This window comes from Melanerpes formicivorus, unplaced genomic scaffold (assembly GCF_026170545.1).
Source record: "Melanerpes formicivorus ecotype bairdi unplaced genomic scaffold, bMelFor1.0.p_v2 SCAF_29, whole genome shotgun sequence".
NCBI classification, from domain to species: Eukaryota; Metazoa; Chordata; class Aves; order Piciformes; family Picidae; genus Melanerpes; species Melanerpes formicivorus.
This window is the reverse complement of record NW_027142381.1, coordinates 413,422-988,337: the sequence shown is the minus strand read 5'-3', so window position 1 is coordinate 988,337 and position 574,916 is coordinate 413,422. Positions and strand designations below refer to the sequence as shown.

The 574,916-nt window shown below is 46.8% G+C and overlaps 2 protein-coding genes across 7 annotated transcripts in view; both read left to right on the top strand.

Moving 5' to 3' along the window:
* The window catches only part of AUTS2 (activator of transcription and developmental regulator AUTS2), an 829,433-nt gene extending 675,931 nt beyond the window's left edge, over nucleotides 1-153,502 (top strand). For 2 of the 6 annotated variants that reach the window (XM_068154431.1, XM_068154436.1), the window contains 14 exons: nucleotides 74,537-74,585; nucleotides 122,896-123,373; nucleotides 125,021-125,274; nucleotides 126,163-126,404; nucleotides 126,836-126,880; nucleotides 131,302-131,397; nucleotides 133,519-133,590; nucleotides 135,303-135,332; nucleotides 136,868-136,939; nucleotides 141,968-142,109; nucleotides 142,630-142,707; nucleotides 144,057-144,140; nucleotides 145,056-145,278; nucleotides 149,939-153,502. In XM_068154431.1, coding sequence (XP_068010532.1) covers nucleotides 74,537-74,585; nucleotides 122,896-123,373; nucleotides 125,021-125,274; nucleotides 126,163-126,404; nucleotides 126,836-126,880; nucleotides 131,302-131,397; nucleotides 133,519-133,590; nucleotides 135,303-135,332; nucleotides 136,868-136,939; nucleotides 141,968-142,109; nucleotides 142,630-142,707; nucleotides 144,057-144,140; nucleotides 145,056-145,278; nucleotides 149,939-151,178 — 3,105 coding nt within the window. In that variant the 3' untranslated portion in view covers nucleotides 151,179-153,502. The remainder of the gene's footprint in view (nucleotides 1-74,536; nucleotides 74,586-122,895; nucleotides 123,374-125,020; nucleotides 125,275-126,162; nucleotides 126,405-126,835; nucleotides 126,881-131,301; nucleotides 131,398-133,518; nucleotides 133,591-135,302; nucleotides 135,333-136,867; nucleotides 136,940-141,967; nucleotides 142,110-142,629; nucleotides 142,708-144,056; nucleotides 144,141-145,055; nucleotides 145,279-149,938) is intronic. The other 4 variants (XM_068154432.1, XM_068154433.1, XM_068154435.1 and 1 more) reach the window with 4 other exon arrangements.
* A 95,132-nt stretch (nucleotides 153,503-248,634) lies between these two features.
* GALNT17 (polypeptide N-acetylgalactosaminyltransferase 17) lies at nucleotides 248,635-546,852 on the top strand. The gene is made up of 11 exons (XM_068154430.1): nucleotides 248,635-249,088; nucleotides 321,517-321,700; nucleotides 351,307-351,473; nucleotides 362,423-362,597; nucleotides 365,221-365,418; nucleotides 438,993-439,110; nucleotides 522,097-522,282; nucleotides 527,909-528,046; nucleotides 531,219-531,314; nucleotides 543,638-543,805; nucleotides 544,709-546,852. Exons 1-11 carry the CDS (start codon nucleotides 248,851-248,853, stop codon nucleotides 544,835-544,837), a joined length of 1,797 nt encoding a protein of 598 aa, XP_068010531.1. The 5' UTR covers nucleotides 248,635-248,850; the 3' UTR covers nucleotides 544,838-546,852.
* Nucleotides 546,853-574,916: the final 28,064 nt, after the last annotated feature.

Sequence of the window (574,916 nt, the reverse complement as noted above, 5' to 3'; positions counted from 1 at the left end):
TCATCCCATTCCTCCTTGCAGACACAGGGCCAGGGAAGCGTTGGTCTTCCCTCCGCTGTACAAAGCGTTAGTGCTTCTGGACACTTAGGGGTGTGAGCTGTAGCTCTCCTGTATTGTCATTTTCCTGGGCAATGTCTGGTGTGGGTTTCAATTTAGGAAGTGATTGTGCTTATTCAGAGTTACTGAAGAGCACAAATGTATTTTTCACCTTGGAGCATGGGAACACTGTCCTGCTAGGAAAAAAGAGACAACAAAAATCAGTTAAACAACTCCAGCATCAGCCCAATTCTCTGCACCATTCACAGTTGTTAATTTAACAGTGGACTGATTCTGTCTTCCTGAATAAAGTGTCATGTGGGCAGCTGCTTCATGATCCCAGCCTACACTGCACACTCCAGTACATCTCCCTGGCTGCAGTGGGGCTCCAAGCAAACCAGGTCTGTGGATAATATGAAAGAGGAAAGCCTGCTTTGAACAGAACTTTTCCATAGGGCTCCCTCTCACTGTGCTGGGTATCTTCAGCTTCTGCAGCTCAACAGGTTCTAGCTGGTCCTTAGGACCCAGTGGTGATAGGAAGGGAGGCAGTGTCTTCAAGCTAGAGAAGAGTAGGTTTAGATTAGATATTAGGAGCAATTTCTGCACCATGCGGGCGGTGGAACACTGGAACAGGTTGCCCAGGGAGGTGGTTGAGGCCCCATCCCTGGAGATATTCAAAGTGAGGCTTGACAGGGCTCTGAGCAACCTGATCAGATTGAGGAGGCCCCTGCTTACTGCAAAGGGGTTTGGACTAGATGACCTTTGGAGGTCCTTTCCAACCCAGACCATTCTATGATTCTTCACAGAAATGGTAGTTGAAGATGCTTGTGAGAGAGCAGGTGCTCTGCAGCACCTAATGTTCTGCTAATGCCAGTGGTGAAGACTGAAGGTCTTTTTCAGTAAGTGGCATATGTTGCAGCAAAGGCTTACGTGGGCATGTCCTAGCAAGATGTTGGCTTTGTCGATGCAGGTGCTCACGAGGAACCAACCTGCACAACAGAACAGAGGAATAAGCATCTCAGGTTGCACGAGGTGGCAGGATTATTTCTCTGTCTTGTTGTCTGTCTATCCCCCATCACTGCACCATCCAAGTGCCTGTCAGGGGCTTGGCTTTCACATTCTTCATATAATTTCACAGCTTTTTCAACACGACTGCCCAAATGTCAGTTGTGCAATACAACGTGGAATTACTGAGCAATGAAAAGTGTAGGTGCTGAACAGCATCTGTATTGCTTGACCTCCACTGTGCTTTCCCTTAATGAAAACAATAGCTGAGAATTTGATGTAGCTGAGCTGAACTTTCTATGTAATGTAAAGTGCTGTGTTGCTGTGAAGGTAAAGGTGCACCAGCAGCTGCATTCCTGTGCTGTTAGGACTGGGTTCTCATTGCGTGCAAGAGGAATTTAACAAGGAGCTGGAATCCTGCTCTACTGTGTTACAGGACGGCATTTGTAGATAGGAAATTATATGTAATTACAGTGGGTGAGATCATCAGTTTATATAAATCAGCATGACTTTGCTGATGTTAGTGGAATTACGCCAGTTTACACCAGCAGAATGAGACAAACACATGCACAGATGTCCTGAGTCTCCCCAGTTTACAGCTGTGGGTGGTGGGATGGGTCCTCTGCCATAAACCACCTTCAACTGAGCAGTTGATTGTGGCTGAAGATGGGGGGAAGTAGATTTATAGCGCTCCTAAATGTACCTTAGCGTGCAGCTTCCCTTTGTTGGTGAAGTGCACAGCAGAAATCTGTGCAGCAAAGGTGTCCTCAGCCTGGACCTTCCCTATCACAGTATCACAGTATCACTTAGGTTGGAAAGGACCTCGAGGATCATCAAGTCCAACCTATCAACACAGACCCCATGACTAGACCATGGCACCAAGTGCCACATCCAATCTCCCCTTGAACGCCTCCAGGGTCGATGACTCAACCACCTCCCTGGGCAACCCGTTCCAATGACGAATTACTTGCTCGGTGAAGAACTTCCTCCTCACCTCGAGTCTAATTCCCTGATGAATGAGAGCCCAATGTGTTAAGCCAGTCGGGAAAGACCAGGATGAAAATCAGACTCTTGTCTGCACTGGAAATCCCTGCCTCGAATCGGTACATCTCTTGTTAAATCAAGTATGCTGCATGTAGAGCTGTTCCAGTTGAATTTCTATCACCATTTCAAGTTGAGGGAAAGGAATTGTGAGTGGGATTGTTTCTTGGGCCTTGTGTTTTCAGCAGCGTGGAGGCAGCAGGGGAGCTGCTGAACGGGGACAAGCTGGTGCAAGTCATTAGAACAATGGTGGCCAGCAGCAGGGCTGTGGTATTGAATAAACCATGGAGCCATTGTTGTCTTTCAGAAAGACTTCTCTAATTTTATTTCATTAATTTATTATTTCTTTTTTTTTTTTCTTTCCATGGAACTTGTAGCCATTTTTAAGCTTTCATTTTTCATAATGTCACAGATAATCTTTTTATCTATTATCCAGTAGTGCTATTCTGACAGGCATTTGCATCAAATGGGAACGTGCAGGCTGGAACTCTCTCTGGTGGGGAAAGCAGCTTGATCTGAAAGGTTATTCACTCGCGCTGCGTCTCGGGGCTTTGTTCTTGATTTGCACACGTTTCCCCCCATCTAAATGCAGGCATTTCTAGAGCTTTTTCTTTACAAAAGACCTTCAATTCTGAGATCTGAGCTTATTCAAGCTTCTTCCTTCGTATCAGTCAAAAAAAAAACCAAAAACTTGTGTTCACTGCAAATTATGAATCTGCTTTGAAAGGTTTGCTGAAGACTCTGTGTGCCTCCAGAATCCTTTCAGAGCCTTTCCTACAGAGATACCAGCAGCTTTCTTTTTTCTTGTTTTTAAGGAAGTGTGATGAAGGAACTTAAGTGGCCCTGAGCCTTTTTTGCAGTTGCATCTCTATCCACCAACCTCCCCCCAAAATCCTACCCAAAACCCCATTGGGAGCAATGACCTTTAAAGATGTGGGCAGAATATGAGGTCAGTGTCTAAAAGTTAGCAAAGCAGAAAAAATATGTGACTGGAAAGACGAAAATGTGGTCCAATATTACCTTGGTTTCATCATTCTTCATTTATGAGGTTATTAAATGGCACTCTAAAAAGGTGAATAAACCTCCATTTCACTTGGAGAATTTCACTGATTGTAGAAGTATCCTTATTCTCCACCTAATGTGCCCAAATAGATCTCCTTTGCAGTGTCTTTTTCTGGTCTTGGGTTATTTGAAAGTCCTTCTCACAAGCCTGACTAAGCAGGTGGATTCAGTGCTCATCACATGCTTTCTGTTCCCCCTTCCAGCTAATCAGCACTTTCAACAGTGCATTGCTCCCAAAAATACCACACTTGCAGAGTCAGCACTGAGTGTGAGCCTGGAATCGCTGGTGACACGAGACCTGGAAGGTGTGCTGGTAGTTAGGGCTTTGCTGGTAGCTGTTGATCCTTTAGGGTTTGACCAAGCTCCTGCTGCAGTGGATTAGTGGTTGTGCCCTTTGGCTGCAAAGGGATGTAGCATGGCACCCACACGTGTTCCCAGCAAAAATGATCCCAGCCCGTGTTTGATGGTTGTGCAGCATTTGCTGCTCTCAGGCAAGCCCACAGGGGCTGTGACTGCTCAGTGCTTGCCAGGACAAGGCTTGGAGGTGTACATGAAGTGCTGGCTTTGGAGGAGCTGGCCATGATGGGAATTTTCTTCATTTGATGTTAAAATGAAGGAGCATCTATCCATTCCTGCTATTACTACTGAAGCATCACAATTTCACTGCATAAATATGCATCCCTGATCAGTGCAGAGATTTTTATTACAGAGACACCTTGTTAATGCACTTGTTGTCATTTTAAAGCCCTGGATTAATAGGAATGAGCAACATTTCCTCTAGTAGAGGCTGGGAAGACTATAAAGATTCTTGAAGACCAAATCAATAATGTTGAGCTTATTGTGAACCTTTTTTAAGAAGGAAGAAAATAGAGGAAGGGGCAAGGAATAATTCTTTTCCCTTCTGCCATCCCCAAGCTTTTCCATCTTTCTAAATGTCTTCTGCAAGGAGAAAATGTTTAGTTCATCATTGAAATTGTGTAGGAATCCCTGTTACTAACCCTGCAGCCATGGCATGCACAAGAGGAAAATATCAGTGCTCCAATTTATGATCCAGGGGCTCAGGAATGTGCTTCCAAGTGTTTCTAGGTGCTATATTGATAAGGAGAATAAAAATTAGCTGCTTCAGCTGTGGAAAACTCCAGAAAAAGCCTGATCTGGCCCCAGATGAATCAGACTTTGGTTACTAGAGATTTATGCGGGTAATACACATGTCATTTGGTGAGTGATCATTAAAGGAAGGCTTTACATTAGGGTTTGGGTATTCAGAGATGAGCTGTGAGTAATTATAAGGAATCTAGAGTCCCATCTGCTCTTGCTGTGGTTTAGATCTGAATTAACTCTGCACAGCAGTAAAGTTTCCAGCACTACCACAGTCCCTCTCAAAGAAAAGTCAGCGGCCAACCACCCTGGGTCTTCCACTGCCAGGCCTGGTCACAGCTACCCCCTCCTGCTTTCATCTACTGCATATTGAGCTTCTCACATTTATAACTGTAAGAGGCAATTTTTTAATAGGATTTTTCCTTCTTTTAGGGAAAACCAAGTGTCTCACATAGTCATGTTAGTGCAGGGGCTGAGACCTTGAGGAAAATGCTCACTCCATGGAGACTTATGGTGGGTTTATTGTATGTATGTGCATCCCACCCCACTGCCGAGACCTCCTGGGAGTGGTGGGTTTGGGGTGCTTGAGCAGAGACAGCTCTTTGTGGTACTGGGGGAGCAGCAACCTGGGACACCTTCCTGTCAGTAGGATCATGCCCTGCTCTTGGAGTCCAGCAGCTCTGAGAGAAGATGATTTCCAGCACCTGCTTGTGCTTTGTGCTGGCAGTCAGGTTTGCTGCTGAGGCAAGGGCTGGATCTGGCCCATGACAGACCTAGGCTGGTGCCCTTCCAGTACAAGGGAGTGAGCAGCTCCCCAGCCACTGCTGCCTTATCATGCTTCAAACTTGGTAAGTACAGAGGCATAACTCCATGGCAATATTTGTATTTTAAACATATTTTCTAATAGCATTTTAGTAATTATTAACTAGGAAAGTGATTAGCAATTAGGAGCTCAGTAATACATGGAAGTCTGTCATCCTTCTTGAATGGCATTACTGCTGGTAATGGAAACAGAGGTGGGTTAAATTCTTCAGTTTAATTAAGAGCTGGTGTAATTATAGTGCACTTTTGCTGTGCTTTATCTGGAAAAGACAAGAGAACTGGAGCAAGGTCCAGCACACTGAGCAAGTGGATGTTTTTGTCAAGTTATTCCAAGTGAGGTAGAGTCACAGCTGAAAGGGTGGATTTGGTGAGGGTTTGAATGAGCAGCCTGCACACAGGAACTTGGAGACTTTAAAAAGTGAGACTCAGAGGGGTTTGGTTTCTGAAGGCATGATCTGAAAAGGAGTGGTTAAAAAAGCCTCCTGTCTAGAGAGACCTGCCTTCCTTTCTTTTTCTGTAACCCATAGCTAATATAACTTTTAAACTATGTCAACTTTACACATGTACCTGAGGTGCACAGGTGGCCAAGAAAGCCAATGGCATCCTGGCTTGTATTAGAAATGCTGTGTCCAGCAGGAGCAGGGGTGTGATTGTCCCCTTGTACTCAGCTCTAGTAATGCCACACCTCAAGTTGTGTTCAGTTTTGGGCATCTCAGTACAAGAGAGACATTGAGGTGCTGGAGCCAGTGCAGAGGGCAAGGCAGCTGTGAAGGGCCTGCAGAATAAATATGATGAAGAGGAGCTGAAGGAGTTAGGGATGGTTAGTTTGAAAAAGAGGAGGCTGAGGGGAGAGTTCATTGCTCTCTACAACTACCTGAAAGGAGGTTGTGGAGAGGCTGGTGCTGGTCTCTTCTCACAGGTAATTAGTAATAGAACAAGAGGGAATGGCCTCAAGCTGCAGCAGGGTAGGTTTAGACTGCACATTAGGAAAAAACTTTTCCCAGCAAGAGGGGTCAGGCATTGGAATGTGCTGCCCAGGGAGGTGGTTGAGTCGCCAGCCCTGGGTGAGTTTAAAGGTGTTTTGGATGTGGTGCTTGGGGATATGGTTTAGGGGTGAACCTTGTAGAGTAGGGCTCTGGGTTGGACATGGGGATCCCAAGGGTCTTTTCCAAACGGAATGTTTCTGTGATTCTGTCTTCTCTTTCACTTGCTCATGAGCACACACATTTGCACAGGGTGACAAGTGTTTTATTCCTGCAGTGCTAGGGACTAATCTTCCCTGCAGCAGTGAAACTGCCTGCTGAGACAGGTGAGCTTCAGGGAGAGTAGTTTGTGTCTGTCAGGGTGTGGGTCACAAACCAGAAACCAGTTGAAAGATTTGTTTTCTTTGCCTGTTATGTCCTGGAGAACAAGTTGGAGCTGTGGGTGCTTGGGAACAGTCTGAACTCCTTCATCACAAACTGGTTCTCTTACAAAACTCATCTGTGTGTGCTTAATTCTGTCTGTGGTGTGGTCAGGCTGCTATATGTTTTAGCTAACAGCATCAGGAATACTAGCCAAGGGTAACTGCAACATTAGTAACCTCAAATTATAATGACTGACCTTTATACCTCTCATTAATAGCATTTTACCATTCAGACCGAAAGTTTTGCAGTTCATCCCATTCTACTGAGAAATGCTTCATAAGCTCCTGTGGTTCTCTGCTGCTGTTGTACTTCATGCCGTAGATGCCTTCGTTTCCATACGTGTACACTCCATAAGATAAAGAGAACATGGGAACCTTATGAGAGAGAGATGCTTTCTGAAATATAAATCATTATAGTTAATGATGATGCAAAAGTGTGTACCTAACAACGTTGTTGTGGAGCCTGTTCAGTCCTATTAAGTGGAAAGTCTTGGCCTCTTGGGTCCAGCATCTTGGAACAAAGTTTTAAATAGCCAGCTGATGACGCAGTGTCTCAGAATTAAATCTGTGCTTGTAGCTTGTGCTCTACTCTGATGAGCCAAATCTTTCAGAACTGGAACAGTGGCATTTAGTAAAGCATCTGGCACCTGCATAATGAACAAGTGGACTGAGAGACATGAGATTAACCTGATTTTAATAAGACATAGCAACAACAGAGCCCAGGACACCACAGGCAAAGAGAACAAAGTGAAAGGGCTTTCCAATCTTGAATACATGGGGTGGAAAAGTGATAGAGAAAGAACCATGTTCAGCACCTAAAAACCCTGGTAGTGCTGGATTTAAGGATTTGTTATCCTTGAGTGTAGAAATGGTAGTGCAGAAACTGCTGACTGATAGTGTTATCACTCTTTCTTGAAGGAAGTGTGTGTTTTAAACCCCTGTTTTGACTAACAGGTGGTATCAGAGCTGAAATGGATATAGGATGTTCTCAGAATTAAACTGACTCTTTTATATCCTATCTACACTTTGGAAATGTACTCACTTCCATTGTACTGTTGACACCTGAAAGCCATAACTGAATGACAAGTGTATGGTGTCAGGGTTTAGAAGCTCCTCTTCTGGCCACAAGGAAGTATAATCCAGATAAATACCAAGATGACAATTTTCATGGTAGAAAATGTGGGGATCTTAATGCTCTTGGGTATTGTTGCTTTGAATTCATCACTGGATAGATGTTGTACACTTGTGGGCCTGGAGATGATGTTATTTAGTATTTTTAATGTTTTATTGAAGATCTCTTTATTATGGAAGAACCATGTGTGCCTTGAGTGTATAAGGGAGCCCAGAGGATCAATTGCAAAGCACAAGAAGCATGGAAAATTCATAGGGCAGCAGGGTTGGAAACAAAGCTTGAGGAGGAGGGGAGGAAGCAGGTGCATTTGTAATAGGTTCCTTCAGCTGTCTCTTCAGAATAGGTGTTGATGTTTTGTGCTGTGCCAGGGATTATCATGGAAGGTTTGGCTCTCAGTCTGAAGTTGCCCTTGCCTCCCGTGTGACTCAGTGTCTCAGGACACAGGTGTTTTTCTCAGCCACAGGGGTTTGCTGGATGAATTCTGTTCCACTGATGTCATCTGCTCCTGTCCACCTGAATTCACCATCAGGTGATATGTTGGGTGATATTTCACTGCATTGGTTACATATTTAATGATGATTTGCTACCTGGTGGTGGCCACTTCAAGGCAGGCACTGCAAAGAGGGCTTCACTGGAGCAGGTGAATGCCCAGTAAGCATAAAGCTGAAGGAAAGGGCTAGGGTGGTGAAACTCTGAATGGATTGCATGGATTTCATATATTAGCACTGCTTTGCAGCCTCTGCAATATAGCTAGTGTGGGTACGTATCTTTGTTGATTCATCCTTTAATTAAATGCAACAAAGGCCCGTCTAAACCACCAGAAATTTGAAAATGTTTTCTTGTTTAGAATACACAAACCTGATACAAATTACTGCTAGCCTCTTCTCCACCAACTGTTTTAAAACCTACTCTCTGTGTTTGACAGCAGGAGCTGAAATACCGGAGTAAGCCTAGTTATCATAACCAGTCATCTGAACCCCCTTTTTCCAGGATGAAAAGTGGGTCTTGCAGGCATCATAGAACTGTTAGGGTTGGAAGGGACATCAAGGATCATCTAGTTCCAACCCCCCTGCCATGGGCAAGGACCCCTCAAACTAGGAAGTCCACAAGATCTAACAAAGCCAGGGAATTGAAGAGCTAAGGGTGCCCCTGGTAAAGCCCAGTGCCACCTGAGCTGCACTTCTCATTATGATGTGTCCTCTAAAGAGTTAACCAAAGCAACCTTCCCTCCAGTTGCAGCCACAGTTCAGATTTGCTTTGTAACCATTATTGCACTGGGATCTTCCTGCTTTACTCCCTCTTTGTTCCGGGACAATGCTTCTTGGGTAACAGAAGCTTAGGGCACTTCATTAATCCCTTCTCAGCTAGTGGTGGCAGCACTTGTTTGTCCTTCTGGGGAATCTGTGTGATGGCATTAAGCAACTCTCAGCACAGACGTTCCAGTTGCCAGTGCTCACACGGTGGATCTGTCACATTAGCCTGAGCGTTAGCAGCACACAGGGTTTAACTTATGTCCCTTGATGAGAGAATTAAAGAGCATGTCTGGGCACTGAGCTAAGGGCTCCTGTGTGTTGATAGGACTTGAGTTATTTAAGTTAACTTTGCAGTGAAGACAACCCCCAAGGGACTGTCAGCTCAAGAACACCCACTAACCACAACTTGTCATGTTACTACACAGAGAGAGAAATGAGCTTTTAAGTAATTAAGTGCCCAAAGCATTCACTGCTTTGTAGGTCAAAACCGAAACCTTAAGTCTACCAGAAAACTAATCAGAAGCCAACACAGATTTCAGGGCATGGCTGTAATAAGCTTTCCTTGTGACACATTACTTAATAAGTAGGTAACAGTCTTTTTCCTCTAGCTCAGGTTTCCAACTGACCCACTGACAGCATGTCATTGTAGCCTTGGTTGCAAGGTGATGAAGGTAAGGACAGCCATAATGGGTCCAGGATGCAGAATGAAAGATTTCCATTCCATGAGAAAGGCACAATGGCAAAACTCTTTCTGGCCTCTAAGTGAAGAGTGTGTTCTGGGCCTCTGTGAATCAGCTGTAAAGTCAGTGGTAGGTAAAAAGAACATATTGCTCATGCAGAGAAAAGCTTGTCTGAATGTCTCTTCTTCCATGGATATGTGCCTGGATGGTCTCTTGGGGAAGGTGTTCAAGCACAAAACACATGCAGGGTCTGCAGTGGCCTTTGGCTCATGGCAGGTGTGTTCAGACAGGCAGGAATCCACATCTTATGATCTTGAGAGCAGGTGCAAAGTTAGTAGTGGGGTTTTCTTCTTCAGGCACTGCTGAGGATCCAGAGTATCCCTTTTGGAGCCGGCTGTATGCATTTGTACACAAGTTGAACATTCACCATCACTTCAAAGTTAAAGAATTAATTAAGTTAAAGAATTAAGTAAGCTCTTTTAACTGTGCACTCTCACCTATGGTTAAAACATAAGGGCAGTAGAAGGAAGGAGGGACTAGTGTATTCACTCAGCCTGTTTCAACCTACCCTATGCTGCTGCAAGGACAAGGAGAACGCTAAACACAACATTAAAATAACAATGCTCACTATAATACAAGTTGTCAGATGCTTCTGCCAGTCTTGGTCAAACAAAGAAAGAAACTTCTGCAACCCTTTAATGTAGATTTTAAACTTTTTTATTCATAATGCAAAAGGAAACACATTGCTGGGATTGCATTGCTCTTATTTTACCAGAATTTCTTGGGGTCTGAAACTTCCACTTCACATGTTGGGGCTGATTCCTGAATTTCTGGGGGGCAGTGAGAGGATGCAGAAAAATGAAATGATACAGAAGTATTTCTAAGGTAGTATTTGTCAGCTGAGCTGAGGAGAGAACATCTTAAAGGAAAGCAAGTGCAGGGTCCTGCATCTGGGTTGAGGCAATCCCAGGCACAAATCCAGGCTGGGCAGTGACTGGCTGGAAAGTAGCCCTGAGGAGAGAGACTTGGGGGTGCTGGTGGACAAAAAGCTCACCAGGAGCTCTCAGTGTGCACTTGCAGCCCGCAAAGCCAATCAGATCCTGGGCTGCATCAGGAGAAGTGTGGCCAGCAGGTCGAGGGAGGTGATCCTCCCCCTCTACTCAGCCCTGGTGAGACCCCACCTGGAGTACTGCCTCCAGTTCTGGAGCCCCTATTACAAGAGGGATGTGGAGGTGCTGGAAGGTGTCCAGAGAAGGGCCACAAGGATGATCAGAGGGCTGGAGCACCTCTCCTATGAGGACAGACTGAAGGAGTTGGGGCTGTTCAGTCTGCAGAAGAGAAGGCTCCGAGGTGACCTAATTGTGGCCTTCCAGTATCTGAAGGAAGGCTGGGGAGGGACTTCTCAGGATCTCAGGTAGTGATAGGACTAGGGGGAATGGAATGAAGCTGGAGGTGGGGAGATTCAGGCTGGAGGTGAGGAGGAAGTTCTTCACCATGAGAGTGGTGAAACCCTGGAATGGGTTGTCCAGGAGGTGGTCGAGGCCCCATCCCTGAAGGTGTTTAAGCCCAGGCTGGATGAGGCCCTGGGCAGGCTGATCTAGTGTGGGGTGTCCCTGCCCATGGCAGGGGGGTTGGAACTAGCTGATCCTTGTGGTCCCTTCCAACCCTGACTGATACTATGATACCATGAAAGGTGGTGACAAGAGGGATGGCCGAGACTGAATCTTCCAATGTAATGTGTTCTGCAGTACCTGCTTACTGTGGGATCTGGAGGTGAGAGGAGCTTTTAGGTATGTGTGAATAAACTACATTTTTAATGCTGTTTCTGGCATACCAGGCAAACACACCTAACTGCCAACTCAGTTAGCAAGTACAGCACATACACTTGTAGCTATATAATCCAAACTACTTTTCACCTTTACCCTAAGATCTCCAAACACTTTTGAGCCCTTCTATTGTGTTAGATCAGGAAGCCAATTCCAGTCATTTTGGAGAGGAGTGGTCTGAAGCACCCACCGTGAGATAAAGATGGAATAAGCAGCTGATGCAGAGACCTCTCAGCATTTTATTGCTGCTCTCTCCACATCAAGATATCCTTCACTTGCTGCAGGATGAGTTCAGCATTGATTCTTGAGTAAAAGACTATCCCTTTCCTCACTTTATTTTTTGTCTTTAGACCATTTAGCTTTATAAATAAAGCCCAGGAACAGGACTTGGCAACTCGGTCGATTCTGATCTTGGTCTGCTGGTGGCAAATGAGCTTCTGCCTCTGTCTCTCCAGCTGTTGTCTGGGAAAACCCATGATGATATTGTCCTTTCTAGAATAATTTCAGCTATAGACATGATAAACAGAAGCAAAACTTCCTACTGACTTCTTCTGTGCTTGTGTGTGTAAAATAACTATTCATAAGTGTCTGTGTTTGCAGCATCTTCATTCTGAAACCATCCTTTGTGTATAATTAAGGGTGTTGGAAGAGAAACCTCTCATATCTGCAAATGAGACAGAACCTTCAACTTATAATTGGCTTATCCTGTTATAAATCAAGCAGAAATATTGAAAGTGGACTTGCAGCTCATGTTCTGTAGGTTGTGTTTATAGAGTGAGTGTCCTGGCATTCATTACAGGAATCTCTTCCTCCTGCTCTCTTCCCACTTTTCCCTCCCCCAGTCCCTTGTGCTGACCTCTAATCCCAGCAAAATGAAGATCTGGTTGTCATATGGATTGCAAAGCTTTCCTCTTGCATCACAAACAGTATAGATCAAAACCACCTCATTTAAAAACAGATGTTTTCTGGTAGTGATTAATATGGTTTCCCCCCCACTCTTCCTCTTTTTTGTTTTTTTTTAGAAGAACCTTTTCTTTCATAATCATCTGCTTTAGCATTCGCTTAACGGGCTGAGTTTAGGCACTAAGACGACTGGATGAACTGGTTTGTTTGAAACATGAAGCTGATCTGAATTTTCAAGCCAAGCTTAAAATGAAACCATTTCCATGCATGTCCTCACCAGTTTTGGCTTAAAGGAAAAATCCTGTGTGGATAAGCATGTTCTCAGATACCTTTCTCAAGCAAGCACTCCAGTGGAAGCCATGGGGCGCTGAGCAGTTGTGGCCTCTCCTGTCACCACTGCCTTCTGCATTTCAGAGCCTCTCCCTGGGTACTCTTTTTGAAAGTCTCAGTGCCAGGCCTTTCATTTGACAATTCTTTCAGAGTGATTTTTTTTGTTGTCTCTTCCCCATTTATTTGGCCAAAATGCTCCCCCTTTTTCCACTCTTCCACTCTTCAGCTGTGCACAGTTCGGCTTTCTCCTCCTGTGTTGGAATTGGCCGCATTTTACTGAGGCTTCAAATCAAGAGGATTTGAGCCTATAAATCCTTAACTCTGTGTGAGTCCTTATTTTCACTAATAGCCCCGCTGAAGTCATCAAGACTGTTTACATGAATAGGATCAGGAGTAATTCTAGCTGGGTCTAATTAGTTACACCAATTTAAGCGAAAGCAGAATCAATCCATTGTTTTGCAGAGTATGCTGGGATGAAATATGCTAACACAGAATGCAGAACCACATTATTGTGTGTAGCTGCATGGTTAAAGGACATTGTTGTCTGGCATTTTTCACAAAGCACAATCATTAGTACAAGTTGGAAAAATAGAGGGTTTGGGGCTGCATTTTCCCCGCAATTTAATATTACTTGGTATTGGTTAGAAATAAATTGTTACAGACTCCCTTTGAATTCCTTCAGGGTAAATATTTATCACATGGAACGTTTCCTCAATATTCTGCATTTTCAATACAATTAGCGTCACTGTAGGTTATTTACTCCAAGTTAAAATTCAAGGAAAAGCCTCCAAGTGTATTTTGAGCTGAGCTATTCATCAGAAGTCCAACACTGTTTTGTTCAAAGCGAAGCAAGAGCGGTGGGAGGCTTTCTGACTCGGGAACTGCGCTTGCGAGATGCATAAAGCGAGCGGTGTACACACAGTCTCTTGTTTCTCTCCCTTTCTGTGGGGGGTGTTTCAAATACTCATTACTCTGCCCAAAATGGGATCTTGGCGGTGAGATGATAACAGGAGGAAAGCACAGCTCTACGAATGCTTGACAGAAGTCTCACTGAAGTATGGAGCCATTTCAAGCCTGTGGACCTAAAAGGCTATGCTGGCAGCTATTTCATCAGAGAATGCTGCATGGGTGTGAGTGGGCATGGCCAGGAGGTAGTGGGGAGCACCCACAGGTGGTGGGAGACGAGTGGGGGTGAGCCGTGCTGGGGTCAGGTCTGTCTGCCACTATGGTGCTGAGGCTGTTAGACTCATTTCACTTGTGAAATAACCACAGGTCATAGATTCATGGCTCACTTGGAGATACACAGCTCCCTTTGCACTAGTTGGGTGTTTCAGAAGTTTGCTGCAAGCGTATGTCGATTAGAATTCAGCTGCCTTAACGTGCCCTTGGGCTTTTCTCTAGGGCTGGGGGTTTTTAACTTCTTAGTGAAGCTGCTTTATTCTACAGACCAAATCCTGTTTGGTAAATCCTATTTAATCACGAGCTTTACATGTTTCCCAATCAGAAGAATTACAGTCAGTGAAGTTCCTTGAAATTGGGGTCAGGTTGTCTCCTCCAGAGGTGGTGCAGGGTGTATTAGTCTGGACGCAGTTCGTGTTACAATCTAGTGATGGTAAAGCTAGTGTAAGAGCCTCTTGCCTTTCCCATGTGTAGTTTAGTGACCTGTCTGTGTGCTATACTGTGCACAGGCTCAGTAAAATGAGCCAGGATAAGCTGGAGGATGAAGAAAACAGAAGGATAATTCAACTGAACTGATGAAGTCCACGAGGGAAGAGGTAAGATCCTTGGGTAACTGCAGGAGACCTTGTGACAAGGATGGCACTTCTCAGTGACATTTTCAAAGGCCATGCGCTAATCACTGAGATTTATAACTAAATTTAGCCTGTTCTCAGAGTTAAGTTGAAGATAATTCATATACTTCAGACTCCAATCACACCTTTGAATCACACTAGTTTCAGCTGGGTTGTTTTTCATTTTGCTTGCATAAACATTAAAGCCACCCCAGCCGCATCTGCTGATAAGGTTCAGGATCCACCCCAAGTTCATTTCGGTTGAGCACTGCAGCCAAAAAAAGAGATTAATTTCCACTTCATCTGTAACGTGCCATCCACAAGGATGAAATCTCCCATTACTTACTTGAAGAAAGGACAGGCCAAAACATTAAATGATCCAACGACTGCTTTTCCTTTTTCTTCTTTTAAAGGATGTTTCATTATCGTAAACTTCAAAGAGTACATTTGATCTGCTGGCATGCTTCTGACGTCTCCACCAGGAGTTCACTTAAACCAAGCAGTGAAACAATAATGTGTGTTGTACAGCTGAAATGAAAATTAACCTAATGTGAGGTATTTGCTACGTTGCACAGCTGAAATGAACTCCTGGTGGACAGCGAAAAACATGCTGGCAGATCAAATACACCTTTTGAAGTTTATTAGAATAAAATGAAATAAAGCCGCCAAGGGAAGCATTCACCAAGAAAAAGAAAGGCTTAGGAGAGCTACAGCTGTTGCATACCCTCTCCTCTTTTTTCTTCTTTATTTATTTATTTATCATTATTATTTGCATTTACTGAGGCCTGGATCCGCAGCCACTGTGCATCTTCACATTAGCTTTGAACACCTTCTGCTGAGGGCCATGTGCTTCATCATGAGTCCGACTGAGTTTATTAGGGCATTTTCTCACATGTGGCCTGCATGATCCCCTAGATCCTGGTGGCTAAAGAGGCAATTTTCTTGGAGGAATTCTTCATATAGAGAATTGTGGTATTGTGATTTTCTGTCATTCTGCATTTCACTCCTGCTAAACAAATCCTTCTCCTCCATCCTTTATTCCTGATCAATACAATCATAGTAGTCCTGGTTTTAATCAGGAGATTAAAAATGTCCAGTGACTTTGTCTGGCATTGTAAGCCCTCTTTGCTGTGGAAGATTAAGCCCTGCAGAGGTTAGCCTGTTTCCATAAGTACAAGGAATTTTTTGACAGCAGAAGATTAAATAAAATTGCCTATTTGGAGACCTTCTCCCTCTTTTTCCCTGAGAGGTGATTATCCTGTCCTGAGAATCACTGAGTGCTTTGGGTTGGAAGGGATCTTAAAGATTATCTAGTTCCAGTATCACAGTATAACTTAGGTTGGAAAGGACCTCGAGGATCATTGAGTCCAACCTATCAACACAGACCCCACGACTAGACCATGGCACCAAGTGCCCCACTGCCATGGGCAGGGACATCTTCCACTAGATCAGTTTGCTCAAAACACCATCTAGACTTGCCTTGAACACTTCCAAGGATGGAGTATCCACAACTTCTCTGGGCAGCCTGTTACAGTGTCTCATGACCTTGATAGTGAAGAACTTCTTCCTTACATCTCATCTAAAGCTACCTGCTTTTAGTTTAAAGCCATTGCCCCTTGTCCTCTCGTTACATGCCCTTAAAGATACCCTTCATCTTTCTTGTAGACCCCCTCTAGATACTGGAAAGCTGCTATAACATCTTCCTGTAGCCTACTCTTCTCCAGGTTGAACAACCCCAACTCTCTCATCCTGACTTCACAGATGAGTTACAGCCTTCAGATAATATTTGTGGCACTCCTGGAACTGCTCCAACAGTCCTATGCCTTTCTCATGTTGGGGAGCCCCAGAGGTGCAGGCTGGGTCTCAGGAGAGCAGAGCAGAGCAGAGGGTCAGAACCACCTCCTTTGACCTGCTGGTCACGCTTGATGCTGGATGTGGTTGATTTCTGGGCTGTGAGTGTGCATTGCAAGGTCACGTTGAGCAACCATGAAAGCTGGTCTCGGCAGCAGATCCTGCCAGTCCCCATGCACAGTCTGCAGGTATCCTGTGGGTCACACAAGTCAGCCAATGTTCTGAAGCTGAGAACATTACGCTGGGATCTTCAAAGGAGTCCACGATATCAGACACTCAGTTCAGGCTGCATTTCAACTAAGGTCTCCTTTGTGGGTCTTGTTGCATAAGCTTCTGGAAATCTCACCCTTCACAATGCACCAAGTGTTGCTGCTGGGTCTCTTAGGACCTCAGTCTTGTTTGCTCTGGTGCTCACCCGACAGCTGCAATCAGAGTCAGGATACTGAATATATGCATCGTATAGAGACTCTAGGATGTATGTACACACACAGTTCTCATGTCTAGTGCAACTGAAGTTCTTCATACACTCAGAGCTGGAGCTTGGGAAGATGAGGAATTTCTGTAGATGTGTTTGCAGAGAGCTGGTTCAGGCACCACGGGACCTCAGCCTGTCGCTGGGTCAGAAATTGAACCCAGATCTTTTGTCTCGGTCTGGTGCCTAATCAGGGCAGTGTCTTGTGTGGGATCAGGCCTTTTGTTTTAGCATTACAGAACTGTGGCTTGAGCCTCTAAACCCTTCCATGGAGGGGGTAATCTGTACTTAGGGGATTAGTCTCTTTGAAAGCACTCCTGTGTAAATAAAGTGTACTCACAAGAGTACAGCTTTAGCAGCATTTCAGTTTGGTATATAGAAGAGGTGCAGTGCTGTAGCAGGCAGGACCCTCTGGATTTTGCCCAATATTTTTTCTCTGTCAGCTCCTGATGTTAATGGGCGGCAAACTAGGAATTATGTGGATCCTAAATTGTATTTGTTTGACAGATCAGGCATTGTCTGTGTATTCCCCTCCCCTTCTCCTGGAGCAGTGGGCATTCCCTGCAGAAAGTGAAAACTGAATGAACTGATTGCTTAACCTCTCCTGACTCTACCCTGGTGGTAGATCATTAATGGTGTAGAAAACGAGGGCCAGCGCTGGCAGCACAGGGTGGGGTGTGTGTGCATCTTTAAGAGATTTATGTGGAGGTCTGAGATGAGGAGACAGCACTGTGGTACATCATCATGCAGGAGACATCAGAGACGTTCTTCTTCGCTTGGATGCATTATCATAAAAAGTGATTTAGACTAGAGCTGATTGATGCAAATGGTCCTCTGTTCTTTCCTATCATTAGCGGCCTCTTTCAGTGGCCAGAGGCAGTGATTAAAGCTGTCATTTGGAGCTGCTCATTAAAGACAAGCACCCGAGTAGCAGGAAGAAAAAAGGTTGAAGAAGCATGATTTAATTTTCCCCCCTTTTTCCTTAAAAAAAAAAAAAAAAAAGGGGGGGGGGGGGAGGAAGATATGCTTTTTTTCTAGTTCTGGCTTTACAGAAAAGGTCTGTTTGATGCTAGTGAGAATGCAGGTGGGTTAAAAATAAAATCAGACCGACATTATTGTTAATATTGTAAGGAGAGCAGAGCACAAGGTGGAGATGATCATTATGAAGGTATCACTGGGTGTATTTGTTATGAAAGAACTCAATGAACCAGCCTTACTCAGGCAAGCCAGGGATTGCCACATGGAAATGGAAGGGGACTGTAAGGACTGTTCTTTTGGGGCTGGCTGAGCAGGATGGGAAGAGGCAGATGCAGAGATGCTGGATGGTGATTGGATTTGACATGCTTTATCATAACAGATTTGCCTCTTCAGACTCTAAATTCTTCAGGGCAAGGACTTTGTTTCACTCTAGATATGTACAGAGTGTCACATGACAGAGCCATGATCTTGAGCAGGGCTTCTGGACATCGTCATACCACAAATGAGAAGCGAGGGCAAATTGTTGTTAAGAGCACATCTTGCAGTCGTGTTTTTGTATAACTCTGCAAGTCATCCATAAAACTGTCCACGGAGTCATCATAAACCTGAGGATCCAGAGATTGTTAGAGGACACCTTAGGGTCTTTGGTTGATGCCTCCAAGCTGTAGGATCCATAGGCTTGTTGCCATTCCTCGAGGGTGGTTCCTCTGGTTCATGGTGAGAAGAGAGGCTGATGCGAGTGCTCCATCCTTCCACCCTTGCTGGGGATTTAATAATGTGCCTTGGTGAGGTGTCTGGGTGGAGAGGTGGAGGAGTGCACGAGAAGGGGACAAAAGGACACAGATTAGAAATGGCAAAGCCTTGTTAGACGCCAAGTAGCCTCTTGCTCTTCGGGAGAGGCAGTGGCAGCCCGCGGGCAGGTTAATTGCGTGCTGTACACGTCCCCTGCCCCGCGCGCCGGCTGCTGCCAGAATTAACACGTTTTTAAAGAGGTCACAGCCGGAGAAGCTCGATAAGTGCTTTTAGGCCAGCCTAATAGGAGATGCTGAGGAATGACTGAGGGGAAGTTATGATGATAGTGAAGGAGTAATTTAGCATATTAGGGGAAATATGTCAAACCAAACTGATTGCTATAAATACAGTCTTCTTATTTCAGAATCTGGCTGTGCCCCAAGGATTTTCCCATGAAACTATGGAAGCGCAGCTTGCTTATTACTGGCTGACTTTCACATCACCGTGCCTTCTCTTTCGGTCACGTGCTTAACGCCATCTAATTGGTACCTTTCTGAACATGCTCATTTTTCTTTTAGTGATCCCATGTGAGACAGGAGAGACAACGTTGTGACTCCAGTGTGGGGGGTTGGCTTCCTTAGAGCTGATGTTATTCTTCCGGAGAACCATTCCGCTTAAGAGATTTTCTGGCTGGAGCAGATTGCAGGATGTTGGCCTGGGAGTTGCAAAGAGACTAAGGGCTTCAATGCTCAACCCTAAGTGCCTGGGAAGAAGAAGGGGGCACTTGCTGGGCTGAGCATTGTGGGCAGCTTTGGACAGAGCTGGCAGTAGAGGCAAGAGGCAGAGCTTGCTGAAGGTAGCTGGTAATGACCAGTTTGGGATTTGCCTGTGATTTTAACAGCTAGCTTTTCCAAACCGGGCCAAATTGCTTCCAACAGAGCTTACTTCTGCTTGTCTACTCGAGTGTGATCCAACTCTCATAGCAGTCATTACATTTTATACATTAGATTCATTATATTTTAATGTATATCCTCCTAATACTCAAATAATCCTTAGTGTACTGGCAATGGTAATAAATTCCTTGATATTAAAATGCCAGAATAAGTGAGCACTTGTGTGTTGTGTCATTCAGGTTTTGACTGTAATTGATCTGAACAAGTCAAGGCTTAGAGACAAGTGTTTTGAGTTTAGAAAATGCTCTTCTGTTTATCTTCTAGGATTCACTTTGGGCAGCAAAAGCATTTAGTATGAGGGAGGAGAAAAGTAATGGTGTCAACAGAATTAAGCATTACTTTAGTTTTAGATGATTTTCTCCTCCATATATATCAAACCAAAGTTGCCAACAATTAGAAAACAGAAACATTTCCAGCAGAATCTCCTCTCTTTGTTTCAGTTTTCCTTTATGCCAATTTACAGATTCTCTGACTTCCTCTTCTTCTTTCCCTTTTCTGTTGCTGTCAATCATCTCAGTGCAGACACAGCTCTGCTCTGGAGGTGGGACACAGCCTTTCTTCTCAAGGAAGGCCACAAATGTGATTTGTAGCATAACCAATGCTTGCCACAAACGGGAAGCTCGCAGTGTGGTACAAATGTGACATAAAAGCAGAGCAGACAATGTCATGTGTGAACAGAGGGGCTTCATGTGGGACTACCCAGCGGTACTTCTGCCCCTCCATGGGCTGGGGTGTCTCACTAGCAGTCTCCTATCACTTTTGAAATAAGCTTAAACTAAATGCCTTTCCCAGTATAACTAAGGAGTGATCCTAATGAGAACAAGATAGGGTGATCATTTTCATTATCCTCTCTTGTGTATGTTTCAGAAGGATACAGGTTGCATAATCTCTTCCCTTTTGACTTTGGATGGTATTTTTGACTCTTGCATTCAGAGTGGGCTGCACAGCAGAGCTTGCAGCAAAACTGCTTCTGCAATGGTGAAGGTGTTGATTGTTTTAGATTCTGTGTAATGCCGTGTGTACATGACACCACAACACTGCTGGTCTCCACCTTGCAAAGCTTACAATGTAGTGCTGTTGTCACTACTACCGTGAGCCCCACCACCACCGCTCGCTGCCGGCAGCCAGAGGACTGGAGCTGTGCAAAAGCTTATTGACTTTGAAGTTAGTCCCAAAGAAAACAGCGGTTTGGCCCCATGCTGGCCTGGATTTAGCTCTGGAGCTTGGAAGACACCAGTTCAGGCACAAAGGGCAGAGAGCATGGTCAGACAAGCGTGAAGATAATTTAAAATTTCATTTTGTTGCATGTGTTTGCTTGGTGGTTTTTTTTTTACCAGAGAGCAACTTAACATGTCTCAGGTCAAGAGAGCATTTTGAAACTATTGATTAATATTGTTAATAAAACAGTTAGAGTTGCTAAATGAGGCTTAGGTTAGGAGAACAACATACTCATAGATCATAAAATGTAGGGATATTACTATAGCTTGTGTATGTGCAGCCCATGGATTCTGTTTTCCTGTCTCAAGATAGCTGTGTACAGAAACACCTGAACAATGCCTTCAAAGAAACACTGATGTAACAACTTCTGGATCCTAAACCATAAACTTGAGCTTTATTGCTGTCAAAGATTTAAATATACAATTCACATTTTCTTCCTGATGGAGAAGTTGCAATAATTTGGGGGTAAATTAAAAATACAATCCAATCATTCCCTTGTAAAACCTGGAGCTGACATTAGCCTTTAGTTATGACATTGCAATTATCTCCATAGCAACCTGGTGTGATGTGACAGCCATGATGACTGGAGGTTCACGTGCTCTTGAGCTGGAGCTGAGGGAGCTGGTTTCTTGCCTGAGACATTCCTGATTTTCTCCTTTCTTACCGTAGTTTTGTAGTGGTGTAATGTGGCTGCTCTCAACTTAGGTCCATAGACCTATTCAAAGAGGAGAGAGCAAGATTCTGCTCATTTATGGGAGTCTTTCAAGCATATTAAGGAGCAATATCTTATATGATCTCTTCCATTAATAAATAATTTTGAGGAAGCTCACACATGAATGTAGTACTTTCAGGCCATTACGCACAGGAATACATTATCAGTGCAGATTGCACCTCTGTTAACTATAAAGCCTCTTCTTTAGTCAAACACATTTTGTGTCTCCCTGAAGCCTAGCAGGATAGCAGACTGAGCAAAGCTAAGAGGAAAAGAGGCTTATTGCAGATAGGAATGGCTGAAAGGCTACAAGCCAAAATAGACTTTTAGATTGGACTGTGGTTTCTGTGTCTTCATTCCTTGTTCAATGATAGTCTCTCAGTCTTCCCTAGAAGTACCTGTCTCCTGTGTTTTCATTTTTAGTCATCTGTTGAGGTTATGATATATAACTGCCCCTTCAAATCGAGGTTGTATTGCAAGGTTTCTCCTTCAGAGACCATGGCAGTGTGACTGAGCTGAACCCATCATCTATTCTAACATCTCCACCTTCAGGGAAGTGGGGAGGCCAGCTCGCACATCAAGGCTGAGCAAATTCACTTTCAGCAGTGCATTTCCAGCTCTTTTTGTCACCAACAAGGGCAGGAGTCAAACCTGTAGCACGCTCAGCGCCGAAATGACTTCTCAATACTAGCTCAAGGTATTTTGTCATAGAAATGCATTGCCAAGCATGCCTATAATTTGTTAGGTAAACTCTTAAATTATTCTTATTCCCCTGGTGCAATCATGGATTGAATGGTAATGGAGCTATCCACCACCAGCTTTAATGCTTTTGTGCCTAGCTGTGGACACTGCTTTATGTAGTCGTTAGGCCACCAGGTTGGAAAGGCTATTATTGCCCAAGCCTGTAAAAGTGATGGGTGTGGATATATATATCTCCAATATGTCACTGCTACTGCCTTTTAAGAGAAGAACTTGTTTTCTGCAGGCATCAAGACTAAGATGTATTTCACCACCCTGATGTGCAGCGAGTTGGGTGATTAAATTTCTGTGTGGTGAGATAAGACAGCCTCCTGAAGGATTTATGTCCTGTCGCTCTCTAGGCTATGTGTTTGCTTTTTTGTTATCTGGGTGAACTGTGCCAGAGGTGTTTGAGGGCTTGGGGGGGGGGGGCTTTTCTTTTTGTGGTTTTCTGGCTTTTGCACCTAGCATCCCCAAAATCAGGCATTTTTTGAGTTGTCAGGGCCGCAAGGGTAAGCTGAAAGCAGACATTACCATATTATGCTTGGTGATGGGAAGGAGAGAGCAGGCAGGAGTGTGCAGGCAGTGATGCCTCGGGGGTACTAGAAGGAAGGAGAGGAGACTGCAGAGAAATGGGTTCTTGTGAGCTTCGTCAGGGTAGTAACCTGGTCCTATTTGCCTACTTGCCTTTCCTCCTGCCTTTATTCTGCCTCTTTCTCATGCCTGTGGTGTTCTTGAACTTCCCCATCACATGGGCACCCCACAGCTCTGATCTCCCCCCAGGAGAGGGGCATGGGGCAGTAGGCAGAGCTTGGGTGAAGGGAGCTGGTACAGATGAGCCTTTGAGCAGTGCTGTGTCTTTCCTTGGCTCTTTCGAAGCAGGAAGAGTTGACTTGGGTTCTCCTAGTGCATGACAAAGATGCCTTTGATGTGAAAGAGCAGATATCTCCAGCCCCAGTTGTGTAAATCTGCTGAGACGTCAGGCGATCAGCTCCTGATGTGCAGGGTATGGGAAAATGCAGAGCAGTCAGACCGTAGCCAAATGGCAGAGAGAGATCCAGAGGAACCATGAAGATTTTGGAAGATAATGGCTCAGCACATTCAGCAGAGCTAGAATTCAGCTGTTGTGGCATTCTGTGGGGTTCAGTCCACCAGACACTCAAAGCTGGACTTCATCATTGTGCTTTAAAATAGTCCAATTTTATTCAATTTCTCTGAGCAGCTGTTTTGGTGCTACTTTTTTTCTAGGCTCTGTTATCCAATCTTTATGCATTAATTCTTCCCTTTTTTCAGAGAATGAAAAAGTGACACCTCACCCTCTGCAAAGCAAAATTGATCTTTCTCAGTACTGACAGTTGGTGTTTGCAAAATATCTCCATTTAAAAGGTTTGACTTTCCACCTGAGACCTCCAGTAAATCTATGTGCTGCAACAACTGGAGCTTAGAAAACTCAAAAGGAATTAGAATTCCCATGTAAACATGATTGAAGCATCCCTTCAGTAGCATCTTTAGCACTTTTTTTTTCTAAGGATGATTCTAGTTAAGGGACGTTTCTGGTTAAGGGATGGGAGTTTGGTTTTGCTTCCTCCCACTCCAGCTTATTTGGAGTTATCTTTGGCTTTTAAGATGCTGTCAGTGAAAGGACTCATCCAACTCAACATTGCTGGTTTGGCCTTCAGTGGGACTATTTAAAGTCCTGCTGTGTGCAGTTATGTAGGCTTGACTCAAAATCTGCTGAGGTGTCTCTGGAAATCCTCCTGTGCTTTCCATGGGGCCTTAAATTTGCCTTAAATTTCTGCAGATCAGCATTTCCAGCGTCTGCCATGCCGCTGAACAGCTACTCAACCGTAGGCTTCTCCAGCAGCGTCTCCTGTGCTCTTTGTGCACTCTAACTGGATAGAGAGCTATTTAGGTTGGCTTAAGGTTTTAGTTCCTATATTAATTCTCTCCTGACCCTCGTTAGCTGAAAGGGAAAAACAATTCTGAAAGGGTTTGGTTTCCTAATATTGTGTCTTCTGTATCTGCAATGCCTGTTGTGGCCTATTAAGAATTAAACCGAGATCACTAAACTCATTCCGTTTATGCCTTGGGCCTCATTCAAGCCCTGGTTTCCCAGCAAAGTAAGGCCAATGGATTAACGTTTCACCTAGCTCAATGGAGTGGTTTTCATCTCTTTTAATGCCTTTGGCATTAAGGGAAAAAAAAAGAAGAGAAAGAAAGAGGAAGGGGGGAGTTAAAAAGAGGATGATGCTTTGACTACACCAGAGCATTTTGGTAGTGCCTGGCACTGCCTTTACTGGGATTATTTTGTAGCGTGCTGGACTTTGTCCTGCTTCCAACGGGAGGGCAGGAGTGGCAGAAATGCTTATTGCATCTTTATTTTGTTAAGCAGTTTGTCTCACCACATTTATTTATTTATTTATTTATTTATTTAAGGGATTTGGGTCTTTCACTTTAAAAGGCAGCCTGGTCTTCCCTGGCCACGACCAGCAGCATTAGCTGCTGTCAGACAAATTACAGTATGGGTGAAGCTGTGATATCGACATGTGCGACTTGATCTTTTTTAATGGGGGCACCACAGGGGTTTCTGACTGCCCCACTGAGCTTAATGTTCTGTAAGGAAAAACAGACACAGAACTGAAGGACATTTGTAATGGGCTGCCTGCTTAACCCTTTGGTAGCTGGTTCCATAGGATCTTTCTTCTTCTTTTGGGCAAGTGTTTAAGGAAGCCCATGGCAGCTGACTTTCCCTTACCTTCAACACACTCCATAGCAATACCTGGGAAAGCACTTGCTGTAGGGACGTGGCTGTCCTTCCTCCCCCTCCTCTTCTCCTTAGTTCATAATTAAACCAAATGGTTGCAAGCTCTCTGGTGAAAGGAGCTCTGTAATTATAACAAGAAAATAGCTTGTAAATTGGACTTGTCTACTTCTTTATATTAACACCAGCTTTATGTACACACACAGCTATTTATTTTGACCTTTCATAATAATTAGCTTCCTAGGGATAAAGAATTGGACATCTATGAATTCAGCAACACAGCAAAGGTGAAGACCCTACTGGGAGGTGGGGAATTGTGTAGATTTATTTGGGTTTTTTTTCCTTTTGTGCATGTGATTCTGTCCTTTTCAAGCTTTTTTAACAACCTCCAAAATTTAAGCATGCAACTGCAGGACTCAAGGGTTTCTACAGACATAGGTTCTCCCTGTGTACCTTCTTTCCATCTCAGAATGCTGCTCAGGAAGGCTCTAGAGACAGGACACCAACTACCACTTAGTAGAGAAAAAAGCAAACCTTCCAGTATCTGAAGGGGGCCTACAGGAAGGCTGGGGAAGGACTTCTCAGGATCTCAGGTAGTGATAGGACTAGGGGGAATGGAATGAAGCTGGAGGTGGGGAGATTCAGGCTGGATGTGAGGAGGAGGTTCTTCACCATGAGAGTGGTGAAACCCTGGAATGGGTTGTCCAGGGAGGTGGTCGAGGCCCTGTCCCTGGGGGTGTTTAAGAGCAGGCTGGATGAGGCTCTGGGCAGCCTGATCCAATGTGGGGTGTCCCTGCCCATGGCAGGGGGGTTGGAACTAGATGATCCTTGTGGTCCCTTCCAACCCTGAATGAAACTATGAAACTAAGAGTCCTCAATTGAAAGGTTTGCTTATTTGACTCGAAACCTCAGCCCTAAGTGTCAGGTGTACTTGGGCCCCTTTCTTACCCAGTTGAGTTTTTCTCTCCCAGTCATTGTTATTTCACTCCCTTAAGTTCTACCATGCCTCAGCTTTCACTAAGTCAATGGCCCATAAGCATGGAGCGCAGGAAGTGTGCTGTGTGCCTGTGAAGCCTTCACTGGATAGATTATTGCAGCATCCATCCATTATTAATTGTCATTAGCACTAAAAAGCCATGAAAGCTCATAGCATCTTGCTTTCTTCATGCAGCTCATAAAGAGGACTCCTTTCTAGCTCTTGAGATAGTGGAGTTGTTGTAAATAGAACTTAAAAAGTAATAAAGCCTGTATTCACTGCTGCGTGACAACTGCTTATCTCCTGTGCTGTGTCGCTGGCAAGGATGGGGCTGGAAGGAGCAATGGGGTTTCTTTCATGAAATGCCTGATTTCTAGTTCTACTGCTTAGACCCTGTACCAAAACCCCACACCAGCAGACCCTCATGAGGGCCAGGTAAGGGCCGGGAAATTCCATGTCCTTTTCTCCTGTAGTTATCACCCCACATTATTATTCATCCTTCATCAAAGGTCTCTTAACTATTTCACCAGCAAAACACAGAGGAGTTTTGGCTTCCTGCTGCTTGCCTTGGCTGAAGGAGCACAGATGTACCTGCATGGCCTGTGGTCTGGCTTTGAACAATTCTGAACTGGTAGAGTCAGTTTGTACCTTGGAAGGGACAGTGCCACCCAAGGTACTGCCACACTTGCCTCACAAGGTCTTTTTTTCTCACCATGAGTTAGAGTTTCTGGTATGGAGTGGCAGTTATGTGAGCCCCCTGCGTGAGTGGTGTTTATGTGCATGCAATGGATTAAACTTGTAAGGGGCCTGCTCAAGAGGTGCTTGAGATAGGATCATTGCTTGGGTGATGTAAGTGATGGAAATAGATTTGCACTGGGTGGTTTGGAAAGTCCAGTGTAGATCTAGGCAGCATGTTGGGCAAGTAAATTGAGGAAAAGGAATGAATTCAGCATTAGTTTTTGCAAACTGGATTCTTTGAGGCTTAACACCTAAGTGGTGCATTCCTGGAATACTCCAACAGTGTTAATTTGATCTGAGTCAGGTGTACTGATGTGGTTAAGTTTCTGTCCATTTAGCCAAAGCATGTGATAGAAGATTGTGTTGGCTTTTGTGCTCTCTGCTGGCTCTATATTAGCTGTGAGATGACAGGTGATGCCTCCCCCAGGGTAAAGTCTCTGCCGGGACAAACTCACCCAACAACTTCTAATAAAATTTGCATTGGCAGTGTGAGCTGATACACGAGCAGGCCTTTGAGTAAAGAAGGCTGCAGGGATTTTCATCAGGTAAGTACCACCCTAAAACTGGCACTCAAACCAAAAATTGTGCAATCAAGCCACCATCTTAGTGCCTGGCAGTGCAGAAAGCTGTTGTACTCTACCTTCTTGCACCCATGCAAACACCATGTATCTGCCTGTGCTGGAGCAAAGCCGCCCTATGCATGCTAACCCATGTTTTGCAAGGACTAGAAGTGGTCAATGCTGCCAACTGACTACTAACAGGAACAGGGCATAGATTGGTATTTAAAGTCTATAAACACAATAGCAGGGAGGGTTGGCTGCAGCTGGAATATTGTGTCCAGTTCTGGGCCACTCAATTCAAGAAGGACCTCAGGGAACTGCACAGAGCCACAAGGATGATGAAGGGAGTGGAACATCTCTCTTATGAGGAAAGGCTGTGGGAGCTGGGTCTCTTTAGTTTGGAAAAGAGGAGCCTGAGGGGTGACCTCATTCATGTTTAAAAATATGTGAAGGGCAGAGTTGGGAGGATGGAGCCAGGCTCTGCTCAGTGATGTCCAATGATAGGACAAAGGGTAATGGGTGCAAGATGGAGCATAGGAGGTTCCACATGAACATAAGGAAAGATTTTGTCACTGTGAGGGTGACAGAGCACTGGAACAGGCTGCCCAGAGGCTCTGTGGAGTCTCCTTCACTGGAGACATTCAAAGTCTGACTAGATGTGTTCCTGTGTGGCCTGCCCTTGGGGGCTTGGACTTGATAATCTTTTGAGGTCACTTTCAACCCCTAACACTCTATGATTCTGTGATTCTGTGTGACAGTGCTGCAAGGACAACTAAGGTAACATTCTTTTAATGGAAAGTAGCATCTAAATACAGATCAACTGAAGGAAAATGTCATCATGATAGTGTCTGATGAAGCTATGACAGGTTGCCCCAAGGCAGGTTCAGTTAGAAAGCGGAGTGGGGCAGTGTCACCAAACTGGGACTTTTTCTAGTTCTGTGCAAAGTAATTCTTACAGCCACCTCAGAACTGTGATTTCAACCACAGGTACCAGAGAAAACAATATATATCACACACAGAATCACAGAGTGGTGGAGGTTGGAAGGGACCTCTTGAGATCATCTAGTCCAACCCCTCTGCTAGAGCAGATTCACCTGGACCTGCTTTGATTGCACAGAAACACAATGTCCAGGCAGGTTTTGAAAGTCTCCAGGGTAGGAGACTCCACAATAGATGTGTGAGTACTCATTTAGTTGCCCAGGACAGGGAGAGGTGCACAGGCTCTCTGTGGTCAGGGGGATAAAGCCCGTTTTGTTGTGCTTGCGCTTGCCTCTGCCGCTGCAGTTGGCCTTTGTGCTATAGCCAGGAGCAGTGGTTTTGGGGGTTAATGTCTGTTGCTTTGAGATCCTGAAATGTTAGCCCCTGGCAGTTAATATAATTACGTCATTAATGACACACCCCTGATGTTACTGTGTGTCACAGGCAGACAATTGCAGTGTTGTGATTTCTTAGTTATGTAAAAGGCGATTAAGGCAATTAAGTGGGTGATTAAAGCTGCTCAGTCAGAGGTGCTGACTGATGCTATTACCAAGAAGCAGCCGCGGTGTATAGTGACAGCGATGTAAAGTGCCCCCATCAGCAGGGATTGCTGGCAGCCCAGTGTCCTCCGAGGTGTTTCTCCAGTTAGCTGGGCTCCACCTATCCCCCTACCTCTCCTGGCCGTGGTGATTTACTGACAGGTGTTAATGAGAAATGAACGCATACAGCATCAACTACATGGTTAAATAAAAAGCTTCAATGTTCCCTTTGAAATGAGCATTATTGGCTTTATTTAATTAAATATGGATTTACACTATAAATATTGGAGCTCGTGGAGCCCATATTTCAATTAATGGATCATTTATATGTCATGCTCGCTTTGTAATTACCGGAATGTGAAAATACAATGGATTGAAGTGATTTCCCCTCCTCTTCAGATAAATCTGAGACAGAATCAGATAGAAACTCTTTTCCTACCCAGGAGTGTGTGGGCAGGTGCCTGCACCCAGGATAACCACACACTTACCAGACAGAAGTGGGGATTTTTGGCAGGTCGTCACAGCAAGAGCATGTGGGGATTGGGAGGCATCTGTCTTAATACCGTTGGTGGTTCTGTAGGACTGAAATCTGTGCAGATGAAGTGTTTTAATCCCCGGGTGAGGCTGGCTGTTAAGTTGACAAATACAATGTACCATTTGGTACAAATGATGTAGATCTGTTGGTTTGTTTCTGGTTAGGAGACCAAACGAGCCTGCTTGAAAGCTGTGTTCTGCAGTGCCGTCACAAACCGTTTGATGGTGAGTTGCTGGGGTAGGGACTGGGTTTGGTTTTTAGTGCTCAGAAAGCAGAAATCATGGAAATGTCATTGTCTCTTGTCTTCTGAATGCTGCCCACACACATTTTTATAGTCCCCTCCTTCCATTTGCGAGGATGTGGTATCCGTTTTCCAGGGTATTTTATGTTAAAAAGAAATATAAATAAATATGTCAGGCTTTGCATCAAACAAACCCAGTGGTAATTCAGACTGGCAAGAATCTGATGTCAGGAAATGGGGCTTTATTATTTTCTGCTCAGCAGATGAACCAGCCCTGGCCTCGACCATCTCCTCCTCCTCCTCCTCCCTGGCCCCCAGCCACGTGTCCCTGTCTCGCCATGGCCGGTGGCAGCGCGGGTGCTGGGTTCTGCCTGGCCACCATTTCCCGACCAGCCAAAGGTGGCTGGAAGGGCCCAGCAGCACGCTGCCATGGCATACGTAATTCCATCTGAAAATATCCAAGGGTGGAAATCATTGTTCTCCGAACTAGCTGAGCTGGAGCCAGAGCAGAAATACTAAAGTCAGTTGTGCCTTTGAGCTGCCTATAACAGCGCCCTTTGGAGACCCATTTCATACAAAATTTGAAGCCTGTGTTTATTGCCCATTAAAGCAACCTTTATTTTATGGCAAATGTTGCAGTAATTGCCTTTTACGAAGAGCACTTTGTAACACACATGCACTGTTGAAAGAAAACCACTCTGGTATTGTCTATCGGGACTTAATGGCGCAATTAATTTTACTCCATCTGTTCCTGAGACTTTAAAGGAAAATGGATTTTTTTTTTTGAGCGCACTTTAATGAAGAAGATAAAGCGGCCCGGCTGGTGTCCCACAGGCTCAGCGCAGTAAGTTCAGATTATTGCTCAGTCTGTCAGAATGGGCTGCTTCCCTCGGCAGCCGCCGCAGCGCGCAGCCCGCGCTGGCCCCTCGCCGCGCCATTCCTGATGACAAACTGCCAGCCGGCTCCCACAAAAGCGCGATTAAAATGTCAGCACAGGATGACGAAGGGGCCAAGAGGGTCCTCGGAGACAAACTGTGTTCGGTATGAGTTAATACTTCACTGCGGTGTGGGGCTGGGGCTGCTGCTGTTCCAGGGAAGCGCCAGGCAGAGCCTTACAATGGGCTGCTGTGGAAGCACGGATACACCTCACACCGGAGCCGCAGCTGGAGCGCGCTGGCACCGCACCGCTGGCGGCCGCTTGTTTAGACCGGCTGACGCTCTTCCAGCCGAGCCAAGCTGCTCCTTTTTTTTGTTGTTTTGGGTTTTTTTTTAATGTTCGCCACCCCGCATTGCACTGAAAAATAGAGATGCAGGGTTTGTTTCCTTTCCCAGGGCCTGTGCTGCGTGGGGTGATGGCACTGGAGAAGGGTGGAGGATGCTGTCGGGGCAGCGGCAAGAGCCAGCTGTGCTGCTGCAGGCGCTGGGTGAGGGGGTTTTACAGACAGACACTGCAAAGGGGCTAAGGATGGAGAATTTTGAAGCAGGAACTGTGGAGCAGAGGCCCTAAAGCTCTTTATCATGTATGGGTCTGGGGCTGCCATGAGGGCAGAAAATCCTTTTCAGGCAGCTGTAGGGCTGCCAAGGTAAGGCCAGTACCCCAAAGAGTTTACGTTCTGGTGCCTTTTGAAAGAGCTGTAGTTGACTGAAGCTCATCTTGCTGCCAGCCCTGAGCCTGCCAGTACTTCCCCCAAGCCATCCCAGCAGTGCAGCTTGGCATGGCTCTGTGAGCACCAGTGGCTGCATCAGGGTTGTGCAGGTGGGGCTGGGAGCCTGAGGACCTGCTTAGGGCAGCCCTGGGAGAACCAGCTGACTTGTGCCCAAGTTGTGTGAGCATGCTAAACCTGTGCCAGTCAGGGTGAGAACCTCCATCTGTTCCCCTTGCCATGTTTCTCACACATCCTTTTGTGGGGAAGAAGCGGTTGGGCTGCCTGTTAATTGGTGCAGGGGCGTGCTGGCATGGCCCCAGCCCTCACCCTTGTTTGCTAACTTGTGAGGGGGTAGGACCCACTTTGTCACTGCAGTTTAATTCCCTGAGAGCCCTCCTGAGTAGTTTCTGGGGGTGTGAGAGTGACAAAAGCCTGTAATGAAAAGGAGAGGAGATTTTCAGCGCTGGCATCCTGCTGGGAGCGATCTGCACTCCTCCTGGGCAGCAGGTGGGAGATTCGCCATTGTCCCTAATGGTTATTAGCCAGCGATGAGCAGGACAAATGTGGGGTCACCTCTCCTGCTGGCAGGGCGGCAGTTGCAGGATTTAAAGCCCCTAGGAGAGGAAGAAATGACATGGTTAGTACCTAGAGCTCAGGATGTGACCTGCTTGATTTTAAATGATCTGTTACACTTTGGGGGAGGGAGAGCTGGGGACTGCTAGAGCAAGTTGAATTCAAAATATATTGCATACTTGAATTAAATGCAATCAGAGACATTCACTGATATCATAATGGCTCTTGAATAATCAGCACAAGACATAGCACTGGGCTATTGAGTATTTAAAGCAAGATCCAGCAAGACAGAGATTGCAGTGGGCTGCAATTGGTAAGGGGTGGGTTTTGTTTGTGATGCCATATGCTGATTCTCAATGAAGATTTAAAGCAAAGGATGTAAAACAGGAAGCCTTTACGTTTCCAGTTAAATTTGCTTGCTTCTTACTGCTCATGTTCAATTAAAAAAGAGACACATCTTCCTGGGTTTCTGTGCTACTTACGGGTTTGCCTCATCCCACCTCTGAAGTGCTGTCTGCTGCATCTCGCCCCTCCCTGCTCCGCTTGGCCTCCTTGTGCTGGCTCCTCTTGGAGCACTCCACAGCTGGGGGTTGATCTTTCTCTTGTGCCCATTTAACTGGAACAGCTCTCCCTTCTCTCCCCTGAGCCACTTCCTCACCTCAGGTCGCCCCTTAAAAACTACTGATTTGCTTTTCTCTGCTGCCAATGCTAAATGCTGCATTATTACACCTTCCCCTGCTCCGTGAAATTCCCTTTTTTTTTTGGCCTTATTACCAACCTGCATGAATTTGTACCTTATTGCTATTAAATTTCAGAGCTTTTTCAGGCTTACCTTTGTCTCCCTGAGTAGTTTGCCCTGTCTGGGAGTTAGTGACCCAGACGTGTGCAGTAGAGTGTGCTGGCTGTGTTAATAGCTGCAGAGCCTCGCTCGCCCAGGGATCTCCAAGCACTTTGCAAACAGCAGTTGAGGCTCAGGGTCTCCCACAAGGGTAAGTGCGTTGGGTTCCAGCTGGATGAGCTGGAGCATTGGCTGTGCAAATGTCCTGGTCGAATGGGGTCGGCAGCAGGAGCTGAGACGCGCAGGGTTCACAGCTGCCTGATGGCACAGCCAGCGAGCAGGCCTCCTCTTGCTGCTGTGCAAAGCGTGTTGTGGCTCTTCCTTCCAAGGATTTGTGTGAAACTAAATTGTGTTGTATCGGATTAGGGCTCCATAAGTTTACTATTTGCAGTGTAGCGTACATCTGCTCCCATAGTCATCTCCCCTTGGATGGGATGCACACTTATTCTGTGAGCTGCTTCAACAGGAAAATAAATGTGCCCATATCAGTGTGTTATTGAGGGAGTAAAGGGATGCAGCTGGTCCCAAGCTCATTCAGCAAACCTGCGCTGTGACTTACAACTCTGTTCTGCACACACTGTGCCATTGGCTCTTTGCAGCACTGCCTATTAATGTAAGGGTTTATAAGTAGGTTCAGTCAGGGCAAGATTCCTGTCTAACACTTGGTGCTTTCCAAACCCTGCGGTAAATCCCCTTCTGAATGGAGCACTGTGCTGGCTTTTCAAGGCTGGGGAGAGGGGAGGATTGAAAGGTTTGCCTTTGCATTCTGCACGGCTCGCCTGACGCAGACATATAAACCACAGGAGGTTTGCGCTTGTGTTTTCCCAGCTCATTTCCCATAGCCTGAGAAGTGATCCCTGAGTGTCAGGTGGCATGAAGGCCACTTTCCATGTAGAGCAAAGCAAAAGAAACCGGTCTGCTCCTCTGTGTGGCTAGCTCTAATTTATCCTTTTAAGTGTTGCTTACACAGAAATGGAAATGGCTGTCCCCAGTTACAAATTTGGACTCGGACAGCAGCTCTCTGACGCCAAGCGTCGTTTCAGGAACTTTCCATGTTAGGGCTGAGGAACCTTTCAGAGCTGCTCGGATGGCAGGATCATTATTTCCCTCAATAGAGTTTTGATCTGCTTCCAAAGTGTGTTTTTCCTCATTCACTGGGGAAAATTAAATGCCAAGACAGTTCTTCTTGGCAGCCCTTGGCTTCAGAGAGACTTCTTCTGCTTGGTAGATGTGCCTGGCCTGGTAGATCTGGCCAAGAGGCAGTAAGAGGCTGTAAGGTGGCTTGCAGTGAGTGGAAAACCCAGTGTTGACAGCCCCAAGTGGGTGGGAAGGCTTGCTTAAAATAATGTGTTTTGCAGTACTAAAAGTTGGGCTCTTCATTTTGCCTGAGGAGGTGGAGCCACAGGGCACGGTCAAGCTTTTCCTTGGAATCACAAGACACAGAATTTCCTTTTTCTGCATTTAAATGAAAACTTAGAGTCCAGCCTGGCCTCAGAGCACAGAGGGCTTAGAGGCTTTAAGAAAAAGTGCCAATATCACACCATTTGTCAAGACAGCTGCACACCAAATTACATTTACCCGAGGCATACTCGTACCAGAAATGGAGATTCAGATGCACTCGTTTTGCAAAGGTGGTTTGGCTACCTGGAAGACAAAAAGCCTGAGAACTCAGGACTAGGACAGCTTGTCTGTTGTTTTCCAGACGTGATCTGTGGTGCACAGGACACTGTGACCAGGCTTGTTTCTCCTCTCCTGTATGCAGTAGTGTCAATCACAATTAAATTCGTTAAAGACAGTGGCAACACGCTGTGGGAGACGGGACATGAGCAGGAATGAACCTGAACCATGGCGACTTGATGAAGGAGTTCAGGGAGATTTGGGTTGAGGTTTCAAATGTTGGTTCTAAAATATATATCTATATATATATTTAAAAAAATCAAACTCCCTGACCATGAAGTGCTCAGGTGGCTGCAACACCTATATGCTCCTGAGGAATCCCTGTAGCCACAGCATCAGAACCGTGGTGAAAAGCAGGCTGTGAAGTCAACATCCAGCACTTGGAATCATACAATCATCCAGAACTGCAAGAGGTCTATGAAAAAGGAGACCCAATAGGCTAAAGAAAATACAGAAAATACCAGGAGACATCTTCTTTTCATGGCAATATACTTAAAATACCACCCTGACCCAAGGGAAATGTATAATAGCATTTTAAGACAGTTCTTTGAGAGCAAACATTGAATTTGCCCTTGTGTATTAGATCAGCAAGGAAACAAATGCTGTTTCTGTGAAACGGGGGTGGCAGAGGATGGTGTGGAGCTGTCAGAAGCCCTGTGGGGTGTGTGAAGGGGATATGAATTCTCCCCAGCTCCTTCCAGCAACCAGATGGTGCCCCAAAGCCTAAAATTTGTTTGCCCTTCCTTTGATTTCCTAAACTCCTTCACTGGTGTTAGTGATCCTAAAATTACCGCTACTGTTTTACTGCTTGGTTTACAGGGGAGCCAACCCCCACACCCCAGCACCCATCTGCTTTCTCCAGAACACAAACCCTCATCTAAATTCACATTTTTCCTACCAGCCCAATTGTTACACTGGTTCCAGCAGGATCTCCCTGCTTTAAATGCAATTAAAAGTTTGCAGGACTCTGAATCCAGGGCCAGATTTTCCAGCACCATCTCCTAAGGGTGCTGTTGCAGGAGGTTGGAGCTGCAGGCACACCCTGTCCTGGCTGGTCCCTCTGCAGCCCTGGTCCCTCCCTGGCTGCTCTGACAATGGCAGCTGCAGGCACGGGCTGGGCCCCCTAGCCCCTACAAAGTGGTGGAAAGCATCAGGAGTGGTCTCTGCTGGCTGGCTTGGCTATGCTTGATGCAAAGTGCTGTTGAACACTCATGCACACACCCTTTGTGCCTTCCTCTGCATTATTTCTCCTGTCTACAGTAGAGTGCAGCTTAAGAGTAATGCTCAGCATTTACCCAGTGATTTTTCATCCGTGAATGTCTGGGCCTTGCAGACTGAGCCCCGTTGCCCTTTGAGGACAGCATTGACACCTACTGCCGCCTGGACAGTCAGTGAGAGGCCAACATGAAAACACTAGATCCTCAGGCCTGAGCCTTGTCACAGGCTGAGCATCACTGTGACTTGTGATGCTCTCAGCTGCCTCTTCCCTGCTCCCTTGTTCCCTTCTTGTCACTGCACTGTGCTGTATAAATAACCCAGTGGGGAGCAGGCAGACCACCTGCAAGCTGTGGCGTGCTGAGCCCTTCTGCTGAGGGGGTAATAAGGCAGGGCAGACATAGGAACTTTAAAAAGGCTTCCTGGCAGAAAAAGCCAATGGAAGAAAGGCCAAAAACTCTCTCCAATAAATTCCACAATTCATACTGCCTTAAAAACTTCTAGTGATTTGGGCTTTTGTTAAAAATTCTACCTCTCGCTCTACTAAACTCTAGCTAATGGTGAAAAAGCCCAAAGCCACAGCCTTCTACAGAGTTTTATGTATTTTACAATAAAATAACTTCCCCACGACTTCCATCATAATAATGTTGGGGTTTTTTTAAACCACTAAGTCCGCCTTTTGTTGCTGGAGTGGAGTTTTCTGGTTTATGGGGCTACAGGTGGAGCAAGTTCAAAAGGCCAGGGGCAGAAGGAGTTAACTCCCTCACACCCCCACGGAGTGCCTGGACCAGCAACAACTTTGGCTTGTCAAGCTGGGAGAATTTCTGCAAATGAACTTTGCAAAGAATTATGCAGGGCTTGGCATTACAGTATTACACACTCGCCTGTTCTCAATCACTCACTGGAACTTATTTTGTAGTTAACCTCCATAAAGGACTGTACAACTGAGCAAAGGCCTGTCACACACACATTATTTAGAAGCCCTTATTATTATTTTATTGCCAGTCCTTGACAGCTGAGGAAAAGCCAAGCGCTTTAATCTTTCTTTCCCTTTAGTTTACAGTGTAAGAGCTGCATGTAAGATGGATTTGATTAATATGTAACAGAGATGCAATTCTCTGTAAAATGTGCTGTACTTTAGAACCCTGGAAAACAAACTGCATCACAATGGCTTAAATCTCAGTCCATTGTATTATATAGACATCATAAATAATAGAGAGCAGGCAGATATTGCTGCAGGCTTCATCTACATAACACATCTGAGCTCTCTATAATGTGTTCAACTTGTCACTTTTAGTACAGAAGAGAGGCAATAAAGCTAACAGCTGACTAAACCACATCAGCCTTGCTTCCACTTCCAGGGTGGTGAATGCTCATTAAGCAATCTTAGCTGTGACTTTTAAAATCCATAACTCTTGCAAATGTAAAAAAGTTGCCACAAAAGATTAAGCGCAAAATCCACGTCAAAGCATTAATTTTCTGCCCGTGGATTCCAGCCGCCACCAACCTCAAATATTTCTCTCTCTTTTTGTTTTATATGTGCTTTTGGTTAAAGCAGATCTTCATAAACAATATTTGTTTCCATCTGGGGCAGAAAATACCTTGGTGATTGCAGTAAGGGAAGGAAAACTGTATTTCATGCAGCTAGAACAGGCTGTGCTGCTGAGACCCGGCAGAATTTTCCCTTGGCATCAATGTTGGCGTGTCAGCTGAGATGCCCTGGATTAAATTAATCCCTGGGCAGAGTTCAAGTGCAGCATGACCAAGACTGAGGTGGTCCTTCCCAGGGGTTAGGGTGGGGGGAGACATAGGGCCAGGAGGAAGCTGAGAAACCAGAGAACTATTGCGTTGGTATGAGCTAAAGGTTGGGCACAAAGCAAAAAGACCAGGCTGGGATCTAGGGAGCTCACAGCTTTATCCGAGGAGATGGTCTGTGACCCAGGGCAGGATCAGGAACATGAGGTATGAAGGATAAATGAACAGCCAGCTGCCTGCAGAGCTGCAGTAACTGGCTGATGGGATTTTGTGGGGCACCCATGGGACAAGCTCCAGCACAGTACTCAAGGGGCAGGTCTTGCCCCCAGTGACTCATTTGGTGCCACAGTGACTTGGTGCCTCTGCCTACCCCTCTGATACCAGCTGCCAGATTGGTCCTTGTGGTTCCTATGGATGCACACATTTCCTTTAAATACTCAGGAGGCTCTGCTGGGTGGCTGAGACACTGGTGGCAGTGTCCCAGCACTCCTGTTCTGAGATCAGCCAAGCTCCTGAAGGCAAACTGCCTCCAGCCACCTTCAAATCAGCCTGACCTCCAGCCAGATGAAAGGGAGAAGCAAGTGGAAGTAGGTATTTGCAACAAGCAGGAGAGGAATGTTTAGGAAAGTCATGGGTGAAGAAAGAAAGAAAACAATTCATGTAGGTTATTGTCAGAAGAGTATAGACTAGAGGGTGTCTAGTGGCCAAGAGGTGTTCTCCCAAAATCCAGCACAGGATAAAGATTTCTTAGACAAGCTGGAGGCTCCCAAGGGTTTTGTCTGAATTCAACTGTGAGAAAGCCCCAGCTCAGGCTCAGCCCTGCCCTTAACCCTGGCTCAGCAAGGGTTTATCAGGCATTTAATCTCCGGGGAAGCAAAGGCTCAAAGTGAGACATAAGCAATATATGGGCTCTGCACAAGGGAATTTCATCTTGTGACCAAAAAACAAAATAATTTGCTTCTAATTAGGAGGGAAAACTTTTCAAAGACAAAAATTGCAACTTGGAAAGCCCCTTGCACTAGGGTGGGTGCCAAGCTGTCCTCTTCAAAGTCTTTACTCTTGTAGTGCTGAGACAAAGGCCAGATTTAGAATGGGAGAGACCTGAAAGGAGAGTCCCCTTTCCCCCCTGTTTCCCATTAGATAGGAAAAAATAGATTTTCCAATAAAATTAATGGTGTCACATGCCATCTGGGACAGAGGCCTCTGTGGGACTAAACTGAAGGGGCTGTGAGGGGGCTGTTGAAAGGTTGTTAGGTGGCAATAACACAGGGAGTTGCTGAGAAGACAATCTAGCCTTTTGACAGCCACCTTCCCGTCACATCGCTGGGGCCTGCTGTTAATCAGGATACTGTGGGACTGCACAGACACCAGCAGCCTTTCACAAAGGAGGCAGAGAACTGAACAAGCAGCTTTGTGTCTTATTAACACCCCCTTTTCTGGAGATCATGGAATTTCAATATCTTATCTTTTACATCTTAAAGCAAAACATTAATACCTGAGGCTGATTATTCTTCAATTCTTCATCTGTGCTGTAGTCCCCTCCTCCCCCCTAATGGCACCTGGGACTCTCAGAGGGTGTGATGCTGTCACACAAAAAGTCTTTAAGAATCTTTCACTCCAGGCTGACATCCCCACAGGATGCATTTTAGCAGTTTCAGAAGCTTTGCTTTCTCGTGGGGGTTATTAAATGTCTGTCTTGCGCATGGACCTGTATTTGCAGCATTCATTTCAGATTTAAATCGGTTTTAAGGCTCTTGTTAGGTGGCAAAGAAAATGCAATATTATTTAAAGGCTGTGGTCATGGCAGTGATGTGACAGCTGGGAGCCCTTGAAGAAACAGAGGTGAGGAAAGGGAAAGAACTGTCCCAGCAGTGTCACTCTGCTGCTGAGGAAGATGATAAAAATGTCATCCTGTAGAGCATTTCTATTTGGGCAGAGTGCTGGAGAAGACTGTGGTTTGTGTTGGTCCTATAGCCGGGGAAGGAATAATCTACACAGTCTGGTAGGTCAAGTCTGTCTCATACCTAAGATAAGAAAATTCCTTTTCTTTTTCTTTTTTCTTGCCCAGATAAAAGCACTGTGTCCAGTTCTGGGCCCCTCAGTTTAGGAAGGAGGTTGACTTGCTGGAACGAGTCCAGAGAAGGGCAACGAAGTTAGTGAGGGGCTTGGAACACAAGCCCTATGAGGAGAGACTGAGGGAGCTGGGGCTGCTTAGCCGGGAGAGGAGGAGACTCAGGGGTGACCTTATTGCTCTCTACACCTACCTGAAGGGGGGTTGTAAACAGGCAGAGGTTGGTCTCTTCTCCCAGGCAGCCAGCACCAGAACAAGAGGACACAGTCTCAGGCTGCACCAGGGGAAGTTCAGGCTGGAGGTCAGGAGGAAGTTTTACACAGAGAGAGTGATTGCCCATTGGAATGGACTGCCCGGGGAGGTGGTGGAGTCACCATCACTGGAGGTGTTCAGGAGGAGACTTGACAGGGTGCTTGGTTACATGGGTTAGTTGATTAGGCGGTGTTGGGTGATAGGTTGGACGCGATGATCTTGAAGGTCTCTTCCAACCTGGTCTGGTCTATTCTATTCTATTCTATTCTATTCTATTCTATTCTATTCTATTCTATTCTATTCTATTCTATTCTATTCTATTCTATTTTTCTATTCTAAATTCTTGTATTGGAACATAACTATAACCTTATTTTTCTTCTTTCTTCCCACTCTGCACATACATCTCATACTGCTGAGGGTGTTGAAAGGCGGGGGGCGTGTGTTTAATAGCTTGAAAGACACCAGAGTAGGAAAAAAAAATGGAGGAGGTGGACAAAAAAGCTAGAAGATACAAACCCAACGTGCTCTTCAGCAAAAGAAGGTATTCATTCAAATTCTCCAGTTTCTCCAGGATATGTCTGCATTTCAGTGTCTTGCCATATGTTGGAATGACAGCGAAGTTTACCCTTAATATTTTTCAAGGCCCCTCAATGTTAAAATGACAGATAGACTTCACACATGCTCTCAACACGCCACGCTGGTGTGAACGCGGAGGATAGAGAGGCTGGGCCAGTCTGTTAGTCCTTTATTTTCCTTGTTGCTCTGCGCTTGTGTGCTTCTCTTTGCTATCCCTTGTGTCCCAGTGTGCATTAGAGAAGGCTGATGCTCGGAAATGAAGATGTTCAGGTGCTTTGTGTGTTTGTTTTCTGGGTTTCCCCCCCCCCCCCCCCACTGTTTGCCACGGGGATTAGATTTGAACTTGTCCCACGGTGGTATGGAGAGCAGTGCCTTCAAAATCACAGACCACTTTGCTTAACTCTCCTTTGGAGGCCATCCAGAAAGAGCACGTTACAGTGGTGGCACCAAGGGAAGGACAAAGCCTGTTAGCTTTCCCATCCACAGGGTAATTGATGTGTTAGAGTTGGTACAAGATTAGCCTGACTGTAACATTTAAATAGCCTGTCTACAGATCAGTTGCATTTGAAAGAACTTCGAAGGGGAAGCATGCCAAGAGATTTTTGTTGCTGTTGTTGTTGAGGCTGACTAGCAGCTCTGCAGGAAGATCAGAATCAACCTTCCACGGTGCACGCCTGATACCTGGCTTACCCTCCTCTTTATTACTATTGATCTGAAGGAGAAAATGTTTTAGCAGTTCTGGACAGCTAATCAGTATTGTGTGATTCCCATCTGCGTGCGCCAGCAAAGGACATTGCATGGGAGCGTGCCTGTGCCCTGCTTGCGGGGGGGGGGGGGATAAAGAGAAGCCTTCAGTCTCCCAGGCTGTCAATCTAGGCTTTTGCTAAGTGCTACCTTCCAGCCTAACACACAGCACCGCTTTTCAGGGGCAGCGCGAAACAAGCTTCTGAGCATCCGCTGTACGAGGGTGCTGTCTCTCGGCTTCCCGGAGCCTCCTGGCAGAGCCATTTTTTCCACTGGGCAGTGCAACAAACTGCCTGCAAATAAATAAAGTGACTTGCAAACAGCAGTGATGAGGAGGGGGGGAGGAGGGGGAAATGGTGCGATAACATTTGCGAGTGAATAATGTCGCTGGGGCGAATGGGATCCGACAGGAATCTTAGCTCAGCAGCAGCGACTGAACTCTTTACAGCACAGCCAGATGGCCTGGTGCAACAACAGCCTTTCAGAATTAATAACTGCTTCTCTGGAGGGAGAGCTTCGTTCAGGAGCCGTTTCACGTTTCGGCAGGAGTGTTTTATTTTTTTTCTCCCAGCGCTTTCTGTGCTCTCTGCTGTGGGTGAGATGTCAGCGCTGCTCTGAGGGGGGTGAAGGGAAAAAAATTCTTTGTCTCCCTCTCCACTTTCTTCTCTTCCCCCACTCTCCCTCTGTGCTGCCTTCCCCCTGCCTTTGGCTTCGAACATTGCAGCTTTTAATCTAGAAATTATGGTAACTTGTATGTGCATTTTGAGAGTATATCATTGCTGCAGTTAATTAACAGTTATTAGCGTTAGCGTACTGTGCTGTATTATATGTCACAAATCATCGAGTCTCCCTGTGCAGTTACAGCAATTAAGAACTCCATCACACCTTCTGTATAGTCATTTGGTTCTCTTCCAGGTCTTTTCAAAACTGGAAATTGCTAATCAAATCATTTCTGCTCTGTGCCTCGGTATCGTTTATTCCATTCCTAATGATGTGCGACTTTTTTTTCTTTGGCCGTTAACAGAGGCATCCGTGCGTCTAACCCATTTCACACCACCGTCATGCTTTGGAGAGGTGATAATGAACTTGCAGGAGGAAGTGGAGGCTTTAGGCTTTGCTGGTTCTCCTCCCCACCCCCCCTACCCCCTACTCCTGCTTCTTCTTCTTCTCCTGTTTTTTTTTTTCTCTTCCCCCAAACCAATGTCTTTCCTGCTGTTGGGTGATTGAATTTTGAAACTGTAAAATGCATTGATAGACTTACAAACCCAACTCGCCAGAGCTGGAGCTATCACAGTTTAGCTTCAATTCAGAGCTCAGTGAGATTCCTGCCTGATCAATTTGTCATCCCTCTAAATGGAAACTAATTACTTCCCAGGGAAAGATTGCAGGCAGCTATCACCCTTTGCATCAGCAGCCTTCTGCAGTGAGGTGGAAGCAAAGTCCAAAGGGTTTTAACTAACAGAGGACAGCATAAACCACTTCCTTTCTTGCCCCTTTCCTTAGTCCTGTCAGGGAGAGTTTATTTCATTCATGCTTTTAGTAAAATTGCCTTCACATTTGCTTGGGTCCTATATCAAGGGCATATTTTGTTTTTCAGGTCAGCTGCATGAGAACATCATCATCCTGACAAGGATGTTTGATGTCATCCCTGTACTGTGTCCTTTTTCCAGAGATTGATGATTCTGCACATTCCAAAGTCCAAGGCATCCTCCTGTGTGTTTCTGTGGCTGTTACAGCCTTGCTGGAGTGTTCCAGTAGGGTCCATGTCACAACTGAGTGCACTGCACTGCACCACAGCATCAGTTGGGCTTGAGAAAACTTTGTCATAGAGTCAGAGATCTGGACATAAACAGTTCTGGGTGTTGTATATAGGAGAGGAACCATCTTGACAGCTGTTAGGAGAACTAAATGAAGGAGGTCATTACCTTGCCTGTGACAGGCAGCTTGGGGATCAGCAGTCCCACCTTTGCCCACCAACTAACCATAACCAAGGATTGCAGATGTTTTCTTCTTAAGGCAGCTTATCCATTGACTTCTCTTTCCCTTGACACATTCTTCTGTGTAACTTGACCCTTATCACAAGGTTTTCTGAGGATTATAGGCTGTTAAAATACATCAGGAAGGTGTGAGTGCAAAGTAATAGCTGCTACCTGCTGCAGGCAGGAAGAGCTCAGTTCAGAAAGCAAAAGCATCTCCCATAGCTAGTGACTGGCCTCAGGATGTAGGTTCCTCTCCACTCATCCCTTCTTGCCTGGGCCACCTCCATTAGCAGCATTGGCCTCAGCCTTTTTGGTCTTCTGCTTTTGGCTCTCCCAGTATTTTCATAACTTTATCAGACAGCACAGCTGAGTTTTAGACTGAACTTCCTAATTTAATTATCTCTGTTTTACTTCAGTTGTAGTTACAGAACCATAAATGTTGTACAAATAGAGTTTTGCAGGAGAGGCTCATTATAGAATAAAATGGAACTGAGTGTGGTGAGCATTCCTGATGGTGGGGGGCAATTATTTGGAAGAAAAATGTACAGAAAGCTTTAAATACAAAGTTGGCATTGTTGGCTTAAGAAATCATAGAGCTATCAGAGGCAGAAAGCAGACACCATGTTCAGAGGAGCATCCCAGCATGCTTGTTCTTATACCCTTCTCTAGAAACTCAACCGTGGCTTTTCTCAGAGACCTTTGGTCAGTTGCAGTAGGCCTGCTCTTGCACTGTGAGGAACACACCCAAATCTCCTTATGGTCAAAAGTCCCAGGACACACCACATACCTGAGGAGGCCCAGGAGCGGTTCACCAATAGGAGAAAGAAGTGAGGAGCCTTCACACAGCCCAAGGAGGTCCATGTTGTGAGACAGTGGGGCAATGAGTGGGCGGTTGAGGCTTAGGGAGCAGTGGGATGGAGAGTCCCTGCTAAGCGACTTCTTCCCATGTCTTATTTACCCATGCAAGCTCTGATGCCTGTGTGTGGCAGCCCTGGGAGCTGCTTGCAACCTAAACATGGCTCAGCTAGTGGCCCTGCATCACTCTCAGGGCTGGTCCTCTTGTTGTTGTGCTTTTTTAGACATGCAGATACAACAGAGCCGTGGTCCGTGGCAAAGGTCTGAGATGTAAATTGCTACAGATCATTCCAGTCATAAGACATTAATTTGCCACCCTGCAGAAAGGTGTTAGCTCATTCTGTGTGTTGCTGAAATGAGGGTGGAATTTGAGTCAGGCTTGTCTGACAGATTCCTCCTCAGGTTAATTCTTCGGTACGTGAGATGTGAGAGGTCTGGGACTTGCATCCAGAAAGTGTTTTGTGTCATATAAACAGCTGGAAGTGTGGGGAAGAAAAAGAGGCTTTGCTAAATGACAAACTTCAAATGGATGGAGGTTAGCAGTGGCAGGGCCCCTCTGCTGCTTGGGGAACTGGTTAGCTGACAATGAGCACAATCATTTGGTGTCGTTTTCCTTTCAGAAATGGAATGTTGTGAAGGGCCAGAGGCTTGTCTGCTCTTCACTTCTTTTTCTAATGAACCATCACAGCTGGGAAGGAAACTTGGTAGGGGGAAGTGTTGGACTTTTCTAGTTATTTTTTTTCCCCTGGAAAACTCACATATATCTCTAGTGTAAAACTTGGGGTCTGTGCTGATCAGTCAGTTGCCCCAGAAAAGAATGCCAAGCTGATTTGCAGTAGTTTGATTTTGCTGCAACATGCTCTGACTAACAGAAGTAGCTGGTTCCACTGGTTTCAGTAAAAAAGGTGAATGTTTGAATTGTTTATGGGCTTCTGAAAATTTTATGCTCAATCCTGAGTTACTGGTAGCTCTTTGCTTGTCTGCTTCACCTGCTTCTTGCTGCTCTTCAGGAGAGTTATAATTTGAAAAGTGGAGGGTGGTCACATCAGCCAAAAGCCCAGGGTGGGCAGAAGGTACTGTCTCTGAAAGACCCTGTCCCACCTGCTTGAATATGCCTTAAGCTGGCAACTCTTCCCTGAAGTTATGCATTTTCGTGGTATCTCTCTTGACATCTTGCCTTGAGGGAAAGTGTCAGTTCAAAGTTTTCACCTCTCCCTCTGTGTGTGCCATACCTGGTGCCTGCTCCAGACAAGAGACACTAGGTGTTATGTTCCAAAAATCTTCTCCAGGTTGGTCAAACCACTTTCAGAAATGTATGTCTCCTTCCCAGAAGGACATTGCTAGCCTGGCACCACCCATCCTGAGACAATTTTATGAGGGCCAAACTTGTAATGAATCCTCAGAAGCATTAGGGGTAGCATCTGCTTTTCCTTGAGGCATCTGCATGCAGGAGCTAGGTAGGTACCTCCTCAAGCAGATGGACAGTCCCTTGCAAATCTGTGATTTAAGAATTATCTGTGAAGGTATTGAGAAAAATCAACAACAGAAACTTCTTAAGGTTTAATTTTGGACTCACATAAGGTGTAAACTGAAAACAAGTTGTTAAGACAGTGCCACCTTTATGGAGCCTTGTGTGTCAGTTTGAGTGACTTTGGTCTAGCCCAGGTCAAGGGGGAGCAGACTTCTGCTGAATCCAAATCAGCTGCTGCTCAGAAAAATAAATGTGTCCTCACAGCTTCTGACACTTCAAAAGCAGCAGTTGAACAGCAAGTTAAGCAATGCCATACAATCAGGCTTGCTAAACAGGCTTAAATGGCAATAAGATTCCCTTTGCTGTCTCCTGAGCTGGACACTCATTAAAGGTCTGGCTTTGCTTTCTGTTTACAAGCCTAAGCCACCTATAGCATTTCAGTTGCTAAAATTGGATGTAGCTTCAAAGAGGATAGTGTTAATGAGCTGAGCAGCTGTATGGTGCATTTCTTATAGCTCAGATATTTCTGCAGGTATTTGGAACGCTTGCTGTGACCTGACTTACTCTGAAATCCCAGATGTAGCACAGCTGGATTGCTGGTGCTGTACCTTTGACTTTGGAGATGTGAGCAGAAAGCTTTATTGCAGCTACACATAGGGTTGAGGGCTTCTCCCCCTATTTCATGCAACCTTTTATGAAAATCAAGTATTGTATCTTTATTCCTAAAGCTACATGGATTGGGCTCTGTCACCTACGCCTTAACTTCCCCAAAGACTGGAGAGATTTCTGGTTTAGGTTTTCTACACAGCTGAATGCAGAAGGTAATTGCAGAAAGGGGAGATATGACCAAGGTTTGGTGGCCCTTTGAGAAGGAACACTGCCATTATTGGGCACTTGTAAGTTTCAGTTGGACAGGGTGGTAGGGCCGTCTTGTCCAAACTCTGCTCTTGCGAGGAGAGGTTGGACCAGATGACTCTGAAGGTCCCTCCCAACCTGATGCTCTATGATTCCATGGTTATTGGTCATCTATGTGCAGTGTGGTTGTGCGGATGGTCTTCAGATGTCATTATTAAACACCAAAAAATGGATTGATTCATGGATTCGTTCATGGATTGATTCATGTCCAAAATGCTTGCAAAGTTAACCAAGAAGGATTAACTGCTTCCTCCATTTACACATAAGGGGATTGCATTTTAGGTGTATTTAGTAACACAGCAGAAATCCTTAGGAGATTATTCTGTTGCTGTGTACTGGTGTTTTAACCTCAAAAGATCATTCTTCTTCTCTGAGTGCCATGCAGTGAAGTAATGTCCAGAGTGGATATTGCTCATAGCTCATGGGAGCATCTGCTCAGATGAAGGAGAGGGAGTCTGCATCCTGTAGATGGCCACTGCAGTGTTCCACTTCAGAGCTGCTTTCCTACCACAGTGCTGATCTGTAGGCTGAGGTTTGTAATTCAGAAGCCTTCCTTTTTTTTCTTTTCCACAAGATGAAGCAAACATCTGGTAATTTGAGAATTGGTCTTTGTGGAAGAGAGAGAGGAGCAGCTCCCCTGCTCGCTGTGGTATCACTGTTAGCTGTTTAGATACCGTTAACTTGTCCTTTGAAGGTAGTAGATGAGGTTGCCAACAACAATTAAAAAAACCCAATTTTTTGGGGAAAGTGTTGGGTTTCCTGGGCCCTTCTCAGATCAGGAAATGAGATTGAATTCAGTTGCTGAAAAGCTGCAGTGTTTATTTGAATACAGCAGAGCATGGCAGCTTGGGCCACCTCATTAAAGGCAGGTATTATAAGCAGCCTGGTATTGTGTTTCCAGCTTGATAAAACACATTGTCTGACAGCAAGCTCAGTGCAGCTCCAACTATATATGCTGGCACATATTTTCTGCCTCAGTGGTTCCTCTCAGTAGGATAGCCAGCCTCTGCCTTTCTGTTTGACGTTTTTGCTAATAATTACTTGAAAAATCATCCACTTCTATTTAAAAATTGCTACATGAAGTACTAGTCTGTCTTTGCATCATGACAGCGAGAGGCCAATGAAGTAACGGGTGTTCAACCACATGAAGCTAACTTCATAAAGCATTGCCCAGGGTGCACTGCAGGATGACTTGAAATAATTAGCCTCTGGAGGTTGGAAACCTATGCTGTAAATCCCAGAGCTCAGAGTGAGGATAGTTTTTTATCACTGTCCTTGACAGAAAAATTGTACCATCACGGCTCACTCTGCCTTTGACATAATAAACTTATAGTGGTGCTTTTCAGAATCCTGTACTTACACCTCCATTTGCCTTTCCCCTCGCACAACCTTTTCTCCTGGGTTAGTCACTGTGCTGCAGGAAGTTTCTTTGGGGCCTTAAACCATCACATAGACATGCAGGCATCTAGCTTCCAGTGAGGATCAGGCTCTCTCTAACTTAGACAGATCTCCACTGATGCAATCGCTGCGACCCTGTGGAGAGGCAAGATCCATATGTAACTGAAGGGCACAGAGAAGCTCACCCACACTGGCACCCTTTGTGGGTGAAGGAAGCCTGCACTTCTGTATGTACACAGTGGGTTTTGGCCTCTCAGATGTTGTTAGCACCTTGGTGTTTAATGCTGAGATCCAGAGTGGAACGTGTCTGCACAGATACTTGGGTAAATTGTTGTCTGTATCAGGAGTGTCTTGTAAATGATAATGAACAGATGCCTTGTACGTTCTACACAATAAGCCACTTGAAGTTGTCACCAGTTGTTTATAGATGTTATTAATATTAATAATTTACCACTCATTTCCATATGAAACCACATCAGGCTTGTCTACACTGCATCCAGTTACCTGCAGAAGCTGGGTGGCAGCGTGCCCGAGCTAACACATCCTGCTGAGAAAATGCTGCCTTTGTTCCCGTCTCAGCGGCAAGGAGCGGAGCTGGACGGACTGAGCAGGGCCTTTGCTGCTCACTTGTGTAGCCACACATAGCACAAGGAGCTGCAGTGATTAGTCAAGTTCCTGCTCCAGGGACTATCTTGAATGTTATGTAGCACTGAACGTCTGCTCAACAAGGAGCGGTTGTACTGTAGTGAAGGTGCTCTTCAGATACAGTAGAGGAGGTTCAAAGCCCTGGGGAATCTTTGCTGAAGACTTTTAGTGGCACCAGGTCCATCTTGGAGGAACAATTAATCATAACAATTTGCCTGGCATTTGGAAATTTGGAGTTTAATTTCCTCTAATTTAGGCAAAGTTGAAATCTTGGTGTTCTGCATAGGTGGAAAGAAGGAATTTAAGTCCAAAATTCAGATTTGCTGAAGCTTTTAGCATGACCTGTATCCTCTCCCAAGGAATTTAATGGCAATATGCCTGCTAATGTTTGTAGAAGATACAGCCAATGCCAAACATCTTCTAAAAGCTATGTGAAATGTTCCTCCCACTCCTCTGCTTGCAGTGAGGAGGGATCTCCAGTGAAGAGGTGACCCTGCAGATCCAGGAAGCACAGTGCAGAGCTCTGCTTCCACAAATCTTGCCAAGGCATCTGTGTGGCACAGAAAGATCTGGTGTAACCTCAAGCCTGAAATGGAGGCCCCCAGACCTGTTTCTTTGGGGCTGGGATGTGCTGAAGTCACATCCTCAAGCATTGCTGTGTTTTGAGTCCATTTTTGTGTGGTTTCACATACAACAGCCTTTGCTGAGGCTGGGCACAATTATCAGTATTTATTCCCAGAAGCCTGGGGAGCTTTTTGTCAGAAGACAAAGCCACAAAAGTTCCCCAGTATGCAAAATACAGACCTTTGTATTGCAAGTGAAATATTTAGATAGGAATCATTACTGAGTCCTTTTACAGCAACCTTGCCAGAGAAAGAGAGAGAGAGAGGGTTGGGAAGGAAAACACAAAGGAGGTAATAATATCTGATTAGCCAAGCAGCTGGAGAACTGATGGGGAATTGTGAAGCCTATCAAGGCATCGTGACTTTCTGTGTGAGTGACATTCTGCAGCAGGAAGCGGCTACCAACTGAGGAGCTGCTCTTGAATATTACCCCCAGGACTTGTCTTTTATTGGTAACCTTGCAGTATCCTCTGCTGGAGTTGTGTGTCTCTGAGAATTTGGTGACTTGTCTACAAGGCTTAATTGACAACTCTGGTCACAGTACCAGCTGGGTCAGCTTCATCCCGAGCGCAGTGCCCGGGCGGTCGGGGGCTGTGTGTGCTGGATGGATATTTTGCAGCTGTCTTCTGTCATTCTGTGTCTTTTCAAGGCTGAGACTGTTGCAATGACCTTAATAATGTCTGCCTCATATGCACTCTGTGAATTAATACAGTAGTATTTTTTTGCAAGCAGTGCTGAGATTAGCATTACGCCTGTGCTATCTTGCTGTCTTCTCGTTTACATCACTGCAATGCCATCATTTGGGAGGAATCACTTATCATTTAAAGCACAATAGCAGAGAGAAGACTCAATTATCCCATTTTTTTATAGGATTTTTTTTTTTGAGCTATAGTCAAAAGTGATAAGAAGCTTTAGGCACTTTGATTTTGTCATTGGAGGAAGCTAGAAGGAGATTTGAGCATTCCTTATTGACTGTAGCTGTTCCTCTGTATTTCTCCTGTTTCATTATCTTCTTTCAGGATTCTGATGTTTGCAGGTACCTTGTTTTCTCCCCTCCATAAGGTTTCATTTGGATGTGAGGGTTTGTTTTGCCTTCCTTAGACTATTGCCATACTGACAGCCAGGATACGGAGCAGTGATTTGTTCCTTGCTCTAATTGATGGTGATACTTCCTTTAACTGGAACAGGGACAAGACAGCACTGCTTTGTCAAGACTGGAGGCCACCAAAGATGTTATCCACGTGGATTTGCACATTAACTTTCAGTGCTGTGCTCCTTCTTCAAAAGCAGTCCATCATTTAACTAATAACTCCATATTTTTCTCAGATTTGAGCATAGAGGAATCCAGCTGAATTCTGTAATCAAAGAGCTCTTTCAAGAGATTAGGGAATTCTTCCTGCTGTGTCCCGTAGGACCTGGAAATGTGAATGTGAACTTGATGTACCAACAGTGAGATTACATTCTAGCTTTTCTTAACTTATTTTCATTTCTGAAATGTATGGAACATCCTAGATCTGTAGTCAAGAATTTTACACTTGCAGGTCGGATCCAGCTCAAGTTGCAGTCTCAAGCTGTGCCAGGGGAAGTTTAGACTCAAGGTGAGGAGAAAGTTCTTCACAAAGAGAGTTGTTAGCTGTTGGAATGTGCTGCCCAGGGAGGTGGTGGAGTCACCATCCTTGGAGGTGTTCCAGAGGGGATTGAACGTGGCACTTGGTGCCATGGTTTAGTAGTCATGAGGGTTTGGGTGACAGGTTGGACTTGATGATCTTTGAGGTCTTTTCCAACCTTATTGATTCTATGATTCTAGTTGAGAGCACAATATACAATACGTGAGCTGTGAGAACTAGGACCAGAGCTTCCAGAGCTGGAGGAATTGGCTGTACCGACTTAATCTGAATCTGCCTCCAACAGAGAGGATGTAGGAAAGAAATGAAAAGTATATGTAAAGTTTTGTCTATTTATTACTTTTTAAAAATACTTTTCATGGGTAAAATCTCTCTTTAATGATGCATTCAAACTGTGGTGCTGAGAAGCACTGCATGGCTAATGCATTGTTTTGTTTTTGTTTATTCTGCAGAAATGATGGAATTCCATTTTTTAGCAGAATTACCAGTGCTCCTTTATTATTCACAGGCCTTAAAATGCATGACAAGCTGAACTGCTAAGTCCTCGAGCACTTTAATACCAGCTTCCTTGCGAATCTAAACTGGTTTTCCAGCCCACTACTTGGTGGGCCACAGGGGTTTTTACTGCAGTGTAATACACATTTAAAGCTTCTTATGAATGGCTACGTCTGCAAATAAGCTCAGAAAGCAGAAGAGGAAATGCATTGTGTTATCTGGAGTTGAGCAGGGAGGAGATTATCGTAGGAGAAACCTGAACAAGAGGTGTGACAGTTTAACAGGCTGAGGTGCTGACTCTCGGTATCTAATAGACACAGGCAATTTCTAAAGGATCACGCAGTTAAGAATCCAGCCTTCACTCATCATTACGAGTAAAGAAAGTCCTGGCTCTCTTTGCTTGTTTTTTATGAATAGCGAAGGTGGAAAAGACCAGGTAGTAAAGGGCGGTGTAGATTTAATTCACCTGTAACATGAGGGTTTATTTTGTTTGCTCTTTCACTTCTCTTGAGAATGCTTTTAGGAAATAAAAGTAGTGCATTAGCCTGGTTTCAGCTGGGCAATGAATGTTCTTAGTATATGTAATGTGCAGCTCTGAGACAGGGACTGTCTTTTTATTTTAGACAACCGGGATCCAAGTTCATAACTAAGGCTCTTAGGCAAGGCAATAACATAAAAAAGCAATATGGGAATTTCTCAATTATAATCTTTTTTAAAGGAAATTTATAGACTTACAGTCTGTATGCTTGGCTGGCATAAGGGGAACTTGGTTTTCCATCAGGTTCTCTAACTGATTTCCTTGCCATTCCGTTTGGATGCATTTTTGTGTGACCTGCCCTAAGTGGTCCTGCTTTCTCAGGGGAGGTCGGACTCGATGATCTGCAGAGGTCCCTTCCAACCCCTACCATCCTATAATAGCACCATGTAGCTCTCCTGCACTCTTAGAATCATAGAATTGTTTCAGTTGGAAAAGACCTCTGAGGTCATCAAGTCCAACCATCAACCTAGGACCATAACGGCCATTAAACCATGTCCCCAAGTGCCATGTCCACACATCTCTTGAACATCTCCAGGGACAGTCATTCCACCACCTCCTTGGGCAACCTATTCCAATGCCTGACTGCTCTTTGATTTGCTTGAAAAACAAAGGAGATCAAAATCTGTCATTATATGATTTAAGTTCCCCTACTATGCTCACCAAACCAAGTTGACAGATGAGAAGCGACTCGGAGCCTGTGTTACAGGCACACAGACCTGCGTGGCTTTGCCTGCCGTACGCGCCCTTGGAGCGCTGGCCCTGTTTCTTACACACAATATTTGTGCTTCATTCAAAACTAGGGCAGCAAAAAAATGATTCAGTGAAATTCACAGCTTTTGAAAGATATTACCATGCTGGAGTATGTGCTTGAAACTTTCTAAAAATATTTCTGTGTGCATATATTTAAACAAGGATGGGTTTGCAGCACGGCGCACCTGCGCTGGTGCGTGTCGTTACAGAGCAGGCCTCCCAGCTCTCCGCTGTGCTCTCCATAGCTCCTTGAGTGCTGCACTGGGAAGCGAATGACACAGAGGTGGAACAGGATGTGAAATGATAGATTCACAGATTGCATTGGGTTGGAAGGGACCCTCAAAGGTTGTCTTGTTCAACCCCCCAGCAGTCAGCAGGGACACCTCCACCTAGATCAGGCGACCCAGGGTCACATCAAATCTGAGCATGAATGTCTCCAGAGACAGGGCCTCAACCACATCCCTGGGCAACCTGTTCCAGTATTTCACCACTCTCATTGTGAAGAACTTCCTCCTTATGTCTGACCTAAATCTCCCCTGCTCCAGTTTCAAACCATTGTCCTTTGTCCTGTCACCACAAGCCCTTCTGAACAGTCCCTTCCCAGCCTTCCTGTAGGTCCTCTTCAGAAGATTAAATGCAGCTATAAGGACTCCCTGGAGCCTTCTCTTCTCCAGGTTGAACAGTCCCAATTCTTTCATTTTTGTTGCCCCTCTCTGGACCTGCTCCAGCAGGTCTGTGTTTCTCTCTAGCCAGTTTGTCTGGGAGTCTGAACATAAACTGGCATGTGAAGTGCCAGGCACTCCCACTGGTGCCCTCTCTGCTGGGTTACAGACCCAAGGCTGGTGAGCCAAACTGTTCACCTGGATGCCCCTCTCAGCAGGTGAAAATCAGTCAAATGAGTGGATATTTTCCTCCGTGTCTGTGCCATGAGAATGGATGTGACACTGAAAAGATCTGGTATGACAGCAGTCATGCTCTCCAGTGTTAAAACCTGCCCAAGACCAAATTACCTTCGTTACTGTTTAGTGTGGCCAGTTCAACCTTAGGCAGCATGGCACAAATACTTTATATGCCTTTCAATCCATACACTTTTTTTCTTTCTCTGTAAGGCTCACCATTGTCTAGTGCTCTGTAGAGAAATTTAAACTCAGAGACTGGGATGTTCAAGGTAGTTAGATGTGAGGAGAGCTGGGCTTGCCAGCCACCTAATATGTTGGGGCAATATGATAGGGACATTGTATTCTCTGTGATCTGGCTTGGGGATGGAATCTGGCCTCATGGACAAATCCCACAGTGGGAACATTTCTTTTAACTCCAGAGCAGACTTTGGCAGGCATGAGTTTGTGGCAAGCTGCAAGGCCTCATTAACACTGCTGACAAGCTCAGGAACAGGCAGCATTGGGCTGCTATAACCTTGCCACAAAAGCAGGGTTGACCTCATGGTGTCCTGGACATCTGGGATGGGGATCCTGACACCACCAAAGCATTTGTAACTGTCTGACACCAGCAGTGTGGAAGACATAGGGTGAATTATTACTAATTAGTAAGGTTTAATTTCATTTGGTCTTCAGTAGGACATCAGAAGGGGTTCAACTCTGTCTTCATTTAAGACACATTTTAAGAGGCTGATGGTGCATTGCCTTATCTGTTTGATACCTGAATTGCTGTTGTTCTTTGAGTGACTTTGACCTCTCAGATCCTGAGAGGTGCTGAGCTTTCTCCATTTCCCATGAATTCAAGAGCACAGTGTGGTGCTCAGATGCTGCCACGAGCCAGGTTGCTCATGCTCTCCAGGGAGGCTCAGGCAGCAATTTAGAGCTGCTGTATCTGCAGCCTGGTCAAAAGCAAGACGTATTTGAAAGCCCAGGAGTAAAGCCTATGCTGCGGTACTTTTGCCCTAGGCAGGTGCACAAAGAATCAGAAGTTTCTTGCTGAGTGTTTATTCCTCCAAGCTCAATTTTGCAGGTGTGGGTAAACTGAAGCCCTTCTTTCATCTGCTTGTCCAAACAGGACCCATTAAAGAGCTGTCTGGTGTTCTGCACAATTCCAGGTTAACCCCAAATCTACTGCAGACATGCTGCATCCTCTCAGGAGAGTTTAATCTGCTATTTTGATGTTGCTTTGCACCCAAGTGTGACATATTTGACATGTATAAATGACATATAAAAGCTGATAATTCTATACACCCAGATGCATGCAGACACAGACCTGAAGGCACAGACCAAAACCAACTGCATCTCCTCTGTAGCCTGCTGGAAGTTGTTGAACTTTTATAGAAAATCAGTCACAGCTTTGCAATTTCATGCTTTATCTTCTTTGTTACATGTATGAGGGAAATTATAAACCTTGTAATTTCTCTCTTACTATATAAAAAGCTTTAGATAACATCAAGATATGGGAGTAATACAAAATGAGATGCCTCGATACATTAATGAACAAGATTTAATACAGAGGCTGTGCACCTCAGTGGCATGAGAAAGAAAAGAAAACAATTCAGCCTTGAATGGTAAGATTAAAAAACCTGTGTGGGGGTGACAGAAAGGGAAAAAAAAGCAAACTTATGAGGAAGAAGGCTTGGAAAGGTAAGACAGAGCAAAGCATGCGGTAAATGCATCAAACGTCACTTCAGTCTTACTTTACAACATACAAAAAGTGGTAGGGGGGTTGTGGCAGTGGGATTTCTGCATTCAGGCCCCTGCAGAACTGTGTGCCAGGGCTGAGATATGTCCCTATGCCCACTGTCACTATCACTGAGCTCTGGAGTTTGGCAGGGTTCGGTAAAGGTGAGGTGAAGGCATTGGGAAGCTCGGCTGACACAGTGCTGAGCATCTCATAGAATCATAGAATCAATAAGGTTGGAAAAGACCTCAAAGATCATCAAGTCCAACCTGTCACCCAAACCCTCATGACTACTAAACCATGGCACCAAGTGCCACGTTCAATCCCCTCTGGAACACCTCCAAGGATGGGGACTCCACCACCTCCCTGGGCAGCACATCCCAATGGCTAACAACTTTCTCTGTGAAGAACTTTCTCCTCACCTTGAGTCTAAGCTTTCCCTGGCACAGCTTGAGACTGTGTCCTCTTGTTCTGGTGCTGGTTGCCTGGGAGAAGAGACCAACCCCCACCTGGCTCCAACCTCCCTTCAGGGAGTTGGAGAGAGCAAGAAGGTCTCCCCTGAGCCTCCTCTTCTCCAGGCTAAGCAACCCCAGCTCGCTCAGCCTCTCCTCGCAGGGCTTGTGCTCGAGGCCTCTCACCAGCCTCTTTGCCTCGCTCATCTCAGCTCACCCTTGGTCTGGGTTAATTTGATTTTCCATTCCACAAGCAGCTGTCCCTCTGCTTCATGCAGAATACATTGTGGAGTTTCTGTGGCAAGGCTTCTTCTGTGCTGACAGTCAACACAGGTGCTCCTAGCACGAGGCCCAGGCACTCATTTCTGATGCAGGGCTTTTTTAAAAGAGCAATGTTTAAAAGTTATATCTCTGCCTGTGGCCATTGGAGTTGTCAGCTCAGGCTCCACCTTCACAGCCACGTTTTTAAAAGCTGTATTTAATTCAAAAGCCACATACCCTGTTTGCCTTGCTGGCTCTCTCTGAGCGCCGTTCCCTGCGCCTGGCTGATGGCCGACAAGCAAACAGCAGCTTCCTCCCGTAAAACCACCTCACTGGAGTGCCCAGTGCAAACTGCACGCTAGCACACGTGGGCTGCCAGAACGAGGAGGCAGGAAAAATGCTTTCAAATACCTGGAATAGCTCCTAAAATTCTTAGAGATGGTGGAGGTGTGGGGGAAGAGAGAAAGGAAAGAGATTTTAATTGATTGGCTTTTGCCTCTGGGTCTAAGCTGGGAGTGAGGCTGAGGAGACATTATCTGGATGTACAAAAATCCTCAGGTTCCCAGCTTCAGAATTGTATTGGTGTGCTGAAGACCGTACAGGCAGCAAGGCTTATTCTGTGAAGGTTTGACTGCCAAAAATAAACCTCATTGGGATTCCTGAGATGGCTGCTGTCAAGGAAAGTCAAATTTGGAGCTTTAAGCATGTGAACAGTGTCATTTTAAAAAGTCTGTTCACCAAGGAGATAAATAGGGATTAGCCTCCCAGGCTGCCTTAGCTCCCCTACATCCTTGCACGTGGCAGGGAGGGAAGGTAAGAGGCACCTGTGGCAGGAGATTGTATCAGGGTTTGCCCAGTTGGCCAAATCCCGGCCAGTGCTGCTACAGGAGCAAGCAGGGGCACTGTCCCCTGGCAAAGAAACCCAGACAGTGTGCAGGGCTGGTTGTGCTTGTCTTGTTCACTATGGAGCTGTATCTTCTCCAGTGTGGCCTCCTGAGCCATTTTTCTGAGTTTGTGCCCAGGTTCACTGAAAGGCAGACTAGGAAAGAACAGCGGTGTTGGGCTGGGTTAAAGCATGCTTACCCCAGGGGGTTTGTGCCATGGTCATGTTGCTAACTGCAGCAGGCTAAGAGCTGGGAACTACCTCATTCCCATTATCATACACCAGCTGAAAAGGCAAAATCAAACCAACCAACCAAGAAAATGATGATTTCTCTTTTCCAGAACAGCATTATTCATTGTGTTTCTTCAAAGTACTGTCAGTTGAAAAGCTCTAGCTCTTCGTAGCATACTGAACATGCAGATAGCTCTTTATGGTACCTCCTTTCACTTGTATTTTGCTCAGTTTCGTTTATGGGTGGGAGCCATGAGTTTTTGGACAGTTGGAGCCTGGAAGAGCTCTCTCTGAAAATGCTTCAGCAGAGATACTAAATCAACAGCAGCCTTTTGCCGCTGCTAACAATTGCCAGGTACATCCTGAAAGCAGTTCCTTCCTCTTGTATGGTTCCAACAACATCATTAAAAAAAAATCCTTGTCCTTTGTACTTCCTCCTCCCTCCATACATGCACATATCTTGTAGTAAATTCATTTTTCAGTCCTGACTTTGTGCAAACACAATGTTGTGCTGCAAGCATTAAAAGGCAATTTAGTACTCAAAGGATTAAAAGCTCATGTTAAATTGAAGACTACACTTGGCATAAACATTAAAAATTGACAGAACACCCTACACATTAACTGCACCAGGGCTCCATAATTAGCATTTAAAAGTAAAACATCATTTCCTTACTGTTTCCTACTTACTCATTTATAATGCATTTATTATAATATGGATGTGAATATGAGGCTTTCCACTATTGTGAGTTAGTAAATAAAAAACCCTACTCCTGTTAGATATATGGGCCTATATACAAGGAACTGGGGATGAATAGTTTGTTAATCCAAATCTCAAATGCATGATGAATCAGCAGTGACTAACTAACCTCATTCTAGGCCTAATTCTCTTCCATGGAGAGAGCTCGGGGCTCAGCGGCGCGGGGTTTCATTGTTTAGCTTGAGCAAAGGGAGCATGGGATAAACTCTGCTTGTCCGGATTCTGGTACATTGTGTCGGGTCTAGCGTTGTGCAATGTGGGAAAATAGATATATGGTGCATCCTGTAATGTGGAAAATTTGTTGCAGATTGAAATTTGAATGTAAAAGAAAAGGAATGAGAAAGCCAATCTCATTAGGGAAGCGGAAAGGAGAAACTATCAAATGTATAAAGGGGTAGTTCTTTATTGACTTGTTTTAGACTTGGATGAGATAGTGTTTTGTTCATGCATACTAATGCAGACCTTTTTTGTCATTAAAAATGGAAGGTGAGATGGCCAAGTGCTGACTCTGCTGGGTTCCAGTGTGCTTCTGTGCTTGATTTAAATCATGTCCCATGTCTGCACTGGCACAGCATTGCTAAATTACAGCTGGATTGAGACTCTCTTCCTATTCCTCATCCCCTAAATCCACTTTCCTGTACTTCTAACACATCTACCAGGCTTCCACCAAACTTATTCTTTCATAGCTCTTAGAGGCACTGGGAGAATTTTAATTAAGCTGCTTAGGTCATCTTGGGTGTCATTTGATCAAGATAACAATTCAACAAAACAAGTCTTGATGTCCAGACCTGGGTCAGTGAGCAAAGGTTCTTCTTCTCCAGCACCAAAGGAGATATTCACTCCACTGCTCAGGGCAACCACCTTCCATTGTGTCTGGCTTTCCAGTGGTACCATACATCAGATCAAACCCTGGCCTGTTTGCATGTGGCAGGTTTGAAGATGTCCTGTGTTCAGGGTGATGAGGAGGGAGATGCCCACATCACTTCCATGAAAACCTGCCACTGTTTATTCCTGTCTAGAAATGTGCCAATGTGCACATAATCTCCAGCGAGCTTCTCTGTTACCTCTGCACAGCTTGCTGGCATGATAAACTTCTTTTTGTTCCTGCTCTGAAGCCTCACATCATATCCTGCATCCTCCAGGGTCACTGCTGTGTGGAAGACAAGACCACATTTTGTTCAGCCCCTGTGAAATGCAATTAGAAGCCCCTCCACAGCTCGCAGGAGCTTAAGTTAAAAGGAGAGAGGGGGAAAAAAGGGACCTCCCTGCTATCCAGCAGTGTATTGACTTTGAAGTCCTGGGCCATCTTTTGTCCCCCCTGAGAGGGCCTTTAATCAGGACCTTTGCCTTGTCACTCGGGAGGGGGAAAAGCCTGACACAGTTGGTGGGGTTGTCCCTGTGTGTGCCAGGAAGAAAAGTCTTTGTCAGAAATTTCCACTGACCCAAGCACTTTGTTTCTTTGTCTCTGCCAGACGACTGTTTGAACTAAAAAGAAGACAAAACCTCTCGTATGTGCTAACAGTATTTTAATAGGGAGCCTGGGTGACTTCTGGAGAGCTTTCCTGCCAGGTCCAAGGCAGAGATGAGGCTTTTGGTCTGGAGGCCTCTGAAAATAAACCCAGCTCAGGCAGCTTTTTATAGCCTTTTCCTCTGCATACGTCCTGAGTGATACAAAGAGGCTCATGCTGTAACATTGCAACACACTGCTAAGTAGAAAGGCTTAATTATCATATTGTGTGTAGTATTCTGTAGACCGAGAAGCTCAGCTTGGTGGTGATTAACATCTTACTTTTTGTTGTTTGCACAGCAGCAATTTATAAATCAGCTAAAACTCCTTAAATAAATAGCCCTAACCCCCAGCATCATCCATGCTATATAAATGTTCCAAGATGTGGAAGCAGCAACACCGAGACACCAGAATCTGGCCTTAGCAGGGGGAAGGGTATCACAGCCCCAGCCCTGCCAGTGTTGCACTGCAGAGCCCCAGAGCAGCCACTCGCCTCCTGGTTGCTGGAATGGCGATTGCACTGGGCTAAGCAGGAATGATTTATGCTCTGTTTTCTGTAGCATTTTACAGATGAACAAAATGTTCCCCTGAAATGCTGAGAATTATATTGCCATTCAGGTGGTTGGTATTTTCACTCATGAAAAACCTGCTCGAGCTACTTTTTAAAGAAATTTGTTATGTTATCTGCTACAATCTCACTTTGCTATTGAAATATGTTCAGCTGGACTCGTAACTATGACTTTTATTCCTCAGGTAGAGGCATAAAATAGTGCTCAGTGCTTTTTTAAACGACGTAAAATATTTCTAAAGTAACTCTTCCGTCCCAGTTAAACAAACATTATCTCCTCACCCATTTTTCCATTCACATTTTGATGTGCTGCAGCTTTTTGCCTACATTAAATCAGTTCCTCTTTAGAAAAAGGAAATTACTAGAAAAGAGAGGGGGGGAAAAAAAGAGGGGATGGGGGGAAATAGGACAAACAGATTAATAACAAACTGTGATAAGATCTGGCAGCCTTTCTTAGAGGTGTGTGTGGTGTAGAACATGCAGCTGTATTATCACACAGGTTAAAGTTTTATCATGACTCTGATGTATAATATTAGATTTTCAAAGCACACTTCCTCCAGTAATACCTGGAATAATCCAGACTGGATATAGATCAACTGATTAACTGAATCTCAGGAACAATGGCTCAGCTTTGGTATCAATTTCACTCTTTCAGCTTCCTCTCTGTGACCTTCCTGTCGTGAATTTTTATTTGTGTTGGTTTGTATTTGTCCCTTTTTTCTTGTAAATGTGAACACTTGTTTTGAAGCAAACAACAAGCCTTCTCCTTCACCTGTTCCATCCCATTTCTGAAACATTACAGCAGAAAATAAACCTCCTGCTCCTGCCAACAGTCACAATACACACAGCATGACACACAACGTGAGTGACACAATTAATGATAGAGGGACTTGGCGGAATGCATCTGGAAACCCCTCAGTCCTGGCTCTCATGAGGTTAGCTGTGTATCTCTAGCTCTTTTTTTCCCACTCTCTCAGTAACTGTGGTTCAACCTGTCAAGGTCTCTGTCCCTAATCCAGTGAAATTTATAAAATGGTGCTTAAGTCTGAATGCCAGAACAGCCCATTAGTGTCAGAAGAAGTTCTTTGTGCCTAAAGTTAAGCAGATATTTAAGTGCTTTGGTAGCTTAGGGTCAGAGTGTTCAGTACCTTGTTGGACTATGTCTTATCTACCTTCTCATTAAAGAAACATCAGAACATTTGGCATGTCTTTATCAAGCAGCAAGGTGCAGCCAATTGACTTTATGTGACAGCTAAAAGTAAAGGAGATCAAGGGAGCTTGAGAGACAAAGAAGTTAGGTTTTGTTAGAATCTTAAATGAAAGAAAAGTGGTGTTTCAAAAGCTAGTAAGAACTGTTTCTTGTGTTACAAGGATTTTATTTTCAGAGGACTTCAGATCAGGACTTGTTGGGAGATTTGGATATGTGGATGAAGGCTGGACTAGAGCAGAATCCTTCTGCATAGTTAGTGGTTGACCTTTGTCGTGACTATCCTGACCTTCCACAGTGATTTGAGCATAGAGTTGTTCAATCCCTGGTGAAGATACACAGGAAAATTGGGAGCCTTGAAGAAAGTATTAGTGAGGCTCTCATATCATTTTGACAAGTGGGTTAGAATCAGCAAGACACCTGGTAGGCTTAATACTGAGTGAAGCTAGACAGCAAATTTACAACAAGAGGGCAGCTATATGACAGGAATCGATCTCCAGTGTTTCCAGAATGATGACCAGGGAGAAATTTTATCTTTTGACTGCAAAATTAGCTTTATTAGTTCTCGTGATATAAATTACAAGGCCATTTGATTTTATAGTCCTGTTAATGATCATGTGAAAACTGTTTGTTTAAGCACAACATCGGGTCCATGCTTTCTCTTGTGCTCAAGGTCACCTAGTGTGCAAGCATGTGAAGGCTCTGAATGAGTAAGCTTGTGAGGTTCTGGATGAGGTTCTAGGCTCACTGCAGGACCATATATTAGATGAAACTAAGCAGTGTTCAGTTTTTGGCACTATCTGCATTTGTCTTGTTTGAATTTTCTCCTTTGAGGAGTGGGAAATAACCATGGTCTTTGTCTCTTGTTCATTGTCCTCTCTGTTTCATGGCAAGGAGTCTCTGCTCCCACGTAGTTGTGCTGTAGCTCTTAGAATAGAATAGAATAGAATAGAATAGAATAGAATAGAATAGAATAGACCAGGTTGGAAGAGACCTTTGAGATCATCGCATCCAACCTATCATCCAACCCATCATCCAACCCACTTGCCATGAGACCTCTATCAAAGTTTTTTCTGGAGCTCAAATGTTTGAGTGAGTCAGTGCCGTTGAGATGTTCCAACACTGGTCGCCCAAGGCTCACCACAATGATGGCCAAGCTGCATTTTTGGAGATCCAAGAGGTGGGAAAGAGCTAAATGTTGTCCCTTGGGTGATGGTGGCTCCTGCTGCAGGGACAGAGCTGGAGTCTCCTAAGGACGGCTGTGCTTTGAGCTGGTTTTAGGTGGTTTTGTCTTATTTGATACCTGTATCAGTGACGTGTTGAGAGGTGAGAAGTGCCTCCTTCCTCAAGCCAGAGGTCTTCACAGTGAACTGCCCAGTTTCCCCCCACTGTTTTCGTCCACAGGAGGAGACTTTTGCTGTCTGTGCCACCTTTTCTACATCTTAAAGCTTAGAAGCAAGTAGAAAAATCCTTCTTTAATAAAAAAGCAGGCAGAAATGTAAACCATGCAAGTGTCAGGTTTACATTTCTCCTTATAAGGCTCATCAGCAATAGATGTGCATCTCTGGTAGGCTTTCTTATTAAAGTGTTCTGCACTGCAAAGGGAATATCTCCAGTGTTATTTTCAGGCTCAATGAACTCCAGAATGTATCTGTGAGGTTTCCAGTTATGATGACCTCAGCGTGGAAACGTGAAGAAGGGGTCTGGGCGACAGCAGGCAGCTTTCCTGCCACTGCTAATTTACTGTCTTTCTGAGAAGCAGATCCTAAACACTTGAAGTATTAAGATCATTTCAGCTCTTAAGTAAAGCTAAAGAAGTCTTTTCATCTTTCCATTGAGTGGCGGGCTCCTTAAGTAGATCACAAGCTTTACGCTGCGTTGTCTGAGCGAGGAGGCAAACTTTAATTGTTCGCATCTTCTGGTGCAGGTATTGATTAATAAAATGTATTAGCAAAGATCTTGGCCTACTTTTTGCGCCATCAAACAAGTACTTAATGACTGTATTACTATCAAAATGGCATTGCTTTAAAGCATTGCATTTGAGCCCCTTTGTACTTCTCTTTCATTTGATTTGATTTCTTTTTTTTTTTTCCCCCCTCATCCCATTATGAACAATAAAGTTTCTTTTTCACTTTGATATTATACAGTGGAAGGGAGAGGAGGGCTGAGTAGCTCTTAGCTGAGGGTACCAAACCCAGCCAAGCTGGGAGCTGTGGTGCTTGGGATGTCCCCAGGCAGAGGGATGTGCTGCCAGCTGGGGAGGCTCTCTGCAAGTGCAAACCGGTCAGTGAGCAGATGTTAGGTGGTAAATCTGTATAATTTACTCTAATTTAGCATTTGGTGGGTAGGAATATTAATATGACTCACATGCTAAGAGGGAGAAGGCGTGTTTATGAGGAACATAACTAATAGGTCTGTGTAAAGATAAAGAATGCTGCCTCCCACCTCATTTAATCGTCTTGCCTCCTTTGGGTCCCATTTGCAGAATCTCACTTAGTTTACACCCCTTTGCAGCTTTGTAGCTACCTACCAGCCTACCTCCTGCTACCCCACATCCTTGTACTCACCAGTGCATATCACACATCATGCATAAAGTGCCCATGTTTTGCACACTCAGTGACTGACAAATCTGGCATTGGAACAGGCTGCCTAGGGAGGTGGTGAAGTCATCATCCCTGGTGCTGTGTGGCCATGGCACTTTAGGACAGGGTTTAATGGCCATGGTGGTGTTAGGTCAATGGTTGGACCCAATGGTCTTAGAGGTCTTTTCCAACACAAACAATTCCGTGATTCTATGATTTACCACTTGCTGTCAGGGCCCACAGCATCCTCAGTTTTTAAATACATCATCTCATATTATAGCTGGGAGTTCTTGGAAATCCTCCCTTGTTGTGGCCTCAAAATACAACTTGATTTAGTCTTCTTAAGCCTCTCCAGTTTGTGCCTTGCCAGGCCACGATGTCATACTAAACACATTCGTTTTACAGCACTTTGAGTGTTAGCACAAAATGGTTAAAACCTGTCAACAATTTGATGCTTTCAATCTTGATGCTTTTATCAAACCTGTCTTTGCCTGTACCTGCTAACACGTTCCAGCCAGGCTGTGTACCAAAGCCAAGTGGAGCTTATGGTGACTGGAACAGCAAAGCATTTCTTGACACTAAAGAAAGTGTTATTGCAGAACAATTCATAATCTGTGAATTTGGAATCAGGGCGCAACATTTCATAGTACTAGTACTGGGAAGTCCCTTGTCTGCAACTAAAATGTGCACCATGGTGGCAATAACACTTGGATTTTATGCAATGCTTTTATATCCCATGCTGAAAATGGAGGCGTAGAGAAGTGAAATGAGAGTCCAAATGCCTTCCACACCAGGGGAAACTGCAAAATATACCCACAGCTGACTGGTAGTCGATGGCTGCTGGGCCACACTCCTACCTTAAATGAATGTTAGTCCGCCTCTACAGACCGTTAGTCCACCTTCACAGACCCGTAGGTCTGCAGATCTGCTGCACAGAGTGGCTTGGGTGCCACACTGGGGTGGGAGGAGTGAAGAAACACAGTTGCGTTGCTTAAAATAGCCAGAAAAGGACCCTTAGTCCTTTCTTGCCTTGTTCCCTTCACGTTCACAAATGTTCATCTCTGTCTCTCCTTTTTTTGCCATCCTTCCTAGGGGCGATGACTGACAGATTAATATATGTCTAGCTACGTGTCTTAGGAATCAAAAGGAAGGTGCTGTCAGAATCGCTTGTCAGAAAATGAGATTAGGCACACTTGTCATTTGCTGAGGATTGCAGTCTTTCAGAGATAAGGTTGCATTTAATGAGTGTAAAAAGCCTCCTTGTGAAAAAGGGGGTGGTGCAGGAGAGAGAGAATGATTATTTTTCTGGTGTCAGCTGAGTGCTTTATCATATAACTTGATACCGTGGCACCCTGGCAGGCACTGATAATGGCTGCTGGGGCTATTGCACCTCTTCAGTTGCTCTGCAGCTTCAAAAGTGATGACTTGTTACCTGCTTTTAAACTCTTCTTGGATGTCGAAACCCACTATCCTAAGGGAAAGAAGCAAAAGCATGGAGTGTGTTTTAAAGAAAGACCTGTGGAAACACACAGCATAAAGGGAATGTGCTAAATGTATAGCCACTTTCTCCAGCAAACTATAAAGAATACTCAGCGGGTTTCAGTGAAATATGGAACTTGTCTGACAAGTGAAGGATAACTAATGAGAAACAGAGCTGTATCCCACTGAAACCAATTGTGTTTTGTTATGGAAAATATTTATCAAGCCTTTTTTTTTTTCCTTTTCTTTTTAATTTCATTTGTTGGTTCTCCTAACAGCGCCATAATAACTCTTCTTATGTGTGTGATTTGGTTTCCTCTCACACACATCTCGGTTATTTAAATATCTGCAGCAGGGTGGGTGGTTTTGGTGTGTTTGGGGGTTTTTGGGGGGGGGTGGTGGTAGTTATCAATTGGGTATTATCATACTGCACATGAATATTTTAAGTGAATGCTTCATTCGTCAAAGTAATGGTCATTCTTTTGCCAAGTTAATATCTCTGCATGGTTTAGAAGCTGGCTAAATGTAGAGATTTATTGTTCATAATGGACTATCTAAATATGAGCTGACAGTCAAAACTGGAATCTATCTGTTCAGCAGAAGAGAACCCTGCATTAGCTCCATGGCTTTGCAGGAGAGTTGCTTTACTTCGGCATACCTCTCTTAAAATTATCCTTGGGAGCAGAGATTCCTGTCGTATATTCTCCCCCATCAAATGAGATGTGATTTTCATTATTTTGTTTGAATGTTAGAAAATGAAAGAAATTACTTGATTGGTTTATGGAGCTGATTCAGCATTTTCAGGGCTAAAAATGACCTGCGAGACAGAATGAGATTACAGCATGCAATAATGGATGCTTTATTCAGTGATAAGAAAGTCTCTTCTGTGACTGAGAAGAGGAGAATGAAAAATATTTCTCTCTTATTAGTTGATTCAGTACCCAGATATTGACAGACAAATTAATTTGAAATACTTCTTCAGTTGCAGAACTTGCTGGCAGGCAGAAATTAGGGGGAGATAATGGCCACGGCTTAAAAGTGGTGCATTTATGAAGTGTACTCACAGGAGTGCTGGTGGATGGGGGAGAATTTATATTCCATCTTCTTACTCAGGGATAAGATACTACAAATGTTCCAGGTTAGGTTGTAATGTAGGTAGCATCTCAGCAGCCCAGCAAGGTGTCTAGGAGCTAAATCCGGGCAGCCCATGTTCCATCGCATATTTAGTAACTCACAATTACAATCACAGGAAGGTAATGCAGAAGAGGAGATAAAATTCCTGTATTTTCTCATTGAAACATAGCCAGGAGTTACTCTGGGGATTCTTGCTCTTCATGGTTGTCAGAGGGAAGGAAAGATGATGGTAGTGTTCACCTCAAAGATCTCACACTGTGTGGAGAACCTTGAGGCAGAAATGGCTTCACAGTTGTAGAACAGTGAAGATTTCTCTTCAGAAAATTATCAAACCTCCTCCAGGTTGTGTAAAACCAGGTGAAATTCTGTCCTCAGAAACAGCGGAGACCACTTTGTGTTTTATAGGATCTAGACCATAAGGACAGGGAAAAGAGAGCAGCCCTATTGTTCCCTCAGCCCCACTTTTTATCTTTGTTTCCATTTGAAACCAAAATCATAAAACTGCCTGCAGAGCAGTTGCCTTGCTGTTCCTCTAAATGAGAATTCCAGCTTTTATGCTAATTCAGTTTCAGGTTTCTTTGAACCTGCAGTTTATGGGCCTCTGCTTAAAACTGCAATCTGTTCTGCATAAAAGAAGGGATTACAAAGTGGTTTAGTTTTGCAAGTGCTGCAGAAAAATAAAAATAATAAAAAAGTTGCACTGTCATTAATAGGCACTCGCAAAAGTTTTCTGCTTTGCCAAAGGAAAAGCTTTCCTTACATGGAGAGCTCGTTGGTGATGTTATACGGTCCCATCGTTCTGCTGCCTTCCAAAAGGTGCATTCGCTTTTTTTTTGTACCACCTTTTCCCTTGCCTTAGCTCAGCAGAATGCACATGGGTGCCCTGGCTCTGCTAGAAGGGCCATGGAGAAAGCATCACTTTCATCTGCTGCCAGGAGCCCCCAGGGCTGATGCCTCGCTGCACAGCAGCACGGAGTCCAGCCTCCTGGCAAAACCCACCACAATTTATTTTGCCTGACATCTGTTGCTACCTTTTTACGGCATAAACCAGCAGTGGTTTTGTTGTCGTTAGGTGACTCTCGAGAACAGGTCCTTTCCTTGAGCCTCTTTAAGGAATTAAAGTACTTTCTGGTTGGGACATTGTGCCGTGGCTTGCTGTTCAAAGTCATAAAACTCCGCTGATAGCTCCATAAATTCTTTTCCTGGGGAAAAGAACCTGCATCTCCTATCCAGTAATGGATAAAATTATGAATGTTCTCAAAGCATTATGGAGGACTTTATAAGGCGTCGTAATCACACTCCGACCTCAGACACCAGCGTGTCTTCTGGAAAGGTTAGCAACTTCAGAGGAACGTAAATGTTTCCAGTCTTTCACAGAATACCAAAGAACTGGAATACCCCATTTTCATGTTGCCAGGAAAAAGCTGCAGAACCTTCCAGGTGAGGTGAGGCTTGCCCTAAATAATTTAATCCAATATAATCTGCCATAATTTCAATATTCATTTGCTCCTCGTGCCAGAGATGGGTAATTCTTCTTTGGAATTGCTCTACGACTTGGAAGCAAATGTCTGTTCCTTTGCCTGCTGTCTAGGCAGCTTTAGGTCATTTTTATAACATAGTTGGATCTGCAAACCTCTTTTGGAGACTGAAAGATCTTGAAACCACTTCTGATCCAAGTTCAGTGCACTTCATTTGGCTGTTGTTGTGGCAGAAACAAATGTCGGCGCTGACAGAGACCACAGACAGATGAAAAAAAAATATCTGGCAAGGTCCCACATAGATAAGAGACAGAAGGTTTCAAAAACCTATCCAGGCATAGCCTAAAACACGGGGAGTATTGCTGTCAAGAGAGGGAGAGGCTTGATCCAAAGGCCATTGAAATCATTAGGAGGTGGTGGAGGTTGTTTTGTCTTTGATTTAATTTGGCTTTGGGTGAATTTCTAAACTCCGAACTTCTCATTCAGAATTGTGAAACGCGTGTAGCACATGCATAATGTTCTAGCAGGAAAACAGAGGTCCTCTACTTATCTCTAAGGCACAAATAATGAACATAATGAGGCCCACAGCCCTGCCAATAAACCTTAACAGCCCTAGGCAGATGAGTAGGTAAACGCGTTTCTGATTTTGTGTATGCTGAGATTTCAGGTGGGGCATGTGGTTAATGTTTGAAAAATCCAGTGCAGACAAGCCTGTCATTTAATCCCAGCTAAATTTATCAAATTAGAGTCTTGTGAGGAGTCTAGGCTTTAATTAGACCGATTCTTACCATGTCAAGATGTGGAAACTCTTGACCAAAGCGCTCATAGAATATATGAGCTGCCACACCTTAGTATTGTGCACCTAATTCCTCATCCAGGTGCAGTCTCCCCATCCTTGCTGTCCTCAGACTCCTCCAGTCATTGTGCAGAGAACACTCTGTTGGTTTAATGCCTTTATTAATTTATTTTTGGTGGAGACTGAAAACTGCACTCAAGCCATCCATTTCCTCTGCTGAGATCCTGAAACAGACGATTGACTGCTATGGCTTTTGGCCTCTGTCCACTGCTCACTCTAGAAACCAGATGTGAAACCCATCTCTGTTAGGTCTCTAGAGGAGGAGATGGAAACCACCTCTCTGATGGCAGAAGGTTATCTTTGTCATAGAGATGCATTAGGAGATGCAAAAACCTGTGAAATTTTAACAGCCAAAGCCCATGCTCAGATACATTGTAGGAATCTAGGGCTCACCCTGCTAAGGTGGACAGCTTTGAAGAGCTCTTATTTCCATTGCTATAGCCAGGATCTGGCCACCATTTTTTAATCTTCTGATGAAGGTAGTTTGTCACAGTTTGAGTAGAGTTCCAACTCCATATCAGACACTCAGTGAAAGCCCTGAGGCATTTGCAGCCACCATCTGAGTTTGGAGCCATTGTGGGTGCGTTTGTCTCCTGCTTATCGTTGTCATTTCTGTTGTGCATCTTCCCACGTAGTTGTCCCAGTGGAAACCATGGCAGCCGTTGCAAGTGTACCTCAGATAAGAGTTTTGGAAAAGCCACAATGTAATGCTGAGGAGGACTGTTCTTAAAAGGATCATGCACTGATGGAATGAGGAATGAATGATAAATACTTGCATAAAATCCTGTAGTTCTACATTGGTAATTGGTAGGAAGGACTTCTTAAGGCACTTCTGCCTGTGTGAACTCTCATACTGTAATGTTTGCTATGGGTAGGGCTTTTGGAGCCACTGCAGTAGCTGGTGCCTGGCTGTGCCCAGGTCACTGCGCTGCTGCTGCTTGTGGACATCTGAGAGCCACGTGTCCACCTTGGTGCCCAGCAGCTGGAACAAGGGCAGTCCTTCATCTCACATCACCCACGCCCTGTCTCCAAGGTGAGCTCAGAGCTGGGCTGGGATGTGAGCATGTTTTTCCAAGCTCACCTTGGATTTTGGATGTATAACCCTTCTCCTGGCTTAGGCAAGGCCAACCACACACCCACAGCCATCGCTCTGCTTTTGATTTCTGGCTGGGGTAGGTAGTTACCATCTTTCCCTTAGGAGAGTTACCTCCTCCACTCTGAGCTCTGCTGCAGGTGTTGAGGTGAGTAGGGTTTCCCAATCCTTTTTCTGAGAATTTAGTTCAAATCCAAGTGGAGCTCACTGGTACTTAATTCCCTTAGCCCTCTTAGCCCAATATTGGGTTGAAATCTTGAAAACACCCCCTGGCCGAGGCCTCATGAGCCCATATAAGACCTATCTTAGCAGCTATCCATTTCCCAGGAAACATCTCATGGTATGGGGATACTGTGCCAAGGAGCATAACCGCCTCATCTTTACAGCAGCTTGGTTTATAGGAGACCTCACTTGGCTCTGTCTGCCATGCCTCAGTGAATAATCATTTCTATAATGAGGTACCTTCTGCGGTGGCTATTGCTAATGGTGTGAGGCGCTGGAGACAGCCCTACAGTGACTAAGGGATCCAATGCCCACTTGGTGCTGGAAGCAGTGGAGCTTTGCAGGTTGAGCAGCCCTGGCCCCCACCTGCATATCCTCAGAGTGTCCCCGGGCGGTGACAGCAACTTTCTGAACAGATGGAGGTCCTCGTGCAGGCCACCCCCGCTGGAGTTAGGGACATATTTTTTTACAATAAAAAAATTAAATTCCCATTAAAAAACAAAAATATCACTAAATGGAATAGGATCTTTTTGATCGTGTTTCCTCCCGCGGAGCTTTAGCGACTGATGAGCCTGTGCCGCCATCTCCGGGGCAGGGGTGACTGTCCGGGTCCGCGACTGCGAATGAGTCCCCCCCACCGCCCACACCCCAGGAGCGGTGGCTGCGGCATCCCTCTGAGAGGGGCACCAGCAGCTTGGCCGAGCCACGGTGCGGAGAACGCGCCTGCCGAGGGCATTACTCCCTCCCTCCGCGGGCCGGGCCGCCCCCGCTGCGGGGACACCGGCGGAGCGGAGCGGGGCGGGGCGGGCGGGGAGAGGGAGGAGCTGGCGGCGGGCGGGTGGGAAGCGGCTCTCGGAGCGTCGCGCAGTGCGGAGCGGAGCGCCCGGGCGGCGGCGAGGGGTCCGGCCGGCAGCCCGCAGCCGGGCCGGGCAGAGCAGCGTGGAGCGGTGCGGAGCGGAGCCGCCCCCCCGGGGATTACAGGCTTGTTTGGAGCGGGACCGGAGGAACTGGGGCCGGGCCGCTGCCCTCTCCCTGATGGAATTCACCTGAGCGCGTCCGCGGCGAGCCCCTGGACGGCGGGAGAGACAGTGCCCCGACGGGAGCCCGCTTTGTCTCGGGAGAGGACGGGCATGACTTTTTAAAACAAACAAAACAATCATCCCCTTAGAAAAAAAAAAAATATCCTAGAAAGCAGAAGAAAAACAGAATAATAATCCAAAGCCGCCCAAAGGAAGGGACGCGCTGCCGGCTGCAGCTGGACCCTGTGGAGGGAGGTGCGTGGCAGGAGGGGCTGCACCGCCCCGGGACCCGGAGTTGCCGCCGCGGAGCCACTGCTCTCGGCTCGCCGCTGCCGCCGCACATGGTTTTCTTTGTCCTGCTGCTGCTTTATTAGCTTTCCGCGGCCGCCGCTCTCCCCACGCCCGCCCGCACACACACACACACGCACACCCCTCTCTCTTTCTCTCTTCTCTGAGGGAACCATCTTGCGGGGAGAGGGGAGGGGGAGGTTCGGCCGCCCAGGAAGGATGTCTGCCGGGCGGGCTGCGCGCCCGGCCCTCGGAGTTGTCCCCCGAAGGATTAGTTGGGGTTTGGCTGCGGGACTTTGAGAGCTGCGCTGGATCGGAGTTTCCTGTCGCTGCCGCACACGCACGCACCTCCCGCACCGTCATGAGCCCCGCGCTGGCAGCCGCGCTTAGCCCCCTACGAGCAGGTAACGCCACTTCGCTTCGCCCCGCGGGGCTGGACTTGGGGGGTAGGGGGGGCAGAGATGCGGGGGGCGGCTAGGCTCAGCTTGACTCGGGGGAACACGGAGGGCAGCGGCCGCCTCAGTCCGGGCACCCCGGGACGGGATCGGGTGGGGAGGAGGAAGCTGGGCGGCGGTGGCGGCTCCCGGGGGTCTCGCGGCCGCTCCGCGGGGCGCGGGCAGGTGCGCGGCGGCCGGGGCCGGTGCAAGTGCTGCGGCGGGGGGCTGTGCCAGGAATGAGTCAAGCCGCGCTGTCTGGACAGGAAATATTTTGCTCATACATCCACTGGAGTGACAGTGCGTGCCTTGATGAGAGGAAAATGCTCTCTAGGTCGTTTCTTTTTCTTTTCCCCTCTCTTTTTTCCCTCTCTTAGCCGGGGGTTGCTGACTTGTCTCATTTCGTGTTGAAAAGGATTAAGCTGTGCTTCGTAACAAGGATATTTGTAAGCAGACAAAGTGCAAGAAAGGGAGAGAACTGTTCAGAATCGTCTCCAGCTCTGTTTTTCGCGCTGCCTGTGCAGGAGCTGGTTGAGGAAGACTTTAGACAAGGGCTGTGCGGGCATAAAGCACCCCGGATAGTCACTGCGCTCTGGGTCTATGAGGTTTCCCAGAATGTAACATTGGCAACGGATAGTGCCTTTCTGTCAGCTGCTCAAGGGAGACCTGGAAATGGTCAGGATAGAGGGAGTTTTGCTTGTCTGGTATAGAAGAGATAGCCAAGCTTCTCTCCCTTGCTTAAACAAGACGGTTCGACCACGCTGCCTTAAAGCACCCATGGTGGGAATGAAGGCACTTTGTTGTCTGCACGAATTCCTGTCAGCGTAGAGGAGATTTTAGGTCAGCTCACCAAAGGCATAGTATTTTATTCTGCTGCCTTAGTGCTGAGTGGTGGTGGTTGATGTTTTTTTTTTTTCAAATTAATTTGGCCTTTTGTTCCTTTATTGTTGTTGCCGAACTGCGGGAAAGAATAGTTCCGTGGCAGCTGGTACAGTGCCTTATCTGCTGGCAGTGATTGTGTTCGCCACTGTGTCACTTGTACGTTACCCTTATTGCTCTTCTATATTTAAACCCAAATTTTCAAGTAATGAGCAGAGCTCCCATCTCGCTGTTCGAGCCGGGAAGATGGGTTTGGGTTGGTTGGTTGTGGTTTTTTTTTTCTAGTAACCCAAGCAATGGGGGTTTTCAAGTTGCTCTTCCATTCAGTAGTGTGTGGTCGGTAATGCGAAATGAGATTCACTTTCAGACAAGCTTTGTCTTTGTAAAATTGCTCCTTTTTTTGGGTGCACGTTGTGCTGATAATCATCTCCCAGTTTGCTCAAGAGTGACTCTCAGGCAGAGTGTATTGTGCACCATAGGGTTGTCCGAGAAGTGGCACTTCCAGATTTGGCAACAGCGTTTCTGACTGGTTTATGCGACAGCACTCAACAAGATTTCACCTGAAAAACCTCAGCTTAAAGAGAGTCACACTTGGCATTAGAGCAAACTTCCTAAAAAACCCCAAACGTTTTCCTTATTCTGCTGTGTGGAAAAATGAAGCAAATAGGAAGGTTCTTTAGGCTGAAACAGTAAAATAAAGTAGTAGCTGAAAGTGTAACAAGTTTGGTGTTTAGTACTGGCTTTTCTTTGTAAAGAGAAAGAACGGTTGGGAGAGGTTTGACTTCTGAGAGAAGGTGCATTTTAAAAGACATCAAGAGATGATATTAACTGGAAAAGGTTATTAGTTTTAATCAGAGAGCAGGCTGATGGGCAAGGTTAGGAAAGCACTGAGCATCTCTTAATTTATTGGACTAATATTAGGCTGCTCTTTAAAGTTCATGGCCTTCTTGATCTCTTCAATTTGTGCATTATTCACATATTTTCGTGAATTTAGAGAAAGTCGTCACTGCATAGTAAATCCATCAGTGGGTAATAAATCCAGTGTTTACAAGGTATTTAATCGAGAAGAAATACACCAGTTCAGCTTTTAAATAAGCCAACACTAAGCTAGTAAAATCTGTCGAGAAGTCTGAGAAAGAATGAAGCTACTTTTAATAATTAATCATAGAAATCCTGGATGTTGTTAACTTGAGGGCAAACAAATTATTTCAGTGTATCACTCGACTGTGATATACAGCCTGAACAGTATCTACTTATTTGTTGGTGATTTTGCACACGAGTTCTTAGTCCAGTCAAATATCTCAATAGATTTTGCTTCTCTGATGGTTTTTGTCTGGTTTTGAATAGAGAGGTTATTACCTTTATACAGAGGGGGAAGGAAAAACAGGGGGAAGGAAAAGAAAATGCACCCTCCTTTCCAAACAGCATTTTTAATTATCTCTCCTGAATCCAATAAGAGTTTCTAGGAGAAGACTAAAACCTTCTCTCCCTGTTTGCAGTGTGTGGTGACTGAGCGCATTCGTTGCGATGTATTCTCAAACAGAATAGTCACTCTCAGCAGGGCTGGGTCCAAGATCCAGTTGAGAATTGAACAGCTCTCTGATTTGGGGAATGTGTAGCTCAAACTTCCACTCGAGCTTTTAGATGGTTGTGTGTGTGTTATGTCTGTGCTTGTGCACAGTATACAGCTGCATAAACTTAATGCTTTCTGCTTTGGGGCTCAAGATGTGTAAAATGAACATTGCAGTCCTTTTCTTCTCTCTGGTTTCTTACCATTAGAGTTTCTGAAAGGGAGAGCTCAACATTTTTGTGTGAAACTTCAAGAAAGCTTTATAGTAATAGGTAGAAAGGGAGAACTGTCATACTTGTGTACAAACAACAGTGGTAGGTGAGGTACTAACACAATATTAGGAGGAAAATCCTCCCTTGGATAAATATGGCTTGTTGAAAAATAAAATGGGGTTTTAGTCTATGCACCATGTGGTGTCGAGAGTCAATTGTTCTGATGAAGGTAGATCTTGGATGAAATACATACTGATGCTAAATGCCAGCATGCTCTTTATTTTTGGGAAAGAGCAATTTATAAAGTTACTGACCCAGGTTCTCAGCACTCCTTTGGAGATGGTAAAAATCCAATGGCTGCCACAGGAAGGGTCTCCAGAAATACTTTAACATTGAATGAGAAAATCCGCAGTTCTGCAAATTCCTGGTGCTTGACTGCTTCAAAGCCATGACAAGTCGATGTCAGAATGTAGTGGATAATTACAGTACAAAAATACAGTTTCTTTGCAGCTAATAGGTAGAAGAAGAAACCCCCAAATATTTCTTTCTTTATTAAACAGAAGCTTTCCGAATAAATATCTGCACTGCAGGGCGGTGAAGCACAGCCAAACAGCACCACCTCATGGACATCTTCTGGGGAGGCTGCAGCTTCCAGCAGCCCTCCTGGTTTTGTCACCTGATTTGTTTGTCTAAAATATCCATCCATGTGTGTATGAATACCCTGCCATGCCCTTTTGAAACCTGTCACTTAGCAAAAATGTAACTTTTCGTTTTTCTCCCCTTTTTATTGTTCTTTCAGGCATCTGATGCCAGCTCTGAAAAGCTGTTCAACGCTGTTACAAATAAAGGTAAGGCTGCAAATTCACGTCACAAACGTGTTTGTTGGGGTTTGGTTTTGTTTGGCTTTGTTTTCCCCCACACACATTTCTCTTTCATGGCAATTTCAATGGGAGATGAAGTGTAAGTCGTCTTGCAGAAATGTTGCAATCAGCTTGTTAGTGCTTTTTATGTTTCTCTTGGTTTCAGGCATGTTCTGTATGCTTGGTAGTTGCTTTGCTTAATACAAAATATAGGCTTTAAATAATGCATTGCCTGCCAGGTCAGAATTAATTTAAATAACAATATTAGGGAATAGTTTATTTTACAAATGGCTTTAATTTGAGCTCATTTAAATAACTGTAAGAGTTTTCAAAATGTTTTAACTTGATTGTTACTCATCAGCTCCATGATAGACGTGGAATTATGAATAGCCAATTTGCACTGCTGACAGTAATAACCAGCCAACGTTTAGTATTCACAGGATAATAGTCATAAACCATGGCTTACTGTGCTGTGTGCTTTCTGTAGAGTTAATAAATGATACAGAGGGCCACATTTAAATATTCAGTATCCCATTAATTTCTTCCAAACAGCAATCCAAAGAGAGAGAGGCTAATGATATAACAGTACATTAAGGGGAAACTTACCCTAAATCATTGCCAGGGAGCTTCTGTGCAGAGCTTGTCCTGAAGCAGCATTGTTAGAAAGACTGCAGGCCTTGGGGATTGTTTTATTTTTAATTCTTCTTTTTTGTTTTGTTTTGTGGGTTTGTGTTTTTTTTTTGCAAGGAGGGTGGAGGGAGCAGCTACAGGCATGAGTTGTGCCAATTCAAAGCCTTGAAAATGTGTTTTGTTTTTACCTCACTGTCCTGCTTCTTAATGTCAGCACGATACCTGCTTAGTGAAAGGGTGTTCTGGTAGCTGCAAACCCACAGTGTTTCAACTTGCTGCTTTTTGGAACGCTTGAGTCAGTTTGCATTAGAAGAGGCAGGTTCGATTTGTTTGAACTTTAGGTCTTTTTCGAGGACCAGGTGTGGATCTGCTGAGTGTTTGCCCTGTGTTTCTTTCCCCTTTGGTTTGTGTTTGTTATTCCATTGGGTCATTCTGGTGGTGTTGTGTGTTTTAATTCCACAAAGCTGTAGTGGTTTAGCTGGGGACAGTGCGTGACCCCGTGACGTTTGGGATTCCCATGCTGATACACCATTGCTTCTGAAGTATTTTGCTGCGTATTGAATGACACCTGCATTTAATTGCCTCGTGGATCCATATTCCTGATTTCATGTATTAGCATCCTTTGGAAGTGCAATCTGGATTATTTCGCTGGCCTAACTGTGTTATCTTGCTTAGCAACCTTATCTGTCCTGCCCGGATGCATTTGCAGGCTCCCTCTCGGCCCTTCCATCAGCAGAGAGCGGCACAGAGAAGTAGAAGGGGATGGTTGTGTGTTTGGAGTGGTCCAAGGCCCCTCAGCTGCATGTGGCTGCATGTTCATTTCACTAATTCACTGTAAAAACCCTTGGGTTTGGGCAGCCCTTTCGTGGGGCTGGGCCATGCCGAGGAGGAGCCTGGGGTGAATCCACATTCCTGGCAAAGGCCTGTAACCAGGGTGAGAGGCTCTCCTCCCCCTGATTGATGGACGAAGAGTAGGCCCCTTTTCCTCTTCCTTTTTTTTTGGGGGGGGGAGAATCAAGCACATTTCCCACATTCTTATTTTTGTTTACTTACCCAGTTTGCTTCATGGCATCTTTCTGGTTGTGAATACCCATGCTTGACAGGGAGCCTTTTCTTCCGAGGTACTTTTTCTTTGGTGATTTAGTTCCCTTGGAAGGATTAGGCTTTCTTTGTGTAGCCTAAAATCAACATGGGCTTTTGGAAGCTTTGCTTGGGAAACCGTACACAAATAAGCTTTTTAGTTGATGGTAGATTATTCCTTTGCCCCTTATTTCCATCAAAATGGCATCTTTCTTTTCTCCTCCTGAGTTTCCCCTTAAAGCCATATGCTAATTCCTGTTGGTAACATGAATGACAAGGGAAGAATCAATGCAAATCCAGGTGCAGCCAAACTAGGCTGACTGGTATTTTCTTTTTCTTGTTTTTTGTCTTCTTCTTCTTTTTTTTTTCCACAGGGAGAAAGAGATTAAGGGGAAAGAGGGCAAAAAAAAAAGCATAGGGGACAGTTTTGTTAAAGGGATTAGCATTCAGACTGCTAAATATCAGGAAAAAAGCCTCAAAAAAAAAAGATGCCCTGTTTGGAGATAATGTCAATAATTGCTTGGAGGCAGGTGCAGGGGCTCTGGCTGCGGCCATCAGTGGTTGGGAGGCTGTTGCCTTCTCTAAGTGTCTGCCCTGGGGACAACTGATGACTGCCCAGGCGCTGTCAGTTTGATATATTCCAAGTTCAAGTTCTCTCTCTGCAATTCAGTCTGTTTGCTTCCAAGCCAGTTCTTCCCCCACTGTGTTGTCCACGGCTGCTTTTGCCAAAAGCAATAAAAGTCGCTCATAAGAAAGGTCAGATTTGCATTGGGTAAATCATGATGAAACCTTCAAAGCTCCTGGCTGACGGACCAGGCTGGGAGGGCTCAGCAGACTGACAAGTGTACATCCCTCTGTGTCCACAGCCATTCCTCTCAGATGTCCTGCAGCTGCCTGTGGCTCACATATACTTGTTTGTTAGGGTTTTTTTTGCCTTGCCACTTTTGTTTTGCACAGCTATTTATAGCAGAAATAACATATTTACATTAGGATGTATTTACAAAACAGGTGGATAGCCTGAAACGTTTTGGGTCTTGTATGTGTATTTTGTCCCCTTTCTGTCCTTGGGCTGTGGACTTCAAGGCTGGCAATGAGGTCAAAATTAAGGTGTGATGGCTTAGTATGGATGTGTAATGTGGAACTGTCCCTTCCTCAGAAACAGTAATAATCACAAAAATCTAGAGCAAAGTTAATTCTTCCCTGCCAACATCCCTTGAAGAGGTGGTAAAATTCCTTGAGGAGAAGTCTCTTAGCTTCCATTTAGGAGTTAGCTGCCCTTGGAGCTGATTGGGAAGGTGCATCCCTAAATCTCAAAGAGCCCTGTGAGTTTTAGGGGGTGGCCTGTGGATGTTGGATCCTCTGAGGGCTGGGATACCTGTCATACCTGAGTGATGCTGCTTTGGAGAGGGCAGTAGGGTAGCCATGTCTGCTGTGTTTTACCACAGCTCCTGGAGGTCCCAACCCTTCGTTGTGTCTGCAGCCAGGCTGGGAATTTGGGAGGGATGTGGCTTGGCCCCCAGGGCAGGAATCACTGTAGCTGCCACTGTAATGAGTTGTCCGGGGTCATGAATCAGAGCCCTTACAATTATCTAGGGAAATGATTCCTATGGAAATCCAGATGGCTGTGCTGGGAGGCAAGCACCTAAAAACTCTCCAGGGTGTGTGCCCTTGGGTAATGCTTGAAAAAGGAGCTGTTGCCATGAGGTGGAGAAGGAGTGGAAGAGGAGTGCAGCCCAGACTGTCCCCTCCCTCGCTGCAGGCTGGGCATTCTAGTTTGGGATTGCTGCTTGTCGTCTTTGAAAGAACAGAACTCTTCCTTGCTCTCTGAGAGCGCCAACCTTAGCACCATTAATCCTGGCCAGGGTACAGGTTTTGTTCATGAATTTTCCTAACATGACTTTCCAGCATAATTAAATTCCATTATATCTTAATAATTTAACTAGACACATCTGAAGCTGCAGAGCAGGCAGCTCCTACTACTGCTGTGTATTTCATTTATGCTAACTCCCTCCTACATACCCTTGGAAAACAGCTTTTCCTGGAGGGAGAAAACAGTCCCAAAGTGATGAAGTTTTTGTTTGTGCTGTATATTGAAGTTTGCCTTTGATCAGAAACACAATTGGGCTGTTACAGCTTTTTATGTTCAAATTGTTTACAGGATGTTCATGTAAACTTTATGAATCCTTCTGCTTCCTGGCACCACCAGCTGTCAGGGAAATATTTATACTCTCAGCTGGAGGTAGATCAAGGCGTCTGTGTTAGTCCTCCTCACTGGTGGCTGAAATACCGGTCAGATCAAGCCCTGACTTCTTAGGTGGCTCCACGGCAATATCCTCCCCTAGAAAAACAGGCGTATTGTTGTTTCTCCTTCCTCTGCCCATGGTGAATCATTTCTTGAGGATCCTCTACAACATCTGTTTCTGTAAACAAGTAGGGAGCTTAAGTTGGCAAATACTTCTCCGCTGATCCCATTCACAGGAGATCCTTGGCTGTAGAGGAGCGTTGTCGCTCTCTCCATGTAAACCATCTGCACAGCGTCTCGTGTTGAATATAAGTGGATCCGCTACTGTGGATGGCACATGTGTAGCACATGGTCAGTGTGCCAGGGCACTGACTGCTGCTGCCTACCTCCCTTCCAATGGTCTGTAGGAATCTTCCCAACATCCTCACTCACTGGGTGTATGTTCTCAGTGTTACTTTCCATTGTTGGGGGGACAGCTGTCTGCATATGTTGGTCCTTCACGCTACCTACCTGTTTTCTCCTTACTGAAATTCTTCTTCACAGCTTGCTGGGAGCAATCCCAGCACTGCAGGAAACCCACCTGTTGGCCAGCAAACCTCAGGGACTGCTGAATCATCTGAGTAGTTCTGCAGCTTTCTTTCCTTGTGGTTGTTCTGATGGCTTACTCTCCCAGACTGCTACCCTGGCAATGTTGTCTCCTTTTCTTTCTGATGGAGACTTCTCTGGTGGCTTTGGATCACTTGGCCTGTGTTTTCTTGGTTTAAATGGCTTGTCAGTATTGTCCATGTGACAGCTCAGTGCCTCATTAGTGAGGGCTCAGAGTGGAAGAAGCCTCTTGGTTTGAGGACCTTGGGTTTCTTGTACTCACAGGTTAGATTAGAAGAACAGTGCTGTCACTGCACTCTAACTTCCAAGTCAGGCAGACAAAAAAGTCGATGTGCGTCTTGAGATGCCCTCTTTGTTCTGGTACACAAAAGAGGAAGGCAGGTTTTTTTCCTGTGCCAAGAAGGCTTTATCTGAGCAAGGAATGTGTTCCATAACTTCCCCTTTGGCTGCATCTCCTGAGCACAAACCACTCCTCTCCATCTGTATGCTTTCCGTACCCACTTCTTTATGTGCTGGAGGTTTGCTGACTGGGACGTAGCAGTCTGCTGGGTTTGCCTGTGCTGGGCATAGCTGCTCTGTAGCTGCAGGTGTAGGTCCCTGGATAATGTGATGTATCCAGTGTAAAAGTGAAAAGTAGCCGCTTTCAAATCCTCTCAGGTTCTTCAGTCCTAACACTTACGATCTTATAAAGCAGGAGCCTTCCAAGGCTTCACTGATAAATTTTAAGGTAGTAATTCAAGACAGAGCTGCAAACCAGCCAGCATGGTACAAGTTCCTGTGGCACTGACTTTTGTTGACCAAACTAGCAGAGTGAGGCAGTTTAAAGTGTTGTTCTGGACATCCTTGCCCATTTGGACTGATTTCATATACCCTTCAGTGTCAGCTGGTGATCCTGTTTCCCTGAGAGGTCATTTGAGGCTGTCGATTTTAGCGAAGTCCAACTAGTCAAAGTCTTGGTGAGCAAGCCAGCAGCATTCACTAATAGGAAACTGTATCAGTGCTGCAGAGAGAGATTGTTTTATGGATTATACTGCATTTGATATTCCCAAAAAAAGACTTAATAGCATTGAGCTGCAAAACAGTAAATAACTGATAACTGATGCAAAACAAGGGTGAAAAATTCCTGGGCTAGGAGTGTTTGGATGAGAAAGATCCTGACTTGACATATCTGCAGTTGGGGGAGTCCACGCCGCAGTCAGGCTTGAGTTTTCTTAACTGGAGCGTCCTGCAGACCTCCCATATCTGGCCTGCTGTTAGGCTCTCCCTTGTAATAAAATGCTGTTTTCACTGAAAATGTATGTTTATTTAACTAGGTCTCTTTTTGCTTCACAATCTGGATTCCATTCAGTCAGTTACCACTCCAATTAACTAACAATTATTTAACATTAACAGTAATTACAGACGCCAGTTAAGCGCCTACAGATGTCAACTGTTAGCTTTGTACCTAATCACTCAATGAAATGGAGAAAGTTCAACAAACATCAATTAGCCAAGCAATTAGTATGAGGTAGGAAAGAGCATGTTATCATGTGTGAGCTGATTCAATTTATTTTATTTTGTCAGTAAAACACACACACACAGACAAGCTGCAATAAGTTGCTGAGATTAGATAAAGCTGTATTGTTTTGCTGTTTAGACAAGGCTCTCCTCCCCCCCCTCCTCTTCTATCCCTTGCATAACTCCAATGTGCTTTGCCAGGCATTTGTTATCTTATCAAATACGTTTTGTTTCAATTGGAAAAGCACAGCAATGTCATTTTCAGCAGAGGGGCAAAGACCACTTATCCCAGCAGAAGTGAGCTTTACCCCAGCAGAGCTGTCACCTTAGCAGAGCTACTCCTGCAAGGAGGTTTAACCCAGGAGTTAAACCAATGGCCACGCAAACCCCAGTGTGCTTACGCAGTGGATGCATGGCTTTAGATAACACCTAACAGTGTGAATTGGTTCCTTCATCTGATTCATCCATGGAGCTAATATTGAGGCTGGGTTGTCTTGGGCTTCACAACACTTAGATTACAGATTCACAGATTGCATTGGGTTGGAAGTGACTCTCAATGACTATCTTTGTCCAATCCCTCTGCAGTCAGCAAGGACACCTCCAACTAGATCAGGCTGCCCAGGGCCACGTCAAGTCTGATCTTGAATGTCTCCAGGAGCAGGTCCTCTACCACATCCCTGGGCAACCTCTTCCAGTATTTTACCACCCTCATTGCAAAGAACTTCCTCATATGTCTCACCTAAATCTGCCTTGCTCCAGTTTCAAGCTATTGCCCCTAGTCTTATCAGTACCAGCCCTTTTAAACAGTCCTTCCCCAGCCTTCCTGTAGGTCCCCTTCCGATGCTGAAATGGAGTTATGATGTCTCCCCAGAGACCTTCAGGCTGAGCAGCCCCAGTTCTTTAGGTTGCAAGAGGACAAAAGATCCCTCAAAGGGTGAGTCAGCACAGCCTGAGCTGCCACAGCCCAAGGGTGGGAATAACCTGCACAGGGTGTTTCCATTTGATGCTGCTGATTGAAGAGAACTGTGTATCTGCAGCCACCGTAGGGAGAAACCATGCCTCGAGCAGCACCATCTACCTGTGTGCCATGAGCTTGTGTGGCTCGAAAAATAAAAGAGAGGAGTAGGAGCAGGCCATAAATTAACTTCACCTTCAGAAAGAAATGGTTGATTTGTAGCCACCATCCAAGGTATATTGCAAGTCTCTCTTTTAAGATCTTTTGAAGGCTGCAGACCTGTGCAGAAAGTGCTCGGCATGCAGCGTATGGCGTACGCAGGGTGCCCGGGCTTCCCAAGTACCCAGCTGTGCCACTAACCCACTACTTCACCTCCACAGTCTCTTTTTCTATAGGATCTAATGTCCTGGCACAATCTAACACCCCTTGCTCAGGCTGTATTACTTCCAGCTACTGTTAATTCACTAAAGAAAAGCACTCCAAAGTATCTCACATTCTACAGTGATCAGTCTTCACACTCTGGATGTCAGCAGGAGTTTCACAGGGACCTTTCTATGAATGGAGCTTTTTTCCTGGTTATGTAAAGTCTTTCTAGCTGCTTAAAAACCAAAGCAAAGAGGCTTTTTTTTTCCCTTCCAGTTCTCAGCTGTCCCCCCCCTCCAAACAAGAATGCCTTTTGCCTTCATCACCACACCAACATATTTTAAATGTTCCTCCGTGTAAAATGATCCCACAGAGTAAGATACTATTTTATCATGCAGACTGCCCACAACTCCATGAAGCCATTTGAATTAGTCATTGTTTTCCAAAATGCAGGAATTGGAGCAGAGAACCACAGACTGATCTCATTGTTGCTTTCCAAAGTCTCAACTTTCTTGTTTTATTCCTGGAGAAACACAGGCTGAACACATGAAGAAACCCTTCAGTGTGTGACTTGAGTGCAATAATATTTGTCTGAGTGGGCAGAAAAACTGAAACTGAGCTTCCAACTAAGAGCTGCCCCATTCATTCTGGTGGCAAAGAAGACCTTGTGATGCTTTAAATGGGGGAATTTTGAACTTTCTGATGGCTCAGCACAGATTAGCCAAAAGAAAAGGCAGGGCCTTATCACAATGTGACTCCACTGTTTCTCAGGATAGGAGAGAGTTGTAAAATCTCACAGAACAGAATAAACAGACCCTAATTTGTCCTCATTTAGGCTTCAGTTCAGTAATATGCTTCTGTTGCTTGACTGACTTTAAACACTTGTTAACACTGAGCATTTACTTCAGTGCTTTGCTGGATGAGGGCCACAGGAGTAAATCTTGTGATACCCCTGAGACTTTCAGCCACCCAGGCATCACTTACATTTCTTTTTCCTCGCCATGGTGCACCTCTGTGAGTGAGGAGGGCTTGAGCTCCTTTCACCAGTCTCTGTCCCCAGCAGCTTCTGCTCTGTTCCCCCACCTTGCTGCTGCCCTGGCTTTGGCTGGACTCTGTCAGCGGAATCATTTCTCACCAGAAATCCAAACACAACAAGAAAAGTAGGGGCATGGGGGATGATTTTGCAGCTGAACTGCTTGAGTGAAAGGTCCAGTTCAAGTCTGGGGCCAGGTGCAGAGCATGGATGAAGACAGAGGGCCTGTCTCCACTGTGGCACTGGCAGGATGAGTCTGGCCACAGCACGGCTTCACCCTGTGATCACAACTTGCCTTGGTACCGTTCAATCTGTGCACAATTATTTAGTGCAGTGTGAACTGTTTTCAGGCTGGCTGTGACTTAGGGCAGCTGCTGAGAAATGCCTCACGTGAATGTGTGTCAGAAAGGGGAGTGGGAAGCCTTCAGGAAGCTGTTTGAAAAAGGCAGCATAAGTGTATTCTTTGAAAGTGGCAAACAGAAGAGCAGATAAAGTGATTTAAGTGCCTTTTAGAGCAGTTAATGGCCTTGAGTTACATATTCTAGGAGAGTAAGGCAGGAGCTGGGGTTCCTTCTCTACTTACCAAAAAGAAATACCATTCTAAAAGTTTTTCTGTCTGAGCTGAAGACTTAGATTTACCAAAGGATGTTGACAGGTGGGCCAGGGAAGAGCACAAGATCCAAACCTGATCTGACTGCTTGAGCCTGTGTCTACTGCAGCAGGATTTCCCCCAGCACTTGAAGTCCTGGCCTAAGGCATGCTCACAGCTTGCCCTGACCTCACCAGGGCTGCCTGGTTTATTCCTATGTCCTGTTTACAGCTAGAGGAGCTCCTCAAACCCCTGTGTTTATCCCCTTGCCTACAGCATCCAAAAGCCATGCACAGTCTTTGGAGCATGGGCTGGGCCAAGTCACCTTCTTCCTCAGCCCTCTGTGGGAACCTGCTTGCTGGATTCACATCCTGCTCTGTTTCCTTCATGGGTTTTCACAAAAGGTTGTGGGTTCAAGAAGCAAGGTGCATCTGGAGAGCTTGGCTCATGGTAAGGGAGAGGAAGAGGACCTTGCAGCTTTGCTGCTGCCTGTGCTTTCTGGGATGTTAGGGCGAGTGGGGAAAGGGACAAAGTGTAGTGCTGCTGAGCTCACACAGCAGTTTGGTATCATTTCCAAATATTTCAAGTTAGTGGGCACTTTGGACAATTGAAGGCAAAGGAATTTGAGTGGCTTGTAATAGAAAACAGCTGCTGCAGAGCAGGCTGTGTCCTAAGAAAAAAAGAGCTTCATGAAAACAGGTCTGCTGAGTAATAAAGCCACAAATTAATACTTAGTTCATTTGCTAGGTTGTTAGTCCCATAAGCACTTAAGCTTCATTTGTTAAAAAAACCAGCATTACAAAAATCAAAAGCAGATGAGCAGAAGCCCTGGGTTTACTTTTGGTTGCTGGTTTTTATTGTTGGCTTGGTTGTACATTTGTAGCCTCTGCAGCTCGCAGCGGATGGGATTGCTGCCTGGGTACAGCAGACCCTGCTGCCACAACCACACTATTTTGTTCTGTCCTGTGATAGTTAACTGGTGGAGCTTTTTCTTCTCCTCTTGCTTGTGTGGCTGAGATGAATACTAAAATCTGACTGTGTCAGTTTTTCAGTGCTGGGCAGGACCTGTTGTCTCTGAGGAGGAGTGAGAAACTGTGCCAGGAGTATGTACAGTGCCTGCTCTAAATCTCAACCTCAGGTGTAGGTCTGCTTTGAAACATTAAACAACAGCTCTCCTTGACACCTTGGTGTAGTGCAAAGAGAGCATTGCCATCAAAAGAATTGCACTCCTGAAATGGCTGACAGGTTTTTTGGTTATGGGGAGCAATGAGACACTTCAAGCTTTGGTGGTTAGAAAGATGCTGAGTTTCTAATACTGCTGAGAGAGAACTTCTTGCATTTTCCTTCTTGCACCTGACTGCATCTAGATGTGGTACCTAAACTGTTCTTTAGATACTCCTGACACTCTTCCTGAAGTCCAAACAGGCCTTAGTTAGTTGACTAGGAGAAATGGGATGAACTCATAGGCTGTTGCCTCACCACTTTATGAAGAAATTCAGAGGAAAGATGTTGGTCTTTGTTTTGTTCTTAAATCATTGCCTGAAGTTCACTCTCATGTTTCTAACTCCCAATCAAGTGGATGTTGATTTGAAGATGATACTGTTGCTGTATGAATAAACAGCCTCCAGTGGCTTTAGAGTTTGGGTAAGAGTTACCATATGGATTGAAAAATGGAAAGCTGTCAGGGCTGTGGAAAGAGCAGTGTGGGTGGGTAGTGCTGACCAGGTTCTCTGCGTGCATGCATCCAGCAGGGATGATGCTATGCTCTGAACAAGACTAGCAGTCACAGAACACCATGCCAAAAGAAATCCCTTGGGCCCCTCAGATATGTTTAAAGCAGACCACTCTAGGCAGAGTTATTTTGAAGACTGTGGTTCTTGAGTCACCATCTCCTTATAATCCAGTTCATATTTGAACAGTCACAGCTGATAGCAGGTGAGGTGAACAACCCTTGGAGTGCACAAACAATTGCCTGTAAGCAGCTAGACCAAATGACTCATGCTGGTACCCTGTGCCTGAGGTGCTGCTTCTGGTGGTGCCCTCCACAGATCAAGAGAGATGTTGTGAATCATCTGAGACCAGGCCCACTGCCATTGCCATCAGCAGACAGGTCCCCATTAACTGTGTTTTGTTCAGGCTCCAAGAGAAATCATTATCTTTGCTACAGAAGCCTGGACATGAGCATGTGTAAGGTTAAAATGAAGTCACACGGCTCTGTGGGTTGAATTAGAAAACTCTCATTTGTTTCTGTGTTGCAAAGGTCACTTTTCTTGTCTGACAACTTTTCTCTGCACTGTGGTCAGTCTTGCTTCCTTAAAAACTGGCTGCTGTAGCTGCTCTTGTGTTTTCCCCTTGGTTTCTCTAGGTACATTCTGCCCAAATAAGCAGCCTATGCATTTGCACTTGAAGGGTAAAGAGATAAGAGTGCTCATCTCTGCTGCAGGTGGTGGAGTTGCTAGTGCTTATCACAGTATCACTAAGGTTGGAAGAGACCTCGAGGATCATCTGGTGTGTTTCACTATGCATGCAGCTGCAGAAATATTTTGCAGAAATAAGTGTCTTCTTCTGGTGACCCTCTTGAAAAGCTGATGGCCCAATGCTGGCAGGTCATTAGGTGATATATGCATTTCTGGGGCTGTAGAGAGGACATGATATAAAATGCATGTAGACAAGCCACAGTTTGGTCAGACAAGTCTCAACCATCTCAATGATTTCCAGTGTCTGCTTCTGTAGAGCCCAATCCTGGGAGATGCTGGGCGTGTTTGTGGGCATTGTGGGTGTGAGTCCAACTTGCTTAAACAGTCTTGTGTGACAGCAGGTGAAATCCAGAGAGCAGGAAAGAGGACTTGTGCTCCACTCCTCTTCAGGTTGTTTCAATACCTTAGGCATCTTTTAAGCCTTCATGTTACGGTGGTGGGTCTTGAGACCTTGAGTAACCTGATCTAGTGGAAGGTGTCCCTGCCCATGGCAGGGGGGTAAGAAAGTAGATGATCTCCAAGGTCTCTTCCAACCTAAACCATTATATGAATCTATAAATCTATGGCTGAGGTATTTTTCCATTTGCTTCTCTGCTCACTGTATCTGTATGCTGGCTCTTAGTTTAGAGGTCTTTGCACCTTTTTGGGTCCTGTTTCCAAAACCCTTTGACACTGTGCAAACCAGGCATGTGGCTGGGGCTTGTGGGAATCACTGTAATACAATTAAATGTTGATAATGATCATCTGGCAAGCTGTTACACTTATCTGGAAAGGGCTGGGTAATATCTGCATGTGGGACAAGTCTGAACATCTTTTGAATTAACCAAAAATTAAGTTTGTTGGCAGTCCAGCCTGTAGTAAATTAACACCTTGCTTAAAGAGTTAGCTGACAGCTTGAAGTGGGGGTGGTATGGCATTTTAATAGTTAAGCTGGTTTTTCTCTGTCTTCACATGCCCTGTCCAGTATCTCATCTGACTCAAATAACCTAATTGCTCTCCAGCCTTTCAACAGCACATCATCTTAGCACCTTGCTGCCAAGACAGTTATTCACCTAAAGGCCTCGTTATGTTTTGCCAGTATTCCAGGGGCTGAAAATAACTTGACAAATACCTGCTCGATACCCAGGTCTCTAAATGACAAACAAATAATTGGGTGAAGCAAATGCAATGCACAGCGTGGCTGATGCAGGCCACTGCCTGCAGAGCCCTTCATGGTAACAGCCACTGCTCTGCCTGCTCCATGTCACAGAATCACCAAGGTTGGAAGAGACCAAAGAGATCATCAAGTCCTACCTGTCACCACAGACCTCATGACTGAACCATGGCACCAAGTGCCACATCCAGTCCCCTCTTGAACACCTCCAGGGATGGGGACTCCACCACCTTCCTGGGCAGCACATTCCAATGGGCAACAACTCTCTCGGTGAAGAACTTTCTCCTCAACTCGAGCCTAAACTTCCCCTGGTGCAGCTTGAGACTGTGTCCTCTTGTTCTGGTGCTGGTTGCCTGGGAGAAGAGACCACCACCTTCCTGGCTACAACCATCCTTCAGGTAGTCACAGCACATCTTGCAGCAGCAGACACAAGGCTGACAGCTTGAGAAATAGGCTGCTGGTTACTGCAGCCAGTCAGGAGGATCTCTTCAGCAGCCTGGGGCTAGGCACTGTCAGTTTCCTGCAGGTAGATGGCTGACATCTTAGAACAAAAGCTTAACAATGCCATTAAAACACAAAACAAAACAAAAACTATTTAAAAAAAGAATCACACACCCACTGTCATCTGAGAGGGCTTGGGGGTGGGCCAGGGAGTGATCCAACTTTGCCTCAATCCGATAGTGTAATTAATTTAAAGTTGATTGCTGTGAGTGGCTGTGCATACTTAAAAATTCCATTAGTCAGTAAATTGTTGCTAATGATGGTTTGTATTGCTCGGGTCGTTTGCACAGAAGCAATGAACACACCATGCTTTGGTGCTGGAATGCATCCTGAGAAAGGAGGAGCAGGCTGCATCAAGGCTCCCCAAAAGGAAGGTTGGATTACAAAGCTCTCATTTGTTTCTGCATTGCAAAGGTCACTTTTCTTGCTTTACACTTCTCTGCGCTGTGGTCAGTTTTCCTCCCTGCTCTTGGGTTGTCCCAGTGATTTCTCTAGATAGGTTCTGCCCAAATAAGCGACCTATGAGTTTTGCACTTGAAGGGAGAAGAAACAAGAGTGCTCATCCCTGCTGCTGGTGGTGGAGTTACTAGTGCTTCTCTTCTAGAGTGCTTCTGCTAGAGTCTTCTCCAGAAGCTGATTGCCCAATGCTGTCAGGTCACCAGGTGATGTATGCATTTCTGGTGCTGTAGAGAGGACATGATGTACATGATGTAAAGTGTGTGCAGACAAACCCCAATCTGATCAGTCAGACAAGTCTGAGCCTCTTTCTACACTGTGGTGTTTCCCAAGTGAGACAGCCTCATAGTCTTTTAGCCTGAGGGATCTCTTGCTGTGGCAGCAGGCAGCTGACACATGAAGGCAAGGAGCTCCGTGCTGAGATGGGAACCAAGTCCCATGTCCCTGGGTGGTTCCACATTCCCCTGGGTGGCACAGTGCATTGGGCACTGCCCTTCCCAGGACAGCATCTGCAGCACTTCACAGCATGGAGCCAGCATTGCTTTGCTCCTCATCTTGGCAAACCCCAGATTTTTGGAGGCTCCAATGGCTTAGTGCTCTGGCAAGTCTGTAGTGGTACAGGTACACACAGGAAAACCTACTGTAGTGTGTTCAGGTTTGGGCCTCTCACTCCAAGAAGGACATTGAGGTGTTGGAGTGAGTCCAGAGAAGGGCAATGAAGCTGGTCCGGGACGTGGAGAACAGCTCTTGTGAGGAGCAGCTGAGAGAACAGGCGTTGTTCAGTCTGGAGAAAAGGAGGCTGAGGGGAGACTTCATTGCTCTCTGCAGGAGGTTTTAGGGGGTTGGTCTGTTCAACTAATTAACAAATGATAGGACAAAAGGAAATGGCTTCAAGTTGCACCGAGGGAGGTTTCGATTGGATATTGGGAAGAATGTTGTCGCTGAAAGGGTTCTTAGGCATTGGGACAGGCTGGCCAGGGAGGTGGTGAAGTCCTCATTCCTGGAAGTATTGAAGAGCTGTGTAGATGTGGTGCTTGGAGATACAGTTTAGTTAAGAATTTGTCTGTGTTAGGTTAATGATTGGATTCTATGATCTTAAAGATCTTTTCCAACCTAGGCACTTCTGTGATAACCCTGTGTGACTCGCTGTGCACAACAAAACAGAGTGGATGCACCTGGGAGTGTGCGACAGACACCGTAACTAGAAGTTTCCTGGAACTGTTCCTTTTCTTACCTTTCCTGTGCGTATGAGCAAGTAGCAAATGGGGATTTCCAGCCCCGTGGAGGCACAGGGACAGCCAGGCGTGGGAATTGGGCTGCTCCTGCTCAAATGGCTCATGCTTGCTTTTTAGGCGTAATCAGCGTTGGTAGCAGATAGTCGGGGGGCAGAGGGAGCGGCGTTACAATGTTGTTGAAAGTGGTTCAAAAAGATGCTAAGGGAGAACTTTCAGTTGTTTTGGCAAAGAATCTGTAGCATTTTTCTGCAACATTTGATGATTCTGCCGCTGCTGGCAGTTAAAGCTGGGAGGGGCCAAACATTTTCACGCAGTTAAGGAGACTTCAAAGCTTAAAAAAAAACCGAGCAGCCTAATTGAGAGCTAAAAGTTTGCTTTCATAATTAATATGTCTGTGGCATTTATTCTGGTAAATATATACGGATAAAGCAATTTGCAAATGCAAACAAACAGAGGAGGCAAAGAATGTGATTGTGTCTTGGAGCCGATTCCTCAGGAAACGATAAATAGATGTTAGCAGTTTTCATTTGCATGTTGAGTTGGTATTTACTTTCCTTTTGGCTAACTCCAGGAGACGAGCGCTGCTTAAAATCCACAGGGTATTGCCGGGCATTCATTTGCTCTCTGCAGCTTCAACTTTGTCCTTTGTAGATAGTGTGAATTTGTTCTGTTAGGCTACGCTTTGAATGTATAAAAAGCACAGAGATAACTTGCTCTGACAGGCAGAAGGTAAATGATTTCCCCAGATCTCAGGCAGTTTAGACTTCTTTCTTTCTTTGCTTCTTCTTTATAAAAGAAAGAAATTGCTTATACTCTATTTACCTTTTCCCCTGAGGAGTAAACGTGAGGTGTAGGCATTGCATACTTTTTGACGTGGTGCATTTGAGGCTTTTTTTCTATTCGCTGCAGCAACATGTAGCCCAGAAGTGAGGTTCCTGAAGGCGATTTGGTGGTGCAACGTGCTGAACCTTGCCTTGTCAACAGGAACATTCCTGGCACTTTATTCTCAATAGCAAGCCTCGTGTGAAATGGGAGTTTCACGGCACGGTAATTCACGTTGCATTGTGGAGATTAGGAGCAAACAGCAGCCTCTACTTAAGTATAAAACTTGCAAGCTAGAAGGAACATGAGAGAGTAGCTCTGGAAATGCAGTATTAACTGTGTATCAACTGGAGCAGGTGTGACTTGGGACAAAATATCCACAGGCATGAATTTGATTGAGACATCCCACAGCCTTTTGATGCAAAAGATGTTGAGAAAAAACTGAAGAGTTAGTAGCAACCAAGGCATTTGGAATTATTCAGAGGGCAATGCAGATAAATAATCACTGTCAAATTATCGGGGAAATTGTTCAGTCCTTGACCAAGTATTCCTTGAGGTAGGAATTTTGGGGGTTATTTTGGCCCTCAAAATACCAAGGCAACACTTTAATGCAGCTTGTGTCATTTCTTGGCGTGAACTTGCCCAGCTAGAGCTAGCACAGCCCTCCTGAGGACACTGAGTATGTGGCAGTGGCTTTTGACTTCACTTGAACTCATTCTTAACTGATATGAAATTCTTAACTAATAGAGCTGTGTGCACATGGGCTTGTGTGTCCATGCCACCTTATCACTGATTTACTGCTCTTAAACTCCTTGTTTACTTAATGCTGTACAATGAACGCTGCTGCCACTTATCCCTTTTAACAGAGCTGATGGGCTGGGTGTGACCTGGGCAGAAAAGTTGATAATTTGGGATAAAAGCATGCCTTCAGCTCCAGTGAAATAGGAGGAGGTTTTGCATGTAGGGTTTGTTCATTTGTTTTTCATGTCTTTCCTGTTTTTCTCTTTTAATGTTTTGGGGTGTTTTTTTGACCTTTTTTCCCCTTTATTTTCATAGTTTTGGGTTTGGGTTTTTCATGTTCTGGGTTTAAGTTTCCTTCCCAAACCCCCTGTTTTTTCCTTATGTTTGTTTATTTCATGGTGGTTTTTTTTTTTCTTTTCATGTTTTGGGTTTTCATGTTGTTGGTTTTTTTTTCCATGTAGGTTTTCTGTTGTTTCCCCTCCCCCCCCCCCCCCCCCGTTTAGGCTATTTGGTTGTTGTTTTTTTTTTCCCATGTAGTTTTGAATTGTGTGATTGAAATTAGCTCACACAGCTTTGTGGAGCTGGATGTGTGCCCCACGTCCTAGGGTAAAATTTCAGATCCCTTTTTCTCATGTGTGGAAAGCACTGTAGATTGGGGCGTCTCTTGGGCAGCAGCAGCTAGTTTACAGGACAAAAGGCTTCACAATTACATGCCATTAAAATCATAATTAAAAGGTAAACCAAAATCACAGCCTCTGTTTCTTTTTTTCCCCCTAAGTGTTTGCAGGAATGCAGTTTTGAAGTACATACATCTATATATGTTTTTAATCATACTCTGTCGTTTGACACGCTGTCTTGCCAAAAATGAAGTCCTTAATGATCTCCACAGGGTGTTTATGCAGATCCAAAGCTGCTCATTATGTCTATTTTTAAGTACTTTGCCCTGTTGAAGGCGAGGGGAATTTGTTGAAACCTGTAGCGTAAAACTTGTAATTTTGTTTGCTAACACTTGCAAAAGATTACAAGTGTGATCCCAGGCCCTTTGAAGTCAAGGGGAGTAATGGGATCATTAGCCTCGGAATTAGTAAGTGTTTTTCTAATACAATGCACTACAGGAGGCTTGGGAAAAGTTCCTGCTCCCTCTCTCCCATCTCCTCCTGGGTGGGGAGTGCACATGGCAGTGATGGTGTATGGCGGTTGTTTTATCAAGCGGCTTTTCCAGAGGCCGAGAGCTTGACCTCTTGAGTGTCCATCAAGCCTGAATGTCTGCAGACTCTGTCACTGTGTCATTTTACAGGAAATAATCTAAAAGCAGCTTCTTCCTCTTAAGAGCCAGTTTGCTGGACAGCTGCTTTTCTGCATGAAAGGTACACGGAGAGGTTGTGGAGCTTCCTTCTCTGGAGACTTTCAAAACCCACCTAGATGCATTCCTGTGTGGTCTACCCTAGGTGATACTGCTTTGGCAGAGGAATTGGACTGGATGATCTCTAGAGGTCCCTTCCAACCCCTAGCATTTTGTGAGTTTGAAAAACAGTTATTGGCTTTGCTGGGTTTTCCCCAGAAAAGGCGTTTTCAGAGGCTTCTGGTGTCAGTGGTTTTGTCTGTGAGCCTCGTTGCTCCCAGGCAGGGGCACAGCAACGTTACAGGTTTAGAAGCGTCACCTTCAAGCTACTGAAACAAAGGGACACCAGAGGCAAATGCAAGTGCAGGTTTTCACACAAGGAGGAAAGAGCCTCCTGTTGCAGTGAGACACAGACATGAAAAAATAACGTTAGATGTGAGTGCAGGAGCAGAAGAGATTCATTTTGCTGCTGGTGTTTGGTTCTCCGCGGGTATTTAATGGGTTTTGCTGAGACATGCTCCCCATTGTAAAATGGTTCTGGAGCTGACAGACTTTGCTCAAGGCAAATTCTTTTCATTAAAAAAGGATTTAACTAATTAGACCCAACTGTCAACCGACAGGTTAATTGATAAGGGAAGTGGGCCCAGTAACCCAGAGGTGAGATTACATTGTGACTTTAAATCTTTATAGTCTCTGATAAAACTCAGTCTTCCGCTGGAATGTCAGAAAAATCACACTGGCTTTCTTGCAAGGCACAGTGCCTGGGAAAAAAAAAATCAAAAGGCAGCAGTTTCCTAAAATTCCTTTTTCAAAGGAAAGATCTGATACAGTAAATTCATTCCAAGATAAGGCTCACTGAAGCTGATTCAGTGGAAGCTTTGCCCATCTGTACACTCGGGCTCACAGATAGTTCAGTCTGGGGCTGGTGGGGAGTTGTTTATGTGCACATTCTTTAATTGTTAATTAGCTAAAATAAAACTTACTGCATCCTCCTTTTAGCTGTTGAAATAAGTAAACTCTTGGTCCAATAGATACTAGTTCTGGAACCAGTCTTTTCTGATAATTTGATTCTTAAAATGGAAATGAGCTTGGGAATGTTTGTGGTTGGTAGGAAGGCAAGGGCATTGAGTCCATCATCAGTAAATTTGCTGACGACATCAAGCTGGGGGCAAGAGTTGATCTGCTGGAGGGTAGAGAGGCTCTGCAGAGGGACCTTGACAGGCTGGACAGATGGGCAGTGTCCAAGGGCAGGAGATTGAACACATCCAAGTGCCGGGTTCTGCACATTGGCCACAACAATCCCATGCAGTGCTACAGGCTGGGGTCAGAGTGGCTGAGAGCAGCCAGGCAGAGAGGGACCTGGGGGTGCTGGTTGATGGTAGGCTGAACATGAGCCTGCAGTGTGCCCAGGCAGCCAGGAGGGCCAATGGCATCCTGGCCTGCATCAAGAACAGTGTGGCCAGCAGGAGCAGGGAGGTCATTCTGCCCCTGTACACTGCACTGGTTAGGCCACACCTCGAGTACTGTGTCCAGTTCTGGGCCCCTCAGTTTAGGAAAGATGTTGACTTGCTGGAACGAGTCCAGAGAAGAGCAACAAAGTTGGTGAGGGGTTTGGAACACAGCCCTGTGAGGAGAGGCTGAGGGAGCTGGGGTTGCTCAGCCTGGAGAAGAGGAGGCTCAGGGGTGACCTTCTTGCTCTCTACAACTACCTGAAGGGAGGTTGTAGACAGGCTGATGATGGTCTCTTCTCCCAGGCACTCAGTACCAGAACAAGAGGACACAGTCTCAGGCTGCGCCAGGGGAGGTTCAGGTTGGATGTTAGGAAGAAGTTCTATACAGAAAGAGTGATTGTGCTATGGAATGGGCTGCCCGGGGAGGTGGTGGAGTCGCCGTCATTGAAGGTGTTCAGAAGGAGACTTGATGGGGTGCTTGGTGCCATGGGTTAGCTGTTTGGGTGGGTTGGATTGGTTGATGGGTTGGACACGATGATCTTGAAGGTCTCTTCCAACCTGGTTTGGTTTATTCTAATAAAGGTTTATTCTAATAAAGGTTATTCAATACAGGGAGTCTGGCTGAGTCTGTGGTGGGACTTGCAGAGGGATCTGGGCTCAGATGAAATCCTTCTCCCAATACATCTGGTGATGAGGAATAATGAAGAGGATGACTTTTGGTAGTTATTCTTTCAGCTGTGTGGAAAGTATATTTTATAGGGTAGAAAGATAATAATGAAAAGAGAAATAATTATGACAGGTTCTGGAAAACTCAAACTGGTGAACTAACTGTTTTGACCTCCACCCAATGCCCCTAAAGCTGTAGGAGGAGGCTGTGGTGGGTGAAAGCCATTCATCCATATACACCACTTTGTATTTCCCAGGTTATTCCTTGGATGTGTCATTGACTTCCATTGTGCAGATGGGAATGGCTTTAAGCTTGAGGTGGAGAGATTTAGGCTGGAGATTAAGAAGAAATTGTTTACAGTGAGGGTAGTGAGACACTGGAACAGGTTGCCCAGGGAGGTTGTGGATTTCCCCTCCCTGGAAGTGTTTAAAGCCAGGTTGGACGAGGCCTTGAGCAACCTGGGCTAGTAGAAGATGTTCCTGCCCATGTCAGGGGGGTTGGAACTGGGTGATCTTTCAGGTCCCTTCCAAACCATTCTATGAATCTAGGTACCATCTAGGCACAAGAGAGGCTGGCTGGCAGTGTGAACAGCAGGCTTTGTGCTAGGTGGGGCCGGTGTTGGATCATGGGGAGGAGTTTACAGAAGGTGCTGTGCAAAAAGGTCTCTAGCATTGTGCTGCTGTAGAAATCTGAATATAGTTTAAAGCTGGTTTTTGGCAGTCTTTCTGAGGAGAACCACTAGTCTAAAGAAACATGCTGCTTTCAGCTTACCAGGAAACATGTCACTCATTGGGTTTAAAGGAAGAAATTTCAGCTGCTATAAATGAGGTGATTTATACTTGCTAATAATAACTGTAACTATCATTTGGGGTGGGGGGGTGAGTCCTAAGGATTTATAATAAGGGTTGTTTTTACTGGCATACTAATAGCTGACTGTAAGAGCTGAGATGTTCCTGTTCCAGTCCTTTCCTCTTGGATAAAATTAGGTGCATGGATTGCATATATCAGTATAATCAACCTTGCTAAGATGTCAAAACATAAATCTAAACTCATCTTGTTTTCCTTTTATTATTTTTTTTTCCTCCTCCTTGTGCTCTATCTAAAATAAATAACTGAAAATAACTGGATGAATAGAATCCATTTCTCCAAAGGAAGAAAAATAATTGCCTCCAGACTTCTAACTTACCTGCCAAATTGCATCCTGATGTGAATTGCAATGGACAAATTATAATCTTTTGAGACAAGGAAAGAAACGATGGAGTCTGTAAGTGACCCTTCCCTGGTAGGCACATTCAAAATGAAACTAAACTTGGCAAGTGATTTGCACTCACATCAGGGAAGAGTTGGTCCCCAGGTCATCCTTGAAAGACATTAACTTACGAGTGAGAGGAAAATAGCTTGCAATGCAGGCTGATGGCCTGGGGTTGAACAGAAGGCAGTCTCAAGTGCTATCAGCTTTATGCACACCACAGGCTCCGTATTCCAGCACTTAAGAAAAAAAGCCAAACCAAACAACCAGAACAAAACAATGACAATACAGAGCACAGAGGAGGAGGGAAATCTAAGCAAGGGAGCCTCCTGCAAACGCAGGGCTGGTCTTGCAGAGATGTTTTACAGAGTGGTGCTGGTAGGGATGGCCTCATCAGCAAGATCTGAGCATCTGTCTTCAAGAGGTTCGACAGTTCCGGTTGTGACCAAGTTGCTTTGTTCAGCCCTGCTCAGGCTTCAGGTTTTGTAAACTGTTGCAGTCTGTTCTTGGTTATTTAAGAGTGCCATGGTGCAGTTATGTGTAACAGCCAGGCTGTGGGCTGTGTCTTGGTTTACTTTGTAATCAGTACTTTGGGTAAATGCAAAGCGGGTTTCAGGATCTGCTTGTGTTGTGTCACAGTGATATCAGATAGCTGCGTGCCTTTGGAAGGCGCTTACTTGGGCAAAGATGGAGAGATTTCCATCATGTGTTTCAGACTTGGTTGTGGCCTTTATCCTGTTTCGAATCTTGGAGTGAGCTCTCTGGGACTCAGGGCACAGCGGTGCACAGGGATGGGGCAACTGGAGATGGTCATTTGTAGGAGGTCCCCTACAACAGGGTGAGAACAGTAATGATACCGAGTGTAAAAGTTCATTCTGAACTCCAGAAAGTTCAGAATTGGAAGCAGCATACAGTGTCTTGGCTGTTGTATTCCTACTACAGAATACCAGGCAACCACCAACAGAACAAGAGGACACAGTCTCAAGCTGTGCCAAGGGAGGTTTAGGCTGGATGTTAGGAAGAAGTTCTTCCCAGAAAGAGAGGTTGGCCATTGGGCTGTGCTGCCCAGGGAGGTGGTGGAGTCCCCATCCCTGGAGGTGTTTAGGAAGAGACTGGATGAGGCACTTGGTGCCATGGTTTAGTTGATCAGATGGTGTTGGATGATAGGCTGGACTGGATGATCTTGAAGGTCTTTTCCAACCTGGTCTGGTCTGGTCTGGTCTGGTCTGGTCTGGTCTGGTCTGGTCTATTCTATTCTATTCTATTCTATTCTATTCTATTCTATTCTATTCTATTCTATTCTATTCTATTCTATTCTATTCTATTCTATTCTATTCTATTCTACCAGTGAAGACACAAAACTTTCATTTTCAGATGGGAGTGTGAAAATGGGCTCCACAGACCATACTCAGAGCCCTACCTTACAGCCAGAGAACCTGAACCATTATCTATTTTGGGGGTTGTATTTTGAAGCATTGTCTGTATTTTACAGCCTCATGCTATAAAATCACAGAACAAACACTGTAGGAGAGTGCAGAGTGTAGCATTAACGCGGGGTGGGGAAGCAAACATTAACTCCAAAGAAAACAAACAAAAAACCCTCAAAGTGTTGCAATTCCCCTGTAGAAAGGATCCTGGTCTTAAGCCAAAACGTCTCAATGAACATAGTAGCTTCTGCTACTGATGTTTTTGGTTGTTTGGGTTTTTTCAGTTGTTGTTGCCCATAGTGACTTCCTGACCTCTTGCAGAGAAGGCAGCCAGCCTTACAGCTTTTGTTGTAACTCCAGTGCTCTCTGGCATCTAACCAGGTTACTTAATACTGCTAATACCCTTGCACATGGAGGTCCATTTAGATGTATCCTCAAAGTGTCTATCCAAAACACCTGCTACCAAAAGGCTTTAACTCTAGCTCAGCTGGGGTGGTGTAGGTTAAGTTGATAGATTTTCCATTATTGGAAGCTGAAAGTCAGAAGCCAAGCTAAAAACTTCTTTTTTTTTTTCAAGCTGAGTTACCTAAAAACTAATCTTGAACTTTGTATTGTGGTTGGTTGTGAGGGTGGTGCTACCCTGGGAGGTGATGCTGGATGGAGGAATGGAGGCAAGGAAAATAAAGGAGTGAATCCTTCCAGCCTGGGTTGTGAGCAGCAGGAGGCTGGAGACAAAGGAAGAGACAAAAGGTTGTGTTCCAGTGTAAAATACATGTGCTGATCTGGTGAGAAACGACATCCCCATATCCATGGCAGATTCTAGAATAGCTGTGATTGCTTTTTAATCTCAGGAATATTAAATGTCATTTGATCAGCTTGCTCTAGAAGATGGTTGGCAGTACTGCTAGCACTTTCTGAGGGAAACACGAGCTGTAGAGATTTATTAATAGGATGTAAACCAATTATTTGTTTGTGTACTTTGCCCCCTCAGGAATCTTTTCCTTTATGTTTTCTAAATAATACAAGACAACCTTGGCAGCAGAATCCCCACAGTTGTTAATGTCAGATTGTTATCAGATTTGGCAGCGATTGTTTTCTAATAATATGTGTGTTTTTCCCTGGCTGCCCATGTCAGAGTGACAGTTTGCTGAAGCTCAATGCAAGATTAAAACCAAACCAAAGCAAAACAAAGTCAGCACCTGCCATTTGCATCCCTGAAAACAAATGATCTAGTTAGTGCAGATCCTGGTTTGTGTTGTTTATCCATCTTTTAGTTAGCTAAGAGAAGGATTTCCATGAAGCACAGGAGAGGTAGGGTTGGATTTCCTCCTGGTGTTTAGCTCCTTTTTAGATCCTGGTCAAGTTTGGGCTTGAGTAATAAATTTCCTACCCTCCCAACAGAAAGACTGATGAAAATCATTTCAGTTTTAGTCTTATTTGTAAGGTTTGTTGAGATGTTTTAATTTAGTAAGCTTCAAACCAACCTAGTTAAGTGATAGTATCTTCTCTGAGAGTGGTAAGCAGAGGCCCATCAGTGGAAATGCCTGGTGCAAGGTCTCAGAAGTCAGCATGTGCCAGGATCCTGATCCTCCTCCTCCTCCTCCTCCAGGAAGGCTTTGTCAAATCTCAGAACAGGATCCACACTTCTGACTTTTCTTTTTTCCTGCAGTGTGTTTGTGTCCCCACTACTCTAACCCAAATCAGTGCAGTGTTAAAAAGCCTTTCTGCCTGGCAGCTCCAGTTGTTTGGATGCCAAGCTGTCCAAGAGACCAAAAGGAAATGATTCTGTCTTGCATCTTCAGCCAATGTGGCAGTGCAAATGCAACAGCTGTCAGGGTCTAAACCAACCGTCAACTTTTCTCCACACCAGCCTGTTTCCTAAACAAAGCTCTCCCATTACCCACTATTATCCATCTCCCTGAGGAGCCCCATCTTCCCCCCAGCTGCTGTCTTCCTCTGAAGTGAACAGGAAAGATGGACTGAGTCTGATCCTGGGGCAGGATTAACAAGCTGTGATGTGTCACAGCAGAGAAGAAAGGGCAGCGTTTAAAGCTCCTCTCATCTGTTATGGCAACAAAACACAACAGAAGAAGTAGCTGATTACCAAACACAACACAACTCCTTTCAGAAAGGGATTAAGTAGTTGAATGCACTTTTTGAGGCTGAAAGTGATAGGCTGTTAAATATAACCCTTTCAGACTATTTCTTCCTGGGGATTATTTTGGAAAAGCACTGTGACCCTGGATCAATGAGCATCCCTTGATGCCGAGAGCATTAACTAGGAACAAGAGCAGTGAGCAAGCACAAGCTGCTCTGGGTTGTTTTTTGCCTTATCAGTCTTCATCTCAAGATTACTCAGAAGATCCTCTTCTCTTGACTCTCTGATACTCTTAGCTGGAAGATTAGCTCTTGTTAAATTTCTTGAGTGATTTCAGTCTTAGTGCAATGGAAGTGTGTGCCTTGCTTTAGTTTATTTGTCTGTGCTGGTGTTTAAAATCTGGAAGACGAGATATTCCTTTTTTTTAAAACAAAAGAGAGATTCATTTAGTAAAAGTATATTTTTGGGGGGTGAGAACATGGGGTGTTTAGCAAAGAGGAGGCTACACGTGATAGACCAGCCCCAATTCTGGAGAGGGGTATGGACATGCTGGAAGGTGTCCAGAGAAGGGCCACGAGGAGGAGCAGAGGGCTGGAGCACCTCTCTCATGAGGACAGACTGAAGGAGTTGGGGTTGTTCAGTCTGCAGAAGAGAAGGCTCCGAGGTGACCTAATTGTGGCCTTCCAGTATCTGAAGGGGGCTACAAGAAGGCTGGGGAGGGACTGCTCAGGATCTCAGGGAGTGATAGGACTAGGGGGAATGGAATGAAGCTGGAGGTGGGGAGATTCAGGCTGGAGGTGAAGAGGAAGTTCTTCACCATGATAGTGGTGAAGCCCTGGAATGGGTTGTGCAGGGAGGTGGTTGAGGCCCCGTCCCTGGAGGTGTTTAAGCCCAGGCTGGCTGAGACTCTGGCCAGGCTGATCTAGTGTGGGGTGTCCCTGCCCATGGCAGGGGGGTTGGAACTAGCTGATCCTTGTGGTCCCTTCCAACCCTGACTGATACTATGATACAATTCCCAGCCTCAATGATGTCTGACTGCAAGCCGGCATGGGAAAGGGCTGACATCAGGTTACAGAAGAATCTCTTATTTCAAGAAACTAGCACAAGTGGAGAAAGTATATCTTTCTTTCTGTGATCTTATTTACTGTGGGGTTTGTCCATCAAAGAATAGCAAATTCTGACACGTATTTGGGTGAAATCCCTTATTCTGGATTTTTTTTTACTTGACTGAGTGCTTCTCTTTTTAATAACCACAATTGGAGTTCAGGAACAGATATCCAGGGGACAGAAATATTGAATCTTTGCCCACTCCTTCCTTCAGACTCTTTCAGTGAAAGCTGCTGAGATCTCACCACAAAGCTCTCACCATGCTTTGGGAATGTAGTAAACCCTAGAAGACACTGTAATCAGCAATCCTGGAGCAGAATGCAATGGGTTTGGTGTTGAATCAGAAAAGCATCCCTAACCTGTTGCTGTTCAATGTTCCCTGGCATTCACACTTGAAGTGCATGCAGCTGCCTGGGGCTGGGTGTGATGTCCTTGTTGACTGCATGCTTTACCAGCCTCAGTGTCTGTGAAGCAGCAGAGCTGAGGCTATTTAGGATGGGAGGAGGAAGAGAGTTCTTTAGGTTGAATCCAGTCGTGTACTGACTTAGTCTCAGCTCAGATTAGCTCCTGTAGCCTATCCGGTTTGCACATGAAATTGGGGTGGGGGAAGGATAGAGTTGGAAGTGATACCTCGTTCGAGCAGTGTATTCCACCTCAGCACATGTTGGTATCTCAGCTGCATCTGTCCTATGTGAACGATTTACCAAGTAATCCAAAGTTAAGAAAAGAGCAGCTTCATAGTGTAGCAGAAGATATTTCCTCTCTGCTGCAATACTTGACTCTGTGAGTGACCACTTAAACCTTGCAGACAGCAGCAGAGAGCACCTGAGACTGCAGCTCTTACTACCAGGGGAGAATGTAGACAGGGTTTCTGCTATCCATGAAGATTGTCATACACATTTGGAGTAGTCTGAAGCTGTGAACCCAGAGTTTTCATGCTGCAGGGCACATAAAACAGAACAAGGCTAGTGTTTCCATTTCTGCCTTGGTGCTAAGTCACTGCAGACTAGAAGAAAGTTAGAGGACCCACAACAGATTTAAAGCATAGTGAGATGTATGTACACCTCCAGTTTTAGAGTCTGCTGGCAAAACTCCTGTTTATATTAAGTAGAAGGGCTCCAGTTGTGAGGTTTTGATCAGCCAAAATGTAATCCTTCTGTGGAAAAAAGATAAGCTGACATGAAAGCATTACCTGGGATACTGAATTTTTTAATCTATATTGAGAAGTGTGACAGTTATTGCTGGGGAACCTTGGGCTTTCTCTTTGAAACCTGGCTTGCTTAAAGCCAAATGACACCAATTTGCTGATGATATTTCAGAGGGTGGTGCTTTTGAGTCAGTATGTAGTCCATACTTACATGTAATGATGGGGGATTCTTTGGAGGTGTAGAACTTCTGTGGGATAATCTAACAAAAAGACTGAGATGTGAAAGAGGTTGTTTCAAAAGTCATTGGAGATAACCTTGCTCACTGCAGGGTGGTTGGACAAGATTCATGGAATGGTTTGTGTTGGAAGGGACCTGAAAGATCACCTAGTTTCAACCCTCTTGCCCTGGGCAGGAGCACATTCCACTGGAGCAGTTTGCTCAAGGCTTCATCCAACCTGGCCTTGAATATCTCCAGGGAGTGGCCATCCTGGGCAGCCTGTTCCAGTGTCTCACCACCCTCACTGTAAAGAATGTCTTCCTAATCTCTAGTCTAAATATGCCCTCCTCAAACTTCAATCCATTCCACTTTGTCCTGTCACTCCCAGCCCTTGTCAAAAGTCCCTCCCCAGCTCTCCTGGAGCCTCTTTCAGTGACTGGAAGGCAGCTCTAAGGTCTGCCTGGAGCCTTCTCTTCTTCAGGCTGAACAGCCCCAACTCAGCCTGTCCCCATCGGGGAGGTGCTCCAGTGTTCTGGTCATCTTTGTAGCCTTCCTCTGGACCCACTCCAGCAGCTCCATGTCCTTCTTATGCAGTTTGATGACCTTTAAGGATCCCTTCCAACTCAATGCATTCTATGATTCTTCAAAGGTGGCATGCCAGAAGCTTAGGTAAGCATGAAGCTGAGCGTTTACTGTCCTTAAGGGTTCACTTGGATCTTTTAGAGCTGCTAGCTGTAGCTGCTGGTTCAAAGTGAGGTGTGGATACACTCACTACTCCTTGTAGTTTCAAGCAGATGGTACTTGGAGTGGAAAAACCCTCCAGTGATTCACCCTCAAAATGGTTGCACTTCACCCATGTCTGAAAGTGGATTTGCAACATCTTTTCAGCAAAGCATAGGTACATTATGTCCTTTTGCCATGACTTTCTGGTTACTTAGCTTAACATTTGTTCAAAATACTGTTTCATATGATTTTGAATAGCTACTTTTTACTGTGAAACCCTGTAAAATGCACAGTTTAGTGTTACAGCCAAGTGTGGAGCCCTGGAAGGAGTTTGCATCTCAGCTGCTTTACTGTTACATCTTCTGCATCATTAGCAGCGCTCAACAACAGACTCTTGTCTGCCATTAGAGAGGCCCTTGCCACTGTTAAGAAAAAACTGAATTACTGTGAAGTGGTAATAAGATGTAGCAGTACTGCCTTTCATGATTTTATCAGGAGTCTCATGGTTTTTAGATTTACTTATTAATATTTTTGTTTAATCTTAGATCCTGGAGTAATATCATGGTGTGAAAGACACTCCCTTTCATGAGGCTAAAAAATGAAATGCAAATAAAATCCTGAATGTACATGGCATGGATTCTAAAGCAGTTTCATAGGAGAGAGGCTTTGACTGGTGGTGGTTTGTATACTTGAGATTGGAAATACTACAAAGCTTTGTCAAGCTGTAAGAGCCAGTGAAGCACATCACACAGGCAGAGCTTTACACCTTGTGCGTGTTTGCCATTAGTTAAGTGGAGTCCTGGATAGCTTCCTTTGTGTCCTGCACATCTGGGACTCTGTGTGTGTGTTGCTGCTGTGGCTGCAGCTGGTTTGCAGAGGCTCTTCCTCTCCTAGAGCCTGGTTACCCCCACAGCCTGGCCAGCCCTGGACTGTCTCACCAATGTCACCCAAGGTGCTGTGTGGTACTAGCAGGCACACCTTGGCTGCTGCTTCCACCAGTACAGCTGTCCTCAGGTAGTTTTTCAAGCTTGCCCCAAACACACCTGACTGTAAAAGCAAACATGCACTGGTGCCAAGTAACTGCGTCTGCGCTGCGTCTCTGACAGCATGGCCCAGCTTCTGAGCCCAGCTTCTGGCAAAGGCTGCTGGAGGGTTCACAGCTCTGGCTGTCCCTGTTCCCTCTGCTGGATGCTGCACCTGGGGTGGCAGACATGGCTGGTGAGCTACATTAATACATCATGTTTGAAAGACGTGGGGTACATCCCCTTCTGCTGTCCCACTGTGTGAATGGCTTGGGACAGCACAAGGTATCTCTCATAGCTACAGAACATTGTACATATCCTTGTCATGAGAACATCTCTGGGCATCTTTGCATGCTGTAAATATGCTGGTGTGCACTTGGAGTATTACCTTGATCTCTGTTTCAGTGCTTAGACATGGAGAGCAAGGAATGTGGATTCTTGTCCCCAAAGAGCAGCAGGGAAGCAGGATTGCAGTGCATTCATTGTCACTGGAGTAGGCCAGCAGTCCTCTTTCGGAGGCTCTTAGCCTGGAAAGAGAGACCCATGCACTACAAGGGGATCCATGTTTGTTCATTCTTCCTCTTTGTCCTCCACAGCTGAATATGAATTCTCTGTTAAAGACAGCTGCTTTGGGAAGGAACATCACTGAGATGAATAATCACATTCTGTCAGGGATTACAGCAAGTTGTTAACACATCCAGTGAATAAACAAAGTGAGAGATGTTGATACTACTGCTGTGCAGAAAACTCTGCATTTTCTCCTTCAGATCAGAAGTAATAGTACCAGAAACAACTTCACTGCACCTACTACCATTGCTACTAAACTTGTGTGATGTATATTGTATTAAATCTGGGGTGCTGGGAGCAGAGTAACCACACAAATCATTCCCTTGAAGGTTTTGGGTTGCATTGGCACCACCTTGGCGAGTGCTGAGATAAAAGGCCAGCCTGGAGCACCCTGTAGGAACCAAGCCATCCATGTGAAGTGCAGCCACTTATTTAAGTAAATCTAACAGCTTCTTGGCTTTGAACAAGAGCTTTTTCTTCCCCTTTGTGGTTTCTTTAGATAATTTCAAGCTCATATGTAGCTGCTCCAATCCAATGTCTTCTGGGCAAAGGTGGTTAGAAAATTGTGGTGAAAAACTTTGGCTTCTAACTATTGGAAAGACTTGCCTTGCAGAGAGCTGTGTGCATCTGATGTGTGGCAGTAGCAAAACAGAGCCTGGAGAATGCTACTGTGTCTTCATTAAAAGTCAGTTGAGCAGTGTGGTGGCCAACTGGGTTGTGAAAGCACTTGGGTTACTGAAGATGAGGAAGGAACATTGAGCACCAGAGAGTGAGAGCAAAGCCAGCCTTGTAGACCAAGCAATGGCAGATGAAGCTTTGCATTAACGACTGCACAGTCAGGGCTACTGGAGGAATGAACTGATCATAAATAGCCCTGGCCTCTAAATCAACTGAGGTAGCTCAGTGAAATAGCCTGTGGGCAGCTCAGTAGATATTTCTGTTCAGTGCACTGTGACAGTTCAAAAAGATGTAAATAATTAAAGGCTGAATAAAAGCTTGGAGCCTGGAATAGCAAACACTGCTGTTGCTTGAAGCAGTTGCTCAAGGACTTGCTGCTTTCATTGTGCACTGTCCCCTGGAAAACAGCTGAAGTGAGGATGTAGAGATGACCAGTGGAGATGCTTACACATACAGAAAAGCCACAGTATGAGAGCAGGCTGGAGGGACTGGAACTGGGTATGAGGAAATAGAGAGGACTTCAGAGTTGTTAACAGTAGAAACAGTAGCTGCAGTAATCCATCTTCTTCCTACATGGTATGAGCCCAGGGCATGCATAGCACAGTCCATTTGGGGCTGGTCATGTTCTCAGCATAGATCCATAGAATGGTTTGTGTTAGAAAGGACCTTAAAGATCATCTAGTTCCACCCCCCCTGCCATGAGCAGGGACACCTTCCACTAGCCCAGGTTGCTCAAGGTCTCATCCAACCTGGCTGTGAACACCTCCAGGGAAGGGGCATCCATGACCTTCATGGGCAACCTGTTCGAGTGTCTCTCCACCCTCATTGTATAGTTTTTCCTCCTAATCTGTAGTCTAAATATACCCTCCTCAAGCTTCAATCCTTTTGTCCTATCACTGCAAGCCCTTGTAAAGAGTCCCTTCACCACATAATGTGCAGTTAGGTTGCGGAGTTCAATGGTGCAAGATAGCTTGGGAAGCCTGGCTGTGGACCACAGAGCAGGTGAGGCAGGCTAGAAAACAATGGGGAGAAGGAGGGAGGGAGGTAGTTTTGCACCTGCATTTTTCTACACTGGGATGTGTCCAAAACTAACAAGCCAGCACCAGAGCTGTCCTGCAGGGTGGGAGATCCAGGCCAAGCCCTGCTCTAAGGGGGTTGAGGCAGCATTGGGCTTCACTTTCCTTTCTTTCACCTGCACACTGTTGTACAGATCTATGTCCTACTGTGCCCTGCTGAGATCCGTGTTTCAGACAGCACTGTAGGGCCGTGGAAGTAAAATCAGACCCTTGTGAACAATTAATTTGTATCATCTGCTCCCCACTAGCTCGGTGGCCCAGTCTTGCTTTTGCTGTGCTCTGTCTCAGTGGAACAACATAACAACACTATTTCCAAGCACTTTATGTGGTGTGTTTTTTTTGTTGTTGTTTCCTTTAATGTGCAACAGAGATAGACTTTCACTCAGCACTTTGCAGAATCATTTAATGCTGTTTGTTTTTAATCTGTTGTGTGATTAAAATAGATTAATGATGTAGTAACATAAAAACCCTCGGGGGGGTTTGTTCTCTTTGTAAATATTCTCGAGAATCTCTTCTGTCTTCTAAACTGTGCGTAGGGAGAGTACTTAATGGGACCTGGGGAGAGAAAGAGACGCATTTTAAACTTAATATAAGAGTTTAATTTTTAATAGGTTTCATTTGTGGGTAGAGTATTCATATTGGAGTGGAAATTAAAGTGTCTGAATGCTTTGTGTGTAAGCTGTTGGAGAGTCTATAAAGGAATGTGCGAGCGAAAACCGTTCTTCCCTTTTTTTATCTCATCTTAAAAATGTGAAATTGCAGGAGCTGCTGATGGCTATCATTTACTGATACTTCATCCAGTTTTGCAAGCCTACCAACTTACCTTTGAGTTTTCTTTAGCTGACAGTGAGAGGCTTACTCTGCAGAGAGCAGTGACCTCGCCTCCTCCAGCAGGTCTCTTGTTTGTTCCCACATGGATCTCTGGAGGGCTGTGCAGAGGATGAGAAGTTATTACAGGAATTAAGTCACTTACAGCATGGTGCTGGCCATATGGACAAGTGAAGTTAATGGAGCTGCATGTGCTGCAGTGGGTTTTATTCACGTTCAAGTAAAGGGTCTCTTGAAATTTATCAGAGTATCATAGTATCAGTCAGGGTTGGAAGGGACCACAAGGATCAGCTAGTTGCAACCCCCCTGCCATGGGCAGGGACACCCCACACCAGATCAGGCTGGCCAAAGCCTCATCCAGCCTGGTCTTAAACACCTCCAGGGACATTTGTGGATGAGAAGGGTGAAAAGAAGCATTAGTTGCTTCATAAATGTACTCTGGTCTGGAGTAAAGGTTCTGTGGTTTTCTTTCATCATTAGGGAGATTTTTGCTTTGTGTTATTATCTAATACCAGGCTTTGATCATACCAGCCTGAGGAGGAGGTGTGAGGCTTAGCTGTAGGTGGCTCCTGTTGTGCTTCATGCACTTCTTGTCCAGAGGCTCACCTGTGTCACACCTCGTGAGGGAGACTTCAACTCTCAAGCTATGAAAATAGAGACCTCTTGCTTATTTGGTCACCATTGCCATCTGTGGAAGAGTGTTGGGGTTTGAAGTGCTCCATCTTTTCTAGGGCAACTTTCCCTGTGCAGAATTGGCTCCTGATGGCCACAGGCCACGCTGGGCTGCCATCAAAGGGAGCTTGACATGGCAAGTGCAGGCAAGCTGGCTGGATTAGTTAGTTAGGCTTCTGGGTCTAAATAACAAGTTTATTTGACTTCTTTGCAGGAGTTTATAACTAGCCAGTGCCTCAGTTTTTGATGTATGTAAAGTGTGGGGGGGCAAGAACCCCCTTTACTGCTACTGACCCTTCTAGCAGCTGCAGCCACAAACAGCAGCAGTCCCTGCTGCAAACACAGTTCCAGGTCTGTGAGATTAGTTTAATACCTCAGCTTTATCTTGGCGTTGTGGACTGCTTTCTGTCTTCATGTGGAAGCATCAGAATCTCCTCAGGCTCTTTTGTAAGATTAAGAGCTTCCCTCGGCATCCTGACAAGGAGGAAATTTAAGGAACAAGAGTATTTAACTTAAAGCTAATCTGGTCTTTGTGAAAGCAGGAGGATTAGAACATTAAGTTCTACATGCCTGGCAGGTTTATACCACTGATGGCACTGATGAACGAAACGCTATGCAGAGGTGAGCTGGAGATGGATGGTGTGCTGGACCTGAAAGGAGGGAATAGGCATTTGCAGAGCAGTGTCTTCAAGTGTTGCCAGGCAGTGAATGTCTTTGAGTCCACACATCAGCTGCAGCATGGCTGTAGGACTGTTCTGCATGGCTGTGCATCTCATAAAGGATGCACAGAGCATGTGGATGAAGTTGTGTGGGGAAAAGGGCAAATCTCTACCCCTGCCTTGTCCTGTGCTCACTGGAGTGGCATGTGAGCCTCCAACCCTGAGCAATGCCAGTGTATTCTTCCTTCACAGCATCTCCTCCTGTACATATTTCCTGGGACACAAGCAGTTTGTATCTCCAGAACCTTCTGTGTATCTCCAAACTTGCTTTGTATCTAGAATTCAGCTTTAAGCCTCACTCAGAGAGCAGTAACTTGGGAGAAAACACATCATGCCTTCGCTGTGGCACCACCTCATTCCTCCTGAGGACAAGTTGTTGAACGTTTTCAACAGTTTCCAGTAAAACTGGTGACTGTTGGTAAATGTTAAACCATCTTTTGGGGTTTTATCCCCACTACCAGTCAGAAACAAACTATAAATAAGCTTGAAGTGAATGCTGGAGAGCTTCCAACCCAAATGGCAGACTTAGCACCTCGCAGGAGCAGGAGGGGTTTGAATCCTTCCAGAAGTGGAGAGTGAGAAGCAAGTGTGGGTTTCTACCTGAAACATGAATAATTTGCCTGTGCTGCTCTCCCTCCTCCCACTGAATAAATCTGCCAGCCCTGCTTTGATATCAAGTACAAGAAATGCTCCTCACTTGCAGCAGGGCAGGGCTGATGACTGTGTTTGCATGGGATGCACCTGCATGCCCAGGCCTACATATGATAACTCTGTGTGTTGTTGTGGGCTGGTCTGTTGAATGGAACTCTTCATAGCTTATTTCTGAATGTGAATGGGCCCACTTGATTTGCTGTGTATTTTGCATGTCATGCTGGAGATTGCTACAATTTGAACCTTCTGCATATGAGACAAGGATTATCTGTGATTAGAAAGCATTGGTGGTTGTCGGGGCCTAATGGAGAGCTAACCACACGAGCTCAGGACATGATTATAAAATGCTTTTGGCTGTCAGCCTCGCTAAAAAGTGAGCAAACCCAGTTAGGTTCTTCTCCTACATCTGAATGCAAGGAAATAAATGATTATATATTACATTTACTAACTCATTTACTTACTCAAATGCATCTCAGTGAGGAGTGTTGGCATTCTGCCAGGCTTGAACTTGACCTTTTTAAAATCCTTATCATTATTCTCATGAAACTAATACAGGGAGGCCTTAAGCAAGAGTTGATTCGTGTTTTACATCAGCCCCTGCCCTGAAAACCTCATCATCTGAATACTTGGGAAAGAAACGGGGACAAGCACTGACCTAACTGCGTCTTGAGAGAGTCACAGCAGAACTTTAATCTTCGAGTCTAGTGCACTGTCCCTGAATCATGGTGATTTTTTCCATAGTTCAGATAATTTTCTCTATATATTTGGAGATGTTGCAACATCAGTTTGTCCAATACATCCTCGAGGGTTATTGCTAAAAGCTTCTCATAGCCTTGTAAGAAGTATGTGCCTCGGCATTTCTATTACCTATTAAACCTGGCGAAATAATAGAGTTTTCCTGTGTCATAACAAATCATGCCTGTGCTGCAAACATTCTCCAAGATTTAATGAGCTCTTGCTGTTTTGCAGGGGTCCAGACAACTTGTTATTGTGACTGTTATATAGTGCAGGATTATATTATCCAAGCTGTCTCGTAAAAAGACAAGACGGGCTGTCGGGAAAGCTGATGGTGCTCCGCAGGAAGCGTGTGTGCTCCTGGGCTGTGACACACGCTAATGCACCCTGTTTTTCATGGCAGTGCAGTTACAGATGTGCAGCCTTTGGTAATTCCCTTAGGATTAAACAGAGGTAGCAGCAGAAGGCAGTTTTGTTTCTTCCTGTAGTCCCTTTAAACTGAAGCAGAGTAAGAGGGGACAGAAGAGAGGGTAAGAAACATTCAGTGTTTCTCTTACCCTTTGCCCTGGGTCCCAAAGTGGAGCCAGACAGGGAATTTGGGGAGTTAGAGTCCACTTGGACTCTTAAGAGCTTCTCTTGAACAAGCTTCCACACAGCAGCATAAAAAAACATTGGTGTAAAATGTCAGAACTAGAGCAAATTGAACCATTTGGCAATTCTCTTGCTCTCATCCGGAGTCTCATGCCTGCAAGGATGTGAAAAAGTCAATGCCATGAATTGAGAGGCATTGATTATTTCACTGGGTTGCTGTTGAAACGTCATATATGTGCTTGATCTGCTCGCCCAAAGCCCTGCAAACATTTTAGTTTCCCTTCCCTTTGTGAAAAGAGTTGAAAATCTTGTGAAATCGAAAGTGGCCTTGGGTTCTTGTTTCCTAATTTTAAAGCGTTTTGCTTGAACTTCAACAAATGTTGTCTGTAAAGGTTCCCCTTACTCCAGGGTGGATATTTGATGCCCCAGATGGACCTATTCTTCATGCACTTTCTAAGGCATTGAACCTTCTGTTGGACAGTGCCATCTGCAGCCCTGTGGATTTTAGGACGTTTGGATAAGCCTGCCTCCATCAGCCAGCTTGTGGGGCTGGGCCTCTGCTCCTTGGAAAACAAACTGGTTATGGAAATGTCCTTTTTTCCTGCTGCCTCTCTGCCAGGACATACCTTGCCACCTGGTTAAATTACAGCAAGAGGTTTCAATGAAAGCCTCGACTGGGAGGAAGCTTGGGGTTGAAGTCTGTGATGTGGAGGATGTAAAGGCTGTGGTGCTGCATGCAAGTCAGCTGTGGTGGCTCCTGAATCCAGGAGTCCCTCATGTTACCCAGGTGGCAAGTGTGAAGCTGCCTTTGCTTTGTACTGCTGAGCATCTACCCTGTTTTACCTGAGACACAGTGCAAGAGGCAAAAAAAAGGGGATTATTGCGGGTATTTGTGGAACTGATTTGACTGTAAGAGTATCCACAAGGCTGAAAATATTTACATCCCAGTTGGTTAGAAATCTATTTGTTTAGCTGGCATTAATTACCTTAAGTCAGCTCTTTCTGGTGGATGACTAGTCAATGTCTGGTTAATTTCCAAGATTCAAACCTTTTGCTCTAGGAACACACTCCTGTTAGTGTACTAAAGCAGTGTTGTGAAAATACACCCATGGAATCGTGGTGAGCAGGGTTTGGCATGGTCCCACCAGGGCATGGCAGTGTGAAGCGATGGGTGATGGGACCCAAAAGGCTGTCTCCCTGAAGTTGAGCACTGCAAAGGTATTGAGCTGCAGTGGGAGAAGAGCAGAAACCAAACCCTTTCACCCCCAACTCTGCAGAGCCCTTGAGCACATCCTTAGGTTTGAGATTAGAAGAAGCTTTTTGACTGAAAGGGTTTTTGGAGACTGGAGCAGGCTCCCCAAGGAGGTGGTTGAATCCCCATCCCTGGAGGTGTTTCTAGGGCACAGAAATGTGATGCTGAGAGTCATGCTTTAGACTTGATAGAGAATGGTTGGACTAGATGATCTTAAAGGTCTTCTCCAAGTGAAATAATTTTATGTTTCTATGTCTCCATGGCTAAATGAGAAATTAGCCATGTACTGTAATGGTGCCCTCAGAGGGATGTTTCCCCTGATCAAAGGCCTTAGACAGGAAGAATAGAGAGGAGAAAATAAAATGTGAATTGTTCAGCTGTTTGAGATAAAAATGAAAGTCAAGCAATAAAACCTCTTTTCTCCATGGTTCAACTGTACTAGATGGAAGAAGTTCAGATGTTGCATTCCAGGCCAGCTCTGCAGAGCACTGAGCCAAAGGAGGCTCCCTTCAGCAGGGGGGTTTCTGCCCTGTATCTCCAAGCTGCTCAGATAACACAGAAATCCCCAGCTCTGAGTTTTGCAGAGTCCAGGCTGCCAGCTGTCTGAAGGCAAGGTGGTGGTTCCTTGCTGGCAAGTTCTCAAGCATGGGCTGTTGCTGGCACTGTGCAGAGCTGTTGAAGTAACAGCCAGGATGCACAGTGCTGCTCTGAGGGAGGGTTGTCACCACCACCCCTGTCTGTAGGACACTGGGAATGGCCCAGATTGTGGAAAATCTGGCTGTGTGAGGCTGTAACTGCAGCGAGCAGGGAAGCCAATGATTCCTTTGACTGTATGAGATGAAGATCCCCAAGCAGGCACATCCTGAAGCATGCCAGCACTCAGGCGTGGCATGGTTGATGTGCTAGCTGGTGTGTGAGTGCAGGTGTCTCTGCCAGGTTCATCCATACATCAAATAAGCAGCTGCTGGTTAATCAAGATTTGATTCCCTTCACATTCAGTCAAAGATGTGTATAGCTTGAGGGAGGCTGAGAGCTTTAGTACTGAGGCTGTTGCTGGTTTAGGGATCTGTAGTAGGTGCTGCAGCATGAAGGCTGAAGGCTGTGGAGAAGTTCTGCAAGCATTTCTTTCAGCAGCAATGTTATTTGAAGAAAGCTTTGCCAGATCATGCTGGGAGTGGCTTTAGAAAGAAGGGAAAATAAGGGAGAAGAGGTAACTTTGAATTCAAATTACTTACCCAGACTGGCTGATAAAGTAGCCACACAGGACAGGGAAAGGTGGTGTGTGGTGTGCAGACATGGCCAAGGGTGGGTGCATGGAGCTGTGTACCTGTTGGAGACAGCACTGCGGGCATCTGTCTTCCTCCTGATCTACCAGGAGCACAAGTATGACATGCCCAGTGCTTGCAGGATCATCAGTTTGCTTTGTGGTGAGCAGCAGAGGTGGAAGGAGAGCTATGGGAGCAAAGCAAAGTATGAGCTCCGTTCCCACAGGTGCCTCAAGTGCTAAGCATTGTTTCCCCCACCCTGATCCAGGGCACCATTTCTTCAACGTTTGGCTTAAATTTTGGTGTAAAAGAAGTTTGATAAAGTTAGTCAGAAATATTCTGGTGAACCTGTAATGTGGGAATAGGGAGATGGCTTCTCATTTCCCTGCCTAATGCGTTTAAAAGTAACAAAAGGAAATTGTAAGTCGAGTTGTAGAGCTCCCTGATGCAAGATAATGTTAAGGTAAAGAGCTTAGGAGGGTTCAGAGGATTATTAGACATTTATAGAAATAATAAAAGTGTTATCACAGCTCTACCAAGTGGGATATCAGCTTGCTAGAGGGAGCAACCCTCAGTGTTCATTCTATTAACCTGCCTCTTGCCAAGAGGGCTTGGAAGAGCTTTCTTTGTGCACAGGTTGTGGCTAAGTTCTGCGTTCACTTCATCCAACTGCTTCTGCAGCTGGTGTGAGTCAGAAAGTAAATACCATATTAAATGGCCCATTGATGTTATGCTTCACACATGACCTCTGCACCCATCCCTGGAAGAGCTGTCTCTCCTCTTTTCTGATCTCATGTCTGATGGCTATTGCCGAGCTGACACTCAGACGGGTGCCTTCGGGAGAGGGATGATAAATCTGAAGCTGTGTTTGTTTATTTAGAGGAAACACTCATGATTAATGGTACAAACTGTTTATATATATAAAGAGCCTTTGCTCTGAGGGCTGGGAAAGCAGCTGCTGACAACGTGGGGCTGTCCAGCCAGCTCTTCCCTCAGCTTACAGCTTTGCGGGCAACTGGAACCTGCGTAGAAAGCAGCTCTCCAAGCAGTCTGCAGCACGGCTGCGTGCCCCACAGACTGTATATCCCAACTGACAGCTGAGCAAACTTATGAAATAACAATTGAGGATGATTATATTGGTTCTGAGGATTAGCACAGCAGGTAGCCCTGTTGGCACAGGGCAGGGTTTGGGCCGAAGGATAAGTACACATTCTTCTTCTTACTGCGGCTAATAGGAATCTGCCAGACTTTGAAGGCTAGAAAAGGCTCGCTGGCCACCTGTGAGCTAATCACATGGATTTGCCTCATTCTGTATTTCAGCTCACTTGGAGCCTGTAATCTAATTTCCAAACAGAGATGAGAAGAGTGAACAATTCATTTTCTACTTTACATGGCTGTGTGGGTAAACTTTTAATCCTTTTAGAATTACAGTTCCTTGCAGCACGGAGGTGACACCACTAAGTCCTGTGTGCAAGGCTCAAGTCTTTGAAGGCACCAGTTGCTGGATAACAATGAGCCTCAGCAAGGCACAACATGAGTCAAAGTAAAAGTTGGGAGCATGGGATATTTCCCAAATGGTGTTTTAGAGCATACACAGGCTAACCATTTCAGTTTGTATAGGAAAATCTCATTTCTGTGTTTGTCATTGTGACCCAGACCAGAATCACAGAATTGTCTAACTGGAAAAGACCTCTAAGGTCATTGAGTCCACCCATTAACCTAAGACCTAAATTATATCCCCAAGCACCACATCTACATGACTCTTGAATGCCTCCAGGGATGGGGACTTCACCACCTCCCTGGCCAGCCTGTTCCAGTGCCTGAGAACCCTTTCAGTGAAGACATTCTTCTAAATATCCAATCTGAACCTCCCTTGGTGCAACCTGAGGCCATCTTCTCATGTTGCTATCACTTGTTACTTGGTTGAACAGACCGACCCCCACCTCTCTCCAGCCTCCTTTCAGGCATTTGTAGGGAGTGAGAAGCTCTTCTCTGAGCCTCCTTTTCTCCAGACTGAGCAACCCCAGGCCTAGTTTCCTCAGCCACTCCTCCCAAGTCCTGTGAGCTCTGTGTTAGATTAGACAGTTGGGTAATATCCAACTTTTCCTCTGCAGCATTGGAAACATGAACAAAATGGTGCCCAACATGAGGACACTGTAAAATGACACTGATGGGAGGAGTTACCATGTGTAAGCTCAGCAGAGTTTTCTTGTAGACACTAGTGAGCTAAACTGGTTTTAATTAAAAGTGGGTATGGTCACAGTTATAGAATCATAGAATCAGTCAGAGTTGGAAGGGACCACAAGGATCATCTAGTCCCAACTTCACACTAGATCAGCCTGGCCAGAGCCTCATCCAGCCTGGGCTTAAACACCTCCAGGGATGGGGCCTCAACCACCTCCCTGGACAACCCATTCCAGTGCTTCACCACTGTCATGGTGAAGAACTTTCTCCTCCCCTCCAGCCTGAATCTCCCCACCTCCAGCTTCATTCCATTATGCTCAGCTCTATCTTAGTGTTAGTAAGGGGGGCATAGGAGTTTTTAGGCTGTCTGCTCCTATTGACATCATGCCTTTAAAAACAGAATAGAGAATTCTTGGCTCTAAGGAACAAACTCACCAAGGACCCAGCAGTATGTGCCTGGTGAGTTATGGGCTTGACACCTCTTGGGGGGAATAAATGTGTTATTTTTCTGTACAAACATAGCACACAGATCCTATTTGTCCTTCACATGTTAATCTGAACTGTCATGCTAAATTCAATCAGTGTTCATAAGGTGATACTTTTCAAGCTGCTTTTGAAAGGCAGTTTTGTCCAAGCTCATTCAAGTAATCCTGTCACAGGTGAGCAGGAAGAGTAGATATCATGAGCCTTTGAGGGGATACTGCAGTGACATGGCCAAGGCAGATCAATAGTGACTAAGAGGGAGGCAATGGATAAACCCAGTATATTTTTCTTTCCTCACCCTTTGTTGAGCTTAACTTTGTGCTAGAATTATCCAGTCCATGTTGATAATTGAAGAAAATAATCAAGCCTTCTTGGGCTGGACAGATGTTTGCGTGCACTGACTCCTCTCTAAGAGATGGAGGGCTACACCATTGGGCTGAGTCTCCAGGGGATTGGTCTCTGCTCTCAGATATGTGCTGGAGATGATCTTGTTAGGTTGCATGACCTGGGAGGGGAAGGTTTGGGGATGAGGACCAGCAGCCTGTCCTGTTCTCCCAGCACCAACAGTGTCAGTAAAGTGACTAAAGATGTGCTTTAAGAGCACTCCAATAGAGATGCAGTGTGGGAAGCTTTTTGAGAGAGGGATTTTCTCTCTCTGATCTGGTTCAATTCCTTTGAGTTGTCCAAATAGCAAACACTCAATTGCCATAGTTTAACCAGGCTTGCAAAAGGCCTTTGAGAAGATCCTGATGAAAAAGCTGCTCCTGTGAAAGTTCATTTGTTATGAACCAAGAAACAAGGGAATGTTAGGAGCAAAATGTAGCTAAAGAAAGGAAAGCAGAGTTGGGTTATTTTTGTTATGATCTGTTTGCAACATGGCATTGGATGAAAGGCAGCTGAAATCCTGAGTCATCTCTCCTAAGCTGGTCAGTGTGAAAGGCAGGAGGGCAAGCAGCAACAGCTGCACATGATCTAAAGGTACCTGTGATAGCTGGAGGTGGAGAGAGCCATTAGAAACATAAAGAAACCTCATCAAGCTGAGAGAATAGGGACTGAGTCAGTGTGGACAAGCTTGGAGCAATGCACATTAAAGCAAAAGATGCAGGTGCCTGTAGACCTCACAGGGCACTCAAGCAGCTGGTGCAAGTCAAAGCAAGAAGCTGGATGTTACTAGAGGTAACTTAAGGCAGACCTGCACTCACGTCTGCAGCTACAGGCTGGGAACAGTTGCCTACAACGAGAGAGAGGAATTGGGTGGTGAATAGTATGGTGAGGATGGAAATGCTTTGGCACAGCTCCTGAGGGCTGTGCAGTTTGGGTCAGCTGCTTCCTGTAGAAAGTGCTGCAGAAGCCTAAGAGGTGTGACAAAACAGCAGAGAAAATAATAAGAAGTGATCAGGCATATGAAGAAGTCTTGTAGGAGGAAAGACTGGGAAGATAGGAGTTGAAAAACTTGAGGTAGAAGGGGGAGCAAGTTCATCTTGTGAAGGAATAGGTGCTGTTGATAGTTTGGAGAGAAGTCCTTTTTTTTCCTCACAGACATGCAAGAACTGAGGGGAATTAAAAGGTGAGAAATGAAAACCTTGTGGAAGGAATATTTTCATATGGCATGCTAAAAAATTTACTGCTCTGGGCGAGAACTTGTGAATACTCAGAAGGGAGTTGAGATTGCTGTACTTAACAAGGCCATGGTTGTTATCACAGGTCTAGAAAATCTTGGAAGAAAACATGAGGCTTTTGGGTGCAAGCCAGCCTTTGACCAGAGATCAGCAGGAGGTCTTATGGGTTGGACTTGTTGATATACATACCCTGGCTGCAAGGTTTTTACACCTGGTTTGGAAAAAATGTGGTGCTGGCTGCCATGTGTGGTAGGAAGCAGGACCTCCAGGCTGGATTAATAAGACGCTGACTTATGTTTCTGTGAGTCTAGGTGTGCTTTACAAATGTTGTGATTGCAAGACCTGGATTCCTTTAATTAAAATGCAAAATTGAAACAAGAAACTTCAGCTCTTTGTGCTCAAACCCATTATTATTAAAGAATATCCCCCAATGGCTTTGCCGGCGTCACTTCCCTTGTGGGAAGTTTGCCAGCTCGATGGAGAAAAGTCCACTTCAATAAGCCCTGGCTATTGAACACTTCAGAGCTGCATAGCTAATGGTGTGATTTATTGCTTCCCAACTGGAGAGGTTAGGAAGCCAAAAGATTTTTCCTCTTGGAAATAAACCTTTGGCTGTGCCTCTGTGTGTGTGCCTTGAAGCAAGATTCCGTTATCATGGTGTTGCTTTCTCCTGGGGTCTGTTACCCCTGCTGATGAGGTTTTTAACACGACGATTTCAAGGAGAGGGGTGTTTGGGCGTTCTGTACTTCACTATCCCATTCCTTTCCTTAAGTCAAGAGGCACTTTTTAGAAAACTCAAGCTTAAGTGCTTTCAGTATGGTACTCACAGCATACAGGATGCAGGAGTCCCATTTCTGGCGTGCGTTCTGTTCAACAGCTGGATGAAATAAATTGTTTCATATGAAATCTTTGAGGACTCTGCGTTCTTAAATCAAGGCCAGAAGCTGCTCAATGACTGAGGAATTGTCAACATCTTGTGCAATTCCATTAAGTGCTGCTTTTCATTGATCTGCAACTTCATTGTTGACAATTAAATCCATTTCAGCGCCAAAGCTAAACATTTTTAGCGGGAGGTAGCGAAATCTTTTGTCCTGAATGATTTTTCTCCTCTGTTTTGTAATTAAGTACAAAGCGTGTCGCCAAGTCTTTGCTATTCAGCTGCACTAAATACCTGCTTACCGTGGGATAATTGCTATCAGCAGATGACAGAGTTGCTAGCAACCACGCTTTTCAACACATGGTTTCAATTTGCATAATCAAAGACTTTGCTGGTGTCCTTGGAAATGAGGATGAAAGATAGCTCTGTGCTAAAAATGAGAAATGGGTTTCAGCAAATTATGTGTATCCAGTACAACAGATGAATTGCTCCAGGGCCTCTATGATACTTGTTGGCTGTTGTACCCAACCACCTCCTCCATCCTTTGCAGTAATAGTTTCTGTCATCTGCCTTTATTTATCCAAATGTTTTCTTGACCAGTGTCTAATCAATATGAAATGTACAATCAGGTCTTAAATCTGATTAATTATTGCAAGGCTCGTGAGATGTGTATTGAGGTATACTTCCCGCGGGCAGCGGGGTTTGTGCTTTCTGCATTCTTCATACCAGAGAAGTCCTGACAGTTTGTAGTGGCTGTGACAGCTTGCACCAACTGCCCACTTCCCCACGTTCAAACTGGAGAATATTTGGTTTCTATTTTTTGAAAGATCTATATTTTTAATATTTTAATCTTTCAATAAGAAGCTTGCAGAAAATTTTACTTAGGGAGAGAGAATATTGTTAAGAGGAGTGCTTAACTTAACTTACCAGAGTAGTAAAAGAAAAGGAATGCTCTTTTTTTCAATTAAAGAATGCTGTAAAATATTTCCTTGGGAGGCTGAATGCTTAGCCCCCAAAGATAATGCTGCAAAATGCTGAAAACTCCTACGGTGCTCTCACTTGTGCAGTAAGGCCTTTGAGCTTAATCCAAAACCCTCTCAAAAGAACAGAAAATTCACTGCTGATTCTGAATTTCTCTCTTAAGATGGCCTGAATATTCCCAGGCCAGACACAGAGAGGCTGAATCCTAACATGGACAGAATCTGCAGGAGTGACAAGATAAGATAAAGTCTAGTTTCCAAATGAAACTCACCTGTTCCAGGCATGGAGGTTTTGATGATTTTGTATTTAGAAGAACTATTTGGCTATTACATGTTGACAGCATTATGCAGGACATTGCTTAAGGAGATGTCATTCCCCAAGTACCACCAGGTGTGGTCAGAGATGCCTAGTTCACACCTCTGTCCAACCTGGTGTTGCCCCAGCTCTTGTGATGAAATGCCCTGTGCTAGCACTTGGCATCGTCTCTGGTGTAATCAAACACAGTGAACCTGTCTGCAAACAACACCTGACCTGGCAAAATTAGAGTGTTCTTTGGTGGTGGATTTGCAAATTTCAGATCTGGAGAATTTCAACATGGCCTTTTTTGTCTGCAGAAGATAGTTGGGTTTTGTCCTGTGGCTTCCTCTTGTGCCTGTAATGTTAACATGCCACCTCTGGCCATCCACTGGAAATATAATGTAAACTCCCAGCTCACATGCAGTCATTTGGCTTGTTTATAGGTCTTCCCAGAGTGGCCTTCTCTGCAACTCTGGTGTTACTGTGCCAGTCAAGTAGTAACCACGTAGACCCAGCTCTCTGCTGGCTGTGCTTGTGTTACTTGAAGAGCTGCACCTTGAGACACCTCCAGATTACGTGTGTCAAGTGGAAAACAGAGGAATTTGAGATTTAAGATGCATCAAAGGGCAAAGACAGGAAAGGAAGTGATGGCAGTTGCATGTGTGGGACACTCTGCACAGGGAAGTTATTGAATATTGGATATATTTAAAAGCTGTCTAGATACAGTGCTTAAGGATATGGTGTTGTAGTGGCCCTATTAGAGCTAGATAATGGTTGGACTTGATGATGTTGAAGGTCTTTTCCAACCATAGTGATTCTGTGGTTCTCCTCAGTCCCCAGACAGCATCAAATCGTGGCTTTATTCTGTTTCTGGTAAAAAGACTGAATGCTGCTGATTGCAGTGGGAACAGGGAAGCCTGTGTCAGCACAGGAGTTCATCAAAGTTCCTGCTCTTCTGGATACTGATGCAGCAATTCACTTTACCCAGATGAGAGTATGGAGGCTGCCATCAAACCAAAGTTAGCTTGTTTGGTTCCTCAGCTGGTGGCTGGAGATGAATTCATCTGCTGTATAAACAAGTTCAGGAAGTTGTATGGTTGGGTTGTCTGTGTCATAGTGCTGTGAATGATTTTTTCCCCCCCTTAGCTTTTACACCGAGTTAGTTGGTCGGTCAGTGTTCAGACATGACGTGATGTGCAAAGACATGCAAAGAAAAAGAGTCATCTGTATAGCCCAGAAATACTGAAACATGGAATTGGTAGTGTTTGATGTGGGATTTGAACTCCCTAAACAGATACTGTGGGATGAAGAATTCATTCTGTTTTCTATGCCGTCAAGGCATGTACCAGCATAGTCGGGTCAGAGAGACTCCAGGACGTTGACACCATCCTGGGGTACAGCACAGGTGCAGTGGTGTAAGAGAGAGGGAGAAACTGTACACATGGTTCAGTGTTTGACATTTGGAATAACATTAGCTCACTAAATACAGCATCTCCTAAGCTGCAAGCTAACAGGAATGGTACTTCAGGGGCTGTGTAATGAAGATGTAAGCAGCAGCAAAAAATACCCAGGAGACACTAGGATTCATAGCCTGTTTCTCCAGCAGAGGAGGAACGACTGCATGAGGGACAGACTCCACAGCAGAGACCTGTGCTGAATAAATGTTACACACACGAGAGACACTAAAAATATCAAAGGAAAAGATTTAATGGATGCACCGAGTGCAGGGTGTTCCCCATAGGTTTGGAAGCATCACCTCAGCAGGATTTTCAGACCACCTACTGTATTCATCTGGTAGGGAATTTCTAATGACAAGGCTAAGCCCTCAAAGCCCTAATTACTATGCCTTTCTGTCAAAAACTAAATGAATCTCCTAACTCTTACACCTGTAAGGACTAGGAACATAGACCCACCTCTTCCTGAACAAGCTGTTGCTTATTTCTTTCCTCCTTGGGGACCTGCCTTAACATGTGGTGATCACACTCTGGCTAACTTTTAATCATGTTTGATCAAACAGGATTGATCCAAAGAATTAATGCAAATGTAGTTTCCTTTATTTAGAACCTGCAGTTTAATTGCAGTGAGATAGACCCTAGGCATACAGCAGAGTAATTATTTTTCTTCCTCTGGAGTTCCACCATTTCCCTTATAGTCTCCTCCTGATCCAACTTTGTGGAGGAGCCTCTGTGCCTGCTGGAGATTGCATACTCCAGAAGTGATTAAAGTAGGTTTAAATACCCAGCAAATAAGCCTGATGCCTTTCCCCTGCTCTTTCTTCTCCTCCTCTTTACCTCCCTTTTGCCCCCCGAAGGTTTTTTTCCCCAACTCCTGTCCACAAATTGTTAATCTGGCCTCCACATAACCAAGCAGGTCACCATTGCACGGAGCCTGTAAAACACTTACTAACAGGGAGCCTGACGTGGCCTTTTTTTCATCTGTGCAATCCAAAATCATGATATGTTTGTGACACATTCCTGCCAGGCTGTCTCTGGCAGCTCCAGGGATGTAAAGGCTGGCAAACACCTGTGTGCCAGGGCTATGGGCCGGCAGAGTGCACCCTCCGTCGTCTTCATTTCCACTTCTTTACTTCAGGGTTTGAACAACGTAGCTGTCAATTCTTTGAACATGTATTATTTTGTTATAGAACTGTGGAATTGTTTTGGTTGGAAAAGACCCCTAAGGATCATCAAGTCTGACTGTCAATCTAACACCACCACGAAGTGGTGTACCACTTCATATTAGGGAGAAGAGACAACCCCCACCTCACTCCAACCTCCTTTCAGGTAGTTGTAGAGAGCAATGAGGTCACCTGTCAGCTTCATCTTCTCCAGGTTAAACAAATGCAGTTCCCTCAGCTGCTCCTCACCAGACCTGTTCACCAGCTTCATTACCTTTCTCTGGACATGCTCCAGTCCCTCCATGTCCTGTTTTCTTTTCCAGTTGGCGTGTTTTGAGGAGGCTTATCAGAGAGAGATGAGAGACAGATGCACACAGTCACATGCAGAGTGTGTGGTCCAAATCTCATGTCTTTAAAGGGAACATATTCAGAATCAATCAGTTGTCACCTTGACTTCTTTGGCCATTCATATGAAAAGTCATGTCTGAAATGAATGTCACTGAAACAAAACTCAAAGCAAAAATATGTTCCTTCCCTTAAGCTTTTTGTTCTGTTCATTTGGCAGCCCAGGCAATAAAGATGTTACAGTAAATGTCTAACAGAAACTAGGGATAAAGGGATGCGCCGAAGAAACGAGCAGTTCTCCAAGCAGAGAACCTGTTGGAGCCAGGCTTCCTGTGTAGGTCTTTCCCTCTCACTGTACCTGTGTGTGCTTGTGGCATTCAGGAGATCATTTCAGTGGGCTTTGTGTGGTCATTTAGGGACTGGTTTTGTGAAATACACGTACAGATGGTATTACCTGCATGCACAGATTTATGAGCTTAGGTTTATGGCCCCAAATCTTGGAGCCAGGCAATTATTATGCAAGCCTAATTTTTCTTGATGAAATACAATCATGGTAGCACAGGGAAGCTGGGAAATTAATCCCTAGCAGAGAAGACCCAGGAGACGAGCATGGAGGACCTGATGTACATTGTGCTACAGAGACAGAAGCAAAGCACTTCTTGTATTTTCCCAAAGGCAGTAGTGGGGATATTTGGGGAGGTCTGGGTGAGGAATTGCAAAGCACTTGAATCACTGCACTGAGCTCAACTCTGGTGTGCTTGTTCTGGGTCTTTTTAATACATTAATGAAGACACCAACAACTTTTTCCTCATGATAAAATAGGAGAAGCAACATTAGGAGAAGAAGCATTAGGAGAAGGACTTGTGGGTTATGGGTGCTGCTGGAAAGGGCTGGATTCAATTTGATTTCACGTTGGCATGGTCCTTGATAAAAACAAACTGCCCAGCCTGTGACTCGGGCACAGGGGTTGGATTGGTTTTGCCTGTTTTGTCACACACTCAACTGTTCCATCTCTCTTTTGTTGTTGCAGATAAAGAGTTAGGAGTCAGCGCACTAGCTGAAAATGACGACCCTGGTGCTAGGGGCCCAGCTGTCCCGAAAATATCAGGATTAGAAAGGAGTCAAGAGAAGAGCCAGGACAGCAGTAAAGACCCAATACTTGAGCCTGTGGTGCCTAAAGACCCTTGTCCTCAGGTGACACAGCCTTTGGCCCAGCCCCAGTTGGAGCCGCAGCCCGAGGCGCCCTGCCCCAGCCCTGCGCTCGCCCCACGGCCGGAGGCCCCTGCCCAGCCGCCCCCGCCGCAAGCCGCGCAGCTGCCCCCAGCCTCGGAAGAAGCCAGCCGCCCGCCGGCCCCGGCGCCGCCCGTCCAGCACCCGCCCCGGCCGCAGTCACCCGTGCAGCCGGCGCATCCCAGCCTGCCTGCGGTGCAGCCCCACCCGGCCTCTCAGGGCCTCTCGCAGCCACTCTCTGCCTATAACAGCAGCAGCTTGAGCCTCAACAGCTTGAGGTAAGTGAAGGGAGCCCCATGCGTGCTGGGGCGGCGCGCCACGCAGGCTCGCAGGCTGCTGGTGATGCTTTACCATGCCTGGAGGAAGCAGAGATGAATTAGCTAAAGGAGAGAAGTGACAGCACATCCTGTCCCATCACTGGGAAATACAGGGGGCTTTGTGCACATAACCTTAATTCCTTCCCTGAAACGAGCCAGGATGACTTTATTTTTGATCTGGCATTCCTGTAACTGTGAGGTGTTCTCGAGCGCTTAGTTAATTTGCTTTTTGCTTTTCCTGCCTGTCATTGTGTACTCAGGGTTTTTGGAGTGATTTTGATGTGATACAGACTTAGGGAAAACTCCCAGTTCTAGTGCATGGGGCTGCTTCTTGCACACTGACTTCTTTTACCCTCCCATCCCTGTAAACATCTTCTGCTTTCTCCAACCACTGACATACCCTGGAGCAAGACCCAGGCTACAGCTGCTATTGGCCCTGTTGACAGCCTAGCACAAATGGTCTTGCACCAATGACTTTAAAGCTTCCATTTTTCCTGTATTGCTGACACCTTGAAGTCTTCAGTGGTTTTCTCTGCACTTGGCTACAGTGAGATAAACCTCACCTTTTATAGGAAGATAATAAAGATGAACAGGGATGGTAAAGAGCATTGTTTGGACTTGGTGATCCCAAGGATCTTTTCCAACTGGAACGTTTCTGTGAGTCTGTGAGCATGTCCGCAGGAGCCCATGATGTCTCTGTGAGTCAGGGGCCACAGGTTTCCCTCATTCTAAGCCAATGCTGTCAGCACAAGGTCACCTTTCCCCAAATCTGAGCTTCCAGCAGGCAGAAGGTGCCCTTCAACACCTGGTGAAGTAGCATTATGGTCCCTTCACAGTTTGTCTAAAGACTGGGAGGTGTTTAAGACTTTGGTTCATTTTTAACCAAGTTGGTGTATTCATGTCTGTAAAAGTCACTGCAGCAGAAGCACGTTGTTAACTTGAAGTGGAATTAAACACTGTGTGAACATATTTGAAATAATCCTTAGTAGGAAAGGAACCTGAAAAATTGCAACCAATGTAGTCACAAATATTTACTTTGCTGACTTTTCTTATTATATTGTGGGGGGAGAGAGAGGCAGTAACTGTAGAGCAAGCATATGGCTGTTGTTGCCTTCTCAACTTCACTTCACACTTTTTGCAGTCTTTCGTCTTACCAAGTCATAGCAAAAAGGAAAATTAACTTTTATTAATGCAGTGATTACTGATTTTGAGCTCCATTTGCCTGAAAACATGAATCAGAAGCAGTCATGCAGAAAGAACCTGGTAATTAAGTAATGAATGCATAGGGTTGATTACTCCTTTGTGTGTCATTCCCGTGTTACCGGAGGACAGAATACCAACCACTTAGAGGGAGAACACGTCTCAGGTTTTGGTGCAGAGAGACCACAGGAAGTAAAAGACACTAGAAAGTGTAGAGCAGATGGTGGGAGATGGGAGTGTCACAGTGGTACTGATAGAAAGCTAGAATGGTAACTTGCATTTGTAACATATAACTTAGATTAGTAATGGGTTTAACGCTAGCCATGCGTAGCTTGGTGGTGTTGTGTGTACATTTGGAGCTTCCCTGTCCTCTGTGCAATGCTTAATTGCTTTTCTTTTCATTAACAGCAGCAGCAGAAGCAGCACTCCTGCCAAGACTCAGGCCCCTCCTCCACACATATCTCACCATCCCTCAGCCTCGCCATTCCCCCTCTCTTTACCCAGCCACAGCCCGCTGCATACCTTCACGCCCACCCTCCAGCCCCCTGCACACCCACATCACCCCAATATGTTTGCCCCTCCTACGGCTTTGCCTCCTCCACCTCCATTGACGTCAGGGACACTGCAGGTTCCAGGACACCCAGCTGGTAGTACCTACTCAGGTAAGAGACAAATGGAGTATGGCCTGAGCATGGCCAGTGCAGGGTAGGAAGGTGATTCTCCAGATTTAGCCAGAATCATTGGGTTTGGTCCATTCAGTGAAGGTTGTTGGTTGGGTAGAGACTGGATTCATTGTGGAATGATTTGGAGTGATATCAAAGCCTAAAACCACCTAGACATACCCAGTGACTTACTGCCCTTGGAGTGAGTACTTTTGAAGGTTGTGGGTTTTCCATGTCTGTTTTTTCCTTCCCATAGTAACAACACCTAAGGTTCATAATGTGCCCATGACCGCCTTAGCAAAGTCTTAGCTGCAGTTGAGGTCTACTCAGCATTGCAGTCCTGGGCTTGTGTATATGCATGATTTTATGCCTCAGGGATGGGATGCAGGGATTCTTATCAGTGGAGAAAATGGTGCTCTTCCAGGCTTCCAGAGATGGGAAGTGTCTGTTCTTCCCAAGTTACTGAGAGGGAACTGAGGGAAGAAAATACAGATTATCAGCACTGAAGTACCTCTCCACACACAGCAGGGTATTCATATTAGCAGCAGCCACTCAGTGTTTACTCTCACTCCAGCTTGCTCCTACCTTCTCACTGTCTGTATCCATACAAATGTAGGGAAAGCCTTTGAGTTAATGCTCAGAGGAATGCTGTAGTGAAGACAGGGGAGAGAGGGGGAAATGGAGAGTAGGGAAATAGAGATTTTTGTTCTGTCTCTGAGGCCTTTGGGGAAGATCCGAGGGAGTTTTCTTCCCCTACGCAGTGTTGTGATTTATCACCAGGAAGTTTTAAATACAGCTTTGCCTCCACAGCCAGCAAAAAATCAAGTGGCACAAGATCCCAGAAAGTTCCTGAACTCATGGAGAGTTGTTTCGCTGTTTGTCTTTCAGAACAAGATCTCCTTCGTCAGGAACTAAACACACGATTTCTGGCCTCGCAGAGCGCAGATCGCGGGGCCTCCCTGGGTCCTCCGCCCTACCTGAGGACCGAGTTCCACCAGCATCAGCACCAGCACCAGCACACACACCAACACACACACCAGCACACCTTCACGCCTTTCCCTCACGCCATCCCACCCACTGCCATCATGCCGACGCCAGCACCGCCCATGGTGCGTACCCCAGGCAGAAATGTGAGGATAAGTAGAGCACAACTCTATTCTTTATTACAAACCTTTAAGCATTTGCCAGGTTGTGGGGAAGGAGTTTTCTGCTGCCCAGGTGTGATTGAGTAGGAGAGGAAGGGCTGTCCCTTCCTTGTGGCCGTCACACATGTGATAGGTTCAGGTGGCAGCACAGGGGCTGAGGGATGAGGCTGCTGGCTGGAGGGACACTTCCCAATGCTCGGAGCACTCTGGTGCTCCTCCCTTTTGCTGTCGCATAAAGGCTTTGTTTTACCTTGAAGAAAGAAAAATCCCAAAGTGGTTCATTGCAAACTGAAGTTCTGCATAATTTTTTCCTCTCTGTTGGTTGCAAAATAATAGAGAAGTAGTTTTCTGTGTTACCAGCAGAACTCAAGCAAGGAAATATAAAGTAACTAGTTTGTGCTTTGATCCCTTTGCAGTTTGACAAATACCCTACAAAAGTTGACCCCTTCTACCGTCACAGTGTGAGTTTTATTGCTCTCTCTAAAACTGACTTAACTGCTTTTCTGTGGTGGGTTGGGATCACCACTCAATCAATGGCACAGTGTCGAATCTCTCCCTAATCATCACTCCAGGATTTACCATTATCGTCCTTGGTTGCTTTGGCTTGTTCAAGGCTTGCATTCATGGTGCTTGTTTCTGATAAAGATGCAGTATCAGCTTTTCCAATCAAAAAATCTCTTGCTCATACACCATTTGGAGACAGGGTTGATGTGAAAAAGATGAGACAGAAGAGCTGACTGTTACATGCAGCAGGGAAGAGCAGTAATTTCATCACTGTGTTTCAGTGGTGCCACAAACCCTTAGACTGACATTTTTTCCCGAGAAACTTGAAATGAAATGACAAACTATCATACCAGAGCCTTCAGGGATAGGTAATCTAATAGTTCCCCTAATATATCATATTTTGGTTTATAAAACCTGAAAACTTGTCTTACTCTTCCAATTTCCAAGGCACATCTGATCCACTGGGCTTGTTATGTTTTGAAAGCTGTCTGATGACAGCAGTGCGATTCCAGCTATGCACTAGCTGTGTTTACCTGAGAGCTACCAAAAATGTGATTTAGTGAGATGAACTGATTTTTAATATTCCAGTGAATGGCAAAGCTTCTGCTCTTAAGGCTTTGAATCTACTGATTCATTTGCTGCCGGAATCTGAGTTGTATTTCCTCCATTGTATCGACACAGGCAGGTTCTGGGTTGAATCTGACCAGAATTTCTCAATCCAATACAGTGATATTTTGATGAGAGAAGGAGTACTGCATCAGCACTCAGAAATTGGCAAAGCACTTGGCTTTATGTGTTGATTTTGCTTAGAAGTGGAACTGGGCAAAAAAAAAACCAAATGGTTTAAGATGATGGTGTGATGCTTCCTGCTGTACCCACGAAACACAGTTCCTGCTAACAGCTCCTGCCTGCAGTCCATGTGACTGGGCCTATTAATTTCTGACACCTCATTTGAGCAACTGGAACTGTATGAGTGTGTTTGCAGGATCAGAGCTCCAGGAGTATTAGGCAAACATTTAAGCCTGCGATAATCACTTCGACTCCAAAGGGTAATGCTGCTCATTTGCATCATTGTTTGTAAAATTGCACTGGTATTTGCTGAGCTTTACGTGGAGTCAAAAGATAGATTATCATCCCCCCTGGCTTGTTGATTCAAGCAAGAACACGGAACTGGGAAATAGGTAAATGAATTTTAGACAAATAAAGCACAGAAGTCAACATGTAATACAGGAAACACTGCAGAAGTCTCCAGCTCTATATGCTTGTCAAATGCAGTGACATAATCTCTTACAAATCTGGCAGTTAACCCGAGCCGTGGGGGTCGTGGTGTTACCCCCTTTCCAGTGAGGGAAGGCTTCGCGTTGTTCTCAGCTAGCCAGTGAGCCGCGCTGTTGGACTTGGCGCAGCTCCACCAGCAGAGCTCTGGTCCGTTGTGCCTCCCCTGCCCTTCCTTCAGGAAAGGTTTGTCCTTGTGGAGCAGTTGCAAAATGAGCACTGCTGTGTCTGTTGGATATTTAGTGAGCTAATACCAGGAGATCAACGGGATGGCTACAAATCCCATTGGATTAGCAATTTTTCTTAAACTACAGCAAGGCCATGCTAGCCAAGGTGTTTCAGTAATCTCTTCTACTGTGACTACAGCCTCTGGAGGTACCAGAGGAACTGCTTGCAGCAGTTTCCTGAGCAGCTGCAGTATCAAAAAGCAGATCTTTGCTGGCTTTAGCACGTAGCTGGCAGGGCTTTCCCTATTGTAGAAACACAGTATTTTGAGCAGGGCCTGTTGTGACAGGACAGGGAGTGATGGCTTAAACTGAAAAAGGTGAGAATTAGACTAGAGAGAAGGAGAGATTTTTTTACACTAAGGGTGGAGGGATGATAGGTGGCCCATCCCTGGAACCATTCCAAGTCAGGTTGGTAGGGCTCTGAGCAACCTGCTGCAGTGGCAGATGTCCCTGATGACTGTGGGGGGCTCGGACTAGATGGCCTTTTAAAGGTCCCTTCCTACCCAAAGCATTTTAAGTTTCTGTGAAACATACTGTGACACTTCCACAGACCTGTTCCTGGTGACATGAATTTCCCTTATGGATCCCCACCAAGAATTCAGATATCTTAAAAAAAATGAAATAATAAAAGCTGGCCATGTTTATAAAGTTTGCAAGTGAACTTTGCAGGAGAACAAGGTCTGTTTCCTTGAAATCAATCTACTTTAGAATAGGAGACAAAGCTCATGTAGAGATTTAAACCAGTTGTCTTTCTTGACATCTTTGATTTTGCAATCGTTTCTTTGAGGGAGGGCCTTGCTGCACGTAGCTCAGTGAGGCGTTGCTTTTACTCCCAGCTAAAGCTGGATCCAGTTCAGCGTATTACACTTGGCCCCAGGAGAGCTGTGAGTACTGCTTTGTTCCCTGGAGAAAGCAAGAAGGGGAAAATGCTGCACAAAAAAAGAGGGAGAAAAAGGAATCACTGACTGTGAAAGAAGTATTTTGAAAGCTGGAGGAATTTAACAAAGATACAAAGAGATCCTGGAGAGACGATATTTATCTTTTATTAATAATTTTGACCTTGAGGAAAGGTCACAATTAATTAACTTGCCAGTTGTTATAAAACTCTAAAGAAAGCTTTCCTTATTATTAGTCAGAGACAATAGAACATGAATAGAATAGAATAGCAAATAGAAGAATATGCTCTAAAATTATGTCTCCTTCCATCATTTGGAATTAGTCCATTACACACAGAACTAAATGCAGAGGCCACTGGGGGATTTAAAACACATTTTACTCATTAAAAGTTACTGTAAATGAGAACATGCTTCTCTTAATGATTTCTCAAATGCCTACAGTTCAGTATCAACTAATCTGAAGTGATTTCTGCATCACTGAATGGAGCATATCCAAATTAAATAGAACTAAAAAACAACAATAGAAATGTTTTATGAAAGGAGACTTGATTCTGTACTTCTGAGCACAGGAAAAAAATGGATACCTCTAAAATACTGAAATATTTTCTCAGCTTTCAATAAACATGATATGAAATGGCCTTGCAAGATAAGCTAGTGGAAGGAAAACTAATTAAGAAGAGCACATACATATGCCTGGCATGAAAAAATCCATCAAAACCGTGTGAGACTGATTTCCTCTGGGATGTGATTGATCTTCTCAGTGTTTGTGCCCGCTCTGCATGTCCAGTCTTTCACTTTTGCCCAGTCCTGCTTCTGTTCAGTTGGCCATTAACTCATTTATTTTGACCTTAAAAGTAGCATACGGTAGATTGAGTTTGATCAGCTGTGTTCAGAGGTGAATTTGTATCAGCCAGATAACCCTGTTAGGTTTTTGGGTGGCAACAGCAGGGGAACTAGCAGCCATCCCCTGTTAGGCTCTGAGGGTTCACAGTGAGGAAAGTAGTTGGAGTGTGATGCTTTGAACCCTTGCCTCCTACCAGAAAGCAGTTTTGTGTGTAATCTCAGCATTTTCCATGGAATTGAGCCAGGTGACTGTGTTGCAGCAGAAGTAAAAGACTCACAGCCAGAGCACAGAGAGGGATAAGATTTGGAGGCCATGGTTTACTTGCTTGTTTCCCTGTGTTTGTCTGCATTAGTACAGGAACACTTTGGAGCTGTTGGTTTGTTTGGGTTTTTTTCCCCCCTGAATTGTCTTAGAACAGATACATTTGGATTGGTGAGGTCAGTGGAGATGTGCATTTCTCTTTTATATGCTTAGTAGCCTGTCTTTATAAAAACAGTGCTCTGAGGTTTTGGGGAGGTTCTGCCTCAGTGTTTTGTTTAAATAATAATTCTTAACAAATCAGATTGGCTCTCTGCTAATATTAGATGTGGCAGGATATCCTCTCAGACAGGCTAATGAAGTAAGAGCTGTGTGTATTTTCCTCATTTCCTACAGACACTATTACAGACCTAAGGTACTAATGGAGTTTTAATGATACAATATCCTAGAACTCATAAGGCTTTTATATATATATATATATATATATATACATTTAAACACGAGTTTTCTGAGTCTGGCTTGGCTCAGTGTTCTGCTTTTTCTCTAGAAATGGTTGGCAAACCGTAGCCATTTCAAACTTCTATCCAACTGGAAAATTAATAGATGGGAGAAAATCTCTCTGATGGCCTAGTCCAGAGGAGAGGTTGCTGCTTTGTGATTTTGGAACTGCTTTTAAGCTCTAAACGTCATGACATTTGTGAACATTCCATTGACTGCTCTAACTAACATTGTTGCAACAAGATCACTTCTTCAATGCTTCTCAGTTTTCTCCATGTACCATTTCCCTAATACTATGTGGGAATGCTTTCTCTGTCTTGTTCAGCTTCCTGTCTGTGTTTTGACGTGCACTTGTATTTATGTTCTTCTCTCTCTTACAGCTGTTTCACTCCTATCCTCCAGCTGTATCAGGTATTCCTCCCATGATTCCTCCAACTGGCCCCTTTGGCTCGCTACAAGGAGCTTTTCAACCCAAGGTAAGAAATACAACAGTACACTGGTGTGGTGAGCCAGGTTAGGTTAAGGTTTAGCATGTGCTTTAGAATCATAGAATTGTTAGGGTTGGAAGGGTCATCTAGTTCCAACCCCCTGCCATAGGCAGGGACACCTCACACAAGAGCAGGTTGCTTAGAGCCATCCGGCCTGGCTGTAAAAACCTCCAGGGATGAGGCTTCTACCACCTCCCTGGGCAACCTGTTCCAGTGTCTCGCCACACTCATGGGGAAGAACTTCTTTCTAACATCCTATCTGAATGTATCCATTTCTATTTTTCCATCCCCCCTAGTCCTATCATTATCTGACACCCTAAAAAGTCCCTCACCAGCTCTCTTGTAGGTACCCTTAAGATACTTTAGGTTCTGGAGCACTTGAGATCTGAGACACAGCCTAATTCCACACAGGACAATTGGCTTTTTCCAGGTCTTGGGATTATTTAGTCTGGAGGCTGAGGGGAGATCTTACTTCTTTCTATAACTCCCTGAAAGGAAGTTGTAGCGAGGTGGGTGCTGGTCTATTCTCCCTAGCAACAATTGATAGGGTGAGAGGAAATGCCCTCAAGTTGCACCAGGGGAAGTTTAGGTCGGACATTAGAAGAAACTCCTTCCCTGAAAGTGTTCTCAACCACTGAAACAGGCTGCTCAGGGAGGTGCTTGAATCCGCTATCCCTAGAAGTATTTGAAAAGTCAGAGATAGAATAGAATAGAATAGAATAGAATAGAATAGAATAGAATAGAATAGAATAGAATAGAATAGAATAGAATAGAATAGACCAGACCAGACCAGACCAGACCAGACCAGACCAGACCAGACCAGACCAGGTTGGAAGATGTGGTGCTGAGGGACATAGTTTAGCACCAGATGTGGTGGAGTTAGAGAAAGGTTGGACCTGGTGATCTTAAAGGTCTTTTCTAACCCATATCATTCTGTGATTCTGTGAAAAATAAATTCTTCCTTATTAGCTTCAGATATGTCCACATGCATTTAAAAATCACATACATATATAATGGCATAGTTAACTTTAGAAGCAATGTGCTCAGTTCTCAGTACACATTAATGTAAGGTCATGTCATAATCAAGTTGTGAAGAACTCATGATCATTATTGTTTACTCATTTCCATAATTATCTCACAGCTCCACCACGGTGCAATACACAGATTCAGTTCTCTCTCACTTGTGATGGCTCAGACAGATAAATGTGATGAGTTTGGGGTTTTTCTTTTGTTTTCATGAAGTCACTCTTGATTTGTAAGTGGGAGGAAATTGTATTCTGTAGTCTGCAGTCTTTGCAACTAAAGAGTGAAATCAGGACTGAAATGTCTGCAGAGAAGACACCTCCTCTCTTAAATTGGCCCATCCACTGTAATGACTGAATATGTAAATTGCAGTTCATTAGTGGAATTCTTCATATGTATGGTAATCAGGCTGTTAACAACTGGGTTACTTAATTGTTAGTTACACTCTAGCTGATTTCTTTTCTCCTTCATTTTGACATAGGAAGAAGCTCTGTCTGAATGTAGTATTTTTATTTATTTTTTTTCACAAAGCTTCATTTTGTCCCATTAGCTGAACATTGACATTCAAATCATAGGAAACTCTTTACATATATATATATATTTTCTTCCTGATGTCTGTGTGGTAGCAGTTTGCTGAGGATGGAGTTCAGATCCTTGTGCTGTGACTGAAGAGATTAGCCATGTTCTGTGTGCTGGCAGCCAGGTTAGCAGTTTCAGCCAGTCCAGGGCATTACTGATAAGCAGCAGGGCACGAACTTGCTCCTCCAAACACTACTTTAGATGTGATATCAGAAGTATGTTGCTAATCACCTTTGTGATAGTGGAAAGATTTTCCAGTGTAAACAGTCACTGTTCCCTCATGTTTCAGATTGACGGGAAGTTGGTTAGCAATGAAAGTTCACAGACTAAGATTGCAATGCATCTATTCCTCAATGCATTATAAGGGTTATCTTTTCCTCCTTAAAAAGTTTGCCTTCATTGCTTGGGCAGTGTTTATAGTAAAGGAGTATGGTTTTTCTCTTTCAGTTGCTTTTATGCGTTGTGTTACTCACTCATTAATGCTGTCTGTCTTTGTGGTATTTCTAGACTTCCAACCCTATTGATGTTGCAGCCAGACCTGGAACTGTCCCACATACCCTTCTACAGAAGGATCCACGGGTCGGTAGAAAATGTTTATTTTTCTCAAGTCAAGCTGAAAACCTTGAGTGCTAGAGCTACCATCTTCCCCGTGTCCAGATTAACATCCTAAAACTAGAGCTTTGTCTGTACTGCTTAAGTCAATGAGAATGAGATCAGTTGTATAAGAAAAAAGTTAAATCCTGATCCTTAGTTCTGTTCATCACGAGCAAAGGCAAAGGATTGAAATGCAGTGGAAGAGCTCTTTCCTTACACATGGGAAGAGCTTTTTCCTTGCTGCCAGCAGGCATCCCTGCAGGGCCAGGGGTAAAGGCATAAAAGTCCAATTCAACGTAGACATGTACAAACCTCTTCAAGATTTACATTTATACCCTGTAATTGTTTTTAATGTGGGTAATGACAGTTATTCCCTTGGTTGCTGTCTCATTGATTGCACCAGTGAAATACGGATGCACTTTATCGATCACTTGGCGCCTCTAGTTTTTTGAGTCCTGGCCTCTGTGAACAGCAGTTATTGGCTCAGCACTTTGTCTCTTAGGTTTTTTTCTGTTCTTTGTGAATGCCCTTGGGTTGTTTGTATGTTTGAATTAATACACAGTCCCATTTATAGCAGAGCTCTCTGACAAAAGCAATGGGGAGCTCCCCTCAAAAATCCACGCTGCGGTGTGGCTGAACCTCTAAGTACAGCGAAGCTGTTTTCTTTGGGTTATGCCAAGCTGCGGTACTTCAGTTCTCTCTGAATTGGTGCTCTAGTTGAGCTTTATACCAAAAGGAACCCCATTTTTTGAGTTTTATTTATCCAATTGAAAAGGTAACTAGAGGCTCCCATCATTATGTCGTTGAGCTTTGTGTTCTCTTTCATCTTGCAGTGTAGTTTCGATTATTTCGAGATGATGGATTGTGCCATCACTCTGTCTGCAAAGTGCCTCTTACACCTATAAATCTCCTTTAGCACTGCTTTTCAAAGCAGAAAATCCAGCACAAATGAGAAATACTCAATACATTGGATTTATTTTCCCATGTTAATTGATGAAACTGAGCGAAAAAAAGAGTATAAGGAAATAGTCTATTCCCCCACCCACCATAAAAGAGCAGGCCACATAAAAAAAGAATGATGAGAAAATTGGGGGTTCATAGAGCTCCTGCTGCAGTGTGGAAAACATTTAAGTCAAAGCCAGATTGTGACAGAGAGCAAAACAGTCAGGCTGTGATGGCTATTTGAATGTACAAGTCAAGGAGCTAATGGCATAGCTGTGGAGCAGAGTCACTGGCTTCCAGGGGCACACCTTTCCAGCCTGTTCCAACCTAATTCGTGGGATCAAGCCTGTGGAAAAAAAGGTCCCTGTCTGCTATCCCATCTCCTGTGAGCCAAGCAGCTTTGAAAGATGAGAACAGAAGTTTGCCCAAAGGATAGATCTGTGTTTTTCTTCAAAGCAGTTAACCAGCCATTTTTGTAGCATTAAATCAACAAATTAATGCAGATGCCAGAGGACAGAGTGCTCAGTGTGAGGCTTGTTTAGTTGCTTGTCAACACTTAGGTACAACAGCCATGGGGGGAGGGGAACCTGCTCAAATATGGAGGCTAAGGACTAATTATTATCTGAAAGAGCTTCATTTGAAAGTAAAATGATAACATTTTAATTTCATCTCTTAATGAAGCAATACAAATTTGTTAATTAAAGCAATTGTTTGAGTGACAGGCATGTAACCAAGCTGTCATTTCTTCTTCACAGTTGACAGATCCGTTCAGGCCCATGTTGAGGGTAAGAAATTTTCTTGTAATACAGTTTGTCAAGCTCATCTCAGTCCCCCCTGTGTTAAAGCAGCAGACTAATTGTGAGGCAAGCAGTGTTTCACCTTGGGTACTTTACACTGTGTGGGTGAGCGGCATGGTCAGTCCTTCTTAGCAGGCATCTTGTGGTCACGCGAGGAGAATCCAGAGTTTGAACACTAGAAGTTTTCTGTTCTACTCGTGCAACCCCAGAGCATGAGTACTAGAGGTTAAATATTAATAATCATTCTAGCACACTGAGCCAAACCCTGGGGGCCTACCCTGCCAGTGATCCCCTGCCACTTCACTACAGACTGAAGGATTTTGCTTTGCATTATACACTGTGTGTTTCCAGTGTTATTCAGCGTGGCACTTCCTACCCAAGTACCTCACTGTCAAGTATAGCCAGACAATCCACTTCAAACACTACATTGTTTAGAAATAAGGATCAAAAGATCCAGTCTTCCTGTGATCCAAAAGGGTTTTTTCAATGTTCAAGAAGGTCTAGGTTTTGATTGACCCAACCAAGTGAACGTCTTTAACCACTAGCACAGACAGTTGCTGTGAGTAGGCAAAAGAAGAGTACCTCTGTGAGCTGGGGTTTGGGTTTTTGTGTATTGATTGGCGGGTGATACACACCTGGAAACAGAAGGCAGACCATATGCCATGGTTTGTGAAGCATGTAAATTACCAGTAGCTTGAATAGCTTGAATTCCTGTGGTATTTTTAAATCAGCAGGAAGCAGTAGTTGCCTAGTTAACTACAGACCCCTAACCAACAAAATTAGAGGAGATATATCCTGGATGAGTCTTTTTCAGTTAAGATGTCCTGGAATTGGTGTGCAAAATCAACAAGAAAATCTGAATAGCACTCTGGTTCTTTCCTCCCTGTCTCTTCCCCAGGACTTAAAAGCATGGTGACAGGAAGGATGCCAAGAACGTTACCAAACAGAGGGAATTGACTGACTTCCATTTTTTTCAGTATATTTGTGAGCCAGACTTTTGGAGGTACAGACCAGCAATTACATGCAGGGAGTCAGATGCATTTTGAAAACCAGAGTGATCTTTCAAAGTGCTTTCATATTCATCTTTTGATGGAAAGGCTGGTCTTAGAATAGCTGCACATTCAAAAGTGAACTCAATGTACAGTTGTGAAGTAACCCAGCTGCTGACTGGGAGACAGTTCCACTGATTTCAGCAACACAAGATGCATTCTCAGTCAGTGGCATCAGAAGACTGCAAGAGAGCATAAAACCAAAGCATGAGTTTATTTGGAGAGGAGAGAGACCAGGGCTGTTCCTGGATTTCCAGATAAACTTCTTGGCAAAGGGCAAATTTTTTTCGTGTCTGGTTTCCCAAGAGGGTGGAGAGGGAAGACACTGAAGGGAGACCCTTAGCTTTCAGTTGTCTTGTCATGGGGTATCCCCTAGAGAAAACAGAGTGGGCTGAGGACTGGCAAGAGCTAGAATAAAGCATCACAAAGTCTTGAAAGTTACTGATTCATGTCATATCCCTTTGTGTTTTGCAGAAACCTGGGAAGTGGTGTGCTATGCACGTTCACATCGCCTGGCAGATATACCATCACCAACAGAAAGTCAAGGTCAGTCTTTTGGGCACAGCTGAATTTGAGATGAATTGCACAGAGCAGGGGTGTGAGAGGAAGGGTTTGCCTCTTGCTGTTAGCAGTTGTGTGGCACAGCTAATGTGCATGTGTGTACACACACATCTGTCTGTACCATTACAGCATAACCTTCTGTTTCATAGTGATGGCACAGCACATCTGAAAACCTAAAGGCAGAGTTTCAGGAATGTCTGTGATGCCTTGGAGTAAGGGCACCAGGTCTGAGGTGATTACAACCAGTTTGTAGGTAGGAGGAGCTAAATGGGTGTGCCTGTGAGCTGAAGACCCCAACATATCAAGATCATTTTTTCATTAAGTCTGGAGAAGCTTGCACATGAATCCCATTCCTCTTGTGAATGTTCTTGGACAGAAGAGAGCACTGGAAGCTTTCTCCTATCCCTAAGATGCTTTATCCAATGTGGCTGCTCAGGCTCCCATCACTCTTGTTTCACAACCCCTCTCATGGCTGGAGTTAGCATCTGTAGGTGTCTGGGCTGGTGAGGCAGACACAGCCTCTCAGATGAAGTCATGCTATCCAGACACTGTCTCACTGCACCAAAGGTAAAGGGGTGGGAATCTTTCCTTTGTTCTACATGCTTTAAGACTTCAAGGGTAAAGGCCATGGCCTGAAACATGTCAGAGAAAAATCCTTTACTCGTTTAATAGGTTATTTCTGTTCTTACTTTAGCTAATGCTTTTCATAGCTGATGGGATCTGTGAAGAAGGTTCCTTTCCCTTTACAGTATTTTCATTGTTCTTGTCACTGAATATTTCTGTGCTGCTCTTGAGGTTTTTCAGCAAGTCAGGAAGGGCTGGTGTTCTTTTCTGCTCCTACTTGTACTTCAGGAGTCAAGAGCTCGTGTTAGAAAGGGAAGTTAACAAGAAGTCCATAGCACTTTGCTGTCTATGAATGCAGCTGAATTGTGGAAGGTAGTGCTAGAAGGATATGAAGATGTTGAACAGCTACTAAAAACTGCAGCTAATAGAGTTTAAAAATAACCCTTTTAAACAAGGTTGACAGGTTAATTTGCTGCAGTAGACATATCTCTCTTCTCTGCTTCCTTATGTTTCCCCTGCTAGTGGTCTTCATTCATCTTCCCATTATCAAAAAGACAAGATTATAGACCTAGAGAGTTAGATGGCCTTTTTTTTTTATTATTTTATTGAAAAGGTATTTTCTTGAAATGAAATTATTATTCCCATGCTATCTGTGTCCTTTGAATCTTCCTTGATTCGATATTCACAGAGAGGTCGTAGTAGTGTATTTATAACTCGCAGCAAATGCCGTTTTCCTGCAGACATTTCTTTCACCTACTGCATCTTTACATTGCATGTTAAAAAAAAAGGGAGGAATAAAGGCCATAAGTATGGGAAAGGAAGTTCCTTGGCTTTTTGAAGCTGTGCATGATGATAATTTTGAGAATAATTAGGAAATGCATTTCACTATCTCATGTCAGTCAAAAGATTAGGTATGGTCTACAGGCAGCAGGGAGAGTTGGTTTCTGTCCCCGTGGACTGTCACTCCCCACATGGGAACAAAGTCTTCCCCCGCTTCATGTAACTACCAGGGGTGAAATCTCTGACTGAAGCCTCAGTCAGAAGGATTTCTCCTTTAAGCCCAAGTTTGTGAAGGTGCCTTTTTGTTCTGCACAAGCTGAAGATGCTGCCTGGCCACAGAGCAGGGAATAGAATATATCTACTCAAGAGTTTGCAGGTACCACCAGACTGCATGCAAGGTAGGGAAGAATTGGTAACTATCTTGCCTGCTACTAATTGCTTGCAGAGGGCAAGAGCAGACACTGAAGCAGCAGGCAAGATAGGAACCCTTAAAACACAACCTTCCTGACCCTGGGAAAAATTGCATGCAGCTGTGGATGCTGTTCGCTTGCCTATACCTCTGCACCAAGCCACAGTTCAGACCTCTGTAACCTGTCTGCACACCTAGGGAATTCCTCAGCCAAAGCCAGGACACATACCAGCTCTGGGCACAAAGCAATTTTACACTCCTTAGACTGACCAGTGTTGCTGGCCCAGATTCAAGAGAGAATTTATGCTCCATAATTGGCCTTCTGTCTTTCAGGAGAGGCCTCGTGGCCCTATCTAACACGCCATGAAATTAGTGCAGACATTTACACTGCTTTAGTGGGCCCTGAGTTAAGGTGTTAGGCATTTGCTGGACTTCAAATACATTCATAAGGATTATCAAGAGAGATATTCTCCTGAACAGGAGCTGGGGATAAAATGAATCTCTTCCATTTTCTTGGGTACTATTTTAAGGTAAACCAACACATTCAAACCTCTGTTAACACATCTGAGCTAGTCCTGTTGCTCTTCAGACAGGGGATTGGTTTTTTTCTCAATCATTTAGAGCAGCACCATTCATGTAGCTGCAATTAAAAGTTTCACCCAGCTTCTGCCATTCTGAGGAATGCCTGTCAGAAGTTTGTAACTTGGTTGTTAAAAAGAAGAAGGAAAAAAAGAGTTCATGAGATAAAAAGCTGACACAAAAGCCTCAGCTAAGGCATCTGTATTTTCTGAAGTATTTTTAATTATTAAAGCACTACAGTGTTGCTTTCTTGGAAGACATGACCTTAACTTTTCAACCTTTTCCATCTCAATATCCTTGCAGAGTGTTATTTCAAAACATTATAGAATCATAGGTTCGTAAAAGTTAGAAAAGACCTCTAAGATGTAAGATTCTATAGAGTAAGGGTGGTGAGACACCAGAACAGGTTGCCCAGGGAGGTTGTGGATGCCTCCTTCCTTGGAGGTCACAGAATCACCAAGGTTGGAAGACACCTCAAGGGTCATCAAGTCCAACCCATCACCACACACCTCATGACTAAACCATGGCACCAAGTGCCACACCCAATCCCCTCTTGAACACCTCCAGGGATGGGGACTCCACCACCTCCCTGGGCAGCACATTCCAATGGCTAACAACTCTCTCAGTGAAGAGCCTTCTCCTCACCTGGAGCCACCAACTCCTGGCTACAACCTCCCTTCAGGGAGTTGGAGAGAGCAAGAAGGTCTCCCCTGAGCCTCCTCTTCTGCAGGCTAAGCAACCCCAGCTCCCTCAGCCTCTCCTCACAGGGCTGTGCTCCAGACCCCTCCCCAGCCTTTGTTGCCCTTCTCTGGACACCTTCAAGTGTTTCAATGTCCTTCTTAAATTGAGGGGCCCAGGACTGGACACAGGATTCAAGGTGTGGCCTAACCAGTGCTGAGTACAGGGGCTTCAAGGTGTTCAAGGCCAGGTTGGATGAGGCCTTGAGCAATCTGCTCTAGTGGAAGGTGTCACTGCCTATGGCAGGGGGATTGAAACTCGATGATTTTTAAGGTGCCTTCTAACCGAAATCATTCTATGAATCTGTGAACCATAATAGTCCAACCTTCTACCCAACACTTCCATGACCACTAGAAAAAATGGTGTTTTAACACTAGATAAAGCCTTTATTTTACCCCTCCTCTTTGGTTTTAATTCTCATAGCTACACAGACATGTTACTAGCACTTGAAAAGCAGCTACTAGGCATGCACATTAACTTGGTCATAACTTTTTAATATGCATATTTATATCACTGTAATAGTCTGTACTCAGAGCTGGCACAGTATTAAATACTGATTTATAAAGTGTGACATGCTCCAGAATTACTGTTAAGGTCTGATTCAGTGTCACACATTTGTAAATCCTCTCAGCTGACCTGCACAATTAATCAGCAGTCTGTGTTTAGGGAGTTCTGGCAGCACAGGTAATTGGGAATTTGGTTTTCCTTTCCATTCTATAAAACTACTGAAGTAGAGACTGCTACAATGAGTACATGGCACAAAGGAGAGCCTACACCTTCATCCACTGATCATTTACAATTCAGCTACTTCAGCGGATTCATAGAATCATTGGTTTGGGTTGGAAGCAACCTCAAGGATCATGCAGTTCTGAGCCCCCTGCCATGGGCTAGGGACACCTTCCATTAGACCAGGTTGCTCAAGACCCTGTCAGACATGGCCTCGAATACCTCTAGAGAGGGGGCATCCCCATCCTCCCTGTTCCAGTGTTTTCACCATCCTTACTGTAAAGAATTTCTTCCTAATCTCCAGTCTAAATCTCTCCTCTTCCAGCTCAAAGCCATTCCCTCTCATCCTGTCACTACAAGCCCTTGTGAAAACTCCCTCTCCAGCTTTCTTGCAGGCCCCCTTCAGGTACTGGAAGGCTGCTCTAAGGTCTCCCTGGAGCCTTCACTTCTCCAGGCTGACAGCCCCACTAGAAGAAAGCAAGCCTGCTGGCTCTCATACTTTATAAATGAAGACAGCAACTCCGAGTGCTTTGAATGGGGAATGCAAGCAGTCCAAATGGGACTTCAGTTTGTTAGACTCAAATACTTTAATTGGCTTTATTTTAGCCCCTGACTTGCTCAGTTGCAATCAGAGTGGCACTGAAAGATATACTGCATCAAGGGTCTCTTGATTGCAGCTTCACATTTAAAATGAATGCTTATGGTCTCCACTGGCTGTTCTCTGCTGTAACTGGCTGGCTGGCAAGGGATTCCTGCCTGATAGACGATGCTTTCACCCAGATTTTAGCATGCCTGCCTACCTGGGATCAGGTCTAAATGAACATTGCTCTTCAGCTTTGCTATTATTATTTTAAGGCAGACCTTTTCTATCAGCTAAGCAAGAGTATAAGGCCTCTTCAAAGATTTTTTTATGTTTGTTCTTTAAGTCAGGTCTGTGCTGAAATGCTTTGCTCCAGAGGGATGGATTTGAGCAGATGTGAAAACACTGTTGGAATTTGCAGGAAATGTGTCCTGGGAGCCTGAGATTTTCTCTCTCTGCCTTAGATAACTCTTCCAGGAAAAACAGCTGTGCACCTATGCTTGAGGTCCCAAAACCTAATATTCCTGTTAAAATGTCAGTTAGTACAAACAAACTGCTCTACTCATATCATTCTGAAAGGGCCTTTAACTGCTATCTTTTAGGAGAGTCTCTTCCAAATCCTGTTTTTACATTTCAGAAACAGATGCAATCTGATCCACACAAGCTGGACTTTGGCCTGAAACCTGAATTTCTGAGCAGGCCACCAGGCCCCAGCCTTTTTGGAGCCATCCACCACCCCCACGACCTGGCCCGGCCCTCGACTCTCTTCTCCACAGCCAGTGAGTACTGAGAAGTGAAATCTCCTTGTGGTATGCTTGTTCAAATGCTAATCCTTGCCATGTTAAAAGGAAAATTTCCCATGTGCTTTGGCTTATGAACTCTCTGCAAGACATGCCAGGGGCTACCAGGCTATTTGATAAGTACTTTAGAGTTCTGTATGCTTTCAAAAGTATGAAATGCCCCACAGTAGTAAGTGGAGGAGTATTTCTTCACACAGTGATGTTGGATTCATTGTGGAGATGACAGGTTGGAAATCAGCTGTATTTTATGTGCTCTTCTGTTGTTTTTTTCTGTGCTGAAATATTCCCACCCTGCCCTTCATGCTCTTAACTGGCAATTTCTGTTTAGCAAAGCAAGCTGCTATTTGCATACTGTCCTAACCTGAGAGCCCCCACCCAGCGTTCAGCAACCTCTGCTCACGTGAGCTGCCATTTAACAACTGAGAGTCAAACCCAGAGCACAGAGGGTCTCTTTCTAAACCCTTTCTAGGAATTCACCCCTTCTGCTTTGTTTTGGCAGGTGGGGGTCATCCAGCTGGCACCCCTTTCGGCCCACCACCTCACCACAGCAACTTCCTCAACCCAGCTGCTCACTTAGGTACGTCGTCTCTGCCACTAATGGGGAGTACAATTCAGAAGCAACACACTCTGACCATTGAGACCATTAAAGGTTTCCTTTATGGAGTATCTTTGAGTATGCTACCTACCTGACCTCTACAAATTGCACATTTCAACCATTTAATTTTACCTATTATCTAAGAAGCAGTTCTGAATGCACAGGATAATGTTGCTGGCATAATGTTTTGAAAGCAGGCTGGATGTTAGAGGAGCAGAGGGTTAGGTTTCATTGTAGTCTTCTGTATAACCAGTCTAATGAAACACCTCAACTTTTAAGGCTTCAATTCATAGAGGTTTTTCTCTTCCTAACTCCTAGTGTTTTCCCATTTGAGTGGGAAGGATCTTTACCATCTTATGATCTGGCCTCAGGTGTGCCTTAGTGAAAATTAGTGAGTATGCATTAAAAACCAGAGCCACCCAAGTTACCAAATGTTGTTATTTCCCATCTAAACTTACTGATGTTCTAGTAAGGTGGGTGTTCTGCTGCCTGCAGAAGCATCTGAGGTCAGAACTTCAGACTGGTGTTTTATTTGGCATAGAGAAGGATTTGGGAGGGTCACCAAATTGATGCAGGTGACTGACAGTGTAGGTTTGTCGTTCTGCGCTTAGCTGCCTATAGAACATGCTTGGTCTGTAGTTCTTTTGCTCTGTGCTGGTATTTATCAGGAGTAGCTTCATCAAAATGGTTTAGACTTCTCCAAAACAGAGAAAAGTATTTGTTTCATGTGACTTTACCTATACTCTATATGCATTAACTGCTATAAAAACTTAGTCCAGTATCTTTCAGCCCACGTTTTCATGCAGCATTAGCAATACCTATCCAGAGGATTACACAGTGCTCAGGTCAGCATGTCATGTCACTATAATAGGACATATTATTTGCATCCTGGCTAAGGTTTAGGAGGCATGGCCTGAAGGCTGTAGGAGCAGAGTTGCCTGAGTTAATAACAGTCTTGCTAGCCAGGGACATTTCCTGAGAAAAAACATGCAATTGAATAGGAAGAAAATAAAAGAAAATGATAATGGAGGTGTTTGCAGGTTGTAAATGAAGTAGCTACTTATGCTGAAGTGGAGGCCTCAGGACCATGTGTATTTTAACATCTTGTTTTCCTTTGAAGAAGTTGTTTCTCTAGTAAGACAACTGTCACTGAAAATGAGTGGGGGGTTTATGTCTCACAGTCACTGCTGTGTTGTGGGAGGATGGTATTCAACTCCCAATGGACATAGCCTGAGCTCTCAGGCAAGCTTAATGCAGTTGGGTACCACACTAATGCTTCACCATGGCTCCCAAGCTGCCAGCCAGCTTCAGCTGTTTCTGTTGGTTTGCAGAGCCTTTCAATCGACCGGCTTCCTTCAGCGGGCTCACCGCGGTGGGCAGCAATGCCTTCGGGGGACTCGGCAACCCGACAGTTAGTGAGTAACCTCTTTGCTTATCAGTTCTTCTTTGCTGTGCAAGGCAGGACATTGAGTGGTGGTGACTATTTGCTGTCTTTTTGTACCAGTTGTGTAGACCACTAAGAGATGGGAATTTGAAAAGCTACCTATTGCAGCTAAAATAACAGCATCTTTTAGTCATCCGTAAATGATTTTCTAATACGTCAGCAAATGGTTTTCTAAGAGCCTGGGTTGAACATAGTGCTAAATGTCACCATTGCACCATTCAGTAATTGAAAACAAATAAATTAAAAGAACCTGTGAGTCTAAGGAGTTTGTGCAATTTGGGTTTGTTGCATGTTCAAACCTCGTTGGTGTGTGCAGCATCCCTAGCTGTGGATGGGACCATATTTTTTTCTTTTCCTTTCTCACCAGTAAGCCAGGACATGTGCCTGGCAAAAGCCACTAACCTGCATTTATTTGTCCAGGATCATCAACATTTCTCTAGATTTGGCCAGTCACAAATGATCATCCTTAGAAAAATCACTCTCTTTTTCCATGCTTCAGATCTGGCATGATTCTGGTCACATATCCTTGTGCTTTGGTTCAGGATCAAACGCAACAAGTTCCATTATTTATAGTCTGAAATAATGGTCATTTCCTGATGGCTCCAAAATATTTGGAATAAGGATCATTGCCACTTCTATCTTACTTCATCCCCTGTCAATTTTATCCACAGCATTTCCCTTTCCAATTAAAACAGCTGTCAGATGCCTGCCCATTTTTTAGGAATGAGACCCTCTAATGAATCTCTGTTAATTTCCTTTCCTTTTCCAGCTCCCAATAATATGTATTCATTTTAACTCTGAGTGCTGTAAAAGTTTTTTTGGTAAGTACCTTCACTAGAGCATACCTTTTTCTTAAACCTTTTTGTTTTCCACTTCACCATTTCAGCACCCAACTCAATGTTCGGCCACAAGGATGGCCCCAGTATGCAGAGCTTTAGCAACCCTCACGAGCCCTGGAACCGACTGCACCGAACTCCTCCTTCGTTCCCGACCCCTCCGCCCTGGCTGAAGCCAGGAGAGCTGGAGCGCAGTTCATCTGCTGCAGCTCATGACAGAGATAGAGATGTAGATAAACGAGACTCATCTGTTAGTAAAGATGACAAAGAAAGGTACGAAAGAACACTTCCAAGAATTGTCTAGTTCAAAGCTTGGGGCTCTGTTCCGCTTTTAACCCTTCCCAGCCTGGCACATTGTTAAACCAGAGCTTCAGCAGAGGGGTGCCTGGAGAGCTGACGCCATGGCTGCCTACCACAGGCACCATGGAGGATGCAGGTTTCTAACTCAGGTGTGCCCTCCTGCATCTGTTTCTCTTCTCACTTGCACTGTACTTCACCAGGAAGAGCTTTGCTGGAGGCAGAGCTCAGGCAGTGTGAAGTGAGAACAGAATCGGACCCACACGCCGACTTGTGGGTCACGTTATCACAGGTCTTTTGCAGACTTAATGTATAGATAGGTGCCTGACAGGATGGGGAAAAACAGATTATCAAGTCCATCAGTCATATATCTGCACCTTTCATTACCTAAATGACTTCATAAATCAGACCCTGTCTGTAAACCAAATAACACAACCTCCCTCTTCAGAAATGGCAGAAATGGCCTAACCTGAGGGACCAGTGAAACAGTTGTAAAATTACATCACTCTAAAGTGTATCAGGTCTGTCATGTTCCAACCCCACAGTAAGTTTCAGTGCATGCAGTTCATTAAATAAACCTTCATTTACCCCCTCCCAAAAAAAAGCCACACACACATGCACTGCTGTTACACACCTTCAGGCACAGGTGTACATGGACTTGCACACTAACATGTCCAGGCTGGGAAGGGTTAATGGAAAATACAACCTGGTCATATATTTTTTTGTCAGGACTGTTCCCATTATACAGTTAACTCAATAACAATTCCTTTAACATTTAAGAACCAAATTAGAAGAATTTGCCATTCAGCAAGTGTCATGCCTTCCTTGAAAAAAAAATGTAGAGAGGCTGATTTCAGCTTGTTTTTTCAGTGGTGGCTTAATGGCTTTCCTGTTAAGTTTGCACATTACTTTACTACATAATGGCTATTTGTCTCCTTTTTTTAGCATAAAAGAATATTTAGGAGATGTGCTTTTCTGACTTCTCTGCCACTAACCCAAACACAGGCATTAGTAGCCTTTTCTAAAAGAAGTTATGCTAACACATTAGATATTACAAAAAAAAAGAGTAATAAATACATTGAAGAGCTTTTCTGTGGTGGTGTAAAATGTGAAGAGCAAGTCAAACTACAGATCTTTTCACCTACATTTTTCCATTTGGGATATTTCTGTTTGGTAGCATAGCTTCATTATTTTCATGTCTGGTGTTAATGCTTCAAAAGAAATTGCTGCTACAAATTGGGGATTCTGTCCTGCAAAATGCTTAAGCATGTGAGTAACTTTACTGGCTCGAATGGCAAAGCATTTTAGTTCCTAATGACATGGGGAGTCTTTAGAGTTCTGTGATTATTTCAGTTGCTGTTGTGTTGTTTTCTTATGAAGTGTTCCTGCTGAAGAAAATCCCTTTCCAAAATGCATTCCTTGCTGCTTTGGCATTGCCTGAACTCCATTATCATAGCTCAGAACATATTTATTTTCAAGAATTTGAGAGCTTAAAAGTAAGCATCATTCATACCTCATTCTTCTGCACAATTATGGCTTCCAGTTTAGCACAACGATGTTTTCACCACTCTAGTGTTGCTGTGTATCCATCTGTGTGGTTTTGAAGAGTTCTACTTTGCAGCATGCTCACACTGTTGCCTGTATGAGAAGATGCTGAGAATCCCTTCCTGGAGGTGTGCTCCCTATGTAGATAATGTCTGGAGTAGTTCGTGAGCCACTCATTCCTATTCTTTGTCTTCAGTGGCACTCAGCAGGGTGAAGATGTAACCCTGCTTTCTAGTTGAGGTCCCAATCTCTGTTACCTCCTTTAAGATCATTTGCCCAAACAGGATTAACTGGGAATCACACCTGGAGGTATGATTTAATCTCAAAATCATGCCAGAATCAAGGATCTAGCTTTATCAGCCAACTTGGCAAAAGCATTCATCTAGATTTCTTCTGTTAGCAATGGAAAGGTACCTTAGACACCTCATAGCTTGGCTCTTCCCCATCTAAGATTGGTGTTAGAGTGGGGTGAAGTGAATCCCTGGTTGCTCTTCTTAGATAAGCTGATTGGCCAGTGTACCACAGCCCCCTCCCAGCTAGACAATAGGAAACTACAATCCATGAACCTTTCCTAGGTGCAGAGCTAGCTGGGGAGTTATACTGCAGTGTCCCGATACATTCCCTGCTTTCTCCTGGGGGATGGTTTTCTTTGTTTTGAGGATTTTCTTACTCCAGACCAGCATTAGGGGGAAAAAAAAAGTAGCAAAAATAGCTGCTGTGAAAACTAGGGTTTGTTCCTCTCTGTGGTATTTTGTTCAAAAGATGTCACTGAGCGATTCCATTCTAATAATGACATTTAAGTGGGTGTAATCCTAGAGCATTGTGAAACCCACCAGCCCAACATAAGTGAGGCAAAGTACATGAGATGAGATACTCAGTATCTTTCAGTGCAGCATACAGCCTCAAAACAGCTTACTTAGTAGTGAGTTGATTTGAGAACATGATTTTATTTTTCATTGTGGAGACAGAGGCTTAGAGCTGTTCCCAGATTATTCACCACAGGAGCCCTTAGCAAATCTGACAATAAGAAGTTACTCCCTCTCTGACCACTGAACTACATGGAGTTCGCTTAAGTGAGCTGTGTAATCAATAGCCTCTTGAATTAATGCCACCAGTGTAATTGAATAGGATGCAGTTGCCAAAGGAATATGCTATTTGGGTTGCAGTATTTCTCTTCAGTTGTGGAAGATCCTTGTTATCTTCTCTGAATGTTATGCATAAAGTACATCAGTTACATAGAAAATTGATTGAGTATCAGCAAAAGGGCTCAATGAGCTCTCCTAGTGAAATAAAATGATTGAGGCTGCCTCTGAACTAGCTCCCTGGACAAAATACATAAAATAGCAGGTATTGCAGAGTCCACAAGCCAGTGTTTGCCCAGGAAAGTAAAAGATTTGAGTCTTCATGTGGAGCAACTTTCATTGGAGTGCTCTGCCCTGTTCTCACTTGTGTCCAAATCTGGAAGCTGTTAAATGTCTCAATTTTAGTGAAAAACAAGAGGAGGAAAATTAGAACCAGGACACAATTCTCAGACTGTTCAGAGCACAGTCAGTCAAAGCAGAACCTGATACCAAGGAGTCAGTTGGTAGTCAGTGCAGACAAGGCAGTTCTCATCTGGAATGCACCACATTACAGATGTTTTCTAGCAGTTACATTCTGGACTCTTGGAGGTCTCTCAGACGCAGCCTGTAAAATGATAGCATTTCAACAACTCGGTCTAGACACAGCAAAAGGTGTATCTGGTGAGATTATAGTGAGAGTTGTCTTTGGAAAAATACTTTTTCTGCAGTTTCACCATGCAAAAGTATCTACAGGTAGAGGCAGTTTAGCTCAGCAGAAAAAGCAGGTAGCAGAAATTGTAGAGGTGAAGGAGCAGAATTTTCATGGCTCGTGTCCAGCACTGGATGTCTTTGTGGAGAGACTGTCTCAAGAGACCAGGTGAAAATAGTGAGCAGTTAAAATCACTGGAACTGAGGAATCAGATTTGCTTTATGAAATTGATTCACTTTAACTAGGAAGGCATTTTTTGCTCAGTGTTCCCCATAGGAACTCCTGCTCTCCAGCACTGCTGCCAGAAAATCATTGGCGTGGAATCCATTTGTATATTTAGATTTTTGTCCACTGCAAGATGACAACTCTCTAATGTTTCATGCAAGATAAATAGGTTTGAAAGATAGAATGAATTCACAGTGTTTTGAGATCTCCTAGCATTGTCAGGGGGAAGCGTTGGTCCCATCCTTACTCTGCTTGCTCTGCCCTGGAAATGGGAAAGGATTGGTAATCTGAAGAGCAACTGGGAGAAGATGCTTGCAAAGATACTTGAGTAATGGGCATCTAGGGTAGACTGATCTCTGCTGAGGAAGTCAGCACATGATCTAGGCATGATGGCCACATCTGTGAAAACACAGGGAGGTCACTGAACACACAGAGAAGTCTCCACCTGTTCAACAAGGTGGATTGTCAGCATCACTGCTGCTCTCTTGAGAGGCTTTGTTTTCAGTTGTAAGAAGTAAATTGAATTGGAGAAGTAAATTGAAAAGGTAGAAGATTGAAGAGAATAGAGGTGAGACAAGGAATTAGGAATGTACATAGGCCTAGAAATGTTTATGAAGTCCTGTTGAACAAAATGCCATCTATTTTCCCAAATGTGCTCTGAATAGAAGCAGCAGGTACAATGTTACCAACCATGCAGTTTGGATTTAATTACCTCACCTTTTTTTGGATAAAATTGGTATGTGTTTGTTTTTCTCTCTCTTCCTTGCAAGCAATTAAGGCCATTGCCTTAGAAATGCACATACTAGAACTAGAGTTCCTTGGGAGCCTTCTGTGGACTTCAGTGTTTGAAATCTCAATCACATCATTCACAAAGCAGCTCTGGGGTTTTTCTTCTTGTAGGCCAAGCTAAGAGAGTAGGCCTAGTTTTAGTGATGGGATGTGCTTCTGGTGTTTTAGGTGTGCAAAAGGAACAGTGCATTTAATGGTGCATGTTAAGCAGCTTTCTGCAAAGCAAGAAGTATGAAGTCAGACATCCTAGATGCTTTGTTTTCTTTGCAGTTTCTCATGCCTTTGTTTTTACACTTCGTTCTTTCAGGGAGAGCATTGAGAAAAGACACTCCAGCCATCCTTCGCCAGCACCTATTCATCCAGTAAACTCCCTCGGCCATAACCGCAGCTCAAATGAGCAGATCAGGAGCCATCTGAATCCCGAGGGTCGAGAGAAAGAGAAACCCAAAGAACGAGAGAGGGATCACTCCGAATCGCGGAAGGAAATTAACGTTGAAGAGCACAAGGTGAAGGACAACTATATTTCGGAGAAAGAAGGCCTGAGCCATGAAAGCCGAGTGGTGGAAGAATCTAAGCAAATGCCCAGGGTTCCTTCACCCTATGCTAGGCCCCCCGTTGTGGAGAGCACCAGGCCTAACAGTACTTCAAACCGTGAGACCGAGAGGAAGAACGAGCCGGCATATGAGAACCCCAAGAAAAGCAATGAAGTCAAAGTGAAGGAGGAGCGAAAGGAAGACCATGACGTTCAACCTGAGGGACCTCAGACTCATAGGTCATCTGATCAGCCACCACCTATATCTACATCTAACGTCCACCCCAGTCCTTTAGTGTCTATGCCAATGACTGTAGGTGTAACTGGTATACATCACATGAACAGCATCAGTGGCCTGGATAGGACTCGGATGATGACCCCTTTTATGGGAATTAGCCCGATTCCTGGTGGAGAACGTTTCCCCTATCCTTCTTTCCACTGGGATCCAATGAGAGATCCCTTAAGGGATCCATACAGAGAGCTAGATATTCATCGGAGAGACCCCCTGGGCAGAGACTTTTTGCTAAGAAATGACCCCCTTCATCGTCTTTCTACGCCAAGGTTATATGAAGCAGACAGGTCATTCAGGGATCGGGAACCCCACGACTACAATCACCACCACCATCACCACCACCCCCTCTCCGTCGACCCTCGACGTGAGCACGAGAGGGGCAACCACCTGGATGAGAGGGAGCGGTTGCACATGCTCCGAGAGGACTATGAACACGCACGCCTGCACTCAGTTCACCCTGCAGCCTTGGATGGGCACCTGCCTCACCCGAGCCTCATCACGCCAGGACTTCCTAGCATGCACTACCCCAGAGTCAGTCCCCCGACGGGACACCAAAACGGCATCCTCAACAAAACACCCCCCACAGCAGCTCTCAGTGCCCCTCCACCTCTTATTTCTACTCTGGGACCTCGGCCTGGGTCTCCCAGAAGGACTACTCCTCTGTCAACAGAGATGAGAGAGAGGCCTCCTTCTCACACCCTCAAGGACATTGAAGCTCGATAAGCTGAGCAAGACTAGCTAAAAACCGGAGCAAGAGGGACAGAGCGTTGTAAATGAACATAACCTAGAGACCTTCTTACTAGTCATTGATACAGACTGGGGATGTGAGCCCCCCCTGTACCATATGTATAGACCTGAGTGCAAAGATTTTGAAATGGGGTTTTGGTTTTTTTTTTTTGTACATTATATGTTGAAATTTTCCAGATCTTTTAGCCAAGTCCATATGTTCCTCGTGTCTCCTCCTCTTATTTTATTTCTAGCTGAAAAAGAAACGTCAAAATACGGACTGAAGAACAAGACGTCCATCCGAGCGATTCGACCAGTAACAAACCACCACCGGTGTCAACCGTACAAAGCTCTTTCAGACCTGAAGTGAAGGCAATTGTAGATATTTATGTAAGAAAAAAAGGAAAAAAAGGCAAAAAAAAAAAAAAAAGGCAAAAAAAAAAGATTGCTTCATGGGTTAATGGTTCATATATATGCAAAAAGGGTAAGATGAAAGCTTTACTTTGTACAAATGTAAATAGATAAAATTAAGTAACATAATACATTAATACTTCTTAAACTGTGCTATTTGCAAACTTAATATTGATCAACACAGTCTGCTTATGCTGTGTTACATATATTGTTATAGACAGCTAAACCCCTTCAACTATGCAATGAATTTTGAGGCTTTTCACAAAAGCCTTTATAACTCAAAGGAGCCTTTTTTCAAACACACAACATAACTAAAGTCATATTTTCCCTGAACGAGCTCATCTATAATAGCAGCCTGTTTCTCTCATCTATAATAATAGCAGCCTGTTTCTCTCATCTATAATAGCAGCCTGTTTCTCTTGCTTGTTTTGACGAAGCAGCAGCCCATTAGAGGTGTAGCTTTCTGTCTGAACCCCTGCATCGAGGTGCTGATGTAGCTCATGTATTCCTTAGGACGCGTCAGGGTTAGCGATCCGCGCTCGCTGGTGCTGCAGTCATGACAGATTGGTTCTTAGTCACGTTGATCTGGGCTAAAACAGAGTAATAATCAAATGCTGGATATTTCCCAGAACTCATTACTTAACATGTCAAATCTATTCTTGAAAGAACATCTGCTTATAGCCACTCATGTCTGGTTTTACTGCCAGTGTGTCATTTTTATCTGCACACGCATTTTTCCCACCCCCCCTCTTTTTTTCCCCCCACCTTTTTTTTTTCCCCTCTCTTTTTTACTTTGATTTTTTTTTTTGATGTGTTAAGTGATTTTCAGCTACACTGAAACCAACCCTACAAGAAAGCTAATACTTTTCTACGTGATGGATATTGTTTTCACTGTGGATCAGCAAGTTCGAATTCATGAACTCCGGTGCAGATTTCATCGCGATGCAATTTGTTGTATTTCGGTTGGTAATAAAAGTCTGTGACTAGTTTAACAGGTCAGCCTCGTTGTTCCCTAATCATAGGAGACATGAAATAAGATGAAGAACATGGTCCTTTTAAAAAGAAAAAAAGAAATATATGCATCAATCTTCTTGGAATTTGTCTTTTTCGTACCACACTTTTTTATAATACGTTGAGTTTCTTGTCTAAAATATTTGGAGAGAATATGACTTTATCAGAGCGAATTCAATACCTTGTCTACTGGACTGTAAAATATATGTATGAAATAAAATTAGTTCCATTGGTCTTCTAGTGTATTAAAGTGCTATCTGAAGTTGTTACCCTGTTTTGGCAAAAAAAAAAAAAGGAAAAAAAAAGGAAAAAAAAAGAAAGAAAAAAGGAAAAAAAAAAAAAAGAGGAAAAAGAAGAAGAAAAAAAGAGGAAAAAAACATAGGAAAAAAAAAAAGGAAAAAGGACAAAAAAAAAGAAAGAAAAAAAAAGTTACCTACACACAGTTGTTTCTAATGATCAGAGCTCTATTTTAGTAGTCAACTGAAGGTTTAGTTGTGAGCTTCAGATTTTGTGAACTCCAGATGTTGTGCAGTGGTTTGTTTTTTTTTTTTTCTTTTTTTTTTAAAGAACAAAAGGAAAAAATACTCCCACAAAAAAAAAACAAAAAAACCACACCCCCCCCCCCAAAAAAAAATACCCCAACCAAGAAAAAGGAAAAAAAAAAAAAACCCAACCCTGAAGAAATATGTACACTGGAACCGTAGTGGTAGCTTTCAGTATTGTAAAGAGATTGTTATATACAAAACCTTTTTGCTGTTTCTCCTGTATGTAATAAAGTCCTTTCTAGATCCTATGTGAAAAAGAAAAGTGAAGCGGCTCTCAATCTTCAGCATGTTTCCTCATCAGCGAAGACTTGTGTAATGTAAATTGTGCCATGTTATTAAAAAATGTGAACTAAACTGCTAGGTGCTTCTTTGTGTGGAGTGCCCCAGCGTTGCTATGGGGAAGGAAGACTTTTGGTGGGTTTTTTTTTCCCCCAAGAGTGGGTTTTTGTTCAGAAGAGAGAGCTGTTAGGAGTGGCAAAGAAACGGCGAGCTTTTCGAGGCCGTCTTTGTGTTAACCAGGGAACAAAACAAAGGGACGAAAAGGAGACCAGGTCCTTGGCTTCTCCAGGTGCTTTAAAATCTTGTAACGCCCTGCTTACGTTGGCTGTAGTTAACTAAGCAGCCTCCTACTTCAGTACGTGGCTGTATGCAGGCCCTTCTGTGAATGTCACAGACCAACAGGATGTTAGGGGTTGGAAGGGAGCGTGAAAGATCATAGCATCACAGGATGTTAGGGGTTGGAAGGGACCTTGAAAGATTGTAGCATCACAGGATGTTAGGGGTTAGAAAGGAGCATGAAAAGATCATAGCATCACAGGGAGTTAGGGGTTGGAAGGGAGCATGAAAGATCATAGAATCACAGGGTGTTAGGGGTTGGAAGGGAGCGTGAAAGATCGTAGCATCACAGGGTGTTAGGGGTTGGAAGGGACCGTGAAAGATTGTAGCATCACAGGATGTTAGGGGTTAGAAAGGATCATGAAAGATCATAGAATCACAGGGTGTTAGGGGTTGGAAGGGACCTCGAAAGATCACAGGATCACAGGATGTTAGGGGTTAGAAGGGACCTTGAAAGATTGTAGCATCACAGGGTGTTAGGGGTTGGAAGGGATCGTGAAAGATCATAGCATCACAGGATGTTAGGGTTTGGAAGGGGACCTTGAAAGCTCATAGGATCACAGGATGTTAGGGGTTGGAAGGGACCTTGAAAGATCATAGGATCACAGGGTGTTAGGGGTAGGAAGGGACCTTGAAAGATCACAGGATTACAGGGTGTTAGGGGTTGGAAGGGATCTTGAAAGATCATAGGATCACAGGATGATAGTGTTTGGAAGGGGACCTTGAAAGCTCATCGGATCACAGAATGTTAGGGGTTGGAAGGGATCTTGAAAGATCATAGGATCACAGGATGTTGGGGGTTGGACAGGACCTTGAAAGATCATAGCATCACAGGATCACAGGATGTTAGGGGTTGGACGGGACCTTGAAAGCTCACAGGATCACAGGATGTTAGGGGTTGGACAGGACCTTGAAAGATCATAGGATCACAGGATGTTAGGGGTTGGAAGGGACCGTGAAAGGTCATCTAGTCCAACCCTCCTGTCAGAGCAAGGTCACCTAGAGTAGGTCAGAGCAGGCAATGGCATTTTACCAGTTTTCATCAGCGAAAGGTACAGCTGTTGGTTGCTGGGAGCAATGTGGACACGAATGTGGTCAATTTCTTGCAGATTGTTTTGTTCTTCATAGTACAGCTTTCAAGGTGCCCTTCTTTTGAACAGCGTTTGGTTATTTTTGCAAGCTTGTTGCAAGCACTTCAAAGCCTTGATCCCAGTTACTCTGGCAGAGGTATCGTTTGATGCTGAAACTTGCTGTCTTGGGGAACAGTCAGGACATCTTTTTTCTCCCTCAGTAATAGCCAGTTGGCTTGGTAAGCAGTTAAATGTGTGCAGCCATGTAGTCAAGTTTCTCTTTCTTTCTCTCTTCAGCCCTGTAGCAATTCTGTCCACGCTCTACTCTTTCCCCTAAGTAAATCTGATGAAATGGAAATTTCTCTGAATTTCATACAGTCACATCTGGTTTGGTCACATCCAGTTTGTGAAGTCCATGTGAGGGAGGAATCAGTCAGAAGCTCTCCCCTCCAAGAGCAACTGACTTTGCCCAACTATTTCAACCCTGTAGCTAAGAGAAAAGAATAGCCCTATGTATGTTTTAAAAGCCAGCCCTGTGTAAGCTGTGCAGAATGGACAATAAGCAGCATAATGTGCAAAAAAGAGGAGGTTTTTCTCTTCTTTTATTCCATGAGGAACATACATCTTCTATCTCCTGGATGCACATAATTAAGAAACTGTTCAAATTTCTGAAGGGATTAAGTTGCAGATGGCCATAGAAGGATCAGGACTACTGGAGCAAGCTTGCACAGATACAGCGTTGAGGGGGCCCCACGAGAGAGGGTCTGATGAGACTATCATCTCCCAGGCTCATCTCAGAGCACTCTAATAGGAGCCCTAACAGCTTTGTCAGTGTCTGCAGGGGAAAGGAATTTGGTATCTGATTGCACAGACTATGATCCTTGTCCTCCCAGGTGCTGAGCACACTCCTGCTGATGGTCCTTAATTCCCAATCAAGCCAATGAACCCTCACTCCCAGTCCCAGAAAGCACTGAGGCATTTCACTCCCTTTGAATCCAATACAATTTATGTGGCCTGTGAAAGTCTGGATAGCATAAGAGTGGTGATGCTCAGAGGAATATGCCTGAAAGGTATAGTAAGAGCTGAAACAAGATGTTGAATGCTGTTAAACTTTTCCAGATGCCATTCATTGCTTTTCAAAAGTTTGATCCAGGAACATTAGCTTGCAGGTACAGACAATCTTTATAGCAGGGTTTTCCATGCAAGGCATTTGTCTTAAATGTTCTGGTTTGAATCACTAGTACTTATGAAATAAAGTTTGTATAAGACCATGCCAAATACCACCTGTAGTAATGAAAGAAGTCATAAGGGTATTATTCTGTAGGGTGTGAGAGATTTGGGTGATAGAAAACCCTGAGCTACCATGCTTGCAACACCCAGGGTTTTCTTTCTTTAAAGCTCCCACCTTCCAACTGGTTATCCACTTAGCAGGGTCCTGTCAGCAGCAGAGATGCCAGCTAAAGCAGTGTATAGGAATTGGCTCTTTGAAAGCAGGGCTAACATTTGTACCTGATGCAATGTTCCTTTTATGCTGTGCTTTGTCCCTTCTTTTATAATGTTCTATAGTTTTGGGGGTTTCCTTACTAAATACCCAGCTCTGACCTGCTTTTCTGCTGTTCATACCTTACTGGCACTCCTTTTGCCTTCTTGCAGTTAGGTTCTTTCATGCCTCATTGTGACTAAATTGATTGTAGGCAGCAATAAACATTGCAGGTAGGTTTGGGTTTTTTTTTTCCCAAGAGCCATAGACACTGTCTATATTTGTTCCTTTTTACCTTTGCCTGTATCAGCTCATGAGAATTTGTAGTCCTTGCTGGACTGCAAGATAGGCAAATAGAGCTTGGGGAGGATTTTGCTGAAAGCCTCTTAATTTGCTTTGGCTGTGCCTTGTTAAGTAATTACTTAGCATGACTCTTGATAATTTAAGTGCTGCTTCACATGTGCAGGTGACCACTGATGAAAGCCACCTGGGGCCCTGGAACAAGGTAACAGACTATTGGTTGTGTTCTATTTGCAGAGGAGCTCTTTGGCTAACTGCTTTTGTTTCTGGCAAGAACGAGTGGTGGTTCAGACAGTGACCAAAGACTCAAACAGGGTTTTGTTACTTAGTTAAGTCTCACCTGGTTAAAGCAACTTTTTGGACTCCAGCTGCCACCTTTGGAGGGATACTCTTCCATAGCTTGAGAAGGTGATTTGGAGCAGGATCCTAACCTAAATGGTCTGAATTGCTCTTTGAAGGTAACTCTTAACTCTTGATGGGGAGTGGCCTCTAAATTAGCTGGTTCAGGGAAGTACATGCAAATAAAAGGTAGGGCTACCTCCTTCCTTGTTGATTTTACAGTCTCATCCCATTTTCCTTTGCACTGTAAAGTACCAATCATAGTTGTTCATTATGTCAAGCTCTTTGGGACAAGGTCCATCCCTTATGTGATTGCAGTGTTCTTGGGGCCTTGGCTGGGGCAAGTGAACATTTCTCAGTGCTGCTATAATGCAAAAAAATCTTTGGTACTACTAAACACCAGAGTGACAACTGAAGGCCTCAGTGACTTGGTCATTATTAAAGACTCCATGTTGTTGCTAGCCAAGAAGAAACAACTGCAGGTGAGGGGCTTAGACTTCTTGTGGTCATGGGGAAGATAGAAGTTCCCAGCTGGCAAGGCTTTCATGGAGTTGGGCAGTGTCCAGCATGGTCTCTTTCTGTCAGATGTGTGGTTCTAGTAGTGGGGGGAGTGTGTGCTCTTTGTCTGTGCAGGTATCTTGCAACTAAAATAATTTTACCCCAAAGCTATTTTCCTGATCATAAGCAATACATACACACACCTCCAATTTGTGCACTGTTTGCCTGTGGACACACATGCACTTACATACATCAACATGCACACACAGTGTCAGGCACAGTATCACACAGATGAAGCTCTGCACAGCAAGGAGAGGAGTATGAAATGATGGCACCTTACAATCTCATACATCCTTTTTGCTGCTTGCTGCTGAGGCCTTGCCTGTAGATCATGATCATTGCATTTGATGTTTCCTCTGCTGGTCTGGTAATAAAGACCTCACTATACTGTCATCTCTGTTTTATACATGGGGAAAAGTGCAGCTGGGAACATCAAGCTCTTAAGTTACCAGGGTAGCACCAGCCACCCACTGCCTGAGTCACCCAGGGGAACTGGGTTATTGCCTTAGTCACCACAAGAACAAAAAATCTCCAACCCTGAATCAGGTAAATCACAAAGTCAGCGGTGGCAAGAGATGAGGAATTTCTGGGTTGCTATTTTGCCATTAGAAAGCTTTTTTAACCACAGAGCATGTTAACAGCTTCCTGGGGTCCTAGCTTGGCTAAAATCCTCTCCACAAAAGAACAGGTTTACTTATTTATGGGTAATTCAAGTGCCTCAAGTATTGAGCCAAGTGGAAAAGGTCTGTGATCATTCTGGTTATTGAGAACAGATGTTGTGTTTTACCACCTCGTGTGGTTTGTTTATCATCACTGCTGCTCTGTATTCAAACTCACTCAGGGTGTAGCATTTTTCATGGGGAGCTTTAGGATATGCTTCTCTACTGAAAAACTTGCATGTAGCCCAGGCAACCCAGCCATCAACCCCCAGAACAAGCATCTTTGTTTCAAGATGAGAAAATAATTGAGCATGGGCTTAATCAATTGATTAGAAACTTGACCTATCAAATATACAATGTTGCTGTATGGGGATGAAATGCATCTTCTGCTTTGCATTTTTAAGGCCCTTAACTAGTTTCTGTGGAATCAGTGGTGGTTTGTTGGCTCTTTTGATGCAGCAGAGATTGCATCAGCATCAAAAGCTTGGCTACTAGGTACTTGATTTTAATTAAAGATGACTAAAAATGCAAGTATAAACTTCCTGGGGTTTTCAGTGATCCCTTTTTGAAGGGCCTCACTGGTTTGGGTGCAAACATGAAGCATTTGGAGCTCATTTGATAAAAGAAAAAAAAACAAACCCAAAACCACTAAAAAACCCCAAACAAACACAAACTCCACCCAACTCTAAACAACCATAAGCTACTTGCCCCCCCAAAGGAAAGCTTTGTCTCAGTTAGTGTTAGAACAGCCAAGTAGAGCTGGATTTGTATTTCATCCTGTTAGGAAAGGCTGTCGTTCTTCAGAGATACCACAAGAGGGTAGTTAAAGAGAGCCTGAAATAGGTGTAGGCAGACAGGATGGCTGTGCTGTTTCTTGCAAGGTGAACGTAGCTCTCAATTATCTGTATGAGAGGCTGATCTGTGAGGAGCTCTCCTGTTCCCCGGCAGAAATGACAGGAATCTCAGTGGTGCTGTGGCAGGCGGTGATCAGGCTGAATAAGAAGTGACCTTGCTCTATCTCCTCTAATAAGAGGGACTAGAAGTGGTCCATACCAAGAGCATTCAGCTGGCTGAAGGCAATCATACTTTGGTGAGTTAGGATTAAGTTGCGTGGTGCTGCAGTCTAGCAGCAAAGCACGTTGCTTATGTTAAGGCAACAAAAGATACTTCTCTACAGCAAATACTATGTAAGCTATGAGTTAATGTTTGTCAGCTCCTTAAAGCCTCAGCTTTACTGGGCAGGACATTAGTCTGTTTTCTCCATTGCCTGCCTTTTGAAGGGATTAGCTAAGGGCTATGCAAGAGAATTGCTTCATTAGGAGATGAGGGGAAATCTAATGCCGGATTTTCTAAGGACATAAATTAAAATGGTTTATTTAAACTCACCAGAGATGTCTGCTTCATACCATTGGCCCTGACTTTTCCTCTTCTGTAGTAACTTTGACCACATCAGCCAAGAGCTAACATTAAAAGTTCTGACTCTCACAGCAGGCTGCCTGCCTGCCTTGAGGGACATCCTTGAGCAAAGCCTGACAGCAGGCAGCCAAGCATGGCCCCAGCTGCCTTTTGGCCAGGCTGAGGGACAAAGTGGGGCTGGTGGAGCCACCTTCTCCCTTCCCAGACAAAAAACAGCCACCACACCTGCCTGACCCCAGACAAGCCACAGCAACCACCTGGAAACTGGTGCCCCATGGTGCCTGACCAGGACTCGGTCCCCTTAGAATGGGAGGCAGCCCTGCACACACCCTGCTCCCGGGGCCTCTATGATGTGAGCCTCTGAGCTGCTGGTCTGGCAGAGAACTTTGTCTGCTTTGGAGGGGCTGCCCCTGGGACCTCTTCAGCTGAAATCTGTGTGCCCAGCTCTGCTCACCTGGGAGTCACAAAAGCAATTTTCACAAAGCCATTCAATGAGGTGGGTCAATGGCAGCAGGGTGGAGTGTGGTGTTGAGCAGACGGTGGCTGGCCCTCCTGTGCCCCATGGAGGGCAGGAGCTCCTCACCCCCATGCCCAGCTGCTCTGCTGCCCTGTGCTGGACTCTCTTCAGTCACACAGAGGGGACCTGGGGCTGCAGGTGCTCAGCCCAACGGCAGAGCAGCTCTGATGAACGTGTACGATCCTCCTTGCAGCGTTATCATTGTGGTTTGTTGTCAGCAGAGTCATGCTATGATAGTCATTATGGGTTTAAATGACTCATTTTCCACTTAACTGTATTATTGTGGCTTACAGAGCATCTGGAGCTTTGCAGCAGTAAATACATCACTGAGTACCACAGCAATATACTAATCTGTTGCTTTGAAGAATCTATTTAGCAAAAATACAGCCGGGGCAGGCAGGTGTGTCTGTGCCTCCCGACCCAGCTCACTGCTCGTCGGGCATCTGTCCTGGTGGTGTCGCCTACCTTATTCCTGCATTTCAAAGGCCAGGCCTGAGACCTGTTTGCATGTCAAAGAGCAGGACTGAGCAAAGCTTTGGGGCTCCTTGTTTTTTCCTTTATTAGAATAAACCTTTATTAGAATAAACCAAACCAGGTTGGAAGAGACCTTCAAGATCATTGTGTCCAACCCATCAACCAATCCAACCCACCCAAACAGCTAACCCATGGCACCAAGCACCCCAGCAAGTCTCCTCCTGAGCACCTTCAATGACGGTGACTCCACCACCTCCCCGGGCAGCCCATTCCAATGGGCAATCACTCTCTCTGTATAGAACTTCTTCCTAACATCCAACCTGAACCTCCCCTGGCGCAGCCTGAGACTGTGTCCTCTTGTTCTGGTACTGGGTGCCTGGGAGAAGAGACCATCATCCGCCTGTCTACAACCTCCCTTCAGGTAGTTGTAGAGAGTGATAAGGTCACCCCTGAGCCTCCTCTTCTCCAGGCTGAGCAACCCCAGCTCCCTCAGCCTCTTTCTTTTGTTTTCCTGGAGGCCTTGATTTTCTCATTGCATCAGTTAGTCATGAGATATTTTTTTTCCCACGTTTTACCACTTGTTTTGAATATATTGCTTCTGCCACAAGTCATTGGTTTTGTCACTAGCCCTCTTTTGAACTTTTTACTTCATCTTCTAATCGGTTTAGAGAGCTCAGACATGTGAACCACCAACAGATAAGGAAGAATATTTGTCGGACATTTCATTTGTCACAAACTAAAGGTGAGAGAGAAAACATCAGTAGTGCTCCTGGTGCCATAAAATATGCTATGAGGAGGGGGTTTGGGAGACACCAGACCACTCAGGCAAGTGCAGAGACACACAGAAGTATTTCAATGAATTGTGCCCAATGAATATGGAAAGAGGTAGGTGGAATAATTGTGAGGTAGGTGTTGCTTTGTAAAAGTTCATGTATAAATAACTGCAAGAACCCTTCAGCGGAGCAGACGTGTTGCAGGAGCAATCTACCATGAGCCCAGGTGCTGCAATTAAAAAATGCCTTTTCTTATGCACAATGGTGGTGAAGAAGTTGACTCCATTCCACATCACCAATACCACAACAGGGAGCTGCTATGGGGCAGAAACACATCCAGCTGGTGTCATGCTTGCAGAAACTGATTCAGTATGACTTTATGCTACCTGAAACCAGAGTCTTTTTATGTGACAATCAGAGAGGTTCTTGTTAAGTGCTTGTGGAGAGCCCCTGCGTCGGTGCTGAGGCAGCCAAGCCCCTTGAGCATTGGTGTCCCAGGGAACGACGTGGGTCTGCTCCTACCAGCCCTTCCTGACTGAAAGAAACCCCTCTAGGCTCCTTAATATTGTTATCATTTCACTTTTTCTCCGTTCTCCGCGGCGTGAGCCGTTCGGCTGGCGCAGGCAGGGCGGGACGTCGAGCTGCAGAGGGCAGTGCAGGAGAGAGAAACCCGAGCGGAGGTGGCGGCGGCGGCGCTGCACGGTTGGCCGCTAGAGGGAGACACCGGCCCAGCCTGGCGGGCTGCTGGCAGACCCCCACCACCGCCGCTCCAGCCCTAGCCAAGGACTTCTTGGGGTTGGCTTGTTGATTGGAGCTCAAATGGAACCTGCACGCCGGGACCTCTTGTGTCGGGCAGCCGGTGTCTCTCAGGTGGCTGTGCCTCTCACTCTCCACACATCTCACCAGCCCAGCTTCTGATTTTTGACCTGCAAGCTGTTAGGATGGGTCTCTGTTGGAAGGTATTTTGGTAAAGGCATCTTGAGAAACATCCTGATTAAAGGCTGGGGGGAAAAAACGAAAGCTCATATATTGCCTGTGGTGATGGAAAAATGAAGTGGGATGAAGTGCAGGTACAATAGACTGAGGTTTTACAATGTTGGTGGCTTTTTCTTGTCATGGATTAAATAGTGTTGGGTGATAGGTTGGACTTGGTGATCTCATAGGTCTTTTCCAACCTATTCTATTCTATTCTATTCTATTCTATTCTATTCTATTCTATGCAGTAAATGCCGCCTTCTTCCAGCCCCACTGAACAGTGTCCCTTTGTGTCTAGTGCCCTGCCAGCCATCATAAGGACAAATGAGAGGCTGGTGGTTCCCACTCTCCTACCCAGCTAGGCCAGCAAATCCTGGCATGGCAGGAGTGCTGGGGAAGGTCACTGTTGTGGTCAGCAGCTCTGTGTAAAAGTGATTTAAAGTAAGGAAAAAAGAGAGGAAAAGAAACCCCAAACAACTCCTCTCCCTTTGCTCAGCTTTTGGCCACCTACGTTCAACTTGTTGCTCCTAACAACCTGCTTCATTTCCCACTTCTGTCTTAAATTAAGAAAGCAAGATGCTGGGGAACAAGAGCAACCCTTTTCTTTTTTCCCCAAAGCTAAGTTTCTTTAAACATGTTTGAGTGGGAAAAGTTTGTTCAAATTCCAACCTGGCAGGTCCTCACCAGCTGAGGCAGCACATTGGATGGCCACACAGTTGGATATCAGGTGGTGGACAATCTGACTCCAGCAGGCATTCTGTTTCTGTACCAGGATGAGTGAGATGCTTCACTGTGGGTGTAAGAAGCATGACCTCCAGAAGTATTTCTGAACTGAAAATTGTGTGAGTCCCTGCATCGTATCTGTTTGGTGTGACAGCAGGACTCATGAGCTCTGGTGACATGGGGATACAGCCGGACTGTGGAATTGGAGGTATAATATATTCTCTCTCCAGTTGTGTGGAGGTAAATTGATGTGGTAAAACAATGTGCATTGCTCTGCAGCATGTTCCTGCAGATGACTGCCTGGTTTAAAACTGTATTTCAAAGCAAAGGGCCAGAGGCTTCGGGTTTGATTTCTGTTCTAGCTTGCTGGGGAGTCTTAAGAAAGTCATATTTAGAACTTGTGCATCTATTTCCTTCTCTGTGATTTGACTCTCCAATTGCCCTTTCTTCCTGTAAAAAGCTTTTACATCTAGTATTAGAAATTCTATATGAGAGGTTTCTTCATGGTGGGTTGGGGTGGGGGTTTAGTTTTGGTTTGGGGTGGGAGTTTAGTTTTGATTGGGGTGGGGGTTTACAGTATCACAGTATCACTTAGGTTGGAAAGGACCTCGGGGATCATCGAGTCCAACCTATCAACACAGACCCCATGACTAGACCATGGCACCAAGTGCCACGTCCAGTCTCCCCTTGAACGCCTCCAGGGTCAATGACTCAACCACCTCCCTGGGCAACTGGTTCCAATGCCGAATGACTCGCTCGGTGAAGAACTTCCTCCTCACCTGAACCTCCCCTGGCGCAGCTTGAGACTGTGTCCCCTCGTTCTGGTGCTGGTTGCCTGGGAGAAGAGGCCAACCCCCTCCTGGCTACAACCACCCTTCAGGTAGTTGTAGAGGGCAATGAGGTCACCCCTGAGCCTCCTCTTCTCCAGGCTAAACAATTTTGGTTTGGGGTGGGGGTTTAGTTTTGGTTTGGGGTGGGGTTTAGTTTTGATTGGGGTGGGGGTTTAGTTTTGGTTTGGGGTGGGGTTTAGTTTTGATGGGGGTGGGGCTTTAGTTTTGGTTTGGGGTTGGAGTTTAGTTTTGATTGGGGTGGGGGTTTTGTTTTCGTTTGGGGTTGGAGTTTAGTTTTGATTGGGGTGGGGGTTTTGTTTTGTTTTGAGGTGGGGCTTAGTTTTGGTTTGGTTGGGGTTTTTTCTCTCCAGTTATATTTTCCAACACCCATTAACAATGCAGTAAGTCTGCTTTGGCAGGTGATTTAGTTTCATGTTTTTGTTGAAGGGATTAAAGTCCAAGTGGGCATCATAGTTTAAGAATTATTCTGTGATGGCCACAATAGCTTTATACTGCTTCAAATTCTAAACTCCATTAACTTGTTTCCTGTCTTCATAGTTTTTACTTAGTCAATTTCGCTTTGAATGGCACCAAGACTGCCTAAAGAAACAGACAACAGTCTGTTCCCAGTAAATCTAGCATAGGGAGGATGGATCTCTAATGGATCATTTACATGACTTCCAAGAAATCCTAGCATCTAGAGTACTGTGGGATTGAACTACACCTTAGTTTTGTGCCTGGTGAGACCCCACCTGGAGTACTGTGTCCAGTTCTGGAGCCCCTATTACAAGAGGGATGTGGAGGTGCTGGAGCGTGTCCAGAGAAGGGCGACAAGGATGATCAGAGGGCTGGAGCACCTCTCCTATGAGGACAGACTGAAGGAGTTGGGGCTGTTCAGTCTGGAGAAGAGAAGGCTCCGAGGTGACCTAATTGTGGCCTTCCAGTATCTGAAGGGGTCCTACATGAAGGCTGGGGAAGGACTTCTCAGGATCTCAGGTAGTGATAGGACTAGGGGGAATGGAATGAAGCTGGAAGTGGGGAGATTCAGGCTAGATGTGAGGAGGAGGTTCTTCACCATGAGAGTGGTGAAGCCCTGGAATGGGTTGTCACGGGAGGTGGTCGAGGCCCCGTCCCTGGGGGTGTTTAAGAGCAGGCTGGATGAGGCTCTGGCCAGGCTGATCTAGTGTGGGGTGTCCCTGCCCATGGCAGGGGGGTTGGAACTAGATGATCCTTGTGGTCCCTTCCAACCCTGAATGAAACTATGAAACTATGTACCTTTGACAGCTTTAGTTCTACCTAAATGTGCAGGCCTGAGTTTGCCTGTCACTAAAGGGCATCCATGTCCTTGATTAAATTTCCCCCCCACCCACTTCCAAAATTCCTTGCATACAAATGCCTGCATCATTTTGCTCTGTGAATTAAGCACCTTGCTAAGCCTGGGAATCCAGCTGAACAACCAGAAGATTGCTGTGTAACACTACTTTTTCAGTGATTCCTGCTTCTCATTTTCATTTTGAACAGATCCCACCAGTGACATTGCAGTGAAAGACTAACACATTGCATACTTAACTCATCAAGACAGGAAAAAGCCCCTCACAGATACATGACAAAAGACCAAATAAGTGCAAAACCTGTAGGATTTTCTTTTATCTAGAAAACTTGACTTAAGTTTTGCCTCTTACAAAGGAAGATTAGCTTGCTGGTTTGGGTTTTGGTTGGTTGGGTTTTTTTCATGAGGACAGGCTGAGGGAGCTGGGGTTGCTTAGCCTGGAGAAGAGGAGGCTCAGGGAAGACCTTATTGCTCTCTACAACTACCTGAAGGGAGGTTGAAGACAGGTGAGGGCTGGTCTCTTCTCCCAGGCAACCAGCAGCAGAACAAGAGGACACAGTCTCAAGCTGCACCAGGGGAGGTTTAGACTGAATGTTAGGAAGAAATTCTTCATAGAGAGAGTGATTGCGCATTGGAATGGGCTGCTCAGGGAGGTGGTGGAGTTGCCTTCACTGGAGGTGTTTAGGAAGAGACTTGATGGGGTGCTTGGTGCCATGGTTTAGTTGATTAGATGGTGTTGGATGATAGGCTGGACATGACAATCTTGAAGGTCTCTTCCAACCTGGTGTATTCTATTCTATTCAAGCTCTGACAGCTTTTTTGTTGTCTTGCATGTTGGCAACTATGGGATAGTAGCCTATAAATATAGCTATAAAAGCAGTGCTCTGACACTAGCCTGCGAGAGACTGTATCATGAGGATACTCATGCTTTTGAGGAAGGGACAGAGGATTGTCTAATGGGCACATAAGCAGGAGGTCTAAAAGGAAGTGAATGGGAAGGATTTGCACATCATAGAATATTTAGTTCCAAAATAAGATGCTTTTTATGCAGTTTTCTGAACCTGCAAGTGGTGCAGACAGAAGCTGATGAAACTTGTAAATCTTCCTGTGGGTAGCTGAAGACCTGTTGAAGATAAACTTTTATGCTCCTGAGCATCACAGAACTCCCACATCTGCTACAGGTATGGGAAAAAAATGTATTAGAGGTGTTACTGGAAAAAGTTATGGCAAAATCATCTACTTTGATTCAGTCAGCAATGCTGCAACATTTTCCTTCCAAATGTGGAATCCAGGGGGAGCAGCCTATCTGGCAGTGGCACTAGTCTGGGATTTTGGAGCTCTGTATTGTCTTTCAATTCACTAAGAGACTTGCAGGCCTACATAGTTTACCCAGTATCAAAATGAGCCTAACTTTCCACTTGTATTCTGCATTGTGGTGTAGATCTGTGAAAACAATGAATAAGAACAGTGGCTGCTCGGAGTGGATAATTAAACTCTCCTGATAACTTTAAAAGACAAAACAGGAAATGTCATTTTGAAATGCTCTACCCAAAATGAAGTCATGGTTTCTAAAGTCCCAGCACAGCTACAGTCTGAGACTGTTCGACAGCAGAGCAGAGAGCTGGGACCATACCAGCTTCAGGATTCAGCTCTCTTTGAGACTTAATTTTGTTGCAGATTTCCAGACCGAGTTGCTCAAGGCTATTAAGTCAGTAACTGGGTCTGTGCAGTGTCTGGACTTTCAGGTTTCCAAAATACTGACACATTTCAGTCCAGAGGAACCCAAAGTAGTTGCTAATGAAGATATTTTTCTTTGAAATCTGACCAGGGATCACTTCTCATACTTCCCTTGAAGGGTGCACAGACCACAGATTTGCAAGCATTGCCAATTTCAGTAGCCCTAAGTTTCCAAAGGCTGCTGATCCTGGAGCAGTTAAACCAAAAGCCCTCTCAGGTGATTTGTGTCTTCTCTGCCTGTGATGTTGTGAAATCCCTGCACCCTACTGGGAGTGTGTGTGGGGAAACTCACCCCTGTTGTTGGAAGCTATTAAATTTCCAGGAATCACTTTCGTGTTGGTTTGTTGCCTTTTCCCAGGGTTTTCTTGGAATATTTCCTGCAGCTCTAATGTTGCTGTATGTGCTTAGGTGGTGAGCCCCTGGGGGCACAGCCTGGCACACTGAATGTGTGCGTATGGCACTGAGCCCTCTTTGCAGCTGAGCTGCGGTGCCTGAAGGCCACCACAAAGCTCCAAATCATAGAATCAGTAAGGTTAGAAGATACCTCAAAGATCATCACGTCCAACCTGTCACCCAAGACCTCATGACCACTAAACCATGGACCAAATGCCACATCCAATCCCCTCTCGAACATCTCCAGCGATGGTGACTCCACCACCTCCCTGGGCAGCACATTCCAATGGCTAATTCTTCTCTGGGAAGAATTTTCTCCTCACCTCCAGAGTAAACCTCCCCTGGTGCAGCTTGAGACTGTGTCCTCTTGTTCTGGTGATGGTTGCCTGGGAGAAGAGACCAACCCCTTCTTGGCTATGACCTCCCTTCAGGTAACTGTAGACAGCAATAAGGTCTCCTCTGAGCTTCCTCTTCTCCAGGCTAAACAATCCCAGCTCCCTCAGCCTCTCCTCATAGGACTTGTGGTCAAGGCCTCTCCCCAGCCTCATTGCCCTTCTCTGGACACATTCAAGTGTCTCAATGTCCTTCTTAAATTGAGGGACCCAGAACTGGACACAGTATTCAAGGTGTGGTCTAACCAGTGCCAAGTACAGTGACCCTCATATGCTTGGCTAAGGCATGTCTTCCACAGATAACACATCTTATTTGGCTGATACTTTGCTTAGGGTCTCACACAGCTGCAGAAATAAGGTGTGAAAGGGAATCGTTGCCTTTTGCACCAGGAGGGTTCTTCGCCTCAAAGCAGCTGCTGTGTGTTGTGCTGTGATGACTTCAGCTGTTCCCTGTAGGGCTGTTTGCTTGTTTAGATTTGCTTAGTCTTGGATGTGAGTCACCTGTGCTAGGCTGCATAGCTTAGGAAAAGATGGCTTGCTAACCAGCTCTGAAACAGCCAAGACTGTGCAAAGCCTTGCCTTAACAGGACAGATTTTGGTGCCAGAGGTATTTTTTTCCATTTTTTTAGGTGTTGCCCAGCTCTTTCAGGCAGTAAAGAAGCACTTCACAGCAAAGTGATGAGTGCTCAAACTAAGAGTTCTGCCTTCCTTTCAGGTGAGCATCTCCCACGAGGGAGGCGATGGGAGAAGGCAGTGATTGCTCATAGGTTACAGCTGCGGCTAAAGCTTGCAGGAAGAGGAATGCTGGGAGGTTTACTTTGTCCTTTCTCTTCAGTCATCCCAAACCATGTTAGGGGCCAGTTGAATAAACTAAGTGTCTCACTGAGTCATGAAGAATAGTTGGAAGACCTGCAGTCTGCACAGTGAAGGAAGAACTCTGTCCATCTTGTGGAGGATGCTTTTTTTCCCCCTGGAGCCTTGGTAAGTCTTGGCTTTTGCTGATCCCTTGTAGTATGCCTTGGTCTGTTGGTCTGACTTTCTGACGATCATAAATGGTCCCTTTTTGTTTAGCATCTGTGATAGCCCAGTCCTCTATTGTCTCAAAACAATGCTTGTGGCAGGGCAGGTCTGTAGCCCATAACGATTGGATTGTCTCAAAGAAGGTGTGACATACCTGGTCTTGAACAGACAGGGTGATGGTTTTAATAGCTCTCCGGAGGAGAACTGCTGGCTTAACAATAAAAAGATCCTTCCTGCAGAGGAAGTTCCCTCTTTAAAACCATGCCTGACAGACACTGCACTGCAGGGGCCTTGCGCATACCTCTCTTTGGACAGACACCCCACCGAAAGGGTATAAAAGGACCACAGCTTCCTTGGGCCCTTGTGTTGTATCTACCACAGAATACCTGCTGGGATGTACGTGCACCACTGAAGGACTTGGGCTCTGGATCCAAGGATTGGTCATTTCTTTCTTTTTCTCTCACTTTTTAACTGGTTTGGAGCTTTTTTTTGTCATGTTTGTATGAGAAGCTTACACTGTCATGTTTGTTAGAGGAGTTTGTAAATGGAGACCCTGTAGTTCAAGAAAAAGGATGTTTCTAAGACTGAATGGTGCTTGTAAAGAGGAGGGGATGAGACCTCAGCAGTGGTTTCTCAGGGTCACCTTTCTCACCAGTTTGGTAGTCACAGTATCATAGTATCACTTAGGTTGGAAAAGACCTCGAGGATCATCGAGTCCAACCTATCAACACAGACCCCATGACTAGACCATGGCACCAAGTGCCAAGTCCAATCTCCTCTTGAACACCTCCAGGGACGATGACTCCACCACCTCCCTGGGCAACCCGTTCCAATGACGAATGACTCGCTCGGTGAAGAACTTTCTCCTCCCCTCGAGTCTAAACCTGCTCTGGTGCAGCTTGAGACTGTTACTACTAGCAGTGCTGTTACTCAGGAGACCAAGTAGCCAGATGAATCATGAGTAAGGAGTGAAGAGATGCAAAATACCATGTAAAGCTCCAGAGCTGGCCACTCACTTCAAACTGTGAATGACTTTTGGTTTTGAGGAATTCATTCTACCACTACTCAGGCTGCTCTTTACATGAACAAAAGATTTAGCCCTTCTGGGTTGCAGTGGAGCATTTTTTTGCCTGCCCTAAATTCACTTATTTTTCACTTAATCGTTCTGTATTTCTAATGTTTCTGGGAGGCTACCATGTTGCTGTCTCAGCAGTAATAGTGAGAAGTTGAAAGAAGTTAATCGTGCTGTGTAGCTCCAGTGCCTTATGGTTTATTATTAAGAATAAAGACAAGCACTCCACTATTTTATCTCTCATGTGCAGTTAACTGAATTCCTAATCCTCTAAAGAGATGGGGTTCTTCCTAACTGTTTGGCTTCCGCCTTGCTTTCAAGCTACACAGGAAACTTAAAAGTTGAACTGCTCAGTGCTGAGGAAATTTTAATAAATGCATGCATAAGTCAGTCTTCATTAGCTTCTCCTTACATATTCAGAGAGAGAAGTTTTCCCTTTTTCTGGCTTGCCTAGCTGCACATAGAATAGAATAGAATAAACCAGGTTGGAAGAGACCTTCAAGATCATCGCGTCCAACCTATCATCCAACACCACCTAATCAACTAACCCATGGCACCAAGCACCCTGTCAAGTCTCTTCCTGAACACCTCCAGTGATGGCGACTCCACCACCTCCCCAGGCAGTCCATTCCAATAGGCAATCTCTCTCTCTGTGTAAAACTTCCTCCTGACCTCCAGCCTGAACTTCCCCTGGTGCAGCCTGAGACTGTGTCTTCTTGTTCTGGTACTGGGTGCCTGGGAGAAGAGACCAACCTCTGCCTGTTTACAACCCCCCTTCAGGTAGTTGTAGAGAGCAATAAGGTCACCCCTGAGTCTCCTCCTCTCCAGGCTAAGCAGCCCCAGCTCCCTCAGTCTCTCCTCATAGGGCTTGTGCTCCAAGCCCCTCACCAACTTCATTGCCCTTTTCTGGACTCGTTCCAGCAAGTCAACCTCCTTCCTAAACTAATGCTTAAACTAATGCTTCCTAAACTAATGCTTAGCAGGCCGCTTTCCTCTCGAGCGGATGATGGCCACTGATTTGTGGTGCAGTGCAAAGATACCCTCAGTGAGCTTAGCTCTCTGCTTTCAGTGTCTAAAATACCTGTTCCTCCTCAGCTGCTAGTTCTTTTCTTAGCCTGGCCACCGCCTCCTCCCCATTATTTTCATAGTTCCTTGCTAGATCGAACTGGTTGAGTATTCACTGAGGACATGTGGGCTGTGGTACAAGTTAATAAGCTTCTGGAAGCAGCTAGATCTTGACAGTGATAGTTTTCTTTCTTTTCAGTGTACTGGGATTTAGCAAACAGCTTAAGAAGCTTCATCTGCAGGATTTGGCCTTTGTTGTGTTTCCACTTGCGGACAAACTTGCACTTTGTCCTTGTTTGCTCTGGGATGCGGACTCCAAAAGAGCTGAGACAACATCTGCGTTTAGGTGAAGCTTTCACACAGCACATAGTCACCAAACCCCCACTGGTTTGGGTTAGAATACTCTTTTCATTGTCCCTCTCCTTTGGGTACATTTAATTTTAGCTTCTCGCAGTCTTGCAATTTCCTGGTACCCCCCACATACATCTTACTCCACTCAGCTAATTGGATTAACACTCTTACTGCATTTCTTGTGTGGTATTGATTTGATAATACCAATCTTCCACTCTTAGCTGCAGTCTCATACTCTCTCTGGCCTCCAAACAGCCTTACCAAGTGCCCCTTCTCCTCCACTGTTGCCCTTAGAGTTTGTTTAAAATCACCACAGTGATTAAAAGTCCTGAGGCTTAGTTGTGCCCTGCCCTATAGCACCACTGTGCCTCGCTGACTGCATAAGCACTGAAGGTGAAGGTGTGGGATAATGCTCCCACTGCTTTTGATAGCTACTCAATTCTGACAGAAATGACCTCCCAAAACCTGAAGCTTGTTGGTTTGCAAGTGTTTAGTCTCTTGGGTGCTCAGCTTGGGTACCTTTGGGGGAGCTTAGATACCTCAAATATTTGCTGGCTTGTGCTTACTCTTCAGTGTTCAAACTTCTGGCAAGAGCTCAACATCCAAATTCCCTGATGACCTGTGAAAATCTCTGCTGAAGTGTCTAAAGCATATAAATCCTAAGCTTTCTGAGAGGCAAGAGATGTTTGCAGTGAGGCGCAGTCTGATTCACTGCAATTATCAGCAGCTTTCCAGGAATCCTGGCAAAGCAGAACCCTTGTTGATCCTCTCTGTAAAGAAAGCGTTTTGTTTGACAGTCAGATGTGCAAATTCAGCTGTGTGTGGACTCTGCAGAGTTTTAAGCTTTGTGTGCATGTTTATTTTGATTCCTAAAAAGGCATGTTTGGTGTGCAGACTGCATCCTCGAAAAGCCTGAAATTGTGCACAGGGCTGGGCAGTGGTCTTCCCCAGCTCCTCCTCAAATGACCTGGGGTTTCCTCCTGCCTAACCTGCCCTTGCTCATCTTTGTGTGGCTCTGAAGGTGTGAGAGGCTCCTTCCCTCCTGCCCCAGCTGTGTACTGTGGAGGGGAGATGGTGTCAGAGGATGAGGATGGTGTCCTCGATTTACGAAGGACATTGAGACCCTTGAAAGTGTCCAGAGAAGGGCAACGAGGGTGGGGAGAGGCCTTGAGCACAAGCCCTATGAGGAGAGGCTGAGGGAGCTGGGATGGTTTAGCCTGGAGAAGAGGAGGCTTAAGGGAGACCTTCTTGCTCTCCACAACTACCTGAAGGGAGGCTGTAGTCAGGAGGGGGTTGGTCTCTTCTCCCAGACAATCAGCACCAGAACAAGAGGACACAGTCTCAAGCTGCACCAGGGGAGGTTTAGGCTGGAAGTGAGGAAGAAGTTCTTAACAGAGAGAGTTGTTAGCAATTGGAATGTGCTGCCCGGGGAGGTGGTGGAGTCACCATCCATGTAGGTGTTCAAGAGGGGATTGGATGTGGCACTTGGTGCCATGCTTTAGTAGTTATGAGGTCTGTGGTGACAGCTTGGACTTGATGATCTTTGAGGTCTTTTCCAACCTTATGATGATCCATTGCAACAAGCCACCTACACCTGGGTTCCTGGCAGTTCTAGAGTTTCCTCCAAAGCAGTGTTCAAGGTCCTTTAGAATAAACCAGTATTTATTTAGAATAAACCAAACCAGGTTGGAAGAGACCTTCAAGATCATCGTGTCCAACCCATCAACCAATCCAACCCACCCAAACAGCTAACCCATGGCACCAAGCACCCCATCAAGTCTCCTCCTGAACACCTCCAATGACAGCGACTCCACCACCTCCTTGGGCAACAATGCTGCAATAATGACTTATTTTGACATGGGGAAATGTGAAGCCAACTGTTTTGGCTGCCCCTTTTTCCTATCGACCCAGCACTTTGCAAACAGGGCTTCCCCCACTCGAGCTGGCTGTGCAGTCCAGAGCAGAGGCTGCTGTGTTCCCAGCAGCCAGGTGTAGGCAGTTTCATTTTCTGTCTGACTCTGCTGTTGTCACAGCGTTTTAAAGAGTATTTTCATTATACTATGGCAGCTGTAAGACGCTTCCTCAATTTGACAGCTTCTGTGCCAGCTCGCTGCTCTCATCACACAGATGAATTTCTCTTTCACGTTCAGTATCAACATTTCACTCCTTTGAAATGAGCTGTAGCGTAAGCAAGGAGAGGACAACCCTCAGTGAGTACCAGGCTGTAAACAGAAGCTGTGTGTGGAAACTGGCACAGGGATACCAGAGGAAGATGTGATTGGTGTTACTTGACATTACATTACATGGACTGAAAGTTTATTTTGTTCCTTGAATCCTCCTGAGGCTAAAGCCACAACCCAGGCCAGCACACACCCTGTGGTGTTTTGTTGTCTTTGGTTTCTCTGGCCTCCAAATCTCTTTGCAGGCTGTCAGTGAGGTTAGTGAAAAATAAAAACACCCCCCCCACCCCAAGCAACAAAACCCACAAAGAAAAAACCCACCACAAAACAAACAACCCCACAACAAACCAACCAACCAAGAAAACACCAAACCAAACAGAGGTCCTTGTACATTTCTGAGACTGGGCAGCAGGGGAAAAAGAAGTGGGGACTAAGTAACTCTACAAAGACGTTTGTGTGTTGGGGTTTTTAATCCTCATCTTCTGAAGCTTGTCCTAGGCCAACATCTTTTGCTGTTGTGAGCTGTGACCTATTCAGTGCCAGTAGGGTGGTGAATTTGGGGTTCAGGTACTGAATTTGGGTTGAGCTGGGCTTGTTTGCTGCTCTTTGCTCCCTGGTAGCCTTGTGCATCCATGGAGCTAATGCCAGAATGTGCTTCATCTTGAAAGCTTAGTGGTTTATTTCCTTTACTTTGTAGCTCATATCTGATCAGTGGACTGAGGTTATTGCCATAACAGTTTCATTTCATGGCAGCTTTGAGAAAGGAAGCTTTTGTGACACTTGCCTGTGTTAGAAAGGTGTTCCTGCAACACCTCTTCCAGCTTCTGTCCAGCTCTCAAGCAGGCTGTAAACAATTTCCATTAGACACTTTACTTGACCTCCACTTAAAGCGTTTTCCATATTCACTTCCTACCACCTCCCTTTCCCCAAGGTCTCACTTCTCTGGGAGCCCTGTGAAATACTTGGCACAACCACAGTGCATGCAGGAAGAGAAAGGAAGGAGGGTGGTGGGACAGGGCTGGGAGTGCTTGCAGCACCACTGGCTGAACCCTGTCCCCTCTTCTTGCTCCAGGCTGGGCAATTAGAGGTCATAGGTGTGCATCTAGGGGTAGTTTCAAACCCCTGTGGACAGGGCTGTGGAGTTGGAATGTGAGCAGCTCAGGTTTGCCCGTGGGCTTTTTGAGGTGATTGCTGAGGATTTCTGTGCAGCCTGGAGGTCAGGAATTTGCCAAGTCCTTTTTTTATCTTGAGAACTGGAGCTGTCTCTTAGAGGATAGGAGTTGCCAAAGCAGTGAGAGCAGGGAAGCCCAGTGCAAATGAAGGAGCAGGATATGGGGAGATACGCATGGCTTAGGACAGGAGCTGAGGGGGTTGAACTGGATGGTGAGAGAGCTGAAGCCTTAGTGCATGTGTTAGAAAAGATGTGGTGTTTGGAAGAGGCTGGAGCTTGTGGATGGGGCTTGGGACAGGTCTAAGAAAGGCAGGATGGGGGTGCCCAGAGTTACCACAAAACAGCTAGTCCCTAATGCTTGGTAGAATCTGATTTTCTGACTTGTGTTTGCTCTCACACTTCAGCTTGGCTGCCATATGGAGCAGCAGAGCAGTGGTCTCTGTTAGAGCTGTCGGCAATGATGGGTTTGGATTGTGTAGGATAACTTTGTTAATACAACTGCTTCCTTTTGCCCTGGAAAGAGAGCAAATACTAACTGCTGCTTCAATAACTTCAGCATGTCTGAATGTCTTTCTGCAGCATCTCATGAGCCTTATACTCTTAGGTGGTGTCAGTGCTTCTGTCATCCTCTGGTGCTGGATTGTTGACATCATTAGCAGTGGAGTTACTTCAATACTGAAAAGCAAAAGTGTCGAACTACTGCAGTGTGACAGAAAGGGCAAATAGTTTGTGCAAGAACAGCTTTTCAGAACTGAAGCTGGGGGACAGTGATCTTTCACTTTGGATGTGGGGTGTTAGGATTGTTTGCAGTCAGATATTTGGGCAGTGTTAGTAGTGTACCAGCAGATGAAACCATTTTTTGTCCGGGGAAATCTCAGGTTTTCTGTGGTGTGCTCTGCAATGGTCTAAGTCTGAGGAAATGGGTTAGTCAGAACAGCAACCCCTGGGTGTAGGATGCCTTTTGATGTAAATTGTCTGAGGAGCTCTTGCTTGCACGTCAGAGCTAGATTGCAGAGAAGGAGGATGTATTATTGCTGCCACTCTGCTGTGAAAGCATCTACATGACCCTTGTTTCCCATTGACCACGGCTGTGACCTGTAAAGCTCAGCTTGGAAGCAATCCTACTGTGAGCAGCTTTTGATGGCCAGAGTCAATTCTCAAATGGAGCATTTTGCTATTTCCTGTTGGGAGACAGTGCCTAAGTTGCCTCTCTGCATTTAATCCACTGAACCTTTCTCTTCTCTGTTGTATTTTTGTGGTGGTTGGTTTTGTTGTTTGGGTATTTTGTCGGTGTGTTTGGGGTTGGTTTTTTTTCCTAGTCTGTTGCTGTTCTTGTATGTGCTTCAGACACTGGCTAGGAATAGCTTAGCTGTTGAGGAAGAGCAGGGAGGGAGAGATACAGCAGAAAAAAATGCTGGTTGTATCTGCTCAGCCTTAGCCATTCCTTGACAAAATAAACTGCATCTCTTTCCTTCCCTTGTGGCAATCCATCTCTGACTGAAGTTTTACCTGTTTCTTTACCCCTCAGAGCAAAGGATTATTAATAGACTTAATTATTGCTCAACTTGCTAATTCCTCACACTTCCTTTGAACAAACAGTGCGCAGGCTGACGGCAGGCTTGTGTTTTGGAAGACCCAGCTTTGGGCTGTGGCTAGCTCAGGAACTGCAAACAAATGTTTCAATCTGGGACTGTCTCCAAACAGCAGGGCAAGGCTTGTGAAATGGGAATGCAAGCTAATTTAGGGCAAGACTTGGGAGGAGCAGCTGAGGTCTCTTGGTTTGCTTAGCTTGGAGAAGAGAAGGCTGCAAGGGGACATCATCACCGTCCCTGGAGGTGTTTAAGACCAGGCTGGATGAGGCTCTGGCCAGCCTGATCTAGTGTGGGGTGTCCCTGCCCATGGCAGGGGGGTTGGAACTAGCTGATCCTTGTGGTCCCTTCCAACCCTGAATGATACTATGATACTATGATATCTTTCTCCAGGTGGGCAATGGGGGGTGAAGATCTCTCTGGTGCTGGTCATCTCTGGTGACCAGGGATAGGACATCAGGGAGTGGAATAAAGCTGTCAGGAAAAATTCAGATTGGAGGTTAGGAAAAGGTTTTTTGCAGACAGGGAGGTTGGTCCCTGGAACAAGGTCCCCAAAGAAGCACTTGTGGCACTAAGCCTGTCAGAGTTGAAGAAACACCTGAGCAGCACCCTTCATCATGGGGTTTAGTTTTAGTGCTTTGAGGAGCAGAGAATTGGACTCAAAGATCCTTATGAGTCCCTTCCAGCTTGAGATATTCTGTGATCCTGGGACACACCATTGCTTTGGTTTATGGACTAAATGCAGTGCAAGCAAGCTCATCAAAGCAGCTCAGCTACCTGCATCCTTTGAACCTGCTTTTGGTTGGAGATATCAACCAAGTGTGTGCAAACAGGCTTATTATGGCCTGGCAACCTCCACATCACTAAACAGGAAAAAGTCTCTGCTAAACACTGTTGCTTTGTAGTTGAGAGGTACAAAAACTGAGCTTGCAAATTAGGTTTGGTTTCTCTTAGCAGCTTCCTTAGAGTTTGGAATGAAGCTGGAGGGAGGTGGGGAGATTCAGGCTGGATGTGAGGAGGAGGTTCTTCACCATGAGAGTGGTGAAACCCTGGAATGGGTTGTCCAGGGAGGTGGTTGGGGCGCCATGCCTGGCGGTGTTTAAGACCAGGTTGGATGAGGCTCTGGCCAGGCTGATCTAGTGTGAGGTGTCCCTGCCCATGGCAGGGGGGTTGGAACTAGCTGATCCTTGTGGTCCTTTCCAACCCTGACTGATACTATGATACTATGATATCTTATGCCCTGACTGGCATGTACCTGAGGTGCAGAGAGATCCTCTGGTATAATTTAGTGTTGTCCGTGACAGGTGAGTATTATTTCAGAGCAGTGGAAAAGCAGAAAGCCTTTTGCAGTGTTTATTCCTGGGTTTGGTTTTAAGAGCCAGCTTATGATCAAAATGAGGAAGGTTTACAAAAATAACAGTTTAACTGTGTAGAAATAACAGCTAACAGGTGGCTGGTACTAACCAGGAGTAAAATTATGATTTGGATGGCAGAGCTGTTGCCTTGTCGAAGATCTCCACCAATTTAATAAGCTCCAGGAACAGAACATGCTCCTAAGGGCCCAGTCCTCCAGTGCACTCTGCAAATGGACTTAATTGAGTTGTAATGAGGCTAGTTATGGAGAACTGTTCCACTTATGTGCAGCTCGTTGCAGGATTAGGTTCAAACTCGTGACTGCAGCATATGTTAGAGCATTGCTTTAAAAATAAAGTGTTCAAGTTGTCAGAAAGCCATCTGAACACCTCATTTGTGCTTTTAGCTTCACACAAGGCTCGAAATGCACTTTTCCTGCAAATGGGCAGCTCATGAGGAGCTGTCTAAACCCAGGCTGCAGGGGAAAGACAGCTGAAATGTTTCTGGTGAACCTTTTAAGGTGATCATGTAGAGAACTGGCATCTGAGTGCCTCCTATTGAGATGCTGCATGTTAGTCTTCAAATACAACCTGAGAAGGAGCTTCCATGAGGAGCAGCTTGAGGTGGGCTTTTGATCTTCAAAAACGAAGAGGCTCATTCAATACTGGAAGGGATGGCACACTCTGTGCTCCTTTTATGAGTGATTTTATTAACACAAAATCATGTTTTGATACCCTTAACTATTAATAGCCAGATTTCACAGTGTCAGAGAGGTCAGAACAAGGCTTCTTATTATCATTCCTTGTAATTTTTAACCTCTCAGTATGTAAACAAATGCAGCAAATACCTTCAAAAGTTTACTTCTAAATAAAATGGACCTTTGGACTGACTTCTACCACCGAGGATTGGGATACAGTTATGTGGCATATCAAAGGAGACTGACAAGCACTGTTCCCTGAAGGGGAACTCAGAGGGGGAAAGGTGTGGTGCCACAGTGATAACTTGTGCTGTGGGATACGATTTTCATCCTAAGATGCTTCCTCTGGAGGACAGAGAAGCATGTTTTGGTAAAATGCATGATTTAGAATCGAATAGAATTAACCAGGTTGGAAAAGATCTTCGAGATCGAGTCCAACCTATCATTCAACACCATCTAATCAACTAAACCATGGCTCCAAGTGCCTCATCCAGGCTCCTTCTAAACACCTCCAGGGATGGGGACTCCACCTCCCTGGGCAGCATGTTCCAATCTCTCTTTCTGGGAAGAACTTCTTCCTAACATCCAGCCTAAACTTCCCCTGGTGCAGCTTGAGACTGTGTCCTCTTGTTCTGGTGCTGGTCGCCTGGGAGAAGAGACCAACCCCCACCTGGCTACAACCTCCCTTCAGGGAGTTGGAGAGAGTAAAAAGGTCTCCCCTGAGCCTCCTCTTCTCCAGGCTAAGCAACCCCAGCTCCCTCAGCCTCTCCTCACAGGGCTGTGCTCCAGACCCCTCCCCAGCTTCGTTACCCTTCTCTGGACACCTTCCAGCAACTCAACATCTTTCCTAAACTGAGGGGCCCAGAACTGGACACACTCAAACTGTTATAAAGCAAAGTTCAAGGCTCCTATATTAAGTGTGAGTTAAGGTCATTTCAACTGCATCCTGCACAGCAAATTCTTTTCTCCACGCTGTGGGCACCGTACTTGTCCAATTCTATTTAACTTGCCCTCAGGCTTCTATATAAATCTCTGCTGAAATATAATAGTATAATTGCTGTCTAACTACATTTAAATGGGTGAAAATGACCTATCAATACATAATAAACAGAGATAACACTAGATTATTCATGTTTCTGAAAGCTTCAATTATTTCTATTTGGGTATCAATTAAGGTTTGCTTTTAAACAGAAGTCAGAGTAGTAACATTCAATTCACTTACTCTAAATTAGATGGCAGTGTGTTTCACTTAATATAAATTGTGTGTGATTACTTACAATCAGTTTAAATCGATAAGTTTGTGATGGATTTTTACCCTGTGCTGTGGTTTCTCCGTAATAAATCCCTTGTTTAGTCCAGAAGGCATTGCTTCTTTTGGCAGCTTTCCATGCATTTCAGTAATGAGTATTGGATAGGCACAGCTTCAGCAAATCAGCATTTAAGGTGGGGGGGAAGGGGGGAAGTCCCTGTAGAGGATAAATGCATTAAAAAAATCAATTTAACTCAACTAGTCCCAATTCATGTGAACAGAACACTCTGAGAATCCTGGAGTCTGTTCCCTGTAGCAGAAAGTTGTACGTATCCTGGCCTAGTAAGTGAAAGGCAGGGGAGCAGAATGTGAGCTGTAATTCAAGATTTGAAGCTTTGGTGCAAACTAAGTGGAGGATAGGTGTATAACTTTTATGCTGTTCAGCATCTAAGCTGAATCACAAGCTGGTTTGACTTGTTCCTAGCATCGTGCTACCTAACTGCAGAAACCATTAGTTTTGCCCTAGAAGAGAAGTCTCCTGTGCTCTAGAGCAGGAATTGCACAGTGGTCACAGTGGATAACAAAAGGGATCTTAGCTTTGCAACTGTTTGTAGCTGGAGTTTAACAGGAGTAGGGAAAGAGCCCCAAGAATTGGTGGTGGCAAGGCAGCAGACATTTATGGATGATGACATACTGGATTTTGTCAACTGCTAGAAGTATGGAGGTCATGGTGAGATGGGTAAGAAAGTTGCTTACTTGTGGGTTCCTTGAAGATGAAGGAAAATGAGCTCTAGGGATAGTGGAGCACAGTAAAAGCCAACCTGGCTATGGCACTGCACTTCCTAGTATAGCATTATAGTATCAGTCAGGGTTGGAAGGGACCATAAAGATCATCTAGCTCCAACTCCCCTGCCATGGGCAGGAACACCTCACACTAGATCAGGCTGGACAGAGCCTCATCCAGCCTGGGCTTAAACACCTCCAGGGATGGGGCCTCAACCACCTCCCTGCACAACCCATTCCAGGGCTTCACCACTGTCATGGGGAAGAACTTCCTCCTCACATCCAGTCTGAATCTCCCCACCTCCAGCTTCATTCCATTCTCCCTAGTCCTATCACTGCCTGAGATCCTGAGCAGTCCCTCCCCAGCCTTCTTGTAGCCCCCTTCAGACACTGAAAGGCCACAATAACGTCACCTGGGAGCCTTTTCTTCTCCATACTGAACAGCCCCAACTCTTTCAGTCTGTGCTCACAGGAGAGGTGCTCCAGTCCTCTGCTCATCCTTGTGGCCCTTCTCTGGACACCTTCTAGCACCTCCATATCCCTCTTGTATGAGCGGCATCATCTTGCCCTGCTTACCATTGAAGCTCCTGGTGGCAAATCTGTTGGTCTAAAGTGCCCACTCAATCACATGAGGATGGCTATAGTAAGTCATTGAACCAGAGTGGAGGAAGCCATTTTCAGCTTCCTGAATGGAAATCTGCTTCCAGGCCACGAAGCTGTTGCCCATCTCTCATGTGAGCTCTGTTCTCCAATTCATTTATGCTGTACAGCATACATATGCTCAGTCTTTCTCCCATTTCATGCTTCACCTCCTGGCTATAAAAGTCAGACAATAACACTGTGCTGCATCCCAAGACTGAGCAGACTTCATGAGGGAATTCTTAACAGAAATAAAGCATAGAAATGAATTAGTGAAATCCTGAGCTGCCAAGACCACCAAAAATGTCAGGGAGTGCCAATACTTGCAAGGTCTGGCAGTGAGGAAGAGATGTATGGAAGGGTATCTAGGAGGAGAGCAGTACAGACTAAGCAAGTGCTGTTTTGGTGCAGACATGGTAGGCTAGGGACTTGTAGATTCATAGAATGGCTGGAGTTGGAAGGGACCAACCTCCCTGCCCTGGGCAGGGACACCTCCCACCAGCCCAAGATGCTCAAATCCTCATTCAACCTGACCTTGAACACCTCCAGGGAGGAGGTATCCATGATGTCCCTGGGCAATCAGTTCCAGTGTCTCAATGCCCTTACTGTAAAGAATTTCTTCTTAATCTTCAGGTGAAATCTGCCCTCAATTTTCAATCCATTCCCTCTCATTCTACTGCAACAAACCCTTGTGAAAAGTCTCTTCCCAGCTCTTCTGTAGCCCCCTTCAGCTACTGGAAGACTAATCTAAGGCCTCCCTGGGAACCTTCTCTCCTCCAGGCTGCACAGCCCCAACTCCCTCAGCCTCTCCCCATAGGGAAGGTGCTCCAGCTCTCTGATCATCTTTGTGGCTTCCTCTGGACCTGCTCCAGCAGTTCAGTGACTTGCAAAAAATCACTGAACTTTAACACAGGCTCCCAGGCTAAAGATAGGCAGTATCACTTGCTGGAAATTGTTTCCTTGTACAAATTGGTCTATTTTTCCTCCTTTTCTGGAGCACTTGGGTTGTTAAGGAAGCAGGTGGTAATTGTGGAGCTCCTGCATCCAAAGGGATGTTTAACAGCATGGGTTGCCTTTTGTTTTTAAAAGAGCTGCTGATCTGCTGGTTGCCTTGGCAAGAAATAGCAGCTGTTTTTGGCTGTATCTCTTCAGCAGAACAAAGCTACTGGGTTGGGTGTTCTGGTCCTTCACCTGCCTTCCCTGCAGTGGTGCAGAGACGTTTGTTAATATACTGACCTGCCACCTCCACCTGTGTGGTCTCTGTGTGCTCACCAGGCTTCTGCCCCAGCCCTTTCCCCTGCTGCTTTTTCAGAAGTACATCATTCAGCTGTGACCAGGAAGAATTATTTTCTATCTGGGCTGCCTGGGGGCTGTAATTTTTCAAGTAATTGCCACTGGAGCCAGGCTTTGGATGAAGGCTAACAGTAGAAGGACTGCACAAGGTGTGCGTGCAAGGTGTGCACACAAGTTGTCTCATTCTATGCTTTTAACTCATTTGATACAGAAGGTTATAGAATGGTTAGGTTTGGAAGGGACCTTCAAGATCATAGAATAGAATCAATAAGGTTGGAAAAGACCTCAAAGATCATCAAATCCAACCTGTCACCCAACACCTCCTGACTACTAAACCATGGCACCAAGTGCCACATCCAATCCCTTTTTGAGCACCTCCAGGGATGGTCATCTAGTGCCATGTCTGACTTGCAGCATGTGTAGCAGGAAGTAAGTCATTTGCACTCAAATGGAAACTCCTCTTGAGACATCCTTGCCTGTGAGCACAGCTAAAAGTGTAATTACAGCCCATGGGGAGACCATGTGCTGTAATTGAACTGCTGCTGATAGGCAATGGAAAATGGCTGTCCTTTGAAGATTCTGCCCATCCTTTTTTCTTTATCATGGGATCTGTTCTAAGTTGAGCTTGTCATAATCACAATAGCTGGCATTTCTCATCCTCGGAGACTTTCAGGTCTCATCCCCTCAGTGCAATAAGCACTCAGACTTCTTGACCTGCCTTAAGCCACTCTCATGGTGTTCCAAGGAGGTAGTTCATGGAAGAAATACACTCATTACACTCACTAATAATCTCTTTTTCCTCTGTGTGTAGATACCATAGCAATTGCACAATAGCAGGAGCTGCAGATAAGGTGTCCTGTGATCTTAAATGAAACCTCTGGTGTCATGGTGCTGAAGTGCCCAAGCCTGTCGCAACAGTGCTGAAGGTAACTGCGAACCCTTAGGCACATTTACCTCATCCAAAGCAGGGCTGATGAAACTGGCTCCTTGTGACAACTATTCATCTGGTATACATGCCTGTGCCTACCTCAGTTTAGGAAGCATCCCTCAGTTTAGGAAGGATGTTGACTTGCTGGAATGAGTCCAGAGAAGAGCAACAAAGTTGGTGAGGGGTTTGGAACACAAGCCGTATGAGGAAAGACTGAGGGAGCTGGGGCTGCTTAGCCTGGAGAAGAGGAGACTCAGGGGTGACCTTATCACTCTCTACAACTCCCTGAAGGGAGGTTGTAGACAGGCTGATGATGGTCTCTTCTCCCAGGCACCCAGTACCAGAACAAGAGGACACAGTCTCAGGCTGTGCCAGGGGAGGTTCAGGTTGGATGTTAGGAAGAAGTTCTATACAGAAAGAGTGATTGCCCATTGGAATGGGCTGCCCGGGGAGGTGGTGGAGTCGCCGTCATTGAAGATGTTCAGGAGGAGACTTGATGGGGTGCTTGGTGCCATGGGTTAGCTGTTTGGGTGGGTTGGATTGGTTGATGGGTTGGACACGGTGATCTTGAAGGTCTCTTCCAACCTGGTTTGGTTTATTCTAATAAAGGTTTATTCTAATACCTCTGCTTTAATTCTGCAATGCACTGGCAAGTGGGCTTGAGGATCAATGTGCCATTTTTCTTGCCTTGCCATTTAAACAAATACTTCAGTGATCCAATGCCTGCAAAAAAAAAAAAAGCTTTGCATAACTGTTAGCAAAATCCCTACCCATAGCCACCCACACTCCTGCTGAAGCCTCTGGCTGAGCAATGCTGCTGTCTTCACTAGGAAGGGGTGCTGCAGGCAGTGCCTGAATCCTGAGAGGTATTAAGGCTGTGGAGAAGGGGGTTTCTTTGGGTTTGTTTGCTTGGATTTGTGTGTGTGTGTGTGGTGGGGGTATTTTGTTGTTGCTGCTGTTTGGTTTGGGTTTTTTCAGGTGGGTGGGGAAAGAGATTCCCATGGAAAAAGTTACTAAACTTTCCATGAGTGCTGGTGGTGCAGGATGCTCTGAACAGTGGAGCAGAGGTCTTCTCTCCTATTGCCAAGCTAGTACGGAACAGGGTATGGCACATTGCTAAGCACTCTGCGTCACACAAAGCTGGCCCTTTGCACTACAAACTTGTGAGTAAAGCTCTTACATGTGTCTGGAAATGCTTGAGTGGTTCTGGAGTAGGAATACTTAGAATCATAGAATTGCTAGGGTTGGAAGGGACCTGAAAGATCATCCAGTTCCAACCCTTCTGCCATGGGCAGGGACACCTCACGCTAGATCAGAGCCACATCCAACCTGGCCTTAAAAACCTCCAGGGATGAGTTTTCTACCACCTCCCTGGGCAACTTGCCAGTGTCTCAACTCCCTCATGGGGAAGAATTTCCTCCCAACATCCAGTCTGAATCTACTCATTTCTAGTTTTGTGCCATTTCCCCCAGCCCTATCACTCCCTGACACCCTCAAAAGTCCCTCCCCAGCTTTCTTGTACCCCCCTTCAGATACTGGAAGGCCACAATAAGGTCTCCTTGGAGCCTTCTCTTCTCCAGACTATTTAGCCCCAACTCTCTCAATCTGTTTTCATAGGAGAGGCTCCAGCCTTCTGCTCATCCTTGTGGCCTGTCTCTGGACATGTTCCAGTACCTCCAGATCCTTCTTGTAACAGGGACTCCAGAACTGGATGCAGTACTCCAGATGGGGTCCCACAAGAGAGGAGTAGAGGGGGAGAATCACCTTGAAATTTGTCATTTGGTAGTCCTAAGTATGCTGCTGTGTCACCTCCCAAATGCTTTTCACCTTTGGGTAGCTGTGCCTGCTACTTCAGGCTTGCTGAATGTCTTCAGTCTTTCCACTGATAAAGCTGATCTGTATTTCTACGGATGATTTTGCATTTTAACATGGTGAAATTTCAGAGGGGACTTCAACTCAGCCTTACCTTCTACTCAGGATTCACTTCTAGAAAGATACCATCCGAAGCAGGCTGAACCCTGACACACAATAAAGCTGCAATCAGAGGAGGCAAACAATGCTCTCTTTCCAAGCCTGCTTCTTGTTCTCCTTTTGCTGAGGAAAAATGTGCAAGTTGGCAGTTGCTGAATCTGAGCAGCAGCAGATTTTGCTCGCTCTATCCTCCCTGGCAGAATGGAGAGTGACAAACCAAGCTGCAGTTTGCTCCCCTGGCTTGCTGGGAGAGTGGTCTGCAGCCTTCTCTTGCATGGGTGGGAGCCCACTCAAGTGCCCTGTGTCTGATCGTCTGTCATGTAGTGAACTGAAGTTTGAAGGCAAACTGCCTGAAAAGAGACAAAGGGAAACATTGCTCCACCTGAACCTGGGAGGTCTCCACTTGCTGGTTTTGTTCTTTATGCTACAAAGAATGGGACAGGAAAATGAGAGAGTGGGCACTCAAAACCCTCATGTAATTTGGCAACACAGCCCATTTTAGTTAGAGTCAGTGCTAAGCTATTGAAGGCTCAGAGAATCAATTGCAAGTGCATTCAGATTTCCCCCTCTCTGGTCCTAAACTGTTTCTTTTCTCTTGAGGAAGACATGGAGGTAGCCTCTGCTGAAAATCCTGGGTGAACAAGAGATCTGCTGATGAAAACAAGCATCTTTTACAACTCTGTTTTACATCTTTGTGTGCTGTTGTTGTGAGACTGCTTTCTGCAAAGTACTTGTAGTTCCTTTGGCAAGACAGGGCTTGACAAATGTGCAGTCCTCTTAAACAAAACAACTCTTTTTTTAAGAAACTGAAGTCTTTTGATCCAGAGAAGGGACAGATTCCACCCACCCCACCACCACCCCCTCTGTTGCATTCCTGGGTTAAATTGCAAAGCTGATGGATGAATCAGACTTGGCTTCCAGCAGTCCATATAATTTTTTTTTAAAGGATTATGATGAGTTTTTTTCTCTATCCTCCTTCCCTCCTCCCTCCCCCCCCCCGGACTGTCCATGGCTCCATGTCCCAGTGGAGGCCAGGGACAAGCAGAGTCCCTCAGGGATCAGTCCTGGGACCAGGCTTGTTCAACATCTTTGTGGGTGACATGGACAGTGGCACTGAGTGCACCCTCAGCAGGTTTGCTGATGACACCAAGCTGTGTGGTGCAGCAGACAGCTGGAGGGAAGGGATCCATCCAGAGGGACCTTGATAGCCTGGAGAGGTGGGCACAAGCCAACTTCATGAGGTTCAACAAGAGCAAGTGCAGGGTCCTGCATCTGGGTTGAGGCAATCCCAGGCACAAATCCAGGCTGGGCAGGGACTGGCTGGAAAGCAGCCCTGAGGAGAGAGACTTGGGGGTGCTGGGGGAGGAGAAGCTCACCAGGAGCTCTCAGTGTGCATTTGTAGCCCAGAAAGCCGATCAGATCCTGGGCTGCATCAAGAGAAGTGTGGCCAGCAGGTCAAGGGAGGTGATTCTCCCCCTCTGCTCAGCTCTGGGGAGACCCCACCTGGAGTCCTGCCTCCAGTTCTGGAGTCCCTATTGCAAGAGGGATCTGGAGGTGCTGAAAGGTGTCCAGAGAAGGGCCATGAGGATGAGCAGAGGGCTGGAGCACCTCTCCTATGAGGACAGACTGAAGGAGTTGGGGCTGTTCAGTCTGCAGAAGAGAAGGCTCTGAGGTGACCTCATTGTGGCCTTTCAGTATCTGAAGGAGGCTACAAGAAGGCTGGGGAGGGACTGCTCAGGATCTCAGGGAGTGATAGGACTAGGGGGAATGGAATGAAGCTGGAGGTGGGGAGATTGAGGCTGGGTGTGAGGAGGAAGTTCTTCGCCATGAGAGTGGTGAAGCCCTGGAATGGGTTGTGCAGGGAGGTGGTTGAGGCCCCATCCCTGGAGGTGTTTAAGACCAGGCTGGATGAGGCTCTGGCCAGGCTGATCTAGTGTGAGGTGTCCCTGCCCATGGCAAGGGGTTGGAACTAGCTGATCCTTGTGGTCCCTTCCAACCCTGACTGATTCTATGATCATCAAGCTGATGATACAAAATTTCTCTTGCCAGTAAAATTCTGGCCCATGATTTACCCTGTCTGTGTTTAATGACCAGTGAATTTGAATTGAAGGTGGAAGCTTTGGTAGGAGTTTGTAGGTTATCTGTGAAACAAAGCTCCTTTTCATAGTGGTGTGCTCCAATTAAATGTTGGTTGGGGTTTCTTTTTGTTGCGTAGTGTTGTTTTGTCACAGCTCTGCTTCTTGACATTTAGCAGTTTGCATTCTGTCTCTACCCTGTGACTTACAAAAAGGATTGTCTGCATGGTTTCTGCTGCCTTCATTTCCATTGCAAACCATGGCTATTAGTATTCCACAAATAACCATTTAGGCACTTGGGCTTCTCAGTAAAAGGAGAAGTTAAAACAAGAATGGATGTGACACTGGGCATAGATGTCTCCAGGAAGGCTTTTGGGTTTTGCCCAGAGGCTGTCAGATTTTCTCACTGATCAGGGTTTATCCTATAATTTCCCCCCCAATATTCTTCTCACACTTTTTTTTCCCTCTTTGTATCAAAGGCACACTTTGAACTTTCATTTTTTTTTTATCTACTTTTTCTCTGATGGAGAAAAGAAAGGGATGATTGCTCTTGCTTAGTCACCAGACAGCAATACAGAATAGAGTGGTTTCTCCTGAAGGAGTTGAGATAACCTGTACTGTGGGGACTTAGGGAGCCTGCAGGTTGAGGTGGTGAAGGTAGGGAGTGCTGGGAGAGAACCCATTGCTCTTCTTGAGCTGTGTCCTGGGGAGCTGTCCTCTGGCTCTGTCATCTCACTTTCCCTCAGTCCTGTCTTCTGACTCCAGTTCATCCATGTCAAACAAGCATGGCTAAAGCTGAATTGCCAAGACCCTGGGACTGCAGCGGGGTCAGTGCAGAGCAGCTAACTCTGCTGGGAAGAGGAGCAGTTGGTGCTTGCCATGGCTGAGTGCATCTGAAGAACATAAAGGAATTTGGGATGCACAGACTGTAATGCCTTTCATCTTGCCAGTGTATTACCCTTCAGGATCCTTTCTGGGTGCTTTGAAATTTTTCAGGATTAAATGGGCCTCTCCAGTGACCTAATCCCTTGCCCTCCAGTTCTTGTGTGGGAGGATGTCTTGGATCAGTGGACTGGTAGCTTACCATGGTTTTGATGCAGAAAAGTTGTTGGGTTTGGTTTTTCTCTTTCTGGGCTTTGGTTTGGGTTATTTTTCCTGCTAGCTGAGTTGGGCTGGTTCCAGCCTAACTTGATAACAAAGCCCTTCTCTGTCATGAAGAACCAAAGGCATAATCACTATTTTCTCATTTAAATTCTGAAACTGCCTTTCCAATCTTACCTTTTCATTTCATTTGTGAAAGTCTTCTCTGGCCTTTAGAGGGATGAGCAAACACAGTTCCAGTGCTGCAGTTTTGGTAAAAGGCTATCAATCGCTCCCTGTGCTCTTAACACAGAATTTACATAATCCCAAGTCATGGCTTTGGAAGAGCAATTTCTCACCACTTAACTACATTTAACTTTTGTCAAGCTGGATCCATGTCCAAGGAGTGTCAGTGGTTCTGGCTGGGGGGAAGGTGATTTGCTTCTTAACTCTCCATGGTTTGCTTTATTTGTAAAAGCTGTGCTTGGCCAAAAGAGCTCAAAGTACCCTTCTGCCCCCTGCTCATCCCTGGGGTGATCCTGGGCAAGAGGACTGCTTCCTTCACAGGGAGCTGCAGTGCTCAGATGTTAGAGAAGGTGGTGTATGGCAAGCACCCCACAAGCAGCAACGAGGGGACAGGGGGATGGAATGCAGAGCTGACTCACAGCTCAGCCTCAGAGTAGGGAACACTGACTCTTGGAGAGGCTGAGAAAGTGATTAGGAGAAGGAAGCCCCTTGGTTTATCCCTGCCCCCTCTTCACATGTTCATCCAGGCATGATGATGCTTGTTTCAGCACCTTGTATTTGAGTCTGTCATACTCAGTGCATTTCTGGGTTTGCTGTTGCAGGATTTAACCTGCTTTGGTTTGTTTTCTCTGAAGCTGGCTCTGGAGATTCAGGGCTCTTTTGGTATTTTCCCTGTGCTCACTTTAAAGGCAAGGTGTAGGCAGATCCATCTCCCAGCTCTAGTTGATGTAGCACATTGTCACACAAATCAGAGCATCAAAATGTGTTAGCTATGGGGGAAGGTCTGCTTTTTGATTATACTGCCTCATAACCAATACACTGCTCTCAGGCAAGCGTGGGGAACCTTTTCCTTGCTAAAGGCTACACAGACCTTGCAAGGAAGTTTGACAAGCTATACATTAAAACACACTTTGTGGTTCTTACCCCTTCTGTTACTATTGAGTAATCTTGCTGTGGGCTTTGTGAAATAAGTAGTTAGCTGTAGCCAGCCAGAGGGTTGCAGATTCACCACGCAGCCTTCACAGCCTAATAAGCTTTCTCTTAACAGTGTCTATAAAGCTGAAGCTGCTAGAGCTGGAATGTTATTTCTCAACTTGAAGTCAGATACTTTCTGCCACAGTTTCCCAGCTGTTTTAACCACTGCAAAGCAGCCATACCTTGTTGGAAGTGTTGAAAACTGAGGGTGTCTTTTGAAGGAGAATATAGCTCTGAGCAGCACCCCAAGAGGAACAGGCAGGTCACCATTGCATGCTTGCATCAGGGTTTGGAAGATAGACCCATCACTTTAGGAAAGATATTGAGCCCAGGAAAGATATTGAGCCCAGAAAAGCTGAACAAAGCTGTTGAAGGGTGACTGAAGGAACTGGAATTGTTTAGTCTGGAGAAGGAGAGACTGAGGGGAGACCTCATTGCTCTCTACAGCTGAAAGGAGGATAGAGAGAAATGGGGTTCAGGCTTTTCTCCCTAGTATCAGGTGACAGAATAAGAGGAAATGGCCTGAAATTGTGCTGGGAGTTGTTTAGATTGGCTATCAGGAAAAATTTCTTTCCTGCAAGAGTGGTCAGGCATTGGAACAGGCAGCCCAGGGAGGTGGTGGTGTCACCATGCCTGGAGGTGTTCAGGAAACCTGCGGACATGACAGCTGGGACACGGTTTAGCAGCCAGGGTGGTGTTAGGTTGGTGGTTGAACTGGATGATCCTAGAAGTCTTTTTCAACTGAAACAATTCCATGATTCTGTGAAAGCAGACATTCCCTAGTGAATAGAAACTCATCTTGGGCAGATATCCTGTGGGCTATGTGAGTTCTTTTAAAAGTTTGTGAGGTTTTTTTTCAAGAGAGTTTTGAATGAAATTAAATGACTTCAAATAAAGCAAAGTCCTGCTGTGAAGGGCTGAGTTTGAGTCAGTGAAATGATTAATCTTTAGAGGTAGCAGCATCTTCATCCTTGATGGCTGCTAGGTCACATTGGGAAAACACCACTGGGAATCCATGGGGGTTTGTAGCTCACCCTGTCTGAGTTGAGGAGACAGATGAGGCAAACTATTGTCTTCCTGCCCTCTTGCCTAGTGTTCTAGGGGTTGCAACATTGAAAAGTAAGGGTGGCCTAATGTGTCATCTTCGTGGTAGATGCTGACCCTCACCTCAGCTTTTTTTTTTTTTTTTCACATTTCCCAAAGATTTTAGATGATGTCAGGGCAAAGCTTGCATTGAGTGCTGCTTCTGGGCCCCTCAGTTTAAGAAGGACATTGATCGTGTCCAGAGAAGGGCAACGAGGCTGGGGAGGGGTCTGGAGCATAGCCCTGAGAGGAGAGGCTGAGGGAGCTGGGGTTGCTTAGCCTGGAGAAGAGGAGGCTCAGGGGTGACCTTATCACTCTCTACAACTACCTGAAGGGAGGTTGTAGACAGGTGGATGATGGTCTCTTCTCCCAGGCAGCCAGTACCAGAACAAGAGGACACAGTCTCAAGCTGTGCCTGGGGAGGTTTAGACTTGAGGTGAGGAGCAATATCTGGACAGATGGGCAGAATCCAACGGCATGAGATTTAACACATCCAAGTGCCGAGTTCTGCACATTGGCCACAACAACCCCATGCAGTGTTACAGGCTGGGGTCAGAGTGGCTGAGAGCAGCCAGGCAGAGAGGGACCTGGGGGTGCTGGTCGATGGTAGGCTGAACATGAGCCTGCAGTGTGCCCAGGCAGCCAAGAGGGCCAATGGCATCCTGGCCTGCATCAGGAACAGTGTGGCCAGCAGGAGCAGGGAGGTCATTCTGCCCCTGTATACTGCACTGGTTAGGCCACACCTCGAGTCCTGTGTCCAGTTCGGGGCCCCTCAGTTTAGGAAGGAGGTTGACTTGCTGGAACGAGTCCAGAGAAGAGCAACAAAGTTGGTGAGGGGTTTGGAACACAGCCCTGTGAGGAGAGGCTGAGGGAGCTGGGGCTGCTTAGCCTGGAGAAGAGGAGACTCAGGGGTGACCTTATCACTCTCTACAACTACCTGAAGGGAGGCTGTAGACAGGTGGATGATGGTCTCTTCTCCCAGGCAGCCAGTACCAGAACAAGAGGACACAGTCTCAGGCTGCACCAGGGGAGGTTCAGGTTGGATGTTAGGAAGAAGTTCTATACAGAAAGAGTGATTGCGCTATGGAATGGGCTGCCCGGGGAGGTGGTGGAGTCGCCGTCATTGGAGGTGTTCAGGAGGAGACTTGATGGGGTGCTTGGTGCCATGGGTTAGCTGTTTGGGTGGGTTGGATTGGTTGATGGGTTGGACACGATGATCTTGAAGGTCTCTTCCAACCTGGTTTGGTTTATTCTAATAAAGGTTATTCTAATCTTTGCAGAAAAAGTAATTGGCCATTGGGATGTGTAGCCCAGGGAGATGGTGGAATCACCATCCCTGGAGATGTTCAGAAAGGGATTGGATGTGGCACTTGAAGCCATGGGTTTTTTCAGTCATGAGGTGTTGGGTGACAGGTTGGACTTGATGATCTCTGAGGTCTTTTCCAACCTTATTGATTCTATGATTCAGTAGTGAAGGCATCCCAGGCCACATGAAGGTCAGCATTGCTCTGTGCTTTTGGAGAGCTGGGCTGGGAAAAGCAGTTTCAGAATCTCAGACTCTGAAGGGACCTCTCTAATTGAAGTGGTTTTGAGAGTTTGCAGTTTGCTTGAAATGCAAGCAGGCTATGGGTGAGGTTTACAAGTGTTGTTTGAAGCTTATCTCCCTCAGCCTTTGAAGGAGGCATCTCCTTCAAATTACTGGCAATTTCTGTAAAGGCGGGAGTGAATAAGACAAACACTGCTCAAAGCATGTAGTAGTTTTTTCAAGCAATTAAGTAGGAGATACTAGGAGATAGGAGAAAAAAAACAAACAAAAGGGCTTTTTTTTTTTCCCTCTGGTGAGAGTAAACAACTAGAAAATTGTGGTCATTTGACAGCAGGAAATCCATTTTTTTGTCATTACTGTATATTGGAGAGGTCGGTAAATGAGCCTCTTTAAACCTCGATCAGTCACCAGCCCACACAGGATCACTCTCTCCTTTCCTTTTTCTTCATTTAATTTCCTTGCTGAGATTGACAGATTCAAGTATGAAAGGCTTTAAATAGGTGATCATTCCCATCTCAAGGACTTGCTTGGCTCTTTAGTTTTCCAATCTCATTTCACAACACGTTGCATTAACTGACATGAAATTGCCAAGCACTTTAATTACTTTCTTTTTTTTTCTTTAAACAAAGCATTCTTACCCATTGCTATTACTTACAGACTTTATACCACACAGAAATGTAGTAGCTTGCTGCTGCAATCCCACATTCCCTAATTGCATTCTGCTTCCGGACGTGAACAAAAGTTACTCGGCGCCAGGGGAGGTTTAGGCTGGATGTTAGGAAGAAGTTCTTCATAGCAAGAGTTATTGGCCATTGGGATGTGCTGCCCAGGGAGGTGGTGGAGTCACCATCACTGGAGGTGTTTAGGAAGAGACTGGATGTGGTGCTTGGTGCCATGGTTTAGTTGATTAGATAGTGTAGGATGGTGGGTTGGACTCGATGATCTCAAAGGTCTCTTCCAACCTGGTTAATTCTATTCTATTCTACAGCCATACGAACTTTGAGAAGCACAATGCAACTCCTAGTGCTAGAGTTGCAGCTTGCTGTAGGACTCTTTCTTTGAAAGCAGCTCCACATCTGAAGAGTACTGAAGAGGCAGCTGTGTCTCTTGAGCTTGTTTTGCAGGAGCAAACAGTCATTGATTTGGAAATGAAGATGAATGGGTTGCATTATATTTGTAGGTGTTGATCCTAATGCTGTCGGCTTTCACTTGGTGCTGACGGAAAGTTTCGTTACCTGGGAAGGAGAAGAGGAGGAAGGCAGAGCAAAATGGAGCAAGGTTACAAAGTTCCTAGTGAAAAAGGATGGTGCTGAGGCAAGAATTGTTGTTTCTAATTGGAAGGGATGGTGGGATCTTCCCATACAAATTACCATTTCTAATTGACTTGTAGGAGAGAGCTCAGTGTGATTTTTCTGCAGTGGTGTTGCTAGGAAATGTTGCTAGGCAACTATTCAATGACTGAACCGACCTTTAAGAGAAATATATGTATTTTTTTCCCCCCCCATTTTGATGCTGGAGAGCAAACCTCTACTTTGTCTCCTCCACTGGCCTTTCTCTGGGCACTAGGAGCTATTGGGGGCATGGGGATAGCTAAATAATTGCTTCAGATTTGGCACAGCTGTTTTGTAGGCACAACCTTTCTGTGTGTAAGGTTCTCAGGAGCTCAATTTCTTTCTTGCAATGTGAGCAGCAAAAGTTGGCAAATAATGTCTTGAATAATTTATCTGATTAATTTTGTGATCTTTATTGAATAAATCATTGAGGAAGCATTCTTCACTCTCTGCTTGGCTGCACAGGGGCAGGCAGGGCGAAAGGAGAACACGAGATGACTGTTGGTGCAGTATGACAAAGAGGATTTTAAAGACTCTCGTGTTGATTAGGTCTTCTCATAAGAAGCCTGGTGGCACACAAGAGAGAAGCCCCTGGGATTTATTGGGAGCGTTTTCCTTTTACCAGCTGTCTTTGAAGCAAATCCCTTTGTTTATTACCATGTTCAAATAAATCACACACATCATTTTGGAGCGGTTTTGCCTTTCCAAGCGGAGAGATCGTGTTCTGGTGTTTGGTTGGTTTGTTCTTCCCAGAGAAACAATTTGAATAATCTCTAAGGTTTGTAATTTAAAAGTGTCTCTGTTTAAAGCCAACTTGCAGAAAGCTTTAGAGAAATTCTAGGTCTGTCCTTGGCTGAGGCTCAAGTCTCACAAGGCAAAGGCTTTCTGAGGGAGCATTGAGTTCCAGCTGGACAGGAGTCCTATGCTCTGCGGTGTTGTCAGAGCTGGTGTGAAGGAGCAGCTTCTGCTCCATGGAAATGCACAGGCAGAGGTTTCCATCCTTCAGGGATAGGGTGTGCAGTCCCTCTCCAGCACAAAACAGCAAAGAGGAGGAGGAAGATGATCCTGAAAGCTGAAGCAGAGTAAGTTCTTTTGTTGCTAGGAGCTGGACAGTCCTGTTTCCTCTTGCAAATGACTGAATCTGGCACTGTCCAGTTGAAAGAGCATAGAAGTCAAGGCAAGAACTACCTGCAGTCACCTTTGAGAATGGAGAGCAGCCACCAGCTGCAAGGGAAGCAGGTTTTGCTTGGCTAGTGCACAATAGCCACAGCCTACCATGGCTCTATCATTCTGCTCCCTTTTTTCCTCTCTTTACCTAGGCCTTTAAAGAGCTGTGAGTAAGAATACTCACTCCTCATCTCTACACTTCCCAGTAACTTCACAGCTGTCCCTGCATCCACGCATAGCCAGTCTTGGAGGATGCTGTGCTCGCTTCTTAAACTATTTTTGATATCCTGCTTCACCTCTGCACTTAAAATCTCTTCTTTCCTCTATATTGCCCTGCTCTCCTGTTGCAGTAAAGAAACCTGATTTCTTTCAGTGTGCTGCAGACACCCAGCTGATCCGATGCTTGCATTGAAATAAACCCTGATATCCACCCTCTCCAACTTAAAATAACCTGTTTGTTCCAGACTTTAACTCAGAGATTTCCCACTGCCTGCCTCTACCATGGTTGCTGCCAAGGAAGCTCTCTCTGGACTGAGCTTTTCCAGAGTTGAGGCTTTTGGCCAGCATCTATGTGTGAAAGAAAGACAAACTCATTCTGATGGTGATTTATCCACCCTTTGTACAACACCTATTATAGCGGGGAGATTTACTTTCTCCTCTAGTTGCAGCTAGGTCAGAGTACCTTTGTCAGAGCACAGCAGTGGAGGTGAAAAGGAGACTGGCAGGGAAGAGGAGGAGGAGGAGAATCTTGCAAAGCATAATGCCACAGTTTCTGAAAGAAGGAGTCTTTTGCAGCACTCAGGGCAGAGTAGGACCTATTCCTACTGCATGTAGCAAGGACTTGGGATGATTAGCATGAAATTGAATTTTGTTTTTCATCAGTTGAAGTCTGTAGCACAGCACAGAGCTCATAAGCACATTGTAATGCCATTCCTTCCCATCTCTTCAGATTGAAGCTGTCTTGTGCAATGTTGAGCACCCACTTCTTGGGGAGAATCAAGGCTGTGAGTGCCTGTGGTAAGAGAACAGAACTCAGATTCCATGAAATGACCTGGAGCTTTACTGGTGGTGAGTTTGAAGTTGGCTTCATAGTTTCATAGAATGGCTTAGGTTGGAAGGGACCTTAGAGATCATTTATCCCAACCACCCTGGCATGGGCAGGGTTGCTTCTCAACTAGACTTGGTTGCTCAAGGCCTCATCCAGCCTGGCCTTGAACACCACCAGGGAAGAGGCTTTAACGTTCATTTTTATCCTTGTTTTGAGTTCTGTGCTAGGAATCATAGAATTGTTAGGGTTGGAAGGCACCTCAAGGATCAGCCAGTTCCAACCCCCCTGCCATGGCCAGGGACACCTCACACTGCAGCAGGTTGCTCACAGCCACCTCCAGCCTGGCTGCAAAAACCTCCAGGGATGAGGCTTCCACCACCTCCCTGGGCAACCTGTGCCAGGCTCTCACCACCCTCATGGGGAAGAGCTTCTTCCTAACATCCAATCTGAATCTACCCATTTCTCCAACAGTTGTTTTAATTAGGTCAGAATGGAAGTACTAGAGGACTGTGACATGGTATTGTGAGCATCCTATTGCCAAATATCAAAATCTGATCAGCTTTGGTAAACTTTGCATTACAAAAATACCCCAAACCAACAAACCAGTCTTTGTTCTAAATGTACACAGTGGGCTTCTCTTGTTCCATGCTTGGAGAAAGCCTCATGGGTGCACACAGCACCTCACAGAGGCTCAAGATTTAAGGTGTCTGTGGAAAGTCAGGTTGTTTACAAACACCTAACTCTCATCTGTAGTCACAATGAAATTAGGGCAAAATGTAGAAAAGACTTGTAAGACCGAGTCCAGCCACTAACCCACCCAGCACTGCCAGGTCACCATTAAACCCTGTCCCTCAGCATTGAAACCCTGCCAGGGCTGGTGATTCCATCACTTCCCTGGGCAGCTGTTGTTCCTGTTATCCAACTTCAATCTCCCCTGGCAAAACTTGAGGCCATTTTCTGCCATCTTGTGACGTGGGAGAGGAGATCAGCCCCACCTCACTCCAGCCTCCTTTCAGTGAGTTGCAGAGAGCAAGCTTCCTCTTCTCCAGACCAAACAACCCCAGCTCTGTCAGCTGCTCACCAGAGCTGTTCTCCAGACCCTTCACCAGCTTCACTGCCCTTCTCTGGATTTGCTCCACCGCTTGAGTGTCCTTCTTGGAGTGCAGACCCCAAAACTGAACCTAATATTTGAAGTATGGCCTCACCAGTGTCAAGCACAGGATAGATGATCACATTAAGCAGACTAAGTACAACATAACCTCAATTGTTCCTGCAGGCAGCTGTCCTCTAAAATAGTGTGCCGCTGTTCAGAAATAAATTGAAAACCAGCAAACATGGGTAAGTTGCATAGCTAGAGAAGATTCAGAACTCTACAGCTTGCCAGAGACTGCCACAGCTTTCAGAATACATTGATTTTTGAAGTCTATAACAGCATATGCCAGGGCCTAGATTGGGAATGTGTAGAGTGAATAATTTACCACCTAGAGAGAGTGAGCCTGTCCACAGAAGACAGAAGAAAAACAGCCCTGTGAACTGAGACTCTGCCCTCAAAGCTGAGAGCTTTCTTGGAAGTGGGAGCATCTGATGTAGAAAGACCTCTGGAGGGTCAGGCTTGTATGTGAGAAATTCTACATAGCAAGGAAGAAGAAATGTGTGCCTCTCATCTCATGGCTTCCCTTCCCCACATGAAAAGATGAGAAGTTCTACAGATGCATCTTTGACCCGGGCAAAGCTTCAGGTCATGCTGCTTGGAGAAAACAGACTGGGGGTCAGGTTCAAACCCTCACCACTCCATAAGGTTCTGTCTGCTTGGCTGCAGTGTGGAGGGCTGCTCAGGAGAGATGGCTTTACTTGCACATCAAAGGAAAGCAAGGTGTTAGAAAAGCTGCTTCCTGCTTAACTCTTTCAGTCTTTGGGTGCAGGTTTGTTGCTACAAGCTCAGAGATGGTGGTTACAGAAAGCTCTCTTGTTTCCTGTTCTTGGGGTAAAAGGATGAATCTCACTGGAATAGAGGCATGGCTGGCACCACCAGTCAGAGCTAGGGACACCACCCCCCCACCCCCCCCCCCCCCAAAATGAGCAACAGTTCTTCTGCCCTCCTTCCCAAAGCACACATATACTCTGCCTCTTTGCATCATTCTTTCCTGTTTCTCGAGGGGAGGAGAGAAAGCCTAGAATCAAAGCAAGCTGTAACAGGTACAGCCCACCTGTAAACCAGCACATTTTCACTCAGTGTGACAAATGAAGGTGGAAAGAAGTTGATAAACGTGAAATGTGGAAGGTTTTCTACAAGTAAGCTAATGGAGAAATGTCATGCCTTCCTCCTCATCTTCTCTGTCTCCTTAGCCTCCCTTTGCTTGGATTTATGTGAAAACCTGCAATGCAGTAAGTGCCACATCTTGCTGGTCAGGTCACCAAGGCCAAGGAAATCTGCAGGAATCTGCAAGCAACGTCTTGCTCTGCTGTTTCTGAGCACATGGTTTCACTTCCCTAGACCTTTAGTTTCTCTCTCTCTGTAAAAGGGAGCAAGCTACCTTGTGTGTCTGTTCGTATACAGTTCAGTTCTGGGCCTCTCAATTTAAGAAGGATATTGAGATACTTGAACCTGTCTAGAGAAGGGCAACGAGGCTGGGGAGAGGCCTCGAGCACAGCCCTATGAGGAGAGACTGAGGGAGCTGGGGTTGCTTAGCCTGGAGAAGAGGAGGCTCAGGAGAGACCTTCTTGCTGTCCACAACTCTCTGAAGGGAGGTTGTAGCCAGGTGGGGGTTGGTCTCTTGTCCCAGGCACCCAGCACCAGAATGAGAGGACAGAGTCTCAAGCTGTGCCAGGGGAGGTTTAGGCTGGAGATGAGGAGAAAGTTCTTCCCAGAGAGAGTTGTTAGCCATTGGAATGTGCTGCCCAAGAAGGTGGTGGAGTCGCCATCCCTGGAGGTGTTCAAGAGGGGACTGGACATGGCACTTGGTACCATGGTCTAAGGCATGAGGTATTGGGTGGCAAGTTGGACTTGATGATCTTTGAGGTCTTTTCCAACCTTGTTAATTCTATGATTCTTAACAAAACCTACAGAAAGAGTGAGAGTACAAAACTCAGCAGGCTGTATTTGAGTCCCTGGGTAGGAACCTAACACAGTCTTTGACATTTTTTTTACCACAGTCATACACAATTGTTCATTTCTCTTCTGAAAACCAGGCACAGAGGGGAAAATTGTGCTGTGAGAGTCTCTGGAATACATAGAAGTGCTAATAAATAGTAGCTGCACTGAACAGCTCAATTTGGAGTTTTCCAGCATTAGCACCACCAGCCTTTAGGCTGATTTGTGTTTTCTTCTAAGGTATAAATTCTTTGCTCTAAGGTCAAAGCATAGATTCGTTATTATAAATACTTTTACCCGTGCAGAAGTTGTGTTTGCTCTTATCCTAACTTTTCTTGAAGGAAACCTGCAGTAAATGGATAGAATAATGGCAAGAACTGGAGAGATTTTTGTCAATTAATTTGTGCAGCTTGTAGAGGGCAGTAAGGCAGATGACAGATTAAGCTATTTTCTTGCAGATCTATAAGCAAGTAAGCCAGGAGGCAAATGAAATCGCTTCTCTCCTCAGTCATTGCCTTCTCCTCCACCTCTCAGTGGGTTGTAAGATCCCTACAAAACAAGGGCCCGAAGAGAGTGTTGCTAATTCTATCGTTGATTGTCCAAAGAACAAGACCTTGCTGTAGAAGAGGCTTAATGTTTCCAACCACTCCCAGAAATGAAGCAGGCTATTGTTCTGTCAGTTAGTGAATGGAAGCCGAGAAATAGCCACTAGTCGTTCGACAAAAGCTTAGGGCAGTGCTTTCCTCTCCTTATCTCCTTCTGTTACACAGTGGCAAGAATGTGGTGTGATGTGAAGGCAGATCCATGGGAATTGAAGTCCTAGAGTCATGTGTGTGCCTGGGTGCAGAGAGCCTCAAGTTGTACTTGTTCAGCAAGAAAGGAGTCCTGCCTGTGGTGAGTGATACAGCAGGAAGGCAGCAATTAGAGAATTATTCTGAAAGTACAGGTTTATCAAGCAGTGTCTTGTCAGGGATGTCAGATTTTGCAATTCTCCCTTTGCCCCAGAAAACCTTACTTTCTAGGGGGGGGTTGGTGGGTTTTTGTTTGCCTTTGTTTGGTTGGGTGTTTTTTTTGGTGGTTTGAGGGTTTTGTTTGTCTTTACTTTCACCTTGCTCTTCCAATCCAACTCCTCAGTTTTCCAGGTTTGTTTCTCTAGCTGGGGACGAGGGGTTTCATTTCAGGGTTTGATACACTAGTGGAAACCTGGAGTTTTCTAGTGGGAAATCTTCAAAAGCTTGTATCTGCATCAGTTTCTCCGTTTCAGAAGTAGAAAGGAAGTGAGTGATCCTTTTTGCAATTGGATTAATGCTGATCAGTGGCACCTACATCAACAGCAGGGGACTTATTCACTCCAACCCCCCCAAAAAAAATCCCCAAAGGTGGCTCTATGCAAATATGTGCAGGTCAGGTAATGTAGAGAAAACAGAAGGGGACCTACATCTGATTTATACACACCGGTTTAAGAAGAGAGCACTTTGCTCTAGATGAAGTTGTGTAGGAGGGGATGCAAGTTGGGAAAGCTGTACTGATTGCTTTTGTCATCTTTTGAGACTGCATTTCAAGGCAAGGCAGTGAGATGTTGCAAAAAGGTAGTGCCCTTAAGCTGTGCCCTGTGTTCAGTTCTTCAGTATTTCTAAATTCAGCCCCAGCCCTGTTGCCAAACCATCTCTCAAGTGCTGCTGCTGAATTCAGCCCTTTCTCCTCCCTTTCCTGGTTCCCATACAGGGAATGTCTGTGCTGAGTCCCCACCTTGATGCTCAATAGTGCTGTCTTGCCTAGAGCCTTTTGAAAATGCTGTGGAGAGGAGACTGTGTTGGGGCAGACCCATGGAAAGCAACTCAGAGTTACTGCTGTGTGATGGCTTTGCCAGCTCAGAACGTGCAGGGCTGCACCAAGGAGCTGTCCCTTCCTCTTGCTTAGGCCCTGAATAGAATAAACCAGGTTGGAAGAGACCTTTGAGATCATCAAGTCCAACCTATCATCCAACACCATCTTATCAACTAAACCATGGCACCATGTGCCTCATCCAGTCTCCTCCTAAACACCTCCAGTGATGGTGACTCCACCACCTCCCTGGGCAGCACATTCCAATGGCCAGTCTCTCTTTCTATGAAGAATTTCTTCCTAACATCCAGCCTAACCCTTCCCTGGCACAGCTTGAGACTGTGTCCTCTTGTTCTGGTGTAGGTTGCCTAGGAGAAGAGACCACCCCCTACTTGGCTACAACCTCCCTTCAGGTAGTTGTAGAGAAAATACCCAAACCCTGAACCTCCTGTGGGACCAGTGAGCATTTATAAGACAACACAACCTCTGCCTTTTCATTTAGCCTTGGACATGATACAATCTGCATTCCAGCAAGAAGGTGTGTTCTGAAATTAAAACAAGCCTGTGATAAGTTTAGTAGGATTAATGAGTTTAATCTCTCTTGACAAACCAAATTCATCATGGTAGCAGAAGAGAGGACTTACTAGGCAATTAAATTGTTTCAGTTTCTAGACAGGGTATTTAATGACCAATTGGTGCGAACATGCTGCCAGGTACTATGTTTTAATGCTAGATGACAAAATTACTTCCTGCCCAAAACTTTGTGCATGTGGGAAACTAGAAAAATATCTTTAAGCCTGAAAGTGTTATTTAAGTATTCATGAAAGAGTATTGGAAGAATGCTGGAGAGCGTATTGCTAACTCCACTTCCCTTTCTAAATGAGAAGCCTTGTTAGCTGGGAGAGCAAGCATTCCTTTCTCTGTTAAAAATCAAAGAGGGCTTTCCACACTGAATTAGAGAGGCTTTTGGTTTTAGAAGTCCATGCTGAAGCATATCAAATATGCTGGTTAAAACTGAGAAAGTGGCTGCAAGCCTCCAGCTCCAACATCTGTTCAAGAATGAATAGAACAAAGAAAACGTAACGGCCGTGAACAATACGAGGGAGATAGTGCTCTTTCATTTCTGAGTGGGATTTTTTTGGGTCCCACAGTAACATTTGAACACTTCCCAGTATTAAATTAAATAGAGGGGGCTAACATCTGTATTCTTTTATCGCTTTGAGCTTGCAGAGAATTCATCTGGCTCGCACGAGTCCTATCTTTGTTCCTACAGCTGCACACAAGGTTGTTGCGTATCGTGCTACTGCGAGACGCGGTCAGATCTCTTCCAAGTGGCCTTTATCTGCCTGTTTGCTTTTGATACAGTTGTTCACGGCACTGAGAAGTGTAGAACAAACAGCAGACTGTGGAGTTCAGAAAGTAGGTAGGGCTGGGGAGCCTGCCTGAATGTAAGTCTGCCTGTACTAGCATCTGAGTTTCACCTGAGCAGCACCTCCTAAAACGAGCCTCTGAGTAATTTAAGAGAGCTCCCACAGGCTTTGTGTTAGAGCTTCTCATAAACACTGATCCTCACACAGGTGTGTGGAAAGAGGAGGACAAATGTATGCTAAACCCCATCATGTTCTGTAGTAAGATACCAGCAGTTGTGTTAGGCTGAAAGGAGCTTTGAAAAGCTGAAGGAGAATGACTGCCCTGTTCCCAGCAGTTGTTTCCTCCTAACTTCAGGGATGGAGGATGTGTAATGACCCCCTGATGTCTTCAGTAATCTACTGAAATATGTCAATAGTACACAGTGATGCAGCAGAGGCAATTTACTGATGTTTGTGTGCTTCTGAAGAGTCAGAAGTTCTCAGTGCATTTATTTTTTGCCTTCCATTTAATCCCCAGGGAGAAACTTCAATGACCTACATCCACAGTATGTACAATAACTTATTAGAATACATCACATTCATATTCTTGAGTCTGTACAGAGAAACATTTTGGGCAGCATCACTAAGGAAGTTCAGCTTTATTTTTTTTCTTGTCCACAAGGGACTTTTTGGCCTCTGGAGGGGATGTTTCCTGGGTTAAAAATGAGACATTCTTAGGATGCATTTGGATAATATTCATGGCATAGACTCTGTGACTTGCTTATGAATGAGCATGAAAATTAATCTCCTTCATAAGAGGATATATAGATTAGGCGAAGCTTGAGAGATTATTATATCCTCTTTGAGAACATATCAAGTGAATTAGTCATAATACATTTCTATCTGACATTAGCATAATATACCTGGATGGACTTAAAAATCTATTACCTCATTAATGAAGAGCAGTCACGTGTTTACCATGATGTTTCCAGCTGTCACTTTTGGCTATGGTTCAAAGTACAAACGGGCCAGTGGTAGTCCTGACTGAGGGCAGCTTGGATCCATTGCTAATCAAGGCTGTTGTGTCAGTGTGTCTCTCTCTAGAACCAGCTTGGGATGAAGCTACTGTTTAAAGGCTGCAGCCTCACAAAGGAGCTGCCAGCTGGGAAGAGTAGGATGTGCCTGTTTGCTAATGAGTGCCTCCTTGGCTTTGTGGATGGGTGTCAAGTGGAGGGGGCCAAGCTCTTTAGTGCTCTATAGTGTACACTAATAAGACAAGAAACAACAGGTTCAAGTTTGAACAGAGAAGATTTCACCTCAACATGAGGAGGAACTTCTTCACAGAGAGGGTGATGGAGCACTGGAGCAGGCTGCCCAGAGAGGTTGTGGAGTCTCCTTCTCTGGAGACTTTCCAAACCCACCTAGATGCATTCCTGTGCAGACTACCCTAAGTGATCCTGTTCTGTCGGGGGGTTGGACTTGATGATCTCTTGAGGTCCTTAACAACCACTAATGTACTGTGATGGATGAGCAGCAGCTTCCTCTTCACTCATGTAAACTAAGGGTATGAGCCTGAGGATAAATGGATAGATTTGTGCTTCTATCTGTGAAAAAAAACAACAAGGATAGCCATCTCTATTTAACCTCTATCTTCTTGTGCTCCATTATTTGCACTTCTTGTGGTATCATCAAAACAGCATCTCCAGAAGACACCCAATTAACAATTGCTCAAAATGCATTCAGTAAATGTTGAGGCTGGGTTGGGTTTTCCCCTCTCTTTGTCAAATATCTGAAATATTAATTAGCATCTCCATTTCTGACTTCATCTAATAATTAAGGGTTTGCATATCTGGAAATGTGCAGTTGTTGGGAAAACATCTTTTAGAATCCCTTAGGATTTGTTTTCCTTTTTAAAACCATAAACAGTGTGAGTGCTGACCTACATAGCCTCTGATATTTTGTTGTTTCAATCTATTTTTTTTTCCAGCCTAAATTGTTGCAAAGGATACTAATTACAGCATACTCAAAAAGAAACTAGTAAGCCATCAGTGAAAACTCCATTAAAAGCAACATTATTTCCCATAATATTAATAAATGCTTTTTTGGGGGTGTGTAAATTTTATTTGTGCAACCATTACTGGAAGAGACCTCAAAGATCATCAGGTTCAACCTGTCACCCAACACCTCATACCTACTAAACCATGGCACCAAGTGCCATGTCCAATCCCCTCTTGAACACCTCCAGGGATGGGGATTCCACCACCTCCTTGGGCAGCACATTCCAGTGGCTAACAACTCTCTCTGCAAAGAACTTCTTCCTAACATCCAGCCTAAACTTCCCCTGGTGCAGCTTGAGACTGGGTCCTCTTGTTCTGGTGCTGCTTGCCTGGGAGAAGAGAGCAACCCCCACCTGGCTACAACCTCCTTTCAGGTAGCTGTAGAGAGCAAGAAGGTCTCCCCTGAGCCTCCTCTTCTCCAGGCTAAGCAACCCCAGCTCCCTCAGCCTCTCCTCACAGGGCTGTGCTCCAGACCCCTCCCCAGCCTCCTTGCCCTTCTCTGGACATGTTCAAGAGTCTCAATCACATGTTCAAGAGTCTCAATGAATGTATTTTCTTGTGTAGTTAATGTAATATACATATGTGCATTTTTCCATTTTAGTGCCACATTGATTGCTTAATTTTTTCAGCTGCATTAGGCTATTCTTATAATTTCCACTGGGCTCTCAGAAATGGCAGGTCTCAAGGGAAAGTTGTGGTGGCATGTCCTATGGGAAGTGCAAAAAAGCAAATAGATCAGAGCCTGAAAGGAAAGGACTGAGTCCATGTGGCCTTGCATCATGAGAATTTAAACTGCCTTCCACCATTTTAGAGATCTGAAAGCAATTTGTTGAAGCAACTTTGCTTTCATGTGTTTTACTGGGAAATACATTCTAACCGTGAGTGGAGTCCTTGTGCATGTAATAGAAGTGTGGCCATTCTGCTCTGTTTGGCAGTCTCTGAGTTCAGAAGGTGAAGATGAATGTTTCTTGCCATCAGCCGTGCCATTTGCAAGTTATGGGCAGCTCAGGGATGTTGCATCATAGAAGGGTACTCCCCAGAACTGACATTTGCTGCTTCCAGTGTCCAGGGGTTGTAAGGCACACTAGCATCCAAATAGAAGATAAATTTACTTGTATCCAGCACCTGTGACCTCAGAAGCAAGTGTTTCAGTTCAAACCAAGACAGAATGTGTTCAGCTGCAGTCTAGATCCATGTGGTTAATTGATTTCTCTCTGCCTCTGACTCCTCTCCTGGCCTCCCCAGGGTGGTCTGCTCGGAGGGACAGGTTCTGTTTTCAGGTCAGGTGCTGCACTGTTAATTACAGACAGGAATTTATTTTCACAGCTCTGAGTAAGATATTAATTATCTTCTTATTAATATATCCCAAGTGCCACAGTGTGCAGCTGTTTGTCATACAATCTGAGATAATGTAGTTAATTTATGTTGGCTGTGGTAGTTATAAGGTTTTTGCTGGCTTATTGGGAACTTGTGCTTCTACAACCGCCTGACAAAGAAGAGAGTCAGACGCAGGATTTGGCTGCACTTGCAGAGTGCAGGAACAAAATTGGAGCAAAGAAGCTGACACCCAGCTCTTTAAGACCACATTATTCTGCTGAGATTGAAGGTGTAGGTGTTGATCAGGGGCATGAGTGAGAGAACTCCCAACCGAAGCTGCCAACAGCTCCAGTTAAATCTCCATCCTAAACGAGGCCCTTAAGTCCACTCTGTACTTAGTGGGAGAGAAGTGTTACACTGGATGAGTCACTCAAACTATTTTAGGAAGTGCCAGAATTCTGTTGAATGAGAGTAGGAGAGAGAAATCCGTTCTCTGCACCTCTGTAACCTCTTGCAGTCCTGTCACAGAAACCCATAACGTTGGAACTGATAAACCCTTGTGATGAATGTAAGATTTCCAGAGGCACCCATGAAGGAGTTATCAGAGCCTCGATTAACCTTTCTTTGGAGGGATTTGCATACCTGCCTTCTTCAGCCAACTTTGTAAACCCTAGTAGCTGTAACTGCTCTGCAATGAAGACCTTTGCAAGCTACATGGCCAAAGTTTTTTGCCTCTCTCATTTCAGGCTTTTTTTTCTCAGTGCATACAGCAAAAGATTTTTAAAGAGGCTTTCCTTGTGAACAGTAATTTGGAGGCTATATTTATACCCCTTAGAAAGGTCAACTAAAAACTCCTTTGCAAGATTAAACGCGGTAAAAATCAGATATTAAACAAATGGTGGAAAAGATCAAAGTTTAGTTCTATTCTTTGAATTAATTTCAAACTCTTGATTGAATCCTGCCCTCTGCTCCTGATTTGGCACCGCTAGAGCTTGCTGCCCTTGCTAGAACCTCCTCCACTGGCACTTGAAATTCAAGTAGGTCTTCCAACACCACCAGCTCACACTGTCTTGGGAGGAGAAAAGGCTTCTAGCACTGAAACCTTCCAACTGGAAAGGGAATATTTTTCTTTTTCTTTACATTTTATTTTATTCTGGCCTTATGTTCTGTGAAAACTCCCTTCCCACCTTGATCATCCTCTGCCCCTGCAGACTCTCGAGCAAGCTACTACCTAGGGCACTTTTGATAAAGGATTTATTATCAGATGTTATAACTTTTGCAAGCTTTTCCTCAAAGTATTTTTGCCTGTTCTCCACTACCTCTGCAGTCAGCCTGCCAGTGTTGGACGTGTTGCTATCTATTTGGGGTACAGCTTCCCCTTCTTGAAGCCTGTGTAGCAGCTTTATGTAACCTTTCTGGCGTCTGTAAGCACCTTGCTCTTCCTGACTTCACTTTTGGAGTGTATGTGGTTTATATGAACTCAGAGAGATGAGAGTCTCTCATAGAATCATGGGATCAACAAGGTTGGAAAAGATCTCCAAGATCATCAAGTCCAACCTGTCACCCAACACCTCATCACTACTAAACCATGGCACCAAGTGCCACATCCAATCCCCTCTTGAACACCTCCAGAGATGGCGACTCCACCACCTCCCTAGGCAGCACATTCCAATGGCTAACAACTCTCTCAATGAAGAACTTTCTCTTCACCTTGAGCCAAAACTTCCCCTGGTGCAGCTTGAGACTGTGTCCTCTTGTTCTGGTGCTGCTTGCCTGGGAGAAGAGACCAACCCCCACCTGGCTACAACCTCCCTTCAGGTAGTTTGAGACAGCAACAAGGTCTCCCCTGAGCCTTCTCTTCTCTAGGCTAAACAATCCCAGCTCCCTCAGCTTCTCCTCATAGGGTTTGTGCTTGAGACCTCTTCCCAGCCTCATTGCCCTTCTCTGGACATGTTCAAGAGTCTCAATGTCCTTCTTAAATTGGGATGCCCAGAACTGGACACAGGACTGAAGGTGTGGCCTAAGCAGTGTTGAATACAGGGGTACAATGACTTCCCTGCTCCTGCTTGCCACACTATTCTTGATGTAGGCCACGATGCTATTGACCTTCTTGGCCACCTGGGCACACTGCTGGCTCATGTTCAGCCAGCTGTCAATCAGTATCCCCAGGTCCCTTTCTTTTTGGCAGCTCTCCAGCCCCTCTGACCCCAGCCTGTAGCACGGCATTGCGTTGTTGTGACCGAAGTGCAGCATCCAGCGCTTGGACTTGTTGAATGCCATCATGTTGAACTCTGCCCATCTGTCCAGCTGGTCAAGATCCCTATGGAGAGCCCTTTTCTCAATTCTCTGTTGATCCAAGGTGGATCCTGAACATAAAAACACAGGGATCCACGGGCCAAAGTTGATCTGCATGGGCAGGCATGAAGAACTGTATACTGAATACTTGTCCAGGGCCAAGTCAAGAGTTGCTTCTCCTGTGATTGCCTTATTAACTACTTCGTAAAATAGTCATTAGTGGTACTGAAAAATCAGTCTTGGCATTATGCCTGCCTATGTCATTTACTTGATGCTCATCAGGGAATGTGATTCTCCCATTGCAGCTGCATTTTTTGGCACTAGGTTTCTCTAGTCTCTCTGAGCACAGCAAAGTGGTGGCTACTGCCAGCAACAGGCAGTTGATAATGTAAATCTGCTCTCATATTTCTCTTTTTAAGGACTTGAAGCTGCTACTGCTAGCCCTGTCTGCAAGATTTCATTTGTGTTGAGAATGGGCAGCTGGGATGAGTGCCTGTCCAGCTCTTTGTACAATACAATATCTGAGTGATGAGATAAAGTAACTCCTTTGGAATTCTAACTTCCTCCACCTGAAAAATCTCTTTTCTTTATCCAGGTCTATACATGTTAAGAGAAGGTGCATATAAAATACTACATGCTCTCATGAAGAGAGATCTTTCCAGCTAAGGCTGGGGAGGATAAAGCACCACAGTGCCTATTTTGTATGTACCAGCCTTGAAGCTTGCACCAAAACTCCTGCAAACTCCTCAGTCCTTGAGCTAGCTGTGCCATGCATGTGATGGAGTTGGCAAATGACTCTTTTAGTGTCATGGACTCTTCAAAATGCCCTCCACTCCTGCCGCAGGGATGCGTCAAGGCTAAGTGCACAAGCCATACTTTGGACCCCTTATGTTTTTTCCTTCCCTTACTTTCAGTGGGCCCAAGGAGCTTCACCATTTCGTTTACTTGGCAATTTTTAAGTATGGCTTCTAGAGTAGTGCACGCATGTCCTGGTCTCTCCTTTCACTGGGTGTGATACAACTGAAGAGGAGATTTCTGCTGGGGAGAAGATAAGCTCAGAAAACGTGAGGATGAGAATATCTCATTACTGTTCCGCTTATTGCTTGACATAACCCCTTTACCTTTTCAATCACTTCTTCCAAGAAGACTACAGCTAAGAATTGTAAGTCTGGCTACTTCTCTGAAGCAGCTGAAGATATCAAAGCTTGCCTGGCATCTTTCTAGGCTATTGTTCTGTGGAAGTCCCTTTACTGGGAAAATACAACATCTGCTAAAAATTTAATATGTAGGACAAGGTTGCTTAAGTAAATCTGCTGAGATAAGGCTGGAGTGTTGCAGTGGTGAGTTTGAAAGGAGGGCTAAAGAGGAGAGAAAAACACAGAAAATTAAGCAGGCAAACTGTTTCTTCTCTGAGCTGAATCTGCTCTCGGGAGTGCTGAGGCTTTCTTCTAGCACGTGGGAAGTTTTATAAGGACACAGACTCAGGCAAAAAAAAGGCAGAGCAATTCAAAGCTCATCCATCTCTCCTAGTGATAATAATTTCTTAGTTTTTCTCTCTCTGCAAATCTAAAAGTACTTAGGGACTGGAAGGAATTTTCCTGATTAGCCTGTGACAAAATAATAGCTGAACTAGAAATTGAACTTGAGTGCTGGGCTGGTGAAACACCGACACCAGGGGCTTTGCCAAGCTCTGGAGAGGTGACTCCTGCCTGACAGAAGAGGGTATGGCACTGAACTTTGATGGTTTGTATTGCTGCATGCTCCCTCTGTTCCTGGGACCAGGGGCTGATGATGTCTGGTGTGTTCACAGTCTGCACTGCTCCTGATGCTTTGCCTCCTCACTGATGGCTCTGTACCATGGCAGGGAGTGCAGAAGAGGGTATCAGCAGTTTGTGTTGGAGCTTTTGACCCAAATTGCTCTAAACTGGGTGGGGGTGGGTAGAAGGGTGAAGAAGGCAGGGCTTGCACAACAGGGCTTTCCTGTGGCTGTTTTGAGTACCTTGGGAAAGGAAGCCAGGCTGGTGAATGATTGTCTTAGTATTGTTATGGCTTTGCAATGGTGTTGAATGGGTTTTTTTAAGTCTCCTGAATGCATTGTAATCAGATGATTTCCTCTTATAGGCCTTAAATTTATTCAAGAGATGCATAAGGAAACTCTTATAGCTAGAGTTGTACTCCTGTGTGTCTGAAGCGTAGGCTGATTGTTTTTGAAGAAATAAAATCTGACAGTCAGAAGCTAGTCAAAAAAACAAGGGATTTCAATCCATCAGATGATGTGCAATGACTGCAGGCTGATTAGCTCATCTTTTCTCCTGGATCAAATTACTGACATGTTAGTAAACTCTTTCTGAATCCCCCCTCCCCCAACAGGTTCTGATATTATCAGTGGATTTAGGCAACTCAGACTGCTCACAGTGAGTGCAAAGAAGCAGGGAGTGTGTCTCTACCCAAGGAGAAGATAAAGCCTTACCCTAGCTATGTGCAGTAACACAAATGGATGTCATAGCTGGCTTCCTTTTATATCTTCTTATTACAGTTGACAACAGAAGTCAGATGTACCAGATACACTTAATCTGCAAGAGTGTCATCAGTATCCTTTCCCCCCACCTGCTTTCATGTTTCCTGCCCTTCTAATACTCAAGCAGAATCATACAGAATCATAGAATTACCAGGCTTGGAAGGGACCCCAAGGATCATCTAGTTCCAACCCTGCTGCCATGGGCAGGGATGCTTTCCACTAGATCCAGTTGCCCAGAGCCACATCCAGCCTGGCCTAAAAAAAAACATTCAGGGATGAGGCTTCCACTACCTCCCTGGGCAACTTGTTCCAATGTCTTGCCAGCCTTACAGTGAAGAATTTCTTCCTGACATCTAATCTAACTCTCCCCTCCTCTAGCTTGGATCCATTCCACCCAGTCCAATCCCAACCTGACACCCTAAAAAGTCCCTCACTGGCTTCCTTTTAGCCCCCCTTCAGATACTAGAATGTTACAATAAGGTCTCCTCAGAGCCTTCTCTTCTCCAAACTGAACAACCCCAAGTCTTTCAAACCTGCTGATCTTGCTTCTCCTGGCCATACCCTTCTATGCCCTCATTTTCCTATTCCTGTTTCTCCATCTTTGTGCAGCTTGCAGTGTATAAATGTGTGCATAGCTACCTTTGCTGGGTTCTTCTACAAGCACAAGAAACTACAGGAACAAATGAAGTCTGGTAGGTGGGAGGAAGGTAGAAATTATGTTGCAGGGTACTTCAGGTTTGGGTCAACTCATTTAAACTCCACTCTCACCTAGAAGGGTTGGACCAAATGATCCTTGGGGTCCCTTCCAACCTGGCACTCTATGATTCTTCCTGTGTAGGCTTCTCTGTGGTAGTTTAGAGGTGTCTTAGTTACAGCTAGCATTTTGTTACTTCTTCCACACAAAAGAAAACCCCAAACCAAGAACTACTAATTTTCATGTAGTGAAAGGTAGCACTTTACAACTTTAATAAAAGATTGGAAGAGAAACCACTTTTCCACGCTGAAAACATTGCAAAATAATAATAATAATAATCTTTCTTCCTCAGAAATAAGAATTGAGATCCAAATACTTTAATATTTTGGAGAGGAAAAACTTGTAATTTGACATGTTGAAGTGAGATTTTGCTTTTCATCATCATTCAATGCAAGAGCCTTGATTTCAGGGTTGTTCATTAGTTGAAGGTTGGTATGCTATAATCTCTGCCCCTGGAATTTACTCCATTTGATGTGGTTTCAGTGATATCTCCCATGGGAGTGGGCAAACTCATCATAGGTGTCTACCAAATAACTCCCTCAGGCCTGACTTTGTAGTGGCACTTTGAAAAGGATGCATGAACCTTTGCCAAGGTTGGGAAACAGGTGTTGCAATAGTGGAGATGCTGATTGGTGGCTTGACCAGAGTTCTACCTCCCTAGTTTGACTCTGTGGTGTTATTCTGAGATCACAGAATTGTCAGGGTTGGAAGGGGCCTCAAGGATCATCCAGTTCCAACCCCCCTGCCATGGGCAGGGACCTCTCACACTATATCAGGTTGCTCACAGCCACATCCAGCCTGGCCTTAAAATCCTCCAGGGATGAGGCTTCCACTACCTCCCTGGGCAACCTGTGCCAGTGTCTCACCACCCTCATGGTGAAGAACTTCTTCCTGACATCTAAGTCAACTCTTCCAGCCTCTAGCTTGGATCTATTCTCTCCAGTCCTACTACTACCTGACACCCTAAAAAGTGCTTCACCAGCTTTTTTGCAGGTGCCCTTCAGATATTGGAAGGCCACAATATGATGTTGTTCAGAAGGCATTTGCAGCAAGTTGTTTTCTGGAAGGTCAAATCAAAGGTGATAGTCAGGCCATGAACATGATAAAGGGTAGGGTAGGGAGACATGGGGATACTGTCAGTGGAAATGTCTTTCAGTTTAAATTTGTGCTTGGCAAGTACTGCAAGGGAATTGTGAGAAGGTCAAGAACCAGGTCCTTCTGTAGGACACCAATCAGTAATAGAAAGCAGATCTTAGTGTAATTTGGTGGAAGGAATTAGCACTTATGTCTCTGGAAAGAAAGAATAGAAGCCTTTAGTGCAGATGGGCAGGAAATTGCATAAAGATATGAGCTGCAGCAAGCAGATGCACTAAAAGGGCAAGACCAAGGAGGATGTGTGTATGACCACCACTGCTGCTGTTTTACTTGGGCCAGCTGAGCCAAAGCTACAAAAGCAATGAGGGCAAGGGGTTCTCCAGGGCTGCTTGTGGGACTGAAGTGCTTGTAGTACCCCTGCCCAAACAGCACTGATGCCCAGAAAACTGAAACTACAGAATCACCAAGGTTGAAAGAGACCTCAGAGATCAAGTCCAACCTGTCACCCAACACCTCATGACTACTAAACCATGGCACCAAGTGCCACATTCAATCCCCTCTTGAACACCTCCAGGGATGGGGACTCCACCACCTCCCTGGGCAGCACATTCCAATGGCTAAGGACTCCCTCAGTGAAGAACTTTCTCCTCACCTTAAGCCTAATTCTACCAATGCCTGTGTGTTCTCATGGTCCTTAATCAACAGGAAAAAGGAAAATGTTTGGGGTTTTTTTACCTCTCTGAACCTTTCCTTTTTGTGTTGTTTTTTACCTGGAGTACCAGAACTGGTACAAAGCAATTGAAATTGGGATGAACACAGAGATGAGGCCTGAGCTATTTGTTTCCTGAATGGAGAAGATGGATTTTTGGGGGAGAACTTTCTGTTGTACTACTTTATAATGAAGCAAAACTACATGTTTTCCTAAGGGGGGGAAAAAAAAGTTAAAGAAGTTTTAACACTAGTATGTTGTTTGAAAACTAATTTTTCATGTTAATTAAACTTCTGCAGAGCAAGCCTCTTATATATGACTCCTGGTGTTACAGATGGCATGGGCTGGCTTCTAAGATCTCTGGTTTGAATCATTACCCCTATGTAATATACTATGGGCCAACCATGCATGGTATTCTTGACAAGGATAAACCCAGCTGGCTCATATTAGCAGAAACCCACATTTATTTCAGTCAGCTATTGAGTGATGGTCCTTTCAATGCTGCTCTCGTTGCCAAGTCTGCTCTCCAAAACCCCTGAGGATGTTGCTGAAAGTTGTCTGGAGCAGTGATTTTTCACACTCTTGCTCTTCCACCCTCTCAAACTTACTCTCACTTTCCAAGTGTAAAACTGTTTTCTTCATCATCTAGCAAGAACGTTTCGAATGAACTCAGATGGTAAAATAAAGCTGGGAAGTTCTTCCTGTCTGTTCTGGAGAAAGCTGTGTTCCAGATGTCGTGGGATGGGTATGTGAGAAAGTACTTTGGTGCACGTCCTACAGAGGGGTTTTTAGCAGCTCAAGAAAGTACATGAACAAGAAGGCAGAGTTTCAGCCTAGGAGCACTAGAAACTGAAATGGCTCCAGGATCTGTGGGTCAAGAGGAAAACCTGGGCAACTTCTGCATATAATATGCCATGGTTTAGTCATGAGGTCTGTGGTGATGGGTTGGACTTCATGATCTTTGAGGTCTCTTCTAACCTTGGTGATTCTGTGATAATAGTTTCCTGATGCTACACTTCTGTTCACCCATGCTCAAATGTGCACTGTGCATGGTGCAGAGAGAGCCAAACACATGGAGTCACACTATAGGAGAAAAACAAATCAAAGCATGTGGGAGAGTAAATTTAGGCAGTGAAATGCCAAACAACTGGTGTTGATTTGAGGGTACTGCAGCACAGCCTGCTTTGGTTCAGAAGGGTGCTTCAGACCCCTCTAACTGAGAGCTTGTAAACAGTGCTCTTATCTCTTATAATCTTGTTCTTGGTGTGATTTATTGTGCTGAAGAGCAAGAGATGTCTAACCAAAAATACTACAAACTCAGGAGAAGCTTTTTTGTTGTTGTTACAGAAACAAAACATCTCCATTAAAAATTAGTTTACTTCTCAAAGCAAGGCACTTTATTTTACTGTTACCTACACATGTAAGAAATATATAGGCATGACATTTGCTTTGCCTATAAACTTGTTGAAGATAGGCAGACCTTGGATTCATTTGAACATAAAGGCATTCAACTGACCCTCTTAGCACACATTAAAATTACCTTGGAGTTTGCTGGGTTTTTTTTAATGTCTAGAGAGCTTTGTTGTTCTTACTGGTACTCAGTGTCTCATTCATCTATCTCCTTGAACCCTCATAATCTGTGAGTGCATTTGGGTTTTATTGTGCATGCAGGATTCCTGATCATTGCAGTTGAAAAAAATCCTGGATGGAGCCATTGTAAATGTAAACAAGGTGCTGAAAGCTGAATTGCAGAGGGGAATGTGTGAGGAGTCTGTCAGTTCAGGGACATAAATCCACTCCCAGAGAGAGGAGGGGACTGCATCAGTTATGACTGCAAATTCCAGGCTCCCATTTGCAGAAGAGCTTCAGGGGGCAGAACAGGCAGGATGATTTGCACTTTATCCTTCTTTCCTGTTGACCCATCCTCACTCTCTTTTCTTGAAGACTGAAGTCCCCAGGTACTCTTGTGTGTAAAGCTAATGGCATCTTACAGATGAAGAAACCTCCTCCCCCCATATAACTTCACTGTACAAAGGACAGCATCAGTGGCTTTGAACAGAAACCACAGGGTGGCAACTGGTTGAGTTGTTAACTGGTCATACAGCTGCCCCTGTTACTGCTCTGTGCAAAGGGACAGCCAGTTTACCTGGGCCAGTGTCCCTGCCCACGGCAGGGGGGCTGAAACTAGATGATCCTTGAGGTTCCTTCCAACCTTAACAATTCTATGATTCTAAAATTCAGTTTGCAAAACATGTGCAAAGGCCTCTTGTGCTGGGTGGGAGGTGTGCACGTCTGAGTACCTGAACTGAATGAGCTGCCCAAGTGAATGTGACTTGATCCACTTGGCTGTGCTTCTCCATAAATTATTTACATAAGGGCACCCAAAATAAATTACATTCTGATTACTTCATCACTGTGAAGTTTATTGTAATTGAGAAGATGGTCAGAGAAGAGTAGCTAAGAAATTAACAGGAGCCTGAAGGATTTGATTAATAAGGAAAATTGTTGGAGGGTGCTGAGGGTGAGAGAGGGAGGGATGGAACATAATACACTATGCCTATTAGAAGAATAAAAATACCAAGAGAGATTACTCCAGACAGAAGCAAGGTGAAACTAGAAAGGTATCAAATAAATGCAAGGAGGAAGAACGTTCCTGACAGCAAGATGTTTCAGGCTGTGTATGCAATCTCTGAGGGGCACTTGACCAAGAGCAGGTCTTAAAACTAAATTGAATAGACAGGGATTAACAACCTATAGCAGGCAATCCTTCATGGTAAGGCAGGAGGAGATGATGAGTGACTTAGACATGCATGGCAAGATGAAGTACTGTTAACATGGCTGCCTGGCTGATGTGTTAAAGTTGAGGCATCCTGTAGGCATGCAAATGGGAACAAGATAGTTGAGCAGCTGAAGTGTGTAGCCCTCGTGGAAGGGAGAAGCTGGAACCTCTCAGGCCTGAGATTTCTGAGGGAAAAAGTTACTGTCAGTACAGCTTCTAATTTCACCTTGAATTAAACGAGCTTTTGTGATTAAAAAAAAGGATTTTTAATTGCCTATTATATAGCTATGATTTGGTTTCAGACCTGTCCCATTAGCTCCACTATGCTGCAGCTGTCAGAGGTGTGTGTGAGGCTCCCCAAAACCATGCTGCAGGAGGAGCCCTGTGCTATGTGTCTTGGTGCTGTTGCAGGATTGCAGGGCTGACAACCATGGCTGGCTGCTCAGCACACTTAATAGAAAGCATCTCTTTAAGGCAACTCAACTGCAAAATCCTAATCAGTAGGACTGCAAAGCATGCAACTAAGTCAGATTTAGAACTTCTCTGAAGTGCTCTTTGCCCCTGGATGGGGGTCTCCTATCTGCCAAGCTCTTGCTGCCCTGATGAGCCACAGCTCTACTCTGCCCTCCTTCAACCACCTCCTTTGAGTTCATTTCATGCTATCGGGCAACATATAATGAACACACTAAAACTCAGCTCTTTGTGCTGTGTCCTTGTGTAACTCTGATTCTCAGTTGCCCAAAATGCTCTGCAGGAACACATCCCAGCAGAACTATATAACTATCTTCAGTATTTAGTACAAATTCAATATTGTCAGCAAGAAGGATCACTTACCGTGCTCACAGTGTATTTTACTTTTAGTGAAGCCATTATTGGAGTCATGTCTCTTGTTTTATATTAACATGTTGTTAACTGTAACCTAATAAAAATGCAAAGTGCATGAAATCAATTACCTGCAGATTAAGGAGAGTCCATGAAGGAAATTTTCTGATTTACCTTCACATTTGTTGAATACAGACCTTGCATTAGCTGGAACATGAAAGCATTCAATTGACTGTTTAATTCCATTAATTGATTTCAGCTCTCATTCTCCTTGCCTCTTCAGTTTTAAACTACTTAGATCCCCGGCAAGAAAATTCCCTGAAGTCCTAACAATTTGAAATTATAAGGTTTGTTGAAAAATGCCATTTGTGCTCTAAGAGCTTATTAGTTAAAACCTCCATTCCCAGATAATCTTTTTAACTTCACAGAAGGATTTCAAGTTTTTGAAAAGGGTTTTTGATTCATTTCTTCACTCGTTTGTAACTTGAGAGGAAATGTGGAAATGGTTTTGCTCAACAGAGAGACCTTGTCCAAACATGACCCAAGCCTATAGCCTGTTTGTTTGTCTGTTTGTTTGTTTGTTAGGATGGGATAGGATAGGATGGGATAGGATAGACCAGGTTGGAAGAGACCTTCAAGATCATTGCATCCAACACCACCTATCACCCAGCACCATCTAATCAACTAAACCATGCAACCAACCACCCTATCAAGTCTCCTCCTGAACACCCCCAATGATGGTGACTCCATCACCTCCCCAGGAGTGGCTCACAGAGCTGAACATACAGGAGAGTGCCACCAACCAACTTGTTTTCTATTCAAACCATTCTCAGAATTCCTACAGTTGCCTTTTTAGGTGCTTTCTACCCCTGTTGCTGTTTGTCTGGGGCCTTTTGACAAGGGAAAAGCAGATCTGCTTTTGGTTTTGCCCAAAATACTGAGAGTTCTGTATATAAATGCTAATCAAATTAGATCCTGTAGGAACAGATCTGTTCATTCTCTCTCAGTTGTGGATGAGTTTTCCACAAGGCTGCTTCTTTCTCTTGCTGAACTGCAGAGAGCCTCAAGATTGCAAATAGAATCATAGAATCAACGAGGTTGGAAGGGACCCCAAAGATCATCAAGTCCAACCTGTCACCCAAGACTTCATGACTACTAAACCATGGCACCAAGTGCCACATCCAATCCCCACTTGAACACCTCCAGGGATGGTGACTCCACCACACAGTCTCACAGACTCAAGCTGTGCCAGGGGAAGTTTAGACTGGAGGTGAGGAGAAATTTCTTCCCAGAGAGAGCTGTTAGCCATTAGAATGTGCTGCCCGGGGAGGTGGTGGAGTCCCCATCCCTGGAGGTGTTCAAGAGGGGATTGGATGTGGCACTTGGTGCTATGGTTTAGTCATAAGGTCTGTGGTGACAGGTTGGACTTGATGATCCTTGAGATCTCTTCCAACCTTATTGATTCTGTGATTCTGTGACCACCTCCCTGGGCAGCCCCTTCCAAGGGCTAATAGTGGCAACTGCAAAACATTTGGGAAGCTCTTTTGTTTCTTTGGTTTCTTGTACTGGCTGTGGACACTGTGCATGTTCTGTAACTTCACTGACATGATAAGTGAAAATGAGTCAGTAAATTACCTGGAGATGCGTGCTGTGAGGAAGTCAAGTGTGAAGGGTTGCTCATGCTGCTTTGTGGGGCTTGTGAAGCTTTCTGTGTAATGCAGGTAGCAAGACCAGTGTTGCTGGCTGGCTAATTAGCCCCTTACCTGGCACACAGAACAAATGAGCAGAGCTTAGGCAGTTTGGTCTCCTGGGACTGTTATTCCTGCTAACCCCTGGGGGTACCTGCAGTCAAAGGGCTCCCTGTTTCCCTGCGTGATGGTGCTCCGTTCATAGCAGCCTCACTTGTGCTTTTGCTGCAAACTTCATCACATTTCTTCCAGATTCCTTCTTATCACAGTATCACTTAGGTTGGAAAGGACCTCGAGGATCATTGAGTCCAACCTATCAACACAGACCCCATGACTAGACCATGGCACCAAGTGCCACGTGCAATCTCCCCTTGAACGCCTCCAGGGTCGATGACTCAACCACCTCCCTGGGCAACCGGTTCCAATGCCGAATGACTCGCTCGGTGAAGAACTTCCTCCTCACCTCGAGTCTAAACCTCCCCTGGTGCAGCTTGAGACTGTGTCCCCTTGTTCTGGTGCTGGTTGCCTGGGAGAAGAGCCCAACCCCTTCCTGGCTACAACCACCTTTCAGGTAGTTGTAGAGGGCAATGAGGTCTCCCCTGAGCCTCCTTTTCTCCAGGCTAAACAATCCCAGCTCCCTCAGCCTCTCCTCATAGGGCTTGTGCTCAAGGCCTCTTACCAGCCTTGTTGCCCTTAATCATCTGAGGTTGTATCTCCCCAGATGAAGCCTCTTGGTCCAAGCAGAAGCTCTGATGCCCATCCAGTGACCAGACCTGGAGTACAGTGGGACACATTATGGTCCCTGCAGCTTGTTTTTCAGAGCTGTGTGGCCACCTTTTGTGCACACATCAGAATGAGGATCAGGCCAGTGTGACTTTGAACTGTCAGGAGCCTTTAAATCCTTTGAAACTTGGGTCTCTAACGCACTGAATGCTCAGCAGGCTCAGAGCTGCTTCCGTTCTAAATCAAAGGGTGTCAGCACTTCCTTCTGCAGGCTTTACTTGGACTTCAGTGTGTCAAACTTATGAAATACTTAAGTGATGAGTTAGAAGCTTGGAGATTGGGGCTGTTGTGCCAGGCAGAATAGCACTGAGCCCCCAAGACAGCTGACAACCCTAAAACCCGTAAGGGTGTACTTTTACAATTAAAAAAGACAAAAGCTCCTGAATAATGTATGTGGCCAAAGCAACTGTGCACATTCAAAACACCAGTTAACGACAGAAAGGCAATCAGGCTGTGCACTACACTTTAATGGTCACCACTGGGAAATTAAGGGGGGAAAAAGGCCACTTCTGCTCATGCTTTGAAAGTAGCAAGCAGCAACAGCGGCTGTAGCTGGCTGGGGCAGAGGCTTGTGCTGTGAGATCAGTCTGGCAAACAGAACCAGTAATGGACTGAGGTTTTCAAGCTATGGTCTGACCTATGGTTGTGTTTTCAAAGGAAGTGTATCCCAATGCATTCCTAAAAGCTCATTCAAATGGGACAAAGGTGAATTGCTGGGGGAAAGCATGACTAAACATGACACATTGCCCAGCACTTGATTCACAGTACCTGGCCAGAAATCAAGGGTTCTAAAGAGCAGTGAGTGGGTATTGGTGAGCATAGGTGGGATATATCATGCCTGGGAGAATCAAAGCTTTTATTTCCACTGGGACTCTGTACCAGATGAAGTCCTTAGCTGTTACACTGCAAATAGATTTGGGTGAGATTTGTTTTGTTTGCTTATTTTTTGGTTTAGAGGTTTATTTTGGGCTTGGTTTTTTGAAACCCAATGGTGTTTGGGGCTCCCTTTATGACAGCTAGTTGTGTATGCTAACTGGGAATAATTTTCTAGGTAGATCTTCTTTAAGCTGTAACTACTCTTGGGGATGGCTGAAACTGAGGAAGCCGGTGGCTGTTCTCCTTTTACAGCTACAGGCAGTGAAGTCTTTTGGGGATTAAGAGGAAAGTCCCACCAGGACCTTCCTGCACGTTACAAAAAGCAGACTTTCCCAGCAGCTGAGTAAAAGTCCCTTGGCACAGCAGAGTTGTCATGGATACCCCAACTTCAGGATACTAGAAAGCAAATCATTCATTGCATTTGCAAAAATCTTCACTGCTTTATAACCTGCTCCCAGTACCATAACCGGCCTACAGGCGGCCAAGAGGGCCAATGGCATCCTGGCCTGCCTCAGGAACAGTGTGGCCAGCAGGAGCAGGGAGGTCATTCTGCCCCTGTACACCACACTGGTTAGGCCACACCTCAAGTCCTGTGTCCAGTTCTGGGCCCCTCAGTTTAGGAAAGATGTTGGGATGCTGGAACGTGTCCAGAGAAGGGCAACAAAGTTGATGAGGGGTTTGGAACACAAGCCTTATGAGGAGAGGCTGAGGGAGCTGGGGTTGCTTAGCCTGGAGAAGAGGAGGCTCAGGGGAGACCTTCTTGCTGTCTACAACTGCCTGAAGGGAGGCTGTAGCCAGGTGGGGGTTGGTCTCTTCTCCCAGGCAAGCAGCACCAGAACAAGAGGACACAGTCTCAAGCTGCACCAGGGGAGGTTTAGGCTGGATGTTAGGAAGAAATTCTACATAGAGAGAGTGACTGGCCATTGGGATGTGCTGCCTGGGGAGGTGGTGGAGTCTCCATCCCTGAAGGTGTTTAGGAGGAGACTTGATAGAGTGCTTGGTTTCATGGTTTAGTTGATTAGGCGGTGTTGCATGATAGGTTGGATGTGATGATCTCAAAGGTCTCTTCTAACCTGGTCTGGTCTATTCTATTCTATTCTATATCAAATCAGATGGTAACAAGAATAACCTCTTTACCTCCTCAGTCATGGTAAGGGCTTCATTGCTCTAAAAGAACTCCAACAGTGCCAATGAGCTACTGCCTGAGCACCATTCAGGGACACTAAAGTAAATAAAGGTAATGTCCTGGTTTGACTAGAGATCACTTACTGCTCCAAGGGGCTGAATGTCTTTTATCAGGCTAAAACATTCTTTGTTCCTTTGAGGTGAGCTATTTTGGGTACATGGCACTGATTGATGAGCACAGACATGCAACCCAAGAGCTGTTTTGTGTGTTTTGGAAGTTGGGGGAAGTGTAAAGACAAAAGGTAGATTGGATTATTTGTTTTATTAGAAAGGTGTGGGGGGAAATGTTTCTCCACATTAAAGCTGCAAACTGGAGGACTTAAGGAAGAATTGAAAATAAGACCCATTATTAACCTGCCTTGGCTTTGGAGTGGGTCTGTATTTAATGGTCTGGCAAGACACTACCCTATTTAAATCCCTGCTTAATTGCCAATTAGTGCAATAAATCACAGCACATCTCATTACAATTACTTTTAGCTAGGTGCTGACAGATCACCGGGAGAAGCCAGCTGAATAGGGAATGGGTCCTGAAAGGCAACTTCTTCCACATTTCCTTAACTGTTCTTTCTAGGAGCTGACAGCAAGAATAACAGTTGAGTTACTGCTCTGCTGAGCAGATGTAGGGAAAGCAGATAATGTTTTTCAGAAAACTTAGCTTTTGGGCCTGGTTCTGGTGAAAAAGTATTGAAGGTGACTTAAATAGGTAAGGTGTCAAATGCAGCAGTACTCACATGATTCTCCCTTCAATGTAAGTTCTCTGACAGCATGGCTGTGAGTACTGTGTCCAGTTCTGGGCTCCTCAGTTTAAGAAGGACATTGAGACTCTTGAAGGTGTCCAGAGAAGGGCAACGAGGCTGGGGAGGGGTCTGGAGCACAGCCCTGTGAGGAGAGGCTGAGGGAGCTGGGGTTGCTTAGCCTGGAGAAGGGGAGGCTCAGAGGAGACCTTCTTGCTCTCTCCAGCTCCCTGAAGGGAGGTTGTAGCCAGGTTGGGGTTGGTCTCTTCTCTCAGGCAAGCAGCACCAGAACAAGAGAACAGTCTCAAGCTGCACCAGGGTAGGTTTAGGCTGGATCTTAGGAAGTTCTTCATAGAGTGATTGCCCATTAGAATGTGCTGCCCAGGGAGGTGGTGGAGTCACCACCAAGGGAGGTTTAGACTCGAGGTGAGGAGGAAGTTCTTCACCGAGCGAGTCATTCGTCATTGGAACGGGTTGACCAGGGAGGTGGTGGAGTCATCGACCCTGGAGGTGTTCAAGAGGAGATTGGACGTGGCACTTGGTGCCATGGTCTAGTCATGGGGTCTGTGTTGATAAGTTGGACTCGATGATCCTCGAGGTCCCTTCCAACCTAAGTGATACTGTGATACTGTGATACCATCACTGGAAGTGTTTAGGAAGAGCCTGGATGGGGTGCTTGATGCCATGGTTTAGTTGATTAGATGGTGCTGGGTGATAGGTTGGACTTGATGATCTTTGAGGTCTTTTCCAACCTGGTTAATTCTCTTCTATTCTATTCAGTGGGTTTGTGTACGTGCTTGTGGAAAATGGTCTGATCTTATTCATGATGATAGGAATAAATACTCAAGGCTATGCATCCTGCTAAGAGACTAGACTGATCTGGAAAGAACAACTGCAGTTTGAAGGCTTTAACTCCATGAATTAGAGGCTTAGGTAGTGTTTGGACTAGATGATCTTTTCCAACTAAATTCTATAAACCTACAGTATTTGGTGAGCTGTTTGAGGTCAGTTGCAGTAGAACAATGTTGCTTTCAAAAGGGATCAGCTTCTTGAGGTTTTGGTGTGGATGCTGGCATTGCCCATGTACATGAACCAATGTAAAGACAAAATATCCTTTTGTAAAGAAAGAGAAAGCTTCCTAAATATGACAGCATGTTAGGGACCTTTAGAGTTCACCAAGTCAAACCCCTCTGCCAAAGCAGGATAACCCAGGACATGTCACACAGGAATGAATTCAGGTGGGTTTTGAAAGTCTCCATAGAAGGAGACTCCATAGCCTGCCTGGGCACCCTGCTCCAGTGCTCTGTCACTCTCACCCTAAAGAATAGTAGGCCCTATGAATGAGTTGTGTGGTTTGAGACTTGAAGGGGTTGCAGTGTGGGGTTTTCAGGTATTTTTTTCCCCTTAAACACCTCGGAGAATCTGTGAAGCTGTCCGCATGATGGGGTTTGAAAAAGTGATTAGGGTAAATCTACACTTCGGCGGCTCTCCAGTCATTAGCTGCAGCCTCAGGTACACTAACCTTTCAAGGAGAATAAATCAAAGAATGCTTAAAAGTTGTAGATAGGCTGGGAGCAACACCCACTTTCTGCATAGGTAAAAAAACATCAAAAGGGAAACAGGACTTGATAATAATGAAGTTTGGGAACCTGAGAATTTATAGAGGTCACTTCAGATCCCATTGGCCCCTGAGCAAAACTGTTTCCAGGCATTTTAGTTTTCTGACCTTCTTTGTAGACATTTGAAAGCCACAAGTAACTTTTCTTTACCTAAGTTGCTTTAAAGAAGATTAAACAGCTTTTAAACATCTGCTGTGTTCCTAGTGTGTAGGAAGAGCTATCAGGTTTGGTTGCTATTAAGATGGATGGCTTTTTTACTTGCTTGGGAAAAGGTGTTTAAACATTCTTTTGGTTTAGGTTGTTGTGTCCTGTTGTACTCTGAGAATGGGGGGTGGGGGAAGGAAACACCTTTACTTGAATTTGGTGACACTCATTCCAAAGTCAAGAAAGGCTTTAAGAACAGAGCACACCCACATCTGGAGGTCAGTTGTCTTGCAGGCATAAGAAGCAGCATCTCTATGTAGTGATTTAGTAGAATAGAATAGAATAAACCAGGTTGGAAGAGACCTTGAAAATCATTGCTTCCACCCTATCACCCAACACCAGCTAATCAACTAAACCATGGCACCAAGCACTCCATCAAGTCTCATGCTAAACACCTCCAGTGATGGGGACTCCACCACCTCCCCAGGCACCTCATTCCAATGGGCAATCACTCTCTATGAAGAATTTCTTCCTAACATCCAGTCTAAACCTCCCCTGGCGCAGCTTGAGACTGTGTCCTCTTGTTCTGGTGCTGCTTGCCTGGCAGAAGAGACCAACCCCCTTCTGGCTACAACCTCCCTTCAGGGAGTTGTAGACAGCAAGAAGGTCTCTCCTGAGCCTCCTCTTCTCCAAGTTAAGCAAGCCCAGCTCCCTCAGCCTCTCCTCACAGTGCTGTGCTCCAGACCCCTCCCCAGCTTCGTTGCCCTTCTCTGGACACCTTCCAGCATCTCAACATCTTTCCTGAACTGAGGGGCCCAGAACTGGACACAGGACTCAAGGTGTGGCCTAACCAGTGTGGTGTACAGGGCAGAAAGACCTCCCTGCTCCTGCTGGCCATACTATTCCTGATCCAGGCCAGGATGCCATTGGCCTTCTTGGCCACCTGGGCACACTGTAGGCTCATGTTCAGCCTACTATCAACCAGTACCCCCAGGTCCCTCTCTGCCTGGCTGCTCTCCAGCCACTCTGACCCCATCCTGTAAAACTGCTTGGGGTTGTTGTGGCCAATGTGTAGAACCTGGCACTTGGATGTGTTCAATCTCCTGCCCTTGGACTCTCCCCATCTGCCCAGCCTGTCAAGGTCCCTCTGCAGAGCTCTCTTACCCTCTTAACAGATCAACTTCTGCCCCCAGCTTGGTGTCATCTGCAAATCTACTGATGATGGACTCAAAATCATTAGTCCAAAATACAAAGGAAAACTGGAGAAAAATTAGAGGATAAAAATGCAGACTGGTTGGTTGAGTTGTAGGAGCAACTAATATGACTGAAGGACGCAGTGAATGCCGTCTGCCTTTCTTATTTTATATGTTTCTGTCTTGCCTGACACTGTAAATCAGAGAGGCCTTTCTGCTCAGGGAAGAGAGGGCTTCTAGGACCTGATGTGTTCATGCTTGCTTTGTGTTGGGTACTGGGTCTGATTCACCTCAATGTTAACTGGGACCATTGCACTGCAAAAGGTCGTGATTTGAAGAGGAGAGCAAAGGGTAAGGGGCCTGAGAGGCACCTGGTACTTTGGAGGGGTAGTCAGCAGAAAAGTCTCCTGAAGAAGCTTGTGATTTAGGTAAGGTCACATCTCAGTGGTGCTCTTCTCTGTACAAGGGCATTTTCAAGTCAATAAATCATGTGTATTGAGATGATTGCTTCTGAGGATCTTTGATTAGAAGCTCCTAATGAAAAAGGTCCCAGCTGGAGCAAGCAGCAAAACAAAGCTTCAGCTCAGAACTGGAGATCTGTAAGTACCCAGAGAATTTTCATAGTTACCAGGACCATGTTCTTGGAGAAAAGTGCCAGACACAGAGCCAGGTGCAGGGGTAAAGGACTCAGAGTCCAGAACTGCAGTTCTCAGCTTTTCAGTTTTATTCACTCATGCTGTTCCTGTGTTTCCTGGGTTGGGTTTATTTTGTTCTTGGCATTTATTGTGACCTCAATCAGTAGAAAGTGTCCAAACATAATGTTTGGAGTCCTCTGTGGAAGCCCCCTGCACACTTGACAGATGACCATTGCCATGTTACTGGATGACTCACCTAAAATAAAGCTTTCAACGGCACAACTCTGTTGACCTTCTGGTGTGACTTTGGCTCTGATCCAGTGGAGGTTGGCTTGCCAGCAGCAATTTCTAGCCTTAGGTATTTGGTTGTGTTTTTTTTCCTCCAGAGATTCTCATTCCAAGCACAAATCTGAATTCAAGGTTGTACTCTGCTCAATTTATAAATCCCCCAGGGATCAGCTCTGGGGGACAGAACGGCAGCAGACATGGAGGGGGAAAAGGTGGTGTTTGCAGTATACTGCTAGGGCTGCTCATCACAACCAGTGTTGCAATGCTTCAATTTCCTGATTTTTCACAGAAATTCCCACTGGGGGTTTATACCCCGGGATTTCAAGCTTCCTGCTTGGAATAGCCTCACAATCAGATGTGGAAAAGCTCCTCTGGAGAGGAAACAGTGGGGTTTTGAAAAGCCAGTTGCTGGAGTCTCTTAGTTAGCTGCATTTCCCTTGACTTTAATGAGAGATTGAACTGAGCAGAGGATGCAGAGACTGTGCCTGAGGTTTTGCTGCTGCCTGATGTACATTGCCCTGCATGAGCCAATTAGCCTGTGCTGAGGATTGATTTCTCTTCCTGTTTCATATTTACATGCTTGCCTCTGCTGGGATTGAGGAATTACCTCTTTTGCAAGGTGATGAGCATAAAACTGAAGTAGAGCAGAGCTCATTTGATGTCTGGCCTCTGATAAAAGCATTCAGTAAATTACAGCAGTGGCCCTCTGGGCAGGTTATCTGCACACAGAGAATGCTTCTGGTAAGGAGCAAGAGGCTCTGCCTGGATGCTTGTCCAACTCACATCTTCTGGGATAAGCCTCCTATACATTTGGATGGGGCTTTGAATGCAGGATTGAACTTCTTGAAATATTCTAATTGTCAGAGCCAACAGGCTCTGATCCTGCTTCCCTCAGCTCTAATGAATGTAGTGCATCAGAATGTGCTGTGCTTTGTCCCAGGGATGAAAGCTTTTATAGCTCAGCATATTTGCTAAGATCTCCACTGTTCTCTCAGTAAAGAGATTAGTTGAGGAAACAGCGTTGCTCTCTTAGGAACTGTGGTGCATTGCTAGTTTGTGGATATGCAGATTCCACTACAACAAAAAAAGTCCAAGTACTCTATCAGGCTGTGATGTCTGAACCATTTTATGTTCCAAAAGACTTTGCTGTTGAATACTTAGATGTCACAAAAGCGAATGTGCATGGTTTAATATTTTGCAAGGCTACAGCTAAACTTTCTGATGGTGGCTGCTCTTGGGGACAAAAAGCCCAAATCTTCCTAATGTCAACTTCATTCTGTGTTTTCTGGAGTATGTTAGTCACAGCAGAACAGTCTTCAAAAGAGGGGAAATAGCAATACAAGCAATGCTCACTAGCCTCAAACTGGCCTTATAATCACACATCATCTCCTGTTGCTTTAGCTCTTGGCTTCAGTGTCCCAAATGATTTGAATTCTTACATTGAGTTGGAGGAGAGTGAAGTTGCCAGATATTTTAATGTAGCCTCTATTTGTCACATGAGATGTTTGGCTCAGAGAAATCGATTCCACAGTTTTGTTCTACTTGGGAAAGGGAAAGCAGCACTCTGAGTGCCATGAATCGGCTCAAATTATTTCATGCCTGAATTTTCTTTCCCATTACAATGCAACAACAGCCTTCTGCAGCAATCTCCTGTAAACTCAGTGGTAGATGGGGCTGTTAGTGCATGAGATGTCACCTGGCACTGAGGTCTTTGGGACCTCACCCCTTGCCTTTGTGCTTCCTGCTCACAAAGAAGTAGGTCACTGCTAAGTTGCTTATGGCGCTGCTGTATCAGGTTCCCCTGTTCACCTCATTTTCCTCTGAACTGGAGGGAAAAAAAAGATAATTTGCACTAATCTTTGAGAGCTAATGCAAAAAATCTCAGTGTTGAGATGTGAAGAACTGAGGATGTGTGAATCTCTGGGAGACTGTGGTGCAAACGTGTCAGTGATTCAGGAGAAATAATAAACGTGACAAACACATGCCCTGCGCTTCGGTGCCATCACTGCTACCATCCGACTAAAAAGGTCCCTGCTGTAGCTTTGACGTAGGGTTGGCTTCTTTAAGCTTTATTGCCTCTCTCGTCTAATTGCCTGCAGATACAGTAGTGCAGAAATTCATTTACGTGGTGGCTGCCAAGCTAATCCAGGCTATTGTCTGCCTCCAATATCTCAGCGCTTGACTGCGTGTTCTGCCAATGCTGCCGCACCGTGTCCCGCAGTGATGCTGTTTGTCCCCAGCCCCCAGGGACTGTGCGCAGCTCTGCTGCTCATCTGTCTCTCACAATGGCTTAAAAAGTGTCAGTGCTTCAGGTCAGCGCACTGCAAGGGGCCCTGCTGTTCTCTTCTGCTCCACCACACCCAGGTAAACTAGCCCCGACCCTCCTCGCAGACACGTTTTTAATAGCTCACCCTTTCCACCTTCACCAGCGAAGGGAGGTGGGGGAGAAGAGAGAGGATCTTTCTGTGCCCCACAGTTGTTTTTAAGCGGTAAATAATACAAAGTGACTTAAACTTTCCTGGAAAGCACTTCCTGCAGCCTGAGCATTTTTGACCCTAATTTATCATCTCTGTTAAGTATCTTGTTTTCTTATAGATTTACAGTTTTCCCTTGCCCAGTAATTCCCTAAGCCTGTCATTGAGTAATGTTTCCTTTCATTTATATATATTAAAGGGCTTGGCAATTAAAAACAAACAAACCAACCACAAACCACACAACAAAATCTCAGGCAAACAAACAAAAACCCATGGGAAAAAAAATCACCACACACAGAAGAAACTTCACTCAGAAAGCACTTTGGGATTTGGTTATTCAAATAACTGCCTTGTCCCTGTAGAGTGTCTGCAACTGAGACAAGTAAAATCTCTTGGGTTTGATTTTGGGGAGAGACACCCTTTGAGAAGGGTTTTGGTGAGGAGGAGGAAGCAGGGTTTTGGATCTGGACTCTGTTTCTCTTGCTGTAGGACACTTGGAAGACCTCAGCATGAAGTTCTGATATCTGCTTTGGTCTGTTGGATTCATTAATGTTGTGGGCATGATCCCTTAATAAAAGTGCCAATATGAAACAGTTTCATAGGTAATTAAACCTGATGAGCCTGGAGGAGGTCTTTTCCCATGCTGTGAAGGGCTCTGTGGCAGAAGGAAGTTGTTTAAATGACTCTGAAAGATGAGGGTTTCACTGGGGGGTTGCCTGGGTAATTCAGTAAGGACATGGTGCAGTGTCCAGCACAGCGGTGTTGGGTGTTTGGTGGCATGATTGGTTTTGGTCTTCTGCATTGTCTGAGTTTATGTAAGCCACAGAGAGTGCAAGGCAGGGAAAGCATCAAATTAAAATAAAACCACAATGTTCAGCCACCTTGGACAAGTTAATATGCACTAGACAAGTACATACACGAGCTGTGCGGATCAAAGACAAGTGCCTGACGATGTCTGAATGTTGCTGCCCTTTAAGGGACTTGTGCTGAACTGTCAGGTTCCTCCTAGGACATGAATACAGGCTAATTGCAGTGCTGTCAGCCTGACAGCCTCAGGTGTAGCTCCTGCCTTATGCTTTCTTCTCTGAAAATAATCAAGACGTTGCATCCGCAAGCTCTCACTGGTGACTATAAATCATCACCCGAGTCTGCTTCTGATGTGCTTTGACATTAACAGGCATGGTTTCACCTAAGGAGGAGTGGGCAAGGAGGAACTCAAGACCTTCCCTTTCCCCTTGGTATCACTTGCTATGCACTCTGAAGATCTGGAATGTGATATTACACTCATGCATCATCCTCCTGTTTAGGTCAGGGCTGTGCCCTTTGCAGCATAGAGGGGATTTAATGTTTGTTATTACTCTAATTGTTGTCTACTCAAAGCTGGATTTGCCTTGACCTATTAATTCAGATTTTAAAGCAAAACCTAAACCCACTGAAAAGGCTTCCAATTTTGAATACTGCCAATACATGTTGGACTTTTTGACAGGATTGTGAACACATCTTAGTGGGGGTGGGTCTCTGAGCGTGGGCATGTCATGTGAAATTGTAGGGATTGCTGTTGGCCATTTCTAGGCTGGTGGAAGTTTTGCCTGCGACCTCTGGGGTCTTCTCCCAGGCAACCAGCACCAGAACAAGAGGAAACAGTCTCAAGCTGCACCAGGAGAGGTTTAGGCTGGATGTTAGGAAGAAATTCTTTGTAGAGAGAGTGACTACCCATTGGAATGGGCTGCCCGGGGAGGAGGTGGAGTCACCATCACTGGAGGTGTTTAGGAGGAGACTTGATAGGGTGCTTGGTGTCATGATTTACTTGATCAAATGGTGTTGGATGATTGGTTGGATGTGATGATCTTGAAGGTCTCTTCCAATGTGGTCTGGTCTATTCTATGCTATTCTATGCTATTCTATGCTATTCTATGCTATTCTATGCTATTCTATGCTATTCTATGCTATTCTATGCTATTCTATGCTATTCTATGCTATTCTATGCTATTCTATGCTATTCTATGCTATTCTATGCTATTCTATGCTATTCTATGCTATTCTATGCTATTCTATGCTATTCTATGCTATTCTACGCTATTCTATGCTATTCTCTATGTGCCTGGAGCATTCCTCAGTTGCTGGGGGTGGATATTAACATTTGAGCATAAATATCCTCTTAATGTTTGGTGAGGGTATTGCCATGAAGTGCAATAGACAATAAAGCTTCAATATCATTTTAATTGTTAGTTTTATCTTCTGGAGTATCCATCTCCAGTTCTTCCTAAAGGATTGTCCATCATCTCCCTTTAAATACTAGCCCACACCTTTTCCCTTGTGTGATGGCCATTGGGGTTTTTTTATGCCTTTTTGTTGTTTGTCTCTAGTTGTGAGATATGCTGTGAGCACTGGTGTATAACAGGTACCACGTGGCATTGGAGGTGGCGTGGGCACTGCTGGCTGCACCAGGCGGTGGCCTTGGAAGCATTGAGTCAGGCTGCAGCTATGAAACACAAGCCTGCTGCTGGTTGAAAAGTGTGGCATGTTTTTTAGCAATAACCATGGATTGGTGGATTCAGGAGTTTAAAGAGGGCTAAAACTGGCAGTTGTAAACACTGTAATGATAACAGATATTAGATGCTGCACACCTCTAGTATATACCTACGGAAGATCAGGCTCTGCTATTCTTATCCGTAACACAGCACAAGTTACTCTATGATCTGTTCCAGGGATATAAATAAGCTTTACTAGGTATATCCAGGATAAATAAACACATCAAATAATAGTCCATAACAGAAATCCAGATAATGGGTGGAGGATGATGTTTTTTTCACCGTGTTCCAGGGTGTCTTAGATCTAATATGCCATAAAAGTGTTGCATTTTATAGACATGGCATGTACTGGAGGTGAGCAATGTCACCCTTATTAGCTTCCAGTATTCCCTCTGGACAGGCCTTTATCCCCAGCTCCACACCAGCAATTGCAGAGCCCAGCAAGGTTTTCATTTAAGGGCCATATGGAAAGCATATGGGAAACTCTCTCTTTGGTTGAGTTGTCATTTATTAATGACACCTAATGAAATCTTTTGTTTATTTGTCTTTGCTGAGGTGCTCTTGCCTTCCCTTGAAACTCAGCTCTCCTCCCCTGGGCAAACCAATACCATTGTTTGCTTGGTGGGGAAATGAAAAAGAGATGTCTGCTGAGGGCTCAGCTTCAGTGAGGGGAATAAGCAGCAGCAGCAGCAGCAGATGATGATTTCCTTAACAAGGCTTTTGCTTCTGTGAAAGTGTGGAAAACATTCTTTCTAAGCAGAACACTTAAATATATATAATGTTGTTCCAGGCATCAGCAGCCCTTTAAAGAGCTGCAAAAGCTCTATTTTTTTTTTCCCCTTTAATTTTTTTCCCCAGTGAAATACCACAAGAGGCTTATTTGCCTCGGCACAGTCCCCGGTGATTAAAGCTACACCTACAAGAAAAGCTGAAAGCTTTGCCTACAAGCCTTCCTCCTTGCTAATGCAGCTGAAAGACCATTCATTATCCCACCCAAGGCAGATTTTAAAAACAGATCCTTCCCAGACTCCCTGCATCAAAAAAAAAAACCCAACCCAACAACAAAAAAAGGAAGAGATGCAGGCATGCTCTTGTTTAGCAGCAGAATCAGCTACCCCCAGAAATACTGAAACCTTTCTGCATCGATTTCTGTGTAGGACACCCATGCTATAACTCTATGGACTCTCTGTGCTGTCTGTGAGGGGTCAGTTGCTGTGGATGTGCTTATTCAGAAGCTTTGCTGTGGAAGCTGTTTTGCATCATGAATGTTCTTTAACGTGAAGCCCAGCTGCCAAGGGTTCATGGAGAGTTGATAGCTTGGATAGCTAGCACAAGCTGGAGAAGTGTCATTTTTGTAAGTAAATCTATCAAGTTATTTGAGTTTGCAGCATTTGGACAACCATTTGTTAAACACTAACTTAGTTGAGATTAACCCTTCTGGGACTTGTTCCATGTACTGTGTCAAAACTTATTTGTTGCTTGATTGAATTGTACTCTAAATTAATCTCATGACCTTGCAGCTGTTCATCACAAATGATCTCTTAAGCCAGAATGGAACTAGATAAACAGCAAGAGAACTCAAGCACAGACTTGTGCATACTGATTACTCAAGTGATTTTGCTCAGTGAGGTACTGTAGGGAAAGTCTAAACCTGGGGCTTTAAATGTGTTAGGCTTATATGTTAGTATTATCCTGGCCATTTGCACCAGAGTGTTCAATAGGCTACAATATTCAGGCTCCTATTGCACTGGTGAGGCTATCCACACAAAAGAGAGAAAATTTGCCTTTGCAAGCAGCACACAAATACTGGATTTAATTCTTGTAATTGGTGTTTTTTTATTCACTGAACTGCTCAGTGTGAATAACACCTCCCTTCAAAGGCTTTTCCCACAACCCAGTCCTTGGATTCCAGTCCTCTCAGCACTTACTGATGCAGCACATTCTCCCTAAATGAGTGGCATCATTGACTTCAATAGGACTGTCCATGTGCTTGGAGTCAGATGTGCTTAAGCATCAGGAGTCTCAATAAAGTCATTTTTCAGTGCATGGATGTCTGACTCCACAGCTTGTTTTGTGCCCACAGGGCTCTGGAGACCAGGCCTTTCCAACTGGTAGCTTTAACTGGTGAGCTCAAGACCTGAAGTCCTTAATTTCAATTATCTCAAGAGGTACTCTAGCCAGATTACAAAGTAATTTGTATGTGACACCTCTCTCTCTGTTAATCCTGAAAAGTAAGAGCTGGTGTACCCAATGCACTTCTTACCCTATTGAATTTAACCTATTGAATAGTTTCCTCTGATCCTGTCCACGATTCCTCCTCCATCTGCAGTGAGCCACTGCAGGCAGCTTAGTAGCTAAACTGAATGAACAGCTTTCCTCTTTGTTTGTTTAAATGCATGCATATAGAGAATGTCATAAGACTTAGTCAGGTTTTTTTTACCTGATGCAGTGTTGTACAGGGTGGGGAAAAAAAAGAATAGTAAAATCCATCCATGGAGTTTTTCTGTTCAAGATTACAAGTGCTCCATTTGGAAGCAGGCTGCTTCTTCCCTGCTCCTCACAGAACAGGAATAGCCAGGCATACGTGTTTGCTTGGAGCCATGCCACGTGCGCCTCACTCGCCAAAGGTCTGTTTCCTCCCTCCATATGCCTTTCTCTGTGTCCAGAAGACATAGAATCAATAAGGTTGGAAAAGATCTCAAAGATCATCAAGTCCAACCTGTCATCCAAGACCTCCTGACTACTAAACCATGGCTTCAAGTGCCACAGCCAATCCCTTTTTGAACACCTCCAGGGATGGTGACTCCACCACCTTCCTGGGCAGCACATCCCAATGGCTAACAACTCTCTCTGTGAAGAACTTTCTTCTCACCTTGAGCCTAAACTTTCCCCCGGCACAGTTTGAGACTCTTGTTCTGGTGCTGGTTGCCTGGGAGAAGAGACCAACCCCCACCTGACATGGAGACACTGGTGTAGGTGAGGGTTTATGGTGTTAGGGATGAAGATGGCCAAAATGACATCAAAGAATCTTCCTTCTACCTTTGTGCTGTCATGTTTCTCAACACCAACATGCTGAATAGGGAAAAGGAGAGATATGTATCCTATATGAACTGTCCTGTCTTATTTGCTGTGAATTTGCCCTGGAACAGTTGTGAGCAGCATTTATGTGTAGCCAAATCTTTTCAGTGTGAGTTCTGGAAACAGGAGGATGTCTCCCAGCAAGAGCAAGGCAGTTTGCAAAGCTGCTGCTGGGATGTGTTCAGCCTCTCCAGCTTGCGAATCTTGTTCCTACTTATTTACTGTGACCTCTGTGGGCCATAATAACCTTTCCTTCTTTCCAGAACTGTCTCCTTTGTCTCTCAAGTACTTCCTGTTTGAAATATTTATGCTGCTAGTGACAGCCCCACGGAATGAGTCATCTCCATCCTGCTTCTATTCTGCTAAATGAAGGGATGCTGAAAGCATGATTTCTTTATTGCTGAAACCCAGTTCTGGCAAAATTTTGGACTTCAGTGCTTCCTTGTAGATATGTGTGTCTGACTGACAGAAAGAAAAGGCCAAAGCCTCATGTAAAGATCAGAGGCACGCCACTATGCTGATAAGTTGACTGCAGCAGTGCTCTGGTTAATGACTTTGATGCCTCCCTTTCCTTAAATGGCTCTGAGATGATTGTATCTTTTAGGGAAAAATAAATTGTTGCATGCAGCAGGTTATTTCCCCGAGGAGACATAAATAAATACATATTTCCCATGAACATTAGCCATTCTGCAGCGATTACACTATGCAAATACTCTGTCCAAGACACAAATAAAGCCACATTGGAATGGTATCAGTGCTGGTGCATGGTCCTGCATGCACTGCTTGGTTTCATCAGCCATTTCCAGCTCTGCTAACAGGAGATGAAAGCACACAGCCACAAGCTAGAAACTCACTTTGCATCCTGCCTGTGTTTTCCATCTCTTTGAGGCTTTCAGGACCACAAAGATCACCTCTCACTTGAAGTATTGGATAAAGGTATCTCTAGTCAGTAACTCCTGGACGCCTCACCTGAAGCCTTTCCCCATCTGGCTGGTCTCTTCATGTCTTCTTTCCAGAAAATTCCCCTCACCTTCCCCAACATTAACTTTGCCAGAGCAGCTCAGCTGGAAGCAGACGAGCCAGGGGAAGTTTAGGCTCGAGGTGAGGAGAAAGTTCTTCCCAGAAAGAGTAATTTGCCTTTGGAATGTGCTGCCCAGGGAGGTGGTGGAGTCCCCATCCCTGGAGGTGTTCAAAAACAACTGGATATTGCACTTGGGGCCATGGTTTAGTTAGTCATGAGGTGTTGGGTGACAGGTTGGACTCGATGGTCTTTGAGGCATTTTCCAACCTTATTGATTCTATGATTCTCTTTATTTCCATCCCCCCTCCCTCCACCTACTGTCAAAAGAAAAGGACAAGACCAGGTTCTTAAAAAGACCAGAAGAAGAAGCAAGGCATGAAACATGCTTAGGCTTTGGTTTTACCTGTGAGAACCCCAAGCTGTGTTTCTCCCTTTGATTCCCCAAATGCTCTTTCCTCCCTGTCCCACCATCCCACATCCACCAGGCCATTTCCTGTCACAGAGCCCTTCAGAAACAGCCAGGGCATTTAGGATTAATAGATCTGCTTTAGTGTTTCCATTCACAAAATGGATATTGCTCATCTGGAGGTTATGGTCAGTGCTGATGGCTCTAAAGCTCCTTAAAGATATGATGCCATAAAGAAAAAGCAAAAGCAAAGGCTATTGCTGGGTTATTGTTTTTTATATGTAATATTTACTGCTTTCCCCTGCCTTCCTCTGTCATGTAATGAATGGTGTTCTGCTCCCTGCAAATGTGTGGTAAATCAATTCTCTAACAGTCGGGGTGGTGGCTTATTTTTTCCAACCATCCTTCCTTAATGTTAGTTTTCATGCCCACATTTTAGAAACTATGCAAAATATGTCTTAAATAGGTGAATAAAATAAATGCCAGGGCTCTTGCAGCTTCTTCCCACCTGCTTTCAATGCAGACTTGCCAAACAGTTTCGGTGTTTTATAGCCTGTTGCCCCAAATCAACTTCTCTGTTGCTTTTGGTTTAAGGGCTAATAGCTTTTTGAAATATATTAGTGCTTTCTGGCGACAGATCCAAGATTAGCTGCTCATCCCTAGTTCCAGGACATATTCTCTAATCCTGTGGCACAGGAAACTTTATGAGGAATTTTACAGGCTTTCAGGAGCACACTGTTTTTGTAAAATGCTAAGAAAGCAGTTAAGGAGAGAAGAAAACAAAGCACTGCAGTGTCTCCATCTGATCTTCCACGGGTCTTTGAAGTGCAGCTTTGCTGGGGAGTGAGAAGGAATGACTGCAGGGTGCACAGTGAATGGGGAAGGCAGCAGGCTGAAAGCTTTAGGAGCTGCAGAACTGTTTTACTAGAGGCATACAGGCCTTGATATAATGAGCATCGGGAATGGTGGAACTCCTCTTTGAGCCGGCTTGAGCATGCACTTGGTAGCAGGAGCACTGGGAGAATGGCATCTGTTTGATTCACCTTCACTGATGTTCCACTTTGTGTGATTTTTGAGGCAGCACAAAAGCAGGGCTTTGGGAGTGCACTTGTCACTCCCTTGCTGGTCCTTGAGCTGGTGCTTCATGCAGGGCAAGGAAAGGCTCCTGGGGCAAGAGCAGGGCTGAGGTCACCCATGTTTCTGTCATGCTGGGGATGCAACTTGAGTGAATCCCTCCAACTCTTAATGCTTTATTCCTCCAAGTCTTAATGCTTTATTCCTCCAAGTCTTAATGCTTTATTCCTCCAAGTCTTAATGCCTTATTCCTCCAACTCTTAATGCCTTATTCCTCCAACTCTTAATGCTTTATTCCCCTTCTCTATGGAGTATGAAGAAAAAGGGGGAAACAAGGAGGTGCCAGGATGAGACAGACCAGAGGAAATAATTAGTTAGGCTCAGTGCAGCTTTTTTTCCTTGAAAAATACTCTTTTTCTGTAAGATCTTCAGCCCCAGATGTGGGTGTATTTTCCTTCAGGGGATGCATTTCAGCAGCAGGGTCTAGCGCATAATTCTCTCTCTTTGCATCCTTATAGATGTCATGTCCTTCACCTACAACAAATGCTGCTGTTGGAAGGAAAACAGGAAACCTTTCTGGCCATTCTTTCTGAAATGAAAGCAGCAATCTTCAAAGCTAAAAACAATCCCTTCAGGCTAGCTCAATAACTACTTGGGCCATATGAAAACAAGCAGTTTGTACTTGTGAGGTATCAGAATTCACAACTGTTTTATCAGGCTAGAGCTACCTGTGGAGATGTTTGCACTTGGCAGTGGCTGGAGTGGTGCTTTGCTGGGACATGGGTGGATTGTGCCCAGTGACAGGAGTGCTTGAATCCTGCTTTATAGCTGGGAAGAAAATTGCAGCCTATTTGGGGCACTCATTTTCATTCGATGGAGCAAGTTACAGGTTTTACTTAGCCTTAGGATCTGCTTTCCTTTGCAGCTCCATCATCCTGTGACTGATGTGAGCAGAGGAGACTCTGCTGCAGCTGGTTGTCCTCCTCCCATGTCCTTGGCAGTGTTCAGCCTGACAAGAAAGCAAATGCAGCCAAAACTCTGGTTCATGTTGTGCTGTATCTCCTACAGAAGCTGCACCTAGACATTAGACAAGAGGAGGAGACAGGGGTTTGACCTGTACGACTTCCCAGCTAAGAACATTTGCAATGAAAAGGAAATTCCTGGAAAGAGCTGCTTTCAGGAGCCTCCACACTGGGTGTTGCAGTTTTGTGGGCCTTACCTTCCAGATTTAGCACCCATGGCTGGTGATGGGCAATATTTCAGCACAAATGCCTAGCTGGGGATTTCAAGGTGTTTCTCAAAGCTGCCCAAAGATGTGAAGGCAGCAGCAGAGAATATGAGTTTGTGCAAGAAGACAGGTCTACCAAAGCTCTCCCTTTCCACATAGCACCAGCTGCTCAGAACAGCTCAGCATGTTGGGATTTATGTGCAGAGTGGAGCTTTCCAGCCCTCAGTTGAGTGAATATTTGATCCATGACTATCCTGAAAACTCATCTCTGGGCACTTTGCCCAGGGATGCCAAATCAATCAATGGTGAATCTGGAATAAAATCCATTGTTATGGTTTTGAACTGTTTGGGGGGGTTGTCTACTCTACCTTTCATTGAACTCCACAAGGACACATAGCACCTTAGAATAGAATAGAATTAACCAGGTTGGAAAAGACCTTGGAGATCATTGGAAGTTTAGGCTGGAGGTGAGGAGAAAGTTCTTCCCAGAGAGAGTTGTTAGCTACTGGAATGTGCTGCCCAGGGAGGTGGTGGAGTCACCATCCCTGGAGAGGTTCAAGAGGGGATTGGACATGGCACTTGGTGCCATGGTTTTAGTAGTCATGAGGTGTTGGGTGACAGGTTGGACTTGAGGTCTTTACCAACCTTATTGATTCTATGATTCTATCAAGTCTAACCTATCACCCAACACCATCTAATCAACTAAACCATGGCACCAAGTGCTTCATCCAGACTCTTCCTAAACATCTCCAGTGATGGTGACTCCAGCACCACCCTGGGCAGCACATTCCAATGGCCAATCTCTCTTTCTGGGAAGAACTTCTTCCTAACATCCAGCCTAAACCTCTCCTGGTGCAGCTTGAGACTGTCCTCTTGTTCTGTTGGTGGTTCCCTGGGAAAAGAGACCAACCCCCACCTGGCTACAACCTCCCTTCAGGTAGTTGTAGACAGCAATAAGGTCTCCCCTGAGCCTCCTCCTCTCCAGGCCAAGCAACCCCAGCTCCCTCAGCCTCTCCTCCTAGAGCTTGTATTGTTAGGACAGGCACTTGGCACATTTTGGGAACTGATGAAACAGTTCACACAGAGATTCCCGAAACAAAAGGCTACCTGGCAGGGAAATCCAGTTGTTTTAATTCACAGTGTAAATATGTCTGTTTCTTGACCTACTTGATTTTCTAAACATTAAGAACTCCTTTGAAGTATTGCTTTTGCTGGGATGCAGAGCTCCTGAAATTTTTATGAGAGGCATCTTTTAAGTTTTGCAACATGGATTTTATTCCCATCTATCAATGGTATTTAATTGGCCTGGTGCAGAACACAGAGTGGCATTCATTAAGCAGTTGTTGTGGCCCCTCTTTCATTGGGAGGTTTCAATTTTTAAGCTTAAAATAGTGTATTACTTCCAGATGGTCAGCTTGCCATCCCTAATCACAGCAGGATGAAAGCTGCCCTAGCAGGACTGTGGCATAATTGAAGCACAAATGCAATGCAAGAGATATCTTAATTATGTAAAAGAAATATTCAAGAATCACATGGAATGGCATGAAGGAGCAAGTGGTTGTACACACTGGCTTGCAAAACTCTCAGTATTTGTTTCATGTTGCCTTGCTTTGTTCAAGGTGACACCCTTTGTATTTTTGACGTCACCACATGAAGAGCTCTCACAGATAAGGGGAAAAGGCAGGTGTCACTTTTCCATTGGTATCTGTGGCTGCACCATGGCCAAGTCCTGAGTATATCTCCAGCAGAGTCCTCATGACTCTACCCCACTGTCCTGCCTCAGCACTGCTCTTAGCAGGGGGGAACAGGATGTTGGGGAGAGCCATGGAGCATTCCCAGGGGTCCATGGGTTCAGAAGAGGCTTTGATGAGTCTTGAGCCTGAGCTGAATACTTGATCTAAGGCATAGGGCAGTAAATTATTCTTCAGCATGAGCTCTAGCATCTAGACAGCCTTAAGCTAGGCTTAATAAACATCAGAGAGAAGATACTCTATTTCTAGGATTTATTCTGCTCTAACAGAGGTCACATTGCTACAGGAAGCAAGATTTGGCTTTTAGGGGGAAAACTAAACCCTAAAAAGCTTTTATTGCGTTCAAGTAAACTGACTTCTTGTCTATATCTTCATTGCAGTATCAAACCTGCACTTCTGGCAGTCAGACAAACCTCAGTGTAAATAGGAAAAGGGAAACTGCAGATTGGCTTTGGGGACCTTTCTGAATCTCCCTGCTTTCCACTGGCATGCATGTATTGCAGTGCTGATGAAGGGACCACTAGCTGAGTGTGTTAGCCTTGAACTGAAGAGGTGGGTGGCAAACTGAGCTCTTGTCCTAAAAGCTCTTTGTTTGTTCCTTTTTGTTACTTCTTGAATTCCTCACAAATTAAAAGCCCACTTTTCCCAAGGTCTTTAGGTATCTTTTTGTTTACATGTGAAATACAAAGAGCCAACAGCATTCCCTGGCTCAGCTGAGATGTTCTGACGGATTATGAGATGATTAGGTGCTGAAATAATGGAGGTCATATCGATCTTCTCTTAACCAATAAGTGGGGAATGTTTTCTTCTGGTTACTCAAGTTGATATTTAAAGCACTTCCTCTCTCTCTCCCTCTCCCCCCCGCTTTGTTTTTGGAAAAAGAAGTTGAACCTCTGAAGCTTTTATAACCAGCTTGAATAAAAGAATGATCTAAGAAATTAGATTCTGGTCGTCAAGCTGAATACTGAAGCTCAAAGTAGCAAATGGGGCAGCAAAGTTGGTGACAGGTTTGGAGCACAGCCCTGTGAGGAGAGGCTGAGGGAGCTGGGGTTGCTTAGCCTGCAGAAGAGGAGGCTCAGGGGAGACCTTGCTCTCTACAACTCCCTGAAGGGAGGTTGTAGCCAGGTGGGGGTTGGTCTCTTCTCCCAGGCAAGCAGCAGTAGAACAAGAGGACACAGTCTCAAGCTGCACCAGGGGAGGATTAGGCTGGATGTTAGGAAGAAATTCTTCATAGAGAGAATGATTGGCCATTGGAATGTGCTGCCCGGGGAGGTGGTGGAGTCACCATCACTGGGGGTGTTTAGAAGGAGACTTGATGGGGTGCTTGGTGCCATGGTTTAGTTGATTAGATGGTGTTAGATGATGGGTTGGGTGCAATGATCTTGAAGGTCTCTTCCGGTCCATTCCATTCCATTCCATTCCATTCCTGAAGCATTGGTAAAGCTCAATTTATTCTTTTGCTTTTTATGTGTGTGCAAGTTCTTTCATTTCTGGACTCAGTCAAGAGTTGAAGCCATTCTAGAAACTTTAGAAGTGCTGATCCTGAAGGTTGCTTATTGATAACTACTGCAAAGATATCTTTTTAATATCCTCGAGGGGGAACCATAAAGCAATCTCATAAGCTGAAAGTACAATAAGTTGCTTGCTTTTTTCTCCCCTCACAGCATATCCCTCATGTGTCAGTGATGAGCTGTCCATGTTCAGAACCTGACCTTAAAACTTCATGAAATATGAATAGAGTTATTGTAATGTAGATCTAAATACATTCCCAAAGTTTGAAGATAAAGCTGAAGGAAGTGACTTTTGTGCATTACCTGCTCCCATAGTGGAGGAGAATGTTAAGGCTGGAGACACAGGCTTCACCCCCCTGATGTGAAATAGTTGCCTCAATTACCATCAAAAATGGACCCAGAGAGAGAAGACAATAACTGTAAAATGATTTCAAAATCACTTTTTTTTTGGCAAGCATTTGCTCGTTTCACGTCGTTGGGCCTCTCATGGCCAATAAACTGAGGGTACAGAGATAATTAATGGTGTTGGTGACCCTTGCAAGGCCAGCTGCACTGTGTGCTCTGGACCAGCATGGCACTGTAGCATTGCAGGCTGTGGTGCATCTGCCCTTCCTGAACTGTTGTCAGTGGTGTGCATGCTCCATGCCCCCTGTAGAAGCTGCCAGCACCTCAGGGAGGAGATGCCTGCACCGCTGTGAAGAACCGGGAGCCCTTAGTCAATACAGGGTTAAATTCACCTGACCTGATGTGGGAAGACTTTAGTAGAGGTTGTTTTGGGCAGCAAAGAAATAAAATTAAACCTGAATAGTGGAGTTCTTAAGAGCCTGAGAGAAAAGGAAACACTGGCAACTCCTGAGCACCCCCTGAAGCCTGAAACAAAGAAGAAACCCAACTGCACTAAGAATGCTGCAGCCAGAACACTAAGATTTTGAGGGAACAGCTCATGGCTTTAAACTCAGTCCTTGAGGGGATTTTTTTTTTGTGGCCTTTTTTCCCTCTTGCAGATCATGGTTTTCATACTGCAATTCTACTTCTGTTTACGCAGTTCAAATAAATGTATCTAAGACCCAGACCCCTGCTTGCTTATGCTGGTATATATAAGGCTGGGAATGTAGATGTCTAGATTTCCCCAAGTGGGTGTGGACAGTGTTGTGGTCATGTTATCCTTCTCTCTTCTCCCCCAGCAATACCCTGGGGAGCTGGTGGGAGAGGAAATTTTAGGGTGTCAGGTAATGATAGGACTAGGGGGAATAGAGCAAAACTAGAAATGGGGAGATTCAGATTGGATGTTAGGAAGAAGTTCTTCCCCATGAGGGTGGTGAGACACTGGCACCAGTGGTGGTGGAAGCCTCATCCCTGGAGGCTTTTAAGGCCAGACTGGATGTGGCTATGAGCAACCCGGGCTAGTGTGAGGTGTCTCTGTCCATGGTAGGGCGGTTGGAACTGGCTGATGCTTGAGGTCCCTTCCAACCCTAACAATTCTATGACTAAGCTGGAGCTGAGGAAGGCACCTTTGCCACGTGCCTTGGAGAACACACAACACTGACAGTGGCTCCACTACAGTAACAAGAAGCCAGTTTTCGCTGCCTGACTGGCACCTAGCAGAACGTGAGGACAGCCTGCCCCAGATGTGTCACTGCACCATCGACTTCTAAAGCGATCAGAATGAGATAGCTTCTGGATACCAAGTTATTTCTGTATTTTTAATTCTTCTTCTAACTGGCAGCTCCTGTTCCCTGTATTTTAAGGAGCAGAGATTTTTAGCTAAAGGATTACTGTGTCGTTAATCAATCTGTTGAATATTCATGATTTAGTGGATTTTTTTTTTATGGTATTTTTTTTTTCCCTTCCCCCTACAGAAGGAGAAAAGTAATTATTTTGGCTAGCACTTGAAAAGTGTGTGTGTGTGTGTGTGTGTGTGCTACTGGTACCATTCCACCGTGCTGGGCAAAAATAGAATTCTTCTATTAGACATGCAAATGGATCTTCTCTCCCCAATACTGATAAATACCCTTCAGTTCTTCTCTATTTAGCAACAGCATTTCATGCTTGCTTTTGTAGGGATGCAGTGAAAATGGGGGGAAAAAAGGGGTGGGGGGAGAGGAAGTTGGAAGCCCTGTCCCACAACTCCAAACACTGCAGTGGATGTTGATCTAGTCCTTGTTGAAACCTCAATGTAGAGAGTGGGCTCTTGACAAACCTTCTCGCTTCTAGCCAACTATCATCACAGTATCACTTAGGTTGGAAAGGACCTCGAGGATCATCGAGTCCAACCTATCAACACAGATCCCATGACTTGACCATGGCACCAAGTGCCATGTCCAATCTCCCCTTGAAAGCCTCCAGGGTCGATGACTCAACCACCTCCCTGGGCAACCTGTTCCAATGACAAACGACTCGCTCAGTGAAGAACTTCCTCCTCACCTTGAGTCTAAACCTCCCCTGGCGCAGCTTGAGACTGTGTCCCCTTGTTCTGGTGCTGGTTGCCTGGGAGAAGAGAGCAACCCCTTCCTGGCTACAACCACCTTTCAGGTAGTTGTAGAGGGCAATGAGGTCACCCCTGAGCCTCCTCTTCTCCAGGCTAAACAACCCCAGCTCCCTCAGCCTCTCCTCACAGGGCTGTGCTCAAGGCCTCTCCCCAGTCTTGTTGCCCTTCTCTGGACACGTTCAAGTGTTTCGATGTCCTTCTTAAACTGAGGGGCCCAGAACTGGACACAGTACTCAAGGTGTGGCCTAACCAATGCAGAGTACAGGGGCACAATGACTTCCCTGCTCCTGTTGGCCACACTATTCCTAATGCAGGCCAGGATGCCATTGGCCCTCCTGGCCACCTGGGCACACTGCTGGCTCATATTCAGGTGGCTGTCGATCAGCACACCCAGGTCCCTCTCTGTTTGGGAGCTCTCCAGCCACTCCAACCCCAGCCTGTAGCTCTGCATGGGATTGCCGTAGCCAAAGTGCAGCACTCGGCACTTGGACTTGTTGAATGCCATCCTGTTGGACTCTGCCCATCTGTCCAGTCGGTCGAGGTCCCTCTGCAGAGCCTTTCTACCCTCTAACTGACTAACATCTGCCCCTAACTTTGTGTCATCTGCAAACTTGCTGATGACTGACTCTACCCCTTCATCCAGATCATCGATGAATATGTTGAAGAGGACAGGGCCCAGCACTGATCCCTGGGGGACACCACTAGTTGTTTTGTTTGTTTTGTAGTTGTTAGTGTAATTATGTGTGAGCCTTGCAGTGGTGCAAAGCTCAAATGAAATACTGTTTGTGGAGCTGGTTATCAAGAATTAGGCCACAAAGCCATGCTCTTTAATATCTTTATTGATGATCTGGATGGGGGCATTGAGTCCATCATCAGTAAATTTGCAGATGATATCAAGCTAGGGGCAGGACTTGATCAGCTGGAGTGTAGAAGGGCTTTGCAGAGGGACCTTGACAGGCTGGACAGATGGACAGAGTCCAAGGGTATGAGAATTAACACATCCAAGTGCTGGGTTCTGCACATTGGCCACATCAAGCCCAGGCAGTGCTACAGGCTGGGGTCAGAGCGGCTGGAGAGCAGCCAGGCAGAAAGGGACCTGGGGGTACCAGTTGACAGTAGGCTGAACGTGAGCCAGCCCTGTGAGGAGAGGCTGAGGAAAATGGGGTTGCTTAGCCTGGAGAAGAGGAGGCTCAGGGGAGACCTTCTTGCTCTCTGCCACTACCTGAAGGGAGGTTGTAGACAGGTGGGGGGTGGTCTCTTCTCCCAGGCAAGCAGCACCAGAACAAGAGGACACAGTCTCAAGCTGTGCCAGGGGAGGTTCAGACTGAATGTTAGGAAGAAATTCTACACAGAGAGAGTGATTGCCCATTGGAATGTGCTGCCCAGGGAGGTGGTAGAGTCACCATCATTGGTAGTGTTCAGGAGGAGACTTGATAGGGTGCTTGGTGCCATGGTTTAGTTGATTAGATGGTGTTGGATGATAGGTTGGAGGCAATGATCTCTTCCAACCTGGTCTGGTCTATTCTATCATACTGCAACTCTTGATGATGTGGAAGATTAGGCTGTTTGGAGATACAATAGAGTTAGCCAAATTTCATGCAGAGCATGCTGATGGTTGTTTCTCAGGACATGCTAAAGGACACATGATGATTAATGATAATGCCTTGGGTTTTGCTTGTTCATTGGGCCAGAAGTGATTGTAGAATGACTGAGCAAAACTGAAATAACCTCCTCTGAGTAAAAGAAATTAAAGGACAATTGCTGCTGCTGGTCAGAGTAGCATAGTGGAAGGAGCCTGTGGAATGTGCAGTGTTGCAAACCAGTTCAGAAGAGGGGGATCATGTTGTTAATAAGGCCAATGCTGATTCACATCAGGACTTTTGTAAATGTGAAGCAGGTGCCCAGCTGCACCTCCTCCGGTGAGGCCAGCATAGAAAACATTTCTCCTCTGTAGAGGAGATATTTGGCAGCTGGGTTTGTGGACCTCCTGAGTGCTGGCTGTTTGTTGTCAGCTAGCAGAGCTTTGAAGACTGTGCTGCTTAGTTCTACTCATTATATAAAGAAAAGCAGCAACAACAACAGCAGATACCTGGGGAAGTTTTGAAGTTAATCCTCCTGGATAGGGCAGAAGGGGGGACCCTGTGGCTGGGTCTTGAGCATGTGTGGTGTCAGTTTTTAGCACTCTTGCTGTTTCCCACACAGAAGATCTTTTTATTATTATTATTATTATTTTCTACAGGTTTTTGCACATGTTGAGTTTGTCCTGGCGTGCTGCCCTCATGGGAACTGCATGCTCTCTGTCATCTGTAACTATTCAGCAACACAGTCACCACAAGGTGAACCGTGGCTTTTCCCCCTCCAGCTTTCCTTGGGACTTAATTTTCACCAAATATTAGGGGTTGGAAGGGACCTTGAAAGATCATCCAGTCCAAACCCTCTGCCAGAGCAGGATCACCCAGGGTAGCTCACACAGGAATGCATCCAGGTGGGTTTTTAATGTCTCCAGAGATGGAGACTCCACAACCTCTCTGGGCAACCTGTTCCATGGCTCCACCACTCCCACAGTGAAAAAGATTTTCCTTATGTTCACATGGAATGTCCTCTGCTCCAGCTTGCACCTGCTGCCCCTTGTCCTATCATTGGCCATCACTCAGCAGAGCCTGGCTCTGTTCTCCTGACACTGCCCTTCACATCACTATAAACATGAATGAGGTCACCCCTCAGTCTTCTCCAAGCTAAAGAGCTCCAGCTCCCTCAGTCTGTCCTCATCAGGAAGATGTTCCACTCCCTTCAGCATCTCTGTGGCTCTGTGCTGGACTCTTTCAAGCAGTTCCCTGAGGTCCTTCTTGAATTGAGAGGACCAGAACTGGATACAATATTCCAGATGTGATCTCACCTACTTTCTTGGCTGGACCAGGTCTGAAATACTCTTTGTCCTTCAGCAAGGAGCTGCTTCCAACTCTCACATTTTCTTGGTCCTAATTTGTCTGGTGGTTTGTGGGGTGGGGTTTTTTTTTGTGTTTTGTTTTGCATTGGGTTGATTTGTTTCAGTCTAGCATTTTCCACCCAGTGTTTTAGAATCAAAATAGATGTTGCTGCTCCTGTGTAACTGAAGCAACAATGCTGGCTGGCTTCAGGGAGAGTGCTGTATTTATCCAAAAGGGTTTAAACAACCAGCAGGTATCTTTCTGTTTGCTCCTGATAATCTGAGGCCATGTGGCTTCCCATTTCAGTAAACAGCTCTGCATAGTTATCTTGGGTTTTATTCAGGTGTTGGGTTGTATTTTTTTTTTAATGTGTGGGTTTTGTTGGTTTTGTTTGGTGATTACCACCCCCATCCCCCCCCACCCCCCCCTCCCCCTTTCTTTTCAAATAAGGCAGTTTTGTCAATAGGAAAAAAGTCTCAGCTGACAGCTCTTTCATTTATCACATGCCCACGAGCCCCCAGATCTGCAGGTGTCAGCATAAGCTTCCCCCCATGGGTCAACAAAAAACTTTTCATGGTTTTCAGTCATTTCTAAGACAGTTCTAACTTCACCAAAGGGTTGGTCTGTTTAACCAAGTACCAAATTATAGGACCTGAGGAAATGGCCTCAAGTCGCACCAAGGGAAGTTTAATTTGGATATTAGGAAGGATTTTCTCTCCTGAAAGGGCTATCAGGCACTGGAAGAGCTTGCACAGGGATGTAGTGGAATCCCCATGCCTGGAGTTCTTTAAGAGTTCCACAGTATCACTAAGGTTGGAAGAGACCTCGAGGATCATCGAGTCCAACCTGTCTCCACAGACCTCATGACTAGACCATGGCACCAAGTGCCACATCCAATCTTCTCTTGAACATCTCCAGGGATGGTGACTCCACCACCTCCCTGGGCAGCACATTCCAATGACGAACGACTCACTCGGTGAAGAACTTTCTCCTCACTTTGAGTCTAAACCTCCCCTGGTGCAGCTTGAGACTGTGTCTCCTTGTTCTGGTGCTAGTTGCTAGAGAGAAGAGACCAACCCCCTCCTGGCTACAACCACCTTTCAGGTAGTTGTAGAGGGCAATGGGGTCATGCAGTGCTTAGGGATGCAGTTTAGACAAGGATTTGTCAGTATTAGGCTAATGATTGGACTCAACGCTCTCGAAGGTCTTTTCCAATCTAGGCAATTCTGTGATTTTTGTGTGATTGTGTGATTTGCATCCTTCTGCCCTTTTAGAACAATATAGCTGAGTGTAGAAGACAGAGCAACCACATTATCTTAGGCTCTGCTTACGAGTTAAGTGCCTGTGTCCCTACTTCAGGTTTGTAGCAGGGTCCTGGTTGTCTGAATATAAAAACTAAAAGATGTAATGTGCAGCTAGCACTAAATTAAAACTCCAAATACTTTAAAGCAATTTTAGGCTTGCTTCCATTACATTGATTTTTATTTTTATTTTTAACTTTAAATTTTGGCTTGAAGGTGAGGGGGGATATCCCTACAGCTTGAAAAGTTGCTTTGGGGATACAATGATTTGATGTTGTTTGAATCTCTAGCCCATGTTGATGTCATCTTTCTGAAGAGCAGGGTTAACTGCAGCAAATAGCTAAAGCTCAGAATCGATGGGTTTACTGTGCTCGTTCAGGAGTAGCCATTCACTCAGATGAGGTAATTCAGTGTTCTGGCATTAAATCTTTGGATTAGAATCTTAGTTTATGATGTTGAACGCCATTTAATTTTAATGTTTGAAGTTCAGAAGATCCTTTCTAACCACCCAAGTGACAGTTCCAAAGCCTTGCACTGACACAGCTATTTAGGGAGACATGGGAGAAAGCAAGATAATTTGCTTCCTTCGTGAGTAAATGCCTGTCTAGAGAAAGCCGGGCTCCCAAGTGGGAGGATGAAGCTTCCATCCAGGAAAGCCGGGAGCAAAGTTCAGCCAAGGAGCAAGTAGCAGCCCGGAGGGCGGGTGGCATCGGACAGCTCAAACTTTTCTGTGCAGAAGAACAGCAAACGTGAGTTACCCGTGCCCGTCCCTATCCCGCATGACACGGTGTCGTGCCCCGGTGGGCGGTCGAGCTGCCGCCTCCCAGCGCAGGCAGGGAGGATGCCCGGGGCGCTGATGCCCGAGGCTGGGGGAACCCCGAGCACGCCTCCTTCAGCATCTTTGGCCCCGCTCTGCCGCCCAGTGCCCGAGCCGGGCTCGGGCCTCCAGCCCGGGATTTGGCGGCAGCCGGGCCGCGGCGGGGCCGCTCTCCGCAGGCGCTGGCGGTGCGCGGAGCGGGGCTTGCCGCAGCCTGCCGGGGTGCCGACGCCGAGCCTCCGCCGCTGTCGCGACTTTCCCCACCTCCCCGTGCGCCGAGAGGGGCGGGAGCCCCGCGCCGCTGCGCGCCCGCCCCCTGCTCCCCCCCGCCCCGCCGCGGTGCAGCGAGGCGGTGGCGGCGGCTCCGGGCGAGGCGGGGCGGCGGCGGGCGGAGGGGCATGCCCCGTCCGCGCAACGCAGGAGCGGCCCCGCGCCCCCCCGCGGAGGCAGGCGCGGCGGTGGCTCTGCCGCAGGGCTCCCCGGCCCCGCCGCCGCCACCTCCCAGCCGAGGCGCGGGCGCCCTGCGCGGGGCATGAAGTTGCGCTGGCGGCAGCGCGGCGGTGGCGGCAGGCGGAGCGGGGCGGGCGGCCGCGGCGGCGGCAGCAGCAGCAGCAGCATCTTCTCTGCGGGGCTGTAGCCCGGGGCGGGTTCCGCCACTTCTCCTCGCCGCGTCCCCCCGCAGCTCTCCGCTCCCTGCCGCGGCTCGTCCGGCGAGCCCGGGGCCGGGCCGGGCTGGATCGCGCCGTACGGCGCCGTGCGATGTGCGCGCAGCGGCGGGCGGCTGCCGGCCCGCTCTCCTAGCTCCTGCGGGCTGCGCGGCGGCTGGCGGTGCCCCTCGGGAAGTTTGATGGCTTCTTTGAGGAGAGTCAAAGTCCTGCTGGTGTTAAACTTGATCGCGGTGGCTGGCTTCGTCCTCTTTCTGGCCAAGTGCAGACCCATCACCGCCAAGAGCGGCGACTCCTTCCATGACATCCATCCCAGGGCAGAAGTGGCCAACTTGACAGCCCACGGCATCAGCTCCATCCAGGATGCAGTGCTGAAGAGACTCTCGCTCCTAGAAGATATAGTCTACAGGCAGCTGAATGGTAGGAAGTGTTCTCCCGGTCTTAGTGCCCTTTGGGTACGGTCGCGGGTGGTGAATGGAGGCAGAGAACGGGAGCAGGGCTGGCTTGAAGTTTGCGTGATCGAGCCATGCTGTTTCCTCTGTTACCGTGCAAACAGAGTCTCAATGGGCTGAATCAATTCAGTATCTGATTTCCAAGTTCCGTTTGTGCTTAAAGCTCAGAGTGCCTTGCACAGGATGGGAGGAAATCGTAATAACATAATGCTGCCTTTCAGGTTGAGAGTAGTGGTCAGGAAATTACAGTGTCATGATTTCTGCATCAAACGGGAAGGATGTTCAGTGGGCAAACACAACTTGGAGCAGCATGCTATGTATTGATCGAGGGGATGGTTTTGACCACTCTAGAGCTGTTTTTTTCAGAAGGTAGTTTTAAAACAGCCGAAGCCTGGTGCGTTATTTAGGTACAGAAGGTCAGAAAACAAAATGCACTATCTCAAACAAGTTAAGCAAACTACTCAGTTTTTCCTATGGCTCAGCATCAACAGCTGCTAATTAAAGTCTCAGTGCTTCTCTTTACAGCATAGCAAAGGGATTTCTATTAAAATCTCACCAGGTTCAGTAGTTCTGAGATGTAAAAAGGGAGTTTTCAAGATGCTGTGTGGGATAGAGAACCATGCTGTAAAGATGTAAGCGATGTAGGTGAGGTTTCTAATTAAAACACTGACTGGGGAAGCTAATCTTTCCAAAATTGTTCCCTGTAGATTCACAACTGGGAATGTAATCTCAATCAAGAGTCCCATTATTGCTTCCGAGCTCTGTAGCTTTAATGACTCCAAGTTTGCGTGTATTGGAATTGGCAGAGTTCATGATTTTGGCAGTCTCAATGTGATTCCCTCTCTGAGTTTTGAACGTGAAGCTACTGTGTGGTTCTGTGCCAAACCAAAAGCTGGAGTGTGCTGTGTCTCTGTCCTGAATTGGGGCTATCCTGCTTATGCTTCTGCAGCCAGGATGTGAGGCAGGTGCAGGAATGCAATGTGCCTTTCCTGGTGTGTAGCAGCTATCATGTCAGCGTCTGTGCCTTGGGGAAAGCACTGTACAACATGGGCAGCACTCAGCTGAGTAGGAGAGCATTCTCTGTAAGGCTATTTTATACACTTGCATGAGAAAACCGTTGTGCCTGTGGAAGTGGCTAGCACCACAAGATGTTGAAGCAGTTCTGTTGCTCTATTGGGTGACACGGTAAAACAAAGAGTAAGAAGAAATGAGGTAGAAAGCTGGATGCTATTCATGATGAGACTGTGAAACTGGCTGCTTGTGGGTACTGCTAGGGCAGAAGTTTCCAGGAAGATTTTTGCTGCTCCTTATTTTCAAAGGAGCAGCACCTGCAGTTTAAGGCAGGAGACCTCATGCTAGGACCTTGGTACTGGACAGGCAATCATGATGTTATTGTGGTACAGAGGGTGAGCTGAAAGGGCAAGTTGTTGCCCTTGTTCTGTGATGATTAACATGGGATTCCCTGCTCTGATGTGCTCTGGGGCTGCTTTTGGAGCTCTCTGGTGTTTGTAACAGGAGCCATCAGCGTAAGGACAGCTCTTGAAGCGCTGTCTGGTCTGTAGGCTGCTGTGGGCGCTTGGAGTGCAGGAGTCCGCTTAGTGCTGGAGAGTAGTCATGCACCGAAAGACCAGGGGAGGCAGAGAGGTAATAGATATGTTGCCCAAATCACAAACGTTTTCATATGGCTGGCAGAAAGCTGAGCACATAAATGTGACATCTTGTCTGGCCTCTGCATCCTGGGGTGATTTATAGCAACGCCAATGAGTCTGGCTGAAAAATAGCTCTGGCGTAGCGGTTATGTAACTTTGGGTCAAGTGTATATTTGGTACATGAGATCTTTAGAAAAGTACAACGTGCTCTGTGCTCTGAGTGATGCTGTGTGTTGGGCCTCAGAAGGACAGGAGTTGAGAGTGAGGTGTGGGGGGCCAAGGAGGACCCCCGTCACCACCCACTGGCACTGAAAAGGAACAGTCAAATGTGCTGAGACAGTCCATAGGAGTAAGGATGCAGAGGAAGCTGGACGGGCTCCCTGCCAGGAATTTTTAGTGCCCAAATCAACATTCATTCTGGCTACTTGCAGAATACCTAAAGCTGAAACCCTAGGGCCTGCCCAAAGTATGCAAATATGAACTCACTTCCTTTTCCCCCCTTTCTTTCAATTGCTTTTAGGGTAGGGAAGTTGCATGCCGGTGATAAGTGCCTATCAAAACACACCATATGCTCTTAGGCAAGCTCCCTGCAAAACACATTGACCCAGAGAATTCTCTTTCTCTACTGTGAAGTTACATTTCAGTTTAAATCTGACCTGTGGCTCAGCAGGAACAAAATGCTAGAGTATTGTATCCTATAGATATATATAGAGGTATATAGATCCTATATATAGAAATAGTGTGGCCAGCAGGAGAAAGGAAGTCATCCTGCCCCTGTACTCTGCACTGGTTAGGCCACATTTTGAATACTGTGTCCAGTTCTGGGCCCCTCAATTTAAGAAGGACATTGAGACACTTGAAGGTGTCCAGAGAAGGGCAATGAGGCTGGGGAGGGGCCTGGAGCACAGCCCTGTGAGGAGAGGCTGAGGGAGCTGGGGTTGCTTAGCCTGCAGAAGAGGAGGCTCAGGGGAGACCTTCTTGCCCTCTACAGCTACCTGAAGGGTGGTTGTAGCCAGGTGGGGGTTGCTCTCTTCTCCCAGGCAAGCAGCACCAGAACAATAGGACACAGTCTCAAGCTGTACCAGGGGAGGTTTAGGCTGGAGGTGAGGAGAAAGTTCTTCCCAGGAGGATTAATTGGCCATTGGAATGTGCTGCCCAGGGAGGTGGCGGAGTCACCGTCCCTGGAGGTGCTCAAAAAAGGATTGGATATAGCTATTGGAGCCATGGTTTAGTTGCCATGAGGTGTTAGGTAATAAGTTGGACTTGATGATCTCTGAGGTCTTTTCCAACCTGTCTGATTCTATGATAAGTGCAGAATGTGGAAAGCCTGCACCTCAGGGAGCACCAGGGAGGTGTTTGGTCAAAGAGGGAAACTAACAACATAGTTTGGTGCAATCAACTATGGATTTTACTATTTTTCCCCCTGTGCTATAGGACTTGGCTGGATTTCAGTAGGAGTTGAAGCTGTCATATATATATATATATATAAAAATTAAAAAAATTAATCTCCTGAAAAGCTCCATTCTGTAAAGTTCAAATGAGCAATCTGATTGCGCTGTGCCTGTGTTTTTGGTGTTGTGGGGTTTTTTTTTGAGCCATGTAGTGTGAAGCATATTGGAAATAACAGCTCTCTGTGGTATGCCAACCCTCATTTTTTATGAATGTATATTTGTTTATTTCTGTAAATGTTGGCCGTGAAAGGAAGCTAAACAACGCTGCCTTGGGTCTGGTAAAGGAGCAGTTTTACACAGTTACTCCTCTCTAACGACGTTTCTCTGCAGTGCCATTCTGGAAACAACATCAGGCTTCCTCTTACTCCTCTCTGTGCAAGAGGAACTATCCCAGACCTGGCCCAACCTTCCTCCGGCACTCTCCAGACGATGCACCCTGCTGGTCTTGCAGTGTTTTCTAGCTACTTTTGCTTAGGGTTGCAGTTGTGCAAAGCTACATTGTGTCAAGCACAGGATGCTTGTTTCATATTAAAAGGAGGCCTTGAAGATCATAGAATCAATAAGGTTGGAAAAGACCTCAAAGATCATCAAGTCCAACCTGTCACCCAATACCTCATGCCTACTAGACCATGGCACCAAGTGCCACATCCAGTCCCCTCTTGAACACCTCTAGGGACGGTGACTCCAACACCTCCCTGGGCAGCACATTCCAATGGCCAATTATTCCTCCTGGGAAGAACTTTCTCCTCACCTCCAGCCTAAACCTCCCCTGGCACAGCTTGAGACTGTGTTCTCTTGTTCTGGTGCTGCTTGCCTGGGAGAAGAGACCAACCCCCTCCCGGCTACAACCACCCTTCAGCCAGTTATAGACAGCAAGAATGTCTCCCTGAGCCTCCTCTTCTCCAGGCAAGATGCTGACTGGGATTGGGGTTTCCTCACAGCAGACAGTGGCTGTGTTTAGATTTCTCCCTGTTGTAGTTCATAAAGTACCCTTGAGAATATTTGGGCATCTCCAGGTTTGTCTATTCAGTTTTCTTCTGGCCTAAAACTGACTGAGGGCTTTGTTCTGCCTAAAAGTTTGTTATTGCTCCTCAGTTACTTGTAGGCTTTACTTTGTTCTTTTCTGTTGCTTTTTGCTGGTCTCTGCTTGGATGGCTCACACAGTTGCAGAGAGGCAGGAGGATGCCCTTTGAAATGGAGGGTTTAGTACGTGCCTGCAGTCTTCTGGGGACTCACAGGGTTTTTAATTTCTTTAGTCATTTTTATGGATGGAATTTTCTCCTTCAGCAGATGTTCAGAGAAAGCTAATGAAGGTCAGGAAGGAACTGTGTGCATTTTACTCTGGGTATTAGCTACAACTTGTCTTTTTGATCCAAACCTATTTTTTTTTTCTTGTGCTGACATTTACATAAGCAAAAATTGCTGTCCAGATTATCTCCAACTTTATGGAGATTCACACAAATGATCTTTTCAGTTTGTCTCTATGTTTGCAAAGAGAGGGCTCCTATGTTTCTGTGACATACTAGTTAGCTAGTGAGGAGCTGGAGTGGAGAGACTTGGAAGAGAACATTCAGCTGTTGTGGCAACCATGTGCTTCCTGGAGAGTGCTGGGCGAATTGCTCAGTTTATCTAATCCTGTTCCCAGAGGTAGAAGCCCACTGATGACTGTGAGGAATGAAGCTGTGCAGTGAGGCACCAAAGGCAGGCCAACTTCTTAACATCAGAGTTGCTTATAGGATGAGTGACATGACTTGAGGAAAGCTGCAGTTTGCATCATGAAACAGTAATGCAAAGATGTTGTTCACCATGAGACTGCTCTCAATGGTGTGGGTCCCGTGTCCCTGACACGGTGAGAAGGAAGCTACTTGTCTGCCCTCCTGCATGCCTTAGGGTGATAACCTGGGTAAGCTTTTGTCAGTCTGGGTTTTCTTGTTCCTTGAGCTCCTGCTTCAGTCTCTTCCACCTACCTTTATCCTCTCAAAGGTGTGCTTGATCTCACCCTGGGTGAGGGAAAGGGAAATGTTCATGGCAGTGCAGCCTGCATTCAGCCCCACTCTTCAGAGGGGGAGAGGGCGAGGCTGGCGCATGCCTTCAGTTGTGCCTGACCAAGGTAGGAGAGAGTGGACACCTGCTGAGGTGCTGAGGCTGGTGGGCTGTGTAAAGCCTATAAGCATGTTTCCTCACATATGTAAAAAACTGGGGCTGCACCAACGCTGAGTATCCATCCCTGGTAGGAGGAAAGAGCTTGGGTCTGATTTTGTGTGTTGAGTTTTGTCCTTGTCCTTCTGAGTCTGATCATGCCCAAAAATGGGCAGTCTGCTCTTCTAAACCCAGTTTGCCACAAACCCTTGAAGTCAATATCTAAATAGCTTAGCCCTTAAACAATGCTGCCAGTTTGAGAAATAGAAGTGTAGGGGGGAGAGTACTCTAAATAAACCCTTGGCTTGGATGTGGGGAAGCCATTATCCCTCTATACCAGAGCTAAGCATCCTGAACAAGTATAAGCACATAGGATCTGCTGGTCACTGGTGGTCTAAGGAAACTTCCACCCAGCCACATCCCAAGTGTGCTGGGGTAAACACCTGTGTGTCTGCTGGTGCATGTGCAGCAGAGGTTTGAGTCTTGGGGTAAAGCTTCCAAGGAGCACAAAGGTTATAAACTCCCTCTCCAGTGGTTTTGGGTAGATACACAACAGCAGCTGAGCCTAGAGAGTGCTCAGCTGCCTGGAAGGCAGTGAGACAGGGATGATGTGGCACCTTGGAGTAGTGTGAAAGATAGTATAAAAATTCCTCACTCCAAGCTAAATATTAGTAAGGCAGAAAACATTGTGAAAGGGCACTACTGACTCATCCTAAGCTCTTTTAAATTTTGTTCTGTAAGCTCACAGCAGATCACATGTAAGATCAGGGAGAGTAAAAGCTATTTGCAGATTGTTCTAAGTGAGAGGCTAGTGATGAAGAAGTGAACTGCTGAAGCTGGCCAGAAAATGGGTGAGTGGTTTATCCCTTGGTGCTACAAAAGATTGCAGAGGGAGTAAACTGCTGCTTTACCAAATATTAGAAGTTGGGAGGAGCTTGAAATTCCTTGGGGATTAAACAATCCTATGTCCATTTTTCAAGCAAGCTTGCATCTGTGCATTTGCACATGGAATTATTTGCACATGCTCAGATACGAACAAGTGCATACCAGCAGCCTTCCTGCATACAGATTGTGCTCTCCTCTGCTTATCCAATTAGGAAATTAACTTTGTGAGGGTGGCATATGGACACTGAGGCCCACACTGAAACACAGCCTCTTGCATGGCCTTGCCTATCCCCCTTGTAAAGTGGCACTTAATTAACTTAAAAAGCTTTAGAGATATGTGGATTTACTTCCCATAAGGATAAGATAATGCTTATCTTCTCTAAGACTTATCATCCTCAAAGTACATTACAAACTTAGCTAACTACTGAGAATAAAAATTATATATGTAAATAAGGCAGATTAACAGCAGTTCTATCAGCCATTTAGCAGTGTGTAATAGTGTTACACCCACAGACTAGTGCTACTAAGATTTTAACAGGTAGGTAATATATTAACTAAAATGCTAAGAAATTCATTAAGTAAGGCAAGGACCTCAATGTAAATAATTTGAGAGTAGGAAAAACCTCTTTGTAGGCAAAAGGGCCCAAACTTTAATCACTTTAATGAAATAAAATTGCTTTTGATAGGAGCGCAGCCTTGTTGAGTGAAGTTCTTTGATATCAGAAATGATGATGTGGAGATAAAGTTACATGCTTTGGGGACGTGACTACTGTATCCACTGATGGTTGTCACACAGGATCAGAGATGCTCTTTCTCTGTCTGCCCCATCGCCATCTGAAGTAGAGAGTAACTGTGTTGTTTTGTATAGACTTGTATAGCTACTTGAAGCTTTAACATCAAGAGTGCAGCTGACAGATCTGGGTGTCATATTCCCCATTAGGAATAATACAGATGATTGAGGTCCCCCATTAGGAATAATGCAGATGATCCAGGTCCTCCATTAGGAATAATGCAGATGATCCAGGTTCCCCATTAGGAATGGAATAGAATAGAATAGAATAGACCAGACCAGGTTGGAAGAGACCTTCAAGATCATTGCATCCAACCTATCAACCAATCCAACCCACCTAAACAACTAACCCATGGCACCAAGCACCCCATCATGTCTCCTCCTGAACACCTCCAATGATGATGACTCCAACATCTCCCTGGGCAGCCCATTCCAATGGGCAATCACTCTCTCTGTATAGAACTTCTTCCTAACATCCAGCCTAAACCACCCTTGTTGCAGCCTGAGACTGTGTCCTCTTGTTCTGGTGCTGGCTGCCTGGGAGAAGAGACCAACCTCTGCCTGTCTACAACCTCCCTTCAGGTAGTTGTAGCGAGCAAGAAGGTCTCCCCTGAGTCTCATCTTCTCCGGGCTAAGCAAACCCAGCTCCCTCAGCCTCTCCTCATAGGGCTTGTGTTCCAAACCCCTCACCAAGATGGTTGATGTTCCCCATTAGGAATAATGCAGGTGATCCAGGTTCCCCATTAGGAATAATGCAGGTGATCCAGGTTCCCCATTAGGAATAATGCAGATAATCCAAGTTGAGTGCATGCCTTTAGAAGCTCTCAGCCTAAATGGTGGTCTGTGTAGGCTTGAGACACCTGAGAGCTGCAGTCTGTACATTACTCTTACCAGATCCGTGGAAATTTGGTCTGATGCTGATCAAAGAATGAGTAAAAGAAATACTTCTTAGAGAAAGAGTTAAAAGATGAGGCTTCAGACAGTCATTTAGGAAGCATCTGGAAGCTTAGATGTTAACATGGCATTTAGCTTACAAGCTGGCTGACTAGCAACCAATAGATAATTTTTGGGTTTGATAGTTGTTTGGCATCATCATCCCCATATTCACTGTCATTGGCAATGAATGAGTAATAAGCCACTAACACGTTTATCATGCAGAGACAACACAGGATTCATGAGATGCAACAGCAGGGACGAGGAAACAGTGACAACGTTGGTATTTTATTCCTGTGTATTAATTCATGTCTGCCTGAATGGAGAACAGAGCCTTACCTCCATGGTAAAATTTACAAAGGTCTGTTAGATTTATGGTGCTGGGTTACTTAGGCAGCTCTTAAGGATCTGGGAGGGAGGAAAAGGTGCCATCATTTTGTGAATGACAGTACTATTTCCAAGCCTCAGACCGGGTCAGCAGTGTGCTATTGTGTCTCCAGGAGCAGACATTTGGAATTGGATGCATTTGACAAAATGTGGGCATCTAGTGACATTTCAGTGCCCAGAGGCATCCTGCCTGGCTTCCAGCTGCCACTCCAGAAGGGCACGACTCAGCTGTCAGAGGAGTGTCACATCTGCTGGGCTCCTGCAGCATCTTGGATACCCTGAGGCCTTTGGAATGGCAGCAGGCTTTGCTGAGACAGGAGAGTCCCATGCTTCCTGATCTGGAGATCTTCTGCTTTGATGGAGGAGGACAGACAGCCAAAGCTGGCTTTAGGCATGTGCTGTCAGTGCGCTTGGATTGGGAGGAGTCCTTCTAGCTTACTCCTGGCCACCCTCTTCCCTCCTTACTTCATTCCTGGCAGAAAGTTCTTGTATTTCTAATAAGCAAATGTTGTATGGAGCCTGAGAGCAAATCTCCCTGTTAATAAGGCATAGCAGAAGAGAAAATAGAAATGAGCCTTTTTCAGGTAATTAAAAAGATGTTACTCATTTTGTGATTTATGCCACTAATCTTTATCTAAAACTGAACAATCTGGTCCAGATGTTGCAGCAGGCTGGCAGACTGCCAGTTCTCAGCTCCTTCAGTTATGCTAAATATTGAAATATTAAACTTCAAAGAGAGACTATTTTTTAATATATTTTTTTTGGTGGGAGGAAGATCATAGAATCACAGAATGGTTTAGATCAGAAGGGATGTTTTAACGGTCGTATAGTCCCACCACCCTGCAGTGAGCAGGGATGTCTTCAGCTAGAGCAGGTTGCTCGGAGCCCTGTCCAACCTGACCTTGAATGTTTCCAGGGACAGAAAACCTCTGCTCTGGGAAACCTGAGTCAGTCTTTGTAGAAGTCTTCTGTTGAAGGGCCGATCCTTCCTTCCTTCTCTCCCACCACGGGCAGACAAAATGAGACTCAGACCAAATGGATTGTAGAAGTGGTGGAAAGTTTAAATGGAAAAGCAGTGAATATTTTACAGAGAACCACAAGCACAGTGACAAAAGGAGATCCCAAAGCATACCCAGAAGCATCCCAACACGTTTCTCTCCCCACCTAAAAAAACCCAAAACCTCCAGGGCTCTTTCTTCCCCCTCCTCCACTGTTAGGCTAATCTCAGCTGACCAGATCTGAGACTGCCCTCCCCTCTTCTCCTCCCAGCCATAGGCCTAGCCTGGCCCAAGAGACTGTGAGATGAGCCCCTCCACCCCCCACCATTACCAGACAGGAACCATCTCCATAGGAGCGGTGAGGGAAGAAAGAGAAAGTGCAGAACCCTGCTGATGGTTTTATAGGGAGCAGAGTATTATGGGATGTAATACATAGCTTCCCGTGCCCGCCCACTGGGCTGGACCCTCGGGATGTCACCGGTAAGCTTGTGTGGTGGCAACAGGAGGCACTCAGCCTAAACCACCACATCTTCGAAGGGTTCTTCAGGCTGAACGTGGATGGTAGTGACCCCACCATGAGCCAGCAGTGATTCAACTTCAGTAGTGTGTCCTGGTGGTACAATATTGTTTTTCCTAAACAGCGTTGGGAGTCCTAGCAACTGCGTTTTCTAGCCGTTAGTCCCCACGGTCAAATTCCTTCACAAAATTGCCGAGTGCTTTACATCTCGCTGCTAAAAGCACAGCTAGCTCTGCCTATAAATCTAATAGCTATCGACCCACATCCTGACGTTCACTGACGCTTAGCTAAAAATAATGCAGTCGTGATGCAAGGAGAGCCTGGTGGAGAGCGTTACATGGGAGGAGAGCATTACACTCAGCCTTGCTCTGCTGTCACCGAGCACTTGCACGCTGCTTCTGACGCAGGCCGAGGGCTTTGATGATGCTGTCAGTGGGGAGAGGCAGTTAGCTGCAGCAGACAATTCCCTAAAACTGGGAGCGAGGCAGATTAAAATCACAGTTTGCTTCTAAAAATCTTGATGGTGTGTGCTGGCCGAGGAGTTCCAGTAGCAGTGTGTGGTGGGTTGAAGGGCTGAGCCTCCCTTGCCTTCCACCACGGCAGATAAAAATGAGACTCAGACAAATGGATTGCAGAACTGGTGGAAAGTTTAAATGGAAAAGCAGTGAATATTTTACAGAGAACCACAAGCAGAGTGACAAAAGAAGATCCCAAAGCATACTCAGAAGCATCCCAACACTCCCCTACTTCCCCACCTGAGGGTACATCCAAAACCCCCAGGGCTCTTTCTTCTCCCCTCCCTTTCCACTGTATAGGCTAATTTCAGCTGGCCAGATCTGAGATTGCCCTTCCCCCTTCTCCTCCAGGCATTATACCTGGCCAGGCCCCAAGTGGCCTCGAGATGACTCCCCCTCCATTACCAGATAGGGACCATCTCCATAGGAGCAGTGAGGGAAGAAAGAGGAAGTGCAGGACTTTGCAGGTGGTTTTTGTAGGGAGCAAGACATTATGGGATGAAATAAGCAGCTTCCTGTGTCCACCCACTGGGCTGGACCCTCAGGACACTGGAGGTGTGTCTTATGTGGCAGCAGCAGGGGAGCACCCAGCCTGAACCACTACACAATGATAGGACTGGGGGGGATGGAGCAAAACTAGAAATGGGTAGATTGAGATTGGATGTTAGGAAGAAGTTATTCCCCATGAGGGTGGTGAGACACTAGCATAGGTTGCCCAGGGAGGTGGTAGAAGCCTCATCCCTGGAGGATTTTAAGGCCAGGCTGGATGTGGCTATGAGCAACCTGGGCTAGTGTGAGGTGTCTCTGTCCATGGTAGGGTGGTTGGAACTAGATGAGGTCCCTTCCAACCCTGATAGTTCTATGATTCTGTGATTCCTGTGATGCTGGGCTCCTGGAGATTTGCTTCCTGGGATTCCTGTGATACCTGCTCCTCACAGACAGCGTTGCTAAAGGGTATTGGCCGTGCCACAGCACTTGTTCTTGGAACAGGAAATACATGCAGCATCACAGGAGCTGTAATGTGGGAGTAATATGAGAGCTTCTGGTAAATGGAGTTTTCAAAAATAGGGATCTTCCTGGGTTGTCTGACCCAGGTTGTTGTGTAAGAGCATCACTCACTCTTCCTGCTGTTAGGGAAAAGGAAAAGTCTTTCAAAAGCTGGAGCTGTGTCACACAGAGTAAATCACCACTTCACACTGCACTGCTGTCATGCCTTGTTGCACTCAATTAACAGTTGGACTCGATGATCTTAAAGGTCCTTTCCAACCAAAACAATTCTATGATGACTTAATTTTAGCACACAAAAAACAAGTGTGTGATGTGTCAGCATTTGGCACCAGGGAAGAAAGGGGAATCCGTGGTCCCTCTTCCCTTCAGTACTTTCAGCTTATGTGCAAATGGGAATGGTCTTGCATTCATGGAGTGTAAGTGCATTGGAAAGTCTCATGGAAAAGACAAGGGTTAATGGTACCCAAGTTACTCCTGGGGTGATTCTGATTGGACCCCAGAAGAAAATTTGTCCCCCTGAGAATATTTAGACATTGGAATCATCTCCTTAGGGAAGTGGTGGATTCCCCTACATTGGACAGTTTTCAGACTCAGCTTGACAGAGTACTGGATGATGGACCAAGATGGACCAAATGATTTCAGCTTGGCATTCTGTGATTCCTTTCTGTGGTTTGAACTGTTGATTGCCCAACATTAGCACTTCTCTGAGGTCTGGTAGAGAAATACTCTGGGTAGGAATGCAGAAGAGCTGGGCTCTGGACTCTGCATGTGCAGAACATCCTCAGGCTCTCTGAATCTGTTTCCCAGCACTCAGGTAGGGTACAGGACTTTTCTTCCTTCTCTCTGTAGCAGTAGGGCTATTTTTGTGTTTGTGGGTGATGGAAATCCAAGCTGCTTTTCCTTGGCGTGTCTCAGTGTGTCTAGATACAGAAAGCAGGAAACCATTACAAGAGAAAAACCAACAGTAGATGAGCAGACACCAGCAGCGCCTCAGCTGAGTTATTTTGGGTGTCTCCTCAAGCTGCAGAGAGCATGAGAGGGTCAAGCAAGGGCTCTCACCTGACGGTTGTCAGAGTTTATTTAACCTTGGTTTTAATCTCCATTTACTCATGTAGCATTTAGGGCAGTGTAAAAGCCCACGGTGGCTCTGCGTGTTTGAAGAGCATAAAGCTGGAGTGAGAAGGTTAATTTTCAAACTAAACAATTAGAATTTCTTTCTGGGTCTTTGCCTGCATTAGACATTAAATTAAATCACGAGAGCACTCGTGTTTTGTGCCAAATTACTACTAATTCTTTGAAAACAATTACTTGCCTCGTGCTCTAAAAACACAAAGCAAAGGAGAAAGAGAAGGGAAAAGCCACCTCATGATATTTTAAAGCTTGCTTGTAATCCATTACTTGGTTTAAAACAATCTTTGCTAGCTTTTTGTGTGTTTTTAGTGGGCACCCACCTTGAGTAAAATGTGCTGGAACGCTGAACGTGTTAAATAGGTTGGAACACTGAAACTCTCTTCTTCTGGATTTGATTTCAGCTTTTCATATTCTCACTGACAAGACAATCATAGGGATAACCATTACACATCTCTGAACCTGCAGTCAAGGCTGGGGCTGTGTTGTGCTTTGCTCTTTGCTAAGTGTAGACCAACTGGAACTTCAGTTTGCTTGGAGCTGCTCATGTAGTGAGGAGGGGTTGGTGTCACCATTAAGAGCACCAAGCTTTCAAGAGGGAAGAGTTAGGTCTGGCTTTTTCCTCCAATGTTCTGTGTGATGCTGGACAAGTTGCTTAGAATAATAATAGGAAAAATTATATGAGCTGGAGATTCAAGTTCCCTTGTGTGTTACTGAATGAGTGTCTCAAGGACAGAAAGCGATGAAGAAGTTTCTATGTGTGAAATTGTGTGGGGACAAAGGAGTTGCAGCCATACACATCCTGGATGAGGCATAACGGCTTCAAGCTGGAAGAGATTAGCCGTCAGGAAGAAATTCCTCCCCACGATGGTGGTGAGGCACTGAAACAGGTTGCCCAGAGAAGTTGTGGAGGATCCAACCCTGGAAATGTTCATAGCCAGCGTGGACTGAGTAACCTGGTCTAGGAGGTGTCCCTGCTCACGGCAGGGAGTTGGAACTAGATGGTCTTTAAGGTCTCTTCCAACTCATAACATTTTATGATTCTGTGTTTTGGTGAGTTGAAGATACTTGGAACTGGCATCAAAGAGGTGGGAACAGAAGAAGTGAGAGAGACGTTTGACTGACTTCTTATTCTTTGGCACAGATCAGAATGTAGCCTTAATTAAGTGACTACCATTCAACATTATGACCTTGCCCAGTGGCTCTGGCTGGTTCATGTCCTGTCCATTTGAGGCTGTAAAGCAGTGAGAAACGGGACTTTGCTAAACTAGCTATTACTTAGCAAGATAAGCTCAGGCATTGGAAGAGGTTGTCCAGGGAGGTGATGGAGTCGCTGTCCTGAAAGTGGTTAAGTCCCCTGTGGATGTGGGACTTTGAGACACAGTTTTGTAGCCATGGTGGTGTTAGCTTGATGGTTGGATTTGATGATCTTGGAGGTCTTTTCCAACCAAGACAATTGTGTGATTCTATGACTCCATAAATGATGCAACAGAGTGAGGCAGAAGATGGAGGGAGAATTGGACCTAATGTTGTGTTAATTCCCTGCGGCTTTTGGATTTAAAACTCACATTGGTTTAAATGGATATTAATTATGTGTTGGCTAGGTTGAAGGGGAGATGTGTGAGAAAATGACAGAGCAGGCAGATGTGCAAGTGAAGCTGGAGGGAGGGAGAACTGCAGGAAGGGTGAGAGCAGAAGGCAGGGGTGAGCTTTCATCCAGAAGCAACATGCTGCGATAAGCCATGCAGCTAAAGGTAGGCTTTGAGGGCTGTGGAGGGGGCAGAGAGCAGCTCCTATCTGTGCTGTGCCAGGGTTTCTGCCTTTTATTTGGCCCTTTGGGTTGTGGGGGACAGCTTCAACATTTGGCTCGAACTTAGGAATATATCCACCATGCACCAGATTATAAAGGGACATGCAGTCGGTGTCCAGTTGTGGGAGGGTGAGGGAATCAAGAGCCTCAGTCTGGAGGAGCAGCTGCTGGCGGTGGGGCTGGTGCTCTTTGGATAATGCTGATTTGATTGACTGTGTTGCAGTGCCCAAAGAGACATGGCTGTTTTTTAAGTGCTACAGATGCAGGTTCAGAAACACACCCACAGTATCTGGAGAAATAAATGAATAATTAACCTAGTGGCCAGGGATGGGTGAACTGCTCTCTCTGACGCGAAGGGGAACGGTTCAAACGCGGTGGTGCCGTTTGATTAGTGCTCGGAGTATGGAGGCACACTATGACATGCAGATGATTTATGGGCATGCAGACAGCTTCCTTTTAGAAATCTGCCCCTGTCAGGAGTGTCTAAAGGTAGTTACTGGCTTTTACAATGTCTTACATGGAAGGTGTTACTGGGGTCAGGTCATATTGACTTCAGTTGTCTTTGGATCAAGCACTGAATCAATAAGTGACTTTCTGGGGGAGTTTAATAGCTGTTCTGCACAGACATAAAAGCGGTTAGACAGTAAAATGGGATTTTACACTTTTATCAGTCCTTTCTCAGGAAGTTGCTCAACTTCCAAATACTAATTAATGCTCTGTTCCTTCCCCAAACTGTCCTCCCTACTGGTGCTGCCTGTTTGATCCTGTAGAACAGCATTGGACCTTGCAAATTAGACCTGGCTGCCAGGCTGTGCTGAGGAGAGAGGCAATAAAAGGGATAAAACTTCAACATCACATCCCAATTTGAGGTGTACAGCCTAATTTATGCTCTTTGTGCAGCTTTTTTTGGGGAACATCCTGGGATTCTCTTGAGTGTCCAACTCTGATTAGAATTACCAGAATTGTTTAAACAGCTCCTGAAATTGGATACCCAAAGAAAGTATTTGTAGACCCAGGTGTAGCCAGCTCTGGTAGAACCTTATTGTGAGGCTGCTCAGCCTTTTCTGTCATGAGGAACTGCTTTAATTTGTTTATAATTTTTCAATTAGGCTGAGCTGGTCAGATTTTATCCAGATCATCTTCACCTTGAATCCCAGCAAACTGTTCCAGATGTTTTTGGAAGCTGTGTATCAGAAAAGTATGCAGCAGTGGTCCCATGGAGGGACAAAAGCTGGAACAAAGGGAAAAGGAATGGAGGGGCTGAGCTGGATGATTAGGGGACTGGAGCATGTGCCTTGTGAGGAGAGGCTGAGGGACTTGGGCCTTCTTAGTCTGGAAAAGAGAAGACTTAGAGGGGATCTAATAAATATTTATAGATATCTGAGGGCTAGGGGTCAGGAGGGAGGGGACAGGCTCTGCTCACTTGCTCCCTGTGGTAGGACAAGGAGCAATGGATGGAAGCTGCAGCACAGGAGGTTCCACCTCAACACAAGGCGGGACTTCTTTACTGTAAAGGTCACAGAGCACTGGAAGAATATGCCCAGAGAGGTTGTGGAGTCTCCTTCTCTGGAGACTTTCAAGGCCCATCTGGATGCATTCCTCTGTGACCTGAACTAGATTGTATGGTCCTGGTCTGGAAGCGGGGTTGGGCTCGATGATCTCTTTGGGTCCCTTCCAACCCCTGACATCCTGTGAGCCTGTGAACTGGCAGCTCTAAATAATTGGAATCAAGAAACCACAGGAGCAAAGGGTGGGAGATAAGGAGTGGGCAACATGGGAATTTATGGGGAGATGGGGCATGGGGCAAGATGTCCAGGCATGGGGCAAGATGTCCAGGCATGGAGTAGTGGCCCCAGGGATTGTGGGAGTCTTGGTGAGCTCTCTGTTTTGCTACAGGAGTGTTTGAGTTCAGCATGGCTGCTTGGTGGTTTTGTTAATAGTGGGGAAAATGGGGATCTGGAAGGAAAGTGTTCTTTTGTATAAAGGAAGTAGAACTGAAAAGCCAGCTTGTTTCCAGAACCCTTAATGCCAAGCGTGGTTCTTGGGTATTTTGGAGGCTTGATAATTAAAATATTAACCTTGCAGAGCATTCAGGAGATGTGTAGGTATAAAGCCAGGGCAGGTATTATTAGCTGTGCAAAGCAAAACAATACAGTCACTGCGGAAAAATTATGGGGTTTGTGCTGCAGCAGATATTTAACCTTTGTTTTTACAACTCCAGAAATGAAGCAGTTTGTTTCTTAATGTGAGCTTAATGCACAAAGTGTATGCTGACTGGATTTTCACATCTGAATGTATGAAATGCTGGGCTATTAAAGCCTGTTTTAATGATCTCTTTCCCCATAACTCCTAATATTTGCCATTTACTAATTATGATGTGCCTAAGTACTTCTCATTTGTAGTAGGTATTTTAAATGCTGCAGCTGTCCTAGTTTCCAGCTAACTGCTGGGGCCTTTTTTTTATGCCTCTGAATTCGGTAGTGTCAGTGATTATTATTTTTTCCTTTTGCCGGTTGGCATTAAGTGCTCACCTCATACTGTTCTTCATTAGAAGGTTTTTGATGTGCAGGTCCCCACTGGAAGCAGAGGTGGATTTGGCAGAGGAGCAGCAGAGCTGGAGAACAGGAGAAAACGTGTGTTTAGTGAGCGTTGGTTTGTGGCATAAACTCATCCCGAGTGGGTGAGGGCACAGCCGGGGTGGTTGGTGTGGAGCACATTTTGACTTGGGAGTTCTTGCTGTGTCTTTTTCTTAATCCTTAGGATTTTCAGGCGAATTTCTAATCAGGGAAATCTGTCTGAAAGGTAGCAGCTTGGGGAGCAGCTTTGTAAGCCTGCCAAGCAGGGTTGTTTTTTTGGTAAGGAAAAGGCAGGGTAGTTTTTTTCCCCCCAATCCATTTTGCTGCTCCAACGGGCAGGGTGATGGGACCATGTGAACTGGTTTAAGGCCTCACAGATGTTAGGAGGCTGTTAACCTTATGGTCTGATGGACCTCCTTGCAAAGCAGAGTTGAGAGGGCAAGAGCAGTGATAATAAAAAAGAAGATGGTAGGCTGAACATGAGCCTGCAGTGTGCCCAGGCAGCCAAGAGGGCCAATGGCATCCTGGCCTGCATCAGGAACAGTGTGGCCAGCAGGAGCAGGGAGGTCATTCTGCCCCTGTATACTGCACTGGTTAGGCCACACCTCGAGTACTGTGTCCAGTTCTGGGCCCCTCAGTTTAGGAAGGATGTTGACTTGCTGGAATGAGTCCAGAGAAGAGCAACAAAGTTGATGAGGGGTTTGGAACACAAGCCCTATGAGGAGAGGCTGAGGGAGCTGGGGTTGCTCAGCCTGGAGAAGAGGAGACTCAGGGGTGACCTTATCACTCTCTACAACTACCTGAAGGGAGGTTGTAGACAGGCGGATGATGGTCTCTTCTCCCAGGCAGCCAGTACCAGAACAAGAGGACACAGTCTCAGGCTGCGCCAGGGGAGGTTCAGGTTGGATGTTAGGAAGAAGTTCTATACAGAAAGAGTGATTGCGCTATGGAATGGGTTGCCCGGGGAGGTGGTGGAGTCGCCGTCATTGAAGGTGTTCAGAAGGAGACTTGCTGGGGTGCTTGGTGCCATGGGTTAGCTGTTTGGGTGGGTTGGATTGGTTGATGGGTTGGACATGATGGTCTTGAAGGTCTCTTCCAACCTGGTTTGGTTTATTCTAATAAAGGTTTATTCTAAAGAGCTTGTACAGTCTAAGTTAGAAAGCAGAGGCTGTACTTGAAGGAAAAAAGGAAATATGCAATTTAGAACTAGTCTGATGTTCTGCAGGCATGGAAATTCTGTTAACTCGGTTGTCTGCCATCCCTGCATTTGATTTTACCTTGAGTTTTACCTGTTGGGTTTTTTTTTTGTCTTTTTGCTTAATCCCATTTCTCAGTCACCTTCACCAGAGGCACCTCCAGCTGTGACTTGACAGCTGCTACTGTTTTCTCCAGCATGTGCTGCCAAAAATCCCAGCCGACTCTAGGGCTTCAGGTTTAGTGCTTTCTCTTTTCTGTATTTCTCCCTCCTGGATACTGATAGATACTGGTAGAATAATGCTACTTGCAAATTTAGAAGTCTCCAGGTCTGTTGCAATTGTGGGTTTTGGACAGTTATGTCCTGCCACTAAACAGTTTCTGAGCATGTCCCAGAATCAGAGTTGTCAGGGTTGGAAGGGACCTCAGGGATCATTTAGTTCTAACCCCCCTGCCAGGGACAGCTCACACTACACCATGTTGCTCAGAGCCACATCCAGCCTGACCTTAAAATCCTCCAGGGATGAGGCTTGCACCACCTCTCTGGGCAACCTGTTCTGGGGTCTCACCACCCTCATGGGGAACAACTTCTTCCTAACATCCAATGTAAATCTACCCATTTCTAGTTTTGTTCCATTCCCCCCAGTCCTATTGCTCTCTGACACCCTAAAATGTCCCTCCCCAGCATTCTTATAAACCCTTTCAGATAATGGTAGGACACAATTAGGTCTCCTTGGAGCCTTCTCTTCTCCAAACTGAACCACCCCAACTCTCTAAGCCTGTCCTCGTAGGAGAGGAGCTCCATCCCTCTGCTCATCCTCATGGCCCTTCCCTGGACATGTTCCAGCACATCCATATCTTTCTTGTAATAAGGGCTCCAGAACTGGACACAGTACTTCAGGGGTGGTCTTATGAGATACTATCCCAGTGTGGGGTTAGATGCAGTGGACAGTACTCAATTTGAGAACCAAATCCTTAAACTCTTAAGGAAGGTTGAATTTAAATGAAAGCTTTGAATACAATCCTTTCACTTTACACCCTCTGAAATAATTCCTTCTGACTTGGAAGAAGAGACTGTGATGCCAGGAGTACGATGTGCTGCAGATCTTCCTCATGCTGAACATTGCCAGCCAGCAGCAGCTCCCCCTGCACAGACCTAATGTGGTTACATATTTAGTGAGCTTCTTTCTTGCTTCATAGCCACAGGCTCCCTTTCTGCTGTCTAGAAGGCAAAATGCTGCTGCTGTTAGAGGCAGCATCAGACTTACAACCTCTATTGCTCTTTTTCCTCCAAAAGTTAAAACAAACAAAAAAAGAAAACCCAACAGAATCATAGAATCAATCAGGTTGAAAAAGATCTCAGGGATCATCAAGTTCAACCTGGCACCCAAGACCTCATGACTACTAAACCATGGCACCAGGTGCCACGTCCAGTCCCCTCTTGAACTGGTGGTGACTCCACCACATCCCAAGGGCCAACAACTCTCTCTGGGAAGAACTTTCTCCTCACCTTCAGCCTAAACCTCCCCTGGCGCAGCTTGAGACTGTGTCCTCTTGTTCTGGTGCTGCTTGCCTGGGAGAAGAGACCAACCCCCTCCTGGTGACAGCCTCCCTTCAGGTAGTTGTAGACAGCAATAAGGTCTCCCCTAAGACTTCTTTTTTTGCCTTCTCCTTCCTTTGCATTTCTCACACCTCCATGCTGAGCCTTGGCTTAAAACCTTAAGAACTGGAACTGAAGAAGCTGGGGGGGAAAAATAGAAAAGAGCTGATCCAGGAGTCTTCTGACTGGATCAATGGAGCAAAAAGAACAGGCTGAAGCTGCATGATTGTGAGTTAGAACTTTGCTGAACGTGCAGTGTCAGGGTCTTCTACCAGGCGATTATCTTCGGAGGTGCAGCAGGCAAAACGCTCCTCCAGTCATAGGAAATTCTGTTATGCTTGAATTTTAAAACACTGCTGCTTTATTTGTTGTTATTCTTCTGTCATGTATTTTCTAAACACAATTTCAACGTGGCCACTCAAGAAATAATGAGCTTCTCATGGTGCGTTTTCTTTTGACTCTTTCTTGGGGTTTTTTTTGGATCTTATTAGATAAAACCTTTTCAGTATTTACTTTCTGTGAGTGCTGGAATCTCTTTTAATGTCTTTGGTTCCTTTTTTATGCTGTTTGCAGTTTGCATACTCGGTCGTGCCAGGCACACAGAAATGGGTGGCAGCCATTGGCCCTGTGGTCAGCAGGAGTCCAGGGTTCTTCACAGTTCTCCCCAGAAAGAGTAATTGGCCATTGGAATGTGCTGCCCAGGGAGGTGGTGGAGTCCCCATCCCTGGAGGTGGTCAAGAGGGGATTGGATGTGGCACTTGGAGCCATGGTTTAGTAGTCATGAGGTTTAGCCTGGAGAAGAGGAGGCTCAGGGGTGACCTCATTGCCCTCTACAACTACCTGAAAGGTGGTTGTAGCCAGGAAGGGGTTGGCCTCTTCTCCCAGGCAACCAGCACCAGAACAAGGGGACACAATCTCAAGCTGCGCCAGGGGAGGTTTAGACTCGAGGTGAGGAGGAATTTCTTCACCGAGCGAGTCATTCGTCATTGGAGTGGGTTGCCCAGGGAGGTGGTTGAGTCATCGACCCTGGAGGCGTTCAAGGGGAGATTGGACGTGGCACTTGGTGCCATGGTCTAGTCATGGGGTCTGTGTTGATAGGTTGGACTCGATGATCCTTGAGGTCCTTTCCAACCTAAGTGATACTGTGATACTGTGATACTGTGGTGTTGGGTGACAGGTTGGACTTGGTGATCTTTGAGATCTTTTCCAACCTTATTGATTCTATGATCTCAGATGGTAGGGAGTGTAGAAAACCCTATAGCTTAGCCTGCCTGGATTGTACATTTTTCTGCTGAGCCTGTGCCCCTTCATATGGGTGGGTTGGGAGGAACCCAAGGAGCTCACTTTCATCATTACAGGTGCAAGCTGCGTTGTTTCCAAAGGCTTTGGTGGGGGGTAGGATCAGGCTTCTCTTAGTGCTTTGCTAATTGGCAGCACAAATTGGAAAGGTCTGTGTTAGGGTACAGAAATAAAAAAGGGTAGGGCCTAATTGTCAGGGTAAAATCAGTATGAGCTGGGCTTCTTTCACATCAGTCCCTTGAGCTTTCACAGTCTCATTTAAGAGATTTTTTTTTTTTCCCTCCTTCTTTTTTTCTTTCCTTCTTGCTAGGTCATGAAGACCCTTTGTATTCCATTTACACTGTGTTATCTGTCAGGAACTTGGCCTTGTAGCTCTGTACCAAATTCAGAGCTAGCTGTATGGCAGATACCTTGCAAGCTTTGGTTCATTTTTCACATTTCAGAGTGCGTTTTTCTGGGGGGCTTTTTTTTGACAAGCAAATAGAGTTTCATATTTATAGCCATGACTGGAATAAGTCAAATTAGTCTGAAATTAGCCTTTGCTCTTACAATGCTTTGCACATTTCTAATATTAAGGAGATAAGGAAGGAGATGATCAAACCTGCTTTGAAGACAAGCTGATTTCCATAGCAGGCAGAGTGACCTACTTAAAGGGAGGGGGAGAGCGAGCGGAGTCGAAAATGAGCTCTTTATTTATTTATATACCTTTAAAGTATCTGCATCAGTGCTCCCCTGGCTGAGTCCTCTCCTGACACTCACCTGGCAGAGAGTTGAAGAGCTCAGAGCTGGAGAAACATAACATTTGTCCTTCAAGAGTCTCCTTTGTATGAAACAGACCCTGCGTTGGCGTTGCAGCCGGGGTAGAACTGTGCAGCTCAGCGCGGAGGCATTTGGTAGATGACAGGATTCAGACAAGGCTTTGGGGGAATGTTAATCACAGTTTAACATTTGTAAGAAATCTACTTCAGTGCTTCACTTAAACTAGGAGGAACAGCCTGCCTTGCTTTGGGCTCTTGAGCATCATGTTCAAGAGCACGGGATGTTCAGGAACATCCTTATGGAGGATTTGCCACGTGGTGCAGCAGGTCTGGAGATCCCCCAGTGGAAGGGTTGGAGCAGCAGATGGAGTGATGAGGTGCATTGGCTTCTATTTCTGTGCATTCCTCATTTGGTAGCCAGGAGATGGGAGCTGTATGTATGTGCCATCAAACAAACCCTGGCTGGGTGGCTGTATACTTTGTGGCCTTTCTATCTGATTCAGGCCTGGTACCATCTTTATAGGGGATCTAAACCTGCAAACCAACATCAGTGTCTGGAAGGCCAGTGATGGCCTTGGAGTAATCGTAGAATCAATAAGGTTGGAAAAGACCTCAAAGATCATCAAGTCCAACCTGTCACCCAACACCTCATGACAACTAAACCATGGCACCAAGTGCCATGTCCTGTCCCCTCTTGAACACCTCCAGGGATGGGGACTCCACCACCAACACAAGCACCCACAGTTACAGTTGGTTGTCCTGTCTCTACTGTGGCCATTTCCTTTGGTGTGAAGTCAGTGTAATGTGTGTCCAGATCAGAATGGCCATGGGTCATTTCAGACATTGAAATGCATGGCTTTACACAGTAAAAGATGATTTGTCAGGTCCAGTGGTTTTATAACTTGTTTAGAGAACCAACACCCACCTGGTTGCTGAAGGTTGGCTGTGCCCTGCTGGTATTGGTCTGCAAGCTGTTTGCTTAACTTAATTTGCATCATCTGCAAAATAATTTATGTATCCAGGACCTGAGCTGGGTACAGGAAATTGTGATGCTTTCCCATGCTCAGAAATTTATAGATGCTCTCTGCTTCTGCGTTTAAAGTACTTTGATGTCCTGGTGGGCACAAGGGGAGGACAGGTTGTTGGTCTGAGCTTCTGACAGAGGCAATCTTGTCTGAGCTGATTGTAGAGTTGTGTAATTGTTTTGCTTGGAAGAGACCTCTAAGATCATTGAGCCCAACCACCATGTGGCATATCTGCACTGTTTCTGAACACCTCCAGAGACAGTGACTCCACCTCCTCCTTGGGTAGCCTGTTCCAATGCCTGACCACTCTTTGAGGAAAGAAGTCTTTCCTAATATCCAATCTAAACCTTGCCTGGCACAGTTTCAGGCCATTTCCTTTCATTCTGTCCCTTGATACTTGGGAGAAGCAGTTAACCCCCCCCACACTCCACCCTGTTGAGATGAAGACTTGTCCATTTAGTTAGAGTAAGGCACTAACAAGTTTTGTTGCTCACCCTGCATTGTGATAAATATTTTGTAAGAATGGTGTGTGTCTGGTTGTCTTTGCCTGAAATATTTATTCCTTCCAATACCTGAGTGGAACAAGATGAAAACTTTGCCTGCCCTGTGGGCAGCTGCATTTCACTGGAGCCATATGTTGAGTTTGTGAAGCCCATTGGGAATTTGGCAGGACCTGTGAACTAAGTTAAAAATTAAGACCTGACAAGTAGGTGAGAAAAGGCTGCTCATGGCTACCTCAGGGCATTAATGCTCCCATAACAACTTTCTTCTATGCAATTATTGTCCCCTGCTGCTTTTTAATAGCATTTCTTTTTCTTGGAGCCAGAAGTCAACTCCTTTTAACTTCCATTCTTCAGTAAGAATAGGAAATGTGAGAAATCTAGGGGAAGTCTCGTGGCCTGTTTTGATAAGCCTGCTGAGTGTTTTAAGTAACATATATAAAATAGAAGTTTATTGATCCATTGCAGAGAGGAAAGTATGTCAAGTTGACAGAGTGATGGGGGGGGGGAGAGTTGCTGCTCCACTGCCTAAAATATCACCTGCTTGTGTTGTTCTTCAGCCTTTTCCTGCTGGCAGGGGTTTAGAGTGGCTTCTTAGTCCCTGTGCAGGTCTGGTAAGAGGCTGTGTAAGGATTTATGGAATTCTGGGAGGTGATGGTACCTTCCCATACTCAGGGATCTGTCTTATCTGTTGTACGTGGGGTTGCAGATGGAGCTCCCCCCTTCTCTGTGAATGTGGATGGTGTGGAAGTCGAGGAGGGACTTTTTACAAGGGCTTGTAGTGACAAGATGAAGGGGAATGGCTTTCAGACTGGAGATTAGGCAGAAATTCTTTACAGTGAGGGTGGTGAGACAATGGAACAGGTTGCCCAGGGAGGTTGTGGATGCCCCCTCCCTGGAAGTGTTCAAGGACAGGTTGGACAGGGCCTTGAGAAAGCTGGTATAGTGGAAGGTGTCCCTGCCTGTGCCAGGGGGGGTTGGAACTAGATGGTCTTTAAGGTCTCTTCCAACCCGAACCATTGTATGATTTGTGGAACTCTTGCTGGGCAAAACTTGGCAAGTCTCCACTTGTTCCAATCTCCATTCTGCAGTTACTCCTCTCTTGCAGTGGTCCTGGCCACTCAGTCTTTTCAGTCTCACAGGCTGGACTCTTGTTAATGTGAGAAACCAGTAAGGCTGGGCTGTGATTTCTTTGGGGAGCAGTCGGATTTACTGCGTGCATCTACGAGGCGCGCTTCAGATTTGTGTGCGCCAGCGCCGCGGAGTATAAACACCACCAGCCCAAATGTAAAACATAAAGACACTTTACAGTGTAATTCTCTGCCATTAAAACAAGCTGTGGCTGTGGCAGGGCTTTAATGATTCCTTTCAGAAGGATTTATTTTAATGTAATATTTTTCAAAACCCACTTGAATCAGCTGCGCTGTCGGAGAGCTAACAAGGCAATGTTTCCTTAGCCATGTTGCCTTTTGATTGAAGGGCAAAACAGATAAATGAAGTGGGAGTAAACATCTTATTTTCTCATAGCACTTAGAGAATTAAGTAATGCAGAGATATCAACTGATTCCCATTCTTGTATAGCCCTGTCTGGCCAGTTGGTGCAAGCCGAGGGGTAATTGATTCATGTGACTGAAGTCTTAGAGCTGGACTCAGCATCTGTCTTTCCCTCTTAGTGCTGGTCCCAGTACCCGGGCTATCAGCTCAATGGCTCCTCCTCGAGTACTGTGTCCAGTTCTGGGCCCCTCAGTTTAGGAAGGAGGTTGACTTGCTGGAACGAGTCCAGAGAAGAGCAACAAAGTTGGTGAGGGGTTTGGAACACAAGCCCTATGAGGAGAGACTGAGGGAGCTGGGGTTGCTCAGCCTGGAGAAGAGGAGACTCAGGGGTGACCTTATCACTCTCTACAACTACCTGAAGGGAGGTTGTAGACAGGCTGATGATGGTCTCTTCTCCCAGGCAGCCAGTACAAGAACAAGAGGACACAGTCTCAGGCTGTGCCAGGGGAGGTTCAGGTTGGATGTTAGGAAGAAGTTCTATACAGAGAGAGTGATTGCCCATTGGAATGGGCTGCCCGGGGAGGTGGTGGAGTTGCCGTCATTGAAGGTGTTCAGGAGGAGACTTGCTGGGGTGCTTGGTGCCATGGGTTAGCTGTTTGGGTGGGTTGGATTGGTTGATGGGTTGGACACGATGATCTTGAAGGTCTCTTCCAACCTGGTTTGGTTTATTCTAAAAATAAGAACCATTAAATGAAGACACTTTGAACCTGAATGATGCTTGTGTTCAAGTGCAGGTTGCCATCCTGAGCCCTGATTTGTTTTGGTCACTCTGTCTTCAGTGGGCATGAGCCAGTCCCAGGACTGATGTTTCAAGATGCAGAGATAATGTGTGCTGGGCACAGGTTGTACATTTTGCCTGCTTGTGGATCTAGTCTTAACCTCACAGAGCTATACAGCCAGCAGGAAAATACAGTGGGAAAAGGGGTAAGTCCTGCTGTCCAGTTCCACTGCAGGGCAGCTCTGTAGTAAGTAATGTATCCGGGTGGGATAGCTGTGCTTGCACCTTGTTGAGAAATAGGCAATCCAGAGATGATATTACTAGTAGAGTCTGCACTACTCAAGGAAGGAGTCCAGAAAACTTGCTCATGTTCACTTGACATGAAGGAGAGGCTGTAAAAGGCAAGTCATTGCCTAAATCATAGAATCACAGAATCAGTCAGGGTTGGAAGGGACCACAAGGATCATCTAGCTCCAACCCCCCTGCCATGGGCAGGGATACCCCACACTAGATCAGGCTGGCCAGAGCCTCATCCAGCCTGGGCTTAAACACCTCCAGGGCTGGGGCCCCAACCACCTCCCTGGACAGCCCATTCCAGGGCTTCACCACTCTCATGGGGAAGAACTTCTTCCTCAGAAGAGGAAGGCAAGAGAAATGAAAGCAGTTACCAAAAATGGGGTAGTTTATATTCACCAGAAAGCTGTTGAGGAGGGGATATCATATCAGGATCAACTCTGAGAAAGGCTGACTGAAAACAGGACTTGGGGATTGGTCCAAACTGGAATACAACCAAAGAGGGGATCCAAAATCAGAGCTGTTTTATTATTTGTTGTTAGATATCTGTCTTCAAAGAACTGGTAAAAGAAATCTTGGGTTTAGGATTGGAGCCTCTTGCCTTTAGCTGAAGGCAGTTTGTGATGGATAATGGCTTCAGATGGCTGGCAAGCCATTTTCCTCAAGGTCTTTGGGGTTCTAAAGTGGCAGTGACCATCTCTCTCAGTGCCCAGAACATTAGTCTGAAATCAAAGGTAGCAGAGGTGTTATGGACAACTGCAAGTTGGTTTCATTTCAAAGCTGAAAGCTGAGGCTTTGGGGAGATGTCTCCTAAGGATGTGATTGAATCCTTGATACACAAGCAACCCAGGAATCAGTCTCCTCACATCCTGACACATACTTTGGGTCAGCAGACTCTCTGCTTCTTACCATCTTTTAATTCAGTTATTGTGTTCTGTATTGAGGTTACAAAATATAAGGATTAAGCCTTATGCTTTGAAACCTAAAGTGCTCTATGTGGATGGCAGCAGCCAAACCAGGCTGGAGCCTGATGAGAAATGCCCCAAAGCTTGTGTCCTCAGTGTTTGGTAGCTGGCAGAGTTCATCTTCAGGGAGGGAGAGCACAAAAATTAGTTGTGCAATGATGATGACAGTATCCTTTTTCAGACATGCTTGTCCATGGCATAGGATAAATAGGGTCCTGTGGGTATGGCAATACAAATGGAAACAGTGGAGCTCTTGGATCCAGTTGTGAGAGATGGAACAGATGGGTCCTTGGGAGCAAACAGAGCATGTTGTGCTTATGCTGGTGCAGCAGCCAGGGCTTCTGTTGGAGGAGTGGAGCTTCTATATTGCCAGACCCTGTAAAAGCCCTGGAAATCATCTTTTCTTGAGAACATTAATTAACTGGTTGTTTTTTTCCCTAATACATGCAGACTGACAACTTGTGCTGTTTACACACAGAGGTTCTGCATCCCTGAGCCTTCTGATTTCTTCCCTCTTGCTCCTCTGAAGCTGCTGCCATTCCCTTGTGCTGCAGCCTGTGAGAACATCCAGTGCTTTCCTTGTGTACTTGCTAAGGACCTAGCAACTTTCTGAAGCTGTGAAGTGGACAAAAAATGACTTGGAGATCTGATCTTGCTGTGGAAAAAAGGATGGATGCATCCACTTGGAAAGGGTTAGCCAGCAGCTGCTGGGATGCCTCTGGGCAAGGCTGCATCGCATGAACTGGCAGATCGAGAGAGGTGGTTCTGTGACTTCACTCTGCTCTGCGGAGACCTCATCTGGAGTACTGTGTGCAGGTCTGGAGCCCTCAATATAGGAAGGACATGGACCTCATGGAGCAGGTCCAGAGAAAGGCCATGACAATGATCAGGGCATTGGAGCAGCTCTGCTGCAAGGACAGGCTGAGTGAGCTGGGGGTGTTCAGCCTGGAGAAGAGGAGGCTCTGGGGAGACCTAATAGCAGCCTGCCAGTACCTGAAGGGAGCCTACAGGAAGGATGGAGAGAGACTGTTTACAAAGGGCTGATGTGACAGGACAAGGGGCAATGGCTCCAAACTAGAGCAGTGCAGATTTAGATTGGATAGTAGGAAAAAGTTCTTTACTATCAGGCTGGTGGAACACTGGAACAGGCTGCCCAGGGAGATGGTTGAGGTCCCTTCCCTGGAGATCTTCAAGATGAGGCTCGATGAGGCCCTGGGCAACCTGATCTAGTAGAGGATGTCCCTACTGACTGGAGGGAGGTCAGACTGGATGACCTTTGGAGGTCCCTTCTGGCCTGAACCCATTCTATGAGCTGTGCCACCTGGGCCTGAGGGACAGGGTCTGTCTTCTGTACCTTGGAAAGTGTGAGGAGGATGGTCTTAAGGGCTGCTATTTGCAATGAACTGGGGTTAGAGAGATCACTTCTCTGAGAAGCAGAGACGGGTACAGCTTTGGATTTCAAAAACAAATTCTTGTGTCATGTTTCTACCCTCAAAATGATCTGAACTGCCCTTGCTGCAGTTGATGGGACTTTTCTTATGTGGCTTTCCAAAGAGATGCTGGGACTGATGTTTCCAACAGATCTTGGAGCCAGAAAGGGAATTACTGTCAGTTCAGTGCCTCCTGTTTCGAGTTATATGTAAAGGGGCATATTCTCCAGGTAGCTCATTGCAGTTGAGCCTTCCTGAAGGGTAAAACCCTTCATGCTGCAACATATAGACCCTCAGAGTGGAAATGCAGTGGAACATGTGGGATGCAGCAGCAGCCAAAATCCTTTCTGGGTTTGGACTTCACGTGATAAGGAGTGTATTTGGGTTTTCTTGATAAGAGGTGTTCGAGAGGGGATTGGATGTGGCACTTGGTGCCATGGTTTAGTTATGGGGTCTGTAGTGACAGGTTGGACTCGATGATCTTTGAGGTCTCTTCCAACCTTGGTGATTCTGTGTGAATTTCTTGTTTGTTTGCTCGCTTGTTTTGTCTTGGTGGTTTTGTTACCACTGGTGTTTTGTTTTTCTGCAGCCCTTGTAGACTGGCTTGCAGCCGAGAAAGGGAGTACAGCCCTGGTGGTACAGCAGAGGTAGGATTTGCCTCTTCATTGAACATTCTGGAACCAATGCAATCTCCTTGTTTTAAAAGCCCCAACAATTCATAGTGACAAATGATGCAGGCAGTTCTGCATCGTGTAGAAATCTGCTGGAAGGGAAATCTACACTTAGGGTCTGTAAAATCAAATCCATTCCATATTTTTACATAACCTTAGTGCCTGTTTTCTAGGTATGGCTTGAAAATTGCTTTCCCTTGTTTGTGGTTTTGTTGTTGGGGTTTTTTTTTTAACTGGATGTGTGGCATACCTGAGAGCTTTCAATCTGTACTCAAGCCTGTGATAAGCAGCTTCCCTTTGGCAGCAGGTCTCAGTGCTCCTCCCACTGCTTTCTCTTTATGGCTTAATTTCTTCGGCTTTACCACAGGCAGATTTCTATTTTATGGCTTGCAGCATGGGGCCCCCAAATCGTTTCTGTGCGTTAAGCAAACATCTCTTTCTGGGATTGATGTTTTAATTTAATAAACCACTTTCTAGTGGGGGTCAGCTGCAGCTGTGAATTTGTTGGAAGCCCTGTCCAACGGCATCATTTAGCACTGAGCATGTGAGGCTGCTCGTTCCAAGGCCCTGCAGATGGGTGATTACCTGGCAAGGAACAACTCCATGCACCAATATAGGCTGGGGACAGACCTGCTGGAGAGCAGTGAAGGCAAAAGGGACCTGGGGGCTCCTGGTGGATGGAAGGGTGACCATGAGCCAGCAATGTGCTCTAGTGGGCAGGAGCATTGAGAGAGGTTCTCCTCCCGTTCTACTCTGCGCTGGTGAGGCTGCATCTGGAATATTGCATCCAGTTCTGGGCTCCTCAGTTCAAGAAAGACAGTGAGCTGCTAGAAAGAGTCTGGTGCAGAGCCACGAGGATGATGAAGGGAATGGAACATTCAGTATTCAGTATCACTAAGGTTGGAAGAGACCTCAAAGATCATCGAGTCCAACCTGTCACCACAGACCTCATGGCTAGAGTAGGGAGGACACTACTGCCCACTGCAAGCTTGAACTCACAACCTTCCATCTTCCATACAAGGGGAGACTGAGGGAGCTGAGGGCTCTTGGTGTTGGGTGATAGGTTGGACTTGATGATCTCAAAGGTCTCTTCCAACCTGGTCCATTCCATTCCATTCCATTCCATTCCATTCCATTCCATTCCATTCCATTCCATTCCATTCCATTCCATGTTAATTGGAATCTTGTTTGCTAAAGCAGCACAGAGGGATTCCAGGGTGCTAGCTCTGTTCCCTGGCCCTCAGGACACCAGGCACAGCCATCCAGTATAAATTATACATGAGTTTGTGGATGCTTTCAATGTGTCCTTTCCCACCTTTGCTAATCTCTAATAAATCAGTGTTTTGGTTAAGAAAACAGAGGCATGAAAAATCTCATAGTGAAAGGGCTTGTACAAATTCTCCCTTGAGTCCTTCATTTAATTTTTCCACTCTAACATGCTCACTCCTGCTGCCAGTCTCTTATCTTTGGGTAATATTTTGAAGTGTATTTCCTTTGCTAGACATCTCCAGCCTGATTTGGGATGGAACATTAAGCATCTGATTAAATTTTGTGTTCTTTGTCCCCACACCCTCCAAAGAAAATTCTGAATTTTCCTGGAAGATGGAAACAAAGCTTTCTTGCAGGTCAGTGAACTTCCTTCACCACAGCCTTGAAGTAATTTACTGAGCCATCTTTCTGCCAGCTCTGACCAGAATATCTCTAGTGAGACTGTCAATCATAGTAACCAGTTACTTCTTATGGCAATGCTGCCTTCTAGAGCCTAAAGTTCCCTACAACCTTTGATTTTGTTCCAGGATGGCTGTCAGGTACCCATCAGACAACAAAAGCTTTGTTGGCCCATGTTAAAAATTCACCTGGTGGCTCTAACTGGGGAGATTTTGCACCTTTCTAAGACTGTCAAACTCTCACTGAAGCCATTGGTAATGGGTGATTCATCATGGCTGTGCTTGCTCTGTTTTTTCTGCTGTGCCTTGAGAGGTCTGTCACCAGCTTATTGGGGACCTCAGGTGTGAGCCATCCTGGCAGCTCTGATGATCAGTGTCCGTGTGACCTTGGCTAGCAGTGCTGCACTTCAAAATGTCTTGTCTTTCCTCTTCATGTCTTCCTTTTCCTTCCTGGTTCTCTTGCTCTCTCTTTTATTTAGTAGAATTGATTTTGTTTTAAATACTTCACCCCTCTTTTCCAGTGATTATTTGAGTTGTGCTTTAGCACCAGTGTACAGCACTCCTTAAACCTTAGCCAATGGACAAAGGTACCCATCCTGCAGTACTAGGGATCTGGAAGGGAGGGAGGTGGCAGGGAACATTATGATGGCAGAGATCAAGTAGAAGACATTTAGATCCAGACAGGAGGACAGTGAAGCCAAAGCTGAACTTACCAGCAAGTGTCATAATTCTTTTAATTGCTTTAAGTGGTGTTTGTATCCCAAGTTATGTAAGAGGGTCTGGATCCTTAACATTACCATCCACTGACCACCCATAGAATAGAATGGAATGGAATAGAATGGAATAGAATAGAATTAGCCAGGTTGGAAAATACTTTTGAGATCATCGAGTCCAACCTATCACCCAACACCATCTAATCAACTAAACCATGGCACCAAGCACCCCATCCAGTCTCTTCCTAAACACCTCCAGTGATGGTGACACCACCACCTCCCTGGGCAGCACATTCCAGTGGTAAATGACTCTTAGTGAAGAACTTTCTCCTCACCTCCAGCCTAAACCTCCCCTGGCACAGCTTGAGACTGTGTCCTCTTGTTCTGGTGGTGGTTGCCTGGAGAAGAGACCAACCCCCACCTGCCTACACCCTCCCTTCAGGGAGTTGTAGAGAGCAAGAAGGTCTCCCCTGAGCCTCCTCTTCTCCAGGCTAAGCAACCCCAGCTCCCTCAGCCTCTTCATACAGGGCTTGTGCACAGGCACCTGCTCTCCTCTGAAAACGTGTTTGATAGCTTCCACTGAGAATGATGCTGCACTTTGGGCATGTAAATAACTTGTTAAGAGCTGTGGGAAAGCTCCTGTTGTAACCATCATCCTCTGATTGCAAGGAGTTGTCGCTTTCCTGTGCTTGCCTTGTATCTGTCTATTAAGGACATAGGATTATCCTGTAGCAAGTGTCATTGCTGTGCAGAGAAATCTATGCTCAGTCTCTCCAGCCTTAGCCATTATCACAAGAAGAAGAAATTTCTCCTCTTCTGTGTATTAAGGACGTGTTGTGACTTTGTGGAGTCGCTGCAGGAGTAAATGATGTATGAAATGAGAAATCTCTGCTCCATGTGCACACACACAGCCAGAGCTGTAAAACGTTCAACTCAAATGCAATCAGATATCTCTCTGAAGTATCCCACATGGCTCTTGGTTCTTCCTCTGGTAAAGCATGTTGTACCAGCTTTAGCTTACATTTTTCTCCCTGATTCCTTCACAAGTCTTGAGTGATCATTGCAGAGAGAGATGTCTGTGCCAGATGTGGAGAGCAGTCTGCATGTACACGGTGAGACTGTTTCCCTTGAAGCTTGTAAGTCAAGGATGGATTCTTTGTTAGCTTGAGAAGATTTCTTGTTCCTTCAGAGTCCCTAACCTCTCTATATGAAAGCTCTTACATAAAACTTCCTTTTGTAGACATCCCACCTTTCTTCTTTCCCCAGGCAGCTGAGCTGGATGAACTGAAACTGGCAGGTGTTCTGTGGAATTAGTGCCCAAGCGAGTCTTGGGAAGGTTTGCAGTTTCCTGCTTTTTATTGTCATTTGTGGATAAATGCTGAAGCTGAATCTGCATACTGACACAGCTGCCCTTCCTCTGGCCTCCAGTCCTCCTCCATCATCCTCCCACAGGAGACCATGTGCTTCCCTTGCAGACAGCTTGCAGCTCAGAGCAGCATTGAGGCGAGGGTGAGAAGCTGATGGCTCACAGCTCGTGCTGGTTTGATGACTGCTATCCAAGCTGCATATGGACAATCAGTCATTGCTCCCATAGGGCTCATTAAGGCACCTCTTCAAGTTCCTGCTGTCTTGAACCTACTAGAGTATGATGATGATAGGTTACTTAGCTCAGACCCGGTTACCATAATTACTATTGCTGCTTATCCACACACTTCTCTGTTGTCTAAGAGGGCTCATAGAATCAATAAGGTTGGAAAAGACCTCAAAGATCATCAAGTCCAACCTGTCACCCAATACCTCATGACTACTAAACCATGGCTCCAAGTACCACATCCAATCCCCTCTTGAACACCTCCAGGGATGGGGACTCCTCCACCTCCCTGGGCAGCACATTCCAATGACCAATTAATTACTCTTTCTGGGAAGAGCTTTCTCCTCACCTCCAGCCTAAACTTCCCTGGCACAGCTTGAGACTGCCTCCTCTTGTTCTGGTGCTGGTTGTCTGGGAGAAGAGACCAAACCCCACCTGGCTACAACCTCCCTTCAGGTAGCTGTAGACAGCAATAATGTTTCCCCTGAGCCCCTGGTGGGGCTTTGAGAGAAGAACTACTGCATGTCCTTTCCTGCTTTGGCAGGGGGTTGGACTTAGTCTCCAGAGGTCCCTTCCAACCCCTACCATTCTATGATTCTAAGTGGTGAGCCTGCAGGGTGTTAGGATCTTGCAACTTGTTGCCTGTTGATTGGGTGCTAGAGGACTGGAGTGAGCATGGGAATGAAGACAGTTGCTAAAACTGAGCTAATGGGAGGCAGCTCAGGTGGGCGAAAAATGCAGAGGAGGTCTTGTGAAAACTTCAAGGATGTGTCAGGTTTCAGAAATTTCCTGAGAACAGAACCAAGATCAGTAGCAACTGTAGGAAACAAAAACATTGACATCAGAGAGAGAGTGCAGAGTGTTTGAGTGGTCATTTGTGCACTTGGGGGTGTGGATCAGGCAAAGGGCTTGTATGTACTTTTTACCCAGAGAAAGGGCAGCAAGGGAGTGTGCAGCTTCTTGTGAGGTGGCTCCATGGGGCTAAAAATACACAACTACATGTGTTCTCTGAAACAGCCTCACCTCCTTCTCTGGGAAGGAGGTTCTGTAGTTCATTGTGAATCTCTGTAAGATCTCTGCAGATAATTCCACTGGAGAACAATATGGAATTGCTCACAAAGGACATTTTTCTTCCTATCTTTAACAATGAGGCAGAATGACTGAGAGATAACTCCCTTGGATTCATACCAAGAAGCTGCATCAGTGTTCCTGGGAGAGTGCCTGGAACTCACAAAAAATATGTCATCTGCTTAGTGAGGACTAGGTGAGTTATCAATTCAACATGAGCTGGGTCCCTCTTGCTATGGTAGTGTTTGAGATGAACCTTAACCCCTCTTCAGCCTTCCTCTGTGACAGAGAGGTGATGTTAACCCTGGGGTGCTTCAGATCTCCTTCACACGCTCCCCTGGTTCAAGATTGTGTGAGGGACTGCATCTTGCAGTGGTAGTGACTACATTGCCCCCTGCTCTGGCTGCTCTTTGAGTCCACCAGCTACTGTTACACTTCTGCATCCCTCTGGCCACAATCCCCAGGTGCTCTCATTGCTGTGCCACATCTGATGTGGGGTATAAACCAAGCAGTGCTGGCTGCTGCTCTGCTCTGATGTATTAGAAATGCTCTAAATGGCATTTTTCTCCATCAAAATGCTAGGTACAGATATTGTTGGTACAGCTGACCTCCTGCAAACACCTTGCCTGCTGGTTTTGGCCATGGTTTCTTTCTGCATTTGTCACATGTGGAGAAAAATTATAGTGTTCTGTGCCATCAGCTCCTTAGCTGTCACTCTTAGTCTCTGCCAGGAACAAATACATCTAAGATAGGAAGAAGGCAGAGATGGAGGAAAAGCAATTTTTTTCCTTACGTTGTAGCACTGATGTGGCCTTTTTATGCTTTGCTGTGCGTCTCAGGCATGCTTGACCAGCTGTAAGAGTTTCTTCAGTGACTGCAGAACATGCTTGTTCAGATGAGACCTGTAGCAGAGGTACCTGGCAGCTCCTTTAAGGTTGTTCTATTAAATTTGAAATCATGTTGATTTAAATATCTTTATCAAGCATTCATCTGGGTGCTTCCATCAAGCTCTGAAAACTGGCAGTTCTCTCTGCCATCTGATCTCGTACCACAGCCTGTTTTACAGACTGGTGAGATTGGCTCTCATGTCTTGAAACCGTTGTCTGTTGTGCAAGGTTCAGTTCATTTTCTGTCTGCCACGTGATGCTCTTCATATTTTTGTGCTGCCATTTCAGCCTTGACATTTCTCTGCCTCTTCATGTTAAAACCTTGCTTATCCTCCAGCTGCTGTTTCCTCTGCTTGAACCCCAGGTCTGCTGCTACTGAGTGAAGCCAAATTTAAAACTACTTTAGCTGTCCTCTGTGTTTCTGGAGTGAAATGGCTCTTGCAGGATTTTCACCAGCACAGCAGCCACTTACAACTAGCTCTTGAAAGAACACTTTCAAGAGTGCCATACCCTCATGTCCTGGTTTGTTCTTTTCACTGCACTCTGTAGCAGGGTTATCATTGTGTTGAGCCTTATTGTTGATGTCATGTAGTGGTTTAGCGTGTTATGTTCCCCTTGCATTGCAACACCATGATGTCTGCAGGTTGTTCTCACCACCTTTGCTGGGTCTGGGCTGGCAGAAACAGCAGCTCAGTAACTATCTCAGTTAGTGTCTTACCCATTCTCCTTTAAACCTTCGTCTCAAAGGTGGATTGTGGGTACCAGAGAGTAGAGTAGAGTAGAATAGAATAGAGTAGAGTAGAATTAACCAGGTTGGAAAAGACCTTTGAGATCATCAAGTCCAACCTATCACCCAACACCATCCAATCAACTAAATCATGGCACCAAGCACCCCACCCAGTCTCTTCCTAAACACCTTCAGTGATGGTGACTCCACCACCTCCCTGGGCAGCACATTCCAATAGCCAATCACTTTTTCTGTGAAGAACTTCCTAACATCCAGCCTTAACCTCCCCAGCACACCTTGGGACTGTGTCCTCTTGTTCTGGTGGTGGTTGCCTGGGAGAAGAGACCAACCCTCACCAGTCTACAACCTCCCTTCAGGTAGTTGGAGAGAGCAAGAAATTCTCCCCCGAGCCTCCTCTTCTCTAGGCTAAACAAACCCAGCTCCCTCAGCCTCTCCTCATAGGTCTTTTTCCTTCTCCTGTGTTTTCCCTCTCCTGTGCCAGTAGTTGCTCAGATCTTTTATACAGTGTTTTTAGGTATGAGTCCAGGTGGTGAATACGCACATTCCAGAGAGTCGTTCCAGTGGCATCTTCTCAATACACATCAGCTATTGTCTGGGCAAGCAGCAAAGGTGATTTTATCTTTGTTGAGTCACATCAACAGAGACAAGATTTAGACTCTCACAGGAGACTGGAATGTGCTGCCCGTGGAGGTGGTGGAGTCACCATCATTGGAGGTGTTCAGGAGGAGACTTGATGGGGTGCTTGGTGCCATGGTTTAGTTGTTTAGGTGGGTTGGATTGGTTGATGGGTTGGACTCGATGGTCTTGAAGGTCTCTTCCAACCTGGTCTGGTCTAGTCTAAGTCTAGTGTAGACGACGGAGATAGGAACCAATACGACTGACCAATGTGATCGAGTATTGTTCCTTTATTGTTCCAGTGTTGCAGGCTGATGGAGCAGGCCTGCAGTGCAAGTATAGCATGGTAAAGTGTAGAAGAAACAGGAGACAGGAAAGGCAGAAGAAGTGCGTAGCAAGGCAACTGCTACAACTTATATAAACTCGGAGTGCCCTGTTGGCATAGCTCCATTGGTTCCCTATGAGTGACCACACATTGCACTATTACAGATTATTGGTCCAACTACTAATAACACAACGAGGTTGTTGATGCAGGTGCATATCCTGTTGTCCCAAGATAACTGTCCATGTTTATAGCTACCAGTGTCTTGTTTTAGTTACATGCTGCAGGCACAGCACTGTTTTGCTACACTGCTAGCTAACTCTGCATTTATGGCCTACCACCATGTCAGGCTCTAGGCCTGCACTGCCAGATTGCTCACACTGCTCATCGCTGGCATTGCCACAGTCTAGTGTAAGTGATGTGATATTCCTATTCTATTCTATTCTATTCTATTCTATTCTATTCTATTCTATTCTATTCTATTCTATTCTATTCTATTCTATTCTATTCTATTCTCTATTCTCTCTTCTCTCTTCTCTCTTCTCTTCTCTTCTATTCTATTCATTGAGTCCAACCTCCCTGCCAGAGCAGGGCTGTAGAATCCAGCATAGGTATGCATCCAGGTGGGTCTTGAAAGTCTCCTGAGTATGAGACTCCCCAACTTCCACTGTGACTTCCATTTTGAGAAAGGCACACTTTAATTTCCTCCAGGTAGGTCTCTGTGAGGCTTTTACTTCACTGGTTTGGGTATTTTTGTTTTCTCTTTTTTTTCTTATTATTTTATTTTATTACAGGTTTATGTTTATGAAAAATGTTAAGTAGGTTCTTTGGTTCAGACTTCCTCACGGTCTAATGGCTTTAGATGCGTGTTTTATAGCAAAATTAATAGTCTGCTTTAAAAATACAGCCACAGAAGGGAACTGTGGTAATACAGCAATGTTCCCAGAGAACTGTAATAACTTGTGGTTGATGCCACTGTGCCTGACAACCTGCAGAGCACGGCTGTGAGTGGGAACATTCCTGTCTGGCTTTTGAAGCGAGGAAGGGACATGGCTCTCCTGAGCTCTGCAAAATGGTTCAATAAACCACACTTTGTGACACTGGGTAGGACCACCCCCCACACACACACCAGGGCAAACTGATGGTCCTGCAGGCTCGAAGCCCTCTTTAACTAATGCACAGAAGAAGTATGGCACGGTCTGTGGCTGCACAAGCTTCCCAAAGATATTGATGTCTTTCATAAGTGTAGCTCACAGAGGCTCATTTTTTTTGACTGTGTGTGCAGGCTTGATTCACCCAATAAAGGCAGCCATGTGTCTGCTGTCGTCGTAAATCCTGGAGATCAATGCATTTCTTCTCCATTTAACAACTGGTGAATGAATGCAGAGCTGCACAAAGGGGGGTGGTTAATGATAGTGGTTAAGGGAGATGTTCTAGGCAGGTGTGGTAGTTAGATGAGCCAGCAATCTCATGGGCGAGCCTCACTCCTGATTTATATCATCTCCTGCCACTAGCTGAACCTTGGCTGCCTTCCTGTGAAACACTCAGGACGTTTTGGGGTATTTAGGAATCATGTTTGGTCTTTGTTTACAGGAGGGAAATCTGCCTGTCTCCCGTGTTTGTGGAGCAGAGCGTTTGAACTTGTTGGGAAGGAGAGGAGGCGGCAAAGTGATTACTGTCAGTCTGGCAGCTCTCATATTGAGCTTTCGGTTACGGTCTGTGCATCAGGATAGACAGGCAGAGTGGCTGCTGAAAGGCTGAATCTGTTCAGATTCACTTGCATACCAACTTTTCCTGAGAACTTACACAGCTTCCTCTACCCTTCTCTGCTTAACAGCCTCATGGCTTTATCCCCCCTGAAGGAGGAGAAGATTTTTCAACCCCCAGGAGCTGATGTGCTGAATGATTATCATCACCTTAAATCTGCATGCTTTGATTCCTTCCTTGTTTCATAGCTTCGTTCAGGGTTGGAAGGGACCACAAGGATCATCTAGTTCCAACCCCCCTGCCATGGGCAGGGACACCTCACACTAGATCAGGCTGGCCAGAGCCTCATCCAGCCTGCTCTTAAACACCCCCAGGGACGGGGCCTCGACCACCTTCCTGGACAACACATTCCAGGGCTTCACCACTCTCATGGTGAAGAACCTCCTCCTCACATCCAGCCTGAATCTCCCCACCTCCAGCTTCATTCCATTCCCCCTAGTCCTATCACTACCTGAGATCCTGTTCTTTGCAACCTTTCAGCCACTGGTGTCTTTTCCCTGCCTTTTCCCTGTGAACCTTCTCAGCTTGCCTCTTAGGACCGTGGCCTCCTGGAGATGTTTCCAGCCGGGGATATTGTGCTGGCAGCCAGCCTTAATGTGAGGGTGACCATGTCTTAAGAGAAGCACTATGATAGGGATGTGAACTCCTCTCTGGAGTGGAATTTGGGGTAAAATTTTGGAATAAGGAATGACTTTTGGAGTTCTTTATTAAGACTTGGGAACAAGAAGGATATGGATGTGCTGGAGCATGTCCCAAAAAGGGCCACAAGGATGAGCAGAGGGATAGAGAACCTCTCCTGTGGAGACAGGCTGAGGGAGTTGGGGCTGTTCAGTCTGGAGAAGAGAAGGCTCTGAAGCGACCTTATTGTGGTCTCCCAGTATCTTAAGAGGGCCTATAAGAAAGCTGGGGAGGGACTTTTCAGGGTGTCAGGGAGTGATAGGACTAGGGGAAATGGAGAAGAACTAGAAGTGGGTAGATTCAGATTGGATGCTAGGAAGTTCTTCCCCCTGAGGGTGATGAGACACTGGCACAGGTTGCCCAGGGAGGTGGTAGAAGCCTCATCCCTGGAGGTTTTTAAGGCCAAGGTGGATGTGGCTCTAAGCAACCTGGGCTAGTGTGAGATGTCCCTGTCCATGGTAGGGGGTTTGGAACTGGCTGATCCTTGAGGTCCCTTCCAACCCTGGCAATTCTATGATTCTATGAATAAAAGTCATGCACTGAACAAGGCTTGTGTGTCACTGGTTTTCCAGATGGGGCTCTAGGTGGAATAAATTGTTGGACTCATGATTTAAACTCTGCCTGATGTTCAGAAATGCTGGATAATGGCTTGTCTGCAGGCACAGGTCAATAGTATGTTGCATGCCCAGGGTTTATTTTGGATCCATAGAATCAACAAGGTTGTAAAAGACCTCAAGGATCATCAAGTCCAACCTATCACCGTAGACCTCATGACTACTAGACCATGGCACCAAGTGCCCCATCCAATCCCCTCTTGAACACCTCCAGGGAGAGTGACTCCACCACCTCCCTGGGCAGCACGTTCCAATGGCTAACAACTCTCTCTGGGAAGAACTTTCTCCTCATCTCCAGCCTAAATTTCCCCTGGCACAGCTTGAGACTATGTCCTCGTACCTGAAGAGTTGATCTCTCCTGAGTACTTCAGCCACATACAGCTCCTGCTGCCCCCAACAGCTGCAGAGCCTCTTCAGATGTGCTGCAGCTCCATGGGTTAGTGGTGCTGGGGCACGTCTCAGCTCCTGATTTGTTGTGCTGTTGTTGATGCTAATGTGGCACTGTTTACATTCACATAATTACATTGGCATAAACAAAATATTTACATTACATTCACTGCAAGAGGAAAAATCACTTCCACCTCCTTATCCTGTCTCCCATCTCTGTGTTGCCCAGTCTCTTTTCATCATGGAGCTTTTAATCTTCAGTTATATTCCTACTAGAAAAAAAAAACAACCCCAAAGCTCTTGAAAGTGCAGATGATAGGGAGTAAGGTATGGGATCTGTCATGCTGGAGCAGGTACGGTGTCAGCCTTTCAGTATAGAGTCCAAAGCAAACCTCCTGAATCCTGCTTTCTGGGGAAGAAGGAACTTTTCAAGGGCACAGCATTAGCTGATGGCAAGAGGAATCAAAGGCTGCATTTTCAAAAGAGCCAGTGTGGACTGGAAGGCCAAATTGTATCAGAAATCAGTACCACTTAGGCTTTTACTGTAGTTAGGCTTAGACAGTTGCATGTGCTTAAATGAAGATCGTCAGCAGAGCTGCTCAGCAGTATGTTAAGATAAAAAGATACATAAGTTTCTGCAGGATTGCAATTCCTACTGACCTTTGGAACAATCAAAGCATTTCACCTTCATATCTGTCTTTGGAAATCTCTTCTTTAATCTCAAGACATAGTTTGTAGAGCTGTAGGCATCCACTGCTGACAATCTTGGTCTTTGTGCCTGGGGTGTATTTTTTTGTTTCATCCCAGAAAACAAAACTGGGTTTTACTGCACCAAGACCAAAACTTATAGGAATTAGAAGTATAAATAACAGAGGGGTAGGTGATGGAGGTGTCCAGAGAAGGGCAACGAGGCTGGGGAGGGGTCTGGAGCACAGCCCTGTGAGGAGAGGCTGAGGGAGCTGGGTTTGTTTAGCCTGCAGAAGAGGAGGCTCAGGGGAGACCTTCTTGCTCTCTCCAACTCCCTGAAGGGAGGTTGTAGCCAGGTGGGGGTTGGTCTCTTCTCCCAGGCAAGCAGCACCAGAACAAGAGGACACAATCTCAAGCTGCACCAGGGGAGGTTTAGACTGGATGTCAGGAAGAAATTCATCATGGAATGATTACCCAACACCATGTAATCAAGTAAACCATGGCACCAAACATCCCATCCAGTCTCTTCCTAAACACCTCCAGAGATGGTGACTCCACCACCTCCCTGGGCAGCACATCCCAATGGCCAGTCTCTCTTTCTGTGAAGAACTTCTTCCTAACATCCAGCCTAAACCATACTGCTCCTGGGTTTTCTCCCTTCTCCCTTTGCCTTTGACCAGAAGCAGAAAACAGTGTAGATGGGATGAAGCACTTTCACATAGGTGAGCATTTTGCATGTGAGTTGGGAGTGAGCCTCTCCCTGCCCCCCTGTGCCTGTGCTTTGCTCCCCCATTCATGAATTATACAGCTGGCTTCTTTCAAGTGCTCACTTCCACACCAAAAGCGGCCCCTGGGATGCTGCTCAGCAGCATTTGGGTTTCCAAGAGCATCAGTGCAGTACCTTCTCTCAGACTTAAATTCACTTTAAAAATCCATTACAGGCCCTATTATCAAGGGTGCTATTAAACCCCTCTAGCATTCATCTCTTTGGTATATACAGTAAGTGGATGATCTATTTCCAGACTAGAAGATACTATGATACCATCTGTCAAAAAGCTGCAGGTATTTCCATGCCAGCACTGAGATACTTGCCTTGATTTGTAAGGCTGCTAAGCACAGGTAGTTTCCTTCAATGCCAGATATCATGTGCCCAGGTAAATTTGATGGGAGTGTTGAACAAAGCTGGGATGGGTTGTGCTCCATGAAAGAACTGTCAGTCATAGAATGGCTTATGCTGGGAGGGGTCTCAGAGATCATCTACTCCAACTTCCCTGCCATGGGCAGAAACACCTCTCAACTAGACTTGGTTGCTCAAGACCTTATCCAGCTTGGCCTTGAACACCTCCAGGGACAGGGTATCCATTGCCTCCCTAGGCAACCTATTCACAAGTCTCATCCTTGTACTGAAGAACTTCATAGAATCATAGAATCAGTCAGGTTTGGAAGGGACCACAAGGATCATCTAGCTCCAACCCCCCTGCCATGGGCAGGGACACCTCACACTAGATCAGCCTGGCCAGAGCCTCATCCAGCCTGGGCTTAAACACCTCCAGGGATGGGACCTCAACCACCTCTCTGGACAGCCCATTCCAGGGCTTCACCACTCTCATGGGGAAGAACTTCTTCCTCATGTCCAGCCTGAATCTCCCCACCTCCAGCTTCATTCCATTCCCCCTAGTCTTATCACTACCTGATATCCTGAGCAGTCCTTCCCCAGCCTTCTTGGAGCCCCCTTCAGATACTGGAAGGCCACAATAAGGTCACCTCGGAGCCTCCTTTTCTCCAGACTGAATAGCTCCAACTCTTTCAATCTTCCTAAGTTCCAGTCTAAGCCTCCACCTCAGCTTCAAACTATTCCCCCTTGTCCTATTGCTAGACAGCCTTATGAAAAGTTCCTCTCCAGCCTTCCTGTAGGTTCCCTTCAGGTATTCAAAGGCAGCTGTAAGGTCCCTCTGGAGTCTTCTCCAGGCTGAACAATCCCAGCTCTCTCAGCCTATCCTCATAGCTGTGGTGTTTCAGCCCTTGGATCACCTTTGTGATGATCCTCAGGTCTTGTCCCATATGTCCTTCTTGTGATTGGGACACCAGAACTGGACACAGCATTCAAGCTGGGGTCTCACAAGAGCAGAGTAAAGTTTCAGTCCTTGCTGTAAGGCGTGGGTGTCATCTTCCAGCTACAGAGGGCAGCAGGTATTAGTCTCATGGGGCTGTCTTTTAGCCAGGCATCCTTTCTTGCCTGTAGAAATCTGCCCCAGTGTTGAATTGTTTCATTGGTCTGTAGAAATATTGTATGACCCAGACCCACTTCAGCACATCCTTAGTTTTAGGTTTGTTAACAGCCACAAGTTGACACTGTTGATGTGCACAGGGAGAAGGACGTTAGGCCCTACAAAAGCACTGACTGCCCCTTCCACTCCACGCAGAACTATGACTTGCAGTGTTTGCAGTTTTCTCCCAAACCCAGATGTTTCCTAGAAAACCCAAGGTGTGTCACAAAGCTTTGTGCTGAGTTCAGCTCTGAGCTCAGCACACGGTGCCAGCAGCATTAGCGTTGTCCCCAGAGCAGGGTGTGATGTGCTTTGTGCATCACAGTTGTCTGTTTTTTGCCACTCAAAGGCCCTTTTCAGGCATTGTTAAGGTTTTAGGGTAGTGTGGGTTAAGGTGCTTGCTTACCTTTGTGTGTGTGAGACACCCCAGGGAGAAAAGGAGGGGTTCCACCAACACTTTGGACCCTAGACCCTCATCTGCAGGGTCTGCCTTGAGCTCTCTGCAGTACTGGATCCTGGGACAAGTTGCTTTGCATGGTGGTCACATCATCAGTGGCCAAAATACATGTTTGGTGGTGCTGGATTGGTTTTGTTATTTCCACCCCCTCCACCCCCTTTGCTTAGCCTTCTTAGGTCTAGTGACACATGTTGTGGTGGAGAGAGGTGTTTCTGGCAGATTCTTGTCTGTAATATGCTGTGTGCTTACTCAAGGAAATTTGTTGAGTCGCCATCCCTGGAAGTAATCAAAAGGCATTTAGATGTGGTGCTAAGGGACATGTTTTAAAGGTAGACTTGGCAGTGCTGGGTTAATGGTTGGACCTTATGACCTTAAAGGTCTTTTCCAACCCAAATGATTCAATGGAACAGCAGTGGTGCCTGTGCTGGTGCACTGAAACTGGTTTTGCACCCTGGTGAGGAAGATGCTGTGCTGGGCGTAGATCTCTGCCCTTACTCATCACTGGGGTAGTAAATGCATCCACAGCTGCTAGGGTCAGGTGCTACAGGAGCAGCCAGGACCCTACTATAGCTGGGGGCATAGATGGTATCTAGAGCATCCTTTTATGCCTCCAAGCTCCAAGGAAAGATGATCTCTAGTTAGGTTTGCTGCTGGAAGGATTGAGGTTCTACCTCTTTCCAGGTGCCTCTTGTGACCTCAGGTAATCATTTGGCTCAGACCCCCACAGATCATTTATATCTCTGACTGCAATTTAACATCTAATGAAATCGGTGGAAAGTAGACTCTAAATGCCCTTAAACACCTGGCTCTTGGTGCTTGTCTGGAAAAATCTTACAGGGTATGCAAACTGTGCCTCAGCTGCCTAAAATAGAGCTCTCATTGGGCCAGAGGATGGAAAACATTATATATATATATTCTGTATCCCAGCTGGAGACATTTAGCCTGTAGAAGAAATGGTTAGAAAGTGGAGAGACATGAAATAATTGTTTTTATCGTTGTCAGCCCCCTCTAGCCACCAGCTGGTTCTGTCTGTCTGTGTTTTCTATGCAGCACCCTGCAGTGTGGCTGGGCTTCTTGCTCTTTGCAGTGAGCTCCATTCAAGGTAACAGACACATTGGTGCTGCCTCAGTGGAAAGGAAAATCTTGTTGCTTCGAGGAGTAGTTTGCTGTGGCACATGTAGGCATCGTGCACAGACATAAGGTGGAGTGGGAATGAGTTAAGAGCTCCCAACATGATAAATCAGGGGATGTACACCAGTTGAGAAACATGCAGCTCATGCTGTGAATGAGGCCAGGGTGTCTAACAGGTTGTGATGCGCTTCAGCAACCTGATGGGGTGATGACATGGGAGATAACTGTGGATGGAGTAGTGCTGCTTGGGTCTGCTCCAGCAAACATGCCTCCTGGCTCCTGTAGTGCCTCCTCTTTAATCTCTGCACATTCTTCACCTTTCTTATCTCAGTCATGTCTTGCTGTCTTTGAAGGGCAGTACTCTGACATCATTGGATTTTGTTAAGTAAAATACTAAGTAAAATACTAAGTATTTTACTTAGTATTTGTGCTGGCATTGCCCCAGCTGGATGTGTTGTATGGTTTGGTTTTACAAGGAGTGCATAGACTTGGTGTGATTTATGGGGGGAAAAGTGTTTAGTTTTGTTTTCCAGGGCAAAATTCACTCTGTGAAATCACTGATTTTCCTCTGATTCCACTGAAGTTACAATTTAGTTATACCTCTTGTAAAGCAAGAGCTATGCTTCCTTTGCCATTTCCACAGCTGTGTTTACACTTGTGTTGTAAGGCCAAGGGCATCCTGGCCTGCATCAGGAACAGTGTGGCCAGCAGGAGCAGGGAAGTCATTGTGCCCTTGTACTCAGCACTGGTTAGGCCACACCTTGAGTCCTGTATCCAGTTCTGGGACCCTCAATTTAAGAAGGGCATTGAGACACTTGAACATGTCCAGAGAAGGGCAGTGAGGCTGGGGAGGGGTCTGAAACACAGCCCTGTGAGGAGAGGCTGAGGGAGCTGGAGTTGTTTAACCTGGAGAAGAGGAGGCTCAGGAGAGACCTTCTTGCTCTCTCCAACTCCCTGAAGGGAGGTTGTAGCCAGGTGGGGGTTGGTCTCTTCTCCCAGGCAATCAGCACCAGAAGGAGAGGACACAGTCTCAAGCTGCACCAGGGGAAGTTTAGGCTTGAGGTAAGGAGAAAGTTCTTCCCAGAGAGAGTTGTTAGCCATTGGGATGTGCTGCCCAGGCAGGTGGTGGAGTCCCCATCCCTGGAGGTGTTCAAAAGGGGATTGGACATGGCACTTGGTGCTGTAGTTTAGTAGTCATGAGGTGTTGGGTGACAGTTTGGACTTGATGATCTCTGAGGTCTTTTCCAACCTTATTGATTCTATGATCTGAAATGTTAGTGCCTCAAAAGACAAAATCGAAAGGGCTGCAATTAAATTTACTGTGGAGGTGACATTAAGTAGGAAACTCTGGCAAGCACATGTTGGGTCCCTGCTTGGAGAGCTCCATACAAGCAGGAGCCCTGCATGCTTCCCTGCTCCCTTTTCCAGCAAAAGATGCAGAATCCAAGATGAAATTCACTGTTGTTGTCTTTAATTACTGTCGTTATTTGGTCTGGACCAAATGCCTGTGTCCCATTGCTGTCGTTTCTCCACTCTGTCATCAAGCTGGTGGTACAGGGGGTGGCAACAGCAAAGCCTTGATGTTACTGCTCCTCTGACACCAGACTACAGGCAACTTGTCTTCCTGCAGCTGAGGGGTGACCACCTCAAGGTTAAAGAAGGTCTTTTAATTTGGAATGTCTTAATGCTTCAAAATGTTTTCTGGCCAAGCCCAAGTCAGATGTACCGAAAGATGCAAAAAGTCTGTGGTTCCTCCACTTGTCTTTTTCTCTCTCTGTTGCTTTCTCTTCCATCTGGCTGCCATCTGGCTGCCTTCAGTCCTTGACTGCTGCCACTGAGGCTTTCAGACTTCTCTGTGTGCTCTGCAGCAGTTAGGGAGCTGCAAATGCATGTCTTGGGTTTGACGTTTTGGGGTGTGATTGATGTCATGCTAGATGGGGAGAAGTTGTTTTGCTGAGCAGCTGGGCTGACACGCTGGGGAGTGGCAGCATTTGGAGAACCTGAATGCTTCCCCTGAGTGGCTGCAGTCAGACCTTCACCAGCTTCCTCCCACAGCTTTGGCTTTTGAGGCTGCAGTTCTGCAGATTTTCCTTGTCTCTGGTTAATTTATGTATATGTGTGTGGATTATGGTTTAGGCATAAGTAGATTTAGTGAGTCTCTAATCTGAAAGTGATTTAACCAACTTCTCTGTATTTCTGTAACAGTAATACAATGTGCTGAAATGACTAGGAAGAGGTCATGGATTACTTGCCTCAGAGCCTGGTGTTGGTGCATGGGGGGCATTCTTGCTCTGCCTGGAGCTCAGATGACTGGGGATTAAAAGAAACCTCAGTCCACCATGGTGTAAAACTTTTGAGGCTGCTCAGCACTTCAGGAGGTTAAATGAAACCTCAGGACTCTGGGCTGTTGGGTGGGATTCAGAGATGGACATTTGGGAGCTCTGTGGAGCCCTCCCTCATGGGAGGAAAGGGATGATTAGACTGTCTTCCTTCTCAGACAGCTGCAGACAGCTCTAATGTGTTAGATAACACTGCAGTTCTATAGCTGCATGCTAATACAAACCCATCTATCTTCATTTGCTAGCTTGCTGCTGTTCTTTCCTTTTATTTTCTCTTTGTATTAGTGTTTTGGTTAGTTGACATGACCTGCTTATCAGCTTAGTAGGAGTAAGTCTAAGTGTTGCCTGGCCAGGAGACATTGACAAGGTGCAGCAGGAGTGCCCATGGTATCAGGGAGCCCTTGAGTTGGCAGCACATCCATGTTTGCGTGATGCTGTTGCTTGTGATTGAACTTGGAGAGAGTTTTAACCTGTGATCCTTGCCCTCTGTGCTTGCTAAAGAGCTTTGGGCTCTTCCAGGAACCTGATATCAGCTCAAATGACAGTTTTTCTACCCAAACCTGGCCGCAATGTCATAAGGGATTTATTTCCCTTCCTTTGTCCATAGGATATTGCAACCATGTGGTGTTAGTGCAGCAGGGCTGTGCAAAGCTGATTGCACGAAAGAGAAGTGTGCTGGGGGCAGGTTAAAGTGAGCTTTAGGGAGCTGCTGTGGATTGGCCCGTGAGGTGTTTGGTTGCTAATGCCAGCGTATGGACTTGGTTTAAATGTAACATAGTAGTGAATGATGACAATGAAACCATGATGTGCTTGTTTGAGGCAGGGGAGCAGTGTCTGTGTTAGTCTGAATATGGGATCAAAGGTGAGAAGATAAGTTACTCAGCTTTGTTGTTTGGCCACTAATTGGGATTCCCTGCAAACTTTGACCAGAATCTCAGAAGTTTTGTTACTAATAGTAGGAAATAGGACTTAGCACTTGATGCCTGAGGCTAGGATAGCATAGGATTAGACCTTGTGTATGTGTAATAGTGTGCAGCTGTTTATTATTTCATTTGACTAATGCATAGAGGAAGGCAGGATTCACCAAGGGGATTTTAATAAGTGCCAGAAGTACACACAGCAGGGTTTTATTTTAATGTTTTTCAACATAAAGAGCAAGTTTCTTTCTGCAGACAGTTGCAGGCATGTAATGTGTGGGGAATTATGGAATGAGGTCTGCAATTGCCCTGTATTTATTTCAAAGCTCATGTGGGAAGCACTTCTCTTGCTTCTTGGGTTGCCCAGGGAGGTGGTCGAGGCCCCCCCGTCCCTGGAGGTGTTTAAGACCAGGCTGGATGAGGCTCTGGCCAGCCTGATCTAGTGTGGGGTGTCCCTGCCCATGGCAGGGGGGTTGGAACTAGCTGATCCTTGTGGTCCCTTCCAACCCTGAATGAAACTATGATACTATGATTCTTTGTGGACACATTCCCATGCAGTCTGCTCTCTGGCACAGAGACCAAGGGCACCATGGCCCTGCTGCACCCCCACGACTGACACAGCCCACATGCAGCCCTGGGTGTGCCAAACATTGGTTAGGCCACACCTTGAGTACTGAGTCCAGTTCTGGGCCCCTCAGTTTAGGAAAGATGTTGAGTTGTGGAAGGTGTCCAGAGAAGGGTAACGAAGCTGGGGAGGGGTCTGGAGCACAGCCCTGTGAGGAGAGGCTGAGGGAGCTGGGGTTGCTTAGCCTGGAGAAGAAGAGGCTCAGGGGAGACCTTCTTGCTGCCTACAACTCCCTGAAGGGAGGTTGTAGCCAGGTGGCGGCTGGTCTCTTGTCCCAGGCAAGCAGCACCAGAGCAAAAAGTCACAGTCTCAAGCTGTGCCAGGGAATGTTTAGGCTGGAGGTAAGGAAGAAATTCTTCCCAGCAAGAGAGATTGGCCATTGGAATGTACTGCCCAGGGAGGTGGTGGAATCCCCATCACTGGAGGTGTTTAGGAAGAGACTTGATGGGTTGCTTGGTGCCATGGTTTAGTTGATTAGATGGTGTTGGGTGATGGGTTGGACATGATGATCTCAAAGGTCTCTTCCAACCTGGTCTGGTCTGGTCTATTCTATTCTGTTCTATTCTATTCTATTCTATTCTATTCTATTCTATTCTATTCTATTCTATTCTATTCTATTCTATTCTATTCTATTCTATTCTATTCTATCATTTGGTATTTCATGACTTTACGATCTCCCTGTAAAGTAAAAGATAGATGAGGCTTGGAAATGTTGGATTTATAGGCATTAAGGTTGAAGAATAAGAGAGAATTGCAATGCCAAACACAAAGCCCAATCAAATTACTCTAGGAAGTGGCATGAGTTTCTCTAGCAGTGACACCAAGAAACAGATGGGTAGCATCACAGAATCTTAGAATTGTTTTGGTTGGAAAAGGCCTCTAAGATCATTGAGCCCAACCAGCAACCCAGCACCACCATAGCCATTAAACTATGTCCCCACTTGCCATGCTTACAGGTTTATTGAACACCTCTATGCCCACCACATCGTTGGGCAGCCTGTTCCAATGCCTGACCACACTTGCAGCAAAGAAATTGTTCTTAGTACCCAACCTAAACCTCTCCAGGCACAATTTCAGGCTGTGTTGCTCCTCATGTGCTAATGCATATTTCCTGCTGGTAATTTGTGTTGCACTTTGCTTCCCTTTCATTCCCCCCCTACGTTGTGTAGCCCAGTAGTAGTCAGCAGATGGGATTTTCACTCCCAAATGAGATGCATCTCTTCTGCGCAGCCTTGAGAGGGGAAGGATGTTCATTTCCTACAATTCAGGCAAGTGTTTAAGAATCAGTCAGCAGAGTGGCAGCCAGTGTTGGCTGGAGATGGAAGTTTTGACATTGCAAAAGATAAAAGCAGCTTTGGTAAGATTCTGTTTAGTCCCTGAAGTCCAACCAATAATCAAATCCCACATGCTTTGCCAGTCTCAGATACAGTGCAGTCTGTGCTTACCATCTTTGTTTGTTTGTCACTAGCACACAGGAGCCCTCACTCCAGGTTCAGATCCCTGCTGAGCCATGTTCTGAAGGTGATAAAGTTCTACTGATTAACATCATCTTCCTGCAGCCTTGCAGTCACCTTAAATATATTGCCTTTATTGTTGTTGTCATTAGCTCTTGGTACCTAGGTGGCCATTTAGCAAACCCAGTCATGTATCAAGACCTCATTGAGTTAGGCTGGGTACAAACAAACAATAAAATGACACAGTGCTTCACAGACCTTGCAGTTAATGGCTGAACTAATTGCTCCCAATTAATGTGTGCAGAAATCAGAGAGTCTGCCCGCAGACCTGTTGAAAAATTAGTAAACATCTATTGTGCTTTTTTTGCTGTCAGATATTATCTGAGGTTTTTATCTCTGCACTCAGTTCTATAGAAGCAGAAGAATAGCTGTGCTGGGCATCAAAGTGTAGCTAAAAATGTCCATCTAGCCCTTAATTTAGCCACAGTACCTTCTAGCCACCACCTACCGCTGGAGCTGTGTTGAACAAAGCCAATCAGATCCTGGGAGAAGTGTGGCCAGCAGGTCGAGGGAGGTGATCCTCCCCCTCTACTCAGCCCTGGTGAGACCCCACCTGGAGTACTGTGTCCAGTTCTGGAGCCCCTATTACAAGAGGGATGTGGAGGTGCTGGAACGTGTCCAGAGAAGGGCCACAAGGATGATCAGAGGGCTGGAGCTGCTCTCCTGTGAGGACAGACTGAAGGAGTTGGGGCTGTTCAGTCTGCAGAAGAGAAGGCTCCAAGGTGACCTAATTGTGGCCTTCTAGTATCTGAAGGGGGCTACAGGAAGGCTGGGCAAGGACTTCTCAGGATCTCAGGTAGTGATAGGACTAGGGGGAATGGAATGAAGCTGGAGGTGGGGAGATTCAGGCTAGATGTGAGGAGGAAGTTCTTCACTGTGAGAGTGGTGAAGCCCTGGAATGGGTTGTCCAGGGAGGTGGTTGAGGTCCCATCCCTGGGGGTGTTTAAGCCCAGGCTGGATGAGGCTCTGTCCAGGCTGATCTAGTGTGGGGTGTCCCTGCCCACGGCAGGGGAGTTGGAACTAGCTGATCCTTGTGGTCCCTTCCAACCCTGAATGAAACTATGAAACTGTGCCATGGTTTCTCCTCAGGTGTGCAGGAATCTGCATGAGTTAGCAGATGGAGGGTGAGAGTTATTTAGGGGGTGGAGGTGGGGGTGTGTTCATAGAATCAATAAGGTTGGAAAAGACCTTTGAGATCATCAAGTCCAACCTGTCACCCAACACCTCATGACTACTAAACCAAGGCACCAAGTGCCACATCCAATCCCCTCTTGAACACCTCCAGGGATGGTGACTCCACCACCTCCCTGGGCAGCACATTCCAAGGGCTAACAACTCTCTCTGGGAAGAACATGTTGAGCCTAAACTTCCCCTGGTGCAGCTTGAGACTGTGTCCTCTTGTGCTGGTGCTGATTGCCTGGGAGAAGAGACCAACCCCCTCCTGGCTACGGCCTCCCTTCAGGTAGTTGTAGACAGCAATAAGGTCTCCCCTCTTTCAAAGGGCTTGGCTTGGGAACAATTGATTTTTGAGGCTGGTCTAGTTGAAATGAGCAGCACACTTCTTACAAGAGTGCATATATTGGAAGTATGACAAATTATTTGAGCTAAAGGACAACATATCATCCTTCTAAACATATCCTCTCAGGAATCTGACCTTTTAAAAGGGATTTTTGTTGTTCTGGTTTTCTTGAGCAAAGTACTTTCTAGTACCTAAAAAAAACAAGCCCTTTCTTGCCAGCCCCATAACTATACTCAGTTTGGAATAGAAACCTTGAGCAGCACAAACAGGTTTATTATTTCCATGCTGTATTTCTGTGTGCCTTATTCCCCTCTCTCCTTCTCCCAGCATTAAGCATCTGCATGCACATAGGAATAAACCTGGTTCAAACTGCCACTTCTCTGCCTGGAACCAAAATTAGGTTTGTACCTTCTAGGAAGTGATGGCAGGTACAAGTAGGTAATGGGGGTGATGTGTCACAGACAAAACATCTCCTGTGTCTGAAATGAGATTCAGGAAGTATTCAGCTCCAAATAGCAGTGACCCTCCGCAAATTGGTCAGTTTTAGATAAAAAGGAATCTCTCTTAAGGCTTCCTGAAAAAAAAGATGAAGGACTCCAGTGAAGTCAAACTGCTATGAAGCCATTAGCAACTCGAGTTCAGTAGTTCAGATACTTGGTTTAATCTGTAGAGGAAGGTATGGAGAGAAAATGCCAATATTGCAGTGCCTTCGGGGGCTGTCGTGCCCTTCCACCCAGAGATCAAGACTTTGGTTTGTAAGGCACATAACTTCCTTTTACTCATGCAAATTCACCTATCAGCTTGTTAGAATTAGAATAGAATAAACCAAACCAGGTTGGAAGAGACCTTCAAGATCATCGTGTCCAACCCATCAACCAATCCAACCCACCCAAACAGCTAACCCATGGCACCAAGCACCCTAGCAAGTCTCCTTCTGAACACCTTCAATGACGGCGACTCCACCACCTCCCCGGGCAACCCATTCCAATGGGCAATCACTCTCTCTGTATAGAACTTCTTCCTAACATCCAACCTGAACCTCCCCCGGCACAGCCTGAGACTGTGTCCTCTTGTTCTGGTACTGGGTGCCTGGGAGAAGAGACCATCATCCACCTGTCTACAACCTCCCTTCAGGTAGTTGTAGAGAGTGATAAGGTCACCCCTGAGTCTCCTCTTCTCCAGGCTGAGCAACCCCAGCTCCCTCAGCCTCTCCTCATAGGGCTTGTGTTCCAAACCCCTCAGAGCACAGCAGAGCACAGCAAGGTGTCAGGATTCTGGATTACCTCCAGGGAAAGCCCTCCCAGATTTAGGAAATTAAACTTCAAATTTCAGGTTTGAAAGTTGTGCAGCCTTTGTTTTAAGCCCAAGTGCGTGCCTGAGTTATGGACTGGTGCCAAAGCAGCACCAGCCTCTCAACACAGTCAACTTGGTGGTTTGGAATCTGGATCTGTGGTGGTAATATGTTTCTATCAGTAATTTTGAAAGTGAGTAAGTGTATATCTGGAGGGATAAATCCAGAGCATCTTGACATCAGTCTTAGCATGGTTATGTAGGTGAAAAGGCTTTTGGTACCTAGAGTCATCTGCTGGTAAACTCATGTGGCAGATTGAAGTGAAAAGGATCAGTTTTGAGGAAAAGAAGGATGAATGCTGTCAGCTCTTAGATGCTTTAGGAGCAATGAGTATCAACTCCACATCTCATGGCTTTACCCCAAAGCAGTGAGGCTTCTGCCTAGCAAAGCCGTTTCTATCTCCTTAATGGCTGGGAGCTGTCCCCCAGGCTTTTTTGCAGCTGGTTAGTGCCCATTGACATCACAGCAAAGGTTCATCTTTAGCCTGAATCACCCCAGCTCTCTCTGCAGCCTGCAGGGGTGCTCACAGCTCTCCATCCTACCTCCTCATGTCTTGTCTTCCCAATCCAGCCCTGATGCAATCAGCAGGGACATCTGCAAGTAGAGCAGGTTCCTCAGAGCCCCAAACAACCTGACCTGGAATGGCTCCAGGGGTGGGGCAGCTTCCACATCTCTGGGCAGCTTGGAACAAAGTCTCACCACCCTCAGCACAAAACATTTCTTCCTTCTCTCCAGTTTGAATCTCCCTCTGTAAGTTTCAAACCCCCACCTCTTGTCCTCTTACAACAGGCCCTGCTCGAAAGTCCCTCCCCTTCTTTCAATGCCTGCCCCAATGGCTGGCAGTGACTTGGCCGTGAATGGGGGCTTGGTGCCCTCTGGGGCTTGCTGGCTCTGATGCGAGGTTCAGCGAGCTTTGGCACCTCTGGGGAGCCATTTGCTGGTGCCCCACACACTCCCCCTCACACAGAGTGGTGCTGGAGAAACAGCTTTTAATGGAAAGAACAAGAGGAAAGTTCCCAACAGAGCTACTCAAGAGGGAGAGGCTCTGGAGGAGCCCACTCTGCCATGGCAGGTTATTCTGGAGGTAGTGAGCTCTTAAATTGCATAAGAACTCTGATTGTGTCTGTAAACACTGATCTTTATTGGCCAGGTCATCTTGGCCAATTAATTTTACTGTGTTTGACTACCTCGAAAGGGAGTGAAGTGTGTTTGCTCTTGTATTTTCTTGAAGCACTGAGCACAATGGGACCAAGACCCTGTTGCACCACGTCCACCCTGGTAGCAAGTGTTTTACAGAAAGAACAAAGGCAGCCCTACTTCAGGTAGCTTAAAATCTGAGTCATATATTTAGCTCTGTCTCAGGAGTGCCTTGAGCATTAATTATGTTTTTAAAGCATTTAGTGCTTGCCATCAGAAGCTCTCTATAGAAACACAAAGTTAAACAGTCACAGATCTGTGTCCTCTTTGGAATTGCTCCCCGTGCTGCACAGCACAACCATTCATAAATGTGCATTGACAGCAGAGAATGAGCTCCACTTCTCCTTCCTGGACACCCCAGGTTGGGGGTGCCTTTGAATTTAAGCTTAACACTTGAAGAGTTTCTCCAGGTTCAGCAGCTGGGGCTTGGTAGCAAACTGCTTGCATTTAGGAAAGCTTTGCCATCACTGGCTAGAGACTAAGACATACTAGAGCAATCCCAGATTTGTATGTAAGAGGTTTCTCTCTGTTGTGCTCACATGTTCATGACAATGAGGCATACATTGCACAAACCACACTGGATCCATTACTAGTGGCCGTGTTGGGCAAATGCAGATGTGTAGCAGAATAAAGGCATCGCATTTCTCTCCAGTGACCAAATTAAATGCCTCTATTTCTGTCCTTAGATGTTGCAAGTCATGGTGTGTCACCCCTGTGACCTATTGGCAAAGCACAAACAGATGGGAAGAAATTTGAAGAGCAAAAGTGCTCTCTGGGGTGTCTTGTGTGTCTGAGAGCACGGAATGCACACCAGTGAACCAACAACAAATTGGCTCAGTCACTGAGCAAGACTGGCATCCAAGCACAGCCAGAACAAGTATTATAAAAGAAATTAAATGCACTAAGCAAAACCCCTGTAGAATAGACTTTCTTGACCTTAAAAAATAAGTCCACACCTCAGTAAAACACAATTAGAGGGAAGAAGCAAGAAACACACTTGCTGAAGGTGCACATTTTAGCCCTGGGTTTCTTCATAATTGCAGGTTGGCTTCAAGATGTTTGTTCTTCTTTGGGGAGAGCCCATTGTGGGCAATGCCATCCCTTCTCTGATCCATTGGTCTTAATGAGAATAGAATAGAATAGAATAGAATAGAATAGAATAGAATAGAATAGAATAGAATAGAATAGACCAGACCAGACCAGACCAGACCAGACCAGGTTGCAAAAGACCTTTGAGATCATCAAGTCTAACCTATCACCCAACAAAGCAGATTTAGGGGTAGCCCAGGGAGGGATGATATGGGTCAAGGAAAACTGGGAGCATGCTGAAGAGCACAAGCCCTGTGAGGAGAGGCTGAGGGAGCTGGGGTTGTTTAGCCTAGAGAAGAGGAGGCTCAGGGGAGACCTTCTTGCTGTCTACAACTACCTGAAGGGAGGTTGTAGCTAGGTGGGGGTTGGTCTCTTCTCCTAGGCAACCAGCACCAGAACAAGAGGACACAGTCTCAAGCTGCACCAGGGGAAATCTAGGCTGGAGGTGAGGAGAAAGTTCTTCACTGAGAGAGTTGTTCACCATTGGAATGTGCTGCCCAGGGAGGTGGTGGAGTCACCACCCCTGGAGGTGTTCAAAAGGGGATTGGACGTGGCACTTGGTGCCATGGTTTAGTCATGAGGCCTGTGGTGACAGGTTGGACTTAATGATCTTTGTGATTCTGTGGCCCCCTTACCAAGCTGTGTTTTTTGGGGTACAGTTGACTGATTCCCAACTTGCCTGTGGTCCCAGTGATGTGGTAGTCCGCTTGGGGACATGAGTTAAAATACTACCCAGGCTTGCCTCCCTTTCCCAGTCTTCAGAAGTGGAAACTAGGGAAGGAGGAGGGAGCTCCTTGGTTATCTTAATGCATCTTTCTGAGGGTTTATAGCCTGCCCTGTTACGGTGCTTTGGTGACCATCTCCATGTTTCTGCCCTTTCCCATTCCATGGCTCCCAGTGATGCTGTAGAGGACATGCCCAGCACTTGGGCTGACACAGGTTGTGTGTTGAATGTGTAACATGTGGTTCAACCATGATACCAAAACAGTAGCCAGCTTTGTATGTCTTCATTTCCTTTCTTACCACATGGCAACTTCTTTTCCTCTTTCCACGAGGCTGATCTGTAGAGAGAGGAAATGGTTTACAGAAAGGAAAACAAGATTGTGCATTTAAAAGAAACCACAAACACTAGCAGCTTGTTGTAGAAACATGACCTGGAAATAACATCCCTTGTGAAAATGAAAGTGCAAATTATTGTTTCTAACCTATGAATGGGTTTAAAATGAAATCTTGGCTTGCATTTTTGAGGGTTCTTTTCTCTTCCTGTTTCCATACCTGTTCCTGTGCCTCTGCTCTTGTTCCTGGGGGCATTCCTGCCCTGCTGCAGGTGTATTTATAAGTCACAGTTTCTCTGGGGGACAAGATGGCTTTAAGAACTTCTGGTTTCCCCACTTTTGCCTGCATGGTCCTGTGCTGGTGCTGAAGCTCAGCATCTCTGCAGTGTATCCAAGCAGCAGCTCTGCCTGGATGCAAAAGGGTTTTGATGGGGGGTGGGGGTGGGGAATGGACTGCTTTACAAAAGAAGTTAAATTTTACAGTGGAACATAAAAGCAGCAATGCAGAGTCAAACAGAAGGTTCACCTGATGCTGGGTTTATGACAGTGGCTGGTGGGAGTGACTGCTGAGGGCTGAATAGTTTGCAGAATGGCCCCATAAATCACTGCATCAGCACAAATGAGGGGGGTGATGCTTTCCTGCTGAGGGCAGGAGAGTTTGGGATCTTCTTAAATTGCCTGTATTATAGAAGATATTATAATGAACAATGTATCCTAATTTTCCTTTGTGCCTTCTGATGCTTGAGTTGGATCTCAAAATAAATGCAGTGCAGATTCAGTGCAGTATCACAGAGTTGTGGAACGGTTTGGTTGGGAAGGGACACTTAAAGATTGCCTAATTCCAGTGGTTACTCAAAGCCTCATCCAACCTGACCTTGAGCACCTCGAACCTGACCTTGATCTCGCAGTGATGGGACATCTGTAACTTCTTTGGGCAAAAGAGCTGCTCTTGCTCTCTGTGCTGCTCATGCCATCTTCTCTGAGCAGGTCTTGCACAGAAGTGTGTGTCCCACCAGACTGATTTCCAGGCAGCTCAAATAGGAAAGCAAGATAGTTTGTGCTTGCTCAAATTGCAATGTGCCTGCTAAAAATAAAGCTGCAGACAATTGCTTAATTCATCACCCAAACAGGCTCATGGCTGACCAGCAAGGATGTGCAAGATTGCTTTTTACCCTTGGCCTTTCTCATTCAAGCCCCTGTGTCCTGAGCTTTCCAATAGGCACTGAGTCAGTTGGTGTGGATAGGAATAGCTTGGGTGCTTCAGCAGAGTCCATCATGTGCAGAGGTAGCACTTAGGTGTTTGCTGAATCAATACACCATTAGGTGCATGGACCAGGGGCTTTCTTTTGAATGGTGATGTACCATAAATTGATTTCAGGTTGCTGGAACAGGATCAGATCTTTAATGTGATGTCCTGCCATGGTTTATGTTATATTGCATTGGTAGGCTGCTAACACAGACTCTTCTTATGGCACTTCATCAGTTTTTAGATAGCTGTATGATAACTCATAGCAGATGTATTGCTGGACAAAGCTTTTAGTGGTGCTCTTTAACCTCTCTGCTGTCAGCTTGAGGAGAAGCTGTGACATCCTGCTCCTGCACCAAACACTCAGCTCTCACAAAGTCCTATGCCCAGAGTACCCCTCTTGTCCTGGAACTCTCATAGGAAACTCTCAGATTTTATGGCTGGTAGTGGGGCAACCAGTCCTGCTCCTGTGGTACTGCTTTGGTTTTAAGGGGGGGAAAGGCAAAACAGGCCTTGAGGGAGAAGCCTGGGGAGCATCTTTCCTGCAGCCAACTGAGTGCCCAGTGGTGGAGAGAAAGAATCCTTGAAATAAATTAAATCCAGGTTGCTGATGACTGTCTTACCAAGAATATGGGCTTAAGCCATGCAGGTCTGGTTGTATCACCACTGAATTGAGCTGCATGCCCCAGGATGCTGTGCTGAGGCATGCTTGTACTGCTGTGCTGGGCGTCTCTGCTCTCTAATTAGGTCTCATTACTGGTTTCTGGTCAAGTTGGTGCTCTTCTACAGCTTTCCTCCTCCGCTCTCTGATATCATTCTTTGCTATCTTGTTGCTACCTGGGTGTGATGGTTCTTTCAGATGGGTTGTGGCAGTACAAAAGAGCAGTGAGGAGATTGCTTTGGACTGTTCTGAGCACTTCATGGAAACATGTTGCTGTGAGGTGGTGGGGAAGTGATTGTGCCTGCATCCCAGGGAGACTGAATCCTTGAAAGCAGGCCTTAGGCAGGGCTTAATAAAGTGAGCTCTCTGGAGTTCCTCAGCATCTCATACGTGGATGCAGTGTGCCTGGAGTCAGCCTTCTCACCAAATGATCTTAGTGATGGTTTTGATCCTGATTTTTTTTTCCCCCCTTTTTGCTAGACATTCTGATCTACTGCTTTGTGCCCTTCTTTCCCCTCCTTCTCTGCCATAAATAACAGCGATAAGTCCAGGGTACGACGGCCCCGTCCGTTACTCACCGAGATACATTTGTATTTGTGCCATAATGTGCAAGTGAGATTGCTGCCACACATTTATTGCTTTATACCTTTTCTGCAAATGCACTTCATCCACCCATCCCTTCCCCCCCCACCCCCCAGATCACAGGCTGTTATCTGGAATCATGAGCCAGCTGCTGGGGCTGCCTTTGTCGCTCCATCACTTGGCAACTGCCTCAAATATATCAAAGCCTTGCCTTCAAAATACATATGTCTGGCACCTGCTGATGCAGTGATGTGGCTTATTAAAGGGTATTTCATCTCACAGAATCACCAAGGTTGGAAGAGACCTCAAAGACCATCAAGTCCAACCTGTCACCACAGACCTCATGACTAAACCATGGCACCAAGTGCCACATCCAATCCCCTCTTGAACACCTCCAGGGATGGGGACTCCACCACCTCCCTGGGCAGCACATTCCAATGGTGAATGACTCTCTCAGTTATCTGTGTAACAGGGAGGACACAGGTGCTTTGGGGTGCAGACAGCACTGCTGAGCACCATATGCTGTGGGGCACAAGATGAAAGGGGGGAACAGCACAGGAAGGACACAGCCATCCAAAGCCAGAGACCGGGCTGGAGGTTGTAACTGCAGCAGGGTGCCATTGGTTGTTTAGAAACAAACCTTGAACAACCACAAGCAATTGGCCTCTTGATTTGAATTGCTCCTTTGAAAGGGGGAGCTCCCAGCAGCAGGGCATCTCTTGAGATGGTTATGTCATGGAATCATGGAAATCATTAAGGTGGGAAAAGACCTCTAAGATCACTAAGTGTCAATCCAACACCACCATGTCCCAAATTGCCATGTCTCTAAGTTTCTTGAACACCTCCAAGGGTGATGACTCGACCACCTCCCTGGGCAGCCTGTTCCAGTGCCTGACCACTCTTACAGGAAAGAAACTTTTCCAACATCCAATCTTAAAGCCCTGATGGTGCAACTTGAGGCCATTTCAGTACACACTAGGGAAGAGCATTTCCTGAATTAAATTGCTAGGAATACTTTGCATGTGTCTGAGATTTCTGAGGCTTTCCCTGGGATATAAATCACCCTCAGTCCTGTCTTTTATATCATGGGCAAGGCTCCCATAGAACCACTGTCAGTTCTCCCTGCTGAGTTGCAAAGAGCTTTTCCCAGTCTTCAGTTTTCTGATTCTAAGACAGTTCTGTGGCTAAGTCCTGCCTTGATTTTTCCTCCTTGGTTTATCTCCTTTTCTCTTTCTCCCCTCCTTTTCTCTTTCTCCCCCTCCTTTTCTCTTTCTCTCCTCCTTCTCTCTTTCTCCCCCTCCTTCTCTCTTTCTCCCCCTCCTTTTCTCTTTCTCCCCTCCTTTTCTCTTTCTCCCCTCCTTTTCTCTTTCTCCCCTCCTTTTCTCTTTCTCCCCTCCTTTTCTCTTCCCCCCCTCCTTTTCTCTTTCCCCCCCTCCTTTTCTCTTCCCCCCCTCCTTTTCTCTTTCCCCCCCTCCTATTCTCTTTCCCCCCCTCCTATTCTCTTCCCCCCCTCCTTTTCTCTTTCCCCCCCTCCTTTTCTCTTTCCCCCCCTCCTATTCTCTTTCCCCCCCTCCTTTTCTCTTTCCCCCCCCTCCTTTTCTCTTTCCCCCCCTCCTTTTCTCTTTCCCCCCCTCCTTTTCTCTTTCTCCCCCCCTTTTCTCTTTCTCTCCTCCTTCTCTCTTTCTCCCCCTCCTTTTCTCTTTCTCCCCCTCTGTTTCTTTTTTCCCTCCTCCTTTTTGTCTTTTTTTCCCCCCTCTTGTTCCCCCCCTAGTGAATCATGTTAAAAACGTGGAGCAGACTGGTAGATAATAACATCTTCAGACTTTCAGGGAGCACAGATCTATGTCCAAGCTCTTCCAATAGTCCCAGCTTGTAGAATCAACTAAATCATTCCTCTGAACTAGAAGTCTTAGCCAGGTGAAGGATTTCTGTGATTTTGTGCCCAGTTGAATCATGACTGGGAAATTATCACTTGGAACCAGAACCTGGTAGTGTAATGGTCTGAACGGGGTGAGACTGGCTTTAAAATTCTCCTGTGTTCTCCTTGCATTGAGTCCTGATCCTCCCTCTGGCTCTGAAGGTAATTCTCTGTGTTTCCATTTCCATATAGATAAGAAACCTTCAATTTTGGATATGTGTTCACATAGCTGCATCTGCATATGTGAGCAGTGTATATTCATTTTAAAACATTTCAAACAAGACTTCCAATTCTGTGCAGTTTGTGCCCTCTTCTCCCATCCTTTTGATAGAGTAAAAGGTGCAAAGAAACCCTGGCATTATCTGACTGTTCCTCTAATGGTATAAGTTCAGCTGTGCTTAAATATTCATGGTCCAAATGCTTGTCTAACCTATCCTTAAGTATATTTAGCAATGAGTAGAAAGGGACCTGGGGGTGCTGGGTGACAGCTGGCTGAACATGAGCCAGCAGTGTGCCCAGGTGGCCAAGAAGGCCAATGGCATCCTGGCCTGCATCAAGAATAGTGTGGCCAGCAGGAGCAGGGAGGTCCTTGTGCCCTGTGCTAAGCACTGGTTAGGCCACACCTTGAGTCCTGTGTCCAGTTCTGGGCTCCTCAATTTAGGAAGGACATTGAGAGACTTGAAGGTGTCCAGAGAAGGGCAATGAGGCTGGGGAGGGGTCTGGAGCACAGCACTGTGAAGAGAGGCTGAGGGAGCTGGGGTTGCTTAGCCTGGAGAAGAGGAGGCTCAGGGGAGACCTTCTTGCTCTCTCCAACTCCCTGAAGGGAGGTTGTAGCCAGGTGGGGGTTGAGCTCTTCTCCCTGGCAGCCAGCACCAGAACAAGAGGACATAGTCTCAAGCTGTGCCAGGGGAAGTTTAGGCTGGAGGTGAGGAGAAAGTTCTTCACAGAGGGAGCCATTAGCCACTGAATGTGCTGCCCAGGGAGGTGGTGGAATCACCATCCCTGGAGGTGTTCAAGAGGGGATTGGAGGTGGCACTTGGTGCCATGGTTTAGTCATGAGGTGTTGGGTGACAGGTTGGACTGGATGATCTTTGAGGTCTCTTCCAACCTTGGTGATTCTGTGATTCTGAGGAGCTGTGCCTGTCCTGGACAGCCTGGTTTGGTCCTTCCCTGACTGGACTTCAGGAAAACGAGTATGATTCTTGCACACCCACCCTTCACAAATATTTAAGTAAAATCTTAATTGGACAAGCTCATTTTACTGAGAATTATTCAAATCATTTTCCATGCAGAAGAGCTTTTTAAGAGATTAAATATATTGGATTACAGGTGAAATATTTTCAGTTTGCCTATGCCTGGCTAAAATCTTTGCTTGCTAAGCATGGGGCCAGCAGCACTCATCTGCTGCTGGGTTTTATTTCATGTTTGTCATTCAGTGTGAAGCCAGAGGTTTGAAATCTTCTTGAAACCACCTTTCTCAGCCCTCGTGTTCCTGTTTATCTCTGTGGTGAAGCAACAAATCATTTGCATGGCAAAGGGCACCAAACAGCTCTGTGGGAGCATTGCAGCTGAAGGAGATGCTCAGATATGCTGAAAGACAGCTCACTAGAAAGGCACTGTCCAAATGGAAGGTGATAGCATTGATCCTTTAGCAAAGGGGATTTGTTGGAAGCCTGCTGCAGCATCTGATTCGGGGGATATACTGGCTTTTGGTACTAGCTTTTGGGCAGCCCTGGGGAAAGCATACCTAGGATGTACAGTGAATAAAATTGTAGAGGGTTCAGGGGAATGCTGATTGTTCTACTGGACTCCAGTAACACTGACAGGGTTATTAAACACTGGAACAGGCTGCCCAGGGAGGGTGGTTGAATCCCCATGCCTGGAGACTTTTAAAAGGGCCAGAGGTGTGGTGCTGAGGGCCATGGTTTAGCAGCAGCCTTGGTACAGTTAGAGAAAGGTTGGGATGAATTATGCCTGGGGAGGTGGTGGGGTCACCATCATTGGCGGTCTTCAAGAGGAGACTTGCTGGGGTGCTTGGTGCCATGGGTTAGTTGTTTAGGTGGGTTGGATTGGTTGATGGGTTAGACATGATGATCTTGAAGGTCTCTTCCGGTCTGGTCTGATCTGGTCCTATTCTATTCTATTCTATTCTATTCTATTCTATTCTATTCTATTCTATTCTATTCTATTCTATTCTATTCTATTCTATTCTATTCTATTCTACTCTACTCTACTCTACTCTACTCTACTCTACTCTATTCTATTCTATTCTGTCTTTTCCAACCAAAGTGATTCTGAGATGCTATGATAAGCTCATTTTAAAAATGTATATTGGGTTTGGGTTGGGTTTTGGTTTTTTTGGTGTTTGTTTATTTTTCATTTTGTATTTATTTGTTTTCTTTTTCCCAGGAAAGTGATTTCTTACCTTCTGATCCCTTTACTTTTGGTTTCCTTAGCAGGAGCCTAGGGGTGCTTTCAGGAGAGCAAAGACAGCTGACACAGACAGTTGTATTTTTATACTCCCTAGACAATTTCCCTAGTCCTTGAGCAGCCCCTGGTTGCATGTTACATAGGTAGAGAACACAGAATTAACCAGGTTGGAAAAGACCTTTGAGATCATCCAGTCCAACCTATCAACCAATACCATCTAATCAACTAAACCATGGCACCAAGTGCCTCATCCAAGCTCTTTGTAAACACTTCCAGTGACAGGGACTCCGCCACCTCCCTGGGCACCACATTCCAATGGCCAATTAGTCTCTCTGTGAAGAACTTTCTCCTCACCCCCAGCCTAAACCTTCCCTGGCACAGCTTGAGACTGTGTCCTCTTGTTCTGGTGCTGGTTGCCTGGGAGAAGAGACCAATCTCCACCTGGCTACAGTCTCCCTTCAGGGAGTTGTAGACGACAATGAGGTCTCCCCTGAGCCTCCTCTTCTCCAGGCTAAGCAACCCCAGCTTCCTCAGCCTCACCTCATAAGACTTGTGAGTGTCCACCATCCTCTTGGGCATCTTTATTCTGTAATAAACCCACAGATTAACAAGGAAGGAAGGTGTCCTTGTGCTGTCCAGTAACTCCTCAATCAGTATTGCTGACATTTTCATGAAGAAAAGGAAAATCAAGCTTTAAAAGCAAAGTGGTAGGTGCTGAGGATCCCTCTAGTAGAAGTATGAGTGTGCTGCATGCTGTGCAAGGACTTTTATAGCCACAGGTTGCCTGGGAGAAGAGACCAACCCCCACCTGGCTACAACCTCCTTTTGGGTAGTTGTAGAGAGCAATAAGGTTTCCCCTGAGCCTCCTCTTCTCCAGGATAAACACCCCCACCTCCCTCAGCTGCTCCCCACAGGGCTTGTGAAGTAGGTAGAAGCTATAGGCAGAGGAACTAGGGTTATTTAGCGTGCTAAACAAAAGGTCTAAGCAAAGACTGAGTAAAAATCGTGCAGAAACTGCTGCAGGGAGAAAACACAAAATCTCAGGTTCCACCAAAGCTGCAAAGGAAAATTGGTGCCTGTTAGTCTGCCAATTACCCTTAGCGTTAATGAGTCCTGCCTTTAATAGTCTGCATTTGCAGCGATCAGCAGGACAACACTAAAAACTTCAGCAGTTTCCATGATTTCTAGCATAACCTGCGACATTTCACCCTTTGCTAGCTATTCTTTTGTCTCATAAAACACCCCTGAAAGCCTCTCTCCTATCCTCTCTCCCCATCTTCAGTGGGAGGTCAGGCAGAGGCAGCGTGCGCAGTGTAACACGTGGCTTCCATTAGCACATTTACCTCATTGGTTCTGCTTTTATATCCCCGAGTCAGAAATTTCTCCTTAATTTCCAGATCTCTGGCTGTAGCGAGGCCAGAAGCACGCTTGCCTAGGAGAGCCATTTGGGCTTGAAGATCCATGGTACTTAGCTTAATAAGAGCTCTACTTTTCAAAGACATCCGCTTTAATTTTCTCTTGATGCTTCCCTCATTTTCCAGTACCCTTCAGCATTATTTATTTCTCTAGAGAAGGAAGGGTTCGTGCTCCTCTTTCCTATGGGAATGTGCCTTTCCAATGTGAGCTGCAGGATGAGGGGAAAAGTCCTCAAGTTGCAGCAGGGGAGGTTTAGGTTGGATATTAGGAAACATTTCTGATTGGAAGAGTGGTCAGGCATTGGAACAGGCTGCCCAGGGAGTGGTGGAGGGGTGGAAAAAAAAGTGTAGATGAGGCACTTGGGGATGTGGTTTAATGGCCATGGTGGTGTTGGGTTGATGGTTGGACTTAATGATCTCAGAGGTTTTTTCCAACCCTAATGATTCTATATATACACTCTGTAAGCCAGGCAGCAGGATGACATAAAAAAATTTACTGTTCCAGAAATCTCTCCTGTATTATTTCCTCTGGTTCTTTTCCCTCCACCCCCAGTGTTGAGGCTCAGGACTCCTGTTTGGACATTGAGACTCTTGAATGTGTGCAGAGAAGGGCAACAAGGCTGGGGAGAGGCCTTGAGCACAAGCCCTATGAGGAGAGGCTGAGGGAGCTGGGGTTGCTTAGCCTGGAGAAGAGAAGGCTCAGGGAGACCTTCTTGCTCTCTCCAACTCCCTGAAGGGAGGTTGTAGCCAGGAGGGGGTTGGTCTCTTCCCCCAGGCAATCAGCACCACAACAAGAGGACACAGTCTCAAACTGCACCAGGGGAGGTTTAGGCTGGAGGTGAGGAGAAAGTTCTTCCCAGAGAGAGTTGTTAGCTGTTGGAATGTGCTGCCTAGGGAGGTGGTGGAGTCACCATTCCTGGTGGTGTTCAAGAGGGGATTGGATGTGGCACTTGGTGCCGTGGTTTAGTAGTCATGAGGTGTTGGGTGCCAGGTTGGACTTGACGATCTTTGAGGTCTTTTCCACCCTTATTGATTCTATGTTTCTCAGAAATGCTTTTCAGTGTCTTTCCTCCTCCCTCACCTTCTTAGTGAAAGATGTTTTGTCAGCTAGGGTTTGGATCAGTGGAGTTAAGTTCTCCCTTCATGCAGGCTGACATAGAGCAGGATGCCTTTCCATCATGCCTGCTGCCTGGGGAGCCTCTTGGGCTGGGTGCTTTAGAAGTGAAGCCTGTGTCCCACATCGTATTGCGTTTTACCCAAGGTTTCCTCTGCCCTACAAAACTCCTGTCTCCTTATGAAAGATACTGCAAGTTGAAGGAGAGAATAATACATTTGCTCTAACTGTACTGAGTCTGGGAATAGTTTTGCTGTAGAGATTAAATCTTCACATCATCTTGAAGAAAACCAACTCTTTGTCAGTCCCCCGGGGATCCGACGCCTGGCCATTGCAGCAGGAGCAGCTCAGAGCTTAGCAGCTCAAAGTGGTGTCTTTCTTCCTTTCTTTTCCTGCAGTGGGAGAGCAGTACACTCCTTTTGTCCCAGAATTCAGATGCTTTAGGAGATTCTGAAGGAAAAAAAATAAACAAAACCTTGTTTTTCTTTCTGAGGCACTTGTTGGGTGAATGTGGCTTAAGGATGAGTGAAGATCACAACTGCTCAGAGCTCTGATCTACATTGAACATCTAATCTTGATACAGCCCATTACCATCTCATGAGCTAGCAAAATTCACTCAGGGGTGAATTTACTCCAAAGATCAAGCTCTTTTTTTGTGGGGGATTAGTGCTGTTTATCGCTGTGGATAGGCTGGAGCAGGCATCAGGAGAGACTTCTTGGCGGCAGTTCAGCACTTCTGCTTTGCTGCCTGCCCAGAATGATAAAGGATTTTGTCTGTCACTTGGGAACAGTTCTGACTCTACATTTTAGCCCTGTCCTTCAAGGAATAAACTTATGGGGTCATGCTCTTCCTCTTTCTTGTTCATTGTGGCTCCCTGTGTAACTTCTGGCCCTTCTGGGCCAGTTTCAAGCAGGTTTGGCAAAGGACTGGAGGTTTTCAAAGCGTGAAGATGCTACAAGCATGTGCTAATAAGAGGTCACAGTAGAAGGCTGTGCTGCAAGGCAGCCCTGAATAGTTGTGTGTGGGCAGCAGCTGGCTTCAGAGGCCATGTCCCCTTTGTGCTGCTGCATGACCAGAGGCACTTAATCATTCATATGCAGCATTGGACTGCTTGAACATGGTGTGGCAGCTCACTTGTCCTATGAGAACCAAATGATCTTTCCACTTGGGTTATGAAGGGAAAATGGAAGAAGGTGCCATAGCAGGCTGAACACCCCCAACTCCCTCAGCCTGTCCTTGTAGCAGAGCTGCTCCAATGCCCTGATCATATTCATGGTCCTCCTCTGGACTCTCTCCATCAGGTCCATGTCCTTCCTATATTGAGGGCTCCAGACCTGCACACAGTACTCCAGGTGAGTTCTCACCAGAGCAGAGCGAAGTGGCAGAATCACCTCTCTGGATCTGCCATTGGCCTTCTGGGCTGCAAGAGTGCTTTGCTTTCCTAAAACTAAATCATAAACTGACCACTTAAAAGAAACTACTAGGTGAAGGCCATTTCTACACCCTTGCAAATAAAACATTCAAAGAGAATTAGGCACTCAAAGGCAGAACACATAGGGATGCCAAGAGCTCATAAAGAATGAAGTTATTAATTATGTCTTCTGGCTGCAGCCTGGAGGTCAAGGGTTATTAATCACTAAAGGGTGGAGGTCATGAAGATGGGGCTGGGCTCTTTTCAGTAGTGGCCAGTGATAGGACAAGGGGCAAACTAGAACACAGGAGGCTTCACTTGGACCTAAGGAGAAAATCATTTACTTTGAGAGTGCTGGAGTACTGGATCAGGCTGCCCAGGAAGGCTGTGGAGCTTCTTCTGTGGAGAATCCTGCTCAGACATGTTCCTGTGCAAACTGATCTAGGCAAAACTGCATTAGCAGAGAGATTGGACTAGGTCATCTCCAGAGGTCCCTTGCAACCCCCTCCGTTCAGTGGTTCAATGATTCTGTAGCAAAACCATGCAGAAATGTGCTCTTCTTTTGTGAAGCCCTAAAAGGAGGCTAGTAAAAGTGAATGAATAAATGTATTGGCTGGTTCTGTTGTAACTGTTTGCAGTCCTGCCTCTCCTGAGGCATCTTTTGAGCCACTTGGAAGTGACTTTTTCCCCTCTTCTGTTTGGATGTGAATTATCATGCTTGCCAAACATTGCTTGAGCGTTGCTTGAATGTGCTGTGCACCAAAGTGACATCTCAGCTGTGTGGATGAGTCCTTCTGACAGCCCAGACTGGAGGATGAAATGTTCAACCAGCACAGGGACAGACATGGAGATCCTCCCTGTCACATTGCACCTGGGAATGTTCATCTTTGAGGCTCTCCCTGCAGGTGTGTTTGCTAGGCTGGGTGGCATGGGAAGGGAGGTTGATGGTCTCGTGGTAGGGCCTTGCCCAAGACATTAAGAAATCACCTTTTATTGATTCTTTGGTTTAAATAGGGCAGATTCCTCTGTCCTTACTGAGATGAGGTTTATGGTGGTAGAGGAAGTGAGAAGTTCCTGTGCAGAAATAAGGGCTATACTTAGGAGAGAGAAGTGCATGTTGGGGTGGGGGTGTGTGTAGCAGGGAAGTGCATGTTGGGGTGTGTGCGTGTAGCTGAGAAGTGCATATTGGGGTGTGTGTAGCTGTCACTACTATGGTCTTGGAATAAAGCAGCTGATGGCATTATAGGCTTGGCAGTCAAAGCTGCTGAATATGAAGTTATGTCTTGGCATTTCTCCAGTGATTGTGCAGTCACCAGAGAGGCTTCATCTCACCAGGACCTTTGAACTGTGTTATCACCTAGAAAAGTCAGACCAGATGATCCTTGAGGTCACTTTCAACCTGGCATCCTACAATTCCATGATTCTTTTTGCTGTGTCACAGCACAGCCTGCTACATCAAGATAGCTGAGGGCATGGGGACACAGATAGGTCTGTCTTGACTTTGCCTATGTCTTTGCTGTATTTTGGGAATGGTGGGGGTGTTCTGCTCAAGGTGATTTGAACCAAAATAGATACAGAATACAGAATTAACCAGGTTGGAAAAGACCTTTGAGATCATCCAGTCCAACCTATCACCCAATACCATCTCATCAAATAAACCATGGCACCAAGTGCCTCATCCAGGCTCTTTTTAACCACTTCCAGGGATGGTGACTCCACCACCTCCCTGGGCAGCACATCCCAATGGCCAATCTCTCTTGCTGGGAAGAACTTCTTCCTAACACCCAGCTTAAACCTCCCCTGGTGCAGCTTGAGACTGTGTCCTTTTGTTCTGGTGCTGGGAGAAGAGACCAACCTCCACCTGGCTACAACCTCCCTTCAGGTAGTTGTAGAGAGCAAGAAGGTCTGCCCTGAGCCTCCTCTTCTCCAGGCTAAGCAGCCCCAGCTTCCTCAGCCTCACCTCATAGGGCTTGTGAGTGTCCACCATCCCCTTGGACATCTTTATTCTGTAATAAACCCACAGATGAACAAAGAAGGAAGGTGTCCTTGTGCTATCCAGTAACTCCTCAGTCTGTATTGTTGACATTTTCATGAAGAAAAGCAAAATCAAGGCTTAAAAGCAAAGTGGTAGGTGCTGAGGATCCCTCTAGTAGAAGTATGAGTGTGCTGCATGCTGTGGAAGGACTTTTATAGCTTTGGTTGATAGCCTTTCTGGCCAAGAGCTAACATTGACAGGCAGTAAAATTTCCTTGCTGATTTTGGGGGCAACATTTCATTGGGAAGGTTAAGAAGAAGGAATCAAAATCCTAAACTGTGTTTCTGTTAGAATGTGTCTGCTACAGTGGTAAAACCCTCAGCTGGTGAACTCAGGAAGGTATTTTGTCTTTTTGCTGTAACGAGAAGCACGAGCTAGAGTGCCCTAAGGAAACTGATGCAGCTGCATGTGCACTGTGCTGGAGCAGAAGGATCTGATTTTGATAAGGAAATAGGGGTTTGGAGGAAAAAGGTCTCCTTGTGAGAAAAATACTGTTTTGATTTTGTTAGAGTCTGTGTCTGCAACCAAATTGATGTCTCTTCATAAGCCAGCTGAAACTTGGCCCTGTGTCTGAAATGAAATCAGTCTCTCTTCATAAACAAGCTGAACCTTGTCCCTCCAGCTGTTTGGGGTCAGGGAGTTCACCGAGTGATCTTCTGGCCTTCTGCAGGCCAGAAAGTTTCACCTTTCTTGACTTCTTCCTCTGACTATTGCTGAGCCTGGAAATGGAAAAAGGCAGCCTGGATATCTAATCCATCCCCGTGTCACAGCCAGCTGCTCCTTGCAGCTGATTTGTTATTATTGTCCTCAGATAAAATCTGATCAAGCCCAGCACGGTCAGAGGAACTCCATCAACTCTCAGAAGCTCCCTACCTGGAAAGGCTGTTTAGAGGTTCCCTGTCAAAAGGAGTAGTAATAATACTCTCTATTTAGTGCCTGGACCTGCGATTTACATTGATAAGAGATTTTCTTACTGCCTCACAATCCCTAGTTGTTGAAGAGAAAAAAAGTGTTTAAATCTGTGTCTTAGAGACTCATGGTTGGCAGAGACCTCTGCAATCATCACATTTTGTAGCTCAGGCAAAATATTTTGTCCAGGGCAGTGCAGATCTATGGTAGGTGTGGGAGCTGGAATATGGTCATCATGAAGCTCTATGCATAAACTTATTGTCTCTTCAAAAGTAGCAGTGGTGACAGCAATCTGTTCTCTTAGAATCAGGGCTCTGGCATTAAAACAAAGGGAATTATTTCCTGGTGCCTTTATTTAAACAAACAAACAGCAGCACAAAATAACAAAATGAAACAAACAAGAACCAAAAAAAACCCAAACCAAGCAAAAAATCCCAAACCAACAAGGGACCTGGGGCTCTTTAGTCTGGAATGGAGACGACTGAGAGGGGGTTTAATAAATGTTTCTAAATATCTGAGGGCTGGGGGTCAGGAGGGAGGGGACAGGCTCTGCTCAGCTGGTCCCTAGGATAGGACAAGGAGCAATGGATGTAAGCTGCAGCACAGGAGGCTCCACGTCAACACAAGGGGGAACTTCTTTACTGTAAGGGTCACAGAGCACTGGAAGAGGCTGCCCAGAGAGGTTGTGGAGTCTCCTGTTCTGGAGACTTTCAAAGGCCTGTCTGGATGTGTTCCTCTGTGACCTGAGCTAGATTGTATGGTCCTGCTCTGACAGGGGTTTGGACTCGATGATCTCTTTGAATCATAGAATCAATGAGGTTGGAAGAGACCTCAAAGACCATCAGGTCCAACCTGTCACACAAGACCTCATGACTACTAAACTATGGCACCAAGTGCCACATCCAAGCCCCTCTTGAGCACCTCCAGGGATGGTGACTCGACCACATCCCTGGGCAGCACATTCCAATGGCTAACAACTCTCTCTGGGAAGAACTTTCTCCTCACCTCCAGCCTTAACCTCCCCTGGTGCAGCTTGAGACTGGGTCCCTTCCAACTCCTGACACCCTCTGAGCCTGTGAAAACCAACCAACCAACCAGAAAACCCACCAAAGCCCCAATGACAAAACCAAATTGCCCATTGTTTTGTTGTTGTTTCTGACAAAAAGAAGAGTCTCTGCTAGTTAAAGATATTACAGCTCCAGGTGTCCTCTCTAATAAAGAACAACACAAGCATGAACTTGGCTTCCCTCAATCAGCCCCAAATCACCAATATAGCTCTTTTCTTTGTGCAGCTTGTGTTGAACTTTGCCTATTTCCTTCAGCTATGCAGATATAAAGAAATAATTGTGCTTGATAAAGGTCTGGGGATGCTATACTTTAAAAGATAAGAAAGCTTTGAGGGGAAATTGTTTTTAAATCCATACCATTTGTATGCTGTTCACTGCTCCTACTGAGCAAAAATTCATTCAGCTGGCAGTTAACCAACCCTATTTTATTTTTACTCTGTGCTCAAGCTATCCTTCTCCTGGGGACATCTAACCTTATATGTAATTACCTCTCTGAGAGTAAGAAGGAGGCCTAAATAACCTTCCTAACAACTAAATGAATGCATGGATCCCTGGGACAGGTTATCCGTTGGGTTGTGGTGGCAGAGCTGTCGGGAGCAGCGCACCCGGACCGTGGTAGATTTCACAGTATCACAGTATAACTTAGGTTGGAAAGGACCTCGAGGATCATTGAGTCCAACCTATCAACACAGACCCAATGACTAGACCATGGCACCAAGTGCCACGTCCAATCTCCCCTTGAACACCTCCAGGGTCGATGACTCAACCACCTCCCTGGGCAACCCGTTCCAATGACGAACGACTCGCTCGGTGAAGAACTTCCTCCTCACCTCGAGTCTAAACCTCCCCTGGTGCAGCTTGAGACTGTGTCCCCTTGTTCTGGTGCTGGTTGCCTGGGAGAAGATACCAACCCCTTCCCGGCCACAACCACCCCTCAGGTAGTTGTAGAGGGCAATGAGGTCACCCCTGAGCCTCCTCTTCTCCAGGCTAAGCAATCCCAGCTCCCTCAGCCTCTCCTCATAGGGCTTGTGTTCAAGGCCTCTCCCCAGCCTTGTTGCCCTTCTCTGGACACCTTCAAGTCTCTCAATGTCCTTCTTAAACTGAGGGACCCAGAACTGGACACAGTACTCAAGGTGCAGCCTAACCAATGTAGAGTACAGGGGCACAATGACCTCCCTGCTCCTGCTGGCCACACTATTCCTAATGCAGGCCAGGATGCCATTGGCCCTCTTGGCCACCTGGGCACACTGCTGGCTCATATTCAGGTGGCTGTCGATCAGCACCCCCAGGTCCCTCTCTGTTTGGGAGCTCTCAGCCACTCTGACCCCAGCCTGTAGCACTGCCTGGGGTTGCTGTGGCCAAAGTGCAGCACCTGGCACTTGGACTTGTTGAATGCCATCCCATTGGACTCTGCCCATCTGTCCAGTTGGTTGAGGTCCCTTTTTTTTTGTTGCAGCATTGGGCCAAAGAACTGGGATTTGAAATGTTGTCAGAAAATCAAATCCAAAAGCCCTGTGTTTTCAGGTTAATACTTTTGTTTCTTTGCTAGCTTGGAAATGAGAGTGATGAATTCTGACGCCGGTGGTTGCTTTTTCCTTTTCTCTCAAGGTCTGTCCAAGTCACTTGGTCTCATTGAAGGCTATGGTGGACGTGGTAAAGGTGGGCTGCCAGCCACGCTGTCCCCTGATGAGGAGGAGAAAGCAAAAGGACCACATGAGAAATATGGCTACAACTCCTACCTCAGTGAGAAAATTTCACTGGATCGTTCCATACCAGATTATCGCCCAACCAAGTAAGTACCATGCTCCATGATGGAGGGCAGATGTTTGGGTGTCATCTAAGAGCCAGGAGAAGTTTAGGCTGGAGGTGAGGAGAAAGTTCTTCCCAGACAGAGTTGTTAGCCATTGGAATGTGCTGCCCAGGGAGGTGATGGAGTCCCTGTCTCTGGAGGAGTTTAAAAAAGGCTTGGATGGTCCATATTGTTCTCATGCTGGACTAGGGTCTGGCCCAATGTACTTTGAAGCCAGAGGGCTTTTGCTATAAATCTGACAGGATGCTGACCCCCTGGCCATGCAACCACAGCAAGTATAGGGCCTGGAGGGGAATCAGACTTCACTATCCCTGGAGGTGTTCAAAAAAGGCTTGGATGTGGCACTTGGAGCCATGGTTTAGTTGTCAGGAGGTGTTAGGTATTAGGGAATAGGTTGGACTTGATGATCTCTGAGGTTTTGTCCAACCTGGTTGATTCTATGATTCTAGGAGTGGTAGTTGCTTTCATGTTCTTGTGGTGCTACTATTCATTCTTCCCTCCTTATCTTTCACAGGGCCATGCTCAGTGATGAGCAGCCCATGTAGTTTGGCTGAAGCTGAGATAGTTCATAAAGAATTTATCAGGGGAAAAAAGTCAATTTCTTTCCACTCCTCTCCTTCCCTTTTTATTTTCCTAAAGCAATACGTTTTTTTGGGTGGTAATAATGTGATCAGAAGCTCAAACCTGCTTTTGTCAGCAAAGGGCTGTTGGTGTCTGTTGCCCTGTAAATGTGGGCAAAGCCTCCCCCTTCCTCCTCCCCTGTCAGCTCCTTCATGTCCCTGCGAGACCTCTGAGGCTCCCTGGCTGCCCTCCCAGCATAGTCCTCCACCTGGGATGATGCTGTGGGATCTCCTGTTGATCTTTATGCAGCCCAGAGAGGTTGCTGTGAGCAAGGAAAGTACTTTCACCCTTTGAAGGAAGACATGAGGAAAGGCTTAAAATGCCAGTCAGAAAGAGTAACATCTGCTGAGCAGTGACACCTCTGTGCAAACACCTTTGAAAGAGAGCCCAGTGGATCAGGTAGCAATATCCTTTCTCTACTGATTTTTTTCCACAATGACCTTTTGAGAGGATGGCAATGATGATATTTACCTGCTAAGCACCATGGAAGAATAGCCTTTAAATGAGCTGCCAAATCATTTTATTAAGAGTGTGAGAAAAGACAGGCTGTGAGTTTATCTTTATGAAAGTTCATTTTAGATACAGCTAGCAGAATCTCCCTCAAAATAGCAAAGTGTCAATTTGTCCAGGCCTGGAGTGAAATTCCTGATAAATAACAAAAAAAAAATAAAAAGAATGAGCTGAGAAGAGATTGAGATTCTGAAAGATACTTGTCCAATGCCTGTGTCATTAGGACAGGGACAAAGCCATCTGCAAGCCCCTGGAAATCATGCAGCAGGGGGATGCAGCTACATATCTCCAGCGTACTGGCAAATTGTTAAGGATGTGAGAGCATGGAGAGCTTTTGTTCCCTCATTTCTCTACATCCTGCATGCATTTCAAGCAGCCACTCAGTGTTTCCAAGGCTGTCAACCACTGACAACAGAAATACTTGGATGAGTTTTCAAAGGGACTGAGGCCCAACCTCCAATTCTGCTGGTAGGGTTGGTCTGGACAAAATGAATTGCAGGCACACATGGCACCTTTGGCTCTATGAGATGCAAATCCCACTACAATGACAAATCCTCCCAAGTGAGACCTTCTCTAGCAGCTACCTGAGTCTGAGCTTCTTATTTTCATTTCTCATCCAGAACTCTGACTTCTAGCAGAGCCAGCATTACTTTGTGAGAATTAATTTGAGAAGTAATGTGGTCGGGTTTTTTCTTTTCAGCTCTTGGGGGGGAGGGGGAAGAAAAGGATTAATTCTGACATTTTTAGGTTTCCATTGTGTTCTTCTTCAGTGCCACTATCCATCATTTCATGGAAGGGTGGTGGAGAGGACAGGGCAGACACAGGAGTTTATTAAAAATGCATCATTTTGGAGCTGGGCTAAGACTTTGGAGAGAATTTGTGGGCACTGACTGCAGCTGCATAACTTAGCGTCCTTGATCTGGGCGAGAACTCCAGGAGCGTCTTTTAGTTATTGCTTTGGGAGTTGTTTTTAGGGATCAGTTGTCTTGGTATTGTGAGAGAACAGTTGGTTTGGTTATGAAATAGGCTGGAGTTTGGAGGATTGGAAAAGTTTCAAGCTTTTTTTTTCTGCTCCTGCCTCGGAGATCCAGCCGCTATTTTGTGCTTGCAGTTTTATGGCTGATTTTATGAAGGGTTTAATACAAACCATTTAAGTCAAGTACCCTGGTCTCTGATTAAAATAGATCCAAGTCAAAAGAAATTAGCCTAAATGGCTTGGAAATTGCAGCATTATTGGGGAAAAACTGTTGAAACCCCTCCAGCTGATAAGCATTACAAAGCATGTATTAGTTATAAATATAATAGTGAAAGCCTGTTTGGTTCAGCTAAAGGCTGTTCAGTGTCTGGAATGCTGATGGACTCAGACTGCTCCTAGCAGTGGATGCTGCTTATAGGTTTATCCTTTTTATGCTCTCTTTATGGAAAGAAAAAGATTGTTGCGATCAAGTGTCACCCTCTTGAGTGCTGAGCCATGGTGGATCAGTCCTCCTCCTCTCCATGTTATCACAGAGTCACCAAGGTTGGAAGAGACCTCAAAGATCATCAAGTCCAACCTGCCACCACAGACCTCATGACTAAATTGTGACCATGCCCAAAGTGAAGTGGAATAAGGAGATACTCCAGTCCATGAACCATAGAATCATAGAATTAATAAGTTGGAAAAGACCTCAAAGATCATCAAGTCCAACCTGTCACCCAACACCTCATGACTACTAAACCATGGCACCAAGTGCCATGTCCAATCCCCTCTTGAACACCTCCAGGGATGGTGACTCCACCACCTACCTGAAGGGTGGTTATAGCCAGGAGGGGTTTGGTCTCTTCTCCCAGGCAACCAGCACCAGAACAAGAGGACACAGTCTCAAGCTGTGCCAGGGGAAGATTAGGCTGGAGGTGAGGAGAAAGTTCTTCACAGAGAGGGTTGTTAGCCATTGGAATGGGCTGCTCAGGGAGGTCCTCATGGCTCTTCATTGAACTCTCTCCAGCAGTTCCCTGTCCCTCTTGAACTGAGCCCAGAACTGGACACAGTTCTCCAGATGTGGTCTGAGTAGGGCTGCTTATTTCAGTTTATTTGAGATTTATTCAGTTTATTTGAGAGATTTTTTTTTTCCTTTGCTTAAAAGCCAGGGCTGCTTTCTGAGGCTTAAGTTAGAAAGTCTGCCTTGCTGTTCACCACCTGAGTACCACTGGCCTTTATGCTGCACTGATTCCCCAAAAAGTGCTGCTGATATTATGGATGCATGGAATAATGTGTGTGGTACTGATGGATTGGGTCCAGTGGAGGGCCACAAAAATGATCAGGGGGTTGGAGCTCCTCTGCTCTAAGGATAGGCTGAGGGAGCTGGGGGTGTTCAGCCTGGCAAAGAGGAGGCTCCAGGGAGACCGAATAGCAGCCTGCCAGTACCTGAAGAGGGCTACAAGAAGAACAGAGAGAGACTGTTTACAAAGGCCTGCAGTGAGAGGACAAGGGGCAATGGTTTCAAACTGGAGAAGAGCAGATTTAGATTGGATATTAGAAGCAAATTCTTTACTATGAAGGTGGTGGAACACTGTAACAGGTTGCCCAGGGAGGTGGTTGAGGCCCTATTCCTGGAGATATTCAAGGTGAGGCTCAATGAGGCCCTGGGCAACCTGATCTAGTTGGGGATGTCCCTACTGACTGCAGGGAGGTCAGACTGGATGACCTTTGGAGGTCCCTTCCAGCCTGGACCATTCTATGATAGCGCTGCTAGCATAAGGGAGCTGTGCCTGGGAGCCCTTCATCTTGAGCTAATTTAGTGAGATGTTTCTGATCCTGGCTTTCTGTTGTGTAGGAAAGGTTGAGCTGTGTGTGTGTTGCAGTGTGCTTTTACAGTGGACTAAATAATGATGTTACAGTGTGGATGTCCCAGAAAGCCACTCCTTTGACTAAAATAAGGGAGAACTTTTCTTTTGGTGCAAGGGACCCTATTTCAAGTCTTACTGCAGGGCAGTGTCACAGCGAGATAGATACAGGCAACACATTTCTATCTTGTTTGATTAGGTTTTTGAACTTCCAAGATGAGATTCCTGAGTGTTCTGGAAAACAATTACTGCTTCTAGATTAGAGGTGCCCAAGGTGCTGCCAGGACCCAAATCCTCCCCCCAGAAATGTGAGATTTTCTTTGGTTTTCTGCAAAAGCTGTGAGGGACGAGACTGAGCTGTGAGTTTTTCATTGATCAATTCACAGTGTTTTCTGCTTGCCTCTGAAGGATGGGGGAAGCTAAGAAGATGTGTTGCTTTCTTTATTGAAAGTGAAGCTTATTTTACATGGGCTCCTAGGGATTTTGCTTTGCCACTAGACTTTATGCACCTCTGTTTCATTCTGTGCATTAATGGGAACCCCTCCTAGGTGTAGCAGGAAAATAAACACGGCTATGGTAGATCAATCTGCTTGTCCATTCTTATCCAGTGCCTAATCTCCAATAGAGGAATTACCAGATGCTTCAGGTTGAAGGAATCAAATTAAGGAAACCCACAAAATAATCTGCCTAGCCTGTCTGGTACATTCTGGCTTCCCTATTCTCTCTTTTTAATCCTATCTAATGTAAATGTGGAGTCCTCATTATCTCTTTAAAAGTCTGTTCCTTTCTGGAATCCTGCAAAGCTCTGATTCAGTGGTATTTTATGGCATTATGGGATTAAGAAGTAGATTTAAGAGAAATAATACCCACAATGGTTAAGACTATTGAACCATTGGGTGAAGATGACATATTCCTGCTGCTGCAAAGCTCTCAGCAGCTGTTCTCGTGCAGGTAAGCTTCAAGATATCAAAGTGAAGGAGGGGGGTGTGGAATAGTGTAAGTGATAAGCTCCTTTCACAGCTTGATGTTTCAGATATTTTGAGGGCTTCCTAGCCAGGAGATCCTATCCCTCCCTCCTGTCTGCTTCGTGGGTCCTGCATATGGATCAGGCAAAGCATGGAAAGACTTTGGTGGTGTGCATCTGGGGCTTGATCTGCTTTTGTGTTCATGCAGCATGAACCTGGTGAAAGGTTTGCATTTGCTAGCTGGACCACATGGCCTCAGGGCAGTGTCCTGGGTAGAGCTGTACCATCACCTGGAGGCCATGGGTAGAGTTTGGACAGTTACATATCACTGAGTTGATTTTAATTTTTCCCAGGGGTGTGTTTGGGGGTTGAGTCAGAGTCATTGCACTCAAGTGTCTCAAGTGGCTGAATCACCATTTATTCCTGTAGCTGCCTTCCTTGGGAGCCTGGGAGCAATTGGGCCTTTTAGCACCATCTGGCTCGAGCTGAGTTTTATTAGCAGAGACTTCTGTGTAGCAGCAAGTTGAAAGGCTTTCTCTGGGATATAGTGGAAAAGGGGTTTAGAGAAGACTTGGGGTTGTGGAAATGAGGGGTTTAGAGAAGACTTGGGGTTGTTCTTTGATAACTCAGTTAACTGAAGAGAAACTAAATCCATTCTTGGTTTATTATTATTCACAGTGATCTGTGTGTGCCCTACACAGGCTCTCAGCATGTACATACTGGGGGCTAGAACACATTCTAGGTAGAGAGAGCAAGCTGTAGTTAGAGGTACTGCTCCTTTTGGGATGACTCCCCACCCCTGGAAAGACTCTTGCCCTCTGCTGTGGGACTACCTTTGGGTTTCAGCCTCCACTCTGGTTACTGGGGTGTTGCCAGGCCAAAGAATTGGATTTTGGTTTTATAGTGGAAACCAAATACATCTTTGGAAAGTCATCAATGTAGGTGTGACTTAGATACAGAATAGAATAGAATAGAATAGAATAGAATAGAATAGAATAGAATAGAATAGAATAGAATAGAATAGAATAGACCAGACCAGACCAGACCAGACCAGACCAGACCAGACCAGACCAGACCAGACCAGGTTGGAAGTGACTTTTGAGATCATTGTGTCCAACCTATCACCCAACACCATCTGATCAACTAAACCATGGCACCAACATTAAGGCTGTCCAGGGGAGTGGGCCTTGGAGACTGTCATTCAGTCTCCTGCTTATGAGACCAGACCTGCCTTCTCTGTTGTGCTGGGCCTAAGATATTCTCATCTCATGCTGGATGCAGTTTGTATCTGCTCTCAATCTTCCCCTGCAGACTCCAAGACTGCTGTGAGGCTCAGCCTCTGCCCTCTGGTTGGCTCTGATGGTGCTCAGGAAAGTTTCATATGCTATCTTGTTTGTTGCAAAGGAGAGCAAATCTCTTCCATTGTGAAAATAACCAAAAGGTTTTGCAGGTGCCTTTGTCTCCATTTTCTCTTGTAGCAAGATACTGGTGTGGGACCTTACCCAGGATGTATGTCATGACTTGGGCAGGAGACTGCTCTGTGTCCTGCTTCTCACATCTGACATGACATCTGTCTCGGCCTCTCATTTCTTCCCAGAACAGACCTCTACCTCATTCACACTTTGCTTGAAGCAAAAAGCTTTTTGCTTTCCACCCCTTTTTGTTGGGGCATGGCTGAGATCTGCAAATACTATTGTAGCTAGTGAGAGAGCTCTTCATTGCTGGTTTTCCTCAAGCTGTTAGTAGCTGGAACGTTCCTGGAGCTGCACAGCTCTGGTATTCCACCAGCTACTGAGTCGTGTGCTGCCCTGGGGTGTTTAGCCAGGCTTGATGAAATGAATCTGAGGAGAAGGAGACAAAAACAAACTGCTTGAATTATGCTGGTGATATTTGCTGGGAAATAGAGTTTCACGACTCTTCATTTGTAGTCATTGCTGTTTATTGCAAAGAGAGGAGGTCAGAAGAGCTCTCTGTCTCTTGCATGCACAATATTAGCATTTTGCCTTTTGCAACAAGGTTTTAGGGTTCTCTATTATTTATTGTTTGTTGTTTTTCAATCCTACATGCAGACAATATCAAGGAAAAGAGGCAAGTTGTAGGCCTTTTTCTTCATCAGATAGCTGAAGGGAAAACTAGAAAGGAATCAAGATGATGTAAGAAGGCAAAAAAAAAAAAGAGAGTGTATGACTGTTGCAGATATGAAATTCACTTTGGATAGCATGTGGGTGTGTGTTAAAAGATACTTTTATCTCTAGGGAAAAAAACCTGAACTAGTTGTCTGTCTGCTCCTCTGCTGGGTAGTTGTAGGTCTGATCCAGCGTTGTGTGAAAAACGCTCTTGCCCTTGGCTTTTTGGCAACTTCAGCCATATAAAAAAGAGAAGGAGAGGTAATAATTTCCAATACTTGGAAACAGGCCACCTGAACATTTTCTAGGAGAGCAAGTAAAGAAATCAAGCAGTGAGTAACAGTGCCAAAGCTCTGGTGTAAAAGAAACGCGCCTCAGAACAAGGCTCCCCAAAACGAGATCAGTTTTGTGGTTCAGAGACAGGCTGCTGGCTGTATTATACCCACACTTCCCATTCATAGTATCATAGTATCAGTCAGGGTTGGAAGGGACCACAAGGATCAGCTAGTTCCAACCCCCCTGCCATGGGCAAGGACACCCCACACTAGATCAGGCTGGCCAGAGCCTCATCCAGCCTGGGCTTAAACACCTCCAGGGATGGGGCCTCAACCACCTTCCTGGACAACCCATTCTGCCCAGTGTGTCAGATCTCTGTGCAGCTTTAAGCATGTTGATTCTGCCAGGTTGCACAAGCTTCTGGTGCTCTCCAGAGGAGAGTTTGAGGTTGGGCCAAACCTGTCCCCTTTCTGCTCTGAAGATCACAGGGGCAGGAGGATCCTTCTAAACTCAGCTTCAGACCTGAAACACTTTGGGTTTTCCTTCTCTGGCCTCATGAAGGCTCTTGGGATCTGAAGAGCCACCACTGCTGCCTTGTGTGTGCATGCCATGCCTGCGTTTGGGGAAGCCATGCACCCCATCTGCCTTTCTAGGGAAGGTGCTGCAACCTTTGGTGCCTCTTGGATGATTTGCACAAGAGGAAAAAGCTGCTTTATTGCTTCATTGCTCTTCCAGCAGGGATACAACCCAGCAGGCTCTTGAATAAATACTGGTATCGATCTTTATTCCTCCATGCGTGCATGGGGTGATTCTTACTGGACTGCCAGTAATTCTTTTTCTTGAGCACTGGGTGGGTAAAGCCTCTAAAGGCAGGCTTTTCCAGCTGCACTGGGTGTTTGCTGGTTATTTCTCTGTGTGTGACCTCTCAGAAGGAGCCAGCCCCCCAGCACAGAGCAGCGTGCTGCCTTGCACACCATGCAGGCAGGTAGAATAGAATAGAATAGAATAGAATAGAATAGAATAGAATAGAATAGAATAGACCAGGTTGGAAGAGACCTTCAAGATCATCACGTCCAACCTATCATCCAACACCACCTAATCAACTAACCCATGTAACCAAGCACCCTGTCAAGTCTCCTCCTGAACACCTCCAGTGACGGCGACTCCACCACCTCCCCGGGCAGTTCATTCCAATGGGCAATCACTCTCTCCGTGTAAAACTTCCTCCTGACCTCCAGCCTGAACTTCCCCTGGCGCAGCCTGAGACTGTGTCCTCTTGTTCTGGTGCTGGCTGCCTGGGAGAAGAGACCAACCTCTGCCTGTTTACAACCCCCCTTCAGGTAGTTGTAGAGAGCAATAAGGTCACCCCTGAGTCTTCTCCTCTCCAGGCTAAGCAGCCCCAGCTCCCTCAGTCTCTCCTCACAGGGCTGTGTTCCAAGCCCCTCACCAACTTTGTTGCCCTTCTCTGGACTCGTTCCAGCAAGTCAACCTCCTTCCTAAACTGAGGGGCCCAGAACTGGACACAGGACTCAAGGTGTGGCCTAACCAGTGCAGTGTACAGGGGCACAATGACCTCCCTGCTCCTGCTGGCCACACTGTTCTTAATGCAGGCCAGGATGCCATTGGCCCTCCTGGCCACCTGGGCACACTGCAGGCTCATGTTCATCCTACCATCAACCAGCACCCCCAGGTCCCTCTCTGCCTGGCTGCTCTCCAGCCACTCTGACCCTAGCCTGTAGCACTGCCTGGGATTGTTGTGGCCAATGTGCAGAACCCGGCACTTGGTAGGGCTGGTGAAAAGCCACCTTAGAACTGACTGTGTCTGACTTCCACCTGAAAAGTTTTAAGGGTTTATATTTTTGTTTCTCTTCTGTATTTAGTTAAGGGACACAGGACAGCTCTCTTTTTCCTTTCTTTTGAAGTAAAGGTCATGGAATTGTGCTTTGTCTGACAACTGTGTGCTGTGTATGGAGTCAGAAGTGTCTCAAAAGCCTTCGGTGCTTAGAAGTCCAAATGTCTTCTTTCAACTCAGTTGGTAAGAAAGTGCTTTTGGGAAGTAGCTCCAGAATTTGTGTAGTGGCTGCTCTGAGATTCTCTTCCTATTGTACTCCTGAAATGCTGTGACTCTGGCTTTAAACACACTGTACCAAACAGACTCATTTTTTAAATGCAGTAGATTCTGCTAATTGTCAATTTTCCCTCCCAGGCTACGTTGCCTATTCTTACAAGTTTGGAACATGATGCTTCAGGGAAGTCTTCTATCTGTGAAGTGTGCTATAAAACATTTCCTAATGTAAACCTAAGTATTAAATGCCTGCTTTGGCAGAGGATGGGATTAGTATAATTCAACAACTTGCTGTTGTGCTCTTCTGAACTCCAGTGTTGAAAAATACCTGCGTTATCATAAACACTTCTGACTAAACTGCACTTAGGAAAATAAATGAACCAAATTAAGCCTTGGATAAACTTCTTTTAAGTATGCCTTCCAAAGGAAATCAAAGCTTGTGCTGCTTGTGCTACCAGTCTGCTTCCATGCCTTGCAGAGAGCTTCTAAATAGGTTGCCTGTTCACAGCCAAGCCCAGCAGAGGTATGAGTCAAACGGTGATGTCTTGACAGCATTGGTCCTGAAGTCATTTGTTCAGTTTCCCAGCACAAGGGGAGGGATGGTTTTAAGCTGTGGGAGAGCAGATTTAGACTAGATTTTAAGAAGAAGTTCTTCAGTATGAGGGTGGTGAGACTCTGGAATAGGTTGCCCAGGGAAGTTGTGGATGTCCCCTCCCTGGAGGTGTTCAAGTTCAAGATGTTGGATGAGTTCCTGAGCAACCAGTTCTAGTTGAGAGGCATCTCTGTCCATGGCAGGGAGGATGGAGTAGACAGTCTCTAAGGTCCCTTCCAACCTGAGCCATTCTATGATCCACAGCAGTCTGGTGTGTTGGCTCCCTTGGCCAGTGGGTTGTTGCCTTCAGCTGCTGGTCTGGACATGTGCAGCTCACTGGGAAGGGTGACCTGTACAGGGGTGGGCTTGTCCTACAGCTGATGGCTTGATCAAAGGACAGTCAACCACAGAGCATGAATCCTTTCAAGTAATCTTAGAGTTCATTACTGATTTTTTTCACCTTCTTCCCACTGTCCCCACATTGTGGCCACTCAGTAAGTCCTAGAGTGAGGAGATCTCAATGATCCTCTTCCTTCACAAGTGTGAAATAGCTCCTGTGCATGGGGAGAAATGGGTAAGTGTCTGTGACACTTGGAATTGTTCTGGCTTTTATGTCCCTTAGATCTGGCTCAACCTAATAAATTTATTGCAAGCAGCTCTCAAATAAATAAATCCTGTTCTGCACATTCTGTTTTTACAACTGTGTAGATAATTCCTTGCAACCTGCTGGGTAAGCACTTTCTGAGTGCATGATAAATGCCTGTCTCCCCCTAAATATTGAAATCCTAATGCATATTTTCATACCTTAATTCTAAGACATAAAGCAGCAGGCCTCTGAAAAGTTGTTGCAGGAAATAGGGAAGGGTGCTTTAAAGTCAAGTTTCCTGGGGAATTGTGGGGAGTTTTAATCATCAGAAATAGCTGATGAGAATCTAGTTCTGAATCCATAAAGACTGAGCTGTAGCAGACAGCATTAAGTCTCTTCCAGGGCTTGGGTAATAGAAAATGGTTTGCTTTTCCACGTGCTTGACAGGGTAGACACAATTGATTTAACATTGATAATCCCTTTTGCAAGAAGACATGTGCAACTGAATCAGCAAAATCCAGACTAAAATAAGCAATCAATGAATGGAGCATGATGAGGAAGTGGCAGTATGACCAGCACTCTGAACACTTGCTTTCTCCTAAGCTTGTTCATAATCTTTACAAAAGCCAAATGAAGATCAATTCACATCCTGGCAAAGAGAACATGAATGAAGCTTGTTTGAAATCAATAGCTTTGTTTTGTGGAATTACTTGTCACCAGTTCAGAAGGCTGTACAAGGTTTTTTCCTTTCCTGCTGAGATTTAAAGGCAAAAAAAAACCACAAGGCAGTCTGGATCTGTAAGCAAGATCTGAGAAGCAGACAGTATATATGAGGGGATTTAAGGAAACTTGAGCAAGCTCAAACCTGCCTGGGTGTGCTCAGACACTACCTGTGTGTAGACAGCAGAAGATTGTAACATGATATATAACAGATTGTATTGCAGGCATGGTGCTTTGCAGCCCACTTGGGAGTAAATCACTCAATCCAGTCAGTGCATCATTGATAGGTAAGAATTTACCTCCCAGGTTTTCAGCTGCATTAATGCAAAGTATAAATTGGTTTTCCAGTGGCAAAGCAAGGCTGGGCCAGGAGGGGATGTGTGAGTAACTACAGACAATGGACAGAAAAGCAAAGCCAAATTTAAGTTTGGCTGTGCACATGAGAAAGGATTTTCTTTTAGGTCATGTGAGAAGTATTTGCTGGTTGATAGCAGGCTGAACATGAGCCAGCAGTGTGCCCAGGTGGCCAAGAAGGCCAGTAGCATCCTGGTCTGCATCAGGAATAGTGTGGCCAGCAGGAACAGGGAAGTCATTGTGCCCTGTGCTCAGCACTGGTTAGGCCACACCTTGAGTCCTGTGTCCAGTTCTGGGCCCCTGAGTTTAGGAAGGACATTGAGAGACTTGAAGGTGTCCAGAGAAGGGCAACATAGCTGGGGAGGGGTCTGGAGCACAGCCCTGTGAGGAGAGGCTGAGGGAGCTGGGGTTGCTTAGCCTGGAGAAGAGGAGGCTCAGGGGAGACCTTCTTGCTCTCTGCAACTCCCTGAAGGGAGGTTGTAGCCAGCTGGGGGTTGGTCTCTTCTGCCAGGCAAGCAGCACCAGAACAAGAAGACACAGTCTCAAGCTGCACCAGGAGAGGCTTGGGCTGGATGTCAGGAATAAGTTCTTCCAAGCAAGAGAGATTGGTCATTGGAATGTGCTGCCCAGGGAGGTGGTGGAGTCTCCATCCCTGGAGGAGGCTGGATGGGGTGCTTGGTGCCATGGTTTAGTTGATTAGATGGTGTTGGGTGATAGGTTGGACTTGATAATCTCAAAGGTCTTTTCCAACCTGGTTTATTCTAGTCTAGTGTAGTCTAAAAGTTCAATGGAAATCAAAAGGGGAGGAGGAGAAGGAAGGAGGCTCCTGAATTTTCCTACTATCTGCTTTTCAGGTGTATACCTCTGGTGTAAACCTCTGGTGTGTGGAGGATAAAAATAAGTATTGGGAAGGTGTAGATTATGTAGCTCTGGTTTTAAACTAGAGAGGCTAGTGTTAGATTGGACATCAGGAAGGAGTTGTTTGAAATGAGAATGGTAAAATTCTGGAGTAGTTTGCCAAGAGATGTGTTTGAGGCCCTGTCCCTGGAGATGTGGAAAATCAGACTGGATGTGGCCCTGGGCAGCCTGATGTAGTTGGAGCTGTCCCTGCTGACTGCAGGCAGGGTGGACCAGATGACCTTTGAGTCCTTTCCAACTAGATGCAATCTGTGAAGCTGTAAATATGTCAGTGTGTGTATTTCCATAGAATGTTGTGTTCAGTCTGTTCACATCAAGTACAACATGGTCAGTGCTGCCTAAAAATGCATCTACAAAGGCAGACTGTGCTTAGAACATGAGCCTGCAGTATACATCTATCTCCTTTAGGGGCTGGCAGGGTGCAAAAGGAGCTAGCATCAAGTGTGCCAGGCTTTAGATACTCCTGTTAGTGTCTCATGCAGCAGCAAACAAATCTCTAGCCTTAAATCATGTTCTCTGGGTTTAAGTAACAGTAAATGACTTCCTAAAGTGTCTGTGCTTGCACAGCAGCTCTGTATCTGTTGGCTTTGGATCTCTTCATATAAAGGCAGGCATTGAATAGGCATAACACAAAGGCTCTGATATCCAGCTGCTAGGGTATGTCTGGATTACCACTAAGAATTATAGAAGAGTGAGTTTGTTTTCATGTCGGAGGGTGTTGTATGGGTTTTGTCTGGCGGGTTTGGTGGGTTGGTTGGTTTGGTTGGTTTGGTTTTTCTTCTTTTATGTTTGTTTTTTTCTTAACCCCTTTCCAATTCAGCTGTTGTCTAACTAGCCTAGCTGGGTTGGATCCCTTCTTAACCTGCTTGGTAGATATTTAAATGATGTTACTGTTTCACACTAAGCTTTTCCTTGGGCTCTCGGCTGGTTCACTTTCTCTCCCAGTTTTGCCTCTCTGATATTTTGTTTTGGGAGAGGTTGAGATTGCAGCCTGTAACAACAGAAGAGCCTCAAAGGGGCAAATGCAACCACAGTGATGCTGTGAAGCTGCCGCTGTGGCACAGAGGGAAGCTGTTAGGATACTGCAGTGAGTGTTTGGCCTTTTGCATTTATCACACCAGAGGAAAAGTGTTGCATGAAAAACCAGAGTACAGACACGATGGCCAGGTGTTGCCTTTCAACTCTATCACTGCTTACCTATGTGGTGTTCAAGTTTGTTAACCTCATAGGATAGGATAGGGTAGGGTAGGGTAGGGTAGGGTAGGGTAGGGTAGGATTGGGTAGGGTAGGGTAGGGTAGGGTAGGGTAGGGTAGGGTAGGATTGGGTAGGGTAGGATTAACCAGGCTGGAAGAGACCTTTGAGATCATTGCGTCCAACCTATCATCCAACACCATCTAATCAACTAAACCATGGCACCAAGTGCCTCATCCAGTCTTTTCCTAAACACCTCCAGTGATAGTGACTCCACCACCTCCCTGGGTCTTGATGCTTAATGTCTCCAACCACTAAGGTGGCACCAGTGTTTATAGGCAGTTCAATTGCATTCAGTTGACTACTACCTGAAACTGGAGCATGAGTAGAACTGCAAACCCAAATTGGCCCTATCCTCTTGTTATTTGACCCTTTTGATACTGCTTGTGACTGGTTGGTTTGTTTTCCCCCAAGGAAGCAGGGACATATCTGTTGCCAAATGATGTGCTGTCATGAATTCGGTGTGCAGCCTGCACTGGGTGGGTGGGTGGCAGCGGAGGTGCCAGCGCTGTGCTGGTGAGGTTGTAGAGCTCTGCTTGTGTGACTTCTACCAGGCAGGAATTTGCCAGACAGAGCTGAGCAACACCCCTCTGCTGAGGCTGATCTCATTCTGACAGAGGTTAAGTAAACTTACCCACTGATTTCTGTACATAACAGAAAAGGTTTAAAAACCTTTTCATCTTCCCAGTTCATAAAGCCGTCAGCAGAGCGGATCTGTTATTATAGAAGAGAAGAGCTGTCTCTGAAAGTCCATCCTGCCTTTTAAGTTCATCATTTTTATGCTGGCTGTTCCAGCAATGGCAGTGTTCCACCCTCTGTCCCAGGCTGCACAAGTGTTGGCCACTTTTCTTATTCATTGCCCTGAGTATCTACTGGGGATGTCAAAATGCTGAGCTCCCGGGAGATCTATGCTACTAAGATACTCCGATAGGAAGGCTGCGTACCAAGGGTTTCGTCTGAAATCTGGCAGGTGAGCCTTACAGCACTGACAGTTTTATACCAACCTACCCAAGCAGAGCTGTGAACTCCTTGGTAAAGCTTGCTGGTGTGATTGCCACCCTGAAGCCACTGGCCTGGGAGGCTCTGGTGGGCAGGTGCAGGCTCACATGAGTGGATTTCCCATCAGAACCTTCAGTCGAGGTCTGCCTGTGGTTAAGAGAGAAAAAAGGCACTTCCACCTCCCCCCAAAATAGCTGCATCAGTTCTTTATACCAGACAGCATAGAATCACAGAATGCTAGGGGTTGGAAGGGACATCTAGAGGTGATCTATTCTAACTCCCTCTGCCAAACCAGGACCACCTTGGAAGGCACCTTTGGGGGTGATTAAGTCCAACCACCCTGCCAAACCAGGATCACCTTGGGCAGGCCACACAGGAGTGCATCCAGGTGGAGTTTTTAAGTCTCCAGAGAAGGAGACTCCACAGCCTCTCTGGGCAACCTGCTCCAGGGCTCTGTCACAGTCACAGCACAGAAGTTTCTCTTAATCTTGAGGAGAATCCAAAAATAGCTACATCAGTCTCTTATTCCAGACAGCAGTATGCTTAATACCTCAGATAGATGGGTGGAATAAATTGTCCTTTGGCAGTGTCAGTGTCTCTTCATTGACCTCAAAGGGAGCTTTGACTCCTGCCTTAGACTTGATGTCTCTTGATTAGCCATATGCAGTATTGTCTACGTGGTCAATCACATGTGTAGTAGACACCTCCAATAGAGGATGTCAAAAGATACCCTGTTAATTTAGCATTTCACATTACTGCCTTTCTCCCCATGATCTCTGAGGACTTACAAGCATGTAATTGTTGAGGGTTTGGTTGCCCCCCATGCAGCAGAGTCAGCATTCCTCTGCTTGATGGCATCAGCTGGCATGGTGCCAGGCCTTCCTTGCTGGAAACACAGAGTCTGCTCAGCAGTTTGGGGAGGGATGAAGTTGAAAGCGGCCCTGGCATCAGAGCCTGACAGCACAGGATCTGCACTGCACAGGAGCTCAGGCTGCTCCTCACTTTGATGCAGCAGTGCTGTAGACACTCATTTTCAGCACCCATCCCTTCGGTCCGTGCCTGTTTGGATGTTATTCAGTGTTCAGTTTGTTCAAAGGGGACTGTTTTAAAATCAACAAAGAAATGCTCCCAGTTTTTCTCCCTGTCGGATGCTCTTTGGCTGGGATGATAGATAGGCCAACAGACTGTGGGCTTTGGTCCTGTGCCCTGCTGACCTCTTGTCACCTTGGGGCTGACCGCTTGATTTCTGCATTCCTTCATTTGAGGCAGTGTTCGTGTTAACTTTGAACAAGATCATGTGGTGCTGAAATCGCTGATGGCTTAGTTAAGGGGAGAGCAGCCTCCTCCTGCAGACTTGACAATCTGAGAATTCCCAGCTCTGATGGGATTCTGATGGGGTTGGTCTCTTCTCCCAGGCAAAAAGCACCAGAACAAGAGGACACAGTCTCAAGGGAAGTTTAGGCTGGAGGTGAGGAGAAAGTTCTTCCCAGAGAGAGTTGTTAGCCATTGGAATGTGCTGCCCAAGGAGGTGGCGGAGTTGCCGTCCGTGGAGGTGTTCAAGAGGGGATTGGATGTGGCACTTGGTGCCATGGTTTAGTAGGCATGAGGTGTTGGGTGACAGGTTGGACTTGATGATCCTTGAGATATTTCCCAACCTCGTTGATTTATGATTCTATGATTCTTATGATGTCCAGGTGTGGCCCAGAGGGAGGCATGTTCCACAAATTTTTAAAGGCATAGCCTGAAACTACCACAACCAACTTGCAATGCAAAGGCACTGGTCATTTTTGGGGAGTGCTCTGAAGATGCAGGTGTGGAAACCAAAGGTTCAGGGCTTCCTAGGCACCAAGTGATTTATTGATAGTTCTTCTAGCTGCAAGATGACATTTGCTCCAGCTTCCCTTTCTAAGAGCTTAGTAAAACAGTGATCTATATGATAGTAATGTGGGGCAGAATTCCACTTCATGTGCAGAAATTCTGGCCCAAATGTCTATTCTGCACCCATCAATTCAACCTAACATTGTAGGAAAGGCATTGAAAAATGTATCAGCTTATTAAGTTGAACTCTCTCTGCTGCTGGGCCACAGCTTTTTAGGCAGATCTACCAAATCCTGTAAGAGCTGTGCCCCCATAGTGGAGGACTTTCATGCCACTAACAGTGTTTTTAAGGACATTAAGTAACAAGAATCATTTATTCTCCTAATCAAAAAGGATATTTGCCTATTTAAATATTCAAACCCTCATGCCTTAAAGAAGAGTGAAATGTCAGGAAGGGATAAGCTGATAAGCACGTTAGCTGGATTCATTCTGTGTGATGGCCAGCTAGGAAATGATTAATAACTGTACATTGGGAGCCAGATTGGGGAACTACAGGGTGCTCTGAATTAAAAATAAAAGCTCTCTGTGTGTGTAAGATCTTGCCACTCTAATATCTAGGAGAAGAAATCTTTGAAAACCAGCCAGCCAGATCTTTTGTGATGAGGTGTGGGCTCCGTAGCTGGGACACCAAATTCTTTGTCTGCCTTCCACCAGCACATAGGATACAGCTTCCAGTAGGACCCCCATCAGTAGAGTAGAGTAGAGTAGAGTAGAGTAGAGTAGAGTAGAGTAGAGTAGAGTAGAATAGAATAGAATAGAATAGAATAGAATAGAATAGAATAGAATAGAATAGAATAGAATAGAATTAACCAGGTTGGAAAAGACCTTTGAGATCATCAAGTCCAACCTATCACCCAACACCATCTAATCAACTAAACCATGGCAGCAAGCACCCCATCCAGTCTCTTCCTAAACACCTCCAGTGATGGTGAGTCCACCACCTTCCCGGGCAGCACATTCCAATGGGCAATCTCTCTTTCTATGAAGAATTTCTTCCTCACCTCCAGCCTCACCTCCCCTGGCACAGCTTGAGACTGTGTCCTCTTGTTCTGGTGCTGCTTGCCTGGGAGAAAAGACCAACCCCCACCTGGATACAACCTGCCTTCAGGCAGGTCCAGATCATCACTAAAGATATTAAAGATCATGGGGCCCATCACTGATCCCTGGGGCACACCACTGGTGCCTGGCTGCCAGCTGGCTGTGGCACCATTCACCACCACTCTCTGGGCTCGGCCCTCCAGCCAATTCCTAACCCAGTGCAGAGTGCTGCTGTCCAAGCCAGGGTCTGACAGCTTGGCCAGGAGTTTGCTGTGGGGGACAGTGTTATTGGCCTTGCTCAAGTCCAGGTAGACTACATCCACAGCCTGCCCCACATCCACCAGGTGAGCTATAGGGGTAAGCTCCATAGGATGTGGGAGCAGTATGGAACTGTAAAGACCTGGGACATTCTGCAGCCCATGGGTGTTCAAGCCTTCTCTGTGGTGGTTCCTGCTGCTGCCATTTCAAAAGGACACAGAGAAGGGATGTCACCTTCATGCAGCATGGGAGGATTCTCTTGAGCAGCCCTAATAGGGCATTTCTGCAAAGATGAGTAATGGCTTAGTGTCACAGCTAATGATGATGTAGCTATTAAATAGGTACACTGGTCATCAATCAGCCTGAGCACCAATCAAGGCTTGCACAGAGGTCTTCTACTCTTGTGACCCTCTGCCACGTGGCAGCAGCAGCAGTGGGTCCAGAACTCACATGTGGCCATCACTGTGTTCGTTAATTTAAGAGCACAACACAGTGCTGTGTGCTTCCAGAGATTATCTCATATGATGCTGCCCAATCTTTACCTGTGTCAGGCGTTAGTCAGACTCATTAAATTGTTCCAATGGCTGCAAAGGCAGCCTGCTGTTATTTTGTTGACCTTTTCTCCTGTCTGTGTTGTTCATACTTAGATGTACCCAAAGCAGTGCAGAGCTGGACCATCCTGCTTGTAACATGGACACTGTACACAGCATCCTTCATCCTCTGGGTCAGAGGGAAGCTTGGGGTGCTGGAGGAAGCGTGTCCTTCCCCTTGCACCATGGCAAGACCCCACCCAGATATAGCTGCACTGCCTTTGGATTTCCATTGATCTTTGTTGAGCTTCAGTGACTGGTTAGATGTGTGTTTATTAATAAATTAGAGTGGAGTGGAGTGGAGTGGAATGGAATGGAATGGAATGGAATGGAATGGAATGGAATGGAATGGAATGGAATGGAATGGAATGGAATGGAATGGACCAGGTTGAAAAAGACCTTTGAGATCATGAAGTCCAGCCTATCATCCAACACCACTTAATCAACTAAACCATGGCACCAAGCACCCCATCAAGGCTCTTCCTAAACACCTTCAGGGATTGTGACTCCACCACCTCCCTGGGCAGCCTATTCCAATGGCCAATCTCTCTTTCTAGGAAGAACTTCTTCCTATCATCCAGCCTAAACCTCCCCTCGTGCAGTCTGAGACTGTGTCCTCTATGGAGCTTGGAGGAGGATGGTTGTCCTCTCCTTAGGCTCTCCCTCTGGCTTAGGCACCGTGGTCTTTGCCCCCTGTGTGTTGCTTTTTCCCATGCACCACAGGGCATGTTTCAGCACTTCCTTTAAGGTCATGTTTTTCATGGTATTTCTTGCCTTTCTGTTTGGTTTCACTTGCCTTTGTGATGGCATCTCAGACAGTTAGGAACCAAGTTGAAAGTGGAGCTGGAAGTGAGCTTTGCAGGAGGGTTGGTGCTGGTGGGAATGTGGTGGAGGTGAGCTGTGAGGCATTCATTTCCAGCCCAAAGGATGAATGGACAAATCTGCAGGCAGAACCTCTGAGTATGCTCCAGACAGTGCCTTGGGTAGCGCTGAGGTGGCACCAGCCTGGAGGAAGACAGCTTGTGGCAAAATGTTGTGTCTGGGGTTCCATACAATGCAAAACTATGTCTCAAAACAGATGGTGAGATTGTTTTACCCAAGTGTGTTAAGACACAATGGGTGTGAGGGTAGATTTTTCTCTGCCTTGCTTAAAGCAGTGATTGAAACACCATCACTGTTCTCAGTCATTTAGAATCATAGAATCAATAAGGCTGGAAAAGACCTCAAGGATCATCAAGTCCAACCTGTCACCCAACACCTCATCACTACTAAACCATGGCTCCAAGTGCCACATCCAATCCCCTCTTGAACACCTCCAGGGATGGGGACTCCACCACCTCCCTGGGCAGCACATCCCAATGGCTAAAAACTCTGAGAAGAACTTTCTCCTCACCTCCAGCCTAAACTTCCCCTGGCATGGCTTGAGACTGTGTCCTCTTGTTCTGGTGCTGGGTGCCTGGGAGAAGAGACCAACCCCCACCTGGCTACAGCCTCCCTTCAGGGAGTTGGAGAGAGCAATAAGGTCTCCCCTGAGCCTCCTCTTCTCCAGGCTAAGCAACCCCAGCTCCCTCAGCCTCTCCTCCCAGGGCTGTGCTCCAGACCCCTCCCCAGCCTCATTGCCCTTCTCTGGACACCTTCAAGTCTCTCAATGCCTTTTTTAAATTGAGGAGCCCAGAACTGGACACAGGACTCAAGGTGTGGCCTAACCAGTGCTGAGTACAGGGGCACAATGACTTCCCTGCTCCTGCTGGTCACAGGATGCAGCAGCAGGTATTTTTCCTTTGGCAGTGTTTTCCCAATACCTCTTTACCACCTGATACTTCTCCCTGGATCTGGACAGACAACCAGGGCTCTAGGCTGGCTAATAGGCGTTAGGAAAATCTTATTAGAAATATGTAGTCAGAAAAATCAGGTTATTGATGGATCACAAGAAAGCTGCTGAGGGACTTTTTAGGCTGTCAGGTAATGATAGGACTAGGGGCAATGGAAAAAAAATCTAAATAGAAGTTCTTCAGCATGAGGATGGTGAGACACTGGCACAGGTTGCCCAGGGAGGTGGTAGAAACCTCTTCCCTGGAGGTTTTTAAGGCCAAGGCAGATGTGGCTATGAGCAACCTGGGCTAGTGTGAGGTGTCCCTGTCCATGGTAGGGGGGTTGGAACTAGATGATCCTTGAGGTCCCTCCCAGCCCTGACAATCTATGATTCTATGATTCTCAGCCAGCCTGTGGAAGCCTGGTTTTTATCTGGATCCAAGTGCTACCTTTAAAAGACTGGGCATGTTTGAAGGGACCTTTAAAACTCACCTAGTTCAACCCCCTCTGCAGTCAGCAGGGACATCTCCAACTAGAACAGGTTGCTCAGAGCCCCGTCAAACTTGACCTTGAACATCTCTATGGATGGCTGGAGAGGTGGGCACAAGCCAACCTCATGAGGTTTAACAAGACCAAGTGCTGGGTCCTGCAGCTGGGTCAAGGCTATCCCAGGCACAAATACAGGCTGAGAAGTGACTGGCTGGAAAGCAGCCCTGAGGAGAGAGACTTGGGGGTGCTGGTGGACAAAAAGCTCAACATGAGCTCTCAGTGTGCACTTGCAGCCCGCAAAGCCAATCAGATCCTGGGCTGCATCAGGAGAAGTGTGGCTAGCAGGTCGAGGGAGGTGATCCTCCCCCTCTACTCAGCCCTGGTGAGACCCCACCTGGAGTACTGTGTCCAGTTCTGGAGCCCCTATTACAAGAGGGATGTGGAGGTGCTGGAAGGTGTCCAGAGAAGGGCCACGAGGATGATCAGAGGGCTGGAGCACCTCTCCTATGAGGACAGACTGAAGGAGTTGGGGCTGTTCAGTCTGCAGAAGAGAAGGCTCTGAGGTGACCTAATTGTGGCCTTCCAGTATCTGAAGGGGGCTACAGGAAGGCTGGGGAAGGACTTCTCAGGATCTCAGGTAGTGATAGGAGTAGGAGGAATGGAATGAAGCTGGAAGTGGGGAGATTCAGGCTGGATGTGAGGAGGAAGTTCTTCCCCATGAGAGTGGTGAAGCCCTGGAATGGGTTGTCCAGGGAGGTGGTTGAGGCCCCATCCCTGGAGGTGTTTAAGAGCAGGCTGGATGAGGCTCTGTCCAGGCTGATGTAATGTGGGGTGTCCCTGCCCATGGCAGGGGGTTGGAACTAGCTGATCCTTGTGGTCCCTTCCAACCTTGAATGAAACTATGAAACTATGGGGTCTCCACTACCTCCTTGGGCAACCTGTTGTGGTGTTCTATCACCCTCAGAGCAAAGAACTTGTTCCTAATATCCAATGCTGTCACTTATTTTTTTCCAGAGTATGAGATAATGATCCTGCTGTCCATGGGTATGGACTTTGAAAGAATGAACTGCATTATTTTCCCTTCCACTAAAGTGTTTCTTCCCATGAAAGGTGCTACCTGACAGCACCTGTCATCCGTAGGAGAAGATGCACCATGCACACAGTTTGTCAGGTCACACTATCAGTGCTAAAGTCCACTGTCAGCTCTGTGTAAGCATGGTTTGGTCTGGAGCTGAAGGATCAGACAAGTGGAACATTCCATGCTGCAGGTTGTTCATCAGCTGCACTGATGAGTGGCTTGTATTGGGGTAGGGAAGGTGTAGAAATCATCTAAACCAATAAATGTTTATAAATGAGGGCTGGGGGTCAGGAGGGAAGGGACAGGCTCTGCTCAGCTGCACCCTGGGATAGGACAAGGGGCAATGGATAGAAACTCCAGCACAGGAGGTTCCACCTCAGCATGAGGAGGAACTTCTTCACTGTGAGTGTCCCAGAGCACTGGAACAGGCTGCACAGAGTGGTCAGTGCTCAGGGGTGACCTCATTGCCCTCTACAACTACCTGAAAGGTGGTTGTAGCCAGGAAGGGGTTGGCCTCTTCTCCCAGGCAACCAGCACCAGAACAAGGGGACACAGTCTCAAGCTGTGCCAGGGGAGGTTTAGACTCGAGGTGAGGAGGAAGTTCTTCACCGAGCGAGTCGTTCGTCATTGGAACGTGCTGCCCAGGGAGGTGGTTGAGTCATCGACCCTGGAGGCGTTCAAGGGGAGATTGGACGAGGCACTTGGTGCCATGGTCTAGTCATGGGGTCTGTGTTGATAGGTTGGACTCGATGATCCTCGAAGTCCTTTCCAACCTAAGTGATACTGTGATACTGTGGTTGTGGAGTCTCCTCCTCTGCAGACTTTCAAGACCCATCTGGATCCATTCCTCTGTGACCTATGGGGTCCTGCTCTTCTATGGTCCTACTCTGGTAGGGGAGTTGGACTTGATGATCTTTGGAGGTCTCTTCCACCCCCTAACATCCTGTGAGCCTGTGAACTGACTTTGGCTCTCAGTTGCCTGATGGTGGATGGTGTGATTTGGGATGGTTGATGGGCAAAGCCTTGGTCCCCAGAAGACAGCTGATAGGTATTAATCGAGTAACAGAGGGGATGGTGTTAAATCACTGAGCAGGAAGAAGTGGTTTTTAAATGCTGCTTGCCATTTTGTGGCCTCTCTCTGTGCTCCAGGAGTGCTTGCTGCGATTCAGGGTTATTTTTCTGCTGTGGGATCACGAAGCAGTGAGTGATATGATATGATGTGATATCCCTTTTCTGTTACTGAGACAGCCAATAAACATCCTAATCTCACTTGCTGCGCCGAAGAGCAGATTTACAGCTGGGTGGTGAGCATGAAACAAATGGTTGGAGGGTTCAAAGGCAGACTCCTGCAGCAGACAAGTAGATGTCGTAGCAGAACTTGATTTATTTATTCAACTGGGGGGGGGGGGAAGGGGGGGTGTTGAAATTGGCTGCCTTGATTAATACAGCCTGATGTATGGCAAGCTGTTCAGCAGGAACTCAGCCATATTTCCCCTTCCCCCCATCTCCCCTTCTCATCCTTTGTTGGTTTCTGAATGGCTCCTTGCATAAAGCAGGAACTGCAAAACATTCACAGTAAAACTATGTCCCCCTTAAATATGTTTTATTTCCTGTGTTTCCTGGCATGTTCTTTTGATCACAGACTTGGGCTTCATGTAGAATAAAGATCTTGCAGCCAAGAAAGGTGACAGTGTCCACAGTTCAGTAGTCGTCCCTACACCAGTCTGCCTCCCTGGTACCCCTGTGGGTTGGGTGAGGAGGAGGCTGGGAGTTGGTTCATGGACATCCTGGGCTGAGGTTTAAGGTCATAGAATGAGCGGATCGTGATGGGTCTGGTGTTTGTGATCTGTTTGTCAGTTTGAAGTGAAAAAAGATGTGCCACGAGGTGAGGCTGAGAGACCTGGGTGCTTTAGCCTGGAAAAGAGCAGCCTGAGAGGGGATCTCAGCAATGCTAATCAATACCTAAAGGGTGGAGCTTGTGAGGGTGAGGCTGGGCTCTTTCCAGTGATGCCAAGGGACAGTAGGTACAAACTAGAACACAGGAGGTTTCACTTGGACTAAAGGAAAAACTTAGTTATTTGGAGGTGACAGCCTAGACTGCCCAGAGAGGTGGCTGAGTGATGTTCTCTGAAGAGGTTCCAAACCCACTTTGTGGTCTTGGGCAGCATGCTGTGGATGACCTGCTTTAGCAGCGGGGTTAGACTGGGAGGCAGTGAGGCTGGGGAGAGGCATTGAGCACAAGCCCTATGAGGAGGTGTTGAGGGAGCTGGGGGTGTTTAGCCTGGAGAAGAGGAGGCTCAGGGGAGACCTTACTGCTCTCTACAGCCACCTGAAGGGAGGTTGTAGCCAGGAGGGGGTTGGTATCTTCTGCCAGGCACCCAGCAGCAGAACAAGAGGACACAGTCTCAAGCTGTACCAGGGGAGGTTTAGGCTGGATGTTAGGAAGAAATTCTTCACAGACAGATTGCCCATTGGGATGTGCTGCCCAGGGAGGTGATGGAGTCACCATCCCTGGAGATGTTCAAGAGGGGATTGGATGTGGCACTCGGTGCCATGGTTTAGTAGTGATGAGGTGTTGGGTGACAGGTTGGACTTGATGATCCTTGAGGTCTTTTCCAACTTTATTGATTCTATGATTCTAAATGACCTCCAGAGGTCCCTTCCAACTCCCACCACGGGGGGATTCTGTGATTCTGTGTTTGAGCCTTGGACTGAGGATGGAGTAAACCTCCTTTGTCCCCTGTTTAGGTACAAGTTACACTTCTCAATGAGAGCTCAGCAAGGTCTTTGAATTAAAGCCAGTGCTGTATGTTAGGAACTATCCCAAGCCTCTGAAAACTTAGAGTTTTGTGAGCTTGATTTAACTGGCTGTAGTCAAGCATGATTTAATGGGAGATAAAATGCCTCTTGCTCTGATATCCCATTGATCTAAACGAGGGACAAAACTATAAAGGGCCTGTTTCTTTTTTGCTATTGATTCATGATATTTGGATGTAAATCCTGCAAGCAGGTGCCAGCCTGCATTTAACTGAACAGAGCAGGATTTAGTGGGGGAAATGTCACTGTGCAACCTGCACTAATGAGTTTACAGGTGTTGGCAGGCAAGTAGCATTCTGTGCTGTACCAGCTGAGTGTTTCTCGTCTAGCAAAGAGGGGATTGGGAGGGATCAACTCCATCCTGCTTCAGTTTGCTCCAGTCAGAAGTATTTTCAGATGTAGAAGGCCAGATATTGCCCTTTTGTAGACTGGCACAGTGCCTGTGTTGTGCAGCTCTGCCCCGGTGCCATGTACAGATGGGCTCTTGGCTGCTGAGCACCTGATACATGGGAGGAACAGTTTCTGAAAGGACTTGTTGGTAATAATGGCAAGCTGAAAGTGAACAAATTTACATCTAAAATGAGGTGCTGGTCTTTAACCCTGTGGGTGATTAATCACTGATTGACCCTGTGGGTGATTAATCACTGACACCAACAGGAGTCTACTGTGGTGGTCTTTCCATTCTATTTCATTTAAAGATTTTCAGATGTATGGAGTGTTCCCTTGGAAATCCAGCTTATTGGACCAAGACTTAACTTGTGGGCAGCCCAGATATACTGTGAGCTGGGCTTTGGAAATGGAACATGTGCTGCTACTCCTAGAAGAGCTGAGAAGTTGTGAATCCATTAAGGAGTGGATTTCCTTTGGTGTCAGTTCAGGTTCTGGAAAAGCTTGGCAAAAATCTCAGGTTTATTCTTAAGGTCTTTTACCTCCTGTGTGCTGCTTTGCCTTCAGCAAAGCCTCCCCTGAGAACCTTCTCAACTATCACATTTACCTCATTAATTGGTAATCCCCAAAGAGACCAGCCCACGATCTGGTTGAGAACTACAACTCTGCTAGAATCCAGTTCTGGCCCAGTGCATCCCCTTTTGGATAATTACTGAGTTGTGAATCCTAAGCTTAGAGGTATTTTGGCCTGGAGTCTGAATTTTTAAGGCACTGGGATCTGAATGTTTAAAGTACTGTCTGATAAGTAGCCAAAGCCTGGGATCTGAATTTTAAGGTACTGCCTGACACACAGCCAAAGCTTTCTCCTCTGAGGATGATAACTGTGGACAGAGGGGAAAGAAGTGTCTCAAGTGTGGTTTGATAGCACATGCATTGCTTGGAACTCCTTCCCAAGCCCCTTGTCATTGCTCCTGCTGTGCTCTGGGTTGGTGCTGGCTTCTCTGTGCTCTGGGTTGCACTCAAACCACTGAAGGCAGCAGAAATTTCACATCATCTTCCTACCTTACACAGAAAATGCAGCCTTTTAGGGTTGGAAAGGTGGTGTGCTTTGGGATATGGGAGGGTGGAGGTGAAGCATGGAGCTCTGTAAGGGAGTGATGGGCAACCCGACAGCCTCACTTGCCTGCTGCTGGCAGGAGCCAGCAAGGTCCTGCCCCAGTGACCCACTGCCAGACAGTATATCCTCCCCAAAGTGCTGTCTGAAATGTTTCCAGGAGTAAACCAGTCAAACCTCTGTTCTTCTGCATGTAAATTGTCTGAAGGATAGGGCTGAAGCACAGAGTTCCAGATCAGTCCCTTTTTTATTTAAAATGCTTGGAAGGAAAACAAAACCCAACACCCAAGCCACCAGACAACCACCACCTCACCAATTCTCATTGCACATGCCCATTCTTCCTGCTGTTTCTAACTAGTTCTTCACTGGACCATCTAATGAGGTTTGAACTCGAGCAATTTTATTCTCATTTCCCCCTCCTTAGCCCCAGGAGGGCCCTGCAGCCCCAGGTGGCTTCCTGCACACATGCACAAACGCTTGTTGACCCGTCAGCTTGTCAATAATAAACCACTGTGGTGGAGCCTGGAGGGCTGAAGTCTGATAGCACGTGGCTGTGGGGAGAGAACATCACTCAACCCAGCTGCTTTTTTGCACCAGCAGCTTGAAGGGAGGCCATGTGAGGAACACTGACAAGCTTGATGTTAATTTGGTTTTAACTTGCTGTCTTCCCTTCCCGTGGTTGAAACCAAAGCCACTGGAGAGCACCACGGGGTTTATGCAAAGCCTTTGCCTCCCCCCCGCCTGCCTTTGGAGAATTGCAGCTTTGTGCATATGAACAATGTGGGTATTTGACATGCTCCCTCGTTCCCCCGGACTTATCTCTTCTCCCTGTATCTTTCTTTGCCTGTCCTCAGCAATCGGGGAAGGAGAACCATGATAAGAGCGGTGCAGGGCGAATGTGAATGAGCAGGAGATGAACCTCAGAGGGCTCGGTTTGGATTTTCCTCTGCACCTCTTTGATCACAAACTGAGCTCTTTATCCCCTTGAAGAGTGCCCCCAGGGAAAAGCTGCCCAGAGGTGTGCAATGATTAAAAGGAAATAGTTTTGCTCCTGTGACCACCTTCTCTTCAGCTTAACAGGTATTGACACATATCAAACCCAGGTTTTTAATCTTGGAGTCAGTTTAGTTCGACTTTCCTGGCAGGATTTCAGGGTGAGTTGTCACTTTGCCCCATCATGACTGCTCATTCATTCTAAAGAGGCCTCTTCCCTTTGGGTGATTCTGGTTTTTTTTTCAGCCTCAGGTGTGTTCCCTTTTGCAAGCAGCTCGGCTTGCTTTAGGAGAAGCAATAGTTAAATGGAGAAGCAGAACCTTGTTTCCATCCAGCATACTTGTTTAACTAAAGAAGATGCATAAAGAACTGTGTTTCTGTGAAAACCTTTGTCTCCCAAGTCTCATTTTGGAGTCAGAAGAATGCCTGCTGTTGCCTAAGAAACACCCAGTACAATTAAATACCGAGTCATTGTTGGGCAGTCAATGAGCTTGAAGGGACTGGGATGTTGTTTGGTCTTTCTTTGCTCATCTGGGCAGGATTTCCTTGGTAAAGGCTCATTGTGTTCTGTGAACGCTGCTAATGTTGCATGTCTAATCCGTCATGAATGCAGAGAGGAGCAGGGAGCCTCATTTTCTTCTTCCCCCCCTCACATGTTTATTGTAGGGAAGGCTGGAGGGTTTGCTGAAGTTGTTTGAAGCAGTTAAAAATTGCCTGTTTGGTTCTGCACAGACTGTCATCAGACAGTCCTTCTCTTGGGGAAAAGGAAGCTGAGGGGAGACCTTTTTGCTCTCCACAGCTCCCTGAGAGGAGGTTGTAATGAGGTAAGGGTCAGTCTCTTTTCCCTAGTATCAAGTGGCCTCGAGTTGCACCAGGAGAGGTTTAGGTTGGATAGAAGGAAAAATTCTTTCCTGCAAGAGTGGTCAGGCATTGGAACAGGCTATCCAGGGAGGTGGTGGAGTCACCATCCCTGGAGGTGTTCATGGTGCCATGGTGTTCTTAGGTTGATGGTTGGACTTGATCATCTTGGAGGTCTTTTCTAACTGAAATAACTCTATGACTCTAAGATTAGACTTCTAAGTCTTGAGAGGAGTGGCTGAGAGAACTGGAGTTGATTAGTCTGGAGAAAAGGAGGCTGAGGGGAGACCTTCTTGCTCTCTTCAGTTACCTGAAAGGAGGTTGTAGGGAGGTGGGTGCTGGTCTTTTCTCCCCTGTAACAAGTGAGTTGCATCAAGAGAGGTTTAGGTTGGGCATTAGGAAAAACATCTGTACCAAAAGGTTCTCAAAGACAACCAGGCCACCCAGGGATGTGGTTGAATCCCCATCCCTGGATGTATTTATGCTTTCTAGACAGGGTGCTGAACAATATGGTGTGGTAGTGGCCTTGGTAGAGTTAGATAATGGTCGGGCTCAATGATCTTAGAAGTCTTTTCCAACTGTGGTGATTCTGTGATGAAAACAACATCCGTATCTCACTGGGACTGATGTGTGCTCCTTGGAAAGCTGTGTATTACCTGGAAGATCTCTTCCACTTAGAGCTCCCATAGTTCTGCTCTATGGGTGCCCTTGGTCTTGAGGTCTGTTGTACCAATGTAAGATGAACTTGTCCGGCGTGGAGCTGGCTGGTAGGTGACCTGAGGACTCCTTCCACTTCCACTCTGATGCACAGAAATGTGTCTAAGCAGATACCCAGCCACAAAACCAACTTGAGATAAGTAATTACCTCTGAAGCCCAGAGAGATAGTCACAACTTTTTGGTTTTAATATATCCTGGATGTGAAGTACGGACACCAGTTCATGGCTGTGCTCCTGGCTACTTCAGAGACTTCAGCAGTATCTGCAAAGAGTGCTAAAACCTTTATCAAGACTATTTAACCAAAGGTCATTTCCCCTCCCTTTGGTTCCAAAGCAAACAGGAAGAAAATTCCCAAGTGCCATTTCAGAGGAAGGCTCATTTCTGAGCACCACAACAGGCCTGTGGCGTTTCACTTCCGATGGCAAAGCCACTTTCTCTTCTGGAAGCTACTTTTCATGTCATGCCCATAGACACATGGACACAGACACACCACCCACCCCACCACCACCTCAGTTCAGGGAACTGTGTGCTTGCAGCTTGTCCTCAGTGCTCTCTGAGCTCAGAGGACACTCTGTCACTCTCTCTTCTAGACAGCACCGTGGACACCAGGTGCAGGCAGCTGTAACACATGGTTGTGTGAAGCTGTGAGGTGTCAGCCCTGGGCTTGCACTGTGTATTTGTGAGCCTGACTCCAAGCTCTGCAGTGCCCTCTGTTAACCCCATCTCTCTCTCTCTGCTTTTTGTGCTGCAGGTGCAAAGAGTTGAAATACAGCAAGGACCTACCCCAGATCTCCATCATCTTCATCTTCGTGAACGAAGCGCTCTCCGTTATCCTGCGGTCGGTGCACAGCGCTGTTAATCACACCCCAGCTCACCTCCTGAAAGAGATTATCCTTGTGGATGACAACAGTGATGAAGGTTAGCAAGGCTGGGATCTCTGATCTCCAAAGCATCAGCAGGGTGTTTAATTTCACAGGATCACAGGATGTCAGGGGTTGGAAGGGATCTCTGAAGGTCATTGAGTCCACCCCCCTGCCAGAACAGGACCATAGAATCCAGCACAGGTCACACAGGAACACATCCAGATGGGTCTTAAAAGTCTCTAGAGGAGGTTCCATAACCTCCCTGGGCAGCCTGTTCCAATGCCTGACCACTCTTTCAGCGAAGAAATTTATCCTAATACACAGTTGGATAGTGAAATTAAGGGTAGATAGAGATCTCCAAGAAGAACAGCAAATAGTTAAGTGACTTCAGTGCCTGCCTTCTTTATTTGCACTGCATGTTTTTAATATTATGTTAAAAAAATAAAGGACATGTGCTGTGATCAGAAGAGGAGAACAAGAAGAGTGCAGGACGTGGAGAGCTCATTTCCAGAGGGAGCTTGAGAGGTTGCTCGCCTGTCTGCAGTGAGATGAGATGGTGTACAGCGAGCTACTCAAGCCTGTAAAAATAGGCTCTCAAATACCACAGTAATGAGCACCATAGAAAGCTGATGAATTATAATTACCACTAAAAAAACCTATCCAGGGCAGCTCCTCAGCTGATGGAAATCACAGCAGCTTTAGTGCAAAACCTAGGATGATGTGCACCAGTGAAGCCGTGGGATTTCAGAGCTGGAACTGTGTGGCTAGTTAAGGGAAAGTGCAGGTGATGTAGCACTGCAGTAGTTAGAGGGCTCAAAATACCTACCCCAATGTGATCCTGCTTCTCCCTGTTTTACCATATCAATGGGGGGAAGAGATGAACACTCTTCAAAAGAGAAGCCCTTGGTAATAATTATTGAGCTTCTCTACCCATTGCTGTGCACAAAGAAATGTGTTTCTAAACAACCTCCACCCATCATTCAGTGTGCAGCACTGAGCCTAATATTGAATAAAGTGCTCTGGAGAGGCACAGGACAATGAGACAAATCCTTTTGAAGAGTGTCACCACACACCCCCAACAAGCTGAGACTGCAGCTGGCAGCAAGGATGCAGAATGAAATCTCTTTATCCCCTGCAGAGATTGCAAGGCACCATCCACCTGGTGGTATGCTAACACTAGACCAGCGCTGGTGGTGTCTGGGAGTGGGGCTGGATGGTGGCAGTGTGTTGACAGGATAGTCAGACAGGTGGCCCAAGCTTGTAGCATGGCCAAACACATCCAGTTCTTGGTGCTATATTTGCAGGCTGATCAAGCTGCCTGGTTTGTGTTGGGAGTGTCTTGTGGCACCCACCTAGCCAGGGAGGCTGGACATAGAATGATATTGTCCTCCAGTACCACATCTCTGCCTCTCCTCAATTCCTCCAGGGGTGGGGATACAACCACTGTCCTGGCAGCCTGTTCCAGTGAAGAAGTTTCATCTAATCTCCATGCTAAGCCATTTCCTCTTGTCCTATCCATAGTGACTTGTGAAAAGAGACCCAAGACCCACCTCTCTCCAACCTCCTTTTTTTGTAGTTGTAGGGACACAGAAGGTCTCCCCTCAGCCTTCTTTTCTCCACACTAAACAACCTCAGTTCCCTCAGCATCTCCTCACCAGCCCTGTTCTTCAAGGTCTTCATCATCTTCATTGCTCTTCTCTAGACCTGCTCCAGTACCTCAGTGTAGTTCTTGCAGTTAGGGGCCCAAAACTGAACCCAGTACTCAAGGTGTGGCCTCACCAATGCTGAGTACAGGGGGACAATTACTCCCTGGTCATGCTTGTCACACTATTGCTGGCCCAGGCCAGGATGCTGTTGGTTTTCTTGGCCACCTTGTCATATACTGGGTCATACTCAGCTGGCTGTCCATCAAGACCCCCAGGTCTTTCTCTGCTGGGGAGCTTTCCAGCCACTCTTCCTGAAGTCTCTAGCTGGGAGATCACTTTAGATAGAGAGAAAAGTTCATACATTATGTGCTGGAGGTGGGGAAATTCCATTCTCCTTGCACACCTAGGCAATATGCCCTCCACATCCCACCAAGAGGATGCACAGATTGCATCAGGATGTGAACATCCAGGGTCTCTAGTGGTGGGCCAGGGTCATGCTGAGGGACTGTAGCACACCTGAACACCAAGATGGCTTTGTCCTCAGAAACCTTGTGATGGAATCATACAGGGAGGGTGGGTGCAGGAAGCGAGGTGATGCTAATAGCTGGTGGAGTTAGTTAGTAATGTCAGTATTATGCTGTTGAGTCTTTGTAGGCATCGTGACAAATGAGATTCTTAAGGAGGGATTTGAAGGAAGATAATGAGGTAACTTGGCAGCTGTTTATGGAGAGCTCCTCCCAAGCGTGTAATAATCCAGTTTTCTCATGTAAAAGAAATGATGCAAACCAGAACACATCTCTGGGCCCCATGCATTCGCTCTCTGCACTATCAAGGAGCTTCAATGACAGGAAAGAATTATTAATGGCAATACCGTTGTCATGTAGTTCCCACTAATGGTAGGAAATAATTGTGAGCAGCAATAGCAACATCATAATGCTGATGCTTTGGATATTACAAAGTCGTTGTAAGATATAGATTTGGCTGCAACAGGAAAATAATTACAGGAAAACAGTTTCTCATGAGCTCTAACACTTGGAGATGAATCCTGGCGGATCAAGCGCCGGCGTCGAGCAGAGGATGGGGATGGGTGGCTGAAACTTTGGTGGCTGTGATTGAACAAGAGGAGGAATGACTTTAACCTCTTTGTGTGGCCTTCCAGTATCTGAAGGGGGCCTACAAGAAGGCTGAGGAGGAACTTCCCAGGATATCAGGTAGTGATAGGACTAGGGGGAATGGAATGAAGCTGGAGATGGGGAGATTCAGGCTGGATGTGAGGAGGAAGTTCTTCCCCATGAGAGTGGTGAAACCCTGGAATGGGTTGTGCAGGGAGGTGGTTGAGGCCCCATCCCTGGAGGTGTTTAAACCCAGGCTGGATGAGGCTCTGGCCAGCCTGATCTAGTGTGAGGTGTCCCTGCCCATGGCAGGGGGGTTGGAACTGGATGATCCTTGTGGTCCCTTCCAACCCTAATTGATTCTATGATTCAATGTGGGTTTGAGGGACAATTTCTGTGGGTGTGTGGCTTGTCATGGTGGCCTGAGCAAAACCTGTAGGGGCTCAGGTCCGTATATCTGAAAGAAATTGACCTTCAGAGAGCAGTGGCTCAAAGCCAATAGCTGTGTTGTGTCCTGGTGGGTTACCAGGAGCAGCCTCTGTGAAAGCTGCTAAAGGCTCATCAAAGTGCATAGCTCAGGGCAGGTGTCTGTGTAGGTTTCATCAGGGAGCATTTTACCTAGATGTGATGAGGAAACAGAACTTGTGTAGGTAATTGAAGAGCAGAGCATGTCCCCAAAGCAGGTACGAAATGACACCTGGGATTTCCAAGTCAGCTTCAGGTTCTAAAATTAGTCCCAGGGACAGAGGTAGGAGCTGCATACCCTGCACGCCCCGGCTGCGATGTGCCCCTCGGGTAGACCACTAGTGAGTTACACAGGCACCATTAAACCTCCTGGTGTTTTGTAGCTTTCAGAGTGGAACAAACTGCTTCTGAAGGCTCGTTAGACACATCTTGTGCTCAGCTTTGTTGCAGCGTGGTGTGTACAACAGCACTGCACAACAGTATGCACTGAAGATTAGAAGTTAACAAACACAGTTGTTCTGATTCCTTCTGTCTGAGCTGTAAATAGATGTCCCGGTTTTAGGCAGATCCTCCCTTGCCTCTCACCGGGGCAGAAAGAACCCCGAGACTCAGACAAATGGATTGCAGAAGTGATGGAAAGTTTAAATGGAAAAGCAGTGAGTGTTTTACAGAGAGCTACAAGCACAGGGGCAAAAGAGATCCCAAAGCATATTAATACTACTACTACTAATAATAATAATGATAAACAACAACCAGGTTGGAAGAGACCTTCAAGATCATCGTGTCCAACCCATCAACCGATCTAATCCACCTAACCAACTAACCCATGGCACCAAGCACCCCATCAAGTCTCCTCCTGAACACCCCCAATGATGGTGACTCCACCACCTCCTCGCATTTCCCTTCTCCCTGCCTGATGGTATACCCAAACCACCCCAGGTCTCTTTTTTTCCCTCCCTCCACTGTTAGGCTAATCTCAGCTGGGCAGATCTGAGATTGCCCTTCCCCCTTCTCCTCCTGGCATTAGGCCTAGCCAGGCCCAAGAGGCTTCGAGATGACTCCCCCTCCATTACCACGTAGTGAGCATCTCCCATGGGAGCGGTGAGGGAAGAGAGAGGAAGTGTAGGACTTTGCAGATAGATTTATAGGGAGCAGGACGTTATGGGAGTGAAATAGGGTATTTCCTGTATCCACCCACTGGGCTGGACACCCGGGGCACCAAAGGTGTATCTTGTGTGGCAGCAGCAGAAGGCACCCAGCCTCAACTACCACAATAGATTAAAGATACCACTGTACTGTAACGGAGAAAAAAGGCCAAAAAACAAAATCCCTCCTTGAAAGAGGAAGCTCAGGGAGTTGTAGCTTGAACCAGAGCTGCACATTGTACTTTGTAAAGAATTTCCCTTTTTTTCCTTCTCTTCTTTTTTTTTTTTTTGGAGGCTGCTTTTGTTTGTGTTTGTTGCAGGGCTGTAATTACAAAGGCAGTGCCCAGGTTGTGTTTCGGAGTGATAACGTGCCGCCTGGGTTGTTGGAGGGATGCAGCGACGTGCCCCCTGAGATGCTACGTTATCTCACAGCTGCACCCGTTGTCTGAGGCTGCAGCTTAATCATCACCTGCTCCCTTTTCTTTCCTTTATTTATTTATTTGTTTGTTTGTTTTTCTGTCTGTCTTTCGGCGGTTTTAATCGGGGATAATATCTCTTTGAAAAGCAAACCTCTCAGCAGAAAAGAAAACCTTTGGATAAAAGACTGCTTACAGGAGCTGGCTGCACTCAGACATGCTACGGGTTGTAATTTACCTGGCTGTAATGTATTAGCTGTGACTTGATAGATTACTTTCTTGTTTTGCAGCTCATTTCGGCAGCAGCAACAGCAGTTCGTGCGCGCTCCCCCGGGAGCTGGCTCGCCTGGGTTCTGTGTGTTTGTGTTTAGAGCAAGGTTTTAACAGCACTGCAAGAAGCTGAATCATATCTCAGCGTCTCCTAGGCACTGAGCCAACCCAAGAGCCTAATTATCCCGACTGCTCAAGCTAAAGATGGGTTGCTTAATTGTGGCTGTCCTGGTGCTGTGCCGCCGGTGTGCGAATCCAAGGCTTTCAGGTCCTGCCAGGGCATGGAGGAGAGCAGCAAACCTGCTTAGTTTGTCTCCAGTTCATGTAATCATAGAATCACAGAATGACATGGATTGATGGTGACCTGGCAGTGCTGGGTTGACAGTTGGACTTGGTGATCTTAAAGGCCTCTTCCAAGCCATGACATTTTATAGTGGGGGTTGGAAGGGACATTTAGAGATCATCTAGACCAACCCCGCTGACAGTGCATAGAATGCTTTGAGCTGGAAGGGACCTTAAAGATCACCAGTCCCAAGCCCCTTGCCATGGACAGGACATCCTCCACTAGACCAGATTGTTCAAGGCTAGCTGGCCTTGAGCAGCTCCAGGGGAGGTGTCATCCACAACCTCTCTAGGCAGCTTGTTTCAGAGTCTCACCACCCTCACTGTAAAGAATTTCTTTACAGTAAGGATCATCTAAATCATCTAAAGCTCCATTGAAATAAAGCCCCAGATCTGGGTCAAATCAAGAATTTGAGATTTGGCAAAAGGTCTGCATCTAACGTGATGTTCTCATGTCACAGGACATGGACATTGAAGCTATATGCTGGGGTCATAGTATCATAGTATCAGTCAGGGTTGGAAGGGACCACAAGGATCAGCTAGTTCCAACCCCCCCGCCATGGGCAGGGACACCCCACACTAGATCAGGCTGGACAGAGCCTGGGCCTGGGCTTAAACACCTCCAGGGACGGGGCCCCAACCACCTCCCTGGACAACCCATTCCAGGGCTTCACCACTCTCATGGGGAAGAACCTCCTCCTCACCTCCAGCCTGAATCTCCCCACCTCCAGCTTCATTCCATTCCCCCTAGTCCTATCACTACCTGATATCCTGAAAAGTCCTTCCCCAGCCTTCCTGTAGGCCCCCTTCAGATCCTGCATAAAGGCTTAGGTTGAATGGACTCCTGGAAACTGACAATGTAGGTGGGCTGAGAAACTGAATCTTCCTTCTGTCTGATAGCAGCTGAGCAGCCCTGCTGTGTGGCTCTGATTTCCTGCGTGAGAGTCTGGAGGTTGTGTGGCCATGGACAAACTGGAGAGACATTTGGCTTTCACTGAAACAAAGCCTTGCAGCAGTGCACCTGGTGGGACCAGTTTTGCCTGTAACCCTGTGTGAGAACTGATCCATGCTCCTGCTCCCCTCTTCGATATTTGCAGGCAAAGAGTCTTGCTGCAAACATTCTGGTGTTAATTTATTGCAGTTTCTTTTGTGAGTTTGAAATGCCACCCATGATGGCTTTGGTGTGTTTCAGGCAGGCAAGAGCATGGGACAGGGGAAGGCTGGTGGCTCCCATGGCGCTGGAGCACTCTCAGCCCTGACTCCTGTGCCCTCCAACCTTCAGTGTTTCTGATAACAGCCTCAGGCTCTGTGGACTTTTCCCACCCAGCTCAGCCTGGCAAACACAACTATGTTTTCTTTAGGGGTGGAGGGGAGGTGCAGTCTATTCCCTGGGACCACCTGGCCATTGTTGTGTAAGAAATTTTCTGCCATTGGTAGTTCCCTGAGCTCCTCTGATTCCATTGATCTTTCTTTGTGTGGCAACAGACAGTTCCCAGCTTTAGTTCTGGGGACTTCAACAGGCTTTGGGGAGATTTGGGCAGGATTTGTGGTGTGAAGCAGTGAGCAGTGGATGTTCCTGGGTTGCTTCTGGGCATATATCCATGACATGGTTACTTTCAGTGGCCTCAGGTGGTTCAATTTCTCTGGCAGGCCTGTTTCCCAGAAAGCTCATGTAGGTGACAAAACACTTTGCAATAGATAACATAAGTCATTGCAGCTGGCAGATGGGGTTTTTTAATAGAGCAACAGGTCTATTGGATTTTAGTTCCTTGGACTTGCCCTTCAGTGAAGATCAATACAGACAGATGGAAAGCAAAAAGCAGGGCTGAAATTGAACCTGCTGGCATTTTTAGTAGGGTTTCTTTCTGCAAATCTTCCCTGCAAGCTGCTTGGGCAATGGCAAAGGCTAAACATTCACAGATGCCTCTGTGTCTGAATGATGACTTCATGCTTAATAACCATGACTTAGGAGTGATGGGGGTGTGCTCCAAAGGATGGTCCAGTAGGCTTCCTCAAAGGATGCTGAGTGTGGGAGGGAAGAGTGCCATGGGGCACAGAAGAGAAAGGATCATCTAGAGTCCATTGCAGTGCTTAGTTTGGGTCGATGCTTGGATGGGATTTCTGCAGAGCATTTCTGGAGGCTGGCATTTCACTTTTCTTACCTAGTCCTGGATTTTCCACACCTGCACTTCTGGATGCACTGAAAAATGAAATCCAAAGCTCACCCCATCACTGTCCCTGCTGGCTGGCTGCTCAGTTGAGTGCCAAGTATGTATCTCATCATACCAAAATAGTACTCAGCAGCTGTTGTGCACCATGTCCTCTTCCTGCAGGGATGTAAACCAGCTCAGGAGGGTGAGACTACTGGCAAAGGCCAGCACAGATATGCTCTCCATTAGGGCTTGCACTGGCCTGAAAGAAAAGTGAATTCTGACCCAAAAGGTATGTGTGGTGGGCTGACCCAGACATGTATGGAGGGCAGGGAGCCAAGCCTGGAAATCTGTGCAAGGTTGTACAGGAAGCCCTTAGCAGAAGAGGGTCTGGGACCACATTTCCCATGTCTGGTTAAAGCCTTTGTTCCTCCTGAGTGTTTCTTCAGTTGGGTAGCAGCCTGTTAGGGATGCCTGTAGCATGCATTGAGGGCAAGAGAAGAGGGCACTCTGCCCTCTGCTGATGACCAGGATGGTGGATTAGAATGATGCTAATCATAAACATCTTCTTGGCTGGCTCTCCACGGTCACCTTGTGAGGTTTCACAGGTGCATGGGTGTGCTCTCAGAAGATGAGTTCTTCACCTGTTGGCATCCAGCACCCCTTCAGAAAGGAGCAGGACATGGCTGTGGCTCCCCAGGGAGTTTCTGACAAGCTGCCTGTTACACAATGCGGTGGGCATAGGAATCTCCCAGGCTTCACCCTTCACTGCCTTTGAGACACGACGTTACAATCCATCCTGTTTCACCACAGCTAGACTCTCCTTTTTTTTTGCTGCTCAGACAATTCCCAGGATGATCTTTCTGGAGTTTTCCTTCAAATGAGATGAAAACTCCAATTTGAAATTAGCTTTAATTGTTCAGTCTAGCTCCTGCTGCCATGGTCTGCAGTGTTAATGACCTGACAAAATCATGTGAGATGCTGGGGGCTGAGCTTGTAGGGCTTCAGCTGTCAGGAAAAAAATAGTATCTGTGTCTCTGTCTCCTTAAAATCTTTTGGGAGAGTTGTTGTCTCCATAAAATAGTTTTGTGGGTTGTTTGCTTTTTTTTTTTTCCCCTCTGAGTGGCTCAGCATGAAATGGAAGTTGCTGAGTTATGTGATGCAGATGCTTTGAGTTGAGGAAGGGGCTCATTTGCTTTATTCTTTTTATTCCCACTTCAGCATAAAAGAGAAAGGAGACTTTGGGGAAATTGATATGTGAAGGGAACCATCCCAGAAAGACAGTCTGAAGAAAGCATGTTTTATGTGCTTGGAAGAAGGCATGGAAGGGAAAGGGAACAGATAATCCTTTTTCCTTTGATGGTTTCTCGGGCTAAGGCCAGCAGATGGGACTTGATGTTGAGGCTTTTGCTCTCCATTGCTGTGCTTCTTTCATGTAGGAACCCACATGTGCCTGTACACCTCGAGTGTTTTACCATGTGGATTGTATTAGAGGTGACTTTCCTCCTGTTTTGTGTTGTTGTGGGGTTTCTTATGGATTTTTTGGGGTGTTTTTTTGTTTGGTTGGTTGGTTGTTGTTTTGTTTTGCTTTTTATCCTGTGTGTTGAAAGGTAGTAGACTATAATTTGGGGTTACTGACCATATCTTAATTTTCTCCTTTTCTGGACCCTCACAGGGGTAAAAGACATTCTTAGAAACTGCCTTCAAGGTGCTGAGTCCGTGCAGGCACACAGTGCTGTTGCTTAGCTGTTAGAGTGATTTTCATCAGTAGAACTTTGTCCATTTCACTGTTGCACCAGGAAGCCTAAGGACCAAGGTGTATCATAGAATCATAGAATTATTAGGGTTGGAAGGGACCTCAAGGATCATCTTGTTCCAACCCCTCACACTAGATCAGGTTGCTCAGGGCCACATCCAGCCTGCCCTTCAAAACCTCCAGGGATGAGGCTTCCACCATCTCCCTGGGCAACCTGTTCCAGTCTCTCACCACCCTCGTGGTGAAAAACTTCTTCCTAACATCCGATCTGAATCTGCCCATTTCTAGTTTTGCTCCATTCCTCCTAGTCCTATCATTACCTGACACCCTCAAAAGTCCCTCACTGGCAGAGTCCAAGCAGTTTCTCAAACTGTTGAAAAACACTCAAGTACTTAGCCCTTGTGGTAACTTTTCATTTGCTTCCGCTTCCAAAGTCCTCTGTGTCTTCTACTCGATGCTTGCAACTATCAAAAAGTTTCTCCTCAGCCATAGGTGGGCTTCAACAACAGAAGTAAATGATCTTCACTTTCCAGTGAACTGAAGGCTGATGGTATGAGGATCTTCTGAACAAAGCCAAAAATCTCTTTCATCCTACCAGAAAAGCAAGGGGGAATTTCAGCTTTTCTGGTGGTAGAGCTTGGAAATTCCAAGAGTGTAGCAGTGAGGGTGAATCAAAAGGATGGCAAAGCTCATGTACACAGTTTTGATGCAGTTCCAATGACTTCAGATGGGTTTTGCAGTGGTTTTAGCATCCCATTCAGCTAAAAGCTCCACCAGAAATTCAGAGCAGCAGTGGTTGGTATGCATGGGTGACTTCTTTCTGTTCCTGTCTTTCAGTGGGGTGATATCTAGATAGCAGAATGCCATCCAGCCTCTTGCTGCTCTTTGTTTCTAAAGATGGCACTAGGCTCTTTTAGTCGTTGCCAATGTTCTTGGTAGCCTTGAATGTCTCTTGTAAGGGTTGTGGTTAGTCCACCTTTGGGAGGTCTTTTGAAAATCAGCATTGATTAATCCTACATGATTACATCCCTCCCAGTGGTGGCTAAAGACCACAGAATCACAGAATGTAAGGGGCTGGAAGGGACCTTGAAAGATGATCCAGTCCAAAACCCCTGCCAGAGCAGGATCACCTAAAGCAGGTCACAGAGGAATGCATCCAGACAGGTTTTGAATATCTCCAGAGAAGGAGACTCCACAGTTCCCCTGGCTGCCTGTTCCAGTGTTTTGTCATCCTCACAGTGAAAAAAAAATTCCCTCATGTTTCTATGGAACTTCCTATGCCTCAAATTCCACCACTGCCCCTTGTGCTGTCATTGGGCATCACCCAGCAGAGCCTGGCTCCAGACTGGGGGCACTCACCCTGCACATATTTGTAAACATTAATGAGGTCACTCCTTAGTCTCTTCCTCTCCAAGCTAAAAAGCCCCAGCTCCCTCAATCTCTCCTTGTAAGGAAGATGTTCCACTCCCTTCATCATTTTTGTGGCTCTGCACTGGACTCTGCAATTCCCTGAGGTCCTTCTGGAATTGAGGGGCCCAGAACTGGTCACTATTCCCAGATGTGGACTCACCAGGGCGGAGTAGAGCAGGAGGAGATGTGTGGCTCCAGTCTCAGTCATGCTTGTGTCCGTCAGTAGAGTGGGTTTATTGTAGGTGGAAGGTGTTGCAGCTTTTCACTGCGTTCTCTGGCACTTCTTCTGCAGAGGAGCTGAAGGCACCACTGGAAGAGTACGTCAACAAGCGGTACCCAGGCCTGGTGAAGGTGGTGCGCAACCAGAAGAGGGAAGGGCTTATCCGAGCTCGTATCGAAGGCTGGAAAGCTGCCACTGGCCAGATCACTGGATTTTTTGATGCTCATGTGGAGTTCACTGCTGGCTGGTAGGTGCTCAACCCCAAGGTCTCAGTTACAGGGTGTGTGATGCAGTAAACAAGGCACAGTCCTGCATTCTGTAAGGATGTGTTTGCTTCTGTGTTGAGATGTGATGCTGTGGTGGCGTGATGGGTTAACGCCCATCCTGGAAGCAGCGGGGGAGGGCTTGTAACAGCATCTTAAGTCTCAGTTGAGACTGGGATTTAGGACCTCAGATGGGGGGCAAGACTGAGAATCCCTCCCCTGCTCCCCCCTCCTCTTTCCCGATCAAGGGGGAGAAAAAAGGGAAGGGGAAAGAACAGGGAGAGATAAGGGAAGGGGAGATAAAAGGCAAGAAAGGGGGGTAAGGAAAAAGGGAGGAGGCAAATCTACTGAGAAATAAATTGGAGTCGGTTTGGAAGTAGAGAGGTAACATTTTCTTTCAAATGTATGTATAAAAAACACAATAACTGGAAAGGTTCATAAGGGTAAGGAACAAGGATGGATGGGGAAAAATACATACAAAGCCAACAGTCCTTTGAAGAAGCATGGATGTAGCAGGGAGAAAAGCCCAGGCCCAACCATGTGGCAGAGAACAACGAAGCCAGCAGCAACTCTCTTAGTCCTTTCGTCCCCGTGAGGCAGAAGTCAAAAAGAGAGCAAATGGCTGCAGTGTCTTCCTTTTTATAGGCTTGCTGGACAGGGAGGGGGTGTGGAACAGACTAACTCAGTTTCCCAGGGGGAAAACTCCCTCTGGGGAGAGCAAGGCTCTCACAAGCCCTCCCCCCACACTCCTTGCTTACAGGATGGGTATAACCCATCACAGATGGGATGACAGATTCAAAACCTCTCCTTGCCCTTCTTTTCAGTAGTCCTTTTCTATTCTCTTTTGTTATGCACACCTTCCTACCCCCAGTTTCTATTTTTCGAGTTGATTTCCCATTCCCTTAGCCCGAAGTAATTTAGGTAAGCTAAAATAAACCCCAGGAGCAAGGGATTGAAAGAGAAAGTGTTTGCTGCTTCCTTGCCCTTTGCAGCTGAATCCCACTGGGAAAGGCTTTTGGTGCTTTAGATTGATTTGTTTCTTCTGCAGCTAGGAAGCAGAAGTAGCAAAAGGTGTATGAGAAGGGCTTTTTTCCAGAGAGGTTCAAAACAGTTGTGTTCAAGTGGCTTGAGTCTAAATACCACGAGAGGAGCCTGAGTGTGATTCTATTTATCTTTTTTTTTTCCTCTAAGCAATTGTGAGAAATAAATGATTCCTGTTTAGAAAAGTGGAGGTAGAAGAAGCTAAGTTGTGTCTAATTTGAGCAGAGAGTAGCATCCATAAGATGAAAGCTTTAGCAGCTGCACACAGAGTTCTGTGCAGTCACTGAATTCTTTGTGAGGATAATGCAGCTGAAGGATGCCTTTAAGAGCTGTTGATGTCTGGATTCCCAGCTAAACATTCCTCTCTTCAGGTCAGTGAATCCTCACACCCAATTTGATTGATAAACAGAAGGAGTTCCCATTTACTGAGGTCTTGAAACAGGTTTTCTGGGGATAGGCAGGGAGCTTTTTTGCAGCTTGACTCACTCTGGTGCTATGTACCTGCTGCTGTGGCTGGGGGAACCAACAGTGCAAGGTACTCCTTGTGTTGGCAGACTGAGCCCAGGTGCATCACTGGCTCTGGGGCTGCAGAGGTGAAGCTGAGCACACCTAGAGCTCTGAGCATCTTTGAATGTCCCAGAGATGAATTCTGTAGCTGTAGAGTCCTTGAACTATATCCCAAGGGTAAAAACACCCTTCAGCTAGTTCTGCTTTCAAGAATTTACCCTTTTCTGCCCAGGGCTGTGGTTTTGGTTGTGATCTGGAGGAAATTTAGACTAGGCAAAGCACGGTTAAACAAACCAAAATGAAACAAACCTAAATGAAACTAAATGAACCACGCCACACCACACCACTCCACACCACTCCACTCCACTCCACTCCACTCCACTCCACTCCACACCACACCACACCACACCACACCACTCCACACCACACCACTCCACACCACACCACTCCACACCACACCACTCCACACCACGCCACACCACTCCACACCACACCACACCACTCCACACCACTCCACACCACACCACTCCACACCACACCACACCACACCACACCACTCCACACCACACCACTCCACACCACACCACACCACACCACACCACACCACACCACACCACACCACTCCACACCACACCACACCACTCCACACCACACCACACCACACCACACCACACTCTTCCTGGCCTTGCTTTGTAGAAGGGAAGGTTTTGAGCCAGGAGTCCCAACCTGGGGAGTGTGTTTTCATGCAGGATGGGAATGTCTGTGCAATTAGCTGCAGAATGGAAGGATGAGGCAGTGGCTGTGTGAATCTGGAACCTCATGACAGTCTCCAGACTCATCATGGGTTTCATTGTGTCTTTCAGAAGACATGATGCCACCTGTGAATGAGAGCAGAGAGGAGTCCACCTTATTCCCTTCTGTTTACCGCCTATTCCCTTCTGCCACAAGAGCATCTGTTTTCTCACCCTTGTTTAGGTGCACATGAAAGCTACAAGATCCACCTGCAAAATATGGGAGAGATTAACAGTCTCTGCCTGTGCTTTTGTTTCTTCTTCACAGGGCCGAGCCAGTCCTGTCACGAATCCAGGAAAATCGGAGGAGGGTCATTCTGCCCTCCATAGACAACATCAAGCAGGACAACTTCGAGGTGCAGCGCTATGAGAACTCTGCCCATGGGTACAGCTGGGAGCTGTGGTGTATGTACATCAGCCCCCCCAAGGACTGGTGGGATGCTGGAGACCCCTCGCTGCCTATCAGGTATGTCCCAGAGCCCAGGGCCCCTTGCTCTCCATGGTTCCCATGGGTCAAAATGTAGAAAGATAAAACAAAGAAGGCAGCTTTGAGAGGTTGGATCATAGAATTGTTTGGTTGGAAGAAACCTTGAAGATCTTTGAGACCAGTTGTTAACCCAGCACTGCCAGGTCCTCACTAAACCATTCACAGATTGCATTGGGTTTGAAGGGACCCTCAAAGGTCATGAATGTCTCCCTTAAAGAGCTTGAATGTCTCCAGGGGTGGGGCCTCAACCACATTCCTGGGCAACCGGTTCCATTGTCTCATCACTCTCATTGTGCAGAACTATGCACAATGTTCAACTACATCTCCCCTGCTCCAGTTTCAAACCGTTGCCCCTCATCCTTTCCCTGCAGGCCCTTCTGAAGAATCTGCCTGTAGGTCCCCTTCAGATACTGAAGTGTAGCTGTAAGGTCTCTCTGGCACCTTTTCCTCTCCTGGCTGAACAGCCTCAATTCTTTCAGCCTGTCCTCATGCTCTGATCATCATTGTAGCCCTCCTCTGGAGCTGCTCCAGCAGGTCCATATTCCTCAGCAACACATCTACACATGTTTTAAATAACTCCAGGGATAAGGACTCAACCACTTCCCTGAGTGGCTGATTCCAGGTCTTTTGGGGATCAATTTTTTCCTATTTTCCAACCTAAATGTAGTTCCCTGCTGCACCTTGAGCTGCAGAGCACAAGGTCTCCCCTTATCCTCCTTTTCTCCAGGTTAAACAGCCTCAGGATGTAGCATCTTAACATCTCAGGGAGGCTGTAACACAAGCCAGGAGGGGTTTTGCTGGAGTGTAAGGGTTTGGAGAGGGACATTGTTTGGTAACAGGGTGCAGAACCACTGGAGAAGTAGAGGGACTGGAGATTTGTACAGCCTTACACTTAACTGCATATGACAAAGTCACTTTACCTTAATTGCAGCATTAAGCTGTGGCAAATCATAAGGAATGAGGTGATTATCCCTGTGTAATGAACTGAGTGTGAATTCATGAAGTACAGTGTTGGTTTTCCTGGAATAAAAAGTACATCTCCTCTCAGGGGCAAACTTTGCAGAAAATGGATTTGAGGTGGTGCTAACATTTCAGCTTACAGCATCAGCAGCTCTGAAACATTGCCCCAGCCCCTCCAGATTTCAGGGGTGGGGCAAATCCCTTTGAACAAAACAACAGCAGGAGAAGGGAGGGGGAATAGGGAGGCTGGGGCTGCTCAGTGTGCAGAGGTCAGGGATTTTCCCTTGGCAGCCCAATAATATCAGCAGTGGTGCTGTGATCAGCGGTGGTTTTCTGCCCAGGCAAATAGGTTGTGTTGCTCCTAAGATGGTTAATATGGAGAAGGTTTGTCCTCAGAAATATAACAGATGTTTATGTCAAATCCACACCTAATCTGAATCCTGAACCAAAATATCTCTGCTTTGCTCAATGACATAATTCCTGGAAGCTGAAATTAGGTCTGTTCCCATTTGCACTGAGACCTGTTATGTTCCTTTGGGCTCCCCTGTTCCAGACAGCAGTTTCAACCATCAGTGGAGGAATTGACAGTTTATTCTGGACAGGAATCAAGGCTTTGAGGAATAAATAGTTATTTTAACCAAATGCAGGCTGCTGAACTTGTTCAAGGAGAGGCTGGAGGGGCTGAGCTGTGCAGAAGGGAAAGGCTGGCAAGTTGCTGTTCTGTGAGCATGTGGTGGTGTTAGGTCGATTCTTGGACTTTGATCATCTTAGAGGTGTTTTTCAACTGAAACAATTCTATGAGTCTGGTAGATGTTGCTACAATGTGGACAGGATCTTGAGCACCATATCTCTGTGTTTAAGCAGACTGCAAGTGGTTACTGCTTAGGAGGAGCTGGGAGGTGTGAGAGGTCTGTCAGTCTGCTCTGGGTTTCCTGCAGCTGCCTGCATCTCCTTTCAGAGACATAACCTTAGAGTGGGTGATGTCCCATGAGCCCCACAGCATCTGCAGCTCTATAATCCTGCTCAGCTCTTCAGCACTGCTGAGCTGAAGCATCAATGAATTGGAGATCAGAGAAGGCTTAAGGAGGCACTCAGCTGGCAGCATCAAGGATGCATGTTGTGATCATGCACTTTCGTAGAATCATAGGATCAACCAGGTTGGAAAAGACCTCAGAGATCATCAAGTCCAATCTGTTACCTAATATCTAACACCTCCTGACAGCTAAACCATGGCTCCAAGTACCACATCCAAGCCTTTTCTGAACACCTCCTTGCTAAAGGCATCTGGAATGTGGACACTGCCATGGTGTGCAGGAATCAGGGCTCAGGGATTGCCGGGAGCTGGGGTGGAAGGGCACTGCCTCTGAAGTGTGCTCAGGGAAAAGGTTCCTATAACAAGCCCAGTGGCCTCCCAGGGATGTTAAATAATTAAACAACTTGCTAAAATAACATTGTTAACATGCACTGGGGGAAGGATTATGAGAAAGACAAATGGGTAGTGTCCACAACAAAAAGCTAATGAAAAATACTGTCTGATTGCATTATGTTGTGTAACCACATATGGACCAGAAATAAATGAGTACAGTTATTTCTTCTGTCATATAATGCTATGAAAACTCTGCATTTTATGGCAATATTTGCATGAAAGGGATACCAGTGCAGTGCTCCATGTAATTATGCATGGGATTAGAAAAGATGCTGAAATGATAGTGCACAGAGGGACATTCGTTTTTCTTAGAGACTTCTTGTGATAAAAAAGTGGCAGTGAAGTAAGGCACTGCAGTCCTTTTTAGTGTAATTTTTTTTGTGGCTTTGCTTTCCTGGTGCATGGGGATCGTGGCAGCCCCAAGAGAGGTTCCCCTGCCTGGGAAGGAGGCTCCAGCGTGGCAGCCCCTACCAAATACTCAGCAGCAGCAAGCAGACAGACAGCTGTGTGAATCCGTTTGGAGGCAATTTTCTCTCATGGATAATTCACAAGATATAATTACCCAGGCAAAGAGAGCTGATGGCATGAAACCCATCTGAAATATGGCCCAGTCTCCAACGTGCTCCAGGCTCCTGCTTTGGCCAGCAATTTCTCCATAAGAGGTAGTCCCTCTTAGTGCCTAGGAGGGCTGCTGGTGTAATACCTGTATTCATATTGCATGTTCTGTTGTGTTTCCCCCGCCATTAACATTTAAATTCCTGGTACACAAAGATCTCCTCAACCTTAGCACTCATTTGTGCCTGCATTTCATAGCTTGGCTTTCCTTGCCAGGCTTCCAGACTTCCTCTGACTACCTCTGCCCAGAAGACAAATTGTGATTACAGGGTAACGTGTCATATCTAAATTGGCGCTCTCAGAAGAGGCAGATAGTAAGTGACATTTGCAATGGTCATCACATAGAGCCTGATCTTCACCAGCACGAGCTCTGGCAGAGATGTTTTGATTTCCTAGCTGAGATGATGCTAATGTGTGTGTATAAATGAATACAGGCTTACATGACTTGGATATAAAATCACAGAATAGATTTGGTTGGGAGACACCTTCAAGATCATCCAGTCCAACCTTCGACCCAGCGCTGCTAGGTCAGCACTAAACCACGTCCCTCAGCACCAGGTCCATGTACCATTTAAACACACCCAGGGATGGTGACTTCACCACTGTCCTGGTCAGACCATTCCAATGTTTGAGAACTCTTTCAATGAATTAAAGCATAGAAAGGTCCATCTAAGCATGCAGAGCAGCTTCTTTACTCTGAGGGTGGCAGAGCTCTCAAACAGGCTGGACAGAGAGGTGGTGGAGTTTCCTTGTCTGGAGTCATTCAAAACCCACCTGCATTCCATCATGTGCAACCTGCCCTGGGTAAGCCTGCTCTGGTAGGGGGATTGGACTCCATGATCTCCAGAGGTCCCTTCCAAACCCTATCATTCTGTGGTTCTGGGATTCCATATCTGGACATACTTTGCTCTGACAAATGTAGCCAGGACTTATCCAGTCCTCTGTCATTAAGGATATGCATTGATCAGTGTTTGCTGAGAGTCCACAAAACCTGTGCATCAGCAGAAAATGGAAGAGCTGATATTTTCTATGTCCTGTGGGAAGTCTAGGAAAGGTCTTTGGCAGTGCTGTGAAATTGCAGGTTGGTCACCTGATCTGGACTTGGATCAGAAGGAGGATCCCACGGTAGGATCCTCCTTCTCATGATCTATGGCAATGATTCATTTCCCAACCTATGTGCGGTATTGGGGGCTTCTTGGGTTCTGAAGCCTGTCCAGATTGCTGACCTGATCTGGACTGGGATTATCCCAGGGGTAGGATCCACCTTCTCACGACCTCCAGAAAGGATTCATTTTCCACCTAGCAGAGCATAGGGCACTGGGGGCTTCCTGGGGCCTGGAGCCTATCCAGAGCTGCAGCACCGGTGGTCTGCAAACCTCAGTGCCAGCAGTTTCTTCTGCCTGACTCGTTCATGCTGCAAAGCATGAAGCTGTCAAAAAGCAGCTTTGGAGAAGTTGCTGATCTCTGGAAGATTTATGGCTAGATGTGCTGATTGCGCTTCAGTTGGAAGAGTCATGATTTATAATTACATGTGTGAGATATTGATGGCTCCAGGGGTCTGATTCAGGAAAACAATTAAATGCACTCTTGCATCTGTGTCTCTTCAAGAAGCCAAGCAAGCAGATAGTGCATATTAAGCAGCCTTGAGGACAAGGGACACTTACCTGAGCATGGAAATTGGGGTCGTTGTGCTTCTCTGCTGGCAGTGGTTTGCATATCCCAGCAGAGAGAAAAGAAACTCGGCCCTGTGCTGCTGGCTTGATGAGTCCATTGACAGTCCTCTCACCCCACCGGTCCCAAACAATAGATTATTTAGAATATAAAGCATTTCCTGACTTTCTCTTTGTGTTTTGTACATTGTGCTGGGTGGATTGGTTGAGTCCAGGAGGGAAAAGCCCTACTGAATAGCTCCATTAGTCAGCAACCCCCTGTAAAGTGTTGGGGCTGAGGGAGAAGTTCTCAAGCGACTTCAGAGATGACAAAAAAGCTTCTTTCCAAGCACGCAGTGCACAGGCTGCCAGCTGGGAGCCAGCTAGCAGGTTAAATTGGACTTTGGATGGTTCTCTGCTGCAGCTGTTTTATGTGGTATTTAATCTTTACTGGTGTTGGAAGACAAAAGCTCATTTAATTAGTATTAAGATTGCTGTGAGGAGGGAAATCAGTTTTGAGAGTTATGGATTGTAAAAGAATAGAAAGGCTATTAGGTTTGGGGTGGTTTAGAGATGAAAATCATTTGAATTAACCCACTCAATTACCTGTTATCTCGGCCTCACAAATGCTAAGGAGTTTGCTCTTGCAACCTATTTATGAAAGAGCCAACTCTCATCCTGGTTGTGTCAATGATGCAGAGGTCGAGATGGAAATGAGCAGCTGGGGGGGGAGAGGGGTTTAGGCTATTGAATACAGCACAGGAGTGGAGAGAAGGTGCCCAGTTGTGCTGCTTAGCAAAATACTTGTGGTGGTGAATACAAACTGTGCTCAGCCACAGACTGCAAATGATGTTGAGCTCTCCCACTCTGGTGGCTGTGCATTTTATTTGTACTAAGACCAGCACAGTTGCTCTCTACAACTACCTGAAAGCTGGTTGTAGGTAGGAAGGGGTTGGTCTCTTCTCTCTAGCAGCCAGCACCAGAACAAGAGGACACAGTCTCAAGCTCTGCTAGGGGAAGTTTAGGCTCAAGGTGAAAAGAGAGTTCTTCACTGAGAGAGTTGTTCATCATTGGAATGTGCTACCCAGGGAGGTGGTGGAGTCCCCATCCCTGGAGGTGTTCAAGAGGGGATTGGATGTGGCACTTGGAGCCATGGTCTAGTCATGAGGTTGGTGGTGACAGGTTGGACTCGATGATCTTTGAGGTCTCTTCCAACCTTGATGATACTGTGATAGGAATTGGTGTGGCATTATTTATTTACATATTATACATTCATGATGTATATTTCTATATATTCATTTATTATGAACAAGAGGACTTGGGGGTGCTGGTGGATGAGAAGCTTAACATGAGGCACCAGTGTGCACTTGCAGCCCAGAAAGAAAATCACATCCTGGGCTGCATCAAGAGAAGCAGAGCCAGGAGGTTGAGGGAGGTGATTCTCTCCCTCTACTCCACTCTGGTGAGACCTCACCTGGAGCACTGCATCCAGTTCTGGAGCCTCTATTACAGGGAGGATCTGGAGGTACTGGAAGGTGTCCAGAGAAGGGCCAGGAGGATGAGCAGAGGGCTGGAGCTGCTCTGCTGTGAGGACAGACTGAGGGAGTTGGGGCTGTTCAGTCTGCAGAAGAGAAGGCTCTGAAGAGACCTAATTGTGGCCTTCCAGGATCTGCAGGGGGCTACGGGAAAGCTGGAGAGGGACTTTTGATGGTGTCAGGGAGTGATATGACTGGGGGGAATGGAACAAAACTAGAAATGGATACCCAGCCTAAGTCTACCTTCTCCCAGCTTAACATCATTAATTAGGCATCTTTAACTTGATCAGGTTGCTCAGGGCCCCATCAAGCCTGATCTTGCATGTCTCCAGGGATGGGGCCTCCACCACCTGCCCGGTCAACCAGTTCCAATGTTCCACCTCTCCCTTTTGAAGTCCAGCCTAAATCTACCTTGCTCTAGTTTCAAACCATTGCCCCTCATCCTGTTGCAGAATCATAGAATCAACAAAGTTGGAAAAGACCTCAGGGACCATCAAGTCCAACCTGTCACCCAAGACCTCATGACTACTAAACCATGGCACCAAGTGCCACATCCAATCCCTTCTTGAACACCTCCAGGGATGGGGACTTCACCACGGCAAGCCCTTGTAGATGAGGTGTTCTTTCCTGTTTTACTTCAATCTCTAAGACATCTTCCAGGCACCTGTTGCTGCCTGAAGCTTTTTGTCTACAGAGGCTATGGACAAATGTTGGAACAGCCATAGGAGGAAAAGAGCTCTCAGAGATAACCTCTACAGCCGCAGAAAATGATGCAAGGGGATCCTTCTGTCTGGGACAACTTGGTGCTGTAGCACACCCCCACTCTGCAGGATTAGCATCAGCAGAGAGGTTTAGACAGGCTTGCTTGAGCCATTAGAAATGTTTTCAGCAGCATTTGACTGCTCAGTGTGGCAGTTTATCTGGAGGCATCCAGCAACTCAGAGCTGTTGCAGTCTGTTAAACACAGGTGATAACGGGAGGAAAGGGCAGAATTTCAAGGATTATTTCCTGAGTTTCTGTTGCTTTGCTTTGAAAAAAAAGAAGAAGAAATCTCAAGCTCCCTAGAAAACAGTTTGTACAGAATATTGAATATCTTTTAAATTAGTGCTTCCTGGCATTACCATTGGCAAACCCTGGGGAGATTCCTGCTGCCACATGAAGGCAGTTGTAAAAAGTTCTTCCTCTTCTGCTGTAGCTGTTTTGGAAGTCAAGGAGAAAGCTGATTTCCATAGGAGCCAGACACGGGGTGATAATGATAACTTGCACTTGGAGACCTCACCTGGTATGTCTGAGGAGATACTTGTAAGCAGGTGTTTGCTGGGAGGGATGGGTTGTGTGTGGATGTCGCAGCAGCTGCAGAGCGTGTGTGGAGCTCTTCAGGAGCTTCATGTACAATTTTCATCAAACACTGTGATCCATCACAGTCTCTAGAGCCGTTTTTTCTTAAGCATCTCAAAAAAAGCAAAGCTCTGTGTTGACCACCCACATGCTTTCTCCTCCTTGAATCATAGAATCAACCAGGTTGGAAAAGACCTCAGAGATCACCAAGTCCAACCTATTACCTAATACCTAACACATCCTGACAGCTAAACCATGGCTCCAAGTGCCACATCCAAGCCTTTTTTGGAACACCTCCAGGGACAGTGAAGTCTGATTCTCCTCCAGGCCCTATTCTTGTTATGGTTGCATGTCCAGAGGCTCAGCATCCTACTGTCAGGTTTATGGCAAAAGCCATCTGGCCGCAAAGTACATTGGGCCAGACCATACAGAATATATAGAATAGGAATGGAATGGAATGGAATGGAATGGAATGGAATGGAATGGAATGGAATGGAATGGAATGGAATGGAATGGAATGGAATGGAATGGAATGGAATAGACCAGGTTGGAAGAGACCTTTGAGATCATCAAATCCAACCTCTCACCCAACACCATCTAATCAACTAAACCATGGCACCAAGCACCCCATCCAGTCTCTTCCTAAACACCTCCAGTGATGGTGACTCCACCACCTCCCTGGGCAGCACATTCCAATGGCCAATCTCTCTCTCTCTATGAAGAATTTCTTCCTAACATCCAGCCTAAACCTCCCCTGGTGCAGCTTGAGACTATGTCCTAGTCCAGCATGAGAACAATATGGACCTTCTTCCTCAGGCAAGGTTTTGTTAGTGCCTGTGGAAGGGAAGCTTGAGGTGAGGAGAAAGTTATTCACAGAGAGTTGTTAGCCATTGGAATGTGCTGGCCAGGGAGCTGGTGGAGTCCCCGTCCCTGGAGGTGCTCAAAAAGGGATTGGATGTGGCACTTGAGGCCATGGTTTAGTAGTCATGAGGTGTTGGGTGACAGGTTGGACTTGATGATCTTTGAGGTCTTTTCCAACCTGAATGTTTTTGTGATTCTGTGCTGTATCAAACCCCACCCCTCCTTAGTGCACTTGGTGGATATTGGTGTTTTGAAATATGTGGCTCTTAAGTTTAAGGTCTGGTCACTCCTGGCTAGTGTGGGTCGGAATGGAGGTCTCTGCAAAGATGAAAACAAGCTGATAGAAGAAATGGAGGGACTTTTATCATCAGTGTTTTGTTTGGGCTCAGAATCCAGCAGAGGGGATATTTGGGTCAGAACTGTGGCATCAATACCTTTTGTCATCCATCTTTGGGTTGAATTACACCCAGGATTTTGACAAGATTTATTTCCCTCCCTGCCCCTCACCCCATTTTGGGCTTTTTCTTTCAGTCATGAAGTATTTTGAGTGATACCTTGAGGCCAAAGATTAAAACCCCCAAACATTTAGTTTACTTTCTTGGTTGGTTGGATTTTGTTGTTGTTGTTTGATTTGTTTTTGTACGTTGTAAAACTATTGGGGAGAAATGAACCCCACCAACTCATGGTGCAAAGTGACTCACTCACTAGTATGCTAATTTTCAACTCTTCAACTGGACAGAGGTTCCCTGTGGGGTGAGAAACCTGCTGGGAAGCAGGTGCGAAGCTCAGATTGCTGATGCCCTAGAATGTACTGGGTTGGAAGTGACCTCTGAAGGTCGTTTAGTCCAATTCTCCTGCAGTGAGCAGGGACATCCCCAGCTAGATCCTGCCTTTCCATGATGAATTCTCCATGTGGTCACTTTTAATGTTATGTAATTTAGTGCAAAGTGTAAAAAGAGAGAGTCTAATATCTGGTAATAGTGCCAGGTTTTACAAGCTGAACAGATTTGTACCATTAGCTGAAAAGCCTGTAAAGCCTCTGCTGAGGGTGCACCTGAGGTTTAAGCATATGTAGCTGGTTTAGCAGCAGCCTGTGTGATGCTCAGGTCTCTCCACATGTTAGTGCTGCACCTTGTTTCAGATCCTTTTATTTTGGTAAGGCTGTCTTTGGGATTGCAAACACTGGCTGCATCAGAATCATAGAATCAGTCAGGGTTGGAAGGGACCACAAGGATCAGCTAGTTCCAACTCCCCTGCCATGGGCAGGGACACCCCACACTAGATCAGCCTGGACAGAGCCTCAACCAGCCTGGGCTTAAACACCTCCAGGGCTGGGGCCTCAACCACCTCCCTGCACAACCCATTCCAGGGCTTCACCACTCTCATGGGGAAGAATTTCCTCCTCACCTCCAGCCTGAATCTCCCCACCTCCAGCTTCATTCCATTCCCCCTAGTCCTATCACTACCTGAGATCCTGAGCAGTCCCTCCCCAGCCTTCCTGTAGGCCCCCTTCAGATGCTGGAAGGCCACAATTAGGTCACCTCGGAGCCTTCTCTTCTCCAGACCGAACAGCCCCAACTCTTTTAGTCTTTCAGAAGCTGGAGTGGATCCAGACCTCACTGAAACCTGGCAGACACCAAACACCAACGTGTTTAGAAGTGGACCCTACAAGCTGTGTGATTTTTCTATAAGCTAGAGAAAAGCTTCTTTAGCAAAGGGTCAGGTGTTTTTGCAGCTTCTGAGCATCTTGGACAGCATTATCATCATACATGTCAGCATGTCATGGTACAGACATAATAGAGGGACCTGAATGGGCTGGTTTGACTAAGTCACCTTGAGAAGGCAGCATTTGTGCACTTCCTAGGTAGATCCTTTTGAAGCATGGAGGTAGGATTTGGGTGCAGTATTAAATAGCTGTCCCACAGAAGGCTTTGTTTCTCCTGAAGGAGAGGAGCCCCAGTCATCCCGTGAGTCCTGAGCCTTCAGGCTATCTTGGTGACCCTATTGTAGCCAGCAGCTCTTCACAACCTTGAGTGGGGGCTTGTTTTCATGGGAAGCACCATGGTTTGCCAAGCTGAGGCTGTTGTTGCAGGTAACAGTTGAAGCCCTTCTTGGAGCACTAAAGTCAGCAGAGCTTCTTCCTGAGGAGCCTTTAAAACTGGGTGAGGGACATCCAGCCTGTGGGCTTGGCCCTTCAGGAGTGGAAGAGAAGCCTGGAGAAGAGGAGGCTCAGGGGTGACCTCATTGCCCTCTACAACTACCTGAAAGGTGGTTGTAGCCAGGAAGGGGTTGGCCTCTTCTCCCAGGTAACCAGCACCAGAACAAGAGGACACAGTCTCAAGCTGTGCCAGGGGAGGTTTAGACTCGAGGTGAGGAGAAAGTTCTTCACCGAGCGAGTCGTTGTCATTGGGATGTGCTGCCCAGGGAGGTGGTGGAGTCCCCATCCCTGGAGGTGTTCAAGAAGGGATTGGATGTGGCACTTGGTGCCATGGTCTAGTCATGGGGTCTGTGTTGATAGGTTGGACTTGATGATCCTCGAGGTCCTTTCCAACCTAAGTGATACTGTGATACTGTGAAAGGGAGGAAAACCTCCTTCTTGGAGTGACTCATAGTTTATTAGTATAAAATGTTCTTGCAATCCATTTGCAATGCAAGCTGGCCATGCTGGAACCATTTGCCTTTGTGCTTTTAAAGCTTTGCATCAGAGAAATGTTTTGATTGAAAAGAGGGGGTGAAAAAAAAACAACAAACGACCCAAGAAAAAACAAAACCAAAAAGCATGCTCCTGGTTTTTAAAAAACCTGTAAAATAAATACTCACATTGACAGAACTTTTAATCTGAGCCCAAGTCACAAAAAAAAAACCCCACACACCCACCCCAGCCTTTATTGATGTCAAAGTTGCTTTAGAGAAAGAAAGAGTAAACAGGATTTGGCCTTTAATTTGTGGAGGGCTTTGGATTTTTCTGAGGCATTAAAGAGACAGCAGAGATGGGTCTTGAATTATTTAACAATTGCTAGGAAAATTAAGCTTCAGTCAGCCTCTCTCCCACTGAAATAATCTTATGAATAAAAACAAAGCAATCTGGGGCAACACCAATATGCAGAGCTCATATCCCGCCGACTGAATTGTTTCAAAGCTGGCCATGAAGTGGTTTTTGCAAGTCAAAGCCAAGAGGAGCCTTTGCTGTGGTCTCTTCTCACTTCCCCTAGGAGCAAGCTGCTGTTGATGGATTATACAAATGGCCTTTCTCTCTCCAACTGAAACCAGGGGGGAAAACATGCAAAAAGGAGTTGGGGGAATTCGGGGCTTTGAATGTCGTTCCCATGCCCCCCCGCCCTCCCCAGCCTTTGGCAGCTGGTATTTAAGCAATTTATTGGCCCAAACCAGCTCCATTCTCATTAAGAAGCAAGTGTTTAATGACTTTGGAGGTGGGTACTCAAAACAAAGAAGTGAGAGCAGAGCTGATTGCGCCAGGTGACAAAATATGGCAGCTCTTCATCAAACAGACTTAAAAGAGTGTTTGAGAGCGCCATGAGCTGTGATTTCCTTTCATGTGCACTTTCATTCACTGTCCTTTTCAGTCAGCAACACACAAACAGGCGTAGTCTAAATTAAAGGCAAAGTAGATCCTTATTTGCATCTCCATCAGGTGAAATCATAAGCAGGTGGTGCCTGGGAGCTCCCACCTTGCTTCTGCTTGGGAGCACAGGAGGCTTTCATTAACTGCCTTGCTTTCTCCCTGCCCAGAGCACCGGCTTGCTGCTCTGTGTTGGATGGTCTAAATTAAATCTTCTCGGGCTTCAATCTCTAAATGCCCTCCCTGTGCTTGTAAAACACACAGGTGCAAGCAGCTGGCTTGTACATGGGGTGTTTAATGGGCAAAAGCTGGCTCGGGGGTTGTCCATTCAACCTGGGTTGGCTGGAGCAGAGCAGAAGGCTGTGGTCATGCCTCAGGACGCTCACTTCAGCCATCTGTGGCAGTGGCAAGTGCCTGGTCTCGGTGCTGGCAAGTCCAGCCAGCCATAAGCACCCATGTAGTGGTGTGATGCTTTAGCCCACACGCACCAACAATAAGAGCACAGCTAACCCAGTCAGAGATGTGAATGAAAAGCTGTATTTTACAAGCAATAATGGAATGCAATGGATATATACCAAGTGTACAGTATTTACAACATCATACAAGAATTTACAGGAAAGAGCACAAACACAGATCCTCCTCAGGGGAATTCCCCCTTGGGTTCCCCCCAAACCTCTCTCTTCCCCCTCCTCCCCTTTCCCCTAGTAGTTAATTAGGTGAAAAAGGAGAGAGAGAGAGAGAAAAGGATGTAAAGGGAAATTCGTTAGCTCAAAGCAGTTGTTAAGAAAGTTAGTTGTTCCTATCTCATCAGTTTGTAGTCCAGGGTCAGTTGCATGCTCTATGGCCAAGAAGCAAAAAGTCAGACAGACTGAAGCTGGAGCTGAAGTGAGTGAGAGCAAGAATGCTGGAGATATTTGCTATGGTACATCTCACATCTGAGCAATGAAGTTGGTTTGGAATGAATCTTTGTTTTCCTTTTTACACCTGAACATTCAGCTGGAGAATTCTGCAGCTGTCCTTTTCTTAAAGGCACAGCCTCACCTGGCTCAACCCATATTTATCCTGAATTCCTAGTGCAGGTGTGGATTTGGAAATCTGCAGGGGGAGGAAGCTGGAGAAGGGCAGTTGGGTGAGGTGCTGCTGGCTTTGCAGCTCTCAACTTGTTTAGGTCGCTGCTGAGCCTGGCCCCGGGTGGGTTTCTGGAAATTTAGCTCTGCAAACATTTTCCAGTTCTGGCATTGCAGTTTGATTTCTTAGTGTCTCAGGGAGGCTGGAGGTGAGGCTGCCAGTTAAGCTGTGTGGTGGCTTTTTACTGTGCACTGGGATAGGAGCAAGACCACAACCAGTTCCCTACCTGCTGCCTTGGCTGTGGCGTGATGTGGATCCATGGAATGTTTTAGGTTGAAGAGACCTTTAAGACTCATCCAGTCCCACTTCCCTACATAGAATCATAGAATCAATAAGGTTGGAAAAGACCTCAAAGATCAGCAGGGACGTTTTCAACTAGAGCAGGTTGGCCTGAGCCTAAACCAACCTGACCTGGAATGCTTCCATGACTTGTCTGGGCAGCCTGGGCCAGTGTCTCACCATCCTCAGGGTAAACAATGTCTTCCTTGTATCTAGTCAGAATCTCACCTCTTTTAGTTTAAACCCATCACCGCTTGTCCTGTCACAACAAGCACTGCTCAGAGGTTGTCTCCATCTTTCTTAGCCCCTTTAAGTACTGAAAGGCCATAGTAAGGTCTCCCTGGAGCCTTCATGTATAATTATGGGGCCAGGCTAGCAGGCTGGTGTGGACAAGCAACTCCAGAGATGAATGTCAGGGCATCTTGAGGAGCTCAGTGATGTGGAAGGACCTTTGACAAGGCAGAAGTCACCTAGAGAATACAGGGGGGGTGGATGAAGGTGGCAGAGCATAGCTGTAGGGTGTGATTTGGTGGTGGCAGAGAGAAGCAACTTTGCAGATGGCCTGGCATGGGTGATAGATGTTCTGGCTGCCAACAGGCTCCAGTCAATCACTCCTTAGTCTGAAGACAGGACTTTCCTGGGAGGATTTGTTTTACAGTCAGCTCCTGCTCAGATCAAGCAGTAGCTTTGGGAGCATTATTAGTTCGGTGCAGGTCTGGTCTCTAGCAAGCGCTGCTCTTCTCCACAGTGGGCTGTGCACACATCATACAGCTGGAAGAATCACTGCTGAACACTGAGCTTTGAAAGAGGTGGCTCATCTCCAGAGCACAGTCCCCACGGCCCTACCATTTGTCATGGAAAGTGACATGTTAGAGAAGCTCAAACTTTACACTGAGCATCAAAGGTTGGGATTCAGAAGAGTGTTTCTGGCTTTGGCAAGGGGCTGGCTGTTGGGTTCCTGGGGGTGTGGTACTCAGGATGGTGATTCTCTGCCCTCATACACATGGGTTGCACCCAGCCTTTCCTTGTCTCCCTGTCTCTGGAGGAGAGCAGCTTCTGCAGCCAGGCTGGTTTTGTAGAACTGCCAGGGATTTCTTGCATTCATATGTAAATACATTCACACATGCTCGAGTTGCTCGGTTTTGAGGCTCCAGAATGCAGCTCTGTCAGCGCCTCTAAATGACCATGTGTAGTGACTGCCTGGTGTCTGGCCTTGCCTGTGCTTGGAGAGAGAGGCTTCCCACCTGCAGTAGCACTGCTGGCTTGACAAGCCCTGCTGCTGCAACTGCTTTTAGCAACTGCTTTTGTAGAAGCTTTATAGATGAGCATCTAGTGTGAGGTGTCCCTGCCCATGGCAGGGGGGTTGGAACGAGATGATCCTTGAGGTCCCTTCCAGCCCTAACAATTCTATGATCAGCTGTGCTGAGCCAAAAGGGTTTGGTGAGGTTTTGGGTCATTGCTGCTCCCAATTTCTCCAGCACCAGCCCCCAGCTTCAGCTCATGTGTTAGAATAGAATAGAATAGAATAGAATAGAATAGAATAGAATAGAATAGAATAGAATAGAATAGAATAGAATAGAATAGACCAGACCAGACCAGACCAGACCAGACCAGACCAGGTTGGAAGAGACCGAATCCCACAGGGAGGGAGGATGGGGTGGGGAGAAGTCCTCAGAGCTCACTGAGATTTCTGGGGTCCTGAAATCAAAGTCCTGCTGTGCTTCCAGTCCCCAGAGGGTCTGGGGAGAGCAAAAGACTGTTCTGAAGAAATGGGTTGATGGGAGCAGACGTTGCTCTCGTGAGCTCTCTGGCCACTCTGTGCCTTGACATGACAGTTGAGGAAGGCTGTTTCCTCTGTGCTGGGCACTGTGGTGTTTAATGAACACCTTTCTCAGATCCCAGTTGCCTCATAGCTGTTCTGCTCCTTAGGAGATGAGCAGGTACTTGCTAACGAGCAGTCAGGTTGGGGTTGTTCCTAGCTTGATTTGACTAGCACTTGCTTTGCTCTGATTAATGCCTGGACAAACTCATCTCTTTTGGAGGGGAGAGGGAACTGGTTCCAGCCTGCTGCATTGAAGCAAAGACATCAGCTGACTGTAAGGAGGGCTGGAGGTTGGGCACTGCACTGGGCTTTAGTTCTGTCTTTAAATTTGCAGGCATGGAGCCAGTAGAAGAGATTGGTTTAGCACTGCTATTAACCCAGCCCAGCCTGGAGCACTGGCTGATAGCACCAAAATCTTTCTCCCTCCTTATCCTTTCTGACTCTCTCTCTGTGGTTTCCCTTCAAGAAAAAGTAGTTTGAGAGGTGGGATTAGAAAAACCCCAAAGACATGAAATCTTTAAATAAAGAGCTGTCAGGAGCTTTGCATGGTGCCACAAGATCTTGAAGTTTTGTAGTTGCAGTGAGCTGGTCTGACAGAATGGGAGAACTAGTACTGCATCCAGTTCTGGGCTCCCCAGTTCAAGAGGGACAGGGATCTGCTGGGGAGGGTCCAGCAGAGGGTTACCAGGATGCTTAGGGGACTGCAGCACTGCCTGGGGAGGAGAGGCTGAGGGATCTGGGGATCTTTAGTTAAAAAAGAGAAGACTGAGAGGGGATTTAATACATGTTTATAAATATCTGAGGGCTGGGGGTCAGGAGGGAGGGGACAGGCTCTGCTCACTTGCTCCCTGGGATAGGACAAGGAGCAATGGATGTAAGCTGCAGCACAGGAGGTTCCACCTCAACACAAGGGGGAACATCTTTACTGTAAGGGTCACAGAGCACTGGAGCAGGCTGCCCAGAGAGGTTGTGGAGTCTCCTTCTCTGGAGCCTTCAAGGCCTGTCTGGATGTGTTCCTGTGTGACCTGAGCTAGATTGTATGGTCCTGCTGTGGCAGGGGGCTTGGACTCAATGATCTCTTTGGGTCCCTTCCAACCCCTGATGTCCTATGAGCCTGTGAACTTGAAGAAGAGGTTTTGGTGCTGATAGAAGTTAGGCATGCTAGCTCAATGTGGGTTGGGCAGAGAGTGGTGGAGATGGACATCCTGCTTGTGGGTTATCCCCCAGAGAGTGATAGGGTTGATGTGACCCAAGTGCAGCACCTGTCCTTGTTGGAGCTCATGCAGCTGGCCTCAGCCCATTGACCCAGCCTATCCAGGTCCCTCTGAAGGGCCTTTCTACCCTCCAGCAGATCAACACTCCCACCTAACTTGGTGTTGTCTGCAAACTTGCTCAGGGTGATCTCACTCTCCTTGTCAAGGTCATTGATAAAGATATTAAACAGGAGTGAGCCCAGTAGTGATCTCTGGGGAGCACCACTTTTGAGATGCTGCCAGCTGGGTTTAACTCCATCCCCACCGCTCTCTGGAGCTGTCCATCAGCCGCTGTTTGATCCCACAGTGTTTGTTCTGACCAAGCTCTTTCTTCTGCTAAGCATTAGATTGATGTCTGCAAAGGCAGCAGTCCCCTCTGTTGCCATTGCTGCCACCAGCAGTGCCTCTCTCTTTTTCTTTGCAATTAGAAAAGCCATCAATCATGCTCACAAACCTGCACCTATAATTGCCTTCTCCCGTGCCCTGTTTAGCATCGATGTTCTTGTCAAGTCCAGCCCTGGGAGAAAAGAGCATCTGACAGGTTTCCCAAAGCTGGGCAGAGGTTCCTCACAAATGCAGTTGCCATGTGGGGTGCAGTGACCCTGTGATTGCATGTTTCTGGCTTCTTTTGGAGGGGAGAGAAGTTGGGGGTTTAATTGTTTCACCCCCCCCCTTGATGACAAACATTTTTGCTTTAGGTGTGGGTAGTCTGCTAAGGAGGGGTGCCAAGAGAAGCATTGTGAAATCCTCACCATATGAACTATGAGAAGGCAGGAAAACAAAAGAGTTGGAGAACAGCAGGATCCAGGAGAGGTGCCACAGAGGATTTGAAACTGGTGGCAGCCCTGGTGGGGCTGGAGTTGAAGCACTGAACGTGTCGAGAATGTTTGTGGCCAAAATAAAGGCAGAAGCAAAGGCTGGCACTCAGAAGGGGCTTGGGGATGCAGTTTGGTACATTTTTCTCTAAGTTTGGAGGGAATTGGGAGGTTCCCTGGCTGTGTGCCCTGGAAGAGATAAGTCAGATTTTGATGCACAGCTATTCCAATAGGGTAATCCATGCAGCAGAATGGGTGGGTTAAAAACTTGCTCTTCACCTGCATGCATTTTGTAGGTAGGTCAAACAGTTGAGCAGAAGAGTGAGTGCTGTCATTATAGTGTTAATTATATCAGCGTGGGCCAAGCTCTCAGCCTGTGGCTTGGACAGCAGCACTGTGTGCTGGGTTAGGAACTGGCTGGAGGGCCGTGCCCAGGGAGCGGTGGTGAATGGTGCCACATCCAGCTGGCAGCCAGGCACTGGTGGTGTGTCCCAGGGATCAGTGCTGGGCTCCATGCTCTTTAATATCTTTATTGGTGATCTGGATGAGGGGATTGAGTCCATCACCAGTAAGTTTGCAGATGACACCAAGCTGGGGGCAGGTGTTGATCTGTTAGAGGGTGGAGAGCTCTGAAGAGGGACCTTGAGGATCTCAAAGGTCTTTTCCAACCTGGTCTGGTCTGGTCTATTCTATTCTATTCTATTCTATTCTATTCTACTCTACTCTACTCTACTCTACTCTACTCTACTCTACTCTACTCTACTCTACTCTACTCTACTCTACCCTACTCTACTCTAATCTATAATTTGTTTTCAAATGGAGGATGGGGTGGCTGAGAGTAGTTCTCCTGAATATTCTTCTGTCAGCATGGCTGTGACTTCCACGATGACTTGGGAGGTCTCACTGTGTTAGCTTCTAGGAAAGGGACATGAACCCTTACTAACCCCTGTGGGAACAACTAAGTGGTGGTGGTGGTTTCTCCCTTGAGCTGATAGCCATGTGGGTATCACCTCAGGACCAGGCTGATGAAAGCAGAGAGGAGAAATCAACTGCACAAGCACTGGGTTTTGTCTTTTCCCTTCCCTCTGACAGACATGAGGCTGGTCACCACTTCTGAGAGTAAAAAGCAAATGGCAATCTGGTTTTCTTTTAGATAGCAGGCTTTGAAGGGTTTTTACCTTCCTCTGAGTGATTTTTCAGGATCTAGGTGTGCCTAATCCATGTGGTATTTTGTTTCCTTCACGTTGCAAAGCTCTCTATCCACTGGTCAACAAATGCAGTATTCCCACCATTGTATTTCTGCTGGAAGAAATTGTGGTTGTAAAGGGAGAGAAGCCCACTGCTGGGGAACTGAGCTCTGACTGAAGAATGCTCTAAAAATAAAGTGGAAGGAGAGGAGAGATTCCAGTTACTTTTGGAACAGAAACTGAGGAGATGGGGGAAGCAGATGGCTGGCTTACTGCTAGCCGTGGTGGCTTGTTCCAGCTGATTTTGGGCTGGGGACTTGAGTTATGGCCAGGGAAAATCACTTGAGCATTCACAAAGACAAATATAATAAAGGATTAAGAGTTTTACTGGGCTGTGGCACCAGACTGATGGCCACTTTGCATCTGGGACAGCAAAGCAGCAGTCAGAAGGGGCTCTTCATGCTGCATATGGTGGAATAATTCATGATTTCCAGGGATGTCTGGGTGCAAAGCAAGGAGCTTTGCTGCAGACCTGTTTTGTGTCAGGGCTGTACGACAGGGGCACGTTTTCCATTGTAACAAGAAATAGCCTTGCAGAAAGACAATGTAGTGTGGCTGGCTTGGGTTTTTTTTCCCCCAGTGAGCAGTCCTCCTGCTGATTTATGGCCAGCTTAGTCAAGAAACCCTGCATGCCTAGTAAAGTGGGTTCATTTTTAACTGCGAGGGAGCATTTCCTTTTTGTACTGCAGTTTCTTTCTGTGCTTTTGTGAAAGAGGCTTTTAATCTAGGAATAAATCATCAGAGCATTGCTAACTTCAAAATAAGTATAAAACTGGAGAGTGCTGCCAAGCCAAGGTTAAACTGGGATCAGAGGGTCAGATGCTAGTTTCATCAGTCTTGCCTCCCACTCTGTGCTTCATTTAGTACTTAAATGAACTTAATAACCATCTCAAAGATACAAACATCTCAGCTGCTTTCCTCGGCAGTCTCCTGGTCCTCGTGTTCTTGTTTTGGGTCAGGCACATCATTGCACCCATGCCTTGTAACTGTGCTCCTAGGTGCCACGAGTTATTGGGATGCAAAAAAAAAAACCCAACCAATTAGGCTTGCTTGGAGCAGAGATTAACATGGAGTTTCTCTACCTTCTCTACAAGCAAAAGGAGAAAGGGAGGCACATTTTGAGTCCTGTGTCCAGTTCTGGGCTCCTCAATTAGGAAAGATGTTGAGTTGCTGGAAGGTGTCCAGAGAAGGGCAACAAAGCTGGGGAGGGGTTTGGAACACAGCCCTGTGAGGAGAGGCTGAGGGAGCTGGGGTTGCTTAGCCTGGAGAAGAGGAGGCTCAGGGGAGACCTTCTTGCTCTCTCCAACTCCCTGAAGGGAGGTTGTAGACAGGCAGGGGCTGGTCTCTTCTCCCAGGCAAGCAGCACCAGAACAAGAGGACACAGTCTCAAGCTGCACCAGGGGAAGTTTAGGCTGGATGTTAGGAAGAAATTCTTCAGAGAGAGAGAGACTGGCCATTGGAATGTGCTGCCCAGGGAGGTGTTTAGGAGACTTGATGGGGTGCTTGGTGCCATGGTTTAATTGATGAGATGGTGTTGGATGATAGGTTGGACTTGATGATCTTGAAGGTCTCTTCCAACCTGGTCTGGTCTGGTCTGGTCTATTCTATTCTATTCTATTCTATTCTATTCTATTCTATTCTATTCTATTCTATTCTATTCTATTCTATTCTATTCTATTCTATTCTATTTTCTATCTATCAGCAGGGTTTTGGATGAGTTTGTTTACTCTTGTATCTGTCCCCCTGCTGGCTTTTAAGAGAGCATTGAATTTATAACCTCATTAGGAGGAAAGCTTACCACTTACTTACCACCACTAACAGGCAACTTGGCACTTCACAGTCATAAGGGACAAATTGGCAAAGGTATACAGGTGCCTGATGATTTACTGGTGCTGCTGGATGCTTACAAAAACCTGTCCAGGCTGTGCTTTATTCCTCACAATCCATCTAACCCAAGAGACCTGAGCTGGTGTTTCTGACAGCCTTGCATTTCAGACACATTTTGTCCCTTTCAGAGGCTCATCTATAATTACTTTGCCCCTCCATTCCCATCAGTGAAACGAATGTGATCATCTCTTCTTCCGGCTTTTCATCTTTCTCTTACTGAAAGTGCAGGGTGGCAAAACACTCCAGCGTGTTCTTAGCTTAAAGAGCTCAAACAGGAAGGTTTAAATGTTGCTAAATGGGATACATGGCAAAGCACTTTGCTGAATCCTGGCCACTGTTTGCAGTGGCTTCTGTACAGGTCTTCGAGTTATTTGTTTGCTGTAATCTCCACCAGTTGTCTAGATGCCATTGCTAAACAAATGAGATGATAATTAGCCTAGCAACATCAGAGGAAGTTGATTCTCCATCTGTAATAAGGCTGATGATAATTAAACATGCATGACCTCATTGGATTGAATATGAATCAATTAAAATTAAAGCTATTAAAGCTTGTTGGGAATTTGTTTTCTCATGTGAAATTTTTCAGGGAAAGCAAGGACGATGTAATGAGTCCTGATGAAAGAGAAATGAAAAGGGGCTGGGTGGCACCCTCAAGTCCTGCTGAACAGAAATGGGGCTGGTTTTCACCCTCAAGTCCTGATGAACAGAAATGAAATGGGGCTGGGTTGTACCCTCAGTCATGATGAAAAGAAGTGGGGCTGGGTTGCACCCTCAGTCCTGATGAAATTAAATGGGGCTGGGTTGTACCCTCAAATCCTGATGAAAAGAAGTGGGGTTGGTTTGCAGCCTCAGTCCTGATGAACAGAAGTGAAATGGGGTTGGGTTGTACCCTCAGTCATGATGAAAAGAAGTGGGGCTGGGTTGCACCCTCAGTCCTGATGAACAGAAATTAAATGAGGCTGGGTTGCACCCTCAGATCCTGATGAAAAGAAGTGGGGCTGGGTTGTACACTCAGGCCTGATGAAAAGAAGTGGGGCTGGGTTACACCCTCAGTCCTGATGAACAGAAATTAAATGGGGCTGGGTTGCACCCTCAAATCCTGATGAAAAGAAGTGGGGTTGGTTTGCACCCTCAGTCCTGATGAACAGAAATGAAATGGGGTTGGGTTGCGCCCTCAAATCCTGATGAATAGAAATGAAATGGTGTTGGTTTGCATGCTCAGTCCCGATGAAAAGAAGTGGGGTTGGTTTGCAGCCTCAGTCCTGATGAACAGAAATTAAATGGGGCTGGGTTGCACCCTCAAATCCTGATGAATAGAAATGGGGCTGGGTTGCACCCTCAGTCCTGATAAACAGAAATGAAATGGGGTTGGTTTGCACCCTCAAATCCTGATGAAAAGAAGTGGGGTTGGTTTGCAGCCTCAGTCCTGATGAACAGAAGTGAAATGGGGTTGGGTTGTACCCTCAGTCATGATGAAAAGAAGTGGGGCTGGGTTGCACCCTCAGTCCTGATGAAATTAAATGGGGCTGGGTTGCACCCTCAGTCCTGATGAAAAGAAGTGGGGTTGGTTTGCAGCCTCAGTCCTGATGAACAGAAATTAAATGGGGCTGGGTTGCACCCTCAGATCCTGATGCAAAGAAGTGAGGCTGGGTTGTACCCTCAGGCCTGATGAAAAGAAGTGGGGCTGGGTTACACCCTCAGTCCTGATAAACAGAAATGAAATGGGGTTGGTTTGAACCCTCAAATCCTGATGAAAAGAAGTGGGGCTGGGTTGCACCCTCAAATCCTGATGAATAGAAGTGGGGCTGGGTTGCACCCTCAAATCCTGAGGAAAAGAAGTGGGGCTGGGTTGCACCCTCAGTCCTGATGAACAGAAATGAAATGGGGTTGGTTTGCACCCTCAAATCCTGATGAATAGAAGTGGGGTTGGTTTGCACCCTCAAGCCCTGAGGAAAAGAAATGAAATGGGGCTGGTTTCCACCCTCAGTCCTGATGAAAAGAAATGGGGATGGGTTGCACCCTCACTATTAAAAAAAATGTTAAAGGCTGTGAGACTTTCCAGGAGTGGAATATTTAAAGAGACCTCCCCTGCCCTGCCTCAGCCTGGTGTGAATGTCCAGTTTGATGACGTTTTCCACTTGGAAGGAAAACAAGGAGGGGGGGAGAAAGAAAGAATGGTTCAAAACTTTCCAGCTGTTTCTAACCCTGTTTAACCAGACTCAGATCAAACATGTGCAAATGCTTCCCAAGTGTGTGTCCAGGGATGTGTATTCCACCAGCTCTGTTGCCTACAGGGCACAAAAATTAGTGTTCTAACACATTTTAATTTCCTGTGCCTCAGTGAATGCCACACCAGAGCAGTTTGGTTTAGAGTCCTGATATATTAAAGGCAAGCTGCAGGGATGAAATAAACAAGGGAGATGAAATTGGAAGCCCCAGAAAGAAGTTGGTGATGGGCTTGCACTGAGCCCAAGCAGCTTTACCTGGGAAGGCTCCTCTGGAGTGCAGGTGGGAAAGTGTTGGGGTGGATTCCTTCCTTTTTGCCCTTTTTCACAAAGAGAGTCTCAGTGGTGCTGTAGCAGCTGCAGTCAGGCTTGCCTAGGGCTTTTGGGCTTGGCTTTTGAGAGCTGTAGGAAATCTCTGAAACTGTCAGCAAGATGCAGCCTGGTTCAGCTCAGTGCAGTGACCTGAAACGTGGGAAATTAAAGCTTGTATGGTCCCAGGTCAGTGTCTCATGTTTTGGGAAAGACTTCCAGGCCCCTTGGTTAGAGCTCTTCTAAGCTGTGTCATTTATCAAACATGAGAAGGGAAGCAAAATGCAGCAACTGTGCTGCTTCACTGTCCTGGGAGGTGCTCAAGAAATGTGTGGACATGGCGCTTTGGGATGTGGTTTAATGGCCATAGTAGTCTGAGTTTCACAGCTGGACTCTGGGTCTTAGAGGGCTTTTCCACCTGAAACAATTCTATGATCCTACACATAGAATAGAATAGAATAGAATAGAATAGAATAGAATAGAATAGAATAGAATAGAATAGAATAGAATAGAATAGAATAGACCAGGTTGGAAAAGACCTTTGAGATCACCGAGTCCAACCTATCATCCAACCCTATCTAATCAACTAAACCATGGCACCAAGCACCCCATCAAGTCTCTTCCTAAACACCTCTAGTGGTGGTGACTCCACCACCTCCCTAGGCAGCCCATTCCAATGGCCAATAACTCTTTCTATGAAGAACTTCTTCCTAACATCCAGCCTAAACCTCCGCTGTTTCAAACAACCCTCCTGGCTTGCCATGTGCCAACCTCCATCCACTTTCTTCTTTCCTTTGGTCACGAAGCTGCTTGTGAGGTAGCTCTTGTCAGTGGCTTTCCATTGTGACAGAACACTTCCAGGTTTCCTTTAGGAAGTTTCTACCCAGTGACTTATCACACCTCATGCAGGTTGATGTAACTGCCTTGGGTTCAGATCCAGCCCTGCATAAGCAGCAGGGTTGTGTGTGTGCTCAGCACACAGGGATGTGGGGGTTCATTGCAGCACCATGTTCTTTTCTGAGCTGATGCACAGCTCTAGTATATAAGAGGGGTATGAAGGTGTTTCACTAGCGCTCTGTTTCTCATCAGATGGGGCTTTCCATGATCCATGTTGGCGGATTCATCTATGAGACAGCTCCTCCATCAATCCCTGGTGGGCTGAGAACTTGCTGCTGTCCCCACTGTGTAGGGCTGCTGTGCCAGGGATTCCTCCTTGGCCACATCTTCCATCTCGTTCTTTGGTCTAACAGCAGGAAAAACTTCCTTTGATTATATCTGTGTGCTTTAATGTTATTTCACAGTATCCCTAGGGCAGTAGGCACCTACCCAACTCAGACTGGCTTGTTGCCATCATATGTGACCTGCTGAGTGTAATGGGCTGCCCAGGCAGGTGGTGGAGTCACCGTCCCTGAAGGTGTTCAAGAGGGGATTGGATGTGGCACTTGGTGCCATGGTTTAGTCATGAGGTTGTGGTGACAGGTTGGACTTGATGATCTTTAAAGTCTCTTCCAACTTTGGTGATTCTGTGATTCTGAGTGTCTCTTTTTGGTGGCCTCTGGAACAGAAAGACCAAAGCTGGCTCAACAGAAGATTTGCAGTGCTAGTGGTTCAGAGCAGAGGGAAAAACACTTTTCAGCTTGCAACCTGAGTAAGCTTTGCTGCAGGAGTTGGAGGGATGATGAATGTAGCATCCTGCCAGGTGTACTTAGCATTGCAACTGCTTCATTCTTGGGAGAGGAAGTTAAAACATGCTCATTTGAAGGGGATATTCATAAAACATAATGAATTCCATTAGAGCTGAGGGCTACACTGGGTTGGAGACAGCAGCCTGATCAAAGCAAGTGGTTTAACATTGGCCCCTCTTACTGTCATTAGGACAGATCCTGGAAAGAAGTTCTCTCTTCTGCCTCTTTAATTGCTCTATCAAGGCCAGTATCAGAAAGGCAGGATGCAAGTGACTGCTGCTGCCCAAGATGCTATTATAATTAGAGCAGTCACTGAACCTCATCCAAGCTTACAATGTAGCATCAATTCAGGTTAAATTGGGAAACTGAGCAGAAAATTGCTGTCTGGTGTTTTGAGTGGGTTTTTGCATCTTAACATTATCTGATATTGGATCATTATGTACCGCTGCATAATGCCAACAAGTAATGGCACAGCACTGCCAGTAATGACACTGGGACACCAGAGAAGGAAATGGTGAGGGGAATCTAATTCCTTATGCAGCTTCATGGAATAAAGTCAACTCAGGTACACACTTGTTCAGATTAAATATAATGATCTGTGGCTGCAACTGATCTATGCATATCTATAAGTTGAGGAGAGCAGGGGGAGAGTTGCCATGGAAATGCAACCAATGTCATAGTTGCAAATGGCTCATGTGTCATGGCTCATTTTCCAGAAGGAGCAGAGGAGAGCAGGAGTTAAGGGAAAAACATCTTTAAATGTTTGCAGCAAGACACGTCTGCGACCGCAGGGATGGTTGAAGAGGCAAATGGCACAAGTCCGAAGCGCTTTGTGGGGAGAAGGGAGCCAAAAGCACATCTGAAACCGAGCTTTGCAGCTTTCATGTGCTGCTGAATTCTTTCTCCTCCCACCTCCCGATGGCTGATCTCCAGGGCTGCCTCCAGCTCACGTGAGGCAGCGCGGCCCATGGCCTGGCTAGGCTTCACCCTTGGAATTGTGGAACTGTTTTGTTTGGAAGAGACCTTTAAGAGCATCGAGTCCAACCTTTAACCCAGCACTGCCAGGTCACCACTAAACCATGTCCCCCAGCAGTGCATCCATGTGGCTTTTAACTACCAACAGGGATGGGGACTGCACCTCTGTGTGTCTCACAGAACACTGGAGCAGGCTGCCCAGGGAGGTTGGGGAATCTCCTCTAGAGACTTTCAAGACCCATCTGGATGTCTTCCTGTGTGACCTGTGCTAGATTCTACAGTCCTGCTCTGGCAGAGGGGTTGACCTTGATGATCTTTGAGGGTCCCTTCCAACCCTAACATCCTGTGATCCCCACAGCTGGAAGTTGCACCAGCTGGAAGTTTTCTCAGGCTGGTCTGTCCTGCAGAGAAATTTCTGAATGCAGAGAAGTGAAAGAGCTGATGAGATGTTGGTGTAGAAGGCAACAGTGCTGATGTGAGCAAAGGGTTACTGCACTCACCTCAGACATGGGATAAACTGGACTGTTTTACTGAAATGTGAGCCCTGTGTCACAGCACAGCCCCCAAAGAGTTATCTCCAGATTGTGCATTTTAAAGATATGGACAAACTCTACCATTGAGTTGGAGTCTGCAAAGCTAGATGGTACCCCTTGATCCCTGGGGTGTAGACCATGGCTGCATTCAGTTCTGGGCTCCCCAGTTCAAGAGGGACAGGGATCTGCTGGAGAGGGTCCAGCAGAGGGTACCAGGATGATAAGGGGAATGCAGCACTGCCTGGTGAGGAGAGGCTGAGGGACCTGGGGCTCTTTAGTCTGGAAAAGAGAGGACTGAGAGGGGATTTAATACATGTTTATAAATATCTGAGGGCTGGGGGTCAGGAGGGAGGGGACAGGCTCTGCTCACTTGCTCCCTGGGATAGGACAAGGAGCAATGGATGCAAGCTGCAGCACAGGAGGTTCCACCTCAACACAAGGGGTCACAGAGCACTGGAAGAGGCTGCCCAGAGAGGTAGTGGAGTCTCCTTCTCTGGAGCCTTTCAAGGCCTGTCTGGATGTGTTCCTGTGTGACCTGAGCTAGATTGTATGGTCCTGCTGTGGCAGGGGGGGTTGGACTCAATGATCTCTTTGGGTCCCTTCCAACCCCTGATGTCCTGTGAGCCTGTGAACCTGAAGAAGAGGTTTTGGTGCTGATAGAAGTTAGGCATGCTAGCTCAATGTGGGTTGGGCAGAGAGTGGTGGATTCTCCTATGATGGACATCCTGCATGTGGGTTATCCTCCAGAGAGGGTTATCTGGCAGGGGGGTTGGAGTCAATGGTCTCTTTGAGTCCCTTCCAACCCCTGACATCCTGTGATCTTGTGATGGCTGCTTCTGCTGCAGGAGTGGGAGTGAGGCAGAAGTTATCACAGAGAGGAAAATACACATCTTCCCTTTCCCCCTCTTATCTTCTGCTCTGAGCAACTTGTCAGCATCAGCAAGTTGAGGTGAAAAGTGAGTCAAATGGGAATGAAAAGCCTTGATTCCCCTGCTGTAGTAACAATGCTCTCGTTTCTGTCAGCTGGGGAGCGCTGCCTGTCTGCCAAATCCCACCTGGCTCTGAAGGGTGGGCAAATATCCCCTGAGCTGGAGCTTCCAATTCGGGTTTTATTTTCTGGAGCAAGGTGATGGTCCTTAAAATTAAGTGTCATTTCTCTTTTCTTGCTGATCTATTTCCTGTAACAGCAAAGAAGGGCTGCAGCAGGAAATGGAGTGGAGTTTCTACTGAATTCAAAAACACTGTAGTGATAAATACAGTTCTGAATAAACCTCCTTGTAGCCACAAATCAATTAATCTTTTTTTTTTTCTTTCCTTTCCTCTCCCCCCTGTGTGTTCCATCCTAAGGATTTATTTTTGCATTGAGCTTTTGCTAGCTAGTGCAGTATACCTAATTCTTCACCTGGATAAATAACTGGTGGCATTTTTATTCCAAAGCAAACTGGCATTATCTTTCTTGCTGTGTACAAGCAAATGGAAAATAACCTTTGGGTTATTCTAGTTATTTATTTGCCCCTGCCTTATCCCCACCCCCCCCCCACACTCCCCCCCTGCCCAGAGCAACCTCTTGTAATTTGTGGCTTAGAATAAAAGAGGGTTCAGGGTTTGGCTCTGAAGAGCAGCACAATTGAGTTGCTGGAAGGTGTCCAGAGAAGGGCAACAAAGCTGGGGAGGGGTCTGGAGCACAGCCCTATGAGGAGAGGCTGAGGGAGCTGGGGTTGCTTAGCCTGGAGAAGAGGAGGCTCAGGGGAAACCTTCTTGCTCTCTCCAACTCCCTGAAGGGAGGTTGTAGCCAGGTGGGGGTTGGTCTCTTCTCCCAGGCAAGCAGCCCCAGAACAAGAAGACACAGTCTCAAGCTGTGCCAGGGGAGGTTTAGACTGGAGGTGAGGAAGAAATTCTTCATAGAAAGAGATATTGACTATTGGAATGTGCTGCCCAGGGAGGTGGTGGAGTCACCATCACTGGAGGTGTTTAGGAAGAGACTTGATGGGGTGCTTGGTGCCATGGTTTAGTTGATTAGATGGTGTTGGGTGATAGGTTGGACTTGGTGATCTCAAAGGTTTTTTTCCAACCTGGTCTATTCTATTCTATTCTATTCTATTCTATTCTATTCTATTCTATTCTATTCTATTCTATTCTATTCTATTCTATTCTATTCTATTCTATTCTATTCTATTCTATTCTATTCTATTCTATTCTATTCTATTCTAACTTCCCTCCCTCCCCATCATAAACTTTGGCAGACCAGCCCAGCTGGAAGCAAATGATAGCTGTGTTTACAGGCACAACTACAGTGGGATGCAATGAATATGTACAGAGAAGTTAATACCAAAACAATGTAGCCAAGGTCAAGCAGAAGCAAGTTAGTATCCCTCCAGTGTGAAGAAGCAAGAAGAGAAATTGTTTTGGTACAACCGGTTTTAGTTCTTATATCTCCTCAATGGGATTGTTTAGAATTCTCTTTGTTTTCCCTCTCACAGCCAAGAATGATTAATTTACATTATTACTACTTTTCTGTTCAAGATCTGTGAAGAATTTTTAAAGCATAGCCACTGTGCTTGAACCCTTCCAATTGCTGTTGTCCCTTGGCTGATGAGACTTCATGGATTTATATGGCCAGGGCTGTCCCACCAGTTTGGCTAAGATGGTGAGCAGAGGCAGGTTTGCTGCTTTTAGCCTTGGAGCCAGCTAAATGCTCTGCAGTGAGTTAATTGAGGATGATTAATGGGCTTGAACATGTCTCCTGTGAAGAAAGACTGAGAGAGCTGGGGCTGTTTAGTCTCGAGAAGAAAAGGCTGGGAGGAGATCTTGTTAATGTCTATAAACATCTGAGGAGTGTCAAGATGAAGGTGCCAGGCTCTTCTTGGTGGTACCCAGTGATAGCACAAGGAACAACTGGTATAAGCTGGAACCCAGGAGGTTCCACCTCAACATGAGGAGAAACTGTGAGGCTGCTGGAGCCCTGGAGCAGGCTGCACAGAGAGGTTGTGGAGTCTCCTTCTCTGGAGACTTTCAAGACCTATCTGGATGCATTTCTGTGTGACCTGCCCTAGGTGATCCTGCTTTGGCAGTGGGGTTGGACCAGATTATCCTTAGAAGTCCCTCCCAACCCCTTTCATTCTATGATCCTATGAGTGAAGGTGTGCATGACTTCACCAGCTCCAGGGTGAGTGGTGGAGTCTGTGAGCTGAGCTAGTGGCAGGGGCAGAACAGATACACCTGTGATATATGGTGGAGGCACACCTTGTGTGGTAGAAGTTCCTTAGAATCATAGAATCAATAAGGTTGGAAAAGACCTCAAAGATCATCAGGTCCAACCTGTCACCCAACACCTCATGACTACTAGACCATGGCACCAAGTGCCACATCCAATCCCCTCTTGAACACCTCCAGGGATGGGGACTCCTCCACCTCCCTGGGCAGTGCATTTCAATGCCTAACAACTCTCTCTGTGAAGAACTTCCTTCTCACCTCGAGTCTAAACCTCCCCTGGTGCAGCTTGAGACTGTGTCCTCTTGTTCTGCTGCTGGTTGCCTGGGAGAAGAGACCAACCCCCACCTGGCCTTCTGCTTTAAGTGAGTTAAAAATAGAGGCTAGGAGAAGATGATGCTTACATGTGACTTTCTGGTCCAGTCTCCTGCACCTCCTCAGTGATACCTGGAGTTGCAGCACGTCCCCAGCACAGTTTGCTTGTGCTGCTTTCTAAGCAGAGACAATCTGGAGTATGTCCAAATGGTGACTTGCTGACTGTGCAGGTTGGTGTTTCTGGTGGAGGAGGCATGTGAAGGGCTGGGAAATAGGGCAGAGCTTACCTTGAAAGCAGTCAGAAAGTGAAATTAACTGGAGTGGGAGAGCTGCTGTGTGTATCCTGACTGCTGGCCTCTGTCAGCCAGCTGCTGTAGCCAGTGCTAGAAATCCTCTTGAGTTTCCTCTGTGCACAGCCTCCTTGTTAAACCCTTTCCTCTTCTTCCTTCCTCTCCTTTTCATGCTGTAATCTGGACTCTTAACAGTTCTGCCTTTGTTCCTGCAAAACACAGGGGAGAAATGATGAGAAATAATCTGTAGTGTTATGCTTCAGACTATCAAAAACCAATTCCAAAGGTCTTCTATATGACCAGCTTAACACTAGGACATGAGGCACTGAACAGCTTAGTAATTGCCTCTGCAGAAGGAATTTTTCAGTTCTTTCTTTCCTTTCTTTAATATTTGGAAGGTGGCTTTAACAAGGTGATCAATATCTTCGTTCTGCAGCCTCCAAACTGAGTGGCCATTTGGTTCTGTCTTCTGCCCAGGTGATGGAGGTGAAGGATCACAGTATCACAGTATCACTTAGGTTGGAAAGGACCTTGAGGATCATCGAGTCCAACCTATCAACACAGACCCCATGACTAGACCATGGCACCAAGTGCCACGTCCAATCTCCCCTTGAACGCCTCCAGGGTTGATGACTCCACCACCTCCCTGGGCAACCGGTTCCAATGACAAATGACTCGCTCAGTGAAGAACTTCCTCCTTGCCTTGAGTCTAAACCTCCCCTGGCGCAGCTTGAGACTGTGTCCCCTTGTTCTGGTGCTGGTTGCCTGGGAGAAGAGGCCAACCCCTTCCTGGCTACAACCACCTTTCAGGTAGTTGTAGAGGGCAATGAGGTCACCCCTGAGCCTCCTCTTCTCCAGGCTAAGTGCCCCACTAATGTGCATAGGAGAGGCAGCCAAGGAAAGTCAGGGTGACAGTTTTGGGAGTGCTGAGAAGGCTGTGTTGGGAACATATGGTTGGGAATTTGTATCCTGAATTCTGACACCATCTGCATTTTGCCACCGTGGCTGCCTGACAGAAATGTTTCTAAGAGGGTAGGGCACAGGAGCAGGGAGCTGGAAGCCAGATTGCAGAGCTCCCACGAGCTCTTCTTTCATCCCTTGTAGATGTGAAATGTTGATTGAGTTCTGAAATCCTGAGAAATAGAGATATTTTAAATCTCTAAAGAGCTCTTCTGCTCTGAAAGATGGGCTTTCATTAACATCCAACATCAAGGGTGCTCCCTGAGAAGAGAAATATTCCCTGTACAGTGGCCCATTAAATATCCTGCTTGCCTTGTGTCCTACAGTTTATGAAGGAGAGGGGTTTTTATTTTATTTTGTTGGGTTTTTTTGCCTGGTTCTGGGTGGGAGAGGGCAAAAAAAAAAGCAAGCAAGCAAGGGAATACTAATGACTTGCAATGGCTCTTTCAAAAGTCATGGAAAGCGTTAGCCACTGGCAAAGATCTCTGTGGAAAGCACCAGGTGTTAGATCTGGGGTGTTCCACTGCAGGGTCTGGCTTATTAGGTTCAACCAGCAGATGGTAAAATCCATTTGCTGCCTATTAGACGTGGCAGGGAGCAAGGTGGAACTGGGAGAAGGCAGAAGGATGCAAAGGGGCTGGCTGGGCTACCTTTCCTTGTCTCGAAGAAGAAGTGTCCTGCTAACAGCAGTGTGAGTCAGACAAGCTATAATTCCTTCCTACCAACATGAAACTGTCTTAAAATGACAAAGTTGAACAACTGCAAACGTTAGCTACAGCCAGCAGCAAAGGTGAGCCAGTAGCAGATGGTTCATAAAAGCCTCATGATAGCTGTATAAATGGTCACAGTTTAATTTGCTGGTGGGAATTGCAGGCCCTGCTCATCAGCTTGACCAACTGAATCTCATTATGGTCACCAAGACCAATCTCATCCACCTCCCTTAGTTACTTATTTATTTACCCCTGGGGAAAGGGGAGGTGTGCAGCATTAACTTAGCCTAGAGAAGAGGAGGCTCAGAGGAGACCTTATTGCTCTTTACAACTACCTGAAGGGAGGTTGTAGCCAGGTCGGGGTTGGGCTCTTCTCCCAGGCAAGCAACACCAGAACAAGAGGACACAGTGTCAAGCTGCACCAGGGGAGGTTTAAGCTGGAGGTGAGGAGAGAGTTCTTCCCAGAAAGAGAGATTGGCCATTGCGATGTGCTGCCCAGGGAGGTGGTGGAGTCTCCATCCCTGGAGGTGTTCAAGAGGGGATTGGATGCAGCACTTGCAGTCATGGTTTAGTTAGTCATGAGGTGTTGGGTGATAGGTTGGACTTGATGATCTCAAAGGTCTTTTCCAACCTTGTTGATTCTATGATTCTATGACAAAAGGACACCAGGATGTGTGTCAAATGGGACAGTAAGCTCTGGCATCTATATAAGATATAAGAACTCTTATGTGCAAGGCAGAGCCTGGGTGTTCCCTCCTTGACCTTTTGATACTGTGGTGGATGTTTTTTTTCTCTGTATCACTTCTCATACAGGTCCCAAACAAGATCAAGCACTTTATAAGCAAGCACATAGCAGAAGCAATCCATGTGGCAAAAGCCTTGGATTGTAAATAGCTAGAGGAGGGTGTTTGCAGATAGAGTGAAGCCAAGGAAGCGTGTGTGGCTCACCCAAGGCCACACATCAAGCTGTAAGGAGGACAGGAGTAGAGTCGTAGGCCTGTCCCCTGAGGGCAAAACACTAATTCACGTCTTCTCTCAGCACATTTATTTATTGTACCTGCCTCTTTTTAACTAAGCTCTTTTGTAAGGTGATGTGTGCACTGTCTTGCACGGTGTGGAGCAGAAAACAAATGATCCTGCTGAGAGAACGTGCATTGTGTTAGATGTCACCCCATGAAAAATCTGCCAGGCTGGGATGCATCTTCCCAGCACATCTGAGAGCACCACCTTTAATGTCCTCAAACCCCAATCAACCCTGAAGACTGAGACAGGTGCTGGAGAGTCAAAAAAAAAAAAGCCTTAGCAACACCAGTAAATGTTTGCAGTCCCCTGGTGACCCTCACTGCTGGTGTGACTTGGCAGATAAGCACCCAGGATGACGGCATGGCATGATCCTGCTCTTTGTGGCAGGGTGCTGACAGCAGCTGGGTGATGAATTCGGAGCTGTCGAGCCTGCTCTGTGTATATAATTCACGAGGCTCGCTTGTGACAGTTGAAGGACATCCCTGTCACTCCAGAGCCAGATCCCTAGGGCTCTTGTGTCGTGAGCCAGCTCCAGGAAGCCCATAGGTGGTTTTGCAGAGCTCAACTCCTCACTGCTGCTAAAAGAGAAGCTGCAGGCATGATGGATGGCACAAATCTGGTGCAGCGCAAAGCATCCAGGTCTATTTCACACCTTTTGCCCCCGAGGCACCAAGGAAGTCCAGATGTGGATTTTAAGTTGTGGCAAAATGTAGTGAGTTTGTACTGATTTCATCCCAATCAAAGGCTGCCTGGACAGCCACAGCCTTTGGCTGTGGAAAGATGGGGGGGGGTGTGGGGTGTGGAAATTACTGTCTGCCAGGAAAAATCTACCTTTGGGAAGGCTCTGGAATCAATGTCTGCAGGGTTGTGGTGGTGTATGCCTGGAATGGCTCAAAAGTCAGTGGTTTGAAGCTTGCCCTGGCACCCTCAAGACTAGCTGTTAGTTGAACACTTTTTGGGGGATTTAAGAGTGGCTGTGGAAGGGCTTGGGATGATGAGGTGAACATAGAGGGTGTGAGATATCTCTGTGGCCCTAGAGACATGGGGACTTCATCACAGGATGTTAGGGGTTGGAAGAGACCTCTGAAGATCACAGTATCACAGTATCACAGTATCACTTAGGTTGGAAAGGACCTCGGGGATCATCGAGTCCAACCTATCAACACAGACCCCATGACTAGACCACGGCACCAAGTGCCACGTCCAATCTCCCCTTGAACACCTCCAGGGTCGATGACTCAACCACCTCCCTGGGCAACCGGTTCCAATGATGAACGACTCGCTCAGTGAAGAACTTCCTCCTCACCTCGAGTCTAAACCTCCCCTGGCGCAGCTTGAGACTGTGTCCCCTCGTTCTGGTGCTGGTTGCCTGGGAGAAGAGGCCAACCCCTTCCTGGCTACAACCACCCTTCAGGTAGTTGTAGAGGGCAATGAGGTCACCCCTGAGCCTCCTCTTCTCCAGGCTAAACAATCCCAGCTCCCTCAGCCTCTCCTCATAGGGCTTGTGTTCAAGGCCTCTCCCCAGCCTTGTTGCCCTTCTCTGGACACGCTCAAGTGTTTTGATGTCCTTCTTAAACTGAGGGGCCCAGAACTGGACACAGGACTCAAGGTGTGGCCTAACCAATGCAGAGTACAGGGGCACTATGACCTCCCTGCTCCTGCTGGCCACACTATTCCTAATGCAGGCCAGGATGCCATTGGCCCTCCTGGCCACCTGGGCACACTGCTGGCTCATATTCAGGTGGCTGTCGATCAGCACCCCCAGGTCCCTCTCTGTTTGGGAGCTCTCCAGCCACTCTGACCCCAGTCTATAGCTCTGCATGGGATTGCCGTAGCCAAAGTGCAGCACCTGGCACTTGGACTTGTTGAATGCCATCCCATTGGACTCTGCCCATCTGTCCAGTCGGTCGAGGTCCCTCTGCAGAGCCTTTCTACCCTCTAATTGACTAACATCTGCCCCTAACTTTGTGTCATCTGCAAACTTGCTGATGACTGACTCTACCCCTTCATCCAGATCATCGATGAATATGTTGAAGAGGACAGGGCCCAGCACTGATCCCTGGGGGACGCCAAGTCCAAGCCTCTTGCCAGAGCAGAGCCATAGAATCCAGCTCAGGTCACAGAAGAACACATCCAGACATGTCTTTAAAGTCTCCAGAGAAGGAGACTCCACAACCTCTCTGTTCCAGTGCTCTGTGACCCTCACAGTGAAGAAGTTTGATGCCTGTCTGCAGAGCTGGTCAGGGGGCCCAGTGAGTGTTTTATCAGGGTCCAGCCCCAAATGCACAAACAGCAGGGAAGAAACCTGAAAATCCAGGTTGCTTATGATATCTTTCACGGTGTTTTGGTACAAAAGCTTCCTGCTGCATTGTGGGGAACAAAGAGTTGGCCAGCTGAGTTCCTTTGCAGCAATAACATCTCACCATGAACGTTGAACCTCTCCTGCAGTATTAGAGAAGCTAATGGGATTGTAGAACCATTTTCTTCATTTTTCATAGCAGTAAGAGAAGAGAGAGGAGCTGCCCCAGATCGATGAGGTTCAGGGTTGTAGGTATCTGAGTCACCTCTGAAAATTGGATTTTGCTTCTGAAGGCCTCTAAGCACTCTTGAGCGATTTGCTCCAGTGGAAGAGTTGAGGCTTTAGGATGCAATTACTCTTCATTGTGAAGCAAAACTTTGTGAGCTATTGTAAACTGTCATTCCCTGTAAATGAAACCAGCATTTACAGCAAGTGAACTTGGCCATAGATGGTCACTCCTGCCCCTAAACTCTAAGCTGCATCCCTTGGTTTTCTGACAGAGACCAATATGTTCTCATCCAACATCAGTCTTCCCAAGTGCTGCTGAATATTCAGCCTGTGAAACAAGAGAGGGACAAGTAAGTGAGGCAGTGAAGTCAAAAATGCAGCTTGACAAGAACAAGGAGAACTCAACTCTCTCAGCAGTCAAACTGGGATGCCGATGGACAAGAGGTGCAGAGCATCCTCGTTGCCCATGAGATTCTGCTCTGTGGATCTGCCTCAAAAAAGTTATTGGTGGTCAGCACCTTATAGGATTTGTCCTTTTATGCAGTGATAAGGATCAGACAAACACTGACATATTTATCTCCTTCCTGAGATTTCATCAGCAAACCAGATGAGTTCTGAATTATTCACCATCTGTTTCACATTTGGCCATCAGGCTTTGCACTCTCTCTGTCTCCCTCCCTCGCTGCTGGGGGCTGGAGTGATGTTGCAAGGGTGTATCTCAACCCTGGCTACCCTGGTCTTCCTCCTTTGCTCAGCAGCTTCCAAACACTAATATTCAGTACAGTGTCTTCCCTTCCTTCTGCTGCTATTCCCCCTGGACTTTTCCACCCACTTGTGCAGTCAGCATGTTCTGCTCCCCACTCCCATATGGCACACAGAATTTCCTGTGTAGTAAAAACCAAACCAAGGAAATATTTAATGGTTAAAAAAAAAGAGAAGAAGAAAACCAAACCAAAACAGTGACATTAGAGACATCAAAACACGAAGGCTACTGAAAGGGAAGGGAATTCTACCCAGAAAATAACAAAGGAATCTGTCTGTAGCACATCCTCTTGCATTAGTGAGCAGTATCTGGGTAGAGCTCTTTGAACTGTGTGTTAGTCATGGTGGCTTCAAGCATCTGGATATGGGAAAAGGAGTGGAAGAGCCTGGCTCTAGTGTCTTGGTAAATGCCTTCCAGGTAAGGGAGGCTATCAGCAAGGATGTCCCCAAAGCCACCTTTTGCCCAGCCTGAGCTGGCCTTGTTCCACAGCCTCTCCTCCACCACCTCAGGGAGCTCAGCTGAACTTGCTTCCCCCTGGGCTAGTCCTTCCCTTTAGGGACCCAGCACTGGATGATCTTCCAGATGTGACCTAAGAAGTGCCAGATGTGGAGGAATGACTATTCTACTTGTCCAGTCCCCTGTTCTACAAGCCTGGGTTGCTGTTGAGGTGTGCTGATGTTCAGCCTACTGTTCTCCAGAACTCTTGAGTCCACCTCAGCTGGGCTACCCTCATCCTATTTGTATGCAAAGCGTTAGGCTGCTCCAGGTGCAGAACTTGGCTTTTGTCTGTACTGAATTTCCTGGAGCTCCTGCTGGCTCTTTCCTCCCATCTAGGTGCCTCTGAATGGCGATTTGCTTCTCCTGGAGTGGTTGCTAGAGAGATCACCTTGGTGTTAACCAAGCAAGAAATTTTGTGGTGGGCAGTCACAAGATGCTTGCTGTTGCTTTTGTAGGGTCTTCAAGTACTCTGAGACCACTCTAGGCAGTGAGGACATCCAAGCTGCAGGCATCATGCAAGGGTTTGTTTTTTCTAGCTACTGTCATGACTGATGAGCCAAGCTTCATTCTCCACAGCGACCTCTGGGCCTATGACCCCCTCAGTCAGACCTTGTAGCTGCATCACTGCTGGAAAGGGTTGTCAGAGAGGGCAAAGAAAGCTATTTAGAGGTCATTTCAGTTTCTTGCTAACAATGCCCCAAACCAAAAAGCTCCAAAGAATATTAGATCTGAGATCTGTTCAGTCCTATTACTATCATTACTGGGTTGCAAAGGCTCCTCAGTTAAGCAAGTCCATCTTAACATGCTTCCAACATATGGCCTTAGTAAATGAGTGCCCTATTTATATATCCCTGGAGTTTTGTCAAGCATCTGTCTCAAGCACAGTGTGGCAAGCATGAAATTTTTGGTCACACAAATGCAGTGTGCTGTGTGCATTTGTGAGGAAGACAGATGTGATTTATTAGGTCAAATGTCTGGAGTGAGGCAGCTTCAGATAGTCCTCTTGGCAGCTGCCCATACACTGAACACTGTTTGCTGTTAGCCCTGGGACTGGAGTCTGGTTTGTCTGTATGAGCCTCTGTGATGACAAGGGGAATGGTGGACTCTGTTTTCCAAAGAGGCTGTAAATTTATTGGCTGTGCATGACCCTGGGACTTGCAGTGAAGCCCAGAGAAGTTGTGGCTGCCCCATTCCTGGAAGCGTTCAAGGCCAGGCTGGATGTGGCTTTGAGCAAACTGATCTAGTGGACGCCCTGCAAGGAGAGGCTGAGGGAGCTGGGGTTGTTTAGCCTGGAGAAGAGGAGGCTCAGGGGAGACCTTCTTGTGGTCTGCAGCTACCTGAAGGGAGGCTGTAGCCAGGTGGGGGTTGGTCTCTTCTCCCAGGCAACCAGCAGCAGAACAAGAGGACACAGTCTCAAGCTGTGCCAGGAGAGGTTTAGGCTGGAGGTGAGAAGAAAGTTCTTCCCAGAAAGAGTAATTTTCCATTGGAATGTGCTGACCAGGGAGGTGGTGGAGTCCCTGTCAAAAAGGCTTGGATGTGGCCCTTGGAGCCATGGTTTAGTTGTCAGGAGGTGCTAGGTATTAGGTAATAGGTTGGACTTGATCCTCTGAGTTCTTTTCCAACCTGGTTGATTCTATGATTCTATGTCCCTGCCCATGGTAGGAGAGTCGCACTAGATGATCTTCAAAGGCTCCTTCCAAGCCAAACCATCCTGTGAGTCCTCTGAATTACTTTCAAAGTTTTGTCTTTTTATTCTTAAGGTTCTGATTGTCCCTAGAGCTTAACTAGCAGAGCAGAGTCATTGCTGCTGTGCTAATGCATGTGTGATGGGAAAGGGATTCAAGGAGAGCTGAAGTGATGGCATAGCATTAGTCATAGAATCCCAGAATGATAGGGGTTGGAAGTGACCTCTGGAAATCATCCAGTCAAACCTCCCTGACAGAGCAGAGTCACCTAGAGCGGGCTGCATGCAGGATGGTGTTCAGGCATCTATGGAGTCAGAATGATTCCACAGATGGAGACTTCACCACCTCTCTGGGCAGCCTGTTCCAGTACTCTACCTTCCTCATGTGTAGATGGAACTTCCTATGTTCAACTTTGTGCCCATTACCTCTGTGCTGTGGCTGGGCACTTCTGACAAAAGACTGGCCCCATCCTCCTGACACCCACCCTTTAGGTATTTATAAGCATTGAGAAGATCCTTCCTCAATCTTCTCTTCTCTGGGCTAAAGAGCCCCAAGTCCCTCAGCCTTTTTTTCCCAAGGGAGATGCTCTGGTCCCCTAATGATCTTCATAGCCCTTTGCTGTACATTCTCAAGTAGTTCCCTGGAGTGCCCAGAACTGGACACAGTATTCCAGATGAGACCTCAGCAGCACAGAGAGGGAGGAGAACCTCCTTTGACCTACTGGCTGTGCTCTTCTTCATGCACCCCAGGATACCATTGACCTTCTTGGCCACAAGGGCACATTGATGGTCATCCTGTTGGCCACCATGATTCCCAGTTTTTTTTTAGTCTCCTGAATTAATCTCATGAGCAGTGCTGAAATTCCCCCTGGAGATTGCTGGCTCTTGTGAAACGTGCCTTCTTTTTAGTCCACTCATGCATGGAGCAGCACGGAGCTCTTGTGCTGGTTGGAAATGTCAGAAGTCAAAGTTTTGCCTTGCTGAAATGTTGTGTTCCATGGAGAGCGAAGGCAAGGCCCTTTTAAGGAAAACCACCTTGGAGAATAGGCTGCTTCTGTCTCTGTATGACCCACTGTGATGCTGAGTGTGTCATCAAGCCAGCAGGAGCAGGGAAGTCATTCTGCCCCTCTGCTCAGCACTGATTATGCCACACCTTGAGTCCTGTGTCCAGTTCTGGGCTCCTCAGTTTAGGAAAGATGTTAAGTTGCTGGAAGGTGTCCAGAGAAGGGCAACAAAGCTGGGGAGGGGTCTGGAGCACAGCCCTGTGAGGAGAGGCTGAGGGAGCTGGGGTTGCTTAGCCTGGAAAAGAGGAGGCTCAAGGGAGACCTTCTTGCTCTCTCCAACTCCCTGAAGTGAGGTTGCAGCCAGGTGGGGGTTGGTCTCTTCTCCCAGGCACCCAGCATCAGAACAAGAGGACACAGTCTCAAGCTGCACCAGGGGAGGTGTAGGCTGGAGGTGAGGAAGAAGTTCTTCCCAGCAAGAGAGATTGGCCATTGGAATGTGCTTTCCTGCAAGAGTTGTTAGGCATTGGAACAGGCTGCCCTGGGAGGTGGTGGAGTCATGCCTGGAAGTGTTCAGAAAGCATATAGACATGGCACCCTGGGACATGATTGAGTATGCTTGGTGGTTTTGGGTTGAAAATTGGACTTGATGATCTTTGAGGTCCTTTTCAGCCTTCCTGATTGTATGAGGCTAATTTTACATCCCTTTCCTGGGCATGGGTGATGCATTGCTGCCGTTGAACAGTGAAGAAAAGGAGAGGGCAGACACATTCTGCAGGAGATTGTGTTCTGAAAGCACATGAAGCTGCCTGAAGCCTTGAGTTGTGTCCTACACAACTTCTCCTAATAAAGGTTTATAAATTATATTCCCTTTGTTACCCTCTTTGGTTGATGGAAAGCACTCCTGCCGCTTGCTTTGTTTTTCTCAAGTGCTGGATTGAAGTGCATCCCATGTTTGTGTAAATGAAAATATTTAGGTACAGAGATGAAATTGGATGTCTCTGGCTGTTCTGCAAACCAGCACTTAAGTGGAGGTGAGAACACATCTGTGCATAATAATAAGAGAGATACTTGCAGCAGAGATTGAAACTGTTCTGGAGGCCCTGGTTTGTGATCTCTTTCACCTGAAGCCACTCGCTGCAGGCCTCAGGTCAGCTTGATGTGCATCTTGCTCTGGATTAGCTGGATCTGAACAGTGGACACAGTCTCAAGCTGTGCCAGGGGAGGTTTAGGCTGGATGTTAGGAAGAAGCTCTTCCCAGAAAGAGAAATTTGCCATTGGAATGTGCTGCCCAGGGAGGTGGTGGAGTCACCATTACTGGAGGTATCAAGAAGAAACTGGATGGGACACTTAGTGCCATGGTTTAGTTGATTAGATGGTGCTGAGGGATAGGTTGGATCTTGAAGGTCTTTTCCAACCTGGTTAATTCTATCCTATCCTATCCTATCCTATCCTATCCTATCCTATCCTATCCTATCCTATCCTATCCTATCCTATCCTATCCTATCCTATCCTATCCTTGCCTGTGCTGGATTATCTCCCAGAGCAGACTGTGTGACAGCCATGTTCACAGAGCAGGACACAAGTGGATTGAGCACTGCTGGGACATGCATAAAACTTATGACCAGTCCCTTGATTGCTCATGTGAGGGTGGTTTGCCGTGCCCATCCCCTGAACTCCACCAACAATGGCCTGGTTTGCGCATCAAGCCCATGTTGGTCTTTGGCAAATGATGACCTGTGTGACCTCTGTGATGACCTCTGTGTGGGTCATTCCCACAGGGAATTACTCATGATGCTGGGGAAAAAAATAACCCAACCCCAAAGGCAACATCCCCTCCAGCCTCACTTTCTTTTTAATTCATGCCATGGTTTAGTTGATTAGGTGGTGTTGGGTGATAGGTTGGACTTGATGATCTCAAAGGTCTTTTCCAACCTGGTCTGGTCTGGTCTGGTCTATTCTATTCTATTCTATTCTATTCTATTCTATTCTATTCCATTCCATTCCATTCCATTCCATTCCATTCCATTCCATTCCATTCCATCCCATCCCATCCCATCCCATCCCATCCCATTCACTACATGATGCCTGTGAGAAAGCCTCCAGGCAGGAAATTCCTTGTGTAGGTGACAGAGGAACCTGAAGGGACAGGTTTCCCTGCTTTGGGGAAGCACAGCTGAGCTTTCCCTGGCTGCATGGATTGCTATGGGCAGAATAACTGCTGCTGGCAGCACATGACATGGCAGTTTTGAAGCCTGCATAATTTTCTAAGCCTAGTGTTAAGCTCTCAGTGTTTTCTGTTTGTCAGAGATTGTTGTTTCCATCATTATCTGATGTGAAGGGCCCGCCCGTGTCTTCATGTGAATGCAGCTGAGTGAAAAATCAGGCTGTGATCTGAAACAAAAATGTCACTTTGGGTGTTTTGTGGAGGGTTTAATCTAAAATCAAACTCTTCATGTCTAAGAAAATAGCCCAGGAGGATGTGAGTGGCCTTCTTTAGTTGGAAAGCTAAAGAACTTGGGACTTTGGTTGACCTAAATATATTTCTTTGGTTTAAAATGCATATTATTTTTTTTAATGAAAATGGTTGCCCATCTCTCTCCATAAAGCCCACCTGGTACTTGCCTTTTGCAAGTACATTGGGTTGGAAGGGACCCTCAAAGGTCATCTTGTCCAACCCCCTGCAGTGAGCAGGGAAGGGGGAAGTGTTCGCATTGGAGGTGTTTGCTGTTAATGATGGAATGGAATGGAATGGAATGGAATGGAATGGAATGGAATGGAATGGAATGGAATGGAATGGAATGGAATGGAATGGAATGGAAAGGAATGGAATGGACCACGTTGGAAAAGAACTTCCAGATCATCAAGTCCAACCTATCACCCAACACCATCTGATCAATTAAACCATAGCACCAAGCACCCCATCCAGTCTCTTCTTAAACACCTCCAGGGATGGAGACTCCACCACCTCCCTGGGCAGCACATCCCAATGGCCAATCTTTCTTGCTGGGAAGAATTTCTTCCTAACATCCAGCCTAAACCTCCCCTGGTGCAGCTTGAGACTGTGTCCTCTTGTTCTGTTGCTGGTTGCCTGGGAGAAGAGACTAACCCCCACCTGGCTACAGCCTCCCTTCGGGTAGTTGTAGACAGCAATAAGGTCTCCCCTGAGCCTCCTCTTCTCCAGGCTAAGCAACCTCAGCTCCCTCAGTCTCTCCTCACAGGGCTGTGCTCCAGACCCCTCCCCAGCTTTGTTGCCCTTCTCTGGACACCTTCCAGCATCTCAACATCTTTCCTAAACTGAGGAGCCCAGAACTGGACACAGGACTCAAGGTGTGGCCTAAGCAGCGCTGAGCAGAGGGCAGAATAACCTCCCTGCTCCTGCTGGCCACACTCTTCCTGATGCAGGCCAGGATGCCATTGGCCTTCTTGGCCACCTGGGCACACTGCTGGCTCATGTTTAGCCTACTATCGACCAGTACCCCCAGGTCCCTTTCTGCCTGGCTGCTCTCCAGCCACTCTGTCCCCAGCCTGTAGCACTGCATGGGGTTGCTGTGGCCAATGTGTAGAACCCTGCACTTAGATGTGTTAAATCTCATGCCGTGGGAGTTGGTAGCTCAGTAAGTAGCTATGCTTGCAGCTGGTAAAATAAAACCAAACTGTCTTGACAAACAGTTGATTGAGGTTTTTGTGGAAACCTCTGAAAGCCACCAGAGATGATGGTATAGCCACAGAGATTGGGTCTCTGTGCATGTCTCTGCTGTTTGGCTCTCAGTGTGGTTAGTCCCTTACAAAGAGGAGGTTTGTATTGGCTCTTTCTCATGCAGCATCGTCCTATTTTAGTTGAAGACTGTTTGCCATCTCCCACAGCAGTGTCTGGTTGATTGTTTATATTATCAGAGTGTGTGGCTGATGAAACTATGGGAAATTGTGAGGCAGCTGGTGCTTAATTAGTGTCTTCCTTCTATAGCTGATTGGCCACACTCTCAATCTCACTCTGGGCTCAATCCAGAGCTGTTCGGTTCGTTGCGCTGGAGGTTTGGTGGGGTTGTGTAACTGAGAACCTGAATCAGCAGCAGATTTCTGCTTTAATTAAAACCTGCAGTTGCTGGAAGAGGTGGGGCAGGCACAGAGGGCTTAGCTTTCATACTGAACTACTCTCTCAGAATCCTGAAGATCATGGCTAAAGCCCTTTCCCTTACTGAAGCTGATTGCAAAACTTTCTGCTCTTGAGCCAAGATCCTCCATTTATTGAAGGGGGGAGGGGGTAAGATTTGCATGTTATCTACTGTTACAAGAGCTCTTTTTTTTGCAGAAGGCAAAGCTTGACCTGCCTGTTTTCGTTTGCATATATATAAGATCCAACTCCTTAACTCACTCTTTCAGTCAGCAGAGAAAACAACTTTGTCCCTTCTCCACACGGAAGCAGCAAGCTTCCAAACCGGGGCTGAGATCAGACCTTAAGCCTCCTTCATGTCTGGGTGCATTTCAGTTTGGCTGAGATATCTCTAAAGAATTAAAGCAGTGCTGTGGCTTGGAAAAACTTGTGCTCAGATAAGCTGCTGTGAGGTCAGAAATGGCCACGTTCAGACTGAACCCATTGCTGCTTCACAGGGTGCAGGTAGCTGGTTTCTGCAACTGTTGCTTGAATGTGTTGTAACCAGGGGAAGGGACCCTTTGCGAGGGCTTGTAGTGATAGACTGAGGGACAGTGGCTTTGAGCTTGAGGTGGGGGAGATTTAGACTGAATATTATGAAGAAATTGTCCACAGTGAGGTTGGTGAGACACTGGAAAAGGCTGGCCAGGGAGGTTGTGGATGCCCCCTCCCTGGAGGCATTCAAAGCCAGGTTGGATGAAGCCTTGAGCACCCCAATCTAGTGGAAGGTGTTCCTGCCCATGGCAGGGGAGTTGGAACCAGATGATTTCATAGTATTTCCTAGTATCAGTCAGGGTTGGAAGGGACCACAAGGGTCAGCTAGTTCCAACCCCCCCTGCCATGGGCAGGGACACCCCACACTAGATCAGCCTGGCCACAGCCTCATCCAGCCTGGCCTTAAACACCTCCAGGGATGGGGCCTCAACCACCTCCCTGGACAACCCATTCCAGGGCTTCACCACTCTCATGGGGAAGAACCTCCTCCTCACATCCAGTCTGAATCTCCCCACCTCCAGCTTCATTCCATTCCCCCTAGTCCTATCACTACCTGAGATCCTGAGCAGTCCCTCCCCAGCCTTCCTGTAGGCCCCCTTCAGATACCAGAAGGTCACAATGAGGTCACCTTGGAGCCTTCTCTTCTGCAGACTGAACAGCCCCAACTCCTTCAGTCTGTCCTCATAGGAGAGGTGCTCCAGCCCTCTGATCATCCTCATGGCCCTTCTCTGGACACCTTCCAGCACCTCCATATCCCTCTTGTAATAGGGGCTCCAGAACTGGAGGTCCCTTCCAACCCAACCCATTCTATGACTCTTTGAACCAAGAGTGGGTACAGTGAGGAAGATGCTCTGCCGTGTGTGTTGCTGCCACAGCTTGCACAGTGCATCTCCTCCCCTCTGACAAACAGTCAGGAAAGCAATAAAAACAAATGAGGTTTTAAGATCTCCTCTGCAAGAGTAGTTGTGATGCTGAATTCACGCAGTTCTGACTACAGAGCCACACAAATGTTTTCCCATTAAGGAATTACTCACTCTTGCAGGGTTTTCTGGAGCAGCAGGATAAGAATCTGCTGCTTTCAAGTCTGAATTTGATGGAATTGGGGGGGAGTGGTTGGGCAGTGGCAGGGCAGTACTTCTCCTCCTGCGTCGTGGGATCCATCACTGTGTGTTGTTTTTCCAGTCCAAATGGCCTAAATCAAATGCAAAAGGATAGGTTGAAAGAGGTAAGTGGTAAGCAGGGAAATGGTCTCATTATACCGTGCAGGGCAGAGAGAATGGGATGGGGGAGAAGGAAGGACAAAAGGCTGTTAGCCAGGGCACCAGCCTCTTTCTCTTCTGGTTAGTTTCAGCTTCCCTTAAAATTCCTGCTGTTTATCCATTTTGCCCACACGGGAGCCAAAAGCCTTCCTGCTCTTTTTCTGTCAAATTAAATTAATGGGGAGAAAAACCAACCACACAGATGCTCTAAATCCCAAGCTAATACTGCAGAGTTTTGGCTCTTGCCTCTGACTCTCGGCGTGGTTCAAAAGCAGCTCTGGAGACGCTTGGGGCACTCAGATGAAAACAAAACAAAAAAGCAACAGTTTCTTTTGTTTTCAAATTGAGAATTGCATTTATTTTATTCTAATCCACTTCTGGAAGGTGTGACGTGGAATCAAATCCTGGCCCTGTCTGTGACCTCTTTCTGCATGTGTACATGATGGAGTCGCCGTCCCTGGAGGTGCCCTGGATGTGGCACTTCAAGCCCTGGTTTAGTTGTTACAAGGTGTTAGGTATTAGGTAATAAGTTGGATTTGATGATCTCTGAGATGTTTTCCAACATGGTTGATTCTATGAATATAGAATAGAATAGAATTAACTAGGTTGGAAAAGACCTTTGAGATCATCAAGTCCAACCTATCTTCCAACACCATCTGATCAACTAAACCATGGCACCAAGTGCCTCATCCAGTCTCTTCCTAAACACCTCCAGTGGTGGTGACTCCACCACCTCCCTTGGGCAGCACATCCCAATGACCAATCACACTTTCTATGAAGATTTTCTTCCTAACATCCAACCTAAGCCTCCCCTGGTGCAGCTTGAGACTGTGACCTCTTGCTTTGGTGCTGGTTATCTGGGAAAAGAGATCAACCCTCACCTGGCTCCAACCTCCCTTCAGGGAGTTGGAGAGAGCAATAAGGTCTGCCCTGAGCCTCCTCTTCTCCAGGCTAAGCAACCCCAGCTCCCTCAGCCTCTCCTCACAGGGCTGTGCTCCAGACCCCTCCCCAGCTTTGTTGCCCTTCTCTGGACACCTTCCAGCAACTCAACATCTTTCCTAAACTGAGGAGCCCAGAACTGGACACAATACTCAAGGTGATGGGGCTGATTTGCTGGGGGAAATTTGTGTAGGGGAAGCTTCTCTGAGTGTAAGGGAAGGGTCTGTGCCATCTGAGTACTGTGTTCAGCTCTGGGACCCCCAGCATGTGAGTCCAGAGGTGGCCACAAAGATGATGAGAAGGCTGGAGCACCTCTGCTGTGAGGACAGGCTGAGAGAGTTTGGGTTGTTCAAGTCTGGAGAAGACTTGAACAAAGTCTCTGGGGAGACCTAACAGCAGCTTTCTAGTAGTACCTAAAGGGGGCCTGTAGGAGAGAGAGATTTTACAAGGGCTTGTAGTAATAGGAGAAAGGGTAATGGCTTTAAACTGAAAGGGGAGGTGTAGATGTAAAGAAAGGAAGGGGTTTGACCTTACAAGAGTGGTAAGAGACTGGAAGATACTCTGGATGTCCCAGTTCAGGCTGGATGGGGCATGCAGCAACCTGGTGTATTGGAAGGTGTCCTTGCCCATGACAGGGGGGCTGGAACTTGGTGATCTTTAGGATCCCATCCTACTCAACCCGTTCAATGATCTGTATCTCCCTGACTCCAGCAAACCACCTGAGTGAGACAGGGTTGGAAACCCAACTGCTTGCATGCATGTGCTAGAGTGGTTTTATCTTTTCAAGATCACTTCAAGTCTTCTCTTTTCCCCCTTAACTCTTTGCAGTTGGCACAGGAGCTGGAGAATAACTCCAGAGCAAATGGTTCCAGCCACAAACGCACTGATGTGAGCTACTGCAGCCCCTAAGGGCAGAACCTTGTGTCCTGTGGCAGGAAACACAATTTTTGTGCAGGGGAATAATTAAGGCAAAGGTTGCAACAGTCACAGCATGGCAGCAGCCATCTGCTTGCTTTTTGCTTATGGTTTCAAGTACAGAGAAGAGTCAAGGGGAAAGTGAAACAGGCTTTTGGCTTTAACTATAGCTAGGAACCCAGATTATCCTTCTTTAAATGGCTTTGATCTGGCTCTTTATGGGTAGCTGAGACCTTCTTCTGTCATCATCCCACCTCTCTGGCAGCACCTGCTCAGCTATAATGGTTTCTTTTTTAGCAGTTCCTTTCCTTTCTTTCTGTAGATGACTGGGTTGCAAAGGATACTCACACACTCCAGATTTAGGGCTGGAAATCTTCTGGAGCTGCTGGGAGGTTTGCATAATTGATGCTAATATACATGGATTTAAAATTGATGGGTTGGTGCAAATCTTCAGGTGGATGGAAGCACTTTTATCACCATTAATTGTAATGAGCTGCTTTGGCCTTCAATTAAAGCTGAGGCTCTGGCTGAGGATAACAGTGAAACATGTAACATCAGGGATCTGAAGATGTTGGAGGTAACCATGATCAGTGCCAAGGATGTGTTTAGGAGTTTGCTAAGTTGGAGCCAGTATGAAGATCAGGAGTAAGCATGTATGGAAAATACAGCTTCTGGGCTTCTTTCACTTAGTCATCTGAGAGCTGGCAGGCTGAGAGAGTGGGATTTGTTCACCCTGGAGAAGAGAAGGCTCTGGTGAGACCTTATAGCAGCCTTCCAGTACCTGAAGGGGCTTACAAGAAAGCTGGGGAGGGACTATTTACACAGATATGTAGCTATTGGACAAGGGATATTGGTTTTAAACTAGAGCAGGGTAGATTTAGGTGGATATTAGGAGGAGGTTCTTCACAATGAGTGTGGAGGAACACTGTAAGATATTGTCCGAGGGGGTGGTGGAGGCTCCATCCCTGGAGACATTCAAGGTTAGGCTATAAAAAGCTCAGAGCAACCTGATCTAGTTAGCTACATCCCTACTTACTGCAGGGGATGACTTTTAAGAGTGCCTTTGAACCAAAGGTGCCTTTGAGGTGGTGGAGTCACCATCACTGGAGGTGTTTAGGAAGAGACTGGTTGGGGGGCTTGGTGCCATGGTTTAGTTGATCAGATGGTGTTGGGTGATAGGTTGGACTTGATGATCTCAAAGGTCTTTTCCAACCTGGTCTGGTCTGGTCTGGTCTATTCTATTCTATTCTATTCTATTCTATTCCATTCCATTCCATTCCATTCCATTCCATTCCATTCCATTCCATTCCATTCCATTCCATGCTTCTATGATTTTTTCAGTTGAAAACATTCAAGCAGGGCACTCTTTGCAAGGCTAAGACCAAAATTTGCCAGACACTGTCTCCACATGTTGCAGGCTAGATCGACATTTACGAGAGCAAAGTTTGGGCTTATTTTGGGTTTCTCCCATTTGGGAGATGCTGCTGGCAGGCCAGCTTGTTTCTACTGTGGATTGTTTATTTTTTTTTGCTGTACCCTTCTTCCCCTGTCAATGGTGCACATCTGCAGGCAGACAGCAGCAGTTTCTAAAAACGGGTGTGCTGTGCAGTGCTTTGTGTGTGACAGTGCTCTTACACTCTCTGGAAATTGCCAGGCTAGGCTGGCGAAAATGCAGCACAAGCCATCAGTATGGGCTTTAATGGCTTGCTTAATTCAGAGTTCATTCTTCAGTGAGAACATGCCACCTACAATTGAGTCTCTCAGCTGTTAAAATGTCAGATTCTTGCCCTTCAATTAAAGCAGAGATGGTAAAGTGGGACCTCAATAAAGAGGTTCTTCACTGTAGCTTAACACTGAAGTGTTTGGTTACATTTCACGTACAGATGATCATAGAATGGCTGAGACCTCAGAGATCATTTATTCCAACCTCCCCACCAGGTACAGGGATGCCTCTCAATCAATCTTGGTTGCTCAAGGCCTCATCTAGCTTGGCCTTGAACACCCTCAAGGAGGGGTCATCCACAGCCTCTCTGGGCAACCTATTTCAGAGTCCTACCACACTGAAGAGCTTCCTAAAATCCAATCTAACTCTATTCTCCCTCAGCTTAAAACCTTTCCCCCTTCCTGTCTCTAGACACTCATGAAAAGCCCTCTTCAGCCTTCCTGTAGGATCCCTTCAGGTATTGGAAAGCAGCTCTAAGGTCCCCTTGGAGTCTTCTCTTCTCGAGGTTAAACAACCTCAGATGATGAACCTTTTCTTTATAGCACTTGTTATGTGTAGGTTATGTCCAGGTTTGCCCCACAGCTTCAAAAGAGTTTGACTTTGCTGTCCAGTCCTCATGGACTCATTTAACATTGCATCCTGCTATTAAAAAGCAACCTCCTTCTGCACCTGGCTCTGGCAAGCTAGAGGTTAGAACTTCCCTTGCCTCCTTTGCTGTTCTGTGGGACATCCTTGCGCTGTTAAAATCAACGTATGTTTTTCTAATTAAAGGCAAAAGTGGAGCAAGAGTGCTTGGGGCTGTTGGCATTCCTTGCTTTGTGGAAAGAGAGGCCATAATTGTTATTTCGTGTGGTAAAACTGGCAGTGATTCCTAGCACGTGCCTTTAGTTTGGGTCTTTCCACCCCCTCCCTTTTTCCACTGTTAATTTTACTCAAGCAAGAAGCCTCTGCAAAGACACTTCCAACATGCAATTTGCACTAATACTTGTAGGCCCAAGAACTCAAGTTTAAGAAGGACATTAAGTTTGAGAAGGACATTAAGTTTAAGAAGGACATTGGAGACACTTGAACGTGTCCAGAGAAGGGCAACGAGGCTGGGGAGAGGCCTGGAGCATAGCCTTGTGCAGAGAGGCAGAGGGAGCAGGAATTGTTTAGCCTGGAGAAGAGAAGGCTCAGGGGAGACCTTATTGCTATCTACAACTACCTGAAGGGTGGTTGTAGCCAGGTGGGGGTTGATCTCTTCTCCCAGGCAACCAGCAGCAGAACAAGAGGACACAGTCTCAAGCTGCACCAGGGGAAGTTTAGGCTTGAGGTGAGGAGAAAGTTCCTGCCAGAGAGAGTTGTTAGGCATTGGAATGTGCTGCCCAGGGAGGTGGTGGAGTCCTCATCCCTGGAGGTGTTCAAAAGGGGATTGGATGTGGCACTTGGAGCCATGGTTTAGTCTTGAGGTCTGTGGTGACAGGTTGGACTTGATGATCTTTGAGGTCTCTTCCAACCTTTGTGATTCTGTGATTCTCTGTGATTCTGTAGAGCTGAAAGACTCAAACCATCTCAGATAGCCCTCCATGCACTCAGTACCATGGTGGGTGATAGGCAGTCCCCTCTGCCTCCTGGAAAGGAGTCTGTGCCCGTGGCAGTCCTGGGGTGCTGGGAGCCAGCCTTCCCTTGACCTTCTCTTTTAGTCCTGGGAACCTTGCTGCCAATCTGGTTGTGAACTGCAAGAAAGCAAACCTGGCTAAATGAGCATTTGTGCTGACTTCTGCAGTCTGCCTGTGAGTGACATTGTATTCCTGGGGATGACAATTTTAAGGTGACAAAGCACCCACTTTCAGCAGGTTGGGTTTGTTGTGGGGTTTTTTTGCTGCCTGAACACTGACTTCAAACAGGCTCCTGTCATTTGAAGTGTACAAGTTAAATCCTGGCTCTTCATCAGATCCAAATCTTCTTGGGCTGATGCTGCCTTTACACATGGTTAAGCCCATTCATCCCAGCTTGCACAGTCACCTCATTATCAGGTGCCAGAGAGTGCAAGCTGGCTGCTGATGAACGCTGGCTGCTTATGTGAGCAACTTGGAATCCAAACACCTTTCTCTTTTCCTAAACACTGAAGGTGCACTCTTGCTGCCAAGGAGCACGCTGAGAGTTTTGCCAGCAGTTTCAAGAGGGCCTTAAATCTAACTTGTCTATTTGGAAAACCACAGAATCATTTTTGGTTGGAAGAGACCTTGAAGGTCATCGAGTCCAACCGTTAACCCAGCATTGCCTAAACCATGTCACTCAGAATTGCATCTACACAGCTTTTCAGTCCTTCTAGAGATGGTGACTTCACCACCAACCTGGGCAGCCTGTCCCAGGGCTTGACAACCCCTTCAGTGAAGAAATTTCTTCTAATATCCACTGTGGTGGGTGGAAGGGTAAGGCCGAGAAGCCTCCTCCCTTCCCCCTTGTAAAGTAAAAGGGAAAAAAAAATTGACGGGAAAGGAAAAAAAAACTCGCAAGCTGAATTAGCAAAGCAGTGGAGCTATATTTACAAAGCGATGTAGGGTCTGCAGGGGATTATTTACAAATTTACAATATCTACAATATATACAAAGATATACAACAGAGTAACACAGAAATGAGAGTGCCCCCCTCGGCAGGGAGGGGTCCCCCACCTCCGCTCTCCCCTCTCTTCCCCCCCTTTCCCCAGAATGGGATAGAAAGAGAAAGAGAGGAAAAAAAAGTTAGAAGCAGTTCGTGTTAATTGGAAGGGAGTTAGTATACAGGCCTGGTATCTTGTTTTCAAGGCCGGGGCCTTGGCAGAAAGCCCAGCACAGAAAGCTGCTGCACGGAGCAAAGACGGAAGCAAGACTGACTGAGAAGTGCTGGAAATGTCCACTTCACTCCCACTCGTCCAATGAAATTAGTTTAGACTATTCCTTCCGTTTACCAACTTCCGTCCACCATGTTCCCTTTCTTAAGGGGGCAACGTCAACCGGCCACAGTCCACCCCTTCTAAACAATTTCATTGGCTGCTCATAGTCCATTCCGGCTATGCTCAGATGTAGATGATTCAAAAGTCCAAGAAAATCAGAAAATGAGAAAAATGGAAAACAGTTCATTTCTTCACTGATGAAGCGAAGAAAAGGGAAACAGGGATTCTCAGGGTCTCTTAGTTGACTCAGGGCTCTCAGGGATCTCAGGGTTCGTGCACCGTAGATTCCTTGTTGATTCTTCCTCTGGACGCGATGTAGCTGTACAGCAGTTCAAAATTAACCTCTTTCAGCTAAAGTTAAATTTCTTTGTGGAATACACTGAATTTCACCATTCTCTTGCATTACCCAATAAGTGTGACCCGGACCTTCAGCTGAAACCACCCCTCGGACAGGTTTAGCCTCTCCTGAGGGTGAAAATACCCAAACAGCTTTACCTAACAGATTCTTTTCTCTAACAACAGGAACTCTATCACCTTCTACTTTCCGTAGCAAATCTGAATGTGCAGGTCCAGCTCGATTCACTGAACCTCTACTATTTACCAGCCAGGTTGCTTGTGCTAAATGTCTTTCCCAGTTTTTCAAAGATCCACCTCCCATGGCTTTGAGAGTGGTCTTCAACAAACCATTGTAGCGTTCAATCTTCCCTGAAGCTGGTGCATAGTAGGGAATGTGGAATATCCACTCAATACCGTGCTCTTTTGCCCAGCTCTTTACAAGGTTGTTCTTGAAATGAGTTCCGTTGTCTGACTCAATCCTCTCTGGAGTTCCGTGTCTCCACAGGATCTGTCTCTCCAGACCAAGAATGGTGTTGCGTGCAGTTGCATGTGGAACTGGATAAGTTTCCAACCATCCAGTGTTTGCCTCTACCATAGTAAGCACGTATTGCTTACCAGAACGAGAACGTGGTAGAGTGATGTAGTCAATCTGCCAAGCTTCACCATACTTGTACTTGGACCATCTGTCACCATACCACAAGGGCTTAAGTCGTTTTGCCTGCTTAATAGCAGCACAAATGTCACAGTCATGGATGACTTGTGTGATAGCATCCATGGAAATGTCTATGGATCTGTCACGAGCCCATTGGTATGTTGCATCTCTGCCTTGATGTCCTGACGAATCATGAGCCCACCGAGCTAAGAATATCTCACCTCGGTGTTTCCAGTCGAGATCAAGATTAGAGTCCATGTCTACTTGAGAAACTCTTGCAGCTAGATCTGCCTGATGGTTGTGTTGCTGTTCCTCAGTAGCTTTGCTCTTAGGAATGTGAGCATCGATGTGTCTCACTTTCACTGGAATTCTCTCGATTCGATCAGCAATGTCCTGCCACAGGTTGGCTGCCCAAATGGGTTTTCCTTTTCTCTGCCAGCCACTCTTTTTCCAGTTCTTTAGCCAACCCCATAGAGCATTGGCTACCATCCATGAGTCAGTGTAGAGATAAAGCTTTGGCCATCTCTCACGTTCAGCCACGTCGAGAGCTAGCTGGACAGCTTTTACCTCTGCGAACTGACTGGATTCCCCTTCTCCATCTCTCGCCTCTGCAACTCGGCGTGTTGGACTCCACACTGCAGACTTCCACCTTCGCTTGTTTCCAACAAGACGACAGGAACCGTCTGTGAACAAAGCGTATTTCTTTTCATCATCAGAAAGGTCATTGTAAGGAGGAGCTTCCTCAGCACGAGTTACTTTCTCCTCTGGAGGTTTGGCACAGTTGATACCTTCAGGCCAACTTGAGATCACCTCCACTAGACCAGGTCTTTCAAGATTTCCCATTCGAGCTCTCTGTGTTATCAGAGCCATCCACTTAGACCAGGTTGAGTCTGTGGCATGATGTGGTGTGGATCCTTTGCCTTTGAACATCCAATTCAAAACTGGTAATCTGGGAGCTAGAAGAAGTTGTGATTCAGTTCCAATCACTTCAGAAGATGCTTTCACTCCTTCATAGGCAGCTAAGATTTCTTTCTCTGTTGGAGTATAGTTAGCCTCTGAACCTCTGTAACCTCGACTCCAGAAACCAAGAGGTCGTCCACGTGTCTCACCTGGAGCTTTTTGCCACAAGCACCAGGTTGGACCATTGTCACTTGCAGCCGTGTACAAAATGTTCTTAATGTCTGGACCATCTCGGACAGGTCCCAGACCCATTGCTTGAATTACCTCTTGCTTTATCTGGTCAAAGGCTGCTTGTTGTTCAGGTCCCCAGTGGAAATGGTTTCTCTTTCGAGTCACATCATACAGAGGTTTCACAATCTGACTGTATCCAGGAATGTGCAGTCTCCAAAATCCCACTATCCCCAAGAAACGTAGGGTCTCTTGCTTATTTGTGGGACTTGCCATGGTGGAGACTCTATTTACCACATCCACTGGAATGTGTCGGCGTCCATCTTGCCACCGCACTCCCAGAAATTGAATCTCTGTGGTAGGTCCTTTCACCTTGTCTCGCTTGATGGCAAAACCTGCATTCAGAAGAATGTCAATGATTTTGTTACCTTTCTTGAAGACTTCCTCAGCAGTTTTACCCCAGACGATGATGTCATCGATGAACTGGATGTGTTCTGGAGCACCGCCTTTCTCCAGAGCATCGTGGATCACCGCATGACAAATGCTTGAGCTGTGGATCCAGCCCATTGGCAGCCTGTTGAAAGTGTACTGGATTCCTCTCCAGGTGAAAGCAAACTGAGGCCTGCATTTCTCTGCTATGGGAATAGAGAAAAATGCATTAGCAATGTCTATGGTAGCATACCATTTGGCCTCTTTGGATTCCAGCTCATACTGTAGCTCCATCATGTCTGGTACTGCTGCACTCATAGGTGGTGTCACTTCATTTAGGGCTCGGTAGTCTACCGTCAGACGCCAGTCTCCATTCTGCTTCCGCACAGGCCACACTGGACTGTTGAAAGGCGAATGAGTTTTGCTGACGACTTTCTGACTCTCCAACTGACGAATCAGATTTTGAATGGGCAACAAAGAGTCACGGTTGGTTCTGTATTGTCTGTGATGCACAGTCTGAGAAGCAACCGGCAATTTAATGTCCTGTATCTTATGTTGTCCCACAACTGCAGATTCATCAGAAAGTTCAGGTCTGGCAGACAGCTTCAATTTTTGTCCATCAATTTCTATTGAAGCTACTCCAAAAGCCCATTTGTAACCTCTAGGGTCCTTGAAACGCCCTTCTCTCAAAAAATCAATTCCCAAAATACAAGGTGCATCAGGTCCGGTCACAACTGTATGCTTCCTCCATTGTTTACCAGTTAAACTTATATTAACCTCTACCTTACTTAACTCTTGAGATCCACCAGTGACTCCCAGAATAGTTATTGACTCCGATCCCTGATAATTTGATGGTATTATGGTGCACTGAGCTCCTGTGTCAACCAAGGCCCTGTACTTCCGAAATTGTGAAGTGCCAGGCCACTGGATGTACACATCCCAATAGATTCTGTTATCTCTGTTATCCCTCTCCTCCCCCTGGCGGGAGGCAGGGCACCCCTAGTTATGGGGAACATGCGCACATGTGCATTGCACATATTGTGCAGGGTTATAACTTTGCATGTTATAACTGGAGCCACTGTTGGAGTCATAAGAGTTGTTCTGGGGAACTGTGGAAGTAACAGCTACCCTTCTGGTATTGCTACCTCGGGTTCTGCCACTTTGCAATTCCCTCAGTCTCCTGAAAAGATTAGAAGTTGGTTGGCCATCCCAGCGGTTCATGTTCTCACCAAACTGATCACGCAGAGTTATCCAGATGGTTCTACGTGATTGTCTTGGTGGTCTGTTTTGGAATGACCTGTTTTGGAATGTCCTGTTTTGGAATGACCTCCTTTGAGGACGTGTATTCCTCACAGATGAGACTTGTACCCACCTGAAGGAAGAATTGAAACTATCCCTTTGTGCCAATTGGGATATGGAATTTCTAAATTCATCCTTTAACTCTCTCATGCAATTCTCAATTTTTCCAGACAGAGTTTCAATGGCTGAAACCAAAGAACCACGTGTCATGCTATCCTCCAATTGTCTCATTTGATCACTGAATTGGCCAACCGTGGGAGAAGCTCCACCATAACTTCTTGACACAATTCTGCTTGCCAGAATGTTTGCATAATTAGAAGGAACAAGTTTGATGATCTTTTTTGCAAGACCAATACCCACAGGAATGTCATCAGGATTCAGAGTTTCATGTTCACCATAGAGTAGCTCTCTAACAGCAAATTCTCTCAAGCGCTTAATTCCCTCATCTATGGTAGTCCAGGGTTTAGGATTCCAGGGAAGATCATCTCGGGAAGGGTATCTCAGGGCAACCGCTATTAAAAGGCGTATCCACAGATTAACCTTACCGAGAGCTTCGCCTAGATGTCTATCTATTCCATTGTCCCTCGAGAGAGTTCCTAACTGAGCTGCTGACTTGTCTCCAACTGTTAGAGCTGAAGCACCTGTATCATAACACCTACTAAGCCAAGCTAGAACTGGCTCCTTATCTGCCCTGGTGAAATCTTTACGGACATTTCGCAATTCTTCCCGTGGTGACGAACAGTCCGTAATATCATCTTCCTCCTCGTCTCCCTGAATTCTTTGCCCGTAAAATCCTGCTGTCATTCTCCTAAGGATCTCTTTAAGCTGAGAACCACCTTTGCCAGCTGCTTTCCTAGCTTCATCTCTATCCTGCTTTGATCTCACTAGGTTAGCTAGATCTTTAAAACAAACCTTCTCTTCCTCCTGAGCAGGATCTTTTAGAGCAGAGGGCCCCTCACCAGGATCAGTCTCCTCCTCTTCTTCTCCATCTTTGCCCTTTCCAGCTCTAGTCTTTAAAGGAGCCACCTTAACTGGAGCTGTGTTTGCATTTACAGCCACCTTAATGGAAGCTGACAGGTCCTGAGATAAATCAGCTGCTGGGGCAGTGACTTCCGGTCCCACCGAGGGAGTGGGTGGAAGTGACGTTGCTCCATTACTGGCCGACGGAGAAGAAGAAGAAGGAGAAGGAGTAGGAGAAGGAGTAGGTGCCATGTTGATACCAGCCGATGCCCTTGGCTGCTTGCCAGAATCAGCAAAGTCATTTAGAGCTGCCTTACCAATTAACTTTTTAGCCTTCTTTTTGACTGACACGGGTTCTCCACAGTCCTCGTCACTAGATGACTCTGGGACTGATCGAGAGCCACGGCGTTTTCTCTTTGATCTAGTTTTAATAACAAAACACGCCCTGGACACCTTTTTCTCCCGACGCCAGGAATACAGAGAATACACATTAGTTATCACCAGCAGCAGAATTATACACATGAAATAAATCACCTTTGGATCCCAGGCATCACCTAAAGTTACTGTCTCCTCAGGCGGAATCTTAAAACCCTTTATCTCAATTGGGAGAGTGGTGGAGGTAACATTCCTGTATCTCACTGGCCATAACAAATTAATACATTTTCCATACCATAATTTAACTCTATACATAACCCACATATAAATTGTCCGCACCAAATATTTACCCAGGTAATCCAAAATCAAACCCAAACAATACCTGTAAACCAGAGCCCCAAAAATTGAAAAGAACAATCGCTCCACAAACCACAATACCTTCATGTTTGCTAATTCAGCTGGAAAACACTAAATCAATCAAATAATAAATTAAACTAATTATCTGCCGCACGTTGGGTACGCCAATAAAAAAAAATGTGGTGGGTGGAAGGGTAAGGCCGAGAAGCCTCCTCCCTTCCCCCTTGTAAAGTAAAAGGGAAAAAAAAATTGACGGGAAAGGAAAAAAAAACTCGCAAGCTGAATTAGCAAAGCAGTGGAGCTATATTTACAAAGCGATGTAGGGTCTGCAGGGGATTATTTACAAATTTACAATATCTACAATATATACAAAGATATACAACAGAGTAACACAGAAATGAGAGTGCCCCCCTCGGCAGGGAGGGGTCCCCCACCTCCGCTCTCCCCTCTCTTCCCCCCCTTTCCCCAGAATGGGATAGAAAGAGAAAGAGAGGAAAAAAAAGTTAGAAGCAGTTCGTGTTAATTGGAAGGGAGTTAGTATACAGGCCTGGTATCTTGTTTTCAAGGCCGGGGCCTTGGCAGAAAGCCCAGCACAGAAAGCTGCTGCACGGAGCAAAGACGGAAGCAAGACTGACTGAGAAGTGCTGGAAATGTCCACTTCACTCCCACTCGTCCAATGAAATTAGTTTAGACTATTCCTTCCGTTTACCAACTTCCGTCCACCATGTTCCCTTTCTTAAGGGGGCAACGTCAACCTTTACAGTGAAGGTAGGGTGACACTGGAACAGGTTGCCCAGGGAGGTTGCGAATGCCCTCTCCCTGGAAGTGTTCAAGGCCAGGTTGGATGAGGCCTTGAGTGACCTGTTCTAGTGGAAAGTGTCCCTGCCCATGGCAGGAGGGCTGAAACTAGATGATCTTTATGGTTCCTTTCAACCCAACCCAACCTACAAATCTAAACCTCCTTTGGCACAACTTGAGGCGGTTTCCTTTAGTCTAGACTCTTGGTACATGGGAGAAGAGATGGATGCCCACGTCACTACAACCTTGTTTCAGCTAATTGTAGTGAGTGAGAAGGTCTCCCCTGAGCCTCCTTTTCTCCAGGCTGAAGAAACAAAAAATCAGTGCACTTTGTAGTGGTTATATACCTAACAAAGAAAAATAGCCCCCAAAACCCCTAACAACAACAACAATAACTAAAAACCCATGACAAACTGACCCTTAGTGGGCTGATGTTTAGTGTTCCCCATTGCAGCAGATGTCAGTCACAGGCCAGACTGTGCTCAGGCTTTGAGTCTTTTACCAGCTTGAAGTCAATAGATCATCATTTTCCTGTGTGATCTGGTGTAGATGATCCTGCTCTGGCAGGGGGGTTGGACTAGATGATCTTTCAGGGTCCCTTCCAGCCCCAGAAATTCTGTGATTCTGGGATCTACAACAGTTTTGTTGCTTGCGCTGTGGTCAGCATTGCTTCACACCACCTTTTTAAAGAGCTCTTGCTTCTCAGTGGTCCCCAACCTGTGTGCATCTAATGGGAGAAACACACAGAACCACCAAGGTTGGGAGAGACCTCAAAGATCATCAAGTCCGACCTGTCACCATGGAGCCTTCAAGCTTTCATAGGTCTTTCGTTGTGATAAATGTGCCCTGGGATGGGATTTCTACTTTGGAAGCTGCTTGCCCTGAGTCTTCTGACCCTTGAACAGGCAGTTTGGTTAAATCCCTTTGCAAATATTTGGACATCTGATTTGTTGTTGGGTGGATCTGCTCTAATCCAGATGGAGGTGAATCCAAAAAACAACCTTCCCACCTCTGCATTTCCCTACCTGGCAATCATCTCTCCCCACTTTGCATTTGCATTTCAATACACTCCTTCCTGTATTCATTTTTCTTGTTCTGTCTGCTCTGCTCAGTGTTTAAAACAAAAATCACCCCCAAGCCCTGAGAAATGAGGATGGCATTTGCTATTAAATGCTGCAGGCACAAAATGTATCTGTTATATTTCTCGGGAATTGTGCTTCTGCGCTACGGATGCGTGAAGGGTAAGATAAACCTGAGAGCTGCCCTCCCTACCAACAGGCTCCTATCAAGTAGTTGTCAAAATAAATGCATTACTCAGCTTCTCCGAGGTGCTTACAGGGCTATTTCAGTGCACTCTCATTTACCCACAAAGTGAAACTGCTCCATCTGTCAATAACCATTACTCACGTCCCTGTGCTTAGTACCAGCCCGTCGTGAACGTAAACACCTTCCCCTGGATTCTCTCTGCAGAAACATCCATGAAATTCCCAATAACTTCACTCTCCTGAACCTTTAACTTCAACATCCATTACGGTGAGATGTCAGAAAGCAACATAGGTGTCTGCAAAACTAACTAGAAGCCAGGAGCTTCTAGTCTGCAAAACTAACTAGAAACCAGCCCCTCGCTCCAGGATGGACGTTGGGGTTCTGGAGGATGTCCGGAGAAGGACAACAAAGCTGGTGAAGGGTCTGGAGAAAAGGTCTGGTGGGGAGCAGCTGAGGGAATTGGGGATGTTGAGCCTGGAGAAGAGGAAGCTGAGGAGAGACCTCATTGCTCTCTACAACACCCTGAAAGGAGGTTGGAGTGAGGTAGGGGTTAGTCTCTTCATGCTAGTACTAATTGGCATAGTGAGAAGGAATGGCCTGAAATTGTGCCAGGGATTAGAAGAGGCTGCTCAGGGAGGTGGTGGAGTCACCATCCCTGCAGACATGTGGACATAGTTTAGCGGCCATGGTTGTGTTGTCATCCCAGGCAACCAACACTAGAACGAGAGGACACAGTCTCAAGCTGCACCAGGGGAAGTTTAGGCTGGAGGTGAAGAGAAAGTTCTTCCCAGAGAGAGTCATTAGCCATTGGAATGTGCTGCCCAGGGAGGTGGTGGAGTCCCCATCCCTGGAGGTGTTCAAGAGGGAACTGGACGTGGCACTTGGTGCCATGGCTTAGTCATGAGATCTGTGGTAACAGGTTGGACTTGATGATCTTTGAGGTCTCTTCCAACCTTTGTGATTCTGTGACAGTTGGACTCAATGATCTTAGAGGTCTTTTCCAACCAAAACAATTCTGTGGTTCTATGATTCATCACCCACCACATTTCTGATAGCAGCTTGAACTTCGTGTTTAGGAGGCATTTAGATTCAGGAGACACTTCTGAACATTTGAGGGTAAATTAGACCAGTTTTTGACTTGTGGTTAGACTGAAGGCTTGAAAGTGATGGTGCAAAATAACCCTCTGGTGGAAGAGGTGCTGTGAGTCTGCATTCACAAGCAGAGGGAGGCACAACAGTGGCGTTCATCTTTCACTGCTCTTTTATTCATGTAGTCTCTTAGTGGCCATCTGAGCTGACAGGGATATGTGCTCTGGCCCTTCTTGTCAAGGGAATTGCTTTTTAACTCCACTTTGTGACATCTCACAGTTTCATTTGTGTGTTTGTCCCCCAGATGCATGGTTTTGGCTTGCAGCCTGTTTGCTACAGGCAGCGATTCTCCAGGAGAGGTTTCTCTCATGATTTCTGGGGTTTGGCTTGATGGCTCAGAGGCTGAAAATGACATTTCAGCTATAAGCAGCACAGGTTTGTTCTAGGGTGGTGCTCACCTGCATGGCCTGCAGAGCACATGCTCATAGTGTCACCACTTTACATTGAGCAGTATTGGAGTGTCCTTCCTTTTGCATTTGGTAGCTGCTTGAAGCAGGTTTAGAAGCTGAAGGAATATCTTGGTGTGGGTGCTGCTTTCTGGGGGTTGTGCAATTAGTCATGAATGACCTTCTTGCAGTGTCACTTATCTTCCCCCCCACCAAAGGGTGAAAAGGAGCCCTGCAATTGGGATGGGACCCAGCCACTGTGTGGCATCTGCCTTCTGAACCCTCTACTTGGTCTGAAAAATGGAAATGGATCCAGGCTGCACCAGGGGAGGCTTAGGCTGGATGTTAGGAAATAGTTCTTCACTGAAAGGGTTCTCCAGCATTGGAATGGTCTGCCCAAGGCAGTGGTAGAGTCTTCATCCCTGGAGGTGTTTAAATGGCATGTGGAGCTGGTACTTAGGAGCATGGTTTAGTGTTGACCTTGCAGTGCTGGGTCAGAGGTTGGACTGGATGATCTTGAAAGTCTCTCCCAACCAAATATATTCTGTGGCATGCATATTCTGACTGGTCTGCATAGTTGTGTATAAGGGCAGATGTGTGCTTTGTGTCATAGGCAGGGTGGTGGCACAGCCTCCTCCAGCTGGGGTTTTTGGAAGAGAGCAGATGTGGCTTTTGTTTCTCTGCACTGAGCTCATTCCTCTCCACTTGAAGAGAAGCTGGGAGCAGAGCCCTTGGGGAGAACTCACTGAGATAGGGGAGCCTGGCAAGTGAAATGGGGACACTGATTGTCCTAGTCTAGAACACATCCTGTTGCCCAAGTCCCATTTTGGGTAGTGAGGAGTCTGTGGCAGCTTGGACCAGAGTGAGGGATCAGAGGGGTTGAATCACGACCCTTCAGCTCCTTCTTGATGCTTTTTAGCAGGGCCCTGCTTGTTGCTGTGTTGGGCTGGGAGCTGTCTGAGGCAAGAAGTAGTTTGTTTACCTGTGAAATTGTTTCCCTGTGATTTTTATGCTTGGTGGAGAGGAGGAACATGACTGAAAAATCAGCTGCTCTGCTGCCCTTGAGAGAAAAAACTATATTCACAGTAAAAAAGGAAAGTAACTAAGACATTCCTGCTAAGTGCCTGTTAGTTATACATATTGCATCTAGAAGTAATTATCATTTAATTAGCAGTCTAGCAAGAGTGGAGTTGAAGCTACAGTTACATTGCCTTTATTACTGGTAGCAAGAGAGGGCTGATCCTCCTGAGGGAACAATTCCAGCAGAAGGGATTTTGGACCAGCCCTTTGATGAGTGCGAGCAGCACCACAGAGCTGAACCCACCAGGGCTGGGGGCTGCAGTGAGGGCCATGGCAGACACCCAAAGGTGGGACCAGCATGTGCCCACTGCAAGTTTTCCATAACTGAATCACAGAATGGTTTGGATTGGAAGGGACCTTAAAGGTCATCTGGTACCAACCTTCTTGCCATGGGTGGGACACCTCCTACTACACTAGGCTGCTCAAGGCACCACCGAGAGGCAATGGTGGTTGAGTCTCAGGAGGTGTTTAAAAGACACAGGGATGTGGTGCTGAGGGATACAGTTTAGAACCACCTTTGGTAGAGATAGAGAAGGTTTGGATTGGATGACCTTAGAGGTCTTTTCCAACAGAAACAATTCAGTGATTCGGTGATCCAGCCTGGCTTTGAACACTTCCATGGTTGGAGGCAACTTCTCTGGGCAACCTGTGCCAGGGTCTTCACCCTCAAGAAGGATTTTTTTCATAATGTCTACTCTAAATCAAGCTTCTTCCAGTGTCAAACCATTATCCCCTTGTACTGTCACTCCATGCCTTGAGTCTGCTCTAGCCCCCTTCAAACGCTGGAAGGCTGCTGTCAGATCTCCCCAGAGCCTCTTCTTCTCCAGACTGAGCAACCCCAACTCTCAGCCTGTGTTCACAGGATAGGTGCTCCAGCCATCTTTGTGGCTCTCCTCTGGACCCTCTCCAACACTTCCACATCTTTCTTGTGTGGGAAGCTCCAGAGCTGAACACAGTACTGCAGGTGGGGTCTCACCAGAGCAGAGTAGAGGGGGCCAGAATCAGCATAATTAACATCTGCTTTGTCCATATGGAATGGAATGCTTTCATTTGAAAGCCACTGGGAGTGGGGTTAGGTTTAGATATCAGATTAGCTGAGCATGGACACCCAAAATCTGTATTCCATCCTAGCTATTTCTAAGGATAAAAATTTGGTCTATTTTTTTTCCCTCTCTCTTCCTGCATAGACCTTGTTTTTATTTCTAAGTCAGGAGTTGGAAGTGCCAAAAGATCACACCTCAGAGGGAATAAAGTACAAGAAATCTTTCACCTTCATAGAGGTAAAATCCCAGCATTTGCCTGCTGTCACGTCCCTGGGATTTCTGATGTGGTGCAAATGGAAATCCTTAAATCTCCCACTGTATAAACCCACAGAGATCCTGAGGAGCTGGGGAATGGTTTAAAGGTGTTGGCTGCCTGGCTCTGTGTGTTAAATCCAAGCATCTGGGAGAACTGGGGAAGGTGCTGCTTCTTCCACTCAGAGCTGCCCAGTGAAGGTGGTTGCAGTCACTGCTAATCAGCAGAAATGAGGTTTTAAACTACTTCTGGCCAAACTTTGAAGCTGGGTGCTGCTCTCTTCTCCCAGGCAACCAGCACCAGAACAAGAGGACACTGTCTCAAGCTGCGCCATGGGAGGTTCAGACTGGATGTTAGGAGGAAATTCTACACAGAGAGAGTGATTGCCCATTAGAACGTGCTGCCTGGGGAAGTGGTGGAGTCACCATCACTGGAGGTGTTTAGGAGGAGACTTGATGGGGTGCTTGGTGCCATGGTTTAGTTGATTTGGTGGTGTTGGATGATAGGTTGGACATGATGATCTCGAAGATCTCTTCCAACCTGGTCTGGTCTGATCTGGTCTATTCTGTTCTATTCTATTCTATTCTATTCTATTCTATTCTATTCTATTCTATTCTATTCTATTCTATTCTATTCTATTCTATTCTATTCCCTGACGTTGCCCTGGGGGGGTTCTGCATCTCTAACATGGTGCAAAATAGGTCTGATTTGCATGGACAAACACTAGCTTTTAATGAGAGGTTGACAAGGGATTGAAACCCCCTGGATAAGCTCTTCAGGAGGGTGCTTGGGTTTTCACTGAATAGACAGCTGGTAGTCAATAGCAGGAAGAAACCCTGACCTCCTGTTCTTCAAAGGTTTGTGCTCTCTTTACCTACCTCACATGAACTGCAGCTTCCCTGGGCACCACGTGGTGCTACCCAGTGTGGGGAGAAGGCTCTGATTCACTCTCTCCTCCCGGCTCAGATTAAGATTGCAAACTGCATTGTTTTGCTAGAATTTTATCTCATGTTGGTTAACATGTTTTAAGTAATGAGATACAAGGAAACATCTCTTTTCCTGGTGGAGCCAAGGCTTTGTGGCTTAGCTCCTGGGTTTGATTACAAGATATACTCTGGCTGGATAATTTCTGTGCAAGCAAAATGCAGCAGCGATTTCCAGACCTGCTTTTGAGTGTAAAACCTTTAGGGGAGCAGGTATGCAGGAATAATAAAAGCAGGTTAACCAAATTCTATGTCTTTCTGACTCTTCATCCATGTTAATCTCTGCTCCCCTTTGTATTCTCTCTTGATGTGCAGTGGTTTTTCCAGGCAAGGAAAGAATTTTTTTCCTGGCTATTCTTTTGTGTACTTTTTAGTGGCTTCCACTGTGAGCCAGGGCATATATTCAAAGAATCACCAAGGTTGGAAGAGACCTCAAAGATCATCAAGTCCAACCTGTCACCACAGACCTCAAGACTAAACCATGGTTCCAAGTGCCGCATCCAATCCCCTCTTGAACACCTCCAGGGATGGGGACTCCATCACCTCCCTGGGCAGCACATTCCAATGGCTATTCAAATCATTCTCTGTTTTATCTCCGCTTCCTCCAAACCTGGGAGTCGTTGTTGCCTCTTCTGTAGGACTGTCCCAAATAAATCACTATGAGTGATCACTTGTGAGAGATGGTTGGGGTTTGTTTCGAGGCTGGGGAGGGGTCTGGAGCACAGCCCTGTGAGCTGAGGGAGCTGGGGTTGCTTAGCCTGGAGAAGAAGAGGCTCAAGGGAGACCTTATTGCTGTCTACAACTCCCTGAAAGGAGGTTGTAGCCAGGTGGGGGTTGGTGTCTTCTCCCAGGCAAGCAGCACCAGAACAAGAGGACACAGTCTCAAGCTGTGCCAGGGAAGGTTTAGGCTGGAGGTGAGGAGAAAGTTCTTCCCAGAAAGAGAAATTGGCCATTGGAATGTGTGCCCAAGGAGGTGGTGGAGTCCCCATCCCTGGAGGTGTTCAAGAGGGGATTGGATGTGGCACTTGGAGCCATGGTTTAGTTGTCAGGAGATGTTAGGTATTAGGTTGACTTGATGATCTCTGAGGTCTTTTCCCACCTTGCTGATTCTATGATTCTCTTATTTCCCCCAATTCTGCCTTTGTGAATAAATAGAGACCATTAAGGATCCAACCCCCAGCATGCTGATGTTTGCCAACATGCAGTCATGCTCCACTGGCTGGGGGGAAGGAGCCTCTTTCCTCTGTGCTCTAGGGAGGTTTCTGGGCTCATCGCCCTGGGCCAAAACGTTTGTACCAAGTGTGAAAGTCTGGGTTTCCCCCTGAGTGTCTGGTTCCAGACTGCCTCCAGGAACAGCTAGCTCTGCAAACTGCCATTAAATTAGCTAAAATGAAAAACCATCTTTTAAGTGTATCCCAAGGGAGAAGGCTGTAATTGCAACTATTTCCTCAGAATCCTTTGTGAACAGAGACAGAGTCCTGACTGAAGGGTAATTATCAAATTTCCTTTCTCCAAGGTGACTTCTTCAGGGCTTGTGCTCTGAGGTTCAAAAGCACACACCTCAAAAGCTGCAATGCAGCATTGCTCCCCTGTGCACAGAGAGAGCACAGGACTGGGGTCATTGATGGGAGTTAGCAACTTGTTCTGCTGCCAGTGCTTGGGTGGATGGTGTAGAACAGCCCAAAATGCCTTCCGCAATGTCTCATGACCCTGGGCAAGTCTCACTCTCATCTTACACCCATTCTGGAAGGGACTCTCAAGGTTGGTGGCTGCTGCTGATGTCCCAACAAGATGGCTGTTGGAGATGGTTGGGTAGTTGGAACACCTTGAGTCCTGTGTCTAGTTCTGGGCCCCTCAGCTTAGGAAAGATGTTGAGAGTTGCTGGAAGGTGTCCAGAGAAGGGCAACAAAGCTGGGGAGAGGTTTGGAGCACAGCCCTGTGAGGAGAGGCTGAGGGCGCTGGGGTTGCTGAGCTGGAGAAGAGGAGTCTCAGGGGAGACCTTATTGTTCTCTACAGCACTAGAACAAGAGGACGCAGTCTCAAGCTGTGCCAGGGGAGGTTTTGACTGGATATTGGAAAGAAATTATTCACAGAAAGAGTGATTGACCATTGGAATGTGCTGCCCAGGGAGGTAGTGGAGTCACCTGGAGGAAGAGACTGGATGAGGCACTTGGAGCAATGGTTTAGTTGATTAGATAGTGTTGGATGATAGGTTGGACTCAATGATTTCAAAGGTCTTTTCCAACCTGGTTAATTATCTATTCTTCTATTCTATTCTATTCTATTCTATTCTATTCTATTCTATTCTATTCTATTCTATTCTATTCTATTCCATTCCATTCCATTCCATTCCATTCCATTCCATTCCATTCCATTCCATTCCAAAGTGTCTTCTCCTTCCAAGTGGCTGTGGAAATAGGGTAAGCTCTGTTCCATGTCATGGAGGTCTTAGGGGCTGAAGTTTTACTTCAGCTGAGAAAACACCTAGAGCTGGGGATGATGACTGCCTGCACATCAGCATTTTGACAGCCTATAGCAAAACTGCCAGAAGTGCTGGAAAACAGGAGCATGGAGATAGGTTCTCAGGCATAGGATGTTTTTTAATGCTAGGACTTCCTTGGGTTTTTTTAGAATAGACAAAGTAAAAGCTGTGAGGCAATGACCTTGGCATCAGATTTTATCCTGGAGAGGAAATTTTATAGCTGAGTTAAAGTCCTGAAGCTTGGATGTATAACTAGGAATCTACTTTAGACTTGCACAGTGTATCTTAGCACACCATGGGAACCTTAAAGGTTCACAGATTGCATCAGGTTGGAAGAGGCCCTCAAAGGTCATCTTGTCCAACCTCCCTGCTGTCAGCAGGGACACCTCTAACTACATCAGGATGCCCAGGGCCACATCAAGTCTGATCTTGAATGCCTCCAGGGTCAGGGCTTCAACTGCCTCTGTGGGCAACCTGCTGCAGTATTTCATTACTCTCATTGTAAAGAGCTTCCTCCTAATGTCCAGTCTAAATCTCCCCTGCTCCAGTTTCAAACCATTGCCCCTTGTCCTACCACCACAGGCCCTTTGAAGCAGTCCCTTCCCAGCCTTCCTGCAGGTCCCCTTCAGTTATTGAAATGCAGCTCTTAAGGTTTCCTTGGAGCCTTCTCTTCTCTGGGCTGAACAACCCCAATTCTTTCAGCTCCTCTTTGCAGGAGAGGTGCTCCAGCCCTCTGATCATCTTTGTGGCTCCGTTTACACAGCTTTCACTGGGATCTTAAAGCAAGGCCAGAAATGGCAGATGTTGTGTTCAATTCCTTCCTTGTCAGGTTATTGATTACCAGTGCTCTTCTCACCATAGATGGCTGAAGCTGGGGGGTCTGCACACATAACAGTATCGGTGGTTAATTTAGCAGCTCCAGTGTGGAAGTCACTAAACTTATGTCTAAATGCTTTTCCTCAAGAGTATCTAGGTATTACACTCATCTGACAGATGAGGAAGCAGAGGTAGAAAGAAGCTAACTGCTTTGCCTGAGGTCCCAGAGCAAGCCTCCTCTTGACGTGGAACTCACAGCAGGCAGACAACAGCGACAAAGTCAAAGCTATCTCGAGCAAGGTCACAGACATGGGTAGGCATAATAGGTATTAAAAAAACCATAAATACATAGTTTTCACAGCTTCTTTGCCATTAAAAGTTTTAAGTCTTATTAATCTCCAGGAAATTCAGGAAGGCATTCATTCAATCTAGCATCTCTTTTATGTGGCATCGCTTGGTTTTAATTTGTTTCGCAGCTCCTGTCCTACTTAGCGGCAGCGGGAAAATAAACCCATTTGAAACAGACAATTAAGCCAGGTCACTGGGGCAGGGAAGCTAGAATTAGTCAAGAAACAACTCTTGCAGCTGCCATCCTGGGGATTATATTAAGCAAGGTAGGCTGCTGCTGCTGCTGCGGGCTGAATGCTGTTCCTCCACAGCTATTTGATTGCGTTCTGGTGAACGACAGCCAGCTTTTATCTGCCCAAGCCATTACACAGGCACTGAAGGGAAGCTGGGAGCGTGGCTTCTGCCTGTCTCTGCAGCTGCATGTAGATGTCACGCTGTAGGAGGCAGGAGTGATGAACATTCTCCATACGCCGTGTGTGATGTGAGGTTTGGGGCTTTTGTAATCAGCATCTTGCCCTGGCGCTCGCACGCTGCTGTTAGCTGCCTCCCACAGCTGCCCTGGCACACTCAAACACTCTTCTCCTGTTGCAGACTTCCTAAATTAATGATCTGAAATGCACTTTTAAAGCAAATACTCTTCCAGAGTGTGCCCCCAGGCTGCATCTGCCCTGTCTGCTTGCTGTTGGGAGAAGCTGGGATGGGGCAAAAGGGTGAGACAGGGACACTGTCCATTTGCTGGTGCAATTGAGGAGCTGGTGGGAAGGGCTGTGAGGACTGATGCCAGGCAGGACAACACTGATTTGTCCTCATTGTTGTCTTCAGCCTCATTGGTACCACCTGGATGAGGCCAAATCCTCTCTGAAGAGAGAGTATGCAGTGGTGGGGTAGGGCTGATGAAGATGATAGGCAGGCTGGACAGGGCCAGGTGTGGTTTTGGAGCTCTGGTTTGCTCCAGTCATTTGTCCTGTGCAGGGAGTTGTCTTGTTTCAGAGAACAGGGTCATCTCCAGTCCCAGACTGTGTGGACTTCTGTCCCAGCCTCGCCACTCCATAGGCCCTAAGAGCCAGGCCAGTTCCCAAGCAACTGGTGCAGCCTACAGGTAGCAAAAGTGTCCAAAGATGGGCAACAAAGCTGGTGAAGGGTCAGAAGAATGAGACTGGTGAGGACTGGCTGAGAGAACTGGAGAAAAGGAGGCTGAAGGCAGACCTCATTGCCCTCCACAGCTCTCTGAAAGGAGGTTGGAGCTTGGTGGGGATTGGTCTCTTCTCTCAAGTAACAAATGGTAAGACTGAAGTTGCACCAGGGGAGATTTAGATTGGTTATCAGGAAAAATTTTCTTTCCTGCAAGCATTGGAACAAGCTGCCCAGAGAGGTGGTGGAGTCACCGTCCCTGGAGGTGTTCAAGAAGTGTGTAGACAAAGAACTTTGGGACGTGGTTTAGTGGCTGTGGTGGTGTTGGGCTGACAGCTGAACTTGATGATTGCAGAGGTCTTTCCCAGTCTTAACAATTGTGTGAAACTGTCCATGTTTTGGACTCTCAGCATGGAAAAGAAGGTGTTTAAATGTGGAATGATAATTTGGGAGAGGGAAAATCATATCTGGGCAGGTAAAGGACCTTCCCAAAGGTGCGAAGTGTAGATCCATGTCTCCTGAAGTAGTGGGATTGTGTTGTTGAGAGTCACCATGATAGAACTTTATTCAAAAGAACAGCAGTTTAGTGCAGCTTGACAAGGATGTGCTCAACCATCTTGACCTCTTGGACTCTTGAATGTGTCCAGAGAAGGGCAACAAAGCTGGGGAGGGGTTTGGAGCACAGCCCTGTGAGGAGAGGCTGAGGGAGCTGGGGTTGCTTAACCTGGAGAAGAGGAGACTCAGGGGAGACCTTCTTGCTGTCTCAAACTACCTGAAGGGAGGTTGTAGCCAGGTGGGGGTTGGTCTCTTCTCCCAGGCAACCAGCACCAGAACAAGAGGACACAGTCTCAAGCTGTGCCAGGGGAAGTTTAGGCTGGAGGTGAGGAGAAAGTTCTTCACAGAGAGAGTTGTTAGGCATTGAAATGTGCTGCCCAGGGAGGTGGTGGAGTCCCCATCCCTGGAGGTGTTCAAGAGGGAATTGGATGTGGCACTTGGTGCCATGGTTTAGTTAGCCATGAGGTGTTGGGTGACAGGTTGGACTTGATGATCTTTGAGGTCTCTTCCAACCTTGGTGATTCTATGATCTTGTGCTCGGTGGTATGACCACTAACTCTTTTTTTTTTTTAATATCCTTTTTCCTCCATATTTTATAACTTACACTTTAGGGTAAAATTGGAAGCCAAATCCAATTGTGTAGGAAAATTAATTTCCTCGAGTTGAAGAAGCAATCTGCTTGAGACTTTTTAATCATTAGATGATAACCGTGTGCTAAAGAAAGGAAGACCATTAAAGTAACTTAATAGACTAGGATAAACGTTTTTCCCTGGATCTTCTTCATCTTTATTTAGAGATCCACACTGAGGATATTTCATAAAAGCTGCTCTTTCTGACCTCCCATCACTTACTGTACGGAGGAGACAACCAAAGTAATGGTGAGGAACTAACGCTGCAGATTTCTGGATGCAAACCCAATCATTCCGCTAAACGTCTCCGCTGGTCCCCCTCCTGCCAAATCCTGCCTTCTTCCCTTTCTCATTAAAGGGAGAAGAGCTCTCAGGCCAAATAAAAAATGCCTTCAGCTGAGCTGAGCCATGTGCTTTTTAAAAACAAACTGTGTTAATGCTTCTAATTAAAGGGCAGAGGAACAAGAGGCTTTATCGGCTCTTTGTCTGCAGGCCATTATGTCATTGTGGAAGGGCTCTCTGTTATGGTAAACGTCCACCTTGCTGAAGGATTTACTACCAAATCAAATGGTGCTTTTATTTAAATTGTTGAGCCCTGCTTGATTCCTCATTTGCTTAATATGGGGGCATTGTTGCAAAGAAGAATGTGGCACTTAATTTGTATTGCTTGAGGGACCTCAGCTCAACTCGGGAGCGCTGCTTTGCATGCTTCGCGGGGTGGGGGTGGGGGAAACAGAATGTGCAGCAAAATGAAAGGAAAAAGAGGAAAATTGGAAGGTGAAGTTACAAAATCCCAAACAGGCTGTTTTTCCAAGAGCATTTTGGAAAGGATCAGTGGTTCTGTGGGCTATAAAGTGAAGTCGCGTCGCAAGATAATAAAGAAACCTTCTTTTGACTGTTGAATCAGAGAATGGGTTTTGGTTGGAAGAGTCCTTTAAGATTGGCAAGGCAGGTCACCACTGAACCATGTCCCTCAGCACCACAGCTACATGGCTTTTCAACCCTTCCTAGTGTGGTGATTCCACCACCTCCCTGGGCAGTCTGTTCCAGGGCTTCACAACACTTTGGGGGAAGACGTTTTTCCTGCTATGCAACCTAAACCTCCCCTGGTGCAACTTGAGGCCATTTTCTCTTGTTCTGTCACTTGTTACAGGAGGAGACAAGGCTGACCACCATCTCACTTAAGCCTCCTTTCAGCTAGATGTGAGGAGGTCTCCCTTCAACCTCCTTTTTTCCAGACTCAACACCCCCAAGTCCCTCATCTGCTCCTCACCAGCCCTGTTCTCCACACCCTTCATCAGACTCTTTGCCCTTCTTTGGACACACTTGAGCACCTCAATGTCCTCTCGTAGTCAGGGGCGCAAAACTGAGCCAAATATTCAAGGTTTGGCCTCAGCAGTGCTGATTACAGGAGTACAATCACTTGCCTGCTCCTGCTGGCTGTACCATTGCTGATTCAAGCCAGGATGCTGGTGGCCTTCCTGGCCACTTGGGCACACACTAGCTCATGTTCAGTTGGCTGTCAACCAGCCTCCCCAGGGTCAGCTTTCCAGCCACTCTGCCCCAAGCCTATAATGTTGAGGGGCTTCCAGTCCAGAAATCCTTGTTTATCTGGTGGTGAGTTCCCATGATCCTCATTATTGGGTCTGATATCCAGTTTTATTGGTCTGAAACTTTAACCTGGATGTTTTTCTGGCTGTAACTGTTTCCTAAGTGCCTTTAACAGACCTAACAGGTTTTGACTGGAGAAGTCAAAGGTTCCTGTGCTCTACCACAACTATTCCCAGTGAGGGAGATGAGCTGAATTGTTGATACTCAGTGTAAAGCCAGAACAACTCACCCTTCCCTTTATTTCCAGGAGGTAATCTATGATAATGGAGCTATTAGATTTGGCACCTGTAAGGTGGTTATCATTTCAGAAAGGGATGTTTGTGCTAATGGCAGTTAACTTGCTGCAAATAAAGTGATAGAATTGAAATCTTAAGTAGTAGAGTGGCAGCAAACCATGAAACATGATGCTGCTTATTGGAAGGAAGGCTGAGCTTGCTGTCAGGGAAGAAATCTATTGGAAAAACCCTCTGATAGATTCCACTTCTACCTAATCTAATATGGCAGCTGAGTTCAGCTGTTCTACCAGCTTATTAAAAGTATTAAAATGTCTATAAATAATACTAGTTAAGTGGCTAGAAGCTTTCATCCAAGGAGCTGAAGGATTTCTCAAAGATGAATTTGGGCAGCTGGTGGTAGTGCTGAGCTGTAAGGTCATTGGGGGGTTATTGAGCCCTGCAGCTGCCTGGGCTGTGTTGGGAATCCCAGGTGCTCCTCTGGCAGATGCAGGCATTTTGTGTGGAGTGGATGGAGAGGCTGAATGTGGGCCTGATCCTTACTATCTGCAAGTTCTGCCTGGGTATATCTGAGGCTGCTTTCCACCTCTGCAAGCTGTAACGGCTTATATCCATCTTGAATTAGCTCCATAGCGTGGACGAGCCTTGAAATGTGCTTTGAGGCAGGGTTTTTGACTGTCAGTAAAACATTGGATTGGAAAAGACCTTTAAGATCATTGAGTACAATCATTAGCCTAAAACTGACAAGCCCTAAACAAAACCATATTCCTAAGCATCACATCTGTACACCTCCTAAATCCCTCCAGGGATGAGGACTCCACCACTGCCCTGGGTAAGTCATTCCAATGCCTGATAACCCTTTCAATGAAGGAATTCTTCCTGATATCCAACCTAAACTTCCCTTGGTGCAAATTGTGGCCATTCCCTCTTGTCCTATCCCAGGTTACTTGGTCAAACAGACCAGCCTCCACCCCTCTACAACTTCCTTTCAAGCAGCTGTAGAGAGTGAGAAGGTCTCCCCTCAACTTCCTTTTCTTCAGACTAAGCCATCCCTGTTCTCTCAGCCACTCCTCATGAGATTTGTTTTCTGGACCCTTCACTAGATTTGTTGCCTGTCTTTGGACACTTCTAGTACCTCTAGGTGATCCTCTTGCTCCATTTCTACCTCAAGACCAGGTTCTCTTTTGAGAATGGGCATTTCTAGATGGTGTGAGGTTTCCAGGTACATGGGCTCCCATTGTATTACACCTTGCATGTCTGCCTCAGGTAGCACAAGGTCAGTGCCCTCTAGGCCCAGGCAAAGAGCTGCAGAGGTGACATCCATCCCATCCTGCATAGTGGAGCTACCCTCTGCTCAAATCTTTCAGCTCAGGTTGAGCAGAAGGGATCTCATAGCTCCCCATAAGAGCCCCATGAGATCGCTGAGGTCTTTTCCAACCTTATTGATTCTATGATTCTATAAGATTGGTTGTACCAAAACAATTCTCTTGTCTTTTCTCACCTCTTCTCTATGGAGGTGGTGGAGTCACCATCCCTGGAGGTGTTCAAAAAGGGATTGGACGTGACACTTGGAGCCATGGGTTAGTTTGTCAGGAGGTGTTGGGTGATAGTTTGGACTTGATGATCTTTGAGGTCTTTTCCAACCTTGTTGATTCTATAAGCCATCAGGAGGTGTGCAGAATTAGCCCTCAGACCATTGAAGACTGGGGAATGTCACTGATTGTGCATTTCTGTTGCTGTTCTCTTCGCTCAGGACGCCGGCGATGATCGGTTGCTCCTTTGTTGTGCACAGAAAATTCTTCGGAGAGATCGGGCTGCTGGATCCTGGGATGGATGTGTACGGAGGGGAGAACATCGAGCTCGGCATCAAGGTTTGTGGCATGTCTGTTACAGTGCTTAAGGAGCCCAAAGCAACACTTTAACAAGTTAGCTTAAAGAGTTATTAGAGTGCCTCGGGGCAGCTGAGCGTTGAATGTGTTTTATAGCATAGAGAAAGGGACCTGGAGGTTCTAATGGACAAGCATCTGAATATGAGCCAGCAGTGTGCCCAGGTGGCCAAAAAAGCCAATGGCATCCTGGCTTGCATTAGATATGTCCAGAAGGAGCAGGGAGGTGATTGTCCCCTTGTACTGTCCCCTTGTGCTCAGCTCTGGTGAGGCCACACCTTGAGTATTGTGTCCAGTTGTGGGCACCTCAGTACAAGGGAGAAGTGGAGGTGCTGGAGCCAGTGCAGAGAAGGGCAAGGAAGCTGTGAAGGGCCTGGAGAATAAATCTGATGAAGAGCAACTGCAGGAGCTGGGGATGGTTACTTTGGAAAAGGCTGAGGGGGAGACCTCATTGCTCTCTACAGCTACCTGCAAGGATGTTGTGAAGAGGTTGGTGCTAGTCTCTTCTCACGAGTAATTAGTCACAGAACAAAAGGGAATGTTCCCAAGCTGCAGCAGGGCAGGTTTAGACTGGACATTAGGGAAAAAAATTTCCCAGCAACAGTGGTCAGGGATTGGAATGTACTGCCCAGGGAAGTGGTGGAGTCACCAACCCTGGATGTGTTTGGATGTGGTGCTTGGGGATGTGGTTTAGAGGTGAGCTTGGTGATCCTGAGGGTCTTTTCCAACCTGAATGTTTCTGTGATTCTGTGATTTTAGTTTAAAGTGGGGAAATGACTTCTAGGGGTGAGTATAGATTTATTTATTTTTTCCCTTTGGATTCTAATCTATCTGACCTGGTGCAGAAAGCTACTGAGATGAATATGTCAGGTTTAGACAGGCTCTGGTCATGTTTTTACACTATGGCTCTGAGTCCAGTCCTGGTCTCTTAAATATCAGGAAAACCAGAGTACCTTTTTTGGGTCAAGTTTTAGAGGGGCTGGTAGGGCTCCTGTGGTATCTCAAGAAGAATCATAGAATCAGACAGATGGGAAAAGACCTCAGAGATCATCAAGTCCAACCTATTACCTAATACCTAACACCACCTGACAACTAAACCATGGCTCCAAGTGCCACATCCAATCCTTTTTTGAACATCTCAAGGGACGGCGACTCCGCCACCTCCCTGGGCAGCACATTCCAATGGCCAATTACTCTTTCTGGGAAGAACTTTCTCCTCACCTCCAGCCTAAACCTCCCCTGGTGCAGCTTGGGACTGTGTCCACTTGTTCTGATGCTGGTTGCCTGAGAGAAGAGACCAACCCCCACTTGTCTACAACCTCCTTTCAGGTAGTTGTAGATAACAAGAAGGTCTCCTCTGATCCTCCTGTTCAGGCTAAACACCCCCAGCTCCCTCAACCTTTCCTCATAGGGCTTGTGAAGGTATAAAGCCTGAAAATATTTCACAGGTGTTTAACACCTGCAAATAAAATCTGTTCACAAGGAGGCAAAACCTGCCTTGGAAAGTGAAACACTAACAGCCACGTTTTTAGTGCTGCCTCTGCGCACCCACGCAGACGTTCGTCGTTACAGGATCCACTCTGCCAGCAGCCCTTGATTACTATGTACAATATTAGCTGTGGCTTAGTGATTCAAGTGTTTACATACAGTGAAGTGATTCATAAGCATTGAATTCAACGTTCAGAAGCAAGTTGGGATGGCAAAGTCTGTAGAGGTTCTTCCAGGCGTGTTTCAGAGTACAGCACTTGGACATTAATGAGCTGGTAGGGGAGAGACTGGAGACTTGGAGATGGAAAACTGTATTGACTGAGCTGTGGTTAAAATGAAAACTCATTGTTCTGTCCAGAGGTTCACCAGAGGACATTTGTTTAGCCTGGAGAAGAGGAGGCTCAGAGGAGACCTTATTGCTATCTACAACTACCTGAAGGGTGGTTGTAGTCAGGAGGGGGTTGGTCTCTTCTCCCAGGCAAGCAGCACCAGAACAAGAGGACACAGTCTCAAGCTGCACCAGGGGAGGTTTAGGCTTGAGGTGAGGAGCAAGTTCTTCACATCTTGGGATGTGTTGCCAAGGGAGGTGGTGGAGTCCCCATCCCTGGAGGTGTTCAAGAGGGGATTGGATGTGGCACTTGGTGCCATGGTTTAGTAGTCATGAGGTGTTGGGTGACAGGTTGGACTTGATGACCTTTGAGGTCTCTTCCAACCTTATTGATTTTATGATTCTATGATTTGCTTTGCTGGCACATCAGAAGAAACTTAAGAAATCTGGTGTTAGTGGTCATGGGAAGTAATAATCTCACTCAAACAAGGGAATAGGAATTAAAGGGTATAAATATGCCACACAGGTCTGCTCCATGTGAAGCAATTATTGCACATCGATCACACAGCTCGCTGCTTGGGCCTAGACAGATCTCACTCTAAACCAGGCTCCTCTTGTGGCTCCCCTTGTTTGTCTGTGGGATTTTTATGTTTGCTTGGTTTTTAATCATGTCATTGTGGAACTAGTCTTTTCACAATTCATAGTTCAAGCCATCTGCTAGGGTTTTGGGGGATTTCATGGAAGATTGGCTTTTTAACTAGAGAAAGAGGATGAGTGTCTGAGGGGCAGGTGATGAGCATATGTCCTCTTCTAGTTTCACATGCTGAACTTTCTGAAAAGGCTCTATGATAAACATCCATTTTGGAAAGGAAAATAATATATCCTTCTCTTCCTGAAGTGCTTTTAAACCCTGTGCCTCCCTGCTGTTTGCATGCTCAGATACTGTGTGTTCTGGTCAAGGGTTTGGATCACAACCACCACGTGGTGAGCTACAGACTTGGGGATGTGTGGTTGGAAAGCTGCAGCTTGGTGAGGGACCTTGGGGTACTGGTTGATAGTTGACTGAACATGAGTCAGCAGTGTGCCCAGGTGGCCAAGAAAGCCAATGGCATTCTGGCTTGTGTTAGAAACTGTGGCCAGCAGGAACAGGGAGGTGATCATCACCTTGTACTCAGCACTGCTGAGACCACACATCTAGTACTGTGCTCTGTTCTGGGCTCCTCACTACAAAAAGGACATTGAGGGGCTGGTGTGTGTGCAGAGAAGGACAGCAAAACTGGTGAAGGGTCTGGAGCACATGGCCTATGAGGAGCATCTGAGGGAGCTGGGGTTGTTCAGCCTAGAGAAGAGAAGACTGAGGGGAGACCTCGTTGCTCTCTACAGCTCCCTGAATGGAGGCTGGAGCGAGGAGAGGGCAGCCTCTTCTCCTTGGTGCCAAGTGACAGAACTAGAGGAAATGATTACAAGCTGCATCAGGAGAGGTTCAGGGTAGATATTAGGAAATATTTCTTCACTGAAAGGGTTCTCAAACATTGGAATGGTCTGTCCAAGGCAGTGGTGGAGCCACCATCCCTGGGGCTCTTCAAGATGGTTCTTAGGGACATGGTCTAGTGTTGACCCTTCAGTGCTGGATTGAAGGCTGAACTGGATGACCTTTGAGGTCTCTTCCAACCAGATCCATTCTGAGATTCTGTGAAATATGTGTTGGTTTTGAGGGCTCAAGTATGTAGGAAGTCCACTTTGTAACATTATATAGAAAGTAGCTTTTCAAAGATGCTTGAGCTCCAAAAATCATTCTCTCTGTAACTGTCTTATTTATGGACCAAGATAAATCAGCCTCCTCTAACACCCATTGCCTGCTGTGTGTGCAGGTCAGGTAGCTGATACAGAGAGTGATGCTGGAGGTGGTGTATCTGCAATTGCCAGACAGCTGACTTCCACTTCGTAGGAGGATTTCAGTTGTAAGTAGTTTGTTCAAGACTAGTTGTGGTGTGTGTCAGGAAGCAGAGAGCTGTTGTGGATTCAGGCAGCTGTCAGGTCTCAGATGGGTGTATCTGTTTCCAATACTCCTGATGTAGAGAGGTTGGCAGAGCTTCCTCCTGTGCTTGCATAGCTGAGGTCTGGAGCAGCCAGATCACATTAGCAGTCATGGAGGACTCTATTAATAAAATCATTTTAAAGCATCAACTCAAATAGAAGTGTTCTCTGTGTGCTGTGCTGTTCTGCCTGGTAAGTGACTCTCTGTAGATGGAGAAATCATTTGGTGGTTCCTTGTTTCTGTGAGGATGAAAAGGGGATACAGGAAGTATCTCTTCTGTTGGCTGTGGTTCAAATTCCATCACCTTTCAGAGAATTATGAGACATTTGTTAAACACTGTACATTGCATTACCAAAAAACAGCCTCTCCAAGAACAAAAATGGGGTAATAAGCCCACTGAGGCTATAAGAATGGCATGAAAAATTGGTGTCTCAGGCAAAAGGACAAAGTAACTGTATTGTGGTAAAATTAAACACAAGTATTCTGAATAACAAAGTGGGGACAGGCTGTCAGAGTTGGGGCTGTTCAGCCTGGAAAGGAGAAGGCTCCAGGGAGACCCTAGAGCAGCTTTCCAGTACCTGAAGTGGGTTACAGTGAAGCAAGGGGGAGGACTTTTTGCAAGGGCTTCTAGTCATGAGAGGGAATGAAATGCAGCCCGAGGAAGGGAGACTGGACATTAGGAAGAAGGTCTTCACAGTGAAGGTGGTGAAACACTGGAACAAGTTGCCCAGGGAGGTTGTGGATGCCCCCTCCCTGGAGTTGTTCAAGGATGGATGAGGCCTTGAGCAACCTGATTTAATGGGAAGTATCCCTGCCCATGGCAGGGGGGGTTGGAACTAGATGATCTTTAAGGTCCCTTCCAACCCAAACCATTCTATGAATAAATAATTGAGAAGTTTTGGCTGTCCTAACCTATGGGCCAAGGCCACATACTGTGCAAGAGCCTTGCTTTATGAATGCACTCCAAATATGCTAAACTAAACTGGACTGTACCTCCGTGTGGTGAGATCTATGGACCATATGTTTCTTTCAGTTGCTGGATTCAGTCAGCTAAATGAGAAACTTCCTGCCTGAGCCACTTGAAAATATAACCCTCCCGTTCCTCACATTCAGAGAGATGGCTGTGGGCTCACTGCTCTCCTCGACGTGCTGGGAAGCATCTTTGGATTGCTCAGATAATAATAATAAAGCCATTATCCGTGCTGCTGCCCCAGGCAAATTCCTGTTCTGCTTGCAGGGTAGCTTTGGCCCTGACAAGGGGAACATGCTGTTCTCTCTATTATTGTATTTTCTTTTATCACCCTGGAGTGTCTCCAGAAGGTTGAGCTTATTCTCTGCTCTTGTCCCTGATGTCCACTACTTCACTTCCCGAGGCAGAATTGAGTCTAACTCCCCTTTTCTTGGCAGAGAGCAGAGAAGTGTTTGCTAAGCAAGGCAGTTTAAGCTAATATTTCAACTGTGAGAGGTTTTCAACATGCCTTTTCCCCCCTCCCCCTGCCCAAGTGTAGCTTGCAATCAAATTCTAATAGTGCCAGATCTTTCTTACTGTGTTGACAGCCACAAGGACCAAACGTTTGATCTGTTCCTGTGTTGCTAACTCCCTCCAGCAGGCTGTTTGTGGAAATCTCATCCTCGTGCCTGGCTGGTGACAAGATGATGCCAGCAAAGCTGCTGGAGGCACCTCATACCTGGTTCCAGTCTTGCCATACAAACAGGCAGAGCAAATACTGCTCTGCGCTCCTGCTGCCCATCCTGGTGAGCATGCAGGTGCTGTGAACCGCAGCTTGGCCCCTTCCCCAGGCCCAGCTCCTGCTCTTGGTGCTAGAAAGAATAACCTGCTCTCTCTGAACAAGCCTTGAGCCAACTCTTTTAACCCTTTGCTGTACTTGAACAAGTCTCTGCTCCGCTTTCATCAACCTGCTGTCCAGTTTCACGCAGCTTGAAAGCATTGAAGCTGCTCCAGGTCCCCCCCAGCTCCATGTGTGAATTTTGGCACAGAGGCTTCTCTGACCATCTTCTGCTCTTTCTGCTGAAAATTTCTCCTTTAATTTAAACCTGGTTGTGGCCCTGGCTTTTAGTGCCTGCGTGACTAAGCGGGCAGGAGGCTTTAGCGGCGTGTCTCGCTTTGTCTCTGCAGGGAGGGTTCCACAGGTCTTCATGGTTAGTCACAGAGATTTGCTGAAGATGCTCCATGAAATTGCATGTGTCTGTCTGAATAAAGATGCAAAAATCTCTGGCATGGCTGCTGCCAGGGCTTCAAAGCCTGCAACGGGTTACAAGGTTGTTTTGGGATTATTTTGTACTTCCGTCAGGCGTTGCTAATTAAACTTATTCGAGCTGACTTTTGGAGATTAATTTAATCAATAAGGATATTATTACTACTTAGATGGTATCATTTGTACAAATTGTCACTTGAAGAATGCAATTAAGTGAGCATGCTTATTAGCTGGTCCATCCCACACCTTATTTGTGTGGTAAGAATCGATTATTGAAGTCATTAAGAAAAGCACAATTCAGGGATCCCTTTTGAGGTTTAATGGCTGGCTCCAGCTACTTTTTATTACAAGTGCTAAATTAGCTGAAATTTGGGTTGGATCTTTCTAAACTATTTGCAGAGGAAAATCACAGTGTGTCCTCTCCATATTCTAGACCATTTTGCCCCCAGATTTGCTCTCTGGATTCAACGGGACAGATTTCTGGTGCAGCCAAGGCAACAGTAGGATAGGATAGGATAGGATAGGATAGGATAGGATAGGATAGGATAGGATAGGATAGGATAGGATAGGATAGGATAGGATAGGATGGAGTGGAATGGAATGGAATGGAATGGAATGGAATGGAATGGAATGGAATGGAATGGAATGGAATGGAATGGAATGGAATGGAATGGAATGGAATAGACCAGGTTGGAAGAGACCTTTGAGATCATCCAGTCCAACCTATCACCCAACCCTATCTAATCAACTAAACCATGGCACCAAACACCCCATCCAGTCTCTTCCTAAACACCTCCAGTGATGGTGACTCCACCACCTCCCTGGGCACATTCCAATGGCCAATCTCTCTTTCTGGGAAGAGCTTCTTCCTAACATCCAGCTGCGTGCATAGAGCGAGGCAGAATTGCATCCCTGTGCTTGGCTGCAGAGACTAGATTGGAAATAGATGATCTTTTAGATCACAGAATTATAGAATGGTGTGAGGGACTAAATCTTCTCTCTCTTGATGTGACTCAACAGATAAAATCACCTTTGTTGCTTTCTATTCTATTCTATTCTATTCTATTCTATTCTATTCTATTCTATTCTATTCTACTCTACTCTGTTCTGTTCTGCTCTATTTTGTTCTGTTCCATCATTCTCATAGCCTCTGTTGAACACTCTCTGGTATATGTCTTCAATTGTGGAGCCCAGAGCTGAACACAATACTCCAAATGTGGTCCCATCAAGACAGAGTAGGGGGGGGAAGATAACCTCCCTTAACCTGCTGCCCACGCTTCCTTCCAACCCAAGCCATTGTCTGATTCTTTGGTTCTACGATTCTGCGACTGGGAATATGGAGCTTTGAACTCAGATGGGTTCAATGAGGGCATGGAGCAGATTGTTGGTAGTGGTGATTTCTTTAATGATCAGTCAGAGTCTCATCCTGCAGCCTCTTAGGCACAAAAGTCACCTCATTGCCCTGGCAGTGACATTGATCCTTTCCCAGAGGGTACCTTGCCTGCCTACCCATCAGTCTTTCAGAAACCCTTAAAACAGATTAAATAGCATTTTAATGGTACAAATCTCTTGTGTGCATTTCATCCATGAAGGAGCCCATATTGTTTATATGGGGACAATTATTCATGTGCTGAAATGTTGAGAGGGTCAGGCAAGGGGGGGAGGGGAGGGGGAAACCACCACCAAAGAGGAAAGCCTTCCAATAGGTACATTTAAATTCCACAAAGGAGCCTCACTTCTCTGCATTCAGAAAACCAAATCCTTCTCCTCCTGCATGCAGACTGCATTAAACTGTGGCTGTATCTTTTTGTCAAGAGGGAAACAGGGAGGATATTTAGAGCAAGCAGTTCTTTTGGCATCCACAGCTTTGCTGGCTCTGAGGTGAGGGATGGGCAGCCGCTGTGGGAGGCAGAGGATCCATTCCATGGGTGGTGGGTGGGAGGGCAGGACCGAGTCATGAAAAAGATGTTTGGATTTGTTTTTCCTCTATTTTATATGTATATATATATATATAAAATGCACTAGAACATGTTTGCTTTCCCAGCCCAAGTGGGAGCTCCAGCTCTGATGTGGATACCCTCTGGCTTTATATGGCATTGTGCGTGGCTTTGAAATGGAGACTGATAGGCATGAGCCTAATGGGGAGCAGTGGACTGCTTTCCTGGATGGGTATTTGGCTAGGGTTTGACTCCTGTGTGAACCTAATGTCTCACTGGTTAGTGCCTGTCATCAAAATGCAAGCCCATGCCTGGTTAGGATGGAATTTGTTATTCACAACACCAGCCAAAGGTGCAGACATCTAATATCAGGTGTCACCTTCTGACTCTGTGATGTGTGGCACTGCTGTCACTCCAAACAGTGTTTTGCTGGGGCTTTCTGTTTGATCATCTTCAAATGTCTCTCTCCCTCAGTTCTTCTAATTAATGTATTAAAGTGTGGGTGCAGGCAGAGCTGGTGGGCAGCACCTGAAAACCCTTTTTAACCACCCTGTCCATCAGCTCCTGGGTGTGAATTCCAGTGTTCCTGGGTGCCTGTCAGGTCTGCTGGCATCCCCTGCCGCTGCACGGTGCAAGGCCTGCAGGATGTGGGATGTGGTGGGGTGCAGGAGATAAGTGGTGTTGTGTTGTGGTATCTTTTTTTGTCACTTTGGAAAACAGGAAGCTGGAAAGCATGTCATTTATTCACAAGGTTTTCTTAGGTGTGTGAGGCTTGGGAAAGGGTTCAGGGAGGCAGTAGTTAGAGTTGGATCGATTTTCTTGTGGTGAGCAGGGGTTTTCTGCCCCACCTGCACCGTCTTTGGCTGAGACTGGATTGATCATGAAATTATACAAGGGCTTTTTGGGGGTAAGTGTGGTACCAAAACAGCCCAGTGTTTTGAAGAAAGGGGAATGGCATGGCATGGCATGGCATGGCATGGCATGGCATGGCATGGAATGGAATGGACCAGACCAGGTTGGAAGAGACCTCAAAGGTCATCCAGTCCAACCTATCACCCAACGCCATCTAATCAACTGAACCATGGCACCAAGCACCTCATCCAGTCTCTTCCTGAACACCTCCAGGGATGAAGACTCCACCACCTCCCTGGGCAGCGCATTCCCATGGCCAATCTCTCTTTCTATGAAGAATTCTTCCTGACATCCAGCCTAAACTTCCCCTGGTGCAGCTTGAGTCTGTGTCCTCTTGTTCTGGTGCTGGTTGCCTGGCACAAGAGACCAACCCCCACCTAGCCACAATCTCCTTTCAGGTAGTTGTAGACAGCACAGAGGAGCACAGATTGATGAGCACAGTTGAGGAGCACAGATAGGGTTTGCTGCAAGGTGTCTTCCAAGATCTGTTTTATGATTACTCCAACACCTCCTGCAACCGTTGGCTGACGTGGTTCTGCTTGGAATCATAGAATCACAGAATGGCTTAGGTTGGAAAGAACCTCAGAGGTCATCTACTCCAACCTCCCTGCTATGGACAGGGATGGCTCACAACTAGATTTATTTGCTCAAGGCCTCATCCAATCTGGCCATGAATAGCCCCTAGGGAGAAGGCCCCCACAACCTTCCTGGGCAACCTCTTCCAACCCACTGAAGAACTTCTTCCTAAGATCCAGTCTAAAACTACTCTCCCTCAGCTTAAAACTATTTCCCCTTGTCCTGTCTCTAGACACCCTCATGAAAAGTCCCTCTGCAGCCTTCCTGTAGGTTGTCTTCAGGTATTGCAAGGCAGTTCTAAGGTTCCCCCTGCCCAGAATCTTCTCTTCTCCAGGCTGAACACCCCCAGCTCCCTCAGCCTGTCCTCATAGCAGAGGTGCTCCAGCACTTGGGTCATCTTTGTGGCCTCCTCTGAACTCGCTCCAACAGCTGACCTTTGACTTTTGAAGGCTTTGGGCTAAAATTAACTGGTGTCAGTTGCTTGTGTGGTGAGTGCATACTGTTCAAATGTCCTCTCTAGTGCTGCTTCTGAGAACTTGTACTGAGGAACTGCAGGGACCATGAAGTTGGTCAGATGCAGATGGTGCAGAAGTTGGTGGCAGTAGAAGGGGATTCTTGTTGGCAGGAGGGGAAGGGAGTGAAATTATCTATATTAAGGGAAAGAAATTCTGGAGTTAGAGTAAGACCCTGTTTGAAAAGCCTGGGGGGCAAAACCATGGCAAAAGCAATGGAAGAACCACTAAAGCCCAGGGAAGTTTTATTTATCACCTAGTGGAATTACAGCTGGCCTAACCTGATCTGCAGGATGAATCTCCTTGGGCATGGACCATATTATGTCCAGGCAAACAAAAAAGCCTCTCTCTGTAGCAGAGAGCAGCTGTAGCAGCAAAGGGTTTGATGCAGGCTATCAGAGACCTGCCTGCAGCTTGCTAAGCCCCCAGAGGCTCCTGCAGCCCACCCCAAGAAAAGCCACCCCCTTCCTCAACCCAAATCTGCCAACAATGTATGCTCAAGGCCAGCTTTGAAAAAGTGTTTCATCAACCAGACACCAAAAAATGCAGTTACAAATTGGGGCTTAAGGCTGTTTCCATGTGAAAATCAGGTTAGCTTGGAACAGAATTAGAGGCAGGTTGGGACTGACCTTGGGAAAGGTCTTAGAAATGGGGCTACAGGAGTAACTCATTACCTTTGTGTACAGCCCCAGGCTGTTTATTTGTACCTGTATCCCTGTTGGAGAAGTTGGTTTTGCTCTTCAGAGTGATTGTTCTGTGGTTGGAAGAAATATTTCCAGCACTGAACAATATCCAATCACTGCCTGTGTTTATTTTAAGAGCAGGAATCAGCACAAGCATGAATTCAGATCCTATGTTTGGCATTTTCCCTGTCAGCTCACTATTTACTGGAGGTGCTTGAAGATGCTTTATCAGAAGCTCCAATGTCGTTTTCCAAACTGGTAAAATGCTTTTCATCACAGCCCCCTCCATGGAAATGGAGCTGTAGTTTGATTATTTTCTCAGCAGGCTCTAACCTCAGCAATGGGAGCCAGGGCTCTGCTCGTAGCACCGCAGCGCTCGGGTGGTTTATAGCTGTCCTTCCTCGGGAAAGGAAATTGCAGGCAGGCAGGCAGGCAGCAGAGCTCCCATCTCTCTCTTGCCTCTTGATGGAAAATGATTTGTCATCCCTGCCTGTTAGCTGCTGACAGATGGGGACAGGTAGAGGCGAGGGGGAAGGGACCACTATTTTCCTCCCAGTTGATTCTAGTGTTTTTACTGACAAGTTGATTCTTATGCTGGGAAGACACTGATCATCTCTGCGCTCTTCCCAGGCAATAGGCTGTGTGGTGTGCTTGAGATTCACTGGTGGGTGAAGAAATCCATTTTAGGATTCAGCCATGCCTTATATCCACTTGAAGCTCTTGGCAGCTGTCAGCTCTGTACTGATTTTTCACAGGACCACTGCCTCTGACAGGTGGTGGTTAGGCGACTGCCAAATGTGCTGGGTGATAATTGTTGTCCTGGACCATAGCTGTTGTCCAGCCTGGTCTGTGGGTGAAGGAAGCCAGAGCCACATCTCCATAGTTGGAGAGCAAGAGCAAGTGGCAGCAAGCTGCATCAGGGGAGGTTCAGGCTGGATATTAGGAAGAAGTTCTTCACAGAAAGAGAGATTGGCCATTGGGATGTGCTGCCCAGGGAGGTGGTGGAGTCACCATCACTGGAGGTGTTTAGGAAGAGCCTGGATGAGGCACTTGGTGCCATGGTTTAGTTGATCAGATGGTGTTGGGTGTTAGGTTGGACTTAATGATCTCAAAGGTCTCTTCCAACCTGGTCTGGTCTGGTCTGGTCTATCCTATCCTATCCTATCCTATCCTATCCTATCCTATCCTATCCTATCCTATCCTATCCTATCCTATCCTATCCTATCCTATCCTATCCTATCCCATTCCATTCCATTCCACTCCACTCCACTCCACTCCACTCCACTCCACTCCACTCCACTCCACTCCACTCCACTCCACTCCACTCCACTCTAATCAAGACCTAGCAAGGTGTGATCTATTTATGCCTTTCACCAATGGATTTTAGAACACAGCCTAAATCATGAGAGATGTTCTGCAGCGCTCATCTTGGGTCACACTCTGCTCCTCCTCCTGATCAGAGCTATTCCATGTTGCTCCTTCTGCTGCATTTTGTGGAAATGTGAATTTCCACTGCTAATAGGATTTGGGCCACGCTAACCTTGTCTGGTGAGGTTGCTTCAGGAGCACCTCCAGCACAGGTGTGCACACCCCTGCCCACATGCAGGCTGTGGACATGGAAGACACCCCCAGTATCCCTAAGACAGTCTACTTTTATTGTTTTCCACTATCATATGTTTTCTTGGGCATGACACCCATTCCACAAGCCCTTTAACTTCTGGACTCCCAGCTCTCCATACTTTGTGGGGAAAGATGTGGAAAGGCAGCACTCTGAGCCTCTGCACATTCACCTTTCCTTCTGTGTTGTTTGGGGCACGTCCACTGCTGGCCATGTCCATCAGTATTTTATGTGGAAGTGCCTGAACCCTCCTAGGTCTGGGCTTGGGGTAGGGACTCGGGGTACCTCAGCATCTAGGTGTTCAAGAGGGGATTGGACGTGGCACTTGGTGCCATGGCTTAGTCATGGGGTCTGTGGTGACAGGTTGGACTTGATGATCTTTGAGGTCTCTTCCAACCTTGGTGATTCTGTGATCTATGTTTTGTGCTGTGGCTGTTGGTAGAAAACACAGCAGATACATAACATCTGCTGCCCTTCTGACATTGGGGCCATTCTGAACCCCGCTGGAGAGGTTTGCAGGACAGATTTTAGCTAGCTGACAGTCCTGGCTTTGATGCTCAGACAATGCTTTCCCTTCATCTCCAACCCCCCAGATAGCTGCAGTGCTGCCCTGTGTGTCTCACCCAGCCAGCCCCTGCTGTTGGGGAAGACTGCAACGACTTTGCCACACCAGGAGACATTTCTTGGCTGGCTGGGCAGGGGTGTCCCAGCACACTGAAATATTTGCTCTAGGTTGTGGTTTTGGGGTCCATCAGCAGGCTTTTTAAGAACTGTGTGAGCCAGAGGTTTATTGTGCTGATGTTCACCATAGGCTGGTGTGTCTGGGAGGTGAAGGAGTTGGCATGAGTGATGCCAGCAGGCTTGGCACAGCCATGCTTTGGCTCTCACCCTCTGTGTTCTTGCAGGGAAATTAATGACTTGTCCTCTTGAACAGCAGTGATGGGTCTGAACAGCTGAAGAAGGGTTCCTATATTCTTTCAACTGACATATTCCCCTCTGTACTGCAAGGCACACTGGTTTACTTCTTTATTAGCCCTCTGGGCCTTGCTGAGTCGAAGCAGTCCTGGGACATCCCTTCCCAACCCCACTGCCTGAGCCATGGTCACGTTTCCAGCTCTCATTAATGTGGGGATGATGTATGAGCTGGAGCAGCCTGGGCTCTCTGAGTGCCTGGCAGCTGCAATTCAGTCAGGAATTGCTGAGATGTAGTAAAGTTGGACCCTCTGAAAGCTGGTTTTATAGCATCACTCCCAGGAGGACAACTGTCCTTCAAAGTATTTCTGGGTGTCTGAAACAATCACTCTGAAACCTGCTTTCTCCTTTCACACTTCACTATGCAAGGTGAGCATCAGCACATTTACTCTGTGCATGTGCCTGTGATGTCTGGGATATAAATTACCCTATAAAACAAAAAAAAAAACCAACCCAGGCTTGGGTCTTCCAGAAAGCCAACTCCAAGCCAAGCTGAGCTCTCTCTTCTCACCAAAAGCACGCTTGGGAAATGGCAAGAGAAAAATGGCCGTGAAATTATGCACCAATAAATGAGGCTCATAACAAACTGAGCTGAGGAATGAGGGTGGGTTTGCCATCCCATTATATTCATAAAGCTTTCAGAAAGCTCCCTGCTCATCATGACTGCAAAGGCAAGGTTATTTTTTCTGTCTTTTCAGCTGTCCTTTCTTAGGAGAAGGCTTGACTTGGGATGCACTTAGAAGCATAGAATCAGTCAGGGTTGGAAGGGACCGCAAGGATCAGCTAGTTCCAACCCCCCTGCCATGGGCAGGGACACCTCACACTAGATCAGGCTGGACAGAGCCTCAGCCAGCCTGCTCTTAAACACCTCCAGGGATGGAGCCTCAACCACCTCCCTGGACATCCCATTCCAGGGCTTCACCACTCTCATGGGGAAGAACTTCCTCCTCACATCCAGTCTGAATCTCCCCACTTCCAGCTTCATTCCATTCCCCCTAGTCCTACCACTACCTGAGATCCTGAGAAGTCCCTCCCCAGCCTTCTTGTAGCCCCTTCAGATACTGGAAGGCCACAATAAGGTCACCTTGGAGCCTTCTCTTCTCCAGACTGAACAGCCCCAACTCCTTCAGTCTGTCCTCATAGGAGAGGTGCTCCAGCCCTCTGCTCATCCTCCTGGCCCTTAGAGGGGCTGTAGGACACACAGATCTCTTCCTTACCTCACCCAGAGCTCCAAAGTTGATTTTATCACTTTTTGTCGTGACAGTGAGGATGGGGAGACACTGGAACAGGTTGCCCAGGGAGGTTATGGATGACCCCTTCTTGGGGGTGTTCAAGGCCAGGTTGGACAGGGTCTTGAACAACCTGGGCTAGCAAGAGGTATCTCTGTCCATGCCAGGGCAATTGGAACTAGATGATCTTCAAAGTCCCTTCCAAACCAAACTGTTCTATGATTCTGTAATTCAGTGGCCTGTGATGACTCAGGCAGGGCAGTAGCCTCAGCCCTGGGAGTGAGTGATGCTGTTTTGTAATCAGTGAGCACTGGGCTTTGTCAAGGATAAGACTCTCTCTTCATTGTCTGCAGATTTCTCCTAGGCTTGAGGATTGTTCCAGGTGAAAATGTAATCAATGCTGTTACACTCCTGTGATTTTCATCCAAAAAGCTTGCACTTAGAAATTCCCAACCAGCTTCTAGAGTGCTCAGTGTCTCTGTAAGGCTTTGCAGCCATCCTCTCTCAAGGACTTTCCGGTCAAACCTGTTCAGTATTACAGCTGAAAACACTATTTTCTGAGAGCCCCTGCTGCAGTCACAGGCTCTGCTCTGAGAACTGGTCAAGCTGTATTTCTTTTTTCATCTGAGCTCCTCACTGGTATGAAACACAGTTAAAAGGCAGCTGACAGCCTGATGATGATGGCAAGAAGCAGAGACTGACTGGATTCCCCTGCGTCTGTCCATCCTACCTCTGCCAGTCAGCATCAAATTGTGGTAGCAGTAACAGTATTCATGAGCAATTATTGTGCCAGCTCTGTAGCAAGGCCACCTTCACTCCCAAATTAAGGCAGACCTTCCTACCCTGCCTCCTGCATGAGTCCTTCAAGCATCTTAGTTTTACTGGAAGATCCTGAGTCTCTTCTTGCACTCCTCCTTGAACACCTAAGTCTTAGAATCATAGAATGGTTTGGGTTTGAAGGGACCTCCAGAGGTCATCCAGTCCTACCCACTCTGCAGTCAGCAGGGACATCCTCAACTAGATCAGGTTGCCCAGAGCCCTGACCAGCCTCATCTTGAATATCCCCAGGGGTGGGGCCTCAAGCACCTCCCTGAGCAACCTGTTGCAGTGTTCCACCACCCTCATTGTAAAGAACTTTTTCCTAACATCAAATCTAAATATATTCCACTTTGAAGCCATTTCCACTCATCCTAGCACTGCAAAGAGTCTCTGTCCATCCTTCTTGTAAGCCCCCTTCAGGTAGTGGAAGGCTGCTATTAGGTCTCCCTGGAGCGCTCTCTTCTCCAGGCTGAACAACCCCAGCTCCCTCAGGCTGTCACAGGCTCACAGGATGTTAGGGGTTGGAAGGGACCTCCAAAGATCATCCAGTCCAACCCCCCTGCCAGAGCAGGACCATAGAATACAGCACAGGTCACACAGGAATGCATCCAGATGGGTCTTGAAAGTCTCCAGAGAAGGAGACTCCTCAACCTCTCTGGGCAGCCTGCTCCAGGGCTCTGTGACCCTCACAGTGAAGAAGTTCCTTCTCATGTTGAGGTGGAACCTCCTGTGCTGTCTTTATAGGAGAAGTGCTCCAGCTCCCTACTCATCTTCATGGCCCTCCTCTGGACCTGCTCTTCTTTGAGGCTGATCTACTTCCTGGGATTACTTTGTAGCTGTTTCTTTGATGTCAGCTTTTGGGCAGATGTGATGGATTGTGCTGTGTTACAATCATCCATTCCAAATGAAGTCCAGCATGTTTGTATGCCAGTCACCTGCCTCCTGACCTTCCACTTTTCAGTGTTTACTTGGCCTGACTTCTCTGGCCATGACTCACTGTTGTGCTGTCACAAGCTCTGGCAGGCAGTGAGTACAACGCAGATGTAAAACACTTAACAAGGATGTTAACACTCAGCACACAATGGTGCCCAGCTCTGAAGCTCTGCACAAGGCTCTGGAAGATCTCTGCCTCTGGCAAATTGGGCTGTGTCCAGCCCATGGCTGAACACATGCTACATACTTGTGCTTCCTTTGCCTGGTTTGCCATATTCAGGTAGCTTTTGGATATGGGAAGCTTGATGAGGGCAGGAATTGCATCATCTTGTGTTTGGAAAAGGTGTTGACCTCTTTAGACTGTACCAGGAATTATGGCAATGATAAGCAGTGTCAGCTCCTTTGGTCATGGAATCATAGAATCAATAAGGTTGGAAAAGACCTCAAAGATCATCAAGTCCAGCCTGTCACCCAACACCTCATGGCTACTAAACCATGGCTCCAAGTGCCACATCCAGTCCCCTCTGGAACTCCTCCAGGGATGATAACTCCACCACCTCCCTGAGCAGTACATTCCAATGGCAAACAACTCTTTCTGTGAAGAGCTTTCTCCTCATCTCAAACCTAAACTTCCCCTGGTGCAGCTTGAGACTGTGTCCTCTTGTTCTGGTGCTGGGTGCCTGGGAGAAGAGACCAACCCCCTTCTGCCTACAATCTCCCTTCAGGGAGTTGTAGAGAGCAAGAAGGTCTCCCCTGAGCCTCCTCTTCCCCACGCTAAACACCCCCAGCTCCCTCAGCCTCTCCTGATAGGGCTTGTGCCTGAGGCCTCTCCCCAGCCTCCTTGCCCTTCTCTGGACATCTCCTCAAGTTTGTTGGCTCATGTCCTCCACAGCTCTTTAAATAGCAGAAGACTTGAGTGACTGCTTCAGTGCCACAAGGAGGAGAAAAATCCCAGCAAAATTCAGTGGGAACCAATCACTTCTCTCCTACCATCCTGGAAAAATCTCTCTCCTTCTGTGACTAGCAAGAGCCTGCTGCTGACCGTTTGTCTCTCGCTGCGCTGCTGCTTGGGACTTGCCCTGGGCATCACTGAGAATAAGAATGGAAATAACTCGGCATGATTTATGTTTCCCAGTGCATTCATCCTTCAGTCTGGTGTGTCCTTGTGGCACTCTGTGGAGACTGCAAAGGTTCTGCTCCGTGGGACTCATTTTGAGCAGCATCCACAGTCCTGTAAAGCGAATCCTCCCGCAGCAGTGAACGTTCTGGCTTCCCTGTGGTGCCTTTGTTATTCATAGCAGGGCAGTTGCCTCACAGATGATCTAATCACAGCGATGCACTGCTGCCGGGATGCAGGAAAGGTAGTTAACCCCAGTGACACGGAACACACCAGCCATTCCTCTCCTTGGCTTGAGGGTTTTCTCAGGAGCCCCAGGGCAAGAGAGATGTTGCAGCTTCACCTTTATGCTATGGGCTGCTTCCTCGGCAGCCTCCTCATGCTGATATTAAGATGTCAGCCAAATCCCTTCCTTAAGGGAAGGGGATACCATAGAAGGCATTGGGTTGGAAGGGTCATCTTGTCAAAGGTCATCATCGTCATCATCATAGAATCATAGAATGGTTGAGGCTGGAAAAGACCTCTGAGATCATCAGGTCCAGCCTATGACCTAACACCACAACATCAGCTAAACCTTGCCACCAAGTGCCACATCCAATCTTAAAGACCTCCAGTGATGGTGACTCCACCACCTCCTTGAGCAGCACATTCTTGTACCTAATCAGCCTTTATGTGAGGAAATGCTTCCTAATATATAACCTAAACCTCCCTTAGTGCAGCTCCATACCATGCCCTCTTGTTCTGTCAACAATTGCCTGAGTGAAGAGCCTGACCCCACCCTGCCTACAATGTCCTTCCTTTCATGGAAGGTCATCTTGTCCAGCCCTCTGCTGCAGTGAGCAGGAACATCTTCCCTGGGACATCCTTCATGCAAAACCAACTTTCTTGGCTTTGCCTGAAAACTCAGCCAGGAGGGGGTTGGTCTCTTGTCCCAGGCAACCAGCACCAGAACAAGGGGGAACAGTCTCAAGCTGTGCCAGGGGAGGTTTGGGCTGAATGTTAGGTAGAAATTCTTCACAGAAAGAGAGATTGGCCTTTGGAATGTGCTGCCCAGGGAGGTGGTGGAGTCTCCATCCCTGGAGGTGTTCAAAAAAGGCTTGGATGAGGCACTTGGATCCATGATTTAGTTGTCAGGAGGTGTTAGGTATTAGGGAATAGGTTGGACTTGATGATCTCTGAGGTCTTTTCCAACCTGGTTGATTCTGTGGTTCTATTGTGCCTGCTCAAATGTCAGTGTTTCTTAAGCTCATTTCTGGATGGAGGCCTCTAGAGCTGAACTTGAGCCATAAGGGTTAACTTTTTCTAGCTCAAAGTTCTCACTGGAAGAAGCTGTTGATTCTTCTCCTTCCCCCTTCCTACCCCCTCCCCCCCCCCAGCAGTTCTTCCATTTCAGGAGCTAATTAACTCGTCTAGCATTAAACTGCAAGTGCATCCTTCTTGGGTCTTGGCGTGTGTCACCACCTTCTAGAGAGCTGTGAGGTCTAACTTGCACAGAAACTGCTGGGAGAATGCAGCAGGAAGTAAGCTGACTTGTTCCTTGAAGAAATCTATCCCTAAAGCCTCAACAACAAATCCATTTTTTCACACTTACCTACAGACATAAAATAGCTATTAATTAACCAAAGCACTGCTGGTGGCCACGTGCAAATGAAGTGCCATCAATCAATCCAGGGTCACCCTTTCTCTTCTTTCTTTCTTTCTTCCCCCTCTCCCCCCCCATTTTTACTTTATTAAGAAAGTACTGGAGCACTGCAGCCAGTTCTGGAGCCTGTATTACAGGAAGGACCTGGAGGTGCTGGAAGGTGTCCAGAGAAGGGCCACGAGGATGAGCAGAGGGCTGGAGCTGCTCTGCTATGAGGACAGACTGAGGGAGCTGGGGTTGTTCAGTCTGGAGAAGAGAAGGCTCCAAGGAGACCTAACTGTGGATTTCCAGTATCTGAAGGGGGCTACAAGAAAGCTGGGGAGGGACTTTGTGGGTATGATAAGACTGGGGGGAATGGAACAAAACTAGGGAACTAGATTGAGATTGGATGTTAGGAAGAAGTTGTTCCCCATGCAGGTGGTGAGAGCCTGGCACAGGTTGCCCAGAGAGGTGGTGGAAGCCTCCTGCCTGGAGGTGTTTGCAGCCAGGCTGGATGTGGCTGTGAGCAACCTGCTGTAGTGTGAGGTGTCCCTGCCCATGGCAGGGGGGTTTGGAGCTGGCTGATCCTTGAGGTCTTTTCCAACCCTAACAATTTTATGATTCTATGAAATACTGCTTTGTGCTGGCTGCAGTTCCTCAATATCAGATCAGTGCCTCGAAGCTCAGTGCTAGGACCAAAAAGAGAATCAGATTTTTCCTAGCTGGCTCTGCAGAAGCTGCTGCAAATAATGCAGCTTATAAATGAAGAATTCATGTGTAATCCCATGGAGGAGATAAGTGTCTCGATCTGCCTCAGGCACAAAGAGCCCAAGTTTATTTCTGTCGAAGGTACTTCATTCTGTCAAAGCAACAGAGCTAAACTGAGGCAGACAATTAGATATAAATGAACATTTGGACTAAATATATCTCACTTAATATGGGAAATAGAAGATTGAAGTCTATAGCTCTGCTTTTCCAAGGCACTAAGCAGCAGCAATAACCAGGAATAAGGGATCTTTTATGTTTGCTTGCGAAGTGCTCACTTAAGGAGGAAGGTGATAGGGTAGGGTAGGATAGGATAGGATAGGATAGGATAAGGATAGGATAGGATAAGATAGGATAGGATAGGATAGGATAGGATAGGATAGGATAGGATAGGATAGGATAGGATAGGATAGGATAGGATAGGATGGAGTGGAGTGGAGTGGAGTGGAGTGGAATGGAATAGAATAGAATAGAATAGAATAGAATAGAATAGAATAGAATAGAATAGTTTCATAGTTTCATTCAGGGTTGGAAGGGACCACAAGGATCATCTAGTTCCAACCCCCTTGCCATGGGCAGGGACACCCCACACTAGATCAGCCTGGCCAGAGCCTCATCCAGCCTGCTCTTAAACACCTCCAGGGCTGGGGCCTCAACCACCTCCCTGCACAACCCATTCCAGGGTTTCACCACTCTCATGGGGAAGAACTTCCTCCTCACCTCCAGCCTGAATCTCTCCACCTCCAGCTTCATTCCATTCCCCCTAGTCCTATCACTACCTGAGATCCTGAGCAGTCCCTCCCCAGCCTTCCTGTAGGCCCCTTTCAGATACTGGAAGGCCACAATGTGGTCACCCTGGAGCCTTCTCTTCTCCAGACTGAACAGCCCCAACTCCTTCAGTCTGTCCTCATAGGAGAGGTGCTCAAATAGAATAGAATAGAATAGATTTAACCAGGTTGGAAAAGATCCTTGGTGTTGTCACCCTTCCCCACACCCTGGGGTGCCAGCCAGCAGGACACCAAGTCAAGCAGCACCTCCCAAGTGCCTTGCTCCTGCTCAGAGGCACTGGGGATGCTCCTGGAGTGTCAGCTCTTAGCTGCTTCAGGCCTTTGCTCAGCATTTTACACACACTTGTGCTGCACATCTCCCAAGCCATGAGAGGTGGGTACCTCTCTGCAGGAGAAGGTCATGGTAGCAGTCTCATCTCTGAACTGTTCAGCTCAGCAGCCCACTTCCAGTATCTCTTTCATCTCATTTGCTCCTTTGGTGTCATTCAGGTATTGATTGTGCTAAGGGCATATCAGTGTTTTTATAATTGCTTCTGAGGATGCATTTTGTTTGCTTTCCAAATGAAAGATCTAAGCTGGTGAGCCAGGGCTGAGGGGTGCTGCTGTAACCTTTCATGTTGAAGGAGAGCTAACATTAGCATTGCTGCCAAAGGTGTTGTGAGCAGCAATAAAACCCCTTAATGTGTGGTCTTGTCCACTCAGAGATGTTGATCCACTCGCCAAAGAAAGATAACTGTTGATACTCTCCTTTTGCTTATGGGGTCTTGTAGCTCAGATCTGTGCTAACCCCACGTGCTGTCTGTCTGATCCTTGGAGTTCTGGATGGGCAGAATTAGTCCAAATGCCCAAGCTGAATCATCCTTCTGATGTTTCCTTCATCCTTCAGAATTGTTTCAGCTGGAAAAGCCTTTTAAGCTCATCCAGTCCAACCATTCTCTAGCTCTACCAAGTCAGGTGCTAAACCATAGCCCTCAGCACCACATCTCTGTCTCTCTCAAAACCCTCCAGGGATTCAACCACCTCCCTGGGCAGCCTGTTGCACTCTTTGAGAACTTTTTCAGTGAAGAATTTTCTACTATCCAAGCTAGACCTCCCCTGGTGCAACATTTCCTCTTACCCTATTGCTTGTTCCTTGGGAGAAGAGACCAACCCCCACCTGGCTTCAACCTCCCTGAAAGGGAGTTGTAGAGAGCCAGATGGGCTCCCCTCAGCCTCCTTTTCTCCAGACTAGACAGCACCAGCTCCTTCAGCTGCTCCTCATAAGACCTTTTTCCTTTCTCCTTCCTGAGATATATAAAGAATCAAATCTGTTTTCTATTAAAAACTTCAGCTTTGGCTGTTTGTACTTGAGACTTGGTGTATGCCTGCAAAAAGCTCGTGTTTCCTGTTGGATTTTTCCAGGATCAGGTGCCTGGGCTTTGGCTGTGAACATTAAACAAAAACCCCAACACATTTCTGTAGCTTTTGGGTTCTGCTCACCCAGCTCCACATCCTGTATCACAGAATCAGTCAGGGTTGGAAGGGACCACAAGGATCAGCTAGTTCCAGCCCCTCTGCCATGGGCAGGGACACCTCACACTAGATCAGGCTGGCCAAAGCCTCATCCAGCCTGGGCCTAAACACCTCCAGGGCTGGGGCCTCAACCACCTCCTGGACAGCCCATTCCAGGGCTTCACCACTCTCATGGGGAAGGACTTCCTTCTCACCTCCAGCCTGAATCTCCCCACCTCCAGCTTCATTCCATTCCCCCTAGTCCTATCACTACCTGAGATCCTGAGCAGTCCCTCCCCAGCCTTCTTGGAGCCCCCTTCAGATACTGGAAGGCCACAATGAGGTCACCTCGGAGCCTTCTCTTCTCCAGACTGAACAGCCCCAACTCCTTCAGTCTGTCCTCACAGGAGAGGTGCTCCAAGCCCTCAGCTCATCCTCCTGGCCCTTCTCTGGACACCTTCCAGCACTTCCAGATCCCTCTTGTAATAGGGCCTCCAGAACTGGATGCAGTGCTCCAGGTAGGGTTTCACCAGAGCTGAGTAGAGGGGGAGAATCACCTCCCTTGACCTGCTGGCCACATTTCTCTTGATGCAGCCCAGGGTGGGCTGCAATTGCACATTGAGAGATCACGTTGAGCTTCTCATCCACCAGCACCCCCAAGTCCCTCTCATCAGGGCTGCTTTCCAGCCAGTCACTTCTTAGCCTGTATTTGTGCCTGGGATAGCCTTGACCCAGCTGCAGGACCCAGCACTTGGTCTTGTTGAACCTCATGAGGTTGGCTTGTGCCCACCTCTCCAGCCTGTCTAGGTCCCTCTGTAACATCTCAGTGTCCTGGTGCTATCCCATTTTGGCAAGCTTTGTTTTCTCCTTATCTGTGCTTGCTCCAGTGGCATCTCCATTAGATGCTCAGAGGTAATGAGTCACAGGAGATGACACATGCTGCCTGCCCCAGGGGTTCCTCTCTCGCCTGCTTTAATGGCCAGCACAGATGTCTCAATTCAACACAACTCAAAAAACCCAGAGCTAGAAAAAAGCCCTTCAGTTCTCTGATCTTCCAGCCAGCTCTTGTGCTGAGCTATCCTGACAGCCTTCAAACCCTTCTGATCCCATCCTGACAGCCTTCAGACCCTTCTGATCCCACAAGGACTCCTTGCAGCCGTACCCAAAGCCACAAGGAAGGGGCAGTGTCTGCTGGAGACCAGCAGATTTAGCCAGAGCGCTTAAAAGAGTGCCCAACCACATTGTCCATTCCAACCCCCTTCACAGCTCTTGCTGCTTACATTGTCAGAGGATTACAACCACGTTTCTAGTCCAAGCTCATCATAACCACCACCTTCTTGGTAGTTTTGTGGTGTTTCTGCTGCCCAGACAGGGAGGAAGTGTTGCCCAGCTGTTGCTATGGTAATAGGTTGCTGGCTCTGCTTGCTGCCCAGCCTTGCTCATCATCTGCACATTCACTGAAGCCCAGCGTGGGAGGGTTTGGAAGGGACCTCTGGAGATCATCTAATCCAAACCCCCTGCTAGAGCAGGGGCACTCAGAACAGGTTGCCCAGGGTCACAATGTCCAGGTGGGTTTGGAATCTCTCCAGAGGAGGAGACTCCACAAGCACGCTGGGCAGCCTGGACCAGAGCTCCAGCACCCTCACAGCAAAGAAGTTTTCTGCATAAGAGAAACCCTATCTGTTATGGTTTGTAACCATCACCATTCATCCCACACCACCCTGTCAGAGCAGTGGCATTGCTTCCCCAGTGTTTTATGTTGATCACAGGCAGGTGTGACCCCTCTTACTCACCATATCTGCTTTACTTGGACTTGACCTCTTGGCCAAGGGTTTGCTGAACCCCCAGGTCTCCTTCCAGGGCCCCCATATTGCATCTCTATGTCCTTCTGAGGCCATGGAGCGAAAGCTTCGAAATACAGAAGACTTAGAAGTTACTGAGGGCACAAAGTACAGAATCAGTGCCTGGAGGTCTGAGTTACTCAGGTTTGGGAGAGCTGCAGGAGCAGCATCCAGACCTTTTTAAGCAGGGCATCGTAATGGTAATTTTTGCTGACAGCCAAAAATCAGCCAAGTGAACCATTTAAAAAGCCTTTCAAAACTGCTCATTTACATCATCTGCTGCTTCTGTCAGAGACACAGAAGAGCCTCTTGTCATGTCTTTTGTCTCATGTTTACAAGAGTTATGTTGTCTCCTTACATTGTTTTACAGGAGCAAGCAACTGCTCAGGGATTATCATTAGTATGATAGAAGGAGAACATTCAACAACAGGCACATGATGCTTACCTCAGCTGAAACTGCCCTTAAATGAGTTGGTTTTTTCTTTCATGACAAGAACTGAAACTGCATCCAGTGCTGACTGTGGTCTCCAGTGCAGGTTGGAGCCCAAGGATGAGGACTTCTGGTGAGCAAAATATGTTTTGTGCTTTGCCCAAGCGAGGCAAGGGATGAGAGGCAGATACAGGTTTAGCTAGTTTGAAGTCTCTTTGTGTGGAGCAGGAGTTGATGTTCTGGTATGTGCTTGGTTGAAGGACCTGGTGACATGGAGGTGTGTCCCCACATGACTGATGGGGTACAGGAGCTGTGTGCCCTGAAGAAGTGTAAGGGTCCTCCTGCTGTGAACTGTGTGAGCAGTTCCACAGCTCCCTTCAGAGGGAAATGCTTCTGATAAAAACATGTTTTGATGTGGCAGAAGACAGATTAGATGTGCTCATCTCATTCCTGTCTTCCATGCTTGTAAAAGCTGCTGCTGCTCTTGGTAGAGATTCACACCTGAGGCCAGGGAGCTTATTTCATAGATTCATAGAATGGTTTGGGCTGGAAGGGACATTAAAGGTCATCCAGTTCCAACCCCCCTGCCGTGGGCAGGGACACCTCACACTAGATCAGGCTGGCCAGAGCCTCATCCAGCCTGGGCTTAAACACCCCCCAGGGATAGGGCCTCAACCACCTTCTTGGACAACCCATTCCAGGGCTTCACCACTCTCATGGTGAAGAGCTTATCCCTTTCAGGTACTGGAAGGCTGTTCTAAGGTCTCCCCTGTGCCTTTTCTTCTCCGGGCTGAAGAGCCCCAACTGTGGCAGCCTGTTTCTGTAGGGGAGGTTCTCTCCAGCCCTCTGATCATCTTCATGTTCTGCCTTGATTTCATCAGGGAAGTGCAGTGCCTTTTCTTCTTTCTGAAATCAGTGCCTTCTTCTTTATCCTGAAATCTCTTTTGGGTTTAAAAACATTTACAGCAGCTCTGTGTCTTGTTTTGGTGTGGGTTTGCTTCTTTGGTTGGGTTTTCGTTTGGTCGGGGTGGTGTTTGTTTGTTTGTTTGTTTGTTTGTGTGAGGGACACTTAGACCCCAAATCATTCCTTTCCTCCCCTTTTCCCAGCACCTTTCTGAGCAATGAAACTGAGAGCCATCTACCTTAAAACACTGAGCACCCGTGGCAGCATCTGCCTGGGCCCCTTGGATTCGCTTTGCTCTGGGGAATGCCTCGCTGCCGGCGCGGCAATCCGCGTGCGGAATGGATTTGCTTGGCTCTTTCTGCGGCGTGGATCAAGGGAGAAATGTGTATCAAATCTTGAAGGCCTGTTACATTTAAGAGGGAAATATGTTCAGTGCTTCTGGAAATGTGGTATGCAATGGGAAATTGTCAGTTTTTGCTAGCTTGGCAGAAGTTCTCTCAGCTTTTCTGACCAGGCTTCTGCAGTGCTGTTATAACCCGAGTGCTAAAAGACCCTGAATGCATAATAAAACACCTGCAGCGTGTCATCATTTTGGCTTCTATTACTCTAACTGGTGTGTGTATATCTAAAGGCAATCATCTCTGCAGAGAAGGGAGGGAATACAGAGAGAGCCTCAAATTTCTTTAGACACTGAAGCATCTGAAGGAGGAGCTGTAATGGTAATATATGATCAACCTATTTTGGGTTTATCTCCTCATAAAATTGTATCTCTCTGCCTTTTTTTGCTCCTCAGGTTGATCTGACTTTCCAGCAGGCAGGTTGCAGAGATAGATGGCTGATTACCTAAACAACAGGTATTCATAAACCTCCTTGGTTTACAGCAGCATTTGAGGCAGCACACAGGAGGTGCTCCTCAAGCAGATATACTCACCTGAGGTACTGTAGGCAAATGAATAGTTATGTCTGGTAGAGCTTGTGTTCACTTGGTGCTTACTCTGCTGGTGTAAATTCATGTAGCTTTATGGAGAGGGAAGAGCAGTATTATTTTATAGCTGCAGGAGACCTATCCTGAGGCTGGAGAGCTCTGGGCATTGCACTGAGGGAATGCTATGGCTCCTGCTGGCTCAAGAGCACATCCCCAGAAGTGCAAGTGAGATTTAGTTCTTTTTATCCCTGGAATTCCATATTTCATCTCCAGTTAAGAGCAAGTCCTGGGGCAATCTGGGACAGCCTGCTTTCATTACTGGAAAGCATCACTGCAAAGGGAAAAGGAGAACTTCTAAATGAGCAGCTTGTAGTAGATTATTCTCACTGAAAGCATTTAGCTCTTGGCAAATATGTATCATGTAAATAGAACAGACTGTAAAGAATATCTGATAATGCTGACTGAAGAGCATGAAGAGCCCAAAGCTCTCAGTCACCTGGAAGGGGCTCTGGCTCTCAGAAGTAAATAGAATCATAGAATCACCAAGGTTGGAAGAGACCTCAAAGATCATCAAGTCCAACCTGTCACCACAGACCTCATGACTAAACCATGGCACCAAGTGCCACATCCAATCCCCTCCTGAACACCTCCAGGGATGGGGACTCCACCACCTCCCTGGGCAGCACATTTCAATGGCCAACAACTCTCTCTGGGAAGAACTTTCTCCTCACCTCCAGCCTAAACTTCCCCTGGCGCAGCTTGAGACTGTGTCCTCTTGTTCTGGTATGTTTCTCTTGTAGCATTGCTGCAGGGGCATTTGGTAATTAAAATGCAGAAGTATTTTTGTGGTTGACCCCCATTTGATGTCAGGTTAGTTGTTCCTCACTGATTTCTTTGCCAACGTCCATCCTTTGGAAACTCAGTCCCCTGTGTGGGGAGTTGGGGATTGGTGTTACTGTGATCTGTGGTGGGCTGCTTCTAAAAGCACCATCTGTGTGTCAGCAGCAGTGAAAAGGTGGGGATTTATCAGGAGAGGAGCTGAGACTAAAAGCAAGGGCATTGCTATGCCTGTCCACACCCTGACTGCATTGTGTAGCTCTGGGGTCTTGGTCTCAAAAATGATTTTGAGTTGGAAACAGTTCAGAGGAAGGCAGTGAGGGTAATGGAGGGTATGGAAGGGCTCCTGCATGGGAAGTGCTTGGTGGAGAGGGCATCTGGAGCCTGGACAGAGGAGAAGGATGTGAGAAATCTGCAAAATCAGAAGTGATACAGGGCAAGTAAATGGAGAGTTGCAATTAGGCTGTTCCACTGGGACAGAGCACAGAGGCATTTGGTACACCAAAGGAGATACTTCTTCACATTGTATGTGGCCACTTGGCTGCTGCCAGAAGTTCACTTGTTCAACAGGTTCCTGGATTAATTAGTGGATGAAAAGCCCACTGAGGGCTGTTAAATTTTGGGAGACTGGCTCTAAATGGCACCCAGAGCTCTGCTCAAGGCTGGGAGCAAGCTCAGGGGTAGCTCTGCTGCATGTTTCTTCTCTTCACCACATCCAGCTTCATTTCCTTTTTACAAACCTTGGCTTAGATCTGACTGAAGGCAAGGAGAGGAGCTGTGAATGTTATCTGTGCTCACTTTATTACTCCTTTTCCACCCCATCTCTTTGCATCTCATTTTACTGTGTGCACAAAAGTGGTGCCACCTTGGATGCACCTGGTTGTGACTGTGCGATGCTGCTGTTCACGTTCCTGCAGCAGCTCTGGGCTTCCTGGTTGAAGGATCTCCTTTTCCATGGCTCACTGAAACATCCTGCAGGGAGGTACATGTTCTTTATAATGAGAAGAAAGAGTTGGGCTTTTGGAGTGATTCATCCCGCTTAAGTTTAACTCCTGCAGTGGGAGTTTGGATAAATGCCTTAGGCTGGATGGTGGAGAAGAGCTGCATCTCACAGTCCTTATTTCACCTCTGTTTGTGTGGCCTCATTTCACAACTTGTGTGTGCTTGTAGGACAACTCTGGGAAATCCATAAAGCACAGAAGATGCACACAAGTTTACAGCAAGTGATTTCCAAGTTGTTTCTGTCCCCTGCCGCCAGCTAAATCGTAATATGGAGGGGAAGCGCTCGGCAGCAGGAAGGATTTCTTCTGACAGAGCAAATCAGCTCAAAATCTCCTTGCAGGAGAGGTTAAGCACAGCAAACCCAGATCTGTCAAAACTACACTCATTTCATCATCAAGGCAGACAGTGGCCTTTCTTCTGCTGTCAGGAATGTGGCTTTTGTTAACCCTTTACCCCCTTCCTTTCTCAGTCCGTGTCCTTTAATCGCCTGTTAATCAGATTAGCGTGCCTGACTTCATCCTCCTCCTCGCTGCTGCACTTGCCAGCCTGTCTGAGCCAGTTAAAAGTCAACACTGGCAGATAGTACAAATGTTTCCATCATATTTTTTTCCCTGCTGCTGCTCCTTATTTGACCCTTCCTTGCACATCTCCAGCAGAGATGCTCAAAGATGGTATCAGTTTCCTTTTCTGTGGATACTGCATTCGGCACTCCTGCTCTGCAGCAAGGGATGATCACAGAGTCCCAGCGTGGTGGGGGTTGGAAGGGACCTTTGTGGATCTTACAAACCAACCCTCCTGCTCAAGCAGGGTCATCCAGAGCAGGCTGTCCAGCTGGGTTTGGAATAACTGCAGGGAAAGAGACTCCACAATCTCTCTGGGCAGCCTGCTCCAGGGCTCCAGCACCCTCACACCAAGGAATTTTCTCCTTCTGTTCAGATGGAACCTTCTGGTTTCCAGTTTGTGCCCTCTGCCCCTTTTCCTGTCACTGGGCATCACTGAGAAGAATCTGGCCCCATACTCTTTGCCCCCCATCCTTTAGCTCTTGCTGAGCATTGAGCAGATTTCCTCACAGGCTGCTCATCCCCAGGCTAAGCAGCCTCAGGTCTCTCATCCTCTCCTTGTAAGAGAGCTGCTCCAGTGCCCTCAGCATCCTCATGGCCCTCTGACTCTTTCCAGTAGTTCCCTGTCTCACTTGAACTGGGGAGCCCAGAGCTGGATGCAATACTCCAGGAGGGGAGAACCTTCCTCAACCTGCTGGTGACACTCTTCTTCCTGCACCCTGGTGACCATCAGCCTTCCTGGCCACAAGGACCCACTGCTGGCTCACGATGAATTTGCCCACCAGCACTCCCAGTTCCTTCTGGGCAGAGCTGCTTTTCAGCAAGTCAGCCCCTAACCTGTAGTGGTGCAGAGGGGTATCCCTCCCCATATCCTCCTGATGTGTCACCACTTTCATTGCAAGCCGCTTTGGCGAGGTCCAGCGGTGCCATCAACCCCTGTGCTGGTCTCAAAGCTGCTGTACAGGTAGCAGGGACATGCGGGCTGGCACTGACGAGCTGTGGAGATGCAGCTGACAGAGCAGACCTCTCCAATGCACTTCCTGGCACTGCCAAATTCTTTTCACATGACCAGTAGTTCAGAAAGAAGATAAACAGAATCAATGCATCAGTGGAGCTTAGGCGAATAAAAGAAACCCAAACCATCGCTGCTGGAGATGTTTTTTACTCTCCAGAAGAGAGGCTTTGAGAGATTGTTTCTGCCTTAGAGAAGATGTTTCTCTTCTAAGAGTGATTGAAATGTTGCTTTAAAAAAAAAGATAATATTAAAGGTGCTTGAAGTGGGGCTGGATCAAGGAAAGACAGGTCTCAGTGGCTGTAACACCAGCAGCACATGAAGAGTCTGAAGGCAGCAAACATGACACCATGAGGGCTGAACTATCAATGGGAAATGGTTCCTGCCTTCCAGCAAACAACATGACAGTCAGGCCACTTGTCTTTAATCCTTACTGGCTCGCTGGGTGAGAGCCAGAAACTTCACACCTCGAAAAATGATGGGTGTGCTTCTTCCTCGTTTATCATCTCTAAAACCACTTTGACTTCATCAGTGTTTATAGATATGTAAAGGGCGAGTCCCGAGAGGCTGGAGCCAGGCCCTGCTCGGTGGTGCCCAATGCCAGCACAAGGGGCAATGGTGGAAGTTGAGGCAGAGGAAGTTTCATGTAAATATGAGGGAAATTTTTTGTCCCTGTGAGGGTGACAGAGTCCTGGAACAGGCTGTCCAGGGGGGTTGTGGAATCTCCCTCTCTGGAGATATTCAAAACCTGTCTGGATGTGTTCCTGTGTGATCTGGTGCAGCTGATCCTGCTCTGGCAGGGGGGCTGGACTAGAAGATCTTTCAAGGTCCCTTCCAGCCCCTGAAACTCTGTGTTTCTGTGACTTTCTGATGCTCATCCAGTGCTGGACCATCTTGTGCAACCTTTTTGGTGAGTTTTATGGGACTGCTGCATGCAGGGAGCTGCACAGGGAGGACCTGCCTGGAAAAGTCTCATTCCCAGGCTGGCATTCTCTGCTTTTCCTTCTTTGTATCAGTTTCTTTGGAGGCAATGCTATTTAAAGACAATGAAATGTTCCACCCAAGCAAGTACAAATATAAAACATGTTTCATGATTCCTTGCCTTGTGATTCCTGCACGTTGGATAAGAATTGCTGTTTAAATTCTGGTGATGTTCTGGAAGTGGCATGATCCTATCTTAAATACAAATAGAAGACAGAATTAACCAGGCTGGAAAAGACCTTTGAAATCATGAAGTCCAACCTATCACCCAGCACCATCTAATCAACTAAACCAGAAGAAAGAAGTGAGCTACCTTACATGAACATGTACAGGACAGCAGGTAAATCATCAGAGCTTATCTTCTGCAGTGTAGGAAGGCTCTACAGAGGGATCTGGACAGGCTGGATTGATGCACCAAGTCCACCTCTATGAGGTTTAACAAGACCAGGTCCTGGGTCCTGCACATAGGTCACAACAACCCTATGAATGCTCCAGGCTTAGTGGAGAGTGTCTGGAAACTACCCAGCAGAGAAAGACCTGGGGGTGAAGCTGGCTGAAGATGAGCCAGTGTGTGCCCAGGTGGCCAAGGAGTCCAACAGCATCCTGGCTTGAATCAGCAGTAGTGTGGTCATCAGAACCATGGAAGTGTTTGTGCCTCTGTACTCAGTGCCTGTGAGGCCACACCTTGAGTACTGGTTTCAGCTTTGGGCCCCTCACTCCAAGGAGGACATTGAGGTGCTGGTGTCCAGAGAAGGGCAACAAACTGGTGAATGGTCTGGAGAACAGGGCTGGTTGGCAGTAGCTGTGGGAGCTGGGGTTGTTTAGTCTGGAGAAAAGGGGGTTGAGGGGAGACTTTACTGCTCTGTACAACTCCCTGACAGAAGTTGGAGCCAGGTGGATGTTGGTCTCCTCTTCCTAGGAAGAAGTGATAGGGCAAGAGGAAATGGCCTGACATTGTACCAGGGCAGGGTTAGATTAAATAGTAGAAGAAACTTCTGCACTGACAGGGTTCTCAAACATGGGAATAGGCTCCCCAAGGAAGTGGTTGAATCCCCATCCCAGAAGGTGTTTCAGAGGCAGAGATGTGGTGCTGAGGGCCATGGTTTAGCACCAGCCTTGGTCGAGTTAGAGAATGGTTGGGCTGGCTGAGCTTAAAGGTTATTTCCAAATGTAACAATTCCATGATTCTAACTAAAATAGAAGAAAAAGGCTTTTTTTTCCCCTCTCATGCTTCTATAGATGATTCCCCAACAAATTCTCTGCAGGCACAAAACAGCAACTCCTTACTGTCAGCTATAGATGCAATAGATGAAGCCCACCTGGCTTATGAGTTTTGTAGGTATAAAAAGGCAGCCATTATTAGGGCATTTTCCTGTTTCTCTTGGTTACCATCACAGTAGGTGGAAACCTTCCATCCAAATGGGTGGTGCCTGCAGTATCTGGACCTTTGGGATCTTTATTGTTATTACAGAATACAGAATTAAGCAGGTTGGAAAAGACCTTTGAGATGACTAAGTCTGATCTACTACCTAATCAACTAAACCATGGCACCAAGTGCCTCATCCAGACTCTTTTTAAACACCTCCAGTGATGGTGACTCCACCACCTTCCTGGGCAGCACATCCCAATGGCCAATCTCTCTTTCTGGGAAGAATTTCTTCCTAACATCCAGCCCAAACCTCCCCTGGCACAGCTTGAGACTGTGTTCTGGTGCTGGTTGCCTGGGAGAAGAGACCAACCCCCACCTGGCTACAACGTCCCTGCAGGTAGTTGTAGATGGCAATAAGGTCTTCCCTGAGGCTCCTCTTCTCCAGGCTAAGCAACCCCAGCTCCCTCAGCCTCTCCTCACAGGGCTGTACTCCAAACCACTCACGTCCTCAGAGTAGGGTCTTGCTGAATTTAAGAAACTACAGAAGCCAAGTTTATTGCTGGGGCCACATTTGATGGTGAAATATGTGAGGGTAAAAAAGTGATGATGAGCCTTGCACCTCACAAGAAAGCCTTTGAGCATCAAGGACGCTTTCACAGGCATCATCTCCAGGGCAGGGACCTTCATCCAACAGCAGCCTCTTCATTTTGCTCTGCTGTTCTCCTTTCGAGATGCCCTCAACAGAGAGCAGAATGAGATGCAGGCAGGCACATGATTTTCCTTTATGATCCATTTGGTTCATCCTCATGAGACTTGTCCTGGCCTTCTGCTGGTTGTGGTGTGAATGTTTCCAATAAATTGAGTCGTGTGACATCAGCCTCGCTCTGCTCTCAAGGTCTTTGGAAGATGTCATCCTACCTACTTGTGATACAGAGCATAATCCCCTTGGCTGAGGATGATTTAATAGAGTGTTTGAAAAATATATTTCCCTGAGTGTTCCATCAGTTTTCTGGTTTGATAATTGCTGCTGCTGCTTTGAAGTCATGCTCGTGGATGGCATCTGAGTCAAACCAGTGATCCCAGTGGAGCTGAACCTTCCTTTTGGCACTGCAGTCGATGCCGATGATACTAATAACGCTTTGCACTGCTGAAGGTCAGATTTTCCATAGGAGACCTGCAGAGTCCTTCCCAAACTGGTGATCTGGATACAGTAAGGGATTTAGGTCAGCCTTGGCACATGCTGAAGTCTCCAGTGCCTGCCAGTTTCTGTGCAGTTTGGCTGGGGTCTGTTCTCCCAGCTCAGCATTTCCCAGCGGCGTGATGCTGCCACCGTGCCGGGGCACACGCAGCATCCCAGCTCCTCTCTGGACTCAACATGAGGCTGGAGCACCTGCATCCTGTGCCTTTGCAGATGACCAGAAGCTAGTGAGGATCTTCTGGCTTCTTTGGATCAGTTTGTGATGGGATTAAATGCATGGCCTGGTGTCAGTCGGTGAGACCCCAACACAGGGAAGCTGCATCTCAGATAGCTCTGAGAAGCTGGCAGTGGCTCTCCCCAAATCACCCTACAACATGAGCACTCCAGTCCCCTGCTGGGGTCCCCTCTTTTCCCACTGCTCAGAAACACAGCCTGATGAGGTTTTTCTGAAAGCAGGAGAGGTAGCCACAGTTATTACAGCAGGGGGGAAAAGAGAGTCTTTGAGAACCAGGCCACAAAGGTTATCTCAAGGTGAGAACCACATGTGTCAGTCATGAGAGATTTTCATTTCTAAGAGCTGCTTGTGAGTCCTGTAGGAGGCTGGATCCTCAGGCAGGGTTTTGTTTGTTCTATAGCAGACAAGGTTGGCTGGTGTGTCAAATGCCACAGGAGCAAACCCTGTTTTGCCTGAGCTTGGCTTGTTTCAGATTATGTCATCATTTACATCTGGTCTCTGGATAAAATATGCTCCATCAATGAATATTCCTTTTGATGATTGATTGTCCTCTGTGCTTAGCACTGTTGAGGCTGCACCTTGGATTCTGGGCTCAATTATGGACCCCTTCCTACAAGAAAAACATTGAGGTGCTGGAGTATGTCCACAGAAGGACAATGAAGCTGGTGAAGGGTCTGGAGAACAGGGCACCTGAGGAACCTGGGGAGGCTAAGGGGAGACTTCATTGCCCTTTACAGCTCCCTGAAAGGAGGTTGTGATGAGGAGAGTGTTGGTCTCTTCTGCCAAGTAGCTAGTGATAGGACAAGAGGAAATGGCCTCAAGTTGCTCCAGGGGAGGTTTAGGTTGGGTATTAGGAAAACTTTCTTTCCTGCAAAGGTTGTCAAGCCCTGGAACAGGCTGCCTGGGGAAGTGGTGGAGTCCCCATCCCTAGAAGGATCACAGTATCACTAAGGTTGGAAGAGACCTCGAGGATCATTGAGTCCAACCTGTCACCACAGACCTCATGACTAGGATTTAAAAGATGGGTGCTGAAGGATGTGGTTTAGTGGTGGCTTGGTAATGCTGGCTTATCAGTTGGACTTGATGATCTTAAAGGTCTCTTCCAACCAAAATGATTCTATGGATTCTATATAAAAATGCCATGAAAAAAAAAAAAATCATCTCCCTCCCTGGCATTGCTCCAACCAGGGAAAGTCTAAAGAAGAATGGAATCTTGGTACCTCTGCACCACATCCCATGGCAGAGCGATCAAGAGCAGTGCTCCCCAGTTTAAGAGACAGGGATCTGCTGGAGAGGGTCCGGCAGAGGGCTGCCAGGATGATTAGGGGACTGCAGCACTGCCTGGTGAGGAGAGGCTGAGGAACCTGGGGCTCTTTAGTCTGGTAAAGAGAAGACTGAGAGGGGATTTAATAAATGTTTGTAAGTATCTGAGGGCTGGAGGTCAGGAGGGAGGGGACAGGCTGTGATAGGACAAGTGGCAGTGGATGTAGGCTGCAGCACAGGAGGTTCCACCTCAACACAAGGGGGAACTTCTTTATTGTAAGGGTCACAGAGCACTGGAACAGACTTTCAAGGCCTATCTGGATGCATTCCTGTGTGACCTGAGCTAGACTGTATGGTCCTGCTCTGGCAGGGGTTTGGACTTGATGATCTCTTTGGGTCCCTACCAATCCCTGACATCCTGTGAGCCTGCTCAGTTGCACCCTGGGTTAGGACAAGGAGCAATGGATAGAAACTCCAGCACAGGAGGTTCCACCTCAACATGAGGATGAACTTCTCCACTGTGAGGGTCACAGACCACTGGAGCAGGCTGCCCAGGGAGATTGTGGAGTCTCCTTCTCTGGAGGCTTTCACGACTCATCTGGATGCATCCCTGTGTGACCTGCGCTGGACCTCTGGTCCTGCTCTGGCAGGGGGCTTGGTCTTGATGATCTTTGGAGATCCCTTCCAACTCCTGACATCCTGTGAGCCTGTGAATGACAGACTTTTTCAAACAAGTGCTTTTTGCTGAGGATGAGTGCTGCAGTGAACATCTGGGACTGGGTGGTCCAGCAAATATGGCACTTTGTAAGACTGGTCTAAGGAGTGCAGCAAACCTATAAATGGGAAGGGTGGCTGCAGGCTATGCAGGGAGAGAAGCCTGGCATGATGCATTGCTTAAACCTCTTACTGCTGTGGACACAGTGGCTCCTGATGTTTTCCTGCAAACAGTCTGCCTAATCCCCAGGGGAGGCAGGTTTCTAATTGAGGAGCTGTGTGCTGTGTTTTCAGCCCCAGCTCTGATTTATGCCTGCTGCTATTGGAATACATATTCATGGCAGATTTTGCATAAAGCAGAGCACAAATTATTGTTGTGAAAATATGTAGGGCAAGAATCCCTTCAATTTGTTAGCTCCTGAAGTGTCTCTTGTGATTCCAGTGACACACAAAGCGATGGGTTTGGATTTACATTAGTCTGGGAGGGAAGGGGAGGTCATTTGTTAGAGAGCTGTCCTTTTGGGAGGGGGATGTGAAGCATTAATAACTGCTGACAGATCCTGTTGGTCCTGCTTGCTTGTGTCCCCAGATCACTCTCTCATTGCTATCAGTGTAGTGACATTGCTTATATTGCTACCACAGAATGATAGTGGGGTGGAAGGGACCTTTGGAGATCATCTGGTCCAACCTGCCTGTACCAGAGCATGTTGCACAGGATGGCACACAGGCAGGTTCTGAATGACTCCAGAGATGAAGACTGCACCACTTCACTGGGCAGCCTGTTCCAATGCTCCACCACTCTCAATGTAAAGAAGTTCCTTCTCATGTTTAGATGGAACTTCCTGTGTTCAAGTTTGTGCCCTTTACTTCTTGTCCTGTCCCTGGGCACTCCTGGCAAAAGACTGGCCCCATCCTCCTGGCACTCCCCCTTTAAGTATTTGTAAGCATTGAGAAGATCTCCTCTCAATCTTCTCCAGGCTAAAAAGCCCCAGGTCCCTCAGCCTTTCTTTGTAAGGGAGATGTTCTGGTCCCCTAAGCATCTTTATAGCTCCTTCATAACTATATTTTAGGAACCAGTGAGGTTCCTCTAGTACATTCTGCTCCTTCACACAGCATATGTACAGTGCAGGTTAACATAGCTCCAAATGTACCTGAATCTAGCTCTGCTGTCCCTCAAAAAGGTCATCAGGGGCAATGAGGCTGGTGAGAGGTCTTGAGCACAAGCCCTATGAGGAAAGGCTGAGGGAGTTGGGATTGTTTAGCCTGGAGAAGAGGAGGCTCAGGGAAGACCTTCTTGCTTTCTACAACTATCTGAAGGGAGGTTGTAGCCAGGTGGGGGTTGGTCTCTTCTCCCAGGCAGCCAGCAGCAGAACAAGAGGATACAGTCTCAAGCTGTGCCAGGGGAAGTTTAGGCTGGAGGTGAGGAGAAAGTTCTTCCCTGAGAGAGTTGTTGGCCATTGAAATGTGCTGCCCAGGGAGGTGGTGGAGTCCCCATCCCTGGAGGTGTTCAAGAGGGGATTGGATGTGGCACTTGGTGCCATGGTTTAGTAGTCATGAGGTGTTGGGTGACAGGTTGGACTTGATGATCTTTGAGGTCTTTTCCAACCTTATTGATTCTATGATTCTATGATCAGGTTCTGTATGTTGGTTGGGCCATGCTGCAGTGTTTGTGCCATGCTGGGGCTTGGGGTTACAGCTGGATCTCCCAGCCTTACAATGCTGCTCACCCTACAGCTGTAAATGGTGTATGTACTTCACATGGTCAGGTTTGATGGGGCTCTGGGCAACCTGATCTGCTTGGGGATGTCCCTGCTTATAGCAGGGGCGCTGGACTAGATGCCCCTTAAAGGTCCCTTCCAACCCAGTGCATTCTGTGGTCCTGCTTTGGAAATACCAATGCCTCTTGGCAACTGAGACGCAGAGAGGATGGTTGGAACTGATGTCTGAACTGGGTACGTTGCTCCAGGTGGGTTGTTTGCCCACCTCTGGAACTGGCCACCTCATCATTCGCGATGAGTTACTGAGCTTTGGGTGACTTTAGCTGCAAGCCCATGAATAAAAGACCTTGGTCTTTCATCAACACTGCCTGAACCAGGCAAATCAAAGAGGTGAGGGAGAGGGGATGCTTAGCGAGCGTGGGGCTGATTTCTGATTAAATGTGAGCTTTTAGCATACCAGGTAGATGAGGTCTACCCTTAAATTAATACACTCTGAACTCTAAATAATTACTTGAAGGGGGAAAAAAAAGGCAAAAGCAAAGAAAAGAGCTGGAGATGATGGATTACTTGCCAGCATGCCAAGTGTTTCCTGAATGGAAGACAGGTTGCCACTGCTTCTGTCCTGGTGAGGAAAATACTTGGGAAAAGACTCTGCCTGAGTCTGTCTTGTGCAGATTCCACCTCCTTTCCTCTCCTTTCCTTTGCCACTTGAATCATAAAAAATGTTTCTGTTTGTTTTGTGCAACCTTTTGATTGGCTTTGAGAAGGAACATGATGTTATTTACTGTGCTTTAGCCTTGTCCTTTAATCTGTTTTTTTAGTAGCAGAACAAATTAACTGCTTTCTCCATCTCTACTAAGAGGCTCTGGTTCAGAGCCAGCTTAGCCTCAAAACAAAGGCTGCTTTCAGGCACCGCATCTTCCCAAGCTCCCAATCTTTAGTGGATTATTTTATTATTCCCTCTCTGGTTTGGAGATCAAAAGTGGAGATGTTTAAAGCTATATATTTACAATATAGCAGGAGTAAGCCCCTGAGAGCTAATGCAGTTCAGGCTTTATGCAATTTAGGGCACGGCGTCTTGCTCCAGATCAAATGCTCTGCCCGAGCAAGTGTGTTCTGATACATGGGAAATCCTTTTAAGTGGCAAATGTTGCAGGCAATCAGATGCAGGGAGTGATTATTCAGACTGGGAATTAGCATACTGGGAAATTAGAAAGCTTAAGAAAACTCCTGAGAGGTGCAGAGAGGTCATCTCTTGGAGATTGGGTGGTAGGGAGTGCCGTCCGATGAGCTTAGAGTGTGGAAAAGCTGCTTTGTGCCCTGCTAGGGAAGAGCACAGATTCAGAGATTCATGGAATGGTCTGGTTGGAAGGGACCTTAAAGATCAGCTAGTTCCAACCCCCCTGCCATGGGCAGGAACACCTTCTGCTAGCCCAGGTTGCTCAAGGCCTCATCCATCCTGGCCGTGGATACCTCCAGGCAGGAGGCATCCACAACCTCCCTGGGCAACCTGTTCCAGTGTCTTACCACCCTCACTGAAAGAATTTCTTCCTAATCTCCAGTCTAAATCTTCCCTTCCCAAGCTTCAGTCCGTTCCCTCTTGTCCTATCACTACAAGCCCTTGTAATAAAACTACTCCTTGTGAAGCATACTCCTAACACAGCTGGGAAATAGAGTACCAGAGGGGGAAAGTGCCCAGGGAGGCAGGAGAAACCCTCATCCTTGGTAACCAAATCCTCTGTAGTCCTGAATGTGTTGTACCAGGGAGGTGGTAGAAGCTTCATCCCTGGAGGTGTTAGCAGCCAGGCTGGATGTGGCTGTGAGCAACCTGCTGTAATGTGAGGTGTCCCTGCCCACATCAGGAACTGGATGATCCTTGAGGTCCCTTCCAACCCTGTCAATTCTATGATTCTATGAAAATGGTAATCATGGAGTGACCATCCCTGGAGGCATCCAAAGAAACCTGCAGATGTGGTACTAGCTCAGGGGAGACCTTCTTGCTGTCTACAACTCCCTAAAGGGAGGTTGTAGCCAGGCGGGGGTTGATCTCTTCTACCAGACAAGCATCACCAGAACAAGAGAACACAGTCTCAAGTTGTGCCAGGGGAGGTTTAGGCTGGATGTTGGGAAGAAGTTCTTCACAGAAAGAGTGATTGGCCATTGGGATGTGCTGCCCAGGGAGGTGGTGGAGTCCCCATCACTGGAGGTGTTTAGGAAGAGACTGGATGGGGTGCTTGGTGCCATGGTTTAGTTGATTAGCTGGTGTTGGGTGATAGGTTGGACGCTATGATCCCAAAGGTCTCTTCCAACCAGGTCTGGTCTATGCTATGCTATGCTATGCTATGCTATGCTGTGCTGTACTGTGCTATGCTGTGCTGTGCTGTACTGTGCTATGCCATGTTATGCTATTCTATGCTGTTCTATGCTGTTCTACTTTGGGAGATGGTTGGGTGGGCATGGTGGTGTTGAGTTGATGGCTGGACATGATCTTAAAGGTCTTTTCCAGCCTTCCTGGTAATAATAACACAGAGGACTAAAGAGAGGTTGATTTTTGGAAACAATGATTCAGAAGGCACCAGAGTCCTTTTCTCCAGGCATATCTCCATCAGTTTAGTGTTGCAGAGATCATCTGGGAAACCAGGGGGAAGCCTCATTGTTGGTAACCAGATCCTCTGTGTCTCTCAAGGTGTTGTACCAGGAATGTGGAGTAAAAGTGGTGGAGAGCTTTGGGGTGTTGCAGGTGGCTAGCTGCCTTTGGGTGAAGTTCTTAAGCTGATCCTTTTAAAAGGAATTTCACATCCTAGTAGCAGTGAGGTGCCCCAAACAGCCATTTCCTTCTGCCTCTGGGCCAACCTTATCACCAAAAAAATATTCTTTCTGCCCTGGAAAGCTGCTTATCAAAACTTTGCCCAGACCTCATTATTTCCTGCTTCTTTGGAAAGCATTTAAAGAGAGATCCTGCTTATAAATCCAGTTGATTTTTTTCTCCCTCCCCTCAGCCACCTTCAGAGTGGAAACCTTAAACCCTCCCATAAACTGTCTGTTTTCTCTCCCTCTTCAGTCACAAATCACTGGATTTCGTGTGCTTTCCCACTTGTCTTGTTCAAACACAGGCTGTGCCATGCATAGAAATGCATCATTATTTAAGGCTCAGTTAGGAAAAAAAAGAGGCTACAAAGCTCTTAGTTTCTCAAGGTGCTTTTTGGCTTTGGGCTGAATTCAGGAGGAAGCCCCTGCAAGCAGAAATCACATCCCCCTGTCCAAAAGGACAGTCCAGACCTTAGTGAAGCCTTTCAGAAGCTGGAACAAACATCCTGTGAATTCTTAGCCCCATTTTGGTTCGCATCCCTTGGCTCAGCTGGGTAGAAGTTGCTTGGCAGAGCGCAGGCACTAAATTCCTGAAATAAACCCAGAGGCTGCGGGAACTATGTGCAATAGTTTCAGTGAGGAGGGAGGACACTTGGAATATTATTTTCCTGGCTATGAAATGGAAACCAATTTTAGGAAATGAAGTGGGTTTCCTGCTCAAAACCAAGAAGAAAGGCATGAGCTGTGCTAGCTGCAGGCGCACCTGTTTCTCTGCAAGGTTTGTGTGTTTCCCTCACTTGGCTGCAAGAGTTACTTGGAAGGAAACTTATTGCTGTCTACAACTACCTGAAGGGAGGTTGTAGCCAGGTGGGGGTTGGTCTCTTCTCCCAGGCAAGCATCACCAGAACAAGAGGACACAGTCTCAAGCTGCGCCAGGGGAAGTTTAGGCTGGAGGTGAGGAGAAAGTTCTTCCCAGAGAGAGTCGTTAGCCCTTGGAATGTGCTGCCCAGGGAGGTGGTGGAGTCCCCATCCCTGGAGGTGTTCAAGAGGGGATTGGATGTGGCACTTGGTGCCATGGTTTAGTCATGAGGTGTTGGGTGACAGGTTGGACTTGATCTTTGAGGTCTCACAGTATCACAGGATCACCAAGGTTGGAAGAGACCTCGAGGATCATCGAGTCCAACCTGTCAGTTCCAACCTTGGTGATTCTTGGTTGCATGGTTTAGTTGATTAGGTGGTATTGGATGATAAGTTGGACATGATGATCTTGAAGGTCTCTTCCAACCTATTCTATTCTATTCTATTCTATTCTATTCTATTCTATTCTATTCTATTCTATTCTATTCTATTCTATTCTATTCTATTCTATTCTATTCTATGATATTGTGAAACACAGGACCTTTCTCTGGGTGGAAATGTTTTCCTTGGTTCTGCACAGCTTCTTGGGTGATGATGGAAAGAGAGGGAACTTGCCTCAGAAAGAAAAGAAGTTCAACATCCTTATAGGATGATGAAGGGAGTGGAACATCTTCTCCCAGGCAACCAGCACCACAACAAGGGGACACAGTCTGAAGCTGCACCAGGGGAGGTTTAGGCTGGATGTCCACCTCTCTGCCCAGATGCTCTTGCAGAAGGAGCTTCCATGAAATGCTACACAAGGCCTAGCCTGGCACTGTGCTTACAGCTACAAGCAGTTATTAGAATTAATTAAACTGTAATACATGGTCTGGGAAATGAAGCTCAATTTCCCATTCAGTCTTTAGCCCAGTTTTGCCTGGTAGGAACACAGGCTAAGTGTTGAAAAAGCAGGTGAATATCATGCAAATTAAAGGGAGGCTGAAGTGGTTTCTAATTTTATCTGGAGCAACACATGAAGGGCTGCAGCAGGTCAGCTGGTGCAGTATTAATTGCTTCCCAACCCCTGTGGTTGAGCTTTTGGGATGCTTGAATGGCTGCTTGCTTGATCAGAGGAAAAGAATAAGGAGTTTTAGGCATTCTAGGCATCTTGCCCAGCTAAAACAAAAAGGTGTCATTATCTGCCTGCTAGATTTTCTTAGTTAGTTTTCCTTTACTTTACTTTCATTGAAGCCATTTTTCCCCCTGTTGTACCTGGTGTAACATAATCCACTCAAAAAGCCAAAATGTTTGTGCAGTGCATTTGCTCCCTGTTCATAGAATCATAGAATTGTCAGGGATGGAAGGGACCTCAAGGCTCAGACAGTCCCAACCTCCCTGCCATGGGCAGGGACACCTCACACTACAGCAGGTTGCTCACAGCCACATCCAGCCTGGCCTCCAAAACCTCCAGGGATGAGGCTTCCACCACCTCCCTGGGCAACCTGTGCCAGGCTCTCACCACCCTCCTGGGGAACAACTTCTTCCTCACATCCAATCTCAATCTACCCATTTCTAGTTTTTTCCATCCCCCCCAGTCCTATCCCTCCCTGACACCCTCATAAGTCCCTCACCAGCTTTCTTTTAGGCACCCTTAAGATACCCAGAAAGCCACAATTAAGTCTCCTCAGAGCCTTCTCTTCTCCAGAAGAGCCCCAACTCACTCAGTCTGTCCTCATAGCAGAACAGCTCCAGCCCTCTGCTCATCCTTGTGGTCCTTCTCAGGTCACCTTCCAGCACTTCCAGGGTCTGAACTCCTGTTGATTCTTCAGCTTACTTATGGTTTTTTGCCAGCAAAGCAGGCACACCCTCTTGAGCAACTGAACTTGTGTAGAGAGTGGTCAGTAACAACATCTGGCCTAAATTGAAGAATAGAATAGAATAGAATAGAATAGAATAGAATAGAATAGAATAGAATAGAATAGGTCAGAAAAGACCTTCAAGAACATCAAGTCCAACCTATCACCCAACACCATCTAATCAACTAAACCATGGCACCAAGTGCCTCATCCAGTCTCTTCTTAAACACTTCCAATGATGGTGACTCCACCACCTCCCTGGGAAGCACATTCCAGCGGCCAGTCTCTCTTTCTCTGAAGAACTTCTTCCCAACATCCAGCCTAAACTTCCCCTGGCACAGCTTGAGACTGTGTCCTCTTGTTCTAGTGCTCCTTGCCTGGTAGAAGAGACCAACCCCCACCTGGCTACAACCTCCCTTCAGGGAGTTGTACACAGCAAGAAGGTCTCCCCTGAGCCTCCTCTTCTCCAGGCTAAGCAACCCCAGCTCCCTCAGCCTCTCCTCACAGGGCTGTGCTCTAAACCCCTCCCCAGCTTTGTTGCCCTTCTCTGGACACCTTCCAGACAAGGGATCTCTGGATGGGTTCTGGGATGGCTGTAAGCTACTCTGGAAGTGAAGATGTAGCCAGCTTGCTGTTTTTGTAGCTGGTGTAAATCATTTGGCATGGAATAAAAATTGTAGAGTCCAGCACGGTCCTGGTGAGGTAAGAGGCATCTGGGAGGACATGGGTTAGTGTGGTGGCTGAGCTGCTCAGGGGGAACACTGGATGAGGGCTGGGAGGTGTGAGACTCCCATTCATGACCAGCACTCTCAAGCTCTCTAAAATGTCAGGAGGGTGCTGGTGTGCTTGAAGCAGGATCAGGGATGATGGTTTCGATGACCCAACTCAGGTTTGGGCAATTCAAGTCCCAATGTCCTTAAGCCCACATCTGAGCTTGTCACTTAGGTGAGGCTGCAGGAATGGGATTGGATTTGCTGCTACACTTGTAAAGAATCTGCATGTGTTGGCTCCTGCCATGACCTACCTACAAAGAACTGAGTGGTGCTACACACTGCTTTGAGTGTGCTGCTGCTCCTCTGCTTTTTGCTCAGAGGATCAGGGTCAAAGTGCTTCGTTCACCCTCCTCTTCTTCCACCCACGAATGAGCTCACAGCCCTCAGATTTTGATCCTTAGAAAGAGTAAGTAAAAACTAGGTCAGTGCTTTGGCCTCAGATTGACCTTCTCTTCCTCCAGCCAATATATCTTCAGGGTTTTGTGGTGTTGGATGAGATCACATTGGAAGGGAGTATGCTTTGTTATGGCTGCTTCCAAGATGATGGGGAAGGTGGGGAGATGCATTTGGTGTGTTTGATTTCATGGGGTTTGCATAGACATAGTGTTAGTGTGGCTCTTGTACAACCCCAGCCTCTAAGGACTTGCCCATGCTTTCATCATCTTCAGCTTTTGGCATTGCCTCCTAATAGAGCCCTCAACGTCTTGTGATCTCATCATTGCTCAAGAGAAGCCCCAGGGTGGCTGTTCAGACAGGGAAGCTGGTGGCTGGACGATCCCCATTCCAACCTGTATGTCATTACATCCCTGTGACAGAAGGCATGAGGAACCCCTGGGGCAGTGCTTCCCAGCGTAGCTTTCAGCACTTATTTTTCACTGCAGAGTGGCCACAGGCTGGACTAAATTATTCCTGGGGGATAATGGGGTATGTTGAAGGGAAGGGAGGAGCAATTTGAAGTCCCTGTGAGGTGTGGCCAGAGCAGGGAGGCTGTGCTGATACATATTTTATATTAAATATCACAGAATGGCCTAAGTTGGAAGGGACCTTAAAGATCATCTACTCCAGCCTCCCTGCCATGGACAGAGGTTCCTCTCAGTTAAACTTGGCTGCTCAAGGCTTCATCCAATGTAAGCCATTCTATGATGTTACTGAGGATATCTTAGTGTTCAGAGCAGGCTCTTAGGCATGCACCAGTGTGGACTTGCAGCCCAGAAAGCCTGTCCTGGGCTGCAGCAGGAGAAGCATAGCCAGCAGGTCAAGGGAGCTGATTCTTCACTTCTACTCTGCTCTGGTGAGACCTCACTTGGAGTAATGTGTCCAGTTCTGGAGCCCTTATTCCAGGAAGGATCTGGAGGTGCTGGAAGGTGTCCAGAGAAGGGTTCCACAAGGATCAGCAGAGAGCTGGAGCTGCTCTGCTATGAGGACAGATTGAGGGAGTTGGGGCTGTTCGGTCTGGAGAAGAAAAGGCTCCAAGGAGACCTTATTGTGGCCTTCCAGTATCTGAAGTGGGCTACAAGAAAGCTGGGGAGGGACTTTTGAGGGTGTCAGGGAGAGATAGGACTGGGGGGATGGAGCAAAACTAGAAATGGGTAGATTCAGATTGGATGTTAGGAAAAGGAGAGGAGAGGTTCAGAGAAGGAAGGGAAGGGAAGGGAAGGGAAGGGAAGGGAAGGGAAGGGAAGGGAAGGGAAGGGAAGGGAAGGGAAGGGAAGGGAAGGGAAGGGAAGGGAAGGGAAGGGAAGGGAAGGGAAGGGAAGGGAAGGGAGAAGGAAAAGAAAAAAAGGAAGGGAAGGGGAAGAGGAAAAGGGGAAGGGAAAGGGGGACAGTGTTTGTCATGGGAGCACCAACATAGCACTGACCACAGACTGCTTTCATCAGTAATGTGTTCCAAAGTCACTCTGCTTCCCTGCTGGCTTTTCCATTCTCTCTCTTGTCACTTTGAAGCTTTCCCTGGTTTGAATGCCAGCTTCAGCACTTCTCACTTGTGACACATGCTTAGGCTGGTTTGGACAAAGCTGAGGGATTGACAGTGGCCTTTATCTGAAAGCAAAGTTTGAATTTCAGTCAATAGAGAATGAGGGCTGCTCTCAGATTTCATTTTGTTGTGGTGGGTTTTTTTTCACCCTAGTTAATTGTAGGCAGAAAGTGATGTGGCTGTCTGGGCAAAGTGGTTCAGGAGGCTCCCTTTCAGTTCTTTAATTGAATTCCTGTATGCAGGGAACCTTTTTGGGCTCCTGCAAACCTGAAGCCTGATTGTATAACACATGAAGAGTTGAGCATCCACAGACCAGTTACACTCAGAGTGTGCTCATGGCAGCCCCAGTCCTGCTCAGCATCCACACTCTTGGCAGCCACCACTGGAGCTGGAGCTGTCATGTGTGATTATAAGCTGGAGCTTAACATTGTTCTGAAAGGAAGGGCTGCTTTGGTTAGGGGAGGGGAAAGTGTGGGTCACCTTAGTCATTGATGTCAGGGGGAAATTAATACCATCCATTTCTCTGGAGATGGCTGAGTCCATGGCCGAGTCTTGCAGCAGCTGAAAACGTTCAGCTTTGGGAGTCTGAAGCTAGAAATGCTGAACCTACAGGGCTGCTTGTTTCTCTCTTTTCTTCCTGTTCACAGCTGTGATATATTCAGAGGGTAAATTGAATCTACATCCCTTTCCCCCTCCTAATGATACTCCATACCATTAAACATCCCAGCCAGGTTCAGGCTTGAGCTTCGTTCCAGGGGCATTGTGAGTTTTACCATGTGTGCTGCAAAGAAGGGCTCAGAACTGTAAAATGCCTTTTCTGCCAGCTGAATGTTGTCAGTTTGAGCCTCCTGCTCAGCAAAAAAACGACCCATTTCCATGCCCCTTGGGAGCCTGTTGTGAGGAATTTGCCCATCTGGCTGTGGGTCTTTGCAGTCCCAAGGGTGTGAGCAGGTACCTGCTCTGCTGTAGCAGAGAGGGCCTATAAATAAGTAAGGAGAAAGAGTATTATTTTTCTTTTTATTCCTCCATTCCTTGCTTATTTTCTGCAGTAAAAGTAAGGTTTCACCCATTTCCTTCCACTAGAAGGCTTTGTCCATCATACAAAACCAGCACTTGGGTTTTGGTTCAGGCTCTGGCTGTTTAAGGCTCCTTCTGCTCACAGGCTCACAAGATGTCAGGGGTTGGAAGGAACCTCCAAAGATCATCGAGTCCAACCCCCCTGCCAGAGCAGGACCATAGAATTCAGCACAGATCACACAGGAACACATCCAGATGGGGCTGGAAAGTCTCCAGAGAAGGAGACTCCACAACCTCTCTGGGCAGCCTGCTCCAGGGCTCTGTGAGCCTCACAGGGAAGAAGTTCCTCCTCGTGTTGAGGTGGAACCTCCTGTGCTGGAGCTTACATCCATTGCCCCTTGTCCTATCACAGGGTGCAAATGAGCAGAGCCTGTCCCCTCCCTCCTGACCCCCAGCCCTCAGATATTTATAAACATTTATTAAATCCCATCTCAGTCTCCTCTTCTCCAGACTGAACAGCCCCAGGTCCCTCAGAATCGCAGTAACATTCAGGTTGGAAAAGTCCCTCAGGATCACCAAGTCCAACCAATTACCCTACTCAACAAGGTTCGCCCTTAAACCATATCCCCAAGCACAACATCCAAATGACCTTTAAACACATCTCCTCAAAGGGCAGCGCTCCAGTCCTGCAATCATCCTGGCAGCCCTCTGTTGGACTCTCTCCAGCAGATCCCTGTCCCTCTTGAACTGGGGAGCTCAAAACTGGGCACAATATTCTGCTGTGGTTCTGTGTGTGCAGCATGCAAGGGGTATTCTGGCCTCCTTCTGACCTACCTCTGAATATGAGACCTCTCCTGGAGTACTGCATCCAGTTCTGGAGCCCCTGTTACAGGAAGGATGTAGAGATGCTGGAAGGTGTCCAGAGAAGGGCCATGAGGATGAGCAGAGGGCTGGAGCTGCTTTCCTGTGAGGACAGGCTGAGGGAATTGGGGCTGTTCAGTCTGGAGAAAAGAAGGCTCCAAGGAGACCTAATTGTGGCCTTCCAGTATCTGCAGGGGGCTACAAGAAAGCTGGGGAGGGACTTTGTAGGGTGTCAGGGAGTGATAGGACTGGGGGGGATGGAACAAAACTAGAAATGGGGAGATTGAGATTGGATGTTAGGAAGAAGTTGTTCCCCATGAGGGTAGTGAGAGCCTGGCACAGGTTGCCCAGGGAGGTGGTGGAAGTCTCATCCCTGGAGGTGTTTGCAGCCAGGCTGGATGTGGCTGTGAGCAACCTGCTGTAGTGTGAGGTGTCCCTGGCCATAGCAGGGGGGTTGGAGCTGGCTGATCCTTGAGGTCCCTTCCAACCCTGACAATTCTATGACTCTATGATTCCCACTGTTATCAGTGATAACAAAGGAAATGAGACAAAATAAACCCAAGCTGCTGTTCAGGCTGCCAGTGCCAAGGAGCTGTCAAGGGTGAGAAGATGATCAAAAGTCAGATCCATGAAGATCAGATTTTTCTCAGTGACTTTAATTTGCAGGGTCCACAGGCTGGAGCTGATGTGCCTGGCAGTGCTGGGAGTCTGTTTGCTGAGCTCGGCGGCAGCACAGGGCTCATCCATGCGCTTGCTATTAATATATGCAATAACTCATCATGGACTAATTAAGCAGCTCAATTTGCAAAAGAGGCATGAGGGAATTGGATCCAGGGCATTTGTTTGAAGAGCACAATGCAGTGTTTTGTTTTGGGCAGCCGAGCGTAGTGAATCCTGCTGGCCCCTTGACACAGGCAGCAAATCTGCTGAGCGTGCCCCGTGGCAGCGAGGGGGCTCTCGGTGTTACCCTCTCACCATGCTGCAGAGAACAAGGAGCTCTTAAATAACCTGGAGTACCTTGGAGGGTCAGAGGAATCATAGAATCATACAATTGTTAGAGTTGGAATGGAGGTGGTGGAGTCCCCATCCCTGGAGGTGTTCGAGAGGGGATTGGATGTGGCACTTGGTGCCATGGTTTAGTTAGTCAGGAGGTCTGTGGTGACAGGTTGGACTTGATGATCTTTGAGGTCTCTTCCAACCTTGGTGATTCTGTGATTCTCAAGGCTCATGCAGTTCCAACCCCCTGCCATGGGCAGGGACACCTCACACTACAGCAGGTTGCTCACAGCCGCATCCAGCCTGGCTGCAAAAACCTCCAGGCAGGAGGCTTCCACCACCTCCCTGGGCAACCTGTGCCAGGCTCTCACCACCCTCATGGGGAACAACTTCTTCCTCACATCCAATCTCAATCTACCCATTTCTAGTTTTTTCCATCCCCCCCAGTCCTATCCCTCCCTGACACCCTCATAAGTCCCTCCCCAGCTTTCTTGGAGCCCCCTGCAGATCCTGGAAGGCCATAATTAGGTCTCCTCAGAGCCTTCTCTTCTCCAGATAATTTTTAGTAAGAAAAAAAAATCCCTTTTGGTTGCTTTAGTCTGTTCAGCTGAAGCTGTTTGAGGCTGAAATGGCAGGGGAGAGCCCATGAAGAAGGGAGAGATGGAAATGGAGCAGAATCTCTAACTGGGGTGGAGAGAAAAGCAGCAGCACCGCAGCCGTGTTTGCAGGAGAGGCTCTTGGTAACTGCTGGAGCTAATTACAGCAGGGTGTTTGAGGGGGCTCAGAAGGATAGCAGCAAATATTTTAAAGCTGCTTTAATACCTAGAGTATTGCTGAGAAAGCCTGGTCCTGCTGATGTGTTTATTTATGCAAATTCTCCTGTCAAAGCAGCGGTCCTGGGCGATTTGTCTGCCGTAGAGTCTCGCACAGGCGTTCCGTGGGTGTCCCTACTGGAAATCACATCCTGTTTGCTTGCCTTTAATAGACAATTACCATGAAGTGTGGCCACAAAATGGGTTTAAAAAAGAAAAGAAGAGAAAAGAAATAGCAAGGAAGCAAGGAAACAAATCCCAGGGAAAACATCTGGAATGACTGGCACTCCTAAGTGTGTACCTGCATTGCCCAGGGAAAATGTTTTGACAGCTCAAACTGAAAGCAGGCTTTGGAGTTTGGAGACTTCCCTCCCCCCCCCACCCCTTCTTTATAAGTCTGATTATATTATATATATATTTATATTTATATTTTTTTTAGAGAAGTGTGGTGTGGAACACAGCTTTGATGCTCTAATGGAATCCAGGGAGCTCAATAATATGTTTCACGTTTGGATAAAAGAGAGGGAAATTGCTTCCAGCACTTTCATGCCTCAGAAAAACAAAGCCCAAGTCATCCCTCTGTGATGTCTTATCTGTGGTGTTTTATCAGTGTGGTATCTAAAAGTGTAGTTTTTGGGAGAGCTCGCTGAGACTTCTCAGCTCAGAAAGGAGATCTGAGAAAACTGGGACACGCTCTTGAGTTACCTCATGTTGACCTTTCTCTTTGAAAAAAGAACAAAAATTCAGGAGAGGGCTAGGTGGATGGCTTGATTTTCAAGGACCCTTCTGCCCAGGGTTCATTGCAACGTGCAGGAAGGCAAGCCAAGGTGGCAGGAGGCCTCTATGGGTGAACAAGAAGCCCCTGACAAAAGTCAAACATGGACAAATGTGCTGTGAGTGAAAGCAGAGCCAGGGCACCCAGGAGGAACCCAGAGATTATCCAAGTGGGGCGATTCAGGCTGGAGGTGAGGAGGAAGTTCTTCCCCATGAGAGTGGTGAAGCCCTGGAATGGGTTGTCCAGGGAGGTGGTTGGGGCACCATCCCTGGAGGTGTTTAAGCCCAGGCTGGACAAGGCTCTGGCCAGCCTGATCTAGTGTGGGGTGTCCCTGCCCATGGCAGTGGGGTTGGAACTAGCTGATCCTTGTGGTCCCTTCCAACCCTGACTGATACTATGATACTATGATACTAAGTGTGTGGGCATAGCACAAATCACAGGTGGCCAACCCAGCAGCCTTCTGGGATGAGGAGGGTGGCTCAGTGGTTGAGGGAATGGCAGTAGATGTTTATCTTGACCTTAGAAAAACATTTGGTGCTGTGTCCCATAACATCCTCACTGACAGACTGATGGGGTTCAGACTAGGGAAGGGAGCAGTGAGGTGCTGGACTAAGTTGTGACTGGGGATAGTGGGGATCACTGAGAGGTGACCTCATCCATGTTTATAAATATGTAAAGGGTGAGTCCCAAGAGGGTGGAGCCAGGCTCTGATGGGTGGTGCCCAATGCAGCACAAGGGGCAATGGTGGATGTTGAGGCAGAGGAAGTTTCATGTAAATATGAGGGAAAAAAATTTCCCTGTGAGGGTGACAGAGTCCTGGAACAGGCTGCCCAGGGGGGCTGTGGAGTCTCCCTCTCTGGAGATATTCAAAACCAGTCTGTGTAATCTGGTGTAGGTGATCCCGCTCTGGCAGGGGAGTTGGACTGGGCGATCTTTCAAGGTCCCTTCCAGCCCCTGAAATTCTGTGACTCTGTGATTCTGTGATCATACATTAGCATGAGACAGTCTATTTGCCCAGTGCTGGCCTTTCTAAGGATGAACACATGGAATTGCACAGGGAAGTCTGCACAGTGTCTCATCCATCCTACTTCCCTGGTGCTCAGCAGCAGCATTCAGGTTTGCTTGAAGGTTACCAAGAGAAAGTCAGACCGATGGACAACACTGCCCAGCTCAGCTGGATCGAGCTGTGACCAGAAAGCCTTTAGCCCAGGCTGGCAGTACACTGGGGAGTCTGTGTTCAGGTAGTACTGAGATTTAATCTTCAAATCCCCCCAGCTGCTTTAGCTGCTGCTAATTCTGTCCTGCCTGGTTTCTAGCCAGCAGCCCCCAGTAACGGGCTGTGTATGGCGCCTTCAGGAAACCCAACAGCAGAACTTAATCTTTTCCCTTTCATCTCCGTCCCTTCTGCTGCTTCTGAGCTAGAGCTGTGTGGGTTTTGCACCCTTTTTAGCATGCCAAACGTTTCCCCCATCTCTTTATCTTCTGGGCTTTTGGGTTTTTTTCCCTTTATGTCCTTATCCTTTTGCTTGAGACAGCCTCATCTGCAGGGACCACTGCGCTGCGGACGCGGAGCGGCTGGGCTGAGGAGCTTTAAGAAAACAGTTATCTGGAGATTAAGCAGAGATGGCAAGCATGCCTGCTCGAGTTTTATCTGCTTTTCCTCCTTGTTAATTGCCTTTGGAGAGGAAAAAAAGGGGTTTTATGTTTCCAGTGATGGGGAGCCGATAACTCATTTAATCTTCCGATCTCGCTTGTTCCAGCCTTATGACTCACACTGGAAAGGGGGGGGGGAAACTGTCTTAAAAGATTCCAGGAGATAGCTGCCCAACAGCTTCTCTTTTTGGGCCAGGCTTCTCCCCCTCATTCCCAGGATAAAATGAAGCCAAAGACATGAGTTGTCACGGCTGTCCATAAGTTGTGGGTCAGACATCCTCCAGGAGGATTCTTCCTTGGTCCTTTTCATCCCTGGTGCAGCCCTGTCGGTCCCTGTTCATGCACCAGATGCTTTGCCAGGGATGGGACAGGAGGTTCCTGGCAGGGACATGGACGTGCCCCATGCTGCCTCTTGCAATGGCATAGCTGAATTCTTGGAAGTTGACTTTAGAGCTGAAGCCTTTCTGGCTGACCCCAGGGTGTGAGCAGAGCTGTGTGTCAGCAGTTGGTGCCTCAGGGTTGTGCTTGTGGAGACCTTTCTGCAGCAAGGTGCAGGAAGCATTTGCCCTCCTTTCCCCTTGCTTTAGGGGTACCTCACTGAAAGGCCACATGGACACTTGGATCTTTTCTCCTCCTTTTCAGCTGCTGGTAAAAATTCCTGCTGGAAGGAGGTAAGGAATTTCTTCCCCCTCTTGCAGCTATATGCACTTAATTATTTTTACAAAGCAGAAATAATGATTTGCAGATGGCAGCAGAGAAAACCTTCAAGAATGTGCCTTTCATTTTGGAGATGACTTTTTAGCATGGTTCGAAGCCAGCAGATTGAAGAGTCAGAGTGAAATCCCTTGAGGCCAAGTGGAGTCTGCAGATGTTTGATTCCCGCTTTCATTTTCATGGGCTCTTGTCACAGGAGAGTCTCCCTGGGTGCCCAGCTTGCTGCTGAATTTGCCCTTCTCAGCTGCAAGCCTCAGCAAGGGGACCTCAGTGGGGTGGTGCTTAAGGGAAGTCACCCAGGACTGTGAGTCATGGATTAACAGTTTGCCCTTTTCGACTTGGGGCTCATTACTTTTGGATTTTTCATCCTCTGCTTATCCCAGTTCCTACCAGTTCTTGCGATCCTCGAGTGAGTCACCACTTCAGAGCTGTTTTCTCCCAGTGTTACCCTGCTGCTTCGTAGATTTGATTTGATTTTTCCTGCATAGATGAGCTCTGAAGCCTGTAAGGACTTTAGCCAGCAGTGGCCACGACAGTGTGACTCTCATCATGACTGCATTTGTGCAGTGTTTTTGTTTGCGCCTTTAGTTCCCATGTGAATGAGGAGATTGAGTGCTCCCTCAGTAAGGTCACACCAAACTGGGTGGGAGTGTTGATCTGCTCAAAGGTAGGAAGGCCCTGCAAAGGGATCTGGACAGGTTGCATTGATGGGTCAAGGTCAGTTGAATGAGATTTAACACTGCACACTGGCCACAGCAACCCTATGAACGCTCCAGGATTCGGGCTGAGTGGCTGGAAACTGCCCAGCAGAAAAGGACCTCAGGGTGTTGACTGACAGTCAACTGAACATGAGCCACTATGTGCCCTGGTAGTCAAGAAGGCCACCAGCATTGTGGTCTGGATCAGCAATAGTGTGGCCAGTAGGACCAGGGGAGTGATCATGCCCCTGTATTAGACACTGGTAAGATTGAACCTCAAATATTGGGGCCCCTCACTACATGAAGGACTTTGAGGTGCTAGGGCAGGTCCAGAGAAGGGTAATGAAGCTGGTGAGGGGTCTGGAGAACAGGGCTGGTGAGAAGCAGCTGAGGGAGCTGGGGTTGCTTAGCCTGGAGAAGAGGAGGCTGAGGGGAGCCCTCATTGCTCTCTACAACTCCCTGAAAGGAGGTTAGAGTGAGGTGGGGGTTGGTCTTTTCTCCCTAGTATCAGGTCATAGAACAAGGGGAAATGGTCTGAAATTGTGCCGGGGGAGGTTTAGGTTAGAGATGAGGAAAAATTTCTTTCCTGAAAGAGTAGTCAGGCATTGGAACAGGCTGCCCAGGGAGGTGGTGGAGCCACTATCCCTGGAGCTATTCAAGAAACATGTTGACATTCACTTCAGGACATGGTGTAGTGGCCGTGGTGGCGTGAGGTTGACGATTGGACTCAGTGATCTTTGAGGTCTTTTCCAGCCAAAACAACTCTAGGATTCTTTGATTGCTGGAGGTACAACACATGTAAGAACAGCCCTTGGGCTGCATACACTGAACAACATTTGCAGCTCAATCCCTGGGTGTCTTCTGTGGCACAGCGACACTGCACGTGGGATTTGTTGTACCGAAACAGAGCTAAGCAGAAATTAGATATTTAATCCTAATTAGTCTAACTAGCACTGGAGGGGAGCTGGGAACTCCTGTGGGTGCAATTCATCTTCTGACAGTGCCCATCCTTCTCCATCGACAGGAGGGGAAGCTGGAGTGAGTGGCAGGAGTGAGGTGGCTGTGCTGTGAGCAGCCGAGGGCAAACCCCAATGAGCCTTGCTTCAAATGGAGTCCGATAAATCACTGCTTTATTCTGCTTAACAGCTCAGGCTTCGTCCTGGTCACTAAATATTTTAGTCCTTATTCAATGTCTGGTGAGGTTTGCAGGAATTTTTTATTGATTTTGCTGGGTGGTGCCTTAAGTCTGAAATATGCAGCTCCCAGCAGACACACGTGGAAGAGCCTTCAGAGAGCCAAGAGTGTGGGGCTGCCAACCATGGCCAGAGCTCCTCCTAAATAATCCCCTGTACAACACCCATCTCACCTATCTGGAAATGTATTTCTGTTCCTGGCCCTGCACCTGGATTATCTCTGCAGATCAGGGAGAGATGAGTGCTGTCTGAGGGATGATTCATCCCACAATGACATCAGTGGGTAAAGTTCTTCACAGAGGTGCCTCGCTGCCTGCTTGAGTTCTGGAAAAACACAGGTGATGAGCTTGGGCTGGAGATCATGCCTGAAATTGTGCCCAGGGAGGTTTAGGTTGGATATTAGGCAAAGATTTCTTTCCTCTAAGAGTGGTCAGGCATTGGAACAGGCTGCCCAGGGAGGTGGGGGAGTCAGTGTCCCTTGGAGGTGTTCAAGACGTGTGGCTGTGGCACTTTGGGATGTGGTTTAATGACCGTGATGGTGCTGGGCTGATGGTTGGACTTGATGATCTTATAGGCCTTTTCCAGCCAAAACAATTCTGTGAAAAGCATGGGGGTAAAGAGATGCTCTCTGCTAAAATATTTTTTTCCTGCTTTAGTGGGAAAGGAGAGTGGAGAGCTTGAGCTGAACAAGAATAGCATCAACTATGCAGGAATTTCAGGAAGGCTCTGCCAGCAGTGGGACACCGTATGCAAGTAGGCTGGTTGGCTCAGTGCCTGCTTCAGACTTTGCACAGTGAGTGCAGGGTTAAACCTCCCCGTTTAGGTTGTTAACTCGAAGCCAGCACTAGATGAAAGCTGTGGTGGCAGTCCTGGCCCTAGCCACAGCCGTGGCTGAGTGAGGTGTGCCCTTGCTCAGCAGCTGCAGCACTTCACAGCTCATGTATGGAAATCATCTGTCCCTGAGACTTCTGCTGAGTTGAGCAGGCAAGAGCCTCAGCTTCAGCCATTCCCTCCCAACTGCTGCCAGCTCTCCACTGCAGCCCAGTCTTCCAGCTCGGGAAGATGAGCGCTGTTCTTCTCGCTGGTGCTGCCAAGAAATAAAAATAACAAATGCGATGGAGTGCTTGTGAAAGTATTTAACTTGCCAAAAAACTTTCCAATACTTTCTTTGCAGAGCAGGGAGAGAAAAGCAGGGAAAGAATGGTTTGCAGCCTCCTTTGCCTTTTTTTGGTGCGTGACAGCTTAGGGGCTTGGTTTTCACTTAGAAAATGTGAAAAAGGGAAAGAGCAGCGGTGTGAAACTTGACAAACAACAGCAGGGGTTGGTCAGAGGAAAGTGCTTTCAAGAAAAGCAGCTGACCACAGTTCCTAATTGTCCTAAGTAATTGTCGCTGCCTTTTGAAAGGAGTCAACTGCTGCTTAATTGTGAATCCACAGAGAGTGAGGGGTGTGACCCCTGACAACTCCTAAATTAATTGCTACCTTTAAACCCTGCATTTGCTTAACTGCTGCTGCTATTAGCTCATTTTAAGAGATTGTTACAGATCTGGGACTAAACCCAAGCTCCTCTGCCACCATCACAAGATGCTGTTGGCAGCATCAAGGCTTGGGCTGCACTTTGTGCAGCACGTGTGTGACCCAGGAACATCTGATCTTACTGCAGATGAGCTGAAATCCCATCTCTCTCCTGCATGCACGGAGCTTAAGGGCAATAAAAAGCAGCTGGTGTTAGACTGGCTTGCTACCGACACTGCTGACTGAAGGGTTAGTTGCTGGCCTGGTTGTCTTGGGTTTGGTGAGGAGCATCCATAATTAAACATTGGGCCATAATTAAACACTCTGTGTGTATTCTCCCAGTAAATCAGTGCTGTGGCAGGTCAAACCTTGAGAAGCTTGATGAGTGCAGGGTCTGTGTTACTCTTATGCGCTGGTGCCCTTATCTGAGACTGCTGAGAATGAAAAAGGGTCTCCAAATTGTGGTATTTCTCATGGAAATAGAGTTTCTGGTAGCTGGCAGTCCCACCCCAACTGGGCTGTGGCTCCTTGATGCAATTTCACAGAATCACAGAATCAGCCACGTTGGAAGAGACCTCCTAGATCATCAGGTCCAATCAATCATCCAACCCTAACTAATCAGCTAGACCATGGCATTAAGTGCCTCATCCAGGCTTCTCTTAAACACCTCCAGGGACATCAACCCCACCACCTCCCTGGGCAGCACATTCCAATAGCCAGTCTCTCTTTCTGTGAACCTCTTTCTAAGATCAAGCCTAAGCTTCCCCTGGCACATCTTGAGACTGTGTCCTCTTGTTCTGGTGCTGTTTGCCTGGGAGCAGAGACTAACTCCCACCTGGCTACAACCTCTCTTCAGACAGTTGTAGACATCAATAAGGTCTCCCCTGAACCTCCTCTTCTCCAGGCTAAGCAACCCCAGCTCCCTCAGCTCCTCACAGGGCTGTGCTCCAGCTTTGTTGCCCTTCTCTGGACAAGTTCAGTTTCTGCTGGAAACCTCTGTGCCTGCCCCATACTCGCAGAAGCCAGGCTGGACTTGGACTCCTGACTGGCACAAGGTGAGGCTGGGGTTTAGGCAGCAGATTGCTCCAAACACCTTCAGCAGGGTTCTCTTACAGCACAAGGGCATTGGGGAACCAGAGAGCTCATTGGTCTGTGGGAAAGCTGAGTCATGTCTCCCTGGTGAAGGCATCTATCTCAGAAGTAATTATAGAGAGATGAAAACCATCAGTGACAAGCTCTGTACTGGCAGCCTGAGCTCAGCTTCTCATTTCGTGCCGCAGAAGGATGAGTAATTCCAAACAGCGCTAACGACATTCAAAGGCACCCAAACCATGACAGGCAGAACGTGGCAAATGAGAACAAGGGGAGTTATTATATGCTTTGTGAGCATGTACAAAGCCCTCTTATCAACAGTACACTGATACACATGTTGTCATCATCTGTGAGGGTACCTGGGATGTGCTTCTCTAGGGCAGGGCAGGTTTGGGGACACCAAAGCCTGCTGCTTTCTTTCCCCAGCAGTGCTGAAGGCTTCAGCAGTCTTGAGTTCTGCCAGGCAGCGATGAAAATAGATGTGCAGCTGCTCCATCGTGGTGCTTCCAGCAAGGAACTGCTTATTCAAAAACATGGAGGAACCATATGATGATGGAAGGAGAGTTTTGCTCTCTACCCTGAGACAGAAAGCTAAAAATACATAGAAATGTGTGGGAGGCAGAAGGAGAACCCCTACGTTTCCCTGTCACAGCATGATAGGGGTTGGAAGGGACACAGAATCACAGAATGGACTGGGTTGGAGTCACAGAATCAACCAGGTTGGAAGAGACCTCCAAGATCATCAAGTCCAGCTGATCACCCAACCCTAACTAATCAACCAGACCCTGGCAGTAAGTGCCTCATCCAGGCTTTTCTTAAACACCTCCATCAACCCCACCACCTCCCTGGGCAGCCCATTCCGATGGCCAATCTCTCTTTCTGTGAAGAACTTCTTTCTAAGATCAAGCCTGAACTTCCACATACACAGCTTGAGACTGTGCCCTCTTGTTCTGTTGCTGGTTGCCTCCTCTTCTCCAGGCTAAACAATCCCAGCTCCTTCATCTGCTCCTCATAGGGCTAGTATTCCAGACCCCTCACCAGCTTCTGTTGCTGGTTGCCTGGGAGAAGAGCACAACCCCCTTGAAGGCCTCAGCCACATCTAGAGAATCTGTTTTAGTATTTCACCACTCTCATTGTAAAGAACTTCCTCCTTCTGTCTAATGGAGTCTATGGAGGGGACACCAGAAGTTACAACATGCTGGCACACCAGGGCTAGGAAGGACAATGGCACCTGTAGTGTAGGGCCTTGTGGTGGCTCATGGACTTTTGTGAGGCACTAATGAAAGGACAAGATCCCAGCAGGGCCTGCTGATGCCTAGGTGAGCCCTGCGGGCACCCTTCTATCACCAAGCCATTCCAAAGGCTGTTCCTGGAGAATATCCATGCTGTGGAAAAAGCAGCCCCTGTCGTTTGCCAGGAGTGCTGAAGGATGAAAGCCACCACCCATTAGCAGTAAACAATTAATGAGGCCAGACTGTTCCCACTTATTTTGGTCTGAGAGCCTGCCAAGGACAGGTGCTCCTGGTTAAGCCACACCTTGAGTCCTGTGTCCAGTTCTGGGCTCCTCAGGTTAGGAAAGATGTTGAGATGCTGGAAGGTGTCCAGAGAAGGGCAAGAAAGCTGGGGAGGGGTCTGGAGCACAGCCCTGTGAGGAGAGGCTGAGGGAGCTGGGGTTGCTTAGCCTGCAGAAGGGGAGGCTCAGGGGAGACCTTCTTGCTCTCTCCAACTCCCTGAAGGGAGGTTGTAGCCAGGTGGGTGTTGGTCTCTTCTCCCAGGCAAGCAGCACCAGAACAAGAGGACACAGTCTTAAGCTGCACCAGGGGAAGTATAGGCTGGATGTTAGGAAGAGGTTCTTCATAGAAAGAGAGATTGGCCATTGGAATGTGCTGCCCAGGGAGGTGGTGCAGTCACCTTCACTAGAGGTGTTTAAGAGGAGGCTGGATGGGGCACTGGTGCCATGGTTTAGTTGATCAGATGGTGTTGGGTGATAGGTTGGACTTGATGATCTCAAAGGTCTTTTCCAACCTTGTTAATTTCCATTCCTTTCCATTCCATTCCATTCCATTCCATTCTGCCATGTTTCCTGCCTTCTGCATGAAGCCTTCCCCAAGCCATTTATCTAAACAAAATGGCACACCCCTAAAAAACAAACAAGTGCATGGTGGTTAGCCAGCCACCTTCCAAATTCTGCCTGCTCTAAAGAAGAGATTCATCTTGCTTTGGAGCCCACTCTTAAGCTTTCCTCCTCCTCTTGCAAGCACTCACTGTCACTTGCACATCTTGAGCTGGCTTTCATTAAATTGAGATTAAAAGGACTTTCCATTTTATGATTTTGTCTGTGGAGAAAAAGTCTCAGTTCAGCTTTTGCCTCCAAATAGGAGGCTTGCTATTCAAGGGCACACCAGCACTAATAACTTTCCTGCTGAAGCAGCCACTTCTATTTCATCTCTTTCAAATGCCTGACCGAGGCTACAGACCCCAGAGCTGCAGCAGAGGACAGGCTTCCAAGAGCAGCTCCGTGGGACCTGTGCACTTTGTCTTGCTCTGGGAGACTCCACTGCATCACCAACACAAAGGGCATGGCTGTGATGTGCCCCTGCTCTCTTCTTGCGCTTTTGACCTCCCTGGTATTTGCTGTGAACTCAGCATAAAAAGGTCTGGCCATGCCTGAAAACAGAGACCGTAGACTCGCAGAATCAGAATGGGCTGTGTTGGAAGGAACGTTTAAAGGTCATCCAGTCCAGCCCCCCTGCAGTCAGCAGGGACATCCCCACCTAGGGCAGGTTGCTCAGAGCCCTATCAAGCCTGACCTTGAATGTCTTCAGGGATGGAGCCTCCACCACCTCCCTGGGCAACCTGTTCCACCCTCAGAGTGACGAACTTCTTCCTAATGTCCAGTCTGAATCTCCCCTGCTCCAGTTTCAAAGCCTTGTTCCCTGTCCTGGTGCTACAAGGCTCTGTAAACAGTCCTCTGCCAAGCTTCCTTGTAGTCCCTCTTTGGCTACTGAGAGACCACAATAAGGTCTCCCCAAAGCCTCCTCTTCTCCAGGCTGAACATCCCCAGCTCCTTCACCCTGTCCTCATAGCAGATGTGCTCCAGCCCCTGAGCATTTTCGTGGTTCTTCTCTGAACCCACTCCATCAGGTCCATGTCTTTCCTGTGTTGAGGATGCCAGAGCTGGATGCAGCACTACAGGTGAAGTCTCCCCAGAGCAAAGGGGCAGAATCCCGTCTCTCTGTCTGCTGGCTGTGCTTTTGATGCAGCCCAGGATGCCACTGGCCTTCTGGGCTGCAAGTGCCCATTGCTGGCTCCTGTTCAGATTCTCATCCATCAGCATCTTCAAGTTTTCTGCAGGGCTGCTCTCAATCACATCATCCCCCAGCCTAAATTGATAGTATCATAGTATCATAGAATCAGTCAGGGTTGGAAGGGACCACAAGGATCAGCTAGTTCCAACCCCCCCTGCCATAGGCAGGGACACCCCACACTAGATCAGCCTGGCCAGAGCCTCATCCAGCCTGGGCTTAAACACCTCCAGAGATGGAGCCTCAACCACCTCCCTGGACAACCCATTCCAGGGCTTCACCACTCTCATGGGAAAGAACCTCCTCCTCACCTCCAGCCTGAATCTCCCCACCTCCAGCTTCATTCCATTCCCCCTAGTCCTATCACTCCCTGAGATCCTGAGAAGTCCCTCCCCAGCCTTCCTGTAAGCCCCCTTCAGATACTGGAGGATCATGAGGTTTGTGCCAGCACAGGTGCAGCGCCTTGCCCTTGGCCTTGCTGGAACCTCGTGAGCTTCACCTGGGCCCAAACTTCAGCTTGTTCAAGTCCCTCTGGATGCCATCCCTTCCTTTTGCTGCATGAGTCAGAAGCATCCAAAAACTTCTTCTTTACAAATTTGGAAGATGTTGGTTTCCATGAAATTCTGCCAAAAAGGAAATGTAGCATTTCTAGAGAATGGATCAGGGCTCATTTAGAGCTCATCAGGATGGAGCCTGGCTGTATTTTTGGCTTTGCATTAAGTTCAAACCTCATAATAAAGGACAATAAAACTGAAAGCTCTGAATGAAGCTTAATTCCAATTTAGTGAAACAAAGCATTCTCATCAATTAAAACTTTTCTTTGTGGCTTCCCTTTTGGAAACTTGTCAGGTTTGTGGTGGTTTTGTGGTGGTTTTTTTTCTCCTGAAATGCATTTCAAAACCCAAAGGGAAATAATGAGTACTGGAAACCAGAATGAATAACATGAACAGCACAGAAGGAAAGAGACAGCAGTGGCGTGTCTTCAGGTCCTGACAATGGAATGGAATGGAATGGAATGGAATGGAATGGAATGGAATGGAATGGAATAGAATAGAATAGAATAGAATAGAATAGAATAGGAATTGAATTGAATTGAATTGAATTGAATTGAATTGAATTGAATTGAATTGAAACTAGGTTGGAAAAGACCTTTGAGATCATCAAGTCCAACCTATCACCCAACACCATCTAAGCAACTAAACCATGGCACCAAGTGCCTCATCCAGGCTCTTCCTAAACACCTCCAGGATGGGGACTCCACCACCTCCCTGGGCAGCACATTTCAATGGCCAATCTCTCTTTCTATGAAGAACTTCTTCCTCACCTCCAGCCTGGCACAGCTTGAGACTGTGTCCTCTTGTTCTGTTGCTGGTTGCCTGGGAGAAGAGACCAACCCCCACCTGGCTACAACCACTTTTCAGTTAGTTGAAGACACCAATAAGGTCTCCCCTGAGCCTCCTCTTCTCCAGGCTGAGCAACCCCAGCTCCCTCAGCCTCTCCTCACAGGGCTGTGCTCCAGACCCCTCCCCAGCTTTGTTGCCCTTCTCTGGACACCTTCCAGCATCTCAACATCTTTCCTAAATTGAGGGGCCCAGAACTGGACACAGGACTCAAGGTGTGGCTTAACCAGTGCTGAGCACAGGGCAGAATGACTTCCCTGCTCCTGCTGCCTTCACTTTTCATTCATTTGTTTAGATGTCAGACCAATTGTTATTAGTGCCCAATTCATCAGCATTCCTGGGCTGGGTAGGAGCTTAAATTGACAAATATAGCAATTTCCTCTAAAGACACCGCACAGAAGAGATGGCAACAAATTATAAACCCACAAGATCTCACCTTAATTGCTTCCAAGTTCCTGTCACCATATTTTTCTGGATCGTGTGTTGGAAAAAATGCCTCTTGCTGCACCCTTGGAGGTTGCCTTTTATGCATTCCTCTGCTTGAGCAAGGTCATGCAGCATGAGGGCTGCTCCAAAGCTTCTCATGGCTTTGCAAGTCACAGAGTCATGGAAGGAGATAATCCAGTCCAACCCCCCCATGCTAAAGCAGGGTCACCCACAGCAGCTTGCCCAGGATTGCAGTGCCCAGGTTGGGTTTGGAACCTCTCCAGAAAAGGACACTCCAAAACCTCCCTGGGCAGCCTGCTCCAGGGCTCCAGCACCCTCCCTAAGTTCAGGTAAATCCTCCTGTGTACTAGTTTGTACCCACTGGTCCTTGTCCTATCATAAAGTCATACCAGCATATTAAGATCCTTCATCTGATTTCCCTTGTAAGTCACCAGACAGCCTTACAGTCACTGCGGGCCCTAAGGCACTGAAAAGCCTTTAACCAAATTCCCTCTCAAACGAAGCCTGGGCCACATTCTGGCTCCACTTCAAATGACACTTGAAAAGAGCCAAGTCCCTGAAGGAAAATGGAAACACTCCCAACCACTTTGACAGGCTTTAAATCAGCCTTGAGCATGGTCCTACAAGCCTGGGAGGTGCCAATGCCATCATTACCTGCCAGGGCCAAGACTTCAATCAGAATATGCTGGTGAAACTTTTTTTCTTTTTGCTTTTATTCTTTTTAATTAAAAAGGTGCAAAAGGATCTGCTCCTGTGAGGCTCTGGGTCTCAGAAGTGCCTCTCAGCTTCATTAGTTTAACCAGAAGCCACTCATTGATCTCCCCGGTAAACGAGGGAGCTCTGGCACGCTGTTAAGCAGTTACACACATCGTGCTGCAGGCACACAACAAGCCTGCCTGGATGCTTCCATCTCTTTTGTGGCTGTGGGTAGCCCAGACAGGTGGTGGAGCCTCCATCTCATTCTAAACCTGCCTGGACACCATCCTGTGCAACCTGCCTTAAGGTGGTGCTGCTCTGGCAGTGGGGTTGGAATAGATGATCTCGAGAGGTTGAGAGAGGTGATTCTGCCACTCTGCTCTGCTCTGGTGAGACCTCACCTGGAGTACTGTGTCAGGGCCCCCAGCACAAGAAAGAGATGGGCCTGATGCAGCAGCTCCAGAGGAGATGATCAGAGGGCTGGAGCATCTCTCCTGCAAAGATGGGCTGAGAAAGATTGGGGCTGTTCAGTCTGGAGCAGAGAAGGCTCCAGGGAGACCCTAGAGCTGCATTCCAATTCTCAGGCTGTGCCAGGGGAGGTTTAGGCTGGATGTTAGGAAGAAGTTCTAAACAGAGAGAGTGATTGGCCATTGGAATGGGCTGCCCAGGGAGGTGGTGGAGTCACCGTCATTGGAGGGGTTCAGGAGGAGACTTGATGGGGTGCTTGGTGCCATGGGTTAGTTGTTTAGGTAGGTTGGATTGGTTGATGGATTGGATACGATGATCTTGAAGGTCTCTTCCAGCCTGGTCTGGTCTATTCTATTCTATTCTATTCTATTCTATTCTATTCTATTCTATTCTATTCTATTCTATTCTATTCTAAATATCTGAAGGAGACCTACAGGAAGGCTAGGGAAGGACTGTTTAGAAGGGCCTGTGGTGATAGAACAAGGGGCAATGGTTTAAAACTGGTGCAGGGGAGATTTAGGTTGGACATGAGGAGAAAGTTCTTCAAAACAAGAGTGGTGAAACCTGGAACAAGTTGTCCAGAGATGTGGTTGAGACCCCATCCCTGGAGACATTCAAGGTCACACTTGATGTGGCTCTGGGCAACCTGATCTAGTTGGGGACATCCCTGCTGACTGCAGGGGGGTTGGACAAGATGACCTTTGAGGTTCCCTTCCAACCCAATGCATTCTGTGATTCTGTGAGCCAGGCCATCCCAGGAGCTGTGCTGCCCTGGCCTGAACCAGATGTAGATCTAAGCAAATGTGTAACCAGGAGCTTAGCCAGATGGGTGGATGACATAATGAAGAACTTTAAACTTGGTGATTTTTGAAGCCATAAAAACTGATGGCAAAACTATTTTGTCCCCACAAAGTATAATGACTAATACAGGTGGTTAGTTTCTGATTATGGAGGTCTAGCTCATTGTCCCCTTGCTAGGAGCTGTCATGAGTGCTGGAGAAACAAGAGTGCTTTTGCTGGGTTTCTGTCCTGGTCCAAAACAAAGTGCTTGCTCCCTCTGGGTGTTGACAACACCAAAGTCCTGTAGATGTATGGCATGCAGCCCAGCCTGGGAGTCCTCTTTTGAATGGCCAAACATAACAGGACCAACCTGTGAGGGCATAGGTGATGCTGTACTGTCCCAGCTGCACCCACACCACTTTGGGCTCCTGATTGTCCATTTTCTCCTACTCATCCTTCATTTAGCAATTCTCACTCTTCTTCCTTGCATGAAACCAAGCATTGTACTGTTCTCCTGCCCTGTCCCCAGTGGATATATAGGCATGTCTCTATGTTGGGATTAAATAAAAGCCTCCTGAAAAGAAGTAAAAACTACTGAAGTAAGGTTTAGGTTGGGTATTAGAAGAAACTTCTCACTGAAAGGGTTCTCAGAGACTGCAATAGGCTCCCCAGGGAGGTGGTTGAATACTTGTCTCAGGGGATGTTGAAAGGACACAGATATGTAGTGCTGAGGGACATGGTTTGGCACCAGACTTGGTGGAGTTAGATGCTGGCTGGACTCAATGATCTTAAAGATCTTTTCCAGCCAAAATGATTCTGTGATTCTCAGCTGGTCTTTGTATGCAGCTGATGTGAAGGAGCTGTCAGAGCACAGAGTGAATTCCAGCTGCATCAGCCAGCCCTCTAGTAAGAGAGCTTAGCTGAAGAAATCTGAAGTCACCGTTGGACTCTGCACTTCTGGGGCCATGGGAGCCTGCAGTGGTGGGACACTCCAGTTGGTAAGGTTACCTGGAGTCAATCAAGAAGGGAGAAGTGCAGTCAGACTGCACAACCCAGGGCTTGCTCTCTGCCTGTCTCAGCAGATGTGGGTGGTGCTCCCTGTTCTGCCTTCACCCTCTGCAGGATGCCCAGCACTGGCTTTTTGAATGCCTGCTTCTCTGAGCATTCATAATGCCTCTGAGACATCCACAGGCAGACCACTGTGGACTGGGGGGGCGGGGAATGAATGTGGGAGGTGGATGCCACTACATGGAGTGCAGCCCAGTTTGGGGAGACTTGGAAAACAACAATTCTGACTAAAAGACAAATTTCTACAGTGAGAGCCTTTTTTTTGTTTGCTGTTCCAGTCTTCAGCTGAAAAAAAAACAGAACCAGAGTAGAAATATTCTCCCTGGAAATGTCTGATTAGAATATAATCACCATTTTCATACTTCTGGGTGCTTTTTGAAGCTCTCAGTTACAGGGAATGGTAATTGGTTTCTCTGTGTTAGAATCAAATATCTGATTCTGTGTGTTCATAGCTAGGTATAGATATAAATAAATGAAAACATTAATTATTACCCTTTTTTTTTTCTCCCCTTCTTTATCAACATGCTTCACTGGGGGGGAAAAAAAATATATACATCCTTATGAGCTCTTTTTATGGTTCTCTAATAGCTATTCAGGTGACAATCTGTCTGAAACCACCATTGTGGGATTGTATCACTTCCACTGCAGTTGTTTCTAATTGGCAAATCGAGGACAGGAGGAGGCAGGGAAGGAAGGGATGAGGATTGTGCTTCTGTTGTGAAAGTGCAGTCTCCAGATTGGCCTGGGCTGAGTGGGAATCATAGAGTGGTTTGGGATGGAAGGGACCTTAAAGATCATCTAGGTCCAGCTTCAATGTCATGGGCAGGGACACCTTCCACCAGCCCAGGTTGCTCAAGGCCATGTCCAACCTGACCTTGAACGCCTCCAGGCAGGGGGCATCCACAACTCTCTGGGCAACCTGTTCCAGTGTCTCACTCCCCTCACTCTACAGAATTTCTTAGAATCATAGAATCAGGCAGGGTTGGAAGGGACCACAAGGAACATCTAGTTCCAACCCCCCTGCCATGGGCAGGGACACCCCACACTAGATCAGCCTGGCCAGAGCCTCAGCTAGCCTGGGCTTAAACACCTCCAGGGATGGGGCCTCAACCACCTCCCTGGACAACCCATTCCAGGGCTTCACCACTCTCATGGGGAAGAACTTCCTCCTCACCTCCAGCCTGAATCTCCCCACCTCCAGCTTCATTCCATTCCCTCTAGTCCTATCATTACCTGAGATCCTGAGCAGTCCCTCCCCAGCCTTCCTGTAGCCCCCTTCAGATCCTGGAAGGCCACAATGAGGTCACCTGGGAGCCTTCTCTTCTCCAGACTGAACAGCCCCAACTCTTTCAGTCTGTCCTCATGGGAGAGGTGCTCCAGCCCTCTGCTCATCCTTGTGGCCCTTAATCTTCCTAATCTCCAGTCTAAATCTGCCCTTCTCAAGCTTCAGTCCATTCCCTCTCATCCAGTCACAACAAACCTTTTTGTAAAGTCCCTCCCAGCTTCCTTGTAGCCCACTTCAGGTACTGGAAGGCTGCTCTAAGGTGTCCCTGGAGCCTTCTCTTCTCCAGGCTAGCAGCCCCAACTCTCTCAGCCCATGCATATAAAGGAGGTGCTCCAGCCCTCTGATCATCTCCTTAGCCTCCTCTGGACCCACTCCAATGGTTCCATGTCCTTCTTGTGTTTGTGCCCCTAGCTAGGCTTGCAGTACCTTTTGTAAGGTTTTGAGGGCATCTTTATTCTACAGAAGTTTTCTTCTTTTTTCTTTTTCTGAAGGAGTAAATGAATTATTGATTTTACAAAGGGATGTAACATGAAAATAGGAACAAGTGGATATTAGGTGATCTTAAACAACAGCTCTGCCTTTGGGGACTTAGAATTGAAAATCTTAAAATCTATTAAATATTTAGTGAGACTTTTAAATGTGACAGCAGGAGAGAAAGCACAGAAGTGTGGTAACCACAATAGTATCCAATGAATATTAGGAACAAATTCTTTCCAGTGAGGGTGGTGAGACACTGGAACAGGTTGCCCAGGGAGGTGGTGGATGCCCCCTCCCTGGAGGTGTTTAAGGCCAGGTTGGATGAGGCCTTGAGAAGCAGGGAGGTTGGTGTAGATGATGTCTAAGGTCTTTTCCAATACAAACCATTCTATGATTGATGATTCTATGATTCTATTCATCTTGAACAACCTGGTCTAGTGGAAAGTGTCCCTGCCCATAGAGCCGGGGGGTTTGGAACTAAGTGGATCTTAAAAGTCCCTTCCAACCTAAACCATTCTGTGTATCTGTGAACCAACACTGTCCTGTCAGATCAACACATGGAAGTGTGTCTGGATGGAGAAAGCACAGAAGTGTGGTAACCACAATAGTATCCAATGAATATTAGGAACAAATTATTTCCAGTGAGGGTGGTGAGACACTGGAACAGGTTGCCCAGGGAGGTGGTGGATGCCCCCTCCCTGGAGGTATTTAAGGCCAGGTTGGATGAGGCCTTGAGAAGCAGGGAGGTTGGTGTAGATGATGTCTAAGGTCCCTTCCAATCAAAACCATTCTATGATTGATGATTCTATGATTCTATTCATCTTGAACAACCTGGTCTAGAGGAAAGTGTCCCTGCCCATGGAGCAGGGTGGGGTTGGAACTAGATGATCTTAAAAGTCCCTTCCAACTTAAACCATTCTGTGAAGCTGTGAACAAACATTGTCCTGTCAGATCGACACGTGAAAGGGTGTCTGGATGTTTCTACCACCACACTTGATGCAAAATAAGATATATTAGTTCCTAAACTTTGGCAAATGAACCACTGAAGTGGGTCCATGACCCCTTCAGAGGTGTTTTGGCTTGCTTTGACCTGAAGCTAAGCTGCAGAGCATTTTGGGCAGTGACTGTTCTCATCGTCTTCCAGCACAGTTTAATTCACTTGAGAGCTGTGGCTGTTCAGAAGAGCAGAGCTTTTATTGCACATCAGATTTCCTTAAGGGCTAGCCTTCAACACTTGGCAATATGCCTGTGTTGCCCAACTTGCTTCTCCTGAATCAGCTTCTCTGTTAAAACTTTATTGGAGATTGTGGTGGGTTGAAATTTCCTCCCCCCCGCCTCCCCCAACATTACATTTGCCAGAGCAGCTCAGTATGGAAGCAGATGAAAGCTGTATTTACAAGCAGACGACAATCTGCAATGGAATGCAGTGAATCTGTACAAAACCTACAGGATTTACAATATATACAGGGATTTACAATTAGCAAACAGCATAAAACCTCCCCCTGGTCAAAGGCCAGGGGAAGCTACTAGCTACTAGCTTCCCTGCTACAGGATGGGGTTGGAGTGGATGGTGAGCAGCCAGACAGGCAGGGACCTAGGGGTACTGACTGACAGCCACCTGAACATGAGCCAGCAGTGTGCCCAGGTGGCCAAGAAGGCCAATGGCATCCTGGCCTAGATCAAGAATAGTGTGGCCAGCAGGAGCAGGAAAGTCCTTGTGCCCTGTGCTCAGCACTGGTTAGGCCACACCTTGAGTCCTGTGTCCAGTTCTGGGCTCCTCAGTTTAAGAAGGACATTGAGACACTTGAAGGTGTCCAGAGAAGGGCAACAAAGCTGGGAAGGAGTTTGGAGCACAGCCCTGTGAGGAGAGGCTGAGGGAGCTGGGGTTGCTTAGCCTGGAGAAGAAGAGGCTCAGGGGAGACCTTCTTGCTCTCTCCAACTGCCTGAAGGGAGGTTGTAGGGAGGAGGGGGTTGGTCTCTTCTCCCAGGCAAGCAGCAGCAGAACAAGAGGACACAGTCTCAAACTGTGTCAGGGGAAGGTTTGGCTGAGGTGAAGAGAAAGTTCTTCCCAGAGAGAGTTGTTGGCCATTGGAATGTGCTGCCCAGGGAGGTGGTGGAGTCCCCATCCCTGGAGGTGTTGAAAAAGGGATTGGACATGGCACTCGGTGCCATGGTTTAGTAGTCATGAGGTGTTGGGGGACAGGTTGGACTTGATGATCTTTGAGGTCCTTTCCAACTGTATTGATTCTATGATTCCATGATTCTCCCTCTCTGCCTACCCCTGACCCCACTGTACAAAAGAAGGGACAAGAGAAAGAAGCAGAGAAGTTAATACTGAAGCAATGCAGCCAAGGTCAAGCAGAAGCAAGTTAGTATCCCTCCAGAGCGAAGAGGTGAGAAGAAAAGAGAAATTGTTTTGGTACAACCAGTTTTAGTGCCTTATCTCTTCCAATGGGGTCGTTTAGAATGATCTTTGTTTTCCTTTTCACACCCAAGAGTGATTTATTTACATTTTACTACTCTCCTGTTCAAGATCTGTGAAAAAATTTTAAAGGCATAGCCTGTAACTGCTACAGAGATCTTTGATGAGCTCAAGGTAGAGACTGACCTTTAAGTGACTTATCACCACCTCTTCCTTGTCACCAAGCTGTTGTTCTTACAGACCCCAGCAACAGTTCAGGTCCTTGTGCCCTGTTTGCTATGTGGCAAAAATGGAATGTATACCTTGCTCCATCTCACCCACACTGCATGGTCTGGCAGATGTGATTCACAGAATCACCAAGGTTGGAAGAGACCTCAAAGATCATCAAGTCCAACCTGACTTCTCTGGTCTTCAGCCCATTCAGATGGGCTTCAGAGAAGAGAAGATTCCAAGGGGACCTTAGAGCTGCTTTCCACAGTATCACAGTATCACAGTATCACTTAGGTTGGAAAGGACCTCGAGGATCATCGAGTCCTACCTATCAACACAGACCCCATGACTAGACCATGGCACCAAGTGCCACGTCCAATCTCCCCTTGAACGCCTCCAGGGTCGATGACTCAACCACCTCCCTGGGCAACTCGTTCCAATGATGAATGACTCGCTCAGTGAAGAACTTTCTCCTCACCTTGAGTCTAAACCTCCCCTGGCGCAGCTTGAGACTGTGTCCCCTTGTTCTGGTGCTGGTTGCCTGGGAGAAGAGGCCAACCCCTTCCTGGCTACAACCACCCTTCAGGTAGTTGTAGAGGGCAATGAGCTGAAGGGAGCCTACAGGAAGGCTGCAGAGAGACTTTTTGTAAGTGTCTAGCAACAGGGCAAGGGGGAATGGTTTGAAGCTGAAGAGTAGGTTTAGACTGGATCTTAGGAACTATTTCTTCAATACAAAGGTGGTGAGAGTGGACCAGCTTGCCCAAGGAGATCATAGATGCCTCCTCCCTGGAGGTGTTCAAGGCCAGGTTGGATAAGGCCTTGAGCAAGCTGGGCTAGTTGAGAAGTGTCCCTGCCCAGGGCAGGGAGGTTGGAGTGGATGATCTCTAAGATTCCTTCTGAATGTCCCATCTCTTCTACATTCTAAGGAACCTAGAAAACATCTCAGTCTGGGGTTTCAATTCTGGTGCCTGTGGACACTGGCTGTCCTGGAATTATTTTACAGTGTCTGTGAAAAGCATAAGTACAAAAACAATTATGGTATGGTGCAGAGCAATCTAACTTTGAGAAGTCCCTTCTCCTCAACTGGAAAACTTCATGGCATTCAGAGATCAGAAACATCTGGCAAACACTGCAATGGATGTCTAAGTTTAAAATATCCCTAAAAATCCTGCTGCACATAATAATTCTTTATATTCCAGTATCTTGGAGAGGCCTCAGCTGAGGTTAGATTGCCACTGCACCAGGAGCCCTCTGCATGTGTCATCACAGCCTCTCTCTTCGTGATTGTGTCTCCCTTTTACCTGAGCTGTACAAGGGGAGAGCAAAGGTAGATAGCACAGAAATAACTTGTCAAGATGCTTAGGGGAAGAACCAAGACAGTTTTTCACACTTTCTGTACCCTAGCCCAGTGATGTCCTCACTGTGACCGCCAAACGCCTGTCTTAAGCAGCTCTGCACAGGTCTTATAGAATATTTCAGGCTGGAAGGAACTTTTGGAGGGCAGAAGTCCACTTCTAACTCAAAGCTGTCCAAGCTTCAGAGTCAGATCGGCTTTCCCAGGAACTTGCCCAGTCAAGGCTAGAGAGCAGAGGGTCCACAGCCACTCATGGCCCCATGGTAATTCAGTGGTCTTGGAGTGCTTCATGGATAGACCAAGCAGCTGCACCTCACTTATCCCCCTGAACACTGCTCCTAAAGACAGGGCTTCCATATTTGAAACCACAGCTCCAGCTCCATGGCTGCTCTGTCCTGATGGGAAATGTTTCAGGAGCTGGCCAGAGCTGAAGCAGTGATGTTCCACAGACGATGGTGCCTACAATGCTGAGATGAGCAGCTGGTAGAGGTGCTCCAGCCCTCTGATCATCTCCTCTTCGAGAGCCATTGCACAATGCTTTGCCTGCACATGTAGCAGGATATTCACATCGATTGCAGCAATGGCTGCAGCCTGCCCATGTCAATCAGTTATCAGAGGGTTTGCTGTTGATAGCTTCAGAGCCACAGTGGTTGCTCAGGCTTTCAGCACTCATGCTTGCTTTGCTTTGCAAAGCATTCATTATTTCAAAGGATGATACTGCTTCTCTGAAGAGAGGATTTTATCTCTGCCAGGAAAAAATAAGCAGATGGCAAAGTGAATAGCAAAAATATGACAGAGCTGCCCTGGTCTCCAACCATCTGGTTTGGACCTTAGTTTAACATTTCAAACTCGCTCACACCAAGTCCAACTGCAGCAGATTTGGTGCAGGGAGTGGGAGCATGTTGGGCAGAAACATGCAACAGCCCACAGATCAGAATCTGTCCTCAGGAAAATGGGCAGGGACATTTCCTCCTCTAAACTGAGCACCAGATGACAGCTAGGTTCCAGATTTCACTTACCCTTTGTGAGCTTCCCAGAGTCATTCCTAAAGAGACACAGGCAGGTGTCTGTGGCAGCCTAGCACTGCTCTTGGTTTTGACAGGACAAAGAAACAGGTTTAGTGCTGGCTCCCTCCAACTCTTCTGGATGTCAGCTCTGAACATTTCCTCCTGTCTAACCCATGGTCAACAGCAAAGGAGAAGACTTAGATGGGATTTTGTAAATGTTTCTAAATATCTGAGGGCTGGGGATCAGGAGGGAGGGGACAGGCTCTGCTCACTTGCTCCCTGGGATAGGACAAGGAGCAATGGAAGGAAGCCGCAGCACAGGAGGTTCCACCTCAACACAGGGGGGAACTTCTTTACTGTAAGGATCACAGAGCACTGGAACAGTCTCCCAAGAGAGGTTGTGGAGTCTCCATCTCTGGAGACTTTCAAGGCCTGTCTGGATGTGTTCTTATGTGACCTGAGCTAGATTGTATGGTCCTGCTGTGTCAGGGGAGGTAGACTCGATGATCTCTCTGGGTCCCTTCCAATCCCTGACATCCTGTGAACTCCAGCAATAACAGTCACAATGGAGCATTTTTCAAAGAAACCTGTGGTTCAAACTCATCCAACTCCCTCTGCCTCAGGGGCAGCTGGGTACCAGATCAGGCTTCATGTGCTGTGAATGGGCAGGGCCCTTGGAAACCCCGCCTAAGAAGAACAAAATCTAAACCTGAGGTAGACAACCTCAAGTAAACCTGACAGTTTGTTTCAGTGTTGTTGTTGAGAATCCTTTCCAGGCTTAGGAAACGTTGCCAGTCTGGCTTTGAGCAGGCAGGCACAGAACACCTCCTTCCTTGCAACGTGCCTGGACGCACTCTCAGGCGTTCGCAGCAAACAGCAGGCACGAACACAGACACCGAATGCGTTTCCTCCCTCTTGATTTGCATGCTCTACTTTTAAACTCATTAGCTGCTCTTTTATTTTTCTTTTCTTTTTTTTTTTTTTCTTTGGATGAGTTTCTTGAGCAGTTTTCTGCAGAGAGGATGGACTGAGTCACTTTGTCTGTCTTTTTTTGGGGTTTCTTTAGAATTAACCAGGTTGGAAAAGACCTTTGAGATTGTTGAGTCCAACCTATCACCCAGCACCACCTTATCAGCTAAACCGTGGCACCAAGTGCCTCATCCAGGCTCTTCTTAAACACTTTCAGTGATGGTGACTCCACCACCTCCCTTGGGCAGCACATTTCAAAGGCCAATCTCTCTTTCTGGGAAGAACTTTTCTCCTCGCCTCAAGCCTAAATCTCCCCTGGTGCAGCTCTTGTTCTGGTGCTGGTTGCCTGGGAGAAGAGACCAACCCCCTCCTGGCTACAACCTCCCTTCAGGCAGTTGTAGACAGCAAGCAAGTCTCCCCTGAGCCTCCTCTTCTCCAGGCTAAGCAACCCCAGCTCCCTCAGCCTCTCCTCACAGGGCTTGTGCTCCAAACCCCTCCCCAGCTTTGCTGCCCTTCTCTGGACACCTTCAAGTCTCTCAATGTCCTTCTTAAACTGAGGAGCCCAGAACTGGACACAGGACTCAAGGTGTGGCCTAACCAGTGCTGAGTACAGGGGCACAACGACTTCTCTGCTCCTGCTGGCCACACTATTCTTGATCTAGGCCAGGATGCCATTGGCCTTCTTGGCCACCTGGGCTCACTGCTGGCTCATGTTCATTCCATCTATGAACATCTCTGATGGAGCTGGGCTTGCTTCCAGTGCCTTCCCCATCAGGCTCTGATACGAGGCTATCTCTAGTTGCACATCGCAGAAGTCATGGCGTGCTGGAGTAAAGAGGCCTGGCAAGAGCTCGGTGGAGCTGGGATGCCGTCAGCTCAGGAGCTGCTCTGTCTCACGCCTGCCTCTCTCTGCATAAATAATTCTGTTTCAGAACTGCTTCTTATGGTTAAAAAAAAAAATAGAAATAGAAAATGCTACATGGCAACTTTCCTCCTCCTCCTCCTCCTCCTGCCTCTCCCCACGTGGAATCATGTTAGTCTGAAGAGCTGTCTGTGGATCATCTTCTCTAAAGGCTTCTTTGTTTTCTTCTTCTTTTATTTCTTCTTCTTTTTTTTCTTCTTCTTTTTTTTTTCTTCTTCTTTTTTTTCTTCTTCTTTTTTTTTCTTTTTCATTTTTTTTTCTTCTCTTGCATGAAAAATAGATCAAAACTCTGTCGGTCTATTTATGCTGGTTTATTTTTACAGCTTTGACAGAAATGGAAATAGGGAAATGAGATCAAGATGCTTTGTGCTGCATTAATGGCAACAAAATAAATTTTTTAAAAAGGAAAAAGAAAAAAAACAACCAAAAAGAGCAATCTCCAAGTAGTTCAGGGTCAGATCCTCCAAGCAGTTTCTGTACTATGAGCGTGCAAAGCCCAGCATATTCTTTTTCCTTCTGAAAAGGCTTGCAGGTGTTGTTGATGCTAGGTTTAAGGCACTTGCCTTTTATAGGATAGGATAGGATAGGATAGGATAGGATAGGATAGGATAGGATAGGATAGGATAGGATAGGATAGGATAGGATAGGATAGGATAGGATAGGATAGGGTAGGGTAGAGTAGGATAGGATAGTATCATAGTATCATTCAGGGTTGGAAGGGACCACAAGGATCAGCTAGTTCCAACCCCCCTGCCATGGGCAGGGACACCCCACACTAGATCAGCCTGGCCAGAGCCTCAGCCAGCTTGGAGGTCCACCTTCAGGGATAGGACCTCAACCACCTCCCTGGACAACCCATTCCAGGGCTTCACCACTCTCATGGGGAAGAACTTCCTCCTCACCTCCAGCCTGAATCTCCCCACCTCCAGCGTCATTCCATTCCCCCTAGTCCTATCACTACCTGAGATCCTGAGAAGTCCTTCCCCAGCCTTCCTGTAGGCCCCCCACAGATACTGGAAGGCCACAATTAGGTCACCTTGGAGCCTTCTCTTCTGCAGACTGAACAGCCCCAACTCCTTCAGTCTGTCCTCATAGGAGAGGTGCTCCAGCCCTCTGCTCATCCTCGTGGCCCTTCTCTGGACACGTTCCAGCACCTCCACATCCCTCTTAGATAGATAGATAGATAGATAGATAGATAGATAGATAGATAGATAGATAGATAGATAGATAGATAGAATAGAATAGAATAGAATAGAATAGAATAGAATAGAATAGAATGAATAGGTTGGAAGATACCTTTGAGATCATCAAGTCGAACCTATCACCCAACACCATCTAATCAGCTAAACCATGGCACCAAGCAGCCCATCCAGTCTCCTCCTAAACACCTCCAGTGATGGGGACTCCACCACCTCCCTGGGCAGCACATTCCAATGGCCGATCTCTCTCTCTATGAAGAATTTCTTCCTAACAGCCATCCTAAACTTCCCCTGGCACAGCTTGAGACTGTGTCCTCTTGTTCTGGTGCTGGTTGCCAGGCAGAAGAGACCAACCCCCACCTGGCTACAGCCTCCCTTCAGGGAGTTGTGGAGGGCACTAAGGTCTCCCCTGAGCCTTGGGCCTCTTTTTGGTTTTTTAACCCACTCTTTTGGAAGCACTGAAACAACCAAGCTCCAGTTGCTCTGGTTGCTCTAGTTTAATTTTGCAGCAATTAAAATATCAGTGCCACTGCAGTGAGAAGTGAGATGCTTCTTTTCAGCAGTGTTTCCGAGGCAAGAGGATGAGGCCACCTGTCATTGGAGCTAATCCTCCCCACGCTGTGCTTTGATCGGAGTCGCACCAAGCCCATTGTTGGGTATCTTATCTAGTGATAAAGTCAGATCAATAGCTATTGTAGCCAGGACTGATACACCACTTAGAGCAGGTTGTGTTGTATTTGTTGGAGAGGCACAGCACGCATTTCTCACTGGGAAAGGCTCCGCTTTGGGTCTGCATGCTCCTCCTTGAACTGTGGCAGCGCAGAGGAATCACTGCTCTGCATCGACGTGAGCTTGGCTTCATCCTAACCCCGCCAATATGTCAAATGTTTAAGTGTTTATGTTCCTTCCTGAGTTAAGAGGATGGAAACCAAGGCTATTACCTGCTGCTGCTGTAGGTGAGGCTGTGTGGAGTGAATTGTGCACCTCAATTCTATTCTTATTTGGCCTTCTTAAGTGGCTCTTTTCAAAGAAATGAATTTAGCAGTCTTGGCAGGAAAGGGAAGGCATTTGGACACTGCACAACCTGGACATTTCTGGTATTGGTCTGGCACTAGACAAGACAGGAACCTATCCAAAGTGGTGTCATCCATGAAGATAAAATGTGAGGGGAAAAAATGCCAGGGAAGTTGTACTTGTAAGTGCCAAACCATGGGCTTTATGCAGGAAGTGATTGTCCCTCTGTACTTGGCACTGGTGAGGCCACACCTTGAGTACTGGATTCAGTTTTGGGTCTGTCACTATAAGAAGGACATTGAGGGGCTGGAGTGGATCCAGGGAAGGACAATGAAGCTGGAGAACAGATCTTCTGAGGAGCAGCTGAAGGAACTGGGAGTTGTTCAGCCTGAAGAAAAGGAGGCTCAAGGGAGACCTGCTGGCTCCCTACAGCTCCCTGAAATGAGTTTGGAGCCAGGTGGGTGTTGGTCTCTTCTCCCAAGTAACAAGCAATAGGAAGAGAGGAAATGGCCTAAAATTGCACCAGGAGAGGTTTAGGTCAGAGATTAGGAAAAATTTCTTTCCTTAAAGAGCGGTCAGGCATTGGAACAGGCTGCCCAGGGAGGTGGTGGAGTCACCATCCCTGGAGGAGCTCAAAAAATACGTTGACATGGCACCTGGGGACATGATTTAATGGGAATGATGGTGTTGGGTTGGCAGTTGGAGTTGATCTTAGAGATCTTACCCAACCTTAATGATTCTGTGATTCTGTGATGTGGCAGCAGAAGCTTGGCCCTGAGGACATTTTCTCATGGTGTCCTATGGGGACATGGGATGGAGCACAACCAAAGCAAGCTCAGAAAGGATAGGAACTGCTTCAGCTGGGAATGTGTCTGGGTGTGCTGCTTCCTTCTTCTGACAAAAGGAATAATTTGATGAGATACTGTCTCTCCAAACCGTCTGAGGGAGCATGTGGAGAAATTATTATGTCTTTGCCTTTATTTTTGGGCTGTTTCTCAGTTTTATTATGCAGGCCTTTGTTCTGATACATTCCTTATTATTGCAGTTGCCCTGGGTAATTGTGTTTTTCCCTCAACTTTGGAAGTTACTTTTAAAAGAAGGGACACACACACACACACACACAGAGACAGAGATAAGGCAAAGCTGTTAAATGGGAAATCTATTGCTAATTAAGGCATGGATTTGTTAATCGCCTTAGAAATGAAGTTATCAGCTGAAAAAGCCTGGAGTTTGTGTAATGAAAGTGAGGAACAGGGGGGAAATTCCCCTCTGTCTCCTTCTGTCACAATGCATCCGGAGATGAAAAGTTTACCTCGCAGACTCATCTTGACACCATTAGACATGATGTCTCTTTGCATTAACTGCAGGCAGGCTCGAGCTGTTCTAGGATATATTTCAGTCTGAATAGTTAAAATTTGGCAAAGTTATGAGCAGCTAAAGTCAGGAGCCTTTAATGGGAGCTGTCAGTGCTCATCAGAGATGTCACGCCGCGCTCCGGCTAGAACACCGTGTCCGGGACCCAAGGTAGTCACTGTCCTTTCTTGTTTTGTTTAGGTAATTGTTATTATTCCTGATATCCCAGGGAGGAGGGGCCAGCACAGCAATATATAAGGAAGCAGCCAGGATCATTGAATCATAGAATCAGTCAGGGTTGGAAGGGACCACAAGGATCAGCTAGTTCCAACTCCCCTGCCATGGGCAGGGACACCCCACACTAGATCAGGCTGGCCAGAGCCTCATCCAGCCTGGGCTTAAACACCTCCAGGGATGGGGCCTCAACCACCTCCCTGGACAACCCATTCCAGGGCTTCACCACTCTCAGGGTGAAGAACTTCCTCCTCATGTCCAATCTGAATCTCCCCACTTCCAGCTTCATTCCATTCCATTAATATGATGGGCTGAGGCCAACTGTGTGATATTCAACAAGGCCAAGGGCTGGGTCCTGCACTTTGGTCACAAAAACTCCTATGTAATGCTCCAGGCTTGGGGAAAGAGAGGCTGGAAAATTGCTTGGCAGAGAGGAACCTGGGGGTACTGGTTGACAGACAACTAAATACGAGCCAGCAGTCTGCTCAGGTGGCCAGGAAGACCCACAGCATCCTAGCCTGCATCAGGAATAGCATAGACTGCAGGGCATAGGAAGTGATTGTCATAGAACCATAGAATCAACAAGGCTGGAAAAGACCTCAAAGATCATCAAGTCCAACCTGTCACCCAAGACTTCATGACTACTAAACCATGGCACCAAGTGCCACGTCCAGTCCCCTCTTGAACACCTCCAGGGACGGTGACTCCACCACCTCCCTGGGCAGCACATCCCAATGCCTAACAACTCTCTCTGGGAAGAACTTTCTCCTCACTTCCAGCCTAAACTTCCCCTGGTGCAGCTTGAGACTGTGTCCTCTTGTTCTGGTGCTCCCCTGTGTTGGGCATAGGTGAGGCCACACCTTGAGTACTGGGCTCAGTTTTGGACTCCTTATTCCAAGAAGGGCATCAAGATGCTGGAGCATGTCCAGAGAAGGGCAACAAAGCTGGTGGAGGGTCTTGAACAAAGTCCTGTGAGGAGTGGCTGAGGGAGTCTGGAGAAGAGGAAGCTCTTTGCAGCTACCTGAAAGGAGGTTATAACAACATGGGAGCTTGTCTTTACTCCCAGTGACAAGTGTTAGGACAAGAGGAAATGGCCTCGGGTTGCACCAGGGGAAGTTCAAGTTGGATATTAGGAAGAATTTCTTCATCAGAAAGGTCACTGGGCACAGGAGCAGGCAGCCCAGGGAGCTGGTGGTGTCAGCATCCCTGAAGGTGTATAAAGGATATTTGGGTGAGGTGCTTAGGGACATGGCCTAACAGTTGTGTACAGGAACACGTTAGGTTATGGTTGGACTCCATCATGTTAAGGTCTTTTCCAGCCAGGTGGTTCCATGATTCTATGATGATTTGTTTTGGTTTGGGTTGGTTGGGTTTTTTTCCTATGGGTTTTCATCTGGAGATGCTGATGGCTGAGAGGAGAAGGTACTGTGCTGAAGCAGGACACCATCCTGGCACTCTTGCCAGTGGGAGAGGGTGAGGGTCCAGCCCAGTTCTGCCTGTGCTCTTGCAGAAGTCCTTCTCTCTTTTTGTGGTGTTGACTTTCAGTGTGCCAGAAGCAGATAGTGAGCCTGAATTCCCTGGTAGGGCTGGCAGCCACGGGAGGAGGAGCAGGATGTATGAGCTGCTCTGACATCCCAGGGGAAGCTGCCCCTGCCTCAGTGCTTTCTGATGGAAATGTTCATCTTGAGTTAATCATTTTCTCTTCTGCTTCCCTGCCACTGGGCACCATGGCATAGCAAGGACTGCTTGCAGAAGCCTGGGGAGAAGGTTTTCTTACTTTATATGCATGGCAGCTCTATTTCCAGAGTTTGTATCTGTTCCTGTTCTTTCACTAGAGCTGTGGTTGTGTCCTTGTCCTCTGTGTGTCACAGAATCACAGAATGCTGGGGGTTGGAAGGGACCTCTGGGCATCATCTAATCCAACCCCCCTTCTAAAGCTGGGGCACCCACAGCAGGTTGCCCAGGATCACAATGCCCACGAGGGTTTGGAATCTCCCCAGAGAAGGAGACTCCACAATCTCTCTGGGCAGCCTACACCAGGGCTCCAGCACCCTCACACCAAAGATTTTCTCCTCCTGTTCACAGAATCACAGAATGTTAGGGGATTGAAAGGGAATCTCCAGAGACCATAGAGTCCAACCCTCCTGCAAAGAGCAGGTCACACAGGAGCACATCCAGGTGGGTTTTGAAAGTCTCCAAGGAAGGAGGCTCCACAACCCCTCTGGGCAGCCTGCTTCAGAGCTCCAGCAGCCCTGGAGTGTCTCCTTGTGTTGAGGTGGAACCTCCTGTGTTCTAGCTTGTACTCATTGTTCCTTGTCCTATCCTTGGGCACCACTGAAAAGAGGCTGGCACCTTCATCATCATTTATAGACACTGGGAAGATCCCCTCTCAGCCTTCTTCTCTCCAGCCTAAACAGCCCCAGGTCCTCCAGTCTTTTTTCACGTGAGAGATGTTCAAGTCCCCCAGTCATCCTCACAGCTCTCTGTTGAACTCTCTTTAGCAGAGGGTTTGGACTTATCTCCAATGGTCCCTTCCTGCCCCTACCATTCTATAATTCCATGCTCCCTGGGTGATGGATTTGGCTTCTGTTTGTTTCTCTGGGCTGTCTTCCCCTGGATTTCAGTGTTAGCTGGTTATTTATAAACCCCAGCATCTCTCCACGTGCTTGGTGACTCCTGTGTGTGTAGACTGATGGAGAAGCTACTGAGTCACTGTCATTTACTGGAGGGGAATGTTTCTATTTTTAACTCTGTGCCTTTTTATGGGTGGATGAGTGGCAAGCTAATAGATGTGTTGAAATTTGAATGTCAGAAAACAAGGGAGAAACTTGAGACTCGCTCATCATTCTTGACCTGCTGTGTTACCTAACCTACCTTGAGTCTTGCAACACACCAGCCATGCTGCCCTGAGAAAAATCAAGTGAGAGTGGTCTCATCCTCTGTAAGAAGCAACAGAAAAGCCTCTTGGCTTGTTAAATAGGCTAAACATGAATTAATTGCACAGTGCTTTGTTTTTCTGATTGGTCTTAGTGTTGTGCTGGCTCTCGATTGCCCATCTACTAAGAGATAATTCTTCAAGGAATTAGCAGAAGCAGAATGCTGGACTGATTGTCCTCTTAGTTCCAGCAAGCAGTGTGTCATAAGGGGCTGGAGGTTTATTTGTTAGGGAAGTTAAAAAACTACTTAATAGGAAGGCAATTTACCTGTTAAAGGTCTTTGGTGGGACAATTTGCCTCACCAGTAGGGATACAAGTGAAGGTTCCCAAAGAACCTTCTGCCCCCAGAAGGTCTGAGTGCCACAGGGGTGAAGTTGCTGCTGGTTGGGACATCAAACATCAGCAAGGGCATGGAGGCCTGCTGAGAGCTTTTGCTTGCAGTGTCTTGCAGCTCATCTCACGTTGGCACCAGGAGAATAAAATCTGAAGCCTTCTTCTGGGCTCCACAGACATGGATGTTGTAAAGATAAAGCACCATGCTGACCATGTGGGGCTTCATGGCCATGGAGGATGTCTCCTGTGTTGCAGCCCCTGTATTGTCACCTGTAGAGATGTTCAAATGTATTTCTGGATGTCAGCAGGGACAGAAAGTCCTTTCCAGCACATGGGAACAAGCAATGGCTTCCTAGGGCCTTGGTTTACTCTTCTGTACAGTGAGGACAGTGATGCCAGGTGCAACCTTTTCAGTCTTTTGTCAGAAGTGGCCAGTGACAGAGCAAGAGGTAATGGGCACAGACTTGAACACATTTCTGTCTAAATGTGAGAAGGAACTTCTTTGGTCTTAGAGTGGTAGAGCACTGGAGCAGGCTGCCCAGAGAGGTGTGGCTCTGTGATGGGAATGTGTTTTGCTGCATGCTTATGCACCAGTTAATAAAAAGGGACTCTGAGGTGGCTTCTGATGTGGGCTCCTCATGTTTTGCAGCCATCTGAGAACAGCAGGGCTAGCAGGATTAGGCCAGGGGAAGCTGTCTTCTGCTGTACTGCTCCTCACTTCACACAGTGAATTAGAGGTTAGAATGGACCTCCAGAGATCATTGAGTCCAATTCCCCTGCCAAAGCAGGATCACTTTGAGTAGTCTGCACAGGAATGCATCCAGGTGGGTTTGGAAAGTCTCCAGAGAAGGAGACTCCACAACCTCTCTGGGCAGCCTGCTCCAGGGCTCTGTCACCCTCACTGTAAAGAAGTTTCTCCGTATGTTGAGGTGAAATCTTCTAGGTTCAAGCTCAAAGCTATTGTTTCTTGTCTTATCAGTCCACACACCAAATAGAGCTTGGCACCCACCCCTCAGACTTGAGTCTCCTGGGTGGGCGAAACCCAGAGCTTAGAGAAGCAGAAGGGCAGCTGCCAGCGCTGGGAGGGAGGACCGAGGGGGTCAGGACCATTTGGGGAGCGCAGATGGGATAAAAGGTGGTGAGCCTGGAAGAGCTCCCAGAACTGCTTGGGTGTTATAACAACTGTGCACAATGATAATGCAGAGCAGACTGCAGGAGAGGCGAGGCTGGGATTATTAGGTCTGTTTGGCATATGTGTTTGGAAGGATTGCCCAGTGCCTGGTGTGCCCTGGGTACGTGCCTTTGATTGAAGATCAATAACTTCAGCAGTGAAGACAAAGAGAGAGGGAAGACCTCAGGTATTATTGTGAGTCCATCTGCCAATTCCTTTTCCATGTGACAGAAAGGAGATCTCAGAAGGCTTTATTAACTTGCAAGCTGTGATTTAAGGAGGTTTATGTTTCTTTTCCTTTTTTTTTAGGTGGATTTATTTTTTTAACAGCATGGGAAAGAGAAAAAAATAATGAACAAATGTTTTCAAGTGGGAGAAATCTGTCCCTGCCATATGTTTGACTGAGTCATCCCTTCTGCAGGAGGAGGCCTTGGCAATTGTTTCAGCTGTTGCGGTCGCTAATACTTTTTAGTTGGTAGCAACATCAGTGCAAGCTCAGCACCTGGTCCTCACTTGTTTGCTGGAATGGAATGGAATGGAATGGAATGGAATGATGGAATGGAATGGAATGGAATGGAATGGAATGGAATAGAATAGAATAGAATAGAATAGAATAGAATAGAATAGAATAGAATAGAATAGAATAGAATAGAATAGAATAGAATAGAATAGAACACACCAGGTTGGAAGAGACCTTTGAGATCACCAAATCCAACCTATCACCCAACACCATCTAATCAACTAACCCATGGCACCAAGCACCCCATCAAATCTCCTCCTAAACACCTCCAGTGATGGTGACTCCACCACCTTCCTGGGCAACCCATTCCAATGGGCAATCACTCTCTCTGTGAAGAATTTCCTCCTAACATCCAGCCTGAACTTCCCCTGGCACAGCTTGAGACTGTGTCCTCTTGTTCTGGTGCTGGGTGCCTGGGAGAAGAGACCAGCCCCCACCTGGCTACAGCCTCCCTTCAGGGAGTTGTAGACAGCAAGAAGGTCTCCCCTGAGCCTCCTCTTCTCCAGGCTAAGTCTCCCCTGAGCCTCCTCTTCTCCAGGCTAAGCAACCCCAGCTCCCTCAGCCTCTCCTCACAGGGCTGTGCTCCAGACCCCTCCCCAGCTTTGTTGCCCTTCTCTGGACTCAACATCTTAACCTGAGGGGCCCAGAACTGGACACAGGACTCAAGGTGTGATGCTCTGAGACACTTCAACCCCCCACACCACTTCTTTCTTTATACTTTGCACATGGACCCTTCGAAGGCATGGCCTCGGCAGAGCCCTGTGCTGATGGCTCTGTCATGTGGTTGTGTTGCAGGTGTGGCTGTGTGGGGGCAGCATGGAGGTGCTGCCCTGCTCCAGAGTGGCTCACATCGAGCGCAAGAAGAAGCCCTACAACAACAACATTGGGTTCTACACCAAGCGCAACGCGCTGCGGGTGGCCGAGGTGTGGATGGATGACTACAAATGGCACGTCTACATCGCCTGGAACCTGCCACTGGAGGTATGGCCCTTGCACCCCACCCTGAGTCACAGGATCACAGGATGCTAGGGCTTGGAAGTGACCTCCAGAGGTCATCAACTCCACAGCAGGACCATAGAACCTAGTGTAGGTCACACAGGAATGCATCCAGATGGGTCTTGAAAGTCTCCAGAGAAGGAGCCTACACAACCCCTCTGGGCAGCCTGTTCCAGGGCTCCATGACCTTCACAGTGAAGAAGTTCCTCCTCATGTTGAGGTGGAACTTCCTGTGCTGTAGTTTATATCCATTACCCCTTGTCCTATCACAGGGTCTTCACTTTGCACACAGTGGTGTGCATTGGAAGGGACCTCTGGAGATCATACAGTCATAGAATGGTCCAGGCCAGAAGGGTTATCCAGTCCAACCTCCCTGCAGTCAGCAGTGACATCCCCAACAAGATCAGGTTGCCCAGGGCCTCGTTCAGCCTTACCTTGAATATCTCCATGTGAGGTCACCTAGTCCAACCTCCCTTTGCTAACGCAGATTCACCTACATCAGGTTGCACAGGAATGTGGCCAAGTGGGTTTTGAAAGTCTCCAGAGAAGGAGACGCCACCACCTCTCTGGGCACCCTGCTGCAAGTGTTCTGACACCATCACAGGAAGGTAAAGAAGTTTTTTCCTTGAGTGAAACCTCCTGTGTTCTAGTTTGTGCCCATTGTCCCTTGTCCCATCACTGGGTACCACAGAAAAGGGCCTAGCCCCATCCTCATCACCTTCACCTTGTAGATATTTATATGCATTGAGAAGATCCCATCTCAGTCTGCTCTCCTCCAGGCTCAAAGACCTCAGGTCTCTCAGCCTCTCCCCCCAAGAGATAAGCTTTAGTGGATTAAAAACTTGAGCATTATAGAACATTTGGTGCCCCTAGGTGAGGAAAAGCCTTAACTACCCTGAGTCACATCCCCGCAGAGCTCCCTCAGCTGTGATGGAGGTGCTGCAAAACCTACAGGCTTTGGAGGAGTTCCTGCTGCTCACAGCAGCCTTTTTCTTTTCATTTCTAAAAATCCAACCTGTTTTGCAGTGTTTATCTCCCCACTGAGTGTTTACACAGCAGGAGTTTATGTCATGTCACTTCTCTGCAGATGGAGTCTGCCTGTAAAGTCAGTTGGCAGGAGGTTATTAATATCAGCTTCATTAGTGCCTGAGGTGTTTTGTTGTGGCTTGGGCAGATTCATACAGTGGTTTGGGTTGGAAGGGACCTTAAAGATCATCTGGTTCCAATTCCCCCTACCATGGGCAGAGGCACTTCCACTAGCCCAGGTTAATTAAGGCCTCATCCAACCTGGCCTCGAACACCTCCAGGGAGGTGTTCAACACATCCATGACTTCCCTGGGCAACCTGTTTCAGTGTCTCACCACCCTCACTCTAAAGAGGTTTTTCCTAATCTCCAGTCTAAATCTGCCCTCCTCAAGCTTCAGAGGTGTGTCATATGCTGCACAACTTGGGTGTCCCAGCTCACAGACACTGTCACTGTCCTGAAGTCACCGTGGATGGTGTGGTCCAGGTGCCGGGGCTATTCACCCAGGTCCTTTCCCAGCACTGGGAAAGTTGATGCCATTGGCTCTTATAAACCATGTTTGGATGTAAGTGGAGGTTGATGACTCACAGAAGGAGATCCCCTGCCAGCAGCACCACATGCAGTTGCTCCAGAAACACTCTCTGTAAGTAGCCTTGGTGGTTATATTTCTCCCTGCACAGAACTGCTTAGATTTTCTTACATCTAAGACGTTGCTTTTCATGTAAATCTTGCCATGGTGCAGCAAGGGGCACCATTGGAAAACCATGGAGTCCCACCAGCAAGACAAGCTGACCATGCACAAGGGACTCATCCTGCATGGTGACTCCTTCAGGTGATTCCCTGCAGGTCTACATCAAGCTCTGCAGGTTCTGGGAGAACTTCACGTGGGTCTAAGGGTGCTGCTTGAGATCCAAGAAGGGGTGGTGGGGAGGAGGAGGCAATAATGCTGTGCAGATTATGAGTGGCATGAGGATTTGGGGTGCCCTGCAGAACACCTCCTGACATGCACACCATTTGAGAGGAAAAACAGTTGCCACAAGTGGCCAGACTCCATGTCAGTGCATTAAGAGGAGAATCTTCTCCCCTCTCTCTACTCTGGAGGCCACATCTGCAGTCATGGGCCCAGTTCTGGCCTCCCCTGTTCAAGAGTCAGAGAACTACTTCAGAGAGTCCAGTGGAGCCTGTGAAGATAATGAAAGGACTGGAACATCTGTGAGGATGAAAGGCTGAGAGCCCCAGGACTGTTGAGCCTGGAGAAGGGCAGCCTGAGAGGAGATCTACTGACCCATAGCTAAAGGGCAGGGGTCAAGAGGATGGGGCCAGACTCTTTCAGTGGTGGCCAGTGACAGCACAAAGGGAAATGGGCACAAAGTGGAACCCAGCAGGTTCCATCTGAAGAGGAGGACAAGCATCTTTGGTGTGAGGGTGCTGGAGCCCAGGAGCAGCCTGCCCAGAGGGGCTGTGGAGTCTCCTTCTCTGGAGAGATTCCAAACCTGGACATTTTGATCATGAGCAACCTGCTGTGGGTGAGCCTCTTTTAGTAGGGGGTTGGAGTAGATGATCCCCAGAGGTCCCTTTCAATCCCCAGCACGTTGGGACTCTGCACTTCCGTGAGCAGTTATTTACAGCCACTCTTTTGGTGCTAAAAATAAAGATGAACTCCTGGCACCTTGCAGCTCAGAGCCCTGCAAGGATCTGCCGCAGCGGTCCTGGTGCTGCTGCAGCAGCCTCCCCAGCTGTCAGTGCGGTGCTCTGGGGCACTCTGAAAGACATGAAAACATCGAAACATGAGCTGCTGCTGATGCTGTCAGAGGAAAGGTTGCATCTGGGGAGAGTTCCTGGCCTTTGGAGCCACGGTAGCTGGGACTTTGTACGCAGTAGAGAACAACAGGTACCGGGGAAGGGTCGATGAGCTGCCGGCGCTGCCTGTTTGTCATCCTGGGGCTGCTGGGGAGTCCTGGATTAGTTCATTACTGAGAAATAAATGAATAGAGATGGAAAGAAATCTTGTTTACCCAGCAAGCTGCAGGAGGGCACTGTCTGTGACAGGCACCACTCCAAGCCTTTGGAGAGGCAGTGAGCTGCCTTCAGGACTGAGTGATTTCAGAGCTCTCTTAAATACTGGTTGCAAGATCCAAACGCCCGTAGGCAGAGACCATAAATTACTGCGGGTTCAGCCCCAGTCCCTGGGCTGATTCTTTTTCTTCTTAGAGACGAGGCACCCTACTCCTGCTCAGCAACAGCTTTGGAGTGCAGGAAAAAGAGCTGAAAGTTCATCAGAAGCCCCAGGTCCTGTATGGCTTGGAAAAGGCAGCACCACCCGAATCAGCACTGGGTGGGTGGGTGGGTCTGGGGAAGCAGATCTGGGTCACCCTAAAAACAATTGGAGGTTTTTATATAGATCCTAGCAGTCAAATGAGGGTTTAATTTTAGAGAAGCCTAGTGTGACAGGTGGTGGTGTGCAGGGGGTTATGGATATATACTGAATTCCTTTGCCACGTTGCTATATTCAAACCCAAGCCGAACGCCCTACACTGGGTATTTCAGGTGCTGCCTGGTTTGTGGTCCTACTTTGCTTTGCATCCCATCTCGCCCACTCAGATTGCAGCCTGTCCTACCTATCCACACTGAATCATCTTTATTTTTACCTATGAGCTACCAGTCACACACTCTAAACCGGTGTCTTCTCTAAAGCAGTGAATAATTCATTAGAAGATCATTACAAGCATTGTAATGGAAAATTGCTTTCCCAGCTCTCCTTTAATGACAAGAAGACAAGAGCAGGAAGCTAAAACAAAGGAGAAACCCAGGCACCTGCAAATGGGGCTGCGGTGAACCTTTGGGCTCCTTCACCTGGCTGCTGAATTAGTCGCCCAAGCTCTGTGATGGAATAAAAAGGTGAGGGGGAGCAGCTCTCCAGCCCCTGCTGCTGGCTCCTGGAAGATTATCCCTTCAGGACAAATATCCTGGCTTTGTCTGCTTTTAAAGCAGCTCAAGCAGTGGGGTTCCTCTGTGTCTCCAGGGAGACTATTTCACCGTGTAATTGTCCAAATCATCAAGAGGTTTTTCTAGAGGTTCAGACTGAAGTTCTCTTCTGTAATTTTGATCCTTTATTCTTGGCTCTCTGCCTTTATTATATCTGAATCTTACACTTCTCTGGTGGTTTTTTTCCCCCCCCTTTTCTTCCCCCCCTTGATTTTAGACCTTTTAAATGTGCTGCCCTTCGTGTAGCATCTTGGTAAGGTCACACACTCATGGTGTGTAAGGGGAAAGGTTTTGATGCTGAGTGCACAGACAGGGGTTTGCACTTCCAGGATTCAACACATCACCATCTTTCAAACCCTCAAGTCCATTTGGTGTTAAGCTCCTCTGGAAGTCCTGTACATCAATACCTAAAAAGGGAGGTGAGATCTTGTACAAACACTTTGCTGTTGTGCTTGTTGACAGGACTCAACTTCTCTCAGATGGATCCAAAACCCAGGGCAAGCTGTGAGAAGATTCACCTCTGTTTCACTGCACTTTTCTTACTTGCTTCAAAACCTTTTCTCCTCCATCTGAGTTCTCTTTTCCAAATGACCTCCTGGAACCAAAACATGTCCAATTGTTCAGCCTGGAGCAAAGAAAGCTCTGGGGAGACCTTGTAGTGGCTTTCCAGTACATGAAAGGGGCTACAAGAAAGCTGGGGAGGGACTTTATATAAGGGCTAGTAGTGATAGGATGAGGAGGAATGGATTGAAGCTCGAGGAGGGCAGATTTAGAATGGAGATTAGGAAGTTCGTTATGGAGTGAGGGTGCTGAGACACTGCAATAGGTTGCCCATGGAGGTAGTGATAGGATGAGGAGGAATGGATTGAAGCTCAACCATGGCAGATGTAAAATGAAGATTAGGAAGTTCTTTATGGAGTGAGGGTGCTGAGACACTGCAACAGGTTGCCCATGGAGGTAGTGATAGGATGAGGAGGAATGGATTGAAGCTCAACAAGGGCAGATGTAAAATGGAGATTAGGAAGTTCTTTGAGGAGTGAGGGTGGTGAGACACTGCAACAGGTTGCCCATGGAGGTTGTGATAGGATGAGGAGGAATGGATTGAAGCTCAACAAGGGCAGATGTAAAATGGAGATTAGGAAGTTCTTTATGGAGTGAGGGTGGTGAGACACTGCAACAGGCTGCCCCCTCCCTGGAGGCGTTCAGAGCCAGGCTGGATGAGGCCTTGAGCAACATGGGCTGGTGGAAGGTGTCCCTGCCCATGTCAGGGGGTTTGGAACTAGCTAATCATTAATGTCCCTTCCAACTCAAACCCTCACTCCAGTGACCACTGCAAAAAGGCCTTCAAAACCTGTGAGAGAAGGCTGTGTCTCCTCCTCACTGTGGCTGTGAAGCTCAAGATTTCCTTCTGACTTCTGTGAGGACGATTTCAATTTGGACCCACGTGCTAACGTTCCCCTGGCACGGCCTCTCCGTGGAGTTACTCAGCTGTTGGCAGTTTCCAGGCAGCTTGGGAGTGATCTCAGACCTCAGTGAAATATGTTCTTCAACAACCTTCTGAAGAGTGATTCAGTGACGTGTTCTGTCTCTGTTTTTTTCCAGAACCCAGGTATTGACATCGGGGATGTTTCCGAGAGGAAAGCATTAAGGAAGAGCTTGAAGTGTAAGAATTTCCAGTGGTACCTGGACCATGTTTATCCAGAAATGAGAAGATACAACAACACCATTGCTTATGGGGAGGTAATTAAAGGCTGAGCAGTCCCTTAGATCAGACTGGTAATATCTACAGCTGGTGAGTCTCTGATGAGAAATAGCCTCAAAGGAGAGGAAGGCGAATCAAAAGCTGCTATTTGTGTGTAATTACATAAACTTACACAAATCTGCTCACAGCTTCTGCTGAAAACCTATTTGGGGATTAATTTCCCATCTTGGAGCCCATATAGAGGAAGCTATTTTAATGCCTTATTTACTGAATTGACAGAAAAATTATCTTTATTACCCATTGACTCCATGGATTAAGAGGCTGGATGTATATTTTTAATGCCTAGTTGTCTTCTTAAACCCTTTGACTTAAGCTCGGCCTAATTCCTTACAAGGTCTCTGTAGGATACAGTGTGTTGTCACAACAGCTTAAGGCTGAGATAAAGCAAGGAGAGTTAATTTAATCTCTGCTGGTTTTGAGGCTGTACTGGGGATATAAAACCAGGCATTAATGGGAGCTAATAACACTCTGCTGCAGAAGGTCTCATGGAAGAGTGACAGCTTGAGAAGGCTCCTAGAATGGAATGGAATGGAATGGAATGGAATGGAATGGAATGGAATGGAATGGAATGGAATGGAATGGAATAGAATAGAATAGAATAGAATAGAATAGAATAGAATAGAATAGAATAGAATAGAATAGAATAGAATAGAATAGAATAGACCAGACCAGGTTGGAAGAGACCTTCAAGATCATCGTGTCCGACCTATCATCCAACACCACCTAAACAACTAACCCATGGCACCAAGCACCCTGTCGAGTCTCCTCCTGAGCACCTCCAATGATGGCGACTCCACCACCTCCCCGGGCAGCCCATTCCAATGAGCAATCACTCTCTCTGTGTAAAACTCCTCCTGACCTCCAGCCTGAACCTCCCCTGGCGCAGCCTGAGACTGTGTCCTCTTGTTCTGGTGCTGGCTGCCTGGGAGAAGAGACCAACTTCTGCCTGTCTACAACCTCCCTTCAGGTAGTTGTAGACAGCAATAAGGTCACCCCTGAGTTTCCTCTTCTCCAGGCTAAGCAGCTCCAGCTCCCTTTAGCCTCTCCTCACAGGGCTGTGTTCCAAGCCCCTCACCAACTTTGTTGCCCTTCTCTGGACATGCTCCAGCAAGTCAACCTCCTTCCTAACCTGAGGGGCCCAGAACTGGACACAGTACTCGAGATGTGGCCTAACCAGTGCAGTGTACAGGGGCAGAATGACCTCCCTGCTCCTGCTGGCCACACTGTTCTTAATGCAGGCCAGGATGCCATTGGCCCTCCTGGCTGCCTGGGCACACTGCAGGCTCATGTTCAGCCTACCATCAACCAGCACCCCCAGGTCCCTCTCTGCCTGGCCTCTCTCCAGCCGCTCTGACCCTGGAGAGCGGCCCAGAGAGCGGCCCCTGAAGTACAGCCTGAGCACCCCAGATGGGCATTAATGTTAAGAAAGATTTCTTATCAAAGTTACTTAATGCCTTCAAGCTAAAACCTCCCCCAAAAGTCCAACTCCTCTATGAGGGGAGCCTGGAGAGAGGATAGCTCAGCATCCTGGTGGCTGGGCTACAGTGGCCATTTGGCTTTGTGGCATGAACCTAGCACTTCCATGCTCCACCCAAAGTCTGTCTTTTGGTACTTGGTGGCTGGTTTGCCATCCCTGTTTGTCCTTCTGCATTGCTGTGGCGATTCAAAGGGGCTTGTGCTAGCAGAATGTTCGAGCACTGAGGTTTTGATAAAATACAGGCAATTCTGCCTTGATTTCAGGCTCCTGGCAACATGCTGGTGGCAGTCTAAAAATATGTTTGTTACCACCACACATGGCCAAATACAAAGAAAACTGTGCTCAAGGAAGTTGGCTGTTTTGAATGGTGATTATTACATAAAAGCAGTCAGCATTAAGCTCTGGATTTAAAGCAAACATGAGGCACACAAAACCTTTCCCTGCCTCCTTGTGCCTGGGGAGACAGGACCATATCTGTTCCTTCCCTAGCAGCAGAGGCTGGGGACATCACTGCACAGCAGTTTGGTGTCACAGAATCGTAGAACTGGTTTGGTTGGAAAAGACCTCTGAGATCATCAAGTCCAACCAACACCACAATGGCCACTAAACCATATCCCCAAGTGCCATGGCCACAGGTTTCTTGAACACCTCCAGGGATGGGGACTCCACCACCACCTCCCTGGGCAGCCTGCTCCCATCCCTGACCACTCTTGCAGGAAATAAATGCATCCACGTGCTGGGTTCTGCACATTGGCCACAGCAACCCCATGCAGTGCTACAGGCTGGGGACAGAGTGGCTGGAGAGCAGCCAGGCAGAGAGGGACCTGGGGGTACTGGTTGATGGTAGGCTGAACATGAGCCAGCAGTGTGCCCAGGTGGCCAAGAAGGCCAATGGCATCCTGGCCTGTATCTGGAAGAGTGTGGCCAGCAGGAGCAGGGAAGTCATTCTGCCCTGTGCTCAGCACTGCTTAGGCCACACCTTGAGTCCTGTGTCCAGTTCTGGGCCCCTCAGGTTAGGAAAGATGTTGAGATGCTGGAAGGTGTCCAGAGAAGGGCAAGAAAGCTGGGGAGGGGTCTGGAGCACAGCCCTGTGAGGAGAGGCTGAGGGAGCTGGGGTTGCTTAGCCTGGAGAAGAGGAGGCTCAGGGGAGACCTTCTTGCTCTCTCCAACTCCCTGAAGGGAGGTTGTAGCCAGGTGGGGGTTGGTCTCTTCTCCCAGGCAAGCAGCACTAGAACAAGAGGACACAGTCTCAAGCTGTGCCAGGGGATGTTTAGGCTGGATGATAGGAAGAAATTTTTCACAGAGAGAGAGATTGGCCATTGGGATGTGCTGCCCAGGGAGGTGGTGGAGTCCCCCATCACTGGAGGTGTTTAGGAGGAGACTGGATGGGGTGCTTGGTTGCATGGTTTAGTTGATTAGATGGTGTTGGGTGACAGGTTGGACTTGATGATCTTCAAGGTCTCTTCCAACCTGGTTTTCTATTCTATTCTATTCTATTCTATTCTATTCTATTCTATTCTATTCTATTCTATTCTATTCTATTCTATTCTATTCTATTCTATTCTATTCTATTCTATTCTATTCTAAGAGACAGGGCCACAAGGCTGCTTATCTTGGTGTCTTATCTCCAAAGAGACAGAGCTACATAACTCTGCACTTTGCATTTCTTACAGCTTCGAAACAACAAGGCCAAAGACGTCTGCCTTGACCAGGGCCCACAGGAGAACCACACAGCAATACTGTACCCATGCCACGGCTGGGGGCCGCAGGTGAGGAGCTGCTCTGGCTGGGGCCACCTCTTCTGGGAGCACTGGGATGGGCAGGGGACAGAGCAAGGATGTGCAGCTTGTGTGTTGGCTTCTCTCACAGACATCTAAGGCACAAGGTTGTTGTTGAAAGTGTTTCAGCTATCAAAGGGCATTTTCCCAGCTACCTTTCGGTAGCTATGTGCTGGATTACCATAATCATGCCAAAGCTGCAAGTGAAAAATAAAGCATAATTCATGAAAATATTCCAGATGAAGAATGCTGAAAGCCAACAGCAGCTGAGCAGAGCAGGACATACACAAGCAGAGCATTCCACCCAGCAGAGGAAAAACCTACCAACAGGGTAAAGACAGCAAGCTGGGGGTTTTTAATGGGGTGATAATTAGCCACTGCAGCTTGGCTGGGATGTACCAGAGTTTTCTAGCAATCCTTTTGCTTCTCCAAAAGTTTTGGAGCAACCCAATAGCTTCTTATCCTAAATTTTAGGGAAATTGTGGATGCCTCCTCCCTGGATGTGTTCAAGGCCAGGTTGGACATGGCCTTGAGCAATGTGGTCTAGTGGAACTTGTCCCTGCTCATGGCAGGGGGGTTGAACTAGATGATCTTGTAAGATCCCTTCCAACCCAAATCATTCTGTTACTCTATAATTCCATGGATCTATGATCTCTTACCTATCCAGCAGGATAGGTACTGGGGGCAATGGGACAGGATAGGGGAAAAAGGGATAGGACAGGACTGGGAGGAATGGAACAAAACTAGAAGTGGGTAGATTCAGACTGAATGTTAGGAAGAAGCTCTTCCCCATGAGGGTGGTGAGAGCCTGGCACAGGCTGCCCAGGGAGGTGGTGGAAGCCTCCTGCCTGGAGGTGTTTGCAGCCAGGCTGGAGGTGGCTGTGAGCAACCTGCTGCAGTGTGAGGTGTCCCTGCCCATGGCAGGGGGGTTGGAACTGCCTGAGCCTTGAGGTCCCTTCCAACCCTAACAATTCTCTGATTCTATGATCATCACTTAAAGACATCTAACATCATGAAATATCATCTAGCTAAAAGTTAGTGATAATCATAGAATCAACAAGGTTGGAAAAGACCTCAAAGATCAGGCCTTTTCTATAGTTCTTTCTTTTCCCTGCCATGTTTAAAGAGGAAAGCAACATGAGAATGCTACTGCTTTGGTAACTGTAGAGGTGGAACAACATTGTGTACAACAGTAGCTCTGTCACTGTTGGTGTCTGCTAAAACCAACAGCAGGCTTCAGGCTGGTCTTTCAGGACACTGCATCTAGGGCAGATTAGGGAGTGCCAGGATCCAGCAGTACTGAAGGATTCCTAGATTGATATATTCATGGAATAGTTTGAATTGGAAGGGACCTTAAAGATAATCCAGTCCCAACTCCCTGGCCATGGGCAGGGACACCTCCCACTAGCCCAGGTCTTGAACACCTTCAGGGAGGCATCCACAACCTCCCTGGGCATCCTGTTCCAGTGTCTCACCACCCTCACTGTAGAGAATTCCTTCCTAATCTCCAGTCTAAATCTGCCCTTCTCAAGCTTCAATCCATTCCCCCTCTTCCTGTCACTCCCAGCCCTTATCAAAAGTCCCTCCCCAGCTCTCCTGTAGCCCCTTTCAGGTACTGGAAGGCTGCTCCCCAGAGCCTTCTCTTCTCCAGGCTGAACAGCCCCAACTCTCCCAGCCTGTCTCCATAAGAGAAGTTCTCCAGCCCTCTGATCATCTTCATGGCCTCCTCCAGACCCTCTCCAACAGCTGCATATCCTTCTTGTGCTGTGGGCTCCAGACCTGGACACAGTGCTCCAGGTGGGGTCTCATGAGAGCAGAGTGGAGGGAGAGAATCGCTTCTCTCATTCTGCTGGTCAAATTTCATTTGATGTTCCTTTTCAGCTAATAAAAATGTATAATTGATGTGTGAGGAGCCCACTCTCACAACATGGGTTTCCAGGCTCACAGGGACTACCTAATCTCAAAGCTCATCTGAGCCTGAACTGCAAACTTCAGGAGCCACCTGAGCCTAGGAGCCTGCTGCAGCAGTCCTTTGGGGCAGAAACAAATCTCACTTTGCTTTCTCTTTGCCTTTAAACAAAGATCAGTCAACTGTGGCTGATTGAGCCACTGCTAAATATAACCTAGCTCTGCTTAAATGCACAAAGGGGTTTTTTTCTTAAATGGCACAAACTGTCTCCTGGACTTTCTGGATGGAAACTTGAACCTCTAAGTGCATTATAGTAGGAGAAACCAAATTAGGCTGACATTGCTAACCCTGGGCTTTAGGATGATGGGTGGCTAAAAGCAGGTTGTTTGTCTTTTCCTTAGGTGATTTTGTGATTGAACTGAAGGATGTACTCAGCACTGGTTAGGCCACACCTTGAGTCTTGTGTCCAGTTCTGGGCCCCTCAGTTTAAGAAGGACATTGGGACTCTTGAATGTGTCCAGAGAAGGGCAACGAGGCTGGGGAGGGGTCTAGAGCACAGCCCTGTGAGGAGAGGCTGAGGGAGCTGGGGTTGCTTAGCCTGGAGAAGAGGAGGCTCAGGGGAGACCTTCTTGCTCTCTCCAACTCCCTGAAGGGAGGTTGTAGCCAGGAGAGGGTTCATTCTTCTCCCAGACAACCAACATCAGAAGAAGAGGACACAGTCTCAAGCTGTGCCAGGGGAAGTTTAGGCTGGAGGTGAGGAAAAAGTTCTTCCCAGAGAGAGTTGTTAGGCATTGGAATGTGCTGCCCAGGGAGGTGGAGGAGTCCCCATCCCTGGAGGTGTTCAAGAGGGGATTGGATGTGGCACTTGGAGCCATGGTTTAGTAGTCATGAGGTCTTAGGTGACAGTTTGGACCTGATGATCTTTGAGGTCTTTTCCAGCCTTATTGATTCTCTGATTCTCTGATGTTTTCATTACCTGCCTCATGTTCTGAAGCTCCCTTTGGCTTTGTTGTTGCATAAGCTCAGCAGAGGTTTCTCTTGGTTTTTCCACCTCCACATTGTCCCTTCTTGCTGCAGCTGAGAGCCAGTCCTTGGCAGTTCCTTTGTTTTGTGATACATGCAATTAGTGTAGCTGCTTGAAAATGCCTATTTTTTCCCCCCCCTTTGAGTAGCTATCAGTGAGTGCAGAAGCTCTGAAATTAGCCTTTTGCAGAAAGCATGGGCAAAGGCACACAGGAGAAATTGGACTTTCACTGCTCCTGTTTAATTAATGGGCTGTGTGTTGTAATTTATTGCTGGGAATATAATTAGAGTAATGTAAATACTTTGTTCAAATAGCTCACTTGTTTTATACATACATCTACTGAAGAAAAAAACACAACACAAGGGCTTGCAATTCCTTCTGAGCTGTTCAGCATCTGAAAGCACAGAGTGGAGCCTTTGCTCAAGGTTCATGTGGTCTCCAAAACTCCTCACTTCTCTCCTGATACTGGGATCCTAAAAAGAAAAGGCTAAAGCAGGGTCACCCACAGCAGCTTGCCCAGGATGGCAATGTCCAAGCAGGTCTGAAAACTCTCCAGAGAAGGAGGCTCCACAACCTGTCTGGGCAGCCTGTTGCAGGGTTCCAGCACCCTCACGACAAACAAGATTCTCCTCCTGTTCAGATGGAACCTCCTGGCTTCCAGTTTGTGCCTGTTTCTCCTTACCCTGTGCCTGGGCACCACTGAAAAGCTTCATCCTCTTGCCCCCACCCTTTCTGAGCCTTGAGAAGGACCTCTTTTGGGCTGCTCTTCTCCAGGTTAAAGAAAGAGAGAGTGAAAGAGAGGGTGAGAAGGAGGTCAGTTCCAGGGCTCTCAGCCTTTCCTCCTCACAGAGATGCTCCAGGCCCCTCAGCATCTTTGGAGCCTTCACTGGACTCTCTCTAGTAGTTCCCTGTCCCACTTGAACTGGAGAGCCCAGAATTGGGGGCACTATTCCAGCTGTGGCCTGTCTAGGAGGGAGAGGAGGACCTCCCTCGACCTGCTGGTCACTCTCTTCTTCATAAGCCCCAAGATACAGTTAACCTTCTTGGCCTTGAGGGCACACTGCTGGCTCCTGGGGATGGATATTCACTAGTTATTAAATCTGTATTACCTACATTAACTATATAACTGCTTTGTATCCTGACTTTCTGCTCTGCTGGTGACTCCAATCAGTTTAAGCTAAGCATGTAATATCCAGATGGATGCAGTTAGGTGTGATGGATGTATCCCAGGGAAGTGGTGGACTCACCATCCCTGGAAGCACTCAAAACCTGGGCAGATGTGGCTCGCTGGGACATGCGCTGGTGGTCATGGAGGTGTGGGTAGAAGTGATCAGTGTTTTCAAGAGCTGCTCCAGACAGTGTCCTAGCTCTCACTGCCTGCTAAGCATCTTAGTCAAACTCCAGGAAGCAGATGAAGCCAGGGAGGGGCTGAACAAACAGCAAAAGACAAATGCGGAGGGACCAGCCTGAGTAAACACCTGAAGGAGTTACCCCCCAGCCTGGCACAGGACAAGAAATGAAGAGAAAGACTGAGAGAAAGAACCAGAGAAAAACCATTACAAAAATATTAACAAGCTAACCAGTTAGAAGTGATTAATATTGATGAGCTCTTCAATCCCTTAATCAATGTAAGTGGCCCAAAGCCACATCCCCAAACAGAAACACTGACTCATAGCCACATCCTCTTACAAACACCTTCCCAGCTAAAACTCCACCTTGCAAAGACTCCCCTACTCCCCACCTTCAGGTACCACTCTGGGGGGGCTGCTTTTCCCCCAGGGGACCCACAGCCCCCAGGGATGCTGGGGAAGTGGAAGGGTGCATTGGTCACACCAGCACCCACTGCATCACTGAGGCTGCTCTCCAAGCTGGCACCACCAATCCATCTTCCTTGATTGCTGTTTCCATTTCACTTACTGATCTTAGAGGTCTTTTTCAACTTTTCTCATCCTATGATCCCATTCCTGTATCCAAATGTGGAGGAGATCTTGGTCTTTGCTCACAGCACTCCTGCTGTAGCATCTATTAGTGGGGGAACTGCTTGGGTTTTCTCTGTAGCTTCCCTTTCTCCCTACTTTCATTTCATAGAATCAGAGAATCAGAGAATCAATAAGGTTGGAAAAGACCTTAAAGATCATCAAGTCCAACCTGTCACCCAACACCTCATGACTACTAACCATGGCACCAAGTGCCACATCCAAACCCCTCTTGAACACCTCCAGGGACAGGGACTCCACCACCTCCCTGGGCAGCACATTCCAATGGCCAACAACTCTCTCTGGGAAGAACTTTCTCCTCACCTTGAGCCTAAACCTCCCCTGGCACAGCTTGAGACTGTGTCCTCTTGTTCTGGTGCTGCTTGCCTGGGAGAAGAGACCAACTCCTCCCTTCAGGTAGTTGTAGAGAGCAAGAAGGTGTCCCCTGAGCCTCCTCTTCTCCAGGCTAAGCAACCCCAGCTCCCTCAGCCTCTCCTCACTGGGCTGTGCTCAAGACCTCTCTGCAGATTCATTGCCCTTCTCTGGACATCTTCAAGTGTCTCAATGTCCTTCTTAAATTGAGGGGCCCAGAACTGGACACTGGACTCAAGGTGTGGGATTTCACAGAATCACAGAATTGGATCTGGAAGTGCTGAAGGTGTCCAGAGAAGGGCCACGAGGCTGAGCAGAGGGCTGGAGCTGCTCTGCTATGGAGACAGACTGAGGGAGTTGGGAGTGGTAGGAGTTGTTCAGTCTGGAGAAGAGAAGACTCCGAGGAGACCTAATTGTGGCCTTCCAGTATCTGAAGGGGGCTCCAAGAAAGCTGGGGAGGGACTTGTACAGTGTCAGGGAGGGATAGGACTGGGGGGAATGGAACAAAACTTGAAATGGGTAGACTGAGATTGGATGTTAGGAAGAAGTTCTTCCCCATGAGGGTGGTGAGAGCCTGGGACAGGGTGCCCAGGAAAGTGGTGGAAGCCTCATCCCTGGAGGTTTTGAAGGCCAGGCTGGATGGGGCTGTGAGCAACCTGATCTAGTGTGAGGGGTCCCTGCACTTCCACGTCAAGTCATTATCAGCTTTGCTGATGAAGGATCCTTTCATCCTGTAATTATATTCAGGCTACTTGTGGAATTTCCCCCCCTCCTTACCCCCCTTCTTGATGGCTTCATCTTTTAAGCAGTAGATCATGGGAACACCTTGCTGTAATGATGTATTACACTAATAATACAGTAATACCTCATTGGAGTGACAGAGCTGTGGTGATATATTAAGGTGATAGAAAGCACTCTAATACCATAAAACTTAAGATAATGTTCACCCAGCAGAGCATTTCATTTAATTAGAGGCTAAAATATGTTTTGCCCATTTAGGCCTCAGAACTTGAGGACAAAACCCATCAATACAGAGATCATTTGGGACATGGCAGCAGCAAGGGTGACAAACCAGCACATCAGATTAAATTGTGTTCAAAGAAAAAGACTGGGTGCTTTCCTTGGGCTTGCTAATTGATGATCTGCTCTGTGCAGAAAGGAAGCTAAACAACCCGAAATTATTTTCCAATCCAGTCAATGAAGGTCATCAAGGCTTTTATTTCCCAGGTGCTAAGATGTCTAATTAGCTTCCTCCCATCCCCGAGATGCAGCCAGCCAGAAACAGCAATCAAGGAAGATGGATTGGTGGTGCCAGCTTGGAGAGCAGCCTCAGTGATGCAGTGGGTGCTGGTGTGACCAATGCACCCTTCCACTCCCCCAGCATCCCTGGGGGCTTGTGGGTCCCCTGGGGGAAAAGCAGCCCCCCCAGAGTGGTACCTGAAGGTGGGGGGTAGGATGGTCTTTGCAAGGTGGAGTTTTAGCTGGGAGGGTGTTTGTAAGAGGATGTGGCTATGAGTCAGTGTTTCTGTTTGGGGATGTGGCTTTGGGCCACTTACATTGATTAAGAGGTTGAAGAGCTCATCAATATTAATCACTTCTAACTGGTTAGCTTGTTAATATTTTTGTAATGGTTTTTCTCTGGTTCTTTCTCTCAGTCTTTCTCTTCATTTCTTGTCCTGTGCCAGGCTGGGGGGTAACTCCTTCAGGTGTTTACTCAGGCTGGTGCCTCCACATTTGTCTTCTGCTGTTTGTTCAGCTCCTGCCTGGCCTCATCTGCTTCCTGGAGTCTGACTAAGTTGCTTAGCAGGCAGTGAGAGCTAGGACACTGTCTGGAGCAGCTCTTGAAAACATTGTTTGCTGCACTCTGTGGTGATGAGTCAGAGCTGCTTTCCATCTCTTTTCTGGGGCAAATCCAGATAGAAAGTGCTGGCCAGGCTGTAGCCACGCTCCCCACAGCTGCCCAAGAGGCCACCTCAAGTGCTGGTCTCTGCTCTTCATTTTCTTCCTTTTAATTGCTCAAGAAAAACCCAATGGCAGCAGGATTGGAGTCTCACCATAGGACTCCATTTACCTGAGAGCTTCAGCTCTTGCTGTCACCTTGTGGATGAGGCCCCAGCTCCCTCTGGAGAAGAGCAAAATACCAGTAGAAGAATTAAGCCATCAAAAGCAAACCAAATCCATAAATATCTCAGGAGCACGGTGGAGCTTGCACATTAGAGAGGAATTTGGGGAGTAACCACTCTAAGCTTTGACAGCTGAACAGGCTTCAAGCTTGCAATGGCTGTTGGGAGCCTCCACTGTGCTCAGAAGAGTAGATCAGATGTTAGGTGCTAGATCCAGACACACACCCAGGGCTGTATTTATCTGGCTACTAGACACAGCAGATGACACATCTAAGAAAGAGATGCACTTAATGCATTTTCCATAATCATGGAATCATAGAATCAATAAGGTTGGAAAAGACCTCAAAGATCATCAAGTCCAACCTGGCACCCAAGACCTCATGACTACTAACCATGGCTCCAAGTGCCACATCCAATCCCCTCTTGAACACCTCCAGGCATGGGGACTCCTCCACCTCCCTGGGCAGCACATCCCAATGGCTAACAACTCTCTCTGGGAAGAACTTTCTCCTCACCTCCAGCCTAAACTTCCCCTGGCACAGCTTGAGACTGTGTCCTCTTGTTCTGGTGCTGGTTCCTTGAAAGAAGAGACCAACCCCCACCTGGCTACAACCTCCCTTCAGGGAGTTGGAGAGAGCAAGAAGGTCTCCCCTGAGCCTCCTCTTCTCCAGGCTAAGCAACCCCAGCTCCCTCAGCCTCTCCTCACAGGGCTGTGCTCCAGACCCCTCCCCAGCTTTGTTGCCCTTCTCTGGACACCTTCAAGTCTCTCAATGTCCTTCTTAAATTGAGGAGCCCAGAGCTGGACACAGGACTCAAGGTGTGGCTTAACCAGTGCTGAGTACAGAGGCACAATGACTTCCCTGCTCCTGCTGGCCACACTATTCTTGATGCAGGTCTCCCTGCATCCCCCCAGCCATTCCCTACGTCAGGAAAGATTTGCTTTTTGCTCTACTTATTTTCCCCCACCACATCAGGCAGCAGCATGTAAGAGCAGAAATTGTGTTGCCTTGTGGGCATTAGGCCAACTGTCTGAAGATGAGCTGCCAAACCTCATTAGAAAGGGAAGTGTCTAGCACACTAATTAAGTACGTGGTAGGAAACATTTTGGATACAAGAGAAGGAGAGTAACTCACACTGCCCATTTGAGGCCTCTGGATGGTTTCTTCTGTCTGTCATGGAGAGGGCTTGTCTCATTTTTTTTCCTTTCTTTGTGTATCTCTTTCATCTGGCAAGACAAGCAGCCTCACCCTCTGTGTAGGTGCTGAAATGCAGATGGGTTGCCTGGCTGCAAACACCGAGAGCACCAGCTCACCTAAGGCTTGGGTCACTGAAACATCAAACTGCAAAAACCAAACAATGGGAATCTGAGCTTTCAGCTGGGCTCTAGATGCCCAAGGAGTCATTCCCAGGTTCTCCAGCCTCCCTTTGCTGGGGGCCCAACACTGCGTGAGCTGAGCTGAGCTTGCTGGTGGATCAGCAGGGGAAGAGAAAATCCATGGGAGGAGGAGGTGTTGGTCATATATTTAAGCTCTGCAGGCTGCCTTCCTTCCCATCCCTGCTGCACCAGCACAGCACTTTGGAGAAGGAATTACTGTAAAGCTGCAGAGCATTGTAGTCTTCTGTGTGGTTTGGGCTCAAGGTAAGGAGAAAGTTCTTCCCAGCAAGAGAGATTGGCCATTGGGATGTGCGGCCCAGGGAAGTGTTGGAGGCCCCATCCCTGGAGGTGTCTAAAAAGGGCCTGGATGTGGTACTTGGAGCCATGGTTTAGTTGTCAGGAGGTGTTAGGTATTAGGTAATAGGTTGGGCTTGATGGTCTCTGAGGTCTTTTCCAACCTTATTGATGCTGTGTTTCAATGATCACTTTGCCAAGAGATCTGGGGAGCAGAAGAACAGATGCTGCACTGCACTAATGTACTGTGCCCCACACCAGCACCAGCCCTGCACAGAGCAGGCTGCCCAGCATGCAGACCTCTGCATTCTACTGAATCCACCTCTGGCAAATGGACCTTGGTGAGATGTGAAGCATCACAGAATCATTAAGGTTGCAAAAGACCTCCAAGATGCTATCAAGTCCAACCCTCAACCCAGCACCACGATGCCCACAAAAGCATAGAATCACAGAATCAATAAGGTTGGAAAAGACCTCAGAGATCATCAAGTCCAACCTATCACCCACCACCTCATGACAACTAACCCATGGCTCCAAGTGCCACATCCAATCCCTTTTTGAACACCTCCAGGGATGGTGACTCCACCACCTCCCTGGGCAGCACATCCCAATGGCCAAATACTCTTAGTGGGAAGAACTTTCTCCTCACCTCCAGCCTAAACCTCCCCTGGCATGGCTTGAGACTGTGTCCTCTTGTTCTGGTGCTGGTTGCCTGGGAGAAGAGACCAACCCCCACCTGGCTCCAACCTCCCTTCTGGGAGTTGGAGAGAGCAAGAAGGTCTCCCCTGAGCCTCCTCTTCTCCAGGCTAAGCAACCCCAGCTCCCTCAGCCCCTCCTCTCAGGGCTGTGCTCCAGACCCCTCCCCAGCCTCATTGCCCTTCTCTGGACACCTTCAAGTGTTTCAATGTCCTTCTTAAACTGAAGAGCCCAGAACTGGACACAGGACTCAAGGTGTGACCTAACCAGTGCTGAGCACAGGGCACAAGGACTTCCCTGCTCCTGCTGGCCACACTATTCCTGATCCAGGCCAGGATGCCATTGGCCTTCTGTGGCCCAGAGTGCCACAGCTACACGGTTTTTGAACACCTCCAGGGGTGGTGACTCCATCACCTCCCTGAGCAGCCTGTTCCAATGCCTGACCACTCATTCTGTAGAGTAGAGGAGGTCTTGCTGTGATACACAACAAGTTGGCTAAATGTACAACTGAGGCACCAGGCACCAAGACAGAAGGGCAGCACAGGGGTCAGCCAAAGGGTTCAGCACACCTATAGCTGCAGCTGGAATCATGGAGGGAGGACAAAGCTTACTTCAGGCAGCCTAACTCTACCTACTGTTGCTGGAGTCAGACCCTGCTACATTGTTTTAACTTGATTTTCAGTGTTTAATTATTCCAACCAAGATAACCCAAACTCCCACTGTGATTTACTCTCTCTCCTTAAGCATCTGGGTCACAGATCTGCTCAGTTAATTAATGTGCTGAACTCTCCTGATTTGTCTGCTAGATAATGCATTGATTCATAATTTAAAGAAGCAGCTGTGTATATCTTTCCCCCTGAACTACAAAACCCAGGCTCCTGGCATTCATCTCCTTCCACTCCTGAATTTTAATGTGTATAAGGTAATATTTCTGGTGGGATTGCAAATAGAGGAACCCTTTGTGTGCAGCCCCACCACCATGGAAGGGCTGTGTCAGTGCCAGTGGTTCTGTGCCTTGCCCAACACCCCTGAGACCATCAGCACTGCCCCATGCTCCCAGCCTGCACTTCCTTGGCAGCCAAGGTGTGTCTTGGGAGCACTGGGTGGTCAGATCATAGAATCATACAATTGTTTTGGCTGAAAAAGGCCTCTAAGGTCAAGTCCAACATTCCACCTAACACCACCGTGGCCATTAAACCATGTTCCAAAGTGCCATGTGCAAACATTTCTTGACCATCTCCAGGGATGGTGACTCCCCCACCTCCCTGGGCAGCCTGTTCCAATGCCTGACCACTCTTGCAGGAAAGAAATATTTCCTGATATCCAAACTAACTTCCCCTGGCACACTTTCAAGCCATTTCCTCTTGTTCTATCACCTGATACCAGAGAGAAGAGACCAAGCCCCACCTCACTCCAACCTGCTTTTGAGGAGTTGTAGAGAGTCAACTCTCAGCCCTCTTCTCCAGGCTGAACAACCCCAGTTCCCTTGACCAGTCCTCACCAGACCAGCTCTCCAGACCCTTCACGAGTTTTGTTGATGCTGGGAGTTAGGTGCAATGCTGAGCTCTGGGGAAGGTCTGGGCTTGTGTCCCCAGGGAACAAGGCCAGTTACATATTGGTCCCTTTGGCTGCTGTTGCTCCCCGGCTGCTGTTGGAGCTGCCGGCAGCTGTGCCAGACACACCAACAGCTCTGTTTGCAGGCCAAAGCAATGCTGGCTGGCCTAGCATGTGAGAAGCCACAGACTTTTCCAGCATGACCATCTGAGCCAGCTGGCTCCAGCTGAAATCATCCATCCCCCCCAGCCTACAGGGTGTTCAGGCCCAAGAGAGTGCCTCATGGTGCATTTAAGGCTTAGAGCAAGGGCAATGAGGCTGGTGAGAATCCTCGAGCAGAAACCCTGTGAGGAGAGGCTGAGGGAGCTGGGGTTGTTTAGCCTGGAGAAGAGGAGGCTCAGAGGAGACCTTCTTGCTCTCTATATCTACCTGAAGGGAGGTTATAGCCAGGAGGGGGTTGGTCTCTTCTCCCAGGCAACCAGCACCAGAACAAGAGGACACAGTCTCAAGCTGTGCCAGGGGAATTTTATCCTTGAGGTGAGGAGAAAGTTCCTCCCAGAAAGAGTTGTTGGCCCTTGGGATGTGCTGCCCAGGGAGGTGGTGGAGTCCCCATCCCTGGAGGTGTTCAAGAGGGGATTGGACGTGGCACTTGAAGCCATGGTTGAGTTAGTCATGAGATGTTGGGTGGCAGGTTGGATTTGATGATCTCTGAGGTCTTTCCCAATCTTATTGATTCTATGATTCTATTCTTGGCATGTCACCTACAAAAACAGCCTCAAAACAACGAGAATAAAAGGCTGGGAAAAGGGGGGGGGGGGGGGGGGGGGGGAGGGGGCTGGGGGGTGCATAGCTCTTGTCAGTTCCACTTCTTCTGTGCACCATCTTGGTTTTTTTTCTCCTGATCTCTGCAAACTTGTCCTCTCCTCTATCACTCTTTCATGGTGTTCCAAAGATGCTGATGGTCTTCTTCCTCTGCTTTCCCCACCCCCAGCTTGCACGCTACACCAAGGAGGGATTCCTTCACCTCGGTGCCCTCGGGACCACCACGCTCCTCCCCGACACCCGCTGCCTGGTGGACAACGTGAAAAGCCGCTTCCCGCAGCTCCTCGACTGTGAGAAGGTCAAGAGCAGCCTCCACAAGCGCTGGAATTTCATACAGGTTTGTGATGAGTCTGCCATGGGTTCTGCCTCTCTGCTTCCCAAAGCATGGGACTGAGGCACGCTGTCTTTGGTGTCAGGTAACTGAAGGATCCCAGGCTCACAGGATGCTGAGGGTTGGAAGCGACCCAAAGAGATCATCGAGTCCAACCCGCTGCCAGAGCAGGACAATAGAATCCAGCACAGGCCACACAGGAATGCATCCAGATGGGGCTGGAAAGTCTCCAGACAAGGAGACTCCACAACCTCTCTGGGCATCGTGTTCCAGTGCTCTGTGAGCCTCTCAGGGAAGAAGTTCCTCCTCATGTTGAGGTGGAACCTCCTGGGCTGGAGTTTATATCCATTGCCCCTTGTCCTATCCCAGGGTGCAACTGAGCAGAGCCTGTCCCCTCCCTGCTGACCCCCAGCCCTCAGATATTTGTAAACATTTATTAAATCCCCTCTCAGTCTTCTCTTGTTGGCCATTGGGATGTGCTGCCCAGGGAGGTGGTGGAGTCCCCATCCCTGGAGGTGTTCAAGAGGGGATTGGACGTGGCACTTGGTGCCATAGTTTGTTAGTCAGGAGGTGTTGGGTGGCAGGTCAGACTTGATGATCTCTGAGGTCTTTTCCAACCTTATTGATTCTATGATTCTCTGATTCCAGTGCCTGAGAACCCTTTCTGGGAGGAAAGTTTTCCTAATATCCAACCTTGGCACATCTTGAGGCTGTTTCCTCATGTCCTGTCACTTGTTACGTGTGAGAGGAAACCAACCCCCACCTCACTCCAACCTCTTCTGGGGTAGTTGTAGAGGAGGATGAGGTCTCCCCTCAGCCTTCTCTTCTTCAGATTGAAAGGTTTGTTTCACAGGGAACCCCATGCCTTGAAGATTTTTAACACTTCCCTCCCCTTTCCTTTGATTCTAGAACGGTGCCATCCTGAACAAGGGGACTGGACGGTGCTTGGAAGTGGAGAACAGGGGCATGGCCGGCATCGATCTGATTCTTCGCAGCTGCACGGGACAAAGGTGGACAATTAAAAATGTCATCAAATAAAGGGTGGAAGAGTCAGAGGAGTTGGACTGGAAACACAGCTGACTTGGACTGACCTGCCTGGACTCCTTTGGAAAGGACAAAAATATCAATACAGAGCTTTATTCATGTTATTAGGAGAGGACATGGGGGAAATGGGCATTTGTGTCTTTTTATTGTATATTAGTCTCCCACAGCTGATTCCAACTGTGTGAAATTGGGTCAGAACTGCTATTTTCTTCTAGCAAGCACTCTAAAAGGTACCACTTATTTCTGCTGGAATGACTGTAATAAGCTCATGCAGTCTTGTGAGCATTTTACTGTCAGGAAATTGTTCCTTTCCCAGACAACACCACGCTCTCCCAAAGGGCCAGGTAGGTTTGCACCACCATTGGAGTTGAGAGACCTTGGATATAGCTGCCTGGCAAGCACCAAAACCACCATGCTGGTGAGTAGAAAAGGTTGCCAAGCCCCATGTGAGCAGAGTATTAAAGATGTGCTCTTTTGCTAGGTCCTCTCTCTCCTCCCTTTCTTGCCCTTGCATCCAGCAGTCCCTTTCTTCAGTGTGGGAGAGGCAAATCTCTCTCCAGTAGTTTCCATGGATCTTTCCAACCCTCAATCACAGATGGCATCAAACAAAATCCTACTGATCTCCCATTGCTCCCTCTCCCTTGCCCACACACTGCTGTTGACCAAACCAGCCCAGTGCAGCACCAGCCCCTCCCATGGAGACCCCAGGAGAGAAGATCCTGGATGTCTCCCTGTCTGCTTGTGCAGTAGCCTACCCTTACTCACCACACGATGAGTAAAGTTTGTGGGATGCTTCCTGCACCTGGTGAGCTGCGGTTCCACCTTGCCCTGCCAGCAGGGCCACTGGCCTGGCACTGTTCCCATGGAGACACACCTTTAGCCTTTTGGGTTTTTTGCTGGTTTAGAAGTGAGGGTGGATGTGCTGGTGTGTGCAACAGGCTGAGAGCAGGTGCTGTGGAAGAAAGTCTCTCCTGGGCTTCCCTCCCATGGAGGCTGTGGGGTTTGGGTTTAAGACATCCTTGCTCTGAATGAAGACATCCATAACTTGGTAGTGGTGTTCTCTTCCTGAGGCTTGAGCACTCCAACCCTGCCTGGCTAGTGTGTGGCTGTGGTCTAGGGCCACCTCAAACATTGCATGTCACCACAGACCTTCATGAGCTGTGGTGAAGTCAGGAAGCAAGAGGGAGGACAAGAGCCAAATGAAGGGCAGTTTGGCTGAAAAGCTTGACCTTGAAGTCGTTTGAGGCTTGTTAATAAATACAATGGGGTGATCTCACCTGCTTTTTTTTTTGGCCCACAGTCATCTTGGCTACCAGATCCACTCAGCCATCACGGAAGACCATAGATTGGGTTGGGGTCCTGATGTCTGGCTACCTGGAAAAGGGAACTGTGGTTGCTTTCCACGGGTGCCACACTGATGGGTACAGGCTTTGGTGGGGAGAGAGGAGAAGCCAGCCCATCTCCTGTCCTTCTCACAGAATAATACTCTTTCTGGTTGCCCTCTGGCTAGGGTGCACTAAAGTCTATTAATATATGAGCTGTAGATGTAAATATGTTTCCCAGCGCCGGGATGTGCACAGCGTCGTTTGCTGCAGAGCACTCATGCCTGTCTTCCATTTGCATCAGGATGAAGCTACCTGGATGTTTAATGACTTTAATTTTCAATGCCATGCAGCAGGTTTGTAAACTGATGTTTTAGTAATTTATTGAGCAGAAGCAGATACATTTCACTGTTCCTTCTACAGCAACGAGCATCACATAGGACTGGTTTGTTCATTTAGGCTTGACAAGACCTCTTCATCCGTTGGGGTTGCCTCTGAATTATCTTTCTTTCCCCCACACCCTCCCCCCTTGCCTTCCTTAAACAAGGTTTTACCTCTTGGTTGTCCTGAATTGCAGCATAGGGAATCAATGTAGATTTTTTTGCTCTCCTCTTTGCTGTTGCACCATCTCTTGTGTAATAAATTTTAGCCCTCAAAACAAAACCCAACCCAACCCCAACCAACCAACCAAGCAAGATGATCACAGTGTCTTTAGGTGCATGATGTGTTTCCCCTTGCATTTGTTGCTGCCTTCTAAGAAAAAAAAAACCAATAATGATTTAATAATGGAGTGAACTCCAGGGAAGTCTGGGGCATTTGAGACTTCAAAGCTATGGTTCAGAATGGTATCAAAATGCCCTTTAACTGAGCAATCAGTTTGCTGCCAGCCATCAGGAGAAGCCACACGTCGTTCAGTGCTGGGGAAAGCCTGCCCGGTTCAGGACAAACAACCAGAAAGCCCTTGGATGTTGCCTGTGCTGTAATTCCTGGTTCCTGGTCCAGCTCGAGTCCTGCCAGCGCTCAGGGCACCAGCAGATGGGCTTTGTCAGATTTAATTGTGGTGGTCTAAGGTGTCACGGCCCCCAGCCTTCCATCTGCTTCAGCTGCTGGAGGCTTCTGTCCCCGTCCCCGGCAGCAGAAATGAATGTGTGGCTACACCTCAGCTGCTGGAACTGGCAGGGCCTGCTGCAGCCACCAGGCAGGAGGGACTCGCTCCATTTATCGCTCTGGGTTGCCAGCCACAGTCACTCTGGGATGTCCACGTGGCTCCACTCAGGAGGTGGCAGCCCCTGGCACAAGCAAGGTGCACTGCCCAGCAGCTCCAGCTGCCCAGTGCCATTTGTGCTGCCTGCTGGAGATGGCATACATGAGCTTGGGAGCTTGCCTCTGGCAACACAGGACAACCTGGACTTGAGCATGCTGGTGGTGATGTGCTCTCTAATCCTTTAAAACATAAAGGTTTGGAGATGCCTTTCCTTAGTGCTCCATAAGGAAAACAAATGCCTGACTAGCCAGAAGGAAGGGGGTGGGGGGAAGGTGGAGGTGAACGCTTTGCTCCAAGGACCCTCGAGGTGGGGCAGAAAGCCTGCTGGGGTGGTTTGCCTGGTCTCACTGGTGTAACACAGAGTGCTTTCAAATGGCTGAAAAAGAAGCAGCAGGAGTGAAACCGGGATGAAAAGTGAGCATTTGATCTGCTGTGTCCCCGTGACTAAGTTCTGCTCCAGCCTTGGCCTGTGACATGCAGAGACGATCGCCAAGGCGATGACCCCAGGTCTGCGCCCTCCTGAAGTGTAGAAATCTTGTCTTAGAACTCTGGATCTGTTGCATCTTGTGCTTCTCTCTGATACTATGTTAATTGCTTTAAGAAAGTGATATCGAAGTGGTTCTTATTAAATATAAGATTTGAGCCTCGCCTCTCGAGTGCGTTTCCAAAGCTTGGCTGCTGATGAGCCGCAGAGGCAGGGGGGGGCAGGCCGCCTGCCTGTAACTTTATTGAATAGGAAAGTGCTGCTGCTGGAATGGAACTGCCATTTGGAAAAAAAAAAAAAATAAACAGAAATGGAAATGAAGGAGAAATCAAGAGAGATGGCCAATGCAGATTAACCTCCTCTTTCATCCTCACCCAGATCATGTGGTACCGTTCCACAAGCTGAAAAGAGACAAGGCGGCGTTCCTGTGCTCAGCCTTGGGGTGGGTTCTAAATGTACCCTGGAGATTGGGGCACTCCTTAGAACCCTTTTCTTACAGCCATGTTCTCCTACAACCCAGGTTGGACGGTGATGTGGTGTCCCTGTAAGGACAGCAAGGTGTGGGTAGGTGTATGCAAGATATATCTGGATGTCTTCACTGATCCACAGCCTGCATTGGTTTGGAAGGCATCCTCAGAGGTCATCTTGTCCAACCCCCCTGCAGTCAGCAGGGACACCTCCAACTGGATCAGGCTGTCCAGGGCCACATTGATTCTGATCTTGCATGTCTCCAGAGATGGGGCCTCGACCACATCTCTGGGCAGCCTGTTCTAGTGTTTCACCACCCTCACTGTAAAGGACTTCCATAGGATAGGATAGGATAGGATAGGACAGGATAGGATAGGATAGGATAGGATAGGATAGACTAGACTAGACTAGACTAGACTAGACTAGACTAGACTAGACTAGACTAGACTAGACTAGAATAGAATAGAATAGAATAGAATAGAATAGAATAGAATAGAATAGAATAGAATAGAATAGAATAGAATTAACCAGGTTGGAAAAGACCTTTGAGGTAATCAAGTCTAACCTATCACTCAACACCATCTAATCAACTAAACCATGGCACCAAGCACCCCATCCAGTCTCTTCCTAAACACCTTCAGTGATGGGGACTCCACCACCTCCCAGGGCAGCACATTCCAATGGCAAATCTCTCTTTCTATGAAGAATTTCTTCCTAACATCCAGCCTAAACCTCCCCTGGCACAGCTTGAGACTGTGTCCTCTTGTTCTGGTGCTGGTTGCCTGGGAGAAGAGACCAATCCCCAACCTAAATCTCCCCTGCTCCAGTTTCAAACCATTGACCCTCTTCTGTCTCTCCCAGCCCTTGCCAAAAGTCCCTCCCCGGCTCTCCTGTAGCCCCATTCAGGTACTGGAAGGCTGCTCTAGGGTCTCCCTGGAGCCTTCTTTTCTCCAGACTGAACAGCCTCAGTTCTTTCAGTTCCTGTGTGACCTGCCCTAGGTGATCCTGCTTTGGCAGAGTGCTGGATTTGATGATGCCTGGAGGTCCTTTCCAACCCCTGCCATTCTATGATTCTATTCCTGAGCAGGTGGGTGCACCATGTAATGATGGCACTGCTGGAGTTCTGATAGGAGCAGCAGCTCTCCCACCAGAGATAAGGACACAGCAGACTGCTAGCATCAGTCCACATGAGTGTAGCCTTCAGCCTGGAGCCTGTTAGGGCAGAGCTCCATCGTGGACTGCCCCATTTCTAGCCACAGCTCTCTTGAAGGTGACAGCAGATGATAAGCTGTGCTCTTGCTGCATGTGTTTTACACACCAGACTTTCTAAGGGGAGAGGTCCAGCTTAGAAAATGGTACAAGTGGATGTGCTTCATGGTGGGTTGAAGTCAACAGTGAGCTCTTCTGATGCCCTTAGCAGGACCTCGGTGCTGCTCAGGAGTGAGAGCCACATCCTGGAGTTAAATCATAGAATTGTTTTGGTTGGAAGATTTAAGATCATGAAGTCAACCCAGCACTGCCAAGTCCACCACTAAACCATGTCCTTCATCATCACATCTACACAGCTTTTAAACCCCTCCAGGCGTGGTGACTCCACCACTGACCTGGTCCAGGGCTTGACAACCCTTTGGGGGAAGAATTTGTTCCTAATTATAGTAATATCAATCAGGGTTGGAAGGGACCACAAGGATCATCCAGTTCCAACCCCCCTGCCATGGACAGGGACACCCCACACTAGATCAGCCTGGCCAGAGCCTCATCCAGGCTGGTCTTAAACACCTCCAGGGATGAGGCCTCAACCACCTAATGTCCAACCTAAACCTCTCCTGGGGCAACTTGAAGCCGTTTCCTCTTCCCCTGTTACTCATTCCTGGGGAATAGAGACCAAGCCCAACGTGCAGGAAGTTCTCTCTGAGCCCTCAGATGAAGATATACTGCTGTCATTTCCAAGTCAAAAGTTGAGCTTATGGACTCCCAATAGGAAAGCCTCTCAGCTTGATGACTGAGCAATTTGGGCACTCATCCACTGCTAATGGAGACAGATTGAAGCACTCCACTTATGCAGTGTGAAATTAGGCATCTGAAATCCCTGCAGCTCACCCTTGCAGATGAGAAGCCATCTTGCAATGGGCAGTGGGGGAAGCAGATATGAGCACTAGGAACCTCCTCTGGATTTCCAAGGATTTAGGGGTGAAGTGTGTCTCTTCCATGGCCCTGCCAAAACAAAATGATCTGTAGATGGACCTTCAAGCATCAGAAAGACTTTGTGCCAGGTCATAAACCCTTCAGCCCCATCAGCCTAGTGGTGGGAAGGTGAAGGTCTGAGCTTGCCTGCATTTCCACTGCAGGGCCAAGATCTTATAGGTGAACTGATCCTGTGTGTTGGGAGGAGGTGGCTCCTGGAATCATTGTTCTTATAAGTCAAAACACTCCTCAAATTATTAACAGCTGTACTTCTTCCTACAGGCAGAAGCCACAGTTGGAGCTGAGGGAGCTGCATGCTGGTTGTGCTCATTGCAGTTCTGCTTATTGGGATAAAACTACCCTTGACCAGCAGATGGAGGGAGGTTTTCCTCCCCTTCTTCTCTGCCCTGGAGAGGCCACATCTGGAGTACTGTGTCCAGTTCTGGGCTCCCCAGTTCAAGAGAGACAGGGAACTGCTGGAGAGAGTCCAGCAAAGATGCTGAGGGGCCTGGAGCATCACTGTGAGGAGGAAAGGCTGAGAGCCCTGGAGCTATTTAACCTGGAAAAGAGCAGCCCCAGAGGGGATCTGCTCAATGCTCAGCAAGAGCTGAAGGGTTGGGGGCAAGAGGGTGGGGTTGGGCTCTTTTACAGCAGCGTCCAGTGACAGGACAAGGGGCAATGGGCACAAACTGGAAGCCAGCAAGTTCCACCTGAACATGAGGAAAACATTTTTGCTGTGAGGGCACTGAACCCTGGAGCAGGCTGCCCAGAGAGGTTGTGAAGTCTTCTCTGAAGAGATTGCAAACCCAGCTGGACATTGTGATCCTGAGCAGCCTGACCTAGCTGAACCTGCTGTGGCAGTGGGGTTGGAGTAGGTGCTCTCCAAGAAGCCCCTTCCAACCCCCACCATTCTCTGAGTAACTCCAGGGTGTCCTAAACTGCTGAAATATTTCTCTTGCAGGCATGCAGGAATTGCTCCCTAGAACAGCCACCCTGATGCTCTGGGTCAAGTGTTGCTCCTCTGACAGAAGGCAGAATAACAAGAAGAGGAATTGTATAACCCAGAGAGCTTTCCAGTTGCTTATTTAATTCCCATCTGGTGGCTCTGATGGGTGATGGGTAACAGCTCTCCAAATGGCTTTCCTGGCTCTTGTATTTCTAGATTTTACTGTTATGGGCAAGCATTTCATCATTAGACAAGAGCCCCATGCAGGAACTAATTTCTTCTTGCAGCTCCTCAGAAATCACAGCCAGGAGGAAAATACCAGCAGGGTGAGGACAAGGTGATTTGAGGCTCTGGGATGCAGAACTGGCACCCAGCACTAAACTGGTAACAGCTTCTGGCATTATGAGAGCAGAAGAGCTACCCTAAGGATCCTTTTAGCCTTGCAAGCTCCCCCTGAGGGGGCTGGCTCGTTTCCTGCAGTGCTCCTCAGCAACCATAATGTGCTGGAAGCCTCAGCCTGGCCCAGCAGTGCAGCCCCACACGGCAGATGGAGCAGAGCTCCCACATGGACCATTGGCATCTGGAGAAGCTTCCTGAGGCTGCAGAGATGCTGAGCTGAGGAGAGGTGGGGTGGGTTTGCCCTTGGCTGGCTGCTGGGTGCCCACCCAGCTGCTCTCTCACTCACCCTCCACACAGGACAGGGAGAAGGTAAGATGAAAAAGCTCAGCTTTGGCCACCAGCAGGTCTGGTTTGGAACGAGCTGGGCCCTAGGTGCAGCCTTGCTCTGTCCCATTCCTGCTGGCCTGCTTGCTCAGCTGGCAGGACCCACACACATCTCCTGGAGTAAAGCAGGAGACAAGGCAGATCTGCTTGTGGGAGGGACAAATTATGGAGGCAAGTGGGGCTGCCCTTTTCCAGTGGTGGCTTTGCAATGATTCAGAGTATCTGAGCAGCATCAGACCTTTGGGGGGGAGAGGGGTCTCTGGGCAGAGCTGACTCCAGGCCAGGTGGCCCAGCCAGCCTAGGACACTGTTAGCCCAGCAGGGGAGGGAGGCTCAGTGGGTGACAGATGATGGGGGACTGACCCTTCCAGCCCTGGCCATGAGATTCTGCCATGACCTGCTCCCTTTGCCCTCCCTGTGGGCATCCTCATCCTGTGGGGCTTGGCTGGGAGGTGGGAGAGCAACCCAGGAGCAACATCCGCCCCAGCACTGCCCTCCCATGCTGCCTCCACTCTCCGCTTTGCCCCTTGACTCCAGTGGCAGCTCGCTGGGACCTTCACTCCCTTCATGTTTTCTCCTTTGTTGCTATTTTTGCTCCATTTCCCCCTTTGCCTTTAGAGCTGTCTTGTCTTAGTCACTGTGTCTGGAGCTGCCTCACATGCCCCTCTTTGTTCTCTGCATGAGCTTGCTCCATCTCTATCCTCTCTCAATCCTCTGTTCTCCACGTGTTTCCTTTGGCTTGCTCTCTCTTTCCTTTGCTATTTCTTTTGATTTCTTATTTCCACTTTTTGGGGGGTTTTGGGGTGGTTTTTTTTTGGACTCTTTCTTATTCTCTCATGTTTCATCTCTCTTCTTCTTCTTCCTCTTGCTTTGTTTGCCCCATATTCTTGTTCTCTCTTCTACTCATTTTGTTCATTGCAGATCATAGTTTTGCTGCTTAGATTCCCCATCTACATTTTTGCTGCTAATAAATATGTATCAGCTGCAACTCATTCTGCTCTTGCCAGCACTTCAGTGGGATCACCCCCAGCCCCAGCACATGAATCAGCCCCAGCACATGAATCACCCCCAGCCCCAGCACATAGATTACCCCAGCTCCACCACATGGATCACCCCCAGTCCTAGCACATGGATCACCCTAGCTCCACCACATGGATCAGCCCCAGCACATGGATCAGCCCCAGCTCCACCACATGGATCAGTCCCAGTCCCAACACATGGATCACCCTCCGTCCCAGCACATGGAACACCCTACCTCCAGCCCCAGCACATGGATCAGTCCCAGTCCCAGCACATGGATCAGTCCCAGTCCCAGCACATGGATCACCCTACCTCCAGCCCCAGCACATGGATCAGCCCCAGCCCCAGCACATGGATCACCCTTCCTCCAGCCCCAGCACATGGATCACCCTACTTCCAGCCCCAGCACATGGATCACCCTACCTCCAGCCCCAGCACATGGATCAGCCCCAGCCCCAGCCCCAGCACATGGAACATCCCCAGCTCCACCACAAGGATCACCCCAGCTCCAGCACATGGATCACCCCCAGTCCCAGCACATGGATCAGCCCCAGCCCCAGCCCCAGCACATGGAACAGCCCCAGCTCCACCACAAGGATCACCCCAGCTCCAGCACATGGATCACCCCAGCTCCAGCACATGGATCACCCCCAGTCCCAGCACATGGATCAGCCCCAGCCCCAGCACATGGATCAGCCCCAGTTCCACCACATGGATCACCCCCAGCTCCACAACATGATTCATGCCAGCCCCACCACATGGATCAGCCCCGCCACATGGATCAGCCCCACCACATGGATCACCCCAGCACATGGATCACCCTAGCTCCAGCATGCAGGGACAGACTGGGAGGCACTGAGCAGTTTCTCTATCCCTCAGGGCAGTCGTGGCCAGGCCTCTTCCTGGCAGATGTTCATCCCATCTGGTCCTGAACCATCATTGATGGTTCATCAGTGCTTCCTCAGGCTTCACTGTGCTTGCTGTCATAAATATTTGTCACATGTCTAGGCTGAATTCTCCTGCCTGAGTGCCAAGCCTGAGTCTTTCTGCCTTCCCCAGCCCTGACAGGGATGCTGGGTGGATCTTTTCCTTCTGCTCCTATTCCTCGTGTCATATTTCTTCTGATCCAGAAAAGAGCAAGTTGTGGCTCTTGCATTCTTCCTCACCCCAAATCTGCAGCTCCCTCTTGCTCATCCACTGGAGCTGGAAATCTCTTCATGCTTGATGCTTTGCATCTCTCAAATCCTCAACAGGAGGCAACAGCAAGGGAGCATCCAGCTGCCGAACGCGTGTGACCCGCCGGCCCGGGACCACCAGGTGAAAGCTTGGCCCCAATATAAATCACAAACCCAATTAATTACAGGCAATCCATAGAGCAAGGTCAGGGTCTCACATTTCCTTTCCCACCGGGATAATTTAGTTGACCTCCTCCGTTTAAGTGTAACAGCTCCTGCTGAGCTGCTTTGTTGCAGCTGATTGCGAGATAATTATAATCCCATCAGTGGTTAAACTGTTTCACTAGGCAAGAGACACACTCCTCAGGCCTTTGATGGATATCTAACAGCTCCCAGAGATTTGATATTAATCAGCTGCTATCTCTTGACTGCTGGGAGGCAAAGTGATCACTGACAATGGTGGGCGAGGAGGAACATGATTTTCCTGAGATGCACATTAAAAACAAATGAAATGAGGGAAACTTTGCAGGGAAGTCTGCTGGCAGGCTGAGCAACACAGCCCAGGAGGGTTGTGGTGGAATGGAATGGAATGGAATGGAATGGAATGGAATGGAATGGAATGGAATGGAATAGAATAGAATAGAATAGAATAGAATAGAATAGAATAGAATAGAATAGAATAGAATAGACCAGACCAGGTTGGAAGAAACCTTCGAGATCATCAAGTCCAACTTATGACCAAGCAACATCTGATCAACTAAACCAAGGCACCAAGTGCCTCATCCAGGCTCTCCCTACACACCTCCAGTGATGGGGACTCCACCTCCTCCCTGGGCAGCACATCCCAATGGCCAATCTCTCTGTCTATGAAGAAATTTTTCCTAACATCCAGCCTAAACCTCCCCTGGCACAGCTTGGGACTGTGTCCTCTTGTTCTAGTGCTGCTTGCCTGGCAGAAGAGACCAACCCCCTCCTGGCTACAACCTCCCTGCAGGGAGTTGCAGAGAGCAAGAAGGTCTCCTCTGAGCCTCCTCTTCTCCAGGCTAAGCAACCCCAGCTCCCTCAGCCTCTCCTCACAGGGCTGTGCTCCAGACCCCTTCCCAGCCTTGTTGCCCTTCTCTGGACACCTTCCAGCATCTCAACCTCTTTCCTAACCTGAGGAGCCCAGAACTGGACACAGGACTCAAGGTGTGGCCTAAGCAGTGCTGAGCACAGGGCACAAGGACTTCCCTGCTCCTGCTGGCCACACTCTTCCTGATGCAGGCCTGGAGAAGAGGAGGCTCAGAAGAGACCTTATTGCTCTCTACAGCTCCCTGAAGGGAGGTTGTAGCCAGGTGGGGGTTGGTCTCTTTTCCCAGGCACCCAGCACCAGAACAAGAGGACACAGTCTCAAGCTGTGCCGGGGAGGTTTAGGCTGGATGTTAGGAAGATGTTCTACATAGAAAGAGAGGTTGGACATTGGGATGTGCTGCCCAGGGAGGTGGTGGAGTCCCCATCACTGGAGGTGTTTAGGAGGAGACTGGATGGGGTGCTTGGTGCCATGGTTTAGTTGATTAGATGGTGTTGGGTAATAGGTTGGACTTTTTGATCTCAAAGATCTTTTCCAACCTGGTCCATTCTATTCTATTCTATTCTATTCTATTCTATTCTATTCTATTCTATTCTATTCTATTCTATTCTATTCTATTCTATTCTATTCCATTCTATTCCATTCTATTCCATTCTATTTCATTCCATTTTGTCACTGTGATTGTAGCTCTCTGTAAAACACTCACTACTTTCCCATTTAAACTTTCCATCACTTCTGCAACCCATTTGTCTGAGTCTCATTTCTTCTGCCCCGGTGGGAGGCAAGGGAGGATCTGCCTTTCAGACTGGCACAAGGGTTAAGCGTTCCTGCTCGTTCGGCTGCAGAAGCAGGTTTGGAGTTGCAAATGCAGCCAGAGAGCTTGCTCCCAGCCCTTGATCGTCCTGGTTAGCACCGATTTCCTTTTGCTGCAGGTGAAGGGATGTGAAGCATAGTCTGCCTGTTGCAGCCAGAGGAGTGTCTGTGTGTGTGTGTGTGAGCCGTTGGTCTTGCACGAATTGATTGCCCATTGGAATGTGCTGCCCAGGGAGGTGGTGGAGTCATCATCACTGGAGGTGTTTAAAAAGAGACTGGAGGAGGCACTTAGTGCCACACTTTAGTTGATTAGGGTGATAGGTGATGAGCTCGAAGGTCTTTTCCAACCTTCTTAATTCTGTATCCTGTAAATTATTTAGCAGGTGGTGTTGCAGAGTGTGGAGTGAAAAATGCCCTTTAAAATGTTACTTAATCAGAGAAGCATAGAATTGGTTTGGTTGGAAAGGACCTCCGAGATCATTGAGTCCAAATACCTGAATGCAACACCCCCGTGGCCATGAAACCATGTCCCAGAGTGCCGTGGCCACACATTTTTGAGCACCTCCAGGGATGGTGACTCCACCACCTCCCTGGGCAGCCTGAGCCAGTGCCTCACCACTCTTTTTACCAACTATCCAACCTAAACCTCCCCTGCTGCAATTTCAGGCCATTTCTTCTTGTTCTACCACTGGTTACTAGGGAGAAGAGATCAATCCTCCCCTCACTCCAACCTCCTTTCAGGAAATTGGGAGAGCAGTAAAGGTTTCCCTCCTCCTCTTCTCCAGACTCAGCAGCCCCAATTCCCTCAGCTGCTCCTCCCCAGCCCTGCTCTCCAGCCCCTTCCCCAGCTTTGTTGCCCTTCTACCTGCTTGACTGCCTGCACGATGAAAGCCCCACGATGTTTGAATCCTTCCTGGAGCAAGGTGGCAGGGAAAATGTATTTACTACTACAGCCTTTGACCCAGACCCCTTTACATCTGAACCAAGCTGATTGAAGATCTCTGAGGTATTTTCCAACCTTATTGATCCTGTGATTCTATGAACTCAAGGAGAAACTTCACTGTGAGAGTGCTGGAGCCCTGGAGCAGGCTGCCCAGAGATTGTGGAGGCTCTTTCTCTGCAGAGATTCCAAAGCCACCTGGACAGCATGTCCCTGGGCAAGCTGCTGCAGGTGACCCTGCTTTAGCAGGAGGGTTGGACTGGATGATGCCTGGAGGTCCCCTCCAACCCCCACCAGTGAATAGCTAAAGAGCCCAGAACAAGCTCAGTCGTTTTCCAAGGAGAGGAGTGGTTGGTTGGTTATTTATTTACTGAATCTGGGCAGGAGTGCATCAGTTCTGTTATTGTTTTGTGGGTTGGGTTTTTTCCCTGCTTTAATTACTGTTATTTGTGTGTAAACACACCGAGAAGCTGTCGTAACCACTGGCCTGGAAAACTGCCCAGGAGGTGTTTGCTCCTTGCTGCGGTGTTTAAGGTTTCATGACTGTTATTTCTCAGCACCACTCTGTGCAGCGTGCTCCAGCTGGTTATTAGGGGAGCCCCCCACATGCCCCCAACAAGGTTGGTGCCCCTGGGCTGCAAGGAGCATGGTGAAGGAGACAGCTGGAACATCTAAGGGAAAGGAAGGCAGGGAAGAGTGCTTGGGCTTAGTCCTAGCAGAGGAGCTGCAGGTTTCTGTTCTGAGGGTTTGGGGACTGGATGTGGCGCTCGGTGCCATGGTTTAGTGGTGAGATCTGTGGTGAAGGGTTGGGCTTGATGATCTTTGAGGTCTCTTCCAACCTTGGTGATTCTGTGACATGGCTGTGCCCCTTCTTGTCCTGAGTGCCAAGGTCAAAGAGCCAGAGAGGAGGCCAAGTGCTGTATTTATTGCTGGCTTCTGTGTGCTCTCACTTTCTCTGCCATCCCCTGGAGGCAGAGGACTCTTTAAATATCACAGAGACTGGTCTGAAGTGCTTCATATTTCACCTGTGGTCTTCACAGAATTGTTTTGTTTGGAAGAGACCTCGAAGGTCATTGTGTCCAACCATCAACCAAGCACCACCATGGCCACTAAGCCATGTCCCACAGTGCCATGGCCACACATTTTTTTAACATCTCCAGGGATGGGGACTCCAGCACCTCCCTGGGCAGCCTGTTCCTATCCCTGACCACTCTTGCAGAGAAGAACTTTTTCCTAAGCTCCAACCTAAACCTCCCCTGGCACAATTTCAGGACATTTCCTCTCATTCTACCACCTGATACTAGGGAGAAGAAACCAACCCCCACCTCACTACAACCTTGTTTTCATATAGTTTCATAGTTTCATAGTTTCATTCAGGGTTGGAAGGGACCACAAGGATCAGCTAGTTCCAAGCCCCCTGCCATGGGCAGGGACACCCCACACTAGATCAGCCTGGACAGAGCCTCATCCAGCCTGCTCTTAAACACCCCCAGGGATGGGGCCTCGACCACCTCCCTGGACAACCCATTCCAGGGTCTCACCACTCTCATGGTGAAGAACCTCCTCCTCACATCTAGCCTGAGTCTCCCCACCTCCAGCTTCATCCCATTCCCCCTTGTCCTATCACTGCCTGAGATCCTGAGAAGTCCTTCCCCTGCCTTCCTGTAGCCCCCTTCAGATCCTGGAAGGCCACAATTAGGTCACCTGGGAGCCTTCTCTTCTGCAGACTGAACAGCCCCAACTCCTTCAGTCTGTCCTCATAGGAGAGGTGCTCCAGCCCTCTGATCATCCTCGTGGCCCTTCTCTGGACACCTTCCAGCACCTCCACATCCCTCTTGTCATAGGGGCTCCAGAACTGGACACAGTACTCCAGGTGGGGTCTCACCAGGGCTGAGTAGAGGAGGAGAATCACCTCCCTTGACCTGCTGGCCACACTTCTCCTGATGCAGCCCAGGATCTGATTGGCTTTGCGGGCTGCAAGTGCACACTGAGAGCTCCTGGTGAACTTCTTGTCCACCAGCACCCCCAAGGCTCTCTCCTCAGGGCTGCTTTCCAGCCAGTCCCTGCCCAGCCTGGATTTGTGCCTGGGATTGCCTCGACCCAGATGCAGGACCCTGCACTTGGTCTTGTTGAACCTCATGAGTTTGGCTTGTGCCCACCTCTCCAGCCTGTCAAGGTCCCTCTGGATGGCCTCCCTTCCCTCCAGCTGTCTGCTGCACCACACAGCTTGGTGTCATCAGCAAACTTGCTGAGGGTGCACTCGATGCCACTGTCCATGGCACCCACAAAGATGTTGAACAAGACAGGTCCCAGGACTGATCCCTGAGGGACTCCGCTTGTCACTGGCCTCCACTGGGACATGGAGCCATTGACAGCCACTCTTTGGGTGCGGCCATCAAGCCATATCAATGAGGTCCCCCCAGCCTCCTCTTCTCCAGAGTCAACAACCCCAGGTCCCTCATCAAACCTGCTCTCTAGACTCTTCGCCCTTCTTGTGTGCCAGTTTCTCATGTGGGCAACCAGCATGGGGGGTTCTTGTGTCCTGGCTTTGCCAGAAAGCCACTACCTTTCCCCCTTTGCAGTGAGGCTCACATAGGACCTCCACCAACACCATCATCCTGTGTTCTCAGCTGTGTTGACTGATGCCTTGTAGCTGCTCTCCTCTCCCAGGCAGCTGTGGGAAGGTGCTGGTGCTCAGATGGGGCAAAAGGATGGGGACAGACTCCTTTCAGTGGTGCCCAGCAACAACGGGACAAGGGGGAAGGAACACAAACTAGGACACAGGAAATTCCATCTGAAGAGGAGGAGAAAACTGTTTTCTGTGAGGGTGCTGGAGCCCTGGGGCAGCCCTGGAGTCCACAGAGGTTGTGGAGTCTCCTTTTCTGCAGAGATTCCAAACCCACCTGGCCATTGTGATCCTGGGCAAGCTGCTGTGGGTGCAGGGGGGATGGACTGGATGATCCCAGAGGTCCCTTCCGATCCCCACTGTGCTGTCATTCTGTCTTCAGCCTCCTCTGAAGCCCTACAGCCCAGGGGCAGAGGGGCAGCTGGCAGGGACTGTGCTCTGTCTGGGCACTGCCGAGCCGGAGACCAGCGACAAGCAGAGGAAAGCTGCTTCCTCAGTGCCACCTTGTGCCTGAAAACCGAACAGCCTGGCAGGTCGGCAGGGTTAAAAAGCACAGGGAGATGATGGCAAGGTTTAGTCCAGGACTTGTCTATGGAGCTAGCAAATAGAATAGAAGAGAGTAGAACGGAAGAGAGTGGAATGGAATGGAATGGAATGGAATGGAATGGAATGGAATGGAATGGAATGGAATGGAATGGAATGGAATGGAATGGAATAGAGTAGAATGGAATGGAATGGAATGGAATGGAATGGAATAGAATAGAATAGAATAGAATAGAATAGAATAGAATAGAATAGAATAGAATAGAATAGAATAGAATAGAATAGAATAGAATTAACCAGGTTGGAAAAGACCTTCAAGATCATCAAGTTCAAGCCATCACCCAACACCATCTGATCCACTAAACCATGGCACCAAGCACCCCATCCAGTCTCTTCCTAAACACCTCCAGTGATGGTGACTCCACCACCTCCCTGGGCAGCCCAGTCCCAAAAGGGAGCCCAAAATAGCCTTTGAGTAATGCTGTGAATGTCTGTTCCCTGAGAGCAGTACCCTGGTGGCAAGGTGGCTTTATGTAGAGCCTTAACCAAGCCAATTGAGCCTTGTCTTACCCAAATGTTTAATTAAAGTGGTTTATATTTGCCCAAGTGGAGAGAGGCACATGAATGGAGCAACAAATAGGAGCAGGAGTCTTCAAAAGAAGGAAAACATGGACTGGTTGGGGTTGGAAGACAGCTTTCCAGCCTTGCTGGGTTGGAAATGGCCTCAAGTTGCTCCAGGGGAGGTTTAGGTTGGAGGTTAGGAAAAGCTTCTTTCCTGTAAGAGTGGTCAGGGATTGGAACAGGCTGCCAAGGGCAGTGGTGAAGTCACCATCCCTGGAGGTGCTCAAGGAACATGTGGACATGGCATTTAGGGTCATGGCTCAGTGATCATAGCTTAGTGGTCATGCTGATGTGGGGTTGATGATTGGAACTCATGGTCTTTTCCAACCTTAATGATCCAGTGATTTTAAAGGTCATCTAGCCCACCCCTCCCTGCACTGAGCAGAGACATCTTCAACTGCATCAGGTTGCTCAGAGCCCCATCAAAGCTTGGTGCACCTTGTGTCTGAAAGGTGCTGTCTTTGACAGTGATGGCTCTTAGAGAGGCTCTCCTGGTATCAGCCACACATCCTTGGAGAAAGATGCTGGGTGTGAGAAAGTGTCAAGCAGTGCAGGACACAATCCAATATCCCCTGCTTGTCTTTTTTAAACCCTGATCCTGAAGTAAAGCAACTGTCCTGGCCATCAGTCTATCAAAGAGAGGAATGACACATTGAGGCAGGAAGGAAGCTCTTGAAAAGCCCAGTGGGCAGAGTGGAGAGCACCAGGGCAGCTGTGGACAAGTGCAAGGGCTGGAAGTGTCTGGTGCAAACACAGGACTAAAGCACTCATTGTTCCTTAGCAACCCACAGGCATTTTGCAGAGGCACAATCCAGCTTGAACTGTTTTGACTTTCCTTTCTCTGGTTGCCCTACCCTTTGGCCACCATAATCTTAAACCAAGCCATGCAGTGATGAACTCCACAAGCAGAGCAGTGTCCTCCTTCCTTCCTGGGTGCCTGTGGTGAACACAACTCTCTGCCTCATTTGAGATCTCAGTCCTGGTGTCATCCTCCACACTATCTGCCTTCAGCCTTCAGGAGCTGCTAGCTGAAGCTCAGCTGTAGGAGTGGTGACAGACAGACTGCATGTGGTGGGACAAGCCTTGCTCTCTGCATTCAGCTCTGATCTTCCTCCCCTGAATTTTTCTCTAGCAAAAAAAGCCTCAGATCAAATAGCCAGCAGAGACAACACTGGCAAGCTGGAGGACTGCCACATCATCATGGAGCACACTGGAGCCTAACTTGCCATAAACACAGTCTGGCATTGCTCCTCCAGGTAGAACCATAGAATAGAATCAATAAGGTTGGAAAAGACCTCAGAGATCATTAAGTCCAACCTATCACCCAACACCTCCTGACAACTAAACCATGGCTTCAGGTGCCACATCCAATAATTCTTTCACCTCACCTCGAGCCTAATCCTCCCCTGGCACAGCTTGAGACTGTGTCCTCTTGTTCTCGTGCTGCTTGCCTGGGAGAAGAGACCAACCCCCACCTGGCTACAACCTCCCTGCAGGGAGTTGGAGAGAGCAAGAAGATCTCCCCTGAGCCTCCTCTTCTGCAGGCTAAGCAACCCCAGCTCCCTCAGCCTCTCCTCACAGGGCTGTGCTCCAGACCCCTCCCCAGCCTCGTTGCCCTTCTCTGGACACATTCAAGTCTCTCAATATCCTTCTTAAATCTGGACACAGTACTTAAAGTGTGGCCTAAAAAGTGCTGAGTACAGGGCAGAATGACTTCCCTGCTCCTGCTGGCCACAGGGTCCTGCAAGGAAGCGAGGCTTCAGAATCCTATTCCCAGGAGCATCATGGGGACCCCCAAGGAAGGAGACAGCTGTCCTGACATCACTGCAGCCTTCTCATTTCAGGCATGTGTGGTCTGTTCTGGAAACCCAGGAGTCCTTCACTGCACCTTCATAAAGGCTGAAGGACGTCGCCCAGCAGAGCTATTGCCTGCAGCCTGTTCATGGAGAGGGGCAGCTGCTCCAGCCAGGGGGCACCTTGCCTTCTCTGTTTCTAAAGTCTCTTTAAAGAAGCTGTGCAGTCTGCCAGCCTCTCTCTTCCCATTTGTTCTTTCCACCACAAGATGTCCCCAGGATCCCAAGGCAAAGAAAAGCAAAAATGGAAAATCCATCGAGGAGCAGGGCTTGGAAGTATCAGTGCTGAGCCAGTGGTGGGGAGGAAAGGTTACCCCTTCTCCCAGACATGAGAATATAAGGTTGGAAAAGACCTCAGAGATCATCAAGTCCAACTTTTATTTATAGCTCAAATATCTCTTGCTGTTCAGTTTTGGATCCTTAGGGCAGGTGTTCAAACTTTGGCTCTCAGCACAGTCTGTGAGCTTCTGCTCCAAGGGACGAGCCAAGGTAGTGGAAAATTCAGTTTTTCAGCAGTGGGATGCACCAAGAGAAAGCAGTAGAAGGGGTGGCAGCTGTGACAAGGCTGCTGCCTCCTTAGCAGTTGTGCTCACCTGCTTCACTTTAACTTAAGGAGAAATTTCATGAAGTTCAACCTCATGAAGTTCAACAAGAGCAAGGGCAGGGTCCTGCATCTGGGTCGAGGCAATCCCAGGCACAAATCCAGGCTGGGCAGGGACTGGCTGGAAAGCAGCCCTGAGGAGAGAGACTTGGGGGTGCTGGTGGAGGAGAAGCTCAACATGAGCTCTCAGTGTGCACTTGCAGCCCAGAAAGCCAACCAGAGCCTGGGCTGCATCAGGAGAAGTGTGGCCAGCAGGGCAAGGGAGGTGATTCTCCCCCTCTGCTCAGCTCTGGGGAGACCCCACCTGGAGTCCTGCCTCCAGTTCTGGAGCCCCTATTGCAAGAGGGATGTGGAGGTGCTGGAAGGTGTCCAGAGAAGGGCCAGGAGGATGAGCAGAGGGCTGGAGCTGCTCTGCTATGAGGACAGACTGAGGGAGTTGGGGCTGTTCAGTCTGAAGAAGAGAAGGCTCCCAGGTGACCTCATTGTGGCCTTCCAGTATCTGAAGAGGGCTACAGGAAGGCTGGGGAGGGACTGCTCAGGATCTCAGGGAGTGATAGGACTAGGGGGAATGGAATGAAGCTGCAGGTGGGGAGATTCAGGCTGGAGGTGAGGAGGAAGTTCTTCCCCATGAGAGTGGTGAAGCCCTGGAATGGGTTGTGCAGGGAGGTGGTTGGGGCCCTGTCCCTGGAGGTGTTTAAGCCCAGGCTGGATGAGGCTCTGGCCAGGCTGATCTAGTGTGGGGTGTCCCTGCCCATGGCAGGGGGTTGGAACTAGCTGATCCTTGTGGTCCCTTCCAACCCTGACTTATACCATGATACTATGATACTATGAAACTTCTTTCCTGTCAGGGTGATGGACCTCTGGAACAGGCTGCCCAGAGAGGTTGTGGAGTCTCCTTCTCTGGAGGCTGCAATCCTGTGCAACCTGCCCTAGGTGAACTTGTGTTAGCAGAGGACTTTGACTGGATGATCTCCAGAGGTCCTTTCCAAGCCTGCCCATGCTGGGATTGTGTCTCTTCAGTTGCTACAACCAATTGTCCCAACGTCAGCTCTCCTCCCCTTCCCCAGCTCAAGGGGAGTTTATCCCTACCATGCAGCCCTGTTAGGGGGCTAAGTGCTTTTCTGCTAACATGTGTCACAGTTTTCATGGGCAGGGCAGTGCAGTGCAGAGGGCTGCTAGCTGAGGGAGCACAACCTGTGACGCTTTGAGGCTGGCTGAGCAGCGCTGCCTGCTTCTCTGTCTCCCTCTGAGCCTCGCAGCAAACAATGCCCTGCTGCAACATATCTCAGTGCACAGATTAAAAAAGCTCTTCTGCAAGACCTCTAAGGTTGTTACTGGAATAATTTAGTGGTCAAATTGCCTACCAGGTAGACAGCAGCTCATTTAGCAGAGGCTGCCCAGAGTCCCTGTGGCCTTGCAGCACGCCCTCCTTTCCCCTGCAGAAGCGGGCAGCAGAGATGGAGCCAGTTAATTTGCCATGGACTTTGGGGGTTTGGTTTGAAGGCAGATAAATGGCTCATGCAATTTAATATTGCAGATGATGGGAGGCTGGAGACTGCAGCAAGTCAGGACACAGTGATCAGGAGCCTGGCTTCAGCCTGCAGCGCTCAGTGGCCGAAAAAGGCATGCGAGGGAAGCTGGATTCTATGGCCCTGCTCTGGCAGGGGGGTTGGACTCATTGATCTTTGGAGGTCCCTTCCAACCCCTAACATCCTGTGAGCCTGTGAAGCCTTCTCCTGCAAGAGGCTGAACAATCTCTGAGCCCACTCATTAGTCTGAGGTGCTTGCAGGACATTGCAGGATCTGGTGCTGGAAATGTGCAAGCTCTGCAGCAGCCCTTGTGAGATGGCTTTTGCTGTTGAATTTGTTCGGTGACAGTTACACTGGGGAGGAAATATGGGTTCAGATAAATGGTGGCCCAGATCTCAGGCTGACAAGCTGCATGACTAATGCAGTACCTAGAAGGCTCCTAGGAAGGATGGGAAAAGCATTTTGCTAGGAGGAGTCCTCTAGGTTTCTGGGGAGGTAGGTTGGACTTGATGACCTCTAAGGTCTTTTCCAACCTGGTCTATTCTATTCCATTCTATTCTATTCTATTCTATTCTATTCTATTCTATTCTATTCTATTCTATTCTATTCTATTCTATTCTATCCTATCCTATCCTATCCTATCCTATCCTATCCTATCCTATCCTATCTCACTCCTATTCTATTCTATTCTCTCCTCTCCCTCTCCTCTCCTCTCCTCTCCTCTCCTCTCCTCTCCTCTCCTCTCCTCTCCTCTCCTCTCCTCTCCTCTCCTCTCCTCTCCTCTCCTCTCCTCTCCTCTCCTCTCCTCTCCTCTCCTCTCCTCTCCTCTCCTCTCCTCTCCTCTCCTCTCCTCTCCTCTCCTCTCCTCTCCTCTCCTCTCCTCTCCTCTCCTCTCCTCTCCTCTCCTCTCCTCTCCTCTCCTCTCCTCTCCTCTCCTCTCCTCTCCTCTCCTCTCCTCTCCTCTCCTCTCCTCTCCTCTCCCACTCCTATTCTATTCTATTCTATTCTATTCTATTCTATTCTATTCTATTCTATTCTATTCTATTCTATTCTATTCTATTCCAATATCTGAAGGGCACATGCAAGAAGGCTGAGGAGGGACTGTTTAGAAGGGCCTGTGGTGATACAATAAGGAGCAATGGTTTGAAACAGGAGTAAGGTAGATTTAGATTGGACATTAGGAGGAAGTTCTTTACTGTGAAGGTAGTGGAACACCGGGGCTGAGGCCCTGTCCCTGGAGATACTCAAGGTCAAACTTGACGTGGCCTTGGGCAGCCTGCTGTAGTTGGAGGTGTCCCTGCTGACTGCAGAGGGGTCCCTTTGAGGGTCCCTTCTGACCCAGTGCATTCTGTGGTCCTGTGAAGAGGACTGTGGCTATTAATGTCTGGCTGAAAGCAAGTACAGCTCCAGCATGGATGCAGGAAAGGAAAGGGGAACACAGGAGGCACCAGCACTTACACCATCTTTTTAAACCCTAGCTGCTTAGCAGGATTCTGAGTGCAGGAGCCAGTGAAGGGACTCTGATGACACTTCCCCAAAGCCCTACAATAAATTATGCAAAATTCCTCTTTGAAGGAGACCTCTCCAGAAAGCCCTGAAGCAAGAAGTGGTTCTCACACTAATACAGGGGAAGAACTTAATGAAGATTAATGTTTTCAGAGTGTAAGGAAGAGTGTAGAGGGGAGTTTCCTTTCAAATGGTTAGAAAGAGCTTTCCTCTTGGCATGTGAAATTGAACATTCCTCTTCCTTTGGTCACATTCTTTAACTCCAACTTAATATGAGTTCTGCAGGCAGCTCTGAATGGCCATCTGCTCTTACAGCTCCCTGGAAATGGAGGCTCACCAAGCCAGTTCAGCCCATTCAGCACATCGCTGGGCTGGATCTTGGATGGGAAAAACATCACAGCAAGAATCATGAGCTGGAGCTGCTGAAGAGCTCTCATGTGGCCCTTTCTGCCAGAGGGTTTTGCTTCCTTTATTTTTTGGGTGTAAATTAGAAAGAAGGAGGTGGTGTTTCCTTTCCTGCTCAGCAACTTCCCCTCCACCTCGTAATAAGGAAGCAGACTGAGAAGAGAGGACTTCTGTGCTCTTGGTCACAGAATCTTCTTAGAATGGCCTAGGCTGTAAGGGACCTTACAGATCATCCTCTCCAACCTCCCTGCTGCTCTAGGCCATGTAGGGAAGTCAAAGAATCACAGAATCACCGAGGTTGGAAGAGACCTCAAAGATCACCAAGTCCAACCTCTCACCCAACACCTCATGACTAAACCATGGCACCAAGTGCCACATCCAATCCCCTCTTGAACACCTCCAGGGATGGGGACTCCACCACCTCCCTGGGCAGCACATTCCAATGGCTAACAACTCTCTCAGTGAAGAACGTTCTCCTCACCTCCAGCCTAAACTTCCCCTGGCACAGCTTGAGACTGTGTCCTCTTGTTCTGGTGCTGCTTGCCTGGGAGAAGAGACCAACCCCCACCTGGCTACAACCTCCCTTCAGGTAGCTGTAGAGAGCAATAATGATGAAAACTTAAGTGTCTTGGTCTGGGCCCCAGATCTTTATTATTAGAATAAACCTTTATTAGAATAAACCAAACTGTTTGCATCCCTCAAGTACCAAAGCACTGTTGTGCTGTGTAAGAATAGAAAGTGTTGTGATCCATCCCAAAATACCTGTTGGGTCACAGCCAGGTGTAAGTGACAGTGGCTGGCACATGGAGAGCTTTCCTGAGTGTCCTCAGCTGCATCCTTTGCATCCTCCTCTTTGAGCCATCCTTTCCAGAGGGTGTTGCAGGCATCAGCTTGGGTGGCTCTGACAGCTGGAGCTGGGTGGAGATGTGGAGGTGTCTCTGTTGCTGCAACAAGGATGATGGGAGATGACAATTTGTGACTTCTTCTCCAGCACCAAGCTACCTTTCAGCATTTTGAGTGACATTCCCTGCGCCCAGCTCCAACAAGCTTCCTGGGTCTGAGTTCTGGGTTTGTTTAAACTCACCCACTGATTCCTCTGACTACTTCTTGATGCAGAGAGGAGATCTGAGAAAGAAGCTTTAACCATAAGCTGTTTGTGACCATCTCTGCTGAAGGACCTGCAATGCAAATAAACGTTGTCCGAGCAACTGATTTAGACGTGGCCTCTCCTCGTGTCACTGAAGTCACTTTGGACGTTGCAGCAGCATTTCTCTAGATGGATGTGGAAAGGAAGGAGGCAAACAACTTCACTAAGCACCAGAGTGACCTTCAGCAAATGTGGGGCAAGGCTATTGATTCGCCCAAGCTGCCAGCTTCATTAGCAAGCCTATCCGAATGGAGTGCTGCCTTCTCTCCAAGAGTGTTCTTGGGTGGGACAGCCTGGTCACCTGTGACCTGGCAGAAGTGGTAGGGACACAGAAGCATCTATTTTTATCTGATTGGGCTTGTTTTGTGCAGCTCTGTACCCTGCAGGTGCTTTAGATAAACACTGGGATGCCCTAGGGTGAGGTGCTAGCAGTGTATCCACTGCCATGTCATCCGATAAGGTCTCTCTATGCCAAGTGCTCTGGGTAGGTCACCTTGGCCCTTTCTGGACACTCTCCTGGGCTTTAAAAGATATTGGATTGTGAATCTAAAGCAGCAACTGTAGTTCTTTGGTGATCTTTTTGAGTGTGGCAAGTCTTTAGACAAAGTGTTTCTGGAAGAGCAAAGGCAAGTGGTCCAGACCTTTATTGTTTGTACTTTTCATAGTGTAAAGAATTGCTTTAAAAGGCAGCCAAGGACAGGGCTCATTCTACATAAACACTCATAGTCTAAATTGATCCTCATTAATGCACTGTGGGCCAAGCTGAACTCAGGGCTATGAGAGCTGAGCTGTCTGGTAGAGCAGAGTGCATGTTAGCAGCACTGCTGAGTTGTGCAGTAGCTAAGCAGAGCTCGCCTACCAAAGGCAGCTCTGCTCTTTTCTTCCCCCCTTCTCCTCCCTAGGGTTTTTCCTTGGGTTCAAGGGCCCCTGGTTTGCTTACTGTGGGCACTGTCACCAGCTCCTGTGTTTTCCTCTTGCTGATCTTCAGTGTGTGTTGCAGAAAGACCAAAAAGAACCCATGGTCAATCTGGAAAGTCAGCTGGTGGCCACTCACTTCTGCGGTCCTGGCTGCAGGTTCAGCAGCTTGTTTCTTACACTGGCATGGACATTTTCCAAACCAGCAGAGTAAAGGATCATAGAATCATAGCATCAGAGAATCACAGGATCATGAATAGAATAGAATAGAATAGAATAGAATAGAATAGAATAGAATAGAATAGAATAGAATAGAATAGAATTAACCAGGTTGGAAAAGACCTTCAAGATCATCGAGTCCAACCTATCATCCAACACCACCTAATCAACTAAACCATGCAACCAAGCGCAATATCAAGTCTCTTCCTAAACACTTCCAGGGATGGTGACTCCACCACCTCCCTGGGCAGCACATTCCAATGGGCAATCACTCTCTCTGTGTAGAATTTCTTCCTAACATCCAGTCTAAACCTCCCCTGGCACAGCTTGAGACTGTGTCCTCTTGTTCTGGTGCTGGGTGCCTGGGAGAAGAGACCACCCCCCACCTGGCTACAACCTCCCTTCAGGTAGTTGTAGAGAGCAATAAGGTCTCCCCTGAGCCTCCTCTTCTCCAGGCTAAGCAACCCCAGCTCCCTCAGCCTCTCCAAATAGGGCTTGTGTTCCAAACCCCTCACCAACTTCGTTGCCCTTCTCTGGACACATTCTAGCAAGTCAACCTCCTTCCTAAACTGAGGGGCCCAGAACTGGACACAGGACTCAAGGTGTGGCCTAACCAGTGCTGAGAACAGGGGCAGAATCATAGCATCATGGGATCAGAGAATCATAGGATTACAGAATCATAGGATCACAGAATTATAGGATCACAGGATCACAGAATCACAGGATCATAGAATCATGGAACCTCTGAGGTTGGAAGAGACCTTTGAGCCCATCAAGTCCAACCACTCGCCCAGAGCTCGCAATCCCACTACTGCTGCTAAGCCACTACCACTAAACCACAGCCCTCAGCACTACATCCCCACAGCTTTTAAATACCTCCAGGAACCGTGACTCCAGCACCTCCCTTGTGCAGCCTGTTCCAATGCTTGACAGCCCTTTCTGTGAAGTAATTCTTCCTAATAGCCAACCTGAACTTCCCTTCAGCATAGCTTGAGGCGGTAAGGATGCAGCCAGTCATCATTTCTGAGAAACCAGCTACAAGGTTTGTAATAAGAGCTCCCAGATAGCTGGGTCTGAGCTGAAGCTCTCTGCCATTGTCAGTGTGGTGTCTGCCTACGCAGAGGTCTGTTTTGCCATGTGCAGCGTGGTTGGTGCTGGAATTGAAAGCACTCATCCGTTGCATGTAGTGCCTTGACTTTTGATGATAGACCTGCAAAGAAGGAGCTTACACTTTGCACACAGATGATTGTCTAGAAGTGCAGATGTAAGTACAGCGCCGCTGAAAATAGCCTGGCTCTCCTGCCTGGCATACCAGTGTGAGGCTGGAAGGCTTCAGGCAGCCACAGTGCATGTGTGCACATCTTCTTTTACCACTAGGTGTCATAAACTCTACTTTTTTCCCCCCCTCTCGTTTTCAGAGGCTGCTTTCAGCGCATGAGACACGGTTTGATGGAGACAGTCACGTTGATAACCCCTGAATAAGCTTCCCTTTTTGGGGCTGGGGCGTTTGTTTTTGTAGCTCTGCCTAAGGCTGAGCATGACATGCAAGAGGCTTTTTTTACCACCTCACACACGTGCCAGCACATCACTTCTGCCATGCAGCAAGTGACACACTTTGACACGTTCGCTGCTGTCTCGAAGCTCACTTGGGAGTTGATTTGCATTTTTAACTTCAAACCTCTTCAGTGTCCTTCCTGGAGGTGGTGACAGCATTAATGTACTCCTGTTTGATGAGCAAAAAATGGTGACAGTGCAGCTTTTCTTAGTTCAAGTCTAGCTCAGAGCCTGTTACACATCCATTGTGCAAAGAGGCTTGGACCAAACCAAACCAACTCAATCAAACCAAACCTAACCCCAAAGCAAACCAGCACCAACACAACCCAAGCCACCCAGCCCAAACCAAACCTAACCCCAAAGCAAACCAGCACCAGTACAACCTAACCCACCCAGCCCAAACCAAACCTAACACCAAAGCAAACCAGCACCAACACAACACAACCCACCCAGCCCAAACCAAACCTAACCCCAAAGCAAACCAGCACCAACACAACCCAACCCACCCAGCCCAAACCAAACCTAACCCCAAAGCAAACCAGCACCAACACAACCCAACCCACCCAGCCCAAACCCAAACCACACCAAAGCAAACCAGCACCAACACAACCCAACCCACCCAGCCCAAACCAAACCTAACCCCAAAGCAAACCAGCACCAACACAACCCAACCCACCCAGCCCAAACCCAAACCACACCAAAGCAAACCAGCACCAACACAACCCAACCAACCCAGCCCAAACCAAACCTAACCCCAAAGCAAACCAGCACCAACACAACCCAACCCACTCAGCCCAAACCAAACCTAACCCCAAAGCAAACCAGCACCAACACAACCCAACACACCCAGCCCAAACCAAACTTAACCCCAAAGCAAACCAGCACCAACACAACCCAACCAACCCAGCCCGAACTAAACCTAACCCCAAAGCAAACCAGCACCAACACAACCCAACACACCCAGCCCAAACCAAACCAGCACCAACACAACCCAACCAACCCAGCCCAAACCAAACCTAACCCCAAAGCAAACCAGCACCAACACAACCCAACCAACCCAGCCCGAACCAAACCTAACCAACCCAGCCCAAACCAAACCTAACCCCAAAGCAAACCAGCACCAACACAACCCAACACACCCAGCCCAAACCAAACCAGCACCAACACAACCCAACCAACCCAGCCCAAACCAAACCTAACCCCAAAGCAAACCAGCACCAACACAACCCAACACACCCAGCCCAAACCAAACCAGCACCAACACAACCCAACCAACCCAGCCCAAACTAAACCTAACCCCAAAGCAAACCAGCACCAATGCAACTGAACCCAACCAACCCAGTCCAAAGCCAAATCCAAACCCAAATCACACTAAAGCAAACACAACCAACCCAAAACTTACTCAACCCAAGCAAACCTAAACCCACAGCAAACCAACACCAATGCAACCTAACCTGACCAATCCAATCCAACCCAACCCAAAACCCAACCTACTCTGCAGGTTGATTAGTAGTTTTTGCCAAAAGGTGATGCCTTCCAACAGGATAAATGGGAAAATCCCAACTATTTTCCCAACCTGCATGAGCTAGAGGAGTTGCATGTATCAAGTAGGACAAATCAGCAGTTTCTCCCACTGTTCCTCAGCTGTATTTGAAGACAAGCACTGTAAAATCTCTGCTCTGGACAGTACATCTCTGAGCTGCATTCTTTATCCTTTCCTTCACTAGATCTTTTTTCCTCTCTTTTCTCCCTTCAGGAAGGCCTTCCCCATTGTTCTTGTGCAGGTGACAAAGAGGTTTGGCTTGTGTCACTTAATATGGAGGTATGAGTTGCACTCCCCATTGATATTGTGCCTTCTGCTTCAGCTTGACCTTTTGAGGGTCACTGTTTCCTAGAGGGGAGTCTCACGGCTCCTTGGGAGTCTGCTGTGCTGCAGGTTCAGCTAGTGCTAGCGGTGACTCCAAAGATGTGGCCTCTCCTCGTGTTACTGAAGTCACTTTGGATGTTGCAGCAGCGTTTCTCTAGATGGATGTGGAAAGGAAGGAGGCAAACTTCTTCACTAAGCACCAGAGCGACCTTCAGCAAATGTGGGGCAAGGCTATCGATTCGCCCAAGCTGCCAGCTTCATTAACCAGCTCATTACGGGGGCCTAGCCGAAAGAGGTTTGATTTGCTTTTTATGGATGTGATGAATGTCTTAATTTCCAACAACAAACACCATTAGCAGAGCTCCTCATTACCCAGAAACCATCTCCACGGAGGATGGATCCCCGGGACGGGCAATCTGCTCTGTCAGAAGTTTTAGGAACTATCAAAACCAACCCAAACAAACACACAAAACTCTGGTGAACAAAGAAGGGAAGCAAACTGAACCTAATTAGGTCCCAAGAGAGGCTTATTCCCAGCTCAGTGTAGAAACGAAGTCAATACAATGGACTGGCTAAATATTGACTGAATGGTAATATTTAATCAAGCAGTGATCGCATTGCTCCTCGTTTGAAGGAGCTTTAGCTGGTTGCTTTATTGGCTTTTTAATCAATGCTTTAATTATATTGGTGCTCTATTTTCATAATAAGCTTGCATTAATTAAGGTTGCTCTTCTATGTGCAGGGAGTACTAGGCAAACCAGCCCAAATAAAAAAGGAGATGCTTTTTCTCATGCTGCAGAAGAGAGGCAGGCTGTGCTGTTTGCACCCACTGTTAATGGGGTGAGCTTCAACAAGGCCAAGTGCCAGGTACTGCATTCGGGTCACAAGAACCCCAAGCAACTCTGCAGGCTTGAGGCAGTGCAGCTGGAGAGCTGTCTGGCAGAAAGGGACCTGGGGGTTCTAACTGAGAAGCAGCTGAATAGGAGCCAGCAGTGTGCCCAGGCAGCTAAGAAAGCCAAAGGCATCCTGGCTGGGATCAGAGATGCTGTGTCCAGAAGGAGCAGGGAGGTGATTGTCCCCTGGGACTCAGCTCTGGTGAGGCCACACCTGGAGTGTTGTGACCAGTTTTGGGCACCTCAATACAAGAGAGATGAAGAGGTGCTGGAGCCAGGGCAGAGGAGGGCAAGGAAGCTGTGAAGGGCCTGGAGAAGTAATCTAATGAAGAGCAACTGAAGGAGCTGGGGATGGTTAGTCTGGAAAAGAGGAGGCTGAGGGGAGACCTCATTGCTGCCTACAACTGCCTGAAAGGAGGTTGTAGAGATGCTGATGCTGGTCTCTTCTCATAAGTAATTAGTGATAGAACAAGAGGGAATGGCCTCAAGCTACAACTGGGTAGGTTTAGAGTGGACATTAGGAGAACATTTTTCCCAGCAAGAGTGGTCAGGCATTGGAATGTGCTGCCCAGGGAGGTGGTGGAGTCACCAACCCTGGATGTGTTTGGATGTGGTGCTTGGGGATATGGTTTAGAGGTGAACCTTGCAGAGTAGGATTCTGGGTTGAACTTGGTGATCCTGAGGGTCTTTTCCAACCTGATTGTTTCTGTGTTTCTGGGATTTTAGTCTTGCAAAGGAAAAAGGCACTGAGAATTTGCACTGCTCAGAGTGACCCTGAATTCTTCATTTGCTGCTCAGGTCAGTTCTGTCCCTGACTCCAGTGAAAGATCTGTGCAAATAAGAACATGGGTCACCAGTGTCCTGTCAGATTATTGATGCTGAGTTGCTGGAGGTGTCCAGAGAGGAGCAATGAAGCTGGTGAGGGATCTGGAGAACAGGGCTGGGGAGCAGCAGCTGAGGGAACTGGGGGGTTTTAGTCTGGAGAAGAGGAGGATGAGGAGCACCTCATTGCTCTCTCAATTTCCTGAAAGGAGGTGGCAGTGAGGCCTCTTCTCCTTAGCATCAGGTACTAGGACAAGAGGAAATTACCTGAAATTTTGCCAGGGAAGGTTTAGGTTGGAGGTTAGGAATAATGTCTTTCCTGCAAGAGTGTTCAGGCATTGGAACAGGCTGCCCAGGGAGGTGGTGGAGTTGCTGTCCCTGGTGGTGTTCAAGAAACCTGTGGACATGGCACTTTGAGACATGATTTAGTGGCCATGGTGGTGTTAGGTCAATGGTTGGACTTGATGATCTTGGTGATCTTTTCCCACTGAAACAGTTCTGTGATTCTGTACTTGAAGATATAGGGACATCCCCCACAAAACCAAACCAAAACAAAAGCAAAAC

Coding starts and splice junctions, on each gene's coding strand:
- GALNT17 (XM_068154430.1), top strand. CDS start 248,851: ATGGCTTCTTTGAGGAGAGTCAAAGTCCTGCTGGTGTTAAACTTGATC. Junction 321,701..351,306: donor CCAGATTATCGCCCAACCAA/GTAAGTACCATG, acceptor TTTGTGCTGCAG/GTGCAAAGAGTTGAAATACA. Junction 543,806..544,708: donor AGCGCTGGAATTTCATACAG/GTTTGTGATGAG, acceptor CTTTGATTCTAG/AACGGTGCCATCCTGAACAA.